This window comes from Myxocyprinus asiaticus, chromosome 8 (genome assembly GCF_019703515.2).
Source record: "Myxocyprinus asiaticus isolate MX2 ecotype Aquarium Trade chromosome 8, UBuf_Myxa_2, whole genome shotgun sequence".
NCBI classification, from domain to species: domain Eukaryota; kingdom Metazoa; phylum Chordata; class Actinopteri; order Cypriniformes; family Catostomidae; genus Myxocyprinus; species Myxocyprinus asiaticus.
The window spans coordinates 48,604,059-49,117,148 of NC_059351.1; the positions used below are offsets into that span (position 1 = coordinate 48,604,059).

The 513,090-nt window shown below is 37.7% G+C and overlaps 19 protein-coding genes, 2 long non-coding RNA genes and 1 pseudogene across 29 annotated transcripts; 10 read left to right on the forward strand and 12 right to left on the reverse strand.

Moving 5' to 3' along the window:
• Positions 1-2,132: 2,132 nt before the first annotated feature.
• On the reverse strand, positions 2,133-10,978 carry LOC127444797 (ESF1 homolog). Its single transcript, XM_051704340.1, is given in 13 exon segments — positions 2,133-3,267; positions 3,923-3,999; positions 4,627-4,746; positions 4,749-4,778; positions 5,037-5,160; positions 5,250-5,364; positions 5,662-5,814; positions 6,435-6,492; positions 6,495-6,543; positions 6,624-6,755; positions 8,026-8,318; positions 10,089-10,352; positions 10,355-10,978. Coding segments are annotated over 13 exon segments (1,878 nt in total). The 5' UTR covers positions 10,497-10,978; the 3' UTR covers positions 2,133-2,946.
• Positions 10,979-14,460: 3,482 nt separating this feature from the next.
• On the forward strand, positions 14,461-21,495 carry LOC127445129 (arginine-hydroxylase NDUFAF5, mitochondrial-like). Its single transcript, XM_051704938.1, has 11 exons — positions 14,461-15,069; positions 15,149-15,189; positions 16,125-16,188; positions 16,534-16,581; positions 17,213-17,316; positions 17,939-17,978; positions 18,084-18,281; positions 20,401-20,461; positions 20,558-20,641; positions 21,053-21,135; positions 21,226-21,495. Exons 1-11 carry the CDS (start codon positions 14,872-14,874, stop codon positions 21,325-21,327), a joined length of 1,023 nt encoding a protein of 340 aa, XP_051560898.1. The 5' UTR covers positions 14,461-14,871; the 3' UTR covers positions 21,328-21,495.
• Positions 21,496-21,630: 135 nt separating this feature from the next.
• LOC127445128 (kinesin-like protein KIF16B) lies at positions 21,631-58,658 on the reverse strand. Its single transcript, XM_051704937.1, has 31 exons — positions 58,369-58,658; positions 56,255-56,324; positions 56,050-56,163; positions 52,430-52,546; positions 51,916-52,013; positions 51,377-51,486; positions 48,552-48,694; positions 48,162-48,330; positions 46,282-46,413; positions 46,013-46,188; positions 44,817-44,882; positions 44,632-44,691; positions 44,368-44,487; positions 44,155-44,206; positions 43,853-43,990; positions 41,150-41,232; positions 40,299-40,387; positions 38,455-38,508; positions 36,479-36,680; positions 35,843-36,042; positions 35,123-35,507; positions 33,368-33,628; positions 32,825-33,162; positions 31,210-31,368; positions 30,515-30,611; positions 28,076-28,123; positions 27,361-27,405; positions 27,146-27,268; positions 26,964-27,053; positions 24,908-24,991; positions 21,631-24,780 (listed from the first exon to the last, which is right to left on the reverse strand). Exons 1-31 carry the CDS (start codon positions 58,413-58,415, stop codon positions 24,619-24,621), a joined length of 4,032 nt encoding a protein of 1,343 aa, XP_051560897.1. The 5' UTR covers positions 58,416-58,658; the 3' UTR covers positions 21,631-24,618.
• A 5,043-nt stretch (positions 58,659-63,701) lies between these two features.
• Positions 63,702-67,767, reverse strand: LOC127445406 (gastrula zinc finger protein XlCGF26.1-like). Its single transcript, XM_051705457.1, has 2 exons — positions 67,441-67,767; positions 63,702-65,993 (listed from the first exon to the last, which is right to left on the reverse strand). Exons 1-2 carry the CDS (start codon positions 67,523-67,525, stop codon positions 64,162-64,164), a joined length of 1,917 nt encoding a protein of 638 aa, XP_051561417.1. The 5' UTR covers positions 67,526-67,767; the 3' UTR covers positions 63,702-64,161.
• Positions 67,768-69,816: 2,049 nt separating this feature from the next.
• Positions 69,817-80,204, reverse strand: LOC127445052 (uncharacterized). Its single transcript, XR_007897917.1, has 5 exons — positions 80,113-80,204; positions 79,914-80,009; positions 78,480-78,589; positions 72,381-72,694; positions 69,817-71,551 (listed from the first exon to the last, which is right to left on the reverse strand). It is a non-coding gene; the product is annotated as an uncharacterized LOC127445052 (long non-coding RNA).
• On the forward strand, positions 77,175-169,399 carry LOC127445018 (microtubule-associated serine/threonine-protein kinase 1-like). Its single transcript, XM_051704734.1, has 27 exons — positions 77,175-78,608; positions 89,517-89,548; positions 121,547-121,635; positions 121,739-121,814; positions 132,392-132,464; positions 134,805-134,962; positions 137,797-137,872; positions 138,339-138,548; positions 139,712-139,813; positions 142,083-142,215; positions 149,265-149,332; positions 149,774-149,850; positions 150,226-150,434; positions 151,294-151,432; positions 154,504-154,636; positions 154,724-154,889; positions 155,267-155,368; positions 157,286-157,408; positions 157,497-157,606; positions 160,830-160,990; positions 161,972-162,237; positions 163,052-163,285; positions 164,399-164,628; positions 164,758-164,880; positions 165,132-165,265; positions 165,394-165,581; positions 167,886-169,399. Exons 1-27 carry the CDS (start codon positions 78,558-78,560, stop codon positions 169,394-169,396), a joined length of 4,974 nt encoding a protein of 1,657 aa, XP_051560694.1. The 5' UTR covers positions 77,175-78,557; the 3' UTR covers positions 169,397-169,399.
• Positions 169,400-177,389: 7,990 nt separating this feature from the next.
• Positions 177,390-193,207, forward strand: LOC127445025 (cysteine protease atg4da-like). Its single transcript, XM_051704752.1, has 11 exons — positions 177,390-177,677; positions 182,554-182,790; positions 184,101-184,184; positions 184,652-184,825; positions 186,717-187,074; positions 187,318-187,382; positions 187,759-187,910; positions 189,442-189,520; positions 189,607-189,683; positions 190,398-190,517; positions 190,740-193,207. The coding sequence occupies exons 2-11, from the start codon at positions 182,595-182,597 to the stop codon at positions 190,917-190,919; spliced, it is 1,485 nt and encodes a 494-aa protein (XP_051560712.1). The 5' UTR covers positions 177,390-177,677; positions 182,554-182,594; the 3' UTR covers positions 190,920-193,207.
• Positions 193,208-194,329: 1,122 nt separating this feature from the next.
• On the forward strand, positions 194,330-210,946 carry LOC127445029 (actin-related protein 2-A). 2 transcript variants are annotated; one of them, XM_051704758.1, is made up of 9 exons: positions 194,330-194,449; positions 197,272-197,382; positions 198,769-198,984; positions 199,078-199,150; positions 205,731-205,867; positions 206,200-206,349; positions 207,162-207,307; positions 208,308-208,440; positions 208,920-210,946. In XM_051704758.1, exons 1-9 carry the CDS (start codon positions 194,402-194,404, stop codon positions 209,088-209,090), a joined length of 1,185 nt encoding a protein of 394 aa, XP_051560718.1. In that variant the 5' UTR covers positions 194,330-194,401; the 3' UTR covers positions 209,091-210,946. The 2 variants fall into 2 exon arrangements, with proteins under 2 accessions (XP_051560718.1, XP_051560719.1); XM_051704759.1 differs by lacking the exon at positions 194,330-194,449 and adding an exon at positions 198,320-198,431 and having other exon boundaries at positions 197,299-197,382.
• A 6,894-nt stretch (positions 210,947-217,840) lies between these two features.
• Positions 217,841-237,534, reverse strand: LOC127445027 (sprouty-related, EVH1 domain-containing protein 2-like). The gene is made up of 6 exons (XM_051704755.1): positions 237,168-237,534; positions 226,340-226,523; positions 225,392-225,560; positions 224,359-224,423; positions 220,971-221,120; positions 217,841-220,861 (listed from the first exon to the last, which is right to left on the reverse strand). Exons 1-6 carry the CDS (start codon positions 237,191-237,193, stop codon positions 220,172-220,174), a joined length of 1,284 nt encoding a protein of 427 aa, XP_051560715.1. The 5' UTR covers positions 237,194-237,534; the 3' UTR covers positions 217,841-220,171.
• Positions 237,535-241,610: 4,076 nt separating this feature from the next.
• On the forward strand, positions 241,611-272,672 carry LOC127445031 (homeobox protein Meis1-like). Of its 3 annotated transcripts, none has more exons than XM_051704761.1 (13): positions 241,611-242,129; positions 243,051-243,250; positions 244,064-244,202; positions 244,368-244,418; positions 244,616-244,666; positions 244,750-244,896; positions 248,867-248,966; positions 250,432-250,577; positions 260,190-260,266; positions 266,368-266,426; positions 267,835-267,924; positions 269,413-269,515; positions 271,680-272,672. In XM_051704761.1, exons 1-12 carry the CDS (start codon positions 242,106-242,108, stop codon positions 269,472-269,474), a joined length of 1,146 nt encoding a protein of 381 aa, XP_051560721.1. In that variant the 5' UTR covers positions 241,611-242,105; the 3' UTR covers positions 269,475-269,515; positions 271,680-272,672. The 3 variants fall into 3 exon arrangements, with proteins under 3 accessions (XP_051560721.1, XP_051560722.1, XP_051560723.1); XM_051704762.1 differs by having other exon boundaries at positions 269,416-269,515; XM_051704763.1 differs by having other exon boundaries at positions 241,611-242,011.
• Positions 272,673-282,588: 9,916 nt separating this feature from the next.
• On the forward strand, positions 282,589-290,838 carry etaa1a (ETAA1 activator of ATR kinase a). Of its 2 annotated transcripts, none has more exons than XM_051704736.1 (6): positions 282,589-282,862; positions 285,552-285,707; positions 285,782-285,855; positions 285,936-286,045; positions 286,899-288,502; positions 290,048-290,838. In XM_051704736.1, exons 1-6 carry the CDS (start codon positions 282,727-282,729, stop codon positions 290,167-290,169), a joined length of 2,202 nt encoding a protein of 733 aa, XP_051560696.1. In that variant the 5' UTR covers positions 282,589-282,726; the 3' UTR covers positions 290,170-290,838. The 2 variants fall into 2 exon arrangements, with proteins under 2 accessions (XP_051560696.1, XP_051560697.1); XM_051704737.1 differs by having other exon boundaries at positions 285,552-285,686.
• An 11,666-nt stretch (positions 290,839-302,504) lies between these two features.
• On the forward strand, positions 302,505-313,165 carry LOC127445053 (uncharacterized). Its single transcript, XR_007897918.1, has 2 exons — positions 302,505-302,560; positions 312,981-313,165. It is a non-coding gene; the product is annotated as an uncharacterized LOC127445053 (long non-coding RNA).
• On the reverse strand, positions 303,138-325,135 carry LOC127445045 (calcineurin subunit B type 1-like). The gene is made up of 6 exons (XM_051704780.1): positions 324,918-325,135; positions 319,279-319,318; positions 311,103-311,279; positions 309,489-309,548; positions 308,545-308,729; positions 303,138-305,573 (listed from the first exon to the last, which is right to left on the reverse strand). The coding sequence occupies exons 1-6, from the start codon at positions 324,918-324,920 to the stop codon at positions 305,526-305,528; spliced, it is 513 nt and encodes a 170-aa protein (XP_051560740.1). The 5' UTR covers positions 324,921-325,135; the 3' UTR covers positions 303,138-305,525.
• Positions 325,136-326,241: 1,106 nt separating this feature from the next.
• LOC127445046 (CB1 cannabinoid receptor-interacting protein 1-like) lies at positions 326,242-330,607 on the reverse strand. Its single transcript, XM_051704782.1, has 3 exons — positions 330,202-330,607; positions 329,674-329,818; positions 326,242-327,631 (listed from the first exon to the last, which is right to left on the reverse strand). Exons 1-3 carry the CDS (start codon positions 330,378-330,380, stop codon positions 327,467-327,469), a joined length of 489 nt encoding a protein of 162 aa, XP_051560742.1. The 5' UTR covers positions 330,381-330,607; the 3' UTR covers positions 326,242-327,466.
• A 421-nt stretch (positions 330,608-331,028) lies between these two features.
• On the reverse strand, positions 331,029-334,979 carry LOC127445047 (F-box only protein 48). Its single transcript, XM_051704783.1, has 3 exons — positions 333,473-334,979; positions 332,719-333,029; positions 331,029-332,426 (listed from the first exon to the last, which is right to left on the reverse strand). The coding sequence occupies exons 2-3, from the start codon at positions 333,016-333,018 to the stop codon at positions 332,265-332,267; spliced, it is 462 nt and encodes a 153-aa protein (XP_051560743.1). The 5' UTR covers positions 333,019-333,029; positions 333,473-334,979; the 3' UTR covers positions 331,029-332,264.
• A 51-nt stretch (positions 334,980-335,030) lies between these two features.
• Positions 335,031-361,453, forward strand: LOC127445026 (aprataxin and PNK-like factor). 3 transcript variants are annotated; one of them, XR_007897916.1, is made up of 12 exons: positions 335,031-335,078; positions 335,157-335,249; positions 337,546-337,617; positions 339,035-339,195; positions 341,641-341,818; positions 344,022-344,133; positions 347,746-347,918; positions 350,437-350,747; positions 352,403-352,522; positions 352,872-352,918; positions 355,679-356,125; positions 358,273-358,410. XR_007897916.1 is itself a non-coding variant. In XM_051704754.1 (11 exons), the coding sequence occupies exons 2-11, from the start codon at positions 335,157-335,159 to the stop codon at positions 358,452-358,454; spliced, it is 1,446 nt and encodes a 481-aa protein (XP_051560714.1). In that variant the 5' UTR covers positions 335,031-335,078; the 3' UTR covers positions 358,455-361,453. The 3 variants fall into 3 exon arrangements, 2 of the variants coding, with proteins under 2 accessions (XP_051560714.1, XP_051560713.1); XM_051704754.1 differs by lacking the exon at positions 355,679-356,125 and having other exon boundaries at positions 347,749-347,918; positions 358,273-361,453; XM_051704753.1 differs by lacking the exon at positions 355,679-356,125 and having other exon boundaries at positions 358,273-361,451.
• Positions 361,454-366,531: 5,078 nt separating this feature from the next.
• On the reverse strand, positions 366,532-371,870 carry LOC127445030 (prokineticin receptor 2-like). The gene is made up of 2 exons (XM_051704760.1): positions 371,401-371,870; positions 366,532-367,312 (listed from the first exon to the last, which is right to left on the reverse strand). The coding sequence occupies exons 1-2, from the start codon at positions 371,868-371,870 to the stop codon at positions 366,607-366,609; spliced, it is 1,176 nt and encodes a 391-aa protein (XP_051560720.1). The 3' UTR covers positions 366,532-366,606.
• A 5,371-nt stretch (positions 371,871-377,241) lies between these two features.
• On the reverse strand, positions 377,242-385,127 carry snrpb2 (small nuclear ribonucleoprotein polypeptide B2). The gene is made up of 7 exons (XM_051704777.1): positions 384,970-385,127; positions 384,650-384,740; positions 384,312-384,484; positions 383,724-383,855; positions 378,349-378,390; positions 378,044-378,132; positions 377,242-377,663 (listed from the first exon to the last, which is right to left on the reverse strand). Exons 2-7 carry the CDS (start codon positions 384,711-384,713, stop codon positions 377,504-377,506), a joined length of 660 nt encoding a protein of 219 aa, XP_051560737.1. The 5' UTR covers positions 384,714-384,740; positions 384,970-385,127; the 3' UTR covers positions 377,242-377,503.
• Positions 385,128-385,840: 713 nt separating this feature from the next.
• On the reverse strand, positions 385,841-393,615 carry LOC127445051 (ribonuclease H2 subunit A-like; annotated as a pseudogene).
• A 7,709-nt stretch (positions 393,616-401,324) lies between these two features.
• Positions 401,325-410,824, forward strand: LOC127445044 (peroxiredoxin-1-like). Of its 2 annotated transcripts, none has more exons than XM_051704779.1 (6): positions 401,325-401,452; positions 406,367-406,484; positions 406,670-406,823; positions 409,436-409,558; positions 409,769-409,899; positions 410,388-410,824. In XM_051704779.1, exons 2-6 carry the CDS (start codon positions 406,382-406,384, stop codon positions 410,468-410,470), a joined length of 594 nt encoding a protein of 197 aa, XP_051560739.1. In that variant the 5' UTR covers positions 401,325-401,452; positions 406,367-406,381; the 3' UTR covers positions 410,471-410,824. The 2 variants fall into 2 exon arrangements, with proteins under 2 accessions (XP_051560739.1, XP_051560738.1); XM_051704778.1 differs by having other exon boundaries at positions 401,331-401,452; positions 406,364-406,484.
• A 3,398-nt stretch (positions 410,825-414,222) lies between these two features.
• On the reverse strand, positions 414,223-415,938 carry junba (JunB proto-oncogene, AP-1 transcription factor subunit a). 2 transcript variants are annotated; one of them, XM_051704768.1, is made up of 2 exons: positions 415,798-415,938; positions 414,223-415,563 (listed from the first exon to the last, which is right to left on the reverse strand). In XM_051704768.1, the coding sequence occupies exon 2, from the start codon at positions 415,523-415,525 to the stop codon at positions 414,638-414,640; it is 888 nt and encodes a 295-aa protein (XP_051560728.1). In that variant the 5' UTR covers positions 415,526-415,563; positions 415,798-415,938; the 3' UTR covers positions 414,223-414,637. The 2 variants fall into 2 exon arrangements, with proteins under 2 accessions (XP_051560728.1, XP_051560727.1); XM_051704767.1 differs by having other exon boundaries at positions 414,223-415,936.
• Positions 415,939-483,430: 67,492 nt separating this feature from the next.
• On the forward strand, positions 483,431-487,180 carry dand5 (DAN domain family, member 5). Its single transcript, XM_051704341.1, has 2 exons — positions 483,431-483,913; positions 486,036-487,180. Exons 1-2 carry the CDS (start codon positions 483,431-483,433, stop codon positions 486,309-486,311), a joined length of 759 nt encoding a protein of 252 aa, XP_051560301.1. The 3' UTR covers positions 486,312-487,180.
• Positions 487,181-513,090: the final 25,910 nt, after the last annotated feature.

The window sequence follows — 513,090 nt, forward strand, 5'->3', positions numbered from 1 at the left end:
CTTTGTATCCCGAACAATTCTTCTGGCAGTTGTGGCTGAAATCTTTCTTGGTCTGCCTGACCTTGGCTTGGTATCAAGAGATTCCCAAATTTTCCACTTCTTAATAAGTGATTGAACAGTACTGACTGGCATTTTCAAGGCTTTGGATATCTTTTTATATCCTTTTCCATCTTTGTAAAGTTCCATTACCTTGTTATGCAGGTCTTTTGACAGTTCTTTTCTGCTCCCCATGGCTCAGTATCTAGCCTGCTCAGTGCATCCACATGAGAGCTAACAAACTCATTGACTATTTATACACAGACACTAATTGCAATTTAAAAAGCCACAGGTGTGGGAAATTAAACTTTAATAGCCATTTAAACCTTTGTGTGTCACCTTGTGTGTCTGTAACAAGGCCAAACATTCAAGGGTATGTAAACTTTTGATCAGGGCCATTTGGGTGATTTCTGTTATCATTATGATTTAAAAAGAAGCCAAACAACTATGTGATAATAAATTGCTTCATATGATCATTATCCTTAAATAAAGACATGATCAGTCATATTTTCAAAATCAATGCCAAAATTTCACAATTTCTGCCAGGGTATGCAAACTTTTGAGCATAACTGTGTATCGATTAGTTCCATTCACTTCCATTGTGAGTGTCTCATTGTAACCCATATTTTTGCTTTTTTTTTTTTTTTTTTAAAGAAAAGGAGAAAAGAGTCCAAATAAATGTTTTGTGGTAATCGACATTATGCCACAAATGCTGTTGATTAAGCTTGGATTGAACCTGGAATATACTTTTAACTTTATAGGGTAAAATCAAATTCTCTCTTATATAGAAATTGTGCCTTTTCTAGATGGGGTGTATTGATCTAAATAAAAAAGCAGTTCTTATACCGCATGCACAGTTGATATTCATGGATCAAGAATTGGGAAGTTTTTGGTCATATTCACTGTAAAAGGTCATTCATTCACATCTGTATTATGATATACCTGGCACAGGTGTGGAATCCTGTTTCATCTGTTATGCAGAAAACAGAGGTGCCCAAAAAGTGCCAAAAGATGTTTTGAATGTGTGTGTCATTTGTGTAAGTATGAATAAAAAATAAAAACTTACTGTAACTCCAGATTGTACATGACTGTGTTTAAAGATGTCACACTGAAACTTCCATCTTGCTGGCTACATCTTGTCCCCATTCGCTTCCATTGTAAGTGCCTCACTGTAACCCAGATCTTTGCTTTTTCTTTTTTTAAGAAAATGAGGGACAAGTCTAAAATAGTTTTTGTGGTTATCATCAATATGCCACAAATGCTGTCAATTGAGCTTTACTTGTACTGAATCCGGAATATTCCTTCAGCATGAGTAATGCAATTGGTAAGATGAAATAATTACAAATTACAGCATTTTTTAATCTTGGGTAATGTTAATTTCCACCAGTGTTGGGTGTAATGCATTACTAAGTAATTAGTTACTGTAATTAAATTACTTTTTCATTAAAAAAAGTAAAGTAATTAATTTTTCAGTAATTTAATTAGTTACTTCTGATGTAATTGTGTTAAATACTGTATAGACTATAGAGCAATTCTATATAAAACAACAGAGAATTTAAAATCAAAATATAACATCTAATGTAAAAATATATGTTTTCTAATTTAACGCTGCCCATTTACATTCTTTGGCCAGTTTATTAATAATTTATCTGATTTATTTGAAAGAATTAAAAGAACAGTTTCATGTTTATCCTTGTATTTTTCATCTGGTCGAGGTTGAAAAGGGTTTTAGAAAGTAATAAGTAATGCAACTTTTCAGACAGAGTAATTAGTACAGTAATCTAATTACACTGTAGATGTAATTAGTAGTTAGTAATTAATTACTTTTTTAGAGTAACTTACCCAACACTGATTTCTACATATATATTAATATATTTGTAACATTTAAAGTTGTATAAATGAACACTGTATTTATTATTAACGAACATTAACAATGAACAGTAGTATGTTTATAAATGAATGTTAGATGAATAAATGCTGTATAGAAATGTTGTTTCATTGTTTGTTCATACATACTAATGCATTCATTGTTAACCAACTGAACCTTGTAATGTGTTACAAATAAGAGTTGTTGCACTATGCAGCAAAATTTCCTATTTGTTTTAGAAGAAAACAACTCTTGATGCTTAAGTCAATAACCTATTGACTTACACAGTGAACAAACAGATCAGATTTTATCGCTTGAAAAATGACAGTGCAGACAGTTTAAATGTTTAAGATCAGATTTGTGTACAAAGCTACGGCTGTTGAAAGTTTCATCTATCAAAAATGGCCATGCTCGGGGCCTGGGTAGCTCAGTGAGTATTGACTCTGACTACCACATCTGGAGTCGCGAGTTCGAATCCAGGGCATGCTGAGTGACTCCAGCCAGGTCTCCAAAGCAACCAAATTGGCCCGGTTGCTAGGGAGGGTAGAGTCACATGGGGTAACCTCCTCGTGGTCACTATTATGTGGTTCTCGCTCTCGGTGGGGCGCATGGTGAGTTGTGCGTGGATGCCGCGGAGAACAGCGTGAAGCCTTCACACGCTCTATGTCTCCGCAGTAACGCGCTCAACAAGCCACGTGATAAGATGCGTGGATTGACGGTCTCAGACGTGGGGGCAACTGAGATTCATCCTCCGCCACCCGGATTGAGGCGAGTCACTACACCACCATGAGGACTTTTGGGAATTGGGCATTCCAAATTGGGGAGAAAAGGGAAAAAAGTAATGGCCATGCTCAGTCTGAATACAAAGTTTTAATGGGTTTGAATTAGGAGATAACTTGTCAATGATCATCTTGCATACAAAATATGAAGCTTATTATCAGGTCAAACGTTTAGCCTCCTAGCATGGATAAGTCCCTAGAAAGGGAACAAGGAAGCCAACCTAATTACATAAGATGCCTTCCAGAGTCTCTTGTTGTCAGAGTCTATTTCATCCTCTGTTTCTTGCGTGCTTGAAACTGTTGCGTTTTGTTCTTGATGGATTTAATAAGCATTGATAAATTAGGGTCCATGACTTTAGTGGAGGATGAGTCTCCTGCACCCATGGCCTCTGGTTTGGCTTTCTCCTCTGCAGATTTGCTCTTCAGCGCCATCTCCTGGCCGTGCTGCTCCTCTTCTCTGCGCCTCTGTTTCTCTTCTAAGATGCTCTGTTTGCCTTTGGTCTTCTTGTAGGCTGGATCACACGGGTCCAGATTGTAAAGATGGGATGTAAACATGGCCTGGAAGCGAGTATCCTGAACATCAACCTGGAAAACACCAGAAATAGAGCGCGTGAGGTGTTTTATAGTTTAAAATTTGATGGTTTTCCAACTTTTCCCTTCAGATTTCAAATGTGGCATCTTTGATGTAGTAAACATCATTATTCCTTGTGACAATTTGGTAAAAAAAGAAAAAAAAAAAACTGTGGAAAATATAACTAGATTTTTACTGCATTTTATTACTTAACCAAAGCATTAACCATTTTAAGTCTACTTTGTAAGAATTGCTGTTTGGTTGAAATTAGGGTTTTTCTGATTGCTTCTAAAAACAACAACAACAAAAATAACCATTTTAAACCATTTCAGAGCAAATACATAAATATTAAGATATTTATTGAATATCATCAAAAGGCTGAACTGACTATTAAGAATATCATATATAGGGGCCTGGGTAGCTCGAATCTAGGGTGTCCTGAGTGACTCCATCTAGGTCTCCTAAGCAACCAAATTGGCCCGGTTGCTAGGGAGGGTAGAGTCACATGGGGTAACCTCCTCATGGTTGTGATTAGTGGTTCTCGCTCTCAATAGGGCGCGTGGTAAGTTGTGCGTGGATCGCGGAGAGTAGCATGAGCCTCCACATGCTGTGAGTCTCCGCGGTGTCATGCACAACGAGTCACGCGGATTGATGGTCTCAGAAGTGGACCTTATTTTTCAGCGTGACAAGAGCATCGCCATTATCCACCTTGAATGTGGACATCTTCCGGTATAAGCCACCTCCAGCTATTTTAGTGATATAAAAATACTACATTATGTTGTTTTACATTGCAGTCTGGCAATATATGTCATCATATATTAACATTATTCATTATTTTCATAAGCGTATTGGTTTGTAGTGCAAATAGTTTTACTGTTTATCGCATTTTGCCATTGTTTCATCACACACTGTTGCACAGGCAGAATGAATGAGAGATCAAGCGCTGCATAAATAAATAAAGGCATCATCGGAGGTTTTGCAGATAAATATGAATGGAGGTTTACATGGAGACATTAAAAAACTGCATCGTTACACTCTCTGTAAAGTAAGAAGCAGATTTTATTATCGTCTCTTCAATACAACACACAGCAACAAGTGAATGATTTACTTACACTTTTACTATAAATGCTGACGTTAGAAGTTTTCTGACATTGGCACATAATTCTGTTGTACATCCTGTGGTTGTGTGATAGTTTGTAAGCCCATATCACTAAATTCTGGTCTTATTATCCTTCTAGTTATTTACGTTGTGGTCAGTGACAGCGGAACTTGGTCACACTTGCCGGAAACACAGCCTCTGCTTACTTCCAGGTCGCAAAATAGGGTGGATACTGTGCAGTGTGCAGTAAGCTAGAATTCTGTTTTAAACATACCTGGTACCCATGTGATCCCCATGTCCATGTTGTCGTCCATCTGTTTGTCTTTGTCCTTAATGCTCCTCAGTAGTTCTCTGTATTTCACGATTTGATCCGAGTCTTTCTTCCCCTTACTCGCTCCTCAGGAAGAGACTCAACAGGCTTTACAACTGAGAGAATTTACAAGGAAACAAAACAACATTTCAAATGAAAGCCACAATTTATAGATCCCTTCAATTTGAATATTATCACTAAAAACAACACACAAGCCATCTTCTGACATGCGCCTCATGTATTCGCAGCGGACGTCGAGATTTTCACTGAAAAAATGGCAGAAATTTCAAGTTGTTTCTCACAACAACCTATCATAATGCCTTCAGAGGACTTGAAATATGACGAAGGAGTCGATTCATCTAACCATCACTAACTTTCTGGCTCTTCCTCCTCACTGGATGAGGCCAGATAAGCCTTGAAGTCCATATACAACAGCTCGTTCTTCCTGCAGAGAGTCGTGACCCGGTCATGATCCGCTTCATCCCACGTCAGCTCAACCTGATCGCAGCACACACACAATATATATTTATTACTGTTCTATAGCTACTATATAGATACTTTCCATTACTGTCATGTTGAGTTCAGACCTTGGCTGTAGTGGTGGCAGTGGACGTGAAGATTTTGGGTTTGTATGAAGCGTAATCTACATCTGTGGCTCTGTCCTTTGGCTCGTCATCAAAAGTCACATCATCAGGGATGAACCTATGAAAAGTAAGGAAGTCCAAGATGATATATCTGTTTCAAAGAGCAAGTGGCACATTCTTCGTAACTAATTTCTGTTCATGTTTACATACATTTTTTACAACTTTTACAACAAAAATGCTAATTTTAGGACTCAAAGATGTCAAGTGAATGACATAATGTTTGTATGAACAGTTTTTGAGTAATTTAATAGATCTGGACACAAAAAGTTAGCATAAATTTATCAACCCTCAAATATTAAGATGACCAGAGATTCCCACAGAACTTCCTGTTAAAGAGCTGAAGTGACTCTCTCACCGCAGGTCGATTGTGGAGCAGCTGCTCTTGTACTCAAAGCCGTCACACTCCTCGTAAATCTTTGCCGCCGTTTCGGCAGAGTCGCACTCCACCATGGCGTAATAATAACGCAGACGTTTGAACTGGTAATCGCGCACCTTCTCTCGGTACATCCTGAAAACACATGGGAGACCTTTATCATCACCAACATTTTGGGCAACACTTTGGAAAAGCTTTAGTTTTTTCTACTGAACAGATATTTTAATATACCACTGATTCCTGATATCAAATTAACAAAACAATGTATCACAATAATTTTAATGTGATCGTTATTGGCCATTAAGTCAATAAAATCCATGCCAGTAGGCCAATTTTTGTTCTGATTCTCGAGTCACAACGCATGAGTATGAGAACGCCAAGACAGATGGTTAATAGTGTGGTTTAAACCCCAATATTCTGATAGAGTTGGGAGGTTTTGTTCTTCCAAACTGTTTCAATGAATTCTGAACACTGATTCAATTAATTGCTTGGGTCATTATTCAAAAATTAAATCTGCTGCCTTGGATAACAATCTGATACAAACATAGATATAGATACAGTACAGGCATATACACAGTATACTTGACTGCAGTGTGTTGCGATTGACCAATCAGAATCAAGTATTACAGACAGCCATAATAAGCAATAAACTATTGTATGTAAATAACAATGATTTAGTATCCTTCTTTACTGTGTTCATTTGATTATCACAGATCTGGGTGAAAATCCCCAAATGCCAAATTCTGCTCCGGTACCTCTGCTCGTCTGTATCTGCATCAGGGTTCTCCGGGAGACTGGTGAGCTCCAGCGGACTTGAGTCTGTTCTGCCTGCATCCTCTCTTTCCCTAACTCAGAAGGATAGATCTGAAAATGCATGTCAGCATAAAGGTTTCAGACTTGCACAGCTGCAGGCCAGACCTCCTGAGCCAGAGCAGGACAGTTACAAATAGAAGAATACGTATGGTGACAGAGAGCACCACACCTCGTTTGGGTTTAAAAGAGTTCAAAAGAGCCAAAAGATCTTTTGCTTTCAGTCTGTCCAAATCCATGTAACAAACCCCCAACCGTTGGAAAGTCTAACACCATAGACACACAAAATTAGGAGAGAATGTTGAATGTCTATGTAAAGTTTGCATGAATCTCAGAAAAACAGGTCCAGGTCACATTTCACCCCAAAATAAAATGAACTGCATATATACATGTGTACACCTACTTATTCATGCGGTTATCTAATCAGCTAATCACTAATCAGCAGTGCAATGCATAAAATCATGCAGATACATCCGGGTCAGGAGCTTCAGTTAATGTTCACATCAAACATCAGAATGGGGAAAATTGTGATCTCAGTGAGCCATAATGTTCCTAATAAAGTGCTCAGTGAGTGTGTGTATATATATTCAGTGCTGTGCAAAAGTTTTAGGCACTTGTGAAAAATGTTGCATATTGAGGATGTCTTCAAAAATATCGTTTTCATTATCACTTAATGTCATACAAAGTCCAGTAAACATAAAAAAGCTAAATCAATATTCGGTTTGACCACCTTTGCCTTTAAAACAGCACCAGTTCTCCTAGGTACACCTGGATACAGTTTTTCTTGGTTGCTGGCAGATAGGACGTTCCAAGCTTTTTGGAGAAGCAGTTCTTCTATCTGTTTAGGCTGTCTCAGTTTCTTCTGTCTCTTTATGTAATCTCAGACTGACTCAATGTTCAGTGGGGGCTCTGTGGGGACCATGCCATCTGTTGCAGGGCTCCCTGTTCTTCTATTCTAATCTTTTCTATTTGCAAAAGTAATGTTTGGGAGTCTAACATTTATATTTCCTATTGACACACTAAAGCTGAAGATATAAATAACCATCTTAAGACAAATGCTTTTGTGAAACATCTTAAGTGCCTAAGACTTTTGCACAGTAATGTATAATAAAAAGAAGGCTATTTTTTGGACTATTAACTATAGAAACTAATTTTAAAAACCTTTTTAATCTGATCCCTCCAGTTCTCATTACTGTAAAACAGGATAACAGGATATTTTTTTTGTAAAAAACATATTACAAAATGTGACAAAAATTAATAACAAATATATAGATATATTTTACAGTAATGATAAAGATATTTTTTTGCTCTGCGGTAATGAGAATTGCCGCCGTAATGAGGGGGAAGGGTGCTTTGTCGTCATGACAATAATGTCACAATGCAGAAAATCTGCCTAAAATAGGATTGATCTACAGTAAGAAAAATATAATTGCTCATTTCTTTCTTTTGATTTTTGGGGTGAAAATGACCTGGCCACATTCTCAACAGGTTTTGTGAGACTCATCCTCGAGTATGATGATCTGTAAAGAGTCTCACATCCTCAGTGAGTGGAGCATCTTTCCACATCTCGCCCCAGTCGTGCTCAATCTCCTCTTCCTTACGCCGCAGGTATTCCTCCACCTCATCTTCACCATCTTCATCTTCATCAGAGCTGGTCTCAATGTTCCCCTTCCCTCTGGCCAGATCAGGCCCACTTTCACTGTCTTCCTCTGACTCACTCTCATCATCATCATCATCAACATCATCATCATCACCTTCAGAAGAACCATTTTCCATGCTGACATCTTCATCATCATCTTCCTTTTCAACATCAGACTCCTTGTCCTCATCTGTTAAAACACAAAAACTATCTAAGAGGACACAAAGTCAAACATCACAGAAGAATATGACATAGTGCCCTGCAAAATGGGACTCCACGGGTATCTTGAGTTAGATTACAAATCGTAGGTAGTATATATTCCCCCTAAAATTTGCAAAAGATGCTTTAAAGGGATAGTTCACCCAAAAAATAAAAATTCTCTCATCATATACTCACCCTCATGCCATCCCAGATGTGTATGACTTTCTTTCATCTGCTGAACTAAAATGAAGATTTTTAGAAGAATATCTCGGCTCTGTAGGTCCATACAATGCAAGTGAATGGGTGCCAAAATCTTGAAGCTCCAAAAATCACAAAGTCAGCATAAAAGTAATCCATACAACCCCAGTGGTTAAATCTACATCTTCAGAAGCGATATTATAGGTGTGGGTGAGAAACAAATCACTTTCACATTCTTCATGCATATCGCCCCCTACTGGGCATGGAGGAGAATTTCTAGCAAAAAAGGACTTAAATATTGATCTGTTTCTCACCCACACCTATCATATCACTTCTGAAAATATGGATTAAAACACTGGAGTTGTATGGATTACTTTTATGCTGCCTTTATGTGCTTTTTGGAGCATCACAATTTTGGCACCCATTAACTTGCATTGTATGGAGCTACAGAGCTTAAATATTTTCCTAATAATCATAATTTGTGTTCTGCTGAAGAAAGAAAGTCATACACATCTGGGATGGATTGAAGGTCAATAAATGAGAGAATTTTCATTTTGGGGTGAACTATCCCTTTAAACGACATTGGAAACAAGCAAACATCAACATTTCACTTCACAGCAGAAGTAGACTGATATATCTGTTTTACCGATTAATCGGTGCCGATAGTTGCTTTATGGAACTATCGATTATCTGCAAAAATCTATGCCAACAGTTGCTGATATTTTCTATTTTTATTTTTTTGATTAACAGTCACATGGGTATTTGCTATATCTAAATATTTCATCATTGACAATATTCCTTTATATTTGTATCCTCACTTCAATGTATATTTCATTATTTTGATTAGATAATCAAGTGTTTTAAATTGAAGCGAGGGCATGAAAAGAAAAATGCGACTATAAGGAAACATCTTCCGTTAGCACATACATGATGTCTCCAACTTCACATCTCGTGAATAATAATAAACCTTATTTCTCATTAAACCTCATCTGGAGAAATATCTATACAAAACTCTTCATCTGGTGAATGCTATAGGCTATAATAAGCTTAATTCAGTAAATACTTAAACATAGAGCACTGTAATGGAGCCAAGTCTCAGTCATTTCAAAATAACAGTCTCCTGTGTCTTTCAGGCTTCTTTTAGTTAAAAGTCCTGTATTCTGCACCAAATCTTCAATTTTTCTGGTTATTATTGGGATTTTGATTAAACAATAATCTGCATTTGGAATTGTATTCATTTTGGACTCTTGTAGCCTCTATGTCTGTCATGGTAAAGATACACTTATAATATTTTTTTTACATTCTATAAATCTATTTTAAAAACTATCAGCCAATTAATCGGTTATCAGCATTTTCCACCACCTTAGTTATCAATTTTGGCAAAATCCACTTTCTGTCGACCTCTGTTTTAGGTGAACTATTCTTTTAAGATGCTTGATCCATATCAAGATGTAAATCCAAAACAAAATATTCAGATCTTCCTCAAGTAAATCTGAGAACATTAAACATGTATAAAGAGTTATGTAAATGTACCTGTTTCAAACACTCTCACTCCCTATACTTTTCTTTGGATCTTTTGACTTCTTTTTGGCTTTCTTGAAAGATTTTTCTAAAAGAGCCTCTTCAGATTCCTCCTCCTCATCATCAGCTTGAGCTTCATTATGACCTTCTAACTGTATTGCCTTCTTTGTCTTCCTCTTGGTCTTTTCCGTCTCGTCTTTCTCCTCATCCTCGTTGGACTGTTCAGAGTCAGAGAGCTTGTAGAAGCGTTTTAGGTCTTCGGTTGATGAGTGGTTGACAGGTCGACCGCGTTTATCGACTGTAGCTTAAAGTGTTCGTCATGGAACATGGACTGAAAACGCTTGTCGATCTTGACTTTGCGCTCTCTGTCGGGCATCTCCCAGAAACGAGGGTCCTTTTTAACCTTATAGAAGCGGTCATCACCACTCACAGTGCTTTTGGATGTCATGATGGTTTAATCTATTTGAAATAGTCAGATAAAAACAAACCTGTGAACAACATAGGTGGTTAGAGATTTGGAATCAATTACTCAGAATTATAAGAAATACTCATAAATGTAGATTAGTTCAAAGAAATTTCAGGCAACATGTATCAAGCAGACAACCTAAACAAGAAAATAATTTCAGTAGTCCAAAGTTTTGCAACAAAACAATTAAATCATTGACTAATTTGCCTACTTATTCCCTACGTAGAATACATTTTTTTTTCTTAACTAATATTTTGGCTATTTCTCTTAAGTTCAATACTGTCAAAAATATTGATACAGCAATCAATACATTTTTATTTCTGACATAAAACACCATAAAATGTCCACCACACTGTTTTCAGTGTATAATCAACAGAAAATAATACGGGTAACATAATACATTAAATTAACATTTGTATTCACTGATCAAAATGAACTGGAATATCCTAGGAAATATATTTATAGCCTATAATACATTCAGTATACGGTTGAAATAAGAAGTTTGCATACACTTATGTTGAAGTCATTAAAACTCATTTGTTAACCAGTCTACAGATTTCATATTAGCAAACTATAGTTTTGGCAAGTCTTTTAGGACATCTACTTTGTGCATGATATAAGTAATTTTTCCAACAATTGTTTACAGACAGATCACAATTCCAGTGGGTCAGAAGTTTACATACACTAAGTTAACTGTGCCTTTAAGCAGCTTGGAAAATTCCAGAAAATGATGTCAAGCCTATAGGCAATTAGCTTCTGATAAGAGGTGTACTGAATTGGAGGTGTACCTGTGGATGTATTTTAAGGCCTACCTTCAAACTCAGTGCCTCTTTGCTTGACATCATGGGAAAATCAAAAGAAATCAGCCAAGACCTCAGAAAATAATTGTGGACCTCCATGAGTCTAGTTCATCCTTGGGAGCAATTTCCAAATGTCTGAAGATACCACGTTCATCTGTACAAACAATAGTACGCAAGAATAAACACCATGAGACCAGGCAGCCAACATACCGCTCAGGAAGGAGACGAATTCTGTCTCCTAGAGATGAACGTAGTTTGGTGCGAAAAGTGCAAATCAATCCCAGAACAACAGCAAAGGACCTTGTGAAGATGCTGGAGGAAACAGGTAGAAAAGTATCTATATCCACAGTAAAACAAGTCCTATATCGTCATAACCTGAAAGGCTGCTCAGCAAGGAAAAACCACTACTCTAAAACCGCCATAAAAAAGCCAGACTACAGTTTGCAAGTGCACATGGGGACAAAGATCTTACTTTTTGGAGAAATGTCCTCTGGTCTGATGAAACAAAAATTGAACTGTTTGGCCATAATGACCATCGTTATGTTTGGAGGTAAAAGGGTGAGGCTTGCAAGCCGCAGAACACCATCCCAACCATGAAGCATGGGGGTAGCAGCATCATCTTGTGGGGGTGCTTTGCTGCAGGAGGTACTGGTGCACTTCTCAAAATAGATGGCATCATGAGGAAGGAAAATTATGTGGATATATTGAAGCAACATCTTAAGACATCAGCCATTAAGTTAAAGCTCAGTCGCAAATGGGTCTTCCAAATGGACAATGACCCCAAGCACGCCTCCAAATTTCTGGCAAAATGGCTTAAGGACCACAAAGTCAAGGTATTGGAGTGGCCATCACAAAGCCCTGACCTCAGTCTGATAGAAAATTTATGGGCAGAACTGAAAAAGCATGTGTGAGCAAGGAGGCCTACAAACCTGACTCAGTTACACCAGTTCTGTCTGGAGGAATGGGCCAAAATTCCAGCAACTTATTGTGAGAAGCTTGTGGAAGGATACCCAAAACATTTGACCCAAGTTAAACAATATAAAGACAATGCTACCAAATACTAACAAAGTGTATGTAAACTTCTGACACACTGGGAATGTGATGAAAGAAATAAAAGCTGAAATAAATTATTCTCTCTACTATTATTCTGACATTTCACATTCTTAAAATAAAAGAGTGATCCTAACTGACCTAAAACAGGTAATGTTTTCTACAATTAAATGTCAGGAATTGTGAAAACTGAGTTTAAATGTATTTGGCTAAGGTGTATGTAAACTTCTGACTTCACCTGTGTATTATACAATATGCACTTAAGTTATTGTTGGGTTGCATTGTATCCCTTGTCATTTGTTAATTGCTACAACTGTTAATTACACATTGGCTATGTATACATTCCTTATATTTATTATTTTATTATTTACAGTGCGTTTTCTGTACAGTCTGTCATTGAATAGTTGTGTATTACTAAACACTTAGCATATTTATCATTTGCAAACGAAATGTTCGTCCACTGGCTCTACTGTCAAAATTACAGCACTGAAAACAACGAGGTATTGACGACAAAATCAAACAGACTACAAATAAGGACCTTTATTTGTAAATGTTGCGACACTCATAGTTCTCGTGAGATTTACACCACAGCTCCACACGTGTTTACCCGTGACGCTCCACTACTTCCGTGTCCATTTTGCAACTCCGCCCTCTTTTCCTACGGCAGGCCAAAGAGCCTAAAAGACACCAGACGCTAACGTTTTCGCTTTTTATCAGCTGTTTACATTCTGTGTGTTCAAGCTCCAGTCACTTTCTTAACCCTTGTGCGATCTTCGGGACATTTTTGTCTTTTCGATCATTTTGGCTGTGTTAAACAACTGCATACATTTTGCCAAAGGTGTGTATTTTTGCGGGAATTTTTATATTTCAACGTCAGTTCCTATAATACATCTATAATACACTGTGGACACAAAATACTTACACTCAGGACCTTAAGGACAAAAATGTCCCCATTGAAACCCATTTAAAATGTAAAATTTGATCCTGGTGCCATTAAAGCATAAAATCATGAATTCTATGATATTATGCTTTCATTCAGGAACCCTGGCTTCAAAATTAAAAACATTTATATTTTCCACCAGATGGCACCATTTTTCTCATGTTTAGCCTATGGAGCAAATACATGCTTTTTTCCTATTTTCTGTTTGCTGTATTATAGAGCACTGCAGGCCAGTTGAATAAATGATGCAGCTAAACTTGTGTGTGTGTGTTGGTATGGATGTATTAAATTATTATTAAAATTATTAATTATTATTATGTCAGAGTGTGTTTTGTATGTGTGTATTGAGAAATTTGTGTGTGTGTGTGTAAAAAACAACAGTGTAAACAAACTGGCATTTGAAGGGTTAAAATCCTAAAAATGAATGAATATTTGGTAGTTATGATCAGGACTGATGTTGGTTAAAAAATCTAAGTCAGTGAAAGTGGAAAATAATATTAATATATAATATTTTTCTGGCAGTTTTGACGTGGATATTTTTGTCCTCTAAGGACCTCTGAGTAACTTTTTTAAATTGAAGCACAAGGCTTAAGTGGTTAACTGATCTTCAGTTTATTTATTTTTTAATCACAAAATCATGTGACAACGACTCTATTATTGCTAATTTTCCTATATTTTCAATTTTCCTATTGCTCGTCATCATTATTTTCTCTTTTTTTAACCTGCATTTTAGGATCGGTTACCTCTGGATTTTCTAATGGGTTTTTATAATGGCCGTTTTGGATTTATGAATAAAATAAGGTCTGTGGTAAACATTACTTGTCTTAAAGATACTTGGAAGTTTTGGTCTACATCATAAATAACACACAGACATTCCCCAAACATGAATTTTGAAGCTGTCGTGTGTTTTAAAAATGTTGCTAACAAGTTGCTAAATAAGGACTACAAATGTTTCCTGTTTCATCAGGCATGTCCACTCGCATGCTTGTGGTAGTTGTAGTTCTTATTTAGCAACCTGTTAGCAACATACTTTTTAAAAAAAAAACACACACAGCAACTTCAAAATGCACATTTGAGTTTTGACTGTGTCCAATTTATGTTCTAGAACAAAACGTCAGTGTCAACGTATCTTCAAGTAATGTTTACACAGACCTTATTTTACTCACAAATTCATAAGTCATTATAAAAACCCATAAAGGGAAATACAGTTGGAACCCGGTGAATTAGCCTTCTGTGTTCGCCTACAAATTGACATCATGGCTGAACAGCTTTATCTCTCTTTTGTCTTTTCCTAATTTATTTAAGTTGTTTTGCACTATTCTATATGTATACAGTACATTTCGCCAAATGCTTTGATTATGCTCCTAAAGAGTGAACGGCCATTAAACAACAACAACAACAACTTGATGAAACGGAGTCCAGTCCGTGTTCCGGTCTCCAGATCCAGTCCACGTTTTACCTCCGATCTCTCTTTTCTGTGACGCAACAGTACGCTCTATTTTTGGCAATACCCCGAAGAAATGTGTTTGAAAGTGTCCTGTGTTCTTTTAGAAATGATGTATAAAGCATGAATAACATGTTCAACACAAGAATGTGTCTGAAAAGCGTCCGATGTCTGCAGTCTTTGTCCAGGGCGGGATGGAGGCGTCTGTCTTCCAGGCAGGGAGGCGCGATGAACGTGTTTGACAGGAGCATGAAGCGCAAACAGAAAGAATGGGCAGCATCATTACAAGACAGCGACAAATACGATTACCTTAGAGACGAGGTGAGATATGACTTGACTTTCTACATAGTGACTTTGTCTAAAATGAACTGTTTCATGTTCTTTTTTCAATCTGTTTCAGGTGGGGAGCAGGGTGGCAGACAGAGTATATGATGTCTCAAGGTCACTGACTGTTCAACTGTTTTATAGCATTCTCTTGTATGTGCACTCTTAAAGGAACAGTTCACCCAGAAATGACAATTCTGACATTGTTTACTTCGATTCATTCCAAAACCGATTGAGGTTGTTTATTACGTAGAACACTAAAGGACATGTTTTTAAAGAATATTTAGGGGCTGTTCACACTAAACGCGTTTTTGCATGCATCCGTGCAGTTTTTAATCTAGATGGATGTATTTGACCGTTGTGTTGCATCTAGCTGTTTTTTTTATTTTATTTTTTATTAAATGCATACATTTTTTTACGGCATGTCAAATTTAATTGAACTTTTAAAAACGTGTCCCACGACATGAGTTCTGCACTTTTTGTTGGACTGTGTCTAGCTTTTTTTTTTTTTTTTTTTTGCAAGAACGCATTTGCTCTGACCGGACCTTTACGCAGCTCTTTTCGAAGTGACCACGGTTGTCAAACTCCGGGAAGGACAAAATAGCACCAGAAATATGTCATAATAGTAGTCCATATTGCTTGTGAACTATATTCCAAGTCTTTTGGAGCCATACGATAGCTTTGTATGAGAAACGGATTGAAATTTAGGTCGTTTCTTACTAAAAATCTTCTGATATGCCACAGCTCTCAAATCTTTAAAGACTTGAAATATATGACACAAGTCGTATGGACTACTTTTATGGTGTTTTTCTTTCTTTTTTTTTTTTTTTTTTTACGTTTTAGGGTTCAACAGAACCAGTCCCCATTCACTGTCATTGTATGCAAAACAGCGGCTCGGGCATTCTGCCTAAAGGAATGTTTCATGGAAGAAAGTCATATGGGTTTGGAATAACATGAGGGGAAATGATGACATCATTTTCATTTTTGGTTGAACTATCCCTTTAAGTTTCCCGTAAACATTAAGAATCATGATCTTGTAAATGCAATTGCAGGACATTCCCTTTGGCTCTAGACGTAGGCTGTGGGAAGAGTCACATTGCAGAGCATTTGAGTAAGGTAGAACTGTTCTTAAAGTTACAGTGAATTGCACTTGTTTTTATAATTTTTTACATTTTAAACAGGTATGGTTTTTCTTTCTTCTGTAGAGTCCAAAAGGTGATATCATGAAGAATGTTCATTCTGGTCTTTTCCATATAATGAAAGTGAATGGGGACTGGGGCTGTGGATTTGTATGGGGAATATTCATAAACACAAACCAGATTTGAGACTTTACTACTTTTACGGTGCTTTTTGTCCTTTTCTGGTCACTATAAGTTTTTGTTGGATGGCAAAGAGCAGTGTGAACATTCTGCTAAACATCTCCTTTTGTTTGATATGACAGTGATTTTTCTCTCTTCTCAGGACATTGTTGGACGTCTCTTCTTAACAGACATCTCCGACTCTTGTCTGGTAAGAGACACACAGAGCAATAGCTTTTATTCTTGTGCAGCATACTGTATAATTACACTTTTACGATTCAGATCAGCGGCTGGATTCACAAAACATTCTTAACGAATTTAAAATTCTTTTAAACTAGTTTTCTTCTTATTTTCTAAATTAAGAAAAATGTAAGAATATTTTGTATTATTTGTATTTTGAATTATTGTATATTATGAGTTGTATTCCCAAAAAGACTTCTTAAAGGAATATTCCGGGGACAATTCAAGTTAAGCTTAGTTGAAAACATTTGTGGCATAATGTTTATTACCCCCCCCCCCCCAAAAAAAAAAAAAAAAAAATATATATATATATATATATATATATATATATATATATATATATATTTATTATTTTTATTTTTTTTTTGCCTTTTCTTAAAAAAACAAGCAAAACAAAAATCAAGGTTACATGGAGGCATTTACAATGGAAGTGAATGGGGACAATTTATGGCACCAACAATTAACTTCCATTATAACTGTCACACTGTAACCCAGATTTATTAATCTTTTTCTTTAGAAGATATTTGTGAATCCGGCCCTAGAAACTCAAATTCGCATCCACCTTCTTTTCCTCTTGTACTACTTACCTTCTTTTTCTTCAGAGGAAGACACGGGAGTGTGAAATTCCTGCTCACTGTGTTTTGGCAGATGGGGAGTTCCTGCCCTTTAAAGAAAACACATTTGACCTGGTGCTCAGCAGCCTGAGGTACTGTACCACCTAGGGCTGGGTGGGATAATGGTGTATATATATAGCGCAAAGCTTTAAATGTGTCAACCGGTAGAGATTTTGCTATACAATTTATACTGCGGTAGATATATTTGTCCGGTTATCAATGGGCAGAACTTCTTTATGTTACTTACACATGAGAGCCATGAAGAAACACGAAGAAATGTGACAATTAAAAGCGGGGCGTGTCCCAAACAAATCACGACAAGGAAGAATTTAATTTAAGGTGTAAGGTGAACATGGAATGTTCCTTTAATATAGTGTATTACTAATATAGTATACTGTAAATTCTGTATAATACAAAATAATCTAATGAGATGAAGTAACTTTCATTTGTGAAATATTTAATTCACTAGTTTATTCAAACAGACAAAACCACATGGATGTTTTAATGATAAAATCTGTTGAATTTCCAGTAAAAAATACATTAAGTGTATTGTAAAATACTGTGTACAGTTACCATAATATAAAATTACTCATACTGTTATATAAGACTTTGTTTAAATTGCCGACTCCTAGTATTGCCCTATTTCATGATGCCCTACTTTATATGAAATTACAGGATGGGTTGTCATTAATAAACCCATTTCTGTGTCCTCAGTCTGCACTGGATCAACGATCTTCCTGGAGCTTTGAGACAGGTATGAGGAGGAGTAACTGCTGATGAGTTTTTATGGGACAGTACAAATGCCTGATAATCTGACTGTGCTCAACCTAAACCAAAATCCTTCTCTTTTGTCATTCAGATCCACCAGGTGTTGAAGCCGGATGGCGTGTTTATTGGAGCAATGGTTGGCGGTGAGACGCTCTATGAGTTGCGGTGTTCTCTACAATTAGCTGAGCTTGAAAGGGAGGGAGGATTTGCCCCTCATATCTCACCATACACAGCTGTCACTGACCTGGGGAACCTACTGGGCCAGGCCGGCTTCAACATGCTCACTGTGGTAAGTGGACGACAGCTCTTTTCTGCTTTGAATCGAGCACAGTCTTTACAGATTTCTAGAATTGTGGGTGGTTTGGTTTGAAATTTTTTAGTTGTGGTCTGCTTAGAGGTGGGCGGTATGACCCGATGGATGTCGGCTGCCGATATTTATCGACCATATTAAAACTGTCCGCAAATCGGTTACAAACGCCGATAAGAAAAACCAATGGTTTATTTATAATTAATGAGGAACACACTTTGTAAAGACTGTAAATTGAAATGCACAATACAGAAGTAATAATAGCCACAATAATTAAAAGGGTTGGCACTCCTAAGAACATGTAGTATTTAAATGTTACTCTTTCTCGTTCTCACGTTAATGCAAAAAAAAACCTCCATAAACGGACGTGACGGTTGTGAAAGCAGCACTTACCTATAGGCTACATCAAGAGGGAAACCATCCAAAATGCTTTGAACCCAGCAAACTTTGACTTCTGAGACAGCGGTGTAATATCCATTAATGCTGCATGATTGATTGTATTAAGATTGAAATAGCAATTTGGCCTTGCGTGATTACTAAAGCTTTGTATATTTTTCTTATCTGTTTATCTTGAATTTCTTTCATTGTGGCTGTCTTTAAAATTTTTGCCTTTCATGTGTTCAGTAGATCCAATCCATGTTTAATGGATATTTATTGCTTAAACAGTAAAAAAGCTTTTGTGCCGCTTTGTACATTTTAAAGCATAATTCCATAGTAAAACAGTGATCTGATGACAAAATAAAATAAGTGGCAAAATATCGGTATCGGCCGATAGTTCTTATTTGTTAAAATCGGTATTGGTCAAACATTTTCATATAAGTGTATCCTTACCAAAATCTTTTATCATAGTATTAGTAATTTTATATTACGTTAGCAATGTATATCGTGATTATTTTTTGCAGGTAATTCAACAAAAAGTGGCTTATAAAGAGTGTTAAACTCATCTGCACTGTTAATGACGAAAATGTTTGTTGACGATGTTTTTTTTTTATTTTGTCGACATTACAGTATTCATTATATGCTATTATTTCTGGAGTCTAGCTTTTCTTATGTTGTTTGATCTTACATATTAAACATATGAATCTTTAATATGTTTGATACTGGTATAAATATTTGTAAGTAGTTAAAACATTTTTCAAAATATTTGAATATTTGGTTAAAGTTTGGCCTGTTCCAGTTTGATACATGTTTTTTTCATTTTGCAGATTATTATTAAATAAATAAAACTGACTAAAATGAACGAATATGAATAAATATTAAATAAATTTTAAAAAAGAAAACAATTATGATTTTTTTATTTTTATTACACTGTTTATATATTATATAACCATGTAGTAATACCTATTTTTGGGATAGTATAGTCAAATAAACTTTTATTTAGATTTGATTCAATTCTGTTTCATTTTAATATTTATTGTTATAACATCCAATTTGCTTACATATGAAAGTAATTCTCTCTCAGCTTATGCTGTAAATTACACAGGGAATCTTCTAACTTGCTACATTACAAAAATATTAACTTTAAAAATTAAGATTAACAAGATAGACCAACCTGTGCAGTTCAATTGCATTATATTTAACAGATATAATAATTAACACAACCAAAACTGAAATAAACTTGAAAGATAAAAAGATCAATCTTGTGATTTTAAGAATTGATATCGGGATTGTTCAAATGAAGATCAAGATTAATCAGAAAATCAATATTTGTACCTAGCCCTAGTAAATATATCCTGCCCACTAATAGCAGCAGAAATATTTTTACCACATTTTAAATGTTGTGACATCTTTGATTGGTGGATATCTCTACAGGATTATGGGTAGTGTAGTCCTTTTTAAGATGGGAATTAAGCAGTCAAACAAAGCAAACTTCTACAGCATATCATTGCTTAATCTCAGAGCTCATCCTAGGTCTGTTGAGATAGCTAAAATGTCTCTATGGAATGAGAAGTTAATGGGATTTAATGGGATACCAACCTTAGTTTATTTATTTTTTTGGTGAATCTATTTACATCTGAGCTTTTAGATTACAATTTGATTTGTATTGTGTGTGCTTAAATTAGGGCTCATTATTGATTTGTTTAAATTCTCTCTAATCCAGGACATTGATGAAGTCCAGGTCCATTATCCTGGTATGCTAGAAGTCATGAGTGATTTAAAAGGTAAATTAGGTGTCTTATAAATGTTGTTTCTCAGCATGTTTTAAATGGAATGACGACGCATTTACAATCATTTCGTGTTCTCTGCATGCACTTCAGGTATGGGTGAAAGCAACTGTGCATGGAACAGAAAATCACTCTTGCACAGAGATACCATACTGGCGGCAGCTGCCATTTATAAAGGTAAACCTGCAAACTGCACAAAACACAGTTTAATCTTAATTAGCTGTAACGCATTCCAGTTCTTCTCAAATCAACCTGTATTTCCGTTAAATGCTCATTATAAAACGGATAGTTTCAGTCCTAGATGCTCATGTCAATATGTTGAAGTGTTGAAAAGATCTGGTCTCAAGGTCAAATCTGGGGAAGATTCGATGAAAGCTGTAGGATGAGTTCGAGTCTAAATTGTGTCCTTGACATGTACAGTATTATGTAGTTCCAGGTCCGTTATATGAATATAGTGACTGTATTTACCATGTAGCATAGCATGTTGTACCGTATGACTTAATTGAAATGTACAATTAAGTGTGTTCTTTTTACTGAGACTAATGATCTTTGAATTTGTGGAATCCTATTTAATATTGCTTTTTATAGAGATGTACGGCAGTGAAGATGGATCAGTTCCAGCCACATTTCAGATCCTCTATATGATTGGCTGGAAGCCTCATGAGTCTCAGGTCTGTTGCATTTCATTCACTATGATTCATTCCATTCTGACCAATCTCATTCCTCCAACATTTGACTTACTGTTACTGTTAAATTCACAGGCAAAACCAGCAAGTAGAGGTTCTGCAAATGTCTCGTTTGCCGATTTGTCAAAAATAGAAAAACTTCAGACTGATCACCAGAAAATCAATGAGAAGTCATAGGACGAAAAGATGTGTTTATCCCTCAAATCGACCCATCATGGACTCTTTATGATCTGCTTCACTTAAATGTACATGATTACACTGAAATGTTGCATCAACATACTGATTTTTTTATTTGTATCTGACAAATGTACACACATATAAATAAACTATGACTTGAGTGCTAAACAGCTGATTGTGTTGTTTTCTTAAAAATAAAATGTAATTTTCGATAATCAACAACAAACAACAGTTTCTTAAATCATAATCTTTCTGATGAATCATTACTTTCCGTTTCAGAAATAAAAGAAGAAATGAAGGGGGCCTGGGTAGCTCAGCAAGTTAAGACGCTGACTACCACACCTGGAGTCACGAGTTCGAATCCAGGGCGTGCTGAGTGACTCCAGTCAGGCTTCCTAAGCAACCAACTGGCCCGGTTGCTAGGGTGGGTAGAGTCATGTTGGGTTAGCCTCCACGTGGTCGCTATAATGTGGTTCTCGCTCTCAGTGGGGTGCGTGGTGAGTTGTGCATGGATGCCGTGGAGAATAGCGTGAAGCCTCCACACGCACTAGGTCTCCGTGGTAACACGCTCAACAAGCCACGTGATAAGATGCGCAGATTGACGGTCTCAGACACGGAGGCAGCTGAGATTCGTCCTCCGCCATCCGGATTGAGGCGAGTCACTACGCCACCACGAGGACTTAGAGCGCATTGGGAATTGGGCATTCCAAATTGGGGAGAAATGGTCAAATATTGACAAGAAAAATACACAAAATCCCTCATTGCCCTTAATTTATTTCATTTTATAATTCTACATTTTACATTAATAGCATATTAGTTATTGCTGTGCAATCTAAACTAGAGAATCGAGAAATTTCACTGACCACTTGGTATCGTGACAAACCTAGCAGTTGTGTTTAGTTTTATTTTTGCTTCTTTCATTCTGATATCACCCATTGAAAACCTTGCATGTTGTTGATGGAACAACAGTTTACGTAAAACTATTTTATATTTGTAAGAATTATTTTCAATATTGACAAAACTATGTTGTTTCTCAAAAAAGTCATCCATTTGCAAATCCGGCATTGCTAGTTTTGATTCTCAACAGCCGACAGAAAATAACGAAAGCACTTCTTGATTTCTGAAATACTAACGTTGTAGCATGAATGAATCTATGAATCAAAATACCTGATTACCTTAGTAGTTAACATGTCTGGAACTATATTTTCAAGCAAGGATGGTGCTTAATGCATCTAGTATGAGTATGAGAGTAGTGCGCTATTTAATTATTTTTGCCATGTATGGCTAAAATAGAAATAGTAGTATGTAATGGGGCCAATTGGGTAAACGTTAAAATAACAGTTTCAAAAGTCACCCATGTGACTCTACCCTCCCTAGCCACAAGATGTAAACAATATGCGTGTTAACATGATTTTAATGTGATAAAACAGCGTACTTACCTTTTCTGTTTAAAGTTGTCCAATTTTACAACTTTGTTGCCATGACGACGTAATGCCATAAATCCTAAAACCACCATAAAAACGATTTAAACAACTTCACAGCTCAAATAATACACAAGTGTTAAATATATAATTAATAAATATTACATTATAATTTATATAAATTATATTCATAATTCTGCTTTTAAACACTCCAAATATTGGCCCCATTCACTTCCATAAGTGCCTCACTGTAACCTCGATTTTTGCCTCTCTTTTCTTTTTTTTTTTTAAGAAAAGTTGAGAAAAATCAAAATAATTTTTTGTGGTAATCAACATCATGCCACAAATGTTGTCGATTCAGCTTAACCCAGAATATTGCTTTAAATGTACATTACACTGAAATGATGCATCAGTTTGTGTCTAATAAATGTACACAAATATAAATAAACCATATTAATTTAATACAGTGCTAAACAGCTGATTGTGTTATTTTCTTAAAACTGAAATGTAGACATGCTATCAACTATAAAACAACAATTATTCACATCATTATGTTCCCCACAAATCATTACATTCATTTTCAGAAATAAAAGAGGAAATGAAAATAGCTCATCTTTTAAAAATGTATACATCTTACTATCTGTACTCTTAAGTATTGGAAAAAAATAAAATATATATATATATACTGAAGGAAAACCCTTGAAATGTTTGTTATCGGGGAAAAAAAAATGTCTAATAGCACAACAATCCCTTTTCTCCTAACAGCTCTTAACAGTTGTGTTAAATGGGAAGAAGCTCTTCTGCACAGATCAACAGGGTACAATACATTTACCTGTACATTCTGCATATACATATGGCTTTATAGTGCTAAATATTAGATTAATCATTTTCAAGGGACAAATTTACCTGTCACTACAGTATATTCTCCTGAAAAAGCCCTTTAACGGTGTCCGCTAGAGTATAAAGGACAAACAATAGAGGTGAAATGTAAATCAAAAGTTTTTGTTGTTTCTGGAAGACATTAGCTAACAGTATATGTGCCAATACAGTTTATCATTGTGAGCGTCGACCTCCTAATGGTTACAAAATGGAAATCTGCACAATTTTAGCCTGAGTATCGTGGATAATAGAACAATTTTGCAATAGTTCACCCAAACATTTTTTATTTTAATGGTCCATATGATGTATATTCCAAGTCTTCTGAAGCCATACGATAGATTAATTATTCATTTTTGGGTGAACTATTCCTCTAACTAGGAGTATGTTAAGCGAGGTGCAAGTATAAATAATTTACCGCACATAGCAAATGCCGATTTATGATTGGGACACATCAAAAACAAATTTACCAATCACCTTGTCAGAGCTTTGAATCCAGAGGAAAGAAGTGGCGATTCATCATATGGAGCAACTTAAAAGAGATGAACATGGACAAAACTCTACTAGCAGCTACAGGACCTCCTGTCTGATGGTGGTTTCCACTGTAACAGGCTCTATGGTCCTCAATGTAAACACAAGATGTTTAGCAGGTTATGGCAACCACCTGCCATCAAATGAAGTCCATATTACTCATTCAATGAAACAATTTAAAGCTCAGCTACTGCCTACAAGGCACTGAAAAACTATTTACATCTTCTTTTTCATTTATCTTATGCTCATACATATCACTAGATCTTTCCTGAGTGTGTTCATAAGTGTGAAACCTATCAAGAACATATTCAAAGTCATATTATGGACATGCTTTAGTGAGATTCACCTGTCTGTAAGTGAATCCGTTTGTATTTATGTGAATATATCAGAGAGCTTCATAAAGTCAATGAGAGTGTGTGTGTGTGTGTGTGTGTGTGTGTTTTTATTGGAGTTTGTATGCATGTCAGCCTGTTCCGTGGCTGCTGTAGTCAAACACTCCCTTCTTGAAGAACGGAGAGATGTCACACACAGCGTGTTTGGAGAGGTGTAATCCACACTTGTCTGTTCTCAGAGGAGAAGAGGAAGAGGATGACAGCATCACATGGAAGAAGTTCCGCAGGTATTGCTGGGAAAAGACAAAGACATCAGCACATCATATGAGCAAAAACTCCTGTATTTTCTGTAACTTCCTCATTCAGGTGTGAATCGTAGTAAACCTCACTGCTGATCACTGTTGGATTTGTTGAATTTACCTCCAACTGATTCCGTCGTTCTGCAATCATTCTCTCATCTCTGTTTCCAAAAATCTTTTTGGGAGGGAAATCTAAAGCTGCGAGCTAGAGAAAGACATCCAAGAATATAAAGATCTAATATGCCATAGTTGAGTGAATATACAAAAAAATGTGTAGGTCATATTTTAACCTAAAATCAAAATCAAAAGGAAAAATAAAAATCTATTTTGCATAAAGAAAATTAAGCCTGTTCTTAGGATCATTAATCATTTTTTATACAACAAATCCTACCATGATGTGTAAATATTTTACAATTTAAATAATATAATTTTTTTTCGGCAATGAGAGATTGGTTTTTTTTTACATTACGGTAATAAGATTTGTGGGGGTGCTTAATTATCATGAAAATAATGTGACAATGCAAAAACTTTTTAATGGTTTTACAAGTGTTTCTTTTTTTTTTTTTAAGCAAAATTATTCCTCAAAAGTATTTCTCATTTCATTCTTTTGATTTTGTTGTACAATTAATACAAAAATGTGTAAATATGAGTTTCTCAAATCACAATTTTTGTCACTGGGTCATACAGCAAATGTCACAACTATGAAATTTGGCTAACAATTAATTGTCATACAAATAATTGTGATTATGATGATTGTCACGCAAATTGTAATGCTTCATGAGGTGTATGTGTTCTTCATACACATACAAGAAGTCATTTATTTATTTATTTAATTTTTTCCTCCACAATTTGGAATGCCCAATTCCCAATGCGCTCTAAGTCCTCACGGTGGTGTAGTGACTCGCCTCAGTCCGGGTGGCGGAGGACGTATCTCCATTGCCTCCGTGTCTCAGACCGTCAATCCGCGCATTTTATCATGTGGCTTGTTGAGCACGTTACCGCGGAGACCTAGCGCGTGTGGAGGCCCACGCTATTCTCCGCGGCATCCACGCACAACTCACCACGAGCCCCACCGAGAGCGAGAAGCACACACTATAGCAACCACGAGGAGGTTACCCCATGTGACTCTACCCTCCCTAGCAACCGGGCCAATTTGGTTGCTTAGGAGACCTGGCTGGAGTCCCTCAGCACGCCTTGGGTTTGAACTCACAACTCCAGGGGTGGTAGTCAGCGTTAATACTTGCTGAGCTACCCAGGCCCCCAAGAAGTCATTTACTGATATTTAACTTTAATATAATAAAATAGGGATATATGATTTTCTTTAAGGCTTTAATATTTAAAAATCCTAAAAATAGTCTTGGTCTATTTTACATTGTTTTTGGAACGCAGCCAAACTGAATAGCTATTATATTATATTATAGAGGTAGACCAATATATCGGTTTTACCGATTAATCGGTGCCGATAGTTGCTTTTTGGAATCTGGAAAATCTGTTATCTATCGATTGTTACCGATAGTTTTAGTTTTTATTTTCACATCAATAAGCCTAAATAAGAGTGCCCAGTGTATTTCGGGCTTGTTTATAGTTAAAAGTCCCGCGTTATACACCAAATCTTAACTTTTCTGGTTATTATTGGGATTTTGGTTGCACAATAAACTGCTTTTGGGATTTTATTCATTTTGGAGCCTCAATGTCTGTGCCCTTCATAGTAATGAATGACTAAGACATTTTCAGTCATTCTATAAATCGATTTTAAAAACTATCGGCCGATCAATCGGTTACCGGCCTTTTCCACCACCTTAGTAAAATCCATAATCGGTCAACCTCTATTATATTATATTATGCATGCACCTTTCATGGCATTTCTATACTAGTTTAAAATTCCCTTTTAAGATGGTAAATTGTGACTGGAATTTGAAGTGCACAACAATCACGGTTATCTCAAATAATTGTGGTTAGATCAAATAATTGCGATCAGGTGAGTATTTAATAATCACGACTGGTCTACCAGGTGGTTAAATGAAGGACCCCAGCTAAAAGTGTCTTAATGAATGACCTACGACAACAGTAAATATAGCAACAAAAATACAAATCCAATAAAATGCATCAGCTCAAAGAATCTATACAGAATATGTAATGCAATGTGGGTCATATTCGTACATGAGGACCATATATACCTCTGGATATTTCAGCTTAAGAGATTTGTGCATCTCCCGAAAACGACTGTATCTTCTGAACACTGTCCATGTTTCGTCCAGAACCATGATCTTAAAACACAGGCAAAACTAAAGCTCAATCTCTCTCTGAGACATCTGAGAAATCAGAGACTGCAGTTATTGTGAGCAAAATGCAGACAAACCTTGACTTCAAACTCAAAGTGTTCATCTTTGCCCTGTCCACACAGCATGTAACGTGGTATACTGATCTTCACTGGATCTTTAAGGCTCTCTGGACTCGGATCCAGAGGTATTGACACCAGCCGCTGTGAAAGACATTTACTGACATTCAAGATCAACAGTCATTGATTAGTGTGCCAATTAAATAATATTACACAAACATATCATAGGACCATACCTCGTATTTCTGTTTGCGTGCATCACTGTGTTTTTTATCACTGTCCTGAGAGTGAAATAGAGTTTGTTAGAGACACAAGCTAACTTTAACACACATAACTTTATCTTTTAAAGTGATGTAATTATTTTGATGTTAAAATATTTTCTTGTATCCCAACTTAAGATGCAGAGAAAAGTTCATAAGCTGATTCCCCCAAAAATACCCAATTAAAACATGGCTCTGTTTGTATGAGAATCCCAACCAACCCGATACAGCAACACACCAATGGGGTGAATTCGGGGTGGAGTTATCTGTTTTTCAACCAATGGCAGACAAGTTAAATGTTCGGGAAACCTCTTTGAAAACAGTCTTTTTTTCTTTTCTTTTTTGCAATTTCGTTTGATGATGCTAGTGGTGCAGAAATTACACACTTCACCTTTAACATTCAGAATTACCAGCAGCTCTTTTCAGGGGGCAAGCAAGCAGACATTTGTCTCATCTCAGTAGGAAATAAATCTGATACCACTTGATATACAGTAGAGAGAAAGTTTCATTGCAGTTTAAATCTAGAAGGTAAAATGCATCTACACAAGACAATGGTGAGCAGACTGCATGCTTCTAGAGTAGAAAGCCCAATCTACCGAGATCCGGGACTGTTAGTAATATGCTAATTAATAAGGCTGGATCATGCAAATCACAGTCATCACAGTGCTGATTGGCTGAGGCCTGTGCTTACCTCATCTGTCAATCTAACAGAGCTACCCTCACTGTCCTGTTCCTCCTCCTGTAGGGTTAAACAAATTTCATGTTACCACAAACAATCCTGTGGCTTTAATGCTGCACTTGTGCCCCCTTTTTTTAGTTACATTACAATTATAAAGAATTGTAACAATCCAAAGAGCATGGGGCTTTTACAATCACATGAATAAGTTTTACATTCCTGAAGCTAATGTAAAGACAGTATGACAACATTTGGAACGTATGTAACTTCCGTAATGTGAAAATAATATAGGTACCTGGGTCAGAAATTAAGGGGGGCTCGGGGGAAAAATGACACCAAAAATGCCCTTGTAATAAATTCTTCTGTTATATATTTGTCTTATAACAACAGTTATAGTTCATTATATTCTATTATAGTCCTAGTTATACATTTTATGGCATTAATATGAGTTGGTGTTGATTTAATTCTAAAATTATCTTTGTTTTAATAAATTGATTAAATATCTGTATTTGACAAACAATGCAGTTTGTGTTTTAATTGGTTAGAAACAACATGTCCTCATAAAGGTGAAAAATGCCCCTGAAAATCAAATTCAGGGGCAAATATTGCCCCTTAATGTAAAAGTTCATTCATGACAATTGGTGGAACTAAGCTAGGCAATATACTGAATATTAGCGATATATTCAGTGTTATTATCGTGTAAGAATGAACACTGCAAATAATCACAATGATTTAAATAGGCTTTTTATTTGGCCATTAAGTTAAGCATTAAATCAGTGCGATTAATTGTATAAAAATAATGTGTTAAAAAATAAAATGCAATTAATATATTAGTTCACCCAAAAATGAAAATTCTCTCATCATTTACTCACCCTCATGCCATCCCAGATGTGCACACCTTTCTTTCTTCTGCAGAACACAAAGATTTTTAGAAGTATATCTCAGCTCTGTAGGTCCATACAATGCAAGTGAATGGTGTCCAGAATTCAGAAGATCCAAAAAGGACATAAAGCCAGCAAAAAATAATCCATAAAACTCCAGTGGTTTAATCCATGTCTTCAGAAGTGATATGATAGATGTGGGTGAGAAACATATAAATATTTATGCCTTTTTTAGTATAAATCTCCACCTTTGACCAGCCCGACAAGTAGGTGGCTGAATTTGAAAGTGAAAGTGTAGATTTACAGTAAAAAAGGACTTAAATATTGATCTGTTTCTCACCCACACCCATCACATCGCTTCTAAAGACATGGATTAAACCACTGGAGTCTTATAGATTATTTTTTGCTGGCTTTATGTCCTTTTTGGACCTTCTGAATTCTGGTCACCATTCACATGCATTGTATGGACCAACAGAGCTGAGATATACTTCTAAAAATCTTCATTTGTGCTAATCAGAAGAAAGTAAGTCATGCACATCTGGGATGGCATGAGGGTGAGTAAATGATGAGAGAATTTTCATTTTTGGGTGAACTATTCCTTTAATCATTTCCCCGATTAGGCAAGGATGTTTTTACAAGTCTCAGTCAGCAGGGGGCAGTAAGCACAACTCCAGCTATACATGCAACATGTTGAGCAGAGGATGCGTTTTTGCGTTCAAAAACAGCTGGACAGAGTGCAACTCCAGATGCAAAGGTCTCCAGATGAGTTTCAATCTACGTTTTTATTGACAGTGTCCTAAAAAAGCTGTTTATGACGTGATACAACCAAAATGAGATGCTCCAAAAGCGTCCATCTGACGCAAGTGTATTTGAAGCGTCCTTAGACAAGCCCTTAAAATAAATCTATTTTAAACAGACTGACAAATTCAATTGCAAAATGGGTTACTGTGTTACAGTAATAATATGGAAATAAACAATATATTGCCTTCTAAAGCAACTTTTTGTATTGTCTTTTCAATGCTTTACCAGTCTGGCACAATACTATACAGTATGTACATTTTAATTATCTTAATTTTCATATTTATTATACAGTATATTTAAAATTATAATGATTATATTTTGAATTATTTTTATTTGGGTGCCTTTCTCTGCAAATAATGATTATATGCAATTCATTTGATTGACCACTGATTGTTATATTTTTATACTTATGCTTAATATTTTTATATTTATATACTTAAACACTTTTATTTTAATAGTGTGTCTGGTTTATTTAAACTTCATTAAAATGCTCATAGAGTTAGATTCAATGAGTTGATTTAACAATTAATTTGCATCATCACTCAAAAGTGTTCGTGGAAGAAAGCGTGCCTTTTATCATGTATTAAGATATTTTATTGAAAATGTAAATGGGTAGATATTGCTGTTTATTACTATGCATAGTTACTGTATAATGGTACATATAAATGAAAATCTTGACATGTAAAGGGTAAGCACTTTGTTTTTAGAACATTTTATGTGCATTTAACAAAAATCACCCTTTTAACCCCTTTCAGAACAAACATTTACATACCTGTAGTGAGTCTGAAGACAGTGAGATTGTGTTATTATTCTCTCTATTTAGCAGGTTCAGTCTCCGCTGCACCTCCTCTTCAATATATGCATGTATCCTGAAGGGGATGGGAGCAATTAAAGGAATAGTCACCCAAAGTCACTATTCTGTCATAATTTACTCATCCACGTGTCATTCTGACCCTGTTTACTTTTATTTCTACCTTGAAATACAAAACAAAATGTTAGGCAATAGGTCCAAGTGGCTATTTCCATGCAATGAAAGTGAATGGGAACTGGGGCTGACGAGCTCCAAAAATGACAACAACAAAAAAAGCACCATAAAAGTAGTCCATTTGACTCATGTGATACATCCCAAGTCTTCTGAAGCCATCCAATAGCTTTGAGTGAGGAACAGACCAAAATTCAAATGGATTTGTTACTCGCTGATAATTTTGCCCCAAAGCTCTTGAATCTCATTTATATCCTTGGCGAGTAAAGATGCTTTGTGCCTTTTGTGTAAGTGCAATAAGTCAAATACAGGGTAGAAACAACATGAGGGTGAGTAAATGATGACAAAATGTTAATTTTTGTGTCAACTTTGTTCTAATAAAATCATTATCATCCAGTAAGATCGCATAAACTCTACTATAAATGAAATGTTGCCTGTTGTTTAAGATCATTAAGCAGTCATTTGAAGAGTTCCCCTGTGTGTACCTCTCGTCTCCTATAGATAGTACAGTGGGGAGGGTCTGTATGGGGCTGATGGGTGATTGGTTCACATTGTTCTTTTCTTCGCCACTCATACTTAGACTCCGCCCACCTCCTTCACTCTCACTGATCCTCTGCCTGAGCTGAGCAATCTCTCTCTCCATCCTGATAATATATGGAAAAATCCATAAAGATACGAAATAGAACCTTTCTAGATTCACCACATGCAAAAATTACATGAAAAGGGCCACAAATATAAAAACCCAATGAAATCAAACATTAGTTTAAAAGCATTGAGTCCATGTTTATTAGCTTTGAGGTAAACTATAAGCTAGTGTACTCCTAAAAAGTTGCCAAAAATAACCTTCTTGCAAATTTACAGTCTTTCTATAAAAGACAAGCCATTGATTTGTCCCACCCCAACTCCCTGCTTCAATAGGAAATGACAGGAAAACTCCAACACAGAACAGACAACTGCGCTCATCCAGAAAAAATAGGGATGCACCGATTTGAACGTTTTTGGCCAATACCGATTTTAACTGAAAAAATATTGGCCGATAAGGATATTTTGCCACTTACCTTGTTTTGTCATCAGATCACAGTTTTGCTCAAAATTATGTTTTAAAAATATACAAAGAGGTAAAAAAGCTTTTTATTGTTCTAAAAATACATAATTAGATCTGTTGAACACACGACAGGCCAAATTTTTAAAGAGAGCCACATTGAAATAGGACATAAAAAGATAAAAACGTTTTTTTGAAAAATAACTAGATATCAAAGCATGCTGATTGATGTGAAAAAATATTATTTTGTACTTCTAAAATATTTCTGCTCTTCTGTTTTTGCAGTTCAAGACAACATAACTAATATTTTACATGTATGTGCTGTATATAATAGAATATCACAAATAGTATTATTCTTACTCTTATTTATAATATTATGCATATGTTGGGCAATTCCACATAGAAGTCAACCACACCATGGAAAAATAAAAAGCTACCAAAGGAACAAAAAAGCCTTTAAAGTTCTGTTGTGGTATAATGGATAATGCCATACACACCGCTAGAGGGCGCCACTTGCTCACACAATGCTTACTGAAGTGCTTACTGAATCACTGAATGCAGTCTATTTTTAAGCCTTCAAGGTTTCAATCTTAACTCAGTCAATTGTGTAGCCTTAAAGGGTACCATACCAATGTCTAAGAAGTCAAAGTTTGTTGGTTTCAAAACATTTCTGATGAATTTTATCTCATTATGTATAGGTAAGTGCCGCTTTCCCAACTGTCACGTCTGTAACAACGGTTTGTCCACATTAATGTGACAATGAGAATGATCAAAAATTTTATATTAAAAATAATGATTAAAAAAAAATATATGTTCTTCAGAGTACCAACCCTTTTACATTCTGTGGCTATCATTACTTCTGGATTGTGCATTTGAATTCACAGAGTTTAAAAAAAGTTAAAGTGTGATAATTAATTATTAATAAACCATCGTTTTTTCATTCAGCCGTTTTCATGCTTAAAACCAATTTGCCGATGGTTTTAATTTGGCCAATTATTGGCTGATAAAGATCATTGTGTGCATCCCTAAACAAGACGCTAAACTAGGAAACAGCATACCTCTTCTGGTCGAGATCCTGAGTTCCTGGAGATCTGAAAGTGCTTTGTCCATGTGCAGACAGTGACCTCCTGCGAGGCCTCTCGATGTCGGGCTCCAAATTGAGGCTCCTGCATAGGGCCGAGTGTCTCCTCTCCAAGCGTGCGACCGCCTGCTCCAGAGCCTCCCGCTGCTGCTTCTCCCTCCACTCCAGGATCTCCTTCTCCTTCCTGCGAACCTTCTCCTCCTGACGGGCCACGTTCGCTGTGAACTCGTATGACTGCTGCAGCTGCTGCAACTGCTCGGCACTGGCACTGTACTGAGACAAACGCTCCTCTTTCTCCTCCAACTCTTTCTCCACCTGCAGAAAAAGAGATTCTGATTTCAAAGATACAGTATAACAAATGCAAAACTGTTATGCTTGTGCATATATAGTTGGTTCTAAGCACATGAAACTAAACAGAGTATCCTTTTTGTTTTAAATAAAATAAAATAAAAAAAGCTTCCTTGGAAAAATCTAAACAAAACAATAAAAACACCTCCAATCCGGAACCTCCGAGTTTTACCTGATACAGTGTCTCATCCAGCTCTTTGTCCATTTCCTCTGGACTCCTGTCTGCCCCAGGATACCCTCTTCCTCCTCTCACTCTCTCCAGCAGTTCACTGGCTCTCTGGCGCTCCTCACAGATGGCAGGCAGTTGTTTTTCCCGGAGAGAGAGGAGCTGTTTCTCTTTGAACTGGAGTCTGTATTCCGCCTGCTGGATCAGCACCTCCTCCTGACTGAGAGACAACACATCCTGCACACCACGCTCCATCACTTCATGCGCCTACAAGCACAGGTAGAGGAAGAGTGAAAGAAAATGAAGCAAGACAAGAAGACTGGAAAATGAATGCAAAAACATACAGCAACTTGTATTTCTTGCACACCTGGTTCACTGCTTGCTGGTGAAGTCTCCATTCTCTGTACAGTAAATCCACTCCTGTGTTTATTAAGCCCAGTACATGCTTCGTGCTTAATGAATAATTGTGCACTACTCCACACAATCAGTTTTTGTGCAAAGATGTGCAGCTGAGTTGAGCGTGCACCTTCTGAATATTTATTTATGCCAATTTTAGCCACAGAGTGTGGGAAAAAACAGTTAAGTTTCAGGAAGTAAAACAAAAAAACTGATCCTGCATTAATTGTGTTAATTTGTTTTAGTGCGTTAAACAAAAAATATATATTGCAGAAATAAACACATTAAATTTCCCAGCACAAGTTTGATGCTATCAACGTAGCCACCATATTGGATTTTAGTATTGCTTACTGACTTGAATTTATTTGATTTCAAATTGAATAACGCCTTTAACAATGGTCTGTTCATCATTTAAAGTAATCAAAACTCGCATGGACTACTTTTGGGTGTTTTATTAAGTGTTAAAAACAGTCCCAATGTACTGCCAGTGTATTGAATTCAGCCAACAAACATTAAATTATCTCTATTTGTGTTCTGCAAAAAAGTCAGTCTTACAGGTTTGGAATTACATGAGGATGAGTAAATGATGAAAGAATTATAAACTATTCTTTTAAAGGAATTGTTCACCCAAAAATGAAAATTCTCTCATCATTTACTCACCCTCATGCCATCCCAGATGTGTATGACTTTCTTTCATCTGCTGAACTCAAATGAAAATTTCTAGAAGAATTTCTCAGCTCTTTTGGTCCATACAGTGCAAATGAATGGGTGCCAAAATTTTGAAGCTCCAAAAATCACATAAGTCAGCATAAAAGTAATCCATAAGACTCCAATGGTTAAATCCATGTCTTCAGAAGTCATATGATTTAGGTATGGGTGAGAAACAAATCACTTTTACATTCTTCTTCTTGTGTTGTTCTTCTTCATGCATACTGCCCCCTACTGGGCAGGGAGAAGACTTAAGCAAAAAAGGACTTTTGATCTGTTTGACTGTTTTTCACCCACACCTATCATATCACATCTGAAAATATGGATTAAAATGTTACAATTAAAAGTTGTATGGATTACTTTTATGATGCCTTTATGTGCTTTTTGGAGCAACAAAATATTGGCACCCATTCACTTGCATTGTATGGATCTACAGAGCTGAAATATTCTTCTGAAAATCATAATTTGTGTTCTGCAGAAGAAAGTAAGCCATACACATTTGGGATGGCATGAGGGTGAGTAAATGAGAGAATTTTCATTTTTGGATGAACTATCCCTTTAAGGAGTAACACTACTTTACAACAAAAACCTCAAATAAAAGATTGGTTATTAAAGTTATAAACCTGTTTCCTCTGTTTTCAGTGTGCTTTGCTGTACCTGTCTCTGTTTGTCCTTATGTGTGTGCAGCATCAGGCCAAGTGACGTCCGTTCACTGGTGACCTCACACTCCAGTCGGTCCTTCTGCTGCTGGAGTGACTCCTCCAGTAAACCCAGCTCCTCCACCTGCATCAGCTTGAACTGCTCGTACCGCGCCTGCAAACTCCTCCGCGCCTCCTCCCCTCCCTCCTCCTCATCGTCGATCCGCGCCTCCTTCACTCTGAGCAGCTCTTCCCTGAGCTCGGTGAGCGTCCGTCTTTCGTCCTCCAGTCGACGTGCCTCCTCCGGCGTGAGAAGGGCGGTGGCCTGCTCGCTGCGCTCCCTCAGCTGCTCCTCAAGACGCCCAACCAGACTCAGCTGTTCCTTTTCTCGCTCCTCCAGACGTCTGGACATTCAACACATTTGTTTTGATATGCTGTCTATAGAAGCCACTAGTCATGTTTCCATTCAAATTACTGATGTAATTTATGTGCAAAATCGAAATATTGCAAAAACAACTTGCAAATAAGGGAAGTGCTTCCATCCCATGTATTTAAAGAACAAAATCATCACTTCTGGGAAATTGGCACAAAATAGAAATGAAAATGGATGCTGAAGCCAATGTGGCTGTTTTGTAATGAACTACTTGGGGTTTGGAACGCACAGACAAAACAACCTGGGAACTTCTGACAACCCTACATCATGGTAAAAGATTTTCAGGCATAACACTGACTTTCTCACCTTCGTTCCAGCTGGAGTTTGACAGCCTGCTCCTCTCTCTCTCTTTTGAGGCGCTCCAGCTCACGAAAGAGCTCTGTTTGTTCTGCTCGCTCACACTGGGATAGAGTCTTGTCATGATTCTCCTGCACCTTCTCCTCCAGCTGCTGCTGCTGGTGTCTCCCCTGTTTTTGCTGCTCTTTCTGTTCCCTGTTTCTTTCCTCCTAAACACAATAGACAGTTGGTCTTGAGGCTCATGATACTCCCTCCAAACAAATGTCAAGATGTCAACAAATATCACAAATGCTATCTTAAAACTTTTTGCGCTTTATGATAATGCAGTAATACACTGACATAATTATTGATGTATGTGTCATAAAATCAGAGACCCTCCCCTCAAAATCCAAACACAAGTGGTCAAATAAGACGCATATTACGACTAGGTACAAATCGGTCATGCATCTCGCTTGTCCACTTGAGATCGGATCTCTCAAAATGCATCTCAATACTAGGTATAAACAGGGCCATAGTTTATCAACAGGAACAAAATGGGACAATTCCCACATTAAAGCAATAAAATATCAATTTTTATTTAATATTAATATTGTTATTAGTAGGAACAACTATAAAGATCAATTGCTTGGTCACTTGCAGTCTGACCTGGAATCGCTCTTTCTCAGCAATCAAGTCTCTGAGGCGACTTTCGATGTCCTGACTGCGTCTGCGCAGGCTCTCCTCCTGTCTGCGTATGCACAGCTGCACCTGCTCAGACTCCTTCCTCTGAGACTCCACCTCCTGCTGCATGCGCTCAAGCTCCACCTTGTCGTTCTTCTGCTTCTCCTCCATCTCTTTGATCAGCCGCCTACATCACAAGAGGAAAGGATGGTGATTGGATAGGGTCAACAGTGAGGTCACATCCCCATGAAACTAGATTGGATCTGTTTGGGCCATGTCCCAAACAAGACAAGGAAGAATTTGTTATTGAAGGGGTCCTGACACGAGGAATAATTTTTTTCATGATCTTTAATAATCATTCTGTATTATTAAAAACATACTGTAAGTTTCAGAACTCAAAACTTCCTCCTCTCTGCAAAAAGAGGATTTGATGAAACCAAGTTGCCAAAATGACTCGTTCGCTACTTCCTCCATATTGTGTGTCACACTGTTGTAGACATTTGCATCTGACCAGCTACACAACAACACATCAACACTTACTTTACCTTATCACATCCGTAGACCCACCTAGTAGTGGTGGGCAGTGAGATAAGGAGAGAGCAGGTCAGTTAAGAGCAGAGAGCCAATCATAATAGTGGGTGTTTACGGTCAAGTCTTAAAGGAGAAGTAGCACCAGAACCGAGTGTTTCCGACAGAGGGTCAGAATGAGGGTGGAAAATGATCATGTTTTTCAAATATACGATATATTTTTGTGCAAAAAACTTTACTAATATTATAAGTGAGCCTCAAGGAACATGTCATGACCCATTTAACGGGTGTAACATGAAGTGGTTTACATTAGAGTTTAGTTTGGAGTTGATTACAGTTGCCAAGCAACATCACAACTTGCCGCATTAATACAATATTCAAATGCTGTGCAGTCCTAGGTGTGTCTATTGGCAATTTTGCACCAGTGTGTTACATCCAATAAAAATTCAGAACTAAATAGAATGTTAGTTTTACTGTTTTTATTCTTTATTTTTTTAACCCAAGTGTTACATAATTTAAAACTCATTGTTTTTTGCTAGACAATATTTAATATGTTATGAATAATCTCACCTTTTGGTTTACATCCATCAAGTTCCAAATAAAAAGTTAAAATTATCATAACAACATGACATATACCTTTCATTTCAAATTTTATTTAATTATCCAGAATTTGTATTACCATTACTATTAAGGTTAAAAAACAAACCATTTTTGTTACATTTCCACTATGTTTCTCTTAGAATTAGGTTTACGTTGTTTGAACTAATTCATAGTTAAAGAAACATTCCGGGTTCAATACAAGTTAAGCTCAACCGACAGAATTTGTGGCATAATGTCGATTACCAAAAACATTTATTTTGATTCGTCTCTCCTTTTCTTTGAAAAAGCAAAAATCTGGGTTACAGTGAAGCACTTATAATGGAAGTAAATGGAGGCCAATCAGTAAATGCTAAAATAATCACTGTTTCGAAGGTATAGCCACAAGACGTAAACAACATGTGTTAACATGATTTTAGTGTTATAACATTACTTTTCTGTGTAAAGTCAAAGCCAATTTTAAAACTTTGTTGCCATGATGATGTTATGGCAACAAACCCAAAAAAGGACTGTAAAAATAACATTATAACTTTAAAAAACTTTATAGCTCAAATAATACACGTTTTAGCAGGAGAATTAATGTAGTGCTTTTATACATTTATAAGCATCATATTTCTGCTTTTAAACAAAAATTGGCCAAATACACCTCCATTTTTGCTTATATATATATATATATTGTGGTAATCAACATTATGCCACAAAAGCAGTCGTTTGAGCTTAACTAGTATTGAACCCGGAATATTCCTTTATGGGAAGGGCCAGAAAATCTCATTAGTGTTCTATCTAATTGTTTTGCATGTATTAATGGTTGTTGAATTTGTGGTCACATGACAAACCTTTTATTTTCAAGTTTTTCCAGTTCTTCCCTTTGTTGCCTCTCAAACTCCAGTCTGAAAAACACAAGACACAATCAGCTTCCACCCTTAAAATACACACACACACCTCACACACCACAGCAAACTCACAAAAGTGCATGGGATGAGGGCCTGCTTTATTGGGCACTGCATGCATCGCAAATATAAGCACATGCTGAAGAATGCACAACTTAAAACAAACAGGGAGTCAGATGTAGACATGATAAACTAAAGTGTCAAGATGATGAAATGCGAGGGGACAAATAACATCTCGCAAGCATGAAATGGAGAGACCAAACCCAAAAATGTAGATGGAAAAAACAACGACAGTTAACACTAGTTTGTGTTTTTTCTACCTGAGAAAGATGGGTCCCTTTTGAGTGAGGAGACTGTTACAAAAGAGTTCAGAGAGAGGAAACGTTACCAAAAATCCAGACTCTTAAGTTGGAACTTGTTTCATTCCAGGATGATTCAAATGTTAGCATGTTATGACCATTAAAAAAAAAAACTAACCAAACAAACAATTATCTGAGTTGCATCCAGTCCTACAGAGGTAACATCACTCTGAGGAGGTTTGCATACGTCTGGGAAGCGTTTGCCATTCATTCGTGACATGGAGTCGCTTTAGTGAGGTGAATCTCACAAAACATGTCAAAAACATGTCGAGTTCATGTTTTTGAACTGATTGGGAATGAGATTCACCATGCAGGTCATTGCAAGGGATTGTGATTTGTCATCAACAATGTAACAGGCCAATCAATGAGTTTTTCACACGTGTCTGCTCAAAACCTCACCGACAAAACCATCATAAAACTCAATCAATTTTTATTAAAACATTATAAACATCTGATCAGGCCTTTATGGTGTATCCTCTGGGAACAGGGTGCTTTACTCCAAAAACAGAACTTTTTGGTCATTTTCAGCCCATTAAAAGCAGTTCTGTTCTGGGGTGCCAATAGAACTGTTTGCTTGTCAGTACAGTAATTTCATCTGCCAACTTACAGCCAATTCTTAAAATAATGTATGGTAGACACCATGCATGTATATACCAAATTTCATGATGATCAACCCATTCACAGCTTAGTATTGGCAGCTGAAATTGAATGGCTGTCAGTGGCCATTTTTGTTGATTTGTCCGCTTCATATTTTGAGAACATGTTTGTTACGTAAATGTACTGTATTTGGCAAGGCATGCCAAATTTTTACAAGCTCAAACAAACAGTTGCAGAGTAATGATGCTTTTTAGTTTTAGCGCCCTCTTTGGGTGAAATTTGACAAAATTTGCCGTGCTTCTTGAGACTACAATGGAGTCTATGTGTAGCAAGTTTCGTTAAGTTTGGACTTTGCGTTCAGAAGATAGGTCTTTTGGTCAAATAGGAGTACTCCCAAAAGTTCGCTAAATGGAGTTAATGAAAAGGAGTGAATTTGGATGCTAATTTAAATACTTTGCGCCAGAGATGGTTCTTGAGCTGTTGCATGAACAAATTCATCACATACTTTATCCCACATTTACACTGGCCAATACCATTTTGGTCACCAATATGTCATGCATCCCTGTTTGGTGAGGATCACTGGTGATTTGGCAAGTGGGAGTTTAAATTCAGGCTGGGTTTTGTGAGTATTCTGCAAGCGGTTTTAATGCACTGGGCATCAGCAGTACCAGCAATGGCGTCGGAGGGCATGAAGAGAGAGGAGGGTGGAGAGAGGGGGGAATAGGAGACTCCTGGAAAGGAAAAGAGGGTGGAGGGCTGAGGAAGAGGCGGCGGAATGGGGAGGGAGAAATCACTCACACTGTTGCGCACAATCACACAGACACAGCGACTTACCCAGGGTTATACAGCATGACTGTGGAGAGGCTTTCACAGGATTTGGATAGATCAGTCATGGATAAACTCAAGCTGGTGAGGAGGCCACTCTGGAAACAGAAGCAGTCAATAATTAATAATTATAATTAATAATAATTAATAATTTTTAATAATAATAATTATAATAATAATAATAATTTTCTTTATTTATCACACATTATACATTTGCACATATACAGTGAAATTCTTTTTTTTTCACATATCCCAGCTAGGCTGGGGTCAGAGTGCAGGGTCAGCCATGATACGGCGCCCCTGGAGCAGATAGGGTCAAGGGCCTTGCTCAAGGGCCCAACAGTGGCATCTTGGCAGTGCTGGGGCTTGAACCCCCGACCTTCTGATCAGTAACCCAGAGCCTTAACCGCTGAGCCACCACTGCCCCCACAACTCACATAGGATAGTTCACCCAAAAACTTAAATTCTGCCATTGTGTACTCACCCGTATGTCATTCCAAACCAATATTATTGCATGGAACACAGTGATGATGTCTGTTTAGTATAAAAAAGGGTGGGGGGGGGAGAATGGCACTTCACTGATGGCAAAATGCCACTGATTCTCACACAAGCTTTAAGAGCTAGTGTTCTAGTGTTTTGTTTTTCATTTTTGGAGCTTGAGAAACATGCTCACTTTGAACTGTTGTTTGAAAAACAGTTGTGTAAAGATTCTTCAGAAATTCAACTTTTGCATTCCACAGAGAAATTAACAGCATACACTTTTGAAACAACATAAAAGTGAGTCCAATATTGGCAATTTTCATTGTCTTTTACACAGATCACCAGAGCAGGTTCAAGTTATGAGCATCAATATCTCTCACCTTTCTCTTCTCTCTTAATTTAGCCGCCTCTTTAGGATGATTAAATCGGAACATATTGGTTCTGCCGAGGAGAATGACGGCACCTGGGAAAAACAGCAAATATGAAAGATTTAAAGTAGTTTTGAACTTTGATGGTTATACAGACATTATAACCTCAGATAGCTAGTTAGATAGATAATCGGACAAAAAAATCAGATAGTTAGCTGGATAATCAGACAAACCATTAGATAATTAGATAAGACAAATCATTAGATAGCTAAATAATCAGACAAACCGTTAGATAGCGAGATAATCAGGCAAACCATTAGATAGCTAGCTAGATAATCAGACAAACCGTTAGATAGCTAGATAATCAGGCAAACCATTAGATAGCTAGATAATCAGACAAACCATTAGATGGCGAGATAATCAGGCAAACCATTAGATAGCTAGCTAGATAATCAGACAAACTGTTAGACAGCTACAGTACATAATCAGACAAACTATTAGCTAGCTGGATAATCAGACAAACCATTAGATAGCTAGCTAGATAATCAGACAAATCGTTAGATATCTACATAATCAGACAAACTATTAGCTAGCTGGATAATCAGACAAACCGTTAGATAGCTAGCTAGATAATCAGACAAACTGTTAGATAGCTACAGTACATAATCAGACAAACTATTAGCTAGCTGGATAATCAGACAAACAGTTAGATAGCTAGCTGGATAATCAGACACACTGTTAGACAGCAGGCTGGATAATCAGACAAACCACTAGCTAGATAGCTAGATATTTAGGCAAACCGTTAGATAGCTAGATAATCAGGCAAACCGTTAGATAGCGAAATAATCAAGCAAACCATTAGATAGCTAGCTAGATAATCAGACAAACCGTTAGCTAGTTAGATGGATAATCAGACAAACCGTTAGCTAGCTAGCTAGTTAATCAGACAAACCATTAGCTAGTTAGCTGGATAATCAGACAAACCGTTAGCTAGTTAGCTGGATAATCAGATAAACCATTAGCTAGCTAGCTAGCTAGGTAATCAGACAAACCGTTAGCTAGCCAGCTAGCTAATCAGACAAACCGAGCTAGCTAGATAATCAGACAAAGCATTAGATAGATAGCTAGATAATCAGACAAACATTTAGCCAGACAAACACACAGACAGACAGATATATAAATTTGAAGTCAGAAGTTTACATACACCTAAGTCAAATACATTTAAACTCAGTTTTTCACAATTCCTGACATTTAATCGTAGAAAACATTCTCTGTCTAAGGTCAGTTAGGATCACTACTTTATTTTAGGAATGCGAAATATCAGAATAATAGTAGAGAGAATGATTTATTTCAGCTTTTATATCTTTCATCACATTCTCAATGGGTCAGAAGTTTACATACACTTTGTTAGTATTTAGTAGCATAGACTTTAAATTGTTTAACTTGGGTCAAATGTTTTGGGTAGCCTTACTCAAGCTTCTCACAATAAGTTGCTGGAATTTTGGCCCATTCCTCCAGACAGAACTGGTGTAATTGAGTCAGGTTTGTAGGCCTCCTTGCTCGCACACACTTTTTCAGTTCTGACCACAAATTTTCTAACGGATTGAGGTCAGGGCTTTGTGATGGCCACTCCAATACCTTGACTTTGTTGTCCTTAAGCCATTTTGCCACAACTTTGGAGGTATGCTTGGGGTCATTGTCCATTTAGAAGACCCAACTTCCTGGCTGATGTCTTGAGATGTTGCTTCAATATATCCCACAACATGATGCTGCCTCCCCCATGCTTCATGGGTGGGATGGTGTTTTTCGGTTTGCAAGCCTCACCCTTTTTCCTCCAAACATAACGATGGTCATTATGGCCAAACAGTTCAATATTTGTTTCATAAGACCAGAGGACATTTCTCCAAAAAGTAAGATCTTTGTCCCCATGTGCACTTGCAAACTGAAGTCTGGCTTTTTTATGGCAGTTTTGGAGCAGTGGCTTCTTCCTTTTTGAGCAGCTTTTCAGGTTATATCGATATAGGACTCGTTTTTACTGTGGATATAGATACTTGTCTACCTGTTTCCTCCAGCATCTTCACAAAGTCCTTTGCTGTTGTTCTGGGATTGATTTGCACTTTTCGCACCAAACTACGTCCATCTCTAGGAGACAGAATGCATCTCCTTCCTGAGCGGTACGATGGCTGCCTGGTCCCATGGTGTTTATACTTGCGTACTATTGTTTGTACAGATGAACGTGGTACTTTCAGGCATTTGGAAATTGCTCCAAAGGATGAACCAGACTTGTGGAGGTCCACAATTTGTTTTTCCTGAGGTCTTGGCTGATTTATTTTTATTTTCCCATTGTCAAGCAAAGAGGCACTGAGTTTGAAGGTAGGCCTTAAAATACATCCACGGGTACACCTTCAATTCAGTACATTAGATAGATGGATAGATAGATCTTTAATAGTCTGTTGTATTAAAACCGTAATTCCAATCAGTTAGAAAAGTCATAGCAACTTGAGTCAGAACAGTCTGAAGTTCTGTGCCAAGTTTGGAGGATGTAGCTTGAAAGCTCTAAGAGTTACAATTGATCATTTTGATGTAGGTTTAGGGACTTCAGAAAAACCCTAAACCAAGTCTGTAGAATAACAGTATGTTGGTTTTGTCAAGCCAACAAAATGGGAATAAACATTTTTGTAGGATTACAGTAAAGAGAAAGAGGTATATGTTTACCTTGGTTGAGCTGGCAGGGCTCTGTGATTTGCACTCCATTGACTGAACACTGAGAGTCATTTAGAGGAATAAGAGTGACCGTTCCATTCTGATTCTCTATCAGGCAGTGCTCACTCTCCAGACCCAAACCATGAAGAACTATACAGAGAGATAGAGAAAGAGACATGCTTTATGACTGCTGTTACTGTTTCTGACAAATAACTGCTCAGACAATATCATATATTGTAAAAAGCAAATGAATGTGAGTGAATTGAACAGATAAAACTGATTTTTATGAAAGCAGATTAGACTGTTGTACTCACTGATGTCCTGTTCATTAGTGGCATCTTCCCGACCAACATTTGTCCTACCCTCCTGTAAACACACACACACAAACACATCCCATTTATTCATCACACACTCTACACTGACATTTATCATACTACAAACGATACTGAACACTGCATTAGGTAAATGCATTCAATTACACATTCACTCTTTTAAATAATCTCTTAAATTATCTGTATGTTCAATACCTTTAAATGATAGAGAATTATGCCAGTGCTGAGCAGATCATCATCAATGCCAATGAGATGAGGAAGCTCTGAGTCCAGGATCACTCCGATTCCCTCCTTCCTCAGAGCCAGAGTCTCCTCCTGTACAAAACACACACACACCTTAGGTCTTACAGTCAGGATCCAAAATGAACACTTGCCAAGTACCAAATGCAAGTAAAAATGTATTTAGGTTACCAGTGGGCAGGTGAACCAAGTGAAAACCATACAATCACTGTAACAAACCTTCAGGATGTTTTGAGTTTCATTCCATTTGTTCGTCCATTCCTTGGTTAACTCTAAAACCTGCCAGAGAAAAATACACACATTTCACCTCGAGTTTTTAATTCCAGACTAGATTTAGAAACTGTAAATTCAGTGAGACTGTATCAGTAGGACAAATGCTTTGACAGAAAGTACTGTAAGTTTACCCTGGCTTCATTTTGATGCAGTTCCTCCTCCATACTTAATGCTGTGGGAGAATCAAGCAGGGCTATCTGAAAAAGACAAAAGAGATAACAGTAAATATATTAAAATAAAGCAATAAGCCAAACTAGGACATTCCTTTTACTGATTTTACACTTGTAAAATGCAGGACTTTTATCTTTAAACAAGCCTGAAATACACTGAAATACATTGAGGACTCTTCTTTTGAAATAATGATTAATCAAACGATTAAATAATTAATCAGTCCTTTTAAAATTCAATTAAAATTCCTAAGTGTAACTTTAACTGCTGAATTTCCAGTTAAGAACTACACTACCCAGGGGCCTGGGTAGCTCAGTGGTAAAATACGCTGGCTACCACCCCCGGAGTTCGCTAGTTCGAATCCCAGGGCGTGCTGAGTGAATCCAGCCAGGTCTCGTAAGCAACCAAATTGGCCCGGTTCCTAGGGAGGGTAGAGTCACATGGGGTATCCTCCTCGTGATCGCTATAATGTGGTTTGTTCTCGGTGGGCCGCGGTGGATGGCGTAAAGCCTCCATACGCGCTATGTCTCCGTGGCAACGCGCTCAACAAGCCACGTGATAAGATGCGCGTGTTGACTGTCTGGGATTCGTCCTCCGCCACCCAGACTGAGGCGAATCACTATGCGACCAAGAGGACTTAGAGCGCATTGGGAATTGGGCATTCCAAATTGGGAGAAAAAGGGGAAAAATCCCCCCAAAAAAAACAAAAAAAAAAACCTACACTACCCATAATCCTAACAAGAATTCCACCAATCAGAAAAGGTTCTGCTTTTATGGAAATAGGAAATACAGCAAAAGTCTTTCAACACTCTCAAACAATGTACATATTTATACATATCTGAATATTTAGAAATTAACTTCAAATGTATTGTTTTCATATTATAATAAAAAAATAAATAACTTTAATAATAATTATTATCAGAACAATAATTTCAGCAATAGGCAAACTGTAGGCTGTTTTTGATTGCCAAGTAATGTAGCAAACTTGGTGCATTAACATAGAATGTGTGTCTATGTGTATGTGTATATGCATTATATAGTTTTTCAGATTATTCCAATATAAAGGTTTGTGTTTAATATAATGCGGCAAGCGGAAATGTTTTGTGCTTCCTAACCTTTTATGGTAAATAACATTTAAATACTTTTAACGTTCACAGACCTGATTTCCCTGTGCCAGCAGAGCTTTCAGCCGAGCGATCTCCGCACGGAGTTCTCTGATAAGTCTGACGTTGGAGTCTTCGTTAATTGTGGGTTTGTTGATTATGTTTTTGGCACGGTTAGCATAGCGTAACGTGCTCAGTGTCTCTCCATAGTTCACGTCCGCAGGCGATATAGCTGAAAAACAAAAAACACAAATAAATCAATGCACAGAACATTCTACAAGTCAAATCAAGCTGCCGTTATGAGGGTGTGTGATTGTTTACTCACTTGCGATCATGATGGTTTTGGAGTTTCCTCCCAGACTGTCCTTTAGTAGCCAGGTGAGCACAGAGTCTCTGTACGGAACAAACACTTGCTTCTTCTTCAAATGACTGTTTCCTCCTTCCTGTGACAGATCAGCTACAAACACAAAAATAGTCACTCAGTTAAGAGAGACAAATTCATGTGTTAAAGAAAGTTCTGGCTGGCATTTGTATCTTAAAGAAAGCAGGGCATTACAGCAGAGCACAACAGATGGTAGTAAAATCCCATTCATTTTCTTCATAAAGAAATGGATATTTTGCAATTACGTGTAAACCTTTCAAGACAGACCTACCATGGCAATAGAGGTCGACCGATACTGGATATTGCAGACACTGTTAACTAAGGTGGTGAAAAAAGCTCTTAACCGATTAATCCCCTGCTAGTTTCTTATAACGATATATCGAATGCATTAAAAACTGCCTCAGATGTGAAATCCCAGATGCAGTTTATTGTGCAACCAAAATCCCAATAATGGGGAATTACACCCCAAGCTTTGGTGCACTTTTGGTGTGGACTTTTATCTTTAAACAATCCTGAAAAACCTCAGGGACTCTTATTTTGAAATGTCGATTAATCATACCATTAAACAATTAATCAGTCTACCGCTACATTGCAGAGGGAAAATTCCTAAGTGCACCTTTAACTGCTGAATTTCCAGTTAAGAACTACACTACCCATAATTCTAACAAGAATTAACCAATCAGAAGTCGCTGTTTCTGTGCAAACAGTAAGTACAGCAAAAGACCTCAGCAGCGACTGCCTAGTCCCATTAAGCTTTGTGACGTAATAACTTCTTCAACACTCTTAAACAATGTATAGTAAGTTACGATATATTTGAGGTTTATTACAAAATATTCAAATATGTATAATTTTCATACCATAATCAATGGCTATAAGTGTATAGTTCAGTTCGTTCTGATTCAATTATGTCATACGCAATGATTCGTGGGATGTGAAGTACAAGCCAAATACTTTGGTAGCAATTTATTTTACAATACTGTTCTACATTTACGTACAATATAATTACAACAACTACAGTAATTACTAGGTACTAACCCTAAACCTAACCCCAACCTTAACCCATATTAAGTACATGTAGTTACCTAATAATACTCAGTACTTTCTTGGGAAAGGACACTGCAAGTACTGTATACTGAAAGTAAACGTACTGTAAAATAAAGTGCAACCAATACCATTTGGCTTCGAATAAAATGTAATGTTGTGGTTTCTTCCAGAGCTGGGTAAAGGCACGGTAAAATGTACCTTCCCACAGCTAAATTCCATGGGCGAAATACAGTCATCTCAGTGGGAATCCATGCGATTGAGAATTTTGTGCAATGGACTTTCGGAGGCGAATAATTTGACCTCAAGTATTTTGTGTGGAGTTCAAATTTGGTGAATTTTGACAAGCAAATTTGCCACGTTGACCAAAAGGAAGCTGCTTGATTTGGCACTGACCTCTGTGTGGGCGGTGCTTCATATACAACTACACTAAATAAACACAATGGACAAGGATATCATTTTAGCAGCGAGTTTCTCTTTAACTTCACTATTCCAGAGTATAAAGTGTAGAATTAAAAAGAGGCTGCTTGGCAATATGTTTTTTGCTGGATTCATACGTACTTCACATTCGCCCACCCCCTTTTCGCCCGCAGTATTTTTTGCCTTACAAAGGTAAATATGACCACGCCTTTAGAGTTAGGTTTATTATTTTTTTATTATTTCAATATTTCTGAAAACTTCCCAAACCAAGGCTGCTTAAAAAATGGGCTGTCACTGTTGCACATCTTTGTACAGTATACCAAGCAACAAAACTGTTTCACGCTACGTACAGTTCTTCTCACCTAAGGCTGAGATGACATTGCCCAGAGTGACGAGTGATTTGTTAATATTGCTGCCCTCTTTGAGACGCACACCAGTGGCCCCTGTAGCGTCGGCCCTCTCACTTCCTGCCAGATCAACCAGGTGAATCTTACTCACCGTCTCGCTTGGCATCTCTGCGTCAAACTTTGCCTGAGGAGAGGAGAATTAATGCATCACATTTAAGTGCTTTTGAAGGTACATATTTACACTTAGTTCTATAGCAAGCACTTTTATCCAAATTGACTTATATATTAGGAAAATCACAAGATATTTATTATACAGAAGTATACAGAAACTAGATCACATGTTATAGGTGGTACAGGTGAACATATTGTATTACCCGTTTTGTTTCCTACATTCTGCACAATTACCTGTGTGAAGTTAATTGTGAAGATGGCATGCGAGCGGCTGCTGGCGTCGTTCATGCCAGTGCTGGCCGTCGTGCGGTTGATGTTTCCTGCCTCCATCAGCTCCTCCACATCACTGTAGTTCTGCACCAAGTGTTTCGACAGGTCTGAAATCAATGAGGAACAATCTGTAAGAACTTTCAGTGACTATGAATGCAGAAACCTTTGACTGCAATGTCAATGTGCTTTTAAATGTTAAGACATTGATGAGCTTGTGCTAAGTATTGATCCATATAGATTTGGTTATATTTTGGTGTACAGGTAGACCGACAAATTGGTTTTACCAATTCATCGGTGCCGATAGTGGCTTTTTGGAACTATCAGTTATCGGAAACAATCTTTGCCGATAGTTTTTTTTTGTTATTATTATTATTTTTTCCCCTTTTTCTCCCAATTTGGAATGCCCAATTCCCAATGTGCTTTTAAGTCCTCGTGGTCGCATAGTGATTTGCCTCAGTCCGGGTGGGAGGAGGACGAATCCCAGTTGCCAGATCGTCAACCTGCACATCTTATCATGTGGCTTGTTGAGCGCGTTGCCATGGAGACATAGCGCGTGTGGAGGCTTCACGCCATCCACCGCAGCAACCACGCTCAACTCACCACGCGCCCCACCGAGAACGAACCACATTATAGCGATCGCGAGGAGGTTACCCCATGTGACTCTACCCTCCCTAGCAACCGGGCCAATTTGGTTGCTTAGGAGACCTGGCTGGAGTCACTCAGCACACCCTGGGATTCAAACTAGTGAACTCCAGGGGTGGTAGCCAGCGTATTTTACCACTGAGCTACCCAGGCCCCCTGCCGATAGTTTATTAATCTTTTATTATTCCTTTGTAACACATTTGATCTAAAGTATAACAGTGGCCTCTAGAGGTGAAACAAAAACAATCACTGACACTTCATGGTACAGAAGCCCGTTTTGTCCATGGTTTATCACTTTTTTCTGTCTTGTTTTCTCGTGATCATGACTTAATTTTCTCTTTTGTTCTCGTGATTTCCATGTAAAGTTCCCACAAGAAAAAAACTTTTGACGCCTGGTCCAGCTCATCGTCACAGACACAGCATCTTCATCTTCTGTTTATCACAACAGTAGACTTCTATAGGTCAAGGAGATGGATTTTATCTCAGCTTTATCTAGTGACTCACAAGTCTGCTGACCTGTATCTCTCAGCCATAATCTGGTATCCATGGAGTAGTGATGGGAAAATGAAGCTTTCTGAAGCAATAGGGCTTTCATTACAAACGTATTGAAACTGGGTTCGTACTCGAAGCTTTAGTACAAGGTTCAATTTACTGCCATCAGGTGGTCAAAAAATGAAGCACAACTAGCAATACAATTTATTATCAATTCTATGTCATTTTCGTCTTTTTTTTTTTTTTTTTACTAGAGTGCTTATAAATAAATATGTAATAACCAAGTAAAGGCTCAAAGTCTTCATATATGAGTTAAGAAGCTACTGTGTTCTGTTAAAAAGTAAAAACAATGTCTGAGAGTAAATTAAAAAGTGATTTTCAGATGAACGAAGCTGTCACAGTTCACGTTTTTTCCCAAAATTATTGAAGCTCCGATACAGTGCTTCAATGTGTACAGTACTTCAATGGCACAAAGCTTTTTCAGCTGCCATCAGGCCTTAATTAATGAGATATGTGATATTGCAATACTGAACGACATCTCTGGAATGATTCTGTAGTGATTTACACAAGTCGTGATCACGAGAAAATAAAGTCATGATTAGGGCTGTCAAGATTAAGAAAACTGGCTGACGATTAATTGTCAAACAAATAATGGTGATTATGACGATTAATTGTCTGTTGTAGGGCTGTGACGATTAATTGTCTTGTTAATATCATATAATTTATCATATTTTTGAGGTGTGCTTTTTTTCTGCATGTGTGCTTCATACACCTTAAGAAGTCATTTTTACATATTTAACTTCAAAAATATAAATCAAATAACAAAATAGGGATAAACTGTATTCAACTGAATGACACACAAATGCTTCGTGCATGCCATTTATACAGTATACTCGCTTAAAATTCCCTTATTTGGTGATTAAAATGTGATTGGAATTTAAATGCCCAGTAATCGCGGTTGTCTCAAATAACCGCGATCAGACAGTTATTTAATAATCGCAACAGGCCTAGTCTAAATCTTTCATCACTGACAATATTCATCCATATTTTTATCTTCAATTCGATGCATAGTTTGTCATTTTGATTATATAGTCAAGTGTTTTAAATTGAAGAGAGGATATTCAAAGAAAAATGCCACTGTACGGAAATGTGCCCCGTCAACACATACAATGTGTCTCCAACTTCATATCTTGTGAATAAAAATAAACCTTATTCCTCATTAAACCTCATCTGGTGTAATAACTCTACAGTGTATATTTACTAAACCTGGTCATTTGGCAAACAGCCTACTTAACTAGAGAGCACTGTATTGAGTTATTGAGTCATTTCAATATAAGAGTCCCTATTGTGTTTCAGACTTGTTTATAGTTAAAAGTCCTGCGTTATGCACTAAAACTTCATTCTTTCATGTTAATATCAGGATTTTGGTCACACAAAAAACGTAATCTAGGATTTTGTTCATTTTTAACTCTTTTAATCTCTATTTCTGTGCCCGTCATAGTATGAAAAGATTAAGAAATGTTTTTAACATTCTGTAAATCAATTATATAAACTATCGGCCGATTAATCAGTTATTGACCCTTTCCACCAACTTAGTTATCAGTATCTTCAAAATCCACTATCGGTCGACTTCTAGTTTGGTGTCATGGTCTTACCTTCCACATAGGGTCCTTCTTTAGGGTGCTCTCTGACTCTGAGGTTGAATGTCTTCGCCATTTTTCTCCTTAACAAGTCACGCACTCGTTCGTTGTAAATCTCCAAATAACTGCCATCAAAACCAAAAACAAAAGTCAGTGCGGGTTTTCTGGATGGGTGCTGCAACTGGGCCTGACTCTGAAGACTTTTCAACTGAAAAATAAAATAACATTTTCAAGTTTATTGTAAAACCTCAAAGCTGAAATATGCAATTTCAGCTCCACCAAACACAATCACAATCAGTATGTTTGAAAGGTCAAATTTGGCCAGATATAACAACACTGGCTCAACCAATGGCATGAGACTGGGACAGAACCATCTGTTTGTATGGGACAATGGAAGAGTGGGGGCTGGGGGGTGTTTGTCATTAATGTTGCAATTCTGTTTTGAAATTACGATATTATGCACTTTAACTTTAATCTGCGAGTGTTTTTTCAACACGTACAGCAGCATCTTCTCTGACTTTCACTGATGACCATCAGACCTGAACTCAACACACCTGACTTCTGTACGGAAAGAAGCTTCATCTCTCCGAGTCATTCCTGAGATCCGGCTGAATAATCCTTCGCAGATCCGTGGAATCAGACCGACATCGCCCTAAAGCACATCAATTCACGATCATGAGACAATTTTCAAATGTAAAACTCTTTTTAATTGCCGACTAAGAGATTTACTAAATCACAGCGGGTTCCAAAAGACTGAGACCATTAGTAAACATGCTTCTGCTTTGCTTTTTTTCTAAACTACTACTACTACTACTACTACAAAGAAAACAACAACAACAACAACAACACATTTGCGTGAAAGTTGAATTTCAGCATTTCTCAGTATTTGGCATGTCCTTCTTTTGCTTGCAAACAAAATTACATCACTTCTGGTTTAAATTAGATTTTGAATTTAAATCACACTGCTGGACCCCACTATTCATCTATATTGACAAATCAAGTGAAAACTTTTTTGTTTTGGCAGGAAAAAGCACTTCTGCTGCATTTATGAGATACATCTTCTCTTACAGGGATGCCCATCATGGTGTGTGACTTCCCCGATCCAGTCTGGCCGTAAGCGAAGATGCAGGCGTTATATCCTTCAAATGCTGCCTTCAAAACATCAGTGCCTAGATCCTTAAACACCTACAAACACACAATTTCACACACTTCTGTGACTACTTCATATATACAGGATTTAAACATGTTTAATACTTTTATAAGAGTGTTTCTAGCTATGGACTCAACTATACTGTTCTCAGTGGGAAACCAGCACTGAAATACAAACTTTTTGGAGTTTTTAAAATGACGCAGAAATAATTAATGTAGTCACAGTCCCAGATTGAGCAACTGAACAAACTGTACTGAACAACATGGGTTAAGTGGATTAATTACTAATCAGATCAGTTTGTTTTATGCTGCATATTAATCAAGGTCAGACAAATTCCACTGAAAGCTCTCACAAATGTTCATGTTTTAGTATAAATATGAAGTAGGTAAAAAAATAAAAAAAATAAAGCTCTGCATTACTATACGTTGTCATATTATTGGCGCATATACAGTAAGGGTGATTCTTCAACTGTGGATAATTTCAAGTTCCAGCCTTCCAGGGGTTGATTTATTAACTTTTTTGGTAACACTTTGCAATAAGGTTCCATTTGTTAACATTAATGCAGTAAGTACCATGAACATACAATTAACAATACAATTTTTACAGTATTTATTAATCTTTGTTAATGTTAGTTGATATAAATACAATTGTTCATTGTTAGTTCATGTTACTTCATAGTGCGTTTTAAAATGTATTAGTATATGTTGAAATGAACATCTAAGATTAATAAATGCTGTAAAAGTATTGTTCACTGTTAGTTCATGTTTACTAATGTAGTTAACTAATGTTAACAAATGGAACATTATTGTAAAGCGTTGCCACTTTTTTCTTTCTGTTACATGCTGGTCACATTAGAAACATTTTACCATGCCTTCATTTATTTTTGGTCATTTTCAAATGCCTTTTATGTAAAGTTTTTTTTTTTTTTTTTATTTTGACTTTCGATATTAAAGAGTGAAATTACCAAACTATTTCAATCATTTTAGTGTTTAGTGTGAAAATTATTTATACATTTTTCAAAAATAATGGCCACCACACAATTTTGACTACAATTTGACCCCTTATAAAAGTCTTTTCAAAAGTGTACTTGTTAATCAAGTCGACAAAAGTTTCAGTGAAGAGCATGCTTCAGGTGTAATATGAGACAAGAGATGCTTGAAGAAGAAAACAAATTCAAGCCAAATTTCACTTGAGAGTAGAATAGTTTTATTGGGCATCATTTCTAATCAAGCTGTGATTTTGCCAAAGACTTTCAGAAAAAAATTACAAAAATGACATTTAATCTCTTGTGATGTATGTACTTAAAGTACCTATAGACATAGTAAGTAGAGAAATTTCACACTCTAACAAAAAACTAGTAAGAGTGGGATGTTTTAACCAGACTTTACTTTCTAGAAGTCCTCCGTGCTAAAAGTAAAAAAAACTAAAAAAACACCCATACATAAAAATGGAGTGTAAATTTAGTGTGAAATACTGTGAAAAACATTCCTTGGTTTTAAACTGTATTTTAGTACTTAGTCATTTTGAATCTACTTAGCAACAATGACACTTTGATTGAAATGCTGGTTCCTCTGATTGAATTATATAAAAGGCGGGGTGCCAAGGTATCTGCATTCAAAGGACAAAACTCCCCAGGGAGTCAAAGAGCAAATGTATGATCTCTGAGAAAATCAACATATGAACTTTTTCACAATTAGCATCTCTTCCTGAAGCACCACACCCCATTGAGCAAAGATTGCAAATTCACTCCTCATTGATGCTCTTCTACATCTGTCCCATTCTCTCTCCCCCTTCTCCTCCTCCATTCCCCTTCAGCTCAGAATAACCTCAAACTCACCTAAGATCTGTATGTACAATATCATATCTGATGTATACAATAATGCAACTATGCATATTTGGTATCATTTAAAATGTCTCAGTGCGACTGGTACTATGGTCTCATCCCCACAACAGCATAATATCTGGTAATACAGTTTTAAGAATGTACACAAATTCTGGCCACTGCTTGGGGATGCACCTACCTCCTTGGTCTTTCATCTAAATTACCTCCTGTATGCAGATAAAGTATGACCGCAAACCTAACCACTCTCAAATTCCCTTTGTTTATGCTTTCACTGGTTTGGGTATTTAAGGAAATGTAACCCATTGTTCAGGGGAATTTTCTGTAGACAGAAATCCCCATAGTATCAAACTACATACTTTGCTGAAGACAGGTATGCATCTGTTACTCTTAAGATACATCTTTGAGCATTAGATGTTCTGTATTGATTGTTTCTGAATTGATTAGTTAAAACTGTTAAACTTGATTCTATTCTGAAATTCTTGGCTTCAGCGGATTACGTTAAATTCCTGTTACCGCAAATCTGTGATCAGAGTTAATACATACTAAGAGCCAGCATTTGATGGAGCATGAAGCACATCAACTGGGATCTTAAGCTTTCTGATAAACCATTTGAATTTAGTTATGTGTAAGACGGTAAGGGCTAAAAGAAAGTGCTATTTGGACAATGTAATATTGATCGACCCGTCCAAATAGCATTAGTCATGACCCCTGTTTAATGCTAATATTATTCTAGTCAAGTGTAATAGGAAACTATAGAACTAAACAAAAGTACTATTCGGGTAATGGTATGTTGGTCGGCCTTATCCGAACAGTGTTAGTCATTTACCTCTGTCTAGAGATAATATTATGTTAATTAAGTGTATACAGATCTATAGAAACTAAGCAAAACTGCTCATTAGAAATAGATAAGTTGCAGTAGTAATCATTCTTTTTAGTATTAGTTCATTTACCTCTGGCTAAATATCAAACTGTCAAGTTTGTGACCATTGGATCAATGTACACGGCAGGTGTTGTGTCGAACTCTGTTTCCCCGTCGGGATCTGTTTCCCCCCAGCAGATCTGTATGGGGGGAACCGTATCTGACGGTAACATGCTCCACTGTAAGAATGCGTTCCCCCATGCACAAACCTAAGCCTAACCCTTCCCTACTCTACCTACCCTAACCCTGACTTACACGACCCTACCTACCCTAACCATAACCCTAACCATAACCCCATACCCTATCAGGGCTAGGGGGAAACAGATTCCAATGGGGAACACAATTCGATACAACACCGACATGACACCATAAGCGACAGTATTGTGAATAAACAAGTGCAATTTAAAAGTACAGAATTAACTAGAATAATCAAGCATCCAAATCTAGAGAAGATCTCAATTGATTATCAATAACATCTGGAATCTCAAACTAAATTCGAGGTCTAATATAATTGGAGTCAGATTCGGTCTTAACTAAAACTAATTTAAGATGACAAAACCACAAATGAGGCAGAAAAGACGAACACGCAGATACCGTCACCACTTCGCTGGATTCCGCCATTAGGCCAGCGAGGTGGCATTTTTACAAGGAAATAAAAAAATGAGATAGCTATATCGCCCAGCCTTAACTCTTAACAATCAATGACTGTACATGACATTGGTTATACAATCTTGTGATCACAGCAACCAGTCTGAGCTGTTCATATTTCTACTGACCTTTTCCTGCGACACAAAGCTGGTGTTTTTACAGTCCGATGAGTCGTAAGAGAAATCGTACGTGAACATTTTTGTTCTGTCTCTCACCGAGTCTCCAGTCACTCCGTCTGGTATCTAACGCAAAGATAACGCAACAATCAATCCAAAAATGTTTCATTTGTGGAACTCAATCATTCACATCCCAGAAACGCTCAGTTCAACCTACTTTTAAGTTGGTGATGGTGGTCTTGTTTCCTTCCATTTCGATGATGCATTTAGCAGACAGGTCTTTCTCCCTATGCAAAAAATCAATAATAGGCCTACATGAATAAAATATATATTTATGTATCTCATTCAATATGCACACACAGTGTATACGTTCAACACATCTATTAGGCTTGCATTCTGCAAGCAGATGATTTAATTTAAACCAATTAATAGGATCAAATTAGTTTGTAATTGAAACACCATACCATGAAATCACTCTCACACTGGGATTAGGAGATGGAAAGAATGAGCCATGTTCATCCACGGAGGACGTACAGGAAACACATTTTGCCAATCATACAGTACTGATAACAACACCACCTATCCGCAGGTTTGTTTACATACAGTCCCCGCAATTTTTATTCCTTTAATGTGCCCGTCCAGGTGTTTTACTCTGTAGTTTGTTTGTAATTCTCATTATTCTCAAAGATGGGATGGGGCGTTGGGGAGGGCATTTTGACCTTTGAGGTGGGCAACAGGTTCTCTTGTTTCACCGTCCAACCTGGGAAGGGGGAGAGGGGGGTGCTTGGTCGTTTTGCCATCTGACCGGGCATCATTAGTTTCTGGGGGGCACAAGGAAACTCTAAGAGGGCAATGCACCCCTAGCCCCCCTTAGGCCTGGCCATCACCTACTTATACATACAACTAAGTCTACTTTTAAGGCCAGGGACAGTGATCTACCAAAGTGGGTGTGTTATTTCAGGAGGGGGCAGGGTTACACCAAAAGTGGGCTACACCAACTCCAAAAGGTAAAGGGTTAGGGGCTCCCTACATATTTGCTGGCGGTTTGGAGCTTACGCCCCTTTTTGGAGCAATGCCTGCAGCTAACCTAACCCTTCTCGGAACACAGGATTTGCATCAAAAAATGTCACGTGACTGAATAACTTGATCATAACTGGACTAACCAGCAGACCAATCATCGCACCTGAAATGTTGCTCTGGTCATCCTGAGAATTAAACGATATCCTAAAAATCCAAAGCCTGCAAAGAGTTTGCAGATCAAATACTGTAGGTCGACTACCAACTATGAACTGTGCCGAAAAGCAGGTTTATTGATACTTTTGAAAAATATTTTATAGATCTGCAAAGTCATAAAGATGGAGGAACACACACACATGGCGCTCCCAGAACTGTAACAAGTTATTTCAAGTTTTTTGTCTGCGTGCTCTACACCGCAAGTATTTTATAATAAGAGTCACAGTGGCTATAATTTATCTGGAAGTGACAATTTTGTTCTTTTGAACACATGGGATGGAAATCCAGCTTTTTATTTATTTTTTATCCCCTTTTCTCCCAATTTGGAACGGCCAATTCCCACTACTTAGTAGGTCCTCGTGGTGGCACAGTTACTCACCTCAATCCGGGTGGCGGAGGACAAGTCTCCGTTGCCTCCGCTTCTGAGACCGTCAATCCACACATCTTATCACGTGGCTCGCTGTGCATGACACCGCGGAGACTCACAGCATGTGGAGGCTCATGCTACTCTCCGCGATCCACGCACAATTTACCACACGCCCCACTGAGAGCGAGAACCACTAATTGCGACCACAAGGAGGTTACCCCATGTGACTCTACCCTCCCTAGCAACTGGGCCAATTTGGTTTCTTAGGAGATGCAGCTGGAGTCACTCAGAACTCATTCGAACTCACGACTCCAGGGGTGGTAGGAAAATCCGGCTTTATTTGCATGTTGTTTTTGCGATATTATGTTTCCAAATTCGCATACATTAAATGCATCACTTGAATGGAAAATGGAAACAGTATGATGCCCAAATATGTTGTCAAATCAGAGCCGTGGCACAGTGGTTGGCCGCTGCATCACAGTGACCCCGGTTCGAATCCAGCCTGCGCCATATGTCGCAACTTTCCACTGTTCTGACATGACGATAAATATTAAAATAGTGGACAGTAATAATAAAACGTAATAATTTCAATAAATAAATGAATTAATAATTAAAAGCAATATATATAACCGTTTTTAAAAAATGTTTTCGTGAGAAGGCAGCTCACCGGTACAAGAGTGATGTGCTCTACTGCTCTCATGTACTTGTGTATTTATTTGGGAGTCACTCACCGTCTGTTCATGGGCCGGACCCGCACTGCCACCCGAACCGATGCCATGGCACATCCCTGAAGATCAGAGCCGACTATCACAATCACAGAGACACTTTCTATCACTTCTAATGGTTGACTGGTACCAGTGAAAGCGGCTCCAGACAGTCCCGTATCCGTGCACAATAGACGAATGTGCGCTGGTGGCGCTCGTCTAATGTATCCTCATGATTCCTCATGTAGAGAGATGAATTTCTGCGGGACGCTGTTGTTCAGTTTGTATTATTTTGCCGGAGAATCATACCATCCTCCTCTTTGGTGGTAGTAGGGGGCATATAGAAAACTCACGAGACACAATTCTGCCTCCTGCTGGTGTGGAATGATGATGCGTTTCCGCCCTACTCCAGTCCCTGATAGCACACGTGCATCACAAAGAAATTTTTTTTTATATATATATATATATATATATATATATATATATATATATATATATATATATATATATATATATATAATTTTTTTCTTTTTACATTTTTGTTTGTAAAAAGATGCTTAGCAGATGTTGATTTTCCAAATCTAAAACAGACATCTCAGAGGTGTAATATTATATTCATATTCAATATTGAAACTAGAATAAATAAAATGTGAAGCAACATTAGTAACATTAATGTAATACCAGAGACAATTTCGCCCCGAGACGGAGCACTTGTGTTCAAATGAATGGAACGTCCAATATGGCGGATGTAGAAAATAAAGTCACGCCTTACAGGTAAAAGAGCCAATTATCTTTTAGATTCACACTTAATTATTATTATTATTATTATTATTTTACATTTACACATTTCAATTTCATAACAAAGTTTCATCAAATTGAATTGGGTAATCTTCGAGAAAAAAAATAAGCTTTATTTAATTGAATACAAATTTAATACAATTACACAATTCAATATGATGGAATTTTGTTTACGTAAATCGTAAAAATTGGCTAAAATATTTCTAAGTGCAGATATCGCCTGTCAGTTCGCATTAGCTGGACCATGCAGCCTAAAAAGCAGTGTTTTTTTTTTTCTTCTTCTTCTTCTTTTCTCCTTGATCTGAGCTCAAGAAGCACAATTTATGATACCATTGTTGTCAGATTTTACTAATTTGAAATTTTCCAATGATTGTAATCTTGACTAACCATTTTGGAGATTTCAGTCTTTCCTCATTCAAGCAGATAGGAGCTGTACTTCCATATCGCTTGTTTACATAGAAAACAGCTGCCTGGAAGCGCTCCAAAGATGGCTGCTGAGTGGTCTGACTTGCCTTGAAAAGGAATTTGATAATAGCTCACCCCAAAATAAAAATCTGTTATCACTGCTTACGCTAAATCCGTATGACATATTTCATCCGTGGAACAAAATGATGAGAGATGACAGGATTGTGATTGTCAAGATCCAAAGGTACCTAAAAGCACTCTAAAACTATTCCATATCACTCGTGCTCGGTTTCAAGTCTACTGAAGCCATACGATACGTTGTGTGAGGGACCATTTAAAATTTAAGTGGCAATTTAACATCAATCTTCTTCAACCATTCGAATCTGAGCTCTAGTCAAGATGGTTTTTGTACAGTGAAAAAGAAGTTCTATTTTGGTCTGTTCTCAACTAAAACCGATTGGATTGGTTCAGAAGAAATTGCTTATACCACAGGAGTCGTATGGATTACTTTGATGCAGCCTTTATTTGTTTTTTGGAGCTTCAAAGTTTTGGTCACCATTTACTTACATTCTTCTAAAAATATTAGTTTGTGTTCTGCAGAAGGAAAGTCATAAACATCTGGGATGGCATGAGGGTGAGTAAATGATGACAGAATTTTCATTTTTGGGTGAACTATTCCTTTAAATTAGCTAACAGATTTCTGATGGTCCGAGCCAAAGTAGCCACTGCCGTCACACAAAGACTGATGCTAATGAGTCTTTCTTTCAAGTTATGAATGCTGATTTTTCAAATCCTCTCCAATGTTTATAATATTCAGAAATGAATTTAAATGTTTTGCAGAAGCCCTTGTAACAATGAACAGCGGAAAAGCACAGAAACTTTATGATCTCCTTGTAATATCTAATTTATTGTAGAAATTGTTTTGCCCCTCTCCCCTTGTTTTTTTTTTTTTTAAGTATTCAAATGTACAGACAGGACAGTATGTTTAATTGTTAAATAAATCAAATGCCACTGTGTATATCTCTTTTATTTCAACTCCTTTATTAGAATAACAATCAAGCAAATTTACAGGAAAATAACAAGTAAAAGCCCATTTCAAACCAAAAGCCAGGGGTTTCAATGTTTTTAAAAAAAGTTCATTTTAATAATTAAAAGACTTTTTAAACACATATCTTTGTTTATAGAACCAGAGAGTGTTTAGAGCAGGGATGGATTACTGACCAGGCCAATGCCCAGTGGCCCTTGATTGCCCGGGGGGGGGGGGCCCTGGTCTTTAAGGTTGCGCAATCCAGTTTGGCAATCCCCCAGCTCGAAAACCCATCAACAATGAAAACGAACCCCCACTTTAGGGCAAGTTGCTATGGTGGAAGGGGAAGGGGGCCCTTGGAGATAATTGGCCCTGGGGCCTTTGCAAGTCATAATCTGTCCCTGGTTTAGAGGTGCAGCTGGTTTAATTTATAACAAACCTGTAAATTGGACTTATGGGCTGGTTCCGGTCCGCTTGGAAGCAAAGTGTCCATCAGTTGAACCCTACGGAAATGCCCCTTTTGAAGTCTCGGCACGGCGTTTAAAGAGCCTCTCGCTTTAAGCTCAGACTATGGGAAGATTAGTTTTCCCTGCTGTACCGAAACCGTACCGTGACCCCAAAACCGAGGAACATACCAAACCGTGAATTTCATGTACCGTTGCAGCCCTATAATTGGAACAATCAGAAAATCAAATCAACATGAAATAAAAAGTAACTGTAAAATTGGTCCAAAATATAACACAAATTAGTGTTTTCTGAACATTTAATATTACCAACACTCGCCTCTGACAACGAATACAGATATCTGACTCCTGCAGGCCACTACAGTGTCAGCAGAGGCACTAATCCTTAACTAGCTAGGCCTAGAATAGAATATTATCAAAATGTTAGGTAACAAGAATAGAATACTTTCGAGTATATTAAATGTTAGGCAACATGAAAAAACAAAGTAATGTCACTACAGGGGCAAAAAGTAAACAAAGCACAGATGCATCAAAGAATAACACTACTGGGAGAAGCTGGCTGAACTGCCACTATTCTTAAAGACACAGTACCTGTTTAGCACTTGTTATGTATATGAATGTGAACTCAATGTAAGTACTTGTAAATAGTACAAATCAGACGCTCAGGTAGATGTCTAAACCTACTAAGCATTATTGCCTGCCGCACCTCCATCAGTGCCTTCAGTCGTCCAGCTACGGAGCTATGGGGAGCCACATATCACGGATGTTTCACCCCATTAATCCCAGAACATTTCCTGGTGGTGGGGCAGCGGTCAGGGATATCTCCCTGCCACCCCCCGCAGCGTGACACAGGATCCTTTCCACTGCTTCACATTCTTGCATTCCCATAAAGACATTCCTCCTTTACAGGTCATACCACACAACCAGGGTTCGTTTTTGTTTTTACATACTAACACAGTAGCACCTATATGTTAGTTGTGGAATGACAATTCAAAAAGTGGCAGCTCATACGTTATTATCCATGCAATTATATTACATCATGTAAATTGATTGAACATGGAATTTGTAAAATTTTAGACTGCTAAAATAAGATAACAATGAAAAGTTAATCATAAAATTAAAATAAACACTTCCACATACTAAATATAGCACATTAAGTAATATATGAATACTATATACTGCATATGATCCCGGTTTGCTTAATATCTTTTTCAGTTTCAGTTGCATTCAACTTAAAACACAAAGTATACTTTGGTTTTGACGCGAACACCTGCGTACAATTGACCGCTCAGCCTTTCAAAGTATACTTCAATTGACTGTGTGTGCATACACAGGTGGTTGGTGCATGCACGCTACGACTGCTATGGGATGCGGGACAATTTCTCTTCAGGAGTATTGACCCATAAAGATGTCTTTATATTCCTTCAGACTCAATTTATACAAATACACGCGTTCTTGAAGTGCACATCCTCTATTGTCGTTTCCACCTTTGTCTCATGTAAGCTGCTATTACATCTAGCAATTCGTTGTGAAAGCGAAGATTGTTTAGCCTAAGATTGAGCACTTGTATTAAAATGAATGGGTAAATTATGGGCGGCTCAAGAAAAGGAAGTCCTGCCTTACAGGTAAAAGAGCCAATCACCTTTTAGATACAGACATCGCTAGTCATTCATCTAGAGAACGCGCATGCGTAGCAGCTGGACCAGCATGAAATTTAGCATCTTTTAGCTTGATCGGAGTTAAAGCAGCACAGTTCATGATACCATTGTTGTCAGATTTTACTGCTGATTTAAAATATGTCTTTTTGATCATAAACTTGACCAACCGTTTTAGAGATTCCATTTTTTTCCCATTCAAGTAGATAGCAGCTGTACTTTTGTGGTGCTTGTCTCCATATAAAAAGCTGCAAGGGAGCGTTCCAAAGATGGCCACAGAGTGGTCTGACTTGCCTTGAAAGACACTTTGGTGAAAGCAACGACTCAACTGTGAGTATTTCCAAATTGTGGACCCACTTATTAGTGCAAATAATCCAAGTGCATGCTCAAACCTTTGGGCCGCACATTCAGTGCTCGAGCACTCAATTAGTGACAAAATTTGCATCAAGCGTCCTTTATGCAGATGTTTAGCGTTCGCGTCTAACCGAAGTATACTTTGCACTTACACTTGCAGATTTTTCCAGTGATTTTTCAGTCGGAACCTTCATTTACTTAATTGCCAGCAGGTGAGAGATGAAGTTCATGAATCCCTTGACCGACAGGACTCCCTGCTGAGTTAATGGCTCCGACAACTGGAAAAGCAGATCAAACTTGTTAGAAGAAAATCATTCTTTCGGTCTCGTCAAGCTACCAATGAGCTTCTTTTACTGAAGAACTTACGATACGTCAAGCTCTGATCTGGACTAGAGGTAGACCGATATATCAGTTCTACCAATAAATCTGTGTTGATAGTTGCTTTTTGGAACCGACGTTATCTGCAAAAATCTATGCCGATAGTTGCCTATAGTCATTTCAAAGTGAGAGTGTTTTAAGGCTTGTTTATACTTTAAAGTCCCACGTTATGCACCAGATCTTCCTTTTTTTTTCTGGTTATTTTTGGGATTCTGGGACAATAAACTGCATCTGGGATTTTATTCATTTAGGACTCTTTGTCTGTCCCCATCATAGTAAGGAAAGAATAAGAATTTTTTTTGATATTCTATTAATCAATTTTAAAAACTATCGGCCGATTAATCAGTTATCTGCCTTTCCCACCACCTTAGTTATCGGTATCGCAAAATCCACTATTGGTCGACCTCTAATCTGGATGCTTTCTTCAGCGATTGCACTCACAGCCACACATCATTACAAACAACGATTGTAATCCATTATGATTCTGTCACCAAGTCTTCGAGGGGGATAAAAACACAAATCACACACTTCCACAAGGTAAAGTTACTCCATGAATTGCTTCCTAAATAACTCTTTTACAATTGTTTATTCTCACGCGGTAGTCCTGTTGTTGTTTCGGCGAGCTCCACGTGACAGGGAATCAGAGTGAGTGAGTTGCGGTGAGTCATTTCTGAAGGTTGCAATTTCTGACCCTACAGTTAACGCAATGTCGCAAATCAATTTGAGAATTGCTCATTATTTACACTGCAGATGACATGCAGTTTGCTCCCTGCATCAACTTTCGACAATACTTTATTCTATGAATCTGTAGAGTATATAATTGGCTGAAACTCTTTCTACATGAAGTGCAGTGGTATGGCTTTTCTCCAGTATGAACTCTCTCGTGTATTTTCAGGCTTTGTGACAGAGTGAAACCCTTTCCACAATATGAGCACCTGTAAGGTCTTTCCCCAGTATGGATTCTCAGGTGCCGTCCCAAGTCACTGGTATTAGAAAAGGCCTTCCCACACTCCAAGCAGACATGAGCTCGCACACTAAAATCATTTTTTTCTGCCAATCCAGAGGGAAGATTCTCCTCTGTATGAATTTCAAGATGCATTTTTAGGGCTGATGCAGAAGTAAAATTTATACAGCACTGATCACAGTTAAATGATCTCACATTAGAGTTAGAGCAAACGTGATTTTTCAGACTTCTCGGCCGTGTGAAGCTCCTCCCACACTGGAAGCACGTGTAAGGCTTCTCTCCAGTGTGAATTCTCATGTGAGAAACAAGTCTTCTTCTGTTGGTGAAACTCTCCTCGCACTGCTGGCATGTGTATGGCTTCTCTCCGGTGTGAATTCTCACGTGCGTATTAAGCGTCCTTTTGCGTGTGAAGCTCTTCCCACACTGGAAGCAGGTAAACGGCTTCACTCCAGTGTGAATTCTCATGTGGGTATCAAGTCTTCTTTTGTTTGTGAAGCTCTCCTCGCACTGCTGGCATGTGTAAGGCTTCTCTCCGGTGTGAATTCTCATGTGTGTATTAAAGGCTGTTCTACGTGAGAAGCTCATTCCACACTGGAGGCATGGGAAAGGCTTCTCTCCAGTGTGAATATTCGTGATGTGATTGGTAAGGCCTCCTTTGTCTGTGTAGCCTTTTCCACACTGAGGACAGGTGAAAGGTTTTACTTCAGCATGCACTTTCATGTGCCTTTTCAGGTATCGTCTACACGGGTAGCTGTTCCCACACTGAGGGCATGTAAAAGGCTTTTCTCCATTGTGAATTCTTACATGGCAGTTAAAGCTTGGTTTATCTGCAAAACTTTTTCCACACTGAGGGCACGTGAAAGGCTTCTCTCCAGTGTGAATTCTCATGTGCATCTTATAGGTCACTTTACGTGTGAAACTCTTCCCACACTGAGAGCACGTAAAAGGCTTCTCTCCAGTGTGAATTCTCATGTGCGCTTCAAAGCTTTCTTTCCGCGTGAATCCTTGTCCACACAGAGGGCACTCAAAAGGCTTCTCTCCAGTGTGACTTCTAATGTGATTTTCAAAGCTTTGCTTCTCTGTGAAACCTTTCCCACACTGAGGGCACGTGAAAGGCTTCTCCCCAGAGTGAATTCTCATGTGACGGTTATAGTATTGTTTCACTGTAAAACTTTTCCCACACTGAAGGCAGGTAAGAGGGTCCCGTGCATCGTGAATTTTCACGTGCCGAGCAAGGATTCCTTTGCTGCCGAAATTCTTCCCGCACTGAGGGCATGCAAAAGGCTTCTCTCCAGTGTGACTTCTTATGTGTGCATTAAGTCTTCCTTTAAACAGGAAACTCTTTCCGCACTGAGGGCATGCAAAAGGCTTCTCTCCAGTGTGGGTTTTCAAGTGCACCTCAAGATTTCCTTTACTGCTGTAACTCTTTCCACACTGAGGGCAGGCGAAATAATGTTTGGCTCGGGTTGTTTTTTGCGAGACATTCTTTTTAGCCTGTGAGCAGCTAATAGCTTCTTCTCCAGTTGTGACCAAGTCATGAAGTTTCTCATACTGATGTCTCTCCTCCACTTTCAGTTCTTCACTTTCCTCTTTCGGTTCCACCGGTTCTGAAATATAAAATATCAAATTGTCAAAAATCATTTCGAAAGGGACAAATATGAAATGAAAGCAAATAAAAGCGACCAAAGTTTAATAAAAGGTGTCTTGCTCAACAGTGGCGCCTGCAGCTGTATGGCTGTGCGCACCATGAGCGCTCTGACTAGTAGCTACCAGTAGCTATACAATTTATACAAAATTGCATTTTTCAGCTAAATATGAGGTAAAGAAGCACAATTATACAAGTTTTTTCAGATTTTACTGCGGATTTGAAATATGTTCTTTGATCGTAATCTTGACCACCAGTTTTTGAGATTTCGGTGTTTCCCCATTCAAGTAGGTAGGAGCTGCACTGTCATGACTGGAAATAGCCTCCCGAGAGCGTTCCAAAGATGGCCGACATTGGACTGACTTGATAGAGAGAGTTTGTTTGTTTACACATCTCATCTACACTAGAACGCCGCTTTCCTCCACAGCAGTGTGTCCTCTATATGCATTTTGCAGTGCCGCTGCGCCGCTGCTGAATTATGGCCGCTCTTGGGATTTCACATGGATAATTGAAGATTCTTGATGCAACATAATGCTGTGTGCTTTCTACACTGCGAAAGAGACCCCACCACACACACAAATACATGCACTTACTCACAGTGATGTCACCGCATAACAACACGTGTCAAACTTGCTTCATTTCAAGTGGCCCGCGAGCTCTTTTCTGAAAAATGTATGGTTACCGTTAACTATTACAATTATAAATATTGTTAAAACTATAGATACTTTGGAAGAACTATGGTGCATTTTCATAATTATGGACCAAGCTATCAGTTTTCCATCTGTGTAAAATCTGACTGTAGGAAAATGTAAGTTGTTTTGTTTGCCTTCAGAAATTCCACGACATGACTGTAGTTAAATCAGTAGGAGCCTGATGAAAGAAATCTGTAAAGAAGATCCAACTTATTCACACTGTCAGAATATTTCAATTTAGCCATTTAAAAATTAGATGTTCATATTTCCACAGATGTTACCATTGTTAATATCATAATTTACATCTGCATCCCAACCACAAAATCAATGCTGTATTGTCAAATGTGCATTTAAATGCATATAACATGTAATATTATTTGCATGGGTGCTATCAAAGCAGGTGCCACATTTTAAAATAAACCCTGATGTGGCCCAGGCTGAAATTGAGTTTTACGCCCCTGTTTTAATCTATTCTTTGACCAACACGTGTTAATACGGGTCCGGTTTTGCGGGCTTGTGGACGCGCGCACAACAGCACCGCTGCTGAAAACTGAAAATGTTTTCAAACGACTTTTTATTAACGAGGACGTGGCGTCAGTACGACAGTATAGGATATTATATAGAACACAGAGAGCAGACAGAGCGCTGAATAAAGTGGGATTGCTTTGTTTCATTAGTGTCCCTCAACAATAATAAATATCAAGAATGGACACCAACCTTTTTGTTCCGTTGTGTCTTCGTTTTTCATGCTGCATGCTTCTGCACAACTCATGTATTCGGTCTCCTCTTTGATAAACTCCATCTTTTTAATGGCGTGTTACACAGATTTCAGTTATTACACCTGGTGTTATTCCTTCTTGTTTGATAAGAGTGTCTTTGTCGGTTTGCTCTATCCTGATTGCGACCACAAAGCGTCCTGTTGCTCGAGGCCCGGACGATGGCGTGTAAAAAAAAAAAGGTATGAGTGTAATGCAGGAACCCTGAACCTTTGGAGCATTTTACTAGCTTACAGGTACATGTTTAGCGTCTGCTCGGGCGCCGCCATTTTAGCGTGACGTCACTGTCAGAAGTGCGTCATGTTTAGGGGCGTGGTTTAGCGTGGGGGAAATAAATGCCAGTTACTGTAGTGGTGGCTGGCGTTGGTCCTGCATCAATACCCCCACTTGCGGTTTTGGTCTTGCCTACTTACCCACTTGTCTTGTGTATTTCCGGTGTTTGGCCACTAGTGTGCAAGTAGACGTGAAGACTGCGAGTGTGTGGATGACTTGATTATACGTTGGGACACTCGTTGATTTAAAGATGTTGGTGCTGGTTGCAACAGCTGTTTTTTCACTCAGCTGAAGACTGATTGTTTTTGGTGACTGTTACAGCCTACTTAAAATAATAAATAACTGAACATTTTACCCATCTTTTCATTTATTACACTGGTACTGGTTGTTGGAAGTGTATTGTGCTGTAGAAAATATGTAAGTACGTTTTTTATGATGTTTTTAGTGTCTGAAAATAATTGTAAAAGTTAATTATTTTTACTCATTTTGATTTTCAATACTTTGCACATTAAAAACTGTATTACTGTAAAATTGCGTTGTCCATAATTGCTGTAAAATATGAAATATAAGCAATTTCTTTCTACTTGCAGTTTCTCAATACACTGCATAAAACTTAAAAAAATAAAATAAAAACTTTATTCTATAAACCTGTGTGATCCTTTAATAGCTACTAATACAAACCATTTAAATTATATGCTTTGGCTTGTCATTTATATAAGACGACCAAAGACTGCTTTGCAAACTTATCAGTTATGTGGTTTCATAAAACAAATAAAAAGCATTACAATGTATATTTTAAATACATCAAGATGAAAAAGAATCCGTGGTAGTAGTTAATAAATTTTTAATTTTCAAAACAACATTTACTACACCGTATATTGTATGCCACACTGGCTGATAAATGAACAAAATCACCAGCAGTATTAGGCAAGAACAAACAAAACAATGTGATTACTGGGTGAGAAGGATAACAAAGAGGCATATAAATATACACATAAATAATATTTTGTAATTATGATGCTGCTATTATGTCATCCCAAACACGTTACATAATGTTGAATATATTAATTCATACTAAAATAAATATATGCATCACTTACGTTTCACTATCTGATTATAATAAATAACTTATGTTGAAAAGCTTCCCTTGACGTCATCATGGCAAAAATACACTGATTTCTCGGGTCGGCGGGGTGTGGCTCCTGATCGTGATGAACTCTGGGGTAGATGTAGCCTGAAAGCGGTATTCTCACTAGTGTGGATTAAGTGCACTGAGCTTTGGCATGTTTTAGACATGGGACAGTCTTGAACACTTACTTCCTGTCGCGTGCACGCGCACTCCAGTGGCCAAGACCGCAAGTGTGGGACTTTAGTCTGTTCCAGTGCCATGTTTCACAAAAAACATGGTCTTTACAGTGTCTTTAAACAAATGCAAGACTGCCAAAAATCTATTTCTTGCAATAAATAATTATCATAAATAGCTTATTTTGTAAATTTAATAAAATTGGCTCTTTGAAGTGCACTTGAAATTGGAGTGCAAGATTCAGTGGGGAGTGACTGTCACTTTGCTCACAGCTGATTGGTCCAGAATCTGGATGAGATCTCTGATCAGGTACATAACCTGCCCCAGAGCAGGTTAGCCAATTATCGTGTGTTACTATGGCAAAGAACCAAATGAAAGCCTATAAAATGTATTAATGCCAGAAATGCTCTCCGGGAATGTCACAGCTTCGGTTCAGGTTTTGTTTTTATTTTGTTTTTTTAACAGACCCAGGTACCCCCACCAGACATAACCCCAACATAAAAAAAAAACTAGATTTTCCCAGTAAAACTTTATAATGACTTTAAAAAAATAATAATAATTATTAAAATATATAATGCTTATAAAATTAGTCATTGTTCAAACTTTTTCTATATGTTTTTATAAATAAAAAAATTACCTCCATGGACCCCTGGTCTAAAATATTTGATAAATACGATGCATTGAACGGTTCTCTTGAACCGACCTTTTTATGCATCGTATTTATCAAATGTTTTAGACCAGGGGTCCATATATATATATATATATTTATATGGGAACAGCATATTAATATTAGTAAAACATTTGACACAATTTGAACACAATCACTGGAGATTAAAATATATGCAATCTGTCAACAAGGATGGAGAAAATTGTATTTTTATTACGGAGTGTCTATTTACACTAAGTGCAAATAGCCCATCTTGTTGGCACAGGCTATTTACACTGACTCCGCCCATCACTGGTCAGACCAAACTCAAGACAGCCACAACAGATTTATTTGGGGTCAACTGCTGATCAAATGGAGGTGGACATATTTCATTTTTTCACAATGGGGCAGAAACATTAAACTGGTTAACGGGTTAAACATTTAGTGGATTAAGAGATTGGATAACTAAGTGACTATTTGCACTTCAGTAGTCTGGTGGAAACACAGGATTTTACGACAAAATGCACCTCCATGTGCAGCTGTAGCAGCTCTGGGTGTAATGACAGTATGTGTATGTGTTGTCACGCTGGAGATCCCGGTTTGAATCTCACCCTTTGACATACTTAATATTTCTTATAATACTACTTATAGTAATAAATAAAAGAGATTCCTCACAGTGATTTGGTCACAGCGAAGGTCGGTGAGTTGAGAGAAGGATTTGATCCGGATAAAATTAACCATGGTTTTACTGTAGTAACCATGTGTTTTGGTGGAAACTATATAGTTCTGATGTACTAACTATGGTGTTACTACAGTAACATGTTGTTAGTAGTAGTTAATAGTAGTAAAACCCTGGTTAATTTTTGTAAGGTAGGGGTAGGGGTTGGTGTAGGGTGTCTGTGTCCAAATAAACACAATAAAAATGCTGCAGTGATGCCAGTATACTGTATGTTAATATTTAAACAGGGGTGTAAGAGTACCTGCCACTATTTGCACTTAGAGCAAAAAAGATGCTTTTTGTTGCTTTTTACACTTAGTGCAAATAGACTCTGCCTTTTCATTATCTAAAGTGAATACAAATTGAGAAATTTCAATAATTGTATTAATTTATTAAATTATACACTACAATCACTTAAGAATTTAAAAATATGATCAGTCTAGATTAAGATGTATAATCCAGAACAAAGACAAAAAATAGTGACATTATTTAGTCATACATGGTGTTAGTACGGTGTGCGAACAGACTTTGCCTCTGATGGTATTGTGAATCCATTCATGCTATCCTTTGTCTTTAACATAAAGCCATACTGTACGGATCATAATAGTCCACTTATATCAGACTCACTCCATTCAGCAGTTGATATTTTTCCACAGTAGTGACAGAGCCAACAGATGCTGTTGTACCAGATCAAACACAAACTCATAGATTAGAGAATTATAAGGCATTCTCAAATCTAATTCCATTATGAGCCATTAGAGCTAAAGTGCTCCATGCTTTAGACTGCAGGTCTTCAAGTAACGTGGTCAGTGTGTAATATCAACGCCTGCACTGTCCTCACATTAGTTTTTTAAAGGCACAGTGCCCATCTGCTGTTCCTGGATTTTTTTCCCACAGTTCATAGCCAGAGTTGCTACAGCATAAGAGGAGAGGATGACAATGGTGGAACCCACAAAATGCGAGGAGGCCCCGCGGGCCGGGACCTTCAGAGTTCTGCGTGGTATTGAAGCGTCTGCTCGAGGTACTGTGTGAGACACAGATTCCATGATTTACTCAGGCGTGAACGAGCACCAGCTGAAAGCTGCAGTTCACTTGAACCTTTTTCTGGAGATCTGAAGGAACAAAAGTTTAGCAGTGTTGTGCTAAAAAAAAAAAAAACTGAAGCTAAATGAAAACAGAATCACATAACTGAACCTGCATTTTTGAGAAATAATTTTTATGTGACTTGTTGTACATACAGTATTGCGGCAGTTTCCTGGTGAAATTAACAATGGAGGTGCAACAACAACGACTATCATCTGCTTCTATCATCACATAAATCACAAGTTAAATGGCAAATTATCAGTTCAACAACATATGCTTTTTACCCTGTTCCTCACACAGTGCTGTTTTATGACATCTAACTATAACACTTTAACTATAGCGCGCGACTTGTAAGGCGATACATTTTAACGTTTGCAATACATTTACAAACCTGTTCAATCGTGCTTAAATTGTGCAGCACCTCAACTAATACTGATACGCAGTGGACATTTCCCTTTAGAACTGCCGCGATACGTGTCATTTTGCAAATGTGTCGCCACAGTCACATAATTTTCATGAGATCAGTGTGGGAAAAACTGAACGTAAACTAACTACATGTTCACAAATCCAAAACTATCTAAAATAAAATAATAATGATCCACATATTAATTTTAGTTTGAGTTATTTTAAACACTGTATTTACAATCCCTCTTCATTAAACATGAAAACACCACAAGACAGCTATAACACTACACAATTTAATGGCGTCAAAACACACTAAAATAAGAAACTAGACTAGACAAAAATAAAAAATAATAAAAAAAATAAAAATAAACTTAAAACTAACAGTAAGTGTTAAAACAAATTAAAAATAAAATAGAAATATAAACTTGATTAAAAATTCCAAACTATAATAACCTTGATGGAGGCTGCTTCCCACAATCGTGGCTTGAGCTGATGATGTTGTGATGTGAAATAAAAGTCAGTCAAGACTCAGTCTCAGATGGCTTTGCAGTAACAGATCACACTCCTCTTCTCTGACACACTCCCATTCTTTTATAATACTCACCCCGTCCCTCCCTCATGACCCGGGTCAGATCCCTGAATTAGACCGGTGTCTTTGTGCGTCAATGGGATACGGCGCAGATAGCCCAACAGAGGATCAGCTAAACCTGGATCGCGCGGTCAGACACGTCTGAGTTTAATGCTGTTAGAGGAGTCCTACAGAGGCTCTGTAATGAAGAGAAGAATTAGACCGCAGGAAGTCTCACACTAATACCATTACTCTAAAAAGTACATGCCAGAAACCAGAGCGTAGATTGGATGTAGGTTGAAGTCTGGTCTTCGATTGGTTTGAAAAAAGGTTGTGAAAGATTTAGATTGCATGGAAGTGTCAACTGTAAGTTTATTTCTATTTTTTAAGACTCACTGTGATAAAAGTAAACAAATTCATACAATTTCCATCTTTAAAGGGACAGTTCACCCAAAAATGATAATTCTCTCATAATTTACTCAGCCTTATGCTGTCAACTTTCTTTTTCTCGACTTTCTTCTGTGAAACACAAACGATGATATTTTGAAGGAGATATGATGAGGTTTTTATCCATACAATGCATGTCAATGGGGTCTAAAACTTTCAAGCTCCAAAAAAGGACATAAATGTGTGTGTGTGTGTTTAATTTCTGAGACCCACTTCTTATTGTGATAATCAAGTAACTGGGTTTTTTGCATCATTCTTTAAAGGTGCTGTACATTTTTAAATCGCTTAAATAGCTGTACTGAGAAATCACACCTGCACCTCTGTATCTTTTCCAATATATTTTGTTTTCTTTTATTTAATTTTCTTTTTACTAAGTGAATCAGACTTCCTGATGACATTGACTTATTATAAAGACTTAATTGATCAGTAACATAAATGTTTTAATTAAGCTATAATAATCCACCTGTGGTTGAGGCAAATCTAATTATCTGTACCAGGAGAGCAAGCCAACTGAAGCTAACGAGAGCAGTTCTGCATGCTTGGCACCGCCGGCGCAGGTATTATTGCGCTGTCAGCTCTCTTAATGGAAATGTTTTATTTCTAGAACAATTAACAGAGTGACGCAACAATTAGTCATTATGATGACTTTCCAGTTTCATAATTGATAATGTATTGATTTTTGTTTTGTTTATTGAATTTATGGACCCCAAAAGATCACTTTCAATGCCAGTGACAGAGTGATTGCAAAAATAAATGGGTACTTTTTATTTATTTATTTATTTATTTTTTAGCTCAGTTCACTGTTTGGTCCACCTTTTAAAGAGGTCTGAGTATGTTTTTTTTTAAAGAGGATGTCCTGAGACCAGAGACTTGTTATTTGCACTTCCTACCAACAGATGTCACTGCTTGATGGTAAGTCTGACTTGAATGTGAAGCCTCAGCTCTGTGAAATGTGTGGTCATCCATCCTGCCAGTATCGGAATGGCATACTACAGTGCCATACTACTCTTGCTTTTTCTGCCATATGGCAGTAATAGTACGAGTAGTATGGTAGTATGCCATTCTGAACTCATAGCAGAAACTGTTTAGCCTGAGAAGGAGCACTTGAGTTAAAATAAATGGGAGAAATTGGAACACCCAATATAGCAGTTGTAGAAAAGGAAGTCCCGCCTTACAGGTAAAAGAGCCAATTGCCTTTCAGATACAGACATCGGCTGTTAGTTAACTCGGGAACGAGCATGCACATTAGCTGACATGCACATTAGCAAAATGACGTGGGCTGGGTTTCCTAAAAGCATCGCAAGCTTAAGTTGATCGTAGAGACCATTGGCACCAATGGTTTCTAAAACCTTCTTAGGCTTACGGTGGTTTTGGGAAACGCAGCCGTGGTTGCTTCAGCAATTGCCATTTTCATCTAACATTTGCTTTTTATGACACTATCTGTTTGGTTTAGGTTTAAGGTTTAGGGTAGGGTGGTCGGTTTTATTGATTTAAAACTCGATTAAGTATTAACCTTAAAAACCTCTTCTGTTTGAGAGAACATTTAACTCTCTTTTAGCGCCACACATTGACATTTCACCTCAGAACTCCCATGATACGTGAAAGGAACTGCACAATATTGTTTTGCAAAAATGTTGCAACAGTTTCGTGATTTTCATGAGATCAGGCTGATGAATGGAATCCTATAATCGGAGCCAACCGTTAAGCAGTTTGGGCTGAATTAATTGTGTAAATGTAATACTTAGGGTCAGGGGTTTAAAACAAACCCTAACTAGAATGTCTGAGGAATATCAATGCTGCCTTGCAAACACTGTAATCAGCTTGTTCTGTAACAACGAGCCAAGAGAGTTCATATGAACTCCATCAGTTCCGTTCATCTGTTTCATAATTCCCTTTTCTGCTTGTTTTATATAGAAAACAGCAGCACTTTTCTGAATCTGGTAAGAGCAATATAAATCGATTACTGCATGGTATTGTTCTCTGTGAATGAGGATGATTTGATGTAGTTGTTCCTACATTGTTTGCCTTTCATCAAATGGATTTTATGGCAGCAGAGCTTTTGATTACAGATTCCTCCTGGGTGCTCCTTTCTTCCTATGGCTGATTGCATTCTGCTTGCCTGCAGCTTTCAGTGTGTGTGAAAGTGTGAGAATAAGTGTGACAGAACCAGTGGGCTGAAACACGTTGAAATATGAAATTTTCAGATAATAATTTAATGTCTGTGCTTGATTTTGAGTGAGATCCCGTTTACACCTGGTATTAAGATGCGTCTCGGTTGATCTGATCACATGTGGTCAGGTGAGACACATCACTGTTTACACCTGGTTGCTTAAATGGATCTTTTGTGACCAGCTGTGATTGGATTTGGAGGGGAGGGACTCTGTTTCATGACGATATACATTAATCACAACGTGTAACTGCATGACATTAAAGAGCAACAGAGTCAGAAAGGACAAAGAAAGTGCGAAAAAAATCAGTGCGCTATTTCCCCCAGGTGCAACTAAAATTTTATCTAAGCACAAAATCAACATTTTGAGCAGAATTTTAGATATTTTAGTGGACTACCTGTATTAACCTGAGCTGCAGATGTTTGTGCTTCTCATAAGTGTCTGTGCACATTGATTTCAGACACACTGAAGAAGATCCGTGAAGTTCTCCTGCTTGTGTATGTATCTGCTTTTTTATTTGTATTTTTTTTAGTTTTTTTAGGGTGGATTTTCTCCCCTTTTCTCCCCAATTTGGAATGCCCAATTCCTAATGCGCTCTAGGTCCTCATGGTGGAGTAGTAACTCGCCTCAATCCGGGTGGTGGAGGATGACTCTCAGTTGACTCCACATCTGAGACCGTCAATCTACGCATCTTATCACGTGGCTTGTTGAGCACGTTGCCGCGGAGACGTAGCGCGTGTGGAGGCTCATGCTATTCTCCGCGGCATCCACACACAACTCACCACGCCCCCCACCAAGAGCGAGAATCACATTATAGCGACCATGAAGAGGTTAACCCAACGTGACTCTACCCACCCTAGCAACCAGGCCAATTTGGTTGCTTAGGCAGCCTGACTGGAGTCACTCAGCACGCCCTGGATTCAAACCTGCGACTCCAGGTGTGGTAGTCTTTACTTGCTGAGCTACCCAGGCCCACATGTATCTGCTTTTTTAATTTTTCAGAACAGGCGGTTATTTCCTTTGAAGGCTGCTCGTAACCAGCAAAGTTTAAACTCTTGTTTTAGCGCAGCAGTTGATTAACAGGTGGTGCTTCACTGCTGCCAGGATGCATTCAAGATAGTTTAGCGTTTACACCTCAAATGTGATGCGGTCAAATGCATTTTTGACCACATTCGTATGTGATTTTTGTGATCCAATCGCAAAACATTACAGAAATGAGAATTTTTGGCTCAGCGGTTAAGGCTCTGGGTTACTGATCAGAAGGTCGGGGGTTCAAGCCCCAGCACTGCCAAGATGCCACTGTTGGGCCCTTGAGCAAGGCCCTTGACCCTATCTGCTCCAGGGGTGCTGTATGTGACCCTGCACTCTGACCCCAGCTTAACTGGGATATGTGAAAAAAAGAATTTCACTGTATATGTGCTAATGTGTGATAAATAAATATAATTTAATTAAATATAGGTCCTATGGGCTTCATTTTCTTTAAACAAAATTTAATTTCTTTTGTCTTTTTTTAAAAAAAATTTTATTCGATTTTGAGGCAAATTATGACCCAGACAAGTTCTTGACAGGTTTTCTGAGATTTATCTCGCTATACGTACAATATAGAGTAAAGTGGTGGCTTAAAGTTGCATCGTGATGTCAATGGACTTTGTGAAAGAAAGAATTGCTTGTTTTTGCACATTTATGTGTCAGTGGGGTTTCTAGGATACGGCACATTCTACAATTCAGTTTGACACATTGTCAGCCCCCCACCCACAAAAAAACAAAACAAAAAAAACACAGTTCAAAGGAACATATTGTCAGTCATCGCATAGGTTACAGATTTCATCTAAACTAAACAAGGAACCCACGCCTTAGCTTGGGGAAGTCCACTCACACTCACACACATCCACGTACACATGGATACAGACACAATCACCCACAACTAATCCAAACGTAGTCACTGATTCAGATGGTGCCTTATATGCTCTTAATAAATTGTGCAAACTTATCCATCACTCTGCTATTAAAGGCATAGTTCACCTAAAAAAAATAATAATTCTCTTATCATTAACTCACCTTCATGCTATTCCAGATGTGTATGACTTCCATTCCTCTGCAGAACTCAAACAAAACATTTTAGAAGAATATTTCAGCTCTTTAGGTCTATACACTGCAAGCGAATGGTGACCAAAACTTTGATGCTCCAAACGCATATAAAGGCAGCATAAATGTAATCCATATGACTCAGTGGTTAAATCCATATCTTCTTAAACTATCCAATTAATTTTGGATGAGAACATACCAAAATATAACTCTTTAATCACTACAAATCTTGACATCTGCAGTCTCCTTGGCGATCATGATTTCAAGCTCGATTACACTTCCTAGCGCCAACTAGCGCTCTGCGCATGCGTCAAGCACTGGGAAGTGTAATCAAGCTTTAAATCATGATAGTGCCTATATTGCAATGGCAAGATTTACAGTGAAAAAGAAGTTACACAATACCTTCATAATTTACCTTCAAAATACCATAACAGATGTAATAAAATACTGCTAGGTGCCACCTAATAAAGGTTTCCTCCAATTCAGACCTCAAGGGGTTAATAGTCCTCTGCTTGAGATGAGAAAATACACGCGCATTCTCCAGGGTAGTACACTATACATGTAGATCTACTAGCAGGGACAGTAGCTTATTGTGCAGATTTTAGATCTACTCCATTAGTGTATCACAGAAAGTAAGCAATGATTACTGGACTGCTTTCAGAAACCCTGAAGAGGACTAACAACACCAATCAGACATGGATTCATTTCACATAAATGATGCTCAGCCATCGCTCCAGCAGGCAGCGAATATGATATGATGCCGATGTCCTCCGGGGGATAGACAGTGGTCCATTAGTGTGTCTTGATGTCTCGTTAGAGCTCCTGATGTCCAGAAGGACCGTTTTCCGATCGCACGCGCCTCGGATGTGGCGCACGTGCCGCGTGGACACATCAAGATCACTCGAGATTAATCATTTGATCTTTTCTGACTGTAAAAACCAGCCACTTTTGACCTTGGTTGCTGTGATTTTAGCTTTTTAATCATTATAAAATGACAATCTTGTCTGCTGAACAATGATCTGGTGTACTTTGTTGTCAGCTGGATTTGTTGACGTTACGTCTCGCGCATCCCCTTCAACGCCCATTAGATGTTGATGCTCAACTATGTTGCACAATGATTTTCGCTACTTGAGGAGATATACAGTCTACAAACAGATAGAATGTTTTAAACATTTGCGTTGTGTGTTATTTGGACATTTGGAAAGGTTTAAACTTTTTAAAGAGCAAAGTGCAAGGGTGTTGAAATCGAAACTAAGGATTATTGTGTTCTAAAGTTCGTTTCACCTCAGAAGACCCTTGCTTCAGGGGTTTACACGTGGACACAGATGTGACTGGTGAACGGTTGACAGACAGACAGTCACGATGAGCGATGTCATGGATGACTCCGGGATTATCTGCCGGCGGAGGATGCAGGTGAGTTGCTATTCCCAAATTCTCACATTTAAGGAATACTCTGGGTTTATTACAAGTAAAGGTCAGTCGACAACATTTGTGACATAACGTTGATTACCACAAAAATTTATTCGACTTGTCCCTCCTTTTCTTAAAAAAAAAAAGCAGAAATCTGGGTTACAGTGAGGCACTCACAATGGAAGTGAATGGGGCCAATCTGTAAACGTTAAAATACTCACTGTTTAAAAAAACAAAAAACAGAAGACGTAAACAGTATGCGTGTTAACTTGATTTTAGTGTGATAAAATCGCTTACTAGCCTTTTCTGTGTAAAGTTACACCAATCAGTCACAACATTAAAATCACCTGCAAAATATTGTGTAGGTCCCCTTCGTGCCGCCAAAACAGCGCCAACCCACATCTCAGAATAGCATTCTGAGATGCTATTCTTCTCATCACAATTGTACAGAGTGGTTATCTGAGTTACCATAGACTTTGTCAGTTCGAACCAGTCTGCCCATTCTCTGTTGACCTCTCTCATCAACAAGGCATTTCCATCTGCAGAACTGCCGCTCACTGGATGTTTTTTGTTTTTGGCACCATTCAGAGTAAATTCTAGACTGTTGTGTGTGAAAATCCCAGGAGATCAGCAATTACAGAAATACTCAAACCAGCCCGTCTGGCGCCAACAATCATGCCACGGTCCAAATCACTGAGATCAAATTTTTTCCCCATTCTGATGGTTGATGTGAACATTAACTGAAGCTCCTGACCCGTATCTGCATGATTTTATGCACCGCAATGCTGCCACACAATTGACTGATTAGATAATCGCATGGATGATTGTTGGCGCCAGGTTGGCGCTGTTTTGGCGGCACGAGGGGGACCTACACAATATTAGGCTGGTGGTTTTAATGTTGTGGCTGATCGGTGTAAAACTTCATTGCCATGAGCCGTAATGGCATAAACTCTAAAACCCTAAAACAACTGTAAAAATAACGATTTAAATAAAATAACAGCTCAAATAATACACTAGTTTTAACAGAAGAAATAATGTAAGTGATTTTATAAAATTATAAGTTGCACATTTCTGCCTTTATAACCTCTAAAAATTGGCCCCATTCACTTCACTTGTAAGTGCCTTACTGAAACCTCAACTTTTTTTAAAGAAAAGGATGGACGAGTTGAAATTATTTTTTTGTGGCAATCAACATTTCACCACAAATGCTGCTGTTTAAGCTTAACTTGTAATAAACCCGGAATATTTCTTTAAAGTTGCTGTTTGCTTTTTTTAAATTGAAATACCAAGCATTAAAATGTCCCTTACCTGACAGATTTCACTGTTGAATGGGCTGAAGCCCGCTGTCCTTCTCCAGATTTCACTGTTACCAGAGTCTTGTTACCTTTTTATCTCGAAGTAGTCCTAAAAGGGGTATACCAGACTTTCAGAAGTATGCTTTTGTCAAGAACAGGCACTTAAAGGGATAGTTCACCCAAAAATGTAAATTCTCTCATCATTTTCTCACCCTCATGCCATCCCAGATGTGTATGATTTTGTTTCTTCTGTAGAACACAAATTAAGATTTTTAAAAGAAAATCTCAGCTCTGTAGGTCCATACAATGCAAGTGAATGGTGACAAAAATTTTGAAGCTCCAAAAATCACATAAAAGGTGCACAAAAGTAATACATACAACTCCAGTGGTTTAATCCATGTTTTGTGTAAGTGTAATCAAGCTTGAAATCATGATCGTGCCTAGTAGGGGTGTAACGGTTCTCGGTAAAAAAACCGAACCGTATGGTTCGCTAATCACGGTTCGGTAAGCATTTGCTCCGTGGTTCATCTCTAGTTTAATAACACATATGGATCATACAATTTGACAAAGAAAATAAAGCGGCAAATAGAAATGCGCAGTTGTAACCTCCGCTAATGCACCTGTATGGCTCTGTAGATGGACACACTCTGCCTATGTTTCAAGTGGGTCAACTTTCTACAGAGAGAAGCCATCCTATTAACTGATTGCATGTTAAATCAGTTGATGACATCACAGTTCTGCACGAGTTCTGCAGAGAAAACAAGCCGCAAGAGAGAAGCCCCTGCGTCATTTAAGGCTCCTGTCTGGGAACTTTTTCTTTATGCAGTCATTTACAACAGCGATGGTCAAAAAACATTTACAAAACAGGCACTGTTTACAGACATCACTCGACGCGAGTGCTGTATACTGGTAACACATAGATATTTTATTAGCTATTTACGCTGACATCATCTGAGAATAGATAGCACGAGGCGCACATAGAGCCGCAGGTGAGCCCGAAATGTCTTGGGGAACAGAATCCCATCACGCCGCACTACACAACATAACCTTTCAGAGAGGAAACATGATGCCGCAGTCCCACGGGTCGGCGACCGACATGAGTATGCCGCAAGTGAGTGACCCTTATGTTGGGCCAGGAGGGGAGCACTCAGAATGAATATATATGAAATATAGTCATATAGTATTAATTAACCCCTTCACGAACCGAGTCGGGAAGGGAGTTTATTTATAATGAAAGTGCTTGTGACTTTATGGTAAATTACAACAGCCTGCAAGTGGTTGTGTAAAATGATGGGGAGCCTGTACTTAAAGAGAGGGGCATAAGTTTATGTTTGGCAAGTGAAATAGCAAGTGCTCTAAACAGAGAGTTCTTGTAAAGAGAGAGACGTTACGTCTAGATTGTAAAACCTTGCGAATGTGTTTTGAGAAGACCATCCTACCTATGAGTAGGCCATGCCTCTAGTTGAGTGTGCTTAACACCAATTGGGCAAATCTTGTGCCCTGAAAGCCAGGGCAATCACATCAACGATCCAGTGAGAAAGTCTTTGCTTGGAGATGGACATTCCTTTCGTGCATCCTCAATAGCACACAAATAGCTGATCAGACAGTCTGAACTGGCGGGTGCACTTAACGTATGCATGTAGCGCCCGCACAGGGCATATCAAATGCAAGGATTGTTCCTCATCTGAATTAAATGGAGAAGGCTTGAAGGTGAACCACCTGCGCTCTGAAGGGCGTGGTTAGAATCTTAGGCATGTAGCCTTTTCTGGGTTTGACAGTGGCTTTTGAAAGACCAGGGCCAAACTCCAGACATGAATTGTCAATTGACAGTGCATGTAAGTCACAGACCCATTTTACTGAGGCCAGAGCCAGTGGTAGTGCGGTCTTAATGGAGAGCATGCGCAATTCAACAGTCCAAAGGCTCGAAGGGGGACCTTGTGAGGGCTTTTAGGACCAAAGTTAGGTCCCAAGTTGAGACTGTAGCCGGCCGAGGTGGATTTAATCGTCTTGCTCCTCTAAGGAACTTTATGATTAAATCATGTTTTCCTATAGTGGCGCAGCTTCAGGTGCGTGATACTCAGATAAAGTCGCCACATAAACTTTGAGCGTTGACAGAGTGAGTCCTGCGTCTACCCTGTTGGTAGAAGGCTGGCGCTGTCCATGGTGCTAGAGCAGCCAGACAGTGGCGAGTTACCGCAATGCACATGAAAATGAAATGAGTTTAGTGGTAATGTTTTTTCATGAGGTGCGCACGCATGAACTCCTAAAATGGAGATTTACTGGCTGGGGAAAGAAAAGTGTGCTTTTCGCCCAGGTGACATTAGACCAGATTTTCCATATGGCAAAGCAGCAAGTCTCTGTGTTCACTCAGTAGTGCCTCTGATTGGCTAGTAATAACCAATCGCTGAGTTAATTCAACACACACACACCTTTCATTTTCAATGGGGCGAGCGCCGCATCGATACATTTCGTGAACGTGCGGGTGCCAGAGACAGACTGAAATGAAGGACTTTAAATTGATATGCAGTTCCCTCTAACGCAAATCAAAAAAGCCGCTTGTAATGCAGTGCAATTGGTACATGAAATACGCGTCCTTCAGATCTATTGACGCAAATCAGTCCGGAGGACGGATATGTGATAAGATCTGTTTCTGAGTTATTTTGAATGGGCGCGTCGCAAGCGCGCGATTCAAGTGTCTCAGAACTAGAATGGGCTGAAGCTCGCCGTCCTTCTCCAGAATGAGTAATTAATGGCTGTAAATCCCGCTGTGTGTGTTGCAGTCTGTGCACGCAACACCGGCATATCGCGTGGTCGGACCACAGATTGTGCTCGATTGTTATAAACACCAGCTCTGATATGCCCGTGAGGACTTGCCACGCATTCGCACAGCGGGACAGCAGGCTTATTAATTCATATGAACAACCTCTAGCGTGTTCTTTGCGAGAAGTTGGTGTATTTCGGCTCGTTACACTGCCGCGTCTTCGGAAGGAACCGTGGAAGACAGAACACCATTGAAACTGGGCGGCCGACGTGCAAATTGGATCGTATAGACATGTTCGATAGTTTTTTAGCACCCAGTCGGAATGCGAGTAAGAGCTCGCCACGCGTCCGCGTAACGGGACAGAGGGCAATTTGGTATGTTCATAGCATGATATAATGTGCCGCTCACCATTGGGAAGCGGTTGCGCATAATGTGAAGCTTTGAATAGGGAAAGCTCTTTATTGAAAAAGTGTGAGTGTCTCCTGAACATAACAAATACCGAACTGTACCAAAATTGTGACCCTAAAACCGTGATACAAACCGAACCGAAAGACATGTGAACTGTTACACCCCTAGTGGCTAGGGACTTCAATGGCAAAATGTACAGTGAAAAAGGAGTTACATTTCATTTACAGTTCTCACCCAAAAAAAATGACTAGATCACTTCAGTAGACATGGATTAAACCACTGAGGTCATATGGATTACTTTTATGCTGCCTTTATGTGCTTTATGGAGCTTCAAAGCTTTGGTCACAATTCAGTTGCATTGTATAGACCTACAGAGCTGACAACATCAGATATATTTTTTTTTAAATAAATTGCTAGTTTTTCATTTTAGTGGTGCACTCGGGGACACATCAAAAATGGCAACATCTGTTCAAACTAAAGTACTGACGTAATTTAAAAAATTCACTCCTAGAATAACTTAATTGTGATATGTGAACATGAAAATGTACTTGCATGACAGGAATGAACCTCCTGAGAAAACCTGTCTCTGTGACAGCTTGTGTTCTGTTAACAGCATAAAGAGTCAGGACTGGATATTTGTAGAAATGTAGTTATTGAACTTTCTCTCTAATTAACACCTTGATGTGTCATGGCAAGGGCACAAGGCCAGTAATAGCTAAATAAGTGATAAATCTGTCAACCCTGTTACTTTCTGAAGGCATAGTTGTATCCCAACATGTCTATTAATATAAAAAAAATATAGCTTTAGATTAAACAATGCAATTTATTAACACCTAAACACATTCTTTGCTTGATAAAATGTCCATTATATGGAATTACTTTACAGAACATCCTCTAATAGAAAGTGATATCCAAGGACATTTTTTTATTCCTCTCGCTTTTATGACAGTTAGAATTTGATTATTTATTTTCAGCACCAGGATACACACAGGAGTTAATCTTTGCTTTGAGGTTTTGGGGGTTATTGTTTTCACCTCACCACTTCTTGCCCTTGGCAACATAAACGGGAAATGGGTCACATTATTGTCGGTACAGTGCGGAAACCATCTGCTGTTCTGTGAAGTCAAAACAAAACGTATCTGTGTATGCACTACTTTTACTTCCCCCCTTTCATCCATCTGAAAATAAACAAGCAATTGTCAAACTCAAGCTGATCTGGGTTTCAGAACGCCACTGCGCTCCACCCCAGACAGCTGGACATTTCACAAAAAGGCCACCACCTTTCAGCCCCTGTACTGGAAAACAATTTTAGCCTGATAAGTGCTGGTCATCTGGTTTGCTGCTAGATGGACAGTGATCTCAGTAATTGATGCTCAACAGTACACGTTATGCTTGTTATAATCAGTAACTAAACTCTTCTTTTCAAAACCACATGCTAGTATGTAATGACTGCTGTTTCGATGATATTTCAATGATATTTGTTGTAAATCCATAGTAACCACAAAATTAATCATGGTTATTATTATTAGTCATGTTTGCTACAATATTAATATGGTAAAACCATGGTTACTATATGGATACTACAGCATTACTGTACTAAAACCATGGTAAATTGCATCAAAACCATGGTTTCCGCCAAAGATGTCTGTCTAGCGCATGTTTACATAGATAAACAATTTAAAAACAGCACAGATGAATGCAAAAATACAGTAAAGGCACAGAAGCAAAAAAAAACAGAAGTTAGTCAGATGTGCGGGTAGGAAATGGTCATGAAAAACTATAGACATTATAAATGAACCTCAGTGGGAAAATAAAGTAATAAAAAAAGTATAATATGACCATTTTAAGCCTAATGAAATAATTCATAATTTCACTGTCATGTTTAGCTTTATGTTCATTTAAATGCACGATCCACACTCTGTGAGCCAGGTTTGCTGCTCTACCATCTGCCAAAAAGCCATTTGGATCTGAGACATGCAAAGTTGCAATTATGGCTGATTAAATGGAGACCACAAATTGTGGTTTCTTTCAGGGATGCCAAGGAGTTTAGAGCAACCCAAGGCAGCCAGATCTTGTATTGGATACAGATTGGATACAGCTTTGTTGTGTGAAGGTGCATCAAAGCTGTGCAAAACCAGCAGTGATTAGTATTAGTAGTATAAGATGTGTGTCTGTAAAGTATGCATAGATTGCACTAGCAACCATGTTGATTCTTATAAATGCTTACCATGGCATAGGCTTACTGGAAATGCTTACAGAGACACAAGTGTGCACACACACTATTCCATCAAGCCATCAGAGCCCTCTGTGCTGGATACTGAGATGGAGTTCAGGGAGGGTCTGATTTGACTGGGACAGAAACAGTTGCTCTTCAAATCCCATTAGGCAGTTAAAGGAATAGTTCACCCAAAAATTACAATTCTCTCATCATTTACTCACCCTCATGCCATCCCAGATGGGGGTTCCCAGAAGCTCAGGGGTTCCCAACAAGAAAACAAAAATGTCACTAAAAATGAATATGAATGTAATAAAAAGTGCAATATTGTTGCAGTGTTTGTGTTTTTAAAGAAATTTTCCGGGTTCAATACAAGTTAAGTTCAATCAACAGCATTTGTGGCAGAATGTTGATTATCACAAAAATAATTTCAACTCGTCCCTCTTTTATTAAAAAAATAAAAAATAAATAAATAAAATTGCAGTTTCAGTAAGGCACATAGAATGAAAGTGAATGGGGGCAGTCCATAAATACTAAAATAAACTCTGTTTCATAAGTGTAGCCTCACGACGTAAACATTATAAGTGTTAACATGATTTTAGTGTGATAAAATCACTTATTAACCTTATCTTATCTCCTGCTCAAACGAGAGGGCCTTCTCTGCTCTCCGGGCGTGGAGCCCAATCTGTGTCATTAGTCTCGGCTGCAGGCTGGATGTTATTTATCACTGAAGTTCACAGACCTAATGAGCCCAGTGTTTGCCAGTATTGTCTTCTGTCATTATGTTAAGTGCATGTTATGGATACGTTACTTTCTGCGTCTTATCATTGATTAAATTTTTGGCCACTCCATCAGAGTGGAGACAAAGGGAGAAACTTGAAGATGGCTGCATACCAGTTTTCTTGACTTTTCTTTAACTGGAGTGGTGGTGGCGTAGTGGACTAAAGCACTGAACTGGTAAGCAAAAGGTTGTTGGTTCAGTTCCCATAGCCCCCACCATTGTGTCCTTGAGCAAGGCACTTAACTCCAGGTTGCTCCAGGTGGATTGTCCCTGTAATAAGGGCACTGTAAGTCACTTTGGATAAAAGTGTCTGCCAAATGCATAAATATAAATGTAGCTGAAATTGGTCTGTGCTTACCAAAATGCAAAACACAGCCCAAAGTGGTAAGTGTTTTTGGGCGTATGGGCACGTTTGAGCTCCATTTTTCTGGTTTAGTGTCCACCGGGGGGCGCCAAAAGCGAGTTGTGAAGCCTTTTTCTTTTTTTTTTTTTTTAAGAAAAGGAGGGACGAGTCAAAATAATTTTTTGTGGTTCTCAACATTATGCTGTCAGTTGAGCTTAATTTGAACTGAACCTGGAACATTCCTTTAAGAAAGTAAATAGCAAAGACGCTGACTACCACCCCTGGAGTCGCGAGTTCACATCCAGGGCATGCTGAGTGACTCCAGCCAGGTCTCCTAAGCAACCAAATTGTCCCAGTTGCTAGGGAGGGTAGAGCCACATGGGGTAACCTCTAATGTGGTTCTCGATCTCAGTGGTGTGCGTGGTGCGTGGTGAGTTGTGCATGGATGCCACAGAGAATAGCATGAGCCTCCACACAGGCTAGGTCTCCGCGGTAATGCGCTCAACAAGCCACGTGATAAGATGCGAAGATTGATGGTCTCAGATGCGGAGTCAACTGAGATTCGTTGTCCACCACCCCGATTGAGGAGAGTCACTACACCACCACAAGGACTTAGAGCGCATTGAGAATTGGACATTCCAAATTGGGGAGAAAAAAAAAGTAACTAGCAGAAGCAGGTTAGGTCACTTCAAATCACTAATCATTAGTTATTCATGCAGTGACAGTAGTGCAGCAGATTACCAGAAGATTGCTGGTTCAAAGCCCCTGTTGGACACCAGAGATTGGTGCAGTATCAATACCAATTGACTTAGATCGAGTTCCGATGTTCTTGTCCATACTCCCTCTCACTGCGCTTATGGGCTTTAGTATAGATCACTCTTCAGCCCTGACCTTTGGCCTAAACATACAAGACAAAAGCTGCATCCAAATTCAAATACTTTAAGAGTGTATAATTTGCTTCTCAGCCGTTAAGGAAGTATGAACTTTTGGCATGCAACTGTGTAATATAAATATGTTCGCTCACATACTACATCCACCTTGTTGGCATTTTCCTTTGACCAATGTGTTTTTTGTCCTGTGATGTGCTAACAACAACCATGAAAATAGTTTACTCAGGTGTTGTTAAACAAGTACAATTTAACCACAGGGAACAACTTTCTGAGCACCTACATAATTGAAATGTAAAATGTCAGCATTTTGAATCTGATGGCTCCTCAGCTCCTGTGGACTTATGAGCCTCATTGTAAAGTGTCAAGTGGATCTCGGCTGATTCAGTAGGTCAGCTGGTTATTGTTTGCTTACTGTATTTGTAGTTTTCTGACATCCTAATAATTTGACAAACTGATTTTATCCATATTGTGCAGCAGAGAAGTATGCATATTCAGAACACACAAATGTCTAAAAAATCATTAGGGACAAACATAGTAAAGAATCTCTCTGACCTGTTTTCACAGTTCCAGGAATAGAGTTCAAAGAGAAAAACAAAAGTACATAGAAATGCAAATGCAGTGGTGTTGCAAAGAAAATAACGGCTGCTTTTTCTCGCTCCCTGCAGACTGACGATAAGCAGAGAGACACAAAGAGTGCATGACACAATTCGATTTTGTCTAACAGAGATAAAGTCGCTCGCGGTCATGGAGTGAGAATCTGAGCTTATTTTTTTTAATTTTTTTTTAAAAATTTTTTTTAACTAATATTAGTGCTGTTTGCAAAGGCAGATTTGTTATTCAATGTACATTAATGCAATTAACACAAAATAATTACTTAGATACATCTCAACTATGATAATATGTTTTCAATTTCTAATATTTTTTTCTAGGGCTAAAAGTTAAAATGTCAACAGCAAATAAAATTGGTGTAACTTTCAATAGAAATGAAAAATTATGTCTAATACATGTTTTTTGTTTTTGTTTTGTTTTTTTAAATAATAAGAATATACGAAAAACTTTTGTCCATCAATGTCAGGTGTAGTAACCAACATGCAGGTAGATATTCTGTAAAAAACAAAAAACAAAAAAAAAAACCATTTTTTATGACTCTTAAGAAGTTTATTACATTATAAAATAAAATATCAGATATTTTAAATTTTTTATGAAAGGCACATTTTGTTCAGGTCAGGTGGAGTAACCCTAAAAAAAGAAACTTGATATTTGTGAATCAAAAATGTTTTACCTTGAAAAAATTAAGTTGTGTATACTCACGTGAATTGAAGGTGCAAGGTAAGTATTTTCATGTCTGATTTACTTGATAATTACACCGCTTGACATTTTTAAAGTCATTAAATAAATGTTTTGTAGAAAATGTTATAATTTTAATTATTATTTTTTTTAATGTATGAAACCAGCATAGATACAGAGATGTTCATTTCTACAATACATTTTAAATTGGATTTTAAAAAGATTTCTCATCTTTACCATCTCGGACAACCTCAGTGACCCATAAATGATTTTCATAAATGTATGAAAACAACATAAATACATAATTATATTTTCTTGTTATATGCATTTTGAAGAAGATATCTAAAACATTTATCCTTATAATTATCTCATAATTATAATCATCTTATTTGTCATTGACCTATAATTGAAAAAAAAAATTAGCACACACACACACACACACACAGCGACCACAGAGTCTATTTGTCCACTAAATCATCCATTAGCTGCTCAGTGGCGCCAGTCATGCTGGCAGGGAAGCCCTTGTCACACACAGTGTCATCAAAGTGAGTCACAGTTGATGAAGTCATTCTCCCCCGCAACACAAGCTCATAGTGTACCATCACATGCACCAGCACAGCCTCTTTCCCGCTCTCTAACGTGCACTCCCTCTCTCCAGTGACCTTGTTTGTGTAACTGGCCAGTTTATTGTTTGGGGGATTGCTCTCCCTTAAGTGCTGTACTTCCTCTCAGACTTCTGAAGAGAAGAGCATTATGGCTCATAATGAATGGCAGTTGGCATACGATTATTCCTGTTTGGTTTCATTCATTCATAAATATTCATTCATATTTATGTCCTGAAGCAAACTGGCATTGAGTAGTTATTGATGGTATTATTTACACTGTGTAATATAATCGCTCAGTCTTTCATTTCTATCTCTGTCTTTTCCAGAAGGATCTTCCCTTGCCGAGAAAGAGCAGTGGGTGAGTGGAGCAAATTTGCCTTACTTGATCTGATTGCTCATTTTTTGTCCAGATGTTGTCTATGAACACTTTAGTGCTGAGAGCTAATGTTTAAAGCACTGCCCCCAACACAATCCTAAACAAACCAACACTTGTTTTTATTTCTCAATAAGCCTGGCATGCTATGTCAACACTGAGATTACTTGATGTGAAAAAAAACGTGAAGCCTCCACACGCACTGTATCTCCGCAGTAACGCGCTCAACAAGCCATGTGATAAGATGCACGGGTTTACAGTCTCAGACGCGGAGGCAACTGAGATCCGTCCTCCGCCACCCTGATTGAGGCGAGTCACTACGCCACCATGAGGACTTAGAGCACACTGGGAATTGGGCATTCCAAATTGGGAGAAAAAGGGGCTGCTGGCACCCCCGCTTTACATGGCGCCATCTGAATCCTGAAGCAAAGGCAGTCAGTGAGGTGCTGGGCGTGGTGCTGAACTCTGCTTTGTGGTGAATGTAGCCCCTCTCTGACAGTTTCCTCTGTGTCTGTCTCTGCATTTCTATACTGAAGTATGATCCTATGTCTGTTTATAGCTTAGATACCATTACTATTTCGCCTATTGGCTGGAGTTTGATTTAAAGATGATCTTTTGTTGTGTAATTCTGTCTCACAAAATTTGTATAGAAACACCGGACTTGAGCAATCCGATGGCAAAGTTGTTGCGGGGGCTCTTGTAGGCGTACATGGACTGCTGGAGTTTAGAGGGATGGAATCCAGCTGGCGCTGTCATGCGCAGGGTTTTTGTGCACATTTTTATTTTTTCTGTTTGTTTGGTTCGGGGGGAAGTTTGGGGTTTGATTGTTGCACTAATGTTGGAATGTGGTCTTTATAATTTTGTTTTTGAAACACAATCTATTTTTTCTCATATGTCAAAATGTCAAATGTTAATATGAGTGGATTGTCTCTCTCCACGTGGAATGTGATTGGGTTGGGGCACCCCATAAATAGAAGGAAGGTTATTTCTCTTCTTGAGCATAAGAAATATGATATAGTTTTTCTTCAAGAAACACATCTTTCCCCTCAGGAAGCTGAAAAATTTGGGAAGATATGGGGTGAACATGTTTTCTTTAGTGCTGGCTCAAGTAAGAGTAGGGGAGTCATTACATTGATGAGTAAGCATCTACAATTCAAATGTCCCAAATAGATTAAAGATAAATTAGGAAGAGTCATTATAGTTTTAGCAGAAATTTAGGGGCAAAGTCTTATTTTGGCTAATATTTACACACCTAACGTTGATGATCAGGGCTTTTTTATAGATCTTGAAGGGAAGTTGCAAGCCGCTGGCACCCCTCATGACTTTAATCTTTTGATGGACTCAGTCCTTGATCATAGTGAAGCAAAAGTGTGTAAGCCCCCTAAAGCAACATTGACGCTTCACAGGATGTGTAAAAATCTTGGTCTTACAGATATTTGGAGACTTTTGAACCCATCTGGTAGGGACTATAAATTTTTTTCATCAGTCCATAAGATTTATTCTAGAGTACATTTTTTTAATATCTAATTCCCTCATTTCATCTGTTGTTGATTGCTCAATTGGAAACATTTTAGTCTCAGATCATGCCCTGGTGAGTTTAGAGGTGTTGCCACTTATGGAGAAAAATAAATCATATAGTTGGAGCATTCATGTATCCCTTTTGCAAAATCCTGAATTCCAACAAATGTTAAAGGCAGAAATCAATGAGTACCAACTGGTCCTCAGTATACTCTGTGGGCGTGGCTTGGGAGTCACTTAAGGAGGTTCTTAGGGGCCGGATCATACAGTATGCCTCATTCACCAAAAAAATCCAAAGCACGAGAACTCGTGGAGTTGGAAGGGACTATTAAAAATGCAGAGACAGAGCTGAAGTGCTGAATGTCGTCTGATGGCCTCAGAGAATTGACCCAATTGAAATACAGATATAATACTATTTTGTTGCGTAAGGTGGAGTTTTGACTATTCAGGGCAAGACAGTCATACTTTGAGTTGGGGGACAAGGCAGGAAAACTACTGGCTAGATATATAAAACAGAGAGAGTTTTTTTCTACCATTCCCTCAGTGAAATCTGCTGGTGGTGAATTATTTACCTCATCCATTGATATTAATAATGCTTTTAAAGAATTCTATCTTGATCTCTATAGTTTCACATCTTCGTCTACTGATGAGGATTTTAGAGACTATGTGAAACCATTAGAACTTCCTAAACTGACAACTGAGCAAAAAAATTATCTTGATTCTGAGATAAACTTGGAGGAGCTTGGCGAGGTAATTAAGGCCTTGCCTACAGGCAAGGCTTGGGGCCAGATGGCTTTGCTGCTGAGTTTTTTAGATCTTATGCTACAGAACTGGCTCCACTTTTTCTAGAAGTTCATACAGAATCATTAAAGAATGGAAAGCTTCCACCAACCATGACGCAAACCAGGATCAGTCTGATTCTTAAAAAGGACAGAGATCCAAGCGAGTGTAAGAGTTACTGTCCAATTTCTCTGATCCAGCTAGATGTTAAAATATTGTCAAAAATGTTACAGGTTACAGATCTCCACCTTATCGTAGTTGGCTTTAAAGTCTCCAAACTCCATCCTGAGATACACACCAAGTCATATGAGTTAGTTCCTCTGGTCTGAATGAGCTTATTGGATGCTTGTTTTAGTGTGGAATACAGTAAGAATATTTGTTTTTCAAATTCCAAAAACGTTTTTCACTCTCATTCGATACGCTCAAAACTAACACATGGACTGAAAACAACAAAACTACAATTTTGACCTAACGGGGTCTTTAAAGAACACACCAGAACTCTCCATCATCCAGGGAGTTTTGCAGCAGTCGGGTTTTCTCCGCCTTGTCGATCACGCTCCACTCCCTAGAGCTGAGAAAAGACAAGATATGGAGCATTTATGTACACTGACATCAAAAATATAAATACATTTCATCAAATGCAAGGTCGAGTTCATAAAGTGCAAAAGAACTGCTAGGTAAAATCTGATTTAAAACTTTAACCTCTCACAGCCTGCTCAATTTCATTTAAAGGTGCACTCAGTAATGCTTTGCCAATTGGCAATTGCTAAACCATTCAATAGCCAGAAATAGCAGAAGTAGAACAGCATCTTTAAAAATACTGTATACTTACATGATGTGGATGCACATGAAATAAAGACTCGTAGCAGTCTGCTTTATACTACATATATGGTGCTGGGTGCACATTCAAGAGTGCCATCATGTTGAGATCACATGACCAGCCGAATTGTACTCTATTCATCTCAATTAATTGCCGTAACTGGACTCTTTCTCTTGCATAATAAATTAATCAGGGCTGACTATAAATAGCGCATTTTTACAATGATGTCGCTAACGAAGAAAATGTTTCTAGGTGTCCGCGATCTTACTGAGAGCACCTTTAAGTGTGATGTCATCATAAGTGAACACATACTTGTCGCTCCAGGGGCCATTTCACTCCACCTGGCCCCAGGGGTTCCTGACACGAATCGGCTGGACCTTTGCTCCTCTGTAGTTCACCTGTGGAGGCAAGATTAAAGAAATCACAGAGAGTGAATATGAATATAAGTGTGAAATATGAGTGAAACAAAATAACAATAAACAAACATTAAATACAGTTGGTTTGGTTACCTCCTCCACTCCAGTGATGGAGTAGGCGTGGCCTTTAACCAGACCTGTGGTGGTTTGTGCCTCGGATTCGGCAGAACTTGTGATCTAGCGATATGAAAACATCAGTATCATAGAAATCAGAAATGGCAACATGCACAGTTATAATGTGAATGTAAGGCTAACCGATGAAGTAAAGTTATGACATCTCTTATACATATAGATCAGGTGGGGTTTATTCGGGGCCGTAGCTCTTCTGATAACATCAGGCTTTTCATCAATATCATGTGGTCATTGGCAAATGATCAGACTCCGGTCGCTGCCATCCCACTTGACGCCAGAATGGCGTTTGATTTGGTAGAATGGGATTATTTTTTTAAGATTTTGGAAATGTAAGGGTTCGAGAATACTTTTATTGGTTGGATTAAGTTACTTTATAGACACCCGGTAGTGGCGGTACAAACGAATGGATTAATTTCAGATTATTTTACTCTGGATAGGGGAACCCACACTGTAAAAAATTACTGTAAATTTACGGCCAAATTCCTACGGCAATCTACTCTGATTTTTAAATATAGTAGTTTGCTGTTAAAAATGTTGCATTCTGGGAGATTAAGAGAAGGCTCACTGTGAAGTGACTAGTTTTACGGTAAATAGCTGTTCTATGCAAGGCATTAAGGGAAAATGAACAATTAAAATCGTGATATCATCTTGGTGAAAGCTATAGTGACATTTTGAAACGTATATTTTAACACCCCCCCCCCCCATGAAAATGTTAGTTTGTGGCACATGGTTAGTGTTCATGATGTTTCTGACCAACTCCTCTGTTCTTTATCATCTCACATCAGCCTTCACTTGTCTGTCTAATGAGAAGTCAAATAAAAAAAAAAAAAAAAATCAACCTTTGAAGCAATGTATATATTAACCTGTACACAGTAAAATAACAGTATAGCACTGTATTGTGGGTTATAATGGTGAAATACCCATAAGCCTTTGTGCTTGAATAAGTATGTATGCTTTGGCAATGCATTGGGGCTAAAAAAAAAAAAAAAAAAATAAAATAAAAAATGTACAAAAGTTTTTATTCAGACTTAATAGTTAGTTTAATTAGTGTTGTTGTTTTGTTATCAGTAGTTGTGTTTTGTTTGAAGTCACCATTATGGTGATTAGTGTTCTCTTGAGCTGGCATCTTGGACCTTCTTTATTATTATATTATGATCTTCCAGCCCGTCAGTTTTCTGTAAAGTAATACACAAGTTGTTGCACTGTGCTATTTGGAAGACAAAACCTAAGGTCAGACTGAATGTCTGATTCTACCTTATAAATGGCACTATATGTGGCAATAGTGATGCATTACACATAAAAGCTTTTGCTAAAGAATATTAGAGCAAAATGATATCAGCATATTTAGTGTTTGGGGTGGGGGGAGGTGATGTTGGATGGGTCAAGGAGGCCGATTGCACCACCTTTAGTGAGCTGCTGGCACCCCCCTCTACATGGCGCCCCTATGCTTTGCATAACTTGCATATGTGGTTTTTGCGCCTCTGCAAGTCACACACAGAAATCAACTCTTTGGCATAAAAAAACGCAACAATGGTGACAATTAACAAACATACTTTTACGTAAAAAAGTAAAAGCTGAACATTAGAATACAAGTAACTTAGACTACAACAAAAACAATGTCAAAATAAACCAGCAAATAGTAAAAAATCGAAGTAAATGTTAATTTCAACAACAGCAGACAGTATGTAATCTAACAGCAATATGCTGCTAAATTGCAGTACTGTAGCTGTCAAAAACAGGATCTTGCTGTTAATTTCAAGAACGGTAACACACCGCATTTTTATAGTATAATGCTGGCAACCACAGCTGCCAGTAGTTTACTGTTTTTTTACAGGATTATTCTTTACAGTGATCAGGGTTGCCCTCTTTCCCCATTATTGCTCTGTCTTACCCTGGAACCATTAGCAGCCGCGATAAAGGAGGAGGATTTTCCAGGGGTGGCGGCGCATAAGCTTCTGCTTTATGCAGATTATATTTTATTATTCGTCTCCAACCCTACTAGATTTAAGCCTTGCCTCCACAGAATTATTAATTCCTTTTCTAAGTTCTTGGGATACAGAGTTAATTGGTCTAAATTCGAAGCTTTTGCTCTGACAGCGTACTGCCTAGTAACAGCTTTTCAGCCGTGCGCCTTCCAGTGGCCCAAACAGGGCATTAAGTGTTTGGGTATTTTTGACCCTTTAATAAAAAGGTTTTCGAGTGATGTGGGCAGGTGGGTTTCATTACATTTGTCTATGATTGGGAAGGTTAATGTTATTAAAATGAATTGTATTCCAAAATTAATCTACCTGCTACAGTCTCTCCCTATAGGTGTCCCCCTCTCTTATTTCAAGCAATTTGATAGCATAGCGAAGTCCTTCATTTGGAATGGTAAACGTCCCATATTACATTTCAGTAAGTTGCATAGGCCAATTGACAAAGGTGGGCTAGGCCTACCCAAGATTTGTTTTATTATTATGCATTTGGTCTCAGACATTTGGCTCATTGGTCGCTTCCACCTGAGAGAGCCCCTCCCTGGTTTTGTATTGAACAGGAAGTTCTTGCCCCTATTTTGCCATTGCAAAGCCTTTCTATCAAACTAATCAGAGAAGTTAAGTTACACCCCGTTATCTCGTATTTGCACTCGGTATGGACAAAAGTGTCCAGAGTGTTTAATTCGGATATTTATCTAAATGTTGCCTCGAGCTTATGGCTGAACCCAAAATTATGTATTAATAAGTCCCCTTTCTGCTGGTCAGAGTGGATTGTGAGGGAGGTTAATACACTCAGTGACCTATATGAGAGTGTTGAGATCCTTTGAATATTTGGTTCAACATTTTGGGATTCCCAGATCTCAGTTCTTTAGGTATTTACAGCTGCGCCACATGCTCTGTACTATTTTTAGGAGTAGCATACACCCCCGTAAAGCGGCAGATATTCTGGGAGAGGTTATTGCTTTTGGAAAAGGTCATGAGGCATCAGTGTATTACTCCCTGCTAATTCAGAGTCTGGGGGACGGAGCTTCAACTTCTCTCAAGAGATTATGGGAGAAAGATTTAAACTTGGTATTGGAGGAGGGAGTGTGGGCTAGGATTCTAAAAACGTCACGTCTGCATCTAGAGATGCAAAGGTGCGCCTTATGCAATTCAAGATTTTACATCGGTTCTATTGGACCCCCTCTGGATTGTATAGGCTTGGTCTAAAACACACCCACTTGCTGGCGATGCCAATCAGAAGATGGAGATACAACCCATGTTTTTCGGTGGTGGGTTAAGATCCAAGAATTTTGGTTGAAGGTTGAAGTCATAGCATTTTTTATTTTTTAAATGTTTTAGGAAGGAATACATGTAAATATTGTTGTTTATTACCATTGTTATAACAGTGTGGAAAACTTGCCTTGTTTGAAAATGTACCTTTTGAGTAAATACATAAATATCTTGATGTGTACAGAATATCATCCAAAGTATAAATATTTTATCTAAGAAAATGTAAATTTTATATAATATTATTACATTAGTATATATGCTGTATGCTGTCAATCAATTACAATTTTAAATGTAATTAATTACATGACATGCCGATTAATTAACTGAATTAATTACAGTTAATTGCATACATCATTTTTTGATGAGAAAGGCCCCCAAACAAAGATAATTAATGTAAATATTATATAATAATTCAAATATTTAGAAATATAATATAGACGGCCTATAATAAATTAAATATAATATGGATTAAAATTTAGATTGAAATAAATTGCATTATTGTGGCAGATGAATAAAGCATTAATTAGAGAAAAAAATGGCTTAAGAACTCAATATATTGTTTGTTTTATTCTCAGATCATTGAACAAGCCTACAGTTGACAGCAATCTGTTTTGCATTCAGTACGTCAATGTGTCCAGTTCTCACAGTATGCGTTCTTGCGTTCCGTCTGCGCCTGCAGAGACAGTCACACTGTGGACAAGTTAAAAGCATCTCAAGATTCCTGTATTCTGTTGTGCTTTGCCCACCTATTGTGCTTTCTCAGTGAATGGTTCTCATTCTGTGGCTCCGCTGCTTGTGAAGTTTGTTGAGGCGCCCTGCCACCTATTGATGCAGTTCGTAAAAACAGATGTACTTTAAGCCTGAATACGTAGCATCAGGGAGAATGACTAATTGAGTTATTTTTTATATTATTAATCACGCTAAATTAACACGTTAAATCTACAGCACTAATATACTACATATGTAATACTATATTGTTATGATACTAGTATTTATAACAAATATTATAATTTTTTTAATAAAAAGTATTATATTATATTATATTATATTATATTATTATACAAAGATTTTTTTAGCTAATGTAAAAATTTACTGTATAAATACATTTTGAGATATACTGTATATTGAATATGGTCAAAAGGCTGAAAAAGAAATATTGTGCTCAGTACAGGTCACTCTGTTTAATTGGGCTGAAACAGTAGATTAATCAGCAGACGATCAATATTACATTTCCAGGACTGCTGAACTGGGCTGGTTATTGTCAGCGTCAGATCTTACCACTGTCTGGACTGCCATGACTTTCACAATATCACATACACCCACAAATCTAAACAATCTCACAAGAAATCATATATTTAGCAATGTTTTCAAATGCACCACCAAATGAAAATGATTAAATCTATTTGACTAAAATGACTGTTTGTTTTAAAATTATGTTTCGTCTGATAGAAAAAGAAAAAAAAACACTTTAAGCCATTTCGGACCAAATAATGTCAAGACACATATTAATATATAATTGTTTTAGCTATGTTGTGCAGCCCTATAAGAGGAATGTTTCTGTTGTTAGACTTGCACAAACACACACACACTATATCCATTATTCCAGATCATATTTACCCATGTATGAATTTGACACAGATACTCCTAAAACCTCAAATGTGTTTCTCTCTATCTGTCTCTCTCATCTATATTCCATCTCTCTTTCCATCATCCAGATCATTCATTATTGAAGTGAACATCTTTTAATGTCTGTCTGGGCCTGGATGTAAGCTCATGTGTGAGTGTGTGTGTGTGTGTGGTTCGGGAGACAGCCCTCCTCAGCAGACCCTCCAAACTGTGACATGACGCGATGTGAAGGTTCAGGCAAAGTTTATTGTGGTGAGTGAGCTATCTAGGGCACAGAGATGATGTCAGATCTTACAAACCCTGGCATACTGAAATAGATGAGTGGGGCTCTGTGCACACGTCAAAATTAAATCCACTAATAGAACTAGTTTTCTCATTTATTTTACTTCTTGCATTGAACATTTTGAATCTACTTTGCAACAATGGCTTTGTTTAGTTGGTTTGTTTCAAAGGATAGTTCTCTGACTGAAAAAGAAAAATAACCATTTTAAGCCTTTTACTATCTTGTTGTATATTGAATATCATCCAGAGTTTAAACGATTTATCTAATAAAATGTTATATAATATTATTATTACATTCGTATTATTTAATTATGTAATGTAATTATGATAAAATCTTTAATATAAAATTATTAGGGCTGTCAATCGATTAACATTTTTAATTTAATTAATTACATGGTGTCCCAATTAATTAATCGAATTAATTGCAATTAATCACATATTTCAATATTTGCTGAGAAAGCCCCTCAAATAACAATAATTCAATATATAATAATGAAATAATTATAAATGTATCTTTAAATATTTAAAAATTATATATATATATATAAGCAGATGAGCAGCCTGATACATGGCTGTGCGGTTGTTACTGAGAAATATCAGACCAATAGATTGCGCCATTGACCAATCAGAATCAAGTATTCCAGAGAGCTGTGCAATAAAATATATTTTTAAATTTTTTATAAAAAGTATAATTTTTGTTATAAGTTTATTATTATAATATAATAGAATATTAGATTAGATCAGATTATATTCAGTGAAATTAGATTATTTTACATATGATTGTTATTTAATTGTATTGTAATATTTAACTATTATAATAATTTAATTATAATAAAATATGATATTATTATATTATATTATTTAAGGTTATATTCTAAAAATTGTTTTTAGCTGACATAAAAATGAAATCAATCGGTTTGATTCAACCACTCAAGTGATCTTGTAAGGCCCGAGAAACTTATGGTATATAGCGTGAACAACATAAAATGTATTTATTTTAATTATTTATATATTTTATAATATTATTAAGTGTGAAGTGGTTGGGATGAGAGTCAGCACCTCCAAGTCTGAGACCATGGTTCTTTGCCGGAAAAAGGTGGATTGCTCTCTTCATGTAGGGAGAGAGCAGCTGCCCCAAAGGGAGGAGTTCAGGTATCTCGGGGTCTTGTTCACGAGTGAGGGAAAGTCGGAGTGTGAGATCAACAGGCGGATCGGTGCAGCGTCTGCAGTAATGCGGTCGCTGTACCGGACCGTGGTGGTGAAGAAGGAGCTGAGCCTGAAGGCAAAGCTCTCAATTTACCAGTTGGTGTACATTCCAACCCTCACCTATGGTCATGAGCTTTGGATAGTGAATGAAATAATAAGATTGCGAATACAAGCGGCCGAAACGAGCTTTCTTTGTAGGGTGTCAGGGCTCACCCTAAGGAATAGGGTGCGAAGCTCTGACATCCGAGAGGGGCTCGGAGTAGAACCGCTGCTCCTCGATGTTGGAAGGAGCCAGTTGAGGTGGTTCGGGCATCTGATTAGGATGCCTCCTGGACACCTTCTTACGGAGGTGTTTCGGGCATGTCCAACAGGAGGCCCAGGGGATTGTATGCTGGAGGGATTATATCTCTCGGCTGGTCTGGGAACGCCTCGGGATCCCCCAGGATGAGCTGGAGGATGTGGCCGGGGAAAAGGACTTATGGGCTACATTGCTTAGTCTGCTGCCACCCCGACCTGGTCCTTGATAAGCAGTCAAAGATGGATGGATGGATGGATGGATGGATTTATAATATTATATATATAATATTACATTAATTTTGCTATTTAATTATATATATATTTAATATTATATTTTTTATAAATATTATAATTTTATATGATATGATATGATATGATATGATATGATATGATATGATATTATAATTTATTTTTAGCTGACATCAAAATTAAATCGACCAATCGGATTCAACCATTGAAATGATCTTGTAAGGCCCAAGAAACCTAGGGGATATTACATGAACAGCATCAATATATAACTTTTCTCTCTTTATTTTTACCCCTCCCATGGGTCATTTAGACTTCCATTACCACTGACACACCCCTGAGCCCTCAACACTGATGCTTTTTTAATGGCCACACACATACACACATACATGCTGACATCCCTCCTATGATTTCTCCTGTTCAGTTCTCCCTCCCCCCTTCTCTCTTGCTGTCTTTAGTTCTTGGCTTGGCACATTACCCTTGAGAGCCACCTTCCCTTTCTCTCTTTCCCTCTCTCTCTCTCTCTCTCTCTCTCTCTTCCTCTCTCTCTCGCTCTCCATCACTCTGTTCGTGGACAGCCACACACAGTCAGACGAGCTCAGAGCATGTGTGAAGGAGGACGTGAGTGTGTCATGGCGTAGTCGGCTGCTTTCTGTGATTGTGTGTTAAAGTGTGTGCTGACACACTAGGCTACTGCTACTGCTCATCACTGCATTTGCCTGCCATCCGGGCATCTCGGCTAACAACATGTTCCGTCGAACCAAAAGGTAAATGAAAGAGAAAGAATTATTGGATCACTCATGCAATTATGACTCATCAGTTAAATGCTGCTTCTTTTTTATTTGATGTTCGCTTATCTGATGATGAAACTGATCATGGTTATGATGACTTTGTTCTTTTTGATGATGATGATGATGATGATGATGATGATGATGGTGATGATGCACTGTTGTTTACTGTGATGTCAGCATCTTTCTCCTCCATGCTGTATCTTGGAAGGTTGACAGTTTTACAAGTGTATTTGCATGTGTGTAGCCATGACATTCTGTCTTTGTTAAGGGAATAATTTATCTAAAAATGAAAGATCTATCATTATTTACTCACCCTCATGTCATTCCAAACCCCTATGATTTACTTTCTTCTGTGGAATACAAATGTAGAAATGCTGATGTACTGGCCACTCTTTTCCATACATTGAAGGTGAATGGGGACTCAGCTGTTCAAGCTCCAAAAAGTAGTCAATATGACTTGTGCTCTATATTTCAAGTCTTCTGAAGCCATACGATAGCTTTGTGTGAGAAACATGTGCACTGAAATGTAAGTTGTTATTCAGCGATACTCTTCCTCTCTGCAGAAGCTCCAGAATCTCATTTGTGTTTGCGTTCCTTTTAAAAAAAATTATGATGAGACGGAGGGGAGTTTTATTCAGTCAATAACTTATACTGAATTTAAAAATGTAAAAATATACATTTTAGTTAAAATCATCCTTTTTTTGTTTAGTGGAAAAAAATATATAGGGGTTTGGAAAGACATGAAGGTGAGTAAATAATGACAGAATTTTATTTTTTGGATGTATAATTCAAAATGTTGGCCTGGCTAATTATGTGACCATTTTCTGATGGATACAGATTGATCTCACTGTGAATTCGTCAACAGTAGGTCAAAAGTTTTGCTGCTGTAATCAGTCTGTGCTTACCTAAATTCAAAGCTCTGCCCCCAGTGGCCGAAGCAGGAAGTGTTTTGAACGTAAGCAGCTGTAAAGGATGTAATACAGTGAAGAGAAATGCATAGTTTATTAGCTCTAACCCCAAACCCCAACCCTAAACCTAACCATCAGTGGAGTAAAAATGTATTCTTAGAGGGAAAATGGAACCTTTGAATCGTGCACGTAACTGATTACGTGAACACGATTACTTACTGGTTTCAACACGGGACGAAAACCCAGGTCACAACGCACTTCCTGACGTGCCACATGAGAAGGTAAACATGCTTGAACCGATGCAAAAAGTGTCTGATGGGAGATGGAACATTCGGAAGCAACATTCCGTCTTCCCGTGCACATTTGCTGTTGCGGCCATCATGTGCATCTGTATGTGTAAGTGTGTTATGTGTGTCATAGGAGAGATGAAAGTGGCTTTGAACACATGTGAGTGCAGGTCTGCACACTGTGTGCCCACATAACAGTTTCTCTCTCTCTCTCTCTCTCTCTCTCTCTCTTCCCTTTCCTTATCTTTGTCTGTCCCCTATGGTGCTCCATGCTGTCTACACTGATGCTGTTCAGCTTAGATTAGTCATATTCTGCCATATGTGTGTGTGTTAGTGTTGTCTACAGGATTTCGTTTTTGCAGCAACCCCCTTATATTTTTATGTTGGAAAATGTTTTTTTTTTTCTTTTTCTTTTTTTTATCCCATTTATAAAACAAAACTCTGTAACTCTGTTGTGGATAGACAGTATATTTTACTACACTCTATCATTATCATAGCATTAGCTGTAATTAGCAAATTCACATTTTTAGCATTGCTTTCAAAAAGTGAAAACTGTATTATTCTCGCTTATTCCGAGTCAGACAGAATAACCTGCGGCTCAGTGATTGAGTGAGTCAACCGAGCCAGATCAGTGAGGGAGTGAGTTGTCTGACTGATTCTGTCCATGATTCAGGCTGATGACTCCTGTGATCGATTCAGACTGATTCGATTCATTATAAAGAACTGTACCAACTGAGTGATTTGTTCGTTAATTGGACAGCACGTCCTGTTGTACTTACTTAACGTTCTTGCGTTACTGTGACGGTGGTATCATGTTGCCAGACCTTTGACCATCAACACAAAGTCTGGTCCAGATTGCAGCTTATTCTAGCCAAGAACTGTCCACTTAGACAGGAAGAGACCATCTGACTTATAAGTAAAATTACCAACACAGTTTGTTTTGTATTTACTTGCTTTTTAAGGAAGGATTTATCTAAAATCTGGCGTTGAAAATTTTTTTTATTTAAAAGATGATATGGTAGTCTCTGCAAATATACAGAAAACACTGAAAACTTGTTTAGGAAAATGTGCATAAGTCTTGTCATGAGAAATTCTGTCAGTCCAAAAATAACAAGTCCCGATTATTTCACAGATAAAGTCCAGAAAACAAAGTGTATACAATTTGTTGGTGGATATCTAGCTTCCTTGCTGCTACTAAGTGCCTCACAACAAAACCCTGAGTGCTTTTTAAAGATTTGATGAAACTAACCAAGAAAGCTGGCAAATCCAGTGACTAGTTATTCCTCAAAAAGGGCTCATTGTATCAACCTGATAAAAAAAACCCTGAATGTATAAAATCCAGACAATCTGATTCGAACTGCTGATTTTTCAAAAGTGGCTATGTCCAATATTGGACGGTCAGTAAAGTGTAGGGATGTTCTGATACCATTTTTTGTACATTTATTTATTATAATTTTTTTGAGAATGAGTACGAGTACCGATACTCCATTTTAAGTCCTCGTCGATACCTGTTTTTGTTTTTTTATTCCATATCAACTGTTTTTTGAATATAATACAGTTACTATTGATTTATTGTTATTATTATTATTATTTGTAGTAGTAATAGTAGTAATAGTATTACAATGAATATTACATAACTATACAGTAGTGATATATTTCTGTTGAACATTTTACCATTTAAATGTAGCTTTTATTTTATTTGGCGAAGCTTTTATTTTGAAGCCCTTTCTGTATTTGTCAGTAGCTTCTCACTTCCGGAAAAGCAGGTCGCTATGTGACCCAATGGGATCATTAAACCGCAAAACGCTGCTATTTAATTAAGTAAATATGTATTCTGTATGTGCCTAGCACTACAAAGTGTATTAGCACTCTGCTCACTGTCATCTACTGGTGTTTTCAAGGAGCTATAAAAGGAGCAGCTGTTTTAGCACAACACCAGCACCACACATTCACAAGCGCTCACATCTGAAGCACGCAGCACGTGCAAACTATATCCTCCTGAGACCTGAGTGCGATTACTGTGTGCATTTTCCATTTTCCTTTGATTAGTAACAAGTTGTCCCTTATAAACATGCAAAACAAACAAACAAACAAAAAAAAACAATTTGGGAACACTTTACAATAAGGTTCCATTTGTTAAAGGTGCAATATGTAAAAATTTTCATGTAATATTCGCCTTTTTTTTTTACCAATATGTGAATGGCTTGTAACGCAACTTAAAAAATGAGCCCTTCCCGGACTTCCTAGGTTGCCTATTAAAGCCTGTAGACTGATTTTCATGCAAAGGGAGGCGGGTCGCTTTTGCTGGGAAAATCCAAAAGATGTGACGTTTATGCGCGCTCCCAAGAGCATTGTGCTTCTCTTCCGCTATTCAACAGCATCAACAGACAGTCTGCAACACTAGGTAACGTTATCTTAGAGGTGGAATCCAGCAAACGTCCGGCTCCCAGCACAACACCAACTCCTACACAAACTCAGAGTAAGCCCAAAAAAAACTTTTATCTACTGAATCCCGTCTGGCTAAGCGGGAACGTGATCGTGGTCGAGCGAAAACTAGAGTGAACATCGGCAGGGCATTTGATTGATTTTAGGGATCAAAACTGTCCCTGAATTGCCGTTCTTCTTATTGGATAGGTAAGCTTACATAACTGCAAAGCATGTGAAATATAGTGCCATAAGGATTGATCTGTGTAATTTTAGCTAACTTGATCTTGCCTGCTAACGCTGACGAAATGCAAACTACCTTGCTTCATAAGTTTCAAATAATTTCAACAATCTTCTCTTTATACTAAAAGTCAGGTATTCAGGATAAATTTAAGCAAATACGCTGGTTTCTTGATCGTAGTACAACATATGACATACAAAACATACAAATGTGCAACAGTAAACTGTCTGGTATAGTTCGGTAGTATGCAGCTGTATGTGTGTATCAGTATGCTATGTTAGCTGATAAGTAGTTTTAGTTTAGTCTCAAAGTTTGTAGTAAAACAATCATAACTGTGTAATTTAAATTATGCTACCTCATCTGTCAGCATGATGCCGGTGAATCACGTTCAGTCTCTTTGTACGTTACGTCATTGTTTTGGCCGATGCTCGCTCGCTCGCATCCCTGTGGAGTGTGTGCACGAGCAACAAGCTGCAGTTCACTTAACAGCCACAGGAGTCATTAATAACAAGGGTTTCTGAATCTTACATACTGCACCTTTAACATTAGTTTACTACATTAGTTAACATGAACTAACAATGAACAATACTTTTACAACATTTATTAATCTTAGTTAATGTTAATTTCAACATATACTAATGCATTTATAAAATTAAAAGTTGTATTAGTTAATATGCACTATTAACTAACATGAACTAACAATGAACAGTTGTATTCTTATTAATTAACATGAACAAAGATGAATAAATCCTGTAAAAAAAGATGTTGTTCATTGCTTGTTCATGATACCTAATGCATTTATAATGTTAATGAAACTTATTGTAAAGTGTTACCATTTATTTATTTTTTTATTTTTTTTGAAGAGCAAATAGTTTTCCTAAATATTAATGTCCTCATATGGAGACAGCGGGTCTAAGTTGTGAAATTTTAAATAATACCAAACTATATATATATATATTTTTTAATCAAATTGTTTATTGTTTCCAGGAGTGTTGGTTATTTATGTTTTTGAGATGTTACAGACATTACAGCTGGTTTTCTGTAAAGCTGCTTTGGAGCAATGTGTGTTGGGAAAAGCACAAATAAAAAACTATACAAATACAAATGATTTGACCTTATTTGGCTTTTATTTTACAATTATTTTTTTCTACTTTGGCAAAAAAATGTTCTCAATGTTCTCTCTTTGCGCTGTCAAACAATAGTGATAGCCAGTGCTGAAGTATTTTACCAATCATAATTTAGCATAATTAATTCTAATTAATTCTGATTCAAAGTAATGGCCGGCATCATCCAATCACTGCCAACCATGTTAAAATAAAATGATACATTATAAATTCTGAATCTATCTACTGATTACCATTTTCCCATGTCTGCCAACTATGTTGAGCGGTCCAAACATCATCTGCAGCCTGAAACTGAACTTTTGACCGAATGTTTGGAGTAAATGCACTTTTTCTGCATAGGAAAGCTGTAGGATGCTCCCTGGCTCCCTTGCTCCCTATTTAGTGAATGACTTAACCTCCAGTGTGCTGTCTGTCTATGCTGGTCCCAGAACAGTTTGAAATGCACCTTATTTCCATATACAGCCTCTGAAAGCAACATTTTTCAGCTTTTGGATGCGCTCATTGATTCTCAATGTGAAAATGCATAGTGAAAATAGGATTTCTAAGGAAAAATAGCCTTATATTCCACATCCATGGCCATTGTGTTTAACAGCGTGCCGTTTCGAGATAAATTGGTGAACTTTTCAAAATGGCATATTGGATGAAACTAGAGACTCCAGTCTTTTGACTCAAACAGGTTTCAATGTAAAAATGTAAAAAAGTTTCTTACCAGATGTAGTTTTTTGGTGTTTCTCCCAAAGACAAACTCCGCTGAGATCGGCACCATGTTGTTTTTTTCCTTGACTCCGTGCATCGAAAGTTTAACCCTTTAATGACAGCCCAGAATGTCCTGAACTGAGATCAGTCGGTTTAAATGAAATTAAATTATGCATAGCGTATAGCGAAGACAAAACACACAGTCCATGCATGAGGAAGCGGGGTCGCACGAGGATATATTTCTCATGAAATCACAGCCTTTGCGGTGTAATAATCACACTGGGACATAACGTGATTTTAATTTGTACGCTGAATATTTACTGAAAGACATTTGTGTGTCAGATGGTATTGTTTTTGGTACTGGAGCATTTTTCGAACATGGTACATGAGTACAAGTACATGAGCATGGTATTTGACCCGATTCCAATATCAATATCGGTATTATTATTAGCTTGCGTAACTAGAAGTATTTGCATTCAAGTATCTTACACAGAGTATGTTTCAGGCCTTAGGTACAAATGTATGTTTTGATATTTGTCGGGGTCTCTCTGAGTTTCGTGATTTCTTTTAGTCTGTCATTTGAGATGAGCTGCTTTGAGCCTAAAATGCTATTATGGAAGAAACAGATGTAGAGAAATATGGCGAGGGAATATGAATGAGAGAGAGAGAGCGGGAAGTGAAGAGCCTGAGGAGACGTCTTGGCCTGTATTTGAGAACATCACAGTGGGTCAACTGAGTTCCTCTCTGTCTCTACAAGACCTGCTACTCACTCTTGCTTTCGCTCTCTTTTTAGCCTGCACTTCTCCTTCCAAGCGAGTCGTTAACGAGTGTTTTAACTCGACATGAAATGCAAGTTTCAAATTCTTCCATCTCTCTGCCGACACATATCAAAGACTGAACAAGAGAGAATTTGGATCAGCGACTCTAAGAGAGGATCAGATAGAGAAAAGTCTGTCCTCAAGGACTGAGCAAAACAAAAAAACATGTCTCAGCAATTGGTTTGGGCGATATATCAAATATGCACAATATATTTGTATCGGTTTTGCTGGCCATATGAAATTTAGCACCATTGTGAATATTTAATGGGCTTTAACATTTGTTTGTTTTTTCGACTGTTGAAAATTGGTAAAATGTAACAATTTATGGATGGAGGCACAGTGAGAGCCCCATATCTCTAGGATGTGACCACAGACCCTTAATAAGAACATACAAAAAGAAAGCTACATTTTGAGCAGGGGACCTCTGGTTGAGTTGACACGGATTGCAGCATGAAGCATTTATGTTTCTATTGATCATGGTATAAATATTGAGGGGAGGTTGTACTTGCTTGTTTTGATTATTTGGGGGGGTTACCTCCCCCCATCCCCCATGGAATCTATGCCCTTGGTGAAATGATTTCAGAGTTCTCTAGAGATCACATAGCATTAATAAATCATTCCACACACAATTTTTCTCGACTTGAAATTACACACCAGCACGACTTCACTGCCTCCAAAACCTCCGCTCAGGAAATGAAAGCATAGGATGAAAAATAACGGGATGATATTTTTGCGGCATAATCTTGTTTGTCGTTTGCTCTCATAAACCCGTTGGTTGGTGATTTTGTAATCTGTCAGATTATTGTTAATGTTGATCCTGTGATGCTCAGTCCAGAGTTTAAGTGATCGTTTTTAGATTCAGGACACAATTAATCCAGCACTGAACATTCATTCATAAAAGAGCCTCCCAGCAGGACAGCCGCTGATCAGATTTGTTCTGTCCATACCAATCTAAATCTGTATTAACATTCCTGATATAAAATGCTCTAAAAGATTATTGAATTTTATGTGGAATCCAAAACTCTAAAACCAGATTGAAAATCTGGGAATTGTTTCTATTTAAACTTTGAAATGGATCATTAGATTTTACTCAAACTTGTGGAGTCTAAACCATCTGAAATTCTGAAAGTTATTTTAAACTTTTCACTCAGATTGTTGCAAGTTTTTGTATTAAACACTTTTGGACCCCACTTATAATTTCTTTTATAAGATTTATTTTACACAATTTTGTTTTCTCAAAATTAAAAAAATTAAATAAAATAGAAAATATGCATTTTGAAGTTCAAACTTCTGCTAACCTTTTAATTATCAGTTGAATAATTGGTTTGTTCAATATGTATCAATTGGTCTCTTCCAATCAGATGACATTTTGGCCCAACTTTGTATGTCCAGAACAAGGGTTTTCATTCAAGTAACCAGCTATAAGCTGATCTATACTTTAGTGAATTGCATGAACTGCATCGAATCCTGAACCTAATGATCCAGTGAGAAACTGCTAAAATGATTTGAGATCAGTTTTAGGAGCACCACAAATGTAGAGCTTAATAGGATTTATTATCTCTGACTATTTTAATATTGTATGCACACCATAAATCAGATAAAGGCAGAACAGTCTCCTTACTGTCCATGAGCAAAAATTGTTCTGCTACCAAGAGAATAAATAGATATTATAGGGAAACTGATGAATACAATCAAATGAATATGATCAGGTTTAGTATTAACATTTCGCAGACCACTTGCCATTTGGAACAGTTGTGCACAAACCTGGAAAAACAGTCTGATTAAACCGCCTCTGCTGTTGTTAGTCTACTAAAACAATTCACCTTTTTCCTGCAGAGTTGACATCAAACACGCTTGAACAGCCAATCAAGGTTTTATCATTTATTGGAGCATTAGGCGCCTTAAGGCACTTTCAAACTAGAGCTTTTGGTGTGGGCTGAGACTGAGTCTGACACTGTTTGACGCCAGAGTTTGGTTCCTTTGGTTGGTGTGAAAGCATAATAATTAACATACTAATTATTTTAAGTCATTGATTGAATGGGCAGCGAGGCAGCAAGGCAGGTGCCTTCAGTTTCAGAACCAGCCAATGGTTTTTTTTTTTTTGGAGGGGGGGATTTTTTCCCCTTTTTCACCCAATTTGGAATGCCCAATTCCCAGTGCGCTTTTAAGTCCTCGTGGTCGTGTAGTGATTCGCCTCAATCCGGGTGGCGGAGGATGAATCCCAGTTGCCTCCACGTCTGAGACCGTCAACCCGTGCATCTTTTCACGTGGCTTGTTGAGTGCGTTGCCACGGAGACACAGTGCGTGTGGAGGATTCACGCCATCCACCGCGGCATCCACGCTCAACTCACCACGCTCCCCACCGAGAATGAACCACATTATAGCGACCACGAGGAGGTTACCCCATATGACTCTACCCTCCCTAGCAACCGGGCCAATTTGGTTGCTTAGGAGACCTGGCTGGAGTCACTCAGCATGCCCTGGGATTCGAGCTAGCGAACTAGCGAACTCCAGGGGTGGTAGCCAGTGTCTTTTACAACTGAGCTACTCCGGCCCACCAATGGTTTTTTTCTTGTTGAATTAAGGTGTTGTTATGTTAGCACATTGGCTAACAATGGTTTGTTGTGTTAATGTGAAACAGAACTGGTATTCAAATCAGATTTTCCACCTCAGTTAATATTTTTTTAACATGGGAATGATAAAAAAAATGTCACACTTTGGACAAACAACATTTTCTTGTTAGCTCTGTGGTTTTAGCTAACTCGGTAAGCTAGTTGAAACTAGCTTTCTTTACATAAAAATCAAGTGACCTGTAAATTATGATTTACTTTTGACATCAAAACACCTCATTTGCATTTTCAAAAGATAGTAGGGTTATTACAGCTCGTCGTTGAAGATGTGTTTTTCGTTTGGGCATTTCTTCAGCTTAGTTAGCTAGCTAACTTGAGAAGCAAGCAGTGGCAAGCACATTTATTGCTATATCAACCAGATACACTGCAAGCTGATTTGCTTAAAGACATTCTAGAAGAGTCAGCAAATCAACTTGCAATGACATAGAAACAGATTTCCTTCTGTAATGTCATCCTATTGAAAACCACAAATGATACCAGAGACGGTAGCTAGAAGGACATTGAGGATATTTAATTTTAAGTCAGTGAACCAGCTAACAGCAGAACATTTTTAATTGAATTTTCAGGACACTCCTTATGAAACCAGGACTGTTCTGGGTAAACTGGTACACCTGGCCACCCAACAGTTCTTTTGGTCCTTTCGATTATTTTTTCCTTCCATACCTGCCATGAGCAGAGAAAGGGAAAATAAAGTTTTTAGCTTTGCATTCTCACATTGGCTCTTGAGTCTAAATTTATCCCATTCACCTCTTCTTGGAATATTCCTCTGAGCCTTTTCTCTCACCCATTCATCTACACACTCATCTTTTCTTTTCTCCTTTGCTTATTCTTCTCTTCTGTGAATCTATTTGCAAACCAGTATCTGCTCTACTACTGACATCCTATTGCCTAGCAACCAGAATTCTTGTGACCTTATATCACCACACCCTTGCCATGATGTTTAACAGGTGAATCTCTGTGCTGCATGTTGCATTTAATAAGTGTATCCCTGTGCAGTATGTTGTGTTTAGCATGTGAATGAATCTCTGTGCTGTATATGTTTAAGAGGCAAATCTGGATGCTATTTTATTTAACTGGTGAATCTCTGCGCTGTATGTTGCATTTAATTGGCCAATCTCTGAGCTTTATGTTGTTTAAATGGTGATTCTCAGTGCTGTGAGTTTGTAAATATCAGATCAATCTCTGTTTTTGTTGTGTTTATCAGGAAATCTCTGTGCTGGAGGGATGTGCTCGGCTAGTCGTTGAATAAATGGTGCTGTAGCTGATATTCAGCATTGAAAATACTAGACGGTTAAACATTTTTATAATTAAATCTTTTCCCCATTAAACTTTTCAACATTTCATTTACACATTCATATAAAGGCTATGCTCAAATTAATTTAATTTTAACAATACTTAAATATATTAAATAATATAATTATGAAAAAGCAGATATCTGGAGCAGAATTAAGTTTAATTTCAAATCAGGCCTTGTATGCTTCTTCCCCTTTCATTCGCAGCGCACTCAGAATGTCCTCTCGCAATGTTGCATTAGGTTGGGTTTAATAGGTGTATTTCTCTGCTGTTTATTGCATTTGAAAGTTGAATCTCTGTGTTTTATGCTGTATACAACTGTTCAATCTCTGTCCTGTATGTTGCGTTTAACAGGCCAATGCCTGCTGTATTTTGCGTAAAGATGAATCTCTGTGCTGTATGTTGTGTTTAACAAGCTAATCTCTGTGCTGTATGTTGTGTTTGAAAGGTGAATCTCTGTTTTCTGCTGTGTATACTGTTCAATCTCTGTGCTGTATGTTGTGTTTGAAAGTTGAATCTCTGTGCTGTATATTGTTGTAACGGGGTAAGGGATGGGCAATGAGGAGGAAGGAATCAGCTGAGCAGTCAACGTAAAGTTTAATGATATAAATGAACTTAAAACAACATAAAACATGAAGACACACAGATAAACACAACGCGGCCATGTGCATCTCTCTCTCTCTCCAACTGGCGACTGGCAGCGACCCCTCCGTCCCCAGGCAGACGGCCACGGCTGCTCCTTTGGCGGACGGCAGCGGCGAGGACTCTGCGACAGCGCATCCCTCCTCCCTCCTGGGTTTCGGCACCAATGTAATGGGGTAAGGGATGGCCAAGGAGGATTCGGGAACCAGCTGAACAGTCAACATAAAGTTTAATGATATAAATGAACTTAAGGCAACATAGAACATAAAACATAAGACGAACACACATGCAGCGCAGCCTGCGTCTCTCTCCCTCTCTCTCGAACTGGCGTCTCCGGCTCCCCTTTATCTCACTCTCCCGCTGATCAGCTGATTCAGTGCAGCCTCACGGCCCGGCCACACCCTCCTACCCGTCACACTCCTCCCCCACCTGATTCAGACCAGTGGCGCCCCGTTACAGTGGTGCCGAAACCCGGGAGGGATGCGCTGTCGCAGAGTCCTCGCCGCTGCTGCCGTCAAAGGAGCAGCCGTTGCTCTCTGCCTGGGGACGGAGGGGTTGCTGCCGGCCGCCGAGAGACGGAGGAACCGCTTCCGTCCGCCAGGGGCCGGAGGACTTGCTGAGGTCCGCCGGGGGAGAAGCGAGCTGGCGTCCGGCAGAGGAATCAGCTGATCAGTGGGAGAGCGTGATAAAGGGGAGCCGGAGATATCAGTTTGAGAGAGAGAGAGAGACGCACGCGGCCACGCTGCATGTGTGTTCGTCTTATGTTTTATGTTCTATGTTGTTTTCAGTTCATTTATACCATTAAACTTTACGTTGACTGTTCGGCCAGTTCCTGCCTCCTCCTTTCCTTTCCTTATACTGTTGCAATTGTGTTTAACAGAGGAATCTCTGTGCTTTATGCTGCATTGAATCTCTGTGCTGTTTGTTGTGTTTGACTGAGTCTGTACTGTATGTTGCATTTGCAGGGTTCCCTTGGATCCTTAAAATGTTTAAAATGTCTTAAATTCAGTTTCAAAAATGTGAGGTCTTAAAAAGTCTTAAATATCTTAAATGATACAACAAAAGTAATTTATATAAAAACATTTGTATTTAAAGAGGTCTTAAATTTGGGAGCAGAAAGACAGGGATCTTGATATGACCTAATGTGATTATCAAACTTCAAAATAATACGATTTAATTAAATAAATGCATGCACTGCATCCCTCAGAGTGAAAACGTGGCACTGTTGTATTTTCTCCAAGCACGCGGGGGCTTGTGAGTGTTTCAAGCTGTTGTGGAGCAGTTCACAATCATTAAGCCATATCGAAAATTTATGACAAGCGATCACTAAAGACCAACTGTTGATGATGATGATATAGTGTTGATGAAATATGACAGTGTTTACATTTAATTGTTTATACAGGGCTCCAGACTGTAAAAAAAAAATTGATTGCGACAAATTTAAAATCTAGTCTTCACTGGCGACAGTCGGGTTGTGTGCATTCATATGCGGTTTCGTCAGATATCATCTTGTGAGTTATTGTATATGTATTTAGAACGCGCACAACCAGTGTGTCTTGTGCCGCTTTTCACCCGTTCTGTTTCTGACGAGCTCGCTGCACCGCATGCCACAACAAACCCAGCACGAGACAGTCGTGAACAAATGACTCTTTTGAACCGGATCTTTTTCATGAATCACCCGAAAAGAACTGAAGGTTTGAACTCGGGAGCTCAGGTTAGCAGTTTGAATCAGATTCACTTTCTCAGCGAATCAGCCGTCAGTGAGCGCACAACTGGGAGCGCAGACATTTCAAGATAAGAGTCCCATGTGTATTTCAGACTTCTTTATAATTAAAAGTCCTATATTGTGTACCACTTTCTTTCTTCTTCTGGTAATTATTGATTGTGATTGGAGTAGCAATAAACTGCATCTGGGATTTCATTCAATTTGCAGACTTGTCGTCTCTGTGTCTGGGGTCATCCAGTAACCGTAAAGAAAGACTAAGGCAATATTTTAAAACAATTAAAATTATATATATATATATAAAATCAAGCTTTTGACACTTAGGACAATTGAGGGACTTGTACACAACTATTAAACAAGGTGCAAACATTAAGTGATGCTTAAGAAGACAACACACTACTATATGCATTCTATACCTTATGTAAATATCTGTAATGTAGATTCTGAAGAGCATTACTAAATAAAAAAAATATTTTATCTCTTATATTTGTTTAAATTATGAAAGGGGTGTGAACATTTATGAGACAAAAGGGAATGCAAACTTATCTTCATAGCTATATATACTGTTTATTAAACCTTCGATGAATGGGTTATCAGCTGATTTAGATTGCTGAACAGCATTCTAAATCGAGAAAATCTGAGATTTGGCTACTAAAAACAGCCATTTGGCTCCTTAATGTTTCAGTTTAGGAGCCAATGGCTCCTAAGTCATTTCAAGGCTACCAATAAAAATAAAAAAAACTACTATTATGACCTCTAATTTGTATCTATTTATATAATGGTACATAAACCAATTTTAGTGTGATATTTATGTAGAAAACATGTCTTGAGTATTTTAAATGTATAGCCTACCCTGTTTTACTGATAAGCAATGTTAAGGCCATGTTGAGTGTGCGCCCCTGCCTGTTTAAGTAAGAGTCTTTTATCCCCTTTTCTCCCAATGTGGAATCCCCAATTCCCACTACTTAGTAGGTCCTCGTGGTGGTGCGGTTACTACCTCAATCCGGGTGGCGGAGGACAAGTCTCAGTTGCCTCCGCTTCTGAGGCCGTCAATGTCTCGTGGCTCACTGTGCATGACACCGAGGAGACTCCGCATGTGGAGGCTCATTCTACTCTCCGTGATTCATGCACAACAGAACACGTGCCCCATTGAGAGTGAGAACCACTAATCGTGACCACAAAGAGGTTACCCCATGTGACTCTACCCTCCCTAGCAACCGGGCCAATTTGGTTGCTTGGAGACCTGGCTGGAGTCACTCAGCACACCATGGATTCGAACTCGCAACTCCAGGGGTGGTAGTCAGCGTCAATACTTGCTGAGCTACCCAGCCCCCCCCCCCCACCAAGCAAAAGGATGTAATTTAATGAAATAATATACAGTCACATGCGCTGCGCGCCACAGAATGAAAGAGTGGCTCCGCTCTGCTCTGTCATCTCCTTCACACACACAGACACTACTACTTTTTGATTTTCATGCAGCGTGTACAATAGTATCCATCTGCAGAGCCACAGAGAAGTGTTTAGTGTATAAATGGCTGTGAACTCTCAAATTACCATTTTCAGTGGAGATTTCAGCTTGCGAGTCGCGGGAAGTTTGATATAACAAACCCTTCAGAAACAGGAAGAACTTCAAAGTCTTTCAAAATAAAAGTCCCGCTGAAATGAGAGCTTTATTTAACTGGATGTGTGAAATTGAAGCCTTTACGATAGAAAAGTATTACTACTGTATAAAAGTGTAATATTCAAAGTTGTAGCAATAATATTCATAATAACAATAATATAATATTAAATGGTTATATTATTAGTATTATTATCTCTGAATAAAAATATCTGCCAAAAGCTGAATACCAGTACTGAATATCAATATGTTGTGATTCAGCCATAGCAGCCTCAGGTAATCAGATTGTTTTCATATAATGTTTTCATTAATACTGTAAAGCTCTGTTGTGCATCCTTTTTGTTTTTTTCCAAAAATAATTATTTATAAATTATTATATTTTCATTTGATCATAGCTGTACAGTATGTATTTGATTAAACACAATTTTTTATCTATAGGACTTTATGCAGTTCTTTTTGACAATAATTTTCTGTGTAATTTCATCAAAAATATGAGTTTTTTTTAAATATGTTAGTATCGATACAGAGGTACCAGGGCTGGTATCGTACCGAAGCCAACATTTTGGTATCAGAGCAACCCTACATACAGGTAGTTACGAGGGTATTATGCTATAAAGGTGGTTTATGAGGACATCCCTAGTGTCCTCGTAATTCAAGTGGCTGAAAAAACTTGCTAAACAATGTAAAAATGCCAAAACGTTTCTGTGAGGGTTAGGTTTACGGGTAGGGTTAGGGGATAGAATAGATAGTTTGTACAGTATAAAAATCATTGTCTATGGAGAGTCCTCATAATGATAGGAGTACCAACATGTGTGTGTGTGTGTGTGTGTTTGTGTGCCAGCACAGTAGACTGGGAGCAACACTATTTAATAAATTGTAAAAACCATTTCATTTTATCACTAATTTAATCACACAGCCTCTGCTTCACTGCCCTCACAATCCTTTGAAACTGACAGGAACAAATCTCCAGCGTTTCAGATTTGCATTTACATGGTCTTCCTGGGTGAATCTCACAAAAACATGTCAAAGGTTTGCATAAATAAAATGAAGCCTATTTTTAGAACCATTAAGATTTTTTGGGATTTATAACATTATTTTCAGTACATTTAAGGACAATTTTCCCTCCAAATTTGTGTTGCTATCTCGTTGCTAATGCTAAAAATAGGCAACATTTTATTTGAGCAAAAAAATTTTTTTTATGTGGTATCTTTTTTGAGTTAATTATGGCCAGATAGATAGACAGACAGAGTTGCTGGCAGTCAGGTTTTGTACTGGGCTGTAATCTGAGCATTCATGCAATAATTTGTGAAATGTGGTCTCTGTGTCCTTTATGTGAGTCGCTGTGCTGATGACTAACACTGAGAAGTTAAAACTCACTTCTTCTTTCCAAATGAACTGTTTACAGGTCATCAGCCATAAGTGAAGTGAAACGGTATGCTCACAAACAAAAGAACGCTTTACGTTTCTACTTTAACGGTTGCTATAGTAATAGATGACATTAGCCCACCACTGAGGGCCATTTCTGAATGTTGATTCTCCAGTCTGCTCATCTCATTAAGTGTTAAAGGTTTTGAGAAGATACATTTCCGAGAAGCGGTGCCTCAGATGGATGAAATTAAGCAGAGTACACTTTGGTACTTGTTAAAGAGTGTTGCAGGATCTTTTATGGTGTGAAATTAGTGTGATAACATTCTACAGCTCTAACGAAGTTTTGGAGCCATTCACACCAAACGCGTCCTGACATCTAAAAAAAGCTTGATGGAGCGCAACGAATGGAACAGAATGCAAGTGTCTTTAGATGCATTTTTAAAAGTTGAAATTCTTTTGAACTTGACACAGCATCTGAAAACAGAAGACATGCCGCAACAGTCAAAGATGTGTCCAGCGCATGTTTACATAGAAAAACAGTGAAAAAAACGGCTTTTCTTTAGCTAAAATCAGTACCGAAATTCGAAACACTGCCCCCAGTGGCCAAACCGGTAAGTGTGGGTGTATAGTAACGTGTGAGTTCCATTTTCCATGTTTAACTTCCACAGAGGGGTGCCAAAAGCGAGTTGTGCAGTGAGTTGTTTTCAGCTGTACAGGATGTAATACAGTGAAGAGGAATGCTTATTTTATAAACTGTATGCCCCAACCCAAATCTCAATCCTAAACCTAACCATCAGTGGAGTAAAAACGTAATGTTAAAGGGAAAAATGCAACCTCTAAAATGCGCATATTACTTATTATGCGAACGCAATAACTTCCTGGTTTCACTGCAGGATACGGACCCGGGTCTCCTACACTGCTGACGTAGTATGCTTCCGGTCGCATCACAAAGGAAGTTAAACACACTTGAGCCGATGCAAATATGTCTAATAGGAGATGCCGCTTGGTACTGGAACTCTTTGAAACAACATGCCAACTTCCCATGTGATCGTGTTGGCTTTTGAGTTCACAGCTTAGAATAGTCGTTAATGAAGGGCTTTGGACTGTGCACACACGCACACACACACATATACACACACACACACAAGACAGTGCACTCTTGCTGTCTTAACTAACAGCAGACTTGCAGCATGAAAACTATTCTACAGCAGAAAGTGTGGTAATGAAATCTGCTTCATGCTGTCAGTCTTTCTGTTTCAGAGCGGGAACATACTATAGAGAGGCACTATCCATCCTTGTGTTCCATACAGCCATATGCTTGATATGTAAATTAATATTCATGTGACAGTACTTGTTTCGTGAGCTATAATACCTTCAGATTCCATTAAAGCACTTTAAAGCTGAATGCCAGCAGGCAGAAAGATCATAAAAACAATACTGTAGACTTTCAAACACACTTGCATACAGTTTTGTGATCCGTGTGTGTGTGTGTGTGTGTAACAGACAGTCTTAGTGGAGTGAAACAGAGAGGGGTGACAACAAGGAGGATGGAGGACAATTAGACATTTTTTCTCAGCTGGTCGTCTCTTTTTCTCTCTCTCTCTCTCTCTCTCTTTGTTGTGTAGGGGGTTTGGAGGAGAACAGTACTTAGTTCTTCCTGCAGTCTGATGCTACTGCTTAATAATTCATTAGAATTTCACTCTGCCTTTTCTGCTTCAATGTGATATCTTGTCACAGAGCGTTATGTCCGTTTGTGGGATATGAATGCTCCTCACGAGAAAAGAGAAAGCCATAGAGAAAATAACATTGAATCTGACAAGTACTTACATTTATATATGTATATTTTTAGAAAGTTATATATTTATTCCTGTTCCTCCACCTCTTTCTTGTTCTCTTCCCCCCTGCGTTATATCTCTGAGCTTTTCAGATATATTTGTTTCGAAGCATACTGTTTCATTGTGTGTGTTTAACACAAATTTTGACTTTCATATAAATTTCAGAGCAAAAGTCACATGCTATACTCGGCATGGAAAGATTGTGCATTGAATTTGTGTACTGCATACTGCACAATATACAGCTGAACTCAGAAGTTTACATACATTTTAGCCAAATACATTTAAACTCAGTTTTTCACAATTCCTGACATTTAATCATAGAAAACATATCCTGTTTTAGGTCAGTTTGGATCATTACTTTATTTTAAGAATGTGAAATGTCAGAATAATAGTAGAGAGAATGATTTATTTCAGCTTTTATTTCTTTCATCACATTCCCAGTGGGTCAGAAGTTTACATACACTTTGTTAGTATTTGGTAGCATTGTCTTTAAATTGTTTAACTTGGGTCAAATGTTTTGGGTAGCCTTCCACAAGCTTCTCACAATAGGTTGCTGGAATTTTGTCCCATTCCTCCAGACAGAACTGGTGTAACTGAGTCCGGTTTGTAGGCCTCCTTGCTCGCACACACTTTTTCAGTTCTGCCCACAAATTTTCTAGTGGACTGAGGTCAGGGCTTTGTGATGGCCACTCCAATACCTTGACTTTGTGGTCCTTAAGCCATTTTGCCACAACTTTGGAGGTATGCTTGGGGTCATTGTCCATTTGGAAGACCCATTTGCGACTGAGCTTTAACTTCCTGGCTGATATCTTGAGATTTTGCTTCAATATATCCACATAATTTTCCTTCCTCATGATGCCATCTATTTTGTAAAGTGCACCAGTCCCTCCTGCAGCAAAGCACCCCCACAACATGATGCTGTCACCCCCATGCTTCACGGTTGGGATGGTGTTCTTCGGCTTGCAAGCCTCACCCTTTTTCCTCCAAACAAATCGATGGTCATTATGGCCATTTTGTTTCATCAGACCAGAGGACATTTCTCCAAAATGTAAGATCTTTGTCCCCATGTGCACTTGCAAACTGTAGTCTGGCTTTTTTAATGGCGGTTTTGGAGCAGTGGCTTCTTCCTTGCTGAGCAGCCTTTCAGGTTGTGTCGATATAGGACTCGTTTAACTGTGGATATAGATACTTGTCTACCTGTTTCCTCCAGCATCTTCACAAGGTCTTTTGCTGTTGTTCTGGGATTGATTTGCACTTTTCACACCAAACTACGTTCATCTCTAGGAGACAGAATGCGTCTCCTTCCTGAGCGGTATGATGGCTGCGTGGTCCCTTGGTGTTTATACTTGCGTACTATTGTTTGTACAGATGAACATGGTACCTTCAGGCATTTGAAAATTGCTCCCAAGGATGAACCAGACTTGTGGAGGTCCACTGTTATTTTTCTGAGGTGTTGACTGATTTCTTTTGATTTTCTCAAGATGTCAAGAAAAGAGGCACTGAGTTTGAAGGCGGGCCTTAAAATACATCCACAGGTACACCTTCAATTCAGTACACCTCCTATCAGAAGCTAGTTGGCTAATTGCCCAAAGGCTTGACATCATTTTCTGGAATTTTCCAAACTGCTTAAAGGCACAGTTAACTTATTGTATGTAAGTTCTGACCTGCTGGAATTGTGATTAAGTAATTAGTCAATTAAAAGTGAATCAATCTGTCTGTAAACAATTGTTAGAAAAATTACTTGTGTCATGCACAAAGTAGATGTCCTAAAAGACTTGTCAAAACTATAATTTGCTAATATGAAATCTGTGGAGTGGTTAAAAATTAGCTTTAATGACTTCAACCTAAGTGTATGTAAACTTCTGACTTCAACTGTATTCTGAATACTACAGTAATTATAGCAAAGCAAAGGCAAGCAGCAAAACAGATGATCAGACCAGTTGCAATGAACACTTGCCGAGACTTACACAGATACATATGTGATCAGGTGTGATCAGCTAAACCCTTGTTAAAGGGATAGTTCACCCAAAAATGAACACCTCCTTATGTACTCACCTTCATGCCATCCCAGAACACCAGCAGAACACTAACAAAGATTTTTAGAAGAATATCTTAGCTCTGTAGGTCCATACAATGCAAGTGAATTGTGACCAGAACTTTGAAACTCCAAAAAAACACATAAAGGCAGCATAAATTATCCACAAGACTCCAGTGGTTTAATCCATGTCCTCTGAAGCGATCCAATCGATTTTGGGTGAGAACAGACCAAACTGTAACTCTTTTTTCACTATAAACATTGAGATCAGCCGTCTCCTTGGCGATCATGATTTCAAGCTCGATTACCCTTCCTAGTGCTATCTAGTGCTCCATGCAAGTGTCAAGCACCAGGAAGTGTGATCGAACTTAAAATCATGATTGTGCTTAGAGACTGCAATGGCAAGATGTACAGTGAAAAAGCAGTTATATTTTGGTCTGTTCTCACTCTAAACTGATTGGATCGCTTCAGAAGACCACTGGAGACTTACGAATTTATTTTATGCTGCCTTTATGTGGTTTTTAGAGCTTCTAAGTTTTGGCCACCAAATCTTGCATTGTATGGACCTACAGAGCTGACATATTCTTCTAAGAATCTTCGTATGTGTTCTTCAGAAGAAAGAAAGTCATACACATTTTGGGATGGCATGAAGGTGTGTAAATGATGAAAGAATTTTCATTTATAGTTGAACTATTCCTTTAAATATTGCTCAATTTATTCTTCACATAATGGAAATGAACTTTCAAAGTATTGCATCATGTCATTAGCGAGTTGATTGACTATTGCCTCCAGCTTTGTCTCTAAAATTTAGTGTTTTATTTGATGTGGCCTAGCAGCCAATCGCAATGCTGATGTTTCCTGTGGAGGCTGTCAGCGTCGTTGCCATGGCAGCATCTCATTTTACTTCCTCGCTTGCCCCTCGTGTCTGGTTGTAATTTTTTTCCCCATGTGCCTCACATCATGTGTTGATGTTGTTTTTCAGTTGCCGTACGAGTAACAGGAAAAGTCTGATCCTGACCAGCACATCTCCCACTCTGCCCCGCCCACACTCTCCTCTTCCTGGACACATAGGTGAGTATTCTTCACTGATCACATGATCTGCACCTATGACGTCATGTGACATACTAGCATGTTCAAGTTAGCATTAACTACTTTCACTGTCTCTGTCTAACAGGAAGCAGCCCGTTGGACAGTCCCAGGACATTTTCCCCAAGTGCCCCGGCTCATTTCTCTTTTGCTTCGTCTAGAAGGTAAACAAACAAACAAACAACAAAGATCCTACTCTCCATGAAAGACATAGATAACAATCTAACATAGATATTCATGCTCTCCTAGAACCAAAATACATTCTCAAATACAAAAATAGTAACAAAATCATGACGATAAACAAAAAACATAAAAACAAGTGGGTTATGCAATGACTTAAAGAATTTCAGGAAATCTAAATAAATGCAATTCAAAATGCATTTTAACAGACTACACACTGCAGAAATATATGCAGGTAGGAGAAAACTCTCTGAACTAATACTGTAACAAAAACACCAGAAACAGTTTGTATTTATAAATGAAACTATTCATTCAAAAGATCTTTTCAACTTGGCCAGACATTGCCATCATCAAGATGCAACATCATTTACTGTATGACCTCAAAAAAAGAAAGAAAAAGTGTTAGCTTCTTTGGGTAGCTGATGTGAAGGGCATAAAGTAGCCCAAAAAGTCAGTGCACTGACCCAAGTTTTGACAAATGTCCCCAGCTCATTTTCAAGGACAATCAATACATCCAGTGGGTTGAAAGGCGACTTTCGCTCTTCCTGCTCCAAAGCATTGATGGCATCTGCTCCTTTCTGTGCTTGGTCAAGCTCCTCTTCCTAAATGCATAGAAATAATCTTTGTCAAAATGTATATTAACAGTTTCCATTGTATTTATTCGCACAATTAAATATCCTCAAAATCAATAATTACAGAGTAAAAAGAAAAGTGATGCTTAAAGGGATAGTTCACCCAAAAATAAAAAAATTATCTCATTTACTCACCACCATGCCATCCCTGATGTGTAGGACTTTCTTCTGTTGAATACAAAGATTTTTAGAAGAATATCTCAGCTCTGTTGGTACATTCAATGCTAGTCAGTTGTGGTCAAAAAGCACATTAAAGTGGCATAAAGTAATCCATAAGACTCCAGTGGTTGAATCCATGTCTTCAGAAGTGATATGATAAGTGTGGTTGAGAAACAGATCAATATTTAAGTAATTTTTTACTATCAATCTCCACTTTCACTTTCATATTTTTCTTCTCTTGTTTTTGGGGATTCACATTCTTTGTGCATTTCACCACCTACTGGGCAGGGAGGAAAATTAATATTAAAAATGACTTAAATATTGATCTGTTTCTCACCCACACCTATAATTTCGCTTCTGAATACATGGATTAAACCACTGGAGTCGTATTCATATCTTTAATACTACCTTTATGTGCTTTTTGTACTTTCAAAGTTCTGGTCACCATTCACTTGCATTGTGAGGACTTACAGAGCTGAGATATTCTTCTAAAAATCTTTATTTGTGTTCAGCAGAAGAAAGAAAGTCACACATCTGAGATGTCATGAGGGTGAGTAAAGGATGAGAGAATTTCCATTTGAAGCACACAGCTATTCAACCACTGTACCAAATGCATACATTTATATGAATGTCATCGGATATGTTAAAATGGCGCTATATAAATATGAATAATGTCATCCAAATGTGTTTCCTACCTTTTTTTTTTTGCCTTTAAAACCTCTGATGACTCTTCTTTTAGTTATAGTTGTAGACCTGCCAGGACTATAATTTAAATGACCCTATCCTGTTAGACAAAAAAAAAAAAAAAATAGTATAATTGTAACTGACAAGATAAGCAACATGTATGGCTAGTTTACATTTAAGATTCATGACGAGACAATGTTCCACCGCTGCAAACCCTGCTAGATATTGCAGCAGTATTATACTTATAATGTGACTCTTTTTTACAAACCAACTTACACATGTTGATATCAGGGTGTCTCCTTGAGGCAAACCAAAAATGATAATTCTCATCATTTATGCAGTCATGCCATATCAAACTCATTTGACTTTCTTCAGGGGAACACAACAAAGATTTTTGATGGATGTATGATGTGTGTTTGTCCATACAATGGAAGTCAGTGAGGTTAAAAACTTTGAAGATCCATAAAGGCAGCATCAATGTAATCCATATGACTTGAGTGGAAATGTTGGTTTGTGTTCCACAGAAGACAGAAAGTCATACGAGTTTGAGAAGGCATAAGGGGTGAGAAGGCCAAATGACAAGAGAAATAGCATTTTTGGGTGAACTACTAAAATCATTTGATTAAGCTGAAAAGTGAACATAAACCAACACTCAGCTAATGTAAGCTGGTTTCCCTTTAAGATGAAGGGGTTCAGTGAGACATTTGCATTGAAACATGTAGAAAAGCGATTAACTTGTTGGAGTTACCTGCTGAGTTTCTGCCACGTGAGTGACGCCTGAGCAGCAGTTGAAGATGAACTGTGTCTCCAGTGAAAAATCCATGGGAATTCTTCACCACTGCCCGACAATAAGAAAGCACAGTATTTTCCCATGAGAAAAGTATGGTGTATGCGCCACATACAGAATATTAATTATTGTCATTGACAACCTCAGTGTCGTTTAAGGCAAGTGGAAACCACAACAGAGAAACTCATTACAGAGACCGAATACTTCACATGATATTGATGTATTTATGTCGCCTCAAACACTAACTGAGGCGCAATTTAAAAGCATAACCTGAACACTCAGATGGTTCATAAAGCAGCTTTAAGGGGGGGAGATAACATCTAGCATTAAAACTGTAGATGCAATTGATGAAGCTGAATATAAACCAACACTCAGAAAATGTTAGCTGGTTTCAAGATGTACAATTTGGTGTAGAAATGCGATTAATTTACTGGAATTACCTGTTGTTTGCGGAGTATCTGCGATGCGAGTGAGAAGTTGTAGGTGAAGGCCCTGAGCAGCGGTTGAAAATGAGGAGGATCGCCTGGTGAAAAAATGTGCTGGCTCCTTTGTGTTTGTTCGACTCACATCTAATTAGCCTCATGCAGACAAACGTTTAATATACTGTAGATTTGCAAATGAAATGTAAGTTAACAACTTCTTTAAGCGAATAGAAACTTGAATACACAGAAAATTGATAGCAAAAAACAAAAAACAAAATGGGAGGGTTACTTTTGAAATGTATTCCACTACAGATTACAGAATACATGCTGTAAAATGTAATTTGTAACTTGTAATGTAATTTCATTAGATTACTCAAGGTCAGTAACGTATTCTAAATACTTTGGATTACTTCTTCAGCACTGGTAGATTTTTTCACTTGTTTTGACTATAAAAACTCTGCCAGTACAGTAAGACAAAATACACGTGTTAAAAATACATTCTCTGAAAAACCGAAATATCTTATGCAGTGTTGTTTCTAAAACAAGATAAATCAAATTGATCTTGTTTTAAGGATTTTCAGATATTTTTACAGGAAAACAATATAAAAATTATTATCAAGAAAGCGATTTTTGCCCTAATATCAAAGGTCTTACTAGAAAAAAAGAAATTATGATCCAACGTGAATTTTCTTGATAAAAAAATATGATCGTGCCTGGTAACGTGCATGTAAAATGGCTAGAAATAGCATTTTAGCTTAGCGTAAAGCTGCCAATTTACACAAGGTTTATTTCTATTTCTTCTGCTCCAAACTTACTTCAAACTTACTTCTCTGTCTGCTCGTATGAATGTAACACATCATAAGAAAGTGTTTCACCTCTGTTCAGCAGTTCAAAGTGACTCACTTTAAGGCTTAAAAAAGCACCCAAAAGTGTCATAAAAGTAGTCCAAAACTAGACTTCTGTGTCATAATCCAAGTCTGCTGAAGGCATATGATCCTGTTGTATTTTGAACAGACCGAAATTTAAGTCGTCATTCATTCTAAAATCAAATTATTGCTCAACTCATGTTCTGTATACAGAGCCCAAATCAAATAGGGTTGCACGTCAGTAATATTAGACCTCACTAGTTAGAGGCATGACATCATAGCGTTTAGTTCAAACCAAAGAGATAATTGAATTTTTGTTACAGTCTGAACAGTCACATCAGATTTCACATAGCAGTTTTTTTTTTTTTTTTTTTTTTTTCATTTGGGACACAGTGTGTGTGTGTGTGTGTGTATATAACGTCATTGAAAGTGCACAGTAGAATTGAGAATCCACTTATTTTCAAGCATTCTTTTCTGATATAGTTAACTGTATGGCATTCGCTATGTAGTGAACATTAACAAGTAAGCAATTTTTTAGACACGGTATATGCATGAATGTATGAAATACTGAAATGCCAAGGTTGCTTACATTCTCTTGTGAACCTCATGAGATCGGATTTAATGATGGACTTGAGGCAAAATTTCCAGTTGTCCATCTTATATTTCCATTCTGAAAGCTACTCTCAGTCGTTGTAGAAGAAAGACTCTCTCTGCATTGTGCTGACGCCAATAGCTGATATCGATAAACCTAACACCTCATCCACACCAGACGCGACACGATGCGACACCGCAATATTCATGCACTAAAATGAGGATTTTTGACAATAAAATTTAGAAATCAGTGCAATAACAGACGGAACAGTGTGCTTATTAAACGTAACTCATTTTCCCACTGAAGCTCCATAACTCTTTCTATGGCAAGCCTTGAGGGGATAAATACACAATCACACATATACACAGGTCAAAGTTACTTCATGAAAGTTACTTTATCCTTCTTCTGTCTGTTAAGATTGTTTATGTTTACGCGGTACATAGCCGGGTTGTCTCCCCACTACCATTCTGAACCGGTGTGTGTGTGTGACAGAGCTCCAGCTAAAGAGAACGAGACCTCAAGCACAACATTCAGTATGTGTGCAACACCCTCTGCCAAAATGTAAGTTGTTCTGAACCAGCTAATGAGATGCCGGCTTTAATATACTGCAATAAGAATAATTTTAGACCTATTTGTTGACTGCGCTGCCTGGCGCGACGTCGCAGAAATAGAAACCGTTCCAAAAATAGAAGTCGATGTCGCTTGTCGTGTGTCGCGGCTGGTTAGGACATAAACTATGATTAACATGGAAAAGATACCTTTTATCGTGTGTTGCGGCACCACATTGCGTCTGGTTAGGACACTGTGTTATATTGACGTCACTATCTGATTAAACGGATCCGATTTCAGCACTTGCAAAATGACAGTGTGAACAGTCAGTCCTAAAGATCAGATTTGAAAGACAAATTGGGTTTGTGTGCAGTGTGAATACAACCTTAACTTGAATTGTTAATTTGCCTGCACATGGATTAGAGTTAGGCTTATAACTCATTGAAAATAAACTTATTGATTTAACTGAAATATTCATTGAAATCGAGCTGTTCTGTTAATCAACACAACCATCTCAGTCTCAAACATGTTTAACATTCAGAGCAAAGCAAAAAATCAATACTGACATTCCCCTTAGAAACTTGTCCTTTCTTCTCTAAAAACACACACTTTTTTATTGAAACATTTACATTCACAGAGGCGACCTGAAAAGTGGGGAATGTGCATTATAAAATGTATCAGCTTGACTCATGAATATTAATTACTTTATTAAAGGTGAAGTGTGTGATTTTTGCGACATTAGCTTCTTCAGAATTAACTAGATAGGTTAAGTTTGTTAAGAGGACTTTGATGCTTGCATGACAAAGCCTTGTCTGAAAGTTTAAAACAGTTTATTTGAAGTTTTCACAGGCCCTGAAGACAGACAGATAGATAGATCTATCTACTATCTACCCTTCAAAGCTCAGACCCATAGAGACCAAATCAGAGCCCATTAGACCTCATCAAACCACATCAGACCTAATCAATCCCCCTAGAGACCACATCAGACCCCATTAGACCTCATCAGACCAAATTAGACCTCATCAGACCCTCTAGAGACCATATCAGACCACATTACCATTTATCAGACCCCTAGAGACCACTTCAGACCACATAAGACCTCATCAGACACCATAGAGACCACACCAGTCCCCATTAGAACACATCAGACCCCATTAGACCTAATCAGACCTCATCAGACCCCAGTAGACCACATTAGACCCCTATAGACCACATTAGACCCATCAGTCACCCAGAGACCACATCAGACCACATTAGACCTCATCAGACCCCCAAGAGACCACATCAGTCCCCATTAGAACACATTAGAACACCTTTTAAACCACATCAGACCTCAATAGACCTCATCAGACCCCATATAGACTACATAAGATCAGATTTGACCTCAACAGACCCCATTAGACCTCATTAGACCCCCTCAAGACCACATCAGTCCCCAAAAGACATCATAGGACCCATTAGACCACATCAGGTCTAATAAGACCCCCAGAGACCACATCAGTCCCCATTAGACCTTACCAGGCCACATTAGACCTCATCAGACCCCCTAGAGACCACGTCAGTCCCCATTAGACCTTATTAGACCACATAAGACCTCATCAGTCCCCCTAGAGACCACATCAGTCCGCATTAGACCTTATTAGACCACATAAGACCTCATCTGACCCCCTAGAGGCCACATCAGACCACATTAAACCTTATCAGACCACTAGAGACCACTGTAGACTATATTAGACACCCTAGAGACCACATCAGAACACATTTGACCTCATTTGACCCCTTTGAGACCACATCAGACCTCATTAGACCTCATCAGAGCACATTAAACCTCATCAGAACCCCACAGACCACATCAGATCCCATTAGACTTCACCAGACCCCCTCAAGACCACATTAGATCTAATTAGACCTCATCAGACCCCCTCTAGACCACATCAGACCACATTAGACCTCATTAGTCCCCCTTGAGGCCACATCAGACCATATTTGACCACATCAGACCCCTTCAAGACCACATCAGAACTCATCAGACCCCTTTGAGACCACATCAGACCTCATTAGACCTCATCAGAGCACATTAAACCTCATCAGAACCCCACAGACCACATCAGATCCCAATAGACTTCACCAGACCCCCTCAAGACCACATTAGATCTAATTAGACCTCATCAGACCCCCTCTAGACCACATCAGACCACATTAGACCTCATTAGTCCCCCTTGAGGCCACATCAGACCATATTTGACCACATCAGACCCCTTCAAGACCACATCAGAACTCATCAGACCCCTCTGAGACCACTTCAGACTTCATTAGACCTCATCAGTGCCCATGTGTCTCGGACTGAGAGGTCAAAAGCAGAGTGAACAATAATGGTTTATTTAATACAAAAAATAAAACAAAATCCAACATAAAACTCCTAGAAGGGGGAAAAAACAAACATAAACAACCCCTTTAGGGGAAAACAGATATCCAGGCTGGGGCAGAGGAAAATGGGGAACAGGACCGACCGAACAGGGATGGGAAAGTAATCCAAAACCAACAGGGAAGAACAAACAAGACCGACCGACTACACAAGACTGACTGGATCACATAAGATGAACTGGCACTGGACAGCACACATGAGAATACTAAAATGGGGAGAGAAATCAACATGTTAACAAGACAGGGCAGGTGTGACTAATAAACTAATAGTGGCCAAACAAGGAGGTGGTGTATAACGAAAGACAGAGAGAGACGCGTGGTGATACAGAAACAAAACAAAGCCATGTGCTCTCACAAGACAACAAAACACCTGAATGGCATGAGCGCACATCGCCAAGACGTGGCAATATACGCTCATCCCAACCAACAAACAAGACGAGAGAATGCGTAGCAACGGCAAACAAAGCGATGCAACGCATTCTCACACCAAATGAAACCTGAGCGTATATTGCGAGGCAAACGTCACATGATGCACGCAACAGGCGACAAAAACAAGACAGGACACCTGTGCGAGAGTTTGGCCACACACAAACCCGAAACCTCAGACTGAAGTGACCGAACCTCAGCACAACGTGAAGACAGCTCGCTACCTGGGCGCGCAATGCAAAGTGAGTGCAGCGCACCTCCGCGGTTGTGAGAGACAGACACAAAACATGGAGCATGAGTGTCCGGATTCCGACACAGACCGAAACCGAACCAGACAGGAAGTCAGGATCCAGACACCATGCTCCGGACATGAAACAAGACAGACCAAAGAGCACACGGCAGGGAATTCAACGAAACCCGTGCGCTCACACAAAGACAGACAGTGAAACACAAGACAGACATGGGATGATGATGCCACGGTCCATTAGACCTCATCGGACCCCCAAGAGACCACATCAGACCCTATTAGACATCATCAGACCCCTGTAGACCACATAAGACCTCATCAGACCCCCTATACACTACATCAGACAACAGAAGACCACGTAAGACCACATTAGTCCTCAACAGACTCTATTAGACCTCATCATGATCAATCCTCATCTTCGGATTTGCAAAAATCACTGTTTTCAAACAAATTCCCCAAAACTCCCCCAGTCTCCCATTTATCAACAAACAGTTAGTCCTACCCCAACGTCACACCATTGGCTGAGCCAGTGTTGCTGTGTCGGGCTAGTCAAGGCGCTCGAAAAAAGAGAGCAATGTTTTGAAGCTCCACAGAGTCACAGTGTTTACACTGTTTACCTACTTATAGTTGTCTCATATATTAAGCTGAAAAAGGAGAAAGTATTTTAACATTTAAATAAAAATCACACACTTCAGCTTTAAAGATGTTCAGTTAAGTCAAAGATGAAAAAGGTAAAGCATGGTTTTGTTCTGGTTCAGTGGTTTGGCGAAGCTAAATTTACCTATTTTGAAAAAAGAGAGAGAAAGAGAGGAATGAGATTCTCGAAACGGCTAACATACATTTATCTCCATCATTCTTCAGTCGTTTGCCTGAAAGATGAGTGTGAAGGAGAGATGAAGGGAAGAAAGACAGACAATCGATTGATCAGTGCGTTCTTTCCTGTCTGATTCGCCCGTGCCCTCAGAGGACTAATATTGGATTTTGCTACTATAAATCTTGAGCTTAAGATACTGAAGCTGCACAACATGTATCTCCAATTCTGTCAAAGCACAGAGCTACTGCCACAGAGGAAACACAGGACAATAAAATATAGAGCTTGACAAAAACGACACTATCGAGCAGTGGTTTACAACTGGTTTTGCTGCAGGAGCCATATTTTACATTAGACATCAAGTTGCGAGCCAACTCAGTAACAAAACTGTTTTCCTAATGATTCAAAAAAAAATTTGATGATTTTTTCATTTGTATTTAAAAAAATAATAATTCCCCTACTGTTTGCGACTCACAGACCTGTAAACCATTTTTGAAGTCATCAGTCTGTGTTATTTCAACTTTTTATTTTTTTTTAAACGTGTTTAATAATGTAATTTCTCATTAAGAATTACGCTACCCAAGATCCTAAAGATAAAGAGCCACAAATCAGATAATCGCAGCAGACAAATTTCGGCAAACAAACTCAGTAGCAACCGCCCACTTCCATGATACACTGCGAATTACGGGATTGAGTCGGTCTCCCTACACTCTCAAACTACTTAAATAGTTGTGCATGTCTAAATATTGTGCAATGAAATTAAAATATATTGTTTCTATACCAAAAATAAACAACTTTAAGCAATAGTTTTATTTTTTTACATCGTTTTTAATTTGATTACATCATTTGCAATGCTTCATGGAATTGTAGTTCATTCCCCCATGAAAGACTGTAAGTACACAGTCTTGTACTATACCTTCGTCATTTTGTACGATTTTCAAATACTTTTTTGCTGGGGTGTCTTTTATGTAGAACCACACTGTTTCTCCTTTGAACGCGCTTTCTCCTTAAATGGATAGTCCATACAAAAATTAAAATTATTTCATGATTTACTCACCCTCCGGTCCTCACAATGCAAGTGAATGGGTGCCAAAATTTTGAAGCTCCAAAATCCACATAAAGGGAGCATAAAAGTAATCCATAAGACTTCAGTTGTTAAATCCATGTGTTCAGACACGATATGATTGATGTGGGGGAGAAAAAGTTCAAGTCATTTTTTGTCATAAATTCTCCTCCCTGCCCAGTAGAGGGCGATATGCACGAAGAATGTGAATCACCAAAAAAAGGAGAAGAAAGTGAAGGAAAAAGGATTTAAATATTGATCTGTTCCTCACCCACACCTATCATATCACTTCAGAAGATATGGATTTAACCACCAGAGTTGTCTGGAGTACTTTTATTTTGCCCTTATGTGGATTTTGGAGCTTCAAAATTTGGCACCCATTCACTTGCATTGTATGGACCAACAGAGCTGAAATATTCCTCTAAAAATCTTCAGCAGATGAAAGAAATTCACACATCTGGGATGGCATGAGGGTGAGTAAATGATAAGAGAATTTTCATTTTTGGGTGAACTATCCCTTTAATGTCATGGGATGACAGTTTTAATGACCCTACTGGGAATGCTGCCCTTACTGAAATCTGCACTAAACAGTGCAGACAAGAATGCATCCCACCACATGAAACAGACTTACAAACTCTGCCAACAAAGCACTGTGTTAACTCAAGTAAGTACAGTAGCTGAAGTATTGAGTCACATTTAACATTACACATATTGTTTAAATATTGCAGTATGTAATTTCTGTACCACTAGCAGGACCAAACAAAATTGCGAAAATAATGACTGTTTTCCAACAAGCTTCAAACACTGCCCTCATTTTCTATTGGGGAAGCTTCACTGCACACAGTATGTGGCAATCTTCCTTGCTCTCTTTTTCTCTCTCTCTTTCTTTTTCTCTGTAGGGCTGATGGCAGGCGCTGGTCCCTCGCCTCTCTGCCCTCCTCTGGATATGGCACCAACACACCCAGCTCAACGGTACAAGAGAAATTGACTAATCTGTAGACTACTGTAGTTTCATTCATTTATTTTTAACTAGATAGTCATTCAAAGAACCTGTAAGCGATTTCAGTTTCAATGAATTAGATCGCCCCATCCCTTCAACAACACGCCCTCTCTCTATCTAAAACCCTGCCCTCCAAAGACATGTCGTCCAATCTGATGTCAAATAACTTGAACACACAAAATAATTGCCAGGCAGAGAGTGTTTCTGATTGGCTAAAAAGTGAAGGCCGCTCCCCTGGCCCTGCCCTGTGTCTCAGGAGACCTGTTTCGGTGATATCTGTCAGGATATTTTATGTGCAATATTTCAAATAGGTCCAAATTGGAGTCAAAATAGGGTGAAGCAAAACAAATTAAGAGTTTATGAAGAGTAAAGTCAGATTGAGTGGAATTACAGTATATTGGACCAATATCCACTCTGTCCTTTAGTTCTGTATTATGGAAAATTATGCACAAAGGAAGCTATTAAAAATTAAATGAAAAAATGACATTTGTGCAATTGTTTATTAATCGTATGACATATTTTTATCACTGCCACCTATTTATTTCTGAGATCAAAGATCACTCATATAAAACTTCTGAAGCTGAGAAAGCTTTAATAAGATTTTTTATTTTCGCAAACACTCTCGCTGAAGATAATGAGCTCGGCTTCACATTTCGCTTATGAATATGGATATCTCTGAGGAGTTACGTTACCATAAAAGAATATTTAGATTTTTTGTGTTCTCATTTAAAAAAAAAAGATCCTAATCACTATTTTCGGAAAAGTCACACTGTTGTTTTCTTCAACCTCTCACACATTCTCTTAAGCAGCTGATTGGCTGTAGCACCACCTGCCATAGAAACACAATGAAAAACTGAGGAGGAGGTGTAGACCACAGATAATATAATGAAGCCAAGAATAACAAAAGCAGTTTCTATAAACATTTATTTTCTTCTCTACTCTTTAAAGACCCCATGAAATCAGTTGTGGCTTCTAGTTCTTGCTATTAGCTTTAAGGCTAATATCTGTATGCTAGTGTACTCCTGAAAGTTGACAAAACTATTAACAGATTTACATATAAAAAATTACAGTCGTTCTCTTGCAGACCAGAATTAATAATGACTCATCTTGTTCACAGGGGCATATACACATTTTTGGCCAATCAGATGCTTTCTACGATGTGAATATCCCTCCCCCTATATCACTTGCTTCTGACTAGCAATATCATGTAGCAAATCATGGTTTGGCTTTGTGTCATAAACTACAGGCTCCTTAAAAACAAGCACAAACTCTTCGATATGTCTCGTTTCAATACTCAGGAAAGAAAATTGCGTTTGTCGAACCATTTTATGGGGTCTTTCAGCTCTTTAGTTTTTGAGGTGGCTATGCTAATGGCTAATCACTTTCTAACCAAATCCCGATGATGGAGGATGCTGTCTGAAATTTGTATTTAACTGGCACAAGTTCATTGGTTAATGTGTTTTCAGAGGTATTGATGTTGAGAAAGAGATGTTTATTAGCTTACAGCATCTACAGTGAGATATCTGTAAGAAAGCCAAAGGAATTCGCTCACAAACACGAGATTTTCCGGTGGGAGCAAAAATGATTACCACTGGCCTGTTACTTCCGTTTACAATTCACTCGACTTGTTTGGGTCAGTAATCTTTATTTATATATCTGCCTTGAACTTATTATACAAGACAAACAGAATATACACAAATAAATGAAGTTAGAGAGCTCAAGAGCGACATGGTCTCTCACTAGAAACCACAAACAACTAGGGCTCTAATTTTGTGACGGTGCTAGGTTCAGCGCTAAGCACAACGAGCGTGTGCCACATCCTTTTCTAGAAAGCGCAAATTTTGAGCACAATTTTCATGCCAGCGCAAAGAGCAAGTGGGCATGTGTGGGAGTGTTTGCACTATCTGTGGGTGTATGCGCACAAACTGTGGGTGTATTGTATGTTAATGAAGTGGTGCAAAGCGAAGTTTGCTATTTTCCTGAGAAATAGTTAATCAGCAGATAATATCAAAGAGCTATCGATCACTTGTAATGCTAGCCATGATTTGTTTGTGAGTAGATCAATATGATTAGTAATAATAAAAAGTTTATTTTGTATAGCGCCTTTCCAAAGCTCAAGGATGCTGCGCAGAAATTGAACATAAACCATTAAACAAAGGAGCATATAGTAAATATACATTACAAAACATCTTGGAACATGTCTTGCTCTTTATTTTTACATCACTTCATGTTTCTTGCTCTCACATGTAAATACCCACACAATTATGTCTACTGTGGTATAAACTATTTTATTGTTGGTGTCATGTGTTTAGTCCTCCAGCTCGTCTCAGGAGCGGCTGCATCAGTTGCCATTTCAGCCCACACTGGACGAGCTGCATTTCCTGTCCAAACATTTTGGCAGCACTGAGAGCATCACTGATGATGATGGACGCAGATCACCACATGTGCGGCCGCGCTCTCGGAGCCTTAGGTAAACACACACATGCATACACACAAACAATTTTGTCTGCACATTTCAGTAAACTCGTTTGAGGTACAGTGCATTCATAAAGTATTCAGACCCCTTCATTTTATTCACATTTTGTTATGTTGCAGCCTTATGCTAAAATGCCCACATAAATCTACACTCTATACCACATAATGACTAAGCAAAAACCAGATTTTTCATAACTTTGCAAATTTATTAAAAACAAAAAACTGAAATATCACATATACCGAAGTATTCAGACCCTTTGCTATGACACTTGAAATTTAGCTCAGGTGCATCTCATTTCTCTGGATCATCTCTGAGATGTTTCTGCACTTTGATTGGAGTTCACCTGTGGCAAATTCAATTGATTGGACATGGTTTGGAAGGGCACACACCTGTCTATTTAAGGTCTCACAGCTGAAAATGCATATCAGAGCAAAAACCAAGCCATGAGGTCAAAGGAACTGCCTGCAGAGATCAGAGACAGGATTGTGTTGAGGCACAGATCTGGGGAAGGCTACAAAGAAATGTCGGCTGCATTGAAGGTTCCCAAGAGCAGTGGCCTCCATAATTCTTACATAAAGAAGTTTGGAACAACTGGGACTCTTTCTAGAGCTGGCCACCCGGCCAAACTGAGCAATCAGGGGAGAAGGGCCTTGGTAAGAGAGGTGACCAAGAACCCGATGGTCACTCTGGTTGAGCCCAAAGATCATGTGTGGAAATAGGAGAAACTTGTAGAAGGACAACCATCACTGCAACACACCACCGATCTGAGCTTTATGGCAGAGTGGCCAGACGGGAGACTCTCCTCAGTGCAAGACACATAAAAAAAGCACTTAAAGGACTCTCAGACTGTGAGAAACAAGATTCTCTGGTCTGATGAAACGAAGATTGAGCTGTTTGGCCTCAATTCCAAGCGTCATGTGTGGAGGAAACCAGGCACCGCTCATCACCTGTGGTGGTAGCATCATGCTGTGGGGGTGTTTTTCAGCGGCAGGGACTGGGGGACTGGTCAGGGTTGAAGGAAAGCTGAATGCAGCAAAATACAGAGATATACTTAATGAAAACTTGGTCCAGAGCGCTGAGGACCTCAGACTGGGCCAAAGGTTCACCTTCCAACAGGACAATGACCCTAAGCACACAGCCAAGATAATGCAAGAGTGGCTTAGGAACAGCTCTGTGAATGTCCGTGAGTGGCCCAGCCAGAGCCCGGACTTGAACCCAATCGAACATCTCTGTAGAGACCTGAAAATGGCTGTCCACCGACAGTCCCCATCCAACTTGACAGAGCTTGAGAGGATCTGCAGAGAAGAATGGCAGAAAATCCCCAAATCCAGGTGTGCAAAGCATGTTGCATCATACCCAAATAGACTCGAGGCTGTAATTGCTGCCAAAGGTGCTTCAATAAAGTACTGAGTTAAGGGTCTGAATACTTATGTCAATGTGATATTTCAGTTTTTTCTTTTTAATAAATTTGCAAAGTTATCAAAAATCTGGTTTTGCTTTATCATTATGGGGTATGGAGTGTAGATTGATGTGAGAAAAAAAAGCATTTTAGCAAAAGGCTGCAACATAACAAAATGTAAAAAAATGAAGGGGTCTGAATACTTCATGAATGCACTTTTACATACATGCACAACCAGTCAAAAGTTTGATCTTAAAGGGATAGATCACCCAAAAATGACAATTCTCTCATCATTTACTCACCCTCATGCCATCCCAGATGTGTAAGACGTACTTTCTTCTGCAGAACACAAATGAAGATTTTTAGAAGAATATTTCAGCTCTGTAAGTCCATACAATGCAAGTGAATGGTGGGCAGAACTTTGAAGCTCCAAAAAGCACATAAAGGCAGCATTAAAAGTACTCCTTACGACGCCAGTGGTTAAATCTATATCCTCAGAAGCGATATGATGGGTGTGGGGGAGAAACAGATCAAAATTTAACTCCCTGCCCAGTAGGTGGCGATATGCACAAAGAATGTGAATTGTCAAAACCAAAAGAAGAAGAATGTGAAAGTGAAAGTGGAGATTTATAGTAAAAAAGGACTTTTGATCTGTTTCTCCCTCAGCTAAGATAATATAAGAAGAATATGGAGACTTCCTTTTGTATTATTTTATAGCTTGATGACTTTACTATTATTATTAAGAATAAGTCGGTGTGTCCAAACTTTTCACTGGTAGTGTACGGGTTCTCAAATGCAAAGCGTGATTTAAAGGGGTGATGACACAAGGAATCAAATTTTCCTTGATGTTTTCACATATAAGAGGTAAGTGTACTATAAAATCATACTGTACTTTTCAGAACTTAAAACTTCCTCCAAAAAACAGAATTTTTTGAAACCAAGCTGCCAAAACGACTCGTTCTCTTCTTCCTCATCATTGTGATGTCATTTGCATCTGGCCGCCTCCACGACAACATATCAACGACTACTTTACCTTATCACTTCCATAGCCCCGCCCAGTATCGTGAGCAGTGAGATGGCAAGAAAAGGGCAGGTCAGTCAAGAGCAGAGAGCCAATTACAACAGTGGGCATTTACTGTCAAGTCTTAAAGGAGAAGCAGCACCAAAACCGAGTGTTTCTCACAGAGGGTCAGAATGAGGGCGAAAAATTATCATGTTTTACAAATATATGACTTTTTTGTGCAAAAACCTTTACTGAGATTATAAATGAACCTCAAGGAACATATAAAAATAATTAAAAAAAAAAGCATGTCATCACCCCTTTAAATCTAGTTTATCATGCAATCCAGATAATCATTTTAGAAAACCTCACATACTCTCTCTTTCCTGTACTTTACATTCTTCCTCTCTCTCCCTCTTTTTTTTGTAGTCCAGGGCGCTCACCCTCCTGCTATGACAATGAGATCGTCATGATGAACCATGTTTATAAGGAGCGCTTCCCTAAGGTTAGAGAAACATACATACTCTCTAGCCAAATATAAGATTATCAAGTGTCTTCACATTTTCAAAATCATGTCATTTGTGTAGCCCTGCACTTATAGCGATGATGTTGGCCAAACGTTATTTAATCACTGGACATACATTTTGGGTGGATGTTCGGCTCTTGGTCCAAAACTTTTTGTAAATTAAAAGCATTAAAAAAGATGCTATTTAAATTTCATATCATGGCAATATTTGTTGTACTACCTTCTGATGCAAATAAAAATAAAATAAAAGAGTTTTATAATAGTATTAAATTTTTTACTCACCTAAGCCAAATTTTGCTCGCATTTGACACTTGACGATGGTTCATTTTGGACACCTATTTCAACCCCGTGATGCATAGTTAGTAAAGTTTGTCTGTGTGACCACAGCCCAAAACATATCCCCCTTGAAATGTTGGTTAAACATTGTATCATGCATTGTTTTCAGGCCACTGCTCAGATGGAGGAGCGTTTGGCAGAGTTTATCGAGTCATACTCACCTGAGAACGTGTTGCCGCTAGCAGATGGGGTCCTCAGCTTCATCCACCATCAGATCACCGAACTGTCCCGAAACTGCCTGACCAAATCTCGTGAAGGCCTCATCACCACCGTCTACTTCTATGAACTGCAGGAAAACCTTGAGAAATTACTGCATGATGTGAGCATGTTGATATGTATAGTCAGTTTATGTGCATGATTTTCAGCTGATATGTGCTGTATATAAAGTCAAGTCATACTTCATTCAAGTTTAAAGGGATAGTACACCCCAAAACTAAAATTCTCTCATCATTTACTCACCCTCATGCTATCCCAGATTTGTATGACTTTCTTTCTTCTGCAAAACACAAATTAGGATTTTTAGAAGAATATTTCAGCTCTGTTGGTCCTCACAATGCAAGTGAATGGTGACCAGAACTTTGAAGCTCAAAAAAGCAGATAAAGGCAGCATAAAAGTAATCCATATGACTCCAGTGGTTAAACCTACTGTATGACTTCAGAAGTGATATGATAGGTGTGGGTGAGAAACAGGTCAATATTTAAGGCCTTTTTTAACTGTAAATCTTCACTTTCGCTTTCACATGCAGCCACCTACTGGTTGGGGCTGGTCAAAGGTGGAAATTAATAGAAAAAAATGACTTAAATATTGATCTGTTTCTCACCAACACCTATCATATCACTTTTGAAGACATGGATTTAACCACTGTCTTCTGGATTATTTTTATGCCTCCTTTATGTGCTTTATTTGTGCTCTACAGAAGAAAGTCATACACATCTGGGATGGCATGAGGGTGAACTAACTAACCCCTTAATATTCATTAAGCTTAATGTTTTTCAGTTTGGTATGGCATACTGAGTGTTTATTATTTTAAGTGAGTTATTCTACAATTAGTGGAACTTTTCTGTCCTCTAGTATACTTTTTAAGAAATTTCAGTTTTTAGGACAGATCATAATAATAGCTTTAAAATTTGTATCGTGTTTGTTATTATTATTATTACTTTAAAGAGTGTAAAAAGGTTAAATTGGCCAGAATTTCTGTATTTTGATTTGTCCCCAATCAAGACATTCCAGACCTATTTGGCCTCAGTCACCATTCACATTAATTGAATGGAAAAAAGATGCAATGAAAGCGAATGGTGACTAAGAGTAACATACTGCCTTACATCTCCTGAGTTCAGTGGAAGAAAAAAAGTCACAGAGGTTTAAAACAACATGAGAGTGAGTCTGATGACAGAATTTTCAGTTTTGGATGAACTGTCCTTTTAAGATCATGAGAAACATGCTTTTATTGAATGATCATCCTCTCTCGATCTTTTTGATAGGCGTATGAGCGATCGGAGAGTTCAGAGCTCACCTTCATCACAGAGCTGGTGAAGAAACTCTTCATCATCATCTCTCGCCCTGCCCGACTGCTCGAATGCCTGGTAAGAGGCACACATACACACTGAAATACACATAACTTGAACCGCCTGTCACTGGGCTTGGTCGTCTCCTCAGCCTACATTCTGTGGTTGCTATGGCAACTCTCTGATGGGGTCACCAAGGGTCAGGAGAAGAAAGTACAATGCGCTGAATGGCTTCAGAGTAACAAAACCCACAGCTGGTATTACTAAACACAAAAGCCCCCCGGAATAGCCTGCATTTACCCTGCCAGGCTTGATACTATAATCAGATCTTATCTTCTTTAGACACATGTCCAATTTCTTTGTCCTTCCTGTTCACATTCACTTCCGACATAACTGTTTATATTAATACCTCACCAAGATGCACAAGGCTGACAGTCAGCACTATTAAATGCTGTTATTTAACTTTTCAGTGCTCCAGAATTACTTTCTTAGACAAGCAGATATAACAAATATTTTGTTACAATGGATTTTTTAATGCCAGAAAGTCTTTAAAAAAAAAGGAGATAATTATTGGATACAGGTGTTATGACTTAGGTCAGATGACCAAATATCTGCTATGTATCAGATTTAGAAAAACTAATTAAAGGGGCCCAAATTAGATGCCAAAAAAATCTGATCTGAAATGTGTTTGTGCTGTTTACACACATGCACCAATACCTGATGTGCACCTGATGTTGGTGAAAAAATCAGAATTGGTTGTCAGTGTAAATGCAGTCCCATTCACTGGCAATATTGATCTGCAGAGCAGACATGAGAATGCTGGGAAACTCCTGTACTTTCTGTGTGGGATAGTCTTTGGGGGATGTAAAAAACTGACCTTGTCACATTGCCAGGTGTCATCTTAGAACGTCTGTTTTTCCTACTGATGAAAGTCACCTTTTTGTGGCTTATATCCATTGTTCCTAGAACGCATAAGAGCCTTTGGGTGATTCTCACAAAACCTGTTGAGAAAATGTGCTGGTCCTATTTTACTATGAATTCAAAAGTAACAAAGAAGAAATTATATTTTGCACATAGAAAATGAAGCCTATTTTAGAGGGCATTAAAGGGATAGTTTATGAAAATTTTTTTAATTCTCTCATCATTTACTCACCCTCATGCCATCTCAGATGTGTATGACTTTCTTTCTTCTGCAGAACACAAACTAAGATTTTTAGCAGAATATCTCAGCTCTGTAGGTCCATACAATCCAAGTGAATGGTGACCAGAACTTTGAAGCTCTAAAAAGCACATTAAGGCAGCATAAACATAATCCATAAGACTCCAGTGGTTAAATCCATATCTTCAGAAGGGATATTATAGGTGTGGGTGAGAAACAGATCAATATTTAAATCCTTTTTTACTATAAATCCACACTTTCACTTGACATGCATAGGAGGGCTGTTTGAAAGTAGATTTATTGTTTAAAAAAAAAGAAAAACAAAAAGGACTTAAATATTGATTTGTTCCACACCCATACCTATCATATCGCTTCTGAGGACATGGATTTAACCATTGGAGTCAGATAGATTACTTTTATGCTGCCTTAATGTGCTTTTTGGAGCTTCAAAGGTCTGATCACCATTCACTTGCTTTTTATGGACCTTCAGATCTGAGGTATTCTTCTAAAAATCTTTGTGTGTGTGTTTAACAGAAGAAAGAAAGTCACACATCTGAGATGACATGAGGGTAGGTTAATGATGAGAGAATTTAAATTTTTTGGTGAACTATCCATTTTTATATTAACATATTATTTTCATGACAGTAGTGCACATTTTACCCACCAATTCTCTTTTCCACAATGTGAAAAAAGATGTTCATTATGATGTTGTCATTACAGCACCATGGAAAAATGAAATATTATTTAAATTTGAAAGTATTTACACATCATAGTAGCACTCCCTTGGTACTGCCTTTCATTTTCACTGATTTAAATGTAAAAATTAATTGTTCAACAGCTCAATCTCTTTTTTTACTGTAACAGAGTAAGTAGTAGGTAATGAGAATCATTGAAAACAAACAATGGATAAAGTAAAAGCAAAAACGTCCTGACGCTTGGCGGTACTGAGAATTGGGGGGTAAAATGGGCTTAAGAGTATTAAATAAAAAGTAAATACTATTATACAACAGTTAGTTCTGGTTCTCTAATCTGATTGGACAAGCTGGATTCCGAGAGTCCTGATATTTAATATATCAGCACTGGGACGCTTCGCTATTTGGATCACCCTGCACTTGAAACACTTGAATCGTGAACCAATCAGAGTCAAGCCATCATCAGTGCCATGAAATAATGTCTCTGTTTGTTCAGGAGTTTAACCCTGAAGAATTCTACCATCTACTGGAGGCAGCAGAAGACCACGCTAAAGAGGGGCAACTGATAAAAACTGACATCCCACGATACATCATTAGCCAGCTCGGTCTTACCAGAGACCCTCTGGAAGGTGAGAGAAGCAAATTCCATTGAATGAGATCTTCATAAGGAACATGTTTGTTTCAAGAGGTAACAGGATGATCTTGTGTGTATTTGTCAGTATGTGTATGTAAAGTGCACGCATACATTTTTGTATGTTTGGATTGACAATGAAACATACAATATTCATGTATTGACAACATCTAATGTGTAAACACTTTGTACACCTAGAGACGTACAAATGTTTACGAATTGCTGGAACATTTGCAAGGGTATTACAATCCCATAGCGGGACTCTCATTTATCAGTAAATGATGGAAAAACTTTGTCCAAGAAAGACCTTTTAATGGCAAAAATTTGAATAAATGAAACCCAGATGGGACTAATGAATCTAAAGTAATTTGCACTCTTTGAGTTGCTCAGCAAGTATGAAATATAAGTGAATCATGTGTAATATCAACTTGTCTTTTACTCATTTATAATTTACAGTGTCAAATTAGGCATAATGTGCATTAACTGCCATTAAACATTTTTAATGAATCACATTTACAATAAACACAATACACTCAAAAATTCATTACCGTTACTTAAAGCGATAGTTCACCCAAAAATGAAAATTATCTCATCATTTACTCACCCTCATGCCATCCCAGATGTGTATGACTTTCTTTCTTCTGTAGAACACAAATTAAGATTTTTAGAAGAATATTTCAGCTCTGTAGGTCCATACCATGCAAGTTTGATGGTGGCCAGAACTTTGGAGCTCCAAAAAGCACATAAAGGCAGCAAAAAATCCAATATACGATAGGTGTGGGTGAGAAACAGATCAATATTTAAGTCCTTTTATACTATAAATCTACACTTTCACTCTCACATTCAGCCACCTACTGGTTGGGGCTGGTCAAAGGTGGAGATTTATAGTTATTGAAGATGACAAATCCAGCAACACTTGTTGAAGGGAGAAATGTATTGAAAAAAAACGTCGTGTTTCAGCACACAAGCCTTCATCAGCGTTTACAAAGTTAAGACAGAGCAGGTACAAAGCAATTATTTAAATACATAAAATAATAACATCTAGTCAATGAAATGGATAGGTCAATCTCATCCACTAAACAGGGAACACCTATATCAATTGTACTAATTAAACAAAACGTAGGTCAATAAGAAAACCACACCCATCAAACTGCACATCATTAAGACAGTTCATAAGAAACAACTTTATACAAGACTTGCAAATATAAAGCCAATACATATAAAAACGTGATGCACAAGAAAATAAATAAACTGGTAAAAATGATAAAAATTCATTTATTACAAACTTTTCATTCATTCCTATAGGTATCCAAAATGCCTCCTATTTTTGCTAATCTGATCCATATTACCATCTTTTGCAGAAGGTTTTATCACTTCAATGCCAAAGTATAAAAAGGAAGATATAGAGTGGTTAAATTCCCTAAAGTGCCTCGCTACAGGGTTAGTCAAATCCCCTCTTCTAATGGCACTTCAATGCTCTGTGATACGGTCCATGAGGGGACGGGATGTTTCCCCAAAATAGACCATATCACATGGGCACCGAATCAAATAAATGACATATTTTTGTTCTACATATGATAAAACTGTTTATATTTACAATGCTGTTATTTACAGGGTGGTTAAAACGTTTCAATTTTTTTTGTATATTGACAGTTTATACAGTTTCCACATTTAAAGGTACCAAAGGGAACCTTTCCTGTAAGGGTACTAATAGAGGTTTCCTTAGGAAGGCAAGCTCTTACCACTTTATCTCTAATGTTCCTTGCTCTCTTGTAGGTAATTAGTGGAGAATCTATAAACTTATTTTGTAGAAGGGGGTTACTCTGAAGGATATGCCAGTGTTTGTTAACCACTTTTTTAATGTCAATAATTTTAGGTGTAAGTAGTGCAATAGACAAGGCCGAGTTTTGATGATTTTTTTATTTTATTTTTTTGTAGGTTGTAAACACATTTCTCAGCTTTTAAATTGCACTTTCTTTTTTGCACTGAAATGCCATTCATCTTTATAATGTCTATCTTCAAAGTTTACACGACAATGTTTTCAACTTAAAACGGAAAAATTTGTATGTGTTTTGGCTGTTCGTTTACACGACAACGTCGTTTTGGGGCCTGAAAACGCAAACTTTTGAAAACGGGTTTCAAAGTGCAAGTTTTTGAAAACGATGATGTTATCGTCTCCGTGTAAACATACAAAAATGATGACGACATACGCACGCGTATTACGTGTTATATAAAGAATGATGGATTGATAGGCATCAATTTGAGATGTATAATTATCAATATGGATACTGGTGTCTGTGCAAATAACAATAATCAACAATTTATTCATTTGGAGTGTTTTGTATGGAGTGTGAACATTGTACAGTAGGCAGAACCTGCAATTTGAAAATCTTGAAATTAATGTATGGATTCAGATGGGAAAAATGTATTTGTATTTTAAATGTTATTTATTTATTTACATAATTTTATTTGATGTAACTTTACCCTGCAATTCATTCACCCACCACTTATGTATATAGCCTATAGACAGAGATGTGATGCCATGTACAGTATTTAACGATATGCTTAGAATATGAAAACATGAGGCAGTGAAAATGCATGTTAGATCCAGTGTAAACAAGACCTCTCTCTCCGTCAGAAGATATCCATATATCAGAGTTCTGTCTGATATCCAAAACCAGTCAACATCAACAGCTTATGTTAACTTACTCTCCTACCAGCCCAAAAGTCAACAGGGGGAATACAGAAGAAGGCAGGAGATGAAGTGATGGTAAAAATGATCTTGAGAGATCAGTCTATAGGCATGCATGCGAGTACTTCAAAACAACGAACGAGACATTCAAAACTACAGTGACGGACTTCAGGACTGTGTTTGTGCTGTTCAAGATTTTGAGTTTATTGACGCTTCTCCAGTAAAGTAACTGTAGTAATAAAAGCAACCTCAACGTCCGTCCAGACAAAATTGCTCGATGCTTTTGCCATCTTCATTGTTTGTATTCACCGCTCTGTGGAAGAATGCTTATGTGCGCAGGCTTCTTTACAGCGTAGTGTTCCTTTACAAAGTGGCATCGCCAACTACTGGCCTGGCATGCGTAATACAGCGTGTTTAGTCGTTTTCGTGGATCCGTGTGAACGGGGATCGTTTTGACAACGTTGTCGTCTGTACGCGGAACTTTTCAAAAACGCAAAGGGAAAAACTTTTCCGTTTTTAGTACATCGTTGTCGTGTAAACATACCCTCAGATATCATCAGTAGTTTTTTTTTACTCATAATCCTTATTATCCTCACATATTATTTGTCATCTATTGAGCTGACTGATGGGCAGACTTTTTTTTTATTTTATTTTATTTTATTTAATGGGTAAAATTTCTGAGCATGCAATAAAGTGTATCTATATGGGTTTGGTGTATGGGGAAGATGATAGACCTGTACCCTTCTTAATGACATGAATGTCTAATTTCAGTAGCACTATAATTCAAAGAAAATGTTAGTCCACCAAAATTGGCATTTAAAAAGTTTAAAAATTCATGAAGAGTTGTGACTGAACCCCTCCAGATTAAAAATACATCATCAATATATCGTTTCCATGAAATTATATAAGGAAGAAAATGTTTATTTTGTTTTCATACAATATATTCTCCTCCAGTTGACCAACAAAAAGGCAAGCAAAACTAGGTGCCATTTTAGTTTCCACGGCGGTACCAGAAACCTGGAGATAGGGGGTGTTATTCAAAAAGTTAAAAAAAATAAGATTTATAGTAGCAAAGGACTTAAGTATTGATGTGTTTCTCACTCACACCTATCATATCGCTTCTGAAAACATGGATTAAACCACTGGAGTCGTCTGGATCACTTTTATGTTGCTTTTATGTGCTTTTTGGAGCTTCAGAGTTCTGTTCATCATTCACTTGCATTGTGAGGACCAACAGAGCTGAAATATTCTTCTGAAAATCTTTGTTTGTGTTCTGCAGCAGAAAGAAAGTCATCCACATCTGGGATGGCATGAGAGTAAATGATGAGAGAATTTTCATTTTTGGGTGAACTATCCCTTTAACTGAACTGTAGAATGTTTTTACAAGTAATTGAATGTCTTTAATTCAGATTAAGTCAGTTTAGATGAGCCTACATAATGTAGTTGGATTAAATCAAGTTAATGTGTTATAGTTGTTTTAACTCAACTTCATTAGGTGATCAAACTCAATATACTAAGGTTTATTTAAAATGATTTCTTATTTTGGTCCAACTTAATTTATTTACTTACATTAACACCATAAAAAAATATTCATGCAGTCCCAACTCAAATGGATTGAGTAAACTTCAAGTTTAAAAGTTTAATTGGATAGAACGCAATGAAATCAAGGTATGACAAAATGCTCTAGAACAGTGTTGCTTAAGTTTATTTTAATTAAGTAAATTGAACAAGCAGCAAAAATCTTTTTTTTATAAAGTGAACCTCTGAAGTATGAATTACATTAATTCATTATTCTGTTCTTTACCTACTAATGAGATCACGTTGGAGGAAAAGAGTGAAGAACGAGTCAGAGGGAAATGTAGGTCATACTGAGAGACAGTGTTGAGATTATGAAACAGGTAAAGATGAAACATGAGCGGTTGGGAGTTTGTATTCGTGCCAGGAACACAGGGAAGGTGTTAACTCTGCTGTGAACTTGATAACCAGCAGCACTCTCAGAGTAATGGGGCTATTTTATAAAGACATTACAAACCGCCCCTCTGTTCTACTGTTCTCTGCCTTCAATGCACAACTAACAGAGTATTCCAGAAAAATAATGCGTTAAAAAAATGATTTTTACTGTTTTGTTAATTTAGTTTATTAAAATAAACTAAATTAAGCTAATGCAACACAATTCTTTAATCTTCAATTATTTAATTCTATTTCATTCCATGCAATTAATACACGTCTGTAAAAAGGAAGTATACTTAATGCAATTGCATTGGAACTACATTATTTATTTATTTTTTTATTGGCTATAATGGGATGTACTGTATATATGAATGGAAATGTCTCATCAGGACCACCAGAAATGTGAATTTATACAAGAGACACATGCTCCAACACAATGGCTCCGTTCCAAAACCTAGTGAGCTGCCTTTAAGTTTGCAGCACTGGAAAAACTGGGACTCTGTGATTAGCTCAGGTCACTCCAATCTAGTGTGAAATTGCCCAGGCTCGTTTGAATCACCTCACTTAACTTGTTTCATTCATGCGCTAGATTTCCAGTAAATTAAGCTTTTTTAATTTTCCACACACCGTTACAGTGAACTCTGCTGCTAAAGATTGTAAAAGAAGGTGCCGTTTTTACCCTATATGCTATTTATTTTTGTTTGTGTGTATTTTGCTTTTACCAAGCCTACTGGTACACTCAAAAAATATTTTAGTCTATTTTTTAACATTTTTGCATTTCAGTTTCGCAATAAAATTCCATCAAATTGAATGGTGTAATGTTTAACCAAATTTAAAGTGGTCATGACATGAGGAATCAAAATTTCCTTTATCTTTTAACAAATAAGAGGTCATTGTATTATAAAAACATAATGTAAGTTTCAGAACTCTAAACTTCCTTCTCACTGTAAAAAGAGCATTTGTTGGAAACCAAGCTGACCGCCTCCACAACAACACTCTACCTTATCACTTCCATAGCCCCACCCAGAGGGAGCAGGTCAGTCAAGAACAGAGAGCTAGTCATAACAGTGGGCGTTTACTGTCAAGTCATAAAGGAGAAGCAGCATTAAAACCGAGCGTTTCTGACAGAGAGTTAGAATGTGGAAAATGATCATGTTTTACAACTAACTAATTATTTACTAACATCATAAGTGAACCTCAAAGAACATAATAAAATTATAAAAAAAAGTAATGTCATGACCCCTTTAATTAATAAAATGTAAAAAAAAATGTATACTGTATATATTTATTAAAGATTACTCAATTTCAAGGGGGCCTGGATAGCTCAGCGAGTATTGACGCTGACTACCACCCCTGGAGTCGCGAGTTCAAATCCAGGGTGTGCTGAGTGACTCCAGCCAGGTCTCCTAAGCAACCAAATTGGCCCGGTTGCTAGGGAGGATAGAGTCACATGAGGTAACCTCCTCGTGGTCGCAATTAGTGGTTCTTGCTCTCAATGGGGCGTGTGATAAGTTGTGCGTGGATCGCGGAGAGTAGCATGAGCCTCCACATGCTGTGAGTCTCCGCGGTGTCATGCACAGCGAGCCACGTGATAAGATGCGTGGATTGATGCGGAGGCAACTGAGACTTGTCCTCCACCACCCAGATTGAGGTGAGTAACCGCGCGACCACGAGGACCTACTAAGTAGTGGGAATTGGGCATTCCAAATTGGGGAGAAAAAAAAAAAAAGATTACTCAATTTCTGCATTTTGACTAGAAGTAATTTGATGGAAGTTTGTTATGAAATAGAAATGTGTAAATCTTCAAATTATTTTTGAGTATTCATTTATTCATTGGATTGGAAACGTTTAGTATAAACTCTTACAAAAACTACCATGATGGTATTATCATGATTTTTTTTTTTGGACAGGTACCTTGGCATATTAAATGGTACATATCAAAGTACCATGGTAATATCGTCTAATATTTTCAGTGTGTCTATAATGTTTTCAATTTCTTTATAAAGTTGTAACAAATGTTTAGCATCAATGTACACTTAAAATAATAATTACATTTACATTTACAACGGTAATACCATGTTATTCTCTTAAGTACCTTGGTATACATTGGTATATAAATAAGGTAGTAATTCACACCATGGTATACTGTGAATTAAAGTAGCATGATATTACCATCTGTTATTAGCACTGTGGTACCGCCACAATGCTTTTTTTGTAAACATTGATTTACAAATCTTAAAAAGCTTAAAACATAAGCACACTGTGCCAAAAACTCTTTTTATCAAACCACTTATCCACAAACATACACTTAGTCCAGGTAGTACAGGTTCCCCTTTTTGCTGTTTAAACATGATTATTACATTGTAATAAAAGGATTATTAAATGAACATCATCCTCACATCCAGATATGGTGAATTTGGAGAGTTATGACAGCGAAGGACCGCACACTCCAGAGATAGATGACTCGGCAGAAGTGAGTCTGTGTGTGTGTGTGTGTGGTGTTATGTGTATGCTGTTGTTTTACCCATATAACAAAAAAAAAAAAAAAAATCAAATCTGATTTTAAAGGAATAGTTCACCTGAAAATGAAAATTGTCATTATTTAGTCAATATCATGTCTTTTTCTTACTATTTATTAGAGAAATGAGTGTGTGATTAAAGCTTAGAGGAAAAACAGACACAACAAAAGATGAATATTTCAGATGCGTTATGTTAGCTTGCAGTTTTCTTATTCTTTAACATGGAAAACTGTTTTAATTAGGACAAACTCTCACAGCAAAACTGGAGCAATTATTCCAGCATCTGAAATTCTGGATGAAAGTGTTAGAAATGAAACAGCACAGGGAGTGAAATTATGCTGCAGTAGACTTCTTCCATCTGTAATCATTCTCACTTTTCTCTGGTTTCCACTCAGGGGAAACTCAAAGCCATGAAACCACCCTGTGAGTCAGACTTCCAGACTATCAAACTCATCAGCAATGGAGCGTATGGGTGAGAAAACATGAACACTAAAATTATTCCTCTCAAAACACTCTGAAACTACTCAGCATTAATATATACAGGATGCACATTCACAATACTTAAATAAAAATACTAATACACAGTGAATTTGGATTTAGATTTAAAACATTTTGATTCTTTATTATGCAGTTATTTCAGTAGGAGAGAATGGCCCTTTAATAGTGCTACTGAACCAAAGTCTTAACACTTTTCGGGGAAATCAAACTTCGAATTACTTACTAAGTAGAAGAAAGTATTTTGGCATAAAAAAATTAAATCAGCTTTAAAATGCTGCCTACATAGGGAGCCTGCTAGGTTTTGGAACTGTGCGTGTGTCTTAATATGGTTGAAAATCTCTCTTTGTAGAGCTGTGTATTTGGTGAGACACAGAGAGACACGGCAGCGCTTCGCCATGAAGAAAATCAACAAACAGAACTTGATCCTGAGGAACCAGATCCAGCAGGCGTTTGTGGAGCGGGACATTCTGACCTTCGCCGAGAACCCATTCGTGGTCAGCATGTTCTGCTCATTCCAGACTCGCCGACATCTGTGTATGGTCATGGAGTATGTAGAGGGTAAGACATCACACACATACACACACTTTCTTTGCAGTCCCTCAGCAGTGTGGTCATAACATGTTGTGTGATGATGCACATTTGTATATTAATGATTCATGCGTATGGATGAGAGATGCATGGCTAATATTAGATTTATAAGCATGTTTTTATTATCAGATTCACCTTAGGATCAATCACCATGTGGTGCAGGCTGCTTAAAGGGATAGTTCACCCAAAAATGAAAATTCTCTCATTATTTACTCACCCTCATGCCATCCCAGAAAAGATTCTTCTAAAGATTTTTAGAAGAGTATTTCAGCTCTGTAGGTCCATACAATGCAAGTGAATGGTGGCCAGAACTTTGAAGCTCCAAAAAGCACATAAAGGCAGCATAAAAGTAATCCATAAAACTCCCGTGATTTAATCCATATCTTCAGAAGAGATCTAATTGATTTTGGGTGAGAACAGACCAAAACGTAACTCCTTCTTCACTGTAAATCTTGCCATTGCAGTCTCTAGGCACCATAATAATTTTAAGCTTGATTACACTTCCTAGTGTTTGATGCATGTGCAGAGCACTAGATGGTACTAGGAAGTATAATTGAGCTTGAAATCATGATCGCCAAGGAAACTGGTGGACAATACTACATTTTTATAGATTATATAGATTTTCCTTGTACCCCCCAGAAACTTCTGACGCCCTCCACCCCGGTCAGATGGTGAATCGATCAAGCCCCCACTTCCCTGGTCAGATGGTGAAAAGAGAGAACATATTGCCCCCCAAAGATCTCATCTTAGTACTGGCCCTGGTTGAGGTGGACGAAGTTTGTGATTTCACAACGTAACCATTCAAATCCCCTCTATTTCTCTCCTCTAGGGGGCGACTGTGCGACTCTGCTGAAGAACATTGGAGCGCTGCCTGTGGAGATGGCTAGCATGTATTTTGCTGAGACAGTTTTGGCTCTGGAGTATATTCATAATTACGGCATTGTACACCGAGACCTCAAACCAGATAAGTGAGTGAGAGAGAATATCCTCTCTGTCAAAAAAGTTTCTGCCATTATTAAAATAGATAATGAAAACCTTTGACTTGAGTTGCTTCTGCTTGTAATTAAAACTGAAGTGTGTAACTACTAACACTGGCGACACCAAACGGTAGAGCTGCACAATTCTGGATAAATTGAGAATCACTATTTTTTTGCTTAGAATAAAGATCACGATTCTCTCATGATTCTGAAGAAAATCTTATTTCAAAATAAAAGATGCTTATTTCAGTGATTTACAAAACCTGGACATAAGGGTACTAAACAATTTAACATGTAATTAACTAGAGGTTCTGACAAAATGTTCTCTGCTTTAATCTATGCAAAAATGCAACAAAGTTGTAAATCAAATATATACATTTAAAATGTCCTAAGTCCACAAGAGGGTGCAATGAATATATTACAAACCAAACAGCACCTTGTTATTATTTAAAACAAATGTAATAAATAAATATCCTGTTAAAAAGTGCATAAAAAATAAATAAAACAAATTAGGTTTCTCGCATGCTAAGTAAAAAGCAAAACGGGCAGGGAAAAAGCTTCATTAACAGTTCTTATTGCACTGGTAAGCAAATATGCAATAAAACACTGCTATTTTACAAATGTTTATATATATATATATATATATATAAACATTTGTAAAATAGCAGTGTTTTATTGCATATTTTATTATATATAAATAAAATATTAACAATTTAAAACAATGAGGCCTTCAGTGTTTCTCTCTTCTTTTTTTTTTTTCTCCCCTTTTCTCCCCTATTTGGAATGTCCAATTCCCAGTGTGCTCTAAGTCCTTATGGTGGTGTAGTGACTCACCTCAGTCTGGTGGTGGTGGATGAATCTCAGTTGCCTCCGTGTCTGAGACTGTCAATCTGCACATCTTATCACGTGGCTTGTTGAGCGTGTTACTGCGGAGACTTAGCACGTGTGGTGGCCCATGATATTCTCTGCGCCATCCACGCACAACTTACCATGCGCCCCACCGAGAGCGAGAACCACATTATGGCGACCACGAGGTGGTTACCCCAACGTGACTCTACCCTCCCTAGCAACCGGGCCAATTGGTTGCTTAGGAAGCCTGACTGGATTCACTCAGCACGCCCTAGATTCGAACTCGCATCTCCAGGTGTGGTAGTCAGCGTCTTTAATTGCTGAGCTACCCAGGCCCCCTTTAGTGTTTCTCTTGTAAAAACTGCTACAAGTTTTTAAAGGAATTATTCAAGAGCCAGTAATTAAACAGAGAACAGAGTAAACAGTGCTTTAAATTTTTCAGCAATTAAACATCTAAAAGATTATAATATAAAACATTAAAAAAGTAATTTCATGCAATATGAAACTACTTAAATATCTGACACTCTTTCTTGTGTAATTATTAGATATACAATAATACTGATTTGATGCAGTAAGAATAGCTGAATGCCCATAACAGACAGCATGCAGCTTATATACATTTAGACATCACACAGATTTCACATTTTGAAGAATTTGTCCCATCTGTTTACACTCTCGTAATTAATTAACAGCTCTGTTTACATTAATATCACCTAAAGAGGGGTATTTTTATTAAAAACAGCACATAATCTTTTGCAGGAGTAATGCATTCATCATGAGACACAAGCGCACAGGCAGATACACATGAGCATTTGAAAACAGCCGACTGTAATCAAACAGCGCACGAGTAGCGAATTTAGTCCGATCTTGGTAATGCCGGTATTTTTTTAGCATCGGTGGCTATTTAAATATTGAACTGAGCATTCCGTCACACTCCTGGCTAATCATGGCTGCACCCTGCAGTCTGTAAACCACTGTGCTGGACAGACGTCTTTGGCTGCTGCATCTTAGTTTATTCAGCGTATCGTGCAGGAGTGCTGTGTTTTGTTGATGCCATATAAAGTTTAAAAATCAACATTTAAAAATGCATCTTGAAATGAATTTTGAATTAATATTGTACTGCCTTACAAAGGCATGCCACTGTAATGTACACTGTAGAATCGTTGTCATTTAGAAATCTTTTAACGATTAATTGTACAGCTCTATCAAATGGAATTGCAAAAATGTCTGTCTGTCTGTCTGACAATCTGTCTGTCTGTCTGTCTGTCAGTCTGACTATCTATCTCTCTGTCTGTCTGTCTGACAATCTAACTGTCTGACTGTCTGTCTGTCCGTCCATCCGTCTTTGTCTCAACCTATCCGTCTGTCTCTCTCTCTCTCTCTGTCTGTCCGTCCATCTCTCTCTCTCTTTCTTTCTCTCTGTCTGTCTGTCTGTCTCTCTGTCTGTCTGTCTCTCTCTCTGTTTGTCCGTTCATCTCTTTCTCTCTCTCTCTGTCTGTCTGTCTGTCTCTCTCTCTCTCTGTCTGTCTGTCCGTCCATCTCTGTCTCAACATGTCCGTCTGTCTCTCTCTCTCGCTCTGTCTGTCCGTCCATCTCTCTCTCTCTCTCTCTGTCTGTCTGTCTGACTATCTATCTATCTGTCTGTCTGACTATCTGTCTGTCTGTCTATCTATCTATCTATTTATCTATCTATCTATCTATCTATCTATCTGTCTGACTGTCTGTCCATCCGTCCATCCATCTGTCTCTCTCTCTCTCTCTGTCTGTCCGTCTCTCTCTCTCTGTTTGTCCGTCCGTCTCTCTCTGTCTGTCCGTCCATCTCTTTCTCTCTCTCTGTCTGTCTCTCTGTCTGTCTGTCTCTCTCTCTCTCTCTCTCTCGTCTGTCTGTCTGTCTCTCTCTCTCTCTCTCTCTCTCTCTCTGTCTGTCCATCCATCTCTCTCTCTCTCTCTCTCTGTCTGTCTGACTCTCTCTCTCCCTGCCTGTCTGTCTGTCATGCACTTTTTATTAATTCATTTTCTAAAGTAATTTAATTCAGGTTGTACAAATGTACTGTTTACAGGCATTTACTGTAAGTTTTCTAAATTTACAGCTAAAAAATATTTTATTATTTCATATGTATGAAATAATTTTTTTAAAATTCTTATCCAGTAAACACAAACAACTGGAAAATCATGGAAATTCATTTGTCAAAACCTGTACCTCTTCTCCTCAGTCTGTTGATCACATCGATGGGTCACATTAAACTGACTGATTTTGGCTTGTCAAAGATGGGACTCATGAATCTCACCACTAACCTGTATGAGGGACACATCGAGAAGGACACAAGAGAGTTCCTGGACAAACAGGTATGCAGCTCAATGTGACAAATACGAGACTAAACAATAACCTTAAAACAAAATGTGTAACCCATCTATCTGTGTGTATGTCCTCAGGTGTGTGGCACACCAGAGTATATTGCCCCAGAGGTGATTCTCAGGCAGGGTTATGGGAAACCAGTTGACTGGTGGGCCATGGGCATCATCCTCTACGAGTTCCTGGTGGGCTGTGTGCCGTTCTTCGGAGACACACCCGAAGAGCTTTTCGGCCAGGTGATCACAGGTGAGCAGAGAGAAGAGGATGAGTAAATTACATTGAAAAACGTTAGTAGTAACTGAATGTATTATTATTGCTCACACAGAGGTGAATCCTAAAGTGTAATCACACTTCACGTGTCTTGTCCTGACACATCTCACTCTGAGCTCTGCTGCTAATATGTTTCAGCATTGGTGCTTCCAAGCAACACCAGTGCTAATATTAGTAACAGTGGTGTTGATTAGTGCCAAAACGAACACAGATGGTGTTTTAATATACAACGTGCTTTCCTTCAAAAACCTCTTTCAAAGCACAGGTTTGGAAATACATAAACAGAAGCATTTTGAAGAACTTTAGCAGTTTTGGACTGTGCAATACGGATTTGTGTACGTCTGTTTATGTAGATGATATTCAATGGCCGGATGGAGAGGAGGCGTTACCTAGTGACGCTCAGAGCATGATTTCAGCCCTGCTGCAGACCAACCCACTAGTGAGACTGGGTACAGGTAAAAACCACACTTTTTCACAATTAAGGCTAGGGTATACTTCGTTTTTTTGCATCCTGTTCCATGTCTTGCACTCAAACCTTTATTTTGGCGTATGCACAGGGTTGTCTTGCTGTTTGAGATGTTTGATTTTCTCCATAACGCTTTAAACTAGAACATTCTCACAAGAATCCAAATGGGTCGCATCAGTGTTGCGGTATGCCTGGCTGACATGTGCGCGCTCCAGATATACAGTAGGTTAGACCAGAGCAGATCATTGGTGCGAGTGGTTCTGTGATGGCCAATCGCGTGAATACCAGGCTTCAATCGCATCACGTTTTCAGATGATAAGCATATTTGGTGCCTATCAAAAAAGTGCGGGACAAGATGAATATCATTAAATTTGCCTTGGTGGCGGAAAAATTTCAGTGGATGAACAACCCTGGCTTTGTTCTTTCCCTGCTGTCCATGACCCAGTCTGAACAGACCTACAACCCTTCAGTTCAGAAACACTGCTTAAAGTACACTTCCTGTACGTATGCACACTAAGACTACTTTGTGATACCTTTTTGTACAGTCAACAGCAGGCGCATGTGCAGACGACGCACAATTTTGCGAGCTGCCTGGGTGTCTAGAAAAACTGGGCTGCTTGTGGACAGGCCGCATGTACTGTGTGATGACAAAATTTGCGTTGCAATGCGCACGGGACGTACTATACCAGCACGTGAAAAACGGAAGTATGCTTTGGCCTTTATGCGATCTGTTAAGTCATTCAAATGATCACAAGCCAAACCTTATCTCTAACTAGAGGTCTAATAATTCATTCGGTTCTTGATGCATAAATGTGTGACTATCTCAGCTCTGTTGGTCCATTCAATGCGAATGGTGACCAGAACTCTGAAGATCCAAAAAAGAATATAAAAGCAGCCTAAAAGTAATCCATACGACTCCAGTGGTTTAATCCATGTGTTCAGAAGTGATATGATCAGTGTGGGTGAGAAATAGATAAAAATTATGTCATTTTTTACTATAAATTCTCCTCCCTGCCCAGTAGGCGATATGCACAGAGAATGCGAATCGGCAAAAATGATTCATAGATTTATAGTAAAAAAGGACTGAAATGTTGATCTGTTTCTCACGCACACCTATCATATCGCTTCTGAAGACATGGATTTAACCACTTGAGTTGTATGGATTACTTTTATACTGCCTTTATGTGGTTTCTGAGCTTCAAAGTTCTGGCAACCATTCACTTGCATTGAATGGACCTGCAGAGCTGAGATAGTCATGCTATCTGGGATGGCTTGAAGGTTGAGTAAATGATGAGAGTAATTTTTGGGTGAACTATTCCTTTAATCCTTACCACTAAAATCTGACTTATTTACTGAAATGTTGTTTCAGGACCAATAATGATGTCCTAGTTCGATATTATCATATCAAAGGAATAGTTCACCAAAAAATAAAAATCTTACATCAATTACTCACCCTCATGCCTTTTCATGACTTTTTTTTCTTTGGTGGAACACAAAAGGAGAATTTTTGCACAGTGTCTGAGCCACAGTTTTAAAGTGAATAGAGGCTGTCAAGTTCCAAAAACGACCAAAGTAGTCCATACAATGCATGTACTAATCCCACTATAAGACTTAGGGGCCGTTCACACTGAACACGTTATATCATCCATCCGTGCTGTTTCTCTTTTGTTTTTCTATCATAAGTAATTGTAAGTGTAGATGTTTTTGATTGCTGAGGCGTGTCTTACAGATTTTTCAGTGTCATGTTTTTACATTGGGGAAACATTTTTGGGTAAAACATTTTTAGGTGAACTATTCCTTTAATTTTAGCAACACATTGCATTAACATAGCACCTATATCTAACTAGCATTGCAGGTTTATTTGTATACACTGTGTGTTTGTTGACATTTGTTTTCTTGCGAATAGGTGGAGCATTTGAAGTGAAGCAGCACTCGTTTTTCGCAGGACTGGACTGGAACGGTTTACTCCGTCAAAAAGCAGAGTTCATCCCTCATCTGGAGTCGGAAGAGGACACCAGCTACTTCGACAGTGAGGACGCTCACATTTGCATTCAACTCTAGCCCTTTATTCGCCATCGCACTATCTCTCATCATCTCTCTTCCTCCCTTTATCTCAGCACGGTCTGAGCGCTATCAGCACATCAACTCGTACGATGAGGATGACACGAACGATGATGAGCCGGTGGAGATAAGACAGTTCTCATCCTGCTCGCCGCGCTTCAGCAAGGTCAGTCTGACACAAATCTGCATCCATATTTCTTCAGAGCCTCTGATTGGCTCTGTTCCAAAACTTAGTGTGTTTCCTTGCTGTCTACTGACTGAAGTGGAACCTCATAAGTGACTTATTTGGAAGGCAGCAATTCCCCACGCCTCACAAACAGCGTTGCATACCAGTAAAATAGTCATTTTTTAAATAGATTTAACTATTTATATAGATACTTTTGGTAAGCCAACATTTTCCTCGCTTCATCCATCGAAAACACCATCACAGCTAAACAAACAAGCATAGAACTTAACAAACAAACACACACATCCTTATTTATTCATTCATTTAGTCATTTACACAAGCACACTTCAGTCTTTCTTTCTTTATCGTGGTCTAATCTCCTCTCTTTTGTACAGTTAATATACTCTGCATAAACTTTCCTTTCCCTGAACTGGCAGGAATTACTGTAAATGTGTTTGCTTTGAACACAGATGATTGATAAAGACACTTGTGTGAAGCAGTGGCCTTTAGATGAACTCACACACACACTCATACACACACTCTCGTAATGAGCCTCCTCTGATCATCCCTAATGTGAATATTATGCTGAGTATTCTTCTCAAGACATGGCAACCCTCTTCTGGAGCATTAGCTCAACAAAAACCTTACATTACATAAACAACCAGACAAGCACAATTATGTAAACAACAAAGCAATTGCATGATAAACTAATTAAACGTGAAGTGTGTAATGCTTACGATGTTACACATTTCTCAGATCGCAGCTTAATATTTAGAGACAACTATTATTAAAACTTTATTATTATTTTTAATGTCATTATTTTTGTAATTCTGTAATGGTGATGAGCATAGAAATGAAAATATGAACGTTTCCAGTGGTGTGATGAGGTGAGAAAAGTTTAACTTTATGCAAATGAGCCACGATGCAATGCATCGACTTTAAATACAGCAGGAGTGAAGACAGTGGAGCTCAAATGATTTGTCTCCTGTGAGATACTGTAGTCGAGTGTAGGCAAGATGAAAGTGAAGTTGATGTTACTGTGAGCGATTTTACTGTTCTATATAATTTGTGTCTGCCTGCATGCAGCGATATAATACAAAAAATTATGTGTCAGAAATTTTTGCATTCTGTGTACTTCTAATATTCTGAGTTTTATTCATGCATGGCTAAACATTGATCTTGTTCATGATATGATGCATTATGCATTGCTGTAATTTATATTTAAACGCTTACCTCTCCAGAATGCTCATTTTTAGTAGCAGGCAAACTGATTGCTTATCAAAGTGATATGATATCTTATTTTTACCAGCAATACGTGCTGTTTGTGTTCAGATTTTCAAAAGCTACTGCCAGTTGTGCAGCCCACCAATAAGAAGCCCAATATGACCAACAAAACAACCACTCAGCAATCTCTACCAAATCTCTAATAATTAAAATATATTATTATGTTGGCTTGACGAACCCAACATACTGTTTTATACAGACTTTGTATATGGGGTTTTAAAGGAATATTCCGGGTTAAGCTCAATCGACAGCATTTGTGGCATAATATTGATTACGACAATTTATTTTGACTTGCCCCTCCTTTTCTTTAAATTAAGCAAAAATCTTGGTTACAGTGAGGCACTTAAAATGGAAGTGAATGGGGCCAATCTGTAAACATTAAAATACTTACTTTTTCATGTCAACAAACCCTAAATGACCACAAAAATGACAATTTAAACAACTGTACAGCTCAAATAATACATGAGTTTTAACAGAAGATATAATGTAGACCAAAGACCAAAATTATCAATTGTAACTCCTCCTACAGCTTTCACACTACATCCACCAAACTTGGCACAGACCTTCAGACTGTTCTGACGCACATTGCCTTATCTATTCTAACTGATCGGAAAAACTGTTTTCGCACAGCGGATGATCAAATGTCAGAAAAATCCCTTTGATTTACATTGACAGAATGTTCAAAGGGGCCAACGGAATGTTCGTTAATTCAAACTTCATCTGTCAACAAATTCAAATATAAACAAACACAGGCAAGGCCTAACATATCATGGCTTATTTTTACCAGCAATATGTGCTATTTGTGTTCAGATTTTCAAACGCTATAATCAGTTGTGAAGCCCACCAATAATGTTAGGCATCTTGTGGCAGCCCAATATGACCAACAAAACAACCACTTGGCAATCTCTACCAAATCTCAAATTATGAAACTTTTTTTTATGGTGGCTTGATGAACCCAACATACTGTTATTATTCAGACTTTGTATATGGGGTTTTTTAAACCAAGTTTAAACCCCTAAACCAAGACCAAAATGATCTATTATAACTCCTCCTACAGCTTTCACACTACATCCACCAAACTTGGCACAGACCTTCAGACTGTTCTGACGCGCATTGCTTTATCTATTCTAACTGATCGGAAAAACTGTTTTCGCACAGCGGATGATCAAAAATCAGAAAAATCCCTTTGACTTACATTGACAGAATGTTCAAACGGACCAACGGAATGTTCGTTAATTCAAACTTCATCTGTCAACATATTCAAATGTAAACAAATACAGACAAGGCCTGACATATCATGGCTTTAGATTACAATACAAAATCTATCCATCCATCTATCTTTCTGTAGGTTTTATCTGAAGGTCTTGGCAAACTTTACTTATCCAAATTATAATAGAATATTCATGACTGGGAACAACTTTATACAAGTACAGTACTGTGGAGTGAAGGTGCAGTCACGTTTAACTTTGCATGTTGAAATTCCATGAAATACTGTCATCTTAATGGTAATCCACGCTATTAGGAATTTTGCGACATGCAAATTCGCAGCGTTGACCAATAGGAAGTTATTTCGTTTGGCAGCGACCTCTCTGTGGGCAGTGATTCATACATAGCTACAATGAATATTCACAATGGAAGAGGAAATCGTTTTAATGGTGAGTTTCTTTATATCTTTTAAAATGCATCAGAGGCTGCTTGGCAAGTAGTTTATGCAGATTGCACATGCGCTTCACATCCGGCCATGCCTTCTTCACTCGTGGAATTTCATTGTGCAAAAGTTAATGTGACCATGCCATAACCTAAGGTTACCTTTCTTGCTACATGGCACGTTACTTGTAGAAATCGTGCAACCTTGCAACCTTTCATTCACCTTCCCTGAGCATACACCACATGTAAAGTGTAGACAAAGCAGTCTTTGGCACTGTTGTGTGTCTTTCAGGTGTACAGCAGTATGGAACATCTGTCCCAACTGGAGCAGAAGACCCCTGTGGTCACCTGTCGAGAGCACAAAGGTCGCCGTGACGACAAGATGGCCAAGAGAGAGAGTCTGGGGAGCTTCAGTATGAGGGATAAGAGCTGGAGAACAGGATCACCTGAGATGTATGTATGGGAGAAAACATCATTTGATATTTCACTATGCTAGTGCATATGAAGATGCAATCTTCATGGCAAAAAATCGAACTGCAATGTACACAATTCATACAGAAATAAAATTCATACAGTTTTAAAACACTTTTTACTCTGAATACTATAGGTGATCTTTTGATTAATAATTATATATTTTAATAATATTTGCAATAATATTGTTTATTTTGAAAATATGCATGTCTCTGCTTTATATTGCAATTGAGTAGAGACATTTTTCATGTAAGAAAAGTAGAAAAAATGTTTTGTTGAAATATAGTATATTTAGTATGTAGTATAGTAAAAGGGTAAAAAGTAAGTAAAATAATACAATTGTATTTAATCATTTACAGAAAAACAATCATCACTAATTTTACTCACTGATTTTATAAAAACACCAAATGGACTGTTATGCTCTTTATCATAGATTGTTAATCAAAATTTCTTAGAAAACCTTTATACTTAACAGTGATGTTAAGTGTAATTAAGTGCATTTCAATTTTTTATACCTTCCTCCATCTTGAAAATCAACTTAAATAATGAAATTACCCAATGGTGTTAATGGTTGTAATTACTTTAGTTTGAATGAGGAGTTACACAACAAAAGAGCATGTCTGCCAATGGTAAATTATTCCTTTGTATATTCTACAATCAGAGGTGTAGATTCCAGGAGGGATGGGGGGGGAGGTAAACCCCCCCCCCCCCCCCCGCCCCTCCAATAATCAAAACAATCAATGGAAACATGGAAATTCTTCACACTGTAACCCCCCCAATGTTCAAGCCAATTCTACGCCCTTGTGTACAATTATTTAGTGTGACTTTTAATATAATTCAAAAGAAGATAATTAATATAGCATGTTAGGTTGAATGTAGGATTGAGGAGTTTCATTTGGTAAATGTTCAAATGGAAATGCCACCTTAATTACACATGAAACATTCTAGTTTTTATCTCCAAAGGAAGCGTCTGTCGTGCTCTGAGTCTCTGTTTATGGAGGGAGACTGCAGTCCTCCAATGGGTGCCCGGCGTCGGTTCTCAGCCCTGATGGACACGCACCGGTTTGCCGCTCCTCAAGAGGGTGATGGAGAGCTCATCGCACGACAGGGTGGCGCTAAAGCCTCTGGATCATTAGTAGAGGGAGTCAGTGCTCCATCATCTTCCAGTGCTAACGAACAGAGAAACGCTGGGAAGGAAGCGATGTCGAAAAGTGCCAGTAAAGGGGCAGGTGAGTGGAAGAAACTTGAATGAAACTTATTATAGATGTAGTCTGGTGTAGCTAGACTTTTGACTATCAGAATAAAGTCTAATCCACATTTCAACTTATTCTAGTCAGAAACCTACAGAAGATACTGTATGACTGGCATGTAAAGTGACCAGCCACAATTGTTTTGTTTTTACCTGACTTTCAGAGATGGGGTTATCCAAAATAGATTATACCACAAAAATAGACCAAAGTGAAAAAAAACAAAAATAAAATAAAATAATGGTATGTCAGTCTCCACAAACAGTTGTGCAGAAAACTGTGGAAAAAATAGCGTAAATTGTGTGTATACTTTGTGATCAGAATTTCTATCCATCCATAAGCAAAAAGTACTGATTATTTCAGAAAACAACTCAAAAACATAGTGGAATGTACAGTTCTGCTCATGGATATCTAGTTTGTTTGCTACTGAGAGCCTCAAACAATACTGAGGATCTCTCAGAGATTAAATGCCACTAACTTGGCAAACTTTGGGAAACCTGGTGATTAGTTATTCCTCAAATCGCTCTTTGTATCATCCCGGTACTTTGTAAACACAACTTGGTTTCCGGGCAGACTGATAAAAAAACAAAACATTTCTTATTACTCCCAGAACTGGCATAAAGCTAGCCAATAAAATAAGAGCTTGCCAGATGGAGAAAGTGCTTCCCATTTTTGTGCTCAGTATGCATCAGGTTATATTAGTTAAATGGACTGATTTACCCTGATCAGACTAGATTTTACACCTTGCTTGCAGTTTGTGATGAGAAGTTTAAATCTGTAAATGTACATTTGGTAGACAAACCATCCAGACCAGGTGAGATATCAGCACCACAGGCCATACCTGCTGCAGTCTCCAGGGATACGGTTGCCATGGGTGACCCCGTCAGTCAGCGAGCGACCAAGGATCTGGTGCTGCGGCGAGCTCGTCATCAGCAACTGTCCGGCGACGGGGAGAAACGCACCTCGCGTCCCGGCAACAAGGTCATCAAATCTGCATCTGCCACGGCGCTGTCTGTCATCATACCTGGAGGTACAGTTCTGCCTCCAAACACCAGGGGGAGCTATAAGTTGTTCATTAACACTGTTGTGAGACTATTGAAAAATAATGTTTTTAAAAATTAAGTATTGGGGTGAATCACATGAAACCTGTCAAGAAAAAGTCAGGGACGTAATTCACCGCACACTAAAAATAAATATATATATATATTATTTTTGCTTAAAGTTGAACAATTTGACAATTTCTAGGGACAATATCGTCACCAAGCAAAATTGCAAAAATAAGGATTGTTTACAGACAGGTTTTTAAATACACTCTTCCTGTCTGCCATTGGTCGAAAAAAGATAGCCCCTCCCCACACACCCCATTGGTCGGGCTGGTTGGAATGCAATATTTTGATATCGCCACATCAACAAACCAATGACTTGTTGTTGGCTGCATATTAAATTTAAAAATAAAGTAAAAGTAAAAAAATAATTAACATTGAAAAATCTATATAAAAAATGTACCTTAGCTTTAGAGAAAATTAGACCTTTTTGTATTGTTACATAATTTTTTATGACAATTTCTTTACTGTAATTCGGCAGTACTTACAGATGACTTAAATTGTAAAGTATTAATGCATCATGGTTGTATTTAGAGTAATATCTTAAATATATGCTGATTGAAATAGAAAAATCATTTTATTACATCACTTTATTTGTTGTAATATAGGAAAAACTATACTGTAATGAGAATCTAATGAGAATCACCATTTTAAAATAATAAGAATTACAAAAAAATAAAAGAAAATAAACCGTCCAGACATGGTAATGTGATTTGGGGAGGTAATGTGCTTAATTAATTGTCATGAAAATATTATAATATTATAAAAGAATAATAAAATAAAAATATAATAAGAAGAATAAAATAATGTCACAATGCAAAAAATATTAATGATCCTAATAGGATTCAATTTCTTTAATATATATACATATATACTGTATATACTATATATATATATATATATATATATATATATATATATATATATATATATATATATATATACATATACACACATACTTATATATGATTATATATGTGCATGTTTTAGATTATATATTATATGATACATATATTAATTCTTGAATTATTCATATTTAGTTGAGCAGCACACTAGCTCTCCACTGGCCAGTCCAATGTCCCCTCGTTCTCTCTCGTCCAACCCCTCATCGCGAGACTCCTCCCCCAGCCGCGACTACTGCCCCACTGTCACGGTGCCTCGGTCACCAATCACCATCCACCGCTCTGGCAAGAAGTATGGCTTCACCCTCCGGGCCATTCGGGTGTACATCGGAGACACTGACGTCTATAGTGTACACCACATCGTTTGGGTAAAATAGAGAATAAGAGAAATATGATAGAACACATAATTTCAATGAGACAATCATTTAATAGTCCTTTTTTTTAATAAAGACACTATGATTTTTTTAATTGGTATTACTGTCCTCATCCAATCACAGCATGTGGAGGATGGAGGCCCAGCCCAGGAGGCGGGACTGTGTGCTGGTGACCTCATCACTCACGTCAATGGAGAATCTGTGCATGGATTGGTCCATACTGAGGTGGTAGAGCTCATTCTTAAGGTAAGACATCAGATCAGAATCATAAGTCACAGTTCAAAATGAATAGCATAAGCCACATTATTTTAGATCATTCATGTCCATAGTGGGACAAGGTATGAACTGAAGTTTAATACTTGGGCTAAGGGGTTTGTTCAAATCCCTAATCCTAAGTACCCTAAGTATGAGCAATAGTAGTAGTCATGCTTGCTTTAGCAAACATCACTAATAAATATCCAAACAGGCCTCCATGTTTCTTGTTTTTCTCTGTTCAGAGTGGAAACAAGGTGACCGTGACCACTACACCCTTTGAGAACACCTCCATTAAAGTGGGACCAGCACGCAAGTCAAGCTACAAGTCCAAGATGGCCAGACGCAGTAAGAGGACAGTCAAAGAGGGACAGGAGAGGTACATCTCTTATATCTTAGATCAAGAAAATCTTGTTCTGTTCAGTTTGGGTTTTCTTTTTTGTTGAGCAGATAAATAAAGTTATCTCTTTTCTAACCTCTGTCTTTTCTTTCAATTGTCATTTACAGTAAGAAACGTGGCTCTTTGTTCCGCAAAATAACTAAGCAGTCCAACCTGCTGCATACGAGTCACAGTCTGTCGTCTCTGAACAGATCCCTTTCGTCCAGTGAAAGTCTCCCTGGCTCACCTACACACAGTCTGTCTGCTCACTCCCCCACACAGAGCTATCGCTCAAGCCCCGAATCGTCCCACCTTGGTGAGTAGATCAAAACAGCAAAAAATAAAAATAAAATTATATATATAATCGTAAATATATGAGTAAATTTTCGTAGAAATTCGCGCGTAAAATTGACCTTCCCGAAAACGTTCATTCTGATTCACATATGCCGCGTAAACCTCAGAAATGTTCGGAGATGAGGTGCATGTTAATGAATACCAATCATTTGTAAACAGGGCGCACGTGCACGCTCATTCACAATTATCATAATCCACACCTACGAATTACAAGTGACACCCAAGTAAGGATGACATCACGTAGGTGAGTATTATGATTTCAATATGTCTAAACAAAAGAGGTTAAAGAAGAAACATTTCTCGAATGCAGAAATAGAAGTTTTACTGGCTGAAGTGCATTCAAAATGCAACATTTTGTTTTCAAGTGTGCACAGTGGTGCATCAGGTCCCAGAAAAAAGGAAGCTTGGCAGCAAGTTACAGATGCTGTTAACACGATTTCATCCATTAACCAAACAGTCCAGGAGGTTAAAAGAAAATATTTCGACATGAAACTCGACTGTAAAAATCGCATTAGCTTACACCGACAAGAACTTGCATGAACTGGAGGAGGACCGCCAACAACAAGCTTATCCGTGTCTAATGAATGCATCGCCAACATCATTAGTGAAACCTCTCTGTCAGGTATAATTCCCGATGGTGACAGTGACTCTTCAGCACAGTCGGATGGTAAATGCATCAGTTGTACTTTTCCTGAACATTAGTCTAGATCATGTATAGGTGGATCATGTAAAACCTTATAATTCAAGGTTTGGAAACCCATTTTCAATTACCTCTGTGAACATATACATTTATTTTCATGTTTATTATAAATAAACAAATAAATAAATAAATATCAAATGTTATTAAGTTAAATAGTCCTACTTGTATCAAAATGCAGTCTCATCAGTTTGTCTGAACAAACAGAAATTTTTTGGATGTGTATTGCGCACCATTTGCGTGTGTTCAGGAGCAGGTGTAAATTTATTTTGTACCAACTAACATTTTGAAAATACGAAAACGTTCATGAATACGAAAATGTACGTCAAAATGCTTTACAAATGGTTTACAAACAAATTTGTTCTGCTCCTGTTTCATGAATGAAGCCCAATGAAAGAATGTTTTCACACTTGCATAATTTGGCTAAATTACAGTTTGACTGACATTATTCTTATTTTTTTTTTTTTTTTACATCACGTCTTATTTCATCTCAAGGATGCTCTTCACTGACACTTTTGTAGAATTGGTTAACCAGTACACTAAATTACACTAACAAATAGCAGATGCTATTTGCACCCTGGTGCAAATAATGGTATATGCTATTTACACCTCAGTGCAAATAGTGGCAGATATTATTTGCACCCCAACCCTGGTGCAAATAATGGTAGATACTAATTGCACCCTGGTGCAAATATTGTCAGAAACTACTACTACTACTACTAAATACTAACATACAGTATAGGCATCACTGCCATCTGTTGATTGTGTTTATTTAGAGTCCCACAGACACACTACATTAACCCCTACCCCTAAACCTAACCTTAACCTTACCTATTTTTTGTAAATTTACTGTAACCACAAAATTAACCATGGTTACTATATTAACAAAATATTACTGTACCGACATTCACCTTGACCAGATCACTGCAACAACATTTATATTCATTTTTATCAATTATTTTAAGTAGTATTAAATTAAATATGGTGGAATCAGGAAATCAGATAGGAAAAAGAGTGTCACAAAATGCAGATTCAAACCGCAGTCACTAGGACAACAGTACACAATCACACACTGTCTTTACTCCTCATGCCCTGCAGCGACATCTGTTGTTTGGTTTGTCATATATTTCTTTGGTTCCATCACACTATTGGGATGCAAATAGCTGCACTGTGTGGCAGATGTTCATTAGACCAGGGTACATATAGACACTCCGTTGCGTCGCGCCACGTCAATGGACGTGCCCGGTGTAGACAGGGTGTTAGCTCTCTCAAGCTCACCTGTTGCTGTGTTTAGGAAACGTAATGGGCAAATAAGTAGCACATTAATTATTAATAATATTCACAATTTTGGTTAATATTATATTGGCAACAAAATAATATAGAATATATAATAAATATTTTATATGTTGCCCTGCCCAAGTTAACCAAAAGCAGCGTTGTCTTATTTACAATAAAAGAAACAGTAAAACAGAAGAGTTCACTCATAAGCCAGAAAGAGTTGAATGAACAAATTCATTTAAAATTTTACTTAAGAATCAGTATAATTGGCTTTTGGTGTTTTTGTCCCAGGTGCCACCTCTCAGAGCAGTTCTCAAGCCTCAAGTACCCCAAACTCCCCCGCAACAACCCAGCACATGCGGCCCAGCTCCCTGCATGGACTTTCCCCTAAACTACACCGTCAATATCGGTCAGCCCGCTGCAAGTCTGCAGGCAACATCCCTTTATCTCCACTGGCTCATACACCATCACCTACCCAGTCTTCTCCACCTCCTTTGCCTGGGCACACAGTCGGGAGTTCCAATACTACCCAAACCTTCCCTGCCAAACTTCACTCGTCCCCACCAATCATTCGGCCAAGACCCAAGAGTGCTGAGCCACCCAGGTCACCTCTTCTCAAAAGAGTACAGTCAGCAGAGAAACTTGGGTCACCTCTTTCAGCGTCGTCTGAGAAGAAAGGCATTGGTGTGATGAGGAAGCATAGCTTGGAGGTCGGACATTCGGATTACCGTAAGGACGGTTTCCTCTGTGAGCTGGGCCTGCAGAGTCTGATTGAAATTGAAGGTGAGAATTTGGCATCTGCCCCGGCAACTTCTCCATCACCACCTGAAACGGGCATGTTAAAGCCGGTGAGGAAGTTGGGCAGACAGGAGTCACCTTTAAGTCGAGAGGCTTTGCTGGCTGGGAGAGGAAAGGAACGAGAAAAGGAGAGGACTGGCGAACCAAGCCAAGTTAGTGATCATAAACTTGGGGTGGTCAAAGAGAAGTTCCCTCCTGGTGGAATTAGTCCACCTGGAATTGATGAAGTGGAGAAAGCTCCAAGTGTCGAAGTTTCTCAGCGGTCGCCTTCCACTCTGCAAGAAGCTTGCTTGGTTAAACCCCAGACTGGGCAGCCTCCGTTCACCAAATCTTCTCCAGTAGCATCAGAATCTAAACCTAGTGTAGTTGCCTCCATTCCATCAGCCATGACCACAGTGTCTTCTGCCGAAACTACTGATCCAAAGATTATCAAGCAAGCAGGAAATGATGAACAAGTAAGTCTTTCAAAGATTCCAAGTAAGACGACCCAAAGTCAGCAAGGAGGAACCAATACACCTTCAAGCTCTGTGAGTACATCAAGTGTTATAATCAAAGATTCTTTGGATAAAGAATTGGGAATGGATGCTGGCAAGAAAGGAGTGAAACAAGAAGTTGGGAAGACATCAACTTTAATTAAGCAAAGTGCACCATGTTCTGCTTCTGCAAAGACAACAGGCACTGAGGTAACCAAAGCAAGTAAAGGACCTTTTGATGGTGAGGGTCTTAAAAAGGGTACATTAGATCCTATTTCCATAACTTCAGATGTTAGGGTGAGAACTGCCTTATCTCCAGCAAAAGGGGTTGTTCCATCTCATCCACCTCATGTGCAATGCTCTGCTTTGGGTAAACTGAGGCAGGAAAAGGGTCTCACTCCGGTCAGCTGCTACCGTGGCACATTTGATTGGGAGGACAAATGTCTCTTGGAGGTTGTTGAGGAACATTCTCCATCTCCTACACCTTCTCCAACTGGACTGTCTCCTGATGTTCCCAAATCTCAACCTTAGTCTCCTGGTGAAAGATTTGAATTGGCCAAACATTTGATTAGCACTGAGAAATCCATAGAGCTGATTAAAGGTCTAACTCGGGAGGGGCCTAAGGCCAAAGGTACCACCAAATCTTTGAAGGTCACCAAAGCTTGTGCACCAGGGAAAACTGAGGCCGCTTCTGGGAGTCAGCCAAGCTCCAAAGGGGTGGATCAGAGCACATCTTGCGCCTCTCTGCATGTGAAGACTGCCAGCACTCCTAAGAATGGCTCTTGATCTTGTAGTAGTCATAAAATAAATGCCTTTTTAGGTGGTTTAGCAGAATTCAGTGTTTTCAAGCACTTAAACATTTAGGATCATTCCAGGCAGTGAAGACAACTATGCTGAAAAAAAAGAAAACAACTTATTTATAACAACTGAATGTTATTAATTGTACATTCAGAGCTGTAAAATTATGACAGATGTATTATATATGAATGTGTCTCGGGTGTTTGTATGTGTGTGAAAATTGGTGCATGTTTTGTGGTGCTTGTGCATCAAGGTATAAAGGCAGGCGCAAAGTGCTTTAACAGATCAAACAATGCTGAATACTGTGAACACCAAAACAATGTCACTCCATTTTCTAAAGTGACCAACCACATGATTTCTTTAAACAAACCAAACTTTGATAAAGTCACTGAATAGACAACGTTTTTGGCATAGTCGTAATGTTATCAATGACACTCAGCTTCTGTGGCTATTTTGGAATGTGTTTTATTTAGGAGTTTCTTAGCAAGATTAGCTAGCCTTTTAATGGCTGGCATGCATCCCTGCTGAAAAGAAAAACAGGTGGTAACACCTTACAATAATGATCTATTAATAATTCTTTACAATAAGGTTGTATTTGTTAACTTTTGTTAACTACATTAGTTTACACGAACTTACAATGAACAATACCTTTACAGCATTTATTAATCTAGATTAATTTTAATTTCAGCATATGCTAATACATTCTTTAAATTAAACGTTGCATGTTAACATTAATTAATGCATTTTGAACTAACAATGAACAACTATATTTTCATAAATTAACAAGATAAATTATGTAAAAAAAATTGTAAATTGTTAGTTCATGCATTAATGTTAACAAATAGAAACTTATTGTAAAGTGTTACTGTTTTATTCATTACTATGAGTCAATGCATTACCTTAGGTATCATAAACTAACAATGAACAGTTATTTTTTTTACAGTATTTATTAATCTTGGTTAATGTTAATATAACAAAATACTGTTGTTCATTGTTTGTTCATGTTAGTTCATAATACGTTGTTACTATGTTAACATATACAACTTTTAATATTAAAAATATGTTAGTATATGTAGAAATCATACCATACAGTAAATCAAGATTAATAAATGGTGTAAAAGTATTTTTCATTGTTAGTTTAACTAGTGTATCAACTAATGTTAACGAAAACAGCCTTATAGTAAAGTGTTACCGAAAAAAATAAAGTTCTGATAAATTGTGAGAAATTCGTAAGAAGGTATCTAGCTATAAACATTGACAGTTCTTCCATTCTTAAGAAGTATTTTCGGGAATACAAAATAATTTGTACTTTATTTCTTAAGTTAGAAAATAGTAATTAAGAAGAATTGTATTTAATTAAAATATAAAATATTTTTTAGAATATTTAGTGAAGCCAACCCCAAATTAGCAAGTCTGTAAGTAGCGGGCATGCATCCCTGCAAAAACAAAAGACAAAATTTACCAGCTTAACCAGCATACAGTTTCTCTGCTGGTCTAGGCTGGTTTATGCTGGTTTAGTACTGGTCTAGCTGGTGACTAGATTTGCTGTTTTGTTTTGATTTTTCCTTAAGCAGAGATACTAATTTTATATATATATATATACACACACACTGGCAGCCAAAAGTTTGGAATAATATACAGATTTTGCTCTTATGGAAAGAAATTGGTACTTTTATTCACCAAAGTGGCATTCAACTGATCTCAATGTACAGTCAGGACATTAATAATGTGAAAAATTACTATTACAGTTTGAAAAAGAAATTCAGAACTTCTTAAACGACTTCAAAGAGTTCTCATCAAAAAATCCTCCACGTGCAGCAATGACAGCTTTGCAGATCCTTGTTATTCTAGCTGTCAGTTTGTCCAGATACTCAGGTGACATTTCACCCCACACTTCCTGTAGCACTTGCCATAGATGCGGCTGTCTTGTCGGGCACTTCTCACGCACCTTACAGTCTAGCTGATCCCACAAAAGCTCAATGGGGTTAAGATCCATAACACTCTTTTCCAATTATCTGTTGTCCAATGTCTGTGTTTATTTGCCCACTCGAACCTTTTCTTTTTGTTTTTCTGTTTCAAAAGTGGCTTTTTCTTTGCAATTCTTCCCATAAGGCCTGCACCCCTGAGTCTTCTCTTTACTGTTGTACATGAAACTGGTGTTGAGCGGGTAGAATTCAATGAAGCTGTCAGCTGAGGACATGTGAGGTGTCTGTTTCTCAAACTAGAGACTCTGATGTACTTATCCTCTTGTTTAGTTGTACATCTGTTCTTCCACATCTCTTTCTGTCCTTGTTAGAGCCAGTTGTCCTTTGTCTTTGAAGACTGTAGTGTACACCTTTGTATGAAATCTTCAGTTTTTTGGCAGTTTCATGCATTGTATAGCCTTCATTCCTCAAAACAATGATTGACTGATGAGTTTCTAGAGAAAGCTGTTTCTTTTTTGCCATTTTTGACCTAATATTGACCTTAAGACATGCCAGTCTATTGCATAATGTGGCAACTCAAAAACAAACACAAAGACAATGTTAAGATTCATTTAATGAACCAAATAGCTTTCAACTGTGTTTGATATAATGGAAAGTGATTTTCTAGTACCAAATTATTCAATTTAGCATGATCCCTCAAGGATAAGGTGTTGGAGTGATGGCTGCTGTCTAGATTTGATCAAAAATAACTTTTTTCAAATAGTGATGGTGCTGTTTTTTACATCAGTAATGTCCTGACTATACTTTGTGATCAGCTGAATGCCACTTTGGTGAATTAAAGTACCAATTTCCTTCCGAAACAACAAAATCTGTACATTATTCCAAACATTTGGCCACCAGTGTATATATATATATATATATATATATATATATGATTCATGTATGGGATGCTGGCTAAACTGTAGAAGTCTGATTCACTCCTCTTACACAGTTCTCTCTTAAATAGTTCTCTCAATATATTGAATTGCAAATCTTGAATGTACTTTGATCGTTTTATTTCCAAGCATTCAAACTCTAAATTTTGACACTGACTTTATGTTCGGAAATCATTTCTGAACTACTGCACTTTACTTAAAAGTGATTGTTGGCTCTCAAGTCTTCTCAAGTCTCCCATTCACAACTTGAATAATGATTCTAAATAATGAACTGTGAGGTTTGTCTATTTAAATGTGGAGCTTCTGCAGAAGCACAGGGTCTTGATACTAATGCAGACATCATGTGGATTTGTAATTCAGTGAAATGAGAGAATTGGTTAAGGCTCATCTATAGAACAGTGACTATTAACAAGTGAAATCATTAAAGAAAAATCACAAGGATTTAAGTAATACATTTTGGATCAATTTCAGATTACATTCTTCATGATGATTGTTTTATTATATACATTGTAGAGATTGTTGGATCAGTACATTTGTGGTGGTTTAAAAAGATCAGTAGTGTGAAAATATACTCTATTTATTCAAGCATCAGTAAATGTCAACGTTGTCATGGCAACTTGGGCCCAGTAAAGTCTGTAGTCTGTTGGTGTCTCTGTGTTATCTAATTACTGTTCATAAGAGGCAAAGAAAATATCAGTAAATAGTTAAAGCAATTTCCACAGTCTGTTTTCATAACACTAATGGATATGCACCCTATGCAAAACATAAATGTTTCTACAATATGCGACTGTTAACTGATATGTTTTTTTCAGCACCTGTGATTTTTCAAGATCCACTTTAAAATCACTGAAACATTACCACTAGAACTAGGAAAAAGTTGAGAAGACAAGACCAGTTTTTATACAAATATATGGAAGCATTCCCTTATTTAAATTTAGGCTGTGTCTTTGTGTAAGATTACATTGAGCGTGTTTACATGCACATTAACATGCTGATAACTCCCAAAATTCAGCTTATATAAAAAAATCCAACAACGCATGAAAACCGCATTTACAAGTGATTTTATGTAATCAGATTATTCTCTTCTTTTTGACGTAAAAACGTGAACAGGCATGCGCATAACACTCGCGCACATTGGATGAGACTGTAAGAGCGCGAAATCGTGACCTTGCACGTTGTCAGCTTATCACAATAAACGTAATCGATATAACATCGTGCATTTTCGTGTTCACAATTAAGCATCTACAGATTACTGTACAATTATGAATAAAAGAGGATTTGTCTCAGTATTGAAGTAAAACTTTATCATTTGTACACAACTATAGAAAACAAATCTAGAAAATAATATCAGTAAAATATATTATAAATATATGAATAAAATAAAAATATCAGTATCTCGAGAGCAGGATGGCCGATATAATGCAGATATATAGGCTAAAAGAGAAATGAAACATGCACAAATGAGACATACAATTGCTTTAACATTAATTTTCACAATATCTACTCATAATATACGTATAACTGACATAACGTGGGGGAAAGATTATGTTCATTATGTATTGACAGAGCTGTTGGTAAATTGCGGAACTGTTCGGAGTAAAAACTACTTTTTTTAGACCAACCAGGCAATACGCATCATCTCAAAATGGCCAAGTACAGAATCGTCCCGGCCAATATATCGGTGTCACTACCATATTAGAAGATCAGAAACGAATGAACTGCAAGAATAAAAGTCTTAACCACTAATCAGTCATTTACTCTTTGATCAAAATTATTTCTTTAACTGTGTGTGTGTGTTATATATATATATATATACACACACACACACACACACACACACACACACATCATAGCATTCTGAGATGATATTCTTCTCACCACAATTGTACAGAGCAGTTATCTGAGTTACTGCAGACTTTATCAGTTTGAGCCAGTCTGGCCATTCTCTGTTGACCTCTCTCATCAACAAAGAGTTTCCATCCACAGAACTGTCGCTCACTGGATGTTTTTTGTTTTTGGCACCATTCTGAGTAAATTCTAGAGACTGTTGTGTGTGAAAATCCCAAGAGATCAGCAGTTACAGAAATACTCAAACCAGCCCAACTGGAACCACCAGTCAACAATCATGCCACGGTCCAAATCACTGAGATATCTGCACCCATATCTGCGTGATTTTATGCACTGCACTGCTGCCACACGATTGGCTGAATAAATAATCGCATGGATGATTGTTGGTGCCAGATGGGCTGGTTTAAGTATTTCTGTAACTGCTGATCTCCTGGGATTTTCACACACAACAGTCTCTAGAATTTACTCCGAATGGTGCCAAAAACAAAAACATCCAGTGAGCGGCAGTTCTGTGGATGGTAATGCCTTGTTGATGAGAGAGGTCAACAGAGAATGGCCAGACTGGTTTGAACTGACAAAGTCTACGGTAACTCAGATAACCGCTCTGTACAATTGTGATGAGAAGAATATAATATCAGAATGCTATTCTGAGATGCAGGTTGGCGCTGTTTTGGCAGCACGAGGGGGACCTACACAATATTAGGCAGGTGGTTTTAATGTTGTGGCTGATCTGTGTATATTGGTAATAATACAAATTTAACCTTAAGATATGGATGATTGAGGCATGGAAGGAATAGATCGTATTATACTGCCATCTGATGGCTAACATGGATACTGTAGTTATTTTACACCTTATTTTACCAAGAGTGCTTTAGTTATTTGTATTTCTTAATGTCATACATTGATATTGATTTACAGTAGCATGCCTTTAGATAGAAAGACTCTGATATCTAATAATTCTTCCATAAATGTATCTCTCAAACAGTGCTCTCATCTCAGATATCTTTTGCCATTTCATATCTTGTTTCATTATTTGTGATTATGATTTTCTATTGTATTATACATAAATACAAAGGTATATAAGAGAGTTCTTTGTATATATCAGTAAATGGAGTAGTGACAATAACATATGCACAAAATGTAAAAATGACTTTTCAGGTGAATGTTTGAACATGTCTAATGTTATATTTGAATCTTTGACCCATACATTCACACTTTTGTCATAGCTTATTTAATTTCTACTTTGTTTATTAAATTTGAATCTTGTTTTACCCTTTCATTGTCATAGAATTTGACCTTTTTCCATGCACCAAATGCACCAATTCCATGTCGTTTCAGAGAACTAACACTTCACTGGCCTGAATGTTTCCACTTTATACCATGTGACTGTTATAGTTTATTGAAAACAGGTGCAACTAAAGTTTTAGAATATTTAGTTAAGCTGTACTGTAAAACCTTGAGTCTTATTCTGTTGTAAATGATTTGATTTACACTGCAGAATAGATTATCAGAGTGAACTGTGTTCTGTGGAAAACAAGAATCCACACATATAACAAGTATGTTGTCCACTTATGTGTTTGAATTTGTGTTTGTGTTATAATTCAGTTTTTGTGGTCATACTTTAGATAATGTTTTGTTTGAGAATGCACTTTATTTCATGTCAGCTTTGTTTATATATACAGTATATGATTCGTGTTGATCTGCGTAACTGTCCTAAATTCTGTACAAAACTGTACGTAGAAGTAAAGACATATGATATTATGGTATAATGCGAATGTCCTACAGAGGAGTAAAGGGAGAGTTTCTCAGTCTCAATTTGTAACACATATTTCACTCTCATGTGTCATTTTGGACAGGTTGTGCCGAAATGAATCTATTCTGTTCTGTACACCACTTTTACTTGCAGCAAATGTCAATCAGACTAACAGAGGTGCAGGGTGTAGTTATTAATAAAGAGATATTGTATAAGACTACGTTTCTTTCTTTTTGCTTTGGAAAATAAGACACTAAGTTGTTGACCTGATTTATCACACTATGAGTTATGGATTATTAGTTCAGTGTTGAACTGACCTTTTGAAAAAACACAAACAGGCTAGATGCTGCATCAAACTGACTGAAGAAGACATGGTTTCCATAAAAACAAGTATGTTAGTGCTCTGCAAACAGAGTGTTAATAAAGCGTAACACTGCCATAACCCTTACTGACTATTGATTTGGATACTACTAATGTAAATTTATCCAGGTGTGTCTTAGAAAATGTTTAAAACATAACTTCTTTTCCCAAGAGCTTTATTGTCAGAGGAAGTGTTCATAATACTGCTAAATAAAATACAACTAAATTGCATTGTTCTATACAAACATGAAATATTTGTATTTTAGAATATTGTGGAATATGGTAAAGAATATGGTATTGTAGAATATGAAAATAATTTAATACAATTTTGGTTTTGGAATTATTATGAATATTATAAACAATAAACAATATTTTTTATGAATATAACATTTGGCTAACAAAATAAAAAGGTAAACAAATTCAGGCATTGTCTGACCAATATCCAATTCAGTGATTTATTTCTCTTTATTCATTAGATTGTTATATCTCTCTAATGAGATATTCAGATAACAAACCACATTTTGATTTATTTCTTACAGATTTCGCAACATTACTTTATGACTGTAGAGTTGAGTCAAAACAGGAAAGTATTTGAACTGGTCAAATTTTAATAATTTTCCAGATGTATGATTTATTTTGTATTTTTTAATTTTTTATTCCCAAACAATGTTTTTTTTTTTGTTTGTTTGTTTGTTTTTTTTTGTTTTTTTGAGTTTATATTTCTCTTCTATTGAAATTGCAGAGTGTGCTTGACGTCAAAAAATAATAATAATAATAAAATAAAATAAAAAATAACGATTCTTTGACCTTAGATCGATGGCAAGGTCCTCCAATCATCAAAGGGCAACTGTCAAACTTGACCAATCACGTCGCTTGTTGGGCGGGTCGAGGGAGTGTATCCTCATGACAACAGGAAGCGGCTGTATATTGCTTTATCGCTCGCTGCTTCATGCAGTATTTATCTCAGCTGACAGTCAGACCGCCGTGCGATATTATAAAGAGGCTAAAACCCCATGACTTCAGCTTTTATCTATACTCGCGAGATGTCGGCGTCTGAACAGGCCTGAGATCGGTCTCACATAGCGCTTGTCCTTGCCAGACATCAAGACAACTGCTTGGCCAGCTCGGACTATCTAAAGGAAAAATGGGGAAATATCCGAAGGAAATACAGAAATGCCGGGTTTAACGTGAAGGTAACGCTTTCAGAAGCTCAACTATATAGTCTCGCTGGACCAAATGTGTTATAGAAGCTTTTTTAGTTCAATAGTACAAAATACAGGCTGCATTGAAGGTCTTCAACCTCCAATCACTGGGTCATTTTAAGGGTGTAACCCCTGAAAAGTATTATGATGGAAAATAGGCGACTGAATATGATTCTCCAGTTTGAAAATGAATGATTTTTTTTTCCAATAAAATGATTGCACATTCAGCCACATAACTGTTCTGTCTCTGATTGTGTTCAAACTGAATTCATACTATACTGCGTACTACATTCTGTGTAGTATATAAAGTATCCTGCATACTACTTTTTAAAAGTAGTATGTAAAACAGTATGCAGAATGTAAGGAACTCGAACTGTATAGTACACTTCATTGTCTATGTGTCACATGACCTCGCTGCAGCATGCTTAACTTATTGAGGTTTTGTTACATTTTAAATTAAATTTTGCAATCAAAATAAGTTTTGGTGGTCCAATAAAGGTAAAAATTGTGGTTAATATAGTGTGACAGAATAGCATACTATTAGTACCATACTCTTCTTGCCCTTGCTCTAATACTGTGCACAGGGTGCAGTTTTTCTGTAAACATAGAATACTTGAATGATTTACTACAAAGTGTTTTTTGCCAATATGCTGAATTTGGAATGGCATGCTACCAGTGTTGTAGTCCCGTCACTAGATCTCGAGTCCGAGTCCTCATAGCTCAAGTCCGAGTCCAAGTCACAAATATTGTGTCCGAGTCGAGCAATAACTGCATTAGGGTTGCGCTGTGTACCGGTACTAACGAAATATCGCGATACCAAAAATGTTTTAAACGGTTCAATATCATCTTGTTAATTTCGGTACCATATTAAAGTATGATGCCATTAGCAAAATGTAATGTAATGAGTGTGAGAGTTTTGAGATGAAATCAGAGGCCATTTGAAAATAATAATAAAAAATTCTCTATATGGCCAAGTGATCATTAAACAGCAGAAGGATGTCATTTAATGAAATAATATAGTCAAACAGTATGAATAAGAGGTGCCCCTCTGCCTTGTCATCTCCTTCACACACACAGGCACACACAAACGTAACACGCACTACTAATGCTTGATTTTCATGCAGTGTGTGCAATAGTATCCATTCGCCCACAGATCAGTGTGTTGAGTGTATAAACAGCTGTGAACTCTCAAATGAACTTTTTCTCCATTGCAGCTCGGAGATTTCAGCTCGTGAGTCGTTCTAAGTGTGATATAACGAACACTTCATAAACAGGAAGAACTTGAAAGATCTTTCAAAATAAAAGTCCCGCTGAAACGAGAGCTTTATTTAACTGGATGCGTGAAATTGAAGATATTACGACAGAAAAATACTACTACTGTATAAAAGTGTAATATTCAAAGCAGTCGCAATAATATTCATAGTAACAATAATATAAAATTAAATGGTTATGTTATTAGTATTATTATCTGTAAGCAATATCACATAAGCAAGTGTGCTGAATATCAGCATGTTGTGATTCAGTCATGGCAGCCTCAGGTAATCCGATTGTTTTCATTAATATTGTAAAGATCTGTTGTGCATTTTTTTTATTTTATTTTTTACCAAAAATTATATATATATATATACACACACACACACACACACACACTACCTTTCAAAAGTTTTGAAACACTTACCTGAAATGTTTCTCATGATCTTAAAAACATTTTGATCTGAAGGCGTATGCTTAAATGTTTGAAATTAGTTTTGCAGACAAAAATATAATTGTGCCAACATATTAATTTATTTAATTACAAAACTAAAATTTTATTTAAAAAAAATAAAAGTTTTTGAAATTGATGACTTGGACCGAATAATTAAGAAAAACAGCCAATAAGTGCCCAACATAGATGGGAACTCCTTCAATACTGTTTAAAAAGCATCCCAAGGTGAAAATGTCAAGAGTACACTTTGAAGATGCTAAAATATAACACAGTTTTGATTTATTTTGAACATAATACTTTTCAACTCTATATCTATATATATATATATTTAGATAGATAGATATAGATATAGAGTTGAAAAGTATTTTTGATCATAACATTTAATTAAAACATTTAACATGGAATCCAGAAAAATTAAAACAGGAAAGGCATAATTTATATCTATAAGACTTTATGCAGTTCTTTTAGACAAGTAATGTTCAGTGTAATTTCATCAAAAAAATCTGAGTTTGTTTTATTTGTTGCCTAAGTATCAAGTTAGTATCAATACTGACGTATCAGGGCTGGTATCCTACCGAAGCCAAAATTTTGGTATTGGAGCAACCCTAAACTGCATACAAGTCTGAGTTACGAGTCCTTGTCTATGTCATAAAATAAGCAAAAAATCACAATTCTGTTGCCATTTTAAGTTTATTGGCGCGCGCGCACACACACACACACACACACACACACACACACACACATTCAGCCTAGCAAAGTTTATTGTACAAGAAACCATATACACAATAACAATACTATCTCTGTAGGGTTTTTTTTTTGTTGTTAATGTTACTTGAATGTTTGATATTGCTTTTAGAAACTTTAAGCAGTTTTTTTTTTCATTTGTTTCTTTGTTCTTATTTTAGTACTAACTGTTTCTTTGTCTTGAATAATTACTTGAGAACTTGATAAAAATCCATCCGTACATCTGTCTGTCTGTCTCACACTTTCTGTCTGTCTGTCTGTCTGTCGCTCTATGTATCTATCTATCTCACACTTTCTGTCTTATCTGTCTGTCTGTCTGTCTATCTATCTATCTCACACTTTCTGTCTTATCTGTCTGTCTGTCTGTCTATCTATCTATCTCACACTTTCTGTCTTTATCTATCTGTCTGTCTGTCTGTCTGTCTGTCTGTCTGTCTGTCTGTCTGTCTATCTATCTATCTATCTATCTATCTCTCACTTTCAGTCTTATCTATCTGTCTGTCTGTCTATCTGTCTCACACTTTGTCTTATCTGTCTGTCTGTCTATCTATCTCTCTCTCACACTTTCTGTCTGTCTGTCTATCTGTCTGTCTGTCTGTCTGTCGTGTTCTTTGTTAACGGTTTCTGTCATTTGATTTGCTCGTGTCTCTTACGTTGTCAGTGAGCATCAGAATATCATTCTTACAGTGTGACTTTAACTATGTATTATGCACCACCGACCAAATGTCGAGTTGATTCCTCAAGCTCCGGTATTCTCCCTCGCTATACCACGTCTACAGAGATAGAATATTTGTATGAATAAACAGGAGGTTGTTTTGCGTTATAATAGATTTGCGAGTACACATGACATGTTTTGAGTGGCACACGCACTCTCTGAACGAGAGCAGGGAGATTTGAGAGTGCGCGTCCAGTTTTGAGTGAAAGCAAAGAAAATGGCCATGCAAGCACGCATGTGATCTCATGCCATAAAAGGGCAGAACGCAAAAGTTAACGGTTGTATCGAGTCCTCTTCTCCCAAGTCAGAATGCACCCAATGCTCGAGTCCAAGTCCGAGTCATTAGTGTTCAAGTCCAAAACGAGTCATCAATATCGTGACTAGAGTCAGACTCGAGTCCAAGTCCTGGACTCGAGTACTACAACACTGCATGCTACCATTCTACTCTTACTATTTCTGCCGTATACACTAGATATAGCAGAAAGTGTCAAAGTAGTATGGTAGTATGCCAGTCTGAACTTGCCACCATACGACACCATACTTACACGACACCTACTATTTAATTTTCTAAGTAGGGAGTGAAACAGAGGTGCGTTCCAAACCGCACAATTCTGCACTATTCTTCATCATTTTGAAGTGTAAGTAGTGCGAGTGGTATGTTGACACTGAAAATGCAATAGAAATAAGTGTACTACGAGTACTCCACTTTTGATCCACTTTTTCAACCGTCGAAACGGATTGTTGAATTATGGACACTTCATGCACTTGCGACTTGCCATACGTAGCGGAATAATGGATAGTGTAGCAGCTAGCGAGCACCTAACAAATGCAAGTTAAATTCTTTACCGTCACCCCACGCTGTGTGAATATGGGAGTTAATTAAGATACAAGTGTTAAACTGAGGTTGGCTAATATGCTAAAGCTAGCGGCAACACATTGCATGTGTTTAAAAGTCACATCCGTCAGCTGTTAAACAGCGAATGCTTCTGTGTAGTGAAAAAGTGTTGAGTGTTCCATTTGGGATTATACTAAACTTTGAAAATGTATACACTACATGGCTGAGTGCATAGTGTGTATTGTAAGCGCGTAGTGTATAGTGCAGCATTTGAGACACAGCCATCGCTTTATCCCACAATATACACTGCATACTACAGGAATAGTACGTATGGTTGTGTTGTATTCCAAACATAGCCATTGTGATGAACTATCTTCACTCCGGTCTCATGTGATTGGCTCAATTCCCACAGACTACCTGTTTGTTTACGAAACACACGGGTGGAATGTTTTGAAAAGTCCATACTGTGCTGTCATCATGCAATGAGCATTTAAAGTTTTGTGACTGTTAGAAAATGCACTGTGGCTGTACCGTGCTACAGTAATAGTATCAGATATATAGCAGATGTAATATTGTGGCATTTTGATGACCGTGTACCAAGGTATTTAGGGTCATGAAGAACCAGGAAACATAATTTCAAAAGCGCTCTTTTTGGCCTGGGAAAGAAGTTTAGAGTTTTTGAGTTATTTTCTTAGAACAATGAACTCTTATTTCAAAAGTTCAAGGAAAGTTTGATCTCTCATGATACGACCCCTTTAAAAAATGTGACAAGAAATTCAGGAACCTGGTCTTATATTCAGTTTTATGCTGTCTCCTTCACTCTTTCCCCTCATGTCGTCATAACACATCTCGGGTTTCTCTCCCTCAGGCTGGAGTTGTTGCGTAGTGCTGTTGTATACTGCCTGAAGCATGAACTCCGTGTCACCCAGTGCCGTTCAATACATAGTAGGTGGTGGAGCTCATGCGGACAAGCCCACACCACAGTCCAGACGCCACATTGGCCATGGCTCAATGCCTGATGGCATCAGAGAAGATTCTGGAGAAACTGTTGAAGTGGATCGTCTTAAAGCCAAGTTCATGTCAGCCTGGAACAACGTCAAATATGGTTGGTTTTCATGCACATGGTCAGGATTATTGAGGTTTAGGAACCAGTTTTTGTGACTGACGTGAACTGTTGGTTCCTTATTTCTATTTCTGAAGGCAGATGTAGAAGCACATGTTCATCATTGACAATATTCATTCATATATTTATTCTCACTTCAATGTGTATTTTGTTACTTTGAATAGATAATCAAGTGTTTCTATCAAGTGAAAAATGCGACTACATAGAAGTGTCCCCAATCAGCACATACATCGTATCTCCAACTTCATATCTTGTGAATAATAATAAACCTTAGTCTTGGTGATATATTTACAAAACCCTTCATCTGGTGAATATATAGACTTTAAAAAGATGAAATATTCCGGGTTCAATACAAGTATGCATTTGTGGCATAATGTTGATTGCCACAAAAATTAATTTTGACTTGCCCCTCCTTTTCTTAAAACAAAATGCAAAAATCGAGGTTACAGTAAGAACCTTCCAAAAATTGGCCCCATTCACTTCCATTGTAAGTGCCAAACTATAACCCAGATTTTTGCTTTTTTCTAAGAAATTAATTTATGTGGTAATCAACATTATGCCACAAATGATGTTAATTGAGGATAACTTGTTTTGAACCCGGAATATTCCTTTTAATATAGAGCATTGTAATGTGGCCAAGTCTCCGTCATTTCAAAATAATAGTCCCCAGTGTGTTTCATGCTCGTTTATATTTAAAAGTCCCACGTTAGGCACCAAATCTTCATTTGATCTGATTATTATATTTGGATTTAGGTTGAACAATAAAGTACATCTGGGATTGTGTTAATTTTAGTCTTTTGTAGCCTCTGTGTCTGTGCCCGTCATGGTAAGGAAAGACTAACAAACTTTTTTAACATTCTATAAATCGATTTTAAAAACTATCGACCGATTAATCGGTTCTTGGCCTTTTTTACCACCTTAATTATCGGTATCGGCAAAATCCACTATCAGTCGACCCCTACTTGGAAGTTCTAAAATGGGTAAAGAAAATAACCTTAATTCAAAATATATTCTCTAAAAACAAATCTTAGTATCTTACAATTTTGCTTCATAAATAAATATAATTTATTTATATATATATATATATATATATATATATATATATATATATATATATTATTATTATTATTATTATTATTATTATTAATTCTTTTTTCTTTTTTTTGTTGATATTTTTATGGAAAACAACAATTATACTGATTAAGATTTTTATTTATTTATTTATTTATTTTATGAACAATTACATTGACTGTATCAGTAAGTTCATGTGTTGTCGTCTTGTGTTTACTCAGGTTGGTCTGTTAAATCTAAAGCTACCTTCAACAAGACATCGACTTTGATCCTCATGGGTCAGTCGTATCTGTTCAATAGCGAAGGTAAGTCATGTGATCTCTTTCACAGGCCCACTGAAAGCTGATACAACTCCCTTCATGACTGTCATCAGGCCCAACCTTTGAAAAGATAAATGTGTCAACATGAAACACCATTCGCTACTCATTTTACTTCTGTAATCTGATGTGTTTCTGAGTAAAACAGGATATTCAATGAGAAAAATATAGGGTGGAATTTGACTTTCCATCAGAATTGATCGGATCATGAAAAGTGCGCATTACATTCTGGAATTGATTGCGTCATGCAGCTCAAACACAGCAATGTTGAAAGTTTTCGGGGGACTCAACTGTGTGCACATTAAACATCTGCGAAAGTTGTTTTTTATCATTAAAAATCACACACTTCACCGTTAATTAACAACATAATAATTAGTCAAACAAGAGAATAAATAATGTCATAATGTGATACTGTTGTATTGAGAAGGTTGTGTGTTGTGTTCTCTCGTGCACAGATGAGGTGGATCGTTTCCGGCAGGCGTTCGTGTCCTGTGTATGGCTCACCTATAGGAGGGAGTTTCCTCAGCTGGATGGGTCCGGCCTGACCACAGACTGCGGCTGGGGCTGCATGCTGCGCAGTGGACAAATGCTGCTGGCACAGGGTTTAATGCAGCACCACATGCCTGCAGGTCTGATCTATCTTTACATTTATACACAGTATAAACAAACAATATGTTTACTATGCAAAGTGCCTTAAACCTTTTAACCATGCTAAAATCTCTGTAATGCACTGACTGTTCTAATCTGATTACAAAGTAATTATTAACTGTAATCTTATTACTTTTTAGTACAAAAAGTAGAGGAACATATTACATTTTAAAGAAAGTTAGTAATCTGATTACAATGATAGAGAAGTAATTATGAATTTGTATTTGAATTTGTAATTTACCCAACACTGCTTATTACTTTTTTAAAACAGCAGCAACAGCAATATGATTAAAGACATCAATGTTCAAAAGATATTTACATTTATTAACCATAAGTAATCACAATAAACATTATTCCACCAAGTAATGTAGTCTGTTAGTGTAATCATTGGCTGTTTATGGTGTTTAATGGTATGTAGCAACTTAACTCATTAATAAAGAATTCGATTGATGTGCTATTAATTTTTTACAATTATTATTTGTATATGCATATATACAGTATGTTTGTGTATATATATGTATATATAATACTTTTTTTTAATTATTTATTTGGATTTTATTTTATTATTTATATATATACAGTACTGTGCAAAAGTTTTAGGCACTTGTGAAAAGTGTTGCATAGTGAGGATGTCTTCAAAAATAATGAAATAAATAGTTTTCATTTATCAGTTAACGTCATACAAAGTCCAGTAAACATAAAAAACTAAATCAATATTCGGTTTGACCACCTTTGCCTTTAAAACAGCACCAATTCTCCTAGATACACCTGGATACAGTTTTTCTTGGTTGTTGGCAGATAGGATGTTCCAAGCTTCTTGGAGAATTCACCACAGTTCTTCTATCTGTTTAGGCTGTCTCAATTGCTTCTCTCTATTTATGTAATCTCAGACTGACACTATGTTCAGTGGGGGTCTTTGTGGGGGCCATGACATCTGTTGCAGGGTTCCCTGTTCTTCTATTCTAATCTTTTCTATTTGCAAAAGTAATGTTTGGGAGTCTAACATTTATATTTCCTGTTGACACACTAAAGCTGAAGATATAAATAACCATCTTAAGACAAATGCTTTTGTGAAACATCTTAAGTGCCTAAGACTTTTGCACAGTATTGTGTGTGTGCGCGTGCATGTGCATATGTGTGTGTGTGTATATATACTGTATATATAAATGTATTTATTTTTATTTGATAGTTTTTACTTATTTATATTTGTACTTTTTTATTATTTACAGCTATTCTTTTATTTTTATTTTAGTTTATATATATATATATATATATATATATATATATATATATAAAATAAAATAAAAAAAATTTTGACAGATGCCATAAAACCTATTTTTATCTTTATTATTCAAATGCACTGTAGACTTAAAAAGATTTACACAGTTAAGTTTTCTAAATTTAGATTTTATGTCATTTCATTTTTAAAATGTATTAGTACAGTGTACTCTCATTTAAAAAAAACAAAAAAAAAACATTATTAACTATTTTATTTTGTTCTAAACAGTTGCCATTTGGAAAGGTGAGACAAAACATAAAATACAGCTTTTGCTCAGAACGAACCAAAATGAAAAATATTTTGTCTCCAATCCCTGTTAGCTATGATTAAATTATGTATTTATCACCATCATTATATCTGCTCTCTTGATATTGATATTGGCATTAGTCATTAAAAAAAACCTATATAGGTCAACCACTGCAGTTCTTTCTGAACCATCTAATATTCCAATTTATAAATTGTCTTTTTATCTAGATAACAATAGTGCCATTCAGTGGGCTCTGATATTTTTTGAAGTACAGATTTCAGTAATGCAGTAATGGCAGTGTGAAAATCTAACACAAGCCTTCTTTCTGCTTCTATATGTAATCCAGACTGGAGGTGGCCCGAATGTCACCAGCTGACAGACGTGGATTTTGAGGTGCTGAAGCCCCGCTCCCCGTCCCGCCCAGCTGGCATGTCCCTGCCCTCCTTCACTTCATCCTGGAGCAGCCCTGTTTCCCAGCGGGACCCCTCCTCTGGCATCAGTGAGGGTCCCAGACAGGCCAATGGGCGATGCCCTACAACCAGCCATGACCCTCAGGTGGAGGCTCTTCACCGGAAGGTGGTATCCTGGTTTGGCGACCAGCCGTCAGCTCCATTTGGCGTACACCAGCTGGTGGAGCTGGGAAGGGAGTCGGGGAAGAGAGCAGGGGACTGGTACGGCCCATCGGTTGTGGCACATATGCTGAGGTGAGAAAGAGATTTGTGCAGTTAATAAGACCTTTGGTTATCTCATTCTTTTGTATATGATGCTTTTAAATCTTCTTTTCAAAGACGTTCTTGTAGTTTAAGGAGAAGTTCTTTAAAAAATGCAAATTCTCTCTTTATTATGTTCCAGACCTGAATGACTTTTTTATTTACTTGTACTTTTTTTGAGGGATTATTGACCTTCAAGAGTGTTGTTGTTGTGTGTGTGTGTGTGTGTGTGTTCAGAAAAGCAGTGGATAAAACCACAGAGTTTCACAACCTTGCTGTATATGTGGCTCAGGACTGCACTGGTGAGTCTCATCATAGCATTTATAATGACTTGCAAAGATCACCATAGAAACAGTTTCCCATAGTGGCATAGTAGGAGACCTTGGGGTCATAGGCTAAATTCAGAATCACATACTATCCATACTACGTAGGAATTGCATTTATGATACAACTCTTACTATTTCGCCTTTTATAGATACAACAGAAATAGGAAGAGTAGTATGGTTGTATGCAATTCCAAATGTAGCCATAGTCAAATGTTTATTGATTCAATCTTCACCTTTGGTCTTATGGGTTTTGCATGCTGATATGATTTGAAAACTGGGATTTTGTACGTTTATCTTGTGCATGTTTGTATAAGCCTGTTAGCTCACATTTCTGTTTGTGTGTGTTGTGCAGTATATAAAGGGGATGTCATGCGATTGTGTGACTCGTCACTGACACAAGAGCTGTCAGAGCCCAGTGGCACGGCATGGAAATCAATCATCATTCTAGTGCCAGTACGGCTGGGTGGAGAATCATTAAACCCCTCCTACATTGAGTGTGTTAAGGTACCAGTACAAACAGATACAGGACTATTAGTATGGAGGACTATGAGTGCCCCCCCCCCATAAAAATAAAATCAATTCATTTGAAAAATATAAATGAATAAATTGCCTTTCAAATTAACAAATAAATAGGCATTATTTTATATTAATTTACTATATTATTATATTATTAATGTTATATTAATTTATATTCTGTAACTTTTATGTTAAAATTACGTATTCAATTCCTGTTTACAAATGTAGTACAAGATAATTGTATTTTAAAATGGCTCTTCTTTGTATTAGAAATATTTAGATAATATTTACAAATGTGAGTAATTAAAAAAAAATTTAAAAAAAGCAAATGCTTCATTTTTTTAATCACTTTTTTTAAATTGACAAACAAATATACTTTATTTTATTTTAAGTTTATATCTCTTTATATATATATATATATATATATATATATATATATATATATATATATATATATATATATATATATATATAAAAATGGGCATTAATGTTCGCAGTTGTAGTTATTTTATTTTTAAATGGTTACTTTTTATATTATATACTGTGTGTATATATATGTGTGTGTGTGTGTGTGTGTGTGTGTATATATATATATATATATATATATATATATATATATATATACACATATAAACCTTTGTTAATGTGAATGTCAACATATACTAATATATGTTTAATATTAAAGGAATAGTTCACCCAAAAATAACAATTCTATCATCATTTACTAATTCTCATGCCATCCTAGATGTGTATGACTTTCTTTTTTCAGCAGAACACAAATTAAGATTTTTAGAAGAATATTTCAGCTCTGTTGGTTCATACAATGCAAGTGAATGGTGACCAGAACTCCAGTGGTTAAATCAGTATCTTCAGAAGTTATATGATAGGTGTGGGTGAGAAACAGATCAATATTTAAGTCATTTTTTACTATAAATTCTCTTCCCTTCCCTGAAGGTGGTGATATGCACCAAGAATGCGAATCACCAAAAACAAAGGAAGAAGAAAGTGAAAGTGTAGATTTATAGTAAAAAAAAAAAAGAACTTAAATATTGATCTGTTTCTCACCCACACCTATCATATCACTTCTAAAAACATGGATTAAACCACTGGAGTCTTCTGGATTACTTTTATGCTGCCTTTATGTGCTTTTTGGCGTATCAAAGTTTGCGTCAGCAATCGCTTACATTGTATGGACCTACAGAGCTGAAATATTCTTCTAAAAATCGTAATTTGTGTTCTGCAGAAGAAAGAAAGGCATACACATCTGGGATGGCATGAAGGTGAGTGAATGATGAGAGAATTTAAATTTTTTGGGTGAACTATCCCTTCAACCAAGAATAATATTTTTTTTTTTTTTAATTATTGTTCACTGTTAGTTCATGATACCAATTAATTTACTAATGTTAAGCAATAGAACCTTATTGTAAAGTGTTATATTGTTATGTTATATGTGTACGATTACAACATAAGTGGCCTCCTGTTGACAATAATGAAAGATCTGTTTGTTTCTTTTTTCTAGAACATTTTCAAGTTGAAATGCTGTATAGGAATTATTGGAGGGAAACCCAAGCATTCCCTCTTTTTTATTGGCTTTCAAGGTAAGTGAATGGTCTGTTAAGCACTACTTGTTGATTGGACATTGTATTCCTTTCTGTTGTCTGATTGGCTTCTCTCTGTCTTCCAGATGAGCAGCTATTGTATTTAGACCCACACTACTGTCAGCCGGTGGTGGACGTCACCCAGGGCAACTTCTCTCTGGAGGTGAGACTGAAATCAACCTGACGTTTCAGTTACATCTCTTATTCAATGAACCATCAGAGAAAGAAATCTGACTGCGATTCAAATGAAAATAGATGACATTAAAATTTTGTGTGTGGATTAATGGGTGAGCATGTCCACCTTTTAACCCAAAAACCAAAAGAAAAAAATAATAAATTGTAGGTTATTTTAAAAATAAAGGGGAAGAAGCATATTTTTAGAAACATCAAACATGACAGTTAAGCACATTTCCCCACACATTCTCATTACTGTAATGTGTCTTGATGTTTCACTGAGATTTTTTTGTAAATTCTGATTAGATTATCATTACTGTAATACAGTGTTTTGTATTTAATTTTACCATATTAAAATTATCAATATCATAACAAATATTACCATGATGCAGGACACAAATCTGGCATTTTTGCTAGAAAATATGCTTTATTTTCTTTTAGCAAAATATAGTTTCTTATTTTCTTTTGATTTGGGGGTGGCATATGACCGGAAAATCCACAATATAATTCTGGATAAATCAAAAGCTCTAGATAATAAGTACTATTTGACCATTAAACTATTGCAAAACATAAAAGTAGCACATTTACATTTATTCTTCTTTAAAGGGATTTTGCAATTGTTGCATTATCATCTTTAACTATAAGTTTGACTATGTATAACATAGTAAGAAACTGAATCTTAATTGTTCTTCTCTCCTTGTAGTCCTTTCATTGTAACTCGCCCAGGAAGATGAACTTTAATCGCATGGATCCTAGCTGTACGATTGGCTTCTACGCACGCACCAAGAATGATTTTGAGTCTTTGTGCTCAGAGGTCAATGCGGTGAGTCTCCTGTTAACCATAAGAAACTTTGACATGCATTAATTACATTGGAATATGCTGAACAGGCAACATTTTTGTTCCCCGTTTTATTTTTATTTTGGTTCTCTTTCACATTGTTTTACCTTTTTTAATCTGAATATTCATTGCTGATTATACAGTATGTGCAATATAAGATCTTCACTCACAATAGCATGTGTCTTTTTTTCTTCTTCTGTTTTTCAGGCTTTGTCGTCCTCGAAAGAGATGTATCCCATCTTTACATTTGTTGAGGGCAGGGGGCAGAACTATGGGCCGGAGAGGCAGAACGGGGGTGCCGTGGACGCTCCTGCAAACACTTTCTCATGCAACAGACCAAGCAGGACTACAAAGAGGGGAAGCACAGATGAGTTTGTGCTCCTGTGAGGATCATATAACCCCCACCACCACCCCCAAATGCTGCTGCACTGAAATGAATGAAACCGCTGTTGCTGACGTATGTTCACTGCAAAACATGATGGCTGCTTGTATACAGTCCCTCATGCAAAGGGTGAATCTCAAGAAACCTGAAAGAACATGTTCAGGTCATATTTAACCCCAAATTCAAAGGAGAAAATGAAGACATTATATTTTGCATGAAGTAAACAAAGCTTATTTTTGGGACTTTTAAGATTTTTTGCATTGTGACATTATTTTCATGTCAGTTAAGCACATTTCCGCCCCGAAATGTCATTACTGTAGTGCAAAACTATGCAAAAACGATTCTATGTTATTGGAATTGTGAAGTATTTATACACTGTGGTTTTGCTGACCGTAATGAGAGTTTGAGGGGGAATGTACTTAAATTTTATGAAAGTATTGTCACATTGCCTAAAACTTAATGGTCCTAAAATAAGATTAGTTTTCTTTATACACACACATATACATGCATATATATATATATATATATATATATATATATATATATATATATATATATATATATACAGTATATTATTATTTTGTTATTTTGAGTTGAAATATCAAATTTTTTTTGTGAGAGTCACCGGGAATTTTGGCATGGATAGATATGGAACATTCTTCTTCATTGCCATTTTTTAACTGATTCGGCCACATCTCTCTCATCATTTACTCACCCTAATGCCACCCAGATGTGCATGACTTTCTACAGTAAAATAGTTTCTCACACCTATCATATCGCTTCAGAAGACATGGATTAAACCACTGGAGTTGTATGGATTACTTTTATGCTGCCTTTATGTGCTTTTTGGAGCTTCAAAGTTTTGGTCACCATTCACTTGCAATATATGGACCTACAGAGCTGAGATATTCTTCTTAAATCTTAATTTGTGTTCTGCAGAAGAAAAAAAGTCATACATATCTGGGATGGCATGAGGGCGAGTAAATGATGAGAGAATTTTCAGTTTTGGGTGAACATACATCCACACACACTAACATGCACACACTTATTCTTTCTCTTTCTTAAATGATCCTGCTGTTGTGTTGTCTTTTTGAAGGTAAACGGGTATTATATGTATTCTGCTCTGAGACGGCGCTCTGTAACTGTTTAGAACTGGTGGATAATGTGGGACATTATGACACTGAATAAGACCTCCTTGTTGCTGTATGATATGCCTAGTTTTGTAAAGTTGTGTAAATTATAAATCTTACAGCTGTGTGCTTGAACTGAATGTTTTTGTTTTAAAACAAAAAGTGTGCTTTATTTGAATTTATCTCTTTAGAGTTTTCTCTTATTTAATTCAGTCTTTTAATGGGAATCACAGCCATAGTACCTCCTCAATCTCTGAAGCCAGGGTGTCAGCGAGTTTGATGCTGGAATCCGTCTAAATGTTTGTTTTTCTGATTTTCTGACTTTTTCTTTCAGGTCAACAGAATTATTAGCAGTTACTGTTACATCCTATTGAAGCTGTTTATCTTATTTTGACAGCTTGTGGTACAGTACAGTGTTCTTGATCACTGTTCTGTCTGAGGATTTACCTGATAAACTGAACTGCTGTCATCATTTGAACAAATGTTTTTGAACTGAGAAATTGTAGATATTTGTTTGTGTCTTCAGTCTGAACATGTACAGTATGCACTGTGGGACCATGTGGATTTTATATATATATATATATATAAACATAGAAACAATAAATTAAATGTAAGGCTTTTTTAAGAATTATGGCAATGTGAAAAGTGAAATTTAATTATAAAGTTCCCAATTGTCCTCACTAAGTAAAATGTCTGCCCTTAAAATGCCTAATAAGCAGTATTTAAATGTATATTTGAAACCATCACCGTGCCCTGCAATTCTCTTTCAAAGAAAGTATGTGGTATTTTTGAAAAGAGTAATTAAAAAAATCTGTCTTTTGCATTTCTCCACTGAGCATGCATGCAGTATGGAACCAGTGAACAGGAGGGTGGATGAACTGTGTAGAGTTTTGTGTAATATTATAATATAAAACTGTCTCAACAGTAGAACAAGCAAATAGATCAATTAAAGGTAAGCTTGTTTTGAGTCCTGTAAATAATTGGAGGTGTTATGATTTCTTTTTCTTGAATTGTCATCACCTCTTTATTTTATAGAGTAACTGCTCTTGAAATACCTTTAAACCGTATGTAAACCAGTGATTCTCAACAGGTGATTCACAACTGTTCTGATAGTTGCATACAGTAAAAAAAATAAAATGATGCTAAATGCAGACATAATAACAATGTCCGAGTCTGTGCATCCTGTAGTGGTATGAGAAACTTTTATTTTGAATTGATATGAGCTTTTATTTTGTAGATGTAAAAGGCTTTTATTTTGACGTGATGTGAAGGGTTGTGCTCCGCAATCCTCATTGACAGAAGAGGAATGTGATACGTGTAGGACTTTAATTTTATATACACATTTCCAAGACAAACTTGGTATTACCATGGTAAAAAAAAAAAAAAAAAACTTGGTATTACCGTGTTACACGTCTGAAAAATATTTAAATATGAAAAAGTATTACTATATATTAAAAAAATAAAATAAAAAAAGTTTTACCATGGTACATGTCTGAAAACAAATATTGAAATATAAAAATAAATGGAACTATACTATATATTACTACATCCAAAAATGACCTCGTATATCCAAGAAAAACATGATATTACGGTGGTAAAGGTAAAAAAATAAATAATAAAAAAAAAATACTACCATGGTACATATTTAAAGAAAACAAACATAGCTATAACCATAACTACTACTAAGAAGAAGAAAAAAAGAAGAAGAAAAAACATAGTTTTACTATTACTATTTAGTACTAATTACTATTACTACATCTATACATACAAACATACATATAGAGAGAGAGAGAGAGAGAGAGAGAGAGCGCTTTTATTCTATAGCCTTTTATTTTGGAGTGGGGCTTATGATGAAATGGGAAAGGCTTTTATTTTGAATTGAAATGAGCTTTTATTTTGTAGATGTAAAAGGCTTTTATTTTGACGTGGTGTGAAGGGTTGTGCTCCGCAATCCTCATTGACAGAAGAGGAATGTGATACGTGTAGGACTTTAATTTTATATATACATTTCCGAGACAAACTTGGTATTACCATGGTAAAAATATTTACCACGATAAATGTCTAAAAAAAAAACTTGGTATTACCATGTTACAAGTCTGAAAAAATATGTATTTTATTTTGGAGCGTTGTGAAGGGCTGTGTGCTCCTCAGTCCTCTTTGGCAACGCTGATATGGTGGTATGTGATATATACAGGGCTATTTTTTATTTTTTTGTATATTGAGCTTTGATTCTGTAGCCGTACGTGAGACTTTTATTTTGGCGTGTTGAGAAGGGCTTGGTGCTGACTTCCGCCTGCTCGAGGACAGCAGCATCAGCGCTGGTATCAGGGCGAATTCATCACCGACACTGTGGAAACATGGACAGTCAGGGAAGGAAAGTGGTGGTCTGTGACAACGGGACCGGGGTGAGTTTGTCGCTGGACCTCATACGGGTCTGTCCCGCCCGGGTGATGTTTTATCTGGCGGCTGTGCGTGTTTTTATACGGGATTGTATGAGAGTGATGCAGCGGAACAGGAAGTATGTGCTGATGGCACCTTATTTGACACTGATTATATGTGATTTTAACACGACCTGTAATGTGCAAAACATACCGTACAATAGATATGATCATATGCATTCAAAATATAGAGCAGGATAACTTATAAATGGATGTGATTTGCATGGACTGTACAGATCTGTCTAGTCCGGTTTGATATGATTGATATTCATAAGTGGTTTTATTTATTTATTTATTAATTAGGCCGCAGACGGATTGTGCGTTATTGATGATATTACATGTGTCTGCGATTTAGATGACTGAGGCATGTGTTTTTGTGTCTATAAAAGGTGAGGTAAAGATAATGTCAGACTCACTTCCGAGTTTGCAATCTCACATCTGGCCGAGAGAGGAAGTGACACAAAACCATAGAAACACATTTCATTCTCACATTTCTCTACTATAAGGTGGAAATATCAGAGTTATTTTTAGTATATACATGGTGTAGAATGATATTCATGTACCATGATATTTACACGGTACTATGAGGTAATTCAAAGAATGTGATGGGTTTACCGTGGTACTTGTTTACAAAACACAGTTTTGCCATAATACATGCCTTTAAAAATATTTACCATGGTAAATGCCCCCCAAAAATAAGGTATTACCACGGCACTATGTCCAAAACATGTTATTACTATAACTAATGTCACAAGATATTACAATACTACTAAATATTATTACATCCAAAAAACATTGTATTACCCTGTATATCCAAGAAAAACATAATATTATTGCGGTAAATGCCTAAAAAAAATGTTTTTTAAATGAATATATATATACATACAGTTGTGCTCAAAAGTTTGCATACCCTGGCAGAAGTTGTGAAATTTTGGCATTGATTTTGAAAATATGACTGATCATGCAAAAAAGCTTTTTTTTTATTTAAGGATAGTGATCATATGAGGCCATTTATCATCACATAGTTGTTTGGCTCCTTTTTAAATCATAATGATAACAGAAATCACCCAAATGACCCTGATCAAAAATTTACATACCCTTGAATGTTTGGCCTTGTTACAGACACACAAGGTGACACACACAGGTTTAAATGGCAATTAAAGGTTAATTTCCCACACCTGTGGCTTTTTAAATTGCAATTAGTGTCTGTGTATAAATAGTCAATGAGTTTGTTAGCTCTCACGTGGATGCACTGAGCAGGCTAGATACTGAGCCATGGGGAGCAGAAAAGAACGGTCAAAAGACCTGCGTAACAAGGTAATGGAACTTTATAAAGATGGAAAAGGATATAAAAAGATATCCAAAGCCTTGAAAATGCCAGTCAATAATGTTCAATCACCTATTAAGAAGTGGAAAATTTGGGGATCTCTTGATACCAAGCCAAGGTCAGGTAGACCAAGAAAGATTTCAGCCACAACTGCCAGAAGAATTGTTCAGGATACAAAGAAAAACCCACAGGTAACCTCAGGAGAAATACAGGCTGCTCTGGAAAAAGACGGTGTGGTTGTTTCAAGGAGCACAATACTTGTTGACCCCTCTCCAAACATAGCGCTTATGGTTGTGACCATAAAGCTCTATTTTGGTCTCATCACTCCAAATTACAGTGTGCCAGAAGCTGTGAGGTGTGTCAAGGTGTTGTCGGGCATATTGTAACTGGGCTTTTTTGTGGCATTGGCGCAGTAAAGGCTTCTTTCTGGCAACTCGACCATGCAGCTCATTTTTGTTCAAGTATCGTCGTATTGTGCTCCTTGAAACAACCACACCGTCTTTTTCCAGAGCAGCCTGTATTTCTCCTGAGGTTACTTGTGGGTTTTTCTTTGTATCCGGAACAATTCTTCTGGCAGTTGTGGCTGAAATCTTTCTTGGTCTACCTGACCTTGGCTTGGTATCAAGAGATCCCCGAATTTTCCACTTCTTAATAAGAAGTGATTTTTCAAACTGTAATAGTGATTTTTCACGTTATTAATGTCCTGACTATACATTGTGATCAGTTGAATGCCACTTTGGTGAATAAAAGTACCAATTTCTTTCCATAAGAGCAAAATCTGTACATTATTCCAAACTTTTGGCTGCCAGTGTATATAACTATTAGATATTACTACATCCAAAAAACATTTATCACCTTGTATATCCAAGTAAAATATGCCATTATCACAGTAAATGTAAAAACACAGTATTACCATGACTTATAAAAAAAAAAAAAAAAAACAACAACAACATGATTTTAACATGGTACATTTCTGAAAAAAATTAAATATGCAAAAAGATATTACTATTACTACGTTACAATAAAAAACATTGTATTACCTTGGTACATGTCCAAGAAAACATTACCATGGTAAATGTCTAAAAAAAAAAACACACACACACAAATTTCAATAATACCATGGTATTTTCTTATCAAAAAGAACACAAGTCATTGGCTGTGTGAATCACCATGTCGGCCTGGTGTTTTCGCACCAAACTAAGTGCTGAGCTGACAGGAAGTGGGTTAGTTGTTCGATTAAACTTTACACAACAGATTCAGACACATATGAATTATAGTTTTCTCTGCTGAACACTTGGAAAGACTTCTCTGTTTTCAAGACATATTTCATGTCCTGTGTATTATCAGTCCACAGTGCTGGTTAAAATCCATAGTATGAAATGGATTCTTGTTGGTCATATTTTTAGGATGGTAACTTATGGTTAAATTACGAGTCATTTAACTCTTTCTCTTTTTGTCTTAGTTTGTCAAGTGTGGGTATGCCGGCTCTAATTTCCCAGAACACATTTTTCCGGCTCTGGTCGGGAGACCCATCATCCGTTCCACTGCTAAAGTGGGAAACATTGAGATCAAGGTAACGTTTTCTCGCTACACTGCATCCTCCATCTTTTCTTACCAAGCCCACTCTGTTCCTAAACCTAGTGATCTGCCTTGCTGTCTGCTCCCTACATAGGCAGCTGCTTTCTAAGGCAGCACCTTACCTGAAATGGAACCTCATAAGTGGAACGCTCTACATAGGCAACAAGGAGACTTGACTTGCAGTTCATTTCAGTAGAGTTTAGACTGAGTTTAGCTAAGTTTCACTCTCAATACGCAGAGGCTTGAAATCCTCTTATTGCTGTTTTCTCCATATTTGTCTCCATCTTCTCTGTTACAATGTTGAAGTGCTGTAGGATTGTAGAAGGATGGTAAGTGAGGAGTGTGTGTGTTTGTGATTGTGTGACTAACTAGTTGCAATTCTCTCTCTCTAAACCCTGTTAGGAAAAGTTGCGCTGGTAGCAGTTTGAGATTATTATTGTAATAATGTTCACACTAATAAATCTCCATCTTGTTCTCACACTAACCTTGATGAATTTTTGTTGCTAAATGTTTGTGAGCATCAGCCGAATTGCTTTGCAGTGGAAATGCTTGCCGGTACCCAGAATCCATCAGTCCGGACAGAATTATTTGAGTGTGCTGTGTAAAATTCTGCATTCATGTGTATTTTCAGAATGGATTCATCAGTTAACTTATGAGTGTGCAAAGTGTGAATGTAAATGTTTGGAACTTTATTTAAAAAAAAAAAAAAAAAAAACTTTTATTTTGAAAAATGTTATAAAAAATGATAAATGTTAGTGTTTAAAGGAATATTCCGAGTTCATAATGTTGATCACCACAAAAAATAAATGACTCGTCCCTCCTTTTCTTAAAAAAAAATCTGTTACAGTAAAGCATTTACAATGGAAGTGAATGTTTCCAATCCATAAACACTAAAATACACTGTTTTTTTGTTTGTTTGTTTTTTCTCAAAGTACTGCCACATTACAAGTAACAAGTACCAAGTTATATCCAGTACCGGGATTACAGGGTTTCTTTGTCATGGCAATGAAGTTGTAATATTGGCTATAACTTTACACAGAAAAGGTTAGTAAGTGATTTTATAAAATCAGATTAACACATATATTGTTTGCATCTTGTGGCTATACTTTTGAACCTATGTGTTTTTTTAGCATTCGTGGATTGGCCCCATTCACTTCCATTGTAAGTGCCTTACTGTAACAGATTTGTTTTAAAGAAAAGGAGGGACAAGTCAATAATTTTTTGTGGTAATCAACATTATGTGACAAATGCTGTCAATTGAGCTTAACTTGTGTTGATATATTCCTTTACATTCTTTATCGACGTCAACAGCTCCAGCTCAGTTCAAAACGAAGATAATGTTCGACATTGAGTCTACTGACCTTTGACCTCTGACCTGTAGGACTTGATGGTGGGAGACGAGGCGAGCGAGCTGCGCTCCATGCTTGAGGTGAACTACCCGATGGAGAACGGCATCGTGAGGAACTGGGACGATATGAAGCACCTGTGGGATTACACCTTCGGCCCCGAAAAACTCAACATTGACTCGAGAAACTGCAAGATCCTGCTCACAGAACCGCCCATGAACCCCACCAAGAACCGCGAGAAGATCATTGAGGTGTGTGTGTGCCTATTTGGTGCATTCTGTTGAATTTACTGGCTCAATAAGGTTTGTGTTTATATGAATTTTGACCTTCTTGTTGCCCTGTAGGTGATGTTTGAGACCTATCAGTTCTCAGGGGTTTATATCGCCATTCAGGCCGTGCTCACTCTCTACGCTCAAGGTAATTAACCTTTTAATGGAGATTGAACACCTTTTTTGACGTATTTGCAAGTAAAACATTGCCATTTCTGATGAAATGCAGGACATGATTTGCTTTTATCCATCAGCATTTTATTGGACTGTGAAAAGTAGGCAGTGTATAAGTGAATGTGTTTTTTCTAGAGATTTAACCGATTAATCGGTGCCAATAGTTGCTTTTCTTCGGTTATTGGCAAAAATGTATGCTGATCGTTAATCACTTTTATCTTTTATTATTATTCCTCCGTGTTCCTCTTCCAGAGGTGTTGTGTCGAATTCTGTTTCCCCTATGTTTCCCTGGTTAGTGTTCCCCATAGCACCATTGAACATTAAACATAGGAGGAACAGACTTCAACAAAGGGGAAACTTAGGGGGAACAGAATTCGACAATGGGGAACAGACTTCAACAAAGGGGAAACTTAGGGGGAACAGAATTCGACAATGGGGAACCAGACTTCGACAAAGGGGAAACTTAGGGGGAACAGAATTCGACAATGGGGAACCAGACTTCGACAAAGGGGGAACATAGGGGAAACAGAATTCGACAAAGGGGAACCAGACTTCGACAAAGGAGAAACTTAAGGGGAACAGACTTCAACAATGGGGAACCAGAATTTGACAAAGGGGAACACAGGGGGAACAGACTTCAACAATGGGGAACCAGAATTTGACAAAGGGGAAACACAGGGGGAACAGACTTCGACAAAGGGGGAACAGACTTCGACAAAGGGGAAACAAAGGGGGAACAGACTTCGACAAAGGAGAAACATAGGGAGAACAGACTTCGACAAAGGGGAAACAGAATTCGACAAATGGGGAACAGACTTCGACAAAGGGGAAACATAGGGGGAACAGACTTTGACAAAGGGGAAACATAGGGGGAACAGACTTTGACAAAGGGGAAACATAGGGGAAACAGAATTCGACAAATGGGGAACAGACTTCGACAAAGGGGAAACATAGGGGGAACAGACTTCGACAAAGGGGAAACATAGGGGAAACAGAATTCGACAAAGGGGAAACTTAGGGGGAACAGACTTCAACAATGGGGAACCAGAATTTGACAAAGGGGAAACACAGGGGGAACAAGACTTTGACAAAGGCGAAACACAGGGGAACAAGACTTTGACAAAGGGGAAACACAGGGGGAACAGACTTCGACAAAGGGGAAATACAGGGAGAACAGACTTCGACAAAGGGGAAACACAGGGAGAACAGACTTCGACAAAGGGGAAACATAGGGGAAACACAGGGGGAACAGACTTCGACAAAGGGGAAACACAGGGGGAACAGACTTCGACAAAGGGGAAACACAGGGGGAACAGACTTCGACAAAGGGGAAACACAGGGGGAACAGACTTCGACAAAGGGGAAACACAGGGGGAACAGACTTCGACAAAGGGGAAACACAAGGGGAACAGACTTCGACAAAGGGGAAACACAGGGGGAACAGACTTCGACAAAGGGGAAACACAGGGGGAACAGACTTCGACAAAGGGGAAACACAAGGGGAACAGACTTCGACAAAGGGGAAACACAGGGGGAACCAGACTTCGACAAAGGGGAAACACAGGGGGAACCAGACTTCGACAAAGGGGAAACACAGGGGGAACAGACTTCGACAAAGGGGAAACACAGGGGGAACCAGACTTCGACAAAGGGGAAACACAGGGGGAACAGACTTCGACAAAGGGGAAACACAGGGGGAACAGACTTCGATAAAGAGGAACCAGACTTCGACAAAGGGGAAACATAGGGGGAACAGACTTTGAAAAAGGGGAAACACAGAGGGAACAGACTTTGACAAAGGGGGAACAGACTTCGACAAAGGGGAAACACAGAGGGAACAGACTTTGACAAAGGGGGAACAGACTTCGACAAAGGGGAAACACAGAGGGAACAGACTTTGACAAAGGGGAAACACAATGGGAAAAGATTTCGATAGAGGAACCAGACTTCGACAAAGGGGAAACACAGGGGGAACAGATTTCGATAAAGAGGAACCAGACTTCGACAAAGGGGAAACATAGGGGGAACAGACTTCGACACAACCCCCTTATGTTTCCCCGGTTAGTGTTCCCCGTATTGCCGTTAAACATTAAACATAGGGGGGTAACAGACTTCGTCAATAACCTAAGGGGAAACATAGGGGAACCAGACTTCGACAAAGGGGAAACATAGGGGGAACAGACTTCGGCAAAGGGGAAACAGACTTCGTCAAAGGGGAAACATAGGGGGAACAAACTTCGACAAAGGGGAAACAGACTTCGTCAAAGGGGAAACATGGGGGGAACAGACTTCAACAAAGGGGAACAGACTTCGACAAAGGGGAAACATAGGGGGAACAGACTTCGACAAAGGGGAACAGACTTCGACAAAGGGGAAACATAGGGAGAACAGACTTCGACAAAGGGGAAACATGGGGGAACAGACTTCGACACAACCCCCTTATGTTTCCCCAGTTAGTGTTCCCCATATTGCCGTTAAACTTTAAACATAGGGGGAACAGACTGTATAACAGCGGACTCTAAAAATTTATTAAAATCAATCACTGACACTTCGTGAGGATTTGCTATATCTAAATCTTTCATCAATGACAATATTCCAGGCACGTGCCGTGGCTTTGAGACTGGGTAAGCATCAAAGATTTTTAATACACATTATTAAACGCTGTGCCCTGAGTGTAATGTCACGGAAATGTTATAGATGTAAATTGTTGCCTTAGAACCCACCAGTCAATGGAAACAATTATGTCACAGTGGCAAACTTCATGACCAAATTGTTTTAAATTCAGGACAGTAATATTGCTCATATCACACAAATAAAAGATTGTCATATTTTGAGCCGAGCATGTTTATGTCCATTAAATCATACAATGAACCATAGTGCCAGAAGAGCTTGTTTTGACATACAACAAAAAGAACAGGAAAAGATTGCAAGTTACTAGTTTCACTACGTCACTCTTCCCTACAGTTCAGAACCACAGGAATGGACAGCAGCAATTAACCAATTAACACCAAAGACAACAATCTTAACCTGAATGTACAAGGCAAATGTAACGTAAACACGGCAGTCATCCCTTAATGTTTTATTTTGATCAGACACTGCATCCTAATGTTAGAACTATAAAACAGACAGAGCATAACACAAGAAGGACATGATTGCTAGATCACCACTTCATAGCCTCAGCCTAACCAGAGACAATGACCTAGTATCTATGACCAAGTATCAATAACACAGATTTTTAATAAACATATTAACTTACCTTTACTGGAACACAAAATCCATGCATCTCTCCTTGCAAATGAATATCTCCGTCACTTTATTGTAAAAGTCGCCCACTTGTTTAAGTTTCGATAGCCTCTCTTTCTCAGTTTTTTATTGAAATTAACTTTGCCAAATCTGCATAGGTCGTCGATGCTTACACTATATCCATTTTAGCGCTTAATCACGCATTAGTTACATGAACTTGAACGTGTTGAAGCAAAACAAAAATCTAGCCTGTCAGATAGCGTGACTGAAGGAAGGAGCTTCTGACTGGCTTACTCGTTTTGGTAAGCATGCTTACCTTGGCCATTTGTAGTAGTAGGCGTGATTTAGTTTGAATGAATGTATAATGTTGAATGAAAGGGTGGTAAACAATGCCTTGAATCTAAGGCAGAAAAAGCATAACATAAATGCTTAGTGCTTATACCTGAGGGTGGCGCCAAAGCAAATAAATGAATAACTGTTTGTGCTGCTCAACTGAGATGAAAGATGACGAATTTGAAGGAAAACAGTAGTTTATATTAATAATTGTATTTAAATATTTCATAGTGTCATAATAATATAATAATAAAAACCTCATCTGGTGAAATATTTAACTCTGGAAAAAATTAATAGACCACTGCAAAATTATCAGTTTCTCTGAACTGACTATTTATAGGTATGTGTTTGTAAAATTAACAAAAAATTTTTTTTATTCTATAAAGTACTGAGAACATCTCTCCCAAATTCCAAATAAAAATATTGTCATTTAGAGCATTTATTTGCAGAAAATGACAACTGGTCAAAATAACAAAAAAGATGCCGTGTTTTCAGACTTTGAATAATGCAAAGAAAGTTCATGAAATCAATATTTGGTGGAATAACCCTGATTTTCAAGCACAGCTTTCATGCGTCTTGGCATGCTCTCCACCAGTCTTTCACACTGCTGTTGGGTGAATTATGCCACTCCTGGTGCAACAATTCAAGCAGCTCGGCTTTGTTTGATGGCTTGTGGCCATCCATTTTCCTCTTGATCACATTCCAGAGGTTTTCAATGGGCTTCAGGTCTGGAGATTGGGCTGGCCATGACAGGGTCTTGATCCGGTGGTCCTCCATCCACACCTTGATTGACCTGGCTGTGTTGCATGGAGTATTGTCCTGCTGGAAAAACCAATCCTCAGATTTGGGGAACATTGTCAGAGCAAAAGGAAGCAAGTTTTCTTCCAGGAATAACCTTGTATGTGGCTTGATTCATTTGTCCTTCACAAAGACTAATCTGCCCGATTCCAGCCTTGCTGTAGCACCCCCAGATCATCATTGATCCTCCACCAAATTTCACAGTGGGTGCGAGACACTGTGGCTTGTCCAGGTGGAGGATCGGTGATGATAAACACTGCATCTTTTTTTGTTATTTTGACCAGTTGTCATTTTCTGCAAATAAATGCTCTAAATGACAATATTTTTATTTGGAATTTGGGAGAAATGTTGTCAGTACTTTATAGAATTAAACAAAAATGTTAATTTTGCTCAAACACATACCTATAAATAGTAAATCCAGAGAAACTGATAATTTTGCAGTGGTCTCTTTATTTTTTCCAGAGCTGTATATATAATCTGGTAAATATATTGGCTATATATATATTTTTAATTATTATAAAAAGCTTAATTTGGCAAATACTTAAAGGCGCTGTAAGCGATTTTAGCGTTCTGAGGCTTTCACATGACTGAGCCGTTGAATTAGCCACGCCTTCTCATTTCAAAACCCCGCCCTCCAAAGATAATTTTGAGACCAAAACTGAGCAAAAGAGCAGCTGTGTTTGTTCCTGTGACTGTCAATTCAACAGTGGCACAATAGCACCCTCAACTGTCAAACATTATGAATCATAGCCTCAATGATCTGCTTTAAATACAATAAAATGAGAACGAGCAAAATGGTTGACAGGTGAAAAGTGTCAATGTCTGCGGACACTTTTTGTTTGCTGTTAACAAAGTCTACAGCTGTCACAGAGACCAGTGAGATATCTCAGGACACTTATTTCATTAATATCTTTAAGGATGTAGGAACATTTTTTGCATACTTTTCCATGAAAAAATGGCTTACAGCCCCTTTAAATATAGAGCATTATAAGGAGCCCAGTCTCTATCATTTCAAAATAAAAGTCCCAAAATAAGTAAGTCTATTTCGGGCTTGTTTATAGATGAAAGTCACACGTTATGTATCAAATCTAAGTTTTTCTGGTTTTAGTGGGATTTTGGTTGCACAATAAATCATTTTGGACTCTTGTAGCCTCTGTCTGTGCCCGTTATAGTAAGAAAAGACTAAGATTTTTTTTTTTTAACATTGAATAAATCGATTTTAAAAACTATCGGCTGATTCATCAGTTATCAGCCTTTTCCACCTGCTTAATTATCCGTATCGGCAAAATCCACAATCGGTCGACTTCTAGTTTCTTCAACCTTGGGCACTTTTAGCTTTGTGTGCTGTTGTTGAAACAGCTTTCACACTCTTACTATTTTTATTTTATTTTATTTGTTTACTAACAATGTCCAAAAGTGTATGTACATGCATCACAGGAGATTTTTTTTTTTTTTTTTTTTCTTTTTTTTTTACCTCAGTTTAATTTCAAGCACATCTCAAATTCTGTATTGTGTTTAATAGAATTCTATGGCGGAAACGACGCTGGTGGAAATTAAGTTTTTGTTTGTTTTTTAAATAAAATGGCCGGCTCCTTTGTCTTTTCATAGCTAAAATTTAATGTATTCTGAAAACACACAATTTAATAAAATTTGTGCACTTTTTGCGTAATATGGCAAAAATTAAAGCTTAATTGTAAAAATATTCGGCTCACAAGTAATATTAAATTTTTTTTTTGTTTTCTTCAAACATCACTTTTCTTATATTTCATCTCAAGTATGCTCTTCACTGCTCTTCACTGACACCACAACTGAGGGACAGTCAAAATTTTTGAAAAATTAAAGAATTAAAAATTAATTTCCACCCAATAAATATTGAAATTGAAACTTTTTGTTTAGATTATCAGAGTTTTAAGCATGTAGTAATTTGTATTTTTTTTCATAGTTTAATATTGAAAGTCTGGGTCTGGGACAAGCCTAAAATTGTAAAATCGATTTTTTTAAATACTTGGCTTTTGAGAAATACCAAAAAACCATGGTCTTGATCCGGTGGTCTTCCATGCACACCTTAAAGGTCTGTAAAAAGTCTTCAATTCGGTGTTAATGTGACCATCATATAACAGAAAAACAGATTTTGAAATCTGTTAGTTGTAATAAAATTGAATGGTTGTGTGTGCGTGCAGGTTTGCTGACAGGTGTGGTGGTGGACTCTGGCGATGGTGTCACTCATATTTGTCCAGTGTACGAAGGCTTTTCTCTTCCTCATCTCACACGCCGACTGGACATCGCAGGAAGAGACATCACACGCTACCTCATCAAGGTACACCATAAATGCAAACACACTCTCACCGTCACAGTGTCAAGAGAAAAAAGAACCTTAGCACACATTCCCTGCATTCCAAATGGGATAAATCACCCTCTGAAGGGCACTTTGAAGGGAGAACAATCATGCTAGTCATGCTGTAATATCCTTCAAACAGTATGTTCAATAAAAATGACTTAAAAAGTGAGTTCCAAATGTCCCTTATTTTTGAGCCCCACACCTTTTAGCCCTGCAAAGCTCTCAGAGTGGATGGCTAAGTCTTCAAAGGGCATAGGGCATAGGGATGATTACTTCTGAATGGAACACACCCCTTCTCTCTGTCTCTCTAGCTGTTGTTGTTGAGGGGTTATGCCTTCAATCACTCAGCTGACTTCGAGACGGTGAGGATGATGAAGGAGAAGCTGTGTTACGTGGGTTATAACATCGAGCAGGAGCAGAAGCTCGCGCTGGAGACCACAGTGCTGGTGGAGTCTTACACAGTGAGTTCATACGACTACACATGCACTCTGTTCCAAAACCTAGTTTGCTTCCTTTGTAGGCAGCAGTTTAAAGTGATAGTTCATCCAAAAATGAAAATTCTCTCATCATTTACTCACCTTCATGCCATCCCAGATGTGTATGACTTTCTTTCTTCAGCAAAACACAAATAAAGATTTTTAGAAGAATATTTAAGCTCTGTTGGTCCATACAATACAAGTGAATTATGACCAAAATTTTGAAGCTCCAAAAAGCACATAAAGGGAGCATAAAAGTAGTCCATAAAACTCCAGTGGTTTAATCCATGTCTTCAGAAGCGATATGATAGGTGTGGATAAGAAACATCAATATTTAAGTCCTTTTTTACTATAAATCTTCACTTTCTTCATGCATATCGCCAATTGCTGGTCAAAGATGGTGATTTTAAAGTAAAAAAAGACTTAAATATTGATCTGTTTCTCACCCATATCTATCATATCGCTTCTGAAGACATGGATTAAACCACTGGAATCGTATGATTACTTTTATGCTGCCTTTATGTGCTTTTTGCAGCTTCAAAGTTTTAGTCACCATTCACTTACATTGTATGAACCTACAGAGCTGAGATATTCTTCTAAAAATCTTCGTTTGTGTTCTGCAGAAGAAAGAAAATCATACACATCTGAAATGTCATGTGGAGTAAATGAGGGGAGAATTTTCATTTTTGGATGAACTATCCCTTAGCTTGTATTGAACGGCACATTCTTTTAAGTGTTTAAGAGAATGAGATTTCTAGCTAGTTTCTAAGTGTATGCATTTGTGTGTGTTTTTGCAGCTGCCTGACGGGAGGGTGATTAAAGTAGGCGGCGAGCGGTTCGAGGCGCCGGAGGCTCTGTTTCAACCTCACCTTATTAACGTTGAGGGAGTGGGCGTGGCCGAACTGCTCTTCAACACCATCCAGGCAGCTGACATCGACACCAGGTCAGTTTTCAAACGTATAGCTGCTAGGGTCCAAAATGAAGAATGAGAGTCTGATGCTCTTTGATATAAGTTACATGAGTGAATCAAATCAGACATAATGACTGTTTACCAAAGGAAAAAAAAATTTAATGTATGTTTATAAAAATTAATGAGGGATGCTGATAAACTTAATTTGTATCAACATAAAGATTTTAGCTTACAGTGTACTGTAGAATTGTATGAGGGAAAGTGTGTATTTTAGGTGCTGTTTTAAGATTTTCACCATTTTGGCCTTCCTAATTTTATTTTAAATGGTCCTCCAGTGTGACAAATTAATTTTCTTGGTCATAAAACTACAAATATAATTATTATAAAATACTAAAATAAAAAATAAATAAATAAATAAAAAACGCTGTTTACAGGACTATTCCGGGTTCAATACAAGTTAAGTTCAATTAACAGCATTTGTTGCATTATGTTGATTGCCACAAAAATTAATTTCGACTCGTTGAGTTCCAGTGAGGCACTTACAATGGAAGTGAATGGAGCCAATCTGTAAACATAAAATACTCACTTTCAAAAGTATAGCCACAAGACTTAAACAACAAAGCTGTAAACCATAAAACGACCGTAAAAACGATGACTTAAACAAATTTACAGCTCAAATATTGAACAAGTTTTAACAGAAGAATTAATTTAAGCATCACATTTTTGCCTTTAAACCCTCCAGAAATTGGCCCCATTCACTTCCATTGTAAGCACCTCACTGTAACCTCGATTTTTGCTTTTTTAAAGAAATCGTCTCGAAATACATTTTTGTGGTAATCAACATTATGCCACAAATGCTGTCGATTGAGCTTAACTTGTACTGAACCCAGAATATTAATTGTAAATAGTTTTAGAAGGAGTATAGCATGTTACATCGGAGGACAACTTCCCAAATCCGTTACTAACTGTTTTTTTTGTTGTTTTTTTTTGTATATACTGTTTATTATAAATGTTTTCTGTGTGTTTGTGTCAGGGCTGAGTTTTACAAACACATCGTGTTGTCGGGTGGTTCTACGATGTATCCTGGTCTGCCGTCTCGTCTGGAGCGTGAGCTGAAGCAGCTCTATCTGGAGAGAGTGCTGAAGGGAGACGTCGACAAGCTCTCGGTACAGACAACACAACACACATCTATAAAAGCAAACAGCATATGACACAGACAGTTCAAGTGTTGAAATTGCCTGTAAACTTCTACTTTACCTAGAAATTACAAGAATGTTCCTTTCAGGACTCCTCTCGTCCATAAGGTGGCAGTATTACCAGCATTACATAAAGATGATAAACTAACTAAAGGAAGTGCAGTCTCGGATATTAACTTATTTTGTTAAGGTACAATAATCCCCTAGAATTGATTTTCAGGGCCATTTTTTACATTTTTTATGGCATTTTTCTTTGTCATGTATATACACAGAGGCACATGCACTGTTGTGCATATATTTTTAAGAAAAAGAAGTTCAGGGAACCTTGATATTTGAGTTATGAGCCCAAAACTTGACATTTCAAGTAAGGTTTAATCCATTAATGACAACATTAGGCTTTACAGTGTAGCATTGCTATTTGACTGAATCTTTTGTTTCTGTTTCTGTAGAAGTTTAAGATCCGTATCGAGGATCCTCCTCGTCGTAAACATATGGTGTTTTTGGGTGGAGCTGTGTTAGCTGACATCATGAAGGACAAAGACAACTTCTGGTTGACCAGAGAGGAGTACCAGGAGAAGGGCATGCGTGTTCTGGAGAAGCTTGGGGTCACCGTTAGATAAATCACACTCGCATACATGCACAACGTCACGTACTTGCACTCACACTCGCAGTCACGCAGGGTGGCATTTTGGCAGCGTAAACAAGCAGAGGTTGTTTGGCAGGTAGACATGAAAATATACTTGATGATAACAATCAAATACTTGAACTTCCTTGGTAACCCCCAAAAAAGTCGATGCTCGATGTTTGTATGACATTCGTAATGTAACGGTTCATAATCGCAACCTGAAAACAAAAGTTAAAATAATCTCAGTTAATTACAGAACTCTCCGTTTATGCTGCCAAAATTAATCGTCAAGCAGTTCCTCATGCATCATCATATTGTTTCACATAACCTGTTTATTTTTGAATGTTGTCTGCTCTGTCTTTGCTTATCAATTAACATTGACCCTCATGAAGAGAAATATTGCTCAAAATATGGCAAGAAACATGATTCTACAGTGGGGTGTGAGTAGAGGGACAAAACAATACAAAAAGATGTATTTTTAAGAATTAGAAAATTAGTTGCTTTAGGAAAACATTGTTTTTGTAATAAGGATTAAAGTCACTGCAGCCAGCTTGCTATTAAAGCGATAGGTCACCCAAAAATGAAATGTGTCTTTATTTACTCACACTCATGTCGTTCCGAACCAGTATAACTTTATTTGTGTGCAATGAGAGTGGTGACCGGGACAGAGTAAAGCTTGACATTCTGCTAAATATCTCTTGTGAAAGTCATATGGGTTCGGAACAACATGAGGGTGAGGGTAATTTAGTACTTTTGGGTGAATTATCCTTTTAAAAATAAATAATGAAAAATACAAGATTTGTGGCCGATGGTATCAAACAGACATTCCTTTCTGAAATGTCTGCTACTTTTTTTTTTTTTTTTACCTACTGTAATGTCTTTCTATATCTTCAATCGTCGTGTTTGGGCACTTGACAAAAAATGCAGGAGCAACTGGGACTTCATTTTCCCTTACAGCATTTAATGGAAAATTAAGAGTGCTCTCATTTCAAGTCCAATTTCATGACAAGCAGTGTTAGTTGACCTCATTTTGGTACAATCTGTAATATATAGACTCTCTATTAATGTCATTCTTGCTGATCCAGGAACAGTTTTTCCTAGCAGTTTAAAGGACCTTCATAAATAATAGTATCAGTTTCACACTCCATTTGAAAGGGAAGTGATAATACCCTGCCGCATGTTTGCTGTGCATTTTTTTCACAGTTAGAGTTGCAATCTAGAACCTCACAATCTGGCTGTGTGAATCTCACCAAAAGAAATAAGAAATTAAATTAGCAAAAAAATATGATGCCTATTTTTTATCATTAAGATTTTTTGCATTGTGACATTATTTTCATGACAGATTAAGCAAATCCCCCCCCAATCCAAATTATCATTACTGGAAGTAATAAAATTCAATTGTCATTACTGTAATGAAAACTAAAAATGCAGTTCACATTACCGTAAACCAAAAATGCAATTCTTGTTACCATAATGTGAAAAAAAAATGCAATTGTCGTTACTATAATGTGGGGGAAAAAATGCAGTTGTCATTACCGTAATGGGGGGGGAAATGCAATTGTTACCATAATGCGGGAAAAATGCAATTGTCATTTCCGTAATACAAAAATGCCATTCTTGTTACCATAATGTGGAAAAAAATGCAACTGTCATTACCATAATGCATAAAAAAGCAATTATTTCCATAATGTGAAAAAATGCAATTCTCATTACCGTAAAGCAAAAAATGCTATTCTTGTTACAGTAATGTGGAAAGAATACAATTGTCTTTACCATAATTTGGAGAAAAAAAAAATGCAATTGTCATTACCATAATGTAATGATGGGGGGAAATGCAGTTGTCATTACCATAATGTGGGGGGGGAGATGCAATTGTCATTACCATAATGGGGGGGAATGCAATTGTCATTACCATAATGTGGGGGGAATACAATTGTCATTACCATAATGTGTGTGGGGGGGGGGATGCAGTTGTCATTACCATAATGGGGGGGGGGAATGCAATTGTCATTACCATAATGTAATGATGGGGGGAAATGCAGTTGTCATTACCATAATGTGGGGGGGGAATGCAATTGTCATTACCATAATGGGGGGGAAATGCAATTGTCATTACCAAAATGGGGGGAAAAATGCAGTTGTCATTACCGTAATGGGAAAAAATGCAGTTTTTAACCATAATATATAAACACAATTCTCATTACTGTAATATAGCAAAAATGCAGTTGTCATTGTTATTAAGAATTTATACATCCTGGTAGTATTTGTTGTCTTGCCTTTAATTTATGCTGATATAAATTCTAAGAATCATTGTATTAATGTTTTTTTTATTGCAATTCAGTAAAAATATTACAGTTATATAGAAAAATATTGATTATTACTGGAGTAATGAGAAGCGAATGAGAATCACCATGGAGAATAATAATTACAAAATAAACATAAAACGTCTATATGCATTACGGTAATAAAAATGTTGGGGGCAGAAATGTGCGTAATTGTCATGAAAATGATATCACAGTGCAAACAATTCTTAATGGTCCTAAAAATAGGTTTTATGTTTTTTAATGCAAAATATAATTTCTTATTTTTATTTATTTTTATTTTGAGGTGAAATGCAACCTGGACATGTTTTTATGAAATTCAAGTGGCTGTTGTACATGTAAAACTAAAACTAACAAAAGCCGCAACAGCAGCAGTGCATAGAGTTGCAGCTCATGCAGGTATCTGTCACCCCACACACACACACACCCTCATTTCTGTGACAGTTGGGCAGCTGTTCTAGATTGCAGCTTTGATTCGTTTGTGTCATCATTCCATCGCAGTAACCTTGCGTTCTTCTCATCATGCATTTCAATCACAACTCGTTTGTTTAGTCTTCTAATAAGTCGCAAAGTTGCTCAGAGGAAGCTCACGATTGTTCACATTGTCTTATTTTTTGTGTATTTTACATTTTTGCATTCATGTTTGTTTCTTTTCTGTTGGTTGTCGGGGCAGGGAGCAAGTTTTCACTTTCTAGTTGAGCTCCAACAAACGGTCTGGGAACGAAGAGTGTCTACGAGGCTCAGACGCTTCATTCCCAGACATAAAGACAACAGTGATGTAATGATATACTCATTGACAACTGCCTGTTTGTAATATGAATGACATAATAATGATGGTATTGATGATAATAGTAATAATTTTTGTGTTTGTACTCGTGACAGTTGTTTGGAAGGTGGATCAGAGATGTTTGTGAGTTTGTACACACTCAACTTTTCACACATGGAGTTGATGACTATTGATTTCACTCACATACATTCTTCCAGTGCTAAGTTTGGGTATTGTAGTTGGATCAGACATTTTCAATTTTGTTTTTTTTTCTGCATTATTTTTTTTTTTATTTTTATTTTTTTTTGTAGTGTACTGCCAAACCTCTGATTTAAATAAAGCAAATTGATTTATAACTCAGTGCTTAAAGTGAGTCTTTTAAACAGACTGGTTATTGAAACCAGCATGTGAGACACGGTCATTTTCTTATGTGACTTGTAACTATGGAAGAGCACAAGCAATCACTGCCCATCTTGGTTACCATGAAGATGTGCTGTACACAGAGAAAAATACTGCTTAAGTTCACCTCTTGGAGCTCTATATAGTTCATATATTTATAAATATACTGTATATATTAGATGTACCGGTAGATATAGGTATGTACTGTATACTGTACACACATATACAAATCTCTGTCCACCTATCTGTCTGAATCAATTATAAATTCTGAAATTCACATGTAACATTTTAAAATGACAACTTAGATTTATGCTGATACCGTATATAATTTGCAAGAAAATATATATATGAATATATTAATGTAAACGTCTATCAGTCTGTCTGAATCTGTTATAATTTCTGAAATTCATGTCAATTTTCATATTACATTATGAAAAATAAAATGTAAAATTCAAAATTTTGCTTATAATTTGCAACAAAATATTTAGCATTAATATATTAATGTGAATGTCTATAAATCTGTCAGAATCTTTTAGAAATTCTTAAATTCATGTCAATGTTCATATTACTTTAAAACAATTATAATTTAAAATTACAATTAAAATTATGCTCAATATTATTTGCAACAAAATATTTTACAAAAAGCCATTAATGTAAACGAATAAGAAAATGTGTTTTAACTTTCATATTACATTTTCAAAAAACTACAAATAAAACATTAAATTTTAATATTATGCTCATAATTTGCAACAATAAATTTTAGATTAATATATCATTTTAAATGTCTATCAGTCTCTCTGAATGTCAGTTTTCCTATTTTTTAAAAATCACATTCAAAATTATGCTTTTAATATAATTTGCAACAAATATTTAACATTAAATTTGAAAAGGTATTTACATTCACTTCTTTTTTCTACCTCTTTCTCTGTCATTTGTCTCTGTTTTTTCTCAAAATCAGTTTGTGGACAATACAAGTCTCATATTCTTGCTTATTCTTTTCATTGTCTTCTCAAAAACACTTTACGATTTTTGGAGATCTGAGTGATACAATCATCTTGCATAGCAGTAAAGAGATGTTTGTGTGTGTGTAGGAAAGGGTAGGGGGGTGATTGTGTTCACATTTGTTTCCGATTTTATTCGTGTAAACAGGGGGGGCTGTCAGACTCTGTGGGGCCTGTTTAAATTAAGGCCAGGCTTCTCTGCACACAGCAACTTACTCGCTGTACATTTCACGCTACATACTACACAGTTTACACTGCTGTGGGTGCTGATATGTTCGTAAAAAGTACACAAAACCTGCAGATTCTGTCAAAGATTTGGAATTGAAGGGCTACAGAAATCACAAGTTGTGTCCTGGTTTAAAGGGATAGTTCACCCAAAAATACAAATTCTATTCTCATTTATTATAACAGTAGTCCATATGGTTTTTGTGCCATTTACCTGGTCTTCTAAAGTCATATGATACCTTTGTGTGAGAAAAATTTAAGCAGCAATTCATAGAAAATCTTTCCCTCTGTTGTAGCTCTCAAATATCATTTATGCTTGCACATATTCAAAAGTGTGACGTCAATTATGTCAAATGCAATTGGTTCTTGCTGGTCTAATAACTAATTGTGACACGGCAAGTTGGAATATGTAAGTGCGAATGAGTTTTATAGTATTTTTATAGTTCTTTTTTTGAGCTTGACAGCCTCTGGTATTGCTTTCATTGTGCTGAAAATAGAAGCTTGAACATTCTTCAAAACAATTCTCCTTTCCAGTTTTACTGAAGACCGATTATCACACAGGTTTGTAACCACATGAAGGATAGTAAATGAAAGAATTTTCATGTTTGTGTGCAACTATTTCTTTACAAGACTTCGTTATTGCGGTTTGTGTGACATTAGTCACTTTTGATAAATAATTTGCTTAAGTAACACAGTATGTAATTAAAGATACAACCTACAGAAAACACTGTAATCCACATAACGATGTTATATATTATAGTATATAAATTCCACAATTTCACTGTACTGCAGAGTACACATGACTGAACTGCTCTCCAGGGGAAAATTCAGTGTAGTTGAACACATCCTTAACATTCAGCACACAATAAGCCAATGATTGACATAACCTTTTTTTAAGTTAATGTTGACCGTCATTAACTGTGTTAAGCACTGGCAAAGAAAATAGGGTCAATTTTGATTTCATGTTGACTTTACACAAAGTTTAAACTTTAATATGTCTTTATCCTCTTCCTCCAACAGTGCAATTGCTTAAATCAGGATCTGTTTTCCATCATGTCTGCTCCTAAGAAACTGCTCTCATGGCCCTGTTAAGACCATTTTTACTGTTTCTTTCAGTACTTTAGGCTGCAGGATCCAGACACTACCAAAGACTCCAGATATGGACTAGTAAAATTCTCTGGAATCAGATTTAAAGTGCCGCATCCCTCCACAGTCTACAGAGACACACTCAGTCACATAGGCACCCCACACTGATGTAGTCAATTCATTAAATTTAACTCCCCTTCCCTACAGACAGGTTGCCAGATAACTGCCACTGAAAGTAAACAAACAAGGGTGTACACAGGGAAAGAGACAATGCTGGCCAGGCCCTCTCTTTCCTGCAAACACAAGCATGTCTCCTTCCGAGGTCCCTGCTTAGTTTAGGAAGACTTCTCCAGAAAACCTAGATGGCTCTTTAACTCCCTCCTCTCTCTGAACATCTCCCTTTCCTTCCTCTTTCTTTTGTGTAGAGCTTCACATGTTGATATCAATGTCCTTTTAGTCTTCATTGACCTTGATGTGTCTCTCACTTCCTCACATGCACACGGCAAACCCCTAGTTTAAGTGTCATGCACAATAACATCCTGGTTGTGTGTATCTGTGTGTTTCCTTCTGGGAGGAAGCTGTGTTGCACAAACACTTGCAAATCCTTGTGATAACACGAGAGGATCCTGAATGAGGGAAGGTAGTGCCATGACGGCACCTCCTGCAGCCTGGGAGCAGGACTGGGGTGTTGTCATGATTTAGCTGCACGTGATCAGAAAGATGGGGTATGCGGACAGTGATGCATAAAAACAAACATGCTTTTGCAACTGAGTTACAAACAGCTAACACCCCTTCTACACTGCAAACGAGTCATGCATTAAAAGCCACAAAACTCCCATTATAATAAATGAAAATGTCAGCAGACAAAATGATACTAGTACACTCACATTAGAATCAACAAAATTGATAGTGGACGAAATGAAAATACTAGACAAAAGTAGAGGGACAAAATTGGTATGCTTCAATTATCAACAAAAGTGGGTGAAACAACAAAACTGAAGAATGAATAAACTAGTACTCTTCCATTATTATCACTGAAGCTGTCAGCTGACAAAACCAGCCAACATAGAACGAAAAATCTTGTAGTTTTCAATTATTATCAATGAAGCTGTCAGCAGACAAATCTAGACAAAAATAGAACAAATAAAGTTGTACTCTCCCATTATCAACGGATCTGTCAGCAGACAAAACGTAACAAAAGAAAAACGAACAAACTTGTACAATCCCATTATCATCACCAAAGCATCAGCAGACAACACAAGACAATGATAGAACAAACTAGTATGCTCACATTATTGGCAATGAAGTTGTCAGCAGACAAAACTAGACAAAAGGTGAACAAGCTAATATGCTCCCATTATTATCAACAAAGCTGTCAGCAGACAAAAGTAGAACAAACTAGTACGCTCCCATTATCATCAACAAAGCTGTCAGCAGATAAAACTAGACAAAAGTAGAACAAACTAGTATGCTCCCATTATCATCAACAAAGTGGTCAGCAGACAAAACTAGACAAAAGTAGAATGAACAAACTAGTACACTCCCATTATCATCAACAAAGCTGTCAGCAGACAAAACTAGACAACATTAGAACAAACAAACTAGTGTGCTCCCATTATCATCAACGAATCTGTCAGCAGACATAACTAAAGTAAAATGAACAAACTAGTACTATCCCAATATCATCAACAAAGCTGTCGGCAGATAAAACTAGACAACATTAGAACAAACTAGAACGCTCACATTGTTGGCAATGAAGTTGTCAGCAGACAAAACTAGACAAATGAAAGACAAACAAACTAGTATGCTACCATTATTGTCAATGAAGCTGTCAGCTGACAAAACTTGACAAAGGTAGAACAAACGAGTACACCCACTATCATCAACGAAGCCATCAGCAGACAAAACTAGACAAAAGTAGAACAAACTAGCATGCTCCCATTATCATCAACAAAGCTGTCAGCAGACAAAACTAGACAAAGGTAGAACAAACAAACTAGTACACTCCCATTATTGTCAATGAAGCTGTCAGCAGACAAATAGACAAAAGTAGGATGAACAAACTTTCATTTTATCAAAGAAGCTGTCAGTGGACAGTATTAGACAAAAGTAAAACAAAATTAGTACACCCCCATTGTTATCAACAAAGCTGTCAGCAGACAAAACTAGACAAAAGTATAACAGCAAAACTAATATGCTCCCATTTTTAATGAACAAAGCTGTTCGTAGACAAAACAACAAAACTAGAAGCTGACTTGGTTGATTAAAACAGAAGCGTTCTAGTTTTGTCTCATCGCACTCTTGCAATGTAGACGGTGCAACAGCCTGCTATGATATATGCATTAGTGTGGTGTTACCTGATTCCTCAGCTTTAATAGTGGGAAGAGGACAAAGAAGGACTTCTGTTGAGTGGCCTAAATGTCTGCACATGCTGGAATTTGATGCTATTTGTAGTTACAGTTCCAAAACTGGACAAGGCCTTTGGGATGCCCTCCCTGTCTATTTCACTGTCGGTCTCGCTAAAGCTGTTTTTCATTCAAGAGCTCACCATTAAGATGTTTATGACTATGCAATAAAGTGGTTGTGCATTGGCTAGATCTATTAGATAATGGTGTTGGAATATGGGACAGGCTGTCATGGCAGCACGTGCAGGACGTTCAGGACACACAAAGTCACACAGTATTTCATGCCCATTTTTTTCTGTTTGGATCAGGAAAAAAACAGACAGGCAGAAAGTCAATGATTCCAGTCTCTTTCAGTGTTGAGCTCAGTTGCTGTAATTCGCATGTCCACAGGAACAGCGACTTCTCTGATTGGTGGAACTCTCTTTACGACTCTGGGTAGTGTAGTTCTTTGTAATTTGGCTATTAAACGTGATGTTTTTTTATGTTAAAAAACTGGAGCTTTTGATAGCCATTTCTTAACCTCAGTGCTTTTATATTTTGTTTATATTTATTTAGAGTTTATTGCAATAAATGAATTTCTCTATCAAGGAAATGAATGAGATTTTTTAGACCAACAGATATTATTGATTTGAGTCACATAGGGTAAAAATTTGTGGATTAACATGAAATAGTGGGATTTGCAGATTATCGTTTCATTGTGTAGCACCTGATCATGACAAAATGTTACTGTTTGTAATTAAAACATCTATGTCCCACGCATGAGTCCCAAATGCTTTAAACATGGTGCACACCCTTTTGACCAATTCAATTTAATGACTTTTACATGGCCTTTTCAGTCATTTGTGATTATAGCATACAGATTTTGAAAAATCAAGATCGATTCAGTAATTAAACTCAAAAGAACAATTCACTCACGAATCAGACATCAGTATGTCTTGCAAGCAGGTTTTACACTACACAAACGTAATATTTAGCTGATGAAATCATTTAGATTGGAGAAAAACTAGAAAACGTATATTCGCAACAGAAATTTCCATGACTTTTTAAGATTTTATCATGACTTTTGTCTCCATTACTTTTTCCAGGCCTGGAGAACACAATTTAAAACATTCCCTGATATTTCTGAGTTTTTTATCACCAAGGGAACCCCGTTCTTAATGTCAAATGGAAGGAATAAGTGCATGAATGTGAGTGAGACCGCACTGGCTGATTCAGGCACTTTCCTTTAATCTCAGAATGTGTTCAGGAGCATCAGACAGACAGATAACTCACTCTCCTTCACATCGATACAAAAATAAAACTGCTCCTCTTTTCCCACACATCAGATAGTACTACTGCAAAAGCTTTTCACAGGAAGAGAAGGAAAGAAGAGAGGACAGAGACAAAGAGAGGACATAAAACATCAGCTGACAAACAGGATCACAGTCATCATGACAACGCTGTCACAGTCCACTGATTGGCTGGATGTTGTTTTGAAGGATGATGCTGATAGGACAGCGATTGGAAATATATTGAGAACTTCACAACAACTTGCACAGTGTTCAGATGGTTGTTTCTTTTGTTGTTGTTGTTGTTGTTGTTTGTTAGTTTTACTAGTTTTTGTTGTGCTTAAGACAAAGGCAGAGAAAAATACATCTTTTTTTCTTTTTTTTCTGTAGGAAGGGTACATCAATTTTGAGGCTGGTTTTCATTTTAAAAAAACATCGATAACAGACACACATTCTAAATAAGGGTGAATTTCACAAAACCTATGTCCAGGTCATATTTTACCACATAACTAAATATTTCACTTGAACAAAAAGCTTATTTTAAAACCAATAAGATTTTTTGCATTCTGTAATTTTCATGAGAATTAAGCAGATTTTTCACCCCAGCTTTTCTTACTGTAATATGGGGAAAAAAAGTTGATATATTATTTAAATTGTATTTATTAATAAGTATTTATTCATGCTGGTAGTATTTTTGTACTGCTTAAAATCTAGGATGTTTTTAATCATTATTTTTTAATACTTTTTAAAATTATATATATATATATATATATATATATATATATATATATATATATATATATATATATATATATATATAAACTGTATTACAAATGGTACTTTTAAACTACAAGTAAAAAATGTTGAGGGGAAATGTGCTTAATTGTCATGAAAATAATGTCACAATTCAAAAATAGTCCAATATAGGTTTAATTTTCCTTATGCAAAAAAAAAATTTGATTTGTGAAAATGTGGCCTGGATGTTTTCATGAGATTTACACACACACACACACACTTTACATTTGGGCAGCAATGTGTTTGCCATCTTCCACACAGCAACTTAATATTGGCAAAACACACACACACACACACACACACACAGGATCTATCCTCCTACAGGTCAGATATTTTGGATTCCTCTGGGTTTGTCTTATCTAGAAGGAGTGGATCACAGTAGAAGAGACGCCTCTGATTGGAGAGACATAACGAAAGTCAAATAACAAACAAAGACAAGACGAAAGGGAAGATAACTCAAACCTTTAAAGCACATAAGCATAAAAATATAAAGTACCTGGATTTATATATTTATATCTACATATATTTATATATACTTTTCATATATAAATGAATATTTATTGTGTAGTCTTTTAATTGGAAGCTGAGGGTTACTCTTTTAAAAACAAATAAAATAAAAACTGAATTTAACAAAAACCAGGACAGCTGTCCAGTACAGTTAAATTGAGAAAGAAATATATAAATGGACCAACCCTCTGAAATTCAGCGGGAAGGGGACAAAGATTGCGCGAAACACAAAGTTCATTCTTCCGCATCTTATATGCATTTTGCGCATTTTTTCCAGCTGCTGGTATGTTCGCGTTCTGCCGCTCACCCCACTGCTTTGTGCTTGCCGCCGCAGCAGTGGCACGCGACACCACAATGGTAGCACGCTCGCAGCGGCGCGTAACAGCACATGCAGGGTGCTAGCAGCGACAGTCCCAGGAGTGCTAGCCAACGCAGGAAGAACCGCTCTTCACTGGCGTCGCAGGAACACGGGTCCGAGTAGTCGCCCTCAGGGTCCGACATACAATGGTAGAGCAAGCTGTCCGCACACCACATGAAGCTAACCCGCCGAATGCACGTTTGTACGGGGTCGGGAGCTTCCTGACAGCGCCCGCGCCCATTTTCCATGGGACTGAACATGTTTTGGCAGTAAACGCATCGCAAGCGCTCTCTGCTGTCCTCCACGCGGTGTGGCAGCCATTTTGTCGTTAGCGCTCGCGGCTGCCCGGTGACTACGCCACCGCCAATGCCTGTTTTGCCGTCGTGCGTCGTGTGTTCATCCCCACTGAGTGGGTAAGTATAAGTGTAGTCGTGTTTTGGCGGTTCGCTCTTAGCGAGGTGAACGTAAGCATCCGTGGCGTCTGGTCGCAGAGGTTTGCCGTGTGTCCCCGTAGTAGCATGCCGATAGTCCTCGTAGCCCGTTAACCAAGAACGTTCACGGGGGTTAATCCGCACAATCTCCTCGTCTTCCTCATGGAATCGGACGTGACGTGGACATGGGAACATGGGCACCGTCTGCACGACAGAGACAAAGAAAACATGGAGTTAAAACAGCTAAATACAGATATGAGAAGAATGTAATGGAATAAGTAATGTTGGGCACACAAATTATTCACACACGTACCTGATCCAGGTAATAACGGTCAGAGTGTCTGTGTTGGTCATACAGATGTCCCAGAATGCAATGGTGGGGCTCGGATAAGCTGATTGGTGCAAGCGTCTGCATTAATGGTTCTCTTTTCTGAGAAGAGTTGGACGAGCTGTCGGTGGCATTCTGACGGACAGACAGAGAGAGCAAGAGTAAAAATTGTTTCCCAATTTGAGCGTGCTGGCACAAACCAAATGACATAATATCTACAATCCCTCCCTTGAATCAGTAAAATTAGTGTGCAGTAAAACAGCATAGATTATCTTCTTAAATTTAACAATTTTTAAAAAACAATTTATTTATAAAATACTCTGATTTATAATGACCTTTAAAAAAACATCTAGTTCCGGGGCCCTGGGTAGCTCAGCGAGTAAAGAAGTTGACTACCACCCCTGGAGTCGTGAGTTCAAATCCAGGGTGTGCTGAGTGACTCCAGCCAGGTCTCCTAAGCAACCAAATTGGCCTGGTTGTTAGGGAAGGTAGAGTCACATGGGGTAACCTCCTCGTGGTCGCTATAATGTGGTTCTCGCTCTCGGTGGGGCGCGTGGTGAGTTGTGCGTGGATACTGCGGAGAATAGCGTGAAGCCTCCACACGCCCTATGTCTCCGCAGAAAGGTGCTCAACAAGCCACGTGATAAGATGTGCGGATTGACGGTCTCAGACGCGGAGGCAACTGAGATTCGTCCTCCGCCACCTGGATTGAGGCGAGTCACTACGCCACCACGAGGACTTAGAGCGCATTGGGAATTGGGCATTCCAAATTGGATAGAAAAGGGGAGGAAAAAAAAAACATCTAGTTCCATAACAACACTCCACAGGCCCCTCTGCTTGACCTTTGGCCCCTGATTCTGGGTGTGTGAGGTTTGTCCTAGTGCACAAATATCATCATCGCTATTATCTGTGACCTTCAACCCCTGAAATCCACACTGTCCCCTTCCTGTGGCTCTTCCTGAATCTCAGAGTCGACAGCCAGCAGTGTGTGTGTGTGTGAGAGCATCTGCTTTAAGAGTTGACACACAGTTACACAGCCATCAATAACTCATGAGTGTGTGTGTGTGTGTGTGGGGATGATTACAAACACAGCTCTCTAATAACTCAACTAAGTCCTTTCTCTTGCTAAGACTAAGACTACAATACACTGTAAGAAAATGTTTCTTAAGTTTACAGTAAAAATCTGTAGGTTTTGACATTATGGCAGCACACAACATTTTTACATTATTTTACTGTAAAAGTGCATGGATTGTCATCTTTTTTTAGATCATTTTTTAAATAATTTTTAAAATATCACTGGAAATTATAAGGTAATACATACATTTTACTTCTAAAACATTTAACAACATTTTACAGTTAAAGTACATGAATTGTTTCATTAAAAATAATAAAACTGAAAATTTTCACAAAATCTATTAATTTATCCTTTTTACTTTTAAATAACATACATTTGACAATATTTTACTGTACAAGTACATATACTGTCTTGTTAAATATAATTTAAAAATCTGATAATTCTTACATTTTACTCCTAAAACAAACTTTTTACAAAATTTTACAGTAAAATTACATGGGTTGTCTCGTTAAAATAGTACAATTTTCAACATATATGGTAATGTACAGATAATTAGTAGGTTTTTCCTGTAGCATAAAAACTTTGTTTATTCTTATTACTTATAAAAACCATACTTTTGACGATATTTTACTTGTTACATGTAATGTATCAGATAATTCATACATTTTCCTTCTAAAACATACTTTTTATAAAAAAAATACAGTAACATTTCATGGATTGTATTTTTTAAAATAATACAAATTTTCACAGTATTTTTCAGATAGAAAGAAAACATTTTTAAAATATTTTACATTAAAATTACATGGATTGTCTTGTTATTTTTAATCTGTTTTCACTGTAAATTCTAAGGGTTTTTTTTACAGTAAAATTACATGCATGTTTTTTTTATCATATAAATGATCACAGTATATGGTAAGGTAACAGATAGTCAACCAGTTAATATGCTATACTGTAGCATTTTTGCATTCTTTTTCTGTTATAATTAAAAACAAACCAAAAATAGTGCAAAACACAGCAGAAAGACAGAAAGAAAGAAAGCTTTTTGTACTGATTTACTGTAAAATTACATGGATTGTTTTTTATATAATATAAATTATCACAGTCTATAAAAAAGGAAAGAAAAAAAGACCATTTTAAGAAAGCATAATTGAACATATTTAACTTTTTGTGAACTTCTGTTGTCTGTAGACCAGTTGTTTATATAGATACGTATGAAAGTATCTTGAGTGTAAATGTGAGTGTGAGTCTACACATGTAGTTGTGTGAGTTGTGTGAGTGTGTGTAATGTCTGGATGGAAATGTATTTGTGGCTGTGCTATTTATCACTTTAGAGATTTCAGACCTCAGAGAGAATCAGACAACCAACAGCTGCTTCCCATTCTAAACCTACCTCACACAACCCAGCTCATTCTCTCTCTCTTTCTCTCTTTTCTAAACTTAGGAGCGACTGACTACTCCGATTAGTAATAATCAGTATCTGGCTGTGCTTTTATGAATAGCTGTGAGTCATAAACTTCTAAAGTTAGAGGTTAGAGAAACACCACTGCTGAGAGACTCTGACAAACAATGAACACCTGAAACTGAAAGAAACAAAGTTCACTCCAGCATCAGAAACTAACTCTTTTATTAAGGAGCAATATTTGCCCCTAGGAACTGAATTTTAAGGGCATTTTTACCTTTATGGGGGTATTGTTTTTCTAATGATATAAAACACAGCATGCCAACTGTCTGTATCAAATGAATTAGGTGTGTGTGTGTGTGTGTGTGTGTGTGTGTGTGTGTAAGCAGGCTCCTCTGTCAGAAGACTTTGGTGTGGTATTGTTGTGTTGAATTAAGAGCAATAGGAGGATGAAAAGGAGCAAAGGTCACATCCTGAACACAGCTCACTCTCTCTCGCTCTCTCTCTCTCTCTACACACACACACACACACACACACACAGACACACACACATAACCAGCCATCAGAAACAGCAACCGACCCTTTAACAGCATCTATTCTCAGAAGTTGAATGGATAAAAGGATACAAAAAAGAAGAATTTTGAATATTGGTGAATATTGCTTCCATTATAAAATTAAGTAACATTCTGGATAGCGCAATGATTTTAATGCCTTTTTATTTTTGAATTAAGTTTCTGTTACGCTTACAAGAGTGTTAAAACAACATTTTCATTTGCAAAAATGGCATTAGAATCGTTAAGGTTGATTGATTTCTTTGAACCAGTTCAAACTCTTCATTTCAATTAATTGATTCCAAGCTCTATATCAACCAGTCCGAGTCATACTGCAAAGAAACTTACTGTGAAAACGTCATCGTCACCCAGCTCGGCCTCATTCTGCAGCGTAGACGAAGAAGTAGTGGAGCCTGGTGAAAAGAAAATATTAATGTTATACACATAAATACAATATTTGTGTTATAATCGTACTCAACATGTAACGACCAATAAAATTGACCATCAAAATCAGAATTAAAATGGAAGGTTCATCAAGACAAACTATTTGGTTGTTAGGTGTTGCTAGGTGGTTGCTAAGGTGTTCTGACTGGTTGTTAGGCACTCGCTAGGGTATTGCTAAGCAGCTACTACGTGGTTCCTAGTGGTTGCTAAGCACTTGCTAAGACATTGCTAAGCAGTTGCTAAGGTGTTCTGAGTGGTTGCTTGGCACTTACTATGGAATTGCTAAGTGCCTGCTAAGGTGTTGCTAGGTGGTTGCTGAGGTGTTCTAAGTGGTCGCTAGGCACTTACTAGGGCATTGCTAAGCAGCAGCTAAGGTGTTCTGGGTGGTTGCTAGGCACTCGCTAGGGCATTACTAAGAGGTTGCTTAGGTGTTTCAGTGGCTGCTTTTTAGGTACTCGCTAGGGCATTGCTAAGTGGTTGCTAAGGTGCTCATAGTGGTTGTTAGGCACTCACTAGTGTATTGCTAAGCAGCTACTACGTGGTTCCTAGTGGTTGCTAAGCACTTGCTAAGACATTGCTAAGCAGTTGCTAAGGTGTTCTGAGTGGTTGCTTGCCACTTACTAGGGAATTGCTAAGTGCCTGCTAAGGTGTTGCTAGGTGGTTGCTGAGGCATTCTAAGTGGTCGCTAGGCACTTACTAGGGCATTGCTAAGCAGCAGCTAAGGTGTTCTGGGTGGTTGCTAGGCACTCGCTAGGGCATTACTAAGCGGTTGCTTAGGTGTTTCAGTGGCTGCTTTTTAGGTACTTGCTAGGGCATTGCTAAGTGGTTGCTAAGGTGTTCATAGTGGTTGCTTTATACGTTTGAAAAAAACATATTCAAAGTGTGTACCTAGATAAATGAAAAACATCTCAAATAAAATCTTTAAGGATTTACTCGCCCTCTGTGAGGTCCTCGATTGCCTTCCTCACGCCGCGATCAAACGCTCGGGCATCCGCAGGGCTCTGGAACGACAGTCCACACTTCCTGTTGTCGACTCTCCAATGATGGAAAGTGGGCGTGGCTTTAGTGTACACTAGATCCTTCTTCAGAAAGCACTGTAGGATCACCTGCACAGCACAGAGAGGAAGATTAGTTCTGTTCCACAAATATACAGACAAACATTAAGATATGCCCAGACTAGAGCTGGACAGTATGATGGTACTGTATATTTTGTGTAATGGTAGAAATGTGTCAACCAGTAGAGATTTTGCATCCAGTTTATACCTTAGTACATTTCTTCTGTGAGTCTAATAGCGAGCAGGAATACTTTGCATTATTTACATGTGAGAGTGACGTGAAGAAACATGGAGAAAATCCAATATTATAGTCTCAATTGACAAACAATAGTCAAGACATGGAAGAACTTATCACTTTTGTGTTCATCTGCACTTTTTTCAGTCTTTGACCATTGCGGCACGTCTAGGCTAACTTTTTTTTTCAGCATCTTGACCAGGAGTGCTGTGTTTTTAGACGCCTTGTCAGATTTAAAAGTCAACTTTTAAAAATGTGTCACAAAACACCTGCATTCTGTTCTATTCATTGCGGCTTGCTTGTTTTGTGCGAGACCGTGGAGAGCAACGTTGCAACTGGAGACATTAAGGGCACGTCCACACTAACACGTTTTTGTTGGGAACTGCATTAATTTTACTATGTTTACTCCTCACATACACACAAGAGCATTTCCTCCACCGAAAATGGAGCGTTTCAAAATTATCATGCATTATCATATATTATATATGTTTTTATGTCTAAACCATTGTTTGCTGAATTTCTGTGTAGAACTGAATAATAAACACACTCACAATGCACAAACACACATTTAAACACAGGTACGGGGCTCTCTTACCTGCTTGTCTTTAAGTCTCTCTCCATAGATGAGGAAGCCGTTCCGTCCCAGAAGCTCAAGATCAGCCGGGACCACCTTACAGACGCCCACTCGACTGAGACCACCGCCCTCCTGTGCCAGCCAGCCCCCGCTAGACTCGTCCCGTGTCATGACCACTGCTTTCACTTGCACTATGTAACTGTCACTGCAGGTAGAGAGACATCTAGTTTAAAGTGCATGCATCAGGTTATTAGAAATTGTACCTTTGTATTTATATTTGTATTTTTCAGTGATATACCAGTAATATCATATTTCCTTTTTCTCAATCACTTTGGCTCATTTTTTAAAACAGATTTAACATTCTTTAAACTGTAAGTGCAGCTGTCACAACTGTTTTATGGGACATCACAACTCTATTGCATGTCTGCAAAATGTAGTAACTCACCCAAAACATTTAATTCATGCTTCAAAACCAAGTTATTGTGTCAGTAAATTGGCCAATGCCACCAAAATGAAACGTTTTTTGTCAACGTGTGAGCCGTACTGGTCAGAATGTTTAGATGTTTTTTCACCATGGCAGTCAACCCTGGAAATGTTTGTTATATACAAATTTCATTTTTGTTCTACTTTTTTGTTGATGCTGACTGCTTACTGTTCTCTACAAGAATGTCAGTTTTGTCTAGCTGAATGTTATTGTGTATCACAATGAGCTTTTGAGATACTGATTTCAACAGCAGGTAAAAGTTTACAGGGAAAAGTCAATACTGTACAATACTGTAGTACACAGAAGAAGGATGTGCACATTTGTATGTACACAGTAAATGTATTTTTGTAGCAATGTGTTACATGTAAACAGAAAATTCACATTTGCATGTCCATTTTTACACATTTCTTACATGTAAAGTCATATATAGTGAACAAATAATTGCAGGGAAAAAACAACAATGAAAAAACCTGCGGTAGTTCACAATACGTAACAATACGTAACACTACAAGTTCCCATCTTCTTGGTGAACATCCTGTCGCTCTTGTTGGTCTGGCCAGAGATTTTAGCCGACATCACAAAAATGTCATAGATATTTATGGAATATACATGTATGTCTGACAGATTTTGATAACTGAATGGATTTTGCATGTGATGGCTCACATGATGAAATAATGATTAGAAGTTGTGAAGAGTATGACAGTTTCACTGTGAATCAACTCATCAGTTTTGATCAGCAAGCCATGTGCATTTAGTTATTGTGCAAATTGTAGACAATTGTACTTACTCTTTTGCACACGTGCCAAAACACGTGCAATTTGCTTAAATGAATGAATGAGATTTGAACTTATTGTTTTGAAAAAAATAATTCTCATTGGAGAATTGATCCAAAGCATTTGAGAAACTCTGTAAATGCACATCAGTGTACAGTTCTTAATCATTATTTTCAAAAAAGTTTTTGCCCACATTTTTCAAGGTAAAACATTTCTACAAATGTAATTAATTTTTAAATGAATATTCCAATGAGTATCACAAGGTCTTCTTTGGGTTATTTTATTTGACAACCTAAAATAACCATGCCATGCCACTTTCTGATCTTGACAAACAGTTCTGAACTAATTTGGAGTCAATTGCATTGCATAAAATAAGTGTTCAGTTAATTTCAGCAATTGTATGTACAAATCATTTGCTTTATTTAAATGATTTTATATCAGTTATAAATATTTTTTCTTAAAAAAAATATTGTCTTAAAAACCGTCATTCGTCTGTAATGGATATCATGACATGAGCTCGGGAATACTTCGGTAAACCTTTGTCAGTTTACACCATTTGCTGCTGCATCCACAGATGCAAGTTAAGGCTTTAATATGTAAAGGAGAAGCCATACATCAACACTGTCCAGAAGCGCCGCCAACTACTCTGGGTTCGGTCTCATCTGAGATTGGAAAGTAGAACAGTGGAATAATTTTTTGTGGGTCCACATTTCATTAGATTTTGGAAAAAACAGCCGTCGTCCAGGCCGGCCAAAGACGAAAAGGACCATCCAAGATGTTATCAGCAACAGGTCCAAAATCCAGTGTCTGTCATGGAATGGGGGTGTGTCAGTGCTAGAGGCAGCTGGCCATCGAGAGAACCAGGACTTTTCCCGCTGGGCCAGCCACGAAACGGGGCCGTAATATATGAAAGTGGGTCAAAATAACCTGAAGGGGGCAGCGAAAGGGTGCCGTGATATGCCAAAGGGGGCCGCGATATGCAGAAGGGGACAGCGAAACACACTGCCACAAACCCCCACCCCCAGGTTTACATCTTAACAAATTTTCTCCAGGGCTGATTTTTCTTCCCAGTCTGCCCCTGGTCAGAGCCCATGGCATGGGTAACTAGCACATCTGTGAGGACACCATTAATGCAGAATGATATGTAAAAAATTTGGAGCAACATATACTGGCATCCAGCACCGTCTTTTCCAGGAATGTTCCTACATTTTCCAGCAGGACAATGCCAAACCACATACTGCCCAGATTACAAGTGCATGGCTGCTTAAGCAGAGAGTGCGAGTACTATATTGACCTGCCTGCAGTCCTGACCTGTCTCTAATTGAGAACTTGTGGCATATTATGAAGTGCACAATACGGCAATGAAGACCCCGTACAATTGCACAGCTTAACACCTGCATAATGGATGAATGGCGGAATATTATGCTTGCTAAACTTAACAAACTTGTGTCTTCAGTGCCAAAACACTTAATAAGTGTTATTAGAAGAAATGGTGATGTTACACACTCGACTGTTCCAACTTTTTTGGAGCATGTCGCAATCATCTGATATGAAATTAGTGTATATTAAAAAACAAAAAACAAATTCACAAGTAAAACATCAGATAATATGTTGTTGTTGTGTTTTCAATATAGCACAGGGTGAATATACTTTACAAATCACTCCTTTTTGCCTTCTTCTTCAGAATTGGGAACAGTGTTCCTCAGATTGGGCCCAGAGTGATGACATCATAATCCATTCTGGTAAATAAATGAGCTGACAAATGACAGGTCTGCATTGCAAATGAGGTTTTTTTGAAAGAGGATGATGATCACTATGCAAATGAGAGTTTCGTCGTTATTTAAAATACTTACAAGGGCACATGATTATACCATCCAAAATATTTAAACAATGTGCAAATTATGACAGACCGTTTAACAAATGCAAAACCTGTGATGAGGATTTCTCAGAATATAATTTACATCCATATTTACTCTGAGCTTTACAGACATCTGCATTACAGTTTTTGATTGGTTATTTAACATATAAATCATTTTTTCATTTAATTTCCAGCAAAGAAATAAGTATATTATGATTTACCTGTGATTTAAATTTACTCATACTAATATATAATATCGGCCAATCTGTTAATCAACTGTTAATGGAATAAAATATTTTGTAATGCTTTTGCTGTTTTACTCCTCAAGTTGCTTTGGCGTGTGAAAATGAAAGCAACTAATTAAATGTGTACACTATGCAATGACATACGCAGCTGCCATAGCAACCACTGTCACCCACACACACTATACAACACACAAAGGAAAAAAATTATGTTTTTCAATATGATCTACTATTCTTTAAATCTTCTGTCACAAAGTTGCATTCTTTCCATTCTATGTTTCAGAAAATGGTACGAGCAGAGTATTTCACACACAGCCCTCACTTCCTGGTTAGAAATAACAGCGAGTGGCTAGTCTAGCAATCAGTCCCTATCCTTACTGTAAGTCCATGAGAGGAACCAGTGTAGACTTCATCTAGGCTGACCTAACTCAATGTCACTCTCTTAGATATTATTGACATGTAATAGTGTTTCATGTAGGTCATGCTGGTTTGATCAATACAGATCTCGTTTTTCCCCCTCCCCAATGACTCTTCTCAAGCGCCCAGAGGCGGGAGAGGGCATCCGGGTGTGAGGTCTGGGCACCAGCCAATTCACGTGAGCAAGTACACACACCTTCAGGCTATTGTCATCACCGATGGGGAGCCACTGGTTTGCTCAGCACGTTTTTGAGGAACTCACATTCCACTCCAAAAAAGTCAAACAAACACCAGCATTCTAAAGGATGCAGAGCACTCTGAAATTATCAACATCATAGTCATAGTTCACCCAAAATAAACATTTGGTCATCATTTACTCACCCGTATGTCGTTTCAAAACTTGTTTTATTTTCGTTACTTCTGTGAAACACAAAAGGAGATATTTGGCTGAAAATCTGAGCTGCTCTTTTCTATACAATGAAAGGGTATGAAGATTTATATTGCCAAGCTCCAAAAAGGACAACAAAACAATAAGAAAGTATCATAAAAGTAGTTCATATTAAAAAATCTGCAAAATTTGGACACATTGCGGCAGGTTTAACGGCATTAATGGCAAACTGCATTGGTTTTTGCATGTCACGTGACTGATTGTGATGTGACTGTGAACAATCCCAGATGTGAATGACTTTCTTCTACAATGCAATGCACGTGAATGGTGACCAAAACTTTGAAGCTCCAAAAAGCACATAAAGGCAGCATAAAAGTATCCATATGACTCCAGTGATTTCATCCATGCCTTCTTAAAGGCTCAATCCTCTCATGATTTACTTACCTTTAAGCCATCCCAGATGTGTATGACTTTCTTCAGCAGAACCAAAGTGAAGATTTTTATAAGCAGATTTCAGCTCTGTTTGTCCATACAATGCATGTAAACGGGTACCATCCGGCTGCTAGCTGTTCAATGGTCCAAAAGGCATATTTAAGCAGCATAAAAGAAATCCACACGATTCCAGTCGATCAATTAATGTCTTCTGAAGCAAATCGATAGGTTTGTGTAAAAATAAATCGTTATTTAAATCTTTATTAACTTTAAAAAATCGCTTCCTGCCTGCAGTCGACGCATCAGTGACGTAAGCGCAATGGCGCATTCAAGCAAGAAGTCAGATGCACGCACTTTGTATACAACAAAGGAAGTTAGTTCATTTCAAACAGCAATACAGCGCTGAGCTGAAACAACGATTTAAAGTTAAAAACTTTTCAATTATCGATTTGTTTCTTACACCAACCTATCCTATCGGTTTGCTACAGTCTTGTGATCATTTTCATGCTGCCTTTATGTGCTTTTTGGTGCTTCAAAGTTTTGATCACCATTCACTTGTATTGTATGGACCTTCAGAGCTGAGATCTTCTAAGTGTTCTGTAGAAGACATTTTTTTTTTAAACATCTGGGATGGCATGAGAGTGAGTTAACGAGAGGTAGGCCTGTTGCGATAAATAACTGTCTGATCGCGGTTATTTGAGACAACCGCGATTACTGGGCACTCACATTCCAATCACATTATAATGCCTAAATATGGGAATTTTAAGTGAATATACTGTATAAATCTTATGAATTGTGCATTTGTGTGTCACTCAGTTGAACTCTTGAGTCCAAGCATCACTGAGCCGCACCGAGGTCAACCAGCTCCTGTCCTGAAGAACTCGTGAAGCGCTCTGATGCGCATGCTGTCAGCAGAGGCTTGTGCTAAACTCCCGCAAAAATAAAAATCAGCAAGTTTAAACTTTGATACTGAACACAGAGTGCTTCAGTTTCACTTTAAACGATCATGTAATGGCAAATGTTCCTGGTTCATACACACTGTGTTAATGACACGCAGTGACAAAGAGGAGGAGACGCATGCTTACTCTATTTCTCTGGAGTGATAAAATGATGAAACAAACCTCAAAGGTTTTGGTTCATGACAAATAAGGGCTCGTGGGTTTAATCAGAGCATTAAAATAGCGTGTGAAATAGTATTTGACCATTGCATAATATAATATAAATACAATAAAATATATATAAAAATTATATTTTATTTTTATTTAAAAAAATATTACATATATGAGTTCAAAAAAAAAAGTGTAAATGTAAAATTGACCAAAACTAAAGTTGACCAAAAAGAGAGACATATTTTAAGTACTTAGAAATATTTGTATATTTAAAACATTATTTTTCATGTCATTCATACGTTTTTAAAGCCTTAAAAGGAAATCATAGGATGTACCCTACACATGCAGAAAAAAAGCACATTTGACAATTTATATACAGAGACAATTAATCGTCACAGCCCCAAAACATACAATTAATCGTCCTAATCGCAATTATTTGTTTGACAATTAATTGTCAGCCAAATTTCATAATCGTGACAAGCTGTCTGTCCCCACTTCACTTTCATAATATAAATACAGAAGCATTGACATTTTTCCTAACATCTTTCATGAAATAAAACAAAATACAGTGTTGGAACAACATGATGGTGAGTAAATGATTACATTTTTCAGTGAACCGCTGTATTCATTTAAAGCACAACCTCTTTCTCCTAATACTCCCCATCCTAAATACTCTGACTTAAAGCAGGCAAACGCCATCAATGGTATCAAGTGAGAATGTATTGTAAAGATTTTTATGGTAAAATTAACATGAACTCTACTCAGTTACAAAGCGATGGACATACGAACCAATGTCCCAGAACGACACTTTCATAACAGGCAGAGAATTTTCCTCCTTGCTGGTTTTTGTGACCGAAATGAACCTATACTGTACACTCACTGAGCACTTTATTAGGAACACTATGGTCCTAATAGTGCCAGACGTGGTCTTCTGCTGTTGTAGCCCATCCGCCTCGAGGTTCGACGTGTTGTGCATTGTGAGATGCTGTTCTGCTCACTACAATTACACAGAGTGGTTATCTGAGTTACCGTAGCCTTTCTGTCAGCTAGAACCAGTCTGGCCATTCTCCCTTGACCTCTCGCATCAACAAGGTGTTTCCGTCCACAGAACTGCCACTCACTGGGTGTTTTTTTGTTTTTGGCACCATTCTGAGTAAATTCTAGAGACTGTTGTGTGTGAAAATCCCAGGAGATCAGCAGTTACAGAAATACTCAAACCAGCCCATCTGGCACCAACAATCATGCCACGGTCAAAATCACTGAGATCACATGTTTTCCCCCATTCTGATGTGAACATTAACTGAAGCTCCTGACCCATATCTGCATGATTTTATACATCACACTGCTGCCACACAATTGGCTGATTACATAATCACATGCATAGGTAGGTGTACAGGTGTTCCTAATAAAGTGCTAGGTAAGTGTATGTATGCAATACGACTAAAGTCGCATAAATGTAATTACATTTATGCATTTGGCAGACACTTTTATCCAAAGAGACTTACAGTGCCCTTATTACAGGGACAATCCCCCTGGAGCTAAGTGCCTTCCTCAAGGACACAATGGTGGTGGCTGTGGGGATTGAACCAACAACCTTTTGCTTACCAGTTCAGTGCTTTAGTCCACTATGCCACCACCACTAATTGCATTACATAACAAAATATAAAACTAAAAAAAATTTTTTTTAAGAGGCGATAGCAGAAGCACACTTTTAAGACAAAAAGCATTTGAAAGCTTTCTAGTTGTCAAACTTTTAAGGTCAGGGTCAGAGCTGTTTCTATCTGTAAGCGGAATAAGCGGCTGCTTAGGGTCCCCGAGCCACCTAGGGGGGGTGTCGCTGTCCTTTTCTGCATATTGCGGCCCCCTTCGGCATATCGTGGCACAATTTTGCAGCCCTCTTCAGTCAATCGTGGCCTGTTTCAGCATGTCACCAAAGTGGCATTCAACTGATCACAAAATATAGTCAGGACATTACTGATGTAAAAAACAGCACCATCACTATTTGAAAAAAGTTATTTTTGATCAAATCTAGACAGCAGCCATCACTCCAACACCTTATCCTTGAGGAATCATGCTAAATTGCTAATTTGGTACTAGAAAATCACATTATATCAAACACAGTTGAAAGCTATTTGGTTCATTAAATGAATCTTAACATTGTCTTTGTGTTTGTTTTTGAGTTGCCACAGTACGCAATAGACTGGCATGTCTTAAGATCAATATTAGGTCAAAAATGGCAAAAAAGAAACAGCTTTCCCTAGAAACTCATCAGTCAATCATTGTTTTGAGGAATGAAGGCTATACAATGCTTGAAACTGCCAAAAAACTGAAGATTTCATACAAAGGTGTACACTACAGTCTTCAAAGACAAAGGACAACTCACTCTAACAAGGACAGAAAGAGATGTGGAAGACCAGATGTACAACTAAACAAGAGGATAAGTACATCAGAGTCTCTAGTTTGAGAAATAGACGCCTCACATGTCCTCAGCTGACAGCTTCATTGAATTCTACCCGCTCAACACCAGTTTCATGTACAACAGTAAAGAGAAGACTCAGGGGTGCAGGCCTTATGGGAAGAATTGCAAAGAAAAAGCCACTTTTGAAACAGAAAAACAAAAAGAAAAGGTTAGAGTGGGCAAAGAAACACAGACATTGGACAACAGATAATTGGAAAAGAGTGTTATGGATCTTAACCCCATTGAGCTTTTGTGGGATCAGCTAGACTGTAAGGTGCGTGAGAAGTGCCCGACAAGACAGTCACATCTATGGCAAGTGCTACAGGAAGTGTGGGGTGAAATGTCACCTGAGTATCTGCACAAACTGACAGCTAGAGTGCCAAAGATCTGCAAAGCTGTCATTGCTGCACATGGAGGATTTTTTGATGAGAACTCTTTGAAGTAGTTTAAGAAGTTCTGTGGAGGGGGGGATTTCGCTTAGGGCCCCAAATGCTCAGAAACGGCCCTGGCTATACTTAGTTTTTCTTCGATGCACACAGAAGAGGACTGTCCGTGTGAGTGGAACATAAATGAATCCATAGATTACTTGCTAAACTACACCTAAGTTTACTCTGCTAAGACAACTGTGCAAAGTTGAGGAGAACTGGATTTATACAGTGCATCCACTAAAAATCACCTTGGGACCTGTTGGTTTAAAGACATTGCAAAAATGGCTCAGAAAGGTATGAGTCCTAGCTAACTGGGCCAAAACAGTTAAATACTATATACTTAAAGAAGAGATATAAGAGAGAGAGAGAGAGATTCCCTCGCTATGAAATGAATTCCGCGGAATAATAACCCATTCATTTTTGGCACGTCTAGGGAACCAAACAATCGAGGGGCGTGACAGCTAAATTACGCTTCACCGCTCCCGCGACCTCTTTCACTTCCGCCGGATCTTTGTCTGATCCTGTCACCATTGTTGTTTCCCTTCACAATCATTTCGGGAGCGCCTTCTCAGAAACCTCCTCCCATTTTGGAGTGGCCCGTCACCCTCCCCTGCACCGATAAAAGTCAACATTTCACAACCTCGGGCTATTATATGGTCCTTTACATCCCAGTCTGACAGACGTGTTTACTCAAACGGGTGTGAGCGTGCCATAAATTAAAAATAAGAGAAATTACCCCACCACCATTGCTCTCGCCACACATCTCCAGTAGAGGAATTAGATATTACATTAAAATAATACTAATAATGTTTTTTAGCCTACATAACATTTTCTCAGTAATGTCTATTATAACAAACAACACGCCTTGACAAGGAAAGTTAGTCGTTTGATCGAACTGGATTGGCCAATGTTATTGCAGGTTGAGTGAGTGTATATTACAGAAGTTAATTTTAAGCCCCCTAAAGAGCTCACTAAGTTAACGAGCCGTTTAACTCGCTCCTAATGCTATTAGAGAGGGACTTTGATCGGCTTGTGCGAGCAAAAACACGGATCTTTGTGTTATACAGCAGATTGTGAAAAGTAATGGAAATAAACAAAATAGTAAAAAAAATAAAAAAAAGTACAAAAAAGTAAAAGTCACGGAAAATTCAAAAGAAACTAAAAGTTTTTTTATTTACGCTCGACTGTAAACTATTAAATCGGCCAGAAATTGCTTTATGTGAGTGAAATGCTCCTTAATTATTATTATTTTAATCACAGTAATTACGAACGACTCGAAAGGTCATGGAAAAAAATAGTAAAAAAAATAGTAAAAAAAAAATACAAAAAATAAAAATTAAGTATAAGATTAACTAATATTACGTTTTTCTAGATACGCTCGGCTCTAAAATACTTCATCACGGCTATTGCTTTATGTGAATGAAATCTCTGTTAAAGTATTATTATTATCATTAATCCTTATCCATTAGGCCTAATTACGAACGAATACAAAAGTCATGAAAACTCATTGGTCAAAATGTGTGTAAACACTACAACACACGGTTATGAAAACCAACTGACGCACGAGACCGTACTGCTACTGTATGTGTACCATCGTATGTTTATATTCGCGTTCTTTGTTTTGAAACTGAAGGTGCCTGATCAAATTCAACATTTAAAGAGCATTTATAGGCCTTTCTTTAACATCGGCATAGTTCAAAAGCGCTCTCTCTCTGCGGCGCGCGCCCCCGTCTGTATTTTTATGAATGAAGGACAGTATGCAAATGAGGGCGATTCACGAAAAGAAATGGCGGATATTGCATGTCAGACCACCACAAAGAAAGAGACCAAGAGCGACCACTTCAGCACGCTTTGAGAGCTCACACAAGCTCAGTGCTCATGCGTTGCATGCTTATAAACTTTGCTGTCGTCTATTTGCTTCCTCGGAGCGGCAATTCGTCTTCGGGGTCGACATGTTACAAAGTATCCCTACACAAAATGTTTCCGCTCCGGCCCCTCCTCCCCTTCCTTCTCGGTTTGAGACCAGAGCCCTGCAGCAGGGGCCCAGCACTCAAATCTCTTTGACACTGCATTGTTTCTCAGTATTAACATATCCAAAGGCTCTCTGGGAAACAAATGCACGAATTCCGCGCATTTCAATGAGCCCTCAAATAGCTCGGGAGCGCATTCTCGGACACGGCATGAGATTTCCATTCGTGTCCACCGCATGCGTGGAAAGGGTCGTTTTCGCGAAAAGTAGAGGGGGCTATATCATACTCACTCGTCTGGGTGCGATTCCTCAGTCATTTTCCCCCTCGTTTCACCTACAGTAATGATAATAATATCCCAACGCGGGCGCGCGGCGTTCAGGCTTCATGTCGTCTCGGTTTTCCAGCGCAGCGATGAGTTTTCCCCAAAATCCGTTTCAGCGTTGCTTATTCTCGTTCTTTTTCCGCGCTGTGCATTTTATTCCTCGTTGCTTGCAATGCGTCTAGTTAAAGAGCCTGAAATCCAGCCTTTATGCATCATCCCAATGGTTGTGTCGATGATGTTTCGCCTCGCGTCGCTCGCGGTGGCTGAAGACTGCGCGCTGGTCTCGATGAGGAGCCCCATCTCTTGTTACTCCATGTTGGATTGTGTAGTCAGCAGCAGGCGAGCGCCGCCGACACTTGGTGGTGGGGGGGGGGGTTGTTGCGGAAGCAATGACGTCACATCGGAACGACTGCAACCCGTTTTGGGCGAAGGGATCTCCGCTTGTCGGGATATGCCAACGGCCTGCCATAGTGCCTTCTGTAGATCAGTTACATTGCCATAACTCTTTTTAAAAGATAGCGTTTAATCAGGTTTTTGTTGTTGTTGTTGTTGTTGTGGTATAACATGTCCATAACGCATTTATAAAACATTTTGGGCATTATGATTTTTAACACATTTTGAGAAAACCAGATTTTTACTCAAAACTCTTGGATCATTCCGCGAAATCGGAGCCTTAACCATTTCAAACAGGTGATTTTAAAGTAATTTCAAAATCGATTTCAGACATAATTTTGGGATATACAGTAGCTAAACTTCTAAAACAGTGTTGACAGTTTTATAGTTCACTTAGTCATTAGATGCATGCTTGAGGTCATGACATCACAAAGTGTTTATTAGAAAGAGAATTTAGTGCTGATATTTCTGCAGGTTAATTGACAGTTTTTTTCTGTACAAAATCATTGTGATGACTTAAGATCGTCCCCTAGTGACAAACATAACAAAATATAAAATAAAGTGATGAAAAAAAGAGTTGAAACACTTACTTGTTGAGTTCATATACTGAAAGAGATAATGATTTAATTATGAACGTTTAGACTTTTTCATATTATTATTATTATTATTATTATTATTATTATTATTTATGGTATTGTACATTATTTAAAAAAGGGGAGTTATGTCGGTATTGACACAACTTTGTGACACAACTTTTTTATGGTATGCAGAAATGTTCCTTCTACCTAAAAGATATAATTGAAATAGGTGTCCTGTCTGACATCTCTCACTTGTCTCTGTGACAGCTCTTGTAAACAGCAAACAAAAAAGTGACGGCATGCCACGCAATCAGAAGACTTGTATGTGCTTTCTGCTTGTCAATCATTTTGCACGTTCTCATACCGTAGTATTTGAAGCGGAACATTCAGGGTTAGTGTCCTTTGTAATGTTTTGGGTATTAAAAAAATTAATATTCAGATTTAATTTTCAGCTGAGGGCGCTATATTTTACAGCAGCGCCGCCATTTTTTATTTTTGTCGGGAATGACAACGAGGCTGTAAGGGATCGACGTACAGTCTCTTCCGCTGATGAAACATTGAAAAATATCTTTCTAAGAAATTTCAAGGGACAAAAAACTTCAGACAACATGAGTTGTAGAAACTTAAATGTGATCTAGGAGCTTTTTGATAGCTTTATACAGTTCATGTCATTAAAGAGACAGTGAGTCTATCCCTCAGCCTCATTTTCATTCCCATCAAAAATCAAAGATGGCGCTACTGTGAATGAGGTTAAAATCAAATTCCAGAACGGCTAAAATCGCTTATAGCACCTTTAAAGTCGGCATGAAACGGTAGTTGCGACCGACTTCCATATTGTGACGTATTTCCAAGTGAAACAGCTTATCAAACAAGAAAAAAATGTGGGGTGGGGATTTAAGTTTATCCATTGGTTGTTGATTAAATTGTGAAAATATGGGCGTTGCATAGCGGAATGGAGGCAGATCTGAATGTGAGTTTGCAGCGGACACACACACTCCCACCACCGTGGTGCTCAAGTCAGAGCCGGTTATCGGTGAAATTGAGCAACAATCGCAACACATTTATGATCAAACTGACAACATAAACGCACAAGCACATCGCAGCCTTTGCTTACGAAGAGGCTGTAGCCGTTGAAAAATGAGTGAGTACAAGATAACCATATTTTAACGTTTTGAATCACAATACACTAAATATAAAGGGAAAAAAAAAAATTCTCGTGCTGTGCATCCCAAGATAACTGCATTCAAAAATATAAATAAACTCCAGAGGCATCCGAAGCGTTGTATTCATTAGTGATCACCTCAGCAATTAAGGCGTGAAATGTCTCGAACACAACTGCGAATTTGCCGTTATTCCTCCTCATTCGAAATGTAAATTCAAGCCAGCTGACCCGTAACCAAGAAAGTTTGGGTTATGGAACGATAGTTTTGAAGGAACACCTTGCCATCTTCACCAACATGCGATTGATGCTTCGTTCAACTCTACACAAGGTTGTGGTATTTATAAGAAAGGGGCGGGGTTTCAGTGGACTAAATGATTGGAGAAGTCCTGCATATGTCACCAGAGAGCCCTAGCCAAACACCCCCCCCAGACCTGGCCATGCTTAAAAATATGATAAAGTGACTGGATTTTTGCCAGTGTGTTAAGAAAATTGCCTAAAATAACACATTGTAAAAGCTGACATCAGCTACTCATAGTTAAAGTTTTGATTTGTTTTCCTTTTCAGTTACTTCATTTTTGTGTTATTTTGTAGTTTTGATGACTTTGCTATTACTCTAAAATGGGGAAAATAGTAATAATTAGGAGCATAGTTAGGGTGTCCAAACCTTTGACTGGAAGTGTATCTCCAAAAACGGCAAACAGCACAACAACACAATAACTGTACAGTACAATAAATATAGTAAAAAGTAAAGTGGACCTATAGCAAACATCACAACAACAGTACAATACAATAAATATAGTGTGAAGTGGCCCTACATCTTGATCAGTTAATTAAAAAAAAAAAAAAAAAGTTCTGTCACACTTAAATCAATTACATGAATAAATGTTCCACAAAACACACCCGACAAAAATCTAGTTGATAAAAATTATTTCAGTTTCAATAATCCACCCTCAATCTCCAACTTTTGTTTTTCAGACTTTCAGTAGAATAAAAGCACAGCCAGAGGCAAAACCTCAAATTGATACTGCTGGCATTTCAGAAAGGTGGTTTCTGTAACAACAGGATTTAAAATGGATCTTTAATATTTGTAAGATATGCACAAAATATCTATGCTAATTAAGGGAAATTGAAACTTGAAAGTTATTGTTGCATGTCACTTTTACAGGGGAAATTTCACTTATGCAACATAAACAAAGAATGTCAGAGAAATCTTCAGATGTTCGAGGGAGTGAAGTATTTTTAAGTGAACTGTGTGCCAAAACTAAACTCATCCTTCTCAACGCAGTTCGTGCGCAACGTGTGTTGAGTCAAATCCTTTTCAATGCTGCCACCTTGTGGAAAAACGAAGCGGTTACGCTAAAAATCTTCTGGCTTGACGAATTGTACGCGTCGCCTACGAGTAATTTTACGTGCCGCAAAATTAGATCAGGCATCAATATTTATATTTTAAAATGATATTATTTATATAAAATTATAAAAATATTATTACACATAAATTACAAATTATAAAATGTAAATGTTTATCTTTAAACGTTTAAATGTAATAGTTATATATATATATATATATATATATATATATATATATATATATATATATATATATATATATATATATAAATATAAAAAATAGCCTAGGTCTCTCCAATGAGCTAGAGAGGTGGTAAAGCAATTATGCCAATGTCTTACATTGACGGCAGAGGGCGCCAAGTGGATGATTAAAAAGATACCTTATTACAGCCTGCATGACTGTCTTCTACAAGACATTTTTTTCTTTCTTTTTTAAAGAAGAATTTCTGTAGCCGTATAGGTCTAATATTAGTTATTAAAAATAATATTTAAAATATGCAGCATCGACGTTACCAATGAACTCTCGTGCAGCTTTGCATATTAAACTGATTGCTCATCTGCTGAGGAAGCTCATCTGAATTTGAAACATGATAATAATGAAAATCGTGTAAGTGACCATTTTTCGGTCTCAGAGCTTGTTTTTATTCATGCAAACAGTTGCATTTCCAAAACAAACTGCTGAAAACGAGCGCATATTGTTCGTTATTAATCATTTATTGACTAATTGTCTCTTCTATTGTCTGGTACAAAAATAAATAAATAAATAAACTTCCATTTATTTGGTTCCATTTCTTATTAAAAAGCCAGAGCCTTTATAAGAATAGAGTTGTGCGCCCTTTTACGCACGCACGCACGCACGCACGGGTTTGGTTTGGACGCTCTACGTCTCCTTTAAGAAGTCCAAATGCCCCCTCTCCCCTCCAACACCCTCTCCGCGCTCCTCACATCTCACAGAGATGTTATTGCATTAAGAATAAACCAGCCAAGAGATCAAAGAGCCGAATGGAGTGTGCTTTTAATGTCCCGTCACCTTTTGGCTACAGAATCTTCGAGTGAAAACAGGAAAAGCAAGCATCAGTTCCACGTTTTGGTTATTGGTTTTATACCTGGTGGAGCGTCTGGATTCCCAACAAGCCTCCAGCCTTGCGTTTGTTTGAGCAGGAGTGTCTGGGAGGATTACAATGTTACTGTTCATCACGGGCACTTGAGTTGGGTTTTCTGGAGAGTTTTTGAATGTACGGTGTGGAGTCGTGCTCCCCGGGCTCGCAGCACTGAGATCTGGACGTGTTGAGAACAGGGAGTCGGTGGCACGGAGTCCGCATGGCGCAACGGGTGCGTAAAAACCTCAGCAGCAAAAAGACCTCGAACGTGGCCAGGACTATTTCTACTCAGTCGCGGATAATATAAAGGAAGTCATTACAGTCAGATGTCCTTTCATTCTGTAATTGAAGTACGTGTGTGCGTGTACACACGAGTCTGGGGGCTTTGGAATACACACAGCAACAAGTGAAACCACCCAAACTACTTTTCTTCTTCTTCTTCTTCTTCTTTTGACTTTTCATTGACTTTTCAAAATCACTCCTGATTTTATCCATTGTCAAATTAAGATGTGTGGATAACTGTTGCCTATTTTATTTTGACATTTTTAATTTAACCAATGTCATATTTAGCTGGCAACCAAAAGAGTAACTTTATGCTTACACTCAGTTCATAACTCATATTTCTGTAGTCGATATAGTTGTGCGAGACCGTTTTACCGCAAATGCGGTAAATTAAGAAAATTCAAATGAGCTTACTAATGCTTCAAAACTTTCATTAATTCATTAGTTAAGCGTAGTTCAATCATCATTGGTAGCCTGCAATTAAATTTACTTTGTCTTTATAAATTCAGCTTCCGCAAACAAGAAATCGGTGAAACTGCGAAGAATTAAAATAATAAAAATACCAAAATAAATAAATAAATAAAACAGGCCTATTTTGCTGTGAACACTGGATGTCAGCTGCCAATGAAACTGAAAACTTTAATGAAAATTAAAATTGCGTCCAAACTGTTTTCAAAGACAAGCGCGATATTAAAATGCTGAAATTAAACTTCTTAGCCTACATTTGCATTATAGGCTATCTTTTAACCTTTCAAAGTGCCAACAGTTAAAACTGGCCTGCTGTTAATTAATTTGTTAAACGTATAAAAGTATAACAAAGTGTAGCTAATTCTTTAGTTCCGTTTTGATGCGTAAATTATTTTAAGATCTTTCTTTATTCCTGTTGCATCAGCCGCAGTTATTTCGGCATTTGTACGATACGATGTATTTCATGTGTGTACACCAAAGCCCAAATCCCATTTTTAATTTCCAGTTTTGAATTCCCTCAGTACGAGGATCTGGTCCACTACGGCATGGATGCCGTCGGTATCCCGTCTCCGATGTACGGGGATCCTCACGCTGCCAGAGCAATGCAGGCGGTGCATGTGAGTCACGGCCCGCCGCTGCACCAGTACCCGCACCCCGCAGCTCCCGGTGTCCCGTCGCCCGTTAACGGCGCACTAAAACGGGACAAAGACGCCATTTACGGGTATGTGTGCTGAATAGGCAGCCTAATGATAATGAGTTAGACATTTCTTCTTTTATTAGGCTATGTAATTGCTTTCAATAAGCTATACACTCTTAAATATAGCCTAGGTTCATTAATATTTTTGAAGCACCTTATAGCTTAAAAAAGAGCTCTTTTTTCATGAAGAGCCATTTTTGACCTTCTTTGAGATGAAGTTACATCACCAGTGTTCCTTAAATCAGCATATTGGGTTCTGGGTTTTAGAAATTTAACAGGTTCTCCTACATCAGGATGGAAAGAAACAGGGCTCTTAAAGGGAATAGGCTCAGGCTTTTTATTACGAAGTATTGATACACTTATTGATAGCTTACTGAAAATACTTTGTTCCCGTTACGTGCCTCACAGTGTTTCTTATTAGCCTTTTATTTCCCTCCACCCGTAAATTATGCTATGCATGTTTTTAACGTTATTTCTATGTTATGATGTAGGCCTAGTGCTGCTAAAACAACCATCAAACTGGCATACAATCTGAAAACTGCAGTCTAATTTTATTTAATATTTGAAAAGCTATTCAAGCTGTTCTTGTGGGAGGCCGTAACCAGTTTAGACATTAACAGGGACCCCCATCTTCAGATTAGACAAGTGGACGATCAGTGAGTTTTTGACCAATGAATAAATTAAAAGTTTGCCTTTGATTCCTCTCAATATTAAATATTGTACTCATCCTTGAATAAAAACAAGACTGTGCGGGATAATACAGGGCCTTGAGCCTAAATGAGGCAAGACCCTTTTTTCGAGCTACAGACAGAAACTCATGTATGTTTTGTTTTTCAGACACCCTCTTTTCCCTCTGCTTGCACTAGTCTTCGAAAAATGTGAACTGGCGACCTGTACCCCGAGAGAGATCGGGGTTACCGGTGATGTCTGCTCGTCAGAGTCTTTTGATGAAGATCTTACAGTATTCTCAAAACAGGTCAAACAAGCCCATTTTTCTGTTTACAAACGCTTTAGTAGGATGCAACATTTTGAAAATGTAACTGGAGCAACAAACCACACGGCCCAATTTATTGTTATGCGTCAGTGTGAAAGTTGTGTTCCGGAGTAACGAAATGATGGTTTGCGTTATTTTGGATTTCAGATAAGGGCGGAAAAACATTTCTTCTCGTCGAATCCAGACTTGGATAATTTGGTAGGTCAAGGCACATTTTATTTCACAGACACATTTTGATTGCTCATCTGTTTTTACTTTACATTCTATTCAACTATACATGCTAATTGTTTTTTTAAAAAAAAAAAAAATTATTTTTATTTTTTATTTTTTTTGGGAGGGATAAAATTAAATAACCATAAAGCCATTTTGTGACATGAGTGATCTCTCTGTTTTAGATGATTCAAGCCATTCAGGTGTTGCGATTTCATCTCCTCGAATTAGAGAAGGTCGGGTTTTCATATTATTATTATTATTATTATTATTATTATTATTATTATTATCGATGTTAAATGTAATTGTACTTTATTAGGTGCATGAGCTGTGTGATAATTTCTGTCACCGCTACATCAGCTGTCTGAAGGGAAAGATGCCCATTGATCTGGTGGTCGATGATAAAGAGGGGGGATCCAGATCAGACGGCGAGGACTTTACACGCACCCCAGGCGGTGCAGAGCAGGCAAGTCTTCAGTTATATCTTTCTGCTTTTATTTGTTTATTTGCATGCTATTTATGGTTTGTGTTGAATATTCGTGTATGGAAAAGGCCGCTACATTTCATGAAGTTCACGTGAAAAGAAAAGAAGTGAAAATATTTATTATTATGATAGATGAGTTCACCATTTGCAATAAGAAAACTCACAATTGTACTAGCAAATTGGCGATTGACATGAAATTGCACGCAGTGACACCAGTGAACAGCAAATCCACATTCTGCACTTAATTTAGAACCGTTTTATGCCAAAAAAAATAAATAAATAAATAAATAATAATAATAATAATAATACAAAAAAAATTCAAGTTGTTGTTTATTATACATGATCTTACATTATCTGAGATCATTTATACTTAAAAAAAATAAAAATTGTCACATCTAAGTCCATTTAAACAAACTGCCAAAAAAACAAAACAAACAAACAAAAAAATTCAAGTTGTTCTTTAATTATTATACATGACCTTACATTATCTGAGATCATTTATACTTAAAAAAAAAAAAAAATTGTCACATCTAAGTCCATTTAAACAAACTGCCAAAAAAAAAAAAAAAAAAAAAAATATTCAAGTTGTTGTTTAATTATTATACTTTATCTGAGATCATTTATACTTAAAAAAACAAACAAAAAAAAAACCTAAAAATGATTTTTAACCTCAAATCTTGATGCTGAATTTTAAAATGATCATGTGATTTCTTAATTGTCTGTAAAATATAGTTGCAAAGCTGGAAACACTTTGCCAGAGAGATTGTTTTTGTGGGGAGGCCTGAAACTCTTATTTCATACAGTACAGCCACAGCTGTACATCTGTTCCCTCCGTCTATATGAAATAACAGCAGATAATCACTCTTATGTCATTTTAGAATGACACATTTTCACTCTTTTGAGGTCCTAAACCAAATTGTTGGTCACACTTTACATTAGTGTCTATGCAACATGTAATTAATAACTATCAATAAAACATACACAAAATAATGATACAGCATATGCTGTTCATTTCAATTACTCAGTAACACAGTAACATGTGAGGTGTGACTAAACCTTTCATATACTGAAAACCCTAGTTGGCTGTACTCCATTGATTGAGTAAACTCGTTCCCTCAATTGAATTGAGCAGTGGTGACACTGAAACTTGTGTAATTAATTTCACCTTCAACTTAGTGATGATATTGAATGAATTTAATGATTTAAGTTAAGGTATCTAAATGCAAGTAGACTTAACTCAAGATTTTCTATTTAAATGTTGTTGTTTCAACATAATAATTTTAATTGATTGGACTCAGTATTATTGTATAGGTAATACAATAACACAGCAAAATTAAGGAGGACTATAACTTATTCTAGGTCAGTCATAAAGTCTCTTAACTCTCCACAGAAATGCATAGACACCTTTACTTCAGTTGCACATGCATGAAGAGAACGGATAGGGTCCAATTTGTCCAAAGGGAACACAGATCACCCTAATGGTGATATCACATGAAACAACTATTTGCAACAAACCAACATAAATAATCCTACAAAAGAGCTAAATCCTCTATGGATTCTTAATAACAACTTTTTAAATGCCCCCATATGTTCACTTAGACCAGTGAAACATAATTCAATAATTCAAGCACAAGGCATTGTGGGTATTCTCCATTGCTATAATTTTGTTCTTAATCATTTGAGTTATTAACTCTTAAAATCTTAAGTCTATGGGTTTTTAAGAAAAATAAGTTCAAGGAACTTAGATATTTGAGTGATGAGCCCAAAACTTAACATTTCAAGTAATGTTTAATTAAGACAACTTGGTTTTTTCCAGTAATGACAACATTGGGGTTTACAGTGTATCCAGAAAAATACTGAATCAAAGACAAAATATATATTATTCCAGTGTTAAAATATTATTTCCAATTATATTTGGTGTCTTGAGGAGAAAGGAAAACAAAGTGTTTGAGATAACAGACTGGTGTCTGCCAGAGTGTTGGTGTCAAACAGCATCTACGTCACCGTAGATCAGTTCAGACCAGGATATAGCAACTGTTTTAATACACACATGAAGTGCCCCCTCAATTTTACTGGTGTTGTCATGTCCCTGCTGAAAAAAGAAACACAGCTCAGACCAGCCTAAGCTGGCAAGCTGGTCTCTCAGCCTGGCAGTACCATTTGGTTGTTTTAGAGGGGTTTTGGTCACATTTTAGCTGATCAGTCTGGAAGACCAGCTTGCCGAGCAGCTGAACAACAGCTTGGCCAGGCTGGCAGACCAGCTAAGACTAGCTTAAACCAGCTTATACAAGCCCACCAGTTTAGGCTGGTTTTAGCTGGGGGGGTCAGCAAGGGTGTTGATAACTTTAATGATGTGATTTTGAGAGTCACCAACATTGTGTTTTATGTATGGAATGTTAAGGACTTTGTGTGCTGTCAAGTCTTGATTTATTTTTATATGTGCGTCACAAAACGTTGTCTCATTATTTTGCAGAGATCCCAAACATTGCTTGCAGTAACTTTTCCTCATCTATACAAAGTACTACTCTTTGAGAGAAAAACGCATAAAAAAAACAACAACCAAGTATATCGTTGCAATGTGCATGAGTGGTTAGACAGCGCAAAGTGGACTGTTTACTTATGTCAATAGGACAATTTCATTCCATTTTGGGGTGTTTGGTTTCCCAAACAGCTTATAACTTAACAAACAGACAGCATGATAAGGAATAGGATGATAAGGAAGGATTTGGCATACAGATTGGCCCCTGGATTTTTCTCAAGGTGCTTAAAGGGATAGTCCACCCAAAAAAGAAAATTCTTTCATCATTTACTCACCCTCATGCCATCCCAGATGTGCATGACTTTCTTTCTTCTGCAGAACACAAATGAAGATTTTTAGGAGAATCTTTCAGCTCTGTTGTTCCTCACAATGCAATTGAATGGTGACCAAAACCTTGAAGGTCCAAAAAGCATATAAAGGCAGCATAAAAGTAATCCACAGGACTCCAGTGTTTTAATTCATGTCTTCAGAGGCAATTTGATAGGTGTGGGTGAGAAACTGATACATTTTTAAGTACTTTTTTACTATCAGTCTCCACCTTTGACCAGTAAGGCGACTGAAAGTGAAAGTCACTTCCACACCAGAATGTGGAAGTGAAAGTGAAAGTGTAAATTTTCTGTAAAAAGGACAAAAATATTGATCTGTTTCTCACCCACACCTATCATATCGCTTCAGAAGACATGGATTAAACCACTGGAGTCTTCTGGATTACTTTTATGCTGCCTTGAAGTCCCTTTTGCACCTTCAAAGTTTTGGTCACCATTCACTTTGTATGGTATGGACCAACAGACCTGAAATATTCTTTTAAAAATCTTTGTTTGTGTTTTGCAGAAGAAAGAATGTCATCCACATCTGGGATGACATAAAGGTGAGTAAATGATGAGAGAATTTTCATTTTTGGGTGAACTATCCCTTTTAAGTGTCAGTTAAAAAGCTTTTATTTTATGGGTGCTGCACAGTAGCTAGGTGAACAGGTGTTTTGCATTATAGCTGTTACATTGTGTATTTTAGCATGGCTAGAATGCCATTTTGACCAACATCCAGGACCAAAAAGGTCAGTTTTATATGAAGAAACATTCCTTTGTCTGCAAATGCTATATACTTGTTTTCTTGTTGGGCCTGTTAAAAGTAACCTGATGCTTTTTGAAACGTCCTGTGCGTGTATGTGTTTGTTTGTCTGTTAATTTATGTACAGAGGTTTGTGCGTGCATGCAAGTGTGTGTTTATATACAGATGTGTGTTTGTGTTCAAGCTCATGTCTCTAGCGTTTTTAAACAGTTTGCTCTTGGAGCATGTGTTCCATATTACTCCTTACAGCACTGCTCTGGTATGCGCCTCTATACTGTATTTATCCTATAATATATTATACTAAACACAGCTTATTACCTTCTTTCTGTCTCTCTCTCTGTCTAGGTGTGTTGGAAGGAGGATGATGCTGCATCCGGTCATTCTTCTGAAGCTGCAGCTCCCTGTGGCAGACACTCACACAATGGAGACAACAGCAGCGAGCATGGTAACACACTTAAACACACCCTCCAGTGACACGCATTTGCTCAGTGTGTGCCAAGTGAAATAGAGTTGCAGCAGGTTTGTCATCTCTAGAATACATTTACACTTTAGCACCACCAAGGGGGTCTCCTACTACACACACACACACACACACACACATGCAAATACACACAGAGGCAAACACACACATACACAGACTTCAGCCAGCAGACTGCTCATAAAACAGTGCAGCCGCTCTGTGTGCGTGGGTGTGTGTAGTGTATTTGTATATGTGCAAACACGTGTGTGTGGTTGTGTGTTGGACAGGATATGGTGCATGGTGGATATAAAGACTCTTCTCTCTGCTCCTCGGCTCTGAGCACCAACCATGGCCAATTAAAACCAGAGTACATACTTCACCAAGCACCGCATCTGTGTGTGTGTGTGTGTGTGTGTTTTGTGCGCTCTGCCTCAGCTCAGCAGCTGTGAGTCTGGCTCTGACTTTCACTACCTGAGAGAACAACAGTGTCTGTCCTAGAGCGTTAGATGTACCATAAACATTTGTTTGAGCTTGAACTCAATTCTGACATCATTTATTTACCCTCATGTCATTCTGAGACTTTCTTTCTTTTGTGGAATACAAATGGAGATATTTAGCAGAATATTCAAGCAGCTCTTTTATATACATTGAAAGTGGAAGGGGACTGCGGACTGCTATCCTCAACATTCATTTTCATTGCATGGATAACAGCAGCGGGGCTTTATGCTAGATAAATACGTTTATGTTCCATGCATGAAAGAAAGTCATGGGTTTGGAACGACATGAGGGTGAGTAAAATGATGACAGAATTTTCATTTTTGGATGTACTTTTCCTTTAAAGGTCCAGCTTGAGGTCCACTTTTTTTTGCACGAAAACGGTCATAATTCTGAACATGTCTGAACAAAATCAAAGGAGTGCAGATAATCATAGATGTATTGATGACGTAATAAGAGTTTAATCATAATTGTGAGATCATTCTTGTATGATGCAAATGAAAACTGGAAGAGAGAAATGTACTTTTTATTAACTTTAATAATGGAAATACTTCATGTGCAATCACATTGATTAGACTTAGAGGATTAAAAAAAATTCAGAGAAGTTTATAAATTATCACATTTTATAGTATCTATTTAATATGTACACATTTATGTATTATTTAATTTTTTTATTATTTAATTAAATAAATTATATTTTAAATATATGTAAAATTATAATAAAACTTTATAAAACATAAATAATTAAATTTTAATTAGTAATATAAATGTAATATTTAAATACTTGGCAATCAGCAGTTATACAAATCACTGTCACTGTCTCAAGTCTATTAATATGAAAGCCTTTTAATAATAATACAAATAATAAAAAAAATCATCAGCTAGAGGCGGACTTGAAATGCTCTGAAAAAAGGAGTTCTTTATATTTAACATTGTTTAATATATTTCTTCTCAGGTGATTTTTTGGATCAGAGTGTTGCCTCTCCAAGCACAGGAGAAGAGGAAGACCCTGATAAAGAACGAAAGAACAACAAGAAAAGAGGGATTTTTCCCAAAGTGGCAACCAACATCATGAGGGCATGGCTGTTTCAGCACCTCACGGTAAAAAAAAAAAATATAATAATCTCGCTCTTAAGATCATCTTAAATTATTTTACGATGGAGTAATACTGGTTTCCCAAAGCAGCACTTAGGTTGCTCGTTATTAAGTACAACTTAAATGGACAGTTCACCCAAAAATGAAAATTCTCTCATCATTTAATCACTCTCCTGCCATCCCAGATGTGTATGACTTTCTTCTGCAGAACACAAAGATTTATAGAAAAATATTTCAGCTTTGTAGGTCTTCACAATGCAAGTGAATGGTGGCCAGAACTTTGAAGCTCCAAAAAGCACATAAAGGCAGCATAAAAGTAATCCATACGACTCCAGTGGTTTAATCCATGTCTTCTGAAGCGATTTAATTGATTTTGGGTGAGAACAGGCCAAAATATATTTAAGTCTGTTCTCACCCAAAATCCATTGTAACACTGCAGAAGACATGGATTAAACCACTGGAGTCGTATGGATTACTTTTATGCTGCCTTTATATGCTTTTTGGTACTTTAAAGGTTTGGTCACCATTCACTTACATTGTGAGGACCTACAGAGCTGCAATATTCTTCTAAAAATCTTCATTTGTGTTCTGCAGAAGAAAGAAAGTCAAAAACATCTGGGATGGCATGAGGGTGAGTAAATGAAGAGAGAAATTTCATTTTTCGTGAACTATTCCTTTAAGTGCATCGTTACAAATTCTGTCAAGCCCAAAGTGCTGAACTAAAGCCAAACCTTTTTCCAGTATCTCCAAGAGTGTGTTGAAATGGCGTGGAAATACTGCTGAAGTTAAAATCTTTTAATCTTTTTTTCACCAGTGTTGTCAGATATACCATACATTTGCATTATTATCATTTATTTGATGTCCTTTTACCCCTGATAAACTGTAAAAACAATGGTAAATGTAAGTGTAAGCGGCTTGTAATGAACTTATGAGTGTTTTAAATCTTGTTCATTACAAATGTTTTAACATTCTACTTAGAAAACAATGCTTTTGGGAAACACACCATAGAGATTAAGCACAACTTACATACTACTAATGTTCTACTTAATGCTTCGGAAAACCTTGCCTCCCTGTTTTTCTTTCTGATATGGATTCAATGTGTACTAAAGTAATTCTTGCAACTCGCACTATTTAAGTTTTTTTTAAAAGAGGTTTACAGCCACTTTTTGTACACCGTGGAGAAATGCACTAGCAATGCAATAAAGACCCCATAAAATCAAAATATATCTTTTAATCTATGTCTTTTAACATAAAATTAACTTTTAGTAGATAGGCCTTGATGCATCTAAAAAATAAAACATTTCTCTTCCGGGAAAATGGACCAAATCTATTGATGATGTATATCGCACTCAGGGGCCTATCCAAGTGTTTGTCCAATCAAATGCTCTCTAGAATGACAATGTCCCTCCAAAGTAACACATCATGCTTTAGGCCAGTGATGTAAATTAAATACTATTGGCTCTTTGATATGTCCCGCCCCAACTTCCTATTTCAATAGGAAATGCGTCAACACAAGAAAGAAAACTGTTCTCCTCAAGTCTTTTAGTGAGGTCTTTAAATGCATGATTTTACACATGTGAATGGTATTGTGCATTATTGAAATGCTGTTGTTTGTTGTTGTAATGGCACTAATAAGCTGTCGACTGCACTAGTAATCGGGAATCCCTAAAACTACGGAATCACTCGTTTAAAGATGTTTATTTCACACTGAACAGCTGAAACAGGCACAGTGATGTGTAGATCTATTCATCATTTGAGATGAATCGCTAAAGAAGCTCATGCGTGTCTGTACCTGCACGCCCATAATATTTATAGCTCGGTGATGCCAGAGTACCTAGAGGCTAGTTAGTGAATGTACACACACACAAGCACTAATGACTGATGTAACAATATATTGGGATGAAACACAGGCAGGGTTTCCTTACTGTTGTCACATAAACGGTGTGATAATTGTTTCCATGGAAAAGTGGGTGGGTACAGCTCAGAGCTCCTCCCCCACCCTCGAGCTTTGAACTTAAGATGAGGGCTTCTTTTATTGCTTTAACAAAAAAAAAAAAAAAAAAAAAATGAGCCATTTATTTCCAAACTGACTCCGTTTCTGCTTCCTTCCATCCGTATTTCCCTTTTCTCTCATTTGGAAACTTGTTGAATCTCCTTTAACAAATATGCGCGCACACACACCAGCTCGTAAACACTTGTTCATATACATCCCACATAAAGGCCAGGGTTTGGATTAAGCAATTAGTGAGTAGTTTGTTCCCTTCTTGACAGCAGATGTGAACTACAGAACTATGGAAAAAAGATGGAATGAAAGTAAATGGTGACTGACACTGGCATACTGTTTTTGGAACAGAGCCCATTTGTTCTACAGAGGAACTAAAAAGTATAAAGCAAGAATTAACCTTGGAATGAACATGAACATCATACAAGTAAATATCATAATGTCTCAATAGTGTACAGATGTATGAGTGCTTTGGTATGACCTAACTTTGTGCAGTCTAACACATAAACCTGAACATACTTTGCTGGGATTTGGAGGTAAACATTGAAGACAGAATGTGGATTCTAGACGCATAGGCATTTAGAGAGAGGGTTTTCCTTTAGGAGCTGATCAAGGTGGTGAGCATGCAAATAAATGACATTACAACATTCCTTGAGATCGTTAGGGGGTCAAAGGTCATGGGTGTAAAAGAATCTCCCACCCCCATTAATCCCCCCTTAATCGAAATAAAGGGATAGTTCGTCCAAAACTAAACTTGCCTCACCCTCATTTCTTTCAAAATAATGTTTGCTGTGCATTATGTTTTCTGTGGAATACAAAAAGAGAGCTTTTGAAGAATACTTATGCAGCTCTTTTCCATTAAACAGTCCTTTATAGTGACCACAGCTGTCAAGCTCCAAAAAAGGACCGTAAACACCATAAAAGCACCACAAAAGTAGTCTCCATTGCAGCTTTCAAATTTCATTCTCCGTTATGCATATTCAAACTGGCTTTTCGTGCTCAGTTTTAACACACGCAAAAACCAATGGCGTTTTGCACCAGTGACGTCAAACCTGACACAGTTAGGCATATATATTTATCAAAGTGCCATTTCTTAATCCGAATGTGATCGCAAATTACATTTAAGAGCTTCACCGGAGTGAAAAACGATTTCGGTCTGTTCTTCACACAAAGCTATCATATGGCTTAAGAAGACTTGGAATATAGCGCATTAGTATAGACTACTTTTATGATACTTTTATTATGTATTATTGGGAACATGACAGCTGTATTCGCACTGTTGGGAAAAGAGCTACGTAAATATTCTTCACAAAAAACATACAAAAAATAACAGCTTATTGGTTTAAAACGTCATGAGGGACATACATTTTTATTAGGGATGTCCCGACACCGATAATGGTCCGTGCTCGTGTACTCGTACTCGTAAAAATGCTCTGATACCAAAAACTGATACCATCTGACATACGAATGTCATTACATAAACATTCAGCACACAAATTAAAATCACGTTATGTCCTAGTGAGATTATTTAACGCAAAAGCTGCGATTTAATTAGATAAATAACCTATATAGTTTGCATGCAATTCAAATGTGAGTGCTTGTGAATGTGTGGAGACAGTGTTTTGCTGACGCTGGCTGCTCATACCTGTTAAAGCTCCTCTTTGGCTCATACAGGAAAAACACTGTCACGAGCATCACGCGCTCTGTTTGTAGCAGATGACAGTATACAGAGTGCAAATTCATGTTGTAGCGCGAGGTATGTAAATAGAGTACATACTTATTTATTTATTTTTTCTCCCCTTTTCTCCCCAATTTGTGCTCTAAATCCTTTGGTGGCGTAGTGACTCGCCTCAATCCGGGTGGCGGAGGACGAGTCTCAGTTGCCTCCACGTCTGAGACCGTCAATCCGCGCATCTTATCACGTGGCTTGTTTGGCGCGTTCAGTGGAGACCTAGCGCGTGTGGAGGCTTCACCGTGGTTATTCTCAGCGGCATCCACGCACAACTCACCACGTGCCCCACCGAGAGTGAGAATCACACATTATAGTGACCACGAAGAGGTTACCCCATGTGACTCTACCCTCCCTAGCAACCGGGCTCCCTAGCAACCGGGCCAATTTGGTTGCTTAGGAGACCTGGCTGGATTCGAACTCGTGACTCCAGGGGTGGTAGTCTGCGTTTTTACTCGCTGAGTTACCCAGGCCCCGAGAACATACTTATTTAATTAAATAGCAGCCTTTTGCAGTTTAATAATAATTTTGAGTCACGTAGCGACCAGCTTTTCCAGAGTAGGAAGCTGCCGTCATAACGTCAGAGCTCCTTGGTCAAAACAACACAAAAACACTTCAAAATAAAAGTTCTGTCAAAATAAAAGCAAAAGTTAAAGGAAAAAAGTATGACAGTAATATATCTCTACTGTAAAGTTATGTAATATTCACTGTTATACTACTACTACTACTACTACTAATAATAATAATAAATCAGTAGTAATTGTATTATACGTAAGCAGTATCTAACATCTGTGATGCTCTGTTGTTCTGCATTTTATTTGACAAAGTATAACTCCAGTGTTGTATTTTGGATTGTGCTGTGAGGTTCTGTATATAAGCACTTCATATGATAAAAATACAATACAATATTAAGTTGAAAATTAATTGTTCTATTTTCATTTGATTAAAGTTTTAATGAATTCATTCATTTAAACACCATTTTGCTGATACAATTGAAATAAACTGTGGATATGGAGTTCAGAAAAACAGGTATCAGACTCGGTATCGGCGAGTACCAAAATGAAAGTATCGGTACTCGTACTCGTTCTCAAAAAAATGGTATCGCGACATCCCTAATTTTTATCCTAAAATCTGCTTTCATTGTCAATCTGTACTCAGGATACAAGACAGCTGGGAATACACATGGAGAACAAAATTGCCTTTTGTTTAGGGCTTTATTTTTACTTTCTAGGCTATTCATGCTACTGTTTTTAGCTGGTTTCTCTGCAGGCATACTTTTCCTTTGAAGTGTCAGAGCATTTGGTTGTAATGAGGGAGGCGCAATTAGCGTCAGTCTCAAGAAATGAGGAGCAGAGGGGTTTTCATGGGGGTGGGGTATGCTGGGGGGGCACGATGGAGTTCATTTACCCCGACTGCACGGGCATGTTATGTGAGGATGGATCTGCTGGGACTCCCCCCCCCCCCGGGTTCTCTCCAGGGTCGAACTCACTGTTATCAAAACACCATCCATTACACCCCTGACAGCTCCTCCTGGAGACCTAGGCTCTGCTAGACCTACAGGGAATTTCTGTCCTTGCCCCTGAAAAGAAAGGGATGCAGTAAGAAAAATGATGGAGAGAATGAAAGAGAGGAGAGGTGATTCATCAAGGCCAGACTTTTTTGTTTTTTTCGTAAGCAAGGAAGAGGTGGGGTGGTGAGGAGATACAGAGATGAAACAGAGAACCGTTAGACAGAAAAGTCAGGCCTCACTTTGGGATGCACTCAAGACTGTAGCTGCAAAGTTAATGAAAATCACAGTAAGCCTGCTGGGGGAATATCTTTCTTAAAATGAAAATCTGTTTTTTGTTAGATTCTTCTGTATTACACAGAGTTGGGGACGCTACTTTGAAACTGCAGCAACAAGTTATTTAAAATTGAAATAAGTTCAACCACAGCCAAGCATACCTTTTGAAAAAAGTTGGTTTAACTACAAGCTGCACTGAGAAATGTAAACATACAATTGTGCTTCATGTGGTAACATCTTAATTAACTGGTTTCATTCAAGTCAAAAACATGATTTTACAACACTGAATAAATCTAATAGAGTACAATAAAATGAGTAAAACATTTACTAATCAAAAGCTCTTCAAAGACAGCATTTGAATAGATACATTTACACTAAATACTACTACTACTAATAATAATAATCTAAAAAAGCATAATTTTCTGTAATCATGGAAAAAAAGATCTGGAATTTCTGGAAAAGAGACACTATTTTGAAAGCAGCTGAGCTGTGAAAAATGTAGTTAAATTAGTAATGTTCTACTTCTAGTTCTTTTAGTCACAGGTCTCTTTTGATTGGGTATAAAATGGTAAATTATAATAAAATGCAACTAACCAAAAATTAAAAGACTTGTCAACTTTTAAAAGTTATCTTGAAATTTTTTTTTTTTTTTTTTTTTGATGTCAAAATCAAACTTTATGGTATATTTTGGTATATTCATCTGCCACTTGATAATATGGTTTATATTAATATATATATATATATATATATATATTTAGACAAGTTTTTGTTCCGTATGTTAGGATTCTGAATTTTGCTGTTGTTAATGCATGTACAAAATTGTCAATATTCCTATTCTGCCATGTTAATAATTTTGCATTTTGTTGGGCTTATGCAGTTAATTATAATACTAACTAATTTCAATGTTTGATTTGAACAACCTGAGACGTGAGTGTGACTGATTTTTTTATTTGTAACTAGTGGAACCTAATAAACAAGCAAAGAAAAAAAAAAGAAAAAAATTCAAGAGTAAATAGTTTTCTTAAAAATGTATGTCCTCATATGGGGACAGCGGGACTAAGTTGTGAAATTTTAAATAATACCAAGCTATAGAAAGTCAGACTTTAAAATCAAATTGTTTATTATGTTTCCAAGTGTGTTGGTTATTCATGTTTTTGAGACGTTACAGACATTACAGCTGATTTTCTACAAAGCTGAAATAATTATTCTTATTCAGTGTATATGGCCAGAATCGTCCAATCACTGCCAACCATGTTAAAATAAAATTTAGCATTATAAATTCTGAATCTATGCTTGATTACCATTTTCATCCTAACTCCACATAAAGCCTCTGAAAGCAAGATTTTTCAGCCCATTGATTCTCAATTCATTTTTTTAAAGCAGGTTTCTTACCAGAGGCACTTTTGTTGGCTCTGCGCCCGTAGAAGCACTTCACGGAAATTGACACCCTGCTGTTGTCATGTGACGTGGTGCGCCAGAAGTTTAATCCTTAAATGACAGTGTATTGTGTTGTGAACAGTATTCAGTCAGTTTAAATTCATTTAAATTAGGCGTTGCATATCGAGAAGCCAAAACGTCCATATATGTGGACGCGGGGTCACACAAGGTTAAGGAAATTTTTATGTACTTTAGTATGATAAACTGTTTTTTTCTTTTCACTTGTTGTCCAATGTAAAATCTGGGTCCTGATGCAAAACCAGTAAAGAACCACTGCTCTAGAGTCAGATTTAGAGTAGAGTCTAGTCAGACTGATCACACTGTGAATTCGGCAACAGGAGGTCGAAAGTGCTGCTGCTGATATCAGTCTATGCTTACTAAAATTCAAACCGCTGCCCGCGGTGGCAAAAGCTGGAAGTGTTGCTGACCAGTTTCTGAGTGAAATGTCCACAGGGTGGCAAAGCGAGTTGTATTTTTAGTTTCTAACTGATGTAATAGAGTTTTTATTAACCATGTGCCCTAATCCTTAATATAACCATCAGTGGAGTAAAAATTTAATTTTAGAGCAAAAATGCAACCTTCGAATTGTGCTAACCATTGTTTATGTAAACACAACTCCCTTGTTTCCATGGGTCCAGAACCCATGTCAGCAACACGCTGTCAGTAGCGCTACTAGGGAAAGGTAAACACATTTGAATCGATTCAAAAATTTCTGATCAAGGATAACGCTCGTCAGTAATTTGGCAGAATGTGGTCGATTTCAGGGTACATAAACATTCGGTAGCAGCATGTCGATTTCCCGTGTGATCGATGTTGGTTTAGTCTAAAGTTTAGACACTGTTTTTGAGTAAAATACACGCACCATCACACACATACACACACAGCTGCCGTGGCGGGTGAGGTTGGTTGTGTTTTCAACTCTTTTTAAGTGCTGTTCACTCTGAATTAGCTGTCATTAGAGCCCTAACAGTTTTACTGCGTCTGTAAACAGCATAATGACCCCACACACACCTTTAACTCTTCATTGAGTTTCACAGAACACACACACACACCTCCAGCCAGCATGGCTTGCTCGGTCGTAAAGTTACCCACCATTTGCTACCATAGCTCTCGGCGTGCAACAGGTGTTAAGAAAGAGTCATTCATAGGTCAGTTTTAATACACATCCCTCTTTATTTATGGATCTAGTTGAGGTTTACATGGCTGACCTAGGATCAGTTGTTGCCTAATTACAGGTTAAGACCTCCCCTGTCTCTGTATGCATATCCTTTGGGTTTAGAGAAAGGCTTTTGTGGTTGCTAGAGTCGTCACCCTTGGTTACAGGATGGCAATTTGTAATGACTTTGTGGTTTGGCGTCTACAGTAAATCCCAGTTGGCAACTCTCTACTTAGTGCATGGGGTTTTCCTTTAGTTTAGAGCTTTATTCGCCAATTATAAGATAACCGAGGAATTGTTGCTGATACCCTGTTGTTTTGTTGCTGCTGTCTACAAGTTAAAGAGACCGTTCATGTGTGCATTATATAGTGAGATTTTGCTTTTGTCTTGCAATTTAAAACAAAAATCACTTACAAAAATGTATCATGGTAATACCAAAGTATTCTTTGAAGCAACTTGGAGTACCATTTAAATACCGTGGTGTATGAATATGATAATGTTTCTATATAAAAAACATGGTATTTCCATCAAATACCATCATTGTACCATGGTGTCGCTATGGTACAGTCATTTTAAATCAAAGCATTAAATGCTTGGCACTTTGTTTAAAATAAACAATTAAATTGTTAAATATTTAAATAAATCATATTACAATCACTTCAAACTATTAAATCATTAAATCAGTAAATAAATTTGCCAGATTTGCATACTTTTTTACTTACCATTAGCTTTGGTTTGATTTTCATTTATGCACGAGCTTTGCTCTTTTACTTATTTTAAAAATTTAACTCACTGTTCACTCAGAACGCATTCTTGTATTAAAAAAGCTAGATGCAGCACTGCATGCGTTTTTACAAAGTAATGAAAAGTAATGAAAATTCTCTCATCATTTACTCACCCTCATGCCATCCCAGATGTGTTTGACTTTCTTTCTTCGTAAGTCGCTTTGGATAAAAGCGTCTGCTAAATAACTAAATGTAAATGTAAATGTTTCTTCTGCAGAAACGAAGATTTTTAGAAGAATATTTTTAGCTCTGCAGGTCCATACAATGGCAGTGAATGGTGGCCAGAACTTTGAAGCTCCAAAAAGCACACAAAGGCAGCATAAAAGTAATCCATATGTCTCTAATGGTTAAATCCATGTCTTCTCAAGCAATATGATGAGTGAGTGAGAAATAGATATATTTATAACACCTTTTTTTGGCTATAAATTCCCCTCCCTGCCCATTAGGTGCCGATATGCACAAAGAATGCAAATCGCCAAAAACAAAAGAAGAAGAATGTGAAAGTGAAAGTGTAGATTTATAAATTGGAGATGTATTAGGCTGGTCAGGATGCTCAAACAAACAGAGCAATGTTTTGAAAGTGCCACAGAGCTTTTCTGGGAAAAGTTTTAAGTTTCTGTAATTGAAGAAAATATTTGAACATTTAAAAAATACATATTTCAACTCTAAATATTGCATATGTTTGCTTTTATCTGTCGCGTAATTGTTGATGTTTGTGTCTCATAGCACCCATACCCCTCTGAGGAACAGAAGAGACAGCTGTCTCAGGACACAGGACTGACCATCCTCCAGGTCAACAACTGGTAAGCGCTGACTAGACCAGACTTACACTGGATCTCACTTCATCCATAAGTCAAACTCACTGCTAATGTAATGTGAAGCATATTTTGCTTTACACTCTTAAAAGAAATGAGAAATGACAATTCTGTCATTATTTACACACACGTATGTCATTTCCAAACCCATACGTTATTATTTTATTTGGTGGATCACAAAAGGAGAAATCTTGTAAAATCTTCAGGCAGCTCTTTTCCATATAGCAACAATTTAGTCACCACAGCACAGACATTTTGTCATATGTTTCTTATGTTTCAAACACTATAACGACATGGGGGGAAAATCCAAAAACATTTTTACTGGGTCCCAGAAAGATAATAACCAGCAATTGCTGTAATGCAAAAACCAGCTGTGCTGTGCAAGCTATATAAATTATACACCGATCAGCCACAACATTAAAACCACCTGCCTAATGTTGCCTAATATCCCCCTCATGCCGCCAAAACAGTGCTAACCTATTCTACAACTATTCTTCTCAGCACAATTGTACAGAGTGGTTATCTGAGTTACCGTAGACTTTATCAGTTTGAGCCAGTCTGGCCATTCTCTGTTGACCTCTCTCATCAACAAGGCGTTTCCGTCCACAAAACTGCCGCTCACTGGATGTTTTTGGTTTTTGCCACCATTCTGAGTAAATTCTAGAGACTGTTGTGAGTGAAAATCACAAGAGATCAGCAGTTACAGAAATACTCAAACCAGCCCATCTGGCACCAACAATCATCCATGCGATTATCTAATCAGCCAATTGTGTGGCAGCAGTGCAGTGTATAAAATCATTCATATACGGGTCAGGAGCTTCAGTTAATGTTCACATCAACCATCAGAATGGGGAAAAATGTGATCACAGTGATTTTGACCGTGGCATTATTGCTGGTGCCAGATGGGCTGGTTAGCATACAGAATTACCCTAAAGAGATATTTCTGTCTGACCTGATCCTTAAAAATGACTTTCATTCATGTAGCCTATTGTAGTCAGGTTGATTCAGTTGCATCAAATTATGTCTTTGACGTGAATAAAACCCAGTTCATTCAGATGTTACTGCATGAAGTACATTTTAATTGATAGAACAATATCTCATCCTAGGCTTTTGCCAATCACTGTAAATAATATCTTGACCTCCGGAGCCCTTCATAATTAAAGCATAACTAATTAGCATTTTAATTACTAGAGTGAAAATACATTAGGTGCTCTTCGAAGCACAACATAAACAGAGCGCCGAATGTGCAGTGTGTATGTCTACAGTTCCAGAGCGCAGAGGAAACAGGTGAGGGAGAGCCAAGGGTGAAAATGAGCTGCTGTCAAATTAAACAGAAATTATCACAGACAGCAGCTGGACTGGTTTATTTAAACATGGAGACGCACACACTCTCATAAAGAGGAACACTGTCCTCTGAATGAACTCACAATACAGTGGGACTAAAAGAACCTTTTACTGTATGTCTATGGTTTTCAGACATGAACATTTGTGTTTCAGTTTTATTTTCAATAGGCTACAAATATCATATGGTGAATTAAAATAAACTATGAGATCTAGGCATGTACTACAATGAGGTCTAAAAGTCTGAGATCACAATTATAAACTGGAATGTATTTTTTTCTTTTAAGTAAACCTGGAAATAAGTAAAGTTTTAGGTTTTGAAAAAAAAAGAAAGAAGCTATTACATAAAATTAAGAAAAAATATTAAGGATTATGCACTATACACTAAAAAAATATTTTGTGGTGAAGTAAATATAGCAGAAAAGATTAAGTACTTTCTACACTGAATAAATTAGTTTAAGCATGAACTTTAAAATATTAAGTAAATTCTATGTTTGTAATTAATTTAAACTTTATATTATTGGGGGCCTGGGTAGCTCAGTGGTAAAAGACACTGGCTACCACCCCTGGAGCTCGCTAGTTTGCTAGTTCAAATCCCAGGGTGTGCTGAGTGACTCCAGCCAGGTCTCCTAAGCAACCAAATTGGCCTGGTTGCTAGGGAGGGTGGAGTCACATGGGGTAACCTCCTCATGGTTGCTATAATGTGGTTCGTTCTCGGTGGGGCGCGTGGTGAGTTGAGCATGGTTGCCATGGTGGATGGCGTGAAGCCTCCACACGTGCTATGTCTCCATGGCAACACGCTCAACAAGCCACATGATAAGATGCGCGGGTTGACAATCTCAGACACAGAGTCAACTGGGATTCCTCCTCCACCACCCGGACTGAGGCGAATCACTACACAACAACATTATCTACCACTTATGATTGTAAAGTGTTGCCATTCAGTTTATATAAATGTATAAGAAAAAGTGTATATCTTAGGACCTGTAACTGGTCACCACTTCTTTTGATGAAATGATTTATAATCACCATTTTGCCTTCACAAGCTAATTTTAAAATGTCTTGCTGTATGAATTTTTAGAATAACAAATACTACATGTAATCTCTCAGTTAATATGAAGCCATAAAAGTGGCATGCACAATAATAATAATAAAAAAAAAGAATAATCAAAATGCCATTTAAAATAGTTTAAATAAAGTATAGAATATCACACTGCAGGGCAAGAAAAAAATATATATAAATAAGAAATTCTCAAATTCATACCGAAATAAATTAGATATCCTCATAGTGTCATTTGTAATAAAAACTTTTTATTGTTATTAGAAAAGAATGTAAATTAGAAGCACTTTCTCCGGTGGTCTCAGACTTTTGGACTCCACTGTATATGGTTTTAATATATACAGTAGTATATATATAAGCAACCTCAATGGTACAGCAGGTTTATTCACTGCTGCATTGTAGAGTAAAGGTACTATGTGTTTCTTAGCTCCCTCATGCATGAGAAAAAAATAGTTCACTTGCTGCATAGTTTTGTTATGTGTTTGGCGTGCTCATCGGGCCGTATAAGAGTGTGTGTTTGCAGTGAACAGGCCGAGGCATGAAGCTCGTAAACTCGGTCTCGTGGTGAGAAGGGGGGTTCAGTGAGGGGTCAGCTTTTAACCCCCTTAAAGAGTGGGACGGGCTCATCCCCGCTGGGGATACGGCTCTTATCTCTGATTGGTCGCCTAAAGGGCGGAGTTCAGAGGGATGCTAACCTTCAACAACCTCAAAAGAACATTTACAATAATACCTGCTCAGAATGTTCAACCTCTCACGCTGCTTTCCTGTTTAACCATTTTGTTTTTTGCTTAATTAATGTATTAATCAATGTATTAATCTAGAGCACTGGTTCTCAAATGGTTATGCTTCAAGACACAAATGTTTACAGTGGACATCATGTGGCAGCCTAACACAGTGCTAAAATTGTTTATCGTACAAAAGTGAATAAAATCCTTAAAATTGAGCATTAATACACTTTAAAAAATATCCTGTTAAATTTACAGTAAAAAACTGGTAGCTGTGGTTATAATACAGTGAACACTTGTTTTGGCCATTACAGGGTGTCATTCGGGTGCCTGCACATTTTAAAGTTTACTACCGTATATCATTAAATTATATCATTTTAATATACCAACCAACTGGAGGTACAAAAATCTGCTTTGCACTTTTAAATTTACTGTCAACCACTTTATTAACACAGTAAAACAGAATGACGTGATGACTTAAATTTCATCAAGAGTGGCCCTTCCAAGAGCAACGACCAATAAATTATGGCTGTGCAATTAATCGTAACCGCAATAAAAGTGCAATTTCTAAACCGCAGCAAGCTGAAATGTTTATAATTTTTTATACTCAGAATTCTGTGATGTTTAATTTGCTATTCTGATTTGTGAACATCTTTTACACACTGACGAGATCTCTCTAATCAGAATGCAGTGTGCAAAAAAAGGTACCAGTGAACAGAAATCGGGAAGTGAATAAAGAATTTAGGCATAAATAAATAAATGACAACATTATCTACCACTTATGCAAGACATTTTTTTACCTCCTCAAATGTGTTTTGAACACAAAAATTTGTGAATGGAAAATGATATCTATAAAGAAAGACATTTTCCAAAAATCGCAATGGCAGTATCGCGATATGATTTTTTAAATTACACCATATCACACAAACCTACAGTAAATATGTATAGACAACGCACAGTGTGACCCACACAAACACAAAATACCATCAGGATAACAAATGTGGCATAAAAAACTAAACCACATAATTGTAACATAAAACACCCCAATGCGCATAACTGATATAAAAAATTAGTTAAATATTTCAATAAAATATAAGCAAATGTGATGGATCACACGTAACTTCTGGGAATGAATTCCCAATTCTTATTTCTTATTCACCCAAAAATGAAAATTCTCTCATCATTTACTCCATCATGCCATCCCAGATGTGTATGACTTTCTTCTGCAGAACACAAAGCTTTTTAGAAGAATATTTAAGTTCTGTAGGTCTATTCAATCCATAAGACTCCAGTGGTTTAATCCATGTCTTTAGAAGCAATTTGATAGATGTGTGTGAGAAACAGATCAATATTTAAGTACTTTTTACTATAAATCTACACATTCACTTTCACATTCTTCTTCTTTTGCTTTTGGCGATTTGCATTCTTCTTGCATATCACCATCTACTGGTCAGGGAGGAGAATTAAAGTGGAGATTTATAGTAAAAAAGGACTTAAATATTGATCTGTTTCTCACCCACACCTATCATATAACTTCTGAAGACATGGATTAAACCACTGGAGTTGTATGGATTACTTTAAAAAATTTTTTGTCTTCTTTAGTTTTGTTCATGCATGGTTTCCGAAGATGATGTAGTCCTTGTTACAGTCTACGTAATTTGACTGGCTTCTACTTATTGACAGATACATTTGTGCCAAAATACAAGTCTGATTGGATGAATGGTCTTTGATGTCAAAAATAAAGATACAAGAATCATTTTCCGCCTCGTTTTAAAGGGTTCCCATCTTTTTGGACCAATGGAGTTCCATGAGTCATTTGTGATTACTGGAAAAGTTTTAAAAATCATTTGATTCAGACCAATTTGCAAATGATTCATTTAGACCGATATGTGAAGTGATTTGTTGATCGTCAAAGTGCGATACACTCACATATCAGACGTTACTATGGCTAACGAGCAATTTGATTCTACACAAGATATATATATATATATAAAACATAGCTAGATGAAAATTGCATATTCACTACAGACATTTCAATCACTTTTAGATTTTATTAATTTCCATGACTTTCCAGGCTTGAAAAAAAAAACTGTTTTAAAATTATTTAGAGAATCACAACTCTAATATAAAGAACCATCATATGTTCTTCAACGTTTTAGATCCTAACACCTCTCGCTGTGTGTGTAATTCACTTCCTATGAATTAAAAGTGGAACATCCCATGCTTTGTGAAGGTTAAAATGGAAGCAAAGCACCTGGGGTGTCGCAGAGCAGTCATTAATCATGTGTGGACTTGTGCCCTGGCACTCAGCAGTCAGAGGTCACGGGGAAATTTTTAGGCTGAGACAGAGCAGAGCTGCACTGCTGCTCGGGGTGTGAGGTCACTGAGTCAGGGGGTGAAAGGTCAAGCATGGAAATAAAAGCACTGAAGTTCTGGTGAACTGGGGAAAAGGTTTATATGGTATATGTTCTATATTAAAATAAACTCGATTTTGACATTTTCCGAAGAAATGTGAGTGGGGCTTGCCTGTGCAAAACTCGTAGCCACGAAGCTAGGGTGTTGCAGAGCAGTTGCTAGGGTGCTCTAGATGATTGCTAGGTGGTTGCTTACCAGCCCAAGTCAAAAGAGTCCACTTACAAGTCTCTGCGATATTCTAGTTAATATGCCTCGGGTCGCTCCTTTAATGTAAGTCTTTAGAATTTAGAAGTCAGTAGAAAAATCTGATCACTTAGAAAAGAAAGAAATAGCACACCTCTCCTCAAAAAGCAGCACGATTTGAGGTATCATTCATGTCCGTAGCACAAACAGTGCAGGGCAAGTAATGCAGTTCAGTACTAAAGGTTAGGGGTTTGTTCAAATCTCTAACCCAATGTTAGCAAGCACCACTAATAAAGAATGGTTGCTTTTATTTATTTTTTATTTTTTTATTGTTTTCATCTGTGTTCTTTCTTGTTCTCGTTTAGGTTTATCAATGCCAGAAGAAGGATCGTCCAACCAATGATCGACCAGTCCAACCGTGTAGGCAAGTGCCTTGTAAACTTACTGAGATCATTTTTGTTAAACTTTCAGAACTTTCACACTAAAATGTATAAAACTTTAAGGTACTGTTCACACAGAATGCATGCTTGCATTGAGTCTGCATTATTTTGTCTATGTGCCCATGCATCAGAAGGATGATTTAGGTCGTTGCTCCACATTTAGCTGTTTTTCTAGCACCTCGTGCCATGAGCATTGCATTTTTGGCAATGCTCAACATAATCAAGTCTCCCTGCACTCTGAAACAACTTATAAAATTTTATTTATCTGACTATTTAACAATACATTTAATTTGTTCAATGTGGGGAATAAATAAATTACACTTCAAAGTCAATTAATTCAAACTCAAATCAAGTTTTATGTTGTAGCAATATAAAGAAAAGAATGCAAATACACACCCTCAGAAAAAAAAGAAAAGAAATGGTACAAGGGTCATCACTGGGGATATACCCTGAAGGGGACTTTTTTGGTACCTCTAGTTACAGTTTTTAACTCATTTTTGGTACAACATTGTACCATAATGGGACCTACTGTGTACAATTATGTACCCAAACCCTAAATAGAGGTAGAAAAAAACCCCAGTTACAGCCCTTATCAATAAAAGGTGCAGTTTATTACTTTATGCAAACTACAGTCAAAAAAATCATTTTATGATTTAAGCATTGCAATTTCATTCAAATTAATTAAGTAATCTTTAATCAAATCAAGCAAAAAACTAAATGTTTTAAGTTTTTTTTTTTATGTTTTTTTTTTTGTTAAACATTACACAATGCAAACTGATAAAATTGTGTTATGAAATTGAAATGTGTAAATTTTAAAAATAGGTCTATATATATATAATTCACTAGCAACGGTATATATATAAAATTCACTAGCAACGGTGTTTGGTTTCACTCCGCACTCTGTCTTGCCATTTTTAAATGCAAGAACTGTGTGAATGGCCCCTAGAATGGGTTTCAGGATGAATTACTTGAACTCAGCCTTATCCATCACCACACACAGACACACACACACACACACACACACACACACACACCCCTCTGAGCTCAGTATGAAGTGTGAGGTGTTCAGGTCTGGTGGGGTTAAAGTGTTGATGATAGCAGTGGGGCTCAAAGACTCTCTTTGAGTACAAACGGATGCTAGCACGTGTTGTAGATTTTCCCCACAACACTACAGTATGTAAACAGGCTTTTTGGTGCTGTACCTTTAAACTGCATACCTGCCTAGTCCACTGGACTTTAAACTGTGTGAAATCTACTGAGGATACTTATGTAGTACTGGGACTGTTTACACATTTTCTTGGGGAAGCTATGGGCTATTCCGTCTACACAATGTGTGACCTACTTAACATTCCCTTGCGTAATGTATGTATGTATATGTTTATGTGTGTACAGTAGGTCATGGTGGCCCGTACACTCCTAATGGTCAGTCAATGGGAGGTTTTATAATGGATGGACAGTCACACATGGGCATCAGACCACCAGGTACATCAACCCTCTATCTGAGTGTTCAAATGTTTAAGGTAGAAAAAAACTGCTAGCCTGTAACTGAACCCAGAAGAGCACTGTTTGAGTTTTAAAATGCTCCATAAGCGGGTCGATCCTAAAATCAAAAGAAATAATAAAACTTTTTTTTTCTTAAAGAAACTGATGATACAGGATCACTGATATTTGCATTGTTTTTGCATTGTATTATTATAAAGGAATGTTCCGGGTTCAATACAAGTTGAGCTCAGTCGACAGCATCTGTAGCATAATGTTTATTACCACAAAACATAATTTCAACTATAGCCCCTCGTTTATTTTTTTGGGGAAAAAATATTTGTTACAGTGAGGCACTTAGAATGGAAGTGAATGAGGCACTCAATAAATGCTAAAATCAACAATGTTTCAAAAGTATAGCTGCAAGACATAAACATTATGGGCTGAATTCACTTAACAGTTGTGGCACTTTTGCGTGTGGAATCTCAGCGCAAAAACCTGAGTCTTATTTACTAACCACCCGCAATCTAGTTTAAGCAAGAGCAAACAGTGCAGATCTGCATAATTTTTCCCATTTTTATTGCAAATAACCGGAGCTTTTACCGTGCACAATTTATTCTTAGGGAATTCCCATCTGTTTGTTTTAACGTGATTTTAGTGTGATAAGATCACTTACAAAATGTATCTGTGTATAGTTATATTCAGTATTTACTTTGTTGTCATGACAACGTACCCTGTAATCCTGGTATTCCTGGTATACACAGAAAAGGATGGTAAGCAGTTTTATCACACTAAAATTATGTTAACACGTTAAATGTTTATGTTTCGTGGCTATACTTTTGAAACAATGTGTATTTTAATACATATGGATTGGCCCCATTCACTTCCATTGTAACTGCCTTACTGTAGCCATTTTTTGTTTTTTTTTAAATAAACGAAGGGCAAGTTGATTTATTTTTTATGTTTATTTATTTATTTATTTATTTATTATTATTATTATTGTGGTAATCAACATTATGCCACAAATTCTGTTGATTGAGCTTGTATTAAACCCTGCACATTCCTCTAACCACATTTTTCACCTTAATTCTCATTACGGTAATGCAAAAAAAAACAAAAAAAAAACAATGATATAATTTGAATTGTAACATTTTTATAAATGATGGTAGTATTTGTTGTACTGCTTGTAATTTATTCTGATTCCGTACAAATTTAATTCTGGTTATTTTTACTGTAATACATTAAAAACTAACTGTATTACAGTCATCAGAATCCCCATTAAGAATAATAGGAATTATACAAAAACTTAAAAGGAAGTTACAGCATTTGTTTTCATGGCATTATTTTCATGTGACAATGCCAACAATTTTGATTGTCCTAAATAAAGTCTTCATTTTCTTTATGTAAAATATGTTTTCTATGTTTTTATGAGATTCACCCGAAGATCTGAGGAAATACATTAGTTTCATTAATGTCTCTCTATTTTTTTAGCAGCTCTGGGTGGTCTTGGAGGAGTGAATATGGGGCTGGAGAGTCAGTGGCACTACATGTAAACAATCTCTCCAGCCATCCTGCTGAACACAGCAAACAAGAGGTACGTTTCTGCGCACGTTTTGGGTGGTTTACGAGGACATTTTTTTAGGTTACAGACTGGTAATTACAAGGGTATTATGCTATAAATGTGGTTTATGAGGACATTTCTAGTGTCCCCATAATTCAAATCGCTTAAAAAACATACTAAATGTGTTTTTTTGAAAATGTAAAAATGCAGAAAGATTTTTGTGAGGGTTAGGTTTAGGGGAATCTATAGTTCATACAGTATAAAAATCATTATGTCTATGGAGAGTCTTCATAATGATAGCTGCACCAATGTGTATGTGTGTGTGTGTGTGTGTGTGTTCAACAGACACAGAGAGAGAGAGAGAGAAACTAGCCAGTCATTGGTCTGTTGTTCTTTAGCAGCATGTTAGTCTCTCGGTGTGACAGTTCTTGCATATTGTTTAATTGCTGGTCAAGGTAAACGTACTAACGGATGACTTTGGCTGTTACGATGTATACAGCGATTATTTGACAACGTTCTGTCAATTCAATATAGTTCAACTTTCAACATGCAGCGCAATGGATCGATGTCAGTTTTAAAGCAACGGGCCAATCAGATGAATCTGGGGTTGATATAAACATATCTATGTATGAACGTGTAATGATTGTTTATGCTAGTAGTTTTGGGGAATTAAGGAATATTCTGGGTTCAATACAAGTTAAGCTCAATCGACAGCATTTGTAGCATTATGTTGATTAGCATAAAAAATGTATTTTGACTCGCCCCTCGGTTATTTAAAAAAAGCAAAAATTGTGGTCATAGTGAGGCACTATCCCTCATTGTTTCAAAAGTGTAGCACAAGACGTAAACATTATATGTGTTAACATGATTTTAGTATGATAAGATCGACTTCAGGGTTTACCATCATAATGGCAACAAAGCTGTAATATTGGATATACAGGAACTGTACACAGATAAGGCTAGTAAGAGATTTTATCACACTTAAAGGAATAGTTCACCCAAAAAATCTGAATTCTCTCATCATTTACTCCCCCTCATTCCATCCCAGATGTTTTTGACTTTCTTTCTTCTGCAGAACACAAATGAAGATTTTTAGAAGAACATCTCAGCTCTGTTGGTCCTTACAATGAAAGTGAATGGAGACCAAAACTTTGAAGCTGAAAAAAGCACATAAAGGCAGCATAAAAGTAATCCATATGACTCCAGTGGTTTAATCCATGTCTTCAGAAGCTGTAAGATAGGTGTGGATGAGAAACAGATCAATATTTAAGTCTTTTTCACTATAAATCTCCACTTTCACTTACTTCTTCTTTTGTTTTTGGCGGTTCACATTCATATTGGATATCGCCACCTACTGGGCAGGGTGGAGAATTTGTTGTAAAAAAGGACTTCAATATTGATCTGTTTCTCACCCACACCTATTATCACTTCAGAAGACATGTATTACTTTTATGCTGCATTTATGTGCTTTTTGGACCTTCAAAGTTCTGCCCACCATTCACTTGTGTTGTATGGACCTACAGAGCTGAGATATTCTCCTAAAAATCTTCATTTGTGTTCTGCAGAAGAAAGAAATTCACACATCTGGGATGGCATGAGGGTGAATAAATGATGAGAGAATTGTCATTTTTGGGTGAACTATCCCTTTAAATCATGTCAACACGAAAAATATAAGTCTTTTTAGCTATACTTTTGAAAGTATTTTAACGTTTATGGATTGGCCCCATTCACTTCCATTGTAATCGCCTTACTGTAACCGCCATTTTTGCTTTTTAAATAAACAAGGGACGAGTGAAATAATTTTGTGGTTAAAAACATTATGCTATACAAACGCAGTGTGAACGGCCCCTTCCGGCTATTTGACCATGTTAACATTCTTTTACATTTTCTTTGCAATTGTTCAACTTTAACCTCTTTTTTAAAAATTGTATTAATGGTTTAATAGCTCACAATAACGATTCTTATTACTGTAAAAGACTTCATGAGGCACCGCAGAGCGGCTCTGATTAATTTGTCACTCTGATTACTCTGTGGAGACAGTTTATGACATCAGGATTAGTTAATGTCTCAACCCATTAGAAAAGATAAAGATGAAAGGGCCTGTTCTGGCAGAAACGCCAACTGAATTAATTTGTGACTATACACTGTTGCCACTAGTGTTTTCCTCATAAATGATTTAACCTCTTTTTGATTACAGAGTTCTGGTACTTTGAAAGGACTGGTTCTCAGCTCATGAGTTTCCGATGGATTGGGAAATTGCATTTTTACTTGCACCACCAATAATGGCCTATCATCAATGGTACAGATACCCTCCAAAAACCTTTACAGCTTTACTCTCGGAAAGTTCTAAAGGCGCCGTCCTCGCGACACAGACAGTTTCAGCACGCAACGAGAGCGTTCTCATTCAAGATGGCAACCTGGACTCGTGTTTCATGTGATGGGCAGATCAACCGTATCAGTGAAGAGAGACAACAATATAGAAAAGAAATGCCTGAACATCTGGACATACCTCCTCTGGGCCAGGAGATTCTTTAATGCGACCTCTCACCTGGAACCAGGTGATTCTTCTAGTGGCCTTAAAGGTTAAAACAAAAGTCTCGTGTCTCAACCCAAATGCAACCTGAAATGAAGAGTCATTATTCTGAAAACAAAAGACGGGGAGTTTTTCTGCTGTGGGCGTCACACCACCAGCAAACATCTACATCACTTGAAGACGTCAACGACAATAACAGTCAAGAGTTTGTGATCTAAAGAGAGATCGTCGAGATCTTTGTTGAATGTCTGTGCAAAGAAATTGAATATACTACAAAAAAAAAAAAACATTCTTAATCAGTATTTTTGTCTTGTTTTCTGGGAAAAATATCTAAACATCCTAAGAAAACAAAACAAATGTACTTGAGAAGCTAAATTATTGTGCAAGATATTATATTGTATGAGACTGTAAGACTTGTTTTTAAAGAATGTATCTTGAATTATTTTATTTTCTTGAAATACGTTTTTTATTTTACCCCATTGGAAACATTGGCAAATGTTTTTTGGTTTTTTTTCTTCTTCTTCTGTTTTAAGCATAAACCTCACTAACTTTTGTTAAAACAATAAATCACAATTTGCCAATGGGGCAATAAAAATAAACTTGAGATATATTCTCACACAATATTGCTAATTAGGTCAGTTGTTTTGTAAGATATTATATAGTAGGATATTTTTAGATTAATATTGTGAAATGCTGGAAGGCTTGTTTTCAGAGAATGCATCTTGAATTTTTTTTACTTCATTTACAAAATTGGCCATTTTTTTCTTCTTTTGTTTTAAGCATAAACCTCATTAAATTTAGTTAGATTTATATGCTTAAAACTAAAAATTACATAAGAAATATGAACTTAATTAAAGATATATTGTCTGAAAAATGTTGTTTTATAATCTTACACAATTTAGCTTCATAAATACACTCAAACAAATATTTTAAGATTTAAGCTTTCAATTTCATAACCAAAAAATCCATCAAATTGAATTGTGTAATGTTTAACAAAATAATAATAATAAAAAAAAAAACTTTTATTAATTAAGTTTTTAATCAAAATTACACAGTTGAATTTGATGGAATTTTGAAATGCATAAATCTTAAAAATAGGCTAAAATATTTTTTTGGGGAGGTGTAAATTTATTTTGTTTTAAGAATGTTTAGATATTATTACTGGTAAACTAAACAAGTGTATACAGTGTATACAAAACCCAATAAATGTATATAATGCTGCTGGATGTGTCAAACATGATACAAGGCTCATAAACGTGGGTTTTGCCCAGTGAATGCAACTAAAGAATTCTCATACACGACCGATTTATTGCAAATGCGCTCAGATACATTTGGACAGTCTGGAGATGATGAGTTGAAAGTTCCTAATAATTGTTAATGTTCTTGATTTGACTGACTTGAGCTGAGCTGTATTTTCACAGTATGTGTGTGTGTGTGTGTGTGTGTGTTGTGTGTGTGTGTGTGTGTGTGTGTGTGTGTGCGTGTGTTTAGGTTTCAGTGTGGGTTTATTCACATAAATATTCATACCTCAACAAGTGTGTTATGTATTATTATTGTTGCATATTGTTGTGAAGATCTGCTCTGATTCCTTTGCTATGTTCGGAATGGAATACTCTCATGCAGCATACTTTTGCAGCACAGTATGCAGTATGCAGTGCTAAACGTTTCAAACAGTAATATTTTACAATGTTGTCGCATGACCTCACTATTATGCAGGTTTAGTAATTGAGTAGCGTCTGGTTATCATCACCCAAATAAATATGTTAACTTTGCATTTTGAATCAGGTTTTGTATTGTTATATTACTTCTGGTTCAATCGTCACACTGGAAAAGCAATGTCAAGTTGAGCACATTGCAGAATGCAATAATGTGAGGAGTATGCTTTGTGGTATACTGCATATTTTGGCAAATGTATTTAGTTATTTTATACATTCAGAATTTTTTTTTTTTATACTGTGCACAGTTTAAATACTATATACTGCTGAAAAAGTACAAGTAGTATGGGAGTCTGCTAGTCTGAACAAGCATAGCCTTTGCTTTCTGAGGTGGTGTGTATCGCCCACTATAGGACACAAGAGGTACTGCTTGCTCTGGCTGTGTACAGATCATGTGGTTAAACTGGAAATTTCCTCAACAGCTGGCATAAACTAATGTCTAGTCCATTTCCAAACATCATTACAGACATATCTAAACATCAAGTGATTTCTCGTCTGAAATGAACTATTTCTAAAACATTTATTGAAAATATATTTTCATAGATGCAAACTGGAATAGAATTAACCATAGCAAAGAGAAGTATGACAGAGAGAAAGCAGCTTATGAACATGGGTGTAAGATAAACATCCAAGGCACAAGAGTGATGGTCAGCTCTTTGCCTGAGTAATGAAAACGTCTGTGTTCTACATTTTAATACTTGATCTCACTCTTCATCCACTTTCCTGTTTAAAGCCACAACCAAAACAAATCCAGCAACATCTCACCAGAGGAGAATTTTGAAGCTAATCCAAAACTGTGTTTACAATTCTGGCAAACTGTTTTACGTAGTGATATTTTACTCTGTCAGTAAGACTGCAGCAGCTTTTCTGTTTGCATTTTAGATCAGTTCTTTGCACAGGTTTTACAGATCTCACAGACTTTCACTACAGTATTCTCATTTTCACTGTGCGAGTGAATCAGAAATGGTATTTTGCATAAGGGGAATTAAGTCCATTTTAGGACCATTAAGATGCATTGTGACATTATTTTGATGACAAAATATTTTCATCAAAGGGGGAAATTACTTTTGAAGGTTTATTTATGTAATTATCTTTTATTCCCATTATTCTCAATGATGATTCTCATTAGATTCTTTAATTTAAATAAGCAATAAGCAATTAAATAATCAAAGGCTGTACAACAAATACTACCATTACGTATAAATACTTTTCAGTTTAAATATCATTATTTATTTATTTATATTATTATTATTATTATTATTTTTCTTTTATTTTTTATTTTTTGCATAACAAGAATGAGAACTGGGGAAGAAATGTGTTTAATTGTGATTAAAAATAATGTCACAAAGTGAAAAACATTAATGGACTCAAATACGCTTCATGCATTTGTGGCATAGTGTTGATTACCACAAAAAAAAAAAAAATAATAATAATAATAATAATAAATACAAAAATAAAATAATAATAATACAAATTTCGACTTGTACCTCCTTTTTCTTATAAAAAATTAATAAATAAAAAATCAAGGTTACAGAAGATGTGAGGCCAATTTTTTGAGGGTTTAAAGGCAGAAATGTGAAGCTTATTATTTTATAAAAGCACTTGCATTAATTCTTCTGTTCAAACTCGTGTATTACTTGAGCTGTAATGTTATTTAAATGGTCATTTTTTCAGTTGTTTGAGGGTTTTAGGGTTTGTTGACATTACATCATGGAAATGAAGTTGTAAAATTGGCTATAACTTTACACAGAAAAGGTTTATAAGTGATTTTATCACACTAAAATCATGTTTACACGCATATCCTTGTGGCTATACTTTTGAAAAATTGGCCCCCATTCACTTCCATTGTAAGTGCCGCACTGGAACCAAAATTTTAGCTTTTTTTTAAAGAAAATTCTTATTTTATTTTGGTAATCAACATTATGCCACAAATGCTGTCGATTGTGCTCAACTCGTACTGAACCCGGAATATATGAGCCGTGTTCTAATACTGCGTGAATTGTATTTAAGAGGAATGTAAATTTAAATGTAAAGTGACATCCTTAATCCTCAGCTCTGTAAGGCAGCTATACATTATTAACACATACACTATACTGTGTAGTTTTAACCATTTAAATAATGCATGTAATGAGGGTTGTCCACAATCTACATAAAATGAGGGGATTGAATATCTCTCTGGATCTGTTTCAGTTTGAGGGGAAAGAGATAAACGAAGAGAGAAACACACACACACACACACACACAGAGAGAGAGAGAGAGAGAGAGAGATGGGTGTCAGGTTGTCCTGTGAAAGCATGTACCAGGACAGGAAGTTGTCTTTGTTTGAAGCAGCCACTGGCTTCACTTACCAAAAACACTGACCTCAGCAAAGCAGGCCACTAGTTTTGCTGAACAGTTTCACTTATATGTGGGGCTTTAATGGAACACAATGGAGGACAAAATTTGGGATCTTGAATATTAAATGGGCACATTTTACTTAAGTTTTACAGAACTACATGCTGATAATGCATGTAAACTGTGACTCTAAAAGGCTACACAGCGCTGGGTCAACGTCTTTTTTTAGGCCGAAACATACTCTACGCAAAAGTACACAGATGCTAAGCTACTCAAGCTCAATTTTGTGCATCGTTGTGTTCAACAATGTGTCCGACACAAGTTCATAATGCAACAAAAATACACGTTGTATTCTCAACTTTGCCACAAGGGGCGCTACCACGTACATAAGTGTGAACTGTCCGCATCTATGAGTCAATTACTGTCATGACGGAGCAACAGTTTAAAGAGAATAATGCTGAGCAAGTTCGTTAAAGTCAATATATTTATAGCAACTTACCTAAATAATAACGCATCCAGTTTAATAGCACAGACTTTTGATGGTAACTCTATCGCCCCCTTGAGTACTGAGGTTTGTCACCGCCAGAGTAACGCCAGAACCCACGTTAAGCATGTTCAACAGGATCAGCGTTGGCAGTGTGCTGACCAAACACTTAAATCTGCATACACGTACTTGCATAAAGTATGTTTCTGGCCTTAAAATCAACATGGAAGGGCATTTTAATCTCATTTTTAATCTCTATATGACATATGGTTGGTGTGGAAGGGTTGAAAAATAAGAGGAATTGGTAGATGAAAAAAGATTTACGCATTTCAATTCCATAACAAAATATAATAATATTGAATTGTGTAAAATGTAATACAATAAAATAATAAAAACTAAATATTTTACGTTTCAGTAAATTTCAATTTTGAAGATTACGCATTTTAATTTGATGGACTTTTGTTATAAAATTGAAGTGTGTAAATCTTAAAAATAGGCTAAAATATATTTATTTATCTTATATGAATGTAAGAATGTTAACCCAGGCATTACAAAAGTACAGTGTGAAATCTTGAAACCTGAATACTCAGGATTAATTACTTACCCCGGATAAAATCGGAACAGTGCGGAACATATCCCAGGATTACGTTAAAAGTGAAGTATGTAATTTCTGCGCCACTAGTGGCACCGAACGGAATTGCAGTCTGATTATTTAAGTCGACTGGACACGATAACAACATTGGCTCAACAAATAGTGCATGTTTGGGGCGGGACCACCTGTTTGGCTGAGTAATGGAAGATAGGTGTAGTGTTAAAAACATATTTTTAAAACAGACATTTAAAGGTTAAATGTAAGTTATTTGAGTTCCACAATTAATCACATGAAACAGATCGTCCATTATCTTACAGATGAGCAGTAACTGCTTGCAGAGAATAACACTGAAGTTGAAGAGTATATTTTACTTAGCTGTTCCTAATAAAAATCAGTGTTTCCTCCCATTTATTCACAGTACATGAATTGATTGGACTTAATTGACAAAGTAATGCCATATTAGATGATAAAGAATGGTGGCAATTAATAGATGGAAAATTCCAGGTGCACTCACATTGTTTTAAATGAATGTTCCAGGTTCAATACAAGTTAAGCTCAATCGACAGCATTTGTGGAATAATGCTGATTACAACAAAAATTAATTTTGACTCATCCCTCCTTTTCTTTAAAAAAAAGCAAAAATCGAGGTTACAGTGAGGCACTTACAATGGAAGACAATGGGGCCAATCCGTAAATTTTAAAATACTCACTGTTTCAAAAGCTACAAAACATAAACATGACTTAAGTGTGATAAAATCACTTACTAACTTTTTCTGTGTAAAGTTATAGCCAATTTTACAACTTCTTTTCCATGACGATGTAATGTCAACAAACCCTAAAACACTCAAACGACTGTAAAAATGATGATTTAAACTTTACAGCTCAAATAATACACAAGTTCTAACAGAAGATTTAATGTAAGTGCTTTTATAAAATTATAAGCTTCACATTTCTGCCTTTAAACCCTCCAAAAATTTCCCCATTCACTTCCATTGTAAGTGCCTCACTGTAACCTCGATTTTTGCTCTTTTTTTAAGAAAAGGAGAAAAGAGTCGAAATTAAATTTTGTGGTAATCAATATTATGCCACAAATGCTGTCGATTGAGCTTAACTTGTATTGAACCCGGAATATTCCTTTAATGCTGTCTGGCCATGGGTGTTAATGCATATTAGCAATAAACCACAAATATGACCGTTAAGGAGCAGAACTACAAAATATGTAAAATCTAAAAGTATTTTACAGTTCCATCTGCTTTGGAGGAGGATGCTACTGACATTCAAGAACCATTCACAGAACGTCATGAAAATCCTGTAATTTTTTGATTCCCAACCATAGTGGCACAAGCAGTTACCAACCCACCCTCGTGTGACCTGCACCAAAACCACACCAAAGACAAGACTGTGAGTGATTATGCAATTTCACACACACTCACATACATTCAATCAGCCTCTCTAATCTGGGGCCAACCACAAAAAAGCTAGGTACCTTTTATAATGACATCATCATAGCGCTGCGGTTAATCTGAGCTGTACCAGCACTGGCGGCAGTACAGGGACTGTAAATCATGGAGTTTCCCAATAACTGTTTAGTGAAGAGCCATCCATCAAATAAAAGGCCTAACAAAGCAGTGGATGTGTGTGTGTGTGTGTGTGTATGCACCCAGCCCAGGATACGACATAAACATAAGTGATCTGTAGAGGTAGCTTTAGCAGTGACAGCGCAGTCAATCAGGCCTCTGTCTACATGTCAGCCTGACAGTTTAACTGTTCACCAGAGATTTATTAGCTAAGGGTCAGATCAAATATTATATCCCCAGTCTGCTCTTGCTTAGTATGACTTGGCTCTATTGATTAGCCTCAGCCGGGAGGCCTAATCTGACAAAGACTTAGCGCACAGGAAACTGAGCTAAATTGCTTAACCACAATATATCATGCTTTGATAATTTGATGAGATGTTCTTTATTTATCATACGGGTGAACAGCTACAGTGATTTTGGAAAGCACCTTCATGTCTGATACAAAAAAATCTACATTTCTGACAAACTTGCTGCAAACTTGCCACAAATTTACCACTCGTTATTTTCTCAAGCAAATTAACTTTTGATTTGCCGCAAATGTTTGCCAGACATTTGCAGCTCTTCACTGGTAGTGGTGAAACTGCAGCAAACCCTTGGCGACAATGAAGAGTTTGCCGCAAAGCTAATCTGCATGTGAAAATAATGAGTGGTGAATTAGCTGCAAGTTTCCCAGAACTATTTTTGTAAGGGAGATCTTTAGAGATCTTAAAGGAATATTTTGGCCAAAAATGAAAATGCTGTCATAACTTATGTCATGTCATTCCAAACCCGAATGCTGTTTTTTTTTTTCTTCTTCTGTGGAACGTAAAAAGATGCGTTCAGATAAAAATGGTGAAACGTTGGTGGCAAAACGCCATTCCGGTTCCTGCAAGTTGGCACAGAACACAGTGCGCCATTTCGAAAATGTGAAATAGAGGAGGAGGATTGAAAGCTGATAGAAGGGGAAGACTATTCATAAAAATCAACCTAAATTTTAGTATGTTCCTCACACAAAGCTGTTGTTTGGCTTCAGAGTACTTGGCATATAGTGCAAGAGTCATATGGACTACTTCTCCAGTGATTTGACAGTGTTTTTATTTTTTTTTTGGAGCTTGACAGTCTCAGTCACGATGAACTTTCATTGTATGGAAAAGAGCTGCATGAACATTCTTCATAAATGTTCTTTTGGAGCTCCACAGAAAAATAACAGCATACGGGTCTGGAACGATACAAGGGTGAGGAAGTAGTGCCAGAAGCTATTCCTTTAAGTGAAAAGTGGAGAGTTTCTACCAGTTTGAATGAACGTAGTTGTAAAGTTTGTTTAAAGTTATGGTTATTGATTGATGGAACTGTCCAACTTTCTGTTAACAAAATAGTTAGGTATTGCATCAAACGGATGTACACTTTCACTTAACCTCCAAGAGGTCGATCACGTGAGCCTTTAAATTTATGTTCGGCTCCTGCAGCTATTTCCTGTCTTACATTACAGTAAAATAACACTGAGGGTTTTCACTGGGGAAGCCTAGAAACCAATCCATTAAAAGAAACAAATAAAAAAAAATATATATATATATATATATATATATATATATATATATATATATATATATATATATATATATATATATATTATTGTAACTGACACACGCTGCATTCTGGCATACATCTTCTGTATTAGCATTTTTGCAATGTAATCACTCTGTAAGTGAAAGAAAAAGGATCTGACAAGCTAAGATCTCTATCAACCATTATTTAGACACAGTTCATGTCAGAAAAGAACACACAAACATGGCGTGGAATGAATGCAGCCACTTATCTATAGTTACTGACCAGCAAAACCCAGCCAGACATTCAAGTTGTTTGTACAGTATGTAGGCCTACATGAACCGACAGCCAGTAGAACACATTATATTTTCATCTCTTCTGTCAATATGTTCATGATGACGAACTGCAACAAGAGATCAGAAGAGATGTAGATTCATTGATGTCATTTGCATTCAGGTGGGAAAATAGGACACAAGCTTATACACCTATTACAAAAAATGTACCTTGGTAAGAAATCATAATTTAATTGTTCCAACAGTTATTGTCATTACTGTAAAAGCATAGTCTGATAAATTAATGGGATCTTCCTCAAACAGTCCACTAGGACACATCCATTTTAGTAAGGACACTTCTAGACTTATATATGTTTTGGTTATTGAATTCGCATTGAAAACGCATTGAATTCGTTATGTTTACAGCTCTCATCCACAACTATGATGTTAGAAAACTGAAAGTTCTCAAACCTAAACTGAAGAGTGAGGATGTGGACTAATAAACTTTCAGAATCTATGCTTTGGTAAGCTATCTATGGTTCAGCCAATACGTCAGTTTGTAAGTGAACCCAGAAGGCTAATTCGCCATGAGTTCCCTCTGGATTTTCCCAGCGGTTTTCATGATGGCAGTTTTGGATTTAAGAGTTAAATAAGGTCTGGGGTAAACTTTACTTAAAGATGCTTGAACGTTTTGTTCTACAACATAAATTACACACAGTCAAACCACAAACGTGAATTCTGAAGCCGCCATGTTTTTAAAAAATGTATATTGCTAACAAGTTGCTAAAAAAGGACTACAACTACCACAAGCATGTGTGTGTTGGGCCTGATGAAACTGAAAACTGTTGTAGTCCTTATTTAGCAACTTGTATGCAACATGTTTATAAAAACACAAGACAGCTTAAAAATTAATGTCTGGGGTATGAGTGTCTTTTATTTATGTTGTAGAACAAAACATCCAAGTATCTTCAAGAAATGTTGCACACACAGACCTTATTTTACTCATAAATTGAAAACTGCCATTATAAAAACCCATAGGAAAATGGAACCTACACTATCGTTAAAAAGTTTGGGGTCACTTACTCATTCATTATAATTATTATTATTATTATTATTATTATTATATTTTCTTTTTTATTATTAATTTTTTTTCTTCACATTTTAGAATAATAGTAAAGTCATCAAAACTATGGAATAATAGAAATATGAGAATTATGTTGTGACTGAAAAAATCCAAAATAAATCAAAACTGTGTTATATTTTAGCATCTTCACAGTGGCCACACTTTGCCTAGATTTTGCAGACATGTACTCTTGACATTTTCTCAACCATCATCTTGGGATTCTTTTTTAACAGTATTGAAGGAGTTCCCATCTATATGCTGGGCACTTAGTGGCTGCTTTTCTTAATTATTCGGTCCAAGTCATCAATTTCAAAATCTTTTATTTTAAATAAAATTTTAGTTTTGTAATTAAATAAATTAATATGTTGGCACAATTATATTTTGTCTACAAAACTAATTTCAAACATTTAAGCATATGCCTTCAGATCACAAGATTTTTAAGATCATGAGAAACATTTCAGGCAAGTGACCCCAGACGTTTGAACGGTTATGTATATGGCGCGAAAATGATAATTCTCTTCCGGGGTTTTTGGTCTACAATATGAACAGCTCTGTTTTGGCAGAAATTAATGGTTGATGTGGTAAAATTTTGTAATGGAAACTAAAAAATTTTTTTTTAAAAAAAAAGCATTGCAAAAGCTTTACTTTATTATAAACAATTAACTATTTTTATTTTATTTATTTATTTTAAATCACACATGAAAAGTTTGTTACATTTACGTCAAAGCAATGCAAAAAAAAAAAAAAAAGATTCTATTGCAATATACCTTCTGAATCTGACTAATCAACCTTTTTTTTTTTTAACTGTTTAAGACTCATTTTTTCTGTTATTTATTTTATGTTTTCCCACGAAAAAGTCGCCTTGGGTGACGGTATGCGTCGCGGATACGCAACAGCTACGCGGTACGCACGTTGGATGTCCTCGAACACATTTCCGCCATCATGACTCATGGGAGGAACTGCGTCTTTGGCGGAATGTTTAAACTCGTTGAACGAACGAATGAATGTGATGGCAGCGAAACGCAGACATAATATAAGAACTGCTCACTAATACGATGCACTGTAGAGAGATTCTGAGTAATCCAACAACATGAACGGCAGAAGCTGCCTGGAACAACGTGATCGAAATGAAATCGCCAAACTGACGCAGATGAAATCAAAGGTAAACAGACTGAGACGGAGCCCGAAAGCAGCGACACCAAACCCCGCGCAGATCTGTCACACAGGTACCACAACACTTTATGTCGTTTATTTTTCTGAACAACTGTCTGCTGACATTCTAATACTATTTCTTTATTTAAGACCGCAAAGGCAACATTCGTATATGTTTACATAGATGAATTTAGACTGTTTCAAAGAGCATCCTGTATGCTTTTTTATTTATTTATTTATTTTATTTTTCACAAAGGAGTTAAAGTGATAGTTAACCCAAAATTAAAATTCTCTCATCATTTACTCGCCCTCATGCCACCACAGATGTGTATGACTTTCTTGCCTCTGCAGAACACAAATTGAGATTTTTTTAGGAGAGTATTTCTGCTCTGTAGGTCCATACAAAGCAAATGAATGGTGACCAGAACTTTGAAGCTGCAAAAAGCACATAAAGGCAGCATATAAGTAATCCATACGACTACAGTGATTTAATTTATATATTCAGAAGCAATATAAGCAATAATCTCCACTTTCACTTTCTCATTCTTCTTTTTCTGGTCAGTTCGCATTCTTCGTGCATATCGCCACCTAGTGGGCAGGGAGGAGAATTTATAGTATAAAAGGACTTAAATATTGATCTGAGCCACACCTATCATATGGCTTCTGAAGACTCCACTGGGGTCTTTTATGGTTTCTGCCTTCATTTGCTTTTCAAAATTTTGGTACCCATTCACTTGCATTGTGAGGACCTACAGAGCTGAAATTTTCTTTTAAATTCTTTGCTTGTGTTGTGCAGAAGTAAGAAAGTCATACACATCTGTGATGGCGTGAGAGTAAATGATGAGAGAATTTTCATTTTGGGGGGAACAATCCCTTTAAAATGGTCAATTTCACAAATTTAGCTTACATTTAAATATTTTGGATTTATTTTACATCATAATGTTTCTTTTAGTTTTTTCCCCACCTCAAATCCTAAAACCTACCATTTATTCATTTTTGTGTTAACTACAGTTGAAGTCTGAAGTTTACATACACTTTGGCTGAAGTCATTAACTCCAATCCACAGATCTCATATTAGCAAACTATAGTTTTGACAAGTCTTTTAGGACATCTACTTTGTGCATGACACAAGTAATTTTTCCAACAATTGTTTACAGACAGATTCAGTGGGTCAGAAGTTTACATACACTAAGTTAACTGTGCCTTTAAGCAGTTTGGAAAATTCCAGAAAATGATGTCAAGCCTTTAGACAGTTAGCCAATTAGCTTCTGATAGGAGGTGTACTGAATTGAAGGTGTACCTGTGGATGTATTTTATAGCCTACCTTCAAACTCAGTGCCTCTTTGCTTGACATCATGGGAAAATCAAAAGAAATCAGCCAAGATCTTAGAAAAAAAATTGTGGACTACCACAAGTCTGGTTCATCCTTGGGAGCAATTTCTAAACACCTGAAGGTACCACGTTTATCTGTACAAACAATAGTATGCAAGTATAAACACCATGAGACCACGCAGCCATCATACCGCTCAGGAAGGAGGTGCATTCTGTCTCCTAGAGATGAACGTAGTTTGGTGCAAAAAGTGCAAATGAATCCCAGAACAACAGCAAAAGACCTTGTGAAGATGCTGGAGGAAACAGGTAGACAAGTATCTATATCCACAGTAAAACGAGTCCTATATCGACATAACCCGAAAGGCTGCTCAGCAAGGAAGAAGCCACTGCTCCAAAACCACCATAAAAAAGCCAGACTACAGTTTGCAAGTGCACATGGGGACAAAGATCTTACTTTTTGGAGAAATGTCCTCTGGTCTTATGAAACAAAAATTGAACTGTTTGGCCATAATGACCATCGAAAAAGAGTGAGGCTTGCAAGCCGAAGAACACCATCCCAACCGTGAAGCATGGGGGTGGCAGCATCATGTTGTGGGGGTGCTTTGCTGCAGGAGGGACTGGTGCAATTCTCAAAATAGATGGCATCATGAGGAAGGAAAATTATGTGAATATATTGAAGCAACATCTCAAGACATCAGCCAGGAAGTTAAAGCTCGGTCGCAAATGGGTCTTCCAAATGGACAATGACCCCAAGCACACCTCCAATGTTCTGGCAAAATGGCTTAAGGACAACAAAGTCAAGGTATTGGAGTGGCCATCACAAAGGCCTGACCTCAAAAAGCATGCATGAGCAAGGAGGCCTACAAACCTGACTCAGTTACACCAGTTCTGTCTGGAGGAATGGGACAAAATTCCAGCAACTTATTGTGAGAAGCTTGTGGAAGGCTACCCAAAACTTCTGACCCAAGTTAAACAATTTAAAGGCGACGCTACCAAATACTAACAAAGTGTATGTGAAATTCTGACCCACTGGGAATATGATGAAAGAAATAAAAGCTGAAATAAATCATTCTCTCTACTATTATTCTGACATTTCACATTCTTAAAATAAAGTAGTGATCCTAATTGACCTAAGATAGGGAATGTTTTCTATGATTAAATGTCAGGAATTGTGAAAAACTGAGTTTAAATGCATTTGGCTATGTTGTATGTAAACTTCTGACTTCAACTGTACATTGTGATTTTGTTATAAAATTATCAAGTATGATTCTGATATTTAAAATCATGACATTCATATTGTATCCAATAGATTAAGACATATTATGGAGGATATTAATAATGTTATTATGCCTTATTAATGTGCATTGCAATATCAGATGCACCATGTTCTTGAAGTCAGTCAGTTGTGTTTGAAAATGCCTGTTTTTATAGCAGAGTTCAAAACACCCACTCGCCCACCAAGAGCCCAGTTTAGAAGATTGATAGCTGACGACTCCCCAAGCAATGATCCTGACTGTCATCAAGATATTATATGGGATACAACATCTCCATCACCCATTCGACATGGCAAGTGTCTCCATGAAAATGGTACATTCTGAAATCCTTCATAGAGTATCAAAGGTGAGGAAATCCACCATGACATCTGTGTTTTATCTTTTCAGGCCGAGGACAAAGGAAAGCTGCCAGTGTCAAAGCAGTGGACATATCGGACATTGCCAATCGGATTGCTCCAAAGGTTGGCTTTGGGAACATAAACTGCAACAATGCTTGTTTTATTGCCAAATACTTTATTAATATATATTTCTTTGTTTGTAGAATGGAAGACTAGAAGAGGCGGACTCATCTTTATTGCAGTGGATTGGGGATAGTGCCATTCCGTGCACCCCAGAAGTCCAACAACCCAAAGTCAAGACCATGTCAACAAAGTATGCCCCTGTTCTGTATGCCCCATCTGTAGGATCTTTTATTGTCATATCCATCTTCCTCCTACTACTATTCTATTATTCGAAATGTGATGGATGCAAGCTAAAGGATAAGATTATTCATAAATAAATGCTAAAACAGCTTCTCATTATGTAACGCTTGAGTTAAAGGAATAGTTCACCTAAAAATGAAAATTTTCTCCTGATTTACTGACCCTCATGCCATCCCAGATGTGTGTGACTTTCTTCTGCAGAACACAAATTAACATTTTTAAAAGAATATCTCTGCTCTGTAGGTTTATTCATTGCAATTGAATGGTGACCAGAACTATGTAGCTCAAAAAAAGCGCATAAAGGCAGCAGAAAAGTAATCCATACGACTCCAGTGGTTTAATCCATGTCTTTAGAAGCGATATGATAGGTGTGTATGAGAAACACATCAATATTTAAGTTTACTAAAATCTCCACTTTCACATTCTTCTTTTTATTTTTTATTTTTTGGTGTTTCGCATTCTTCGTGCATATCGCCACCTACTGGTTGGGGCTGGTCAAAGGTAGAGATTTATAAGAAAAAAAAGGACTTTGTTTCTCACCCACACCTATCATATCACTTCTGAATACATGGATTTAACCACTGGAGTCTAATGGATTACTTTTATGCTGCCTTTATGTGCTTTTTGGAGCTTAAATATTTTGGCCACCATTCACTTGCAATGATCGGAACTCATTGACACGCACTGGAGAGCGACTTTTGGACTGTCACTAAATACTTTTATACCACCCAGCCCTACCCATAATTTTTTTTTTTTGTAGTTGTCCGTACTATTCTAAATTCTGCTGTTCTGTACATGCACAGACAGAGCATTGTGGAAGACCTCATGAGGCTGGCCAAGCAGTTTGACTTCAACATGAGACAAGATGATGGTCAAGCTCAGCACTCAGATGGTCAAGCTCAGCCCTCACTGGGTTCAGAACAGGAGCTCCCACTCCATGACGACCAACCCAACACATCACACAATGGCTCTGCCATGAAGAAGTGCTCTGTTACTGTAGAACCAAGTGTCGTGAAGCCTGATGATGAGAGGGCATCGTATCAGGAGATGGATGATGATCTAGATTTTCTTTTCGATGGACCAACTCAGCAGCTCAGTGGGCGTCTCAGTCAAATGTCAGGTCATCGATCTCATAATGTTCCTGAGAGCACAGTCGAGGCAAATCTCGCAGTTACGAAAGCCTGCGATTCAGAAAAAAGTTCTTCTTTTTCTATGGCAGCATGCAATAACAATATACAAGTTGACAATGCTAATGATTTTGATGACTGGAGCAACGATGATTTACTGGAGGACTCGTTGGTGTTGGAGATAACACAGAACCCAGATCTGTTTGCTTCTCCATGGGATTGTTCAACACAGAAACAAACTCATGTTAATCAAAATGGTTTTAACAGTAACACACGCACCAGTGCGATGGCAAACAAACCACATGAATCCAAAAATGATGTTAAATGTAGCACAGTTCAAGTGGAAAGGACCAAAAACGGACAATCTTTTCAGGTGGATTCTCAGATACCGGCAAAGACTTATGGTGGGTTGCCTAGATTTGGAAATCAGTTGGAAGATAATTATGTAAGTCAGGCTTTTCCCATGGTTAAAGGTTTGGCAGTTACTCCATGCCACAGTAAAACTGAACAGGACCAACAATATAATCACAACAGTGGAGCACAACAGCTTCATGTTGTTCAGAATTTATTCAAAACATTACAACCTTCCCATTCAAAGCCCGTCAACACACACCAAAGTCCAAACACTCGATGTGTTAAACAAAGCAGAGAGGACGCCTTTACCAGCCAAGATGGCATTGGTGACATTTTAGATGAAGATCTAGACTCCTTTTTTGCATCTGATGACATTTGGGATGACGGCGTTGAAGATGATGACCTATTTTGTGAGGCGTGTGATAATCTTGAGGTACCTGGCAACCCTTCTCGCCTTGTTGAAAGCCCAGCCACAAAGCACCAGCAGACTAACAAAACACAACCTAAAGTGCTACAGAACATGCCGTACATCAACTTTGAAATGGCCAGTCAGCAGACTCTGTTTGCTCAACCTAACCCACCCAGAAGACCTGCTACTAATGTTTCCATGTCCAGTGCAAACACGTCAGCATCGCTTTACAAACCGAAAGCTCACACAGTAAGTTCTGGACCTACAGGACTCAACTCTAATGTGTCATATGACACAACGAGACCATCTGGCCCCTCAAGTAATGGACCATATAAATTTAGACAGGTGGAAAGCTCTTCAGTGGTGGGAAAGGGAGCGTGTGCTGCTGCATCCACACAACAGGATCACGAGAGAGTTGTGTTGGCCACCCTCCAATCAGATGTGAGGATACCAGACAGTCATCGGTTCAAAAAGCCATACAGTGCCTCGTTCAGGTCTACACCAGTGGTTGCCAAAGGTACAGTACAGTAAAATGTTACTCACTCTGGGTTTTCTGTAAAAGTTTGTACTGTAAAAGTTTGTGTACACTTGATAGTTCGGTATTCACGCAATCAGAGTAACAATCATGTTTGACCAAACATCAGTTGATGCCAAGTATTTACAACGTTAAACACAAGAAGTAATATACTGTAAAATGAAAAAAGGCATGTTTTCCCAACTGTTTTCCATTAAATGAACAAGAAGGATGAAAATTAATCATATTATATGCTGTACATAGTAATAAACAACATTATTTAACTAAATGTATTTTTTATAACTGTCGAAATTAACACGCATGCGATAATGCATGCGATTAAAACATTTAACGTGTACATTTTTCTTAATTACGATTAACGCATTTATTGATTTGACATTTCATTTAGTATTTATATTGTGGAATACATTAATAAAATATAAAAAAAGTTTTTTGTTTTTTTTTCCAATTTGGAATTCCCAATGCGCTCTTAGTCCTCGTGGTGGTGTTGTGACTCATCTCAATCCGGGTGGCGAATGATGAATCTCAGTTGCCTCCGCGTCAATCCGTCTTATCACGTGGCTTGTTGAGCGCGTTACCGCGGAGACATAGCGCGTGTGGAGGCTTCACGCTATTCTCCGCGGCATCCACGCACAACTCACCACGCGCCCCACCGAGAGCGAGAACCACATTATAACGACCATGAGGAGGTTACCCCATGTGACTCTACACTCCCTAGCAACCGGGCCAATTTGGTTGCATAGGAGACCTGGCTGGAGTCACTCAGCACGTCCTGGGATTCGAACTCGCGACTCCAGGGGTGGTAGTCAGCGTCAGTACTATGAAGGAACTAAAGGCATTTTGACATGAAAAAAATATATAGAGTCAAATTTATGCACTTTTGAAAATTGCGATTAATCGTGATTTACTCAACAACAACAAAAATCATACGATTAATCGCAATTAAATATTTTAATTGGCTGACAGCACTAGTATTTTTACTAAAACATTTTCACACGTAAAAATGTCACGAGAATTACGTGAATATTATTTAGTGATGACGCAAAAGAATCGCTGAGTGATTCACGGAAATGTGTCGAACTTACTAACTCAAGGCATTTTTTTTTTTAAAGGTAACTTAAATAAACAGTACATTCAAATCAGTGTGATATTTAGGATGTTGCCTAATTTGCAGAACAATCGTTGCGATAACACTATGAATATGTTAAAAAATCGCCTTAAGGAAACGTAACAGTTTAATAAAAAGTGCATTAAAATCAATATGATATTCAGGATGATGCTTGATTATGTAGTGCCAAAATATTATTGCGATTTATACCATGAATATTCAGTATATCACCCAGCTCCAGGTCTGCTACACGAGATTTTGAAGTGTTGAATATGACTCTCATCAATGTTTTTAAAATGTATCCATGCCCAAGTTAAAATTTGTTCAAGAATAATTTGATTTGATTGCATTCGCATTGTCTATTTGCAAACTCTTATGAAAGAGAAGTGATATTTATATAGGTTATTTTTGTTATGTAGAGGTGTGTAATTCGGGAACTGTGAAGTGCAGTGATGCTGAGATCGAGAGGAAGAAACAGCTGGCTATAGAGAGGCGGAGACTCAGGATGTTGGCCAATCAGAACCTCAGAGCTCCTGTCTGATTCTGTGTTACCATGGAGATGCAGGACAAAACAGCCCAGCAGAGTTCTACATGTTCTACACATGAGGAGTTATACTGCGTCTACTCTGCAAGAGAAGCGAACAGAAGTGTACAAACAAAACTAGATAGAACGAATCTTCATTGTTTCTAATGGGAGCAATCTAATGTTGCTTGTTTTCTTGTAGTGTAGACGCGGAGTTACCCGAAAGATTTCCAAAACAATGATTTTTGTTGGTTTAGGGGCCAGATTTATGCCAGTGTATTTGACTGCTTAGAAAAAGAAATGCTGAACTAAGATCAGATGTCTTACTGTTACTATAGAACGGACTCTAGATTAACACTTTTTTGTGTGTGTTTTGTTTAATAGTTTGCTTTGAGACTTTTGATAAATATGTACATTGACTTTCTCAATAGGCCTGATCCCAACTGTTCATTACTAAAAAAAATCAGGAGTCTTCTTTCACATGAGTCACTTTTATGTATCTCTATGTCAGTTGTGTAATCAATATTTTCCTTCAGATTTCATTTTAAAAACGTTCTTTCAAGATAAATAACTCTTATTTGTGTTTTTGTCCTTTTTCAGTACTGAAACAAGTAGCCCAGAGTATTAAAGTGACTTATAAGCATGGGTGATGTATAGTATTTATTGAGTTGGAATTCTCACTGTAATTAAGGCTTTATTAAACAGCTTTCAAAATATTTGGTATTTTCCATCATTTAACTAATCCTCTAAGAACTAGTCTCAAGTGTTGTATATGATTCACATCAAATGTAATAATTTGATATAACAACATTGCCACTCCCTTATAATCTGTTTATTTGCAATTTCAGATGACATGTGCTTAAGGGATTATTCGGGGTTCAATACAAGTTCAGCTCAATCGACAGCATTTGTGGCATAATATTGATTGCCAAAAAAATTATTTTGACTTGCCCCTGCTTTTACTTTTTCGAATGTATAGCCACCAGATATAAACAATATGAGTGTAAACATGATTTTAACTTCGTTACCATGACAACAAACCCTAAAATGACTGTAAAAACAATTTAAACAACTTTACTGCTCAAGTAATACATGAGTTATAACAGAAGAATTAATGCAAGTGCTTCTATTAAATTATAAGCTTGACATTTCTGCCTTTAAACCCTACAAAAATTGGCCCCATTCACTTCCATTGCAAGTGCCTCAATGTAAGTCGATTTTTGCTTTTTTGCAAGAAAAGGAGGGACGAGTCAAAACAATAATTTTTGTGGTAATCAATATTATGCCACAAATGCTGTCGATTGAAATGAACTTGTATTGAACCCGGAATATTCCTTTAAGTACAAAGTTTTGCATAGGCTTAGGCCTGGATGTAGTATGTTTAGACTAAACGGTTGGGTTCCCACATTCATGGAAAACCTGGAGATATCAGGGCATTTTAAAATTGTGATTTCCAAGCCAGAAAAAGTCATGGAAATGAGTAAGATCTTAAAAATCGTGAGTATAAATGTATCTAGTAGAGTTTCTGTAACTCAGCAGGTCGAGCACATTCCAGGCAATGCCAGTGTCTTGGGTTTGATTCCAAGGGACCATACAAACTGATAATTTGATTAAAAAAATGTAATTTTTAAAATGGCTAAAATAAATCACTCTTGTTCAAAAAATAATAATAATTTTGTTTGTTAATATATAAACTGTAAGATAAAAGTGCCTGCCAAATGGGTAAACAGGTGTAATAGTGTGTAAGTCTTCTCAGCCTTGCTGTTTCCTTCTCATTAGCTCTCTGACATCTGTCTGACGCCGCTGTACCGGGACGCCTGCGGCACACCTGAGTGCTCCTGAAAATCGAGTCTTGTTATCAGGCCGCCGGTGTGTAACTGTAGCTAGCACACAGAACTATGAAAACCCCCCACGGCCTGGGGATGCGGTTTCACCTGACCATCCGAGCGTCCAGGCACTAACCTGGACCATGTGTTTTGTGAACTCTGATGAGGACAGCATGAATGGAGGATTCTGCATGTAGTACATGCACAGATTAGTGTGTTTTGATATGGGCCTGACCTGAGGATTACATGGCTAAAGGCAAAGGTCTACATCTATGCTTCATTAACCACTAGCTCCCTAACAAATACACACATTAGACCGATGTTACTGCTATTAAAGCTGAGAAAATTCTCCATTCACACCAATTCAGTTGGCGTCTGAAATTCTGTAACTGTTCTAAGGCAGCAAATGTCTACGTTTGTTAGAACAGTGTAATGCGGGCTTTAAAATTACAGTCTGTCTCTTTTTCATGTATTTTTTTCAAATCAAGTTCTCTCTGTACTCCTAAATACGAAGAACACAATATACTTTACATTCATGCTATTATCAGACACCTTTCCAGCATATGGGTGTGATTCTCACTAAATGGTCTGAATGTGAATGATTCATTAGCAAATCAGTCTGAATCTAAATTATTTTTGACTCCTTATCCTGTAATAACATATGACTAGAAAAGGTCATGAAACTTCATTAGTCAAAAATATCAGTTTAGAACTTATTTAGAACCCGTCTGGAGTTCTGCTGCCAGCACATGGAGACGGAGAACAGGTTTAAGCTGAAGCAACAGTATCCTCTCTGTCCTTTGTCTGCTTGATAAACATGCTTATCAGCAGCCTGTGTGCAGAAATAAAGTCACCTGAGAATACACCTGAACTCCAGGTGAACTCTCTCTACTTTACTCCGATTCTCTCACTTTCATCAATTATTCTCCTTCCCAATCAGTACAGACACCGATACAAAATATCGCTCACTGTCCCAGATGCTGAGCCTGAGAAAAGCAAACCTTTGAGGCCAAGATTATTGTCCTACCAGGGCACAGATTCTGGAAGCGAATCAGTGTCCACCAGTGTATGCATGCGTGTGGGAAATAACTGAGTGTGTGTGTGTTGGCGAGCTGTAATTGATAGATGTTCTAATTTGTCTGTTGTGCTTCACCTGATGCTGACTGATAGGGCTAGTCTTGAATCTCTCCTGTCGAAAGATATACGATTCAGTTTCTGCAAGGACAAAAATGACGTGTTGGAAAATGTCTGTAAAGTGTTGTAAATTTACCCCTGGTTTAAATCCACCGTTTGACCGACCAGTACTCTTAAATCATGACAACTTTAACTTTTAGCAGATATAAAGTTATAATTTACTAAGTCTTTTTCTTCAGAGAAAAGGGTCCAAAAATATTCATGACTCATCTCGCATTAATGGGCGTATCCAAATGTTTTATCCAATAAAATGCTTTCTAGAATGAGTGTCACTCCCCCTTAATACCGCCCGATACCAATCACTGGCGTAGCCACGGGTGGGCCGGTGCCACCCAATGGCATTCAGGCCCAATCATTGTCCTATGCCCCTATTCCACCAACGCCAGAGGCTGAAAGGTCTGTATAATGTCAACATCAAAGCTTTCAAAAGAACAGCAGTTTAAAAAACAAAACTAGATTGCTCTTATAATAATGAAGTTATTTACAACCGATGTGGCCATGAGACGCGTGTTTAATTGACGGGAATCCCGTGTCGTGCAACACAATATTAGTAACAAATTATATATATATATATATATATCTATATGCGAATTGTTTGCCATGATTTGTATTAATTAGGCTATATATTTAAATTACTTCTTATCTGTTCATCAAAACCACATCGAGTTGACTTAACACGCTGAATTAAATAACTTTGGATGTTAAAGTGCTCTCAAAACTCCTAAAACTCTAAACTCCATCCACTTCATTTTTTAATAAAATGCTGTTAATTACAGATATCATATGAATGAATTGATTATGCATTTTATTTTTTAGAACTTCTTTTCGTTGCATCAAAAGCAGCTTGTGACAGTATAAAAAGCTACTCTGTATGAAATTAATTATTTTGGATGATAAAATATGCTCTGAAAATTTTAACTCCAGCCTCTTTTTTTCTCCCCCTACTACTAAAATGAAATGATGCTATTTCCAAATATCATATGCATGAATTTATTGCAATTAATATTTTTGCATAATCAAATTCAGTCACAGGCATAGATAGCTCTGAATAACTTTTCTCTACGTTTCAGGGATGTGCAGAGGGGGTGGCTCTAGGGTCTTGAGCCCCTGCCCTTTTTTCTGAGGTGTCCCTCAAATGCCAAATGAGAGCTTGCAAACCCAACTTTTTTTTTTACTTTACACTTAACAGTATTTTTAGGGGTGTAAAAATGCGTCAATATTGTGCTGAAACTTTGATGCTTCGATTATGGAATTTAATAATCTATTATAATGACTATAATAATACCCAATGTGTTACAGAGGCCCTCACAGATCACATGTGCACTCTCACAACAGATGCAGGGCGCATGACTGAGGAAACAAACAGTTCAACACAATGCATTACGCATTTATTTCTTATCCACAATTAAGTTTCTGAAGCAGCGAATGCAACCTAAACCTAAATTGTTTTTTTGTTTTGTTTTTTGGTCAATTTTCCTGTAAAGTGCAAATTATCCCATCATTTATATTTTCATCTTTAGCATATTTATGAAACAAATATTAATACAAAATAATGTTATCGAAATTTATGGCTAATTATTAAGCATAATATTGATGTAATCATAAATCATACATTAACAGGCCTTCCTGCTCCATTGATAAAAGTGTCAAAAGTGTCTAGTTAAGGGGGCCTGGGTAGCTCAGCAAGTAAAGACGCTGACTACCACCCCCGGAGTCGTGAGTTTGAATCCAGGGCGGGCTGAGTGACTACAGCCAGGTCTCCTAAGCAACCAAATTGGCCCGGTTGCTAGGGAGGGTAGAGTCACATGGGTTAACCTCCTCGTGGTCGCTATAATGTGGTTCTCGCTCTCTGTGGGGCGCGTGGTGAGTTGTGCATGGATGCCGCGGAGAATAGCGTGAAGCCTCCACACACGCTATGTCTCTGCGGTAACACGCTCAACAAGCCACATGATAAGATGCGCGGATTTACGGTCTCAGACGCGGAGGCAACTGAGATTCGTCCTCTGCCACCTGGATTGAGGCGAGTCACTACGCCACCACAAGGACTTAGAGCGCATTGGGAATTGGGCATGCCAAATTGGGGAGAAAAAAAAAAAGTTTAGTTAAGATTTAAAACGTAAAACAGGGTTAAAAATGTATTTTAGCAAAAAAGAAAATGAGGTTGCACACCCACCCAGTCCAACGGACAAATCTGAAGCTACTGCCCCTCAGAAAGGTTTAGAGCCCCTGTGCTCATCCCTGCACATAACCTGATTAAAAAAAAACAATTTTCTCTCTTACCACGCTATAACAGCAGCACTTTAATAAGAGTAGAGTTGCAACGCAATGAGACGATCAGATAAAAAAAGTAATTTTATTGACAGTAATCCAGCAGAGACATAGTGACAATACCCATTTTCGTCATTTGTGTCCGTCCATAGACACGCCAGCAAATTGTGCTAGAAAACAAAAACTGAAAAAAAAAAAAACAAACAAATCCATTCTGTTTTTACATAAAAAAAAATCTAGGTAGGCTAAATCCCCCAAATCCCCATATAATAAGTAATATCCGTTTTAAGCCATAAGACCTTCTAAAATTCCATATGTTACGCATGTAATATAAAATATAAAAAACTTCTGAACGTACTCAAACACGAATATTGTTGATTGATCTTATAATATTTTTAAAGTGCACAACCTTTAGTAGTTAGATGTCCTTAATACGCCCCTGGAAACAATTAGCTAAACATTAAAAACCTTAAAATAAAATACAATATTTACAGATCGATAATTTCTCTTCGCCCATCCACACAAAAGTTTCTGCCTACACCAACTAACATTAGCAAGTAGCAAAATTTTGTTCACAGATGTCATTTAAACTAAAGGCTTTTGGCATTTTTTGAAAGAAAGATAGAAACAAAGAATTTCCTGTTTCTGTGGGAAATGTGTCAACACAGGAAACAAAACTGCACTTGGCAGATAATTTCATGGGGTCTTTTCGGACTGGGCACTCATTTAGTTCTGTTAAGTAGGATGTTGATGTTTTTGAAGGTTAATTAGATGTTTAATTTCCCCTGACATTTCCTGGATACCACACTGCATACAGTATAATTAGCAACATTGTGGATCACATGATAAATGTCCTAGGCAAGTGTTCCTGCTGTTGTGTATTTTGAACGTTGTTGTGTGATACTGCCTTTATTTAATTTTACTTAAAATTGCTAGTTTTATTCGTTTCCCCCTGCCAAATCTCCCTAATGCGTCGTAAACCAACAAACTGAGATTGCCCCTCTTTTAAAACACAATTACATGATTTTAATTCATCTCCGAGATAGCAAACAAGTATTCTTTTGGATCACATCTGTTCGTAGGCCTTATTTTTAGAGAGGTGTATCATTTCTGCCCTCTATTGGCACTAAACTTCATTACAATCAGTTTGTTTGAGCGGTCTGCCACGTGTGTTTTTGCTTACCTGTTTGACAACCAGTGGCAGACGGGAGAGTGTTTGAAAAAACAAACAAACATTACGTTTAAATAATGTTTGGTGCCAAAAACGGCACAAAAATTATACAGATCACCTTTATTTTCCTTTTGTAACATCTTTGACTCAATATGCTCTTGAATAAGTTCGTCTGCTGCGTATTACTGACATCTAGTGGTGAACACATCATATTACAGACGTAAGACACTCAGGGTTTTCCCTGTTGCAGTACATTTTGAACTTTATAACTTATATATATATATATATATATATATATATAAGGATTATTCTGTTGTAAATTAAAGAGGTATTTCTATAAGTGTGTACCAGACTTTCAAAAAACATGTTCTGTCCATGCCCAGTAAATCTTGATTACACAAGGCAAGAACAGGATGGAAATAAAGAGCTGACCTTAGCCGTTGCTCTGTGCGGGATTGAGGGTCAGCTTACATGAGGGTGTCCAAAATGTTATATTTTAAAATCATATTTTGAAAAGTTGAACTTATCATATTCTGTCATTTTACCAGACAACATCACAGCATTCATAAAACACTTCACCGATACTTACTGTTTGTGCTGTGGTTTTCCCACCAAAAATGGTCACTTTTTGATGATGACATAAAGGAACAGTTAATCATTTACGAACTCTCATGCCATCCCAGATGTGTATGACTTTCTTTCTTCTGCAGAACACAAATTAAGATTTTTAGAAGAATATCTCAGCTCTGTAGGTCCATATAATGCAAGTGAATTGTGACCAGATCTTTGAAACTCAAAAAAGCACATAAAGGCAGCATAAAAGTAATCCATACAACTCCAGTGGTTTAATCCATGTCTTCAGAAGTGATATGATAGGTGTGGGTGAGAAACAGATCAACATTTAAGTAAAAAAATTTCTATAAATGTCCACTTTCACTTTATTTCCACATCCTACTTTTCTTTTTGGCGACTCGCATTATTCTGGCATATCACCGCCTACTGGGCAGGGAGGCGAATTTATAGTTAAAAAGGACTTAAATATTGATGCGTTTCTCATCCATACCCAGTGGCGGATTAAGGCATGGGCGACATGGGCAATGGCATCTTGTGGTAAACAACTTCAGGGGCGTGTTGAAGTGGGTTTTGCCCAGGTTGCCATACAAGCTAGAACCGCTAATGTCCATACCGATCGCTTCTGAAGACATGTATTTAATCACTAGAGCCTTATGGATTATGTTTATGCTGTCTCTGTGCTTTTTGGAGCTTCAAAGTTTTGGTCACCATTCACTTGCATTGTATGGACCTACAGAGCTGAAATATTCTTCTAAAAACCTTCATTTGTGTTCAGCAGGAGAAAGAAAATCACATCTGGGATGACATGAGAGTGAGGAAATGGTAAGAGAATTTTCATTTTTGGGTGAACTATCCCTTTAAAGTAATTACAGATATTACAAAACAGGGCCGGTACTAAGATGCGACCTTTGGAGTGGCATTTTGATCTTTTGGGTGGGCAAGTGACCCGGCCAAATTACAAAAATTATATGGAGGGATAAGGTAATAGGGTACAACGGGCTTAAGGCACTCCTTAAGGAAATTTAGATTTTTTTCTGGTCACAAAATGTATCAAGGTTAAAAAAAAAAAAAAAGAAAAGTATTTATTTTTATTGAAAATTGATGGAGCAACATAACTTGTGTGAAAAGAAATAACAGAAGTTCTATTAAAATTTATAAAAAAAAAAAAAAATATTAAAAAAAAAAAAAAAAAAGGTGGTGACGGAGCCTTTTACCCCACACATGGGAGAGATCTAATGGATCAGGAATATTTTGCAGTGAATAGTGACAAACAAGTGTTTAAGAAAGACCTGTGGTATTTTTTGTTGCCTTTAGCCCCGTTGTACCCTACATATAAACTGATTACTAATTAAAGCAATATTCCCAAGATAACGTTTTGTTGGATATACAGGTGCATCTCAATAAAAAATGTCGTGGAAAAGTTCATTTATTTCAGTAATTCAACTCAAATTGTGAAACTCGTGTATTAAATAAATTCAATGCACACAGACTGAAGTAGTTTAAGTCTTTGGTTCTTTTAATTATGATGATTTTGGCTCACATTTAACAAAAACCCACCAATTCACTATCTCAAAAAATTAGAATATGGTGACATGCCAATCAGCTAATCAACTCAAAACACCTGTAAAGGTTTCCTGAGCCTTCAAAATGGTCTCTCAGTTTGGTTCACTAGGCTACACAATCATGGGGAAGACTGCTGATCTGACAGTTGTCCAGAAGACAATCATTGACACCCTTCACAAGGAGGGTAAGCCACAAACATTCATTGCCAAAGAAGCTGGCTGTTCACAGAGTGCTGTATCCAAGCATGTTAACAGAAAGTTGAGTGGAAGGAAAAAGTGTGGAAGAAAAAGATGCACAACCAACCAAGAGAACCGCAGCCTTATGATTGTCAAGCAAAATCGATTCAAGAATTTGGGTGAACTTCACAAGGAATGGACTGAGGCTGGGGTCAAGGCATCAAGAGCCACCACACACAGACATGTCAAGGAATTTGGCTACAGTTGTCGTATTCCTCTTGTTAAGCCACTCCTGAACCACAGACAACGTCAGAGGCGTCTTACCTGGGCTAAGGAGAAGAAGAACTGGACTGTTGCCCAGTGGTCCAAAGTCCTCTTTTCAGATGAGAGCAAGTTTCGTATTTCGTTTGGAAACCAAGGTCCTAGAGTCTGGAGGAAGGGTGGAGAAGCTCATAGCCCAAGTTGCTTGAAGTCCAGTGTTAAGTTTCCACAGTCTGTGATGATTTGGGGTGCAATGTCATCTGCTGGTGTTGGTCCATTGTGTTTTTTGAAAACCAAAGTCACTGCACCCATTTGCCAAGAAATTTTGGAGCACTTCATGCTTCCTTCTGCTGACCAGCTTTTTAAAGGTGCTGATTTCATTTTCCAGCAGGATTTGGCACCTGCCCACACTGCCAAAAGCACCAAAAGTTGGTTAAATGACCATGGTGTTGGTGTGCTTGACTGGCCAGCAAACTCACCAGACCTGAACCCCATAGAGAATCTATGGGGTATTGTCAAGAGGAAAATGAGAAACAAGAGACCAAAAAATGCAGATGAGCTGAAGGCCACTGTCAAAGAAACCTGGGCTTCCATACCACCTCAGCAGTGCCACAAACTGATCACCTCCATGCCACGCCGAATTGAGGCAGTAATTAAAGCAAAAGGAGCCCCTACCAAGTATTGAGTACATATACAGTAAATGAACATACTTTCCAGAAGGCCAACAATTCACTAAAAATGTTTTTTTTTATTGGTCTTATGATGTATTCTAATTTTTTGAGATTGTGAATTGGTGGGTTTTTGTTAAATGTGAGCCAAAATCATCACAATTAAAAGAACCAAAGACTTAAACTACTTCAGTCTGTGTGCACTGAATTTATTTAATACACGAGTTTCACAATTTGAGTTGAATTACTGAAATAAATGAACTTTTCCACGACATTCTAATTTATTGAGATGCACCTGTATTTCGAGGATGACTGAAAAACAGAAGAAACACCCCTGATAGCACATGGACATCTACTTGATGTGTGTGTTTACATCTGGAAGATGTATTTTTTAGGTTGTTTGCTGATCTGCAATACGTCTATAAGACGTTTCCTCTCGGATGTCAATAAGACATTCAGAAGATGACCTGGAGATGTTTATAATTTACAATATTGATAAATCTGATCTTTTTAAGATGTTTAACAGATAATTCGATTGTGATGATTTCCAGATTAAAAGATCTAAAACAGACATCTCAGAGATGTAGCCTACATGTGCAAACTGATATAAACACTGGCGGTCAAAAGTGTGGAATAATATACAGATTTTGCTGTTTCGGAAGGAAATTGGTACTTTTATTCACCAAAGTGGCATTCAACTGATCACAAAATATAGTCAGGACATTACTGATGTAAAAAACAGCACCATCACTATTTGAAAAAATAATTTTTGATCAAATCTAGACAGCAGCCATCACTCTAACACCTTATCCTTGAGGAATCATGCTAAATTGAATAATTTGGTACTAGAAAATCACTTGCCATTATATCAAACATACACTATATTGCCAAAAGTATTCGCTCACCCATCCAAATAATTGAATTCAGGTGTTCCAATCATTTCCATGGCCACAGGTGTATAAAATGAAGCACCTAGGCATGCAGACTGCTTCTACAAACATTTGTGAAAGAATGGGCCGCTCTCAGGAGCTCAGTGAATTCCAGCGTGGTACTGTGATAGGATGCCACCTGTGCAACAAGTCCAGTCGTGAAATTTCCTCACTACTAAATATTCCACAGTCAACTGTCAGTGGTATTATAACAAAGTGGAAGCGATTGGGAATGACAGCAACTCAGCCACGAAGTGGTAGGCCACGTAAAATGACAGAGCGGGGTCAGCGGATGCTGAGGCGCATAGTGCGCAGAGGTCGCCAACTTTCTGCAGAGTCAATCGCTACAGACCTCCAAAGTTCATGTGGCCTTCAGATTAGCTCAAGAACAGTGCGTAGAGAGCTTCATGGAATGGGTTTCCATGGCTGAGCAGCTGCATCCAAGCCATACATCACCAAGTGCAATGCAAAGCGTCGGATACAGTGGTGTAAAGCACGCCGCCACTGGACTCTAGAGCAGTGGAGAAGCGTTCTCTGGAGTGACGAATCACACTTCTCCATCTGGCAATCTGATGGACGAGTCTGGGTTTGGCGGTTGCCAGGAGAACGGTACTTGTCTGACTGCATTGTGCCAACTGTGAAGTTTGGTGTAGGGGGGATTATGGTGTGGGGTTGTTTTTCAGGAGCTGGGCTTGGCCCCTTAGTTCCAGTGAAAGGAACTCTGAATGCTTCAGCATACCAAGAGATTTTGGACAATTCCATGCTCCCAACTTTGTGAGAACAGTTTGGGGATGGCCCCTTCCTGTTCCAACATGACTGTGCACCAGTGCACAAAGCAAGGTCCATAAAGACATGGATGAACGAGTTTGGTGTGGAAGAACTTGACTGGCCTGCACAGAGTCCTGACCTCAACCCGATAGAGCACCTTTGGGATGAATTAGAGCGAAGACTGCGAGCCAGGCCTTCTCGTCCAACATCAGTGTCTGACCTCACAAATGCGCTTCTGGAAGAATGGTCAAAAATTCCCATAAACACACTCCTAAACCTTGTGGAAAGCCTTCCCAGAAGAGTTGAAGCTGTTATAGTTGCAAAGGGTGGGCCGATGTCATATTAAACCCTATGGATTAAGAATGGGATGTCACTTAAGTTCATATGCGTCTAAAGGCAGATGAGCGAATACTTTTGGCAATATAGTGTAGTTGAAAGCTATTTGGTTCATTAAATGAAGCTTAACATTGTGTTTGTGTTTGTTTTTGAGCTGCCACAGTATGCAATGGACTGGCATGTCTTAAGGTCAATATTAGGTCAAAAATGGCAAAAAAGAAACAGCTTTCTCTAGAAACTCATCAGTCAATCATTGTTTTGAGGAATGAAGGCAGAAGATTTCATACAAAGGTGTACACTACAGTCTTCAAAGACAAAGGACAACTGGCTCTAACAAGGACAGAAAGAGATGTGGAAGAACAGATGTACAACTAAACAAGAGGATAAGTACATCAGAGTCTCTAGTTTGAGAAATAGACACCTCACATGTCCTCAGCTGACAGCTTCATTGAATTCTACCCGCTCAACACCAGTTTCATGTACAACAGTGAAGAGAAGACTCAGGGGTGCAGGCCTTATGGGAAGAATTGCAAAGAAAAAGCCACTTTTGAAACAGAAAAGCAAAAAGAAAAGGTTCGAGTGGGCAAAGAAACACAGACATTGGACAACAGATAATTGGAAGAGTGTTATGGATCTTAACCCCATTGAGCTTTTGTGGGATCAGCTAGACTGTAAGGTGCGTGAGAAGTGCCCGACAACACAGCCACATCTATGGCAAGTGCTACAGGAAGTGTGGGGTGAAATGTCACATGAGTATCTGGACAAACTGACAGCTAGAACAACAAGGATCTGCAAAGCTGTCACTGCTGCACGTGGAGGATTTTTTGATGAGAACTCTTTTTTTCAAATTGTAATAGTAATTTTTCATGTTATTAATGTCCTGACTATACATTGTGATCAGTTGAATGCCACGTTGGTGAATTAAAGTACCAATTTCTTTGCTTAACAGCAAAATCTGTACATTATTCCAAACTTTTGGCCGCCAGTGTATTTAAATAAATTGCCAGTTTTTCATTTTATAACTTGTGCATACTTAAGCAACATCCACTAATGAAATTATTTAAAAATCCACCCCTATATACACTTCTGATATTGTGAAAAATGAAAAGAACCGATGTGATTTCCATCACTAAACTTTGTCAGTTTAATATTTTATCCAATATACTAAGACATGTAATATAAGATTATTAATGTTGCCAACTTGTCTAAGATTGTGGTTCAAGAACAGTGAACATGTAATTATCACACAGATACAGTTTTACAAGTCTCAAATATTTTATTTCTCATTTTCATTAAAGACATTTCAATGGTTCCCACAGCATATGACGCAGCATGCAGAGAAATGAAGAAACAAAACGTTAAACCAAAAAGCGAAAAGTTTTCATCACTTGAAATTTTTCCTTTGTCCAAAACCAATCTCACTCTCTTGCCGAGGCCATGCCAAAGTTATAAAGATGGCTGTCTGACCCCCATCTAAAGAAATACAAAACCGAAATCTAGGAGCACTATAACACATATTCTGTACAAAACACTTCAACCCAATCATGAACGGAAAAAATAATAATAAACATAACCCCCACTCTTTTTAACAGTACCTGTTTAAAAGGAAGGGGAAAATGTAGTTTCGCTGGGAGTGAAACCGATCCAGAATAACATTTCTTTTCAGAACAATAATAATAATTATTATTATGGATAAAAGTAGTGAAGAAATTCGCTTTAAAATCATTTCCATATTTAAACATTTACCAAAAGTTTGGCAACGTCCATATATTTATATGTAACTGTCATTCAGATTATAATATCTCAATAGTACGATTTTTATGTAAACAAGAGAATCTTTTCCCCCATAAAATCAGATCTACATGCACAACAGAAAGCAAAAAAAGACATCGTATCATGCAAGCACATCACAAACACGACATGGGTCTTTGGGAAAGACATTAAAGAGCCATCACCGTGCAATGGCAGGCGCGTGACGCCGGTTTGCACGGGAAAACCACATTTGAAGCAAAAATAGTGGAGCAGCAAGATGCTGCTCCACTGTTCATTAATCCGTATTGACAGCGTTTAGTTTGGTCTCTCTTTTGTTAAAACAATCGAATCACACATTTCTGCATTTTAACAGAAATGGAGAAAGAGAGAAACTTGATGTGTGGAAATTCCTGAAGGTCAATCAGATCTGGTTTTGTCTACTCACGATAGCTTTTCGATGACATGCTGCGAACGGACTCAATTAAAGCTTAGAAAAAACCCGAACCCACATAACACACAATCCGTCCATTGAACCCTAATATACAAACATGAGCTACGAAGATCTTTACAATGCTGCCTGCAGTCAAGTTTGAGAATATGCATATGTAACTATAATGTTGAGAGGTAAATCAATATTACTTTGTTGCGTTAAATTCAGAAAACACATTAAAAAAAAAGTTCAGAAATTAACTGATGGCACTGTTCCATCCTACAGTTAAATGAGGTGTGATTTGACCCCCCCCACCCCAAGCAATAAAACACCTCCCTAACAAAAAATCTAGAGTTCAGGCAAAATTGCAGCAAATCATTATTTTCACATGCAAATGAGCTTGCGATTTGCCGCAAATGTTTGCCAGAAGTTTGCAGCTCTTCACCGGTAGTGATGAACCGGCAGCAAACCCTTGGCAAAAATGAAGAGTATGAAAAGTTTGCCAGAACTCCACATTTTTGTGTCTTAAAAGTAAACCACATATATGCACAACTTTAAATATATTTGATTTGTTCCTAGTCTACTGTATATCAGAAAGCAAGACTGTAGATGAACTCCCTGACAATATAAACACAGCACACTTTTACATACATACACACACATTCTTGGTAGAAAATTTGAATCAAATCTGCATTTTCTCAGAAGCAATTAGATCAAAGCAAACCCCAAAACATTTTTTGTTGTTGTTGCCTAAAACAGGAGGAAAAAAAGCAATAAGCCTGTTAATAACCTTATGTTAATGTATCTTTTCAATCTCCCTATAACATGAACATTAGATAGCGATTTAAATATTCAGCTATTGTTAAATCCCACATATGTTTTCATTGGCACTTCATGCTTGAAGCGTGTTGCAGTGAAATCAAGTCCCAAGTCATATCTCTCGCTCACATACACATATTCCCTGTAGACCAAATGCATAAAAGTAAAAAAAAAAAAAAAAAGACAGGACCAAAATAAATACAAAAAAATCCCCCCCCCCCGCCCCCTTCAAAAAGGAAAAGAAAAAGGAACCAACATGTGCATACACAAACACACAAAACAACGCACATACACACACACACACACACACACATCCTCCTCTTTTCCTCCTCCACCAAACTGAATCGCTCGGTAGTCTCTCCGACTGTCCTTAAATACCCGAGAATTTGGACAGAAGAATCTCATGCTCTCTAACACTTAGGATGGCTGGCGTCACAAGGCTCAGGGAGTACAGACGGGTACAGAGGCATCATTCAGAGAAATACTTCCATTGAGAGAGAGAGAGAAAGAGAAAGAGAGCGACAGAGAGAGAAAAAGAGAGAGAGAGAAAGAGACAGCATGTTAGCGGAACATCTGGAGCTGATTCTCAGAAATGAAGAAGTGAAAAAGAGGGTGTTCACTGAAGGGCCTGTCTGTCTCTTCACACGTCCACCACCATCTTTTTGTGAATATCTAAGCCGCCAACCACCTGTGGAATAAACGGACAAGTAAATAGGGAAACATGTCAGTGCATTGAAGTGTACTAATTAGGGATTTGCACGGTTACCATTTTTAACATTCGGTTAACCGTGTGGTTTCACGAACAGTTAATCGGCTTTTCGTCGGGAGTATAGTGCAGGAATAAAGACATTTTATTGCAATGGAATTTCATCAAACACTACTCAGAATAGCAGCAAATAAAGTGCACAGTGAGCTATGAGCCTAAAGAGCACAGTACAAAGATCTTCAAATGATCAAATCTCACATTAAAGTCAAACAAAAATAATCAAACTGTCACTGCCTGTATACGTGCTCTGCCCGGTTCAGATTTTCGTGAGGCAGTGAATGCAAGTATTGTCATGTATTACACTGCTGAGGTTAAATAGCCTTTTCGGGGTGCTTTGATTTTTAAATGGTTTAAAATCCAATGGCACTGAACTTGTTTAATTATTGTACGTAAATATGCACACCAGAGCACCAGTCTTACTGTTTATCAAGTGCTGAAAATTTGCTCAGTGAAAAACAACCTGGAATCATGTTTAATGGTGTAACAGTCAAGTGAAGTCCTCTTTGCAACCTGAACTTCTTCAGAACGCAGCAGTGGAGTAGCCAAGGGTTGGCCATTAAACCCAGGCCCACTCAGAATATTAGAAATTATTCTTTGACTTCAAATATATATTTATACAATAGTTAAAAAAAATGCATAAATTCTGATTTCTGAAAATGTGAAAACTGTTTGAATGGGCTGCTTCTCTGTTGTTAAGGAAAATAATTTGGTCGAAAACTTGGACCATCCATTTTTATTGAGGCCCACCCAAAAGTAATTTCCTGGCTACGCCCTTGGAACGCAGCACAATGATTGAAATGCAACGCAGGTGTTTCAAGATGAGTTTATAAAACTTTAAGTTCCTTTTAACTTTACTTAGTGTCTAAAAATGCGGCGATCCTGCGCGAGACGCTGAAAGAAGAAAACAGTTAGATTCAGCGCAACAGACAAAGACGTCCGTCCAGCGTATGTTAACAGTATAGAAAAACAGCACAGCTGCACACAGAAGCATGCTTGAACAGCCCCCAACTAGCCCTATACATGAAAAACTGGCCCAAACCCAGCCGGAAAACCTGACGGTTTGTCAGAACTCGAACTGGATTAGGGGGCCTGGGTAGCTCAGTGGTAAAGATGCTAGCTACCACCCCTGGAGTTCGCTAGATCGAATCCCAGGGTGTGCTGAGTGACTCCAGCCGGGTCTCCTAAGCAACCAAATTGGCCCAGTTGCTAGGGTGGGTAGAGTCACGTTGGGTTAACCTCCTTGTGGTCACTATAATGTGGTTCACTCTCGGTGGGGCGTGTGGCGAGTTGTGCGTGGTTGCCGCGGTGGATGGCGTGAAGCCTCCACACGTGCTATATCTCTGCGGTAACGCGCTCAACAAGCCACGTGATAAGATGCGCGGATTGACAGTCTCAGACGCGGAGGCAGCTGAGATTTGTCCTCCGTCACCTGGATTGATGCGAGTCACTATGCGACCACGAGGACTTAGAGCGCATTGGGAATTGGGCATTCCAAACTGGGAGAAATAGAAAAAAAAAAAACAACAACTCCTCCTGCCAGGTTGAAGACCTCTACTGTACACGTAGAATAACCAAATAGTTATTTTGGTATTTTAGGAGTGGCATGTTGAACAGTTAACCGAATGTTGACTATCTGTGCACATCCCTAGTACTAATGCAATAATTCACCATTTTACATATAAAAATCATCATAAATCCCCCCAAAAACAAACTCAAAACCTTCCGATTACAAAGAGTCACTCAAATGATCAATAGTATTGGAGAAGCTACTTTGATACTGTAACATCGCAAACTACAAGCTCGTTAAACTAAAGTTAATCTTTAAAAAGTAGTTGGTAACACTACAAGCTAGTAACAAAAAGTAGCTAACAACATTGAAGCTTTTTAAAGAAATACATAATTTACATATACAACAAAAGGATTATATTATTTAATTCTGCTCAATAATATCCCCTGGTAGTTATATATTTAATTAGGGCGACATTCCCTCAAGAAAATTAACTGAATACCACAATATTACTACAGTAAAACCACTGTTCATTTTGTAAGGGTTTAACAAATAAGGTCACAATATTAAATTGAACATAAATTCATACTTAAAAGAATATTCCGGGTTCAATACAAGTTAATACTCAATACTCATTGTAACCTCGTTTCTTGCCACCACATATGCTGTCGATTGAGCTTAACTTTTATTGAACCTGTAACATTCCTTTAATATACACTAATAAAACTTAACACTAATAAAAAGTCCTTGTTCACTTAAAATGGTCCCTTCTGCCAGAACTCTTAAAACTAATTTGTGCTTGTTTTCCAAATAAAAAAAATTTATTTTTTTTAAAAAAACCATAGAAAAACAGCAAGATGCAGCACAATGGTCAAAGACGTCCGTCTAGCGCATGGTTACATGGGAAAACATTTGAAAAACAGTACGGATGTATGCAAAATTGCATTCAGTGTGAACGACCCCTTACACGTTTTGCTGCATTTGATGCCAAACACCATTGGTTCTCGCACGTCATATGATGTGACGGACTGCAACATGGTAATTTTGAGAGCTGCAGATGAGTAAAAGAAGTGTATGGATTACTAAAAAATATTTATGGTGCATTTTTGTCCTCTTTTGGAGCTTAACATTATAAATCACCATCCACCTTTATTGTAGGGAAAAGAGCAGCTCATCCTTTCTGCCTAGCATCTCATTTTGTGTTACACGGAAGACAACTATACAGGGTCGGAATGACATGAGGTTGAGTAATTTATTGAAAAGTGTAATTTTCTGTTTAAGTATTCTTAACATCTTCAGCCAAGATTTTTTGTCTGAAAGCCAAAGTTTTGGTGCATCCATACATCAAATCTGCAAGAAGAAAGAAAAAATGCATTATTGACTCACAGCGCAGAACTCCTCAAATGATATCCTCCCATCTCCGTCCTTGTCTGCATTGATGATGGTTTTGTCGACGATCTGCTGCAGCTGAGTGTCTTTCAGGTTATTCCCTACCATCATCTTCAGCACCTGGAACAGCTCACCATTGGATATGTAGCCATCCTTATCCATGTCATAAATCCTAAACGCAACTGCACAAACAAGGAATTAAACAAATAAAGAAAACGTGACTTAATGCTTTGCTCCAGGGCACTATTAAATCAAAGTCCTGGAACAGCTGTTATCCCTCTTACGGAATCAGCATTATTAAAGGGGTTTGTTAAGAACCAGGCAAGTGAATGGTGACTGAGGCTAACAATAAAAATAAGGCTAAGTGAGGGGGCCTGGGTAGCTCAGCGAGTATTGATGCTGTCTACCACCCCTGGAGTCGTGAGTTTGAATCCAGGGCGTGCTGTGTGACTCCAGCCAGGTCTCCTAAGCAACCAAATTGGCCCGGTTGCTAAGGAGGGTAGAGTCACATGGGGTAACCTCCTCGTGGTCGTGATTAGGGGTTCTCGCTCTCAATGGGGCACGTGATAAAATGTGGGTGGATCGCGGAGAGTAGCATGAGTCTCCACATGCTGGGAGTCTCCGCGGTGTCAAGCACAACGAGCCACGTGATAAGATGTGCAGATTGACTGTCTCAGAAGTGGAGGCAACTGAGACTTGTCCTCCGCCAACCGGATTGAGGCGAGTAACCGCGCCACCATGAGGACCTACCAAGTAGTGGGAATTGGGCATTACAAATTGGGAGAAAAAGGGGATAAAACAAAAAAGGAAAAAAGAAGGATAAGGCTAAGAATGTCTAAGTTCAGAACAGCATGAGGGTGAATAAATGATGCAGGATTTTCATTTTTGGGTGAACTACTCCTTTAACAGGAGAAAAGTTTCGAAGACTGGAAGAGACTCACAGCGGAGCTTCATTTCCTTGTCGCCCTTGACGCTGAACTGAGAGACGCCCTCAATGAACTCTGGAAAAAAAAAAAAAGAAAAAAAAAAAAAGACAACTGTGTAACCATTTCCCCACTTTACTAGATCAAAGTTATGATGACACATCTGAATGCACCTTAAGTACACAGTGCACTCCTGAAACTAGGATGGCATATTCACAGAGTTTTGGAGAAGCATAGTGTGTGCTTCGACAACAGTACACTGAACTTCTTATTTTAACAATTTAAACTGAAATCTGGGTCAGAAAATGCACCATTATATATAAATAATATATATCTATGGCCCCATTTACACCTTGCATTAACATGCATTTCATATCCAGATAGTATCTGGATATCCTTTAGCTGGACTGAATTTACACCTTGCAGTCAAACGCATCTCCACTGTGATCTAATAGAGATCCTAATATAGTTGCCCGTGCAAATGGAATACACTACCTACATATTACATCAGATTATTGACGATTCTCTGTCTTTTAGAAATTTTAAAAACATTGAGGGATAATTCAAATGCTTTCCATCACTTCAGTCTGGGTTTTTGCTTCACTGAAAATTTTTTGGTGGCCACCAAAGATGAATTTCGTGTCGTGAAGCAAACTGAATGATATTCATCTTGTATTTGGCACTTTGTAAGTGCTAAATATGCTTCTCATCTGAAACGATCAAGTGAAGCCTGGTTTCATGTAAGTGTTGCGAGAGCCAAACACTGATTAGAAAACAGTAGAGACAAACAAGCATTTTCCAATGGAATAATTAATGGGATATTGTTCATTGTTTGGGTGACAAGATTGCACGACGGCAGTGTCTGTTGTGTTCTTCAGATCGCAATGGCAGAATAAACGAAAAAAGGCAAGAAATCGCAACACAGCTCTTAAACAACGGATGACTAAATCCAGTGTATTCTCATCACATAATTAATTACTTAGTTGTATCTAAATAACGAAAACGCATATGCATTTACACCTTCTTTGAATGTGGTCAGAATCCATCCCTTTCAGTCATACGATCACAATGCATCTTGGGTGCATTTACACCTGTCATTTAATCTGATGAAGTGCTATCCAACAGCTATCAGATCACTGAAAACACATCTTAATGCAAGGTGTAAATGGGGCCTTTGTGCAGAATTGTCCCCATACACAGGGCCATTTCTGACCATTCTGGCACCCTAGGTGAGTTCCTTATTGGTGCCCCAGTTGGGGGAGGGGGTCGGGGGTGCGTGCCGGCGGCCTCATCTTTAGGCAAACAAGAACCAGGGTAGGATGAGAGAAATGTCGTTATTTTACAACGTCTTCAAACATGGCTCAGACAATCAGTTTATTACTATATAAAATTACATAATATGAAGCAGCTGCTGGTTTGCATCAGAAACAATCAAATGAGATGAAGCACCTTCTATAAAGCTTTCAATTTACTGGATTATCAAAACTAGGCATTACTATATTGTAATGTAAGATGTAAAACATTTTCCCCTCAAAAATAACCATGAGATATGGCCATACAACCCAACCCTTAACAAAAATATACATAGACTTATAGAATGTTTCTATAAACAATGAACAATGATTTTGAGACCTTTGAAGTCCACTTCTCCATTGCCGTCTGTGTCGAATATATCGATGACTCGCTGCACCAGCGGGTTCTGCTGTAACTCGGGCAGAGACATAAACTCCTCCACACTGAGAGAACCCGAGTTATCCAGGTCGAGTTTCTTAAACCGCTTTCCAAGTCTTTTAATCTCATCAGCGTCAACTGAAATAGAGAGAGAGAGAGAGAGGTGGACGAAACAGAGGGAGAAGACAAAGTTATTTCTATAGTCCCACTTTATATCAAATTTTGCATCCTTTTCTCATTCTTATATGTTTGTTCCAATAAAAGCTACTACCATCACTGCTAGTTCTTCTTCGAAAACACTGATCTACTGTGATCACCTGGACTGCATCAGTCTTGACGCGCTCACAAACACACACGCACGAGGCATAAGCGACTCCATATTCAGGGCTCTCTCACACACTCTTGTATCCCCCTTTGAGTCCCATCAGAAAGCAAGAGCCTTACCCAGTTTGTCCTGCCTGGTGGACATGGTCATCGTTCAGAGGAGCTGCCGTTAAATTACAGCAGAGAGTAGTGGAATAGGCACTGCTAAATTATCTAATCTCATTCACACAGCCACGTGGTACACAACTCCAGTAATCAGCAGGCTGACAGTGGTTAGGGCTGCAAAATTAATGAAATTACAATTGAAATGGCCAAGTGCAATTATTAAAACACAACTGGAAGTTTTGAATATTAAATACAGTATGTCATTTACAGGATATGTGTAAAACCATTTGGGGGAAGGGGGTCCTACACAAGTTTGTCAACACAAAACCGCCACAAGAGTTTTTTCATTTATTATTTATTATACATTTCTGTAGGACTAAAGAGAATAGATGCTGATTCACATACTTTAAATCTAAATGTGCTTTTAAATACAGCGATCATGTGCAGTTTCTCATTGCTGTGTACAAACTGATGGTCTAAATTCATTTGTCACTGTATTTAAGCCACAGAATACGATGAACACAACTCATGGAGGATTTTAAAATGTTAATAACGCTTGATTTTGTTTCAGTTCATAATTCAGAATCATATACACTGGCGGCAAAAAGTTTGGAATAATGTACAGATTTTGCTGTTTAAGAAGGAAATTGGTACTTTAATTCACCAAAGTGGCATTCAACTGATCACATAGTATAGTCAGGACATTACTGATGTAAAAAACAGCACCATCACTATTTGAAAAAAGTCATTTTTGATCAAATCTAGACAGCAGCCATCACTCCAACACCTTATCCTTGAGGAATCATGCTAAATTGTTAATTTGGTACTAGAAAATCACTTGCCATTATATCAAACATAGTTGAAAGCTATTTGGTTCGTTAAATGAAGCTTAACGTTGTCTTTGAGTTTGTTTTTGAGTTGCCACAGTATGCAATAGACTGGCATGTCTTAAGGTCAATATTAGGTCAAAAATGTTTATACATTGCATGAAATTGCCAAAAAACCTTAAGATTTCATACAAAGGTGTACACTAGAGTCTTCAAAGACAAAGGACAACTGGCTCTAACAAGGACAGAAAGAGATGTGGAAGACCAGATGTACAACTAAACAAGAGGATAAGTACATCAGAGTCTCTAGTTTGAGAAATAGACGCCTCACATGTCCTCAGCTGACAGCTTCATTGAATTCTACCCGCTCAACACCAGTTTCATGTACAACAGTAAAGAGAAGACTCAGGGGTGCAGGCCTTATGGGAAGAATTGCAAAGAAAAAGCCACTTTTGAAACAGAAAAACAAACAGAAATGATTAGTGTGGGCAAAGAAACACAGACATTGGACAACAGATAATTGGAAAAGAGTGTTGTGGATCTTAACCCCATTGAGCATTTGTGGGATCAGCTAGACTGTAAGGTGCGTGAGAAGTGCCCGACAAGACAGCCACATCTATGGCAAGTGCTACAGGAAGTGTGGGGTGAAATGTCACCTGAGTATCTGGACAAACTGACAGCTAGAATAACAAGGATCTGCAAAGCTGTCATTGCTGCACATGGAGGATTTTTTGATGAGAACTCTTTGAAGATGTTTAAGAAGTTCTGAACACATTTTTCAAATTGTAATAGTAATTTTTCACATTATTAATGTCCTGACTGTACATTGAGATCAGTTGAATGGCACTTTGGTGAATAAAAGTACCAATTTCTTTCCATAAGAGCAAAATATGGACATCATTCCAAACTTTGGCTGCCAGTGTATAATTAATTGGGCCTGTAAGACATCGCTAACATTTTTCACTGCAATAATTGTTGTGAAGTTTTGCAAACTTTTCTTCTGTCTATTTGACAGATCCCACCAAATCTGTTTTTTACACACTCTGTTTATGCCTTTTAGCCTTAATATCCAAGGAGCAGCTATAGATGTTAACTGTTATGTCATATCTCAGTTCAAAAAGCAATCAGTCAAAGTCTGGGTAGATTAGATGGTAAGCGAACAATCAGTTCTCGTAGTCAATGTGTTGAATGCAGGAGAAATGAGCAGGAGTAAAGACTTGATCGACTTTGAAAATGGCCAAATTGTTATGGCCAGATGACTGGATCAGAGCATCTTTTACACGGCAAGACTTGTGGGGTGCTCCCGGTCAGCAGTCATGAGTACCTACAGTTAGTGGTCTGTGGAGGGACAAACCACGAACCGGTGACAGGGTGTTGGGTACCCAAGGCTCATCGTTGCACAGGGGAAACAAAGGCTATCCCATCTGGTCCAAACCGACAGAAGGTCTAATGGCACAATTCACAGAAAATTTTAATGGTGTGATGAGGAGGAGGGCGGGGCCGGGCCATGACTACGCAAGCCCGGCCCCCAATTGGGCTAATCAGCCGAGGAGAGGGATAAGTGCAGTGGGATGCGGCAGTTCGAGAGAGAGAGAGAGAGAGAGCCACACGCAACTGCCGTGTGTGTTTGTGTTGTGTGTCTTTTTGTTTCATTAAATATTATTTTGACAGTTTTTTTCGGTTCCCGACTCCTCCTTTCCCATTTTGAACCTTGTTAGATTGGTGCCGAAGCCCGGGAAGGAGGAGGGATGCGCTGTCGTGTAGTCCTCGCCACTGCCATCTGCCCAAAGGAGCAGCCACAACCGTCCGCCGAGGGATGGAGGAATTGGTGCCGGGGGTGGAGGGGCTCCCTACCGGCTGCCAATACCGGAGGGGCATTCCATCTGCCAGGGGTCAGAGGACTTGCTCCGGTCCGCCCGGGGAGGAGCGGCTGTCGCCCACCAGAGGGTGGAGGAGTGATCGAGGACCAGGCGATGGCGTGTCTGAGAACTGGCGAGCAAGTTTTTTTCTCTCCCTCACCTCTCTCTCGCACTGTCCCTCTCCTCTTTTTTTTGTCTTTGTTTTTCCCTCCCCTTGTCCCCCTGCCTAGCTCTAGAGAGGCGGGGAAAAGCCTGCCGGCAGACAGGGCCAAAAGGCAGCCCCCCCCCCAACGCACGCCTGGCCCCCAATCAGAGAAAGGGATAAGTGCAGCGGGATACGGCAGTTCGAGAGAGAGCCACATGCAGCTGTCGTGTGTGTGTGTTTGTGTTGTGTGTCTTTTTGTTCCATTAAATATTATTTTGACCATTCAGCCGGTTCCCACTTCCTCCTTTTCCATTTTTAACCTAGTTACAGATGGTTACGGGAGGAATGCGTCACAACACACACTGCATCGCACCCTGCTGTGTATGGGGCTGCGTAGCGGCAGATCGGTCAGAGTGCCTATGATGACCCCTGTCCACCGCCGAAAGCGCCTACAATGGGCACACCAGTGTCGGAACCGGACCTTGGAGCAGTGGAAGAAGGTTTCCTGGTCCGATGAGTCCCGTTTCCTTTACATCACGTGGATGGCCGTGTATGTGTGTGCCGTTTACCTGGGAAAATGATGGCACAAGGATGTACTGTGGGAAGACGACAAGCCGGCGGAGGGAGTGTGATGCTCTGGGCAATGATCTGCTGGGAAACTCTGGGTCTAGCCATTCATGTGGACATCAATTTGAAACTTGCCACCTACCTAAACATTGTTGCAGACCAGGTACACCCCTTCATGGCAATGGTATTCCCTGATGGCAGTGGCCTCTTTCAGCAGGATAATGCGCCTTGCCACATTGCACACATTGTTCGGGAATGGTTTGAGGAACATGGTGAAGAGTTCAAGGATTTGCCCTGGCCTCCAAATTCCCCAGATCTCAATACGATCTGTGGGATGTGCTGGACCAACAAGTCCAATCCACGGCAGCACCACCTCGCAGGTGGGGTTACAGGCAGGGTTCCCGCTCTTTTCAACCAATGAATTTCCATGACTTTTCCATGACTTTAAAGATAATTTCCATGCCCAAACATTTAGCCTTCCATTCTGAAAATGGCACTGAAATCACATAATTGCAAATTTGTAACACCAAAACCACATCATTTTTTGATAAAAGTTCAACTGAAAACATTTCATTTTAAATGTAATCTATACAAACACATTGCATGAATCCTAAAATGGGTGGGGATTAGTGGCACATCGTTGTCTCTAAGGGTGCTTTCACACTTGGTTAGATTGCTTGGACCGCGCACAGATTCGTTTCTTCGCCCCTCCCCCTGCCGTTCTCTGTTCACATTATATTATTTCGGTCCGAACCGCATTCCAATTGAGTCATCAATATGAGTACAAATGACAGCTGTTTACTACTGTCAGCTTCACTGTGTTATTAAAGTATTCATCTCTTTGGATTTACCACCAAAACTTTACATGCACAAAACGACACTTGTGTTTGTCTCCAGCAGATGCATTGAATGTGCAATGATGTGATGAAAATTAGCATTTGTCTGCTGCGAGCCCGCGGATGTGTTGCAAGAGATATAAAGAATGTGAGCTGCTTTCTGACGGGGATTTATTTAGACACAAGCAGGTGTAAGAAATGCATTATACCATAATAACTGCGATCGGGAGCCTGAAAAGATGCAACTTATACGTCATCATAAGCGGTTCACTTTAGGGCTGGGCGATAGGATGATGTTATTGTATATCGACGATATCTTACAAAGAAGATTGCGACACTCAACTGACCGAAGATGATCGACAATATTGGGAAATGGAAAAAAACCAAGGATCTGGGAAGTCAGCAAATATATTAAACAGTCGCCCAGGATGTGAAACTAGCACCTGCCACCCGCAAAATGCGACGAGGTTGAATCCAGTCCACAAACTCCTCGTCCAAATGTATTTCATGCACAAGTAATTTTGCTCATCTACCCGCAACAGGCGGGTGACCTGTAAGACGTCTCGGAGTGACACATGACAAGAAATGCTGCTAGACACAAAGACGCCTGCTTGAAGAAACACTTATTATATATCTAAAAACAGTCTAAGAAAGGCTGTCAATCCTCATGTCTGATTCGCTGTTTGTTCAGAGGCGTGCAGCACGAGCCTGAATTTATTAGGCTTTATTATTATGATTATTATTATCTTTACATTTATAATTGTCTTTAGTTCTTAATCTTCTGGCTGTTAGTAAATTTCCACCTGTAGTCGTTGACGTATACTTGCGTGATGGCAAATGCGTTTGTTGGAGATGGTGAACGTTTGGATTTGGGGAGGTGGTTCTATATAAGATTTTTATAGATATTTTATATTATTATTTTAATTAATTTTTTCTTTTAGTTTAAAGTGCAATTTGATGAGTTGATGAGAGAGGTCAACAGAGAATGGCCAGACTGGTTCAAACTGACAAAGTCTACGGTAACTCAGATAACCGCTCTGTACAATTGTGGTGAGAAGAATATAATATCAGAATGTTATTCTGAGATGCAGGTTGGCGCTCTTTTGGCGGCACAAGGGGGACCTACACAATATTAGTCAGGTGGTTTTAATGTTGTGGCTGATCGGTGTAAATGTTCAGTTTGTGTTTGTTAGATTTCTCTGGTCTGATGTGAACACAGTTGAATGTTGTTGTTTTTTTTAATGTCAGAAAAGTGTTTTTTTAACACAGATGCTAACTGGGGAGGGATTATGGTGTCATTATGGTTGCTAAGTGCCCATATGACCAACAGGTGGCTCAGTTTCACACCAGCACACTTATTATCAGCCTGTTACAGTTCTCTGCAATTATTTTCTCTAGCCTCCTGAGAAAAATAAGATGTTGCTTCTAGGAGAAACTGTCATCTTCAGTAACAGTTCATGGATCATTCCTATCTGGGGTTGTACGTGCAACCTTTGTGTTAGCAATCCAGATCATTAACCATTACCAAATAGGGATGCACCGATACCATTTCTTCTCTTCCAATCTGATACCTGAAATCTCAGTATCGGCCGATACCAATCCCGATTCGATACCAGTGTTTTTTTTTTCCAAATCAGTTTAGAATATCTATACTTCACTCTGTGATACTAACTGGAGGTACTCTTTTATATGTAAAGAAACACAAACCTTTAACTACACATTATTTCAATATAAATGCATAGCCTGTTAAAAAAAAAATTATTGTTAACTAGTCTACTGGATAATGTAGCAGCAAAATTAACAGTGATTCCAGTGAAAGTCTTCAGTAGAAAAGAAGCCAGTTTTCTTTGCACAATTTTTTCAACTTGTATCTGCACTTCAAAGGATTCAGATCTCTTTTTTTGTATACTTTAATTGAAAGATATCAGTCCATTTTTCACTCATTTTTGGAACCCGGTCAATTTAAATATTGTTGTAATTTGTAAACAAATAATAATGATAATAATAATAATAATAATAATAATAAATTATCATTTTTATTATAGACTTTTAGAATTTTATAAATCAATATTAATATCCGGTATTTCAGGTGTGCACCTTTAACTTTAAAACCCTCTGGCTTTTATTTTGATGGTCGGAACACTTCAGGACATCATGTAAGTGTCTGTATGTGGCCTAGCTCACAGTAGTTTAATTTGCTTCTTATTCAAAATCTGGTGAAATGCTTCTCCGGTGCCGTTCTAAATGCATAGAATAAGTGAACCGAACTACTGAGCTTCTACATCTGAGATGTTATTCATGTGTGGCGCTCACATATTTCACGCCGCTCTGAGAGCTCGAGTGCATCAACAACCTGCGCGTGCAATGTATGTGTGTCAACAGAGCCGCGTCATTCACTAACGCACTGCTCATGCATACTATATATTTACTTGTTGAACACAGCCTTTTGCGATTTACAAAGCTATTGCATGTCTTCAAGTGGCTTTGAATTAAATGCACAAGTCATATGGACTACGTTAATGGTGCTACATAAATCATTTTTGGAGCTTGACAGCAACAAACGTGACTAACACGAGGTATCGGATATGGATACCCGATCAGTCTAAAAACATCAGTATTGGAATGGTGCATCCCTATTACCAATCACCATCCACTTGTATGGAAAAGAACAGCTCTGACGTTCTGCCTAACATCTTTTGTGTTTCTCAGAAGAAAGAAAATAATACAGAACGACATGAGGGTAAATGAGTAAAAGATCACAAAATAAACTATTCCTTTAATTTACAAATGAGAGATGGGCTGTATTCTTCTACACACAGAACAGAACACAAAGGAAGCTATATACAGTCATTACATATGATAAAGCACCCTCCTTAACCAACTGGTAGTACTAAAATCCTCTCAAATAAGCACATAAATACACACACAAGATAGCTTTGTGGTCCAAAAATAACAGTACCCATAAATGTGTTTGTCAGTAATTACAAATGTCCAAAAGATATAAGAAAATCCACATGAAAATGGGACTATCACCTCATGTTCCTCACCACCAACTCTAAAAATAGACGTCCTGCAGCCCTGACACTGACCTTTACCAGCTGGAGTAATATATAGACCTAATTTCCACAGCAACACCCCTACGCCACCCTGTCTAGCCTGAGTGCACTAGGGCTGGCCACCCTCCAAACTCAGAGAGCCCCACTGATCCAGGGGAAGCCCTTTCCCTCATGACTCCATTCTCCAGCTGATCCAAGGGCAGCCGATACAAGTGTTTAAAAGGACAGGAACACAAGCTATTCTGAATGAACCCAGACACGGAAAGGTATTTTCTAATACTCCAAATAGGCCTTGACCTTGACTAGTCCTAGTCCTTACTTAGTTTGACTTGCCTAACAGATGCTAAAATCCCATTGGTGAAATTAATGAAACAAAATCAAAATTTAGGTAAGATGGAACAACGGCCCATATACTTACAGTGTGAGCACATTTCCAAGGGATAACTCGCCTCGTTTCCCTGTAGAAAGAGAGAAGAATAAGCCCAAATCAACATGAGAATATGCATCACTGGTAAAAATCAGAAAGGCAATGGGCAGTTTTCAAATCCAACCACCCCCACCCCCCAGACTGGGTAATAAAATTAGGACAAAAATGTACAAAATTGTATAGGCTAATAATATTCTTATTTTCAAAATAATCTGGCACTCTTGGAAGGACTCTTTGCCAATCGATTTAGAGAACTGGAACTAACTGTTGAATAATCAATACATTAATTAGAGATAGAGAGAGTGCTTATTAGAGATTTAGAATATTAAAAAGTCAGGGGAACAGCCCGTGTTTTTAAGCCACAAATGCTCTGTCTGTGAATGAATCTGCACATTCGGGTTTGCTGACATGTCTTTTGGAGGGTAAAATTAGGGGCAGTTCTAAAAAAAGCTAGACACAGTGAAATCATTGGAACAGAATGAAGGTGTCTTGAGACGTGTTTTTATAAGTTGAAGTTCTACAGCATGGCATTTTAAAAATGTGCCGTTCATATGCGAAACATGGCACAATGGTCAAAGACATTAATAAAATAATACTCGACTTTTATTAATGTCTTTTTGGGTTCCAAAAAACTACAGTGTGAATGGAAAGTGGACTTAAAATGCTTTAAATATTTTATTTATTTTATGTTGTCAATGTCTACAAACTTGGTTGAGGGTTTTTTTCAAAATCCTTCAACAAAAATCAAAAATACTAAAGGCCCATGTATACTTCGGCTGTCTGTGTTGCGGATCACTCCGTGCACAGTATGCATGATGCAAATTTCGTCCTCAGCACAGTCCACGTGGACTGCGCACGACCCAGATTTTCTTGACAGGCGGACTTTGCCATCCACTGGACTAAATATCACAAAGCAGCTGTAGTGGGATGTGTCGAAAGTGTTCATATTCGTTTGCGGTCAGAAGAGTATACTTTTGAAAAGCAACACGGCTGACCTTTCACGAGCTGATCTGGAACGAATAAAAACGAAATGCATCCGGGGCTCAACTCCTCCTAAAACTTTCAAGTTAAACACAACAAAGCTGGTACAGACCTTTAGGCTGTTCTGGAATAGTGTGCTGTGTCTTTTCTAACTGATCGAACTTACAGTTTTTGCACAGTGGACGATCAAAAATCAGAAAAATCCCATTGACTTACATAGACGGAATGTTCAAATGGGCCAATGGAATGCTCGTTAATTCAAACTCCAATGGTCAAAAAATTCAAATGCAAACAATCCTACAAAAGGCCTTTGATCTGCTTTAAGTTTCTCTCTCTCTCTCTCTGTATATATCTATATATGATGGTTTATCTGACTATGTATCTAGCTAGCTATCTATGCTGCTAAATGTTTTACTGTCTGTAATATTATATAAACACTGACACCACATAAATACACACAATCAGTTATCATTCTTATTACCAAGCATATTGAGACCAAAGGGCAACATCCTTTATTGAAAACTTTTGCGGTACGACAACAACATTAACACTAGTGGTCAACTGCAGCAAGGTTTTCAATGGCCAATTCGAAGGTGATGCCAATCATATCTAGACAGCAAGGTGGCTACTGGCCAATATAATGCTGATATCCCTTTAATAACAAGTTCTTCCTCGTCTTGACTTGTTTGGGACAAGTACTGCTCTGTTTTTTCACCATTATGTTTTTCTTCAGTGTTCTCACATGAAAATAACAAAGTAGTCCTGCCCACTGATGGCTTAACAGATATATATGAACGGAATAGTGGAATCTGTATCGGATGACACACTTGTACCGTGACAGTATATACCATCAGGCATTATTTTATTATACATCAGAGAGGAATTACACACTGCACTCAGCCAATGAAGAAATCAGGCCACGCCGCCGCCGCCGCCACCACCACCTAATTTCAGTACACTGGGACAAGCACAACTAGCAGAAGACAGAGAGAGAACAGCAGAAGAAGTGAAGATGTATGTCATGATAGAGGAGGATAGAGAGGGAAAGTAGAGAAAGACAGAAAGATAGAAAGAAAATGGAATGGGGGCAGCAGTTCTAAAACGATACCTCATTAGCTATTCAGCCCTGGGCCTTATGTTAAAAGCTTTTAATTATTTTTCAGTTCTTTTTTTCCACATTCTTTTGTCTTCTTGATCACTATCCCAAAGGTTATTTTTTACCATGCTAAAATATGCACAATATTAGAAATTCAAAACACTTTTTTACTCAAACCAGCCCATCTGGCACCAACAATCATCCATGTGATTATCTAATCAGCCAATCGTGTGGCAGCAGTGCAGTGTATAAAATCATCCAGATACAGGTCTGGAGCTTCAGTTAATGTTCACATCAACCATCAGAATGGGGAAAAAAATGTGATCTCAATGATTTGGACCGTGGCATGATGGTTGGTGCCAGATGGGCTGGTTTGAGTATTTCTGTAATTGCTGATCTCCTGGGATTTTCACACACATCAGTCTCTAGAATTTACTCCGAATGGTGCCAAAAACAAAAAACATCCAGTGAGTGGCAGTTCTGTGGCCTTGTTGATGAGAGAGGTCGACGGAGAATGATCAGACTGGTTTAAACTGACGAAGTCTACGGTAACTCAGATAACTGCTCTGTACAATTGTGGCGAGAATAGTTGTAGAATAGGTTGGCACTGCTTTGGCGGAATGAGGGGGACATACACAATATTAGGCAGGTGGTTTTAATGTTGTGGCTGATCGGTATATGTATACATAGTTACATGTTTATTGTTTACATGTGTAATTTTACATGCAGCCATTTTTGCAATTCTGCTCCAAATATACATACTTCATCTTTAAAGCACCCCCTTTGTGTGAATTAAATTAGTAAAGAAGTCAATTTTAGGTGCTTTGTGTGTTTGCACATTTGGTGTGGGAGTAGATCAAACTCAAATGGGACAGGTTACTTGAGTCACTGCACAGTCAAAAACTGATTTCTGACCTTTCTAATTTACTTTATTCAGACACAGCCATTTCAGTATGTTGTTAAATCTAAAATTAGCTAGGACGTTCCCATGCACTACAAACAGAGTGTTTTGCCAGAGCTAGTAGGTTAGCTCAGGTTGAATGCCTTGTGCTATTTTAACGTTAGTGTTAGAGAGACAGCAAATTAACTTAAAGTGGATTGAGGGTTTAGGCTTACTTCAACTGGTTATCAAGTCTCAACTGTGAGCAAGTCATTAGGCATGAAAAACATCTCAAAACAAAGAAAAAGGCTAAAATTGAAACAGTTAATTGGTTAAAATGAAACAGAATGTTAAATTGGGCAATTTACTCTTAATGACGTCACTACCTCTCTAGCAGTCTAACGTCCAATTAGGAAGTTCCTCAATGGTTTGATCTAATAGGAAGATATCAATGAGCCAACTGGCACCTGTACAGATACTTCATTTCCAACCCTATCCCTGCATCCAATACGTGTACTTCACAACTATGCAAAAAGCAATGTGCCAAATTAGTTTGATGAGCTTGTAGTCAAATGAGCTTGTAGTAATTCTCTTTGATAATGTAAGGATACTGGCAAAGGTCAACAGATATAGTGTTAATTTGCATAATTTAGCAGATGCTAAACATGGTCAATTACTATGAAATTAAAATGAGTATATATATGCTGGTTGTAGAGAGCTATATTTGAGGACTAGGTTAAACTAAAAATGTGTGACTCATTTTAAAGACTCCATTGTAAGACTTGATGAGCAGTTTTCTTTACTGTGTTCATGTATTTGAAACCATTACAAATTTCGCAAGGAATTTCTGCTTTCAATTTTTGGGTGAAATTTGTTAATATTGTGTATATAAGTGTTAAATTCATTTCAGCAATTTTGAGTAGGCTACATCTCTTTAGCAGCCATTACGTTTATATTGGCCACCCAGCTATCTAGATATTATCAGCCACTGAAAAACCCTTATCGGTCTACCTCTACCCTATTAGCACATGTAAATCACCCAGATATCTATTTGATGTTTGTGCTTACATCTGGAAGACATACTTTTTACATTGTTTAATCATCTGCAATACGTCTATGAGACGTTTCCTTTCGGATATCAATGAGACATTCAGCATATGACTTTGAAACGTTTATGATTTAGAATGTTTGTACTGTAAATCTGATCATTTTAAGATGTTAAGCACATGTTAGTGAGAACCCAGACATCTCAGAGATGTCTGCTTTAGATCTTTTCATCTGGAAAGCATCAGAATGTAATTAACATCTGCTAAACATCTTAAAAAGATCAGATTTCCAAAGAATCTCCATCATAACGTCTCAAAGACATCTGCTGAATGTCTTAATGACATCCGAGACATACTTATAGACGTACTGCAGACGATACATGTAAAATATGTTTTCCAGATGTAAACACACACATATAACAGACGTCTGGGTGATGAATGTGTGCTATCAGGGAAAGAGATGCTTTCCAGAAAGAAAAAAAAAAAGACATCTCAGAGATGTATTGCTATCTGGGTAGTCACTATAAAAAAAATATTCCCTGATATTACAAGTTTTCCATGACCATGGTGACCCCATGGCCAGTAGGCTGCTCGTCCCTTTCCCAGATAGCACACGTACATCTCCGCGATGTCCATTTTAGATCTTTTCATCTGGAAAGCATCACAATCTAATTAACATCTGCTAAACATCTTAGAAAGATCAGATTTATAAATACTGTAAATTATAAACGTCTCAAAGACATCTGCTGAATGTCTTATTGGCATTTGAGACATACTTATTGTCATACATCTTATAGACATTGCAAATATGAAAACAACGTAAAAAAATGCGTCTTTCAGATGCCAACACACATCAGACTGATGTCTGGGTGATATGCGTGTGCAATCAGGGTTAACATACTGTAAAAGATAAGATTTGTTTAAGCACATTTTTTTTAAAGATCTGACTTTCTCTATTATGTCACTTGTGTCAAACTCATGACTGAGTACACATTAACTGATACAAGGCTACTACACTTGATTGATCATGTAGGGCCACATAAACACTGTTCATAAACAATGCTTGTTTTGGTGACCCCTTTTAAACAGCACCCTCCTTTAGTTGATGATTGGCCCGCGATATCAATCGTTTCTGGAGAAACAACCAGTCGATTCAAGTTGTCAAGAGATCTATTTAACACGCAAACCAGCTCTCGATCAAGCTTGACACATGTATCGATCGAGCCCATCCTCGCCGTTACAATGAAGAGCGGTAGCAGCAGCTAGCTCGCGATACAATGTTTCTCTTGTCCTGCCGCGGGCCGCGGTCATTACAACGCTCATATAGTACACTGTATCACTGATTGGTCAAACAGAGTAATAACACTGGAATCAAAGGGAAAACAAAATGTGTTTTCTGTGTCCATGTTTCCCTTCCTAGCGTAAAGAGGCTTCCCGAACGTGGGCCACACTGACAGCCTTCAACAACAGCTTTGATCACGACACCGCGAGCACATTACGAGCAGGTCACGGCACCAGAAAAAGAGCTTTTAACGCTCTGTTGATATGAAGTGCAGCATATACATAGTATGTAACGTATTATATATATATTTGGACTGGTTTTACGATAGCTGTTCTCTGGTCTTACCATTCTGTCGGTCGGCTCTTCTTCGCCTTGTGCAGAATCTCACGAATTTAACGGGTCGCACTTTGCGCTGTCGGTGAACCGAATCGCTCGGATTTGTCTTCTCGGTCTTTCAGTCGACGGATGACGGATTCACTGCAGTGTCTCCAGCAGGTCCGCAGCGGAGGGGGAAGAGGCAGTGGGTTGAGTTGGTGGTGGAGAAGAGAGGAAGGGAGGGAAAGAGCAAGAGGGAAGGGGGAGGTGCATTAGAACAGCACATCCGGGTATTTCAACCTTATTTTCTCTCTGTCAATACAGAAACCCTTGGTTTTCAATAAAATAACGCACAAAATAACGTACATTTGGCACATTTTCCTTAATATACATGTATTTGCGTCTAAAAAACAAACAAAGAACTTGTTAAAATGACATCTCATATATTTAGTATGCAAAAGCTGCCTCATGACCAATACAGGACCATTAGGCCTACCGTACATTACTATACTACGTTTTCATATATTTTTGGATAAAATATTAATCTTAAAGATACACATCATATTAATTAGCTTTTTCATGTTTTCTTTAGAATTATATTTTAATTGGTAATATTAGTTTTCTCTGTACTCAGTATCACTAAGGATTCACTCAAATGATAATTCTCCTTGGTCACCACTTGCATTGAATGGACAAACAGACATCATATCCCCATTAAAACATCTACGTTTGTGTTCCGCGGCAGAAAGAATGGCATACGATTTTTAGACGACATACTGGTGAGTAAATTATGAGATAATTATCATTTTGGGGTGAACTGTGAAAATTCTCTCATCATTTACTCACCCTCAGGCCATCCCAGATGTGTAATATTTCAGCTCTGTAGGTCTTCACAATGCAAGTGAATGGTGACCAAATCTTTGAAGCTCCAAAAAGCAGATAAAGGCAGCATAAAAGTAATCCATACAACTCCAGTGGTTAAATCCATATCTTCGGAAGCAATATGATAAGTGTGGGTGAGAAACAGATCAATATTTAAGTCCTTTTTTTACTATAAATCTCCACTTTCATTTTCACTTCCACGTTCTTCTTCTATTGTTTTTTTGAAGATTCACATTCTTTGTGCATATCGCCACCTACTGGATGGGGCTGGTCAAAGGTGGAGATTTTTAGTAAGATTCTCGGAAGTCATTCATTATCATTGTGTAAACAATCGAGTTTTATCACACAAGCATTTTCATTTTTAAAAGTTTAAAAATTGAACTTGTTACTGCATAACAGGTGCAATCTTGATACAAGAATGTTACTAAATTATATTAATACTTAGCCAAAAATAACCACCACATATGTTCTTGTCTATTTATTGCATATCTGAGTTATTTTATTCTTTCCTTATTCTTTTGTCTTTTCTTGGCTGGTATTGTCATATCTGTAATGTAGTCATTCAAACAGAACAGAATTTCAAGCAACAAGATTGTTTATATTCTTACAAAACATCAAAATTTTGGCTCAAAGTAACACAAAAATCGTAACTGATATTCAGCAACATACACCATTCAACAACATGCACCGCACGCAAACAAACAATTATGAGAATCAAGAGAAAATAGCCATTAAATTAAGTAGAAAGTTGTAAAAATATGCACAAAGTTGTAAGCTGTTTCACTTGTATCTCTTTCCTGTGAACTAATACTTCCTGTCGATATGGGCTGTGAAGATTTAGGCAACATAAACAGTGGTATAAGTAGTAAACAACAGTAACAAAAGAGAAGTAACTAAACATCCACTCACAGTCCATAGAGAAACATACACGACTGTCACAAATAAATAATTGTTTTATCAATGCTGGTCCCAAAAAAATGCATTATTAAATGGACTGGTCTTTACTTTTGTATTATTAAATTATTCTAATATAGAGAGTCTTATATATCCAGTATATGTTCATACAGCACCTTTCTGAGCAAGCATTGTGAAGCTAAAACAGCAAATGACTGGTTTAAATACACACCTGCAGTGAAGCCTTCTCATTGGTGTCATGTTGAGAGAAGGCTTCATTGTATTTGTAACCATAATAGAGCAGGTATGTGTTGTGCAAATGACCAAGACAGAGCTGAGAATTCGAATCCTCATTCAAAATCACAAGTGTGTCATCTCTACGCCACTATCTTCACCAAACGTAGTTGCAAAAATATTTTTTTCTAGCAGGTATTCTTTACTTTTCCTCATTTGCCATTGGTCAGACAAAAGATTGTCCTGCCCCAACCTCATGTCATTGGTTGAGCTAGTCGGGATTCTCATACAAACAGATTCCAAATCCTGTACATATCCATCTTTTTCAGATTTTCACCAGCTTAGCAAGGAACACAAATTAGGAGAGATTCTTTTCATCACTAGCTGACAACTGAAACACATAAATGTCCAGATCATGACTAGTAAACAAATACCCTGATGGATGACTTGTCTGGAGCCTTTAATATTCACAGCTTATTTCACGGAGGAACTTTGAGTCATCTATCTGACACACAGCGGCCCCATGATGGTTACAGGACATTGTGCAGGTTTGCTGCTGTGGTCGTGTTTTACTGGAAGACCTCCTTGTTTATCCACATGAGGCTGCGGGTCTCATTGGGCTTGGCCTCGTACTCGATGCAGTTGAAGCTGTTGCCGAACTGGCAGTGTTCTCTCTTGTAGTAGTTGTAGTATTTCACCTGCCATACTGTCTCAAACACCCCGGCATCTTTGAACTGGCAATGACAAGAAGATACAAGGTTATTAATATTATGGTGAAAATTCCAAACAGCATTTTTGTGCCCTTGATGGGTACTGTGGGAGGTTGGCACTTACTTATTGGGAGTTGTTCCATGCATTGAAAATGACCATTGTACAAAAGGAGACTCCAAACAACTCTATTTTAGCCAAGGGTGTCACACATGCAGACTGTTTTGCTGAGATCTCGCACTCTTCATTTGGAGGTATGACACACTTGCCAATACGAAATGGTGGAGAGGTGACAAACATACCAACTCACCGTAACTCTCTCTGATTTCCTGTCACGTGGAGCTCGCCGATATAACAACAGGGATACCACGTGAGCATAAACAATTGTAATAGAGTGATTTAGGGTGTTTTCAGACCTGTAGCTTGCTTGATTTGTCCCAAAACAGGGGCTAAAATAGTCACAGTGTTGCATTTTCTTCATGGTTCTATTCGCTTTCACCAGGTTATATTTTAAATTTTTGTTATTTTCCAGCCATCATTAGTTGCTTTTGCATTATTTCTGAAAAGTACCTGTTCTCAAGGTCACGGAGCTCTCTCTACCTCTCGCGCCCTCACACTTGCATACAAATACACATAGAAAGAGTGAAGCCAAATTTGTATTTGTCAAAAAGTTGCTGACGCCATCCTACCTGTGTCTGTTCTGCTGCTTTCCAATAGTCGCCAAAAGGCTATATCAGCGTTTTGATGATGAGTGATGAGATGACCTACAGATTTCTTCTCTATCCAGGTAACCTTGGACTGATTGTTTTGGTGCAGATCAGAGTGCGATTGCTGTGTTCATATATGCTTACACAAACCGAACCAAGGGAGAAAACCCACCAAGTTCCGAAACAAATGCTGCAAACAAGCCATGTGTGACAACAGCAAGCGATTTATGGAGTAAATTTGTGAAAGTGTGTGATTGTGTATTTATCCCCTCGACGCCCCTCGAACGTGTATGTCCATATGCAGCTTTCAGTGAGTAAAGCAATTACGTTCAATAAAAACAGACTGTTGTGTCGCTTTCTAATTTCATTAGTCATTTAGTGTAGAAGAAAAACACAGGAAAAACGCTTGGTGACAGAATCACTTTAGATTATAATCAGAGTTTGTGATGATATGCAGCTGCGTGCGATGAAAACGTTCAAATCAGCTTGACGTCTTGTCAGTTCTTTAGTAGAAGAAGCTCATTGGTCACTTGATGAGAACACAAGAGCCCACCCCAAGTGACAGAATGATTTTTTTCAAGCAAGCCGGATGTGTTTTTTCAGTTTTTGAAGCCATTAACTCAGCAGGGAGTCCCGCTGGCAGACCCTAATGCATGCTTCGTCTCCCTCCACCTGGCTGTCGATTATGTTCACACCAGAAAATCATAGGTAAAATCGGCTAGTGTGGTGCGGCCTTAAGGGGTTTATTCAGATAATCCAAGCAATAGAAACCCAAGCAAAATCCTTTCCTTAACAATGTACCAATTATGCATTATTTTATCGTAACATTTTTGGAATTGTAGTGTTTCGAACATACAATTTTTAGATGGTTCTCAACCAGGGGACCAATGCAAACTTCCATGGGGGGGCTGCAAAATGACTTAAAATTTAAAATAAGTTATCAGAATGATCAAAAAGATGTAGGCCTACAGCATATAAACTGACAGATCTGAAAACTTCTGGAAACATTTAATTTTAATCTAGTATTTTAAAATGTAAGTGTTCCAATCTATTGACACTCCTAGTTTCGGGGAGATGGGGGTCTTCAAGTAATGTTTTGGCAGTGCCGGTACTCCCTATAGGCAAACTAAGCAAGTTGCTTAGGGCCCCCGATCCGCCAGGGGCCCCCCGCACTGTCAAAGACATCATAAGTAGTGTTACAAACATACTGACAGGGGCCCACCCACACAAATATTTGCCTAGGGCCCCCAAAAGGCTAGGACTGGCATTGTGTTTAGGGGCCTTGGAGTTGAAAGGTTGAGAACCACTGCAGTATTCTATTCTATTCTATTCTATTCTATTCTATTCAGGGTTTTTGTTACCTCAATGGAGATTTGTACAGGTTGCCTGTCCCCGCTCTTGGTGTGTGGCACACCCTCAGTATCATAGGTTCCATTGTAAACGATCTGCTCGTCATCTTTGGACTGCTGCTCTAAAGGAAAGGTTTTTCCACCAATCCCCATTGTACTAAAAATTAAAACAATAAGCAGTGTTACGGTATCTGCCTATAAAGTGCAGCCTATAATTAGCATATTAAACACATCTAAAATGACTTCTATGAATAAGACACATTAAGGGCAGCAAACACTCGTAAAACAGGTTCAGTACAGCCACAAATCGTTTTTAAATGTAAAAGTCGCACAGCACAAATAAGGAAACGCCTTCAATCGTTCTGTACACATCAAGCAATTTTTCATACATGCATATTAATATGTCTTTTCTAACAGGGCCACAGGTGCAAATTTCGACCTCATAACCATCTTGCCGAGTAAAACATTAATATGCTACAACATATAACGGCAGATGCATCAAGATACGCGTATTCGCGATTGAATGTTTAATCGACTTACGTGGCCTCCGCGTTACCCGGTTTCACGATAACCTCGATTTTGTATTTCGATCCCGTTAGCATTTTGATTGTCCTGCTCTGGCCGAACCTCGTTCCGTCCACTTTGTAAAACACGGGTCCATCGTTGGGTTGGATTTTCAAAGAAATGGCAATGTTTATGATCGCTGGAACGTCGGACATAATTGCGAGATAACGGTGGTCGGTGTATTTCCAGGGTTCCCCGTCATTAAAGGGATGGCGGATGGTCCCAGGAAGCAGTGTTGAGGGATGCTGTGACGTCTGCACAAGCCATGTAGCCTTTATCTATGCATGTGTACAGCTGCACTGGGCTGATATCATGCACCAATCTCGGTGTTTATGGTTTGCGCAGAGTAAACAAAGGCAGCCCTAATAATAGGCATGCAGCTGCACTACTCTACTTGTCTATCGTTCATTTATTACTACTAATATAGATTTTGCTTGCTTTATATGTTCGGTGGGAATTGTAAATATTGAAAGTAGCATATCAAGTATGCATTTTGATCCGTAATGCCCTAGTGTTAGTGTCCATCTCTGTTTGCGATTACAAACAGTCCCTGTCCAAAGTGCTGAAACTGAAGAGAAGCTGTCATGTGATGTCAAAGCATCAAGGTCAGGCTTCATTCAAAGAAATCATAAAAACACACGAGACAACCAAGGACATTTAGGTAAATGAAGGATCCGCAAAGACACGTGAAAATAATGAATATATTAGTTTCAATAAAATATTTGTTAAAGGTGCTGTAAGTGATTCAGTTGTGCCCATGTTTCCAAAATCCCCATGTTTCCAATCATGACTGGCTGCTCCACTGACTTTATTTATTTATTTTGTTGCTTTTTACAATGCCTGGAGATGTCATTAAGAAATATAATATTTTTTAGGACCTTTCATATTTGTCAGGAAATAGGTACATTTAATGTTTGGTAGCCTATTACCATTTTTTCCATTACAGAACCTTTAAGACAAAAACACTTTAAAGAAATAGTTCATCCAAAAATGATAATTCTCTCATCATTTACTCACCCTCATGCCATCCCAGATGTGTATGACTTTCTTTCTTCTGCAGAACACAAACAAAGATTTAAGAAGAATATCTCAGCTCTGTAGGTCCACACAATGCAAGTGAATGGTGACCAAAATTTTGAAGCTCCAAAATGAAGCACATAAAGGCAGAATAAAAGTAATCCATACAACTCTATATCTTCAGAAGCAATGTGATAGGTGTGGGTGAAAAACATAAATATTTAAGTCATTTTTTACTATAAATTCTCCTCCCTGGCCAGTAGGTGGCGATATGCACAAAGAATGCGAACTGCCAAAAACAAAAGAAGAACCTGTATGTGAAAGTGGAGATTGACAGGACTTAAATATTGATCTGTTTCTCTACCACACCAATCATATCACTTCTGAAGACATGAATTTAACCACTGGAGTCGTATGGATAACCTTTAAGCTGACTTTATTTACTTTTGGAGCGTCAAGGTTTTGGCCACCATTCACTTGCATTGTATGGACCAACAGAGCAGAAATATTCTTTTAAAAACCTTTGTTTGTGTTCAGCAGAAGAAAGAAAGTCATACACATCTGGGATGGTATGATGGTGAGTAAATGAGGGTGAGAATTTTGAGGAGTGCCTTTTGTGTTGTTGAGAAAATCAAATAAATTAATAATAAAAAAATAATAAAAAAATTAAAAGGCATGATGTAATACAGTTTTGCATATCTATAAAAAGAGAGAAGGAAAGATAAACAAACTTCTCTCTTCAACATATAAAATAATTCCATCAGCTAAAACCAATCAAACCTGATTTCAGTCTCAAGCAAATTGCAGAAATACAACCAAAATTTTCCTTAACACACCAATCAGACAAATGCCACATTATCATACATTGTCAAAGCCATAAAGATGCCCATTGATCATTGATCATAAAACATCCCATAAAATGATTAGATCAGAATCCAGTAAGTGTTTCAGTCATAATACTCCACTGTAGATACTGCTGATGTATTTCAGTCTATTAGCATGATCCCAAAAGTCTCTCAGTTCTATCTCTCCAGCTCTGCCTCCAGTATCTCTCCCCAGGTCTCCAAGTCCAGTGGACACATGCTGTTGGGTGGGATCTTGTCAGAAGAGTGGATGTTGCTGTATCGACCCTTCAGCCATCTTCTCTTTACACAGCCTTTCCTGTAGTTACGAACAAGTGTAACCTGGGACAGAAGCAAGCAAATGGAGAAACATCACTAACACACAAATCTTGAACAGGCAGACTGTGCACACGATCAAAATTACTGATAGATTTTGTAGTGGATTGAATGATTATTGACTTTAATGTGTGTTTTCTCTTGTCGACCGATATGGGTTTTTTTAAACTGACATTTTAAAAAAATATATAAAATGTACTTGAAATTCACTAAAAATATTTGAAAAACATTTCCCCTTAAAATATTGTTCACTTAATTTGACTGAAACTGCATGACGCAGAGTTGCAATAACACAAACCTTCCATGAATATCCATCAAGCCTGTCCCCGTCCATCTCCCTCCGGCAAATGGCCAACACCGTAAGACAGTGGCTCCGCCACAGGAGATCACTGCCCTCGATGATACCATTCCACTGTTTACAGGTGAGAGAGGCCTGGCACAAACTCCTGAGGTCCAGCTCACTGAAGATCCTCACACTCATCTCTGTAGGAAGGGTCTCAGAAAAGTTCTGGTGAAGTGGATCCAGGCCAAGGATCATAGTGGAGCTTCCTTCTTGGATGAAGGAGGCGCTATTTCTCCTTTTACAGACATTCTGCATCTCTCAACGTCCTGAAATCGTTTAAGGTATAATACACATCATAATTGATAAAGATCAATGATGTTCCTCTGAACTAGGAAAAAGTAATAGAAAACACTTCTTTGAACATTTCATGAGAACAAGGTCATTTCAAAAGTGTAATTTTCAGTTCTTATATTGACACTGCCAACTAATAACAAAGGCATCATGGTATTACCATTACCATATTTTTGGACATAGTAGCATGGTAATACCATGAAGTATCGTGGTGTGCCACGCACTGAATAAAAAAAAATAAAAAAAAAGATTTTGTGGTGAAGTAAATATAGCAGAAAAGACTGAGTACTTTCTACATTGAATAAGTCAGTTAAAGTGTGAACTTGAAAATATTAAGTAAATTCTACAACTGTACTTAAAGCATATTAAAATTAATGATATAGCTAATAAGTAAATATTATTTATGATTTTTTGTTACCTTTACAATGTGTCATTATGTATCAGTCCCAAAGTAGAAAGCTTGTCATATTCTCTAATTTAAGTACATTTTACTGGTAAATAAAATAAGTAACTTTTCCTTAATTTTTCAAATCTGGTGTTCCCAGCATGCACTGGATATGAATAATTAATGATTTTGCATGGTTTCTATGTTTGCAAGTTTGCTTACGCCATTTTTTTTTTTTTGTTGATTTTGTTGTTGCATTTGGTAACTTGTTTTGTGAAGTCTGAAATTCATTTTCTACTCAAAATCAACCATTCGTGATAAAAAAAAACAAAACAAAAAACAAATCTGCTGATTGTTATCGTCGTGATTTGTACACCAAGTGCACAAAGGTGGTCTGTGTGCAGCTAAATATCTTGTTTTCATTGCCAGTACTAAAAGGTAATGTTGTCCAGCAGACTACATAGCATGCATTAAGCTTTGCTGTCGAAGGCTTCCGTATGTCATGTGGTACATGATTAAAATTCTGCTTACAAGGAAAGTTCTAAATGTGAAATGTTCTAACAAAATGTTAATTTATGTCACATCCTCCAGATCTGTTCACACAAGATCCCCTTCCCCTGAGTATTAACCCCTACCTGGACTACATTTCCCAGAATCCCCTTCCTCCCGCCAATGACTCTCACACCTATTTTCCATTCACTCATCAACTCCCAGTGTATATACTCTCCCTCTAGCTTCACTTCATTGCCAAGTCTTGCATTTCTGAGTGTTTATAGGCCACTATTGCCTGTTCCCTGGATTTACCCCCTTTGCCTGTTCCCTGGATTTACCTATTTATCTACTGTCTTTGATTTATTGCATTGTGTGGATTGCTTAGGCCTACCTGGTTTTGACCTCTGCCTGTCTGACTATGATCTCTATTAAACTCTGCACATGGAGTCTGACTCGTTACAATTTAAATAATAAATTATACGTTTGTTTTATTATGTACATCAGATTCAAAAATAAGTTACTGTATAAAGTTACATTTACTCACTAACTCTAATCAATATTATGTCATGAAGTTTAGTAGATTTTCCTTCTAATTTACTTAGAAAAACGGTGTGCAAAATGTTTCATGTGTTAATGCCATGGTATGTGAACACGGAAATCATCCAATACCATGGTAAATATCAAAGTACTATGATATTACCATCGATGCACCATGGTACCCCCTCAGTACAATTAACTCCTGTCCTTTATATTTACCTCGAACTGCATACAAATTACAGTATCAGTACCGTTAAATACAGTTTCTTTGTGACGTGGACCCATTCAGACCAACACCAGTGAGTTATATAGAAGTCGGAACCTTTGATGTACAGATCAAACCCTTTTTAAGTAATGCCAAGTTTAATTAATCACTCGCATTATCTGTTCTCGTCCATCTCGTCTATGTAACTGTATGCAGTATACATATGCATGAAACGCTACTGATTTATATGGAATATACGTGATTTGTAAAGATTCATATCGACGGAAGAGTCGTTTTGACAGCTGAGGATTTAAACGTCTCTGTTTGTTTACGCCGGTGACGTCACACGTCGCCAAACCGCGCCCCATTCTGACTGCGCATGCGCGGCATTAAAGCGGCAGTAAAGTGAGTGTTTCATTTCTGTAATTAATCAATAGATGCTATTTATTAGATATTCGCCGACTGATTTGCTTTTCTGCACAGATGCCGGGCTTTGAACTGGAGCAGGTGGACGGTGGCAGTCCCATTGACCTGCCCTATGGAGAAACTACTCTAGGGAGAGGACCATTTCTAGGAGTGAGTTATAGAGACGGTCTTACTGTTATTCTGATGAGGCTACATGCTTCTTCATCATGTATGCAATGATTGCATTTGTGTCTGTTGTTTGTTTTCTTCATGTTGTCTTATTGTTGCAATCTAAAAACAAATATTTTACTTTCACTTTCATGCACGTGTCATTTTTCTTGCAGTAATGACTGCCTAAAGGAATAGTTCACCCAAAAAATGAAAATTCTCTCATCATTTACTCACCCTCATGATATCCCAGATGTGTATGACTTTCTTTCTTCACACAAGATTTTTAGAAGAATATCTCAGCTCTGTAGGTCCACACAATGCAAGTGAATGGTGACCAAAACTTTGAAGCTCCAAAATGAAGCACATAAAGGCAGCACAAAAGTAATCCATACAACTCCAGTGTTTAATCCATGTCTTCAGAAGTGATATGTTAGGTGTGGGTGAGAAACAGAACCATATTTAAGTCCTTTATTACTCTAAATCAGGGGTGTCAAACTCGGTTCCTGGAGGGCCACAGTCCAGCAGAGTTTAGCTCCAACCCTAATTAAACACACCTGAAGCAGCTAATCAAGGTCTTCAGGAATGCTTGAAGATTACAAGGAGGCATTTTGGAGCAGGACTGGAACTAAACTCTGCAGGGCTGTGGCCCTCCAGGAACTGAGTTTGACACCCCTGCTCTAAATCTCCATTTTAACTTTCAGATGTGAAAATGGAGATTTAGAGTAAATAATTTATCTTGTTTCTCACCCACACATATCATATCGCTTCTGAAGATATGGATTAAACCACTGGAGTTTTATGGATTACTTTTATGCTGCCTTTATGTGCTTTTTGGAGCTTCAAAGTTCTGGTCACCATTCACTTGCGTTGTATGGACCTACAAAGCTGACATGTTCTTTTAAAAATCTTCATTTGTGTTCTGCTGAAGAAAGAAAGTCATACACATGTGGGGTGGTATGAGGGTGAGTAAATGAGGAGAGAATTTTCATTTTTGGGTGAGCTAGCTCTTGAAGTCCTCAAGATGGCACTCTACTGTCCAGTAAAAATACAGTACCACCAAACTCTCCTATCTGGTAGTTCGAAGCTTTCAGGAGATACTGTTACAGAATTGTTCAGCATTTTCAACGTGCTGGCAAACCTAAGAAATACAGAAAATGTTAAAGTAACAAAACCGAAAAAGAAATCCCTTTTTAATTGTTCTAGAGTGAAATTATTATTTTTAAATGCTGGTAACCACTTAATAACTGGTTAATTTTGTTCCAGTAATTTTTTTTCATGAAACCAAACACCAAAAGGTTTATCACAGTAAATTTTTGGATTACACCAATTCCTGTTGCATGAAAAAATTAGGCAGAACTTTAAGTAGAACTTTAAGTAGAACTTTAAGTAGTGCTTTGATTCTGAAGGACACTGCCAGTTAAAAAAACAATGTAAATTAAAAAAATAAAATTTTCTTTTGGCCCGCATAATATGGCGTTTAGTCCAAACTTGCCCACATGCAGGAGAGAGAAACTTTGGCTATTAATTGATTTTAGGTGTCCAAATTGAATATTTGAATTATTTGAAATATTTTTGAGGATATATTTAATATTAAGAACACATTTCTTGAAAAGACGTTATTTTATATAGGCTACTGAATACTATGTTTGTTATGATTTCTTTCCTGAAAATTCCCCCACATGGGAAAAAATTAAAATCTTAGGTGAGGCGAGTCCTTTATTTGAGCTTGTTTTTTTCCTTGCTTCTCTTGTGAGATCTGGAAACACTGCAGTTGGTATATCAGACACCCTTAAAGGGATAGTTTACCCAAAAATGAAAATTATCTCATGATTTACTCACCCTCCTGGCATCCCAGATGTTTATGACTTTCTTTCTTCTGCAGAACACAAATGAAGATTTTTAGAAGAATATTTCAGCTCTGTAGGTCCTCATCAATATTCATCTGTTTCTCACCCACACCTATCATATTGCTTCAGAAGATATGGATTTAACCACCAGGGACGTCTGGAATACTTTTATGTTGCCCTTATGTGGATTTTGGAGCTTCAAGATTTTGGCACCCATTCACTTGCATTGTTTTTTTTTTTTTTTTGTATTGCAAAAATTAGAATTTGGTGGGGTGGGGTGGGGGGGATGTGCTTAAAAATGTCACAATGCAAAAAAACCTTGGATTTGCTGGCATTATGCTCTACTACTACTACTTATTTCTTTTGCATTTCTTAATATCCAACATATATATGTTTTACTTTTCCTTCACAGCAGCTGTAACAATCTTACACTATTTCCTCTCAACCAGGTGAGTGATAAGAGGGTGTCGAGGAACCACGTCATTTTGGAGAACCACAATGGTCAGCTGCGTCTGAAGCCCGTAGGTTTTTCTTTTGTCGTCTGATTTTATGTGGGACGAGAGTCGTGATGGTGGTTTTGTCATTTTAGCATGTACTCTTCTGGCAGACAAAAGCAGCATGTGCCTTTGATGATAAGACATCAAAAGTTTTTCAATTATGAGGTTTCTCCTCCTGTCTCTCTCTCTCTCTCTGGAGCATCTGTCTCTCTTAATTACAGGTGTAGTTATACCCTCTTAGTCATGCTGTCATAGTGACAATGATTGCATTTGGGTCCTCTATTGATCTTTTACTCTCGAGTATTTAATAACCCTTGTTTTCAAAACAGCTTTTATCTCATGAATTTTCTGAGTATGTAGATTATTGATACAATGCTTCACTTATGCAAACTCGATTTCGTATGTTGTTGCGTTTTGTTGGCATTTATAGCGTTGCACTCAGCCAGAAAAAAATCGAAATATTGCCTCAGAATTGGCAATAAATAGCCTCTTGATCTTAAAAAGAAAAACTTATTTTGATCGGCTTGTTGCCAAAGTCATGGCCTAGTGTTCTAGGGCTCCAGATGCATTTAGCCATGGTTCTCATGCAGGAGATGCAGGTTCGAATCCTGTCCTGCTCCCATTCCCCTCTCTCCCCAATAGTTTCCTGTCCAAAACCCACATGTTTTTGCATAAAAGATCTCCGATCACTTTCCTGTGTTCATGCCTGTATACAGTACGATTCACTTGCTTGGTTTCCATCCATGTATTTTATGCAGATTTTTGCAAAAATAATGCTGGATGCATATAACATTTTCAAATTGCGCACAAAATACGTATACGCTTGCTTGAGGTAAAAAAAAATAAAAAATGTCATTGCTAAGGAAACATGAAGTTCAAATTTGAAGTTTTGTCTGCAAACTCTAAACCATAAGTCGTTTATTACAGTTGATAAAAGAGTCACGGTGGCTTCAGCAGTAGCTACAAATTCCGTTTTTATTTTGCGCCAATTTTCCCATAGGTGACGACTTTGTTTTTAGGATTTTGGGATATTGCATAAAACGCTGTATGGAAACACCAAGATGCGAATGAAGTGTTCAAAATATGCAGGAAAAACTTAAACACTCGTTTGATGTGGATACATTTTTATTTAGTAAGAAGAAATGAAGTTCATCAGCGCTACTTGCCTGCAGCTGCGCGCTCTAAACTGCAAGTATTTTATTGCCGTTTATAAAAGAGCCATGGTAACTACAGCTTCCATTTGCATTTTTATTTTGCACCAATTTCTGTTCTCTTGAACACATGGCATGGAAATGGAAAAATTTGCAATGTTTTTGTGTTGTTTTTTTGTGTGTGTGCAATATTTAGATTTTTCACATACATTTAATTCTCAACTGGGATGGAAACCTGACTACTGTTATGTGCCTTTCTAACAAGCATTCCTCTCATGTCTGCACCTCAGATACACCTGAATCCATGTTTTATTCAGACGAGCATTGTGGCCTCCCCTCAACCGCTGGAGAAAGACCAGTGGCACTCTCTGCGGAAGGGAGACATCTTCTCTCTCATGCCTTGGAAGTATGTGTACAGAGTGCATGTCAAGGAACAGGATGAAACCCTGAGGTAATTCTGCCTATCACTTAACAGCCATCATTTAGCATTCAGCAACTTTTGTTGAGAGGAAAGTGACTAGGAGACTTGGGGCCTGGACACCACCCGTCTCATTCAGGCTGAGAATGGAGCTGAATTTGATTGGTTGTGAAGCCGTTCATTTAATATATGCGCAGCGCAAAAATGACGTTTAGAACATAATTCTTTCATTATTATGTATATATGTTGATTTCAGGCACACTGAAGAATTTTGTGAAGTTCTTGTGTATGCATATGTGTTTTGAATGGAAACTTGATTTGATGGAGTAAAACCTGTTTGCAACAATTAAGCGAATGCCTTATTTATTTTACTCTAAAAAAGGAAGTTTTAGTTTTAGATAAATTAGATGTCTAAAAGTAGATAATGCATCTGTTCTAAAATCTTGCCAATAGTTAATGTAGTAATTTAATGCTGGTTAAAGTTATTGTAATGTAAGATTACAGCAATAAGTATTAAGTTACTAATCCACAACAAATTACTAATTACATCTCTAAAAATTGTAATCAGGTTATTTTACTGATTATGTCACTGAAAAGTAATCACATTACCAATTACTTTACTTTTAGGTTACTTTCTAAAACACTTCATAGAAAAGGTTGTTCCGCTCAACAAATTCAAAATAATGTTTTTATAATTTCCTCCTCGTTCATTGTCACACACACTTCAATTGTCACAGAAACACAAACAGATGTAACCTAAGTATTGGACTTAAAAGTAATTATTTTAATTGAAAGTCAGTAACCGTAATCTGATTACAAGACTTTAAAATGTAATCCGTTACACTATGTTTATGACTTTTTTACTGTAACTAGAATATAGTAACAAATTACTTTGTAATCAGATTACACCCAACACTGAAGGCTATAAATAAAAATTTCTCTCCACAGTACACTGCAAACTTGCGGTTAGGACTGGCTTCATCCTGGTATGAAACACACTCTTTTCGAAATCCAGTAATTTCACAGATAAAATTTAGTCACATCCTGCATTTTGTTTTGCATGGAAATGCATCACATTACAGAAGTATAATTCGTTGCAAATGCCATTTCATGTTGATTTGAAGTTTAATTAAGGATTCCTCTTGCCTAATTCAAATTTTTATGAATATTCAAATGCACTTATGCATGAGGTAGAGCTATCATTATTTGCCATCCTAAAAATACCATCTTTTATTAAGGCGATTCATTTATCTTTTCTTGTGACCTTTAGTTGTGATAATACATGTCTGGTTGAATGTGCTCATTTTAACCTTTACCTCGTCCTTCATTTCATAAACTGATCTGTGACCTGCTGAGTTGAGATCAAAGGACACTTTCACTGTATGAACACACGCATTCTTTAGACGAATGCTTTTCTTTCACACAGACGCTTTGATAACACTGCTGATTGGTTGAGTAAAATAAATGATAAGTGATGCTATGACAAATTGAATCTGAATATGCTGATTTGCATACATTTGAAAGTCATGGCTTTCATTTGTGAAATTAGTTGATTAGAAGGCTGGCTGAATGTCTTTTTTTTTTTTCTCCCAATTTGGAATGCCCAATTCCCAATGCTCTCTAAGTCCTTGTGGTCGCATAGTGATGCGCCTCAGTCCAGGTGGCGGAGGATGAATCCCAGTTGCCTCCGCGTCTGAGACAGTCAACCCACGCATCTTATCACGTGGCTTGCTGAGCGCGTTGCCACGGAGATATAGCGCGTGTGGAGGCTTCACGCCATCCACCGCGGCAACCACACTCAACTCACCACGCACCCCACCGAGAACGAATCACATTATAGCGACCCCATGTGGAGGTTACCCCATGTGACTCTACCCTCCCTAGCAACTGGGCCAATTTGGTTGCTTAGGAGACCTGGCTGGAGTCACTCAGCACACTCTGGGATTCGAACTAGCGAACTCCAGGGGTGGTAGCCAGCGTCTTTTACCACTGAGCTACCCAGGCCCCAGGTTGAATGTCTTTCTTAAGGTGGGCTCACACTGACAAGGGATTGTTGTTTTTGTTAATGATGAATTGTTTTAAAGACTGGTGAGATCTAAGCCTTGATGTCCCCCTAGGAGGGCACACCTATTGTGTCTGAATTGTGGCTTTGTGCTATAATGTATGTTGTTGTTAGTCGATATTGAAAAAAGCTTGGAAAACAACTTATATAAGGGACTATACCAGAGTGTGATGTTTGACTTTAGTCTGTGAAGAGATGGGACAAGACAAGAGTATAGAAGTGATGAAAATTGTTTGAGGTTTGGGTTGAAATTGATTCCTTAAATAGATCATCACATAAAAAGGTGTTCAGAATATGAAGAATCATTGTGTGTGTTGGTTGTAGAATACGCAGTCTGATCCCAGAATCTTTCTGAACTTTCTGATGGAAATGTGAGCTGGCTCTGACGGATGATTTCCACTGTCATTTCTTGACAGGAACAGCCAGACGTTTGAGGAGGAGCTGGAGATGGAGAAGCGTCTGACTGAACCAGCAGAGATCTCTGAAAAAGAGTCACCAACACTTCAGGCCGAGACCCAGAGCTCCACACTCCCAGGACATACAGGAGAGGATGCTCTCAATTGTGCTTCACACACTTTTTTCTCTTTAAAAGAGGTGTGTGTTTGCATACTACCATATTTTCCGGAAATTAAGGGGGCTTTCACACTGGGCACGTTTGCTGCGGTCCGATTCCGAGTGCGATTGTTCCCGGTGCCCCCCGCAGCGTTGGCCTGGTTTCACATTCACTTTATCGAACCCCGGTCCATTTGCGTTCATCTTACGTCATCACGAACATGCATGGAGAACACAACGTGACTCATCATACTTTGTTTTTTTGTTATTTTGGTGCCATTATGCACAGCAGAGTGAACGACAACTGCGTATACGTGCGTTCATGGCGTAACTCAGCAGATGTCCAGGGGAAGGCGGCTTGCTGCTACTCGCAAACGGCGTTTTTTGAGGAGACAGCTGATTGCAAGGAATTCATTTGCATCTTTGTTTACACTGCACGCTTACTCACGCTCGTGTCCAAGGTGAAGTTATCGCCACTGTCATCTCATTTATAACCTATAATAGTCTTTAACAGTGGGCAGTGGTGGCTCAGCGGTTAAGGCTCTGGGTTACTGTTCAGAAGGTCGGGGGTTCAAGCCCCAGCACCACCAAGATGCCACTGTTGGGCCCTTGAGCAAGGCCCTTGACCCTAACTGCTCCAGGGGCGCCATATCATGGCTGACCCTGCACCCTTCACTGTATATGTGCAAACGTATAATGTGTGATAAATATAATTAAAAAAAATTAAAAATATAGTATTTATAAGATAGATAGATATTTATAGTGTTGATTGTACTTGTATGTCAATGTGATGTCATTACTTTTTTGGGACTTTCAGGAATGAAAAACGCATGCGCAGGTTACTTCCTGAACGAGTGCGCACCCGAGTCCGAGTTGCTTTCACATTCACGCGAATCGCGCTACAGTTCCATTGCAACCGAACTCAGACCACCTCCTACAGGTAGTCTCGGGTTCGGTACCACGGTGCGCTCCCCGGTCCACATGACAGCTTTCACATTGCCAATTTTTCATGCAAACCGTGCTCTGTTTCGAACTAAACTGCCAGTGTGAAAGCACCCTAAGTCGCACCGGGTTAAAATCACGCTGTTGAGAGAAAAAAAAACACATATAAGTCGCATTTCTGTATAAGTTGCACTGACAGAGGGTGCATGTGCAGCCACTAGGACCTGGGAGCAGCCACTCGACTTCTCTTCACCAGTTTTAGAGCTCCTTGACCGGTTCAGATGTCAAATGCGCTCCGTGAAGATTACAGTACCTCAGAATGTAGACATCGTATCACGTGTTTTTGGGCTTGTTTTAAATGGGAGAATTTGCTTTAAGTAATCGTGTGTAACAGTTTCTCATATTAGTTTTATGGTCCATGAAATAAATGCTACAAGTATGCCACAACTGTTCATAACATCTGTAACTCCATGCTGTGAAAAAATAAACAGCTTTTAGTCTGTGAGTAAAACAATATGCCTGTTGTATTCTATTAATTCATTAACGTTAGCAACTGTGGATATTTCTGATATTTGTAACCCTCTTGGCCATGAATTAATAATCCGGTTTTCTGACTGAATGATTTACTAGGAGTGTGATGAAACGTAATTTTATGGGCATGTGAGGAGTTGCGTTTGACAGCAGTCTAGAGTTTGTTGGAACAATAATGTTATGATGGACAACATATTTAAACTGGTTGCATAAAGTACTTTGTAAAGGCAAAATATTCTAAATTGGCGACTTAAAAATGCTTCTACCGTCTTTATGACTGATGTTTTCATCTGTTTTGGTGTATGTGTTTGACCAGTCGACATAAATTATGTATATAAGTTGCTTCGGACTGTATGGCGCAGGGCCTTTCAGATGTTGAAAAAAAAACGCGACTTATATTCCGGAAATACGGTATAGTTAAATCTAAAATCCTCCAATCTAAATTCATCTAAAATCCTCTTCTTCTGTACTATACTTTTCTCTCCTTTACTCCTCTCTTCTATACTCTTCTCATCTATACTTAAATGCTCTATACACTACTCTTCTACACTCTGCTAATCTACACTCAATTGTGCTATACTCTACTCTTCAATACACTTCTCTTCTCATCTATACTCAATTGAGCTATACTCTACACTTCTATGCTCTTCTTATCTATACTCAGTTGTGGAATAATCTACTCTTCTATACTCAACTTTCTCATCTATACTCAACTGTTATATACTGTACTCTTCTCTTTATACTCTTCTCTTCTTTATTCTGTGTTGTCAAGGAACCCACAGCAAGCAAACAGGAGGAGTCTAATCTGCCACAGAAGAAGCGTGTCCTGCCAGCCTGGATGATGACTTCAGATTCAGCTAACAAAAGCCCGTCATCTGCCAAAGGTACTGTCCCTGTAGTGATGGAATACTGTCTCCATGGCAACAGAACTGATGTTCTGTTCACAATCAAGCCCTATATTGCCATTGCACCATAAATGCCATTGGCCCTGTGCCCATGGCTGTAATACAACCATCATATGTCAAAGACGAAAAATAAAGGGGCCTGGGTAGTTCAGCGAGTATTGACACAGACTACCACCCCTGGAGTCGTGAGTTTGAATGCAGGGCGTGCTGCGTGCTGAGTGACTCCAGCCAGGTCTCCTCCTGGTTGCTAGGGAGGGTAGAGTCACATGGGGTAACCTCCTTGTGGTCATGATTAGTGGTACTCGCTCTCAATGGGGCTCATGGTAAGTTGTGTGTGGATTGCGGAGAGTAGCATGAGCCTCCCGTGCTGTGTGTCTCTGCGGTGTCATGCACAGCGAGAGCAACGTGATAAGATGCGCAGATTGGCGGTCTCAGAAGCGGAGGCAACCGAGACTTGTCCTCTGCCACCCGGATTGAGGTGAGTAACCACGCCACCACGAGGACCTACTAAGTAGTGGGAATTGGACGTTCCAAATTGGCAGAAAAAGGGGATAAAATAAAAAAAAGACAAAAAATAAATGTGTAGGAAATTCTCCCTAGCAACAAATTCATCAAGTTTCACCAAGTTGGTTGTCACGTCAACAATGGGATTGTACTTCAGGGCTGTCAAATAAAATTTTGAATATTCATCGAATGTGAGATAAAAAATGCACATTCGAATGCGAAAATGAGCATTCGAATATTGGATATGTGCCAAGCACCGACAATGACTTACATTCTTGGACTAAAACAGACGCAGTGCAACGAATAAACAGAAGTGTCAAAGTGTCTGAAAAAATGCATTGTTTTTGCATGAGACACTGGAAAAAAAAAAACGTGAGACACGGCGCAACGGTCAAAGACATCCGTCTAGCACATGCTTACATAGAAAAAGATGGATGCGTTCGGAATGAACAGCCCCCCAGAGATGGAGGTCTTTGGCAGTTGTGTGTTGATAATGTCTTGCTCTCTTATCATATTTTACATTTTACACACATTTGTTAACAGCCAGATATGTTCTTTGCAATAAACAATCACTATAACAGTGCTGAGTGGTTTATATTGATTTGTTTTACCCTCTTGTGGACATAGGAGAGAACGTCAATTTAAAAATCAGACGTCTTGGAGATTTTTACCACTACCTAGAATAATGTCTTTAAAATTCGAATATAATTCGAATATTGGAAATATTTCAGTGAAAAATTCAAATTTAGTTTCTCAGCCCTGTTGACAGCGCTGTTGTACTTTGCCTGTTCTCAAGGGGGTAAAGTTGGAAGGCAGGAAGAGAAATGAAAGGGTAGACATAGTCATATGCTATCAGCTCACTCAGTCTTGGCAAATCATTTAGAGTACTGTAACTTCGACCCAGCCAGATTGGGTCCAGGTTTGGCTCAGACGCCTGCCTCATCCTCTCAGACTCTCAAATTATTCCTACAGCTCTCCAGAAATGCAAATGTATCGCTAAAGTGCTGCAGACCTTATAAACACCTCATTAACGCCAGACATGTCATACACACCACACCATCTGGATCTCATGGCACTTGACTCAGCATACAGGGCCCTATTTCTTAATCAGAATATTTAGGAGCAGGTTTGCATCTCTAGCTACTGCTGGAAACCATTTATATTTTACTTAAAGGTTTTATACAATGTTTTATATAGTGATAGCAAGAGGGAAATTCTTCTGTGACTGCCTTCCAGTGTATTTGCATGTATTTGTTTTGCATTGTAATCTGTAACGGTCAAATATATTTTGAATTACGAGAATGTGAAATTAAAAGTAAAGCTGGTTCACTTTACATGCACATGGCATGTAATAAGCTAACTGCATGGTGAACTTCTAAGATGGCCAGTTTCTCTCTTTTATCTCTCGTTCACTGCTGCTTTGGTTTGCTAAATGAAGCGCTGTTATTTTCTTTCACTTCCCTAGGTTAAATCAGGTTATGAATGTGAGTGTGCGAGTAAGCGTATTGAAGGACTTTGTTTATCATCCGAGTCAGAGAGCTCTTATTTGCACCTGCAGCAGTCATTTGGATTTAACCAAGGGTTGAAAAACGTCATGCTCAGTGCACACAATACACACTCACTCAGTCGCAGTCAGACAGTTTGTCTCCTTTGCACGCACTTACCTCAATGGAAAGAGGTTTGGAAAGAGTGAATCATGGAGAGTCATACATTCTCTGTACTTTAAGTTCTCTCTGTCCTCAAAGCATCAAACTTATCATCTCTGACCTTTGATCTCTCAGTACCAGTGATTACATCAGGAGCCCAATGTTGATTAACACAAAAAGTAATTTCGACTCGACATTATTTTCTTGAAAAAAGAAGCAAAAATTTAGAATGAACTGAATGGGGCCACTTTTTGAAGGGTTTAAAGGCAGAAAATTGAAGCTTATAATTTTAGAAAAGCACATACTTTAATTCTGTCAAAACTTGGGTATTATTTGAGCTGTAAAGTTGTTAAATTGGTGAAACCACAATTACAGGGTTTACATCGTCATGGCAAAAAAGTTGTAAAATCGGTTATAACTTTACACAGAAAAGGTTAGTAAATGATTTTATCACACTAAAATCATGTTTACATGCATATTGTTTATGTCTTGTGGCTATACTTTTGAAACAGTGAGTATTTTAACGTTCAAAAATTGGCCCCCATTCACATCCATTGTAAGTGCCTCACTGTCACCCAGATTTTTGCTTCTTATTTTTAAAGAAAAGGAGTTTCTAAGAAAAGGAGTAATTTTATTGATTTTTTTTTTATTAATCAACATTGTTACAAATGCTGTTGATTTAGGTTAACTTGTATTGAACCCTAAAGTTTGAGTTATTTAAAGAAACTCATACATAGACACAATTTATATTTGTCTTCCAAACTAATCTGAAGCATTAAAGCGAGGGCATTAGGTAAAAAAAAAATTGGTGCGAAGTTCATGGAGGTGTTTCATCTGTTACAACGTGTACTTGTACTTTTGGATGTAAAAGTGAATTTGGACTGCTGAAGTGCTTTTTCAGTATTTAATTGCCTTTTTATTGCATAGTTATATAATGGAAAGTAATGTTCCTTCGAAGCTGTGTGCAGTGTGAAAAACAGCTAGAGATTTCTTGAAGCAAAGATAAATGAATGGACAGTTTTCAACTGAGTCCATCTGAATGGCCATTGATTTTCAGAATGGAAGTAAAGCTGTAAGAAATCTTGTTTGGAAATACGCAGTGCTGATTCATTTTGTGATATTAGGGCTACGTACTAGAACAGTGCATAGATTACAAGTTCACAGCAGCAACAAACGGAATTGTAAAAATGTTTCTAAAAATGCCGTGCATTATTATTATTTTTCTGCCTTGTTTCCTCACGTATTCTTAACATAAAAGTAAATTGACAAAAATCCGAAACAAAATTTCCCCAAGTTATATCAAGAAATCAAGATCACTAATACATGACCTCCAGATTACATACTAATAAGTAAATACTGTCCAATATAGATTGGGACAGAAGAAATACCATTGATTTATATTGTATTGATTACAAAAATGATTATAATTTTTTTTTTGTAGCAGGTGCGAGCAGCTCATTGAGAGGAACCCCAACACAACCCAAATGCACAACTGGACCCAAACAAGCTCGCGCCACACAGCTCTCATCAGAGGAGGAGGACGAAGAGGAAGAGACGCCCAAAAGGAAAGCAAAGAGACTGGAGAGTGAATCTGAAGATGAGTTGGAATCTCTGGTAAAGAGAGATCAAGTCTTCTATTGCATTGGTTCGCTGCTGGTGGGTCTCGACCCAAAAATGGGTCACAGACAGCAGGAGTAAAACAGTGCTGATTGCAAATTATCAAATGCAATTAGCCACACAATTGTGCATAGTTAGCTTCCAATAGATTTTGTTATTAACATCAAAGGCTCTGTGTACAGTCAAACTCTACAGCAGGGCTCTTCAGCTACTTTCTTGCGGGGGCCAGATTATCTAGATGAAAACTTGGCGGGGGCCCAAATTTTTTCCGTATTTATCTTAGCTAACACTTTCATCGTAAGTGACATGTTACTTAAAGAACACCCTTAATACTGTGCATTTATTCATATTAAAATAGTCACAGGGTATACTGTATATTGAATTATGGCCATAAATTCCTTCATAAGATCTGGCTGAAGATCAAACATGACTTATACTCTTAACTAACAAATACTTTTTGATCAACTTTACATTGAAAAAACAAAACATAATAACAATTTTAACATTTTAGGCCTATTGTTTACAAATTATTAAAACATTTTGACCTACTAAAGCCCTCTCACAATATCAACCCACATATGAAAACAATGGTCATATAAACGGTCATGTTTACTCAAGAATGCATTTAAATTGGGGCATGGGTAGCTCAGCGAGTAAAGACCCTGACTACCACCCCTGGGGTCCCGAGTTTGAATCCAGGGCGTGCTGAGTGACTCCAGCCAGGTCTCCTAAGCAACCAAATTGGCCTGGTTGCTAGGGAGGGTAGAGTCACATGGGGTAACCTCCTTGTGGTCGCTATAATGTGGTTCTCGCTCTCGGTGGGGCGCGTGGTGAGTTGTGCGTGGATGCCGCGTAGACATAGCGCGTGTGGAGGCTTCACGCTATTCTCCGCGCTCAACAAGTCACGTGATTAGATGCGCGGATTGACGGTCTCAGACGCGGAGGCAACTGAGATTCGTCCTCCGCCACTCGGATTGAGGCGAGTCACTACGCCACCACGAGGACTTAGAGCGCATTGAGAATTGGGCATTCCAAATTGGGGAGAAAAATCAAAAAGAATGCATTTAAATTTTCTATGCATTTAAAAGAGATACAACATGTATTTTTCCATTTTTTCTATAAAGTATCATCCTATTCTTGAGGAAAAAATTCGTCATGTAAATACTGTGAATTTGCACACAATAGCCAGTGCAGGAGCCAGATTTATGTGTAGGTAATCATTGGCAAAAGAAGAACAAACTGAGCTGATGCTGTTTGTGATTGAGAGGCATGACTCACAGCTGTATAGAACCAAATATAATCAGGATATTTGCAGGTTCCGTTTCACATTATCATTTTTACGAGCCCTGAACAGATGAGACATGATTGTTTGACACCTCAAGAATAGTGAATAAAAGTAAACTTTTCAGCGCATTTTCTTTGAACGTTCAGTTTTCATAATCGATTGCTTTTGTTGCCTAATGTGCATATGTGCTGACAACATTTCTGTAACAACTGCAACTGATAATTTTTTACAACTGAAGATTTGACCGCACTCCGCACAACTAAGCAATTTTATATAAATACATTTGATTGAAAAAGACACTATCATATGCTCACCTAAACGGTGTGATCCATGTTTAGCAAAGCAGTGTAACTAAACTATCGCCAGAAAAGCTTAAACACGCGCTTCAGTCCACACAACTGATGATGGCTGACTGCTGTTGCACCTGCCAGTGAGTGTTGTTAAACTCACCGCTAATTGCTGAGCTAAGTTTTGCACAGAGAGCGCTCTGGGATTTCAGATGGTGCGACAATTTGATCAAAAATCAGTCGGAGGGCCAGACAAAGATGATTGGTGGGCCAGATTTTGGTGGCCGCCAGTTGACTAGCCCTGCTCAGTGTTTTGCTGCAAATTCATATGTCACTTGGTAAAAGCTGGCCAAATTAGAAAACCGACACTGACATGGACAGGATGTATGATATGCCCTCATCCTGAAAAACTATAATATGAATACATTTTAGTGTTTTTGGTACTGTGTTGTGTCGCCACTTTATGTCCAATGTAAGATCTGGGTCCTGAAGAAAAACCAGTTGAGAGCCAGTGCATTAAAGTATATTAATGTATTATTAATTAGATTGTTCAGATAGTTCCAGCTCTAAATTCTGATTAGACATGCCATGTTAGAAGCCATTAAAATGCCAGTAAATGCAAACATGCGAATGCACTTTCTATAATATTGGATGTATCATAATATGCTAGTTGCTACATTGCTTGTTGACGTCTGTACACAGCACTTTTCTTTTTTAAATTAACTATTTTTTTGAACATTTTTTCATTACATTGCTGTTGCTGTTTTTTTTAAAGCAATAAGTCACTTGAGGCTGTGCATTACAGTGATTTTACCATGGAAAGGGGGTTTTAGGCATGACAAAGTCCATGGTAAAATCACATAATTCAGGGCTTCTTTCATTGAAATGAAATCAGAACTGAGTTCAGGTCCATTATTTACCGTGTACATGGATCTTCTGACAGCATGATGCTACAGCACCCAGGAGTAGTAGAGTTGCATCAGTACCGGACATACGGAACCAAGAGTGGGAAAGCAGCAGTGTGATGGAGCGTGACGATGGTAGGAGAAGGGGAAGTGACAGGGGAGTCAATGTCAGACAAGGAGTTCTAGCTGAAGGGTCAAAGGTACAAACAGAAGATTCCAGTGATTCGCAGGGACCCTCGCAGACTAAAATTCAAGGGTCAAAGGTCACGGAGTCTGAGAGCACAACAAGTACCAGTAAGGTGAAAAAACGACAGCGGACACCTTGTCCTTACGGCAGCTCCTGCTACAGGTACAGTGTCTAATGTGAGAAAAACAAAAGCACAAAATTAAAATTATTAATGCAGATTATCTTAGAGCTACATTCTGTCTGTTCATCCATCTGTCTGTCTCTTTCTGTCTGTCATTCTATCTATCTGTCCATCATTCTGTCTGTCTGTCATTCTAGATATGACCCCGTTTCCACCTGGTATTAAGATGCGTTTTTGGTGATTGGATCACACTAATCCGCTAATATGTCCTGAATGCGTCCCAGCAGCAGCGAAGCACAACCCCTCACCTGTCAATCAACCGCTGCGCTAAAACAAGAGTTTAAACTTTGCCAGTTAAGAGCGGTTTAAAAGGAAATAACTGTCTGATCAGAAAAATTCAAAAAGCAGATATATACACAATCATATATAAACTTCACGGATCTTCTTCAGTGTGTCTGAAATCAACATGCACGAACATCTGCAGTTCAGGTCAATACAGGTTATCCACTAAAATAACAGACAATTCTGCTCGAAATTTTGTGCTTAGATTAAATTTTCAGCTGCATCAGGGAGAAATAGCATGCCGTTTTTTCCACACTTTGTCTTTTCTGTCTTTTGCGCTTTAATGTCAGGCAGTAACACACTGTGATTGATGTATGCCGTCATGAAACAGAATCCCTTCCCTCCAAATCCGATCACAACTGGTCACAGGAGACGCATTTAAATGACCAGGTGTAAATGGGATCTGTGTGTCAGTCTGTCTGTCTATCTATCTATCTGTCTGTCTATGTATCTCATCTATCTGTCGTTCTATCTATCGTTCTATCTGTCGTTCTGTCTGTCTGTGGCATGCTTCCATTGTAATTGTATTTACAGTAAACATGTTTCCTGTTCATTTTTACAATCTGAGAGACAAGTTCAAATTATTGTCTGTGGTAATCGACAACATGCATACTTGCGGTACAAAGACATAGTTAAAAATAACACAGAGTATTCTTTACTGCTGCATTTGCTAATTAGTTTCATGTTGATCATTTTATTTAAAGATAAAATATTACAATACAATTTAAAGAATTCAAATAAGCACAAGCTCCTTTAAGATGTCTTGTCTTAAAGCTTTTAAAAACAACACACACATCTGCTTGACTGAAATAGTTTGCGTGCCATTTCAAAGATATAAGCACATGTTTTCCCCAGTGCCCTTATGTTTTCCCCAATTCTCGGACATTTATTTTTAATATAAAAAAGCGAAGAAATAAAAACTCAATGAAGTCTTTATTTTAGCCAGAGGGTTCTGTCCTCAAACACAGGGGTGATGCGTGACATAAACTTGTAAATAATTTGCGTTTGGACTTGGTTTTCTGTTTGCACTTAAATATCCTCGTACAACACTTTTATTTGTCCTTTAGACACAAAAATTACAATATTAGAGTTGAAAACCGGTTAAATATTCAAAAAAGTCTTTCAAAGTTTCTCCTATTCTGTTGACAATTCAATAGACATATTGCAGTGTTTTGAAGGGTCACAAAATGGCAACATCAAACTTAATTATACAGTGAAAACTTGACAGCTGAGTAGTATTTTTATTTTTCTACAGTTAGCTGTCAGTGTTATGTTTCTTGAATGTTCATGATGGAATTAATTTGTCTTATTGTTTTTTTTAAGTTCAGTTCACTCAATTTTTTTCTTTCTCCAGAAAAAATCCTTTCCACTTTCAGGAGTGCAGTCACCCTGGAGACAGTGACTATGAGGAAGAGGAGGCAGATGATGGTGATGATGACAGGCCAGAGTGCCCGTACGGAACCCACTGCTACAGGTAACCTGCAGACATCATGGGAGGGAAACAAACAAATGTATTGCAGTATGAGATATTGACAGTGTTCCCACGGTCGTGGAAATATCAGGGAGTATTGAAATTGTGATTTCCAGGCCTGGAAAAGTGTTGGAACTCTGTATTAACCAGAAACTCTGAAATCAGTAGTAAAACAGAGTAAAACGGTATTATTTTGTTCATTGTGATTGGAGGAGCATTTAAAAGTTTACTACTTAATTTAGTTTACTATACTAACTACGAACTATGTAATTTAGTTTTAAATACTAACTATAATTCTAGTATTTAAAGAAATGTTTCAAGTGTGTTCTTTGTGCTTGCCTAAATATTTCAGGAAGAATCTACTGCACCAGAAAGAGTACAAACACACTAAATCTCCATGTAAGTATCTATACTGTTGTTTTTTTTAATGTGATGAAATGTGACATTTTTAAGCTATTTTGACACATTGATGCCTGCAGTTACACCGTGAACTAACCAGATGCGATTAGCAATAAAAACCTTAGTTTTTGTCCAAACCAGCCGCGACCAAGACAACCGACAGGGCATTTTGTTGGTCACTTGGTTTCTATTCTGCATCTCAATTGTCCAAAATCTCACTCCTGTACATTAAACATGTACATAATAAATTCTAATTGGCCATGTGTCACCTCACGCATCACTTCAGTGTGAACAGACAAATTGTCGTTTGTCACTGGAAATTTGACAAATCTTCTTTACTTTCTGTTGGGGACTGATTATCAATATTTTTAAAAATCTAAAAGAGATTTAGAAAAAGATTTTGTGAGTCACTCTCCAGGACTCAATAATTGATGGTAAAATTGAACAGACTGTTTTTATTAACTATCTTGGTGCAATATGTAGTGTAAAATATTTTTTACCAAGCTCAGAATTGGAGTACTAGTTTGAAATGGAGTGACTTGCATGTTTGAAAGCTCTCTGACATCTTGTTTGAAAAGCAGGGAACGGCGATTCTGTGTATTACAAAGTGAATCTGTAGTTTCCAGAGAGATCCAAAGAATAGTAAAAGCTGTGAATGTCACTCATGCATTCCCAGACATCAGTTGGTTCTGGTCTGAAGTGTTTTGGGAGAAGAAAGTCTGCAATTTAGTCAAAAATGGTTAGGTGGTCACATTGGTCAGTGCTGAGATTTAGTTTCGATGGTTCGTAATAGCTCGCCATGGTGAAATTTCAGGAAAGCTTCGTACCAGCTGCTAAACACCCTTACTATGATTGGTCCACGTCATCGGTAAGTGTGACCTGGAGCTTCACCTTCTTTGAGGCCGACAACTAATTCCCGTTCATTCAGTTAAGATCAGTCAACATGAACATGTCTGTGTGTAGTAGAGTTATGGTGCAAATACACTTCCATCTGTACGATCGTTCACATAGAGACATTTTCCAAAAGCACGTCATGCAAATCTTGTTTTTTTACTTGTCTACAAAATGAATCAAATCTACTCAAATATTCTTAAGTGTCCATTCATTCACTCTGTTGTTTAATATGATACTTCACTCTTGTGCCGTCTGGTAAGGGTTAGGGTTAGGGTTAGGTTAGGGTTAGGGTGGGTTAGGGGTGTATTATGGCCATGTATTGCATGTTAGTGCATTAGCGCCATGAATGTACAAGGTAAACATTACAAATTACACATTATCTACTGCATATATATTACTTTAAATCATCAACGAGTGTTGATACATTAAATACAGCTTCTTTTACTGATCGTGTGTGAATTCTACTCATAGAATAAGGCATTTTAATGTCATATTAGTTGATGTTTTACATGTAGTCTTGATTGTCCTTACATTTAAATGCTCCTCTAAATGTCTTCCCCAGCGGTTTGGCTGGTGTCTGAATGTTCGCAAACAGTATGTCTTTGCTCAGCTGTTTCAAACTTCTTTTTACCTCTGAACTAAGAAGCACTTCGTCATGAGCGTGCTAGGGCCTGAAGCCTGTCTTTGTTTCCACAGAAATTGCAGACACATACGCACACAAATAACCCAGGCCAGATGGAATCTGTTACCACCAAACTTGTTCGAAGTTCTGCTTTTCCTGTAACGCTGTCTTGTTGGTTTCTTAAATATTTTTTGCATATTTCCTAATGCTTTTAGAATTCAGATACCAGTAAGAGTGTAGGACTCTCAGTTTAGTTTAATGCATTTTGCTATGTTTAAATAAATTCCACAGATTTTCCCAGCAAAAATCAGCTCCAAAAATGCAAAAAGATTCCATCTGTGCCCTTTAAATAACTCATTCATACGCACATGAGCATTCAGTTTGGGTAGATGCCATATTTCATTTGATATGAATGAAAACGAGGCTGTGAGGGTTAGAATTACAGTCTGTTTAATATATTGTTCTGATAAAGATTCTAGCTCACATCTAATTTTTACATCCTGACTGAGGTTTTCTGTCCACTGGAAACTTTTTGGAAAGACTGAGTGTTGCAATGGCTGAAGGATCAGCTCCAAGGTACACAAAAGTACAACTTTTGTTTGTACGGACTGTACATAATTCCATCACAGCCTCTTTTTTTTTTTTCCCATTCCCATAAAATTAAATAGGGTGTCCACCCTGGCTAAATCCTCAACTATGTGAATAAATTAGCATATTTTCACTACCCGTGTTTCACTTGCAATGTTTTTTGTTCTTCGAGATACAACCCTTTGATATTCTGAGATGAGGAATTAACAATGTGTTTATTGTCGAAACTCATGCATATTTAACAAATCCGTGCAGTCAACTTTAGCCAGAGGCTGAATCATTTTCCACGGCACTGAATCGATGTAATATTTCGGAGGTAACCTGATACTCCTCTGGGCATAATTCACATTTGACAGAATTAAATTCCTAAAACTAATACAAAACATGCCGAATGCACCCTGGGGAGGTACAGGCTGCACGTATGGACAACAGCATTCATCAGGAAAAATATTAGCAATCGCACATGCTATTTGATGGTAAATATTTTGATTCACATCTAACTTCAGATGTGATTGTTTAGCAAGAAAGAAGAACATTTACAAAGCTTTTGTGATGTGTGATTATTAGCAGTTACCAGTGGTTTCACCATAAGTTGAAAAGTTATGGAAATTTAATTCTTGATGATGTCACAGACGATTTTGTTTATTTTTCACCAGAAAACAGCGTGCCGAATCCCTTATGAAAACCAGGCCCGAAACCGCAGACTTTCACAGCTGTTTTCAGAACATTTATCCTTTTTAAAATATCTCTTTGAGCATGCCAAATAACTTTGGACACCGCAGTGGCTAGGATATGATGTCACCCTCGAAGTCTTCTGGTTATTGTAAATACAAAATCACAAATAATACTATATTCAAAATGTTGAAACATATGGACTACTACTCCCTTTCCAGCAACAGTAAAAATAAGCAGCTTTGAAATATGTATTCGTTACATTGAGACAAGAGGTCAGTGTGTGACGTTTCGATTTTTTTATTGGTCATGTATTCTCGTGATATGAATTTGCAGGTCAAAGTTTGCCAAACTTAAACGTTAGTGCTCAGTGGAATGCAAGATTTTGAATGGAGCACGAAGTGTAGTGTGACCGCAGCTTCATGGTAACAGTGAGTATTTAATAAAAACACTTTGGGACAAGGAGTTTGAATTATTTTCTGTGGTAATCGACATTATGCAACTTATATAGATCATGTAGGGTCTTTTGCAAATTTGCTAATAAGTGAAAATTTGCTGTTGAAAAATGTGCTTTAATGTGAAATGCAAACATGATCAAACAGATTCATTAATATGTCGATAAAATAAACTGTATACAGTTACAATCTAAATTATTCAACCCCCGCAAGACAGTAAGGATTTACAAAGGTAAGCTTTTCTGATGACCCAGAATTTTTAAACTTTACATCTATATCAGTTGAGTGACACATTCAAAGTCATAGTGTGAATATATAACCTAATATTTATAAATAGCAGGATTTTTTAAAAATACAGCCATGTCATAATTATTCAACCCCTATTGCATGTAGCTGTTTCTTAAATATGTAAGGCTACACAAGTAATTGTTTTAAAACATAATTAAGTCATCAGTCTGCAATGGCACTTATTTAAGTTTTAAAATGTAAGTTTAGCATTGTAAGCAAAAATGTATTTCTATGCAAAAAATGCAATTAAAAATAAGCTGTCTCAAAAGCTAATAGAGGAGATTATTTCATTACACAAGAAAGGTCATGGCTAAAAGTACATTTCCAAGGCACTTCAATTTCCAATAGACAAAGTTGGCAGCACCATTCATACATTTTTTAAATATGGTACAACAGCAACCTTCTTGGGGTGTGGAAGAAAGCAAAACTTCACCAAGGGAAATGTTGACTTGAATATTCAAGAAGTAATAGAAAAGAAGTAGGAAAGACCTCTGGAGTCCTGGAAGAAGGTTTTTACAGACGTATGACACTAAACTGAAAATGAGTTTTAGACCCATGGGACAGCAGTATGTCTGGAGTAAGATGACAAGGTGATGACAAGAACGACATCATCCCCACAGTCAAGCATGGATGTGGGTCAGTCCTGTTATGGGGGTGTTTTGCAGCTGCAGGAAATGGCTATCCTGACTATGTGACTGACACCATGGATTCTTTCAGGTATCAGGCCATTTTGGCATGAAAAATGTGATGCCTTCAGTGTGTAAATTGAAGCTCGGTGATCACTGGAATTTCCAGCAAGACAATAACACCAAGGATACATCCAAGTTGTCCAAAGTCTGGTTCAGGGATAGGTCATGGAATGTCCTTAAATGGCCCTTTCAGTCCATCATTAAAATCCCATTGCAAACCTTTGCTGGGATTTCAAGGAAGCAGTGGCAGCACAGAAACCAAAGAATGTCAATGAGCTGGAAGCTTTTGCTCATGAGAAATGTGTAAAAATTCTAATAGAGAGATATCCGAAGCCTGAGAACACTTACCTTACACATTTATTTGCTGTTATTAAGGATAAAGGATGCTCCACAAATGATTGACTTTGAGGGTTGAATATTTTTAACATGACATTTGTGGAGAGAATTAGTTATTTTTTATTTTAAAATTTGGGTAAACTGAACTCTTTGTTCTCAAAATCACTCAAATGTGCATTAAAAACTTACTTTGGCTGTTTACTGAGGTTTTAGTTGATGTGTTTTATTTCACATCACCAGAATGTATTGATGGTCAGGGGGGTTGAATGATTTCGATTGCAACTGTAGTTGCATTCCTGAGAATGAGCGCTTTCATTTGATATATGTCTATTTAAGTGCTATGTGAGACTTTTATATTCGTATTAATATTTTCTACTACATTACATCTAGGTGGCACTTATTTGCGACGTGAATTTTTTAGGCCTTATTTTGTTATTTTATGTAACATAAATGCAAAAGTGGTGTTGTTCTTTGAAAAGTTCAGATTCTAAGCTTTCAGATGATACCACATATGCTTAACTTATGTATCCTGGGACTTTAACGTTTTAAGCGTAAACTTATTTCGTGATATAGCGCCCCCCTGTGGACTCCCCGGCGGGTCTATAGAGTTAATGCAACTTACAGCCAGATAGATATGTGAGTGTTAATAGATGCACTTGCAGTAATATTGTTAATCTTGTTAATTTTTCTGAATTTGGTGGGATTATCTTGTTTGCTAGCTCAGCAGTTTTTTTTGGTGCTGCCAGTGGTGCAGAAACTACACTGTAGCTTTAATAAAAATAATAAAAACACACTTCCTTTTTGTCCCAGCCAAGAGTTTTCCTGATGATGAGGATGAAGATCACTATGACAGCAGTTTTATTAATGATGAGAGCGAGGAAGAGGAGGTGGATGAAGACTCGGACTACGTGCCGGAATCAGACGACAGTGGAAAAGAGGACATAAAGCGGCTACAGAAGGAAGCAAAAGCATTTCTCGCGAGGAAGAAATAACTCCTTTTTTTGGTGTACATTCTATGAAATCAAATAGTGTCCTTCACACAAACCTTATAAAGACAACGAAGCACTCGAGTGTTTGACAGAAGCCGGTCCACAGAGGCATTACATGTATAGACTTGGTTTTAGATCTTATAGAATATGTAGTTTGGCCCTTTCTTCGTTCTAAACACTACAGAAAGTTCTATACTCCAGGAATTGTTTTTTATTCCTTTTTATTCTTCTTAATGTTTAAAAATATAGTTCACACAAAAATGAAAGAATTGTAATAATTTATTCTCTCTCATGTCATTCAATTACAATTGTGTGGGCTTTTATTTGTCTAAGACTGAGTTTATTTTTACAGTGAGGACTTAATTGGACCAGGGCATTCTTTCAAGTTTTCCAGTAAAAGGGGAAAAAAACTATATTGTCACCATAGAGGGAAAACTTTTGACAGAAAACAACAGTTTTAAAATGAAAGTTTAACGATTGCAATAATACATTGATCATTTATATCAGTTTCATCATTGGTTTCATTATGTTTACTACTTAACTGGTAAATCATTAAACAACAGCAAAAGTACAAGCATAACATTACTGCTTTATGACTCTGGCTCTGTTATAAAACCTAGTGAGCTGCCTTGCTCACTCCCTACATAGGCAGTTGCCTTCTAAAGTCTAAAGTATACCTGGTGAATGCTAGGCATCAGTGTACAGGACGCCTGGTGCAAATTTTGTAATTGGCAGAGTGCTTGAGCACTGAACACGTGATTTTTCTTACTCCGCATACTCTGAACACGCAGAATGCGCATGCAGTAGCTAGTGGGTGGCAACACTCAAAATTGAGCCTTTTCTGTCAGGAAGAAATGCTAGATGATGTAATCAACAGGAGAGGAAGGTAAAAATAACAACAGTGAATGTGCACATCAAGAACGTGTGTGAGGAGACCTGTGTATTTGTGTAACTTGTGTCTAAATGAATAGAAAGATGTCTATATAGGTCTAAACTCCTGAAAAGAAATAGTCCAGTATCTCAAAGCAGTCAAAGGGTGCATGCGCCAACCGCCTGTGAATGCGCGCGGTCAAATGAAGTATACTTTGAAAGGCTAGCGTTCGACTCTACGCAGACACCAAGGGTTCACGTCAAAACCAAAGTATACTTTGGGCTGAAGGTAACATTCTAACCAACTCGTGCAAGGCGCACTTTATTTACAATTTATTTCAGTAGAGTTTGCCATTAGCATTTTGCTAATTAATGGCGTAATGCAATGCACTAATAAGCTTAAAATACAATCACATACACCAACATAAAATAAAACTGTCAATATATGATGTCTTTGTTAATTCTTTTCATACGGAATTAATTATGTTTATAGTCAACAGCCTTTGCATTAGGAGCATGCCTACTATGCCTTAAAATGTTGTCTACATAGGCAGCTCACTAGGTTTTGGAACAACCTCTGAAAGCAAAGACAGCTTGTTTTCTGCCGAGCCAAAACCCTATAGGCTACAATTTTCAAGAACGGTTGTTTTGGAGATGAAGTGATTTTCTGTGACCGAGGAAGTAAGAGTGAGTAAATGAAGAGGAAACCAAACAGGTCTTAAACAGGAAATTCAGGACTTTCCAGACCACTGTGTCTTGTAAGAGTCTGAAACCCACTTTTCTCACACACTGTTCAGATAACAGAAATATACAACTGGCATCCGAGCATTCAGAAAAGGAACTGTTGAGCTAAACAAATCAAGAAAGCCTAAGAGCTTTATATAATTTATAGAAGTTGGCACGGCCGGAGTTCTGCCACATTAACCTTGTTTACTCAATGGTTCTGATTCAAAACCTAGCCCAGCCTCGCATCTGCTGCCTACATAGACAGCCGTCTTCTGAAGGCTAGGGTCTCTTTATTTTTTCCACATGCCGTTACGTCTTGCGCATGGTTGAGCTCTCAGCTTTTCAAAGTTTAATCTTTTAAACGTATACTCTTTAATTTACCATAGTGCTACTGATCAGTACTGATACTGATAGATCAGAGACTGATAGTGCTGCTTCATCAATGGAGATTTCAACATTAGTCTATTAGTCCATCAAAGAAGGATCTGAAGAAACTTATTCTGGGTTGAATTGAAGCTCTTACTCAGGGCAGTATTCCTTCCAGTCAGTGCCTGGTGCCTTTCCCAGTACCTCCACAGTGATGATTTATTTCCTGGCAGATATGAGGATGTTTGATTCTGCTGTCTCTAAGGTTATTAAACACTGTGGTATCTTCAACAAGAAGGGAGAATGTGCCATGACAGTTGATGTAAGCTGCCCTTAAGCCATAAAATCAGCCATGCATTTAGTCGTTTTGGAAACATTTGCTTTTCCAAAATCTAGTGTGCTGCCCACATTGGCACCATGTGGCGGAACGACCCGTCTGCCTCTGAGGGCCGTCCTTCAGCCAGGCCTACAATGTGAGTTAGATGCGGGGATGACAGTACATGTTGCGGCCGAGGGGCTAGGAAGCCAGACTGCCTTCCCCTCACCCCCTTTCCGTGGCCCCAGGGAAAACGGGCCACCACAGAAGCCACTGCCCCTTGTGCCACAGAACCTATGTGGCCATCGGACCCTGCACATGTCCTGGACCATCTTATGGACACTCAACGTACCTACATTTAGCCCCATTCACTGGGAGGATACTTTCCCCCTGGATATTTTATTCCCCTTTTTGATTTTTTTTATTTTTTATTATTAATTCAAATAAACGCCTTTCCGTGGCCTGACACAACACTCAAAGTGTCCTGTCTTTTGCTCACCCTGCCACAACTATTATAAGGCATCAAGACTGATTGCACTGTAAATTTAGCATCAGTAAGTCGAAAGTTCTTCAGCTGAAATTGGTCTGTTCTCACCAAAATTTGCACTACTGCCCCCAGTGGCCAAAGCTGGAAGTGTTGTTGTACGTATGAACGTAGGTCAAATGTCCACAGAGTGGCACCAAAAACAAGTTGTTTTAAGTTGTAAATAATATAATACAGTCAAAATAAATGCATATTTTATAAACCATACACCCAAACCCCAACCCTAAACCTAACCATCAGAGGAGTAAATATTTAATCTTGGAGCGAAAATGCCATTGATAATGTGTTTGCGATTACTTCCTGGTTTCCATGGGACCAGAACTGCAATCACTTATGACATTCCATTTCAGTAAGGATGCTGCCTTAAAAGGTAACTGTCTATGTAGGCAGAAGAGAGCAAGACAGCTCACTAAGTTTTGGAAGAGAGCCACTGTTTGCTTTTCGAACATTTTATTAACCATTAAAACCCTTTTTGTTTTTTTCATTCAACAGAAGACAATGTGGTTGTTTAAAAAAAATAATAATCATCTGTATTAGGTTTCAAAACACAGATACCATTGTCTAACTGGATGCATGTTCTGTACGTCTGTCATGATAAAAATCAATGTAATGTCAAAGAATTTTAATGCACCAAAAATGATACCCTACCCCGCCAACACCAACTATCTGTCCCACAGTCCACAAGTAGTATAGTTCATGCTTATGGTGGCTGGATTTCACTAAGTCAGAGAGGTTCAAGTTGCTCAATGGCACACAGATTAAAACAGACTAGACCTGTATGTAACCCATTCACTCTTTGAGATTTAAAGCTAATCTCTAAAATCACAACATGCTCCCAACAGGCTCATTCCCAACCTCCCATCTGTCACTGTACAATCAGAAGGACAAAGCCATTAGTATCAGGTCAGTCCTTTTATATTTCAAATTAATTTAATATCTCATGTTTTTTTAGGGGGCTTAACCTTAATCCTGCACCAACACATTTGTCCTGGACAGGAGAGAAAAAGAGACAATGATACCATCTGATCAGCCGTATGTGTACCTACAGTTGAAGTCAGAACTTTACATACACCTTAGCCAAATACATTTAAACTCAGTTTTTCACAAGTCCTGACATTTAATCGTGGAAAACATTCCCTGTTTTAGGTCAGTTAGGATCACTACCTGTCACTAATGAAATGTTAGGATAATAGTAGAGAGAATGGTTTATTTCAGCTTTTATTTCTTTCATCACATTCCCAGTGGGTAAGAAGTTTACATACACTTTGTTAGTATTTGGTAGCATTGCCTTTAAATTGTTTAACTTGGGTCAAACATTTTGGGTAGCCTTCCACAAGCTTCTCACAATAGGTTGCTGAAATTTTGGCCCATTCCTCCAGACAGAACTGGTGTAACTGAGTCAGGTTTTAGGCCTACTTGCTCACACATGCTTTTTCAGTTCTACCCACACATTTTCTATCAGACTGAGGTCAGGGCTTTGTGATGGCCACTCCAATACCTTGACTTTATTGTCCTTAAGCCATTTTGCCACAACTTTGGAGGTATGCTTGGGGTCATTGTCCATTTGGAAGACCCATTTGCGACCGAGCTTTAACTTCATGGCTGATGTCTTGAGATGTTATATAGAGATAATATAGCCACATAATTTGCCTTCCTCATGATGCCATCTATTTTGTAAAGTGCACCAGTCCCTCCTGCAGCAAAGCACCCCCACAACAGGATGCTGCCACCTCCATGCTTCCCGGTTGGGATGGTGTTCTTCAGCTTGCAAGCCTCAACATTTTTCCTCCAAACATAACGATGGCCATTATGGCCAAAATGTTCCATTTTTGCTTCATTAGACCAGAGGACATTTCTTCAGAAAGTAAGATCTTTGTCCCCATGTGCACTTGCAAACTGTAGTCTGGCTTTTTTTATGGCAGTTTTGGAGCATTGGTGTCTTCCTTGCTGAGCAGCCTTTCAGGTTATGTCGATATAGGACTCGTTTTACTGTGGATATAGGTACTTGTCTACCTGTTTCCTCCAGCATCTTCACAAGGTCTTTTGCTGTTGTTCTGGGATTGATTTGCACATTTCGCACCAAACTACGTTCATCTCTGGGAGAAAGAATGTGTCTCCTTCCTGAGTGGTATGATGGCTGCGTGGTCCCATGGTGTTTATACTTGTATACTATTGTTTGTACAAATGAACATGGTACTTTCAGGCGTTTGGAAATTGCTCAGAAGAATGAAACAGACTTGTGGAGGTCCACAAATTTTTTGGCTGATTTCTTTTGATTTTCCCATGATGTCAAGCAAAGAGGCACTGAGTCTGAAGGTAGGCCTTAAAATACATCCACAGGTACACCTTCAATTCAGTACACCTCCTATCAGAAGTTAATTGGCTAAAGGCTTGACATCATTTTCTGGAATTTTTCAAGCTGCTTAAAGGCACAGTTAACTTAGTGTATGTAAACTTCTGACCCACTGGAATTGTGATATAGTCAATTAAAAGTGAAACAATATGTCTGTAAACAATTGTTGGAAAAATTACTTGTGTCATGCACAAAGTAGATGTCCTAAATGACTTGCCAAAACTATAGTTTGCTAATATGACATCTGTGAAGTGGTTAAAAAATTAGTTTTAATGACTTCAACCTAAGTGTATGTAAACTTCTGACTTCAACTGTATACAAACACAATTCCCACAGTTTAGAACCATTTGTTTCACACATTTACTCTTAATGTAAATCAGTTATAGTCATATTAGTTTGCAATTCATATTCGTGGGTAAGTAGTCCAAAAGGATTTCAGTCCAAAAAAAGCAGATATATGGACCGTTAAAGAGATTTAGGCCAGTGGTTCTCAACTTAAAAATGTGTCACAGTGCTGTGGATGTGAGGGAAAAAAACAATACTAAACATAAATAATTCAATGCATCTAGCCATATAATGGTGCATAGTTGAGATAGCAAAATAAATAAGGTTATCAACTTTTAAAAACGTACCATATCTTTTGTCATCAAAGGCTATATGTCCCACTGTATTTTGAACACAATGTGTACAACGGTACACTGTGTTTTTGCTGTGAATTATTGGCTGCGAAGAGCATGAAACCCTGAAATTCAAGCGAAATCTAGAAGCCAAACACTGGATGTCCAATGTAAAATCTGTGTCCTGAAGGAAAACCAGTTGAATTTGGATAAAACGGCTGGGTGATGTGTGAACTGTTCACAGTTTCATTCACAGATAAACAACATTTGAAATTTGAGCATTTCACTAGAACATCCTGAAGCCCTGTTAAAACTAACCAGAGCAAAGTTTATTTTTTGTAAATGAGCATCTTTTGCTGGCTTTCTATGGTCCTAACTGCCCTGAAGTACTGTACATTTTTAAATCAGTAGGCAGTCTCCTTAAATAAAGGGGGAGAAATGGAAATCTTGAGGCTCTGCCTGTTTCTAACATTTAGTTTCTGGAGATTTAGGACTGTACAATCAAAGCGCCATTGATTGTACAGTCTGTACACATTAATAAAACCATACACTACCAGTCAAACGTTTGGAGACCGACTCATTCTTAATTACTGTTTTCCACATCATAGTATAATAGTAAGTCATCAAATCACATTTTAAGTGTTTTAAATTATGTAATGACTAAAAATTCACTACATTGAGTTCTTATGTATGCTGGACACTTGTTGGCCACTTTTGCTTTATTATCTAGTCAAAAAAAATTTTTTTTTTTAAATTAAAATGTCGTTTTTTTTTTCACCCAATTTGGAATGCCCAATTCCCAGTGCGCTTTTTAAGTCCTTGTGGTCCTGTAGTGACTCGCCTCAGTCTGGGTGGCGGAGGACGAATCCCAGCTGCATCCGCGTCTGAAACCGCCAATCCACGCATCTTATCACGTGGCTTGTAGAGCGCGTTGCCACGGAGACATAGCGCATGTGGAGGCTTCACGCCATCCACCGTGGCATCCACGCCCAACCTACCACGTGCCCCACCGAGAACGAACCACATTATAGCAACCACAAGGAGGTTATCCCATGTGACTCTACCCTCCCTAGCAACTGGGCCAATTTGGTTGCTTAGGAGACCTGGCTGGAGTCACTCAGCATGCCCTGGGATTTGAACTAGTGAACTAGCGAACTCCAGGGGTGGTAGCCAGCGTCTTTTACCACTGAGCAACCCAGGCCCCCCAACATTAGTCTGACAGGGATTCCTCATTTCATCTGGCATTTTGGTTAAATCCGGTTAACTCAAGGTGGAGGATTTTTGTCCTGTGATTCATAAATGTGCTAGAAAATGTTTGTATTTTTGTTTTTCCAGTTTTACAATTCTTTCTCCTATCCCAGCTTAATATGCAGAAACAACCATAAGTAAGCTATTCGTAGGTCGATTTCCCTAAAAGCATAAACACTGGCACCAACTTTTTCTCCTGACAAGTTGTAATAATAGTACGAGCTGGCAAAATCTTACTCGTTCAAAAACGAATTATTCCCTTAGAGAGAGAGAGAAAAAAAACGAACCAACGAACGCATTTTTCCTAAGTTTAACTCCTAACCTAAACCTAACCATGATTTAAATAGGAAAATACATTTTGTGTACGATGAAAGAAAGAAAACATCAGGGTTTGGAATGAGATGAGGGAAGTGTATTACAGGTTACTGACATTCATCAGTCATGTGTATCGCATAAATAAATATGGAATGAGTAACCAAATTTGTTCACTGATGTTTTCTTTCTTATAATAAAATGCTGGACTGGAGGTTAGCTAAAATTTTAGGCCTGTACTGTATCGATTGGAAATTCTGTTTGTTTATTGGTTGGTCTCTAGGGGAATAGAAGTCGTACGTTATCTTATGATTTCGGCATCTTGTACAAATTATTATGAGTTGTCATTACACTGTGGTGGTGGTAGAAAAATATTGTTCTGTTTGATTGAATGTTCCAACTAGCTTGACACAGACACATGAGTTTGAGGCAGGACTATCTAACCAATGGCAGAAAGGGAGAGTGTTTGGGAAACCTGTTTCAAAGTAGTCATTATTTTTCCAATTGCGTTTGGTTACACTAGTGTCCATTAACAACAGGCAAGTGGAAATTATTTTTGTGATGATCAACATTATATCACAAATGCTGTCAATTTAGCTTAACTTGTATTGAACCCGGAACATTAATTTAGTTGAGCTTGGGGTATTGCATCATTGCTTTACAGACCCTTCAAAAGTTTGTTTACAGACATTCCTTGGCCCTCACTTTACATCTGCTACTGTCATTATGAGGTTTACAATGCCCTGGGTAGACCACCTGGCCAAACCTTTTCATTTATTTTGCATTTTTATCCTTCCATTCTTTCATTTAATTTGTGTACATTCCACATCCTCAGTCATTCGCAAGGATGAAGTCCTGATGTCGTCTTCCGCCATCTTGCCAACAATCGTCCTTGTGAGCGAGCGCCAGTTAGCAAGTCTGACGGCCCTGAAGCACTTTGCTACATTGTTTCTAACACTAACAAAACACAGAGTGTTAATGACCCCATTGCTCATTGCAATACACTCAATGATGTAGAAAACCACTAGCGAGTTACGTTCACGCGTGATCAGCGTGGGATAGAAATCGCGCAGCAATGTGAAGCTGTAATACGGGGCCCAGCACAAGACATATGCCACCAGAACTGCTATCAATGCGATGACTGTCCTGCGCCGTCGGTGAAGTCGTCTCCGCAGCTGCTCTGTTGGAAATCCTGGGACATTCTTGAACCACAGCTCCCTCGAGATGTGGGCATAACAGATAGCCATGGTGACTACAGGCCCCAAGAACTCAACTAGGAATATGAACAGGAAGTAGGATCGATACATGAGTTGCTGGTCCGCAGACCAGATCTGAGCACAGAAGATCTTCTTGTCTTGGGCGAGCGTGCTCTGCGGGTACTCGTGTTCTGTTGCGAAGTAGGCTGAGGGCACCGATATGAGGATCGGGATTATCCAAACACCAAAAATAATCCAGTACGCCGTCTGAAACTTCATACGGGGCTTCAGGGGATGAACGATAGCCATGTACCTGCGGAACACAAAGAAAGCTGTTTGAATAGATCTTATTCAAATCTTTGATTTTTATGAATGAAAACGAGACTTTGAGGGACATACTTAACGTCTGTTCAGTGGCATGAACTGTATAAAGCTGCTAGATCACATCTGATTTTTCACAGCTCATGTTGTTTGGAGTTCTTTGTCTACTGAATGTTCTTGAAAATATATTTTTTCAATGTTTGAAAAGCGGAACAATCAAAAAACACTTTAAACCTCAGTACAGCCCATTGAAGAGACTCTCTCTCACAACCTCATTGTTATTCCTGTCAATAAGCGCTGCTGTGAATAAGGTCTAGGTAAATCTTATTGTAATTGAGGTTATTTCAGGTTTATTTTTTGTAACTATAAACTAACATACCCTAAACTTTGCATGGAGGTTTTTGAATGACAACCTAATTTGAACTTATACAGAATTGTAGCTAATGGTTATTGTTAGTGTTTTTAATAGCAATTAAATCATTTTTAAATAGCAATTTAATTGCAATTAACCAACGTTTTCAGAACGATGCAAGGAGGTTTTTGTGTGACAACCTAATAAGGAATAATACAAAATGTTAGCTAACGGTTATTTTCAGGGTTTATTTTTGTAACCATAAACTAATGTTTCCAGATTGTTGCATGAAGGTTTTTGTGTAACAACCTAATAAGAACATTCTCTAATAGTTATTTTTAGGTTTGACGAAAGTTGAGCACAATAAAGCACTGAATTTGCCCTTTGGATGACATTTTTATTTTTATTTTAACTGATAATCAAACCCATAAGTGTTAGACTCAGGAGGACTGTTTGGAGTGAATCTAGATCAGGCAAATGTGAGCATTTAGGCTGGATCTGAAATGTGTTTTGGGTATCTGTATTGGTATTTCTCAAGCATCTCAGAGTAGTATCAATATTCATGGCTATTTAAATCCACAAAACAGTCCCAGTGCACCCTGGCAGACAGCAGTCTATTAACAGATTCATATGCACACAAAGAGCACCAACTCTCTGATCTCTCTCTGTCTGATCTGATCACTGCCCCCCATTCTTAATGAGAAATTTCATAACCTTTCGACATTCATGGTGAATAACAGGGTCCTCCATCTCTTGTTCTATAAATGAAAGGTACAGCACTGTTTCTACCAATTATACTCTGTGCAGTGTGATTAATAACACAGGGTTGTATTTTTGTTTCTCATGGGGTTGCAAGTATGTAGTGGTAGATCTGAAATCTGCCATGTCTAAATTGTTAATTAACTGATAACAGAATATTATCCTTAAGGAAAGACATCAAAATAATAATAATTCCTAACATTATAGAAATGTCCTTTTTAGGTTTTATTCTTTAATAACCATATACTAACATTCCCAGAACACTGCATGGAGTTTTTATATGACCTAATAAGAACTTACACAGGGTGTTCTCTAATGGTTATGTTTTGGTTTTATTTTTCATTCATGTTTTTCATTATTATTTTTCATTATTATTTAATAATTGTTCATATTTTTCATAAACATTGCAGGTAAGTTATTAATAGATAATAATGACTGACCTTACATTGAAAAATTGGCAGACTTTGTAGTCCAGTGGGAACTAGGAAGCGGCCACGTTCACATAAACAATAGTGAGCGTGATTCAGAGGATGCATTTTCACACTAAAATTACATTTTTACTCCACTGACGTTTAGGTTTAGGGTTGGTTTTGGTTATGGTGTATGGTTAATTAAATATGTATTCCTGTTGACTGTATTACATCATTTACAGCTTAATACAACTCACTTTTGTCACCACTCTGTGGACATTTCACCTGGAAACTGAAGATCACATGTACCCATATGCTCAACAACACTTCCAGCTCCGGCCACTGGGGGCAGTGATTTGAATTTCGGTACGTTCAGACCAATTTCAGCAACAGAACTTTTGACCTACTGTCGCCAAATTCACTGTGCAATTAGTCTGTTTGAGATAAAGTTGGGATTTCAATTAAATATAGTCTAAAAGCAATAGAGTCTAGGTAATAAAAACATTACACAATACATTTTTCCTCTGGGAAAGAGTGTGTTTAACAAAATAGGATAATTCTGAAGTCATGTTGACTTCAATCCAGGATTTTTGTGACATCTATATTAGTGATTCTCAACTGATGCACTGAAGCATCGCCTTGAGAATATTCTGTTCAAACCAAGAACTGAAGCATTTGATTCAATTTCCACACTAATCAACTTGCACTCAGATCATTTATTCATGTCTGTTGTGGAAGTGCGAACACCAAAACATTTAAGAAACACTACAGTTCTTCCCTAAGGAGACCTCAGGCTATGGGCGAATATTCATCATCAAAGACTCAATAGAAACAACCTGTTGGGGAACAGAGTTTCTGTAGATCGCCAAGAGTGAACACAATGTACTTTTCTCCCAAAATACATGCGGTTACTGTGATGCACTGTTCATGGGAAGACTAAGATGGCATGGTGCCTTTCATGTCCGCACTGCACATTTTTTACTCTGCATTCATTTTGGCTGTTATTCATTTTACAAATTAAGAAAATTTACCATTGTGTCGTCTGCTACTTGGCAAGGCTGCAAACATACAGGTTGGATGATGTAATAAATAGCATTGTAAGCGAAGAAAGAGGCTCTGTTCCAAAACCTAGTGACAAATTCTTAGGCGGCATCACATGTATCCTTCGCAGAGAAGCAGGGGCGGATTAAGACATGGCCGGCATCTTGCTGGGGTTGGCACGAGGCGCTCACACAAATAAGTGGGCATCCTGAAGTCCACCAGCCATCTAATCTTTTTGTTGCTTTACACAAAGACTACTCCCAATCAGTTCCACTAAGTGAATTATGGATATTCTAAACTCATTAAGAGAAAAACAACACTGGTATTGGATCGGGATCGGTATCGGCCGATACTGATAGTTCAGGTATCGGAATCAGATCGGAAGAGAAAAAATTGTATCGTTCCATCCCTAGAAAATACTGTATATGGACGTGCTGGACAGTTTTTTATTTCTTTTTCTCTATTAAGTTAAAGACCAGCATGGAAATTCATGCTGGTCTAAGCTAGTCTTTTCAGCAGGGTTCTTAAACAGAACATTTTACATTTTTTGGCAATTAAAAAAACTAGCCAATCAAAAATGCTCTCTTCTTGTGAATAATTTTGTGCATCCAGGTTTGCTGTCGTGTTTTGGAGGGCGGGGTTTTGGAGAGAGGCCATGCGGTTGAAGTTTGAAAAATGGCAGAAGTTAGTAAATTGGCTGAAATCAATTACAGCACCCTTTGGACAAATACCAGTTTGCTTCTGCCTTGACTGACACACACCCAACATTTTGGTGGCATTCATGTGTGCTTAACTTGAATGCAGCATAAGAGCAATAAGGGCTTTTCAACCTAGTCTCATAGAATCACATTATTATAGCAACATTTTTGCAAAATTATTTTTATGTGGCTCGCTGTACGTATTGCCACAATTTCCTTCAGAAATGAACACTAGAGGCACTACAACAGCAATCACTTTTATCTACTTTCACACCAATCACGAGTAAAACGGCAGATTATCTGTTCATAAGCATATACCTATACATGTCACCCTGTTCTTCACACAATGCTATCTCATGACATCAAAACACTATGATGCATGACTTGTAAGCCGATACATTTTAACGTTTGCTTTACATAACCAACTACATTTGCAAGCTTGTTTGAGTGTGAGCAAATTGTGCACTTGCGATGCAAAGGACCGAGTCCTGAAGAGCACGCAAGATGACACGTGAACCAAAAGTGTCATAGAAACACCACAAAATTACTTGGTTGCTTCAGTATTTGTATTTTTTATCTCACATTTGCTTTTATGACAGTATCAATTAGGTTTAGGTTTAAGGTTTAAGGTAGGGGGTTGGTTTTGTTGATTTAAAACCCAATATAGCATTAAAAACCTTATCTATTTGAGAGAAAATGAACTCACTTTAGGTGCCACTCAGTGGACATTTCACCTCGGGACTGCCACAGTATGTTTAAGGAACATCGTGATGTCACGTAATTTTCATGAGATCTGATTTAGCAAGCTAAATGAGCTCACCTGTCAACAGCAATTGCTAGCAGGGCATTGGTGGACACGTAGAGAGACACAGTCCTAAGGTAGTTAATGGAGACACAAAGCACAATCCCATGGTCCCAAGATAACCGTTTCACCACATAATAATCCACCAGAAATGGGCAGCACACAGTCGCCACCAGGAAATCTGATATTGCCAAGTTGGCGATGAGTAAATTGGTGAGATTCCTTTGTTTTTTGTAACGTGCCAATGAGGCTATAAAGAGACAATTCCCAACACCACAGACTAGCATGATACAGATCAGGACCACTGCAATAACGATGGTAGCCACAAAGAACGCTCGTCCCTGAGTCGTGTCAGGAATCTCATCTAACGGAACCTCGTAATCCAAGGGGATGTCGTAATTTGACATGAGACTGTGGGGGTTCTCTGATGGGTGGATTTCCCCAAGAGTCCATGGCCAAGTTGGGGTGCTGCTATTGGGTTCTCCCATCTTCTGTCAAAGCAAGATGTAGCTGCCAGGATCTTCCATGCTCTTGTTCAGTGAATATATACTGTTGATTGCTGCACAAATGAAGAATTATTTTTTTACACAATATAAAGAGAATCACAGAATCTATCAAGTTTTAACTCTTAAAGTCAACATGAAATGCTGTTCAAAACTCATGTTACTTCTGTAATCTGATGTATTTTTGGAGTGAAACAGAATATTCAAGGAGCACATTTACTAGAAGTGGGAAAACATATTGATATGTTAAGTATCATGATATTTTCCATCGTGATATTGTAGTGATATTTGCACACCAAATATTGATATTAATTAAATTTTTTCAACATTAATAATATGGTGATGGGGGAAAAAATCGATATAGGAAATCAACAACAGTCCCTTAGGTGGTGGTTATCATGCTTTACACATAATTACCCTTCCTTACGTAAATGTATTTGGATTTTACAGCAGTAACATTAACTGAAGTATTTGACAAAAATGTTAGTATAATATTAAATAGGCTAACATTTTAGGTGAAATCAATTATACTTTTGTGTATTAAAAATGTGTTCTAATAAATAATGTTTTTAAAGTGATTAGGCTACTATTGTATTCATAAATACTATAATTTATTTTTTAGAAAGACTAGCTACATTGACATAACCACAGAAATAGGGAGCCATGGCCTTATATGCTTATGGCTTTGCATTGCACATAGATATTAGGAAATATACTGGCCATGTTTTGTAAACTGGCATTTTATATTAATTTAACAATGCATTTGGTGATTTGGAAACAGTTCTCTTAAATCCGATGAGAAACATTGAGTGAAATATCACAATATATTGTAGTTTTGAATCACAATACACCAAACATAAAGAATCGCAATAATATTGAATCGTGACCTAGATATAGATATAATATAGTAGGGTACAATGGGGCTAAAAGCATCCTTTAAGGAAATTTAGCTTTTTTTTTTTCTTTTTTTTTAAATACCGGAAATAATAACGGGAGCCTTTTACCACTCACTTGGGGTAAAAGGCTCCCTCACTTGCCGTAAAAGACTCCCTCACTTGAGATAAAAGTCTCCCTCACTTGGGGTAAAAGGCTCCCTCACTTGGGGTAAAAGGCTCCCTCACTTGGGGTAAAAGGCTCCCTCACTTGCCGTAAAAGACTCCCTCACTTGAGATAAAAGTCTCCCTCACTTGGGGTAAAAGGCTCCCTCACTTGGGGTAAAAGGCTCCCTCACTTGGGGTAAAAGGCTCCCTCACTTGGGGTAAAAGACTCCCTCACTTGAGATAAAAGTCTCCCTCACTTGGGGTAAAAGACTCCCTCACTTGGGGTAAAAGACTCCCTCACTTGAGATAAAAGTCTCCCTCACTTGGAGTAAAAGACTCCCTCACTTGAGATAAAAGTCTCCCTCACTTGGGGTAAAAGGCTCCCTCACTTGGGGTAAAAGACTCCCTCACTTGGGGTAAAAGACTCCCTCACTTGCCGTAAAAGACTCCCTCACTTGAGATAAAAGTCTCCCTCACTTGGGGTAAAAGGCTCCCTCACTTGAGATAAAAGTCTCCCTCACTTGGGGTAAAAGACTCCCTCACTTGCCGTAAAAGACTCCCTCACTTGAGATAAAAGGCTCCCTCACTTGAGATAAAAGTCTCCCTCACTTGAGATAAAAGACTCCCTCACTTGAGATAAAAGTCTCCCTCACTTGAGATAAAAGTCTCCCTCACTTGAGATAAAAGTCTCCCTCACTTGAGATAAAAGACTCCCTCACTTGAGATAAAAGTCTCCCTCACTTGGGGTAAAAGTCTCCCTCACTTGAGATAAAAGTCTCCCTCACTTGGGGTAAAAGACTCCCTCACTTGCCGTAAAAGTCTCCCTCACTTGAGGTAAAAGTCTCCCTCACTTGGGGTAAAAGACTCCCTCACTTGCCGTAAAAGACTCCCTCACTTGAGATAAAAGTCTCCCTCACTTGGGGTAAAAGACTCCCTCACTTGGGGTAAAAGGTTCCCTCACTTGGGGTAAAAGGCTCCCTCACTTGTGTTTAATAGGGGCCTTTAGCCCCTGCAACAGGGGCTTTTTACTCCAAATGTTATCCTTTCACTTATTGCACAATTATTGGAAAATGTTGGATTTAATGACCTTAAACAAAACTGAGAATGATAAATTAGTATTTTGTCTCAAGAGAAATGTGTAACGTTTTAAAAAATAACAAAAACTTCATAACCCCCAAATCTCAAGGATCAGGAATATATTTCTGTATATATTATATTTTCAGTAAATCATTCATGATCGAGGACTAAACCACTCACCCCACAGTCTGTAGCCTATAAAAAATATTCTGCATTTAAAACAGATTTATGGTGAGCTGTTAACTGTTTTCTAATAACAGCCAGCATTAGATTTAAATGCAAACTTGAGTTGCATGCCATAAACTATACGCGATTACAGTCAATTTAATGTGTTTCAGCAGCTCATGGCACTACTTCCATATGCAACTCAGTTACAATCACGAAAAAAGAGTGCAGCGTAAACTAAAAGGCGCAAATAAACAAAATTATAAAAAGCGCACTGCATCTATTTGCACAAAGATCACCTATACGACACTTTCCCCTTCAGAAACAAATATCCTGTATATCCTACCTTCCCAAAGAAATCCTTTTTGTTTTAACCTTCTTGATCTCCGAACGATGACATCTGTGCCTCTTCTGATTTTTTTCTTCTTTAGTTTTTCTTCTATTTGGAAAGAAAATTGCGCTCATGCGCTGTTCTGTCCGCTGAGAAATGAAACAGCGCTCGGCGCCTCCTCCTAAATTGTGCAAATGGGCTTAGCTGTCATGAAAATAGTCACACAACAAGAGACTGACCCAGCAGCTTATGTTTTCAACTACAGAAGAAGACCTTCTGTTTGCTAAGATGTGTGTCACAGAAGAGAAAGAGGAAAAGCCATTTGAACAACCTGCATAGAAAATTAAAACAGGTGTCGTGTTAAAGATTTACTCACTAGAGTAAACCTATCAAAGAGCATCAGTCATGTCCTCCTCCATACCTCTTTACTCCAGACAGAATCATTCCTGAACATTCTCTAAATTTACTGCTTGAGCACTGATAGTTGAGCACTGCATGTACAAAAATAACCTTCACTCTCTTTAAATCACTCTCACACACTGTCCGGGGAAAACAGAGCCATAAATCAGCACTGAAGCCACAAGCTGATCTTACAGAGACACCATGGAAATGAGCAATACAACCAGACAAAAGTACAATGCCTCTGTTAAAATGAGTGGGGCTTTAAAGGTAGAGAGCTGTATACATCCATTAAACTTTATCTGAGATCCAGTGAACTCATCTGACAGCAGCACCAGCAGACGCCTCCATTACAGACCGCCATCCAAACACACTAATATCCAGCATGCTTGTTACTCCACAGATTGTGTAAAGCTACCCGAGTTTTGACCCAGATCAGAGCTGTATGCTGAGAGATGATTAGGCTGTCATGGCGATGAGAGATCAGTAATCTATTCATTTGGAAATTAAACGAGGATGACAGGAGAAAATATCATCTTCATTGTCTTTTTTTCCCCCCAAGTCTTGGCCAGAAGTTAAAAATAGTCTTAAGTTAAAGTTTTAAAGGTTGCAGTTTGAAGGTTATACAGACCTTAAACACAGACAGATACAAGGTTACTAAGTTTGCTAAGGTGTTCTGAGTAGTGGTAAACAGACAGAGGCAGACAGACAGAAAGAACCATAGATAGACAGATAGGCAGGCAGGCAGACAGAAAGAACGGTCGATAGATAGACAAAGAGACCAATAATAAATAGGCAGAAAGACAGCGACAGACATACAGACAGAGAGAACGATAGACAGGTAGACAGACAGACAGACAGACCAATAGATAGACAGGTAGACAGACAGACCAAGAATGATAGATAGACAAAAGACAAACAGACAGACTGATAAAGACTGGCAGAAAGACAGACAGAGATAGACAAGAGGACGATAGATAGACAGACAGAGATTGATAGACCGGCAGAACGATAGACAAACAGAACGATAGACAAACAAACAGACCAATAGATAGACACATAGACAGATATACAGGCAGACAGAATGATAGACAGAGACAGGCAGACAGAATGAATGATAGACAGACAGATATACAGACAGACGGAATGATAGACAAACGAAACAATAGATAAGACAGACAGAACCATATATAGCCAGACAGAATGATAGACAGACAGAATGGTAGATAGACAGACACACTGACAAGTAGAATAGATAGACAGACCAATAAATACAGGCAGAAAGACAGACAGACAGAGATAGACAAACAGAGACCAATAATAAATAGGCAGAAAGACAGAGAATGATAGACAGACAGAACAATAGATAGACAGGTAGACAGACAGACCGAGAATGATAGATAGACAGACAAACAGACTGATAAATAGACAGGCAGAAAGACAGACAGAGATAGATAGAAAGACAGAGATAGACATACAGACAGAGAGAACGATAGACAGACAGACAGAGATTGACAGACCGGCAGAACAGTAGATAGACACAGACAGATATACAGGCAGACAGAATGATAGACAAAGAGACAGACAGACAGTTATACAGACAAACAGAATGATAGACAAACAGAATAAAGATATACAAACAGACAATGATAGATAGACACAGACAGACAGAATGATAGATAGACACAGACAGACAGAATGACAAGTAGAATAGACAGACAAAAAAAAAATAGACAGAACGATAGATAGACATACAGATATACAGACAGACACATAGATAAATAGACTGAGAGATAATCAGACAGACAGGGGAAATATGTATAAAAAATAAAAATACTCCTGCAATTTCAAATATCAGTGAGGAAGCATCAATGCGTTTTCTTTCTTAGACCAAATCGATGTTCATCTCTAAACCACATAGCACACTTTGTAGTTAAAATGTTAATAACAGTGTGTCTTATGTAACCATAGTGGAGTAGCTTTTGAAATAAATGTATTGTAAGCCAGTGCTATAACACGCCCGTTATTAATGTACCAGTCAGCTTGTTCACAAATTCAGAAATGAGTTGAACCCCAAAAAGAGTATTTACAGTGTCGTGAGGGATGCATACAAATGTCTCACCATTCTGCACCAAACTACTTCAATCATTCCTGACAGATTAACACTGCACAAACATCACGCCCCAGGAGTATAATGTCAGAGACATTCATTGAATGGGTTACTACAGTCAAAGCTCTTCATTATAATGACCAAGAAACAAAGAAAGTTGAGCAACACATACAGTGACAAAACTCACATTATCTCAGAGAATTTATAAAAAATAATGTAGGGCAAGACGACATGTATAGTAGAAGCTAATTTTATTAGTCTACGGTACAAAATAAACATCCGACCTGGAATTTCATAACGTCCTCCATGGCCAAATAATTTTCATACAAAAAACAAAAAGTCTACACAGTCACTGAACAGACTGTTTTAAAAAATGAGATTGAATAAAAGAGCAAACACAAATCAAAACTGAGTATCCAGCCATCAGAGCCTCAGTTACAGTCCATTACAGTTCCAGTTTCCTGGAAAACCAGTGTAGACACTGTAGTGGGCGGGGTCACTTTTTGGCATACGTGATCTTCATGGCACACGTAGCTGTAATTCTGAAACCCTGTAATGCGTCTTTCGCGACTCCGGCTTGAGCTTCACTCTCAAACTCAACAAACGCAATGTCGTGTTTTCCAGGGACCAGACGCACCTCTTTAAAGCCTGGAAACCTGCAAAGCAGATGGAATGCCAATGAACAACAAGGCGGACTTCAAAAAAAAAATAAAAATAAATAAATAATAATAATAATAAAAAAAAATTTATATATTACACACACACAGTATTTATAAATTACAATTAATTAAATGGTTCAAAAGGGTGATTTCTTTAATCACCGGAGCCACCATTTCAACTGAACAACTATTGTAGCCAATATGATTCAAGATGTTTAATGAAAGAACACTTATTAAAAAAAAAAAAAAAAATATATATATATATATTATATATTATATATTATATATATATATAAAAAAACCAAGACATGTCTTCCACAATGTTCTTTTTTTTTTTTTTTTTTACGTTTGTCACCGTAGTCTCAAAATGAACTTACTGGTTGAACAACATGGAAAGCATCATCTCATTGGTCTCCTCTGGAAGATTATTCAGGAACAGAATGTAATTTGGTGGGTTGTCAGGGACCTAGAACAAAAAAAAAAAAAAAAAAAAAAAAAAAACACAAATGAATACAAAAAAAGAAAATCATTTTCATCAGTCAACAGACATGTGCTGCATGCATTTATTGCAACCAGAAGCAAGTTAGGTTCTTCAGTTACATGATACATGTCTGAATGAAAACTATATTTATACTAAAAATCTAATAACTCAAATGAGTGAAAAATTAAATGTATTACATACCTGGACTGTGGCTGGTGCAGGTGGTTGTGTACTCACAGCCCCCTTGTGGTGGAAAAAAAATCAAAAATCAAATACAAACATCTTTTAGCAAAATTGACAGGTTTCTATGTCTTTTTTCTATGTTTCCCAAATTTAACAGATCTCTTTGTAATGTAAAATTAATGGGTATCAGCCTAGTTCGGCTCGGCATGCATTGTTTGGCATTTTCTTTTAGACTCTTAAAATGTTCCTACAGAATTCTGTATGGAGGGTCTCAACAGGGTGTTTATCCCATTTAGTGACGTCGTGACTACAGAGACCCCAGATCTCACTTCTATACAGGGCGATGGGTAAAATGACACAAATATTTTGTTCCAGGTTTTGATTGGGATTTCTATGTTATGACATTTTTTCAATGGCATAGCATGCTCTCCTTGCTTTCTCCTTCAGTGTGTTAACAGCCAGACCAAAGCCACCTGACGCGCTCATTTTTAGTCCAAGTTAGTCGTAATTTAGTGTGTGTTCTAGGGTGGTGTTGCCTAGTGTGAAAATATATTTGATGTCTTGAAGTTTGGCTTTCTTTTGAAAAATCATAATTTTGGTTTTAATAGGATTGACTGCTAGGGCCCAGTTGTGGCAGTACTGCTGGAGCAGGTCTAGGTGCTGCTGTAGAGACCAGATTATCTGCATACAGGAGAAACGTGTTGTTTAGGGTGAGGCCAAGAGCTGCAGATTGTTCCACTGTTGTTGCCAATTCATTGATATAAAATGTTAAAAAGAGTGGGATTAAACTGCAGCCCTCTCTCACCCCACGGCCCTGAGTGAAGTATTCAGTTCTTTTGTTGCCAAGATTTATAGCACACTTATTGTTCAAATAAATTGATTTAATGATATTATACACCTACACCAGTTTGGAGAATTTTATAGTAAAGTCCTTCATGCCAAATGGAGTCGAATGCCTTTTTAAAATCAATGAAACATGCAAAAATGTTAGATTTCTGTGTTTGGTGAACATGCTTATCAATCAGAGTGTGTAGGGTATAGATATATGTTGTGTGGAAGTTTGGTAGAAAGCCAATCTGGTTTTTACACAGGACATTGGGCTCTATAAATGTCTATAATGGCTAATTATTTTGCTAATTTGATCAGTTTGGTCTTTAAACATACATCTAGGGCTGAAAACAACTAATTGATAAAATTATCATCAATAATGGAAATAATCGACGATGAATTTCACTATTGATTAGTTGGATATATACACTGTGAGCACGGAGATACGAGTGACATCAATTTACAGCCCGGTGAAAATTGTGTTGCATCACGAAACTCGTTTGAAAAACGATGGAGACAAGTTGAAGCAGAAAAAACACGACCCAAGTTGTCCAGCGCACAAGAGCACTTTATAAACACTTCAAAAAAAGATCATAAGCTTACAATTTAATGTGGAGCGATTGCTGCATCAGGTGCGTCGAAAGAGTGATTGTGCCGTCTGATGCGCTTCAAAATCAGATGCATATTTTACAAATTGTTTGTTTTTACCACATGTGAGTCTCCTTTAAACTTCAGTGAGCGAGCGTGCATATCCACGTCAATCAAACCGATCACAATGGAGAAGGGGAGCACAATCATTTTCCTTAAAATCGTGCAACATCATACTGTGCTTTCAGCTTCAGTGTAATCAACTGTGCAGCTTTCATTGATGTCACGCTGATGTCTCGGAGTTCAAATTGTAAGGTTTAAAGCGTTTTAGATCGTTTCTCATCATGTGAGCGCATTTAATACAGTGAGCACCGGGATGAGACTTTTCAGCGCAAGAGTGAATCTCCACTGCGTTTGCAGATGATTGTACTATATAAACTGTATATAATGCTGAATATAATGTTTACTAATGCTAAGGGTCCTAATATTTGATCGCCCTGATAATTCCAAATGTAATGTCTGATTTCACTTGTAAATTTATACCATGGCAAACATTTTTACTGGATAAACACATTTTTGAAAAGCATAGTTTAGAAAAATGTATAATACTATTTTAAAACCAACAATATTCATTTAAAATACTTTTAAAATGTATGTAATCAGTGACAGTGTTCAAGCATATGTATCTAACATATTTTTCAGCTGGACAGAATTATTAATATTTCTATTCTGGTGTCACCATTGCCCTCTGCTGGGCTGATGTTTTGTCTCACTCCATCCCCAATCAGAGAGTGTGAGTGGAAGTGGAGCGGCATGATTTTGCCTGGAGTGAGGAGCGGGTTTAAAAAAACAAACAAAAAAACGGATCGTAATCGTTTTCTTTCGCTCCAAGAGCGCTCCACTAATGCTCCATCACGAGCACAACACCTTTTAACAGCCCTTAATGCAATAATTCACCATGTGTTAAGCAGTGTTAAACACTATTGTCAATATTCTATTTGTAAAAAAATCCAATTTAAAATCTAGCGGCACTTGGTAATAAGTTATGCTTGCGGTAAAGCTCGAATTAACTACATGCTCGTGTCTCCTCTCTTTACTCCTAAATCAACTGCCGTATATGAAAATGAATGATGGGACGGCGAAGGAGAACACAGGGTCGTTGTGAAATCCTAAAAGTCGTGTCCAGAAAATGCGATAATCCGTTCGTGAAGAGAAAATCTAAAGGTCAGCAATACATATATATCTATCTCTCCCCTACTGAATATTTTGAATAATCATATCATTGTAATCGAATGCATCACAATCTTAACTGTAGGCTATTATGTCTCACATTAAATAGAATTGAACTTTTAATGACCTAAAACACAAACTGAACTAATCAAATGTTAATATTGCATTAATATTAAAAGTGCAATAATAGAAAATAATAGGCAATTACACATAGGCCTAATAATATATATATATTTTTTCTGTTTAGTAATTTAGTAATTTGATTTAATGTTTTGTTTTCGTTCTGGTAAAAAATTTTTGGTAATTTATATTTTTAATTTCATGTTTTAATCATCCAGCAATTTAATTTATTAAATCCAGAGAATGCTGCCGACATGTTACAAAAGCTATACAAATAATTTAATGTTAAACTAATATTAGTGTTCCAATAAAAAACATTGTTACTTTTCTCCTAGTATTGTGTATTTATTTTTCATTTAATACATCTTCTGCATGGAGGGTTGTGTATACTGAAAAGCATACTGAAATAACTTTACAGTAGAGAGTTAGTTAGGCGCTAATTTTGCCATGGAGCGAACACGGAGCAGGGTTTCTCTAATCCAGTAGCCTGGAGCAAGCGAGGAGTGGGAAATGGACAACCTGGAGTGGAGCTGGAGTGGACTGATTAAAGAATGCTTGGAGCGCAGAGGGGAAATTGTTGCCACTCCACTCACATACAGCTGAAGTCAGAAGTTTACATACACTTAGGTCATTTTTTAACCACTCTACAGATTTCATAGTAGCAAACTATAGTTTTGGCAAGTCTTTTAGGACATCTACTTTGTGCATGACCCGAGTAATTTTTCCAACAATTGTTTACAAACAGATAGTCAAATAAAATGAAAATATCACAATTTCAGTGGGTCAGAAGTTTACATACACCAAGTTAACGGTGCCTTTAAGCAGCTTGGAAAATTCCAGAAAACAATGTCAAGCCTTTAGACAGTTAGTTTCTGATGGGAGGTGTACTGAATTGGAGGTGTACCTGTGGATGTATTTTAAGGCCTACCTTGAAACTCAGACTTTGCTTGGCATCATGGGAAAATCAAAAAGTAATCAGCAAAGACCTCAGGAAAAAAAAAAAAAAAAAAAAAAAAAAAAAAAAAAGTGGACCTCCACTAGTCTGTTTCATTCTTGGGAGCAATTTCCAAATGCCTGAAGATACCACGTTCATCTGTACAAACAACAGTATGCAAGTATAAACACCATGGGACCACGCAGCCATCATACCGCTCAGGAAGGAGACGCATTCTGTCTCCTAGAGATGAACGTAGTTTGGTGAGAAAAGTGCAAATCAATCCCAGAACAACAGCAAAAGACCTTGTGAAGATGCTGGAGGAAACAGGTAGACAAGTATCTATATCCACAGTAAAACGAGTCCTATATCAGCTGCTAAGCAAGGAAGCCACTGCTCCAAAACCACCATAAAAAACTACAGCTGCCAGACTACAGTTTGCAAGTGCACATGGGGACAAAGATCTTACTTTTTGGAGAAATGTCCTCTGGTCTGATGAAACAAAAATTGAACTTTTGGGCCATAATGGCCATCGTTATGTTTGGAGGAAAAAGAGTGAGGCTTGCAAGCTGAAGAACACCATCCCAACCATGAAGCATGGGGGTGGCAGCATCATGTTGTGGGGGTGCTTTGCTGCAGGAGGGACTGGTGCAATTCTCAAAATAGATGGCATCATGAGGAAGGAAAATTATGTGGATATATTGAAGCAACATCTCAAGACATCAGCCAGGAAGTTAAAGCTCGGTCGCAAATGGGTCTTCCAAATGGACAATGACCCCAAGCATACCTCCAAAGTTGTAGCATAATGGCTTAAGGACCACAAAGTCAAGGTATTGGAGTGGCCATCACAAAGCCCTGACCTCAATCTGATAGAACATTTGTGGGTAGAACTGAAAAAGCGTGTGTGAGCAAGGAGGCCTACAAACCTGACTCAGTTACACCAGTTCTGTCTGGAGGAATGGGCCAAAATTCCTGCAACTTATTGTGAGAAGCATGTGAAATGCTACCCAAAATGTTTGACCCAAGTTAAACAATTTAAAGGCAATGCTACCAAATACTAACAAAGTGTACGTAAACTTCTGACGCACTGGGAATGTGATGAAAGAAATAAAAGCTGAAATAAATCATTCTCTCTACTATTATTCTGACATTTCACATTTTTAAAATAAAGTAGTGATCCTAACTGACCTAAGACAGGGAATGTTTTCTACGATTAAATGTCAGGAATTGTTAAGTTTAAATATATGCAAGATGTATGTAAACTTCTGACTTCAACTGTACTCGGTCCCCGATGGAGCATTTTACTCTTTAATGAACAGTACTTTTTGTTCTACAAATTTTGAAAGGAACTGTTGCATATGACCTGAAAGTAATAATAATAAATTCAAACTTTTCATGATTCAAGTTTTGTTCAAAGTTTTGTGAGGGTACAGAATCATGAATTCAGTACTGTCAACCATACAAAATCCTTATTCCCGGTTTCATTTCTGTTTTAAAAAAAATCATATTTTAATCAAATCCAGGAAAGAAAATTTCTTTATCCGATTAATCAAAGAAATAATCAAAAGATTAATTGATTATCAAAATAATCGTTAGTTGCAGCCCTACATACACCACAGTCAAACCATGACGCAAATCTAGTTTAAGCTGTAATGCCCCACCAAACATCACCTCATGGTACGTTTAAACTCACCGCTGGTTTCTTGTTGACATTAGCCGCCTGTTCCTGAGCTTTCTTTTTCTTCTCTTTCTTCTTTTCTTTATCTCCAAACGTGCCTCTCATCTTCATGATGATGTCCGAGTCTGTTTTTGCATACTGGATTCGCTACAAGCAGATCAAATGCGAAAATTAGAAACAGAGATAAGTGTAAGGCTTCTAATACTTAAAACAACTGACTTTCCACCCTGTTCCGAGACAACATCTGATAAACACCGGCACATTTAAAACCCTATTAAATAGTTCACCCAAAATTGAACATTTTGTGTGCTTTTTGGAGCTTCAAAGTTCTGGTCAACATTCACTTGCATTTTATGGACCATCAGAGCGGAGATATTCTTCTAAAAATCTTCATTTGTGTTCTGCAGAAAAAATTAAAGTCATACACATCTGGGATGGCATGAGGGTGAGTAAATGATGAGAGAATTGTCATTTGTTGGGTTAACTTTTTTCTTAAGATCTAATGTTTCATCCTAAAAAATAAAAAGAACTGCTTTCTGAAATGTAAATATCAACAGACTGCACAACAACATGCAAACAGAATGAGCTGTATGGGCCCCTGACCATGGGCTTATTGTAGAAAGGGAATCCCTGAAGCTGTCTGAGGGCATTTGTGGCTGCAGAAAGCTCTTTGAAGATAACAAACGCCTGGCCCCTCATTTTCGGCGTCTTCATAGCAACAATGTCCAGAATCTGGCCGAACTGGGAGAATAATGCGTACAGTGATCTCTTCAACTCTGCAGGGAAAACACACAGAACAGTTCAGAGTCACAGGAATTTTTTTTTGTTTGTTTTGTAATTGCAATATATTTCGTAACCAAAGTTAATGTTGAATGAGACAAATGGAGCAGATATGTTCAAGCTAAACTACTCTAATACTCTATGTATGGTATGGACTTTACCTTCTTTCTTGATTTTGTCGTTGACATTGTTGATGTAGACGGTGTGATTCGGTCTTATGTCCATGATTGATAGATTTCAGGTAATGTATGACTGCAAAAAAGAGAAAGACTTAATATAAAACACAAAGATTAAAGTCAATAGGCGGTTAACATAAGCAACTACTCGGTGCGAAAAACTCTTTTAGTACTCTATGCTCCAAACAACCCAGACTACAGCCAATGCACAAATGAGTAATACTCGCTACTTATTTGTTCAAACATAAACTAATTTATTAAACTCTTTCAAATAAGTAGAAGTGCATGAATGGCATCAAACTCACCACACTCCAGACTGAAAACGGAAACTGCCGCTCCAGTTCTTCTTTTCATTTATTGTTTGATACTGCAACTGCTTGTAGCGCCACCTGCTGTCTCGGCGGAGTAATAACACCTGCGTCAAGAAGGCATTTATCCGAACACTTTCCCCCACACATATTCTATTTGCACTTTTGGGCTAATATCTAAACGAGTAACTTCATAAAACTAATCATTTGTTAAAAATTGATGAAATGCACTAAACACAAAAATCTGGAATTACAAAATGATACATTAAAAACTTTTTTTATAATTTAACATATGTAAATATTGCATATTGAAGTCATTACAAACTTATTCTACAACCTTATTTTATGAGATTGCACATTTATATTTTAAAGTAATGTCCGTAAAGCCAGTCATAAAAAAAATATATATATTTAAAATAGTTCTAAAATATATAAATAACTTCAAATGAAGACATCACAAAACATTTCTTTTCTCAAGATTACAAAATACTTCACCCACCCCCTCTGATGTACAACTGTTTCAATTCAGCAATCAGGTAGCAACTCAGGAGTCAAGAACGGACATATCTGTGATCATATTTACCAATGCTTTAAAGTTTATAGTTCACCCAAAAATGGAAATTCTCTCATCATTTACTCACCCTCATGCCATCTCAGATGTGTATGACTTTTTTTTCCCTGCAGAACACAAAAGATTTATGAAGAATATTTCAGCTCTGTAGAGTCCATACAATTCAAATGAATGGAGAACAAAACTTTGAAGCTAGAAAAAGCACATAAAGGCAGCATAAAAGTAATATATACAGCTCCAGTGGTTAAATCCATGTCTTTCAAAGTAATATGATAGGTGTGGGTGAGAAACAGATCAATATTTAAGTCCTTTTGATTATGAATCTCAACTTTCACATTCTTTGTGCATATTGCCACCTACTGGACAGGGATAATTTATGGTAAAAAAAGGACTTGAATATTGATCTTTCTCACCCACACCCATCACATCACTCCAGAAGACATGGATTCAACCACTGGATTCGTATGAATTAATTGTATGCTGCCTTTATGTGCTTTTTGGAGCTTTAACGTTTTGCTCACCATTCACCTGCTGAAATATTTCTTCTAAAAATCTTCATTTGTGTTCTGCTGAAGAAAGAAAGTCCTACACATCTGGGATGGCAGGAGGGTCAGTAAATGAGAGAATTTTCATGAGCACCAGTATATAGCTGAAAAAAAGAGACACGTTTGACCTTTATTTAGTTTAAGTACAGAAAATGAACATTGTACAAAAATCATGTATAAGAGGACATAAAACATGCCATTGTTCAGCACAACACAGCGCATGGTTCATATTTGCAGCATTCTGTTGGAGGCAAGCAGCTTTATGTGGTCTGAATAAGGACCATGTGTTTTGTCACAGTACGTCCCAGCTCTGAAGTCCATGAGTGTATTTGTGCTCAGAGTGTGTTGATGCTCTGTAGTTTGCACTCGGTGAAAAAGTGGTGTGTGTCTCGTGTGTGTGAGCTCGGCTGGCTTGCTGCGGCTGAAGTAAGACAGCATGGAAGTGTTATTCTGGCGAGCAGCAGCCTCTTCTCCATCCTCCTCATCATCGTCCCTAGACACAAACAAAACACTTAATACTGGATTGCAAATAAAGACTGCAGAGCATCTGCACAAGTACAACTAACAAATGCCAAGAGTATAAAATAACACGATTTTGTATGTAACGATACTTCAGAGATAAGAAACTCCAGAAAAGGCATCCTGCTGCCAGTCGCTTTTGAATATGAAGAGACAGCACCCCCTCATGTGGACAGCAGCAGGTTTGCTGTCCAGCAGAGTCTGTGCTGTGCTCCAGCTGAACCTCACAAACTGAGGATAACCAAACACTGAGTCCAAATACTTCAGCAACCAGCTCTTAGTTTTGGGATCTAAACAACCATACATAATAATGGCAGCTTTATTTTGATGCAAGTATATGTAGCAGAAAAGCAAACGTTAATGAGTCACTGTGCAAACAAGGGAAAGGTATCAGATGGCATCTACTGACCAGTGGGATACCCAGAGCCGTAATCTGTGTCCACATCACCCAAATCCTCCGCAAACTTCCAGGATTTGACAGCATGGTCTCTGGCCACCTACAAAGTGAGGAAAGTAAAAAATTCAAGTAAAAATACACACAAACATTATATGGATGGCAATTTTTTACATCATTAGAGGAAACTGCAAGGGAAATCATACAGGAAATGTAATGTTTATAATAAAACAAGTCACAAGAGGTTGTGTTACAGTATTTTCACAGGGTTAGGTAGTTCACTCAAAATAAAAATTCTGTCATCATTTACTCACCCTCAAGTTGTTTCATACCAGTATGACTTTATTCCATACAGTGAAAGTGAATGGTGACTGAGGCTAACATCCTGCTTAACATCATCTTTTGTTTACCACAGAAGAAAGAAAGTCATACAGGTTTGGAACAACATAAGTGAGTAAATTATGACAGAATTTTCATAAAAAAATAAAAGAACTATCCCTTTGAGGTTTTAGGCACTCCGCTTAAATTCAGTTTCTTTTATAAAACAACAACAACAGCAAAATGATAAAATACACCAATATTCAATAGCTCAATTAATTATTATTACTAATAATATTAATATTAGGGCTGTCAATCGATTACATTTTTCAATCAAATTAATTACATGATGTGCTGATTAGTTGCAATTAATCACATATCAATATTTACTGAGAAAGGCTCCCAAATATATAACAATTAAAATAATTATAAATACATAATTCAGATAACTCAAATGCATTACATCCTATACACATATTGTGGCAACACACAAGCATTTAAACAATACAAAAGTGGCATTAAAAGTCATAATATTGTTTATTTTTCATATAATTGAACATAACCCATTCATTGGTCTACTTCCCTTTGCGCTGTTTTTAAAACTTGGTCTATGAACTCATGTGTCAAATGGACGCTTTGAGCATTTCACTTTGGTCGTTGCATCTCTAGTCATAAGCACTGTGTTTTTAGGATGCTGTGTCAAGTTAAACGTAGTCTGAAACTTTGAAAAACGCATCCCGAAACCTTGCATCATGCTGTGCTCGGTCTAGCTTTCTTTGAGCGCAAAAGCGCGTCTGTTGAAGGCTGTTCTGCCTGTTGCTCTCGTTGGTTTGACAAGGCATGTTGCCTGTACAGCTGGAGTTGCGCTGACTGCCCCCTACTGCCACAGATTCACCAAAACATAAAGGCGGTACATCAAGCTTAAATTGCTCTGATGGTAGGAACATTCCTTATTACAGAATTTACGTAGTGTTCAGGGGCACGATTAATTGCTTTCATTTTTTTAAGTATGCTATTTTTCATATAATTAAATTGCACTAAATTAACGCATTAAATTGACAGCCCTAATTAACATACAACTATTCCTAATAGGACCGGGTAAAAATATCGATTTTCCGATACATCGTGATCTTTCACTCTATGGCAAATCTTTACAATGCAAGTAAACCACTTGCATATGCGACCAAATTTCACACTATGCGACTAAAAATGTGTGTGATCAGCCACTGGCTGGTAAACAGATTTTACTCATCATTGATTTAGTAAAGGTTTGGCTTGACCCGTTCTGTGAGTCCAAACCATTTGTCATTGAATAGTATCTCTTTTAATACCCTTTCTGTTCTTCAGTCAGTTGTTGATTAAAAACAAAATAAAAAAAGAAAATGTTTAATTCTAATCCCATATGGATTAGATGTGCCATGCAAATCCTCTCATTTTATGCAGTCAATGGCTGATGTCGCTAATCTTAAAGAGACAGTACCAATTTAACACGTGTTCTACATATTGTAAATATTTGTAAATAGTACAAATTATGCAACACATGTAACAAAAATATATATGCAACATAATACATGCAATTTTAAGACATTTGTTGATGGAACAGACTGAATTTGAATTTTAATAAAAAAAATAAATAAAGCTAAAATGTGACCAATATGATAAAAAACAATTTGTAAAATTCATATTTTCAAATTATACCAAGAATGGTTAACTAGATAGTCCCTTTTAATTAAGAGTATTAGCTGGGAGAGAATTTCTTTCATATGTAAGCAAAATGGACAAACAGAAATACACCCATCGAATCTAAATCAAACGAATTGAGAGCTTGTGAATCGGACTCATATCAAGAAATCTGTATCAATACCCAGCCCTAACTCTTAGTAGTTTATTAGCCTAATTGTAGGCTGTTTACAGCTGCCAAGCAATGTAGCAATTTGGCACATGAATATTAATAAGATCATCAGAATTTAGTCTTAACAGGTTTTATAATATACAGTACATTTATACTCTTCATTTTTTCTAACATCCATTCTCCTTGTTTAATCCACCTCTGAAGCAGCGATTATTAGTGATAGACCAATATACCGGTCAGGCCGATTAATTGGACAATATTTGGTTATTTTGTGATTTGCGTCATAGGCTGATAACAGTGTCCACTTGGCTAATTAAGTTTTAACTTTCCCTTGTGTCAGTTCCAAAATCAATCTTGGTAATACATTTGCCAATGGATAGTAAACAATATCTGTTTTCAAGAGGGCCCCCCCCCCCAGGTTCCAGTGACTTTCAGTAAATATTGTATAAAATAAATGTTTGTTCTACTTCAGAAATTTTGTGTTTGATTTGCTGTAGTGTAAATGTATTATGTATATCAGCATTTACATATATCGGCCATCCTGCTCTCTAAATATCGGTATCGGCCATTGAAAAACCCATTACGGTCGACAACTAGAGATTACCTTGGCGCAGATACTAGCAGCACTGACGATGGGGAATAGAGAGTCAGCTTTAGGACGAACTGTCACGGTCACCCCTGGGAACTGCTGAGAGAGCTTCTCCTGATACTCTGCAGGACCCACAGTATCCACAAACAGCTGGGAGAAAAGACATGTCATAATGGCTAAATCACACTTTCTATGCCTATTCATACAGCAGTCAGTTTGTTCCTGCTGTACCTCTTTGAGCTTCACAGTCCAGGGCAAACTGCACCAGGCCCAATAGCAGCATCATGTGAGAATGCATTCAAACTGTATTTTTCTTTAAAAACAACAGGACAAGAGACGATAAAATGATGCTTGCTTCATCCTACTGTAATTAGCAGCTTTGCATACAGAGCTGTAGCACTTCAGGCTACGTGTGTGTGTACCGTTGCAGCATGTTAGTGGAGATGGTGTTGGGGGAGAATCTGAAGAGCCCAACCCACAAAACGTTTGGCCTCATCGAGCTTTAGAAACAGGTTCTCTCTCTCTGCCTCCGACAGTGTCTTTGAGTCTAAACATACAACAAACACACCAACATCTATAAATATCTTGCTTATAACTGTGCATGTAAACATGCTGACTATAACGCATGGCCTCAAATGGCTTCCTCCTTTAGTATAATTAGAACCAACCAGTCACTTTCAAATTCTTCAGGTCATCCTTTCTGGACACAGGGCAGAAGCATATTCCATACACCATGGGTCCTGAAATAATAATATGAATATGAGAATAAGAATATGAAATGTACAGTGAAATTTCAATCCAAACACTAATTTAAAAAAAAATGACCTACTTACCCAGGACTGGCCCCCCGCCAGCCTCATCGATGCCCAGACAGCAGTCCTCTGTCTTGCACACGTCTGAAATGGGTGAAGACAAGCAGCAGCTCATGGAGTTATCTGACTCAAAATCACTCAGATCCATGTCTGTTCGCAGCCTACTGGACAGAACAACAACTAGACATGATAAAAAAACATTCCCACTATCCAGACATTTCATTTCCCCCTCATATGTCTTTAATACACTGGATAAAATAATACACACAGTTTAAGACAGAAATCACATTAGTACAGTTGAAGTCAGAAGTTTAGATAAACTGAGATTAAATGTATTTGGTTAAGGTGTTTCACAATTCCTGACATTTAATTGTAGAAAACATATCCTGTCTTAGGTCAGTTAGGATCACTATATTTTAAGAATGTGAAATATCAGAATAATAATAGAGAGAATGATTTATTTCAGCTTTTATTTCTTTCATCACATTCCCAGTGGGTCAGAAGTTCACATACACTTTGTTAGTATTTGGTAGCATTGTCTTTATATTGTTTAACTTTGGTCAAATGTTTTGTGTAGCCTTCAACAAGCTTCACAATAAATTGCTGGAATTTCATCCCATTCCTCCAGACAGAACTGGTGTAACTGAGTCAGGTTTGTAGGCCTCCTTGCTCACACACAATATTTCAGTTCAGATTGAGGTTCGGGCTTTGTGATGGCCACTCCAATACCTTGACTTTGTTGTCCTTAAGCCATTTTGCCACAACTTTGGAGGTATGATTGGGGTCATTGTCCATTTGGAAGACCCATTTGCGACCGAGCTTTAACTTCATGGCTGATGTCTTGAGATGTTGCTTCAATATATCCACATAATTTTCCTTCCTCATGATGCCATCTATTTTGTGAAGTGCACCAGTCCCTCCTGCAGCAAAGCACCCCCACAACAGGATGCTGCCACCCCAATGCTTCACAGTTGGGATGGTGTTCTTCGGCGTGCAAGCCTCACCCTTTTTCCTCCAAACATAATGATAGTCATTATGGCCAAACAGTTCAAGTTTTGTTTCATCAGACCAGAGGACATTTCTCCAAAAAGTAAGATCTTTGTCCTCATGTGCACTTGCAAACTGTAGTCTGGCTTTTTTATGGTGGTTTTGGAGCAGTGGCTTGTTTCTTGCTTAGCAGCTGATATAGAACTCGTTTTACTGTGGATATAGATACTTGTCTACCGGTTTCCTCCAGCATCTTCACAAGGTCTTTTGCTGTTGTTCGGAGATTGATTTGCACTTTTTGCACCAAACTACGTTCATCTCTAGGAGACAGAATCCTTCCTGAGCGGTATGATGGCTGTGTGGTCCCATGGTGTTTATTCTTGCATACTATTGTTTGTACAGATGAACGTGGTATCTTCAGTCATTTGGAAATTGCGGAGGTCTACTATTTTTTTTCTGAGGTCTTGGCTGATTTCTTTTGATTTTCCCAAGATGTCAAGCAAAGAGGCACTGAGTTTGAAGGTAGGCCTTAAAATACATCCACAGGTACACCTTCAATTCAGTACACCTCCTATCAGAAGTTAATTGGCTAACTGCCTAAAGGCTTGACATAATTTTATGGAATTTTCCAAACTGCTTAAAGGCACAGTTAACTTAGTGTATGTAAACTTCTAACCCACTGGAATTGTGATAGTCAATTAAAAGTGAAACTATCTGTCTGTAAACACTTGTTGGAAAAAATAATTGAATCATGCACAAAGTAGATGTCCTAAACGACTTGCCAAAACTATAGTTTGCTACTATTAAATCTGTGAAGTAGTAAAAAAAATGGAAATGGGTTTTAATGACTTCAACCTAAGTGTATGTAAACTTCTGACTTCAACTGTAAGACTTCTTTTATCAAAATAATATAATTAAGCGAACATTGAAATGAATCTGAAACCATTTCACTTCTTTGGTTTGAGCGGATGTTGCCATTTTTTCCATGTCCCGATTTAAAATAACATACATTAAGATTATAAAAAGTTTTTTTTTCCTTCTGTATTAATTAGTAATTTACATTTTTATGTTTTCAATATCAAAAGCCATTTAATTTTGTGATGTTTTGTGGTACAAGTTGGTTCATCTCAAATGTAATATTTAATTGCAACAATTTCATTTATATTTTTCAGGGAATAGTAACCTCTCTTACAGCACAATTAACCAATATGTCTACATGCTCATGTAAGTTAATGGAAAATTCCGGGTTCCGTACAAGTTAAGCTCATTCAACAGCATTTGTGGCATAGTATTGATTACAACAAAAATTAATATTGACTTGTCCCTCCTTTTCTTAAAAAAAGAAAAATCTGGGTTAAACTTGAGGCACTTACAAGGGGCCAATTTTTTAAATAAAAAAAAAAGCATAGACACAATACATAAAGGATATGTCTGTAAACATGATTTTAGTGTGATAAAATTACTAACTTTTTCTGTGTAAAGTTATAACCAATTTTACATATTCGTTACCATGACAATGCATTATCAACAAACCCTAAAACCTTAAAATGACTGTAAAAATGTCAATTTAAGCAAATTTACAGCTTAAAAAAAAAAAGAGTTTTAACAGAAGAATTAAAGTACTTTTAAATTGGCCCCATTCACTTCCATTGTAAGTGCCTCACTGTAACCTCGATTTTTGCTTTAATTTTTTAACTTTTATTACAATTGTGGTAATCAACATCAATACCCCACTGAACAATGTCTAACTTCAGCTCTTTATTTCCATCCTGTTAATTCGGTACTGCAAAACATGAATGACCCACGACACTTTTCACACCTTTTAGCAACGCAAACACTGCAAGAAAATGCCCAAAAGGATCCACAAAGCCCGCAGAAGTAGTGCTTTCCCGTTAATTTCAAGATCTTTACGCGCAGTTTCGTAACTCTTAGTAATGAAGCATTCAAATTCGTTGTAACATTGTGCTTTTACTTATTAACGTGTGTGAAAGGTGATGTATTAAGAAATATGCACGAACCTTGATGCAGCGCGAGCCACAGCCGGAAATCTCGCGCGAGCAGTCTGACAAGTGACTTCTGACCTGCATAATTTCAAAGACAAAATATATGAAAAAAAATTAAGTGCATACAGAGATACTACACACACAAATGTATTTTAAAAATAAATAAATAAATGAAATAAAAATAAAACATGCAGCGAAGGTTTTTTAAAGTGCACCTCACCGACTCTCGCAGTGTTTTGTGGGAAATGGAGTTCTGTGGCTAATTTTTCTGCATTGCACGAATAATGTTAAAAACAAATGAGTTAATGCATTAGCTTTCATGAACAAACAGTGTACAACATTTTACAGCATTTATTTATCTTTGTTAATGTTATTTGATAAAAATTCAACTGTTCATTGTAAGTTCGTGTTAGTTCATAGTGTATTAACAAATACAGTGCATCCGGAAAGGATTCACAGCGCTTCACTTTTTCCACATTGTTATGTTACATAACATACAGTTTCTCCCATTCTTCTTTGCAGGACCTCTCAAGCTCCATCAGGTTGGATGGGGAGCATCAGTGCACAGCCATTTTCAGATCTCTCCAGAGATGTTCAATCGGGTTCATGTCTGGGCTCTGGCTGGGCCACTCAAGGACATTCACAGAGTTGTCCCGGAGCCACTCTTTTATTTTATTTTTTTATTTTTTTAATTTATTTTTTTTGTCCCAGAGCCACTCTTTTGTTATCTTGGCTGTGTGCTTTGGGTCGTTGTCCTGTTGGAAGATGAACCTTCGCCCCAGTCTGAGGTCCAGAGCGCTCTGGAGCATGTTTTCATCAAGGATGTCTCTGTACATTGCTGCATTCATCTTTTCCTCGATACTGACTAGTCTCCCAGTTCCTGCCGCTGAATACATCCCCACAGCATGATGCTGCCACCACCATGCTTCACTGTAGGGATGGTATTGGCCAGGTGATGAGTGGTGCCTGGTTTCCTCCAGACATGACGCTTGCCATTCAGGCCAAAGAGTTCAATCTTTGTTTCTCATGGTCTGAGAGTCCTTCAGGTGCATTTTGGCAAACTCCAGGCAGGCTGTCATGTGCCTTTTACTGAGGAGTGGCTTCCGTCTGGCCACTCTACCATACAGGCCTGATTGGTGGAGTGCTGCAGAGATGGTTGTTCTTCTGGAAGGTTCTCCTCTCTCCACAGAGAAACACTGGTGCTCTGTCAGAGTGACCATCAGGTTCTTGGTCACCTCCCTGACTAAGGCCCTTCTCCCCCGATCGCTCAGTTTGGCCAGGCGGCCAGCTCTAGGAAGAGTCCTGGTGGTTCCAAACTTCTTCCATTTACGGATGATGGAGGCCACTGTGCTCATTGGGACCTTCAATGCTGCAGAAATTTGTCTGTACCCTTCCCCAGATCTGTGCCTCGATACAATCCTGTCTCAGAGGTCTACAGACAATTCCTTGGACTTCATGGCTTGGTTTGTGCTCTGACATGCGCCGTTAACTGTGGGACCTTATATAGACAGGTGTGTGCCTTTCCAAATCATGTCTAATCAACTGAATTTACCACAGGTGGACTCCAATCAAGTTGTAGAAACATCTCAAGGATGATCAGTGGAAACAGGATGCACCTGAGCTCAATTTTGAGTGTCATGGCAAAGGCTGTGAATACTTATGTACATGTTTTTTATTTTTAATAAATTTGCAAAGATTTCAAACAAACTTCTTTCACGTTGTCATTATGGGGTATTGTTTGTAGAATTTTGAGGAAAATAATGAATTTAATCCATTTTGGAATAAGGCTGTAACATAACAAAATGTGGAAAAAGTGAAGCGCTGTGAATACTTTCCAGATGCAAAATGCATAATATGGGTTAGCAATGATACATTTCAATAGTAAATAATGATACAACAGGCTAAAATAAAAATAGGACATTTACATAAATTGTGCAAAACACTGTATACAAAGGCTTTTTTCGAGCTGCTGTCATTTTGTGGATGTAAAATTGCACAAAAAATATTATTAGCTTTAGGATTTAATTTAGAATGTATTTTTTATTAAATGTAAATGTATGCAATTTCAAATTCTATCAATATATTGTTTACTTCTAAATGTAACCTATTGTTTTAAAGGAATATTGCGGGTTCAATACTGCTTAAACTCAATCGACAGCATTTGTGGCATAATGTTCCTTACCACAAAAAATAATTTTAGCTCGTTGGTCCTATAATTAAAAAATATATATATTTAATTGAAAAACAAAAATGGAGGTTACAGTGAGGCACTTACAATGGAAGCGAATGGGGCCAATATTTGGAGGGTTTAAACACAGATATGTGAAGCTTATAATTTGATAAAAGCCCTTACATTCATTTTCTAATTAATTAAACCATTCTTCTGTTGTGTATTATTTGAGCTCTAAAGTTGCTTAAATCATAATTTTTACAGTCGTTTTGGGGTTTGTTGACATTACATTGTCATGGCAATGAAGTTGTAAAATTGGAAATGACTTCACACAGAACAGGTTAATAAGTGATTTTATTACACTTAAATCATGTTAACACACATATCGTTTATGTCTTGTGACTATACTTTTGAAACAGTGAGTATTTTAAATGTTTACAGATTGGCCCCATTGACTTCCATTGGAAGTGTCTCAGTCTCACCCAGATTTTTGCTTTTTTTAAAGAAAAAGAGGGGCAAGTCGAAATACATTTTTGTGGTAATCAACATTATGCCACAAATGATGTCGATAGAGCTTAACTTGCATTGAACCCGGTATTTCCATTAAGAAACTTTGCTGTCATATCCAATTTGAGACAGGCCACTTCTATTAAATTAAAGGTACTGTAAGCGATTTTTTTCATGGAAAATTATGCAAAAAATTTTCTTACTCCCTCAAAGATTTTAATGAAATAAGTGTCTTGAGACATCTCACCGGTCTCTGTGACAGCTGTAGACTTTGTATACAGCAAACAAAACGCTTTGCCCCTGTCAGTCATTTTGCTTGTTCTCATTTGAAGTGGATCATTGAGGCTATGATTCATAATGTTTGACAGCTGAGAGTGCTATTGTGCCACTGTTGAATTGACAGTCACAGGAACAAACACAGCTGCTCTTTTGCTCAGTTTTGGTCTCAAAATTATCTTTGGAGGGCGAGGTTTTGGAATGAGGGGTGTGGCTAATTAAACAGCTCAGTGATGTGAAAGCTGTCAAATATATGGAGCTATAAAATACCTGGAGAGAGCTATCCGTTTGCATCCGCACTCATCTCTATGACTGTGCTCAGCTAGCGCAGGTTTCCAGAAAGCGAGTGATATGGAGGCTGCCATCTTTGCTCATGGGTGCTCAGTTCCAGTGTCCTGAGAAATCGAGTCCCCCTGAAAATCGGGTCTCCCTTTGACATCACAGCAATTTCATTGGCTGAGAGACCTATTAATGGGTATATTCACTGCCCGAGTAGAAATCCTTTAAAATCGTTTTATGATGTATGTCGATATAACTTTGTAAATACGACATTTAATGACTTTTAAACCATAAGTTACACATAATTGTATATAACTGAAGTTATAGATTGTGAAATTAAAGATGTGCTGTTGTTTGTGTTTTTCAGTAAGCCTAGATTTCAATGACATGACGATAACATGATAGGTTTTTGCTCAGGCATTACAAAAGGTTACCCCCATGGAGACTCGATTTACCAGGCGGACTCAATGGCCCTGTCCCAATACCCACACTTGTGGTCTTGGCCACATTTTTTTTTACATTTGTTGTATGAAACCACATACTGATAAGTTGTATAAAGCAGTCTTTGGTTGTCTTATATAAATGACAAGCCAAAGCATATAGAGTTGAAATCAGAAGTTTACATACACTTAGGTTGAAGTCATTAAAACGAATTTTTTAACCACTCCACAGATTTCATTTTAGCAAACTATAGTTTTGGCAAGTCGTTTAGGGCATCTACTTTGTGCATGACATGAGTAATTTTTCCAACAATTGTTTACAGACAGATTGTTTCACTTTTAATTGACTATATCACAATTCCAGTGGGTCAGAAGTTCACATACACTAAGTTAACTGTGCCTTTAAGCAGCTTGGAAAATTCCAGAAAATGATGTCAAGCCTTTAGACAATTAGCTTCTGATAGGAGGTGTACTGAATTGAAGGTGTACCTGTGGATGTATTTTATGGCCTACCTTCAAACTCAGTGCCTCTTTGCTTGACATCATGGGAAAATCAAAAGAAATCAGCCAAGACCTCAGAAAAAAAACAGTGGACCTCCACAAGTCTGTTTCATAAAAATCCCCTTGGGAGCAATTTCTGAACACCTGAAGATACCATGTTTATCTGTACAAACAATAGTATGGAAGAATAAACACCATGAGACCAGGCAGCCATTATACCACTCAGGAAGGAGACTCATTCTGTCTCCTAGAGATGAACATAGTTTGGTGCGAAATGTGCAAATCAATCCCAGAACAACAGCAAAAGACCTTGTGAAGATGCTGGAGGAAACAGGTAGACAAGTATCTATATCCACAGTAAAACGAGTCCTATATCGACATAACCTGAAAGGCTGCTCAGCAAGGAAGAAGCCGCTGCTCCAAAACCACCATAAAAAAGCCAGACTACAGTTTGCAATTGCACATGGGGACAAAGATCTTACTTTTTGGAGAAATGTCCTCTGGTCTGATGAAACAAAAATTTAACTGTTTGGCCATAATGACCAACGTTATGTTTGGAGGAAACAGAGTGAGGCTTGCAAGACGAAGAATACCATCCCAACCGTGAATCATGGGGGTGGCAGCATCATGTTGTGAGGGTGCTTTGCTGCAGGAGGGACTGGTGCACTTCTCAAAATAGATGGCATCATGAGGAAGGACAATTATGTGGATATATTGAAGCAAAATCTCAAGATATCAGCCAGGAAGTTAAAGCTCGGTCGCAAATGGGCCTTCCAAATGGACAATGACCCCAAGCACAAAAGATGTCAAAATGGCTTAAGGACAACAAAGTCAAGGTATTGGAGTGGTCATCACAAAGCCCTGACCTCAGTCTGATAGAAAATGTGTGGGCAGAACTGAAAAATTGTGTGCAAGCAAGGAGGCCTAAAAACCTGACTCAGTTACACCAGTTCTGTCTGGAGGAATGGGCCAAAATTCCTGCAACTTATTGTGAGAAGCTTGTGGAAGGCTACCCAAAATATTTGACCCAAGTTAAACAATTTAAAGACAATGCTACCAAATACTAACAAAGTGCATGTAAACTTCTGACTTCAACTGTAATTTAAATGGTTTGTATTAGTCACTATTAATGGATCACACAGGTTTATAGAATAAAGTTTTTATTTTTTAAATGAAGTTTTATGGAGAGTATTGAGAAACAGAGTAGAAAGAAATTGCTTATATTTCATATTTTACAGCAATTATGGACAACGCAATTTTACAGTTAAACAGTTTTTATTTTGTGCAAACTATTGAAAATCAAAATGAGTAAAAATAATTAACTTTTACAATTATTTTCAGACACTAAAAACATTATAAAAAATTTACTTACATATTTTCTACAGCACTATTCACTTCCAACAACCAGTACCAGTGTAATAATAAATGAAGATGGGTAAAATGTTCAGTTATTTATTATTTTAAGTAGGCTGTAACAGTCACCAAAAACAATCAGTCTTCAGCTGAGTGAAAAAACAGCTGTTGCAACCAGCACCAACATCTTTAAATCAACGAGTGTCCCAACGTGCAATCAAGTCATCCACACACTCACAGTCTTCACGTCTACTTGCACCTAGTGGCCAAACACCGGAAATACACAACACAAGTGGGTAAGTAGGTAAGACCAAAACCGCAGGTAGGGGTATTGGGACAGGGCCAATAACTGTGATACTGCTGCCATATATATATATATATATTTTACATCACGTCACGAGTGTCAAGTTGAAGCTTTCATAGAATTCCAAATTTAAAACTTTTATCGGGTGTCACGTGACTGATCACTCGTCGTTGGGAATAGATAGAGAAAATATACATCAATTTCACGCTTGTAAGAGCCCTTCAAAAACAGTCCGTCACAGGATGTCGATGTGCTATAAAGTAATTAAATAATTGAAATTGAAATGGTTCTTGACAAAAAAAAAAAAAAAAAAAAAAAAAATCGTCATAAAACACGGCTTTTAAATGGCTGTCTATGGAGAAATATGCTTTTTTGCCATCGGGTGGTGTAGTTCCAGCATCTACCAGCAGGGGCTAACAGGGACCTGCAGCCAATTCCTGACCCCCTGGTCAAATAACTCGAGCACGCGCATGCGTACTATCTAGACAAGCCGAGAAAACTGTTTATTTATTTATTTTTAAGCATAATATAAAGTAAAGAAGCACAATATATAATACCAGTGTTTTATATTTTACCGCTGATTATAAATATGGTCTTTTAGCTTAATCTTGACTAACCGTTTTGGATATTTCGGTCTTTTCCCATTCAGTTAGATAGGAGCTGCACTTGTATGCCGCTTGTTTACATAGAAAATTAGCTGCCCAGCCTGCCAGCGTTCCAAAGATGGCCGCCAAGTAGACTGACTTGCTAGAAAGACTTGAGTCAGATAATATTTAGTAGAGATGGGCCACTTCTAGTAAAATAAATGGGAGAAATTGTCAGCCAATGAGCTCTGAACGCCCAACGGTCAACGGATGTAGAAAGGAAGTCCCGCCTTACAGTTAAAGACATTGTCTGTCAATCAACTCTAGAACACGCATGCGTATTAGTTACACAGGCAATTATTATTATTATTATTATTATTATTATTATTTTTTTTTGCGTAATATGAGGTAAAGAAGCACAATTTATGATTCCAACATTATCATATTTTATTGTTGATTTAAAATATGTTCTTTGATCGTAATCTTGACCAACCGTTTTTGAGATTTTGATCTTTCCCCATTCAAGTAGATAGGAGCTGCACTATCATGACTGGAAATAGCCCTCCGAGTGCGTTCCAAAGATGGCCGTCGAGTGGACTGACTTGAGTCGAATGGACTGACTTGAGTCTTGCTTGAGTTCACTCGGCTCTTAGAAAAGGCTACAGAATCAGATGGAAACATTTTAAGGTGTTTATTAGAGAGTTGCAACAATATTTTGAAACGCTCTCAGTATCGGAAAATACTAAGGCGAGGAAAACGCTAACTTGTTGTGCCTTTTTCAGGATTCCCCTGTAAAATTATTACTTTATATTTATGTATTTGTTTAGTTATTTATTTATTTATCCATTTGCTTACTTGGTTTTCTGTTATCTGTTTTATTATTATTATTATTATTATTTTTATATTTTTGTTTATTTATACATCACTTTATTTGGATTATAATTGCATTTTCTTTCCCCTGGCTATCATCTATGTAATTTATTATATTTCTTGATGTTATGTTGTATTGTTCTTACATTTGTTCTATAATTGATTAATAAAAAAATATTTATTTATTTATTTATTTATTTTTTAAAAATCAGATGGAAACTGATGGAACAATCTTTTAACTTTCCCCCCACTCCCATGCACAGTTCCTTTTGATGGATTAAATTATTTATAGAATAATATTTATTCATATGATGAAAAGGTCGGAAAGTAAACTATCTTAAAAATCTAAACATTATCTTACATAATTGCTAAAATAATGTATAACTAGAATAATGGAGAAAAAAAGTTAAGTTGTTATTTTTTTTAAAATCATTTTAAAACTGTATTATATGTATTTATTTTTGTCTTCTGATATACCTCTTAGTGAACTTTGTAACCGCCCCCCCAATCCTCCTCTCTTGACTTTTGCGGCACATCGCGCGGATCGATCTTCCTGTGTTCGTGCATTTGCCTTCACTGTTTACGCCTCTTCAACACACAGAACCGGTAAGTTTGTATTTACACTTATACAGAGGTTCTGTACCATTATGCACATGCCAAAATGCCTGTAAAATAATTTTGCTGATTAAAAACGAACAAAAGACCGTGCGCGTGGAAAACGCCGAGCGCTGCTTAGTGGTTCTGGCCGTTTGCAGGGCAATATTTCAACAATAACATGTAATATCCTCGTGCATTTCACTTTATTACTTTGGTGTGATTTAACTAAAGCTGCTTCTTATGGGGATTACGCAATATCAGTTTGATGTAATATCACCCTACCGTGCCGTTGCACGTTACTTGGTTTAGCTCGTGTGGCTAAGCGGCTAAATAACTCCAAATATAAAACAATGCGAATATTTACGATTGGAATATGCATGTGTGCATCGTAAGCATTCCACTCCTTCTGTATTTCCAGCCATTCGGAATCATATGCACCTGTCCCTTGCAAGTGTAGCAATATTTGCGTATATTAGTGAGTAAGCATACTTGTATTTTAACCGGGTCAAAGTCTCAGAGGGTCGTTGACCCATTTATGTATTTGGTGTGGCCTTAACACAATCTGTTTTTTGCAGAGATATTGTTACTGTGCGCTATCGAAGCTCACAGGGCCAATCGGAGGGCGTGGAGTCGACCTCTGAGCCAAGTGCCTGGACAAATGCTTGTAAAGTCCCCTAAATGTCAAGTTCACATGTTTATTTGTATAGCGCTTTTCACAACACGCATCGTTTCAAAGCAGCTTTCTGGAAAATCATGCTTTATGTTGGTTAATGGAGAAAAATAACCTTTGGAGTAACCAGGCTCACTGTGGGAGCCAGTTCCCCTCTGGCTAACATCATTAATATAATACCAATATTACTTAATTATGTGTAGTGCAAGTCATGGTTTACAATTAGTAAACTAAGTAAGTGTTAAGGGCTATTGTTTAAAACAAAGATTTTGTATCAACTGTAAGATTAATGATTAATGTCTTTGAAGTCCATCCTGAATTAACTGCAGAAGTTCACATAGATGCTTTGTTGGTTAGCTGATGAAGGTTTTTGTTGTTAATTAACATGTCCTGCGGTGTTATGTGCTATACTCTTTTTAAAACAGTTATAAACAGCATTTTATACTAATGGTAGATTCCTGATATTTTGGAATCGACTTTGATTGAATCGACAGAATCTAGACTCTTTTAGACTAATCTAGATTCCAGACTAATTTAATCGATTCTTAAGAGAAAAAAACATGAGGCAAAGTGACATATAATAACAACCAGTGCAATATAATGCATATTTCATGCAATTTATCATAGTATTTAATATTGGTAGTATGAATGACAAAACTTTAGGTCATGCCAATGAACGGAATCTATTCTTCTTAAGCTTTGGAGTCGACGTTCGATTCCCAACGCCTCGAAATCGAAGAATCGATTAATTTTGCGATTGACTCCCAGCCCTAGCATTTTTACCAAGAGAACGCAACAGTGCCCGCCCACTTTTTCAGCCACCTGGGTGCCGAAAGTATTTTTCCCATTATTTTCTTCCATAGACTTTACATGAAATCCTTCATAAGAGTTCTAACCCATGTACCAAACCAGCCAGCTCCGAGGTGAATCACAACATTATAAAAACATTTTTTATTTGAAAATCTGACAAAAAGACAAAGGTACAAGACTGTGTGCTTGCCATCTTTCACGGGTGCATTAACTACAATCCCATGAAGCATTGCGAATGATGTTATCGAATATAAAATGATGGAAATATATCTCAAATTGATTTTGTGCATCATTCACAGTGCATCATGGGAGTGGGTAGTTGCTTCCGGGCTTGTTGGGTTCACTTTCTTGGCCGCAGTTCTCTGATTGGTGGATCTTTTGGTGCATGATCATGGGTAGTGTTGTACAGTAGTTGTTCACCAGAAAATCTGCTATTAAATGATTTTCAAACAATTAAGTTGAAATAACATGGACTAATGGCTTCAACAGAAGAATATACAATCGATTTGCAACCTCAGAGCTCACGAAACATCTGTTTTCAAAGGTTGTAAGTTATCGATAAAAATGTATTAGTCTATGGAAAAAATGAAAGTGATTTTTACTAGGGATGCACCGATACCACTTTTTATCTACCAATCCGATTCCGATATCTGAAGTCTCAGTATCGTCCGATACCGATCCTGATCTGATACCAGTGTTGATTTTTTGGATGATCAGTTTACAATATCTTTACCTCATTGTGTGGAACTAATTGGGAGTACTCTGTAATATGTAAAGAAACACAAACTTCTAACTACACATTATTTCAATATAAATGAATAGCTTATTAAGACAAACTTTATTGTTAACTAGTCTACTAGATAATGTAGCAGAAATTCCAGTATAAGTGTTCAGTAGAAAAGAAGACGGTTTTCTTTGCAGATTTTTATTTCAACATTTATCTGGACTTTAAAGGATTCAGATCTCTTTTTTTTGTTCAATTTAGTTGTAAGATATCAATCCACTTTTCATTCGCACTGTTATTTTTTGGAACCCATTCAACTTGAATTTGTAAACAAATAATCATGCTAATAATAATGAATAAAAATGCATATTATAAGTGAACCGAACTATTGAGCATCTACATCTGAGATGCTGTTCATGAGTAGGGCTCAAATATTGCGCACCGCTGTGAAGGTTAAAAAAATCTGCGAGTGCATCACCTGGTTGCGCGTGAGTTTGTGTGTCAACAGAGCAGCACGCCATTCACTAACGTGCTGGTGCTGCACATACTATATATCTACTTATTAAACACAGCCTTTTGCCATTCACAGAGCTATCGCACGTCTTCAAGTGGCTTTGATTAAAATCCACGTGTCTTATGAACTACTTTAAAGGTGTTTTTATGGTTCTTTTATGTCATTTTTGGTACTTGACAGTAACAAACATGACTAACACACACAGGGCTGCAATAACTAATCGATAATTATCGTTAATGAAAATCATCGACAGCGAATTTCATTATCGATTAGTTGGATATGCAGCCATCATGGAGAAGCTCCGTCAGCACTTTACTGCCCAGTGAAAATATGTTGCATGATGAAACTCGTTTGAAAAATGACAGAGACAAATTGAAGCATAAAAACACAACCCAAGATGTCCAGCGCACAAGCACTTTTTAAACACTTCAGAAAAGATCATAGTAAGCATACAGTTCAATGTGGAGCGGTTGCTGCATCAGGTGCATTGACAGAGTGATTGTGCTGTTTGATGCACTTAAGAGTTGTTTCTCTCAGCACATGACTTACATTTTACTGCTATTTTCTGTTTTAAAATGTATACATGACTATATGGTTCTAAAAGTACAAAATTAATTTAAAATACTTAAAATGCATGTAATCAGTGACAGTGAACAAGCATATGTATCTAACATAATTATGTATGTTTCAGGTGGGCAAAAGTATTCATATTTCTATTCTGGTGTCACCATTGCCCTCTGCTGGGCTGATTTTTGTTTTTGTCCCATTCCATCTCTAATGGATCATTTTACTCTTTAATAAACAGTACTTTTTAAGTTTCACAAGTAATGAAAGGAATGGTTTTGCATATGTCCTGAAAGTAATAATAATAATAAAAATCAAACATAACTATTCAGGGTTTGTTCAAAGTTTTGTGAGAGTATAGAATCATTTAGTACAGTAAACCAAACCAAATCTTTACGCCCTTTATAATTTCTGTTTCTTAAAAAATAAAATTGTAATAAAATACAGGAAATTCCGTTATTTATCCAGTTAATCAAAGAAATAATCACAGATTAATCGATTATCAAAATAATCATTAGTTGCAGCCCTAATGTCAGATTTGGATCGGGCTCGTCGGACCAATACCCGATCCGTCTAAAAACGGCAGAATCGGAGCCGATACCAGTCCAGGTAACGGATCGGTGCATCCCTAATTTTTACTGTTGCAGTATATTCCTTTGAATTTATTCAGTTTTATTTCACATTTTAAATGAGACTATGTAATTTTGTACTTTTAAAACTCACAATTTTTAGGGGGCCTGGGTAGCTCAGCAAGTAAAGTCGCTGACTACCACACCTGGAGTCGCAAGCTTGAATCCAGGGCGTGCTGAGTGACTCCAGTCAGGCTTCCTAAGCATCCAAATTGGCACGGTTGCTAGGGTGGGTAGAGTTGCTTGGGTTAACCTCCTCGTGGTCGCTATAATGTGGTTCTTGCTTTCGGTGGGGCGCATGGTGAGTGTGCGTGGATACCGTGGAGAATAGCGTGAAGTCTCCACACACGCTAGGTCTCTGCGGTAACGTGCTCAACAAGCCACGTGATAAGATGCACGGATTGAAGTCTCAGACGCGGAGGCAACTGAGATTCATCCTCCGCCACCCGGATTGAGACGATTGTCACTATGCCACCACGAGGACTTGGAGCGCATTGGGAATTGGGCATTCCAAATTGGGGAGAAAATTAGATTTTTGAAAAATAAAAAAAAAACAACACTTTCTCATACCGCAGGACCATTTAAGATAAACTGTTAAATTTTAACCGAAAATCTTAATTTTGATTGATAAAAAAAAAGCCCATGGTGGACCTTATTGTGTGTAAACGTCCCACATAGTTTATTTGAACTTGGACATGACTTGGCTGAACGCCTGTGTTCAGACTCAACGGCTTCTTTGATTAAATTCTTGGAAGCCCATTGTTCAGAACAGCTGACTATCATGTGACCTGCATTGTGCAATCTGTTGCAAGCCTTTTGCATGCATTATACATGGATACCTTTCAGTTCAAAGCTAAAAAGCAACTTGTTTATTCTTTGTTAGATTACAAGAACAGATTTTCCTGAATGCAAGCTAAATTGTATAACCAATTAAACAAAATTAAATTGATTGTTTTTTTTTTGTGCAGTAATTATAGTGAAATATGATTCATTATTTCCATGTCGGCAGTAGCAACCAGTCCTCAACATGTCTGCTGGAAACGCTAAGATCGGACAGCCTGCCCCTCAGTTCAAGGCCACAGCTGTGGTAGATGGACAGTTTAAAGACATTCAGCTCTCTGATTACAGAGGTAAGCATCCAATAAACGCTTTTACACTTAAGTGTTTTGTAGTTTTGGGTAAAAATTGCCTTTAAATGTCATTTAAACGACTTTTAGGAACACTGGTTGTCTGTTTGTAGTTCAACTCTTTCCATTTTTATGCTTTTAGTCAGCCATAACCTGCTTTTAGTTTTTCTCTCTCATTGATCTTGTAGGGAAGTATGTCATTTTGTTCTTCTATCCACTTGACTTCACCTTCGTGTGTCCTACTGAGATCATCGCGTTCAGTGAACGGGCTGAAGAGTTCCGTAAAATCGGCTGTGAGGTCATTGCTGCCTCCACAGACTCTCATTTCAGCCATCTGGCATGGTGAGGATCCCTTTTGGCTGTTTCTCATATCTTCCGTATTAGGGCTGACTATATGTATATACTGTGCAACAGTACGAATGGGTCAACTGGTAGAGGTTCTGCTCTACCATTTGTACCACTTGTGTCCATGGAGTTCCAAGTAAAACGAGAAAGTAATCAAATGAATTCAGTATTCATACTGCACACTTGATATGAGGTGCCGAATTACGTACGTCATCCTGAATCAATTTGAACCATAGATTCTAAGATATTAGAGAGAGACTGTACGTTGGATTTGTCCAATAATTTTAACATGGTCTTGAATGTTAACGTATTTCTCAGTGGGATTACTGTGGCTTCATGTAGTTAGTGGTTATGTAACGTGTTTTTTTACCCTGCCTGTCTTTGATAATGCTGTTGAAGAGGCACTGATAAAGGAAGGGTGTAGCAGTTTATTGGTTCTAGAAACTACCACTCTTGCTGTAGTCATACTGGCTACATAATTAGAGAAAGCATTCTTCTTTACATTAACAGTTGTTAAAAGAAACTGAGCTAAGACTTTTGAGCTAAATGTTTTGTAAAATTTCTTAAACTATGCAGCTTTGGTATAACTAAAGGTGCAAACAGTAAATTTTTCCTCATTAAAAGAGTTTTACTCCTAAAGAAATGAATTTTAATTTTGAAATGTATGTATTAAATTATGACCGCTCACATGAGATGAGGACTCCAGTCATATCAGTAACCTTATAAAAGCTGTTTTATACTACATGGAGAGGGTCCACTCATGGCGGCGGCCATATTAGAATCACATAACCAGCTGAATACTACTCGCTTCATCCTCGCTCAGAAACCACTCTGTTATTGGACACTTTCACTCATGGATTAAATTAATAATGGCTCACGGTGAATTGTGAATTTCTACAATGGCATTTGTAAGTGTGTATGAATGATGCTGCATCCACACCGCTAGGTGTCCGTGTAAAACCCAAAGTAAACTTTGGTCAGTTGTGAATGCGTGATGCAAATTTTGTCATCAGTAGAGTGCTCGAGCACTGAATGCATACGGCCCTATTTTTCTAACCATGCATACTCTGAATGTGCAGTATGGACTTATTTGCACTAATTAGTGGGTCCACAAGGTGGCAACACTCACAGTTGACCTGTTGCTTTCACAAAGAATTGCTAGAAGATGATGCAATCACTGTTAAACAAGAGATAGTGAAAATGACAACAGTGGATGTGCATGTAAAAAAAAAAAAAATGTGTAAGGAGGTCAGGAGATATCTGCATTTCTATAACTCGAGTCTGAAGGACTATAAAGACATCTTTTGGTGTCTAAACTCCTGAGGAGAAATAGTCTAGTATCTCATGCATGCGCCAACCACCTGTGGATGCGCACACAGTCAAATGAAGTATATTTTGAAAAGACGGTTGGCATTCACATCAGAACTGAAGTATATTTTGGACTTGAAAATTTACTGAGGACACTTTTAACTAAAAAAACTGAGTAAACTGTGTCAGTTGTAAAGTTTGGAGCGTTTCTTATTCATAGTTCTGATTCTAAATTCTGATTGGATGAGCCACATTACTCCACGTATTATGTAAAGCAGTCTTGCCCACTGATAGCTGCTTGGATATATCGTGGTATTAGAGGCAAAGCAAAATCTTTACTGGTCAACACATTTCTACTGTCACACAATATGTACCTTCATAAACTCATCTCCGTATCTGTCAACATTACATGTTATGTAACAAAGCATTTGTTTCCTGTAGCTATTGTTAAAAATGTTAATCATTGTTAAAGAGCTCTGCAGCGACCACCCACTTCCATCGAGTCTGTTTCCTTTACACTTTCAAGCTACTTATAGACACCATTTACTCCTGGTATTAAGATGCGTCTCGGGTGATCCGATCACATGTGGTCAAGTGAGACACATCTCTGTTTAAACCTTTTTGCTTAAATGCGTCTCCTGTGACCGGCTGTGATTGGATTTGGAGGGGAGGGATTCATGATGACATGCATCAATCACAGTGTGTTACTGCCTGACATTAAAGCGCAACAAAGTCAGAAAAGACAAAGAAAGTGCAAAAAAATGGTGCACCATTTCTCCCGTATGCAAAACCGCATGCAAAAACGCAACATTTCGAGCAGAATAGTCTGTTATTTTAGTGGAGTACCTGTGTTAGTTGAGCTGCAGATGTCCGTGCTTCTCATAAGAGTCCCTACATGTTGATATCAGACACACTGAAGAAGATTTGTGAAGTTCTCGTCCTTGCGTATATATCCGCTTTTTAAATTTTTCAGATCGGACAATTATTTCCTTTTAAAGCCGCTCTAACCGGCAAAGTTTAAACTCTTGTTTTTGTGCAGCAGTTGATTGACAGGTGAGGGGTGGCGCTTCGCTGTTGATGCGACACATTCGACACGGATTAGTGTTTACACCTCAAATGTGATGTGGTTACATGCATTTTTGACCACATTCATATGTGTTTTTTGTTTTTCGAGCACAAAACGTTTTAGACACCGTTTAGACCTGTGTTTAGCGCTGACCACATGTAATTGGATCACCAAAAACGCATCTTCATACCAGGTGTAAACGGGGTCATCATTACACTTTGCTTGCTCCTGATAGGATCAACACACCCAGGAAACAGGGTGGGCTGGGCTCAATGAACATCCCATTGGTGGCTGACCTGACTCAGACCATCTCCCATGACTACGGCGTTTTGAAAGAGGACGAGGGTATTGCCTACAGGTCTGTGATGTCATCGTAACGTTTGTGCTGATTCAGTTAAACTACCACCATTTGTCACCTCTACCTTGCAGTGCACGATAACAGCAGGTGATAGTGATCAAGTGTACTTGATAAAGGCCACGTGTACTGCAAAGTGGGCATAGTACAGTAAAGACAAATTTTATTGCCATGCAAACTAGATTTTCTCTCTCTCTTGTCTTGTTCCCACAGAGGTCTGTTTGTGATTGACGATAAAGGCATCTTGAGGCAGATCACCATCAACGACCTGCCCGTGGGTCGCTCTGTCGATGAGACACTGAGGCTGGTGCAGGCCTTCCAGCACACTGACAAATATGGAGAAGGTGAGTGAGCAGGGCCGTACACTGTACAAACTGATCGTTTTGTCAGCGCGGGGGCATCAGAAGTTTCTGGCGGGGACTCCAGGGAAATCTAGGGGGGCAATGGCCCTCATAGTCCGCCCTTAGAGCCACCGCTGCTCTTTTTAAACACCCTGAAACGTGCTGTAATGCCCAGAGATGCTGTTCTGTGACAATAAATGGGCCTAAATACAAATGTAAATGGAGTCAAAAACATGACCCGATCACTCAAACAACTTCTGGAGGTCAAATACATTCATGACCAATAGTGTGGTAAACTTTTTGTGCTTTATCAACATGCAGTAACACACTAAGTTAGTGATGTACATTAACAGCGACTTGAGTCATTACAAAGGGGAACTTGTTTACAGTTATTACATTTTTGGCTTTTGTATCTTACTGTATGCAGAAAATCACAATTTTCACTCTGCTTCTCGAAAGTTCAAAATAACATGTCTGTCTGTTCTGTGTAGTTTGTCCTGCTGGATGGAAACCAGGAAGTGACACTATTGTTCCTGACGTGCAGAAGAGCAAGGAGTTCTTCTCCAAGCAGTAACAGTCCTGCCGTATTTGCCCAGATTTGACTCCCGTTCAGTGGAGTGTCAGAGCACTTGCCTTTACCCTGAGAGTTTTAGAAAAGCTGTCTTAGCCAACGTAACAAACCTTTTGCAGTTTAAATGCACTTGTTAGATTTCTGACCCTGTGTAACATTTCCTTTGCAATGCTGTTCCTGTCAGCAACCCCCATGCACTGAAATTTCTGATGTTTTTCAATGCTTATGAGATAAATTGGTATTATTTAGTACACGGTGCAAAATTGAAGTCAGTCTGATTTTATTTAAAGCTGTTAAACATTCTGGTCATTTTCAGTATGTTTCAGTATGTCAAATAAACAGGACGTTATTGCATTACATTGGAATCTAATTATTTTACCAGTAGAAATTCTCTCTTGTTAAATTCAAGATCTTGTAATATTACAAAAAGTGTGTGATTGGTGCCAAACGCAGTTGCAGAAATTGCACACTTCGATTTGTTTCGTATAAAACTGTTTTCACATCTGATCAGTAGATGGCAGTATTTCATTGAATTTTGGTGAAACGTTCAAAGGTCAGGAGTAAATGTCATGACTACATTTGATTGATTCTGTTTTTTTGTGTTTTTTTTTTTTAAATACATTTTAGATCCCAACACCAGCATGCACACAGACAGAATTCATAATGTTCTAATTGTTCATTGATATTGATGCAGTGAATCCAAGTCAATGTGGAGTTTTGCTGCTTTTCACTTTCTAAATTATGCTGCATAATGCATTACAACTAGGGTAGGTTGTTACAGTGGAATCCCTTGTGTACAACATAAATTCTTGATGTCTTTTATGCAATCATTGATTTTAAAATGACTTGTTATTTGGAGTAGATACATGAATGTATTTTTTTGTGTTTGAATCTGAGACCCAAGATCAGGAACATGAGTTATTTGTTCAACAAAACGCGTAACAATTACGCCCAGTCTCCCTATTAATAGATCTGATGGGTGATAACTACATCTTGAATGACTTCCTAGCAAACACAGAACATTTCCCTTATGTTAGTGTATGGTTGCCATTTTATTATTTTTTTGGGAACCAATTCCTAACATTCTAGAAATTTTCTTTTTAGGTCATATATATATATATATATTCACTGACGGCCAAATGTTTGGAATAATGTACAGATTTTGCTCTCATGGAAATAAATTGGTACTTTTATTCACCAAAGTGGCATTCAACTGATCACAATGTATAGTCAGGACATTAATAACGTGAAAAATTACTATTACAATTTGAAAAAAATGTTCAGAGCTTCTTAAACTACTTCAAAGAGTTCTCATCAAAAAATCCTCCATGTGCAGCAATGACAGCTTTGCAGATCCTTGTTATTCTAGCTGTTAGTTTGTGCAGATACTCAGGTGACATTTCACCCCACACTTCCTGTAGCACTTGCCATAGATGTGACTGTCTTGTCGGGCACTTCTCACACACCTTACAGTCTAGCTGATCCCACAAAAGCTCAATGGGGTTAAGATCCACAACACTCTTTTCCAATTATCTGTTGTCCAATGTCTGTGTTTCTTTGCCCACTCTAACCTTTTCTTTTTGATTTTCTGTTTCAAAAGTGGCTTTTTCTTTGCAATTCTTCCCATAAGGCCTGCACCCCTGAGTCTTCTCTTTACTGTTGTACATGAAACTGGTGTTGAGCGGGTAGAATTCAATGAAGCTGTCAGCTGAGGACATGTGAGGCGTCTATTTCTCAAACTAGAGACTCTGATGTACTTATCCTCTTGTTTAGTTGCACATCTGGCCTCTTTCTGTCCTTGTTAGAGCCAGTTGTCCTTTGTCTTTGAAGACTCTAGTGTACACCTTTGTATGAAATCTTCTGCCTTCATTCCTCAAAACAATGATTGACTGATGAGTTTCTAGAGAAAGCCATTTCTTTTTTGCCATTTTTGACCTAATATTGACCTTAAGACATGCCAGTCTATTGCATACTGTGGCAACTCAAAAACAAACACAAAGACAATGTTAAGCTTCATTTAATGAACCAAATAGCTTTCAACTGTGTTTGATATAATGACAAGTAATTTTCTAGTACCAAATGATCAATTTAGCATGATTACTCAAGGATAAGGTGTTGGAGTGATGGCTGCTGTCTAGATTTGATCAAAAATGACTTTTTTCAAATAGTGATGGTGCTGCTTTTACATCAGTAATGTCCTGACTATATTTTATGATCAGTTGAATGCCACTTTGGTGAATTAAAGTACCAATATCCTTCCAAAACAGCAAAATCTGTACATTATTCCAAACTTTTGGCTGCCAGTGTGTGTGAGTGTGTATATATATATATATATATATATATATATATATATATATATATATATATATATTATGAAAATCCCAGGAGATCAGCAGTTACAGAAATACTCAAACCAGCTCGTCTGGCATCAACAATCATGCCACTGTCTAAATCACTGAGATCATTTTTTTTTTTTTTTCATTCTGATGGTTGATGTGAACATTACCTGAAGCTCCTGACCCATATCTGCATGCCACACGATTGGCTAATTAGATAATTGCAGGAATAAGTAGGAGTACAGGTGTACCAAATAAAGTGGTCTGTGTGTGTGTGTGTGTGTGTGTGTGTGTGTGTGTGTATATATATATATATATATATATATATATATATATATATATATAAACATAAACTATTCCCAGAACGTTCTGGGATCCAGAAATTGTTAGTTGGGTCGAACAAAGCGGAAGCTGTAGCCTGACTAACAATATTCACACAATGTTTAAAAGGTATTGACAATTGTATAAATCGAAATGAAATTTGGCACTTTGTGAGAGAATATCAGATAGGCCGTTTCAAAACATAGATGAAAACTCTTATTTTTATGTGAGTCTGTGGACAGTTCAACAAATCTCCTGGTAATGTTTTCCGCAAATCATTAGAAAGAGTCCCTAGATTTCCCTACAGGCCCTTCTCATTTATTTACTCCGATCTATTTTTGTGCTGGCGACAGCTAAATTTTTTTTGCAAACTACCCGGAAAATGCCCGCGTTCATGTTTTTATCTGAAGTTTTCTTTTCGCCGAAACTGTTTTGGGAACTCAACTGGTTTCTGCTCGCGGGGAAAATCCCCAGTTGCTAAATTTTCACTCATTCACACGCGCCTCATTCATTCGAACTTCAGACTTCAAAGCGCGCAAAACTTCCTGATCGGTAGCGTGGGCGGGGGTTCCCGCAAGCGTACCCTCAGTGACGTACGTGCCCAAAACAGCCCATATATGGTCTTTGCGTCAGCAGGAAAAAGAACCAACGTGGGCACGTCTTCAACGTCAAGCGGCTCCTTGATTTTAAAGTTGGTGGAAGCTAGCGAACTTCTGTAAACACTTAGGAAATTAAAGCTGCTGTAACTCTGGTAGCACATGTACGTCACCCATACGTCTATTGAACGTGTGTGTTTACATCTAGAAGATATATATTTTAGGGTGTTTGCAATATGTCAACAAGACATTCAGCATATGTCTTCGCTACGTATATGATTTAAGATGTTTAGAAATCTGATGTTTAATAGAATGCAATGTTTTTCATACGAAACACTCTTAGACATCTTGGAGACGTACGTATGCTAATCTGGGAAGCGATTTGAACAGTTCTAGACATTAACGTAGGTTGTAAAAAATAATAATGAATAAATTCCGCTTACAGCACCGTTAAAGGTTACTTTTCTGTCTTTGCATACAATGAACAACCCAAACAGTGATGTTCTTTTCAACACTTTTACTTAAATATAAAAAAAATATATATATAAACAAACAAAGAAACAAACAGAAAGTACATTTAAAGGTCTGGATCAACCTGACTCACAATGCAAATAACTTACTGGAATGTTCTCATTGGATAGCACTTAAAAACAAAAACAAAAAGTTACTAAATGTTCACTTAAAAGGTATTTCCCGCGCGTTCATAATAGTCCACATATGCTTTCAAATGCGCAGGAAGTACCTTATCAGATTTAAACGCCAAATGCACTATAGTTTTCTACAAGAAAACACATTAGAAATATACAACTTTTCGTACTCAGTGCCGTAATATCATTTGTAATAAAAACATCACAAACATCATGATCTGCTCTTCCAGTGTTTCCCCTTTATCAGTGTCCGTGTCATTTCAAGTCATTTTAAAACGACTTGATCTTCGGCGTCAGCATGAGCTGGCACCCGCTGCTCACATGGGTCATGACCTTCTGCTTGAGCTGGGCCACTTGCTCCCTCAGCAGGGAAGCGGTGCTGGACAGTCCGGCGTTATCCGTCTTGAGGACTTTCACTTTGTCCTCCAGCCGGGAGATGCGCTCCAGCTTCCGCCGCCGGCACTTCGTGGCCGCCAGCCGGTTCCTGAGCCGCTTGCGCTCCGCTTTGACGCGCTCCTGGTCCTCCATGTCGATGGGAGACATTGGAGGAGAGCCGTCGCTGCTCTGCAGGTCAGGAACGGTCTGTGGCTCCTCTTTGAGCGAAACGAGTCGCTGTGGATGCAGCCCAGCGTCGGGCAGCGAGTGCTGGAAAGGGTGAGGATGCGTCGAGGCTTGGTGGTGGTGATGGTACTGCTGGTGGTGGTGGTGGTGAGGCAGATAGCTGATGGTGGCTGTCGGGTAGTTAGTTGCAGGTGTGAGGTTAGTGTTGGGATTGCAGCTGTTTAGGGTGGTGTACACCGGGCTCTGCGGCTGCAGGGAGGAGCCAAAGACGGAGGAAGCCGCCGAGCAGGACGACACGCCGCCGGCTCCGATGGACACGTTCGGCGGGGGCATCTGGTTCATTTGGTGGAGCTCGTCCAGCGCTTTCACGAAGCCGTCTGCGAAACCCTCCTGCTCCTCTGTGATGCCCCGGGCGTACAGATACTGCCCCGGCGTGGGAGATGTGATGATACCGTTACCGTTCTGGATAATGAGTCTCTCCAGTTCCGGAGAGGCGAGTTTCAGCGAGCCCACGTCTCCGTTCGCAGCCGCGTAGAAGTCGCTTTCGGTGCGGAGGGACTTGAGGTTCCGGTAGGGTTCGGCGAAGCCCACGCTCATGTTCTGCTTTAGAAGCTTGTAGTCGTGCAGGGCAGCGTCTGGGTGACCATAAGAAAGAAACGAGTCGTCATGATAAAACGGTTGCTCCATTTTTGTGGACATTTGCATGTATAGACAAGCCTACCAGAGGCTGTGGATAGCAATTACGTTGGGTGTTTCAGTTGACTGTACACCTTTAATGTCCGTTAATTTCGAAAGCTCCGTAATATAAGGCTACATGAAGCAAAAAAGATGTCAAAGAGAAAGAAACTTCCAAAAAAAGTTTACTGTACCAAGTCGATAGATGTTTTCCTTCCAAAAAGTGCGTTCTCTCTGTTCCTGGGAAATTATTTACAAACACACTTCAAGAAGCACCGGTTCAAGTCGTTCATGGAGTCTTCTGTCTCTTGGAGCGCTTAGTATTATGCGTGTGGATAGTCTCGAGGTTATTTTATACTTAGAGTTTCGGGGGCGTGGTTAAGAGAACTACGGCCGCTGATTGGACAAGACTTCGTTCCGCCCCTCGAGCTGTCAGATGGGCGAAGACGTTGTTGCCAGGAACCGCTGAGATTGAAAACAAGGCTGGAGGCGAGAGTGCAAAAAGTGGCCGCAACAGTTACACGGGCACTTTTTAGAAAAATTTCCTAAGAAAACAAAAGAAGCCATTGTGGTCAAGGGACTTGAGAGAAACACGAAAACAGCTCGAAGAGGATGTTTATGCGTTAAATCAGGTGGCACATCTGGCGACTTAAGTAAATATACACTGTAAAAAGATGAATCTGTGCAATTGTTACCTCAGTTAATTATTTCTACCTGATCTGGGGCGGGTAGTTTTGATGTTGTGGTTGATCGGTGTCTAGCACCAACAATCATCCATGCGATTATCTAATCAGCCAATCGTGTGGCTGCAGTGCATTAAATCATGCAGATGCGGGTCAGGAGCTTCAGTTAATGTTCACATCTACCATCAGAATGGGGAAAAAAATGTGATCTCAGTGATTTGGACCGTGGCATGATTGTTGGCGCCAGATGGGCTGGTTTGAGTATTTCTGTAACTGCTGATCTCCTGGGATTTTCACACACAACAGTCTCTAGAATTTACTCTGAATGGTGCCAAAAACAAAAAACATCCAGTGATTGACAGTTCTGCAGATGGAAATGCCTTGTTGATGAGAGAGGTCAACAGAGAATGGGCAGACTGGTTTGAACTGACAAACTCTACGGTAACTCAGATAACCGTTCTGTACAATTGTGGTGAGAAGAATATCATCTCAGAATGCTATTCAGATGCAGGTTGGCACTGTTTTGGTGGCACGAGGGGGACCTACACAATATTAGTCAGGTGGTTTTAATGTTGTGGCTTATCGGTGTGTATGTGTGTGTGTGTGTGTGTGTGTGTGTGTGTGATATATATATATAGTGGCATCAGTTCATCCTCTGAAGTCCATCTTAATAGACTGAAGTGATGTTTGGCTGGCACCGGCTGCTATTAGTCATCATCACATAGCGACACGTAGAAGTGGAGTCCAACACAAAGCAGGAATGGAGCTGAATCCAGCCGGTTCTGGTGACCTTAGGATAGGAGTCCCAAGGTTGAGACAGGGAAACAAATAGAATAATATTAGCATAGATGCCATTTTAATTTATTGCAGAGTTATGGATCATGATCAAAGTTTCTGGTTTCTGGTTCTGGCAGACCTGACTAAAGCAGCCTAATTATGAGGTGAAGAATAAATTAGGTGTATGCCTGGCTAAATAGATGAGTCTTTAGTCAAGACTTAAACTGAGTGAGTGTGTCTGAGTCCCGAACAGTGTTAGGAAGACTATTCCATAGTTTAGGAATTAAATAAGAAAATTATCTACCTCCTTTTGTGGATTTTGTTATTCTAGGAACCATTAACAGGCCAGAATTTTGCGATCGTAATGAACATGATGGAATATAGCGTGGTAGAAGGTCACTTAAGTACTGCAGAGTTAAACCATTCAAAGCTTTTACTGTAGTTAACAGAATTTTAAAATAAAAATTCTGAAGTATATATGTGTGTGTGTGTGTGTGTGTGTGTGTGTGTTTTAATGTATTTTATCTTTTTTGCTGTATTTGATTATTTGATTATAACTTGTACTTACCATGATATAGCCCTTGATACTGATTTGGCAATAAACACCAACAACAACAACAACAACTTCTACCTGATCTGAACCTTACAATTTTATTTTGTTGCTATAATCTAATGAACTCCAGTTGATATTAAAGGTATATCTGGGGTTTAATACAAGTTAAGGTCAGTCGACAGCATTTGTGGCATAATGTTAATTACCACAATAATTTCTCTCTTTAAAAAAAAAAAAAATAATAATCCTAAAATGAAGCAGTAATGTGGGTTATGGTAGGTTATGGAAGTGAATGGGGCCAGTCCGTAAACATTTAAAATACTCACTGTTTCAAAAGTATAGCCACTAGATGTAAACAATATGATGTTAACATGATTTTAGTGTGATAAAATTGCTTACTATCTGTATCTGTGTAAAGTTATATCCAATTTTACAACTTTGTTGCCATGTCGATGTAACATCTGATGCAAAAACAATGATTTAAACAACTTTACAGTTCAAATAATAAACTAGAAGAATAAATGTAAATGCTTTTATACATTTATAAGCTTCACATTTCTGCTTTTGAACCCTCCAAAAATTGGCTCCATTCACTTCCATTGTAAGTTGGATTTTTGCTTTTTTTAAACGAAAAGGAGGGACGAGTCTAAATACATTTCTGCGGTAATCAACATCGTGCCACAAATGCTGTCGATTGAACTCAACTTGTATTGGAGCCGTAATATTCCTTTAAATAATGTTTTTGGCTTGAGTGAAACCATTTAAAACATTTGATTCAGTCAGGTTGAAACTGAGTGAGGTTGATTCATTCATATTATATAATGTTTTTGACTAGAATAAACCCACCAAATGTTCAAATTTTTTATAGTTTTATCTGAGTGAGAAATAATGATTTCTATGAGGCAGCGAAATTATGAATATAAAATAAAGCTATCACAGTAATTCAGGAAATATTCATTTGACTAATTTTATATGAGGGTTTATTGACATCATGCTTGTATTCAATACAGTATTATATGACTCAGTAAGTAAAAGTCCTCATTTTGAGGACTTTTACTTACTGAGTCATATAATACTGTACATTGCCTACTATGCGAGTAATAAGAGGCCTGCTTCATAGAGTGTTAGGAGTCTGGCTCAACAGATATATGGCCTATAACACGTATTAAATCTCTTGAGAGATCCCTAAGGTGAGCTATAAGCCATAGGGATTTAATGATCAGTAGTAAACTGACTCACTTTTAGGCAACTGATATCATCAGCCCCATTTATGGGCATGACCACACAGTATTTCCTTCTTAGTGAATGATCGAGAAACCTCTCCCATCTCGGCCAGATTCCAGAGGCTACGCCCCCACGCACAACAGGGTGGAAGAGGTGGAGTACACTTCACGCAAGTAGGCCTGGAGAAGCCAGACAGACAGGCAGCACATACACAATATGCTTTCGCAAGAGTAATATATCAGAAATGAGAGATTTAAAGTGTGACTTTTAACAAACTCACGTGAAAAATTTTAGGTTAATGAGAAGAGTTTAACAAGTGAGGTGCCAGATTCCTTCACAGAGAGGAGACTGGGGCAAGTTGTCACAAAGCCAAGGCCTATATATCAGCTAATATATTTTAAGAGTCAAAAGTTCAAGTACACAAATACTTGTTTTCTCTAGCTACACTTTACAATATGGGTCCATTCATTAGCATCAGTTAATGCATTAGGTATCATGAACAATATATGTTTAACAGAATATATTAATCTTTATTAATGTTAATTTATGAAAATACAACTGTTCATTGTAAGTTCATGTTAGTTCATAGTGCATTAACTAATGTTAACAAATACAACTTTTGATTTAAAAAATGTATTGGTAAATGCTGAAGTTAACATTAACCAAGATTAATATACACCGATCAGTCACAACATTAATACCACCTGCCTAATATTGTGTAGGTCCCCCTCATGCCACCAAAACAGCGCCATCCCGCATCTCAGAATAGCATTCTGATATTATATTCTTCTCACTACAATTGTACAGAGCGGTTATCTGAGTTACCGTAGACTTTGAGTTCGAACCAGTCTGGCCATTCTCTGTTGACCTCTCTCATCAACAAGTCAAGTCAAGTCATGTTTATTTGTATAGCGCCTTTCACAACACACATCGTTTCAAAGCAGCTTTACAGAAAATCATGCATTAACAGAAAATGAAACTGTAATATCTATAATGTCTTAGAGTCATCATTGTGTAGTTTGATAAAATACGATTGTGAATTGTGTATAAAAATAAGTAATTAAATAGTAATTGTATTTAGAAACCTAGTGAGCAAGCTGAAGGTGACTGTGGCAAGGAACACAAAACTCCAAAAGATGTTGGTTAATGGAGAAAAATAACCTTGGGAGAAACCAGGCTCACTGTGGGGGCCAGTTCCCCTCTGGCTAACATCATGAATATAATACCAATATTACTTATGTTTAGTGCAAGTCATGGTTTAAAATTATTAAACTAAGTAAGTGTTAAGGGCCAGTGTTTAAACAAAGATTTTGTATGAACTGTAAGGTTAATAACTAATGTCTTTGAAGTCCATCCTGGATTAACTGCAGAAGTTCACATAGATGCAATTGTCCTTGTTAGTTGGCTGATGAAGGATTTGTTGGCAATTAATTGATAGTCTATGTATTCCATTTCAAGAATGTAGTCCATCATTAGACCAAGGTGATGTAAGCAGAGATCAGTTATGTGCATCGCAGTTCAACCAGGCCGGTAATTTCGGTGAGGTCTATCCTAGGTCCAAGGTTCAGGCAATGGCATATGAAGTATCCCATGTCTTATGGTTGGAGTTGGCATCAGTTCATCCTCTGAAGTCTATCGTAATAGACAGAAGTGATGTTTGGCTGGCACCGGCTGCTATTAGTCATCATCACAAAGCGACACGTAGAAGTGGAGTCCAACACCAAGCAGGAATGGAGCTGGATCCAGCCGGTTCTGGTGACCTCAGGATAGGAGTCCCGAGGTTGGAACAGAGAAACAAATAGAATAATATTAGCATAGTTGCCATTCAATTTATTGCAAAGTTATGGATCATGATCAAAGTTTCTGGTTTCTTGTTCCGGCAGACCTGACTAAAGCAGCCTAATTATGAGGTGACGAATAAATTAGGTGTATGCCTGGCTAAATAGATGAGTCTTTAGTCTAAACTTAAACTGAGTGAGTGTGTCTGAGTCCTGAACAGTGTTAGGAAGACTATTCCATAGTTTAGGAGTCAAATAGGAAAACGATCTACCTCCTTTTGTGGATTTTGATATTCTAGGAACCATTAACAGGCCAGAATTTTGCAATCGTAATGAACATGATGGAATATAGCGTGGTAGAAGGTCACTTAAGTACTGCAGAGTTAAACCATTCAAAGCTTTGTACATAGTTAACAGAATTTTAAAATTAATATGAAATTTAACAGGTAGCCAATGTAACGACGATAAAATGGGGCTAATATAATCATATTTCTTGGTTCTAGTCAGCACTCTGGCTGCTGCATTTTGAACCAATTGAAGTTTATTTACTGATCTTGCTGGACATCCTCCCAGTAATGCATTACAATAATCTAGTCTTGAGGTCGTGAACGCCTGAATTAGTTTTTCGGCATCAGCAACAGAGCGCATTTGTCGTAATTTAGCAATATTTCTTAGGTGGAAGAATGCTGTTCTACAAACATTGGTAATTTGATTTTTATATTTGTATTTATTTATATTTATATTTTTATATTTATCAAATATAACACCTAAGTTCTTTGCTGTTGAAGACGATGTAACAGTACATCCATGGAGAGTCAAATTATATTTTAGCGGCTTGTTTTTAGAGGTTTTTGGTTCAATAATTTGTACCTCTGTTTTGTCGTAATTGAGTAAAAGGAAATTTCTGGCCATCCAATCTTTTATTTAATTGATACAGTCTGCTAATTTGGAGAATTACTTCAACAAGGCATTTCCATCCACAGAACTGCCGCTCACTGGATGTTTTTTGCTTTTGGCACCATTCAGAGTAAGTTCTAGAGACTGTTGTGTGTGAAAATCCCAGGAGATGAGCAGTTATAGTTAATTTTTCAGCCGATTCACTTAAATGGATAGAATCATATTTAAATGGAAGAACACAATATGTGAAGGTTCATAATCATAAATCCATTGTTCTTAACACCCCTATCGGTGTCCCACAAGGATCTATACATGGACCACTTTTATTTCGTTTTTACATTAATGATCTGTCTTCTTTTTTTCCTGATGTAGAGATCCAGTTATATGCAGATGATACAGTAATTTATGCACATGGTTGCACAAAGGAGCAAGTTGCTTCTAAAGTTATTAGTGCAATGAGCCATATTACAACATGGCTCAATCGATCATGTCTCAAGTTACATGTAACCAAATCTGTTGGTATGTTTTTTCAAAATGGCCATGCACTAGTCCAGAGCCAGATATAATGATAAGTTGCAAGTTGTATCTGGGTGTCTGGATTGATTCTAATCTTTCCTTTAAAACTCATGTAAAAAAAAAAAAAAAAACGAGGTTTAATTGAAGTAATTTTAGATGTATCAGAAAATCACTGAGCTATGAATCAGCTATGATATATACAGTATCAATGCCATATTCATTCCACATTTCACATATTGTCTGACAAGCTGGGCGCAGGCCAACAAATCGACAGTGAAGCCATTTGAAATTTTATATAAACGTTTTCAAGTTTTAAATCAGAATTCTAACACCTTGCACAGCTGTCAAATTTTAAAGAAACATAGACTCCTGAGCTGGGAAAATTTAGTTAAATATGCTAATCTTTGTCTTGTTTTTAAGATATTAAATAATAATAATAAAAAACAAAAAACATCCAGTGAACTGCCGCCAGTTCTGTGGACAGACGGCATGAGGGGGACCTACACAATATTAGTCAGGTGGTTTTAATGTCGTGGCTGGTCGGTGTATTCTGTATTGTTCATTGTTAGTTTGTGTTAACTAATATTGTTAACTAATGTTAACAAATGGAACCTTATTGTAAAGAAAATGTCCAGTGGCTTGTTTGTAGACTTTAACATGTGCTTACATGGTAATTGACTTTTAAAATTAAACCTACACTTAGAAATACTGGAGTAAGAAAATGTGACAACTAGTCTCTGTCTCCCCTATATGCATAGACATTTAGGGATGTCATTGTACAGTCAGGACACACCTGTGGTGCATGAGGAGGATCATACAGCCACATACGAACTCCTGTTTATCAAGAAAAGAAAGACACTACTGTCTCCTGAATATGTTAATGAGACTGAATCATAACTGACTGGGCACACATGCCCACACCCATCTGCAAGCACATTTCACCTATTTCTTCAGGTGTACCACACTCCTGTCAAGAAAGACGACGTATGTTACTTCCTCTCCTCCTTCAATGAGTAAACTACATATCTCACACTGTGTTAGTAAGCACGTGTTTACCCCAATAACCAGGACGATTACTTGTAATTGTTTTGCCCACCAATATTAAGCATGTTTACATTCACGCTGATAAATACCAAAAATCAGCTTATTAAAAAAAATAACAACAATGGAAGAAAACGGCGTTTGCATGACAGTTGAAATAATCGGGTTATGGACCTTATTCACAGTAGTGCCATCTTTAATTTTTGGCAGGAATGACAACGAGGCTAGGAGGGATAGACTAAGGGCACCTACACACAGGAGTTTATGCTTTATTAGGAGGGACGGAGACAGAAAACACAACGGTTTCCAATAGTGAAGCTCTGTCATGCAACCAAAAGTTGAGAACATTTAAACTTTTGCTGCAATGCAATATGATGGAGGCATCCATTGACCAATGGGAACCTCGGAGAGGTGGGTCTAGTTGCGCTGTGAAATCCAAAAAATGTTTTTGCAGGCACAGTCAAATGAAGTATTTTTTAAAAGGCTGAGTGTTCGCATCAAAACCAAGTATGCTTTGGGCTTAACAGTCTCTTCAGTAGGTTGTGCTGTTTTTTAAAGGGTTTTAGATTGTTCCGCTAATGAAAAAAAAAAATATTTCCAAAAGATTTCAGTAGACGAAAAACATGAGTTGTGTAAAATGAGTGATTTAGGAACTTTATGCATCTTTATACAGTGCATGCCATTGAAGAGACTGTAAAGGCCAAAGTATACTTCAAATAAAGAATTTATGGTCTGCTTATCATGCTCTCTTGGAATTTAAAGGAATATTCCAGGTTCAATACATGTTAAGCTCAATCGACAGCATTTGTGGCATAATGTTGATCACCACAAAAATTAATTTAGACTCGTTCCTCTTTTTCTTTAAAAAAGCAAAAAAATCAAGGTTAGGCACTTACAATGGAAGTGAATGGGGGCCAATTTTTTTATGTTAAAATACTCACTGTTTCAAAAGTATAGCTACATGACAAACAATATGCATGTAAACATGATTTTAGTGTGATAACATAACTTACTAACCTTTTCTGTTTAAAGTTATTGCCAATTTTACAACTTTGTTGCCATGACGATGTAATGTTAACAAACCCTAAAACCGTAAAATTAAAATTTAAACAACTTTACAGCTCAAATAATATGTGAGTTTTAACAGAAGAATTACTGTAAATGCTTTTATAAAATTATAAGCTTCACATTTCTGCCCTTAAACCTTTCAAAAATTGGCCCCATTCACTTCCATTGCAAGTGCTTAACCTTTTTTATTGATTCCTATATTAACACATACAAGCAAGAACATATACAAACAGAATCAATACTTAACCCCCTCTATTACTCCCCCCCCCCATCCAGAGTAAAATAATCTGAAATTAGTCCATTTGTTTGTACTGCTGCAACAGGGTGTCTATAAAGTAACTTAATCCAACCAATGAATGTACTCCCGAACCCATACATTTCTAAATCTTAAAAAGATAATCCCACTCTACCATATCAAACGTCTTTTTGGCTTCAAGTGAAATGGCAGCGACCGGAGACTGATCATTCGCTACTGACCACATGATATTAACGAAACGCCTGATGTTATCAGAAGAGCTGCGGCCCCGAATAAACCCCACCTGATCTATATGTATAAGAGATGTCATAACCTTACTTAAACGATTAGCCAAAATTTTGGACAACATTTTTACATCTAGCTGGATCAGGGAAATTGGTCGGTAACTTAGACACACACACGGATCTTTGTCCTTTTTAAGAATCAGACTGATCCAGGCTTGTGTCATGGTTGGAGAAAGCTTTCCGTTCTTTAATGATTCTGTATAAACTTCTAACAAAAGTGGAGCCAGTTCTGTAGCATAAGATCCAAAAAATTCAGCAGCAAAACCATCTGGCCCCGGAGCTTTGCCTGTAGGTAAGGCCTTAATCACCTCGACAAGTTCCTCCAAGGTTATCTCAGAATCAAGACAATTTCTTTGCTCAGTCATCAGTTTAGGAAGTTTTAATGGTTCCACAAAGTTTCTAATATCTTCATCAGAAGACGAAGACGTAGAACTATAAAGATCAATATAGAATTCTTTAAAAGCATTATTAATATCAGTGGCCGAGGTAAATATTTCACCACCAGCAGATTTCACTGAGGTAATGGTAGAAAAAGACTCTCTCTGCTTTATATACAGTGCATCCGGAAAGTATTCACAGCGCTTCACTTTTTCCACATTTTGTTATGTTACAGCCTTATTCCAGAATTGATTAAATTCATTATTTTTCTCAATTCTACAAACAATTCCCCATAATGACAATGTGAAAGAAGTTTGTTTGAAATCTTTGCAAATTTATTAAAAATAAAAAACGAAAACAATCACATGTACATCAGTATTCACAGCCTTTGCTCAATACTTTGTTGAAGCACCTTTAGCACCAATTACAGCCTCAAGTCTTTTTGAGTATGATGCTACAAGCTTGGCACACCTATATTTGGGCAGTTTCTCCCATTCTTCTTTGCAGGACCTCTCAAGCTCCATCAGGTTGGATGGGGAGCATCGGTGCACAGCCATTTTCAGATCTCTCCAGAGATGTTCAATCGGGTTCAAGTCTGGGCTCTGGCTGGGCCACTCAAGGACATTCACAGAGTTGTCCCGGAGCCACTCCTTTGTTATCTTGGCTGTGTGCTTAGGGTCGTTGTCATGTTGGAAGATGAACCTTCACCCCAGTCTGAGGTCCAGAGCGCTCTGGAGCAGATTTTCATCAAGGATGTCTCTGTACATTGCTGCATTAATCTTTCCCTTGATCCTGACTAGTCTCCCAGTTCCTGCCACTGAAAAACATCCCCACAGCATGATGCTGCCACCACCATGCTTCACTGTAGGGATGGTATTGGCCAGGTGAGGAGCGGTGCCTGGTTTCCTCCAGACGTGACGCTTGCCATTCAGGCCAAAGAGTTCAATCTTTGTCTTTCATGGTCTGAGAGTCCTTCAGGTGCCTTTTGGCAAACTCCAGGTGGGCTGTCATTTGCCTTTTACTGAGGAGTGGCTTCCGTCTGGCCACTCTACCATACAGGCCTGATTGGTGGAGTGCTGCAGAGATGGTTGTTCTTCTGGAAGGTTCTCCTCTCTCCACAGAGAAACGCTGCTGGTGGAGCTCTGTCAGAGTGACCATCAGGTTCTTGGTCACCTCCCTGACTAAGGCCCTTCTCCCCCAATTGCTCAGTTTGGCCGGGCAGCCAGCTCTAGGAAGAGTCCTGGTGGTTCCAAACTTCTTCCATTTACGGATGATGGAGGCCACTGTGCTCATTGGGACCTTCAATGCTGCAGAAATTTTTCTGTACCCTTCCCCAGATCTGTGCCTCAATACAATCCTGTCTCAGAGGTCTACAGACAATTCCTTGGACTTCATGGCTTGTGCTCTGACATGCACTGTTAACTGTGGGACCTTATATAGACAGTTGTGTGCCTTTACAAATCATGTCCAATCAACTGAATTTACCACAGGTGGACTCCAATAAAGTTGTAGAAACATCTCAATGATGATCAGTGGAAACTGGATGCACCTGAGCTCAATTTTGAGTGTCATGGCAAAGGCTGTGAATACTTATGTACATGTGATTTTTTTCGTTTATTATTTTTAATAAATTTGCAAAGATTTCAAACAAACTTCTTTCACGTTGTCATTATGGGGTATTGTTTGTAGAATTTTGAGAGAAATAATGAATTTAATCAATTTTGGAATAAGGCTGTAACAAAACAAAATGTGGAAAAAGTGAAGCGCTGTGAATACTTTCCGGATGCACTGTATCTAGCCAAAAGCTTCCCTGCTTTGTCCCCTGACTCAAAGTATGACTGTCTTGCCCTGAATATCCAAAACTCCACTTTCCGTGACAAAATAGCATTATATCTGTATTTCAATCTAGTCAATTCTCTGAGGCCATCAGACGACATTCTGTGCTTCAACTCTGCCTCTGCACTTTTAATATTCTCTTCCAACTCCACAAGTTCTCTTGCTTTGGATTTTTTGATGAATGAGTCATGCTGTATGATCCGACCCTTAAGAACTGCCTTAAGTGCCTCCCAAGCCAAGCACACAGAGGATACTGAGAACCAGTAGGTCTCCATATAAACATTGATTTCGGTCTTTAACATTTGTTGGAAATCAGGATTTTGCAAAAGGGATACATTAAAGTGCCAACTATATGATTTATTTTTCTCCGTATGTGGCAACATCTCCAAACTCACCAGGGCGTGATCCGAGACTAAAATGTTTCCAATTGTGCAATCCACAACAGATGAAATGAGGGACTTGGATATCAAAAATAAATCTATTCTAGAATAAATCTTATGGACTGATGAAAAAAATTTATAGGCTCTACCAGATGGGTTCGAAAGTCACCAAATATCTGCAAGACCAAGATTTTTACACGTCCTGTGAAGCGTCAGTGTTGCTCTAGGGGGCTTACACACTTTTGCTTCACTATAATCAAGGACTGAGTCCATCAAAAGATTAAAGTCTCCTCCCAATATTATATCATGAGGGGTGCCAGCGGCTTGCAACATCCCTTCATATCTATAAAAAAGCCCTGATCATCAGCGTTAGGTGCGTAAATATTAGCCAAAATCAACCTTTGCCCCTGAATTTCAGCTAAAACAATAATGACTCTTCCTAATTTATCTTTAATCTGTTTGAGACATTTGAATTGTAGATGTTTATTAATCAATATAATGACTCCCCTGCTCTTATTTGAGCCAACACTAAAGAAAACATGTCCACCCCATATCTTCCCAAATTTTCAGCTTCCTGCGGGGAAAGATGTGTTTCTTGAAGAAACACTATATCATATTCCATACGTTTAAGAAAAGAAATAACCTTCCTTCTTTTTATGGTGTGCCTCAACCCAATCACATTCCACGTGGAGAGAGACAACTTATTCATATTAACATTTGACATATTGATATAATAAAAATAAATAAATTGTGTGTCAAAAACAAGATTATACAGACCACATTCCCCATTAATGCAACAATCAAACCCTGAACTTCCCCCCGAACAAAACAAACAGAAAAAAGAAAAACGTGCGCATTAACCCTGCGCAGGACAGCGCCAACCGGCGTCAATCTCTCTATACTCAAAGAGTCCATGTACGCCTACTAGAGCCCCCGCGACAACTTTGCCATCGGATTGCACAAGTCCGGTGCTTCTATACAAATTTTGTAAGGCAAAATTACATAACAGAAAATACTTTGTAAAACAGACCCCAGCCAACAGGCAGAATAACAGAAAAAACATGTAGACTCATTCACAGTACCGTCTCGAAGGTGTGTTCCTCCACAAAATAAACTCCAGCTGATATAAAGCCATTCAGTTTCCTCGGACAGACAAGCAGTTGTTCAATGAGCCAGCTGTTATGAGTCCAGCGGATGACATAATCATTCCAATGTCCCGTAAAAATACTCAACAAAACAGACTCCAGCCAGCAGGAGGAATAAGCACAAAGAACAAACAGATTTATCCACAGCTGTTCCAAAGGAGTGATATTCAACAGAACAAGCTCCAGCCACTAGTCAGAGCCAGCACGAAAAACAAAACCTCAACAAAACAAAACTCAAACAAAACATCCTGGTTCTTCGGATGATCAAGAGCCAAACTAACTCGGAGGCCGCAAAAAAAAGAAAAAAAAAAAAGAAAAGAAAAATGCACCATAACTTACTCAGCCCGTCAGCTTTATAAAAGACGTCCTTTATGTGAGCATGTAGATATTTTGCGGTCATCCAAAGTGTCCATTCTCGATCTGGCCGGAAACTTCAGTGTAAAAAAGATCTTCCGTCAATGCAAAAGTTTCTTGGAGTTATGCCACAAAACAAACTCCAGCCGCTAGGTGGAGCTAGCGCAAATAGAAACAAAAATGGCACCCAGCTTCCTCAGATAATAGAGGTACTGAACCACGAGTCAGTCCACTAATATAAGAAACATCAAATGGCTTACTCCAATGTATTTCTGAAGGAGAGTGCCTGTTTTGGACATGTAAATACTTTGCGACCATTCTTCGTTTCTATTCTCAGTTTGGCCGGAATCATCAGAGCAAATGAGATCTTTCTTACATTCCTTGAACCGATCGCGTTTCTCTCTTGTCGAATTCGCAAAGTCCGGGAACAAGAAAATATTATGGTTCTTCCAAGAAAGCTTCCCTTTGCTCCTCGCCTGGCGCAACACGAGATCTTTATCAGATGATTTCAGAAATTTGGCCAAAATCGATCGGGGCCTGTCTCCCTCAGCAGATCTCTGAGTAGGGACTCTGTGAGCTCACTCGATTTCCAGCTTGTGGCCTGTTATGTTGAGCAGTCTCAGGAAGAGCTCATCCAGGAATTCCACCATATCTCTGCCCTCTTCATGCTCAGGAATTCCAACAATTCGTATATTATTCCTTCGGCTCATATTTTCAAAATATTCCAGTTTTTCCGAAATTAATTCCAAATCTGTTTTGGACGTGGGTGGATTAGCGGATAATTCCCTTTCCGATGACTCAAGATAATCAATTCGTTTTTCAACGTCTGTCACTCTTGTAAACAACTCAGAGAATTTTGTTTCCATCGCCGTAATCGATCGACATATTACAGCGAGATCCTCCAAGTCAGCAACAACCTTCGTCAACATCACAAACATGTTGGACAGTTGACGCTGAATTTCATCTACCGACGTGCCGTCCAAATCGAGCCCCCGTATTGCAGTCCCGTCAGAGGCCTCAGCTTGAACATGTAAGTGTCTTTTAATGTCTCCAGAGTCTGAGGATTTTGACTTCTTTGCCATGTTTACCTCTAAGAGCAAGTATGTAACTGGGTGAATCGAATCTCACCAGATTATAACATGAAAATAATTAAAAAACTAGCAAAGTTCGCAGAGCTCGTGTCTCACACGTCTGCTTCTCTCATGGAGTCCCCGGTGCCCGCAAGTGCTTAACCTTGATTTTTTTGCCTTTTTAAAGAAAAGGAGGGACGAGTCGAAATTCATTTTTGTGGTAATCAACATTATGCCACAAATGCTAACGACTGAGCTTAACTTGTATTGAACCCGGAATATTCCTTTTATATTTATTATAAAATATATAGTTGTAGCCCAATATAGCAATATCTAAAATAAAGTTCATTAGTATTCATTTTCATTTTATTTTTTATTAACAATAAGGCACTCACGGTCGTTTAACCATGATTATATTCACTATATACCACAGCCTCACTTTATTGCTTAAATATATGTGTTTCAGTGAACAAACATTTCTGTCCACATTTGTTTAAAAAACTTATAAATAATTAGTACAGTATTACTGGTGAAATCTGTAGCAAAGCTTCAGTAAGAAAACTATTATTTATTATATTGTTTAAATTATTTGTTTTTTAAATCTTTTTTTTTTTTTTTTTTTTTGTGCTTTATTTTCTAATCTTATTGGAGCAAATGTTCCAAAGGGCCCAAAGTGATGAAATAGAATTTTGATCTCAGGTGTCCGATATGATACTGTACAGCACATGGGTTTTCCATTTGACATAGCCACCAAACTTCTTGTTGAGTCTGATTCACTGACAATAATCTGTGTGGACCTTTATTTGTGACATCAATTCAGGGTGGAGGTTATTTTAGATCACATCTAGAGACAAGAGTGTAGGTTAGCATTCTGATATTATATTCTTCTCATCACAATTGTACAGAGTGGTTATCTGAGTTACCGTAGACTTTGTCAGTTTGAACCAGTCTGACCATTCTGTGTTGACCTCTCTCATCAACAAAGAGTTTCCATCCACAGAACTGCCGCTTACTGGATGTTTTTTGTTTTTGGCACCATTCTGAGTAAATTCTAGAGACTGTTGTGTGTGAAAATCCCAGGAGATCATCAGTTACAAAAATACTCAAACCAGCCCATCTGGCACCAACAATCATGCCACAGTCCAAATCACTGAGATCACATTTTTTCCCCCATTCTGATGTGAACATTAACTGAAGCTCCTGACCCATATCTGCATGATTTAATGCACTGCTGCCACACGATTGTCTGATTAGATAATCGCATGGATGATTGTTGAGTGACAGTTCTGTGGATGGAAACACCTTGTTGATGAGAGAGGTCAGCAGAGAATGGCCAGACTGGTTCAAACTGACAAAGTCTACAGTAACTCAGATAACCATTCTGTACAATTGTGGTGAGAAGAATATAATATCAGAATGCTATTCTGAGATGTGGGTTGGCGCTACGAGGGGGACCTGCACAATATTAGGCTGGTGGTTTTAATGTTGTGGCTGATAGGTGTAATTACCCTAAATCTGATCTGTAGGCCTGTAAGTTGCTAATTTAAATGTACAGACTCAGTATTAAACATAACACTGATGTATTGGTTGTATCACAATAAATTATACAATTTTGAGAAGATACCTCATATTGTAGGTCTATAGGAACGCCAATATTTCATATCTTGTTTAGTCTACCAAAATAATGAGTAAGCCTTTTTATTTCCAAATTAGACCCAGTATGTTTGTTCATGAATGAGCCAGTCATAGTGAAAGTGTGAGGCTAGAGAGAAAAAAAAGAGAAGAAACAGATAGACATCCAACCGTAACCATGTGGTATGTACAGAGAGAACAGTGGCTTCCGTCTCACTTCTTTGATATCTTGAAATCAAAATGGCTACACAGGAAGTTGGCTTCCTCTCTCTCCAGTGCACCACCACAAAGCTCAATTTCCCTCTAGATATCATGCCTCTAGAAGAAGAATTGAATGCACCACATAGTAGTATGTCATGTGTAATATCAGAAAATCATGTTTTATAAAATTGTGTTTACTGTCTTTTGTTTTCCTTATCTAATCATTGCATATCATGTGTTTTCAGGTGGGCCACTGAATCATAATATATCAAGTTCACCAATCATGAACCATTACTTCAGAAAAAGGTTAAAACCTTTAGATGACCTCTTTGCTATGCCATTTGTTTAGTATCTCTTTACTTAACTTATGTATGGCCATGGGCCATCTTTTTGGATCACATCCGACAGTATGTTTTTCCCATCAAGCAATCTATTGCTTTCGATATCAATTGATCCCACTCGTTTGACATCATCATAGCAGGTCCAGATCAAAGAGAATTACACAGAAGAGATTTGTTTTCTTTGAAGGCAGATTTACATCAGACGATGGAAAGTAACTGGAGTAATTTCCCTTTAATAAACATTTAAAGTGGAACATTGATTATTCATCATTTAATTTCATCATTATTAAAGGAGGTTCCAAAGAACAGAAATCTGTGCATGGATCTCATTTTCTTTCATGCTACCCACACACGCACAAGCATTCATGGCTCATGCAAGCAATTTCCATGCAAGTGTAATTTTTTCCGAGTGAAAGGATAATTTGGGTTGACAGATCATAGTTTATGGCAGTGAAGAAGGTATGGCATGGGGTGAAGAAGGAACGCTCAAGAAAAGGAAGAGGGCGGCAGCCGATGTGCCTGTGGTCATATCAGTCAAGCTGGTGAACATGATGCCCGTGGCTTAGCCGAGAAAGAACGCTTAAATATGTTCACTAACTATTAGCACATCATTGCACACTTCACTGCCAGAGAAAGAGAGCGAGAGAGAGAGAGAGTGACTGGAATGTTCCCTTGGTAAATGGGAGAATCGTAAGTTCTAATTTCGCAGAAAGAGTTGTAAACACTCATTCTAGAAGCCTGTACCAGATGCTTCTGCACTCTATTTCAAAACAAGTTGCTTTTTACTGTTAGTTTGATGTGCTGCAATTCAGGTCAGGAAATGCACGCTGTCATGATTCCCCTACATTTTTTAGATGTTTGAACTTTGTAGGTTGTATCAGCTGTATGAGTTCTTACAGAAAAATCTTCACGCAAATCATATCCATACAAAGATCATGGTCATCAAGCTCCAAAAAAGACCAAAAACACCATGAAAGAACCACAAGTTCATTCATATGACTATATTTGAGTCTTCGGAAGCCATATGGTAGCTTTGTGTGAGGAACCGACCAAAATTGATCTTAAATATTTATTTTCCCTACATATTACAATTGGTGCGTTGCGTTCGGTTACGACACGGTTACGAATCCCATTTTGGTGCCAACAACGTCAAACCTTTTGCAATGCATCAAGGTATCCTTTTTTAATCTGAACTCGATCATGAATGAGATTCAGAACTTTTATTTGTTATGGTGTTTAAATGTGTTTTTTTGGAGTTTGACAGACGTAGTCACTGTAAAATGCTGAATGGGAAAATGGCATTAATTTCTTAAAAATTTGTTAAAACATGACAAAAATACAAGTTTGGAATGACATAAGGCTGAATAAATAATGGAATTTTAATTTTTGGGTGAACTATCCCATTAAAGGAATGTTCTGGGTTCAATACATGTTAAGCTTAATTAACAGCATTTGTGGCATAATGTGGATTCCCCAACATGATCACACGGGAAGTCGGCATGTTGTTTCCGAGAGTTCCAGTACCCTAGGATTGGACACATTTTGCAGACTCACCAACAAGCGCCATCTCCCATCAGACATTTTTGCATCGGCTTCAGCATGTTTACCTTCCCTGTGGTGCGACGAGAAATGCGTTTTGTCAGCAGTATGGGAGTCCTGGGTTTGGATCCTGTGTTGAAACCAAGAAGTAATCATGTTCTCACACTCAGTGATGAAAGTGATTCGGAGGTTGCAATTTTCCCTTTAACATTACATGTTTACTCTACTGATGGATAGGTTTAAGTTTGGGGTTTGGGTTGGGGGTACAGTTTATAAAATATGCATTCAGGCCCAAACATACTTTACCAAAGTACGTGAACACCTACGCACCTTGCTATGTAAGCTCGATTTCACGTGTCATTGCATTGTGAAATGTGTTCATAACCTAACGCAATTGGGCGCTGTATTCTCAACATTGCCGCAAGGGGCGCTACAGAGGATTTTCTTTTTTCAGTCAACAACTGTCATGGTGGAGCAGCAATTTGAGGAGAGTCTTGCCGAACAATTTAGATTATACAAACATATTTTTCTGTCATCTTTTTAGCAAATACAAAAGCACACTCCTCAACTGTCAACATGTTGACTCCACCACATCTGGTTTCATGGCGCCTAAAAACTTTTTCGCCCCTTGTGGTCCAAGGGTTGTAACCGCCAGAGCAACGCAAGACCAAGCGTAATGTATGTACAACAGGACCACTCGTTTGCCATGCGTTGGCGAAGTGCTTACGTCTGTGTTTGTGTACTTGCATGAAGTTTGTTTGGGCCCTTCCTTTTCACTGTATTAATAATTTATTAACCTTACATGTGTAAAGTTATATAAAAAATTACAACTTTGTTGAAATAAGATTAGTGAGCAATTTAACACTGAAATCATGTTAACATGCATAATGTTCACATCTTGTCTGAAGCATTTATGAAGTGGCCCCATTCACCTTCATTGTAAGTGCTTTACTATACCCCGACGTTTTTTTTTTAAAATTTTTTTTTTGTGGTAATCAACAATATGCCACAAATGCTGTTGTTTGAGCTTAACTTGTATTGAACCCAGGATATGCTTTGCTGCAATCAGACTCCAGATGAGAACAAACTGAATCATTAGGGCAACGAAGGTAAAAACAGAAGCAGCCCAGCAGGCACTGCAACAAACACACACATTTAAATACACAGAATGACTTCAGCAGCCACACACAACTAGATACACACTTCTCAGTCTTAGTGAGACTCCTGTGGAGCACGTAATGTTGGCCAGCGGATACGAATAGGAAATCTCTGCGTCTTCTTGGGCAAGGTTAGAGTTAGCATCAGCACTGATCCGTGAGAGGCCTGTAGGATTGGTGAGTCAGGTAACAGTGACTCTTTCTGTTCCCACGGGCAAGGAGAACAACGGCCAAGTCCTTCACCAGCAAATTAAGGTGAATGGAAGAACGACATCATATAAAAGAACTTTGTAGTTAGCTTGAGCTAGAGAGTTGCTAATTCACTAAGGGAGTTACTGTAACCGCTGTTATTAAAAAAACGAGGGGCAAGTCGAAATTATTTTTTTTTTGTGGCAAGCAAGCAATATTATGCTGTTGATTGAGCTTAACCTGGACTATTCCTATAATTTAATTTAAATGTATAAAAAGAGCAGCGATATTCCAGTGCATTTTTGAATGACTGCTTAAACTAGATTAAGAGTGGTTTGCTTATTGTTAGTGCTAACGATGGCAATTAGCATTTCAAACTCAAAACCTCAAACATGCCCCCCCAATCCCCACCCCCAGCATCCCTATTTCGGCCATCATTATCCCCTCTGCACCATAGGGTCAGGGGTCTGTCTTGTTTGTGGCTAATCGCGCTAATGAATGCTCTGCTAATCACTGCTCTGTGACTGTGCAGTAACAGCCGAATAGCTGCAAGTGATGCGCAGAGGAGCCTCGTAGCACTCAGAGACCTTTAGCACAAGGCATGCGGATGTCAACAGGATAAATGAGATTGGCAGGAAAAGGCAGCGCTACGCTGCCCTGGCACTCGAGGCCAGAAACAGACAGACGGGGCATATGGAAGAGAATGTGGAGGGAAAATATTTAGAGAGTAGGCGTGAGATGGTTAAAGCCACTTGGTTTGACGCTAGCTAAACAGGGAATGTTCTTTAGCCAAATGTTTAGAAATACTGTAGGTGCTTTTTGTTATAATATGTACAGCGAAGGTTTTCATCATATCATGTCCCTGACTCCTAATTGCCCAGTTAACAAAAACGTTTGCCAGAACAACGTTCCCTGAACGTCTTCGTTAAGGATTCTTTAAACGTTAAAAGGATGTTCAGAAGGATATTCGCAGGACTTCCTGCCAACATTCTGGGACAATAAGGGAATGTTCGTTACCAGTCCTTTGAACGTCCTTTTTATTTTACTGCTAGTTCAACATCTTTTTGCTCATCTAAGTCATGCTGAACGTTGTTTACGCCATTGAAACAAATGTAAAATCAATCTAATTGGTTTGCTTACCTTACGTTCAAACTGTTGATTTCAGTTGGGTGAAACGATGTTACACAATCAACACATTTTCCAATTTCCATTTTAGAATCCCAAGTACATAAATTAATAAATCAGCCTATCATTTATTAAACAAACTGCACATTTGTTTGTTTTTGAATATGTAAACTAATTAGCCTAAATGTCCTTTCAACTGAATAAATTGAAATGAAATGTCTTGGTTCTTGCTGTTCTTCATGTATTTTTTAAAGTAATTTTATTTTAAATGTACATCTTATTTTATTAAATTATTTTGATAAGTAGAAGATGCATCATTAGTATGATACAATGACATGTATTGAACTTAACAAATGTAAATACATTTTGGAGAGTGGACTTTTGGTTCTTGTAGTCATTATTATTATATTTTTTTAGCTAATTACATATACTTTTTTTAATTAATGTGAATCTAGAATATCAATCTATTTTTGGTAAATAATTTGAATGGCTGTGCCATTCCAGAACCTGTTTAGGGTGAATTCCAGACTGCACTGCACTATTTACTGATTGATTCTGGGAATGTTTGGGATCCCGGCCAAAAAAACCCCCCCAAAAAACAGTGATAACAAAATTCTCCCATTGGCACAATGCACTTCTTGACATACCGAGACCCTCAGAATTCACTTGTATCATTTAAGCTGAGGTCAAAGGATTAGTTCACCCATTACAAATGATCAAATGTCATTGACATCAAACCTCATATATTTGATTGTTATGCAAAGGAGGGAAAGATTTTCAGTGAAGAAAAAACTTTAAATTTAAGTCTGGTCCTCATGTCAGGCTGTCACATGGCTTCGGAAAATGTCGAACTTAGTGCACAAGTCATATGGATAACTTTTATTTAGCTTTTATAGTGCTTTTTTCCCCCCTTTCTGAGGCTTGAAAGAAGTGATCACTAGAAACAGTTGTCATTTGGAAAAGAGTGACATGAAGATAAAAATATTGTTTTCGTGTGGTCCATGGGAAAAAAGCATGTGGGTTTGGAAAGACATGAACATAAGAAAATAATGACTTTTTTTTAATTTATTTTTTAAAACCCTTTTTTACATTTTATATTATCCAATTTTTTCTCCCCAATTTGGAATGCCCAATTCCCACTACTTAGTAGGTCCTCGTGGTGGCGCGGTTACTCACCTCAATCCGGGTGGCGGAGGACAAGTCTCAGTTGCCTCCGCTTCTGAGACTGTCAATCCACACATCTTATCACGTGACTCGCTGTGCATGGAACCGCAGAGACTCACAGCATGTGGAGGCTCATGCTACTCTCCGCGATCCACGCATAACTTATCACGTGCCCCATTGAGAGCGAGAACCACTAATCGTGACACGAGGAGGTTAACCCATGTGACTCTACCCTTCCTAGCAACCGGACCAATTTGGTTGCTTAGGAGACCTGGCTGGAGTCACTCAGCACACCCTGGATTCGAACTCGCAACTCCAGGGGTGGTAGTCAATAATACTGACCATTTTTGATTAATCTATACATGTAAAGAAATTCAGTTTTGGTCTGTTTTGCCTTCTGTATTTACTGGCTTTTTTCTCTTTAAACAAAGGAATGTCCTGAGTTCAATAAAAGTTAAGCTATCAGTGAGTGTTTTATGTGAGTAACGCCCCCCCCCCCCCCACACACACACCCAAACAAATCACACCATACACAGTTTGGGTTTCCTTTCATTTCTCTTACTGTAACACAAAGACACCTCCAGACTTGGCGCACACTAAATGTTTGCAAGATCATGATGATCATGATTTTTTTCAGGTGCAGTTCAATGACATCAGATATTCTCAAAGGGCTTTATTAATTTCAGAAAGCATTCCATCTAAATTATTTCCATGCTACCCATTATGCATACCAGTTCTTAACTGGTTTTGCTTCAGGACCCAGAGAAACATCTGAGTGTCAGTCATTGTTTGTCACTGAAGACGTCCAGAAAGTATCTTGAAATATTTTAGGCACTTTGAGGTGTTGGTGATTTCCCTGCGTTGTAATGTTCTCTCTGTAAATAGTTTCACTTTTGCTGTCTGTAACTGTAAATTGTGTGTGTGCACTCACACACATGTATTTGTAAGTATATTTTGTATCCTTTAGCAAAAAATCACATGAACGTGTTGTTAGCATTGATTTAAGACATTGGTTCCTCATATAGTGCCACTCTGCTCCCTGTTGCATCATACTGTAGTGAGTTGCAACCAGAGTTATTCAATAATCCTACACCCACCCAAAAAGAACAGGAACAAATGAGAAAAAAAGGAAAAGAAAAACAGAAATGTGCTCTTCGATCTTCCCAATTAGCCATTAGTATGGCTATCTTTTTTTTTTTTCTCAAAGCATTGGGGCACTTCCTCTTTTTCAAGTTAGCAGAAGTGGTTGTGCATGTGTTAAAGCACAGCCCTGACTGCAAACAAATGAACACATCTTTGATGAGCTATTTAATGTTCCCTGTGGTATTGGAGTGAGAAACCTCAAAAGTTTAAAATTGCATTGCTTATAAGGAACCAACAGCTGCATTCTGTAGTATTAGTACACTGAGTGCCTTAAACCCCCGCTAATTGCGGAAAAAACAATGTAACACCTCACGGACAGATAACACTGTGAATTTGGCAACAGCTGTTCAAAAGTTCTTCTGCTGAAATCGCTCTGTACATAGCGAAATTCGACTCACTGCCCCCAGTGGCTGAAACTGGAAGTGTTGTTAAACATATAAGCACATTTGAGCTCCGTTTTCCAGGTGAAATTTCCACAGGGTGGTGCCAAAAGGGAGTTGTATTTTTTATTGTAAATTATGTAGTACAGTCAATAGGAATGCATATTATACTAAACATATGCCCTAGCCCAAACCCCAACCCTAAACCTGACAGTCAGTGGAGTAAACATGTAATTTTAGAGCGAAAATGCATCCTTCGATTCGTGCTAAATATTGTTAATGTAAATGTGATTACTTCCTGGTTTCTATCAGAACAGAACCCATGTTATAGAAGTTGCTCATCACGCTGTCAGTTGTGCTACCGGGAAATGTATTCATGCTTGATTTGATGGAAGTATGTCCTGATGGGGGATGCCGCTTGTTAGTAATTTGGCTGAATGATGTCAATTTCAGGGCACATGAACTTTTGGAAGCAACATGCCGATTTCCTGTGTGATTATGTTGCACCTCGAATGCCTTATTGCTTTCATAAAATGCCAGTAAAAGCAATACAGTAAAACACACCAATTTATAATTATTATTATTATTATTATTATTAATATTATTACATGAACTAGGCCTTTTGTGGTAGTCAAGCAACGTAGCAACTAGCCACATTAATTTAAACGTGCATTCAAAGGTGTACGTTTATCTGTATTTTACAAGAGCTTTGAAAATGGCTTATCCAATCAAAATTAAACGAGTCTAAACTATCAGTTAATTATTAACCTTAATTCAGTCTGGAGCCATTTTACAAAACTATCTCTTACTTACAAGACTGATGTACATTGACATGAGTACAACAAAACAGATGACATCAAAGACAAAGCTACCCACATCTCCATGTTATCACTTATCTTCTTCATGTTCTGTAAGTGATACAGTGAGAGTAACTCTCAGATGAGCTGTTTGATAGTGTCATATAGATTTCTGTTCCCTGCAGACTCATCAATCAATATTATAAAAGAGCGAAAGCCGTTTCCAGAAACTAGTGTGAACTCACTTCCCTGCAGAGGGTTTTCATTCAAAGAAGAGTAAGTGTGTGTGTATATGTGTGAAAGTTTGAAATAGAGAGAGCGATGTCTAGAGGAAGATGTGGCTGGCTAGACTGCATGCATGATGCTTTTAGGTGATGTATGTGAAAGAGGACACACACACACACACACACACACACACACACACACAATATAACATATCCCTAATCGGAAATAATAGTGCATAAGGAGGAAATAAAAGTGATCTACATGACCTAATAACATAGTGACCTACTGATTAAAAAACCGTGTACAGTATTTACAACCCTTAATTAGAGAAATAGTTGCTGTATGTTTAAATAGTGGCTGAGTTATTATTTTTATAAACAGTTATTTTTTGTACTCTAATTCCTTGGGTTAAACCGCATTTAATGCACCAAGTGGTTACATTTTTAGCCCATCTAGGTTTTCTGCTATTGTAGATTTTTTTGTTACTTCGCCTATAAATGTTGTCCACTCTTCACCAAATTTGGTAAGATGATCTTCAGACTAAGCCTGAAAAAAGTGACCTAACAGATTTTTCATTTTCATCCCCCATTCTCCAATAAATCTGCAATGAAACTGACAGTGTAGCGGCCAAACAGGAAGTGAGCATATATCTAGAGAACGCTGTGGACAATTGCATTAAAATGGTCCAGGGTGGAAGAAAACGCACGACTTCCGCTTACATATACCAAAACCTCTTTTCCCACCTCCACCGTTACAATGCCCAATCACAGCCAGTGTAACGGGAACCAGCTGGTATATGATAGCTGTGAGGTATGTGTAAACCTCACTCCCCTGGCCTCAAGAGGCTCACTAGTGACTGACGTTAGAGGCTATAGCCTTTAGCCTCCTTGTTAGTGTGCCCACCTCCCATGCCGGAGATACTGGTTTGGATCTCGTTTGGAGCGGGTCGAGCAGGACAGGTTACACAAGGACACCACACCCCCACTTTATTTGTCAAAATAATCCCAATGAAGATTAAACTTTCCCCTTTGTAATTTTTTTAATGTTCATTTTATTTAAATTAAATAACTTGACTGACGCCCACATGTGAAATCGACGTGTTGCTTCGGAAAGTTATACACTGAAATCAACCCCACTCTGCCGAATTACTGACAAGAACCATCCCCCATTTTTTAATAAATTCAACAGTGAACACATTTACCTCTAGTACTACTGACCTCTGACATGGGTTCTGGTACCATGGGAACAAGGAAGTAATCACATTCACAAAAACAATGATGAGTGCAATACGGCGGTTCCATTTCACTCTAAAATTTTATTTTTACTCCACTGATGAATAGGTTTAGGGTTTGAGTTAGGGCGTATGGTTAATAAAATATACATTCCTCTTGACTGCATTACATTTACAACTAAAAATACCAACTTTCTTTTGGCGCCACCCTGTGGAAATTTCACCCAGAAACTGGTCAACAACACTTCCAGCTTCAACCACTGGGGGCAGCGGTTCAAATTTTGGTAAGCGCAGGCTGATTTTAGCAGCAGAACTTTCAACCTACTGTCTGCGAATTCACAATGTGATCAGTCTGCTGATGCCACACCCACCTGTGTCTGTCTTGGCTCACCCCGGCACATTATATACCTGTATCTACTGAATGTTTGCTTTAATTTAAACACGCCAAGTTCCCACAAAGACCATACAAAACATGCATAAATTACACCTTCTGATTTATGAAAACCCTTTTCCTGTGAATGATTTCATAAAGCTGTAATGTAATTGAAATGAGATGAATAAAATGTAGGTGATCAGTATTTTGCTCTCATGTATTACTCATCAGAGTGAGTTTTAGAATTACAGAGCAGTGCATCTGCCTGTACAGCAGCGGCGTCTGTTCGTATGTGTTTCCCTAAGAGAGTTCTGTGGTCTTGATGATGTGACTTAGATTTGGTTTTGAGCCCCTCATTGTCGCAGATATGGTGCTCAGTCATCTCGGAGTGGTCTGATCAGACAAATTGTGTTCCAACTTCGTGATTTCCCATGACCCGTCCTCATAAGTACATACAAACATGCGGGTGAATCAGCGAAACATTCAAAATGTGATCAAATGAAAAAATTTATGAAGAAATAAATTATATTTTGCATAAAGATAATGAAGCCTATTGTAGGACCATTAAGTTATCTTGGATTGTAACATCATTTTAATGGCAATTAAGCACCCCCCCCCCCCCCCCATTCTCATTACCATATTGCATCTGAATGTTTCTTTGTCATTCATATTATTTTCAATGGAAATTCTCATTACATACTCATTACTGTAAAATTACTGTAATTAGAGTACAAATGACTTTTTTTTTATTTTTATGTAAATGAGTATAAATTAAAAGCAAAAAATACTACCTTGATTTATTCTTTACGATTTAAATAGCATTATATTTTTTCACTTGTTGTTAATGAGAATGAGATTTTTTTGGTTTGTTTTTTGAATACGGTAATGACAGTTGCTTAATTATGTAAATGTACTTCATTTTCATGAAAATAATGTCAAACTAAAATCTTCATTGTTCTAAAAATAGGCTTCATCTCTGCAATATATAATTTCTTATTTTAGATTTTGGCATGAAATATGACCCGGACCATCCATGCACGTACACACAGACTACCATGTGATCAGATCAGTCTATTTTACTCACCAAGTAAATTTCCAGATATTTACACACACACACTTACACTCCTCGTCTGTTTGTGAGTGTGAACAATAAGAAAAATGCTGTGTCACCTGTGGTTATGTTAATGTATGTGTATGAGTGTGTGTGTGTGTGTGGGTTTTGTCGAGAAACTGAAAGCACCATTCAGTGTATGAACTGGGCCGGCTGCTGCGGCTTTTCCACAGATGGTGTCTGAAGCTGTCGGATGCCTTGATAAACATCAGGGTGTTAGCATGAAGAGCCCTACTATTAAAACTTATTAGTTATGTTTTCTTAGTACTCCTCACTGTACTAGATCTTACTCATAAGATGGCATGCTAACAATATCCATTGCTGTTCAGATATGAAGGGTATATCAAATACTGCACCTCGACTGAGTTTAGGTCAGGTCATGGAAATGCACTGCAAGCAGTAATAACTAACTGGTCTCATAGAATCATGTTGTTATACATACATTTCATCAAAGTGAATGTTATGTGCCTCATTGTATATATTGCGACAGTTTCCTGGTGAAATGAACACTAGAGGCGCTACAACATACAGCACAGATTTTCAGTTCATGAACCCTTCATTTTTGCCCTGTTCCTCACACAATGTTATCTTATGATGTCAAAACACTTTTACTATAGCCCATGACTTTAAGGCGATACATTTGAATGTTTGTATTACACAACCAACTACATTTACAAGATTGTTCAAGTGTGATCAAATTGCGCGGTTGCTCAACTGATCGGGATACGAGTCCTGAAAAGCATGTGAGTTGACACGTAAGCTAAAAGTGTCATAGAAGCACCACAAAACGACGTGTTTGCTTCAGCATAGTATTTCAACTCACATTTGCTTTAATGGCACTATTGGTTAGGATTAGGTGCAGGTTTAGGGTAGGGAGGTTGGTTTTGTTGATATAAACTTGATTGAATTAACCTTAAAAACCTCATCTGTTTGGGGGAACATTTAACTCGCTTTTAGCGTCACACAGTGGACATTTCACATCGGAACTGCCGCAGTATGTGAAATGAACCACGTAACGTCATTTTGCAAAAATGTCGCCACACATTCACGTAATTTTCATGAGATCAGGCTGAGTAATTCTTGGTAGTAATCATTTGAAGTGGTTGGATTGATGGCAGAAGAATTAGGGTCAACACTGGCAAGGATTTCATTTCAAAATAACAAATATGTGACACTAAGGAAAAAAATGACTGTATTGCTCAGAAGTTACTCTTTCATACCTCATAAAAATGAAAGGAGTTCACAGTAAGGTTTATGTTAACTTTTTCTTAAATGTTTCATCTAAAATTCCTTAAAAGAAATATAAATAGATAAATGGTTGGCGTACAGTTAGTATGGAGCTATGATCATTTGGTCTTGGAAGAATTTTAATGAGAAATGTTTATATGTTGGGTGGCTTTTCATTTTAAATTCTCTACTGCTAAAAATCTGCATAGACCAGCTAAAATGTTTAGTTATGCTTGAATTTCCCTCCACGCACCACAATGATGACTGAATATGTCAAGTCCCACTCATGCATATAGACGGATGAGGAGCTGCAGAAAGCAGGTGTGGTGCATTAGGGCGTGTGGTGGTCTCGTGAGCGAGGTGGCAATTTTTGAAACTCTCAAAGTGAGACAGAGAAAGGAAAACGCTGAGAGCTTTTAGTCAATCAGACCACAGGACACTCAAAACTGTCCAGCACTTAAACGGTTAAACTGCTCTTTGCTAGCTCTCACACTGTCTCTGCATCTATTTCTCTCCTTCTTCACCTAGTAGAGTCAGTTCATTCACCTTATATGGACTCAGGTCTACTTTTACAGTAAGAACAAAAACCTAACCAATGTTTGTTCTCGTACATACTGGAATTGTTGTTGTTGTGGTGGTGGCTGCCAGGTTAATGTTTAAGGTGAGAAAATGTCACCTGAGTAGAATTTTCTTTTAATTTTTTTCTCTTCCAAAGACACTTAACAGCTTTAATCATGAGTTTTATGTTATCAAGGTAACATTCTGATGCCAAATAAAAGGAAATGACGTACAGCTTTGTATAGGGCAGGGGGCGTCGCCAGACTAATTTTACTGGGGCACGAGCCCCAGTAAAGTTTTGCTGTGCCTCAGAAATGTTTTCCAGATAAACCATGAGGGTGAACCATATACCGACCATATACCGGTCTGGGTACCGATGCTTTTTATTGCAAAAAAATAAAATAAAATAAAATAAACAATTCTTCCTGGTGGGCAAGCCACCGAACAACAACAACAACAAAACAAAAGGGGGACACTATATGAAATCCCCTAGATAGAAATGTGTTCACTGTTGAATTTATAAAAAAATGGGGGACGGTGCTTGTCAGTAATTCGGCAGAGTGGGGTTGATTTCAGTGTATATGAACTTTCCGAAGCAACACATCGATTTCACATGTGGGCGTCAGTCCTCACAAAGGTGTTTAATTTAAATTAAATGAACATAAAAAAAATTATGAATGGGAAAGTTTATCAGTGGTGATAAAACTCTGCAAACACGTGTACCAAACACGCACATATGACATTAATGCCCTGTTCCCTTCAGAGTACATACTCCTTGTGCTGAGTGTAATGATGATGCTCACTTTCAACTGGAATTCACCCTCTGTTCCTTTCTTAATTAAATCAGCTAAACATCTGTCTCGTTAATCTGCATCAGAGGGGTTCGCCTTAACAAGCTGTAACAAGCACCTGCAGAATTACCCAACAGTCATCGTTGCCATGGCATCGGGAGATGAGCAAAGCCTGTGGCCCTCACTAGTGACGTGATTTTGTGTTTGTGCATGCATTTTGCATGCTTGTACTTTTCGACAGCATTTGTGGCATAATGTTTTTAAAAAATATATATATATATTTTAAGCTTGTTTATTTATAAAAGAAGAAATTGCGGTTACAGTAAGGCAGTTACAATGGACTTGATTGGGGCCAGTCCATAAACACTAAAATACACAGTGTTAGGATGAGCTGCTTTTGAAGCCATTGTAAAATGTCAATAAACACATTTGTGCCGCATGTTATATATTAATGCGCCATGTTGCTATGCTCTTTGGCAACCATAATATACCTACAGGTAAGCTAATGAAGTTTTATATTTTGTGGAATTTAAAAATTGTTTTTTAATTTAATTTATATTTATATACATATATATGGCCGATAAATGTATTTTATGTATATAAATATTATGTATTACAATATAATAAAAATAATATTCAATTTGAATTTAAATATGATTAATATATAATTTTAAATATAAAAAATAAACAATTCCTCCACACAATATACAGTATAATATATTGATTCATATACACTCACCGACCACTTGATTAGGTATACCTGTACACATACTTATGCGATTATCTAATCAACCAATCGTGTGGCAGCAGTGCAATGCATAAAATCATGCAGATGAGCTTCGGTTAATGTTCACATCAACCATCAGAATGGGGGAAAACACCCAGTGAGTGGCAGTTCTGCGAATGGAAATGCCTTGTTGATGAGAGAGGTCAACGGAGAATGGCCAAACTGGTTCGAGCATACAGAAAGGCTGCAGTAACTCAGATAACAATTGAAGTGAGCAGAATAGCATCTCAGAATGCACAACACGTCGAATATTGAGGCGGATGGGCTACAACAGCAGAAGACCACGTCGGGTTCCACTTCTGTCAGCCAAGAACAAAAAGCTGTGGCTGCAGTGGGCCCAGGGATGGATTACCAACCGGGCCAATGGGGCCAGTGCCCAGGGGCCCATGACTACCAGGAGCCCTTGACTGCCCGGTCCCCCGATCCCCCTGCTCGAAAACCCATCAACAATGAAAACGAAACATTGTTACAGAAATGTTACTCTACGAATAGTGTTTATCATGCTGGATTTGCACAGATATTGACGTATGTCTTTCCTAATATTAACCTTTATCAAACTAAAAAGATATAGGTATATAAATATATTTCTTTTCACTCCATTGGCCCATCATGGAAACAATGATCTTTCAACAGTGTGGACTTAGCACATTTGGCTCAATGTTTTAACAGGTGAGACTTTTTTCTCACCAAATGACATTGTTTGCACTCATAGGGAAACCAAGGGTGCTTTTACAGAGCCATATACTGTATGTTAATTGGCATGTATCCTCAGAAGAGGGGAAAGGGACTAATTAACTAAGTAATTGTTAAATAAAACAATGGGCTCTGTTGTCTCATTTCATTTGGAATTTCTCATAACCCCATGGTGCTATAGCTATAGATGATAGCTCAATTAATCTGAAGAAATATGCTCTTTATGCATCTCATTGGTTTCAATGTACAGCAGATGCACTACATTAACCTCAAAACAACCCTCCATGTACTTACATCTTTTAATAAGTGCTTTGATCTGTTTTGAACTCACTTAGCTCTGCCTGGATTCCAGTTTTGATATTGCTTTTGGGTTGTGATATTGTCCTTTGTGCCATTCATGTAAGAGAACTGCTAAATGGATTGTGCAGAAATGGCTCTGACAGTTTCCTCTGTGTACAGGCTACTGTGTTTCACTTCCTTTTTCTTTGCGGCAAAGGCGGTGTTTGAGATCCAAAAAAAGAGTGAATGCCTATTGCATTCCTCAGAAACACTTCCCAATCAGCCCTTACAAGAAGCTCTTGAAACTTGTGTCTGAGATAACTAAGAACTAAACGAACAAACAGTTCTCTAAGAATGGATGGCACCTACTACTGCTAATACTGCGGTATATTGTATGTATGCTGTGCACAATATATGCAAAATATTGCAGTTTTCACATACATAAAAAAGTGTGTACTGCACAGTATTCTGTAAGTAGTAAGCTACTATTCCATTTTGATCAAAGCCCATGCATGTTGCTGTGGTTACCGGCAGAAGGCCTGTAAAGGGGACTGTGATTTAATAAAAGGAAAATAAGTAAGACGGACATAAAATATAATATGGAGGAGCACGATATTCTCTGCCATCAATATGAGGCTTATATACAGTGCAATTCTCCTTCTAACTCCTGCCAAAGCAGAAGTATGTGTGGAAAGGGCTGCGTATGCATGCACACGTGTGTCTGGGAATAGGCTCTCTGACGCACTAACACAGGAACACCAGCTGTAGAGCCTTGGCAACGTAATGCCACTCTCTTCATCTCCCTCCGCCTTCATTTGTTCCATCTGATTTATGGGGCAATTATCAATTTGTCCTTTTTTCCCAAATTATTCATTAATCTTAGGCTCATATGGTACAACAGTCCATTCGCTGACTATACGAGGCAGATTTCACAAAAAAACATGCAATCCGAAACTGTCAATCCAAGAGGCTATCATTAAATGCACAGGATCATGCAATTTCCAGCAGTGGGTGTTTGGCTTGGAGGCATTTAGTAGCAAGTGAATACAAGCACTATATATTCCACTTTGTTTTCTGAGATATATATCTGCAGACTGATCTCACAGTGAAACCGGAAACAGTAGGTTGACTTTTTCTTAAGCTAAAATCAGTCTGTTCTTACCGAAATTCGAAACACTGCCTCCAGTGGCCAAAGCGGTAAGAGTTGTTACGCGTATGGGTACATGTAAGCTACATCTAACCTAACGCTAACCCTATCCGTGTGTAATATCCACAGAGGGGTGCCAAAAGCAAGTTGTGAAGTGAGTTGTTTTTAGCTGTTCAGGCTGTAATACAGTGAAGAGGAATGCATATAAACTGTACACCCCCAACCCAACCCAACCCCAAACCTAAACCTAACCATCAGTGGAGTAAACGTGTAGTGTTAGAGGGAACAATGCAACCTCTGAATTGTGCTCGTCACTGCTTATGTGAACGTGATTCATTCCACCCCCTGTACCTCATCCATTTTTTGGAGTTGTGCCCACACCTCTTTAGTATTCGTCAATCTATCTCTTATAAATTTTGTAACACAAAAAATGGCCTGTGATTGTAAACTTAAATAGATATGAAATAATTATTTAAAAAAAAAAAAAAAACATTATTGTTTATGGAAGTGCAAAAAAAAATAAAAAAATAATAAGAATTATAATGGTTTAAGTACCAAATATGTATAGGGTCTCTTGGGACCCAAGGTATGTAAGTATTGGTATTTTTTATTTTTTTATTTTTTTTGCACTTCCATAAATAATATATATTTTTTATAATTATTTCATATCTATTTAAGTTTACAATCACAGGATATCTATTTCTTTGTGTCTTACAAGAGAAATGAGTACTATATTCATACAATTAAACACTATATCACATTGACTTTCTGTACAACAATGAATTATCTACAATGGTGAATTATCAGCATTTTGTATGCGTTTACACATACACAATATACATGCAATTTCTTACTCAAGTTGGCACTGTTGTTTCAGTGATTGTCTTGATTTACATTTGACATTGCTATTTGACGTAAACCTATAGCAAGTACAGCACATGAACAGTATAATATGGCTATTGTCATTTGGGGGTACTACTGAAATAATGAAAGTTGTGCATCTCTTTAGATGGGAGATTAATAGAGGAGCTACATCACGTTTCTACAGCTTAACAAGAAAACAGCTAGAAACGCTCTGACAGATGAAACATAAATCCAATAAATACACAATTACACGCCTTGTCAATGTTTTTTTATGAAGTTAGGGTATTTCTAAAAGAAATGCTAACCAATGTAGCCTTTTAACATCGTATAGAAAACTACATCCAATATAACTATGATGAAAATGCATGTTGGAGCATACATTTTTTCTCTAGTAAGACCTTTGATATTAGAGCAAAGATGTTCTGCAAAAATCTTATTCTTAATGAGAATTTAAAAAAAAAAAATTCTGTAAGAATATCAAAAAATCCTTAAAGCAAGATAAATTGAAGTGATTTTCTTTTTTACTTTATTTACTTGTTAAAGTCAAAACAAGTGAAAAATTTGCCAGTGCTGAAGAAGTAATCCAAAGCATTTAGTATACATTACTGACTTTGAGTAATCTAACTAAATACATTACAAATTACATTTTACAGCACGTATTCTGTAATCTGTAGTGGAATACGTTTTAAAGGTAACCCTCCCAACATACAGGATATGTGTATCTCAGTATGTGTTTGACAGCCAGATGCATCTTATGAAATTTCAGTGTGAAAATAATGAATCCTGTTCTTGATTTGTCCTGATTTGTTGCAGTATCTCTTTGATTTATGACAAATAAAACATATATCAAAATATATTTTATTTTATTGTTTTCTAACTGTCTTGAAAATATGTATAAAATTTTACACTATCTGGGCATTTTGTACATCCATTTTTGATATTATAAGTGCCGGGTCTCTAAAGACCCGAGTATGTAAGGGTTTTTGGGAAAATTACCACGCATTTAAGGGTTAAATTAGTTTTTTCCTTGTTGGACAATAGTTTGGTATCATCAACTATTTCAGATAAACCCACACCTAAATGACACGTAAAGACATCAAACTGTGGTCGGACATATCGGTCATATGGTCTCTTTCTGTTTAAGTGGGCAGTTCTTGTGCAAAAAAGTCTGCAAGTCTGCAATATGGACCAGACTTTATACTTATGATCAAAAGTCTGGCTACGGGACACTATTTATCTGTGTTTTCATTATGTTAAATGAAGGTCACATTAAAATTGGATAAGAAACTTTTTACCATGCTTTCATTTCTTATCAAATGCCTTTCATGTAAAGATATGACAGCCTTGTCGAAACCCAGACTCTCAATATTAAACTATGAAAATCCATAGTAAAAATATAAATGATTACATCTTGAATCCTATGATAACCTAAACAAAGAATGAAATAAATGATTTCAATATTTATTGTGTGACAAATATTGCGACTGTTTCACAGATGTGGCATCATTTCAACAACACCAGACAATTTTTCCCTAATAACGTAAAAACGTATGTACTTGTTAACCAACCAAAAGTCAACAAAAGTGTTAGTGAAGAGCATGCTTGAGATGAAATAGAAGACAAGTGATGTGAAAATGTAAGATAAATATCCCTTGTGAGCAGAATGTTTTTATTGGGGGTCATTTCCAATCAAGCTGTAATTTTGTCAAATTATGCCAAAAAAAAAAAAACATTTGATATTATTTAATTGTATTTAGGGTACATAAAATGTTAGCTATGAAAATAAGCCTTAGCAAGAAATTGGCCTTTCAAAAAAAGTTTAAAAATGTAATTTCCATCTCCATCATTTCCACTCTATAATTCTATAAAACACAATACAAAATTGAAGATGTGCTGGAAATGACTATTTTCATGATTAAAAAAAAAAAAGATCAAAAAGGACATAAATCTCTTGTGACACATGTACATACACTGCTGAACATTGTTAGTAGACAAATTAAATAAACTGAGAGTGTGTGAAAAATGCTTTAACGAGACTTTACTTTTTTACAAGTTCTATAGAAATACTAAGTTGAAGAAACACACTTGCACAACAACTCCTCACATTTTTTAAGTGTTTAACTAAAAAAAAGAATTATTTAGCTTATTTTTAAGATTTAAGCATTTCAATTTCATAACTCAATTTAATCAAATTGAATTGTCATTTTTAACTATATTAAATAAATAAAACTTAAAATATTTAGTTTTTTTATTTATTTATTTTCTTAAAGATTACTCAGTTCAATCTGATGGAATTTTGTTATGAAATTGAAATGTATAAATCTTAAAATAATTTTTTGAGTGTTGTGTTTTTCCCATTGTTCATCCACCCCGGGTAGTATTTAAAAGGTGCATTTTCCCAATATTCTTACTACCTTACCCCAAGGGCGAATAAGTCATCACAATTTACAACCACAAGATGTGAGCGAGAAGCTGCGTGTCATAAACATTTAAATGTGGACTGTTTGTTTTGCATTATTGCCACTGGAAACAAAACTTTACGAGCTGTCTGATTTTAACAACGGTAAAAGTGGAATCAGACACGTGCAATGACTTCATTCTGATCGGGAATCATGGACTTAATTACAGAACTGGATAGAGTTGAGTGATCTTTCTGTTGTTGCAAGGTTCAGTAAATTGGCTGGTTAAACTGATCTTAGAACAGTGCAAAAAGGTCAACTACCTTCAGATGCATGGGTAGCCAAGCCTATCTCTGAGCGAAGTAAAGGGGAGAGCTGTAGAGCTTCAAACCTGGAAGTCCCAGACCACAAGCAGCTCAAACCTCCCCAGATTCCATTCAGTCCCCCCCAGGTGAGGACGTGGGTGGGGGGATGAGCTGGATTCCCCCCCTAGAGTTTCCCTTGGTCTCAGTCATCTTTAAAACTTTGACTAGTATTCTCTGGAAGGCTGTGGACCATATCACTGAATTTGGTCTTTGGAAATGGACAGCCTTGGGGTTTCCCAATGGAGTCTGAGAATTTGTTTAAATTTGTTTCAAATGTGTGTTTTTGTTTATTCTATCTGTGTGTCTATCATCAGTTCAAAGGCTGTCTGAATATTTGAGGATATAAAAGAAACACTCTCCTGTTTCAGTCTGCGAATGTATGTGAGTCGCACTGAGTCACCGGCCTTCCCCAGGCTGGACTGCTTAGTCTGTGTGTGTGTACTTGCATTGCCCAGGGTATATTTAAGGGGTAAAGACCTGTGTATACATGTGTGTATGTGTGCATAAGAAAGAGAAAAACTGAGCGAGTAAGAGAAGTGTGACAGTAAGAAGAGAGGTTTGCTTTGGAGAGAGTTTGACTGATAATGAAAGAGAGACAAAGACTGAGAAAGTGCCTTTATAATGAAATAATGCGTAGTGGGCAATATAAATTTATAAGCAAATGCTGGTAATTATAACGGTTAAAGAATGTAAAAATGCAACAGAAAAAGCCTGTTTATTTGGTTATATGTACAGTATCTTGGTACATACAGTAAGAAATTGTACGTGTTACTTTTATGTTAAAATATTCAAACAATGATGTTTTTATTAGTAAAAAGTATGAATCACCTTATAATTTATGGTAAAAATGTATATTATTTTAACAAGACAAAACATGTGCCTTTACAGTAAAATATTTGTATTTATTTTTTCTTTGTTTGTTTATTGGCCATCTACAAGTATTTGGCCATATTTTGTTTGGGATGGCAATTTATGATGTGTCTTAGCGTTGTACCACCTGTGTAATTATTGTTATCCGCACATTTTAAAGTAAATGGGGTTGTATATTAACATTTATCTCTTCTATCATATACGCAGTTATATACTGTAAAACATACAGTCTCCAAAATGACATCCCGAATGTCCAAAACATTGTCACTGTATTTCTACGGTACTTATCTTGCACCTGCAGCTGCCAGCTTATTATTTAAATATAGAGTAAATACAAGTATAAATGTCAAGATAGCTATCAAATATTGTAATTTGTACATTTATATTTAAGATATATTTACTGTGTTTCAATGTATAATCAAATGGAAAATGAATGTTTAAAGAAACAGCATCTTTTTCTGTTGAATTGTTTTTACCCAATCTTTGTCTATGATCAGAAAAATGAGCGTTGGGAGGGGCGTGTTTTCTGTAAACATGTCTTAACTAAAACACTCTGCTCTTTATGAAGAGACACTCAAATATGTATTCATTCAGAAAATACAACCACATGTGGCCTATTTAGTGACTCATTACCAGCTGTAGACCCTTTAATCATCCAATGATTTTGACTATGACTCTCTTCATCAAGCTGAGAATTCTGGCCATCAGGGTGTCATATTTTTTGGGAAAAAAGCACCATGTGTGCAAGTGACTCAGGAATGTGTTGGCGTTGGAAAAAGGTGCAAGGGGGGGAGATCTGATTGTATGCCGAGATATAAATGGTCTCCAATTAAACCATATGGGAGGCCTGCCAAAAACTGTTATGAGTGTAAAGACAGGGAACAACATGTGTGTTTACTTAAGACACAGTGGAGAGTGGTAATTTTGTGGAGAGGTTTTTCTTGATTTTTGGGAGAGATGATGGAACATCTAATGACATATGGAAAGGTCAAGAGGGATTTAAAGCATGTGGGTTTTTGTGTGTTTCAATGCATCTCACGTGGTTTAAAGATACCACTGTTGTGTGGTTTTCTTCATTTATTATGTTTGTTAAGAGGGGAAGAAGTAGAAATGGGGGAAAACATTATAGTAGAATTTGTATTATAGTAAAATGAATAGTTCACCCAGAAATTAAGTCTGTCATCATTTATTTACCCTCACGTCTGTGATGGGCAGTAGCTTCGCTAGAAGCTTAGCTTGAATACATTTCAGTAGCGAGGTGGTTGCTTCTCTAGTTTTTAAATAAGGTAGTTTTTAAGTAGCGAAGGTATTTTATTGACAGAAGCTACATCGCTACATCATTTCGTGTACCCCTTTACTGCCGCCAGTTTTGATTCAGTCCAAAAAAATTTTTATTTGTATTGTGCTTTTCACAACAGACATAGTCTCAAAGCAGCTGTACAGGAAATTATGCTATAACAGAAAATAAAGACAATAATGTCATCATTGTGCTATTTGATAAAAATATGATTGTTGATTGTGCCTTAAGTAAATAATATTTGTATTTAGACCCCCAGTGAGCCAGCCAAAGGCGACTTTGACAAGGAACATAAAACTCCATAAGATATTGGTTAATGGAGAAAAATTACCTTGGGAGAAACCAGGCTCACTTTGGGGGCCAATTCCCCTCTGGCTAACAGTATGAATATAACACCAATATTAGTTATTTATGTGTAGAACAAGTCATGGTTTAAATTAGTAAACTAAGTTAATGTTAGGGGCCAGTGTTCAAACAAAATGATTTTGTATGAACTATAAGTTTGGTGATTTGAAGTCATCCCGAATTAACTGTGGAAATACATGTTGATGCATTATCCTTTGAAATTTTGCTGATGAAGGCTTTTGTTGGCAGTTAATTCATTGTCTTTGTATTCCATTTTAAGAGAGTGTAATCCATCCTTTGACCAAGATGATACAAGCATCAATCAGTGAGGGGCATCGCAATCCGGCTGGACGCTTATGGCAGGTAATTTTGGTAAATTCCATCCTGAGCCCAAGCTTCACACAGTGGCTCATGAAGAATCCCATGTCTTGGAGTTTGCATCAATTCATCCTCTGTGAATTCTGTTGTAGTAGACTGAAGTCAAGTCTGCCTGGCACAGGCTGCAGTTAGTCATCATCACTCAGCGACATGTAGAAATAAATAGAATAATATTAGCGTAGATGTCATTCCCTTTAAAGCAGAGTTATAGAATAAGAGAAGTGTTTCCAGTTCCAGCAGCCCTAACTAAAGAAGCATAACTATGAATTGAGGGATAAATTAAGTGTATGCCTGGCTAAATAGATGAGGTTCAGTCTAGACTTAAACTGAGTGAGTGTGTCTGAGTCCTGAACACTGCTTTGAAGACTATTCCATAGTTTAGGAGCCAATTAGGAAAGGATCCCCCTCCTTTGTGGATTTTGATTTTCTCTGAATTGTTAACAGGCCGGAGTTTTGTGATCGTAGTGAACGTAATGGATTATAGCATGATAGAACGTCACTTAAGTACTGCAGAGCTAGACCATACAAAGCTTTTAAGTAATTGACAGAATTTTAAAATAAATACGAAATTTAACAGGTACATAGCCAATGTAACGATGATAAAATGTTGTTGATATGATCATATTTCTTGGTTATAATCAGCACTCTAGCAGCTGCAGTTTGAACCAACTGAGGTTTATTTATTGAACCTGCAGGACACCCACTCAATAATGCATTACAACAGTCTAGTCTTGAGGTCATGAATGCATGAATTAGTTTTTCGGCATCAGAAACAGAGAGCATGTGTCGTAACTTGTAACAATATTTCTGAGGTGGAAGAATGTTGTTCTACAAACCTTGGAAATGTGATTTTCAAAGGAAATTTGTTTTTCAAAGAGAACTTAAGATGTCTGATTCACAATTGAATCACTCATTTTAGTCGGTTCTTTACAATGAATTGGTCACAAGTGATTGCAAAGCGGTTCACGATTCAATCTGAATGACTCAGAAAACTCACTAATTTTTCTGTTGAGTAGTTGGTAGCTTAGCTAGCTTCATTTTTTGAGTAGCTTGCCCAACACTCTATGCCATTTGAAAACTGTATTCTGAATCTTAACACATCTCTTTTTCTAACATCAGTTCATTGTGACTAAGTTCCTCAAGAAGGATTTTTTTTTCTATAATGCTGTAATTAGATCACTTTAATGATTACTTCATCATAAAGTAATCACATCAATCACCACCTGTATCTTTTTTTTATATATATATATATATATGAACACAAGGGCAAACTAGATTTGAGAGCTTGATTCTTGAAGTAAAGATTCTTAAAAATCTCTTTTGGATTTCCACAATAAAAACAACAACAACCAAATACAGATTTCAAATGAAATGACGGTGAGTGGTTAATGACAGATTTTTATTTTTGGGTGAACTGTTCCTTTAATAAACAAGGTAACTGACCTCTATCCACCTTATTTGCAACGTGGAAGTAAGCAGCGGCTGCATTTCCAGCGAATATGAGAAGTTCTGCTGGCATTGACTGCAGTGTAAATAACTAGAAGGTTATAATACCAGGGTTAGTGATCTGGGCATATAAACTATCACACAACCACAGGATGGACAACAGAATTATGTGCCAATGTCAGAAAACTTTCTAACATCAGCATTTATAGTAAAAGTGTAAGTATATTCATTCACTTGTTGCTGTGTGTTGTATTGAAGAGACAATAACAAAATCTGCTTTTTACTTTACAGAGATTGTGACAATGCAGTCTTTCTTGTCTCCATGTACACCTCTGCTCATATGTACCTGCATAACCTGCATAATGATGCCTTTATTTATTTTCAAAGGCGATGTTTTATAAGCCATGCTGAATGCTGATCTGCGTGTCTGTTTACTATACACCGCTAAGAAAGTTAGAATGCTCTCTGACAAGGACAGAGAGTAAAATGCGTTTATTATTTTGCCAAGATGAACAAGATGCATTTTTGGTGCAAAGAAAGTTGAAGCAGCATTTTCCCAGCATCTTTCTCTTCTCTGATAGTTGTGTAAAGTTTGTGGAGGCATGTCAAGACGGCACCCAGGACTGTCTGTGTCAGCGCTTGATTTCATTCATTCTGCCTGTGCAACAGTGTGTGATGAAACAATGGCAAAATGCAATAAACGGTAAAACTATATGCACTACAAACCAATGAGTTTATGAAAATCATAACTAAAGGAATAGTTCACCCAAAAATAAAAATTTGCTAATTTACTCACCCTCAGGCCATCCAAAATGTATCTGAGTTTCTTTCTTCATCAAAACAGAATTTAAGATTTTTAGGATTTCATTTCAGGCCTCCTCTTTTAAACAATGCAAGTGAATGTACTCCATTTTTTGATGGTCCAAAATGCATATTTAGGGTGCATCAAAATAATCCACACGACTCCAGTCGACAAATAAAATTCTTCTGAACCCAAACGATTGATTATTTTTAGAAACAAAACAATACTTATATACTTTTTAACTACAAATGTTCGCTTCTGTACATCTCTGTGTGGCGCGCTCATGAGAGGGATGACGTAAGCTCGTTGGTAAGGTCACGCATCACGTGGAGGAGGAGTCAGGAAGTGCATTACAGACCACAGACAAAGCACCGTTCACAAACCGAAACAGTCCAAAACAATTTCAAAACAATATAAAATAACAAATAATTTCCAAATAATAATTAAAAAAACATTACTGCAGTAAATAACCATCCTTTATTTTGGAGCAATGCTGTTGCGTTATCTACTTGTGCTTTTTTTTAGCAGAAAAATATAAGCTATATGACTGTCAGGATTTCAAGCCACACAAGTTATAGTTAGTGAAACCAAGTGTCCTTTGTGTGAGACTTGACAGTGAAGTGGCGTGAAGGTGAGTTATTTATGCAGGCAGTGATGAGCAAGTGAATTGAGTGCAAGTGCGGTGAATTAGAAATTGGGTGATGAGGAGCGGCGCACTGAGGGAGGTGCAGTGCCCAAGGGAGGTGTGACAGTGACAAAGATTTCACACATACCTGAGTTTGCTGGAAAAACAGCACGGGCACAGCTGATGAATTCAGATATCGACCTTTTGTTTCTTTCGATGGTCTGAAATCCTCAGGGGTAAAATGTTCACTGCGCACCCTCCAATATTTGAGAGAATGTAGGGGTGTACTGATATCCAGGTTCAGCGCGATAAGCCAGAGCTTCAATCGCTAATAATCATGTATAGACAATCGATGAAAAGATTATATTTTTCTCGGCATGCATCTTCTTTGGGGTTCCTGAAGGTTGAAGCATCCAGGATACACACACTAAATGACCATTTTGAACAATACACTTATACAAATCTACAGCAAAGATAATTAAACTTTTGTACAGCATACGCGTACGCGTGACCTTACCAACGAGCTTACGTCATCCCTCTCATGAGCGTGCGTCACAGAGATGTACGGAAGCAAACATTTGTAGTTAAAAAGTATATAAGTATTGTTTTGTTTCTAAAAATAATCAATCGTTTGGGTTCAGAAGAATTTTATTTGTCGACTGGAGTTGTGTGGATTATTTTGATGCACCCTAAATATGCATTTTGGACTGTCAAAGAAATGGAGTACATTCATTTGCATTGTTTAAAGGAGGAGGCCTGAAATGAAAATCTTAAATTCTGTTTTGATGAAGAAAGAAACTCAGATACACTATATTGCCAAAAGTATTCGCTCACCCATCCAAATAATTGAATTCAGGTGTTCCAATCACTTCCATGGCCACAGGTGCATAAAATGAAGCACCTAGGCATGCAGACTGCTTCTACAAACATTTGTGAAAGAATGGGCCGCTCTCAGGAGCTCAGTGAATTCCAGCGTGGTACTGTGATAGGATGCCACCTGTGCAACAAGTCCACTCGTGAAATTTCCTCGCTACTAAATATTCCACAGTCAACTGTCAGTGATATTATAACAAAGTGGAAGTGATTGGGAATGACAGCAACTCAGCCACGAAGTGGTAGGCCACGTAAAATGACAGAGCGGGGTCAGCGGATGCTGAGGCGCATAGTGCGCAGAGGTCGCCAACTTTCTGCAGAGTCAATCGCTACAGACCTCCAAAGTTCATGTGGCCTTCAGATTAGCTCAAGAACAGTGCGTAGAGAGCTTCATGGAATGGGTTTCCATGGCCGAGCAGCTGCATCCAAGCCATACATCACCAAGTGCAATGCAAAGCGTCGGATGCAGTGGTGTAAAGCACGCCGCCACTGGACTCTAGAGCAGCGGAGATGCGTTCTCTGGAGTGACGAATCACGCTTCTCCATCTGGCAATCTGATGGACGAGTCTGGGTTTGGCGGTTGCCAGGAGAACGGTACTTGTCTGACTGCATTGTGCCAACTGTGAAGTTTGGTTTAGGAGGGATTATGGTGTGGGGTTGTTTTTCAGGAGCTGGGCTTGGCCCCTTAGTTCCATTGAAAGGAACTCTGAATGCTTCAGCATACCAAGAGATTTTGGACAATTCCATGCTCCCAACTTTGTGGGAACAGTTTGGGGATGGCCCCTTCCTGTTCCAACATGACTGCACACCAGTGCACAAAGCAAGGTCCATAAAGACATGGATGAGCGAGTTTGGTGTGGAAGAACTTGACTGGCCTGCACAGAGTCCTGACCTCAACCCGATAGAGCACCTTTGGGATAAATTTGAGCGAAGACTGTGAGCCAGGCCTTCTCGTCCAACATCAGTGTCTAACCTCACAAATGCGCTTCTGGAAGAATGGTAAAAAATTCCCATAAACACACTCCTAAACCTTGTGGAAAGCCTTCCCATAATAGTTGAAGCTGTTATAGCTGCAAAGGGTGGGCCGACATCATATTAAACCCTATGGATTAAGAATGGGATGTCACTTAAGTTCATATGCGTCTAAAGGCAGGTGAGCGAATACTTTTGGCAATATAGTGTATGTCTTGGATGGCCTGAGGGTGAGTAAATTATCTGCAAATTTTCATTTTTGGGTGAATTATTACTTTTATGATAATAATATGTTGACATTTATTTCCAGCCTGTAATATAAAGCAGCATAATGTAATATTTTTGCATAGCTAAAATAGCTAGAAGTGACTTATAAGTGGTCCACATTCAAGGCTGGTAATGTTAGCGCCCTAGTTTTGCTGAAAAATAAGGTGGATATTCTGCAGATATGGTAAAGTAGAAGAAAACGCATCTCTTCATAGTATATCCTGGAGAAGACAAAATGACAGTGACAGTGAGTAATTGTTTCGAACACACCCGTGCTATGCTTATGACTAACAACGTGCCTACAGCATCTGACAAGAGTTGGCAACCATCCTTATCCATAATGACAGACAGTGATGAAAAAACCCTCAGACTCTTCACTACGTCAGTCTGCGTGCCACCACCACCTTGCTAATGAAGGGTACGCAGCAATTCTGACAGCACACTGGGTGCTGTTTACAACCTCTAAAACTGTCATTTCTTTCATTGTTTCGTTAACTTGTAATTACTTCTAACCAGTTGGATAATATTGTCTTGTAAGGGCTTGCAATTGTAGTTTCTGGGAAGCCTGTGGTGGAAAACTGTAGTAGTTATTTCGCCAAATGTGATGTTTTCTTTCTTTTTCACTTTATTAACTTTTTTTTTCCATCAGTTGCCATGTACTTTAAATTCACATATCATCTCGTTCAGCCTGTAGTACATGAAACAGGATGTTAGGGACTGTTTACACAGAACCTGTTCTTTCCTAACCTAACCTAACCTACTTTCTTTCTTTTTTTTCTTTCTACTGTAATTTAAAGATAAGAATCAAGAAACATCTACTTGTTCAAAATGGGAGACATATGAAGGTTTGGTGCGCAGGAAGCGTGCTGCTGCAGTTCAAATACTGAAGACAGGAGAGTGTGTCTTAATAAGCCGGGCATGTTGTGACTCAGTCATTTTTGCAACCCCCCCAACCCCCCGTCTTGATGGTTTTGACGGGAAGTGTGTTTTTATAACTTTTTTTATTATTACATATTTATTTGTATTTTTTTGCATTTATGAAGAGCAGAGCTGGGCTAGCCAGTTTGGGAGATGTTTGTCTGTGTTATATGTCTGTGTAGACTGCCTCTGGGTGCGTGCGGGACCTCGCCTAATTATCACTGCTGGCCTGAAGAGAGTTGGACTGGGTGCGCAGCAGAAAGTGCCCCTTTGTTCATCAGCGTCTCTTGAGACTTTCGTGCGAAGTAATATGTAAGAAAGATGGAAAAACAAAAGTTCAGACAAGAGCTCAACAGTCTGATTCCGGAAGCAAAAATGCCATTAATTTTTCCCAATGAATTTGGCATTTATTTTTAAAAATAATTTATAAGCCTTTAAAGGCCAACTGTGATGAGGAGGAGGCTAATCAGCCGAGGAGAGGGATAGGGCCGAGCAGGATGCGGCAGTTCGAGAGAGAGAGAGCCACACGCAGCTGCCGTGTGTGCATTTGTGTTTGTGTCTTTTTGTTTAAGTTTACATTAAATATTACTTTGACTGTTCATTCAGTTCCCGCCCTGTACTCCTATGATGCATTGTGAATGATGCAAGTCTCCCTACACTCTCAAACTACTTATAATGTATGTTTGTAAGTATCTGAATATTTTAAAATGTACTTGAAATATATTATTTCTAAACATGTAATCAACAACTTAAATCAATAGTTTTGTATTTTTCCAGTGTTTTAATTAGATTACATCTTTCGCATTGCTTCATGGGATTGTAGTTCATCCTCTCATTAAATACGGTAAGAACACAGTCTTGTGCCTTTGTCTTTTTTTGTATAATGTTGTGATTCACTTTGAAGCTGGTTGGTTTGGTTCATGGCTCTTTTTATGAAGGATTTTCTGAAATCCCTATAGAACAAATGAATGGGGAAAATACTTTTGGAACCAAGAAGGCTGAAAAAGTGGGCAGGCACTGTTGCAAAAAACAAAAAAACAACAACAAAAAAATACGTGTTGCAAACAAATATGGTCCAAATAGCAATTATACATAAAACATCCTAAAGTAGGCTTAAAAGTTACTTTTCAGTATTTACATATCATAAATACATTCCAAAGTAGTATTAAGAAAAATATTACTCCATCAAAGTAACAAAAAATTATTGTTTTGATGCTCAACAGCCTGTCAGTGCTCAAGACAAAACGGTTGCATTGTAGGTTCTCTCTATCAGTGACAAGCGTGATTCGGAGGTTGCATTATTCCCTCTAACGTTTTTACTCCACTGAAGGTTAGTTTAGGTTTGAGGTTTGGGTTGGGGGTACAGTATTTAAAATATGCATTCCTCTTCACTGTATTACATCTTTAACAGCTGAAAACAACACGCTTCACAACTCGCTTTTGGCGGGACTCCGTGTACATTACACCCAGATAATGGAGCTCACACATGCCCATACGCCCAATAACACTTACCGCTTTGGCCACTTGGGTGAGAGTTTCTAAATATCGGTGAGCACAGACAGATTTCAGCTAAAGAAACGTCAGCCTACTATTTCCGACTTCACTGTGAGATCAGTTTGCTGCTTGTACTCAATCACTTAAAAGTTGACTTCTTTTCGATTTTTTTCTACATTAGTTCAATCAACCTTTAAAATAGAGTTTCTTTGACAAAACTGACTCTTTATGGTTAGTTCCTATTAATCGTAAGCTTCTATTCTTCCCATATTCTTTACTGTATTGTTTTATCTTGCAGTGTCCTTGGAGGATCTAGCCGGTAATTTCCGCCCTTGGGGAACCTTGAGATGGAATGGAAACATGTCTATTTTCGTGAACTCTGTAATGTCTCACCCATGTTCGTTTATGTACTAAAGTTGTTCTCCCACCTCCCTTGGGCGTGTGCGTGGGTGCAACTCTTCAGCGATCCCACCCACACCACACTGTTTATTTGACCAAAATAGCCACTCTAGACTGGAAAAACCCCATGAAAGCACAACATAAGTGTTTCTCTGGTTGAGGGAAGAAATCTACACTGTCTGGCCCAAGGGGAGATTTGTGAAATCCAAATATTACGAAGGGCAACTTGGGGTCATGATAACAGCCTAGAGATGATCCAGAGATCAGAGAAGCCATTTGGTCTTGTTGGAAATGAAATGACCTTCATCATCTAGATAATCCATCATCAGCTGTACTTTGTAGTTATTACTGAACATACCATTTTATAAGTTAAAGGAGTAGCCTGCAAAGAGTTACTGGTGATGCAGAGGAGATGTTTTCAAAATTATGTCATCCATGGCATAGATATTCAACACACCTTTTCACTAACAGAGCAAACATTCCTGCATAAACTAACACCTCTTTAATACTATGCAATAGCAATAGAATGGTGTGACTACAGACCTTAATCAGGGTAGACGGAAAATTATATTTTTACAATTTAAAACGAGGCTGTGAAGGATAAACGTAAAGTCTGTTTTACATCTTTTTTATACATATTTTTACTCCACTGATGGTTAGGTTTAGGTTTGGGGTTTGGGGTTTGGCGGAACAGTTTATAAAACATGCATTCCTCTTCACTGTATTACACCCTGTACAGCTGGAAACGTGTGAGTTCACACGTGCCCATTCGCCCAACAACACTTACCGCTTTGGCCACTGGGGGCAGTGATTTAAATTTCTGTAGGCCGAGACCGATTTTAGCTAAAGAAAAGTCAACCTACTGTTTCTGATTTCACTGTGAACTCAGTCAGGTATTTTTAATGTTTCGTTAGCTGAATGAGCAACATGAAGATATTAAACAATATAGTGTCTACCTAGACTATGATTTGTTGTGCTTTTTTTTAGCATGTATAGTTTATTGAACAGTTTCAAGTACATAGGCTAGAAAAATTTAGTAGCAAAGACAAATTTTGTAATACACATACCCCATCCCGACCCCTCTAACTACCTCCCACCTTACCCAACCCTATCTGGTCATAAGCTGTACATTTGAATTATACCCTGCCTTATAGTCAACAAGGCAAAAAAAATAATAAAAAAAATTAAAATTGAAAACATAAATAATAATGTGCTTTTACAAATGATAAAACATACCAGCAAAAAAAAAAAAAAAAAACAGGCGAAGTTTACATATGTATAAAGGAAAATATATATACATAAACATGTTATACATACTTTCAAATAGTATAACAAAAAATTGTCTGTAGTACTCCCAGTCTAGGAAAGTGTACGCAAGACATTAAAGTAAGTGATAAAGTGTTGCCATTTTTCAAAAAATTAATCAGCCCTACCTCTGGTATTATATTTGACTTTTTCAAGTTTCAGAAAGAAAATCAGATCCTTTAACCAGACAGATATTGAAGGGGGTTGTGGAGACTTACAGGACAACAGTATTCTACGCCGAGCTAGTAATGATGCGAATGCCACCATGTTCGCTTGTCTGCGATTCAAGTGCTGACGTTCAGAAGGAACTCCAAAAATGGCAATAAGAGTGCACACTTCCAATTTGAATTCAAGAACGTCTGAGATTATTTTGAAGAATGAGTTCCAGTACTTCTGTAGTTTGGAGCAAAGTCCAAACATGTGACTAAAATTACAAGGTGATAATTTACACCTATCACATAAGTCAGGGACATTCGGGTATATTTTAGATAATTTAGCTTTAGATAGGTGCACTCTATGCACTGTTTTAAACTGAATAAAACTAAGCCTAGCATACAACGTAGAAGTGCATATGTTATCTAGCACTTTGCCCCGGTAACCTTCTCCAAGCTCTAGGCCCAGTTCATCTTCCCAAGCATTAATAGTTTTGTTATTATGGCAACCGCCACTTGATAAAATCACACTATTTATATGTGAGATGAGTCCTCTCGCATGGGGTTTCTGTTTGAATACATCTTCCCATAGGGACTTTGGGGACAGAGAGAGAAACCCTGGGAGTATAGTGGAGGTACAGTGTCTAACCTGAAAGAGGCGAAATAGGTGAGATGAAGGAAGGCTGTATGAGGAGGACAATTCAGGGAAGCTTGCAAAGACATTAATGACAAAGAGATCTTCAAAGCATTTTAGACCTTTCCTTTCCCAGAGGCAAAAGTCGAGTCTATAAAAAATGGGGGAAAAAGATGATTATTACATTTTGGAGCCATAGCTGAGGCTGAAGTAAACTTGAAGTGTTGCCGAAATTGATAAAATATTTTTAGAGAGGTACATATAGGGTGGCCAGATATCCCGTTTTTCTCGGGACAGTCCCGCATTTAAGCACTTTTTGTAGTGTCCCGACTTATTCTGAAAGAAATTGTGTTTTGTCTCGTATTTCCCCTCTCCTAAAATTTCTCTATCGCCTATGTGGCTTTCTCAGTCACGTGAGTATTCTAATCAAAGGTAGCCAAGGATACGGCTTGAAAAACCAATAAAATCACACCGTGTTATTTGAAGTACATGATTGGATTAAACTATCCAATCACAATCCCCTATCAGTAGACATCCAGTTAGTGAACTGATTGAAGAGTCAGTTGGAAAGAGCACATAGATGAAATTGCGGCTGGAAAAATGTCAAGGAAGCGTGCATGTACATTTAATGAGGATCTTCAAAAATAATTTACATTTCTAAAAAAGGAGTCACAGACAGAGCCTAGTAAATTGAGGTGTGAGATTTGTGGAGCTCGCTTTTCCATCACCCATGGAGACCGCACCGACCTCGCGCAGCATGTTCATACAAAAATGCATGTGGATGCTGCTAAAAGTAAGTGTGCCACACTAAGTGTTAGCGATTTTTTGTGAAGCAAAGTTCCAAATCTGACAAGGTGCACGCAAGTGAAGGATCATTCTGTTGTGTACGGCCATAGCTTTGCACATTCATGACCTGAGAAAAGTCTTGCAGGCCAGGCTGGAGGAACCATTCATACCCTCTGACATTAAAAAGCAGTTTGATGCCCTGGTTGAAGCTGGTGACATGTGAGTGGATGATTTATTTTGTGCAGTGAGAAACTTTTATTCAGCATCGGTGGATTACCTCCAAAATTGGAGAACACAGAAAAACTTAAGTGGGCCCTACTGAGAGACATCCTAGGGTGGAAAGACATTCAGAGCAGCCCCGAACACTTCTACTCCAGAATCCCCGCTCTCAGTTTGATTGGCAAAACGATGCTCTTTGATGAGTGGGCTTGCGCGTAAAACAACGTCACTCGTTGCATCACTGAGTGGAACATGAACAAGACGGCTGTGTCTGAGAGATGGACAGATGTTTATCATGAGCTGGAGAGCAAGACCATCAACTTCGAAGTCTTAGCCAAGGTCGTGGAGTTTGTTTTATGCCTGCCTGGGACATCTGCATCTGTGGCACGTGTGTTCTCATTAATGAACGCAGCATGGACGCCAGATGAATCTCAATTCAGTGTAACAGTCATGAAGACAATGCTTTTCATACATCTTAATTTTGGACTGGACTGCTCTGCATTTTATGATAAACTCTTGCAAGACAAGCGTACAGTGAGAAAAATTGCTGCCAGTACAAGGTGACAACAGTTACAGATGCAGATGCACCCTCTACTTCGCATTGATCTGCACCTAGGTAAGGACAGGGTTGGGCCGTAACAGAATACATGTAACAGGATTATGTATTTAAAATACAAAATATAAGTAACTGTATTCCACTACAGTTACAATTTAAATCATTGGTATTTAGAATACAGTTACATTCAAAAAGTATTTTATTACTGAAGAGATTACTTTGCATTTTAGTGTCATTTGTTTAATTTAATATTTAGTCCTTTCAGGTGGAAAACATTTATACATATAAATGATGCGATCAAAAGTGCATTTGAACAGCGGTGAAACACTTTCTCATGATGTGTTACATTCATACGAGCAGACAGAGAAGTAAGTTTGAAGTAAGTTTGGAGCAGAAGAAATAAAAATAAACCTTGTGTAAATTGTCAGCTTTACGCTAAGCTAAAATGCTATTTCTAGCCATTTTACATGCACATGTTACCAGACACGATCATATTTTATTATCAAGAAAATTCACATTGGATCATAATTTCTTTTTTTCTAGTAAGACCTTTGATATTAGGGCAAAAATCGCTTTCTTGATAATAATTTTTATATTGTTTTCCTGTAAAAATATCTAAAAATCCTTAAAACAAGATCAATTTGATTTATCTTGTTTTAAAAACAACACTGCATAAGATATTTAGGTTTTTCAGAGAATGTATTTTTAACACGTGTATTTTGTCTTACTGTACTGGCAGAGTTTTTATAGTCAAAACAAGTGAAAAAATCTACCAGTGCTGAAGAAGTAATCCAAAGTATTTAGAATACGTTACTGACCTTGAGTAATCTAATGAAATATGTTACAAATTACATTTTACAGCACGTATTCTGTAATCTGTAGTGGAATACATTTCAAAAGTAATCCTCCCAACCCTGTACATATGCAATGGTCAACATTGTTCAGATTAAAAATTTATTTCATTTAACTGATTCAATTAAAGTATTTTATATAAATAGACAACACACTGTGTTTTTATATGAGTTGGCCTTTAAAAAAAATATTTAATTTCTGAAATGTCTCAGACACATGCTGGATTTAGACAATGTGAGCTCAGACAAGTGTAAGTGTGTGTTTGTGTATGGTTTTTTAATGCTTGTGTGAGTTCCTTCCAGTTTGGGCATACAGTATGTGAGTGTAGTGGACTTATAATGAGGTCACCATTCTACTGACTCAGGAATTATAAAATGACACACCCTATTACTGACAAGACAATGACCCTTCAGCTTTTAATCCCCCACCCACCCACCCACACACACACACACATTCACATTTCTTCCCATCTCGGCACAGCATTTGATTGGTATTTACTCCATCCTCATGTCTTTATAGGCCTAAAGCTGTAATTAAATGTATTTATATAATTACTGATTTTTTTTAAATGAGTAGTTGACAGGCATGTTCATTAACATTTTATTTCTTTTTTCAATATCAAGGTTTTAGGTAAAAACTAAAAAGGTAGTATATTTATAATTTATATGTTGTATTTTTAGTGTATTTAAAAAATAATTATATTGTATATTTAGTCGCTATAGTTAGTCACTGTTTCTTTACATATTTTATCATTTCAGTTGGACATGTGGTGTTATTAAAAGTTCAAATATCCTGTGTAGTCTCTCCATTAATATCATCAAACTGCAAGCATAATAACTATAACACAATTACTGAATGTCATTGCTTAAAATTTACCCACGTATTGAACTGATTCTTAAGATTCAGAATTAAAAATAGGCAATCAAATCTCCAGAGTGGCTCATTTGTTCTTAATGCCATTATATTTTGTGACTCATTGGTTGGCATTGTTTTCATCCGTGTAGTAAATTTGACTCGTGTTGGCATCCATGTGCATCTACTGTCAAGTCCTCACACATGCGTTGGCCATGTCTCCACCAAGGACAGCTCAGTGTGACACAAGAGTTGTGATCAAGCCATGATTTGCCAAGTCACATGCCAGACTCAAGCTCTGCAGCCCAAGTCAAGTCACAAGTGATCTGATTTTTTGTGTACACAAAGTCAAGGCAAAGTCAAAGACTCTATTGGATTGGGCGGAGAAGAGAAGGCACTGTACATGCCAGTAAGAACAGATACTCATTACAAGGGTTTGCAGGAACAACCATGGTAAGCAGATACATGTTGTGTTTAATGCTTCGGCAAATAAATGCTTAATGCTTAATCCGATTGGTTCTAGCAAATTGTACAATAGCAGAATTGGCTACTTGAATCTGATGGTTATAAACAAATTTTAAATAAATGTATACATTTGTTGATAATTAAAAACAAAATGAAATAGTGCTTTGTATATATTCACTAACACATAGTCACCTTGTTTTCTTGTGGGAAAGATATCGTGGCACTCAACAAAATCCAACTATTTTTACAGATGTTGAAGTTTTACAAAAGAACCGGCTTTCATTGTCTAGATAAAGAAAGGAAAAGTGAGAACAAAGTCAGAGATATTACAGACAGACGTGTATCGATAATGACACACAGTTACAGTGATGGTGCCGGACAGCTCGCACAAACTAAATAACAACTGCTGAATCAGTAATAGAGAGGGAGGGGTACATAAACCACACCACACACAATCACATGTACTGTACACACACATCAAGACATGTAAGCCAAATAACAGATTTAGTATTGATACACTTATTTTAATCTTTACTTAGACTTTATTTTAAGACAAGTTTACTATATAGGAACAAACAGACTAATATACAGTAATAAATTATATATATGATGATAACGACAGCGTGCGTAATAGGTGAGTTCAACCACATATTTGTGGTTTGAGTTCTGTAGTTGTATATATTGCGAAAATGACAGACTAACTGCTCATTATCTTGCTTATTACATGACTACATGACAAAATAAAAAAATGGAAATGAAATATTGATTTGTGTTGAAATTGTTATTACGTGAGAAGAAAGAGACCACAGGGTCTCCAGAAACAGCTGAATTCCGCCTCCGGTTTGATTCTGAGTCCTGCAGGTGTATATATTGCGAAAATGACCATCTAACTGCTCATTATCCTGCTTATTACATGACTACTTACCAAATAAATAAATAAATGAAAATTAAATTAATTGATTTGCATTTAAATTATTTTATTATCATACTTGTTGTGATCGTAGAGCGATATGAGAAGTTGGAAAGATGACTCGCAATACCCAGATGTCCTGTGAAATATCACTTCATTCCTGGATGTGCAGTCATTATTCAGAAATATCAGAACACTAGAGCCCGCGATTGACCAATAAGAATCGAGTACTGGAAAAGAACCATTTATATATGGTGAATCGTCACGAGAGATTGTGCAAGATAAATTCTTACAGAAAAGGTTTGTGTATGTGGATTAAGCAGGAAATGGCAGGTGTTTGGGTGTGTCTGGCAGGTTTATTGTTCATACATGTAGGTGTGATGTTTTCTCATTTTTGCCAATGCCGTTTGACTGGTTCAATTAGAAATACCAGAATTGAGGAGGTTGTGAAAATAGCTTATTTCAATGAATTCCAAACTTTTTCTTTTGTAAAACAGATTCCATAAATCGTCCCTCCCAGAATTCTTCCACTTCTCAAGAACATCACTAAGACTGTGTTACAAAACCTAATAAGCTTCTTATATACAGTAGGGCACCATTTTCGATCATTATATCCCGAGATCAAGGCTGTTCCAAAAGTATGGCAGCACAGGCTTCTAAACTCTCTTCTTTTGGCCAAATTCAATTATTAGACTCCATCTTTAAAACGCCTCATCATTCAAATACTACTTAGAGGTTTTGACATTCTAAAACGGCTAATTCAGCATTCTCTGTCAGGTGAATCAGGACTGCCCTTTCAGATGCCAAGGTGGGGTGCCACTTTCTCCTCGGGCCTTTGAGACGAGGTCATGCAATAATGCTCCGGGTACATCTGTGGGCATGTGCAAAGCATGTGTTTAAGGAGGATACTGGGGTGCAGCGGGCAGACGTTGCTGTCAATTCACATCACCACACTTCTATGGACATCATGGGACAAGGGGACAGTCACCCTGCGGTTACCCAGCTGCAGTGAGGGGCCTCTGGGGCTCAGGGTGGCCCCTGTCCCCCTGCAGAAGCCTTGGAACTGGATGATTAGGAAACATCTTGCAGTGTTTTTTGTTCAGTGGCGTTTACAGAAGGAAAGTTCTGCTGCAGATTTTTGGACAAGAGTGCTCTGGATATAAGTTTCGCTTGGATATGGTTATGCACAAACATTGGCACTAATTGGAAAACTTTCATTTCTTTGATTTCTAAAGTCTCATACCGTTTTTTAGGTTTTTTAGAGTCAGTTGTGGTCAGTGATGTACATTTGCAAGATAATAAAAAATATCACAAAATAAATTGAAATGAATATATACACATACAAAATATGTAACAATAAATTAAAATCAAAGATACAATAAATAATGTCTTTCTGGTCTAGACTTTACAGTTTGTCTTTGGTGGATTGTTTGGTTTCCATTTGCAAACATTGCATGCAGAATGTAAGTTATAGCTGAAGTTACAAAACTATTAATATTTTATTTCTTAGGAAACAATCCAACAAAATCCAAAGTGACCGCACCCCTCAATACTCGCAGCTAAGCAAATAATGGAGTAAGACTATTCATCCGGCCTGAATAGATTAAAATGGAATTCCAAATGGACACTTTTATTCAATCACAATGCTTTACAACCAGCGGTTAAAAGTTTTCTTCAGAATCTAATGTGGTACCTTGATTGTTCTGTTAGTGCCTTTGGATAAAGGCGTCTACCAGATTAATAAATATAAATATATGTAAAAATATTAAAGAAATTTTAAACAAAACACCAAAGGATTTATTTATTTATTTATTATTCTTTTTTTGTAATCTGTAAATATATATAAAATGGCAGTATGTTTTGTCAATGTTCAATATGACCTTTTTATCTATTTTTTTTTACTGAAACGTTCAAAAACCCTGTTGAAATGTATTTACAGTATGTACATCTTTATATATATATATATATATATATATATATATATATATATATATATATATATATATATATATGTGTGTGTGTGTGTGTGTGTTCAGAGCTCTAATGACCTCATGTTTCAGAGCACTAATGACCTCATGTCTAGTAAAGGGTTGTTTTTTCTGTCTGTTTCTCTTTCTCTGTCTCTCTCTCTCTCACACACATACGCACATACACACACACACACACACACACACACTGATCTAATCTTACGGTCATGTGTCATGTACGGTAATATGTGGGCATGCTGGCACAGTTTCAGACAATTCACGTCTGTAATATATGTTTGTGTGACTGTGCGCATCTGTGTGTGTGTGTGTGTGTGTGTGTGTGTGTACTCCCTCTCTGTTTGGGTTTTGAGTGCTAACTGTAAGCTGTCGATAAACAGAAGGTGAAGATCAGACAGCAATTTGTTTGGCCCCATAGACAATGCAGTAAAACAGGTAAGCTCTACATGAACTGACTAAACCTGTATAAAATTAATTTAAGTAATAAACAGTACCACACAGAAAAAACAAGTAAAAACAAAAGAGGCAGTCTAATGTTTGCATTTCTTTGCAAAACTCCCCACTAGCCTTGATGTAATAATGGCCTCCGTCAGACAAATTGCTTGTTGTGACAGGTGAGAGGGAGTCAGACATGGAATAAAAAAAGACTTTACTTACTTTCTTAATACACACTCCTGGTCTTATTATAAACGATTAATCAACTTATGTTGTTCCAATGAAAAACCACAACCAGTCTTGTTGTGCTGCTCCATTCCGGTATGGAAAGAAAACTTTTCACAATCCAAATAATTACCAAAGGATAAAAAATCCTGCACTACATCTTGTTCTAGTAGTTGATATCCTGTTACACTTGGAAATACGCCCCATTACGGAAGTAAAACGTGTTCATGATGACTTTAAGTGTGCATTTTCAACCTAACCCCATAGAATAACATTACTATGCATACATTTTTCAAAATTATTTTTCCATGCCTCATCGTATCGCAGCAGATTTCTTGTGAAATGAATGCTAGAGATGCTACACCAATGATTTCTATTCACTCTCACACAAATCATAAGTAAAACGACAGTTACCGTACATTTCCACAGGTGCGCTGTGTGCGAAGCTGATTGAGCGTTTTAAATTCATTCCTATGGAAGCCGTGCGCCACGCTCGCGAGGTGGATTGTGGGATTAACAGCGGCGTGGAGTAAGCTGTTCCCTAACATTGTGAGCAGCTTTGAGCGGATTTCTTCCGCACCAGTGGAAATGAAGCCTTAAGCCTACTTTTCGCCCCTGTTCCACACACAATGCTATGTCTTTTGACATCAAAACACTTTTAATGTAGCGCATGACTTGTAAGGTGATTTTAAAATTTCCATTACACAACCAACTACATTCACAAGCTTGTTTGAGTGTGGTAAATCTGTGCGGTAGCTCAACTGATAGAGCGTTGCACTTGCGATGCAATGGACCGGGATACGAGTCCTAAAGAGCACACAAGTCGACACGTGAGTTGAAAGTCTCATAGCACCACAACCCTTACAAAAATTGAGAGTTCTGGCAAACTTAATGCAAACTTGCTGAAAATTTCCCCCATATTCACCACTCATTATTTGCACCTGCAAATTAACATTGTGTCAAACTCTTCATTGTCGCCAAATGTTTGCTGGAGATTCACCACTACCGGTGAAGAGCTGCAGACTTCAGGCAAACATTTGCGGCGAATTGCAAGCTCATTTGCATGTGAAAATAATGAGTAGCAAATTTGCTGCAAGTTTGTCAGAACTCTAAATTTTTTTTGTAAGGGAAAATTATGTGGTTGCTATAGCAATTGTATTTTCCATGTCACATTGCTTTTTCTGACACTATTGGTTAGGTTTAGGTTAAATGGTTTAGGGTAGGGAGGTCATTTTTGTTGATTTAAAACTCAGAGCATTTCCCTTAAAACCTTCACCTGTTTGGGAGAAAATTTAACTCGGTTTTAATGTCACAGTGGATATTTCACCTTGGAACTGCTGTGATACATGTAACCACATAATGTCATTTTGCAAATATGTCACCACAGTTACGTTATTTTCATGAGCTCAGGCTGTGCATTTTACAGGCTGCTATTCCAACATTTCACAATAGACCAATTAAAGTGTCAGGTTTTGATGGTGTTTGTGTTTCCAGTCCTACTCGACCCACCTCGAGCGGGATTCGAACCGGCGATCCCCGGCATGAGATTTAGACGTGCTAGCAAGGAGGCTAGAAAAGCCATGGCCTCTAGCCTCAGTCACTAGTGCATTTCTTAAGGCCAGGAGAGTGAGGTTTACACACTACACTCACCCCCCTAAACCTCACTCCCATCCGGGTCACGGCACCAGTGTCATCGGTCCTACTCGACCCGCCCGAGTCGGACGTGCTAGCAAGGAGGCTAGAAATGCCATGGTCTCTAGCCTCGATCGCTAGTGCCTCTCTTAAAGCCAGTAAAGTGAGGTTTACATACTACATTTAGAAGTAAATGGTTTAAAATACAGCAGTGCTAGGCATGTATAGGGACACTCCCCTGGAATGAAAACTTTTGTTTAAATAATACATCATATTATCAGATCAAGGACAGGCCATAGCTCATTCGTGCCCAAACCATTCTTAAAAATGTGAAGTGGTTGATAACGAGTTCTTGCTGAAAAGACTATCATAGCTAGTCAGCAGCATGTGTTGTGTTTTGGTGCTGTTCCCAGCATGAATGCTAGTGTCCCAGCCAGGCTTCTAGTTTAACTAGTTAGACTTCCTTAGTCAATCAGCTTCACAGAAAGATCATGCTGGTGGTTCATGATGGTCTAAGCCAGAATTTTTAGCAATTATGTCCTTTAAGATCAGAATATTAACAAGCAGGCTAGGCTAGTAGCAGATTAGCATGTTAGCTGCTGGCCATTGTATGAATTTCTGTTTACATACAAAGTTGTGTGACACCAAACCTCTGTAATCTTACTCTAAAAAAAAAAAAAAAAAAAAAAAAAAACCCTTGAAAGATGCTACAAACATCAGTTTTCAAACTGTTTTTGCATATCATGGGGCTGGTGTTGCATTATCATCAGTTTCAAAATTCATCAGCCAAACTCCAGAAATTTCAGAATTCTTAGTCAGTTTTCCACAGTTGTTGTCTAGGAAACAGGATTATGGTGGAGGAGTCAAGGTCCAGGCGTCCTGAGGGCGTAAGTGACATTCTTTTGTCAGTTCTCCATCTCAAAACCACAGTTGCCATTACTGAAAATGTTACACAATTCTGCCTCCTACCCATATTGTCTCTAAAAGAGATAAAGAGAAGTACTACTTTTATTTTCAGGAAGGAAGCACATCTGTGGAACTGTAACAGAGACAGAGAAGCGGAATCTGTCAGGAACACTTAAATATAGATGCCCTTTGTTCCTAAAACACGCACATACACACCCATGTCCGTGCCACCCATGCCAGTTCCTCAAAACATCAGGCTCCTAGAAGTTGCACTATTAACTTTGATTAAATCAGAATACAAGACAATTAATAATTATGGTTTCTACCTAAAGCAAATTAGATAATCTAGAATAATCAATCAATGTTACAATATTACAAAAAAATTTAAGTAGGCTGGGTTCCAAATAAAAAAACACGTACACTGCAGCTACATACAGTCGTCACTCCCCCTCTGACTTTTCAATCCTGTTCTGTACACAGACAGTTCTGTCTTGCAATGGTTATAAACGGTTCACGCATGTAAATTTTTGCCTACTGCCTAGACTTCTTGTTTAAAAATCTGTACCAGTTTTCTTCCTGGCTTATCCAATGTGCACAATTGTGGTGTGCATGCCTGTTTACGTTTTGACATCAAAGGCAGAGAAATACTTGATGATTCAAATATAATGTCAACATTGTCAGGTTTTTTTTTTTTTTTTAAATAAAGCTCATTGTTGATAGTTATCAGTGTATTGCTGTGCATGTAAAGAGTCAGACACTTAATGGTTGTTGTGTCTGATTCCATCACATAAAGACAGTTACAGTCTGTTTACTCCTGTCTACAGCACTGATAAGAGCCGTCAAGCAAACAGACTGTAAAAATGAGACTGTACTCAAGAGCTTACTGATAAGAGAGACTGAGAGAGAGAGAGAGAGAGAGAGAGAGAGAGAGAGAGAGAGAGACTGTAAGGAAAGGCAAGTTGAAGGATGTGTGTGTGAGTTGGAAACGTGTGGCTTAGCAAATATTTGGCTGAAATTGAAGCTGTGAATTTTTGAAGTAATTGCTGACTGACAGACAGACAGGTACACAAAGAGTCAGCGTTGTTAAAGGTTGTTTACAGACAAACAGGTGTAGCTTCAACTAGACACCTTTCAGACTGTCTAGTCTGGCGGGGTTGGACAGCAGTTAAACACGTGAGTGGAGAGAAAGTGTAATACTCATGTCCAAACACTCAGACACACCCATGCCCAAATCCACACACATACGATGTCTAATAAAGGACATACTATAGACTTATATTGTTTTTATATAAACCTAATTATAATTACAAAAGACTAATCCCAACCCAAACCCTAACCCTACCCCTAAAAGAAACATTTCTGCATTTTTAGAATAAAAACAAACACAAAATTTTATTTATGAAATTTTTTTTTTTTCAAACGTGGATGTCCCCAGAAGGGAGGTTTTCAGATTTAGCTCACACCCATTAGAAAGACCCATTTATCCAGGGGTAAGATATTTACTTGTATAAAAACCACTCTTAAATCACACTGTGTAAAAACGGTGATGTAGAGCGTGTGTGTTTAACTAGGCAGCTGTTTTAAGCTACATGTCTACATAATGGCTCGCAACACCACGCAAAATAAAATAAAAAACTAGAACATTGTACATATCTCTAGAGACATGGGAGGTCAAGAGACTCCCTTTTTCAGAGTTCTTCTCACTAATATAACACATGTTTGCCAAAATAGCAAAACCACACACTAGCTTATGTGTTATTCTCACATCGCACACATAACCCATCAGGTATGTAATTGTTTGGTGTGACTAAACCAATGGATCACTGTGGTCACCAAATGAAGTCATTTAGTAAATTTATCCTTCCTTTTCTTTCACAGCACACAGGGATCGTCTTTGTCGACCTATTTTTGTTTTCATGAGAAGGAAATACAAGAAAGCATCGCTCTACTCGCAGTTTTCATAGATGTTTCGAAGGACCCTTATATTGTTTACCCTAATGTTTCATTTGTGGTCCGAGAGGGTTATTTAAAGTTAAAAAAGTGATGAAGAACATTGAACTTAGGAAAATTCTTGGTTTAAGAAAAGGTAAGCTTAATCGACAGCATTTGTGGCATAATGTTGATCACCACAAAAAATTACTTTGACTCGTCCCTCCTTTAAAAAAAATCAAATCAAATAAAAAAAATGTAAAAAGGAGATTACAGTGAGGCACTTGCTATGGGGGTGAATGGGTCCAAATTTTGAAAAGTTTAAAGATCATGAAGCTCCTAATTTTATAAAAGCACTTACATTAATTCTTTGGATACACCTTGTGTGTAATTTGAGCTGTGAATTTGTTTAAATCCTCATTTTTATGATCGTTTACAGTGTTAGCTACATGGTCATGGCAACAAAGTTGTAAAATGTGATATAACTTTAACCGGAAAGGTTAGTACGTGATTTTATCACACTAAAATCATGTTAACACACATATTGTTTATGTCTTGTGGCTATACGTTTGAAATAGTGAGTATTTTAACGTTTACAGACTGGCTCCCAGGAGGGAGAGTTGAAATTATTTTTTTTGTGGTAATCAACTTTATGCCACAAATGCTGTCGATTGAGCTTAACTAGTATTGAACCGGAATATTTCTTTTACCTGTATGATTCATCCCTCTACCTCTCACAGATTGCTCCATGAGTTGTGAGGAAATTTGTGGTGAGGGATTCACTCTATGAGATGATGAGTAAGACCGTTCATAACGTTTCACCGATAGAAATGCTTGTTTATTTTCTTGTCTCAAAAACAGTCCTTGTGATATGATATTCAATATCAAAAGGCCTAACACTGGTGAAAGGCTTTTCAATTTAATAGTGAAAACTGTGGAAGTTTTTGGCGGGAGTGTTTGTGTGAAACACATCTCAGCTCAGCAGCGCACCCTAGTGGTGACTCTCCGTCACTGCTCGCTCTTATATTGCCTTAAATAAAAAATAAATAAATAAAAAAACAAATCAAAGTAATGTGAACAGTGAATATTTCTTAATACTTGCTTCGGTGATAATCTCATTCACAATAAGAATATTTTCAGACCACATATGTTGATTGCGAAGCACTCCATGTACTCATATTCATCTCTAAAAGCTTTTACTCATCTAAAAACACTCACTTTGACTCATTCACTAGTTGGCTATGTGTTTATAGTAACTGTTTATGGCATGTTTGTTATGGCGTTGCACAGTCGTATGGGTTGCAGGTTAGAAATTACATACAGATAATGTGAAAATCTTAGAGAATCAGGGAAAGCTGTGGGAGTCTTGTGTGTGTTGACAGATTTTTGCATGTCTTGTGAGCTGGGTTAACTGGATACATGCTAACTGGAAGAGGCTGATTTCAACTGATCTGATTGTTCAATGATTATTTAACTGAATGATGAAGAGCTGTCTCACTTTTCTCTCCACAAGTCCCAGATTCAATGAGTTCCAAGAAATGTGTCTATAAACCTCGCCTCGTTTCCCCCCCATGAGATAGACACATGCATACACACTCACACAGACCAATACTTGAACATAATGTGTGCTCTGTGGTTTGTGGTCAGCTGATAAATAAATGTGCTACAGCCTTCAGAGGAACAAGGGAGAGTGCACACACACACACACACACACACACACATTGACAAGAAAAACACATTCCTAGGAACACTTGGTTTTCGCTCTCATCGCTCCGATGAGATTCTGAGAACTGCCAAACCAACCACAATCACACATACAGCTTTCTCATGGTGTACTAATGCTCACCACTGCTAATAAAGAACAGTTAACCTTAAAAGCACATTTTCCTTCTGTGCAAACTCAGTCTGAAATGCACATGTATTCCACCAGGCCCAGTTTTCAGGCAAACAATCTTTGCTATCTAAGCTTACTTTTGCAAAGATCAGTGTAGTGAACAGATCATAATATGTTATTTTGTGTGTTCTTACATTATCAAAACCTGCCTTGAAGTCGAAACCGAAGTGAAAATGTGGTCTTAGTGATTCCTCATGGAGCTAGAGAACAAAGTTCTAGCTCTTTGATTTGGTTGTAAAGTAAAAAGTCTAATCTTTGACCGATCAGAATTTTCAGGATAGCCAAATCAGGCGGAGTACTGTAAAGCTACAACTTAGCAGAATCACACTGGAAACGGATATCGCATGTGTTTTATCAGGCATGCATGTGTTTGTGTTGTGTGTGCATGTGCTAAGGTCAGCATCTCTCCTCTTCTGTTCTCTAAATCCTCTTCTGCATTTGCTCTCTCCGGCACAATACCGACAGCAGTTGCACCGCTGGGTCACAGATACTCTACCCATTACACAATCAAAAAGGTTTCTACTCAGAGATAATATGTTCAGAACAGGCGACACAGGAAAACAGTGTGGTGAGTGTTGATTCTAGCACTGACTGACATACATTTGTAACCCACTGTGTGATATCACTGAGAAACTCTTTAAAAAATGCTTAAAGGTATATACACACACACACACACACACACACACACACACACACACACACACACACACACACACACACACTGGCGGCCAAAACTTTGGAATAATTGACAGATTTTGCTCTTATGGAAAGAAATTGTTACTTTTATTCACCAAACTGGCATTCAACTGATCACAATGTACAGTCAGGACATTAATAATGTGAAAAATTACTATTACAATTTGAAAAAAGTGTTCAGAACTTCTTAAACTTCTTCAAAGAGTTCTCATAAAAAAATCCTCCACGTGCAGCAATGACAGCTTTGCAGAACATTGACATTCTAGCTGTCAGTTTGTCCAGATACTCAGGTGACATTTCACCCCACACTTCCTGTAGCACTTGCCATAGATGTGGCTGTCTTGTCGGGCACTTCTCATGCACCTTACAGTCTAACTGATCCCACAAAAGCTCAATGGGGTTAAGATCCAGAACACTCTTTTCCAATTATCTGTTGTCCAATGTCTGTGTTTCTTTGCCCACTCGAACCTTTTCTTTTTGTTTTTCTGTTTCAAAAGTGGCTTTTTCTTTGCAATTCTTCCCATAAGGCCTGCACCCCTGAGTCTTCTCTTTACTGTTGTACATGAAACTGGTGTTGAGCGGGTAGAATTCAATGAAGCTGTCAGCTGAGGACATGTGAGGCGTCTATTTCTCAAACTAGAGACTCTGATGTACTTATCCTCTTGTTTAGTTGTACATCTGTTCTTCCACATCTCTTTCTGTCCTTGTTAGAGCCAGTTGTCCTTTGTCTTTGAAGACTGTTGTGTACACCTTTGTATGAAATCTTCAGTTTTTTTGGCAATTTCAAGCATTGTATAGCCTTCATTCCTCAAAACAATGATTGACTGATGAGTTTCTAGAGAAAGCTGTTTCTTTTTTGCCATTTTTGACCTAATATTGACCTTAAGACATGCCAGTCTATTGCATACTGTGGCAACTCAAAAACAAACACAAAGACAATGTTAAGATTCATTTAATGAACCAAATAGCTTTCAACTGTGTTTGATATAATGGAAAGTGATTTTCTAGTACCAAATTATTCAATTTAGCATGATTCCTCAAGGATAAGGTGTTGGAGTGATGGCTGCTGTCTAGATTTGATCAAAAATGATTTTTTCAAATAGTGATGGTGCTGTTTTTTACATCAGTAATGTCCTGACTATATTTTGTGATCAGTTGAATGCCACTTTGGTGAATTAAAGTACCAATTACCTTCTTAAACAGCAAAATCTGTACATTATTCCAAACTTTTGGCCGCCAGTGTGTGTGTGTGTGTGTATATATACTGTATATATATATATATATATATATATATATATATATATATATATATATATATATATATATGTATGTATATGTATACCTTTAAGCATTTTTTAAAGAGTTTCTCAGTGATATCACACAGTGGGTTACAAATGTATGTCAGTCAGTGCTAGAATCAACATTCACCACACTGTTTTCCTGTGTCGCCTGTTCTGAACACATTGTCTCTGAGTAGAAACCTTTTTGATTGTGTAATGGGCAGAGTATCTGTGACCCAGCGGTGCATTATATATATACAATTATGTATAATGCTCCTTGTCCCCATTTATCTGTGTGACTAGTCTTGTGGCCATTGCAGAGTTCTACTTTATCTCTTAAACACCCAGTCTGAAGAAGTAGGGACAATAGTTATGTCTGTCATTAGTGTAACTGTGTTTTTTTTTTGTTTTGTTTTGTTTGTTTTTTCTGATTTAGGTTACCATCTCCACCTAGAAGCGTTCTCTCTAACTGCAGTAGAAAAAGCAGTATGGCATCCAAACTGAGTTTATCGGCAATAGAGTGAGTCCAGTGTGTGCATACAGTAGACAGAGCAAAACTATTACAAGAAATTCAAACTTGGTTAAATTCACTAGTACTTCTTTGCACGCTTAAAGATGCACTACATAAGTTTGTATCTATAGCTGCCTCTTATTCATCCCTATAGTAGCTACCAGTGGGTTTGGGCTCTATACTGACACCTATTGTCATGGATGCTTTAAGTTTGTTTGCTAGCTGCTGCCGCTTCACACAGAAGCTGGTTATCTCTGTCTCATACTACCCATAATGGATGGAGCTTCTTGGATTCAATCCAGAAGATTTTTTGCTTGTTGTTGCGCACTGCACAGTGTCCAGACTGCTGCGAGCGCTCTGGTGACTGTGACCGTCTTGAATTCGCACACCGCTCGGTGCTTGATGTCATGGCATATTCGTGATCTGCAGTGTGAGAGCTGCGGGTCATTGCGGTTTGTTTTTATCACTCCAGCAACCTCTTGTTTGTTCATTTTTTCTTTCCACTTGCACTTATTCTGTTTGGACTGACTGGTGGTGCACACTCCTGCTGATCCAAATGATCACTCTGAACTGTACTGTTGACTTTGGCTCCGTTGTTGTCTGTAGTATGTATATTGTGTTTGTTGTCATATTGTTTGGTTTGCTTGTTTTGTTTTCATGCACTTTTATATTTGAACACTGGTGAAAATAAACATGTGGTTATTAATGTTATTATAAGTAGTAGTAGTAGCTCAGTCAATTGCATGACACAGGTTGTTATATGTTGCGACCCGCTCAGTGTAAAATTAACAGCTTTCATTGGGTCACTGATATGACTTAAGTCTTCATCTCACGTGAGTGTACATCATTTCTCAAAAGTACTATTCATGTCTTTATGTGTAAATCTTTTTTACTTAATAAGTGCACCTTTAAGAGTACACAGGCCTTCCTGCATATTGATGGTACTGCTGACATTATTTTGCTTTATCATGTCTCTCTCTTTCCAGTTCTCAAAAAGCCAAATCAGATGTCACAAGGCATGACAAGGATGAAAAACACATCACAAATGCCTGGCGCAGCATGGTTAGTGAGAGTGTGTTTAACTTTTTAGTGCTTTTATGTATGTGTTTACATCTGTATACCATCAACCATTTTGACTGTCACTTTTAGACTGCAGCACTCAATCAGATATCAGAGAATGAAGCCACTGGAGAATCCAAGCATCCTCAATCCTTCCTGGGACAACAGAGAATATCTATTCAAGCCAAGAGGGGCCTCCTCTGCAAGGACAGGCCAAGATAACAAATAAACTTCCGCCATACAGAGGGGTTGTGTGAGACACTATTGCCTTTGCCTCCACCTGCTGGACACTGAAAGCACAATAGCTGTTTTATATTATAGTCATTTAAATTTAGTTTACTCTGATTAAAATGTTTTTAACTTTGATTTATATTACCAAAACAAAGTTAATAAAATATAGGATATTTTCATTGAGATTTTCCAATTATATTGGAATATTTTGGTATTTGGAATTTTTGACATGTAAATGTTGTAGTTGAATCTACTAATGCCTAAAATTGGGAACACTCAAAAACTATTTTAGTCTATTTTTAAGATTTACACATTTAAATTTCATAGCAAAATTACATCAAATGTAATTGTGTAATTTTTAACAATATTTTATTAATAAAACGTATTTTATTTAGTTAAAGATTACTCAATTTAACTTGATAAAATTGTGTTATGAAATTGAAATGCGTACATTTTGAAATATTTTTGAGTATGTATTATTTATTTGTAATACACATTATGTTGAGTAGTCTAAAATGAAATTCAGCAAATGAATGGAAGTTTATAGAAATTCAAGTTCAAGTCTGTAGACTAGGAACATTATGGCTACACCTTATAAACTTTGGATATATAGAACTATATATAAATATATATATATTAGATTTAAATGTTATAGTTAGATATTCGCCACAAATTAGACCTATGAGTTATTTGTAATGCACATTATTGTTTGGTCTAAAATCAAATTCAGCCAATGAATGGACGTTTATGGAAATTCAGATTCAAGTCTGGAGACTAGAGAGAAGATTTATAAAAGGGGCTTTGGATCTTTTGACTTTCCAACACACATAAAAAATAAATTCTGCTTGTTCCCTTGGGAAAGTCTGAAAGGGCTATTCTTTAAGAAGGTCGTAAATATGAAATCTTGGCTACTTGTCATGTTCCGGTTTCTGAATAACACTTAGCACCTCAGCTCTTTAATCTGACTGTTTGAACTCCGTGAGAAAGAAACAATTTTATTAAGCCATAAACACATAAGTAAGTGATTATTGTGCATAATCGCTTTTCATTGTTCGCAGTCTTTCGATAAATTGTTCGTTTTCTTCTCAAAACTACTTTTTATTTTCTCTTGAAGTTGCACTGCTTCATCGGCACGAATAAGTCGAAATTGTAACAGTGCATATATATATATATATATATATATATATATATATATATATATATTTATAGCTGATTGCACGGCTATAGTTTGGGAAACTTCAGTGTTAAAGTGTTAATGTGAAAACTATATTGGAGCAAAGCAGTTCCCACAATGAAGAGATGAGATGAGAGGTGCACTTGGCACTACCGCACGAAAACTCACCTGTTGTGAAAACAATTTCATCTGAGAGTCTTCCTGCGGCTTCTCATGTCTCAGGCAGGTACAATATGTGCGCCCATCTAATAAAACAATAATGAGGATTATTGGACCAGCCTTGAAAGAACCCATTGAGAGTATATAGGGGTCAGTTCTGGTTTCACGTCCACAACGACAGCAAGGTGACCAATACGGTACCTTGAACCGCGAATTCAAGAAGCGACTTAATTTGGCGATTTTTATTTTTTTTAATTTTTTCTTTCTTTCTTGAGCGACAGGGAAACGATTGATTTTTAGATAAACTAAAGGAGAAATTCTCTCAAATTGTTCAAAATGACCTCTCCGTTTAGCCTTTTCATTGTTTTGGCACTGGGCACTTTGGGTGGCGCTTTTCCCCGCATCGCATTACGGGACTTTCACCGGCATGTGGGAAAAGACTTCGAATCATCCGGGAATGGACCAGACGAACCTATTCGGGGATCTGTCAGAGTGGTCAAACTAAGCCCTCATTTTCTGAGACGGGCAGCCGGTGCCTTTGGCAATCATGTGCCGTTAAGACCCCCACCCAGTCGCAGCGCGTTTCCTGCTTTTTTGGCCCTCGGGCGTCCTGGACCTTCGGCCCTTGCCCATAATAAACCTGCTGCCCTGCTGCCTCACCTGAGCGCGAGCAGCTCCGACGACGCGAGAAAGAAACAGGGTCTCGAGGTGTGGCAGAAGGTGACGCACAAAAGCGAGCGAGCCAAAGAAGCTGTGGCACTTCATATCAATCCTAAAGACATGAGCAAACAGAGCTGTGGCGCCGTGCCCTTCACCCAGGTAGGAATCTGTTTTTACTGTAAGCAGCTTTTCTCACAAAAGCCTGGTCCTTTTCATATATAAACTGCTTCTGCATGCATAAGATAACCGTGAAAATTATTTTCTTCAGCAACTGAAACTATTTTAATTGTGTAATTCTGTAAAATAACTTTGTAGAATGATGAGGCCTATCTGCGTTATATGAAACTCGTGCTTCGTAATTAGAAAATGTAATAATATTTCTACAAATACCCTTTTATTATTAATTAGGCTATACAGAACAGAATCTTGATAACAGGGTTGACAACCCCTACTGAAAAACTTTACAAATAAATAAAATAAAATTAATGAAATTAATAAAATTAATAAAATTATAAAAAAAGACTGTAACTTCTCGATTTAACTTCTTGAAAAACTTCATAAGTAATTATGACATAGTTTTGTATATATATATATATATATATATATATATATATATATAATAACTTTTTATATTATCTATCTATCTATCTATCTATCTTATCTATCTGTCTGTCTGTCTGTCTGTCTGTCTGTCGCTCTGTCTATCTATCTATCTATCTATCTGTCTGTCTGTCTGTCTGCTCTATCTATCTATCTATCTATCTATCTATCTATCTATCTATCTATCTATCTATCTATCTATCTATCTATCTATCTGTCTGTCTGTCGCTCTGTCGCTCTGTCTATCTGTCTGTCTGTCTGTCTGTCTGTCGCTCTGTCTATCTATCTATCTATCTGTCTGTCTGTCTGTCTGTCTGTCTACTTATCTATCTATCTATCTATCTATCTATCTATCTAGCTATCTATCTATCTATCTATCTATTTATCTATCTATCTGTCTATCTGTCTGTCTGTCTGTCTGTCGCTCTGTCGCTCTGTCTATCTATCTGTCTGTCTGTCTGTCTGTCGCTCTGTCTATCTATCTATCTATCTATCTATCTATCTATCTATCTATCTATCTATCTATCTGTCTGTCTGTCTGTCTGTCTGTCTATCTATCTATTTATCTATCTATCTAACTGTCTGTCTGTCTGTCTGTCATCTATCTATCTATCTATCCATCTGTCTGTCTGTCTGTCTGTCTGTCTGTCTATCTATCTATCTATCTATCTATCTATCTATCTATCTATCTAACTGTCTGTCTGTCTAGTTATCTATCTATCTAACTGTCTGTCTGTCTGTCTGTCTATCTAACTGTCTGTTTGTCATCTATCTATCTATCTATCTATCTATCTATCTATCTGTCTGTCTGTCTGTCTGTCTGTCTGTCTGTCTATATATCTATCTATCTGTCTGTCTGTCTGTCTGTCTATCTATCTATCTATCTGTCTGTCTGTCTTTTCTATCTATCTATCTATCTATCTATCTATCTATCTATCTATCTATCTATCTATCTATCTATCTGTCAGTCTGTCTGTCTGTCTGTCCATCCATCTATCTATCGAACAAATGCAAAATAGCAACACAAAAATATTTGTCTATTTTTAAGATTTACCCATTTAAATTTCATAACAAAATTCCATCAAACTGAATTCTGTAATATTTAACTAAAATAATTAATAAAACTTAAAATAGTTAGTCATTTTATTTTATTTTATTAAAGATTACTCTATTCTGTTTGATTGAATATTGTTATAAAATTAAAATGTGTAATCTTAAGATTATTATTATTATTAATATTAATTTTATTTCTTCCATACTGCCATTTATCACAATTTGTACATAATCTAGCAAGAGGTTATAAACACAGGGAAAGAACAAATAAAAAGAAAAAAACACATACTGTAAAAGTTAGCATTAGCTATTCGTTGATTAAATATGTTTTATATACAGGAAATGTCACACCCATTGTGTAGAATAAATATTTAAATATTAGAGTACTCATTTCAGTTGGATATAAATGTATTATGCAATTGAAATTCTCATTTCTTCAACAAAATAAAGAAAAAGAAAGAAAAAAAGAAAAGCTGACATATATTTTTGAGTCATAGATGGTCACAAGTTTCTCTTTATAAAAATGTTCAGCTGAATTATTCCATTATTATTTTATTATTTATGCTTAATTATTTTATTTTTCAATAATTTAATGAGACATATTTTCAAAACGACTTTCTGTTCACAGCGCATAACGGAGGACGGCTGTGAGACGGTGATCGTTCACAATAATCTCTGCTTTGGTCAGTGCAGCTCCATGTTCGTCCCATCCAGTGGAGCGTCTCGTGGACAGCGGGAAGCGCACTGCACGCGATGCGGCCCCGTTAAAACGCGCTCTGTGGTCGTGCCGCTCCGCTGCGGGACGGAGGCGCGTGAGAGGCGCGTCATGATCGTTGAGGAGTGCAAATGCGAGACTGGAGGCGTGGAGCTCAAAGTTCACAACACAGAAATGATTCAATTATGACAGCCATGTTAAAGATCTCATTTATTACAGATAGGCCTATTTTTCCTATTCAGTCCCTCAGTGGTGGTGTGAGCGATTTGTGATGCAAGTCTTACGTGTCTGACAAGTGGCCGAAATAAGATTCGGTTCATGCGGAATGTATTTACTAAATTAAACACGAGAACCTGGAAATTCCGGGAACTTTCTGTAAACTGCCGTCTGATACTCCAGCGGTATTTTTGTTGTTTAGTGTAGGCTAATGATGACGATGTTGTTCCTAAAGATGAACTCACTGTTCTTTTATGTCATTGCTTTGTTCTACCAGTGAATGTCGCTGTTGTAAGCAAATGATTGTTGCTCTAAAGAACAGGTTGAATTCGGGTAAATTGGGCCACTTTTTGACACTGAGATGCCAAATTTATAATTGACTCTATAAAGCCGGTTTAACATTGCAGATGAGGCTGTCTTTGTTGATGTATATTTAAGTCAACCTATAGGGGCATATCATGCTTAAGTTCTCAATTTTCAGGGGGTGGGGGGTTCTGTACAATATATCAGCAAAAGTAATATTCATACTATGGAAAAAAGGTTTTGTGCATGTTTAAGAAATGAAGAAAAGATTTATAAAAGCAAAACATGTTTCAGTGCTTTTTCTTTGGTTTTGTTTAAATGACAATGACGATAAAATACATTCAGTGGTTACATTATTAAAGTTTGACTTCTGAACTTTGAGCCACCTCATTTCAATTGTAGTGGCATGCCACCCAACATTTTCACATAAAAGGAATATCGTCATGGGCGTAGATTGTGGGGGAGATGGGGGGAGGTAACCCTCCAGTAACACTGTGTAACAATTTTGTTTATTTATTTTTTGTTCCTGGGTAGTAAGTTTTATTTCCTAATTGCTTATGCCTTAAAAATATAGAAAATGGCTATTATTCCCCACAAACTTTGCTTTTGTGACCAGGACAGTGATATTTTGAAATTTACCTATTTCCAATGAGAAAACGGGCGAATGCATGTCTTTTCGTTCACATACAGTCAGAAAAAAACAACATACGAATCCAACTTAACATGTATTTATACTAAAGTAATATTCAAAGCCGTGCTGGTCCATAATGGTAGCAAGTACCCGTCTCTTCCCCTGGCTCACTCGGTGCACCTCAAAGAGGATTACAACAGCATCAAGACATTGCTGGACGCCTGGAAGTATGATGAGTACAGCTGGGAGGTCATAGGAGACTTCAAAATGGTAAAATTCCTGATGGGTCTCCAAGGCGGTTTTACAAAGTTTCCCTGCTATCTTTGCCTTTGGGACAGCAGGGACACCAAGGCGCACTACCACAGGCGGGACTGGCCACAGCGGACCGAGTTCTCTGTGGGGAGGAACAACGTCAAGTGGGAGCCACTGTTGGACCCCCGGAAGGTGCTGATGCCACCACTCCACATCAAATTGGGCCTTATGAAACAATTTGTCAGAGCTCTAGATAAGGAGTTGGCAGTCTTCAAGTACCTTCAAGACTTCTTCTCTAAGCTGTCTGAGGCAAAGGTCAAAGCCGGTGTCTTCATCGGACCACAGATAAAGAAGGATTCTGGGTTCATATGTTGTTTTTTTCTGACTTTATGTGGTCACAAAAGCAAAGATGGTGGGGAATAATAGCCATTTTCTATACTTTTGAGGCATAAGCAATTAGGAAATAACACTTACTACCCAGGAACAAAAATTGTGTTACATAGTGTAATCAAAACAAGCAAATCCCCCCCCCCCCCAACCTTTCAGAGATAGTAACAAACAGTGACAAATGAAATGTTGGCTTGTGTAGTGCATTATAATATTTTATTAATATTTCTTTAAAATAAAAGGGGGATCCCATAGTTTGACATTTTTATGAAAAGGTGCATTTTGTTCAGGTTGAGAAAACTCCTTGATATTTTTGACACAAAAATTCACGATATTTGTAAAAACTATTTATTTATTTTTTTTTTTACGTTTTTGAAAACTTTTTTGGAATTAATGATTAAGTTGTGTATACACTAATGTATTTAAGATGGAAAGAAAGTACTTTAATATCCTTTACCCGATGGTTCCACCATGTGACATTTTTAAATTCATTAAATCATTTTTTTTGGTTGAAAATTCTATAAATGTTTTTTCAGTACATTATGAAACTAAATTGGACACAAATATTACATTTCTGCGAACTTGGCATGTGTTTTAAACTAGATGTTTTAAAACATTTCAAATTTGTATCACCTTGTTTGATTAAAGAAAGAAAACCTTATTTGTTAATTACTCATATCTAAACACTGCAATAAATCATTAGTATTTTTATCTTGTTTTTTTTTTTTTTTCACATTATAAATACAAGACAAATGTACTTGGGAAGCAAAATGACATAGGATATATTGTCTTGTTAACAAAATTGAGTGGGATTAATGTTTAAAACAAGAAAAAAAATCTGTCAATGGGTTAAGAAAAAAGGACTTGATTCAAAGGGAAAACAAGTTTATTTTTCTTACCCCATTGGCAAATCGTTTTTCCTTGTTTTAAGCATAAACCCCACCAAATGTTGTTCTATTTCTCTTAAGACAAGACTTAACATGTAATTCTGCTTCTCAAGTCATTTTTACGTGATTTAAGTATGTTTAGATATTTTTACAGGCAAATACAACAATTATTTTTTGCAGTCTACAACTTCACCCTCAGCCCAAGCTTTTTCCTTTTCTTTTTCTTTTTTTTTGGAGCCTGTTAATGTGCAATCGCCCCCAAACATGTCCAACACTGCATATCTCCTGAGAGTGCACCAGTTGGACCTTTGCAGATTGAACCTTTTGTGGCACTGATCGAGGCCTTTGAAATTCGGACATGGATCTGAAGCTGGTCCATGGTGGATTGGTTGAACCCGACTGGTCTAAGCATGGTGAGAGGGACCATGTCCCTGCATGCCTGAGGGTCTTTAGTGTGAAATGCCAGAGTAAACTCAGAGATGGAACGGTTGCAATAACATGGATATGGCATGGGTGCCCAGGAGCAGCTGGGCAAGGTTGGCACGTCATTCCTATTCAGAGTTTGCGCCGCAGGGCACCATCGGCCTTCAATGCTTCAGCTTTATCCTACAATTTTCCATTATAATTGTACATTGAGTAGCCTGCACTGTTGCTTGGGCCAACCTGCAATATCTAGAGAGCCCAGAGCTGCGGTTTATAAAAGCACCTAGTTGACATAAAAAGACACAAAAATAGATTCCAAATAGGGTTGCTGATGAGAATGCCCAGAGGTTTCTCAGAAGAACATTTAAACTACATTTAAGCATTTAGCAAAGTCAGAATCATATTCTGTGTTTGTTCTCACGTTCTGTTTCACATACATGAATGACTGCATGCTCTTTTCTCTGTCTTTGACCTGTTGGTTGTGCAAAACATATTAGTCAGACTTTAAGACCAGTGCGATTCAGGTGATGTAACATGGCAACTCTAATTGTATTAATTCGGGTAATTAAAGCTACGCATTTGGCGTAAGCATCTTGTAGCCCTGCCTGATGTCATATTTTCCTGTCGTCTGCTTCACTGTGCCATGTTTCAGACCTAAGCGTCCATGTGTGACAGCGTCTGCTGGCATCAGGCTGTCTGTGTTCATTTACCCTGAGAGAACAAGACACATAAGCTCTGTTCCAAAACCTATTGACCTGCCAACGTAGACAGCTTTTTAAAGCATTATAGGCACATTCCTGACACAAAGGCAGTTTCAAAAATAAGATACCCTCTTTTGGCCAAATTCTAAGGCAGCATTGCATGTATCCTTCATGGAGAAGGCAGTTCCATAATGCATTGTCTTGAACATTTCTCTCACATGTCATGACTATGTGAGAGAAATGTTAATAATAAATATCATTCATTTGTTAATGAAAAGTAGAGACAAAAATATGTTGATTTAATTAAAGGTGAACATGTAATTTCTAGCATCACCAAACATAATGTCTGTTACGACTTCAACAAACTGGTCTTAAAATCACGTTGCTACACCAACATTTTTGCTAAATTATTTTTACGTGGCTCGTTGTACATATCACACTAGTTTCCACTAGAGGTGCTATAACAACAATGACTTTTATTCACTTTCATACACATTAAGAGTAAAACGGCAGATTATCAGTTCATAAACACTTACTTTTCGCCCTGTTCCTCACACAATGCTATCTTATTACATCTACAAACTTTTACTGTAGCAAGTGACTTGCAAGGCGATGCACTTTAATGTTTGCATTAAATAACAACTACATTAACAAGCTCGTTTAAGTGCAATCAAATTGCACTGTTGCTCAACTGATAGAGCACTGCACTTGCGATGTGAAGAACCGGGGTACTCAAGAGCACGCGAGAGGAAATGCCAGACGAAAGTGTTATAAAAGCACCACAAAATGATGTGGTTGCTTCAGCAATAGCGCTTTTCATCTCACTTTTGCTTTTTTGACATAATTGGTTAGAGGTCGACTGATAATGGATTTTGCCGATACCAATAACTAAGGTGGTGGGAAATGCAGATAACCGACTAATCGGCCGATAGTTTTTAAAACTGATTCATAGAATGTAAAAAATGTCTTATACTTTCCTTACTATGACGGGCACAGACAATGAGTCCTAAATGAATAAAATCCCAGATGTTTATTGTTCAACCAAAAACCCCCAAATAACCAGAAAAATTGAGATTTGGTGCATAACGTGGGACTTTTAAGTATAAACAATCCTGAAACACAACGGGAACTCTTATTTTCAAATAACAAAATAATTAAAAAACTATCTTCAACTATCGCCATAGAATTTTGCCAATAACGATAGTTCCAAAATGTAACTATCGGCACCAATTAATCGGTAAAACTCACATATCGGTCTACCTCTACTATTGGTTAGGTTTAGGTTTCAGGTTTTGGGTAGGGAGGTTTGTTTTATTGATTTAAAACTCAGAATATTAAACTTAAAAACCACATCTTACATTTAACTTGCTTTTAGTGCCACACAGTGCACACTTCTTGTTGGAACTGCTGCGATACAGTAAGTGTAATAAACCACAACACATAATATCCTTTTTTCCAAAAAATATCCATGTAATTTTCATGAGATCAGGCTGGTTTTCAAATAGGTTTCCTTAGAGGGCAGCTTAAGTGAGAGTGAGGCTACAGAGTGGAGAAAGAATGACAAATCTCTTCTTTCTTACCCAGCACAGAAGTGGAGACAAAGAGAGGGGCATGGGAATGTATGCCAGGATTTAATGGGGAGAAGCTCATTATATTTCTCAGCATTCAACACAAGGGGAAAGAGGAAAAGGAAATGGAATTCTCTTTAAGAATTCATCACTCTCAGAGACGCAGGAAGAGCCCGCGGGAGCCATTTTGTTTTTCGAATTGTGCTGAGCTGAGTGCAGTGAGAGAGAAAAACTGGGCACAGATGAGCATACATTCTGAATGTCACTCTGACTCCAGAGAATCACTAATTGATTTGGGACTCTTTACTCATTCTGGAATCACAAAGCTCTAAGTGCGGTAGCGAGCAACACCTGCAAGGTTTTAAATGTCTTGTGTTAAACACAAGAAACACACTGTAGATGCTGTGAGACTTTCACTTAAAAATTAAAGACAGGTCAATTTGAGAGTTTCACTGGTGAAGACTAATGTCAGATTTTTATTGGAAAGAGATATAAATAGAGGCCTATAGAGATAGACCAATGTATCGGCCAGGCTGATTAACAGCAACATGATCACACAGGAAGTCAGCATGTTTACCTTCCCCTGTGGTGCGTCAGGAAGTGTGTTGCATCAGCAGTGTGGGAGATCCTGCTTTGAAACCAGAAAGTAAACAGCACAATTCACTGGTTGCATTTTTCCCTCAAACATTACATTTTTACTCCACTGATGGTTAGGTTTAGGTTTGGGATTTTTGTTGGCAGGTACAGTTTATAAAACATGCATTCCTCTTCACTGTATTGCAGCCTGTACAGCTAAAAACAACTCGCTTCAAAACTCGCTTTTGGCGCCCTTCCGTGGACATTTCACTGGGACAATGGAGCTAACGCGTGCCCATTGCCACTGGGGGCAGTGTTTCACATTTCGGTAAGCACAGACCGATTTCAGTTAAAGAAAAGTCAACCTACTGTTTCTGATATCAACTAGAACTGAATAAGAAGCTGGTGATTAAGTAGCTGGATTTAACCTCGTCTTTTACTGCATGTTGGGTCTCGTGAGCATGCACCCTGAAGGAAATTGACCTTATTTGGCTGCAGTGGGTCCTGAGGTGTCGTGATCGCACTGTCACCATCGTTGAGCCATGAAATGCCATAGTTATATTTACATTGCATTTAACGACGTCAACTCTGTTTAAACTCTCCCCCGCACTGTTTTCACAACATGCTCCATTTTACAGCATGGATGCAGACCAGTAACGCGCCTGTTGGACGTCTGTTAGAAGGTAAAAAGTGTTGCAAAACTCGAGAGCATGTAGATTTGCATTTGAGAAGTCAATATTTATTATGCAAGTAAAAGTTTCCTTTTGACTTGCTCCATTTATTGTGTGTCCAAAGACAAGATCCACGCACTCCATTTTCAATTCATGTCTCTTTTAATATCCTTTCTGTTATTTACAGTCAGTTAGTGATCAAAAAGGTGGAAACAAACATTCATTCTTATAACACATTGCAAGTTTGAGGTAAAAACAACTGCAACTTGTCTCTCATTAATGAAGGATGCTTTTATTCAACAGTAAACATTTTCCCTTGGAGCTGCCTGTTCTCTTAAAGAGACAGTACCCTTTTAGATCTTGTTATACATATCAATGTAAACTCAATGTAAGTCGTACAAGTCCATGAAAGCAAATCATTGAACAAAATGTAGTTTTGTAGTAAGTGTAATAAATGTGTAAATACATAAAAATGTAAAAGCACAATCATACTATCATTCATAAATATTAAAGAATTTAACAAATAGACTCTTGCAGCATCTATACAGGGGTTTGGTAAAAATGTTTTTATTTTTTTGCGTAGTAGTAGTTTTGATAAAGCAGCACTTAAATTATTATTTTAGAATATAATTATTAAATAATTGTTATATGTGTAATTCAATGTTCATTATTAGGTTCCAACTTTTTTGATAAATTTTGATAAAAAAATGTATGAATGAATTTTCAAATTGTAACAAGTGAATAATAAAATAAAATGTACAATCCTGCATACTATATTTTGTGAAGAATAGATATGTGAAGATGCCCCCTTCTCGAATATCTTTTTTAGTTTTCAGTTGCATTACACTTACATGTCGTCAAAAGTCTGGTGAGTAAAAACAAAAATGTACTAGCCAATGGCGATTCTTTCTCCAACATGCCCATAGAGGGTTGCTCAAGGTAAATATCACTTGTGAGCAGAATATTTTTATTTGGCATATTTCCAGTTAAGCTGTAATTCTACCAAATTATGCAAAAAGTTTGAAAATATGATTTAATTTTCTGTATTTAGAATACATAAATGTTAGCTATGCAATTAGCCTTAGCAAGACCAAGGAGTTGGCCAAAAACTAGTGAGAGTGTAAAAAAATTTTTAACGAGACTTTACTTTCTAAATGTCTACAGTGTTAAAAGTGACTGAAGTTGAAGAAACACTCAGTATATCAGCCACCTTGCTCATAAGATATCCGTACCGGCATTGGCCATTGAAAAACCTTTATCGATCAACCACTAATTTGAAAAGAAATGTTTAAAAAAGATTCTGGCCTAAATCATTGCTGGATGTCATCAGCCCGCTGTGCCAAACTCTGCTGGCCAGGCCAGAGTAATCGCTCCACCAGCCTTGCGCCATCTGCATGAAGATGAATGAGACAATTAGAGCTTCTCTGTTGTCAATTACACATCCTGGATGGCTGTTTTACATCAAACATTGCAATCATGATTCAACTGTGAATCCAGATTCTTTTGTGCAGACTCAAATTGTGCGTCCATCTGAACCGAAAATACCAGTTTTAGATAAATTGTTTATGAAATACTGGCTGTCAAATGATTTTGGGGAGGATTTTTGTGCTTTTTTGTGGTACTTTGTTGTCCTCTAATTGAAATTCTGTCCCACATTTACACATAGGAAGCGCATTTACACAGAAGCAGAAGAGGGGTTTCGGGCTTGAATTTAGGGGGTGCAGGTGGCGCTAAGCCGGTATGGGCTCTGCCCACTGTCCCTACATGATGCCAGCGCTCTTACACACATGCACACACACATACACAGATGATGCCAATACCATCTGTCATCAGTGAGAACATCTGCAGCTCAAGGTGCCCTTGTCACCCATAGTTAAAGTAATGAGTGGGAGAGAGAATATACAACTACAGATCTAATTAGGATCAACCAAACTGCAACTCAGATAAAAGAAATACCTACATCATGTTTTGGGAATTTCGTATGACCAAAGAACAGGAAGCGACATTGTTTGGGCCTTTTTTACAGCATGGCTGGAAGACAAATACTCTCGTTCCATTTTTCACTCTAATTTTAGTGTTGACAGTACTCATCTAAGACCGTTTTTACTATAAATCTCCACTTTTACATCCAAATTCTTCTTCTTTTGATTTTTGGCAATTTGAATTCTTCATGCATATCGCCACCTACTGGTAGGGCTGGTTAAAGGTGGAAATTTACAGTAAAAAAGGACTTAAATATTGATCTGTTTCTCACCCACACCTATCATATAACTTCTGAAGACATGAATTTAATCACTGGAGTTGTATATATTACATTTGTTCTGCCTTTATGTGCTTTTTTCAGCTTCAAAGTTCTGGTCACCATTCACTTGCATTGTATGTACCTGCAGAACTGAAATATTCTCCTAAAAATCTTCATTTGTGTTCAGCAGAAGAAAGAAAGTCATACACATCTGGGATGGCATGAGGGCGAGTAAATGATGAGTGAATTTTCATTTTTGAGAGAACTTTCCCTTTAAATCTAAAATGTTCTTCTAGATTTTTGTTGTCTACCCATTTATCTTTCTTTCAGAAACACAGATGGTTTCTTTTTTCATTTCTCATCTCACACACTGCCTCCCACCATACGACAGGTGCAGTATGAGCACACTCACAAACACAGACTTTACCAATAACATACGTCTGAGAATGACAGTATAGTCCGGGTGCATTAAGACTCTGCCAGGATGAGTTTGGCTCTGCAGGGTGAGTCTTTTGATAGAAACACCTGCAAGATGGCCGAGTTTATCTGTCTTTAAAAACACTTTAACGCCTCTCCTGCCTTTGGCAACAACTCTATAACACTCTTGAAGACAAGACAAACAGAGGAGAGGGGGCTTTCATTCTCCATAATTTTAAGTGGTCCTCACTAGAACCCTGTCTGTCTGGGTGTGATGGGGCTTTTATAAGCCCCAAGCACCTCCTTAATATACATATACCTCCTGAATAAGTGTTATATGTTTTTGTAAGTGCATGTGTGTGAGGCAGATGGCATGGCTGGGCAGCTATGTATGCAAGTCTCTCAAATATATTCAGTGTTGTGCTCCATCTGTGTTTGTAAACCCTGACCTTCCATGCCAAAGCCTGACTTGACTCCAAAATGACCTTATACACCCTATCTATCTATCTATCTATCTATCTATCTATCTATCTATCTATCCCTTCATCCATCCATCCATCCATCCATCTATCCACATATAGGGATCAGTTGGTGTCCCATTACTTTTTTTTTTCAAAGCAATAAAGGCACAATGTTCTTTGGAGATAACTGTATGTGTTTGATAAAAGTATTATCTAGAAAAAAAGCATCAAATGCTTTTATCTCCCACTTTAAATGGTTAGGTCACTAAAAAAACTACAATTCTGTCATTATTTAGCCGACTCAACCTCATGTTCCAAACCTGTATGATTTTCTTTGTTCTTTGGAACCCAAAAACTAGACATTTAGCAGATTCTCTTTCACTGATAGGCCTACTTCATAGAAAACAAACAAATATGTGACTTCCATTTTCAAATTTGTGATCCCAGAATTGTTCGATAAGTCATACCGAATTTTGGACTCGCGACAAGTGGCACGTGATGGTGTTTTCTGGATTTTTCCCGTGCACAGCATACGCTGTTGCAGGTCCACAGGTGATTCGGTAAGTGTTGGACTCATTTTACCGCTCCTCTCACCATGGGATTTACAGTAATACACTGTAAACTCCCTCGTGTTCCCCACTGTGAATCGAATAGGCCTTCCTGAGATCTATGCCGAAACTGGTCTTATTGTTTTTCACAGGAGCAAATTTATCCTAATCGTTCATTGGGAGCCTAAACTACATGATCTGCCACGATTAACTGTGGGGAATAAATTAACTGCTGGTTTCATCAGGCACTCTGACAACATTTTTAATTAAACAGAAAGGTATTAAAGGGAAGTTGGGAAGTTGCCTGGGAGTGGTCTTGAGGATTAACTGAATCTACTAGAACTGGTTTTAAGACCCCTGTCCATCTGTTCCATAACAAACAAACACAATGGAACCCATCAATGTAAATGAATCAAATGTTGTACTAAATTCTTAAGAGGGCGCCAGAGGCTACTTGGAAATTAACTTGTTTATACTTGTCATCTCATAACATGGAAATATGGTCTAGGGTTAGGGTTAGGGTTAGTAACCCTAACTAACCCTAACCCTAACAAGTATTTAAGTCATCGATCTATGATTTATTAAGCAATTTATTAGTGTGTTTGTTTGTGTACTTGTGTGAACGTTAACGTAGGTATATGGGGAGACTGGAGCTAATTGTCAGTTTGGGAAGTTGTCATAGGGTTAGACCAAGATATCACAGTCAGAAGTTGAATCACACAAATGCTTGTTTTCTCTAGCAGTGGTTTTGTATATTTATTTTAAACATATAGTTCAAAGCTGTCTTAAGTTGTACAAAATATCCTCAAACCAAAATTCCAATATCATATTTTTGTTAAAGCTGTTAGGTAAACAAGTGAAGACAGTAAAACCACACTGGGAAACATTCACCCTTACAGAAAATCCAGAGCTGCCGCAAACTTGCGCAAAGTCTTCACTCAATAATTTCAGATGCTAATGAGCTTTGCAGCAAACTCTTCATTGTTGCCAAAGGTTTGCTGCAGGTTCACCACTACCAGTGAAGGGCTGCAAACTTCTGGCAAACATTTGCAATGAACAGCAAGCTCATTTGCATGTGAAAATAATGAGTGGCGAGTATGCAGCAAGTTTGTGGAAAGTTTGCCAGAACTCTAGATTTTTTGTAAGGGCAATTGTTAACTATTTCATGACGAAGGTAGATTTTAACTGAAAGGTTGTACTGTACTGTACTTCGAGTTTTTTTCATTAATGTAGGGATGGGGCAAGTTGTCACATGTATTTTAAATTATTTAAATTTCATATAATGTCTGTTGGCCAAAAATTTTTTGTTACGTTTTCCATTTTTGCTGTTTCATGAATTTCATATTTGTGTTTCATAACTGTTTTCTGTTTAAATTGTGCTAAAAATGCATGTAATAGACTATTTAATGACAGGTTCCCATTGTGCCAACTTAACCCCATATAGTTTAACCACATGCCCCACTATTGGGGCATGTTGTCACAAAAGATGTGTTTTTTTTTTTTTTTTTTGCTTACACAGAAACTGACTTTTACCTTGAAAAATATTCACTGGAGTAAAAAGTGTGACAACTAGCCCCAGTCTCTCACATTTGTGTCATGGGAAAACATTTATGACAGCTAAAAAAAAGCAAATGTTTAGATAATCCTGTAAAACTTGAACAAACGACATACACATTTAGATTTTCCCCGAGAAAGCAAGGGAGAAATTTGAGATTTCTGTTACATGCGTGATAGCGGTTAATGTGCAGCTCAGTATTTTCAACATTCTGGGTATCCAGAGTGCCTGAGACTTAGAGGAGCCTGGCATCGTTTTTTTACAACAAACACACACACACACACACACACACACACACACACACACACACACACACACACTAGTTTGCTTTATAAGGTGCCCACCAATACCATGGCAACCCCATGTTCTCAGCCAGAAAGGTACCCTATGCCAAATAAATGCCATGGTAACTTAAAAAAGAACAACATGTTGTCCAGCAACCTTTGAAAGTTATTAAGGGAAATAAGTGGGTACAGAGAAAATGATAGGGTGTTAAAAAGGGAAGGAGGAGGGGGTTAGAGAAACAAACAGACAGAGAGAAAGAAATCTGAAATTTTTCTGTATAATTTTTTTGGGCCAAATTGCATCATTATACGGTATCTAATAAAAAACGCTGTGATTCTAAAATCACACCATGATTAAATGTGTGTGTGTGCCATGCTAATCAGACATGTTATTATTGTATATGGATTTACATTTTGTTGGGGATTTATACACAGCCCAGCATAGCCCCTTAGATCTTGTTACACCATTTATGCATTAGGCAGACACTTTATCTAAGGTTACTTACAGTTCATGTAAGATACACAGTACATTTCATCTGTTTGATCTAAGAGAATCAAAAAGCTATGACCTTGAAAAATGAGTTCTAAGTGGCTTGTTGTATGTATTGTGGTGGTTTCCTGGTGAAATGAACACTAGAGGCGCTACAACAACAATGATTTTTATCCGCTTTCGCACAAGTATGCTATCTTATGAAATCTAAACACTTCAACGATAGCGCAATACATTTCAACGTTTGCGTTATAACCAACTACATTTATAAGTTTGTTTGAGTGCAGGAAAGTTGCGCAGTAGCTCAATTATAGATAGAGCATTGTGCTCGCGATGTGAAGGTATGGGGTACGAGTCCTGAAGAGCGATGAAGTTGAGACGTGAGGCGAAAGTGTCAGAGAAGCATGTAGCTGCTTTAGCAATCGCTTAGGTTTTGCTGATTTAAAATATTCGTTGTAGCATTAACCTTAAAAATGTCATCTGTTTGGGAGAAAATTTTACTTGCTTTTAGCGCCACACAGTGGAGTGTAGGGCTAAGTGCTCACGGAAAAGTTGTCTTTAGCTGTTTCTTGAAGACAGAGAGGGAGTCTGCTTCATGGGAAGGTCGTTCCGCCAAAAGTGCGGGAAAGTGATTACTTTTTTAGTTTTAAAGCAAGTTAATTACTCTGCAATAAGTAAATTTGGTGTGTATTTACAGTTGGTGTGCCTGGCAGACACGTTCGCACCAATGCAAAGGAGAAGAAAGTGCATTTGTTGTGGTGTGATGATTACTGGAGCTGATAGCTCTCGAAGCAATTTGAGAACTAAGACAAAACCACAAAGTGTTAAAAAGAATGTAATACCAACAGGACTAGTGTGGAGCAAGAAGGAAGTATTATGATTCGTTGGTTGTATCAGACAATGACGAGGGTGCATTTTGAAAAGTATATGTTTCTCTCTCTGTCTCTCTCTCTCTTTGTGTGGTTGTAGATATCCATATAGCCTCGAGTGATATGGGCCTGGTGCCCACTCGCGCCTCTCTCAGTGTGTGTGTGTGTGTGTCTGTTGAGGCGCAGGCAGATTAAACCAGGAACTGCTGCCACAAAAGCGCCCTGTCTAATGCTCTTTAATTCCCCTAAATTAGCACCTCGTGCAGAGGCAGTGCCATGCTTTTAACTGCCTTGATAATCACAGCGGCATCTAATATTCTTTCTCTCTCACTTTCTTGCTCATGCACACATACACGGGCACAGACCTCCTCACACATTTTCACCAACTCTTGGCGTCAGAAGAGTTTCTCGTCCTGTGAGACGTGGCTCTCTGCTAGTAGCTAATGTGAGGCTGATTGCGCCATTTGCCCTAATGCCCTTTAATTCACTTACCAGTGCTGAACTAACACAATGCCTCCATAGCTACAGTGAGCCAAACTCTCAGATCCTTTTAGCCCATACATTGTGGTGTGTGTAGATAAAACAATCTGGCCTGTAGCTGAAGGCCGTCCCACAGCAGATGGACGATGAACCAGTGCAGAAGCCAGTTTAGAGGAGAAAGTATGTTTGTATAGGTTTGTACTAAAACTCCCAGAGTCTAGAGGGTGCTTGTTTTTACTCGCCTTGCTTTCCATTTGACTGGTCTGCATTTACTTTCTATCAAAAACCTTGGATTTTTTCCTAACTTTAGTAGTGTAGTAGTAATACGAGGGATCACGTAATGCTGACGAATGAAAACACTGACTGAAGCTGACTCACTTCACCTGAACTGGCTCATATTACACACAAAAATAGTCTTTTGCCGCCACCTGCTGGCTAAAATATGTAATGTCACAAAATTAAAGGTATAGAGACACATATAGCTCTTAACACATATGCAATGCTCTTACACTTTAGTTTAGAATGGTGCGAACACAAGCAAAGTGATACACACAGTGAAGTGTCCGAGTGCTGATGGTGTGAGACCATCTCTTGTCCAATATATATTACAGTATAAATATACATATATACATATATATATATATATAGACACACACACACACACACACACACACACACACACACACACAGGGCCGTAGTAAGGAATTCTGGGCCCCCTGACTGTCTATTGCTCTGGGCCCCTTACATATTCAAAAAATACAGTTTCAAATTTGTTGTGGGGCCCCCTGGACCTTTGGGCCCCTTGAATCGTTACAATTTTTCACCCCACTAGCTACGGCCCTGCACAAACACAGTAGTAATATATTTCTGTCCTATTTACTTCACATTCACCTATTTACTCCACATTTACAGTTTTGAAGTCAATTTTAATGTGACCTTTATATGACAAAGAGAAAACAGTTCAAATCTGTCCATTTTAATAAAAATCAACCCATGGGACATAAAGAAACACCCATTCCAAAGAATCTGACTCAGTGACACAATATTCAGTACATTGTGAATATCAACCAGTATACAAAACAATACCACAACACAACACAATATTCAATGCAGTGCAGTACAGCAACACTACAAGCCTGTATTTACAATATCTATCTATCTATCTATATACACACACACACAGTATATATGTATATATAAATCAGCTTTAGTATACGTCACAGCCATGAGCTAACTGCTTTTTTTAGGCCACTGAAATGAGTATTCAGTTCATGTGAGTGTACATCATTTTAATCATGTTCACTGAAAGTGCTATTCATTTCTTTGTGTAAAACATTTTAATGAGAGAAAAAAAACGAATTCTTAAGAAATAAATTTGGCTGCATGTGTGTGTGTGTTTGTATAAAGTAGACTGCATGCCGAGTTCTATTCACTAATCCCTACTGTCCTCTGCATCTGCACACACACACACACGCACACACACACACACTGCTATCTGGGGCAGCAGAAGGTCTGGGCATGAGTTTTTGCTCTGTTGGCTTCACCGCCTGGGCACTGGCACTCATGAGACAGTGAGAAAGCTGTGTGTGTGTGTGTGTGTGTGTTTCTAAGTATACATTGACATCAAGGGAAGTGAGGAGGAATAGAAGGCAGTATATTTTATTAAATATTTATGTAATTTATAATGATGTTTATATTAATAATCTCTATTGAACACTTTATTCTGGTAGGTCAATTGCAGTACTCTGAGGTCAAGTAAATTATATAATGATGTTAAACTGTACAATTGATTGTTATCCCATGCATCCAATTAACCGATAAAACAACTCCGAGCATGTCTGTCACAATTCTACTGTTATTTGAAATCCATCTCTCTCTGAGAGTGCAGATGCTCAGGTCATCCGGCAACAGCTGGCTCTCCATGTGCTGTGACCAAGTGTTGGAGGGTCCGTGTGTGTGTGGTTTCAGCAAGTCATCATAAATATTCATTGTCTCAGTTACATTTTATTGCCAAATGATTCTCGCTATTGCCAAAGAATTAACTCTTCGTCACTTTTGTCCTCATGCTCTCTTCTGTAGCTTTTTTGTCCCTTCTTCTCTCTATTTTAATATTAGATTTAATACACATATTTAGACCCTAAATCAGTTCTCTCACATTTTAGTAATAATTTCAGGTCCCTGTAATAAGGTAAATATAGGTGTCTGACATATATTTAATTTCCGGGCAGTGATATTCAAAATGAATTATTACAATGTGAGATTGATGTTAGAGATATTTCTTCAATTTGAACAATAAAAAACATCAATCCTCACATGACAAGTGTAAAGCTGCAATATTTGATTTGGGAGCTACAACGGAGGAGTGAATTTTCAATGAATAACAACCTAAATTTCAGTCTTTTCCTCAAACAAAGCTATCATATGGTTTTAGAAGTATGGTATACAGCACATGAGTCTCAACAACATGATCACACGGGAATGAACGTATTCTCGTAGCATCAGCATTGGGGGAAACCGTGTCCTATGCTGAAAATAGGAGGTAATCATATTTGCATGAACAATAATGAGCACAGTTCAGAGGTTGCAATTTTACTAGTGCTATCAGCACATATATTTTTTAAATCGCGATTAACTATGAAAAATCATGAGATTAATCGTGATTAAAAAAAATTGTGTACTGTCAGCACTAGCAAAATTGCAACCTCTGAACTGTGCAATTAATCTCATGATTTTTCATAGTTAATTGTGATTAATCTCAGATTTTAAAAGAGCTGAAAGTTTACTCTATATATATTATTTCCTGTCAAAATGCATTTATTTCCTTTTTTTGGAAAGAACCACACAACTGAACAAAACAATATTTAACAATAAAGCTTCATTAACATTTTCCGAACTCCATAGAACAAAGAATAAATTCACTAAAATAGCAACAATTCAAGTAACATTAAACATTTACCAAAGTCTAAGTGGGATGTTGACTGACTGATAGAAGTACTATTCATTATAATGCACATTAAATCTCTTAAACCCTAATCCTCCACAATATTTATCGTCATGAGGCTGTCTTTTCACTTTGAATATGGAATGCACATGATTGGTTTCAGGGCATCAAGCGTCACATAGAACTCCATATTAAAAGCGCATCTTCTTCTGCTTTTAGCACTGGCACTGCTGATGGAAATATAATTAATCAGAATTGTCTGGTAATCATTAGCTGACACTTCAGAAGCTCGGTGGCAACAGGTACAAAGTTGAAATTATGTTAAATTTAAGTAGAGCGTCAACAGACCCTCTACAGGAGTACAAGCTGTGCAGCAGGCTTGTAAGAACTGACATGCTTGTGTGGTAAAATGCTGACTTACAAAAGACGCAAATAACTTTTGTCATAAGTCCCATCAACATTTGTCCCATAAGAGTCACTATTGTGTGTTTGTTTGTAGTGTTTATATGACTGTTATGTCCTCACTGGACACGTTGCAAGGGTTCTGCCCTCTAATCAGTGTTCAGAACTCACACGGAGCTGAATAAAATGTCAGAATCTAATGTCAGTATCTAATGTACATGCTTTAATCATGATATTAAATTACTTTTTTAATTATATTTAAATGAATTGTATGCGTTAATGCGTTAACGCTGACAGCACTAATTTATCTCTCTTATATTACATTTTTACTCCACTGATGGTTGGGTTTAGGTTTGGGATTTGGGTTGGAGGGTTCAGTTTATAAAATATGCATTATTTTTCACTGTATTACATCCTGTACACTCGCTTTTGGCGCCCCTCTATGGACATTTCTGTCTGCCCATACAGCAAACAATACTTACCGTTTTGTCCACTGGGGGCAGTGTCTAGCATTTCGGTAAGCAAAGACCGATTTTAGCTAAAGAAAAGTCCAACCTACTGTTTCTAATTTCTGTTTCTGTCGTATGGACCGCTTTTATGATGTCATTTTGAAGCTTGACAGCACCCTTTGACTTTAATTAAATGGAAAAGAGTGGACAGGAATTTCTTTAAAAATTCACCTTTTGTGTTCCAAGAAAGAAAGAAGATTTTCATCTTTAAATTATTCTTTTAAATATATAGCTCATGAATACATTGAGCAAGACTTTAGATTAAACTTTTGAAGCCTTATATACAAGTACAAAGTTGATTCAAAACTGCTACTACACTTAAATTACCAGTAGTAAAATAAAGTTTGTGCCACTTTGACCTTTAAAAAAAATTGTGTTCCTTCTAACGGCAACCGACTATTTTGAGATCTTGACAGATTTATTTTCCTTTTGCTCTGCGGTTTCTGTCAGCACTTCTGAAGTTAGAACTTGGCAAGCATGTCTGCTGGTGTTGTTGATGTAACAACAGTAGATCACAACAGGTATTTCACCTGTCAGAAATTAATTCTGATTGAAATGAATCACTTAAATTAGGTCAAATGGAAAACCGTATGGAAAAACAGTTGAAGCTTAAGAAAGAAAGAGAATGAAAGAATGCATGAATAATGAGTGAAGAGAGAGCGGTAGACTCAGAATCCATCAGGCTTGAATTAAAAAGGACGTTATCCAAAAATGAAGGAAAGTGCTTAGAACAAAAGCCTCACAGTCAGGAGTCAAAAAACTCAACAAATTTGTAGCTTTAAAAATATTTTATTCAACTAATTATTGTGCCGTTTTGACAGCCATGTTTACATTATGTGCCCTCAAGTAATTCTGTCATTTTAATAGTTATTTATACTGTTTATATAATGTAAGATATACTGTACATCTCAATGTTCGGCCAGCAAGTAAAACAGAAGAACACAATGTGAAACAACAGGACACAAGTAGATGAAGTTTCTACTAATCTCCTATGTGTTTGTTTGTCAGAGAGATAACATACTCACCTCGATCTGTCTTTCTACAGTCCTTGCAATATCTACATAAATCTTTACCACAGTATTGTTGCCATCTCACATCCAGTTACCCCCTCTCGCTCGCCAAGCTCCCCCCTGCATCTGCCATCAGGCTGGAGCACCAACCTTGCTAAAGACCCCAAAGATCCAAAGCCAACACCCTCTTCTGTTCTACAATGACCGGAAAGGTGGCATCTGCCCAGGACTCTGACCTCTTGCCCTGCAGATGCATCCAGAAACCAGGTAACAAGGGCCAACTGAGCAGGACACTATGAGGACTTATTGTCATCAATCAATCAAAGCAAAGATTTGCAACCCACAGCTGGCATTTTGTTGATCAACCCCATGTGTTGGTCCAATTGGATTTCATAAACGCAGTCCAAAAGCAAGCCTTCTCTGACTTTGTCTTGCATTAAATCCACATTAATAGAATTGTCCTTAGTGTCATACATTGATGCTGATGGGTTGGGATTGGTTGGTGTGTTTTAGCTTGATGGCAACCCCCAAAACTACAACATAACATAACTTCTTCTAAATCTCAATATAATACAACATTAAACACTAACAAGTCTCCCCCTTTATATTCATTTTGCACACAGAACCATGAAGTAACACTTAATTTTAACATTTCCTCTCCCTTTCAAGTCCCATGCAAAGCATGCTGGAACTAGAAATACTCTGCCCAGTTTCAGTTAACCAAACAAGTCATTTTCATGTTGTCCCAATGCAAATGGATTAAGTAAAGCTGACAATACACTTTTTAGTTGAATCAGCTCTTGGTTACATGCATTTTGTGTGTAATATGAACATGAGAGGATTAAGTAAAACAGACGATAGTGGAAGTTATTTTTTTCAGAATAAAAGACGTGAGTTAGCACATCTGCTGAAGAACAGTCAGACATGTGACTCTAGGATATCCGTCCAAATGCCATGGGCAATGTGCTCATCCAATAAGGTCACTTTGCAGTGATTCAGTACAATAGAACACAACCTGGCTTTGTAAGGAATGTCTTTTTAGTAAAGTTACTGTAGAGAGCCGCTAGTTAAAGGCCTCAGGTTAAAAGTGAACTTTACCAAGACTCCAGTCAGAGTCGTTTGACATGTTTGCCTCCAGCCAGTCGATATTCTCTTAATACATGTCAAAACTGTTATGCAGTGTCTCTAGATATTCTGTTAAAGGTTTTATGAGTGGTGAAATACATTTTGGCAACATTTTGCATTACTGTGTCCATGTTTTACAGTACGTAATGTTTTAATATAATTAATTGATAAAACTATGTATTAATAACAATGTCCTTGTTGTTCATTAGAATTATTCAATGTTTACTTGCATAATTGGACACTGTAATGTAAAATCTGACCTAAAATTCAAAATGACACAAATGATATTTTCAGAAACCAGAGGGCTCTTTTGAGGCCTTCATAGAGATGTTTTTCTGAAAATGTGCCCTGTGGTTAATGTGGACCATGTGGGAAACAGACTTGTTAAAGGTTCATTGTAATTTTAAGTGTAATTTCTTTATGTTAAAATACTCTCTCATATCCCAGAGTAATATGCAAAGACAACTATATCATTTGAAGGTTGATTTCCTTGAAACGTGTAAACAAAGTGACCTGCCCAACACAGCAACTTTGGCTTAACTAATGGTGTGAGTTTGGGGTGGGACTTTCATTTTGTCCAATATTACGGTCATTTGTGATGCTAAGGAAAGCATCTATATTATTATTACTCATACTCAGGGTTCATTTGAATTAATGTGCTATTTAGGGATGTCAATTACTGTCAATTGAAAAAAAACTTTTTTTTGAACTAATTACATGAGCTGCCAATTATTTAATCAAATGAATCGCAATTAATTGCATATTTCAATATTTGCTGAGAACGGCCCCTAATGATCGTTCAATATATAATCATTAAAATAATTATAAATATTACAAATAATAAATATAATAATTTAGATAATGCAAAGACATAATTGTGGAAAACGAGTTTAGACAATAGACAATACAGTTAGACAATACAAAAAGTGGCTTTACAAGGCAATATATACAGTATTGTTTGCTTTATTCATTTACCATTATGACATACAGTCCAAAGCAGTCCATTTGCAACTGAGTTTGTCAATCTGTCCGAGGTAGATTTAAGGGGCCGGGCTGTTCTCACAGGATGTATTCTTATGTCTGTCTGCTATTTTGTTGGTCTATATACACATGCATCACTTTGGTTGCATCGCGTTTCACTGGTTTTCAGCGTCTTGTGAATTAACACTGTGTTATTAAGATGCTGTCAAGTTAAATGCAGTTTGAAACTTTATGAAACTGTGCGTTACATGTACAGCTGGAGTTACACTGACTGCCCCCTGCTGACTGCGGTGCGCAAATTTATGAAGGTGGTACTTCAAGCTTAAATGATCTGTTGGTATTCCGTTTCGAAAATTTGCCAGAGGGGACAATTAATTGCATTAATTTGTACACAATTGCACTAAATTAACATGCTAAATCAACAGTCTTAATGCTTTTATTTTCTAAACTACTGGACTTCACAGACAGTAAAATGATCGTAAAAATCCCACAGACTTGCATTGAAGGAGGGACCCAAGCCATACAGTGTATATAGGGACCAAAATATCACAGAGACATGGATGAGGGTGGGCTCTCTTGACTTGGGCCAGTAAGCAATCACCCAGTTCTTCAGAAAGTGTACAAATCAAGTTATTCTTGAGATTGCATTCAGTGATTCTAGTAGCGCAGAACAAGGGCGCCTGCAGGATGTCATCTGAGGGTATGCACAGAAATGTGCATAATTCAACCTTATATCTGGGGGGGGTGTCGGGGGGGGGGGGGGGGGGGTGGTTGTCCAGGGGCATGCTTCCACTGAATTTTTTTTTGTTTGTTGCAAAAACACCAAAGCATTCACTTCTGGTGACTTTGAGAGAAGCATTTTTTTTTCTCGAGTATGAGTAGCATTCATGTAACTATTGGCTAAATCATTTCTTCCAGTAACCCTTCAGACTCAAAAGAATGATTCATTCATGAATCGGTCATCGCTAGTTCTTTTAAACAGCCAACAGAAAGAAGAGACACGCCATTATTGCTGAAATATTCTGAGAGAAAATGTTTCTCAGGTCAGTCACAGTGTTCATGGTCCGCACAATGTGTACGGCTTTACAGCTGCAGGCGCCACTGGCACGGAAATTACACACTTCACCTTTAAAAGAGAGAGAGGTTATCAGAGTAAAAAGAGGGATGGTATATCTCTCAGTCCACAGTGACGTTTGACCAAACGACAATCACTGTGAGTGCATGTTGAGTTTTGCGCAAGACTCTAGTCACGTACATCAAAACCACTTTGTCTCAGATTGTTATGGACCAGAGTTTCGCAGAAAGATGCGTTATCCACACTGAAGCGCCTTCGCTGTGGTCTATGGCTCTGCTGGAGCTTGTGGGCTGCCAGGCAGCTCTACAGCTATCAGACCACAAGGCCTGTGGTGGCAAGTGGAGATAAATGTAGAGCTCATCATCACCACACCCTTCGCCAAAATTACCACACACAGACTCAAAGTGCTGGTTGTCACTTGAGGTGATGAAAGTCAAACTAAGGCAAAACTAAGTGCAACCTTTTCTTAAAAGTTTACTGTGCCTTCAGGACATCCTATGACAAAACTTAAAATGACTCAACCGAATACATTGTCTAAGCCTGTGAGAAACAGCAGTGCATGTGTTTTCACTCTCAGAAGAGTATTCAATTAAATATATATATATATATATATATATATATATATATATATATATATATATATATATATATATATATATATATATAATATATATATACACAGTATAGAAATGATGGCCTAAATACTCTATGTTCACATGCATAACAGGATGCAACTAAATATCCTGCAATGAATTATAAACTAATTTGAGTCAAAGTTGTCTTAAATCTTTTTGCACTTTCTGAAAATGTCCTCTTTTGGGTGAGAAAATGTTAAGAGCAGCAGTCTAAGCCAAGACTTGCATTCTTGCCACTTTGTTGCTTAGGAGTAACTGTGTTTTTCTTGGTTTTCTGGCTCGCCCTCTCTTCTTCCATTTCTCCTAAAAGTGAGCAGCAGAAGACCATTACTGAATACCAAGAAAAGAAGAGGAAAAAAAGTGAATGTTTTGTAGTTCACAACTGCACTTACAGAGGCAGTGTAAGACAAGAGAGGAGGCTCATATTGCAGTTTTTCTTTATCTCTCACAAATTAAACGTTTGTTACATGTATTATCACACATCAGGAGCAAGCAGCTGAGGTCATGTAGTCATTTTTGCAAGCCGACACAAAAGACATTTTACAGTCATTACTTGTGGTTTCTTATTTTTGTGTTGTCTCTATGTAGAAATGAGGGTTAAATAGGGACACGGACATGGTTTATTGAAATAAATAAATAAATAAAAAGTCTAAAACAACAATATTTAGTACAGAATAATTGTATTCTTTATTAAACTAAATATTTATGTTTTTATTTTTTTATTCCTGTTTAGGTAATATTTGTAAAGTATTTAATAGAAATATTTTATATATATATATATATATACACTGATCAGTCACAACATTAAAACCACCTGCCTAATATTGTGTAGGACCCCCTCATGCTGCCATAACAGCGACAACCCACATCTCAGAATTGCATGTTATATAAATACTCAAACCAGCCCATCTGGCACCAACAATCATCCATGTGATTATCTAATCAGCCAATCGTGTGGCAGCAGTGCAGTGCATAAAATCATGCAGATACAGGTCAGGAGCTTCAGTTAATGTTCACATCAACCATCAGAATGGGGAAAAAATGTGATCTCAGTGATTTGGACCATGGCATGATTGTTGGTGCCAGATGGGCTGGTTTGTGTATTTCTGTAACTGCTGATCTCCTGGGATTTTCACACACAACAGGACCACACGAAGGGGACCTACACAATATTAGGCAGGTGGTTTTAATGTTGTGGCTGATCAGTGTATATTCATATTTAACAGAATTAGAAAACAGAAATAGAAAACACAAATATGTATTTTCTAATTCTGTTAAATGTTGAATACATATTTTTAGATGCTTTATTTCTGTTTTTAAATATTTAATTGTTTAAATATGAAATAATTGTTCTTTAAATTATTTCTAAAAAAAGAAATTAAGTAAAAGGTTTGTATTTTTGTTTTACTATTATTTTTAATCTATAGATGAAATTATATCTCTCTAAATGATACTGATAGTTAATGTTAGTTAGTGACATCTGACTGCACTGCTGTCCTCTAAAGTACATATTATATTGGTTACATAAAAATAACTTAGTTACTCCTAAAGTCATAATGTCTGATAATAAAATATAACATCTGTTTTTCTGGTTTTTATGTAAAGCTTTGAAAGCCAGACTGTTGTCGTCACTATGGGTGGATATTTTAGGACTCAGAAAGTGCTATGACCCCTTGTACTCTACATACAAATGTTGTGCAAAGTCAACTTGGTTCAGGTTTAGCCTACACTACAGGTCCTGCAGCAGCCCTACATGGTTGCCCAGAGACCCATCTCACTGTAATTTACTACAGTTAATGTCTTGTCTGATGCCAGGTACTTAAACAGCATGGTGCAGCCTGCGCTGCACTGCGGTCACATTAAGAGGTCCTGGTGAGCAGGGTAGCGCTACACTTCCATTAATTGTAACCGTGATTTCAGTGATGCTGAACGCTTACCGGTCCCAGGCGCGCTCTCCCTGTGTGAGAGCAATTAACGGCAAACAAAATTCGCTCCAAACTCGACCTGGAATGCATTATTCGATCGTTAAGAGTGCAATTTACTGTTGTTTCTAAATGGAAAACGTTTCTCACAGAAGTTTCTCTGAGAAGTTGTGTTTTCAGCTCCGTCACATCGGGCATTAAACAGTTTCACAAAATTCGATTACAAGGGAATAAATACACCTTTTGATGATCAAAACAGAGCCTGAATTGTCTTATTGGTAGTTATTTGAAAACGCATTGGTTGTTCATTTTACATAGGGCCTACTATCCTCCGAGATGTCATAATAAAGACCGAAAATAGTTATGTCCACATAATAATAATAATAATAATAATATTAATAATAATAAACACCTCAGGATAATGAATGCATAAAACAGTATTAACAAGGGAAATGTCCAGTTTTCAAAGAGTTTTGACTGGTTGCAGAAGAAAGTGGGTCATTTTAGGTTATAAATAAGGGTAAGTTATTTAACAGAGAATTGTGATATATCTTAATATATTATGTTTATTATAATTATTATTTTTATATGATATTTTATATGATAAAAATGGTGAAATGATAATTATGAAAGTACATCACAGCAATAACCTTATTTTATTATGGCAAGAATGAAAATCATGTTTTAAAATTAAATACAGGCTTACTAGTATTGTTGAAAAGGTTTGTTTACTGTTTTTTATTATTATTATTATTATTATTATTATTATTATTTATGATGATGCACTCAGTTCCCCAGTTCACATTCCATTGTATTAACTAACCTATATTTTATTTACTGCGAGACTGTTGTCTTTTGGTGCAAACCTTTCGGTAAAATACAATATCGTAAGATGCTGGTAAATTATGAGCTTCTGGGTTTATTTAGCTGATTGAGTCGTTCTTCATTAATAGTTATCAAAATACATTCACAATAATAGGTATCATTTCTATTTTTACATTGTTTGAGCATCTGTTATATATATTCCCATTAATATCAAAATATTGTAAAGTGTAAACATTTGTTCAACATTCAGTTTGGCAAGCTTCATTATTTGTGTATGTAGAATATTATTATTATGAGAATCGACGACCTCATCAAAACAAACATATACAATTAAAATAACCTGTAATTCATGTGGTAATACCAGTTTAGGCTGTCTTTTTATTTACGTTTCGTTACGTTTCGTTCTTACTTTAATTAAAACCACACACTAAATTATGTCATCGATGTTTCTTTTATATATATATATATATATATATATATATATATATATATATATATATATATATATATAAATTATAAAAATTATAAAATTGTACCCACTTGTTTATTTTGTGTTGTCTGAAAAAGACTAGAATTTTGACTTTTCTTTAAAATATGAAAATAAAAACGAGGAGCACTTATGTTTTTGTTTCATTCAACTTTTTTTAAATAACACACACACACATATATATATATATATATATATATATATATATAGGCCTATATATAATTTGTTTCATATTTTTTGCATGCTGTTAAATATGTGGACATTTCATTGTGAAATAGGTCAGGAAATAGTGTAGACTATATTAAAGATCGTCGGTATTCGTCAGATTTTAATCAGCACCATTGACTTCGTCAGTTTATTTTTTGCTAATTACTTATTTCGTTTCGTTTCGTTTCGTTTCGTTTTTTAATTTAATTGTATTTATTTTTTAAATCCTGACGCACTATTAACGAATAACACAAGCTGATGGATTTTTGATTAAAAAAAAAGAAAAAAAAGAAAAGGGGATAAAATAATATGCCATCATTAAAATGTGCAAGACGCATATTTACATATTATTATTATTATTATTATTGTTATTATTTGTAGTAGTAGCATTGATGTTTCTTTATTACTGTGCCATCATTATTATGTTTTAAATTACTTGTATATATTGCTCATCGTATAGATAACAGTAAAAAAGACATAATTTATGGCCCATAACAGAAACAAACACCTGTAACTGAGAAGCTATGGTTTTATACACCATAAAGTTATTTCTGTTTTTTTTTTTTTTAATTTTTTAATTTTTATTTATTTATTTTTTTATTTATTTTGTTTTTGTTTATAAAAACGTAAATTTAAAAAAATACACACAAATTCTTAAGAGATTTTGGTTCTTTGACCCTTGTCACCAACGGGCCTTCAACAGCCATAGGTCCTTCTTAAAATCATTATATTGTATTTAATCAAATAAACGCGTTTAAAATAATACTTATAATTATAATTATTATTAAAAACTATATAAAATGCTGATAATACTGGACCTATATGGCGATATTTTAATGGTAGGTTAAGATTTATGTCATAGGCCTAATACTACATTTCCTCTGTATA

Bases quoted from the DNA above. Each gene is read 5' to 3' on its own strand.
- LOC127445044 (XM_051704779.1), top strand. From the start codon at position 406,382: ATGTCTGCTGGAAACGCTAAGATCGGACAGCCTGCCCCTCAGTTCAAG. The intron at 406,485-406,669 runs GTAAGCATCCAA...TTGATCTTGTAG, and splicing joins TCAGCTCTCTGATTACAGAG to GGAAGTATGTCATTTTGTTC. The intron at 406,824-409,435 runs GTGAGGATCCCT...TGCTCCTGATAG, and splicing joins CATTTCAGCCATCTGGCATG to GATCAACACACCCAGGAAAC.
- dand5 (XM_051704341.1), top strand. From the start codon at position 483,431: ATGACCTCTCCGTTTAGCCTTTTCATTGTTTTGGCACTGGGCACTTTG. The intron at 483,914-486,035 runs GTAGGAATCTGT...TTCTGTTCACAG, and splicing joins GCGCCGTGCCCTTCACCCAG to CGCATAACGGAGGACGGCTG.
- LOC127445129 (XM_051704938.1), top strand. From the start codon at position 14,872: ATGAATAACATGTTCAACACAAGAATGTGTCTGAAAAGCGTCCGATGT. The intron at 17,317-17,938 runs GTACTGTACCAC...CTGTGTCCTCAG, and splicing joins CTGGTGCTCAGCAGCCTGAG to TCTGCACTGGATCAACGATC. The intron at 20,462-20,557 runs GTAAATTAGGTG...CATGCACTTCAG, and splicing joins AGTCATGAGTGATTTAAAAG to GTATGGGTGAAAGCAACTGT.
- etaa1a (XM_051704736.1), top strand. From the start codon at position 282,727: ATGAACGGCAGAAGCTGCCTGGAACAACGTGATCGAAATGAAATCGCC. The intron at 285,856-285,935 runs GTTGGCTTTGGG...CTTTGTTTGTAG, and splicing joins CCAATCGGATTGCTCCAAAG to AATGGAAGACTAGAAGAGGC. The intron at 288,503-290,047 runs GTACAGTACAGT...TTTGTTATGTAG, and splicing joins TACACCAGTGGTTGCCAAAG to AGGTGTGTAATTCGGGAACT.
- LOC127445046 (XM_051704782.1), bottom strand. From the start codon at position 330,380: ATGTCCGACGTTCCAGCGATCATAAACATTGCCATTTCTTTGAAAATC. The intron at 329,819-330,201 runs GTAAGTCGATTA...TTTAATTTTTAG, and splicing joins CCGGGTAACGCGGAGGCCAC to TACAATGGGGATTGGTGGAA. The intron at 327,632-329,673 runs GTAACAAAAACC...TGTCATTGCCAG, and splicing joins CTGTACAAATCTCCATTGAG to TTCAAAGATGCCGGGGTGTT.
- LOC127445026 (XM_051704753.1), top strand. From the start codon at position 335,157: ATGCCGGGCTTTGAACTGGAGCAGGTGGACGGTGGCAGTCCCATTGAC. The intron at 339,196-341,640 runs GTAATTCTGCCT...ATTTCTTGACAG, and splicing joins GAACAGGATGAAACCCTGAG to GAACAGCCAGACGTTTGAGG. The intron at 352,919-358,272 runs GTAAGTATCTAT...TTTTTGTCCCAG, and splicing joins CAAACACACTAAATCTCCAT to CCAAGAGTTTTCCTGATGAT.
- LOC127445027 (XM_051704755.1), bottom strand. From the start codon at position 237,193: ATGACTGAGGAATCGCACCCAGACGA. The intron at 224,424-225,391 runs GCGAGTAAATCC...TCTTTTCACCAG, and splicing joins AATCGAGGACCTCACAGAGG to GCTCCACTACTTCTTCGTCT. The intron at 221,121-224,358 runs GTAAGTTTCTTT...TCTGTCCGTCAG, and splicing joins GTGACGATGACGTTTTCACA to AATGCCACCGACAGCTCGTC.
- junba (XM_051704767.1), bottom strand. From the start codon at position 415,633: ATGCAAATGTCCACAAAAATGGAGCAACCGTTTTATCATGACGACTCG.
- LOC127445031 (XM_051704761.1), top strand. From the start codon at position 242,106: ATGTCCTTTCATTCTGTAATTGAA. The intron at 244,419-244,615 runs GTAGGTCAAGGC...TCTCTGTTTTAG, and splicing joins ATCCAGACTTGGATAATTTG to ATGATTCAAGCCATTCAGGT. The intron at 260,267-266,367 runs GTAAGCGCTGAC...GTTCTCGTTTAG, and splicing joins ATCCTCCAGGTCAACAACTG to GTTTATCAATGCCAGAAGAA.
- LOC127445030 (XM_051704760.1), bottom strand. From the start codon at position 371,870: ATGGGAGAACCCAATAGCAGCACCCCAACTTGGCCATGGACTCTTGGG. The intron at 367,313-371,400 runs GTGAGCTCATTT...TGTGTTCCGCAG, and splicing joins CTAGCAATTGCTGTTGACAG to GTACATGGCTATCGTTCATC.
- LOC127445025 (XM_051704752.1), top strand. From the start codon at position 182,595: ATGAACTCCGTGTCACCCAGTGCCGTTCAATACATAGTAGGTGGTGGA. The intron at 189,684-190,397 runs GTGAGACTGAAA...CTCTCCTTGTAG, and splicing joins AGGGCAACTTCTCTCTGGAG to TCCTTTCATTGTAACTCGCC. The intron at 190,518-190,739 runs GTGAGTCTCCTG...TCTGTTTTTCAG, and splicing joins TGTGCTCAGAGGTCAATGCG to GCTTTGTCGTCCTCGAAAGA.
- LOC127445128 (XM_051704937.1), bottom strand. From the start codon at position 58,415: ATGGCATCGGTTCGGGTGGCAGTGCGGGTCCGGCCCATGAACAGACG. The intron at 52,547-56,049 runs GTCAGTAGAAAT...GTGTGTTTGTAG, and splicing joins GCTTTGTGTCGCAGGAAAAG to GTGTTTAAGGATCTAGGCAC. The intron at 27,406-28,075 runs GTAAGCACAGGC...TTTCACTCTCAG, and splicing joins CTGTTAGATTGACAGATGAG to GACAGTGATAAAAAACACAG.
- LOC127445045 (XM_051704780.1), bottom strand. The intron at 309,549-311,102 runs GTCTCAAAATCA...TTTTTTTTCCAG, and splicing joins TGGAGAAGTGGACTTCAAAG to AGTTCATTGAGGGCGTCTCT. The intron at 308,730-309,488 runs GTGAGTCTCTTC...TTGTTTGTGCAG, and splicing joins CAAGGAAATGAAGCTCCGCT to TTGCGTTTAGGATTTATGAC.
- LOC127445018 (XM_051704734.1), top strand. From the start codon at position 78,558: ATGAGCGATGTCATGGATGACTCCGGGATTATCTGCCGGCGGAGGATG. The intron at 154,637-154,723 runs GTATGCAGCTCA...GTATGTCCTCAG, and splicing joins GAGAGTTCCTGGACAAACAG to GTGTGTGGCACACCAGAGTA. The intron at 154,890-155,266 runs GTGAGCAGAGAG...CTGTTTATGTAG, and splicing joins TTTCGGCCAGGTGATCACAG to ATGATATTCAATGGCCGGAT.
- LOC127445047 (XM_051704783.1), bottom strand. From the start codon at position 333,018: ATGCAGAATGTCTGTAAAAGGAGAAATAGCGCCTCCTTCATCCAAGAA. The intron at 332,427-332,718 runs GTTTGTGTTATT...CTTCTGTCCCAG, and splicing joins TTGATGGATATTCATGGAAG to GTTACACTTGTTCGTAACTA.
- LOC127445406 (XM_051705457.1), bottom strand. From the start codon at position 67,525: ATGGAGTTTATCAAAGAGGAGACCGAATACATGAGTTGTGCAGAAGCA. The intron at 65,994-67,440 runs GTTGGTGTCCAT...TTTATATTTCAG, and splicing joins AGACACAACGGAACAAAAAG to AACCGGTGGAACCGAAAGAG.
- LOC127445029 (XM_051704758.1), top strand. From the start codon at position 194,402: ATGGACAGTCAGGGAAGGAAAGTGGTGGTCTGTGACAACGGGACCGGG. The intron at 198,985-199,077 runs GTGTGTGTGTGC...GTTGCCCTGTAG, and splicing joins ACCGCGAGAAGATCATTGAG to GTGATGTTTGAGACCTATCA. The intron at 207,308-208,307 runs GTCAGTTTTCAA...TGTTTGTGTCAG, and splicing joins GCAGCTGACATCGACACCAG to GGCTGAGTTTTACAAACACA.
- snrpb2 (XM_051704777.1), bottom strand. From the start codon at position 384,713: ATGGACATAAGACCGAATCACACCGTCTACATCAACAATGTCAACGAC. The intron at 378,391-383,723 runs GTGAGTTTAAAC...TTCCACCACAAG, and splicing joins ATGTCAACAAGAAACCAGCG to GGGGCTGTGAGTACACAACC. The intron at 377,664-378,043 runs GTAAGTTCATTT...TCTGCTTTGCAG, and splicing joins CTTTCCATGTTGTTCAACCA to GTTTCCAGGCTTTAAAGAGG.